At 43.3% G+C, this 562,868-nt stretch overlaps 5 protein-coding genes, 1 long non-coding RNA gene and 1 pseudogene across 10 annotated transcripts; 5 read left to right on the top strand and 2 right to left on the bottom strand.

The window, feature by feature from the left end:
* The first annotated feature begins 13,723 nt into the window (after positions 1–13,723).
* Positions 13,724–18,727, top strand: CDKN1B (cyclin dependent kinase inhibitor 1B). Of its 2 annotated transcripts, XM_033148234.1 has the most exons (3): positions 13,731–14,485; positions 15,572–15,705; positions 17,408–18,727. In XM_033148234.1, the coding sequence occupies exons 1-2, from the start codon at positions 13,954–13,956 to the stop codon at positions 15,691–15,693; spliced, it is 654 nt and encodes a 217-aa protein (XP_033004125.1). In that variant the 5' UTR covers positions 13,731–13,953; the 3' UTR covers positions 15,694–15,705; positions 17,408–18,727. The 2 variants fall into 2 exon arrangements, with proteins under 2 accessions (XP_033004126.1, XP_033004125.1); XM_033148235.1 differs by lacking the exon at positions 15,572–15,705 and having other exon boundaries at positions 13,724–14,485.
* A 10,135-nt stretch (positions 18,728–28,862) lies between these two features.
* Positions 28,863–38,615, top strand: LOC117046422. Its single transcript, XR_004426576.1, has 2 exons — positions 28,863–29,412; positions 38,357–38,615. It is a non-coding gene; the product is annotated as an uncharacterized LOC117046422 (long non-coding RNA).
* Positions 38,616–114,141: 75,526 nt separating this feature from the next.
* LOC117046421 (potassium voltage-gated channel subfamily KQT member 1-like) lies at positions 114,142–407,744 on the bottom strand. Of its 3 annotated transcripts, none has more exons than XM_033148232.1 (18): positions 407,648–407,744; positions 397,217–397,791; positions 380,291–380,381; positions 377,280–377,406; positions 375,913–375,991; positions 373,634–373,730; positions 371,940–372,080; positions 370,350–370,460; positions 369,772–369,867; positions 368,757–368,882; positions 364,459–364,621; positions 357,884–357,910; positions 348,199–348,313; positions 263,397–263,472; positions 253,000–253,094; positions 251,097–251,137; positions 250,030–250,091; positions 114,142–116,474 (listed from the first exon to the last, which is right to left on the bottom strand). In XM_033148232.1, the coding sequence occupies exons 2-18, from the start codon at positions 397,621–397,623 to the stop codon at positions 116,316–116,318; spliced, it is 2,013 nt and encodes a 670-aa protein (XP_033004123.1). In that variant the 5' UTR covers positions 397,624–397,791; positions 407,648–407,744; the 3' UTR covers positions 114,142–116,315. The 3 variants fall into 3 exon arrangements, with proteins under 3 accessions (XP_033004123.1, XP_033004122.1, XP_033004124.1); XM_033148231.1 differs by lacking the exon at positions 357,884–357,910 and adding an exon at positions 352,357–352,416; XM_033148233.1 differs by lacking the exon at positions 357,884–357,910.
* LOC117047689 lies at positions 356,582–356,692 on the top strand (annotated as a pseudogene).
* Positions 407,745–411,957: 4,213 nt separating the features above from the next.
* Positions 411,958–431,000, top strand: MRPS35 (mitochondrial ribosomal protein S35). Of its 2 annotated transcripts, XM_033148228.1 has the most exons (8): positions 411,958–412,096; positions 414,281–414,333; positions 415,295–415,462; positions 417,205–417,265; positions 417,527–417,666; positions 421,751–421,860; positions 422,645–422,714; positions 430,690–431,000. In XM_033148228.1, exons 1-8 carry the CDS (start codon positions 411,973–411,975, stop codon positions 430,966–430,968), a joined length of 1,005 nt encoding a protein of 334 aa, XP_033004119.1. In that variant the 5' UTR covers positions 411,958–411,972; the 3' UTR covers positions 430,969–431,000. The 2 variants fall into 2 exon arrangements, with proteins under 2 accessions (XP_033004119.1, XP_033004120.1); XM_033148229.1 differs by lacking the exon at positions 422,645–422,714 and having other exon boundaries at positions 430,690–430,964.
* Positions 431,001–436,241: 5,241 nt separating this feature from the next.
* MANSC4 (MANSC domain containing 4) lies at positions 436,242–440,217 on the bottom strand. Its single transcript, XM_033148227.1, has 3 exons — positions 439,848–440,217; positions 437,721–437,855; positions 436,242–436,973 (listed from the first exon to the last, which is right to left on the bottom strand). Exons 1-3 carry the CDS (start codon positions 440,074–440,076, stop codon positions 436,279–436,281), a joined length of 1,059 nt encoding a protein of 352 aa, XP_033004118.1. The 5' UTR covers positions 440,077–440,217; the 3' UTR covers positions 436,242–436,278.
* Positions 440,218–451,279: 11,062 nt separating this feature from the next.
* On the top strand, positions 451,280–465,462 carry KLHL42 (kelch like family member 42; the record flags this gene model as incomplete). Its single annotated transcript, XM_033148020.1, has 3 exons — positions 451,280–452,094; positions 462,799–462,992; positions 464,894–465,462. Coding segments are annotated over 3 exons (1,455 nt in total), but the record flags the coding sequence as incomplete, so codon positions are not given.
* Positions 465,463–562,868: the final 97,406 nt, after the last annotated feature.

Genomic DNA, 562,868 nt, shown 5'->3' with positions numbered 1-562,868 from the left:
CAAAGATGTACATCCTGTGCCAAAAGAGCATTGCATTCAGAGCATGTCATCAGTTGGGAACCTCAAGAATTGAACTTGGGAAAACACTGGCAGAAAATAACAACCCCTTCCCAGGAAGGTTCCAAGTTTGAGTGCAGTAGAAAAACAAACGCCGAGTCATCCTGGCTGGATGTAATCTAACCCTTTGAGAAACTTGTTTACCCAGATCATGGAGTGGGCAAGTGTTTAATTGTGTTGTACTGCAGCAAGTCCCCCCCTTTAGAGTTATAATGTAGTACGGGGGGGGGGGGGGAGAGAATCATTTTTACAATGCTTCAGAAAGAAAGAAAAGTTGTAGCAATCTTTTCCGGACATCTTAATTTAAAGGATTTGAAATGAAGACGTTTCTGACACAAAAAGGCCAGACTCTTAAATGCAGCACAATCATTCTGTGTAGAATAAAGTAGACCCAGTCCCCAAATCTGTTCCTGAAGATAATCCAGAATGGTTCCTGGATGTTCCCTAGACAACTCCAGATCTGGGTGCTGATCAGGCCCTTACACTTTGCCATGTGGTGGCAGCAATGGAAATGATGCAGGAACTCTTACCTCAGGGATCCTGGCTTTTCTAGATGCACCTTGGATGCATAGAGTTTCCAGGCTTTCAGTCCTTCACAACCATAAATTAGAATTTCCTCACCATCCCTCTACCCCAGCAGTGTCTCATCTGATAAATGTATTTTCATCATGAATCTGTGAATGTATTACACCATTGATTAGTTTTAGCTATGGTGCCTTTGCTATGCAAACAGCTACAACTGAAATTAATAATGTGGGCTGGTCTCCACTAACAGTAATGAAATACACTTGTCATTCACATGGGGTCTTAGGAACCAGGACAGTCCTCAAGTAATGCAGTGGTATCCTCAGGAAATCTAAGGAGAGCTATATTACAGTATAAGCATTCATAAATATATTGCCCCCATCTTTAAGAAAATGCTTTGGCAGTGTACATTTAAAGAATGTGCAACATTCCACTCCTCATAAAAATACTAAGGATTTACATAATAGAGTCTGTACACAGTATTCCACATATATTATCTCAGCAATCATTACAAGAACCTTGTAAGAAAGCATAGTAGCATTATTCCCCTATTATATTGTAAATGTGAACTGTACCGAAGGCCAACTAGGGTGTTCATGACTAAGGCAAGATTTGAACCAAGGACTTCCTGGTTCATAACTCAGGCCCAGCTTATACATCATTGCAAAACCATAGTTTGGCTATTAAGAGTGTACTGTGTGGTTGTTCACTCTTCCTCTTATTTGCATGTGATAATAACCTTCTATACACCCTAGTTAGGAGCAGCTATTGCTTGTCTTCAAAGCAGGAATAGACAAAAAGCACAGTATTACCGTAAGCTGATTTCTGAATCTAGGTTTGCATCCACACCATGCATTTATAGCACATGGCTTCCTCCATATAATCCTGGGAATTTGTTTAGAGTGCTGAGAACTGTACTTCCCAGGACTCTTTTGGGGAATCTGTGTACTTTAAATGTATGGCGTGGCTGTGGCCTGGCTTGAAGGCAAATGCTGGTCAACAGCAACCATAGACTGCCTTGTTGAAACAGCATGGCAAACTAAATTTCCCAAAAGTCAGGAAGTGGAAGGAATCTATGCATGTGATGGGAACAGGGCAAGACTTACTCTTTTAGTGTGCACATGCGTAGTCCGTGTGGGATGCCGCAATTGCACAGTCCGTCTGGGCTGCTCGCGCAGCAACTTGCAAGGCTGCTGGGTGCGAGCAGCAGCACGGACGTACTGCACATGTGCAGCAGCCCAGACAGACTATGCTCTATAGTGCGCATGCGTTGTGATGTCACGACACACAAGCGCTACGGAGCGGCACCCTGCCCCCAGGGGGGGGGGTGCCCCCGTGTTTGCTGCTCCGGGCAGCCAAGTGGCTCCATACGCCACTGCCTGCAGACATAGTAGCCCCACAAGTAGGGACTAACCCTGCCAAATGTCAGACAGGTAGATCCAGGAGGTTCTGTGCTAGCCACCTTTAAAGTTTAAAGTGTAAAAGTAAGGATTAATGAAGGAATTAAATGATAGCCTAAAAGACAGCAGTGAGGAAATCACAATAGCCAAGGTAGGTACTCTAGGCAGCAATGAAGGAATTGCAACAGCTTAGATAGATAGTGGTAGGTAGCTGTACTCACAAGACTTTCTTGCATTGTGACACTGTTCAGTTAATGTCAAGGCACTGGGAGAAAGATTTTATAGCATCAACATCCCACCCCAGAAGCACAGTGATGAGAGAGTTTGGGTGAGATTCTAGACTTAGCTTGGAAGCTGGAGGTGTCAGTGAGCAAACTGCAGCTCCGCTCTTTCTCCACACTGGTGTAGGCCTTAATGGTGGTGTTTACATTTTCAAGCATTTTGCAGATAGGCTTTCTGATTTAGATCACATTTTTTAAAAAGTCTAAATATCTCCCAATCAAGCAGCAGTTGAAGGCTTAAAAGCAGGTGCTTCTTGTCAACGGACAGCTCCTGTGCTTCCAAACAGCAGAAATCTCTTGGTGAAGCTTTTTCTAGTGTTAAGATAAGAGGTGGCCAAAATTTACATTCCAGGTAAAGGAGCTCAGTGAGGAAAAACTGGCATCTATGGTGCCCTGATGCCAAAGAAGGACATGGCTCCTGCACTTCCTTCTAGCAAAGAGCTCCCATTCGTCCCTGTCTTCTTCTGCATCTGCCCCTCCTGCCAGTTAATCTGCACCATCCCAACTGAAAGAAGCAGCAGCAATAATAGTAACAGCTCGTATCAATGGGTCTTATGCAGGAGAACTGCTTGCCAGATTATGCCCAGATTCTCTCTTCCCTCCTGCCTGTGTGCTGGACTGTTCAAACTGATCTACCCCTGCCCTCCACAACTATGCTGAAATATGCTGAGTTTGGGCAGATTTCTTGGATTTGCTGAAACTAATAATGGACTTAGATCCGTTCTTTCACTTAACTGAGCTGCAGATGACATGGCCTTTCTCTTCCTTTCATTCACTTTCTCCTCCAAGAGAAATCAGTGTGCAATGTGTTGTTTTTTGTATGTTTTTAATAGATATTTTACATTCATATGTAGTTTTAATCCTATTAATGTTTAATTTTTTAAAATGTTTGGTTCCCCCGCACCACTGCCCTGTATGCTTTAGGTGTTCCTATTTTATATGTAAGCTGCTTTGAGTCTTAGTCAGAGAAAAAGGCATGGGATAAATAAACTTATAATAATAGGGAAAGTAATACAAAAGCGGGAAGAATACTCATACAAAACGCTTGACTTGTAGGGTTGGGAGGAGGTATTGGAGAGGACAGGATCAAACTACTGCTTATTTCCAGCCAGAGTTTACAACAATGTCAAGCAGGATTTTAGAAGTACTCTGTGTCTCCTTCATATTGTTTATCAGTTCCCTTCTGCATCTCACTTGGTTGTCATGTCCTTGTTGCACAAGAGGATGGCGCTGTGATATTTGGAGATTTTACACCTCTGCCTGTGCACTCCCAGCCCCTGTGCACTGGCCAGAATATTTGAACTAAGATATTTGATTGGAGAAGGAAAAAAATAAGCAGGTGTTGTAAGCAAAACAAGTTAAAGCATTATTTGGCAATTAAAAAAATATATTTGTAAATAAGGTATTTGCAACAAAAAAAGAGACCAGGCAATTAAGTAACTTGAAAATCCCCCTCAGCCATGAACTTCACTGGGCAAATCTCCACCAGCCACTTTCGCTCAGCCTAGCTTACCTCACAGAGATGTTGGGAGAGAGAGTTATTAGTAGTAGTAGTAGTAGTAGTAGTATTTATTACATCCTGCCCAGGGCAACTCAAAGCGACATAAAACCAAACCAACAAACAAACAGACAACAAACTCCGCATAGATACATTAGGTAAAGGTAAAGGTACTCCTGACCGTTAGGTCCAGTCGCGGACGACTCTGGGGTTGCGGCGCTCATCTCACTTAACTGGCTGAGGGAGCTGGCGTACAGCTTCCGGGTCATGTGGCCAACATGACTAAGCCGCTTCTGGCGAACGAGAGCAGCGCATGGAAACGTTAAGATACATTAAGATACATTAAAAACAAGAAGAAAGAGAAATATATTTAAAACATACCACCTACTTCTAAAAGGTCACAGATAGTTAAAAGTCAAAGGCCTGGTAATAGAGGAATGTTTTTGCCTGGTGCCTAAAGATATATAATGATGTTGCCAAGCAAGGCTCCTTGGGGACAGCATTCCAGAAATGGAGAGCCACTACAGAAAACGTCCCTTCTCATGCTGCCTCCATCCAGACCTCCCACAGAGGAGGCTCAAAGGTGATGATTGCAGGGTCCAGGTTCATATGGTGTGAGGTACTGCCGTCCTGAGCCATTTAAGGGTTTATAAATAAAAAGCAGCACTTTGGATTGGGCCTGGAAACTAATTGGCAAGGATTGGTGTTATGGGCTCAAACCATATTGCCCCAGTGAGCAACCTGTCTTGCCCATGTTCAGCAAGGGTGGGAAACCTCTGGCTCACATGCAAAATGGCTCATGATGCCATTTCACCCAACCTACACCTCCCTGTCATTATGTGTTATTTATATGACATTATGTGTCATTATGGCTGGTGACTTCCAAGCCTGCCGGATCAGCTCAGTAGCCAGAGGTGAATTTAGGGGAGTGTAACCGGTTTGGTCACACTGGGTGTGGAGCCTCGGGCATGCCGCAACTGTGATGCAGAATGAAAGGCAAGAGGCCTCACCGAATTTTGGCATTGCACAGGGTGCCACTGAAATTTGAGACCCCAAGGTCCATCACTGCTGTAGTCCTTGCAGCAGGAGCCTGTCACTGTGCAAGGGCCAGGTGGGTGCAGCAAGCCACCTGGCAGTCATCTGACCCTGTCATTTGTGTTCCCATATGCAGGATGCCTGTACCCCCGAGAGGGACCCACCAGAGAAATAAGACACACAAGGTTAGTATTGGGTTGAAATAGACCACAACTTTGTTGATTACAGATGTAAGTAGGCTTTGGCCAAGGCATTGGGTATGTGTCCAGCTCCAAGACTTGAACCAATCTTAACGTCCCCTTATTATGGTGTGCTAATTAGACTTAGATGCATAAGCTGAGCTTCCTCAAAGGTTGGTGTTTACTGAGGATTCATACTGACACCATGAACCCTCCCACCCCTTCCTCATATGAAAGCCAAAGTTGCAATCCTAACCTGCCTCCCAGGATTTTGTAAAGTTATTTTTATTTATTAGATTTATATACACCCTTCATCAAAAGATCTCAGGATGTTCCACAAGATAAAAATACAGGATAAAAGCACAAAATAAATAGATTCAAAACAAAACAATATCCCCCAACAAACACATTTAAAAGGTCATAGAAATTTAATCAACCCAAGGCCTGGTTGAAGAGGGACATTTTTGCCTGGCACCTAAGGATGTATCATGAAGGTGCCAGATGAAACTCCTTAGGAAGAGCATTCCACAAACCCATACCTTCCAACATTCCTTGGGTGAAAATGGGGACATTTCTCACTCCCCCCGACCCTCCTCAAGGGTGGGTGGGTGCCCACGTGCAAGTGTGGGGTGTATGCAACTGCAAAATCACCAGTCAGTCCATCTGAGACCTTGGGGTCTTAGGTCTATTGATCCCCTTCAGCAGCTAAGGAGAAGACTGGAAAGTTCAGCCCATGAGCTGCCTGGGAGCAAGGAGAGAGCAGTGGAGGGAGAGAAGGGAATGGGGAAAGCAAAATGTGGTAGCGGCCACAGTTGGGGGCATGCCAACATTGCTGCTGCTGCTGCTGTTTTGGCAATCACTCATAGCTGAGTAAGATTGTCTTCCATAAACACAGTTTTAACAACGAGTCCGTAAGTGACTGTGGAGGCCAATTCTGGAGCCACACGTCCTTCCACAGTGTGGACATTGGTTTCCAGGCGGGAGATGATTACAGTGTGGATTTGCCAAGCGTGCCTTCCTCTTAGCACACTTCTCCCTTGCGTCCTGAGTTTGCCCATGACACCTTTCGTAAAGCCTGTTCTCCAATTGGAGCGCTTACAGGCAAGTGTTTCCCAATTGTTGGTGTTTATACTACCTTTTATTTTTTTAAGCTTTGCCTTGAGATAGTCTTTAAACCACTTTTGTTGACCACCAGCATTATGCTTTCCATTTTTAAGTTCAGAATAGAGTACAGTGGTACCTTGGTTTGCAAACAGTCTGTAATCCAAAACGTATGCAAACCAAACACATCAAACCCGGAAGTGCATGTCCCGGTTTGCAAACCTTTTTTGGATTACAACCCATTATTATTATTATTTTGGATTACGAACAATTTTTGGGGGGAGGCCCCATTGGTGAAAGTGTGCCTTGGGTTACAACCTGTTTTGGTTTACAAACGGATCTCCAGAATGGATTATGGTTGTAAACCAAGGTACCACTGTAGTTGCTTTGGAAGATGATAATCAGCCATCCGCACAACATGACCCATCCAACAAAGTTGATGTTGAGGAATCATTGCTTCAACACTGATGATCTTTGCTTCTTACAGTACACTGGCATTAGTTCACCTCTCTTCCCAAGTGATGTGTAAAAATTTTCGGAGACACCGTCGATGAAATCTTTTGAGGAATTGGAGATGGCGTTTATAAGTGGTCCATGTTTCACAAGCATACAGTAAGGTTGGTAGTACAATAGCTTTGTAAACAAGCATTTTGGTTTCCCTGTGAATGTCCTGGTCCTCAAACACTCTGCACTTCATTTGGGGAAAAGCTGCACTTGCAGAGCTCAGGCGATGCTGGATTTTGGCATCAATGTTGGCACTGGTGGAAAGATAACTGCCTATGTAGAAGTGATCGACATTTTCCAACGTTACACCAGTGAGTTGGATTTGTGGCACTGCAGAGGGGTTATTTTGTACTTGTTGGTGCATTTGTACTTGTTGGTGATATTGAGTGATGGGCCAAGCTTTTCGTAAGCTTCTGCAAAGATATTTAGGATGGTTTGGAGGTCATCCTCTGAGCGTGCACACACTATGTTGTCATCAGCATACTGATGAGCAGCGTAGTGCTATTGAGCAGCACAGAAAATGGGTGTTGGGTACAATCCCTACCAAGCTGACTCACCACATCGCTCTCTCACCTGCCAGATCCTGCATGTGGAGGAGGCAGCCACATGCAACTTGCCGACTCCAACACTGCAAGCTGTGAGTCATGGGGTGTTGGACTGAGTTCAGCAGCCTGGATTCTTAATGTACATGGGTAAAGTGGTTCTAACACACATAATAAATGAAAATGATGGTGTGGCTTTTGTCTCTCTATTCCTTCCCCCACTTTTATTGCAAGTTTTCTCAAAGAGTTTTGGCAACTAGCCAAAATTGCACAAAAATAAAATCTGACAACTAGTTTGGAGAGTTTGGGGATTTAAAAAACCTGGCTTGGGCAGTTTGTTGCTTTCTCCGCCACGCCAGTCAGTTGGCAACCTTATATGCTCAGCTTACATTTATTGTCCCAGAAATATGGGGAATAAGACCTTAAGTGTAAATAACTGGGAAAATGAAAACTATGGATCAATGGTGTCTTGTTATATGGAATCCTCTAGAAGACGAGTGACCTCAGCTAAACAGTTTATCTTTTAATCTAGGTCACTGTGGGGTTGTTGTTGTTTTTTTGCAATAAAGGATTTTCCCTCAATGTAAGAGAGAGTTGATTTTATGTAAATCAGCCATATGAGGCAGGCAAGGATTAACCTGAGCTGGAGTTTACAAGGCTCTACCCCTGAAACCTGCTTTCATGTTGGGGTTTGTTTGCTTTCAGTCCTGGTTTGTGCATTTGAGTGTGTGTTAAATGCCTTTCTTTAGCTACTGTATCACTTGCAATTCTGAATTCAATGGTGAAACAGGAATTAATCAGGGTGGATGCTTGCCAAGGACAAAACCACCATCTTTGCAGTCCAGTTGGCCCTGAGCTGAGCTGTTAAAAGTTCATGGCCAGATCTCCTACAAAATGAATACATGTCACACCTCCTTATTCTGCCAGATCTACTGCTCCCTACTTGGAGTTGAGGACTCAGAGCCTTTGGGTAGAGGCCTTGGCACAACCGGAGTCACAGAATGCCAAGTAGGTGAGGCTGGAACTGGAAAGGCAGCATGCTGGGGCTCAAAATGAACTTGAAATGTCAAGGTTTGGACTTGCTTCTCAGGCCACCAGTCAGATTCTTTTGCAAGGTGCACAAGCTTGGTATGAAGGCAACGGCTTTCCAACTTGTTTGAAGCCCAGCTGCTGGTATTCAGGCACCCAGACTCCACTTCTGCCCTGGAATCTGCTACTAAATCTTTCTCTAATTCAGGGGTGGCTAATGTGTGGTAGCCTTCTGGAAGTTGTTGGGCCCCAGCTCCCGTCAGCCTCAGCCAACAAAGACATGGTTAGTGAGAGAGCTGTTTGCTTACATACCATCCAAAAGGAGCACCGCAGCATGATAAAAGGTTAAAACAGAGCAAAGTGATGTAAGTGGCAAGGGAGTGATCATTTTTATTTACACAGAATGACAAACTTTAAGGATAGTCCCTAGCTTTGTAACAGATCCAGTTTAACTCTTCCCCTGCTCACTTTAGACTCAACTCTGCTGAACTCATTGGGGATGACTGCCAGGTATGTAAGCGTAGGCATTAAATGTCAGCCACTAACACTTTCCTTCTATGACTTCCTTTCTTGAACAAAGGATAATCACAGTGTGCACGGAAAATTGCCAAAAGAGACACAAGGTGTCAGTTTTTACCCCATCCCTTGGATTAGCAGCAAACTGGCTGAAGCTGGCTCCACAGATTGAGACAGGGGGGGGGGATTTAAATTAAAATCTCATGGTGGGTTTTAATTTCATGGACCATCTTACCTGCCTTCAGGACACAAAAACACAAATTTTAAACAGCCTTGGATAGTTAACATCCATGGCAGGCCTTGGAGCTCATTTTTCACATTAGAGCTCATTTTTCACCTTTCTTCTCTCTCTTTCCTGTGCAGATGAAACAAAAATTACCATGCTTGGTGCTCTGCCCCTCCAATACCTTATTAATTATTGCCTGGCAACAAAGGCACCTGAATACCACACACACACATATTTCACAGGATTTATACACCACTTAATCACCAAAACCCCTAAGTGGTTTACATAAAATATGCATTAATATTACTGAAAAAAATCTTATTTACATGTCTGGGTTGACTTGCTTAAACAAAAAAGTTTTTAGCAGGTGTTGGAAACAGTACAGTGAAGGCAACTACTTAATATCAATGGGCAGGGAGTTCCGAAGTGTTATTGCTGTCACATATGAACAATTGCAGACTTTCACATTTCAGCAGCGCCCTGTGCAACACCAAAATTCAGTGCCCCCTGCCTCTCGCATTCTGTTGTTTGTCCTTCTTGAGGCACCCCCTGCAGTGTCCTCTCAGATCAGGGCCCAGTGCTGGCGAAGCGATCATGCTACCCTAAATCTGCCTCTGATATGAAGATTCAATTCATTGCTATTGTGGAACAAACATTATGTGGTACTTGTGAAAGCGCCAGTTCCTCAGACTGAAGTGGTTAAGTGGTGAGGTAGTTCTTCAAGTAAACTGGTCTCAAACTATTAAGGGCTTCACATACCAATAGTAACTCTTGAATACGCCCTGGCAACAAACCCCCAGTCGGTGTAGGTCTCTGAGCAGTGGTGCAGTATGTTGACAGACAAGCACATATTTGCAAAGACGAAGTATATTCCTCAGGAAGCCACGACTGGCTGCCCCTCCAGGCTTGATCACTTACAACACTGAATGATGACTTACCTGTGTGAAGGCACCATCGCAAATATAACACCACAAATGGAATGTCCTTAACTTCTCACATCATCATCATCAATTAAATACATTTGTACACTGAGATCCAAAGATCTTAGGGCGGCTCACAGCAATGCCTTTTAATGGAGTCAGTTTGCATATTCCATAGCCAAAAACAAGGCCTGGCTTTTCATGCATATATGTTCATCATATGATTTCTTTATATTTGAGAACTCATTTAATGATGGCTGTTGAATGCTTTAAACGGCTTCATTGAAAAGCAGATATAAGTAGTAGTCTTGAGGGAAATGTGCAAGTGCTTTTATATCTATGATGGCCTGTCCACACATAGAAAAGACTACTTAATGTTGTATACCAGGCATGTCCAACAGGACGTCTGTGGTAGATCACTGGTAGATCATTGGCTCACCTCAAAGAAGCTCAACAACTTTGACCTGAACCCCTAAAAAAACAGGCCTTCCTCTTCCCTGAGAAAAGCTCAACAACTTTGACCTGAACCCCCCCCAAAAGCAGGGCTTTCCCTCCTCAAAAAAATCTCTACAACTTTGACCTGAACCCCCCAAAAGGGGGTAGATCACTGCCAGTTTTTAACTGTGAGTAGATTGCAGTCTCTTGGGAGCTGGCCACCTCTGTTGTATACTACAAGAAAAGAGCATGCATGTGTGAACCAAGCCCAAGTGTACAGCAATCCATGTGTGAACGAAGCTTTCCGACCAATAGCAAACTTGGGTGACAAACTGACATTTCCTTCTGTAAAACAATTGTGTGCAAATGTTTGTGATCATTAACCTCTGGATCAGCTCCATCTTACCAACTTTTCTGCTCCACTCACTAAACTCTGGTTTCAACAAGGGGACAAATATATAATTTCACTGTGCCAAGGAGGAGGAGGTGGAGGCGGCAGAACAGTCAAACTGTAACAGGAAAATTTCTCCCTGCTCTGTCTTGATTGGATAGAATCCTTTAAGGGTGGTGTAATGGCAGTTGCCTTCTTCATAGTAATAGGAACTACCTGGACCCATCACTTGTTGGCTGCTGCATCTCTGCAATAATCAACATTTTCCAGCCTGCTTCCTAATCACCATTGCAGAAACACAGCAGAATTACTAACACTTAGAAGAGTCTGCCTGTTTTGTCTTTGGATGAGCCACTGCTTAGGGAAACTATTGTCGTTCTTCACAAATGGTGCTTTCCCTTCCTCCTCACCTGAAAAGAGCAACACTGTTGCAGGTTTTATTTATTTAACACATTTATATCCTGCTTTTCAAGGGACATTCTTAGTTAGGTGGCAATTTACATTCATTAGATTACCTTCCATGCACATGGGGGGGGGTCATTGATAGAACACAATTTCCCCCCAGAAATGTTACAGATTATTGGAGTAAATGTTATGTGGCAAAATTCTAACAAGGCACCACAAATAAATAACAAGTAATGATACACATACATCAACCATCAAGCACATCAGCTCACCTTTCTACAGAGCGGCACATTCCCTAGGCGTGGTGTGCATTTTGCAGAGACAGTGGGGAGCAATATTGCATCCTAACTGGAGAACAAGCTTAATTAAGAGTACTTTTGGGTGCCATCATCATGCCATCTTGTAGATCAACGTCCCACCAAATTTCTGAAAGCTGATGCTCACTTTCTTTCTGAATAAAACCTGGAAGCACACTTCACTCAGCTCCTGATTTTTTCTTTTCGAGTCTACAGAGATGACTGTTCTGAATGTGCCTCCAACTGGAAGGAAAGATGCAAAGCATTGACTCATGCAGAGCTGCTATGGGCAGCCTCTTCAGAAGTTATCTCTGCATTGAGAATCCAGTCATGGGCATAGCCAGGAGGTGCAGGAAGGCAGCAGTTGCCCCCCAATGAACTAAATAAATAACCTAACATCTAACAGACAGCAGAGTTAACAGGATACACAACTGCCTTCTGCCCTGCCTCTGGCCCTTCAGGCAAGAGGGTCTTGGTATGGGGGGCACTTGTGCCTCCCCAGCCAGGTTTTCCCCACTTCTTTGGCTTCAATCTGTAATTTAGGCACCAGGAGAAAATGTTCCTCTATAACACAGCCTAGGGCCTTTAAAATGTTTTTTTGTGTTTGTGTGCGTGCTGCTGTATTGGTTTTTCTGTTTGTTTGGTTTTGTTGTACAGTGGTACCTCAGGTTACAGACGCTTCAGGTTACAGACTCCACTAACCCAGAAATAACGCTTCAGGTTAAGAACTTTGCTTCAGGATAAGAACAGAAATCGTGCTCTGGGGCGCAGTGGCAGCAGGAGGCCCCATTAGCTCTTTAGCTAAAGAACAGTTTCAGGTTTAGAACGTACCTCCAGAACGAATTAAGTTCTTAACCCGAGGTACCACTGTATTACCTATTTTGTCTTTTTGTTTTGTATTTTTATGCTGTAAACCAGGGGTCAGCAACCTTTTCAGCTGTGGGCCGGTCCACTGTCCCTCAGATCGTGTGGGGGGCGGGACTATATTTTTTTGGGGGGGGATGAACGAATTCCTATGCCCCACAAATAACCCAGAGATGCATTTTAAATAAAAGCACACATTCTACTCATGTAAAAACACGCTGATTCCCGGACCGCCCGTGGGCTGGATTTAGAAGGCGATTGGGCTGCATCCGGCCCCCGGGCCTTAGATTGCCTACCCCTGCTGTAAACCACCCTGTGATCTTTGGATGAAGGGTGGCATAGAAGCTTAATAGATAATAATAAAATAATCTCATTTCAGTTGTATGGACTCAATGATAATAAGAGGGAGGGGGCGGTCTCCTCCTGTCCCCCATTTTAAGTTCCTTCCATTGCATTCAGTTGTTGGGGGGGGGGGAGGAAAAAATTGCAGTCTGAAAACCACCAAGAAGAAACTGTCCACAAGATAGGAAGGGTGAAGAACTGCAACAAACGTATTTTAATTTGTTGTTTCCAAATCTCAATCTGTTCCAGCATTCTAGCTTTTGTATGTTTTAAAGTATAGCTGCGAATTTCTCTCGATTTTATCGTTTTCTCGCTTTGAGGGATTTGTTTGTTTGCTTGCTTGTGCTTTTACAATCAAGCGGTGTATAAATTTCATGAACTAACCGAATAGAAGAAAACGTTCCGCCGTTGGGCAGCCTACCAAGTCGGGCTGCCCCCAAAGGATCAGCTCGCGGGCTGCAGGATTCTGCAATGCAATGCCCGCCTCGGAGTCCCCCGAGAGATACCGGCTCAGCCGGGCCCAGGGAGACCGAGGGCGACCCGTGGGCCTGGCGGCGGCGCCTCCGCCCAGCCGGCCTCCCGGCCTCCCTCCGCCCCTCGACGCGCGCCTCCTTCCCGGCCACCTTTACAAAGCGGCGCTCGTTCTGCGAGAGCCCCCAGCGCGGCGACGGGGCGGCGCCCACGGCTCGAGCCAATGGCGCGTCGCCTCCGTTTAAATAGACGGGCCGTGTCAATCAGGTTCTCCTCCGTCCGCCTCCCTTCAATCGCCATATTGGGCCACTGGGTGAAAAAAAGGCTCGTCTCTCCCCCCCCCCCCTTTAAACACACGCACAGCAAAGCGTTGACACCGGGACGAGGCTTTTTTTGCAAAAGCGCCCTCTGCAAGCGCAGGATCCGCACCACGGGCAGCACTCGCCTCCCGTCGCGTTTCGTGGGGGAAGAAGCCCAGCTATTTGTTTAGGCGCTGCTGCTGCTCTCCCCCCCCACCCCGCCTCCGCGATCCGCTTCCTCCTTCCTCCCCCCTCCCCTTGCTGGTGCACTTGGTCCGCAATAAGACATTCCGCCTGGATATCAGGGTGCTTTGCCCCCCCCCCGTCCCTCCTCTCCTCCCTCCGTCTTTCCCCGCCTCTGGCTTATGCAAGGGCTGCTCTGCTGCTGCTGCTGCTGCTGCTTGGTTGCGGGGGGGGGGGGAAGGTTTCGATGTGTTTTTGTTTTGAAGTCTTCATCTCGGTCGGGCTCAGGTTTTAAACCCGCCCGCTTACCTCTCCCCCTTCGCGCAAGACCGAGGGCGCGGGGCTCGTCGGGATCGACCGATCGGTCGACGGATCTCGCTCTCAGGAGAGAGATTTTCAAGACGCCGATCCAACCGCCGCGGACGGTGCAGGCGGCGGGGGACAGCTCCGGGCGATGTCCAACGTCCGCCTATCGAATGGGAGCCCGACGCTGGAGAGGATGGAAGCCCGGCAGGCAGACTACCCGAAGCCGTCGGCTTGCCGGAGCCTCTTCGGCCCGGTGGACCACGACAAGCTGGCCCGGGAGCTGGAGAAGCACAACCGGGAGCTGGAAGAGGCCGGCCGGAGCAAGTGGAACTTCGATTTCCAGCGCTACCAGCCCCTGGAAGGCAGGTACGAGTGGCAAGCCGTGGCCAAGGATGCCCTGCCCGACTTCTACAGCAGACCCCCCCGGCTGAGCCGAAGCCGAGCCAAGGCCGGCAGCCAGCGGCACCCGCCGCCGCCGCCGCCGCCGCCGCCGCCGCGCTTGGGGGGCTTGGATGTCAACGGCAACTGCCCGGCGACGGTGCTTCGGCGCTCTCAGGGAATCTCCGAAGAGGAGGAGGACGCCGCCGCGCGGGGGCCAGAGCAAGAGACTGGAGCAGCGGGCGCTGCCACAGATTTAGTGGGCCACAGCTCCGGGCCAAGGAAACGACCTGCTTCGGACGGTAAAGTACCCACTTGGTTCTCTCTCCTGAAAGCAAACAGGCCAGCTCGGGGTTGCATTAAGGAGAGACCTGCCCGTGAACGGCGTTGCTGGATCAGACCAAAGGTCCATCTAGTCTAGCATTCTAGCAGCAGCAGCTGCAGCCAGCCAGCCAGGTGCCGCTGGGAAATCACACTGGGCAAGAGTCTTTCTGTTTGCTCCCAGCATCTGGCAGTTCGAGATAAACTACTTCGAAGTATGGATGTTTCATTATGCTAACTACTGGGACTCCGTTGATTTGTATTCTTCTTTTTAAAGCCAAGCCAAGCAGTTAGTTGAGGGAAAGGACATCTCTTTGCTTCCAAATGGATTTTATTAGGAAGTGCATCCTACTTACTTGTTCTTGATCTATACTAAGATTGTATCCTACCCTTTCTACAAGGAGCTTAGGGCAATGTACTTTGTATCAACAGTCATTTGAGGCACTTGTGTTAGCTGTGCTTTTTCAAGGTTGCAGTCCTCAGGATAGTTGTTTAGGGGGAAAAGTCTCCCATAAAGCAGCAGGGGAACTCCAAAGCATAAGTTGACCTAAAAACCACAACCCAAGCTGTCAGGCAGGCTAGGTGGTTCCACTGAAATGGATGACAGTGACTTCCACATATTTGGGGCTGGGGTGTTTTAATCTTGGGGATATTAAGGTTAGTAGTGAGCTTCAAATGCCACATCTATTTTGTTTTGGAGCAGTGCAACTGAAGCCAGTGGGACTACTCTAAAATAAGTGACTTGAAAATTGTTGTCTGCCCTCATAGGGAGGTGAAGGGTTCGCTGGGCATCAGGTTCCCAAATCAAATGGCCTGGGCTCCCCCTGCCACCAACCCAACTCTACAGAACTTGGTATTCTTTCTGATGCAGCAAATAGTGAGAGACCATATAATCAAGGCATGCAACTTTGTTGCCCCATCTTTCCTGCAAATGGCAGATGACTCAAGGAGTGGCTTATGTGATGTGTTTTCTCCCACCCCCTTCATTTGACTGCCTCCTTCATATTTAGTACAAGATCTGGCAGCAAATATATTTTTAACATTAAGCTTCTCCCCCACCCTCCTAGATTCCTCTCCTCGAAACAAAAGAGCCAACATGACAGAAGAGGCTATTTCAGAAGACTCTTCCAGTGCCTGCTCAGTGGAACAAACACCCAAGAAATCCAGCCCAAGACAGCATCAAACGTAAATTGTTTATTAGGTGGGTTTCCTTTCCTGATAGCATTAGTGAAATCTCTACAGATGGCAGAAAATGAAGGTTGCATTATGAGAGCACCTCAGTACCTTGCGTGGATTGAGTTTATTGGTAAACCTTTGCAAATTAGTCAGTGCAATTTTGTCAAGCTGAGGGGATAATATCAGAACAGGACTCTTGTGTGTCATTTTTGTAATCTTAAAAACACACCTACAGCCTGATCCATACCACTTTTACTCATTGATTTCAGTGGGAGTTAGTTTAATTAGAAAGTAACCAAAACCTGGAGAACATATTTCCAATTAGGGCTGTAATCCTATCCATGCTAACTGGGAAGCAGAGCTTCATTAAACTCCATAGGACTTAATTCTGAGTAAATTTGCACATGCTTCGTTTGTATTTACTGTTGAGCTGCTAGCCACATTAATTAATGAGTGTACTAAAGAGATTGCATTCCCCCCCACACTGATTCTTATTCTACACTTAACTGTAATGAACAATGTTGTTCTGGTTTAATATTAATGGACATGTTCAAGCAAGGCTGTTCTCTGCAAATACTGGTTTTGTCTTCTTTTTAAATAAAATACTACTTCAGCTCAAATATGTAGTCTAATTTGGCTTTTGGATATGGTGAACTTTTGTCTACCATCCTTAAAATGCTTGCAGCCCAACACTTTACTCAGAAGTAAGCCCTACTGAGCTCAATAGAACTTGATAGTGAAATGATTTTAGGACTTTGTCTTAATAGTAGTGACACAAAGCTACCTGGGGAATACAAATTCTTAATTAAAGAGACAAGAGTATAGGAAATGCAGCCCCTGAGTAGAGTTTTTAGAGCAGTAATGTTGTAAAGAAAGTTGACAAACATGACCTACAAATGAGTAGAAAGGTTAAGCTTTGGAACCAGATACTTTTAAAGAAATCCATTCTGTTTCGGTGAGCAGGGGCAAGTGGGTAAAGTCAACTGTTTCTGTTGATTTGGTTATTTGAAAGGAAAACTGCATTAAAGAAATTGGGAGTTTGCAATTTTTTGTTTTCAGTGCTTCCCCATCACCAGAAAACAGCCAAAATTAGCAGTGCCTCACAACAATTTAGATGTACCCCACCTACAGGTAGCCATGCCAACTTTTGATTTGAAAAATACTGTTCCCTTGGATGGAGTTGGTGGTAGGGCTGGGGCAGACAGAGCCAGTACAGGTCTCCCCTCCCTTATTTCTTGTCTGCTGTCATCACCTCTGTCAAAATATATATTGCAGGTTTCTTGAAGGTAGGGGACCTATTTGCCTATGAAAGTCTTGATGGACATCACTGGTGTGGGTGTTTCTATTTGTGACTAGCTGTGGTCTGAACTAGGATGAAATCGGGCACATGATGGGTGTTGCTTAGCAGAATCTGGAGGCTTCTGTCAGAATCTGACAGAACAGAGTTTAACCTGACAAATATGCTTCTATTGGATAGGCTATTAAAAAACCACACATACAAAATTGGTTGGTTGGGTGAGACAAGTTATGGTATACTTAACAAGTAGTGATTAGTTGTACACAGCATTTCTGCCCCAAGTTGAAAGTAGAACCTTGATCCACCTTTAGCAACAGTGTTGACCAACTGTGTGTTTTGATAGCCATTTGTGACTTTTTGTACCTTTAATAATGAAATGAGCTATTGTAGTCTTCACCAACTTAATGCCCGCTCTCTTCTTTAATTTCAGAATTAAGAACATTCATTTCCTTGTTCTTTGAAGGCATCAAGTTCATGAAACAAGGAAGATGCAGAGTTTATATATGAAAAAAGAAAGAAAACATATCACTGATTCTCCTCAGTGGAGAACTTGTACACGCACTGAAACAAAACAAACCCATAATTTAATAACACTAAAGTCAGGCACTCTTAAAAGAGCTGCCTCTTAAAGCATTGGATGTAGCATTCTGCAATTAAGTTTCTCCTCATTTGCTTCAATGTACTACCTGTGTATATAGTTCCTACATTATGTAGCACATAAACCTCTCCTTGCAACCCCCCCCCCCCATTTTGGGGGTTAGTTTGTTCTGGGAAGGGGTGGGGGTGGTAAAAGGTGATGGGTTCAAAAATCTGCTTCCAAGATCCAGAAAGCAGAGATTTGTATGAAGAGAAGCAGCATATGTGTTTATTTCTTAGAGATGTACTGTTCCTTTTAATGGAATCTAAAAATCAATGTTAACACTGGCTACAGCAGATTGATAGAATTTGCTGGTGAAATTTCTACTTATTCAGAGCACATTCCAGTGGGAAGTTTGCCTATGCTAAATCCCACTAAAATGAATGGCAGTTGTGGAAGACATCAAGCTCACAGCAAGTGCAGAAGAATGTTCCATGGAATTGTGCCCTAGACTTTATGGAGGAACTATGTTTCCATTATGTAGCAGCATAAAGGGTCCTGCTCCTGCTCCAGGACACTTTAAGTGTTCAATTCTATTTCTTTTTATTTCTGCCACCTATAATATATTACTATAAATGAATTCAAAAGTAATTTAGAAATACATCATCTGAATAGAATGGAAGGAAAATTAATAAAACCCTGAACTTCAACCTCTCTTCATCTCACTCACGTCCCATGTTCATGGCTGGGTAAATGAAAGGAAAACTACATCTTTAAACAGTATTTTTTACATTGCCTTTATGTTTTAAAAAATAAAGTTTTGAATTGTACCTGTGTACATAACTTTGTAAAGACACTGAGAAATTATACTAACTTATTTATGTTAAAGATTTTTTTTTAAAAAAAAATCTAGAAGATATTTTCCCATAAAGCCAAAGCGGCCTGTGTCTTGTGCATTTGTAAATGCTCTATTTGATAGGGTTTTGGTTTTTTTTAGTTTTTATTGGGGGGATTTGTTTTGTTAATTAATATGGCTGTGCTTAAATGATTGCAGACTGAGCCAAGTTTAATATTTTTTGTAATGTGTGAAAACAGTTGCCAATTGATATTGTTTTACATCAAGCAATCAATAAAGAAAACTGCCATATATAAATATATATATATGTTAACTAACTTTTGTTGTGTGTTTTATAAATCCTGAAAAAATAAGGAATTTCTGCCACTTCCCAAATATATACATTGGGTCTATTTTTCCTCTTCTCCAATGTGTAAAGTTGTATCCAGACAGAGTCCCTCTCCCTAACAAGGCAAAGAGCAACTAAGGGGGATTTACACTGGGAAAACAGTTAATGGAGGGAAGAGTTAACCCCTCCTCAAGCACTGCAAGCCAAGTCCAATAAATACACAAACTTCTGCAAGGTTTAAAAGATAGCAAGTAGACAGGACTATGACCATTACATGCAGTCCTAAGTGTGTGTGAAGTTGACAGTATAGCACAATCCTAGTGCTGCTTACTCAGAAGTAAGTCTTAATGAATTCAGTTGGACTTGTTCATAGGTCAGTAGCCTAGCTCCCTACTAAATAATATGGTTTGTAGTCTGAAAGTGAAATTAAAAAAAGAAAAACCCAACCCATGTGCAAAAATGGGAGGGTGAAAAATAGCACCCACTCTAGAATCTGCTGTCCAAATAAACTGATACGTGGGAAGCCCAGCCTCACACGTAATCCCTGCCCCCTTCTCCTTTGCTTAGTGCTAATATTCTATGCTGCTGTAAGCGGTAGGAGGTGAACATTCCCACAAATTACCTCCCATGGAAATAGGAAGCAGGAGTATAAGGCCTTTTCAATTATTTCCCCAGCAACATTATTTAATACTCCCGGGTCAGTTGGTGACTACAGTAGTTGTAGCAGGTAAGACTAGCTCCCATTGCCAAAGCAGTATTTCTGGTGGGAGGGAAGTGCTTCCTTGCTGTGTGCTGGTGTGGGACCCATGCCTGACCTGTGGTACAGCACAGCATAGCCACCTTAAGACTCCAATAATTTGCCTATTTCAATGTGTTCCATACTTATGGCACATACCATTGGCCATGGCAATTTATGCCATGATCCATCCTAGCACGGATGAGAACGGGGCCCACTGACCCTTTTGCTATGTGTCTGCCATGGTGCCTTGCTGCTATTGGGAACTGGTAGTCCAGACACCTTTCCTTCTTGCCTTGGTTTGCCCCTAAGTTCAGTTAATGTCTGAACAAGATTAAAAGCAATCCAGATCTGACTGAGGCTGGGTACACACTGGTTCTCACCACTGGTTTGGGAAGCTGTGTACACAGGATGTTGTCTACAATCCACATCTATCCAGCTGTTTCTAATGGGATATTACATTTTGCTGTGTCTTCCCCTCAATGAGCTTTGATCCAAATTGAGAAAAAGAATGACCTAGCTGTGTTAAGCCAGTAATGTGTACACAACCCGCGTCTGACCCATTCACTGGAAAGTTATCCCATACAAACTTAATTGAAATGATTGCTGTATTTACTTTAATTGAGTATGTGCAGAAAAAAACTAGCTAGTTCATCGCTCCATGTGGCAGGGTGCAAGGAAGTTTCACCATTTAGATATTTTTACTTCAGGCACCAAAATGCCTCTGCCAATAAATGCTTCACTGGGTAAATTTCTGTATTCCATATCATGGTTAAAGCAGTGTTTTTCAACCTTTTTTGGGCAAAGGCACACTTGTTTCATGAAAAAAATCACGAGGCACACCACCATTAGAAAATGTTAAAAAATTTAACTCTGTGCCTATATTGACTATATATAAAGTAATTATCTTGAATTTTTCAATTTTTCCCACGGCACACCAGGCAACATCTCGCGGCACACTAGTGTGCCGCGGAACAGTGGTTGAAAAACACTGGGTTAAAGCAGCAATCCCCCAAATTCTAAAAGTCAAGGGTCCTTTATTGAACAAAAAAATTGAAGCACACTTCATTCTTACATCTTAGAAAGTTTCATAGAATCATAGAGCTGGAAGAGACCACAAGGGCCATCCAGTCCAACCCCCTGCCAAGCAGGAAACACCATCCAAGCATTCCTGACAGATGGCTGTCAAGCCTCTGCTTAAAGACCTCCAAAGAAGGAGACTCCACCACACTACTTGGCAGCAAATTCCACTTTGCTGTTCAACTTTTGAATGTTCAAGTTTTTGAACATTTGCAACAAAAGCATAAGGACTACCTGCTAGACTCCTACGAATCACTATTCTGGGGGTGCCACTTCTCAGGGCAGATAATGGCTACATCTCTGCATTAGAAGTGAGTGGATTATCTAATAGCAACCAATACTAAGAGATGAGACAAAACCACCCATCCTCCAAATGAGTCCAGTTAAGAAGGGTGCAGGACCAGAACAAACTAGAGGTGTAGCAAGCAGCCTTCTCTAAAGGTTGATACCTTGGTTATAGAAATTCATTTGTAATTTATTTCTCATGGCACTCTGGCAGTTCCCTTGAGGGGCACAGCTCAGAATTTAGTGCATTAAAAGCGGGGGAGGGGATAGAGAATGCTAGTGAAATGTTAGCAATCACATTAATTCTCCCCTTCCAAAACAGTAGCATAGGCTAGCTGATGAACAACCCTGTGTGAGAGGCAGGGAAGTGAAGATCTCCCAGGGTACAAGGCTGGGTGAAGAAAGGGAAGCACCTAGGTGACAACTGGGAGGGCTCACCTTTTTCTGTGTGGAATAAGAGTTAAGATCTACCTATGAGGGAGAACTTTGCATCTCTCTCTCTCTCTCCTCTTGTGTTTTTATTTTTGTTTAGATTAGTTTGTCTTTAATGTATTATGAAAAATCTCAAGAAACCTTTTTATTTTTTTAAAAATCAGTGCACTACATGCTGGCAGAAAAAGCTTTTCTAAAAAATGTTTTTTTAAAAACCCTTGGCACTTTTGAAATCTTTTCACATTCAAGTTGTTCAGCCTGAAGCACTCAACTGTGCTCAATTCACCATGCTGCACAGTGGATCGAGAAAGAAGTTGAGCCTAGGCAGGCAGCATTCACACTTTGCATCTACTTTTAAATCACCATTACGAAAACAACCATCTAAGGAAAGCATGCATTTCTTTGGAGGGGTACATGACCCTGTAGAAACAGATGACTTTCAGATGAAGAAACCCAACACAGAGAAAACCTGAACGCCACCACAGGAAGAGAACAGTGAAGGAAAAAACACACACAAAGCAACTAACATACAAACAAACAACCAGAGACTGGAGGTGAAACTAAGGACTTTCTGGGTGCCTCTAAACTATTCCATAACCTGGCAGTACCTCTGCAGAGCACAGTTATAGTAGCCCTGTGACCATAATTGTTTCTGTTCAGTCATAACTTGGGCTGCTTCATATGTGCACATTCATCAGTGATTGCAATGATCAAAAGCACACACTGAACTTTCAATGTTTGAAATGCAAAGCTTTCCAGCTTAGGCCTCACATGCAGTAAAATAAGGTAGTGGAGCCCTGAGGCGGCAGAGCTGAGGTGTGCTGACTGCAGGTGTGTCTTACAGTTCTGAATGCTTCCCTAAGTTAGAAAACAGAACAAAAACAAACCCCAAATGCTAATACTACTACTACTACTAATAATAATTTATTATTTATATTCCGCCCATCTGGCTGGGTTTCCCTACCACTCTGGGTGGCTCCCAACAGAATATTAACAACAACAACAACAGCAACAACAATAAAGAGATAAAACACCAAACATTAAAAACTTTGCTAAACAGGGTTGCCTTCAGATGCCAGAAGGCCCTCAGAGCTGGACCTCAGTGTCTGGGCTGAACAATGGGGTTGGAGACGCTACTTCAGGGATACTGGGCTGAAGCCATTTAGGGCTTTAAAGGTCAACACCAACACTTTGAATTGTGTTCGGAAACATGCTGGGAGCCAATGTAGGTCTTTCAGGACCAGTGTTATATGGTCTTGGTGGCCATTCCCAGTCACCATCTAACTGCCGCATTCTGGATTAGTTAGTTTCTGGGTCACCTTCAAAGGTAGCCCCACATAGAGTGCATTGCAGTAGTCCAAGTGGGAGATAACCAGAGCATGCACCACTCTGGTGAGACAGTCTGCGGGCAGGTAGGGTCTCAGCCTGCGTACCAGATGGAGCTGGTAGACAGCTGCCCTGGATACAGAATTGACCTGCTCCTCCATGGACAGCTGTGAGTCCAAAATGACTCCTAGGCTACACACCTGGTCCTTCAGGGGCACAGTTACTTCATTCAGGACCATGGAGTCCCCCCCACCTGCCCGCCCCCTGTCCCCACAAAACAGTACTTGTCTTGTCAAGATTCAACCTCAATCTGTTAGCTGCCATCCATCCTCCAACTGTCTCCAGACACTCACACAGGACATTCACCGCCCTCACTGGTTCTGACTTAAAAGAGAGTGTTTGGTATCATGTGCATACTGATGAACACCCAGTCCAAGCCCCAATGATCCCTCCCAGTGGCTTCATATAGATGTTAAAAAGGATGGGGAAGAGGATGGAACCCTGAGGCACCCCACAAGTGAGAGCCCAGGGCTCTGAACACTCATCCCCCAACACCGCTTTCTGGATATGACAGTGTCTAAAAATCACTGCAGCCCCCCTCCCCGCCCACATGACCTGGGTTACTGTGAGTAAGAGAAACCTGGTGGACAAACAGCGGCAAGGACAGGCCCATCTGTTTCACCCAATCAAGTCTCTGTTACACATGCCAGGTCAAGTCCTCCATCCACGATCAAGTCACTTCCTGGAAATATAAACGCAAAGTATGACACAAGTTTGGCTGCATCTCCCTGATAAGCTCGGGTAGTTTTATTATTAATACTTGCAAGAAAGTTTTTCTTCCTTTTCTTTAACATGAGTGCACATTCAAAAATGGCACTCCCTGCACCTGGAGTCTGAAGTGGTACTGTCCACTCTTTCCCCTCAGGGAAATGCTATGCAAATAGGCCAGGCCATAGTGAAGTCTGGTCTTCACCTTTAGCAGACAGTTACAGGGCAGACTTTGGTCTTTCAAATTTCAGTGGCGCCCTTGCGAGGCCCCCAATCTCTTGCTTTCTGTTCTGCTCAATTCACTTCATCATAGCTGTGATGCCCTGCATTGTTCTCTAGGCTCAGCATCCACTGAAGGGAACCAGTTGCACTGCCCCAAATCTGCCTCTGTTATTTGGGGATTGGTTCACACACACCTGCAATATCCTGAAACAACACAGGGAGCCTTCATGGATAGAAAAGGCTCCCAACTGCAAAAGTTACACCTGGGCACAAAGAAGCATGACAATGGGGACAGGGCTAAAAGTGCAGCCCTTTAAACTTGTGTTGCTCTTTCACATGAGTAATGCCTCAACAGGGAATCAAGAAACATCCATAAATGTGTTAATCATTGATGGGGTGCATGTCCCATGGCAGGCTTGGAAAAAATGAACTCTGTCTCAAGAACTCAGAAAAGAGCTTGATTTATTCTCTCTTTGGATTCTGTCACCCTAATGATGTCATTGGGAGTATGGTGGGACCTGACCCTTCTCTCACCTGCACTGAGCTTCCTGTGCCCACATTCCCTTTGTTGCTGTTTTGGCAGCAGAGGGATGGAGCTCAATGGTTCATAGCTCAGTGGCAGAACACCTGCCTTGCATGCAGAAGGTCACTGGCTCAACTTCTGATATCTTCAGGTAGGGCTGGGAGAAGATCCATCTGGAATCCTGGAGAACACCTGTCAGCGTAGACAGTACATTAGATGGACCAACTGTTAGATCAATCAGTGGAAGACAGCCTTCTATGGAGAGGAGGTCTCCCCCTCCCTCGACACACCACACGGCATGTTACTAGGTGTAAAGAGCACTAGACCTAGACAGGGCCGTCTTTAGCATATGCGCCGCCAGGGTGCAAAGATCCACCAACCCCCCCCAAATAAACTTTTATGTCACTATTATCATTTGATGAATAGCGCTCACACCTGCGCAGCTCCAAAAGGAGGGTTTTTTGTTGTTGTTTAAAACCAGCTTTTCTAAAGAAGACAAAGAACACATTGGGAGTCGGTGTAAAAACTCCACGCATGCGCTTACGGTCGTAGGGAGGTGTCTGAAAGATGAGACAGGCGGGCATTGTGCACATGTGTGGAAGAGCCATCTTGGGCAGCCTTTCATTGTAGGAGCAACCTTATTTCTAGAGGAGCTGGGAGGGCCCTTGCGAGCGTGCATATACGAGTCCTTCTTCCGGATCCTGTGCACGCTCCCGTTGCTAGATAGGCACGTTCTTTTTCTGTCTGTCTCTCCCTCCTTTCTGTCGCTCCCCCTCCTCCCGGCTTTGAGCGATACTTTTCAGAGAGCTCTCCCTGCAGCATCATTAGCAGGCAGGTGGCACGAGATCAGTCATGTCAAAGGTGCTGCTGACCCCCGCTGCCGCATAGCAGCTCAATACAATACGCTTAGGTGGCTGCAGTGGCGGGTGCCTGGTGCCACTCAGAATTCAGCACCCGGGCGCCCCGCACCCCTTGCACCCCCTGGGTAAAGATGGCCCTGGACCTAGACCTCATTAAAAATCACACAACTTTTGGGGGGTGATCATGCTTGCCTTGTACTGTGATCCCGGCAACACTAGACCTCAGACTGTATAAATAAAGTTACCTACCCAAAAGTATTCCAATAAGGCTATTCTTAAATAAGTTGCTATAAGGGCAACCTTATAAAAACCAGTAATGGTTTCTGGGACAAAGACATTTTGTTACTTGAGGCAGAAAATCCTAATGGCACATATTCATACAACCATTAAAAGTCTTGCCAACTTTTTCAAAACAGGTCCCTGCTTATATGGCTTTAACAGCTGCAAGACATGTAAAGATTTGCAGTGGAAATTCTTATCGCCATGCCATGAAATGATCACCTGATTTCAGCAGATCAAGCTAAAATTAAGGACATGCAGGCTGGCCAGAACGGCTTTTTTCCTGATCTAACCTTACTCCACCCACCTAGTCACTAAAACAAACTACCAGGAAGTGTTCTTATCAAAGTCACACTACCTTTTGTCTTATCTCATTTTACAGGCCTGATAGGATAAGATGGGGGTGTTCCCATCTATGCTGCCCTGGCTGCCCTAGAAATAAGGTGGGATATACAAATGTGATGGGGGACGTGGGTGGCGCTGTGGTCTAAACCACTGAGCCTAGGGCTTGCTGATCGGAAGGTTGACAGTTCGAATCCCTGTGATGGGGTGAGCTCCCATTGCTCAGTCCCAGCTCCTGCCCACCTAGCACTTCGAAAGCACGTCAAAGTGCAAGTAGATAAATAGGTACTGCTTTGACGGGAAGGTAAACGGCGTTTCTGTGCACTGCTCTGGTTTCGCTAGAAGCGGCTTAGTCATGCTAGCCACATGACCCCAAAAAGCTGTCATTGGACGAATGTCAGCTCCCTTGGCCTGTAAAGCAAGATGAGTGCCGCAACCCCAGAGTCATTCGTGACTGGACTTAGCTGTCAGGGGTCCTTTACCTTTACAAATGTAATGAAGTAAACCATTCCAGCAGGCCCACCATCCCTTAGTATGTCTGGAGTCCTCTCAAATGATTAATGTGGACATATAGATAGGGGCTTAGTAAAACCATTTCTGCAAAGTTCTAGTCTGCTCTCTTTGTCCTTCTTTCTATTTTATCAAGAAAGAATACTTTCCAAAGGTGGGTGGAGGGGAAAGCTTGTGGAGCTGTAAATATCAGCAATTGCTTCCTGAATGTGTGGGGGAATACAGTATGTTACTACTGGCACCTACAATCACATCCACATGGGCATTTGAGTAAACCCCACTAAACTCAGTGGGACATATTTTGTAGTAACACTGAGTGACAAGCTGTGGATGTATCTGTCTCCTCTGGCACTGACTCCTGCTCGGATGGGCCCCCACTTTGAGCTTTTCTACTTCAAGTGGTATACCTATATAAATTTAAGAAAAATAAATAAATGCATACCCACCAGTTCTGCTTATATTGCACCTGCCTTCATTTAAGAAGTTGCTCAGTGCTGCAAGTGCCCATTTCTACAACCGCACCCCACTGGACAAGTAATCACAGGAGTAGCGACTTTTAATAATTCTGTAATGAAAAAGTGAAATCACACAATTTAAACTATGTCAACAGGTTGCATGGCCTTTTGACACCCACACTTAAAGCTTCCCCCTGGGTGACCTTGGGCCTGTCACTCTCTCTCAGCCTGGCTCACCTGCTTGGGGTTGTGGTGAGGATAAATGGAGGTTCTGGCCAGGATTGGGGGTCCCTCTTGCCCCACCCAGGTCCGATCTCGGTTGAGACTGGCTACCCTCCAATCGAGGCAGAAAACCATCCTACTGTTTCCTCGCTCTCGGTCGCTGCTACACAGCTCAGGACGAGGGAAAGCGGTTTTTTTTTTTTTTTTTTTTACAGAAAAGCACTGAGGGCTGCTTCTCCCCCCCCCCCTCCGAAGCGGCCCTCAGTGCTTTTCTGTAAAAAAAAAAAAATCGCTTTCCCTCGTCCTCCTGCCAGGAGTCCCTGGGCTCGAGCCTCTCCTCCCAAAGCCCCAAACTGAGGCGAACCGAAGACCCCCCAAGCGCCTCTTTTTTCCAGGCCACGTTTCCTTGAAAAATCCCCTCACGTCAGGCAAGCCACACATTCGGCAGAGCCGCCCGGCGACGAACAACCGAGAGGCCACATTAACGGAGACACCGCCGCTCCGTTCATTATAGTCACCCCCCCCCAAAAAAAAACCGGGGATCTAAACATTGGTTCTCGCACCGTCAGCGAAAAGAGTTGAAGCAGGTTCGCCAGGAGGGTGTGTGGAAAGGGGAAGAGTAATCCTGCTCTCCTTAGCAGAGGCCCCATTTTATGAAAGGAAACGAGCTACCATCGGGAAGGATTTCTCAGGCCAGAGACAGAAGGCGCAAAGTGTGACTTCGGGAGGGTCTGAGAGGGGAAAACGCCCCATGTAGTGGGTCTGATTCTCTCTGCATCAGCTTAAAAGCAAATGGGACGCGGGGCGGCCGAGAGGGAGCATTCTTGAGCTCAGTGCGAAACGCCGAAGAGAGGAGGGCAAAGGCAACACGCGCCTACTTAGAAGCAAGCCCCATTGGAACCAGCGGCGCTTACTCCCGAGTAAACTGGGCTGCACTCTGGGGCTGCGTGGGGTGCCCCGCCCAGATTAGTAGTTGTTTGCGGAGAAGGGCAAACAGCAGGCGCGGCGGCCAGGGAGGGCGAGAAAGCGGCCGCCCCTCCCGCCGAGTTCCTGTTTCTCTCGACTCGAGCGGAGAAGCCGAGATGCGTTTTCTGCCTTTGCGCTTGAATCCCAGAAAGGGGGGGGAGGAGAAACGCCAGAGCGAAGAAGCCCGCCCCTCCCCCACCTCCTCAGGCCAAGAAATGAAAATTCAAAAGTAAAGGGGGGAGGAGGAGGAGGGCGGGAGACGAGGAAGGCGCGCAGTTGTAACTCTTCGCCGCCCCGTGCAAAAGTGTAACAACAATCATGGCGTTTACAATGTTGCCCAGCGGAGCCGCTCTTCCTGTCCCTCCTCCGCTCCCTCACATCGCAGCGGTTGAAACCCCGCGGATTTCATCAGGTCGAATTTTAATTTTTGGAGACAATATTTTCAAGCGGACCCGACGTAACCGCACCCGCCGCTTTCCTATGAGGTTTGAACCCCGGCTGCAGATCTGCCCGCGCTTCCTATCTGGTGGGATTCACATCCAAAAACAGATGCGCGCACGAGGGGCTGCGTGCACGGGAGAACGTTGCTGCGCACGTTTGCTCCGAATAAACCCCGCTCTAAGCTCACTTGTGCAAGCGCGCACGAGAATGCGAGCGCGGAACACGGAGAGCCGTGGACACACACAGAGAGGAACGTGTACTGGGCAGGTTTGCGAGTCGGAAACAAGCCCCCTTGAGGGTTTCGAAGAGCCTTACTCCCGCATAAGCACGCGGACTGTGAGGGGGGCAGCCCCACAAGCCGGATCCCCTTGAATCCGACGGGGAGCTGCCGTTGCCCGCTGCGTCCCGCTGAATTCAGCGGAACCTCTTCCCGACCTCTACGCGGCGCAGCGGGACTTGATCTCGCGTAAGCCTGCTGCCTCGCCCGCCTCGGGCCACACTTGGCGTCGCCAAACGGGGGCGGGGGGCCGAGCCGCGAAGGACTCCGGCAGCCATTGGCGACGGCTGCTGCCTCTTCCCCTTGTTAAGGCGGCTCCGCCAAACAGGGCGGGGCGGGACCGAGAGGGGGCGGAGCTCCCGTTCGCTAGCCTGACCTCCTTGCTCGCCCATTGGTCCAGGCAGGCAATTTGAATGGAAGAGAGCGGCCTCCTCCCTCAGCCCGGTGCTTGGAGGCCTGCAAATGCAAAGATCCTGCCCGCCTCTTGTTCGCTCTCAGTATGTGGCTTAGGTGACCGATGCAGACATAAGCAGACAGCCCCGCTCTCGTCGTGCCCCCCCCCCCGCGTAGTTAAGAGAAAAACGAAGGAAGGAGGCAATTGGCGTTGGACTGTTGACAAGACAGGGAGCGCGGCGGCCCCTGTGTTCCGACAGGGAGAGAAGCAAAAGCGCTGCAGCCTCAGAGCCACTGGTAGAGACCGACACGTTGATTTCGCCTTGAAGGCTTTGTGGCTGGCCAGAGTCCACATTCTCCAGAGCACGTTTAGCTCACGTGGTACCTAGTCAAATCGACTTCAGTGGGATTTACTTCCCAGCAAGACCGAATTTGCCCTGATAGCAACAATACCGTACGTAGTTTGGAGGGTCATTTGAATCAAGTGTGTTTCTGCAGAAGCCAGCCATTGAGGTCAATGGTGCTCAGTCTCACAGAGCTGTGGCGATCTCCTTACTGTGAGTAACTTCCACTGATTTAGACTTCAAAGTAAGGCTGCCATCCCATGTGCTGCTTTGGGAATCCCTGCTGCCAGTGTCATAACTAAACCAGTGTAAACTATATATTGTGCACCCCACGCTGCTAACTTTGCTAACAATCTTTACCTAAATCAGAACCCCAATTTCAGAATTAAAATAAGTTACAATCAGTGGTGCCTGGCTGTGTGGTTTGCAATTTGAAAACATAATCCCGATAGGGTGTGGGTATCATTATTTCCAATGATTTACATTTTTTATGAAGAGAAGAAAAACACAACAAAGCTTCCCCACAGAAACAACCCACAAGCAACACATATTCAATATATTGAACAAACATACTAAATTGTCCATCTAGCCTAGAGCTGACACTAACTGACAGCAGCTTTCCAGAATTTCTCTCCCAGATTTATAACCTGAAATCCTTTGGCAGGAGATTGTGGGGCTCTCCCCCTCACCTTTTCCCACCCCCTTGACTCAACACCCATGTTAACTCTCTTGAGTGGACAGAGACCTTTTTTGCAATGTTCTATCCTCACAGCTGTTGCCCCTGCTCCCTCATTACTACCATGGATGGCAAGCAAGGAGTGTGTTGCAGGGGTGGGGTGACCAAACAGTTAATAATTTGGTGGATGTGGAATTTCTCCATGCAAGAAAGAGGCGGGATGATAGAGAACAATCAGAACAGAAGGTGGTAAGCTTTGTTGTGATTGGGTGAATGGCTGACAGGTCAGAAATTCTATGTTTGTTGGTTAATGCAAGTTGACAACTACCCTTTTGACTGGACTTGCACCTGTGTTGTTAACAGCAGCCTGACACGCTGAAAGGGAAAGCTTCTTTTCCTCCTCCTCCTCTTCTTTTTCTTCACAAAATGTGCAAGTGAATGATGGAATTCAGTATAGTGATGACCACTGGCTTACATGACATGTATAAAACAACAGAGAGATAGATTCATGGATGGTGGGTCTGTCAGTGTGTGTGGGGTGGCGGCGGCGGCTATTTGTTCAGAGGCAGTTTGCTTCTCAGTACAGACAGAAGGGGTTGGCCATTGCCCTTATGGCTCCTTGGGAGCGTCCAGCCACACCCCTCACCTTGTTGCCATCAGAAACAGAACAATGGTAGCCCTCTAGTCGATTTGGCAGGGTGGTTAAAACAAAGTTTATAAAGACATAGAAAAAGACATTAGAAAAGAGATGGCAATTCTAGTTCCAGAAGGATGTGGTGAAACGTGGAGCTAAATGTGGTGGATAAAAGGCTGAACTCCAGAGCAATAACTGCCTGCTTCAAATCTCACCTACTGTATATACTTGAGTATAAGCCTAGTTTTTCAGTACATTTTTTATGCTGAAAAAGCTGCCCTCGGCTTATACTCGAGTGAGGCGGCCGGTGGGGGCGGCGAGAAAGAAGCCCTTTCTCTCCGCTCGTGCCGCCACACACTCTCCCCAGTCAACCATTCCTTAAGAAGTGTACAAGAATGGCGGTTCTTTACTCTCCCCAGGCAGCTTGTTCCATTCCTGAACTGCTCGCATAAATGCAAACTCTGCAAAGGAGGAAGAGGAAGGAGCAGCCCAAAGGGCTGCTTTCGGGCTGCTTGTTCCTCCTCCTCCTCCACAGCGGCAAAGGTGAACCGGCTTATACTTGAGTCAATAAGCTTTCCCAGGTTTCTGTAGGAAAATTAGGTGCCTCGGTTTATATTCGGGTCGGCTTATACTCGGGTATATACGGTATATTCAATAGGTGGTCTTGGGTCATCTCTAGCCTCAGCTTCTTGCAGGGTCACCATGAGGTTGTAACAAGATACAGTAGTGTATATCACACCCACTGAACATTGTAAAGCATTATATAAATTATGGTGCTGGTGATAACCTTTTTTTAAAAAACCAGTGACAAAAATAAACGTTTTCTCTCTCCTTCAAAGCAACTCAAGTCAATACATGACTTAGGTTGTGTAGAACTCAGCAAGGCTTTACTTCCAAGTAAGCATGCAGAGGATCAGGCTGCACTACAAAAAACAAGACAATGCAAAAAACTCACCACCCCCAGATATCTCTCCCTCCCATCATCTTTTTAAAACTGCCTTACAATTAACCATCAGTCAACATGGGAGTTTCCCTCTGGCTTACTGAGGGTTTCCCAAGGATGGGGAGTGGTGAGTAAGATCTAGCAACGGACAGAGGATTCTTCTCTGTGTGGTAATTAAAGAAGCCTCTTTGTCTGCTTTACTTTTTCTGTCTTTGAAATTTATTTCTTTAATCTCATTCAGATCTATTTGGGGGGGGGGATGTGGCCATGGCGCCGGACTGGAACGCAGGAGGGAGAACCAGTTTCCTGCAGTTCAGACTTGCTGCCTATCCTTTGGGCATGTTGTTTAAATTCTGGATGGTGCCCTAGTTTTGCTTCTTCATCCCAGGGCACTTTTACCCGAACACCAAAAGAATATTTTCTATTTCTCATGTTTAGAACGAGAACTTAAAAATGACAGTGGCTAGACATTGCACATAAAGCCATTTTAAGCCAAAAGCAATGTTCTTCACACAGGAGCGGATAATGAGTAACAAGTGCAGAGGCCCTTATAGGCAGTGGAAGCTGGAGAGGTGAAATTGCCCGCTGCCGAGGTGTAGCAGGGGAAGGGTGGGATATGCCTTCTTGCTTTTACCTCTAGGCAGTGATAGGCGGAGGCATGGCATGCTGCAGCCAGCACCATGGAAGCACATGTTGCTGAGTGGATAGTCCTTCTGGTGGTGGAGGTGTCCTACGCTGGGACAACTGTGCACTTGCACCATGCTGGCTCCAGCATCCATCTCCCTTGCAACCCTCTGGTCTCAAAACGTAATGACATGGAGTGAAGGGTTTGGTTTTTTGGTTTTTTAAAAATATTTTAGGGTACAAGCAGTAGGTTTACATAAAAGTTTTTAATCTGTTAAATAATTTATTTCCTTTTTTTAATTGAGCATTTGTCAATAATCCTAATACATGTCTATCCATCGGCCACTGCCAGAGCATAGTGAGCAGTTGGAAACAACTTGCTCATTTTACAGTACTAGCTGGCCCGGCCACGCGTTGCTGTGGCTGATTTGGTGAAATGGGAAAGGGAGGTGCAGTGCAAAAGTGGACGTGTATGCTTACCGACACTTTTTCTTGTTGAAGTTGAGGATGCATGGTTTCCTTACCGGCTCTACAGCCGCTACTGCCACTGCCGCCAATGACGGGAAGTTTCGTTTCCACCATCCCTGGCTGTTTTGTAAGTGGAGGCGGCATCGGAAACTTGAAAGGTTTGAGAGTGCCGTTTCTGCCCGTCCTGGCTCTGTAGGTGGCCGAGGTAACACCGCAGATGGCAGAAGTGATGTTTTGTTTCACTTTTCCTCCCCACCCGATGGAGCCATGGCCGCCAACCACACAAACAGTTGTTCCTGCCTGCGTGGGTCTACAGCTGCCACCGGAGACAGCAGCGGCATTTGTGAGCGGCGTGCCCCTCTATTGGCTGGAGGTAGTGACGTAGTAACAGGAGGAGGAGGGGTTTGAGACTTTTTAGTGTGTTATGCTGCATTCCGTCCACTGGAGTGTGCTGTGTTTTTTGGCACAAAATCCAATTTTTACCTGGGTTAAGTGTCTATTTTTGCAATCTTAACTACGTAAGATCCTTCCTATATGCCCATGGAACGTTGTGTCCAAATTTGAAGCAAATCGGTCAAGCGGTTACGGAGAAAGGTGGTACAGCACAAACACCCACCTTTTACGATTTTATATACAGTATAGATATTCCTCTAGGGGAAAAGATTAGAGACTGAAGCTGCAGTCCTAGCCATACTCAGGGCTTCCACTTTCACTTCCTAGAAAGCATGGATTCAAGAGGCTTCCCACTTGTCCCAAGTTTCCAAGTGGTTTTGTGGCTGTCCCCCACTTTCCACAGGGACGGCCACTGTTTACCTCTGAATCAGAACAAATGCCAATCCGCAGAAAAAGTGATTGATGTTTGTTCCGATTCAGGGGTAAACAGTGGGTTTTCTCAGGGGAAAGCAGGACAAGTGGAAGTGTGGATGAGTCCTCACTTAGAAGTGAGCCTCATTGCGCTTGCATCTGACTAGAATGGCACTGTAAATATATAATCCTATTAAAGTTTATTTACTTACTGCATTTATATCTCCCTCCTTTCCCTGTGGAACTCAAAGTGGCACCCACAGGGTACCCAGGCAAATCTCCCAGCCAGGCACTGTGCAGACCCAGAGATGCTTGACTTTAGTAAGATTGTGGCATCATATGCCTTCAATGCATGTCCTCGGTGCAGTTCTCTTAGCTTCAATATGTGAGAGTAGTAGTAGCAGTAGTAGAAGAGTTTGGACTTGATATCCCGACTTTCACTCCCCGTAAGGAGTCTCAAAGTGGCTAACAATCTCCTTTCCCTTCCTCCCCCACAACAAACATTCTGTGAGGTGAGTGAGAGTAAAGTACTTCTTTAACATTTCCCAGTGATTTATGATTATACTATGAGGCATCCTGTCTTTGCTGGTTAAAGGAGTGGTTTTTATTGAAGAATAGGCAGATTTTGAACCTAGAAGGACATGATATTAATTAATTAATTAATATTAATACTTGTGGTATGGGAAAACTGGAATGCATAAAGGTTTCATCAATCATATAATTAGGAAAAATTATATAGATTATGGGATAAATATAAAAACTTGCTGGAAAATAAAACGCCAATGTGGCTCTCACCAGTAGAAGCCATAGCAGTAAAAAAGAAAAGGGGAAAAAAGAATATGGAAGAGGAAAGAGGACTACGTAACATACAGGGAGTTGTTAATAAAGGTGGAAGGGGAGGTTAAACTAAAGAAGTATGAAGAAATAAGTGGAATATTAACAAGTTGGCTACAATATTGCCAACTAAATGAGATATTTAAGATTGATAAGAAAAATGGTTTTACAGTTCAAACCTCTCAATTAGGAGAAGACCTGCTAAAGAATAATCAAAAGGTAATGTCTAAAATGTGTAAATTATTACTAGAATGGCAAACAGGATGAAATGGTCAAATCATCAAGGATACACTGGGAAATAAATATAGATCATAATATTGACATGACAGCGTGAGAAAGACTTTGGAATGGAGATTTAAAATTCACAGCTTGCTATACATTAAAAGAAAATTACATGAAGATGATGTGGTATTTGACGCCTAGTAAGCTAGCTAAAATGTATAAGTCTGAATCCAGTATTTGCAAAAAATTGTAAAATGTTAAGAGAAAGAAGGTGCCTTTGTTCATATGTGGTGGTCTTGTAAGATTGCAAAAGCCTTCTGGGAAATGATTTATTATTATTATTATTATTATTATTATTATTATTATTATTATTATATCATTCACCTTCACATTTAGGATTCTCAGAATCCCTTGACTCCCCCCCCCTTCTCTGGTTTTCATTGCCAATCCCTTTTTCTTCAGCTTATCCCCCCTCCCCAATTTTTTATATCTATTATTAACTTTTCCATTATATTTTGCCTTTTACAAGTATTACTCTAATCCTGCCAAAGTTTTTAGTTGTTTATATTGTTCTCTTAAATAGACTGAAAATTTTCCCCATTCCTTCCTAAACTACTTCTCAGCCTGGTTTCTGATTCTCCCGGTCAATTTCGCCATTTTGGCATAGTCCATCATCTTCTTCAGCCACTCCTCTTTGGTTGGAACTTTATCATCTTTCCATCTCTGGGCCAGTAGTGTGTACGCTGCTGTCGTCACATACATAAAAGGTCTTTTCTGCTGTCTCAGAATCTCTGTACCTAAAATACCTAGTAAAGGACTTCCGGCAGCTGACGCCATTGCGGGTGGTCGTGGGCTGCTTCGGCTGCGAAGCACCCAGTCCATCCCGGGGGTTAGGAGCCCCGCTACCGCAAAGCGGGGCTCCGGTTGGGGTGCGGGAAGAGCGTCCCGCTCCCTGGGCTCCCCGGCTGTGCCCGTTGTGGCTCCGAACCCTTCCCCCGCTCCCCCTGTAAAGGGGGAGTGGGGGTGAAGGGACGACGGAGCCGGGCTATAGGGGACATGCCCCAACCGGGATGTAAATGCGGCGACAAAGCCTGTGATGAGCATCTAAGTTCTACCTGTCTTTAGTGAGTGTTGAGAACCCAGAGGCGGTGAGTAATTGATTGACTCTTTGTATTCCTGGAACGATCTGGGGGAAAGAAGAAAGGCAGCCCGCCTCCCTCCCTTCGGGAGATGAAAGGAATTAACTCTTTAAGTGACTGCTGCTACAATAATCGACAGAAAGTATCTGGAAATTGAAAACTGAGACTGTTGAGATTTCCCTTCGGGGGTTAACTGGGGAAAAAATATCTCCATTTGAAGTTTTGGTCTTTATACTCCGGCATCGGAGAAATGGCGACGACTTGGACTTTCGTGGGAAAAAACTGAAACAAAGGAAGGAAGAGACAGGAACTGAAACTTGATACTCACCCTCCCCCCCAAGATGCTGGATTTTGCGCTCGCGCTGGTATTGTACTCTGATTTGGAGGATGAGGAAATGCTTACTGTCTTTCAACTGGAACTGCTTAATCGAAAACTACAAGTTTTGAGTGGAATTATAAATGGAAAGAACTTATTTTCCACAGAAGAGGCTTTTCAAAAGTTCTACACAATGGAAACAAACTTTTGCAAAGAGCTGGGAGAGGTGTTTGAAGGATGGTCTGAGATGGCTGGGCAACTCCGAATGGAAGGGGGGCCGGTTTCTGGGGGTGGCAGCCCTGGAACGGGAAAATTTACAATATCCAGACTCCGAGGTGGCAGCTCGGGGGCAAGGGACATGGAATTAAGATTTCTACAAGAAGAAGAAGTATGGCACAAAGAAACGGAGAAACCCAGAATGGAGGGGATGAATATCCTGAAGCTCGATGCAAGGTTTGTTGTGGATGCAGCCTGGATCTGTGGACATTCAGAAGAAGATAATGGGAGATCCGGTTCTGGTGAAAGACAGAAAAAGACAATGGACAGAGGGGGAGTGGGTTGAAGTATTAAATGTATAATCTGAATGGTCTGCCATGGTACCCGAAATCGGAGTGTGAAGTCTGTTAATTACAAGTTTATTTTAAATAAGTAAGGAGATATTGAATTTTAAGTTAAAAGCAGCATGATAAAGGATAGAAGAAATAAGTTTAGCTATAAGAATACTTGGTTAAGATTTAGGTTATAATGCAAAGATTAAGACAATTGTGTTTTTTCTTTTTAAGTAAAGTTAAATTTTTTATAGAGAAAAGTTGTTAAGGAAATAGTATATTGATTTAAAACCGAAGGTGTATAGGCGGGGGAAGTCAAACGTCAAGATTCAGAACTAGAATTTTTTTTTTGTAAGGTATATAGATAAGAAGAATCCTGACATTATGTGTATTTGTATTTGTTTTGGTATTTGTAGGTGTGGGGTTGGGTTTGTGTTATATTATGAAAATGCTAATAAATTCTGTTAAAAAAAAATGCCTAGTAAAAAAAGTATCTGGTTTTTCCCCACAAATGTTATTTTAAACATTTTCTTCAATTCATTATATATCATTTCCCAGAATGCTTTTGTTACTTTGCACGTCCAACACATATGGTAGAATGCGTCTTCTTTTTCTTTACATTTCCAACATACATTAGAAGCAGTTCTACACACCTTTGCTAATTTTAGTGGTGTTAAATACCATCGGTACATCATTTTCATATAGTTTTCCTTCATTGAACAGCACAATGTAAATTTTAAATTTTCTCTCCATAGTTTTCCCAAGACTCAAGTTGAATATTATGGCCTATATCTTGTGCCCATTTTATCATTACTGATTTGACTTCTTTGTCTTTTGTAGGCCATTCTAGCAACAATTTATACATTCTAGATAATAGTTTCTCATTATTTTCCAGTAATTCCTTTTCGGACCTTGAAAATTCTGTATGAAATCCTCTTTTCTTATCTGCTTTAAACACACCATTTACTTGATGATATTGCAACGAATCTGTGACTAACTGTCTTATATCTTCCATGCTTTTTAATTTCAATTGTTGTTCTCCCTCAGAGAGCAACTCTTTATAAGTTGCCCATTCAGCTTTTGCGTTAACCTTTAAGGATTTTGCTTCTATTGGAGAAAACCACCATGGTGTTCCAACAGATTTTTATACTTTTCCCATATACCATAGATGCTTTTCTTATTACATGATTTAAAAAACCTTTATGCACTGTGGTCTTTTCATACCACAAATATGCATGCCATCCAGATCTGTTGTCATAACCTTCAAGGTCTAATATCTCTGTGTGTTTTTTTAAAGTTATCCATTCCTTTAGCCAGCAGAGACAAGATGTCTTATAATACAATTTTAGACCTGACAGAAGCCCCCTCTTTCTTTGTCATCTGTTAATAGTTTATATTTAAACCTTGGTTTCTTCCCTTGCCAGCTAAATTTAGTTATATCTTTTTGCCATTGCTTGAAGTGTCCCTCCCCACTAGCCACAGGTATTGTCTGGAACAAAAACAACATTCTTGACAATACATTCATATTTGTAACAGAAATTCTTCCCCAAAGTGATAAATTCATTCTTCCCCAAATCTCCAAATTCCTCTTTATCTCTTTCCAAGTTGTTACATAGTTATCTTTAAATATGTTTCTATTCTTAACAGTTAGCCATACACACAGATGTTTCACCTTTTTTTCAAATGTTAATTGTGTTGCTAGTCGTAATTCATTTTTATCTTTTTCAGTCATATTTTTTTTACCAATACTTTCGTTTTATTTTTGTTTAGCTTAAATCCTGCTACCTGTCCAAACTCATTCAATTTCTCCAATACCCTTGGTATACTCACCAATGGGTTCTCTACTGTTACTACAAGATCATCTGCAAATGCTCTTAATTTGTACTCTTTGCACCCAATGTGGGTCTTATTTGTCTAGTCACAAAACATTTCCATTCTTTACCTTTCAGGTTACCAAGCCCACCTCATGCTTGTGTCGGAACCGTGGGATGGAAAGCCAGCTGGCTTGGCCCCAGCCGGAGCGTCTCCCTTCTCAGCCTTGCCACTGTGGAGATCCGTCAGTCATCCACCTCCGACGTGCATCCGCGACTCACGCTGCTGTGCATGCATGAGCACACATTACTCAGCAGAGTAAACACACAACAGATCTGGCTTGAGGTGTGGATACTAGACTACATTTATTGTACATAAATCAGGACAAAGAAAACATGGCTTCTCTCCTTGTCGTTCTTCTTGGGGGGAGAGAAAACAAAAGCAATACAGAGCGGATGTTCCGCTCATGGGACTCCAGCAATCTGTGCTGGAATGTAAACAGACATGTGACATGTAACATTCCCACGTATCTGCAGCAAGGGTGGAATGGAATTCCCAACAGCTTGACCTCATAAACCACGCATGCTGATTCACTTCATCTGCACTGAGATGGGGGAACTACAGATTTTATCCAATATTAGCCTCAGGGTAGACCCTCTGACATTTAACATGGCTCACTTGGGGCTACTAATTTCAATGGGTCCATTCGGAGTATAACCTAGTTGGCAGCAAACCAGTCTGTAGGCTCCCATGAACATTTTTGTGTGTGCCTAGTACAAAAGACAAATTGAAAATTGCAACTCTTCACCCGCTTTGTGTTTCCTGTGCTCGTGAGGAGTAGCCATCCAAACAGGGAAATAAACCCCAGTGCCGGGTTCACCCAGAAAATAATCTAGGGAAGGGATACAAATTGAAATTCGGGGTGAATGATTGCAGGGGGTGGTCTAGGTGACCCTCCGGGTCCCTTCCAACTCTACAATTCTCATTGACCAACAAAAATCACACCAGGATCCCATCATTCTGCCGCCACCACCATTACCACATCTTAAATACAGAAGGGAATTTCCAGGATTTTTTTGTTTTGTTTTGTTTTCACGTACCCTTCCTGGAATGAATCCAAAAAGCAATGAAACCAGATAGGCCTAGATCAGGCTTCCTCAACCTTGGCCCTCCAGATGTTGTGAGACTACAATTCCCATCATCCCTAACCACTGGTCCTGCTAGCTAGGGATCATGGGAGTTGTAGGCCAAAAACATCTGGAGGGCCAAGGTTGAGGAAACCTGGCCTAGATATTTCTTCTGCAGGAGAAGTTCGGTCTTTGTCCTAGCGCATCTTCCAAGTCTATGGCCATTTGTATAGGATGCCATCCATTCTCCTGCTAGAGTGTAAGCATGTGCTCAGCTTGAGACCAGAGCTCTTTGGGATCCTGACATTGCCCAGCCCAGATATATGCTAAGTTTTAGAGCAATTAGTGAGGCTATTCCCTCAGCCAGTGTGCAGAGGTCTGAGATAGCTGGGACCCTGGGAGTGCAGCAGGAGACTCAGATTAACACCAAGGGTAGGGTGGGTGGAGAGGAACAGGCTACCCTCCAGCCAGCCAACTAAAGCAAGATCCTGCTTGGGGATATACCATGGATAGATCTGGACAGGCAGCCTGAAGAAATGTAGCAATGCAGAGCTGGACAGCCGCAGAGAGAGGTGGAGAGATGGTGGAGAGATCCAGGTGGTGGTGGGAATCCTTCCCTCACGGTACCTAAGGTGGCCACCAAAAAAGCTAGTGGTACAGTCCCATTGGCTCCCTGCAAGAAAATAAAAACAAATGCTCATTAAATAGCCAACATTGTCTAATTTCCCCACAAAAAAATCAGGACAAATGGTAAATAAACAAGTCACCTGGGGGCACCTTTACCTTTCCCACCCTTCTAAATCTCCCTTGCCTACCCATATTCTTCCTGCCAAAAGCATCCAGAGCTGCCACCTCAAGGCTATTTCTCATTTCTCCCAGAAGCTGGGCAGAAACATGCCATACTCCATTCAGAAGATAATGGTTTGCCAGTATCATGAATTTTCCAAGATGAAAGGCTTGTGCATTTGCAGCCATGGTAGCTAAATTGATCCCTGCATTAATATATGCATGTATGTAGATTTGTTTAAAATAGTCTTTTTTAAAGTGAAAAACAAAGTGTTGGGCCAGTGGAAGAGAGACCTCTACTGGTAGTAGCAGCATAGCTACAAATATACCCAGTACTGGTAAACTCTATTTTGCTAAAGTAGGATTTCTGGTCTTAGCATTACAGTATGTTGCTTCTCAACTTTCCTGCTGCTTTTCCAGGGAAATTAAATACACATTTTCTCTTTTTAACCCCCACCTCACCCTGCCCCAACCAACCCAGATATTTTGGTGTCAAGTAAAATACCTCTCCTTCTTACAAGAATATATGACATTAAAGCTTGTCTGTACTGGGATTAATACTGTTTCTTGACACAGATTTCTCCTTGATCTGTGTATAGAGGCTGTGAAGGGAGTAGGGAAGTTAACTCTGGTCCCTGTAGGAGCTACTCTGCACCCTGCTTGCTGCCTGAACAGGGTGCAGTTTTGCAGCCATCCTTCTGGCCATACCTTTCCTTTGTTGAGGCGATTGCTCAGGATGGATAACTGATGTTTTCTTATAGGGGGCTGATCTAAGGTCTGTATATTTGGGAAGAAATATCCCCTTTGGAGAGTCAGAGATAAGGGGAGAGAAAGAATCTTGGGATGCAGCAGATGTGGGGCAGTGCATCTCTACTGCATACTAGCAGTGCTATTCTGTTTCCACCTACCTCTATTTGTAGATTTGTGAATAAATAAACTACTACAAAAGCACCACAAGTCTCCTGTGACCCCCCTCCAAACGAAAGCCAATCATCTGCCGGGGTGTGTGTGTGAATTGTCAGATCCGAACAAAGGTCCATCTAGTGTGGCATCCTGATTCCAGCAATGGCCAACTAGGAGCCTCTGGGAAGCCATAAGCGGGGCATGAATACAGCAGCCCTACTTTTGATTGATCCCCATAAACTGGTACCCAGAAGCATGCTGCACCTGGCAGGGCCAGCCCAAGAACAGCAGAAGCGAGCTACAAAATAGGACACACGGGTGTAGTCAGGTTTTATGTTGGGGGGTTAGAACCTCAGTTAATAAAGTATTTTTATTGATTTACTTAATTAAGGGGGGGCTGCTGAGGAGGGGGCACATCTTGGTTCCAAGGAGTGCACTGCAGCCATTTCTGCCACCACCACAGCAGCAGCAGCAGGCAGTGCACCCTTGTAGGCTGGATCTGCTGCCCCTGTGGATCCTGCCACCTGAGGCAGTTACCTCACCTTGCCTCATGGGTGGGCTGGCCCTGGCACCTGGACATGGGGGTTCTATTTAGCTGACATGGCTCATAGAGGCCAATAGGCCTATCCTCCTCCAGGAATTTGTTTAATACTCCTTTAAAGATTGTGAGCCTTAAATTGTGTAATTCTGGATGAGACCATTGGTCTATTGTGTTCTGATCGATAGTGGCTCTCTGATGACAGGGGCAGAGGTACTATCCTCATCCTGTTACTTGTTGAGATGCCAGGAATTGAAACTGGGACATTTTGCATGCAAGGTATGGGGGTCGATGAAAATTGCTCAATGAAAGTTCCCAATTTGAAAGGGAACTAATAGAAAACAGAGAAAAATTAGTTTCCGGGATGTGTAAGATTCTCTTAGAATGGGAAACCAAAGATGAAATGGTTAAATCGGCTATGATTCACTGGGCAAGATATGTGGGACACAATATAGAATTAGATATGTGGGGGAAACTGTAGAAAATAGGTTTGAAATTTACAGCATGTTAGGCTTTGAAGGAAAATTATATGAAAATGATTTATAGATGGCATTTGATACCAAGTAAATTAGCAAAGATGTACAAGTCAGAATCAGGTGTTGGTTGGAAATGTAAAGAAGCAGAACGTACATTTTACCATATGTGGTGGACTTGCAGAGTAGCTAAGGGATTTTGGGAGATGATAAACAATGAGATAAATTTTTTTTTAAGAAAACTCTTCCAAAAAGACCAGAAGGTTTTCTTCTAGGGATAATTGGAGCAGATGTACCAAAAAACCCAAAGGAATTTGTTACTGTATACAACTACCACAGTTGGAATAGTATATGCCCCTAACTAGCGGGAGGACGCAGTACCCACAAAAGAGGAGGGGCTGTTGAAATTGATGGAATATGCTGAATTAGCAAGCTTAACCAGTAAAATTAGAGAGCAAGATGAGACTGCCTTCAAGAAGGATTGGAAAATGTTTGCAGACAATTTTAAAAAGCTATTGTAAATGTGGGGATAACCAGCATCTGGGACAGCCAGTAATTCCGGAGTGCCTGCTCCCACTGGCCGTGAATGGGTCTGCTGGTTATGAAGCTGAAGGTCGTGAGATTGTTATTTGGAGTTCCAAAGGTTTCTTTGGAGTCACGAAGGCTCCTCTGGAGTTACGAAGGCTTGAGGTTCCAAAAAGGAAAGGATAAAAGAGGTGGCCAAAACTAAGAAGGCGGCCAAAAATAAAATAAAGGACTAAATAAACAAAGACTAAGAGACTGCAGTCAATGGTGAAGTTGCGCTCTACTGCTCTGTGCGGCTTCTCTTTCGCTTTCTCTCTCTTGGCTTGTCTCGCGCACTCTACACACTGCTACAGAGAGCAGGGGCCTTTTATTAGTAAACTGAACAACGTCATAACATCATCATTAACCAATCACAACACTGTATCTGGGTGAGTTTCCGGGCGGGAAACTTCTTTCCGACCGTTACCAAAGGCTTTTTTGGTGCGCTTTGCCTCAAGCGCGGAGGGATCCAGGCAACAAACCTTTGCCTGATCTCCTTGCCTTCCGTGCATAGCGCGGAAGGTTACCAAACTGCGGCAAGGTGCAGGAGCACCTGAAAACGTATTCCCACATGTAAACATGTTAAAACACTAGCATATTTGGAATAAGGACGGCAGTAAAAGTTATACTGAGAATAAGATGGGGGGAAAGAAAGTATAAAATAACCATAATATGCAGCAGTGATAGATAATCTGAGGAAACCATGGAGGGGGAGGGGAAGTCAAATGCCAAGGGAATGTAAATTGGAAAATATTGGATTAATTGTAATTTTGGAAAATGTATACATAATTTTTGTAAAAGAAACCTCACAAGGTCTCTGGAGACTTCTGTGTGATTCTGTGGGGCTCTTTTGCAATCTCGCCAGAACCCAGAAACCACCACAGCTGCTTCTCCTTGCTTCTCTGGCAGCAGGTGTGTGTAGGTACGGTGTGTGTTGGATTCTGCCTCCTGAGTCAGGGCTCTTCGTAGCAAAGGGCAGTATTGCTTTGTGTAGCAAAGCGCAGTATTATCTTTCCAGAACCATTAGTGTTTGGAACCCCAAACTACTGGAGATGCATTTAAAACTGTTTATATCCACACAGATATAAATAAATGCTATTGATTTAAATCTCTTTTACTTCCTCCCTTGAGCTGGCAGGTTAGTCTGGCATAACTCCAAGTAGGTGCTGGGGCCCAGTGGCATCGGCAGAATAAACATCTCCGGCAGGTACCGTGGGTGTTGTTGCCTTGCCTCCTTTCCTGCAACAATCGCCCACATCTTTGGCCATGTGCTTCTTACAACAAAAATTTGCCAGTTTTTCTATTATAATATAATTAATGTCTCTTTTCCCTCAAATCTTTACACATGACTGATACTTCCTCCCCTTCATTTTTTTCTGTTATAGTATAAATATAATGCAATATAACATGCTGCTATGTAGATACCTTCAAAGCAGGGGGAAGGAAGCCCTCCCCACGCTGTGTGTGAGCCTCCTGGGCTAAACCTTTATGCTGGTGCTTCATACATGAGGCCCACGCAAAATCACTTCACTGCTTCCTCGCCTGCCCTTTATTGAAGAGCCACAGAGACATTTTATTATTATTAACGCTTTATTCTGTTATTAGAGGGTTTGCCGAGAGGGTCATTTAAAGTGTTTGTCAGGCATGTTTAAATATGATTTCTGCTTATTCACATCTTTATTATTTAACTCACATGATTTCCCAACCATAAGATTTATCTCTCTCCTACATCAAAAGGACAATAGCCAGTTAAAGGTAAAGGGACCCCTGGCCATTAGGTCCAGTCGTGTCTGAATCTGGGGTTGCGGCACTCATCTCGTGTTACTGGCCGTGGGATCCAGCGTACAGCTTCCTGGTCATGTGGCGAGCATGACTAAGCCGCTTCTGGTGAACCAGAGCAGCACACAGAAACGCTGTTTACCTTCCCGCAGGAGCGGTACCTATTTATCTACTTGTACTTTTGACGTGCTTTTGAACTGCTAGGTGGCAGGAGCTGGGACTGAGCAACGGGAGCTCACCCCATCGCGGGGATTCAAACCACCGACCTTCTGATCAGCAAGCCCTAGGCTCTGTGATTTAACCCACAGCGCCACCCACGTCCAGTTACAAAGTAGTTAAATGCTTTTCAGGATGTCTGCTGGGCCCAGGTAGGAAGAGGCAGGTAGACTTGCCTGGGCCCAGGAATCAAGGGATGAGAGGCTAGCCAGGGCAACACCCTGTGACCACAAAGAAAAAAATGGAGGCTAAATTGTGGAGCACATATTGCTATAAGTTTGGGGTGCTAAGATGTATGGGGAAAAGCCAGAGGTGAGTGCAGAATTTGGCAGTGGTGTATCCTAGAAGTAAGCAGCAAGTTGGAGAGAGTGAGAGAAACATTTGAGAGCAATGTTTGATTTCTGTTTGAATTCAAGTCTGTGGCTATGGGAGAAACAAGACCTTTTTGGGGTGTTATTGCTGTGAAACCCTCCATTGTAGGCTCAGATGTAAATGAACCATATATCGTTCCCAAAAGACGTAAGCCAGTGGAACTTTGTCCCTCATTCCCTGGGTAAGTACAGTATGTGGAATCCTTGGAATCTCACACTGCTCAGAGATTAGGGTGGCATGCAAAAATACTCAACTCTGTCTATGTACCTATATGGCATTTTGATCTTGTGAGATTTCCTGTATTTCAGGGGTGTGTGTGTGTGAGAGAGAGCTGGTACTGTAGTTTTTTAGTTTCTTTAGTTGTCTACACACAGTGGTTGAAAGTGGATTTCAGTACTAAAGTAGCACTAGCTTGACTCATGCTGCCCCTCCATAATGCATGATGGGGTATCTTCCCTGAGCCCCAAGGGGCAAGGAAGGAAGGAAGAATGGAAGGAAGGAAAGAAAGGGGGGAACCTTCAGGGAAGGCTGCTGAGAGAAAAAGGAACCACGAGCTGAGCCTGAGATGCACCAGGTGCATTCCAGCTGGCCAACTGGAAAACTCCCTACCCAACCGAGGTCGGAAGCTGCTTCCTGCTTCCATTCTACAGATCGGGAGGGCAGGCGAGAAATGGAAGAGGACCCACCACCCCGAGCCATGAACAGAGAGGTGGCTGGGGCACCAAAAAGGAGGCCATGGGGGGGGCAAGAAGGACATTGAAGGACATTTTCACTTTTTATTTTTTATTATTACTATTATTGTTATTTTACATTCTTCTAGCCCTCCCCTCCCCCCTTTTCTTTTTGGGTTTGTGTAACTTTGGGGTTTTCTCCCCCCCCCACTCCCCCCCATCAATTATACATTTAATTGGAAAGTCAGCCGCTAAAAACCTATCTGTAACCTGAAGAAGTTTAGCCTATTTTAATTCTGGTCCCTACCTACTGCCAAGTTGTGCAGGTCTGACCTAAGGAGAGCAAGGAGGTCTTTCTCTTCATCTCATCTACTTCAGGAATGTTTTCAACAATGAGACCAGGGGCGAACTTTGGTAAAATTGCACCAAGAGCAAGGCAACATTGGGCGTCTTACTCTGTCTTGTGTTTCATTCTGCACATGCTCTCTAGTGCACTGCATCATAGTTTTGCGCCTCCTCGGCTTGATGCTCTGTAAGGGGGAACTGCCCACACCACCCTAAAATCAGCGCTGACGAGACTTTCTGAGAAAATTCATCAGTAGCTTTTTTCACTTTTGGATACTGTACTCTCTTTCAGCTTATGAATATTCGGGTGTGTGTGTGTGAGAGAGAGAGAGAGAGAGAGAGAGAGATGCCTTAAAACGATGCCCTAAATTTATGCACATACCGGTACTAACATTTAGTCCTCCTGACTGAGGTGGTTAAACTATGACTGGAGTATATCAATTCAGAAATTAATGCAAAGGGTCTGACCCTCAGATTCTGGAATGCTTGTCTATATGGGGACAAAAAGAAACAAATGACCTATCCACAAATATCTACCCACATAGAACTTTAGATGGCAAAGAGAAGGATTTCAGCCAATCCTTTCCCCTGACATCCAATTTTTCTAAGTGAAGGGACTTTTTGCATCTAGGATTCTGTTCAGTCATGTGACCTTCACTTGGAAGTGATACATTTCAAAGACAAGTGAGAACCAGGCCTAAGTGTGACTAAATTACTATGTTTAATATATGAAACACCCCCAGTAAAATATTTAACAACAACAACCTCTATTCACATGCAAATCAAGTAAGAGTCTATATGAGTCACATATAAGTCACATGTAAATTCATTTGAACATATTGTTACAAAAGTTGGGTGCTGCCCCTCTCTCAGCTGAGTGGTGGCAAGTGTCCACGGGGTCCCAGGCACCCACAGAGGGTCTGTTTCCCTTTGGAAAATGGAAGACAAGGCAGAGACTGTCCATGGTGTTAAGAAATATGGTTTATTCACCTATTTACACCTGCAGTCTGCATGGAGGTCTTACATCATGGTCATTTCAAGAGGTAGCAGTGCAGGCGTCCTTCAACCTGCCTGCCCAAGACGGATCTTAGCTCTTCCTCCTCCTTATTCCTCCCAACAACCCTGCAACCACCCCAGGGCAGTTGCCCTGGCAACCTTCCAAATCCCCAGTCTCTGTTCACATGTGGCAAGGGAGGGAGAAGGAGTTCTCTTGTATTGTTTATGTCCCTCAGTTGTTCTTTTGATAGATGCAGCTCAGCCAAGTTGATATCACAAATAACCAAAAACCTAGCATTTATTAATTTCTAGGGTTTAGGGTTCATCCCCCCATAATCTATAACAATATGTACACTTTACATTTCCCCATTGCTTAAACAATGAAGATGTGCTTACAAAAGGAACTCTTGCTTCTAAATATATTTACTAAAGGAGGCAAGTCCCATTGACTTTAATGAAACTTACTTCCAAGTAAGAATGCCCTGAATTGCCCAATTATTTTGCTTATGGGAAGAAACTTATCATGGGTATATGATGCAATGCCATTCAGGTGCTTGGAAGCTTTGCTTCATTGTGAACATAACATGACACTGGGCTAGGCTGATACTCTCCACCACAACTTTATTTGGTTTATAATGGGTCAGCAGCTGGGTCAGGGAAGTTGACAGAGAGTCGGGATCTTAGGTAAACTGCTGTATTTCACTGAAAGAAAAACAAAATTGTTATTTGTTGCAAAATCTTGTTAACTGTGTTTGCTTTGGCATTTAGATGCCAAAGGCCAACAGGGTCAATATTTTTAATGGCTAAAATGAACTTTAAATGAAGAGTATAATTGAGACTCTGATACAGAAACTGCAAGAGACCTGAAATAAGAAATTTGGGCTACATCTAATTTATTTATGTACTGTATATTCGTCTTACTTTTACAATTTATAGTTTACACTATGGCCAAAGTTACCTGAGCAGCATTCAAGGCACAGAAACAAAAATGCAATAAGATAACCAATTGCAACTAACCCAAAGTTGAAAGGCACAAATACAGGATGGGTGACACCTGGCTTGAGAGCAGTACATGTGAAAAGGATCTAGGAGTCTTGGTAGACCACAAACTTGACATGAGTCAACAGTGTGATGCAGCAGCTAAAAAAGCCAATGCAATTCTGGGCTGCATCAATAGGAGTATAGCGTCTAGATCAAGGGAAGTAATAGTACCACTGTATTCCGCTCTGGTCAGACCTCACCTGGAATACTGTGTCCAGTTCTGGGCACCACAGTTCAAGAAAGATACTGAAAAGCTGGAACGTGTCCAGAGGAAGGCAACCAAAATGGTCAAAGGCCTGGAAACGATGCCTTATGAGGAACGGCTTAGGGAGCTGGGTATGTTTAGCCTGGAGAAGAGAAGGTTAAGGGGTGATATGATAGCCATGTTCAAATACTGTATATAAAAGGATGTCATATAGAGGAGGGAGAAAGGTTGTTTTCTGCTGCTCCAGAGAAGCGGACACGGGGCAATGGATTCAAACTACAAGAAAGAAGATTCCACCTGAACATTAGGAAGAACTTCCTGACAGTAAGAGCTGTTCGACAGTGGAATTTGCTGCCAAGGAGTGTGGTGGAGTCTCCTTCTTTGGAGGTCTTTAAGCAGAGGCTTGACAGCCATCTGTCAGGAAAGCTTTGATGGTGTTTCCTGCTTGGCAGGGGGTTGGACTGGATGACCCTTGTGGTCTCTTCCAACTCTAGGATTCTATGATTCAATAGAATTATTGTGTGATTGCACTTTGGAGTTATTTGGAACATTAGTAATATTGATTCTATTCATAAATATTTGTATGGCACATATTCAAACAATAGAATAGCAAAATCAGAATAAAATGCAGCTGACAGTCCAGCAGGCACTGTGAATTCAGTTCTCAGACATACAGTAATAAAAATCTTGCATGACAAAGCATTGGTGTGCCTTCCAGAACTCAGAAGGGAGGCAGTTGCATTGGAAAGGGGGCCATGACCAAGAAGGCCCTTCCCCCTGGTTGCTGCTAACCAAGATTGTGGCACAAGCAAGAAGGATTATTCAGATGACAGCAAGGCTGGAAGAGGACTGCAGGGAGACAGGGAATATACTCAGATACAGGAAGTGTGGCACACTTCCTGTTGAGTGAAAGTTTCTGATGAGTCTCAAATAGAGAAAAAGAAAGTGAAGCCACTTCATGTATATTTAGCAGTTGTCTGAACTGAAGTGGGATCTCTCCAAAGTGGCTCAAACCTCCAAAGTGCTTCAGATGTTTAAAATTCCCATAGAATTTGAAACATTTCTCCCCAAACTTGATAAGGAAAATGTCACAGTGGCACAGATTTGGTTTCTAATAAGAGGGACCAGGGCTCCGTCGCTGTGCTTTGTAGAAGGGAAATTGAAGCCATGTACCACCTTGTTCTTACCTATTTGCTAGTTCTGTTAGTGGTGCTTGCTTGGAAAATGCCAGATGTTAAAGTCCTCATGCCTCTCTGCCACATACCCATACTTCTGCAGCTGTCAAATGTGCCAGCTCAGCAGCACACAAGCGTGAAGCTGGTTTCTTTCTTTTTTCATTCAGCCTAACTCCCTAGTCCCCTCCCAACCCGTCTGAAATTTTGGAGGTTACTTCACTAGGGGCTCCCCTATAATGTATGCCATTTTCATAATAAAACTGTCGCCCACAAAACCACAGGGAGAAAGCAAATCACACTGAGTTCTCATTTCCCACCACATCCCTCCTCCCTTAAAAGTGTCCAGCACAAAAACAATTACGGTAACCAAGGCTTTTGTTCAGCTGGAGCTCACCAGATCTCAGTTCTGGCACCTCTGTTTGGGGTGAGTTCCAGCACCACTTCTTTTAGAAAAATAGCACTGCTCTTGTCAGGTTTATTACCTGGAGACACTTCTCTCATGTATGCTATTTTCATGCAAACTGCTCACAAAATTTATGTGAAATGATATCTGACCACCCCAAACTGTAAACTTCAGATGATTCCGTTTTTCTTGGCACATAGGTATGAAGATAAAATGTAAACAAAATAGCAACAACAACAACTATGTGATGCAGCTTTATTTGCGGCTGTTCCATGTTTGATTCTACCCCAGGTAAAAGAATTACAGTAATAATCCTTGAATTTAGAAAACTAGAACATCTTGAAGAAACATTCTAGCCATTTCCCCCCACTCAACTCATTTTTTTTAATGAAGAACTCTTCTCAAATGTTGGCTACCCACTACATTTAACATCTACTACTCCCCTTGTTTAAGGGGGAGGGGAGAAAGGAAGACATGCAACCAGAGAAAAATCAGTGTGCATACCTGTGGGAGACCTGTTAGGAGGAGTCATAAGATACAAGCTTGTGTGGTCCCCTTGGCTGAGGCATATTTGCTACTTGTGAGGTCTGGGTTACAGTCCAGCCTGGGCGACAGAACTTAGTGGGAGGCCTGAAGCAAGTTGCCATCCATTAACTACTGCATCTGTAAAATATAACAATTTGCACCTATCAGAGTTGGGAAACTTAAAGGAGGCTGCCACACAAGATTGCTGCATCAACTACTGTAAGTGGACGGGCAAGAAGAGCAACAGCAGAAGCATCTCTCTTGATATCTGAATTGATAAAGAGGAACAGAAGTCTTAGCTGCTGATGTGCTGAGTCCAGAGTCTTCCACTGCATCCATGGATAAATGCTGTTTGAAGGTGCACAGTGCAGTGTGACTTTAAATGAAACTATGGATGAAACATCAGGGCTTAGATGGAAACATTTTAAAAGTTGGTCGTGCTGGAAATAGACATGGTACTGACCAAATATCAATATTCCACCAGGTTGCAGAGCGGAAAGAGAGAGAAAGGAAGCAGCGTTATTCTATCACTGCTGCTCAGAGCTGTTTCAGCTCTTCCACAACTATCACCTAACAGCAGTGTCATTTCATCAAGCTGCCTGCACTGTTTCCGCCCCACCTGGTCAATATAACTTTAAGAACTGGGGCATGAGCGTGTTCCTTTCCTTCTCCCTCCCCATTCCCATTCCCTTTTATGTCAACTATTTTAGATTGTTTTTCATTTATCTGCTGGAAGGTGTTTTTTTTTTGTTTTTTGGCTAAAGGTTGGGATAAAACACTTTATAACTAGATTAGCTAATGCACTGTGCATATACCCCATGTATATTCTGGCCAAGTCTTCACCTGCTGCTTTTAGAAAAGTCACTAATAAAAAGAAGATATTTTTAGAACTGTTACTAAGGGGTAGGTGAAAAATAGAAATAAGTGATGCAGAAAGAGTATTGAGTCCAGTAATATTTTTTACAGGGCAGCACTCGGGAAAATATCCACAATGGCTCTTTTCAACTAATTTTTACTCAGCGTAGACCCACTGAAATTAATAACCAAATAAATAACTCTGCCTGTGCCTAGAAACTTCATGGGGGTGTCTGTTGTTATTATTATTTTATTTTAATGTATTGTGTGTTTTAAGCCATGACAAATTATGCTGCTATTGTTGCACCCCTCCCAGGGATCTTGGGTGTAGGGCAGTAGATGCACTGAATTACTACCCTTCCTCCTCTCTTCTTTACTATGTCCCACCTTCCAGGGTTGTGTGCTGGTGATGAAATACAGATTTTGTAGCTGGAGTCCTGCAGGCCAAAACTGGGATCTAGGAGGTTTGAGTGCTTAGTTATGCAAGCACACCATACATTTAAAGCACCAATGCCATCCTCCACCAAGAATCATGGAAAAAGGAGACCTCAGAAGCCGTCTCAGGGGCTTTGGCCTCACTCTTCTCCCTCATGATAGCCAGGGCAGTTTGGTGCAGTTGCTACAGTTCTAATTCAAAACTCTTCTCAAACATTAACTTCACCAGGGGAGTCTGCAAAAGGCAGACAGTGGCAATTCTTAAGGTGTATTAGCAGAGAGGAGCTACATTTTGCTTTGTAACAGGTACAGGATCCCAAGAATTGGAAGGGAGACTCAGGGCATCATACAAATAGACCCCCCCCCCAAAAAAAAGACTTCATAACAATACACTATAGTTTAGATTGAAATTTTATATATAGTAACAGAAAATTAAAATTCCATAGTAAGTGGATGTTACAATGTAGAAAGATATGGAAAAACAGGGGTTCTTTTTTAAAGCAACAAACCTTAAAGTAGGTGTGCAGTCCCAGCCAACCAAGACGGCAGAAAGAGAGCTGAAAGATGTTAAGATGTGTAGTCTCTTCTACTGCATGACAGAAGATAGTAATATTTATTTTGAAATACGTACTGTACGTATCATTGATGAGAAAACATTGCAAGGAGTTGTTTTGATTGTGTAAAAATGTGCAACAGATTCCCCATCTGTGTGTAGTTACCACAGGTATCATGGTGGTGGCCTAATGGTTAGAGTGTTGGGCTACGATCTGGGAGAGCAGGGTTCAAATCTCCACTCAGCCATGAAGCTCACTGGGTGACCCTGGAGTCAGTTGCCATTTCTTAGCTCAACCTACTTCGCAGGGTTGTTGTGAGGATGAAATGGGAAGGAGGAGGAGAACCAGGTACACAACCTTGAGATCCTTGGAAGAGAAAAGTGGTATATAAATGTAAAAATAAATAAAAGATAAAATACAGCAAAAAAGAGAGAGCATAATTTTTTTTGGAATTAGACATGTTACACTACATTAAGTGTGTAGTGTGGTCGATGTTTTGTTTTGTTTTTTGAAGTTGATATGGGGAGATGATTTTACAGCAAGATTACAGTGTTTGGGGAAGGGAAGTTTAATCTCACTCGTGGAAGGATACAGAGAGCGCTGAGATGGGTGACTTGCAAATGTCAGGCAGCCGTACCCAGAACTGAGAGGACTCCTGCCCTGTTGTGCCTTGAGCCCTTTCCATGCAGTCTCTCTAATTTTAAGAAGTGGCACCCACACACCATTCACCGAGTGGAAGTTGGTGGGAGAGGGAGGGGAGTTGGAGAGCAAGTGAACAAGTGCTGGGGGCAGCCATGTTGCTGGTGCTTTCTCGCAGGGGCAGGAGCCATGTCCACCAACTTAGTGGGCGCCTGGCCCCCTCAAACATGTTATTGGGCCCCTAGGAGTTGGTATCTATGCTCTGGGCAGCTGATGAGTGACTAGCCACATTAACCAAAGGATCTGTGCTAAGTCCAGCTCTCACTGGAGGGCAGGTTCCAGAAGGTGATGCTGGGGGTCTGCTGTTTAGGTAGCTCCTTAATATTGGGTCTGTGACGTCTCATAGGCAGGCCCAAACAGAGGGGGGGGGGTCATATGGGCCACTTGGCCCGGGCCTCCGATTCCAAAGGGGGTCTTGGTCAGCATATTCACAATCGCTCACCATTATTTAAATGTAAATACTTAAAATAATCCTTTTCCCTATGTATTTTTAAAATGCACTATTATTTATATGTTGTTGTTGTTGTTGTTGTTGTTCAGTCATTCAGTCGTGTCCGACTCTTCGTGACCCCATGGACCAGAGCACGCCAGGCACGCCTATCCTTCACTGCCTCTCGCAGTTTGGCCAAACTCATGTCAGTAGCTTTGAGAACACTGTCCAACCATCTCGTCCTCTATCATCCCCTTCAAATTCAAATTTTCAAATTTTATTGCGGCTATAAGCCCATAAAAACATAAAATATGTAATATATGACATAAAGTTACAGCAAACCATAGACCCTGGAGTCATAGGGAAACAAACCACAGCACAAATACAAGTTTTAAAATTGCAACCAGGGAGCAGAAAACAAAAAAATTAGAAGTCGTGTAGTTGGCCACAGCGCCTTTTTTGAGATATGACAGAGTTTAGAAACCTTGCCACCTGCAAGGTTGTATAAGAGTCATTGTCTTGCAGGAGTAAGGCAAGGTGTGACTCAGCTGGTGCACCTGTAAGTTTCTGAGTTATTGGTCTTAGTAATTTTGCCCGAGCCTCACTATGCAGGGAACAGATAAAGATTATATGATGGAGAGATTCCGTTGACTTTTTATCACAATCACAGAAGGCGGAAACTAGGCCCTTGGAAAATCTATGTCTCAGGACATTAGAAGGAAAAACATTAAACCTCGCTTTGGTGAAAGCGAATCGGTGCCCAGCAGTGGAGAGGGAGGATAGGTATAGAGGGACATGATGTATTGGAGTAACTCCAAAATTCCGAGGCGAGCAGACACCCCCACCCAGCATATGATTACGCTGCAGCTCCATATCGTCCAGTCTTTGTTTGATTAATCTTTTTGCCAAAGCAGGGTCTAATTTAAGTGAATCTGAAGGAGAGATTCCAAAAGACAGAAGTTTGCCGTGGATTTTCCCAGTCCAAGGGTTTGCAAATTCGTCACGCCAAAGACATTGGACGAGATAATGGCTGGGTAATCTATGCCAGAGAGTTAACCAGTAGGTGAATATTCGTTTCCATAAGAGAGTCTCTAGTGAAGGAATCTTCAATTCTAGTCGTATAGCTGCATTACTAACACACGTAGGGAGTTTTAAGAGCCGGCGAAGAAACTGATTTTGCAGCACCTCCAGCGGGGCCGGATTTACCAGAGCTGCCCAAAGCGGAGCAGCATAAGTAAGAGTGGTAATAACTTTTGCGTTGTACACCTTTAAAGCCGAGGGCACGTGTAGGGCTCCGTCTGAGAAAAAGAACTGGAGAAGTGCATGCGATAGAGTTTTGCCCTTGTTAAGTAGATGTAGAACTTGGGATTTCCAGCTCAGGTTGTATTGGAAAACAATCCCTAGATATTGGAACTTAAAAACTTGATCTATTTTTACTCCACCAAGCTTCCACTGAAAAAGTTTCCGACTTCTAGAGAAGACTACAACTTTTGATTTTGAGTGGTTGATGGACAATTGGTTAGATTGACAGTAAGCAGTAAAGATCTTTAACGCCCTACATAGCCCAACCCTTGAGTAAGAAAGGATCACCGCATCATCTGCGTATAAAAGCAGCGGACAACGGTAGTTTGCGATGCGGGGGGCGTGAATGTAAGCGTGCGACTCGTTTAGAGGCTCTCTCATATCACTGACAAACAGGTTGAAAAGGTAAGGTGCTAATATACAACCTTGTCGGACTCCTTTATTTATTGGGACCGCATTTGTAAGGTCACCAGCGGGGGTAAGTCTAATTCTGGCAGAGGATCCACCATGCAGTTGGATCATGAGCCAAAGGAGCCTTTTATCAATGCCCCACCTCGCCAATTTCTCCCATAGAATGGTTCTGGGGTATCATCCCCTTCTCCTTGTGCCCTCCATCTTTCCCAACATCAGGGTCTTCTCCAGGGAGTCTTCTCTTCTCATGAGGTGGCCAAAGTATTTATATACTTACTTATTTATAAGACTTCGGAGATCCCCAGGGTAAAAAAGGGGGAGCACATTATCTACCTGGCTCGGGCCTCTGCCCGGCTCTGGAAGGGTCTGCTCATAGGTATCCGTTTTATCCCACATGTCCTTCAGCAGATATGAAACTACTGCAGTAGGACTTTGGGGGATTTGGAGTGTGTCATCAATCCTTCCTCCAGATAAGACAGAGGCTGTTTTGGTCAGCAGGAAACCTCTCCTGGAAGTGATTTGTTGTACTCTCAATGGATCACCCCTTGAAGGAGCAGGTCTGCAGTCTGGGAGCGCATCTGAACCACCTTTGCTCCTGGAGGGGCAGATTGTGGCTATGGACAGGGGGGTAGTTCTATATCACACACTTTTGTCACATCCAGGTCAGGCACCTGCGATGCCCTGTACCTGGGGTAGTCCTTAGGGAGTGCTCAACTCATGTGGAATGAGGCTACCACCATAGTTTGAGGAGCTTGTTATTCAGAGCATATCGTCACCCCAGTATGTTTTGCTCTTCACAGGCTTCTTTTTTGTTTCCAATCCCAGTTCATGATGCTGGTTCCCTCAGGTCCTAAACAGTTTGCTTGGGTTTATGGTACTGTATTTGAAAGACTTCTTACTTTCATAATATTTCTTGCCCGGTGAAATATTTGAAAGGGGATTTTGCTTAACACACACATACCCCGTCCACCTAAGGTGAGGGCGTGAATATACAGAGAAGCTGACACATTTATCAAAGTTCCTTATATATTTTGGCACTATTTTGAGGCTTGCCCCCCCCTTTTTGCATGGTGTTCTTTGTGTGGGGCTCCCCTCTTCTTTCTTTCTTTTATTGTTGCTTTGCTGCCAACATCAAAATGAGCAGCCTGGAAAAGGCAACTGTTTTGCATAAGAAATGAAGTTCTTTATAATGCAAATAAAAAAGGCATTTTATCTCCCTGAGCCAGGGTTTCCCATCCCCACAACATACCTCTGGTTGATTTTAAATAGGCTTTACTTTTACTACTACCGTATTTTTTGCTCCATAAGACACACTTTTTCCCTCCTAAAAAGCAAGGGGAAATGTCTGTGCGTCTTATGGAGCGAATGCATGGTCCCTGGAGCCAAATTGCCCAGGGGGGAAAGGCAGATCCTGCTTTTTCTGTTTTAGAAAGAGCTAAAGGCTAACAAGAGGGAAAGAGAGTGTTGAAAGGAACCCGCTCAACAGCTGATTGCAGGAGATTGGGGAGGGAGATAAGGGAGCTAGCTCCCTTCCTGCCCCGCCCAGGCCCCTTGCACAGTAGGATCCTGGGAAATTGAGGATCCTGGGAAATTGAGTTTTTCAGCCATTTGGGGCTTTCTGTTACTTTTCCTCTTGCTTTCTATTACTTGCTGGTGCTTACTGGTTTGCTTTCTTCTTGCTTCCTATTACCTACTGGTGCTTACTGGTTTGCTTTCCTTTTGCTTTCTATTACTTGCTGGTGCTTACTGGTCTGTACTGGTTTGTACTGGTGCTTACTGGTTTGTACTGGTTTGCTTTCCTCTTGCTTCCTATTACCTGCTGGTGCTTACTGGTCTGTACTGGTGCGTACTGGTTTGTACTGGTGCTTACTGGTTTGTACTGGTTCGCTTTCCTCTTGCTTCCTATTACTTGCTGGTGCGTACTGGTTTGTACTGGTGCTTACTGGTCTGTACTGGTTTGTACTGGTTTGTACTGGTTCACTTTCCTCTTGCTTCCTATTACTTACTGGTACGTACTGGTTTGTACTGGTGCTTACTGGTCTGTACTGGTTTGTACTGGTGCTTACTGGTTTGTACTGGTTTGCTTTCCTCTTGCTTCCTATTACCTGCTGGTGCTTACTGGTCTGTACTGGTGCTTACTGGTTTGTACTGGTTTGCTTTCCTCTTGCTTCCTATTACCTGCTGGTGCTTACTGGTCTGTACTGGTTTGTACTGGTGCTTACTGGTTTGTAAGCAATGCTTTCCCCCCTTTACAAAAGCTGCACAAATCTGAACTGATCCTCAAAAAGCAGGGCTTTTCCCTTTGCAAAAAAAGCTGCAAAACTTTGAGCTGATTCTCAAAAAAAACCAAAAAAAAAACCATGGGTTTTAGAGGAGGAAAACCAGAAAAATATTTTTTTTCTGGTTTCCTTCTCTAAAAACGAGGTGCGCCCTATGGTCCAGAGCGTCCTATGGTGCGAAAAATACGGTAGTTCACTTCCCCCACATCATGTGGCAGAAAAACCCTTTCATGGCTGCAGCCAGTTTTGTCTCTTGGATGCATCATATGTGAGTTTCCAAGCAAATATATTGTAAGCTAGTGTTTCTCAAACGGGTTCACTCTCCAACTGTTAGGTCCCCAACAACAGTGGGACTACAACTCCCATCATCCCTGACCACTGGTCCTGCTAGCCAGGGATCATGGGAGTTGCAATCTCACAATAGTTGGGGACCTGAGTTTGAGAAATACTGTATGTGATGCTGGAACCTTGGTATCAGGTCCTTCCTGCTCTCTCGGACAGACATCATCATAGCACATGAATTCCAAATTGTTGGATACCTGATGGTCAGGGGTCCCTTTACCTTTACCTTTACTGGGAGGGTGGGGAGGCTTGAAAATGGCACACCACACATGTGATATGGGAAGAAGCAGTGAACCTTACACAGGTGTTCAACTTCTGCCTTAATTCATGCTCTACAATTGCAGGTGCACTCTTAAAAATGCAGGGAATGAAGTGGCTCCTTTCCCTCTACCACTGAATCCTCACTGAAGTGGCTGGCCTCTGTCATCAGGGCTGTACTGCTACAGAATGCAGACGTGGGATCATAGGATGGCATACTCTTCCAAACAAACAAGATCCTTGCACTTACAAAACTGACCTAACGCCTTGCATCTAGTTTACAGTGCGAAGGGCACTTTTGGTATAGAGGAGTATTAAACTATGTGCAGTCTGAAGAGCGGCAAGCCAGACATGGATTTATCACCTTTGTGAGAATTGGGGCAATAGAATACAGGGAAAGCTGATGGATGGCCCATCATGGGGGGATGCTAACATCAGCTTTGCAGAATGGTGGTTATTACGTGCCTGGAGTCATACCCAAAAACTGCAGGACATTCTGTGCAGCCACCACATCAATATTTCCCATATATAAATAGAACTGCAGTGAAGAAGAAAGCCGTATGCTTGCTGCTGAAGCCCACAAAACCTGTAGCTTTGAAAACTGGGATGGGAATAAGTTCTGCCATTTATAGGGGGAAAACAGTGATTCATTATCTCCACGGGTGCTTGGATTAGCTGGGGTGGGGGGAGGGAGGAAGCTTTAAAAACATCTACATGTTCTCTCCCCAGATCAATGGACCTGTATTCAGCAAGTGGCCCAGAGATAACCCTAAGTTGCTGCAAATGCCTACATCGACAAGGACTCTCATAGATGAGTGGGGTGGGGGTGGGGGAGGCTGAGATGTCTGTAGCAAGGAGACAGTCATTCAGCTTTACAATGCCCCTCCCCCACCTGTGCAAATCAGAAACACACAACTAAAGATGAGTTTGCATGGGTTTCCCAGTTCATGTCCCTTTCCTCTTCTGTGTATTAGGGCTAACATTCTCACATGTCCTTTCCCCTGGCTCAAGGCTGAGCTAGGAGTTGTTACGGAAATTATGGGGGGGGGGGTCACCTAAGCAAAGTCTCCTCCTGAGTAAACTCATTTGGGGTATGGAGTGATGCCCTTAAAGGGACCCATCTCTCTGCCATGATCCAGTAGGCGAGAGACCACGTACACAGGGAAATGCCTCAGCAGGTAATCTCTGGGTGCTTCAGGCTAATATCCCTCAACCAGAATCCCATTGTTCTCTCCCAGATAAGTGCTCAAGGTATCCTTGCCAATACTTAACACCAATTCACATTGGCCCAGGGCTATCTCCCTGATATTGCTCTGTTTCCCCCATATGCTAATCTTGTCTTTCCTGTTTTTCCTATATGCAAATCATGTATAACCCTTCCCCTTTTGTGAGGTAGTGATGATGTAGTGATGATGTTTCCAAATTGTATTCTGGGATATGATAGGAGTTTTAAAAGTTCTTGTAACACTGTTCTGGGTGTGTGCAGTTTGACTGTAACCTATTGCGCAATAAACCCTGTCTTGTCCTTGCTCCAGTGGCTGGACTTCTTTTATTTAACTCCGCAGAAACCAGTGGGCCTATCCCTAAGGGCCAGGTGGCTGGGCAGTTCCACACCTGGGATTTTTCCATTACAGTTGGTGCCGAAAGCCGGGACTTGCGGTTCTCCCATGTTGCTGACTGGGGGCCCTGAAATCTTCAGCCGGCACCAGGCCATTTGCCTGGGAAGATCTTTTGGACCCCCGGCCATCTTCAGGGGCGGTAATTTGCAAGTCTCTAAGGAGCCAGCCGGGGAGCAAAGACAAGATCCAGCCGGCTTATTCATTGATCCCGGGATCGCAGCGCAGGACGCGTGAGTATATGTTAAAGGGAAAACCCAGTGCACTGGTGGGAGAGGGGTGGTGACTCCTGGCAACGAATTCTCTGCCCTCTTACCTGTTATTACTTCTTGCCTTTCTCTTGGTCCAGACCACAAAGCCTGTGGACCTTTGCTCAACTCGACAGGGGAGTTCTGAGCTCTATCACTTTCTCTCAAATTCTCTGGCCAGCCGCACCGAGACTGGGCCCGAACGTAAGACGGGGGGGACGGCCTAAACAACCACCTCACCGCTGTGGGCACCTTATCGAAAGCAAGGGGTCAGAGTTCTTTTTCATACTTCTGCCTGCCTTATCGGTGTGGAGCCCGAAGAATAAGTCGGGGAGGACGGCCTAAACAACCACCTCCCTGCAAACGGGTGTCCTGTCGACAGAAGGGGTTGGAAGGACTGTCTTCTATCCAGGGCCCACCCGATCTGGCACCACATTGAGTGGGCGTTCAGTAGGGTCCCCCCCCCCTTTTCTCAAGTTTGTGACAATAGGTAGGAGGTTGCCAGGAGGGAGAGCTTGGCCTGAGGGGCAGGACAAGGCAGAGTGGTAGATTGCACCCCTGGGAAAAGGAATAAGGAAGAAGAGGTCTGGGGAGGGAACCAGACGGTTGTTGAGGTGTACACGGAAGTTTAGTTGATTGGTTTAGTTGTTAAGTTTTCTTTTATATTAAAACCCCTTATTGTCTAGACAAAAGTTAGAAGATCTCTGCAGAAACTCATGGCCAATTGGCACTGCCAATATAAAACCCAAACTCCGCTGGCCACCGGATGGATCCTTTAACATGGATCGCCTAAATTCCATGAGAAAGCACTTGATGGAAGGAAGACCCCGCCAATTAGAAATTTGGGACCTTCCTACTAACTTCGCTTAATGAAACAAAAGAGAAGTGAGCCAACTCCTTACAATAACCAACTAAAGGATGGAAATATATGTTTACATGTTACATGTTGTCTGTTATGTGTATGTGAGTCTGTTGTGTCTCTGTCATTTTGTTTTCCTTATGTAATTTCAGTGATCTTAAAAGGGCCAGAGAAAACCAGAAAAAATTACAAAAATCCAGTCTGAGAGCATGTATGTTAGAGATCTTAAGAGAGTTGTGTTTTAAAACTGGCCATCAGACTGCCCTTCTTAAGTGTGCATAATTTAAAACTGCAAGCTTGCTTCAAATTTTTAGTTTAAAGAAACTATTTGGACCTGATCAACTTAAACATGATATGTTTTAACCCTCGATTAGGAGCCGCCCAGAGTGGCTGGGGAAACTCAGCCAGATGGGTGGGATATAAATAATAACTTATTATTATTACTGAATATAAAACTGAGGTGTGAGCAAATATTTATTATTCAAGAGAGGCTCCAAAAGTGTCCCTCCAAGTGGTAGGAAAATCCCCTGAAGGGGTTTGACTGTGTTCTGAGAGGGGGATTCCCCCCCCTTCCTTTTGCAACTAAACAGGAAAGAAATCTGTACCTAATGAGAAATGTTTAGTTGCAACGTAAGTTTATGAGAGCTAGTCTACTATTGTGTTCTAGTCTACTTTGGAATGTGCTGTGAATTTAGCCTAATGTTTCTGCTGCAGACAGCCAAGTGGAGTATAACTGCTCTCGCAAGCTAAACTGCAGTGCCTGTAATTTCATTAAGCCTTAGGTAGGTCTCCCTTTGAGAGAGAAATGTGGTTGTTGTTGTTCTGAGGAATTATTATGACTATATGCCTATGAAAATATGGTGTTCCTTCTAGGAAAAGTGTTATTAAGGGTAGAAGCTTCCATAGCCAGCAATTGTCTATCTGAGTCCAGTTTTAACTTTGATTCGGTTGGACATAAGGGTTATTGTAAGACTCCCAATATCAGTCTGTAAGATCAGCCAGGATAAACTGGCCCTTTTCTTGGAAAATGCCCCTTCAGTTTCTATCTCTTTCTGGTCCCTAGGTCCCCAAATCGGAGTTGGCCCAGGTTCTCCTTTTGAGTTTGTCAGCCTTAGAAATTGGCCATAGCTTCTTAAGGGTGCACAGTTAAAAAAAAAAAAGTGTGAGGGCTTAATCAACCCAAAAACATGGCAAATATTGAAATGGGTGGAAGTGGTGTGTAAAGATTTGGTGTTTTAAAGAGACTGTAGAAGGCCATTTTCCCCCCTCTCCAAAGAGAAAAAGAGGGTGTGTGTGTGTGCTTACCCCTTTTCCTGCAATAAAGGGGAGCAGGCAAAAAAAAGGGGGATTTGTAACTTTGAATTTTTATATAAAAATTTTGAACTTGTGAACTCAGTGTTCAATACACAATTTTTCCTGCTGCAGAAGTCTTAAGTTTTACAAGATAAATTGCAGTGTCTGATTTTCATCAGCCTTGAGCCTTTAAAAAAAAGGTTTTCTTTGTTCTGTCTGAGCCTTTTCCTTCCCCATCTTCTTCTGTGCTTAAACAGGTAAATCTACTCCTGAGTAAGGTTCCTTAACATGGAAACTTTGGGGGGGGGGTGGTGGTTGCTAAGGGTAACCCCCCTTCTCACTTTCTCATGTGTAGTTATTTTAATTCTTAACTCCTATGCATTTGTTCACTAGGCTTTAGGAAATTTGTTCAATCATTCACTTTAATTTTAAATCACTTCTATCAAAATCTAGGCTGTTTGAAAACTAAGGTACGATTGGTTGGATCAATTCTTGAATAAATACTATTCCTTATAAAAGACTCTCCCTATCAAATCTTAGGAAAACCGTCTGTTCACTTGTATCTTTAAGAAAATTTCTCTAAGAACTTGCCATCTCTAGTCTAAGGAAAAACTCACTCAAACTATCTTAACGTTTGCTAAAAGGTTCTGTATAAAGATGGTACTTTTCTTTTCCTCTTAGTACATGTGTGCTTGCATGATAGTTGTGTCTGTGTACATAAGAATGTGTCTCTCTCTAGTAGTAAAAATCTTGTGAACCCTGTAATTTAGGGGGTTGGACTGGATGACCTCAGGGTCCCTTTCAACTCCCACTTTATAGCTATGTGGAAGGCCATGCCATGTGTCTGCAAGCATTGGAGGGTACTTTTTAAATCCTGGTGTGGTGGTGGGTTGAAATTCAGCGCAGCTTTCAGAGTTATGAGTAGAGTGCTGTGTTTTGTTTTATAGAAGGAGTGATTACCAATTCACCTAGCTTAAGTTTTAAAGTTTAAGCACATACTTGAAGAGCCTTGAAGAGCCATTTTCCCATACATGAGGGGGCAGAAAATTTAGTCTGCCTTGGCTAAAATCACTGAGAATATTTGAATTTTATGAATTCTGACTCTCTGGCCATTTTTATTCTGCTAAATGACCAGAGGGGTGCACACAAAATAATGATAGCCCACATTTTAATAGAGATCTGTACCCCGAAACCTGTAGATAAAGGAGGCATAGCTCCCAATTTATTTTGCCTGGGGTATGAGATGTTTATTTGATACCGTAAACATGATTAATTAGTGCTGAGACTTCATTATTAGGAATTTAATTTGACCAAACTTAGTCTGAATGCTGAAGTTCTAATTATTTAAAGTTTAAGATTTATAAGCCCATTTCCTAAGCAGTGAGAAACAGGAAATGTGTCAGAAAATGTCTTAGGATGAAATCCTAGAAAAATGGATTTAAACTGACCAAACCGAAATTTAATTTGACCAATTTCATTGCTGTTTGGTTAAGGGTGTGAATTGCTGGGTTTCTGTTTAAAATCCGACCCTGTTCTTAAAAAAATCTGCTCCTCACGCTTACCTTCCTCTATTCAAGGTAATTTAGCCAATGGATGCAACTCTTTCAAATGGTACAATAGGTTTCTAAATCATGAATTCTGTACATGCTCAGAGGCTACTGACAAAGCTTAGCCTTGCAGGGAGATTGCTCCAGAGGCCACCTGAAGAACAACAACCGAATTAAGTATTTGGGCTTTAAAATCCTAACATGCCAAATTCTTTCCACAGGTAAAAAATGAGAGTGCTCTCTTCAGGATTTTTTGTTTGTTTGTTTTTAGAGAAAGGGGGAGATTTAAGTGAATTCTATAACAGTTTTTAATGCATTTTTAGGAATGGGGGGGGGGCAACTAAACAAGGTCTCCTCCACACTTGGAAGGTAAAAAAAAATTTTAAAAAAATAAATTGCTGTCTTTTGATTCTACCACTGATTTGCACCTTTGGTAAAATGCTTCCTCTGAAATCCACCCAAGTGATAGACTATGCAAACGAAGGTTCTATTGTTCTTTCCCAGTAGGTACTCAATCCTATCTCTTTGCATTTCACCCCAAGCATTCTCTATGTTAATCTGGTATAACCCTTTCCTTTCCTGATTTAACAATGATGAAATGTTTTGTCCCTCTCTTCTTCCACAGCAAAGAAAAAAAAAGAGTAAGGAGATACAAACCGTAATTTCTTTTAATCTTCCTTCCCTTACAGTCATTTCCCCCTTGGTTCCTCCTAGGTCATTTTTTTATATTTTGGGGACATGTCGATCACATGTTGTCATTTGTTGCATCTCCTGAACTTATGGCTGATATTTATTGCACATTGTTTAAATGTGGATCTAATTTTTGATTTTGTTTCCTTTTAATATTTTTACCTTTTGAAAAAAAAATCCAAACAAACTTAGCAGGTAATAACAGTAATTATCTAGAAATGTGATGACAATATTGAAATGAATAAAATGCTTAATGTGTTAAGATTTTATTTTTGCAGAGACCCAAGGAGGCTTTCCCTTTGGTTCTTTGGCCCCTTCCCTCCTAACTGTCTTTTAGCCCCAAGTATTCCTATTACATTACAGGCTATTCCTTCAAAGGATGTGTTTATGAAAACTGGACAATGAACCTACAGTCCAACTCTTCAGCAATTGAACAGCATCAAAAGTGGCCACATCTATCTCACTCCAAAAGGATATGGACTGACTGGGGGTGGGGAGCTGCTGACAAGGGGAGGGGGAGCTGAACTGTAAGGACATTTTCTCTCCTTTTGACTTCAAGACTCTGTGCCCCAGAATTGTCTCAAGATCACTATTGCTTCAAGATATGGAATTGATATACAATTGTTACGTTATATGTTGTGTGACATTATGCAAAAAACCTTGAACTATGTCTGACAGTATATGTAAATTCCACAAAGGGGGGAACCCAATTTTTGTGTTTAATTGTTTTCATGTTTACTGTATGGTGTCTTGGTGTATATTGCTTACACCCCAATGGAGGATTCTCATAAATTTTATCTTTTCTGATAGATCAGGCTATTTCGTAGTCCAATATTTAGGTTAGACCAATTTATGACCACATTCCTTGTCTCACCTGGTATTCCAACCTTCCCTACACAATTTTTGATTGGTTTAGGTCATTTTATCAAGAAGAAACTCCAAAAAAAAAAAAAAAAAAACACCACAGATAGGGTGTTTATGCTTTGATTTAGCAGGAATGGTTCCCTATAGGTTAAATTATTAATTTGGACCACTGCCTTTTTAGAATGGTTTTTCACAGTTTGGTTTGGAAAGTGAGAACCAGGGGCATATGTAAATTCTAATTGGACTTTGTTTGAATTGGACAAAGTGTATCCAAGGTGCCATTGGCTTTTGTCCCCTTAAATAGCAAGAGCGCAGGCCCACCCCTTTGAGAGCAGGACCAAAGCCACAGAGGCCCCACGGTTGGTCAGGGTGCGGCATTTCTCTCCAGGGAGTGTCACACCTAACCACATGGGGTAAAAAAGGCTTTAGGTCAAGTCAATGCAAGCCCTTACACCAGGGATGCATGTTGATGGGTGTTGCTGTGGCATCAAGAGACCAGAGGACAGCTAGCTTTGACACCTGGGAACACACACACAAAAAAGAGAGAAAAAAACAAAACGAACTGCATTTTCAGTCACAGGCGGACCTTTCTGGTAAATAAGCATAAACCACTATTGGAAATGATTCTCCCAAAGTGCTAGAATAGTAATTTAGTAACAAAATGTAGCATATGTTATTTTTACGTAATATCCTATGTCTCGCTAGGTACACTGATACACTTCCAAAGAGCCTTAAGAGGCGTGACATGCAAGTCCCTTTCAGGTTACATACACCCACACCTGGGAGGTTGGATGCCATGATAATATTTAGTGTATATAACATGCAGGACGAAAGGGGGGTGGGAAATATGTCTATCTCTGAAGTGTAGATAAGTGCGGAGAAAGGATTTGCGGTTCTTTCAGAACCTGATGCAAATCTATCTCCGAAGGGGGGAATGTTACGGAAATTATGGGGGGGGGTCACCTAAGCAAAGTCTCCTCCTGAGTAAACTCATTTGGGGTATGGAGTGATGCCCTTAAAGGGACCCATCTCTCTGCCATGATCCAGTAGGCGAGAGACCACGTACACAGGGAAATGCCTCAGCAGGTAATCTCTGGGTGCTTCAGGCTAATATCCCTCAACCAGAATCCCATTGTTCTCTCCCAGATAAGTGCTCAAGGTATCCTTGCCAATACTTAACACCAATTCACATTGGCCCAGGGCTATCTCCCTGATATTGCTCTGTTTCCCCCATATGCTAATCTTGTCTTTCCTGTTTTTCCTATATGCAAATCATGTATAACCCTTCCCCTTTTGTGAGGTAGTGATGATGTAGTGATGATGTTTCCAAATTGTATTCTGGGATATGATAGGAGTTTTAAAAGTTCTTGTAACACTGTTCTGGGTGTGTGCAGTTTGACTGTAACCTATTGCGCAATAAACCCTGTCTTGTCCTCGCTCCAGTGGCTGGACTTCTTTTATTTAACTCCGCAGAAACCAGTGGGCCTATCCCTAAGGGCCAGGTGGCTGGGCAGTTCCACACCTGGGATTTTTCCATTACAGAGTTACCTTGTACTCTGTGTGTGTGTGAGAGAGAGAGGGGGGGGGGTTGAGGACTAGCAAGCAGACAGGACCACCTTTGTTGCACCCAACAATTCCTTCCTGCAAATGTTTTATATTTCAGAAAAACAAAAATGAGCCCCGATTTCTTTCAACACAGTTAAAAGGGGTAAAAGGGCTGAGGGAAAGAGAGGAGGAGGAAACTTTGTCCTTGGTGTCCTAAATGAATTTCCTTTAACAAGAAGTTATATTATGAAAATGACAGTAAGAAGGACAAACTGCATTAAAAATTAGAGGAGGTGGATTAGTGGCACTTGCAAATATGAATAAACGAATAACTTATTACAGTTACAGACCAATGGAGCAGAAGCGTGTAATATACTTATAATTTTATAATATACTTACAAATTCGGAAAGCCCGGTCTTGGTCGGGGAGGGCGGGGTATAAATAAAATTTTATTATTATTATTATTATTATTATTATTATTATTATTATTATTATTTCTCATAGTGTTTTAGATCTTAAAGCAGTTCACATACATGATATCAGCCATAAAATAAACAAATAAATAAAATGTGCAGAATGACTATTTCTAGCCTAGTTCAAGTATAAAAATAAATGTAGTTCTGACTTGCCCCCTATTATGATGATGTTAGGATGATAAAGAAATTAAGAGCAAGAATATTTAGAAGAAATGCAAGTAGAGGAGTAGAACTATCTTGTAGTACTATATGGTAACACAGGGGCAGAACCTTTGGAGAACTTACATATTCCTATTCTCAGGAATAAGCCACATTGAGTTCAGGTAGACTTACTCCCAGGTAAGTGTGTAGAGGATTGCAGCCATAGTTATCCTGCAGGTCAGTATTTTCCAATATTTCAAGTTGTACAAATACTTAAGAAAGTAAGTTTCACTGAGAGATAAAGCAGATTTTGAACTGGAGATGGAGATGGTGTTTTCAGTTTTGCCTAGGGGAGCAAAACATCCTGTGCCAGCCCTGAGCTCAGTCATGGATCCTCAGACAGGGCAAAACCAGGCAGTTTTCCCCAGGCAAAGGTTAACAAATTAGACAGTCGATGGAATCAAGTATCATGGGCGTAGCCAGGATTTATGTGGGGGTGGGGGTAGACACCCACCTGTCATCATCCTCTATCTGGTTCTATCTAGCAGATTCAGAATGAAATGTCTCAACAACAGTTGTTTTAAATTACTTTCTTTTGACCCCAAGTGCTCAGAAATATCTGTCAAAAACTTCAGTCATTTGAAAACTATGCAGTTAAATAAAAATAAAATAAAATCAGGGAGTACCTTTCATGCGGTTAACAAGTATATTTTGCAAAATTACAAAGAGCATGCCCATGGACTGCAAGAAGATCAAACCTATCCATTCTCAAAGAAATCAGCCCTGAGTGCTCACTAGAAGGACAGATCCTGAAGTTGAGGCTCCAGTACTTTGGCCACCTCATGAGAAGAGAAGACTCCCTAGAAAAGACCCTGATGTTGGGAAAGATGGAGGGCACAAGGAGAAGGGGACGACAGAGGATGAGATGGTTGGACAGTGTTCTCGAAGCTACCGGTACTAACACGAGTTTGGCCAAACTGTGAGAGGCAGTGAAGGATAGGCGTGCCTGGCGTGCTCTGGTCCATGGGGTCACGAAGAGTCAGACACGACTGAACGACTGAACAACAACATGCCTTTTTCATCTTATAATATTTTAAAAATCTAAGCTAAAATAAGTTTTCTTGGATTTGGTGAAAACCTTTTCAGCACTTCCTCCTCAAATTCCTTCTTTTTCCCAGTGCAGTTTTTCTGTGCACACTCAGTAAGCAAAGCCCATTGAGATGATCCCCTGGCATTGTCGACCTTAGCCAGGTCTTTACTCTCCACAAGGTACTGAATGAATGCTCTATGGTACAAATTGTGCCTGACTGAGCAAGAGAGATGAGCAGAGCCTTTTTTGTGGTTGGGCAAAAGATGTCTGCCTCTTTTACTAGGTCTGCTATGTTCAGCTCTTTCAAGTGCTCATTGCTGAGTTTCTTCTTCCATCTGGTGAACCATAGTTCAGCTTTGGAGCTTAAGACTTGCAGCTTATAAAAACTCAAGAACTGTTTGGCTTTCATCTTGAAGTCTTGAATGGTCATCTCCTACATTATATGGGGTGTAGAGCCAAAAGTGAAACAGCAGCTGAATGTTCTTCTGAGAAACATTGCTCCAGCAAAGGCACTGAAGAGTCCAAATAAGGATCATAAATAGCCCATGGGAAACTTCCAGTTATTTCTTGACAGGCGCTGCAGGTGCCTGCTCTCAGGAGAAAATGCTGGAAACCATGAGAAGCTTCCAGAACCAAGCTACCTGCAACACAATTGGTGAATTCATGGAAGCCACGACTATTGTTCAGTCAGGTTGCTATTTACATCACTAGAATGAGACACTTATCAAATGTTAAAATAACTACCACCAGTGCTTTTTTTCAGGGCACTTCTTTTTGTTGTTGTTAAAAAGTGTGTCGACTTAATGGTGAGTACTGGCACCTACCGGTATTTTTCTAGGAAAAAAAGCACTGACTACCACCACCACAACAACCAATGTCTAAACCTGAAGCCGCTTTTGAGGTTGAGGCACAGGCCAAGCCGCTCTCCTGCCCCCTCTTCCCATTTGGCCCTGATGTAGAATAGTGGAAGCATTTTGAGAGCTGCATGGACAATATGGGCCTCCCTCCCTCTACTTTGCAGCTCCAAGCAATGACAAAACTACATGAGGAACAGTGAGGCAGGTGATCAATCTGCCAGAAGTTTCTTGAAAGAACACTGGAACACAACTGCAACTTCTTGGGCTATTTTTTCTTATCAAAATTGCCCCTTTTCTTGTTGCTTTCCCACCTGCAGAAGGAAAGATGATGGAACTCCTCCACTCTTCTCCCCCACTCTATGGAAGGGAATGTGTTAAGTACACGCACACAAACACAGGTTTCAAAACCTTCTCAGCTGCATTTCAGTAAAAAATTAAAAAAGCTATAAGGTTTGTCCCAGTGCCTCTTCTAGTTTGTCCCCGATTCAAAAGGGACACCAGCTTACAAACCAAGAAAGTTCCTGGCCTCAGCTGATCCTAGCAGAGTCATACAAACTGATCAGTTTTCTGGCACTAAAACCAGTTTCTCACACTGAGGGTGTGTACTCAGAACAGATTGTACAATGATATATGGGTAACCAATGAGAAGGCCACAACCAGAGACCTGATTCTTATTACCAGTATGTGGAGTTTCTGGGAAGTCTTTGGTTGCACATCTATACTTTGGCCTCCAAGTCTGTTGGTTTAGCATCTTCCAGAGTGATTGAACAACAGCAAAAGTCACTTAGTGAGCCCATGGAATCACCTACTTGAGAAATATATTGAGTGAATAAGAGTGCTTCACTTGTAAAGAATGATGGAAGTGAAGAGTGGATGCAACTCAGTTTGGAATACACCTGCAGAAGGCTTCGTGGCTGGACAGGTCAGAGCATCTCCAGAAGCAAAGCTGTTTTAATAGCTTTACTCCTGAGCAATGTTGTTAGTTCAGAGGGTCAGTACATAAACCTGTAGATGATTCCCAGTACAGTGGTGGCATAATATGTGCCAGTTTGTAGCATGCTCCACCAACTCTCTTTCTCTCAGGCCTGGAGGGTTTTGCTTGCTCTTCAACATTCCACCAGTTCTGGTGTGCTTTCAGCTGCTCTAGGCTCTAACTCTGCTCAGCTTGTGTAGCTCAAGTGTGTTAGCTTTTAGCAGAAGAGAACACTCTCTCTCTCTCTCTCTCTCTCTCTCTCACACACACACACACACACACACTACTTGCATTCAAGAAAATTTGTGAGGCTGGGGAGGGTAAGGGGTGCAATTTAGGTAAGCAGCATGTAATTACATCGTTTGGCACTTGGAGTGTGGCCAGGACACTAGAGGCAAACACCTGTACTCTTGCAAAACCTAGCATGGGAAAATAAGCAGCTAATGAAGAGAAATCCAAGTCCTCACCCTTTCCTTCACATTCAGGTTCCAGGCATGTAAAACAACCTGTTATGCTAGATCTGCAACTACAAACTGAATTTTCCTAAATTCTGTAATTTTGAACTGTGACAGGCGAGAGGGAAGGTGGGTGGCATATAGCAGGGTTGATGGAGATGATAATGTTGCAGATCCAGAGTCCAGTGTCTCTGGCAGTCGAACTGCTCCAAGAATCCAAGCGGAGAGATTTGCCTGGCAGCTTCTAGTAAGTCAAATACTTTATTACGGTCACAGATCAGCATAAGCAAAACATCTAAATAAATAGCATAACAGTATGAATCTAAATGAATAATTATTAAATAAATAGGAGCAAGAACCAAATGTAGATTTTAACATATGCATAGATCACTTAATTAAGCACAGATAATGGGTGCGTAAAAGATTATAAGAAAAATTAAAAGATCGGTTAACACAGCTACATGGGGTGGGCTTCAGAAGTGCAGATCCAACAATAAGGGCCTTCAGTTTAGGATTGAATCGTAGCATAGACTATTCTTCGTCAAATGTCTATCATGGCAGCGCAAAATCTGGCGAATGAATATGTGACTTCAGGGCTCTCGTCCTGTAGTAATAGGGAGATGTTGTGTTGTTCTGAACACCCAGGAAACTTAATAAGATGGGTTGGATAAACCTAGTTTGAATGTCTATGTAATACTGGCAATGAAGAAGGGCATGCTCCGTTGTTTCCTGCTGCCCACAGCCACATGGGCATTTCCTCTCCCCATAAGGTATCTTCCCATAATGGCCTTCCTGAGTTGCTGAAGGGAGGGCCTGGCAACTGGCCAGAGTGAAAGCCCTTTGTTTTGGTATTTTGAGATTAGCTATGTATGGCATTTGGGAAGTCAAGTATCTTCTAGTTTTGCTAATTAAAATTTTTGGGGACCTGGCTAGGTCTACCTGTCATTCAGGGATGTCTTAGCCATTGAAGCTACTGGCGCAAGGCGCCATGACCTGAGAAGGGCGCCTGTGCCCTCCAGCCCTGCTGGCAGTGCCGCTCTCGCCCACCTCTTCTTGGGCTGCGGACGTGGGGAGGCCGTCGGTGAGCCTCCCATCGGCGCTGCAGCCAGGCTCCCTGGACAGCAGTGCCACACCGCTGCTTCGGCTGAGCAGGCGGAGGTGGAGGCGGACGTGGAGCACAGCTGGCAGCGTCCCCACCTGCCCCTCCGAGCCCTCCGGCTGCCCACGGCACCTGGCCCTGCCCGGCGGAGCGCAAGTTCAGCGTCCCCACCCACCGCGCCACACCCTCCGGCTGTCCACTGCACCTGGCCCTCTTCCCGTGGCTCTAGGGGGCCCGTAGCGCGGGTACGGTAACCCCCCAAACCCCCAAGGGACCGGAGCTCTTCAGCTCCCGACTGACAGGAACCGGCGCCCAAACCGGAAGCTCCCTGAGGAACGAAGCAGCGATTCTGACAGATTTGAGCGCTCGGCTCTTTCTTGATTGGATTACAAATTAGAAGCTCTGTAAGTAATATCTTTTTACTGACTCTAAATTAAAAAAAAAATGGACTTGCATAGAGAACGTTAAAAAGGAAGCCCGTTCTCCTGGACTGCTTTACAGATCAAGGTAATAACAAAGGCGCTGAGCCGCAGACTAGCGGAAAAAAGTTTGCCGGTTTTGCTGAACTTTTTAAAAGTTGCTTTAAAGTTGTTTTAACTGCTATTTAAGACTTAATAACAAGGAATTTGGCAGAGGAAGACCCCGCTCACCCTCTGGATAGGATTCCAGGTCAGTTAGCGGGTTGCGTTACTTTGTTGTCGTTCTTTTTGCTACTGTTTTGCTACTGTTTACCAGCGGAGACATTTTAACTTCTTTTGGCTTGCTACAGTTACTTTCTGAGACTTGGTGGTTACATTGCAAGGAGATTATTAAAGAACTGCCTTGGACTGTTTTAAGGACTAACTTTTCTTGACTTTTGATGAACTTTTGGAACTTTTTTGAAACTTTTAAAGCCTGAAATTAGAACTGCTGTGTTGGGACTGCCTGGGACTCTTGGCTCTGATTTCTCTTTGTTCTCTGGACTAGCATGTTTGCCACCTGGTGTTTACTTCTGGGAATGTTTGGATTTTGACTTCCTGTGAATGTCTGAGATAGTAACGGTTACTGAAGTGACCTTGAAATACCAGCTGCAGAGTGCACAGGAGATGCAAGATAGTACAAGGTCCAAAGTGAAAAAAGAAGAAGGATGCAAAGCATCGATTTCAGCAAGTCTTCAGGAACAAATTGCGCCTGCCATTGAGAAACTGAATGCTAACATTTTGGATCTGACAGAAAGGCTGGGGAAAGTGGGAGAAGACGTTAAACAAACACAGACTTCAGTGAATACATCAACAGAAAAACTACAAGCTGAAATTAAGGACTCCACTCAGAGACTGGAAAAATCCATTAGTGCAATTGAGGAAGGAGTTAGGCAAAATAGAGAGGAAATTGATAAAATTGGCAAAGAGGTGAAAGTCCTAAAAAAGGAAACAGAAGAACTTAAAGAAGTCAAAGAAAAAATTAAAAAAGTGGAGGAAAAATTGGACAATATTGATGTAGAAAAAATTGGATCACAGCAAAAAGACGTAGAAGAGTCTCTCGCCTTTCTGCAGCTCCGAGAAAGGGAAGTGAACCTCCGATTGAGGGGACTTCCAGAACTGGAGAAGGACAGTTTGAAGGACTACATAGTTAATGAATTTTCAACATTCTGGGAGCTGGAAGCAATTGACGTATCAGCATTCATAGTGAAGGCCTTTAGATTTGGAACAAAAGGAAAGAAAAGTACCAAAGTGGTCAACGATTGTTTGATAGTATTTCAGAATAGATACCAACGAGACCATATTTTGGACCTACACTACAAGAAGAACCTGGTGGTGCAACAGAAGAAAGTCATCATTTATAAAGATATCCCCAAATATTTCCTTTCCAAGAGAGTAGACTACAACGACTTGGCATCGGAATTGAGATCAAGGAAAATTCCCTACAGTTGGGAGTTTCCTGAAGGCCTAACATTTAGATTTAAAGAGAAAAGGATAAAGATAAAATCACTGGCTGATAAACAAAAATTTCTGGACAAACACCTGGAACATTTTAAAGGCTCTTCACTAGACCCAGCTAATTTGTTTCGACTCCCGGGACTTCCATTGCCAGGAGGACCAAGACCAGAAGTTGCAGAAGAGGACAAGAAAGGAGAGGCAACTGGGGGAGAAGATTAGAAGATGGCTCTAAAATTGATGACATGGAATGTTCGGGGATTGAACCAGAGGCCGAAGAGACACAGAGTATTTCATAGTTTGGAGAAGAAGAAATTGGGCATTGTTTGTTTACAGGAGACTCATGTAGTCCGACAACACAGAAGGATTTTACAAAATAAAAAGTTAGGCCAGGAATTTATTTCATCTGACAAAGTCAAGAAGAGAGGTGTTGTAATTTATGCAAAAGAAAAATACAGTCCAAGACAGCTATTTAAAGATGAAGAAGGGAGATACATTACTATTGAAATTAAGGTACAAGGCGAAAAAATCTTGATTCTGGGACTTTATGCACCTAATGATGGAAAGTCAATTTTTTATAAAAAGATCCATGACTTGTTAGTGGATTATTTGGAGTACAAAATGGTTTGCCTCGGTGATTTCAATGGAGCTGTTTCCACATTAATGGAGAGATCCCAAAGAACAAAAATTACAAATGATGGGAAACTGCCCAAAACGTTTTTTGAAATGGTGGATAATTTGAATCTAGTGGACGCTTGGAGACTGAGGAACCCAACTGAAACAGAGGCAACTTATTTCTCAGAACCTCAACAGTCATGGTCAAGAATAGATTACATCTGGATTTCTAATGAATTGGCACCAAAAATACAAAAAGCAGAAATTGGCCCTAAGACATGTTCTGACCATAATCCTGTACAATTGAATTTGAAAGTTATTTCCAAAGATTCGTTTAGATGGAGAATGGATGATGCATTGATGAGAGATGCCAAGCTGATAGAAAGAGCTGCAAAAAAGATGAAGGAATACTTCCAAATTAATTTGAATACTGATGTTGAGAAAAGAATAGTATGGGACGCAAGTAAAGCTGTGATGAGAGGGTTCCTCATAAGTGAAAAGGCAAAAAAGAAAAAGCAACAAAATGCAGAAATGGAAAGATTGCTAAGATTGATAAAAGAGAAAGAAAAAGAATTAAGAGGACACCCCAAAAGTCAAAAAATACAGAAAGAAATTAAATACTTGCAGTCGCAATATGCAAAAATTTTGAATCAAGAAATAGAATGGAAGTTAAAATTTATGAAACAGAGGACTTTTGATTCGGCTAATAAATGTGGAAGATTGCTAGCTTGGCAGCTGAAAAAAAGACAAAAAGCAAACATCATCACTAATTTGGTAGTTAGTGGAAGAAGCGTGGAGAATCCAGAGGAAATCAGATGGTGTTTTCAAAGATTTTATAAACAATTGTATAAGGAGGATAAAACAGAAGAATCAGAGATAGACCAATTTCTGGAAAAAAAAAATGGATTACATAAAGTCCCAGAAGATAAATTAACTATGCTCAACCACCCGATTTCAACGCAAGAGATAGAAGATGCAATTAACAACATGCAGATAGGAAAGGCCCCAGGACCAGATGGACTAACTGCAAAGTATTATAAATCGCTAAAAGATTGGCTGTCACAGCCTCTGAAGGAAGTTTGCAATGATTTATTAGAAGGAGGTAGGGCACCGGAGACATGGAAAGAGACCTATATCACACTGATTTTAAAACCAGATTCTGATAAAACTTAGATGAAAAACTACCGTCCAATTTCGCTTTTAAATGTGGATTATAAAATACTTGCTAATGTCATGGCCATGAGATTAAGAAGAGTACTGAAAGAATATATTCACAAAGACCAAGCAGGTTTTTTACCTGGAAGACAAATAAATAACAATACAAGAATCATTGTGGATATTTTAGAGAAGTTGGAAAAAAAATATAAACACGGATGCAGTACTGATGTTCATTGATGCAGAAAAGGCTTTTGACAATATATCTTGGACTTTTATGAAGAAAAATCTAGAAAAGATGGGTGTTGGGAAACGATTTCTTAATGGCATTAATGCCATTTACACTGAACAAAAAGCCAAAAATTATAATTAACAGTGTGATATCGGAGGAAATTAGAGTTGAGAAAGGAACAAGGCAAGGGTGCCCTATATCCCCTTTACTTTTTATCACGGTCCTGGAGGTCCTTCTGAATATGATCAGACTGGAGAAACAGATCAAAGGAATAAAGGTGGGAGAGAAGGAATATAAATTACGAGCCTACGCGGATGATTTGATGTTATCCCTACAAGAACCTGAAAGCAGTGTCCCCAAAGCTTTAGAAATAATTGAACTTTTTGGACGTGTAGCCGGCTTTAAATTAAACAAAGCGAAAACCAAAGTATTGACTAAAAACCTGAACCCAGTGCAGACACAGAAATTACAGGACCGTACTGGCCTTAATTTTGTTTAAAAAGTGAAATATCTAGGAGTCAATTTTTTTTTTATAAAGATTTTATTATTTTCCATATGCATATAAAAAACATAACATACACAACTACAATAAAAACACATTAAACAACAAACCAAACAATAATACAACAAACATAAGAAAAAACACATACAAACCTATCAAAACACCAATCTTTATCACATTCTAATTCTTTCTTCTAAACATAGAGGACTTCCCCCACACCCTCCACTGCATTGATAATCCAAATATACTTTAGGTAGCTATATATCTTTTTTCATAACCATTAACCAGAACTCTTATTTGTCTTTAGATTCCTCTGCATAAACATAATTCATAATCTATCCTCAATATCTAAAGACATTCTTAAACATTTATAACCTATACTATAAAATTCTTACCAACAATTTAATCTAAATTTGCCTAGCTAAAGCCTGTTCAGCAGCTAATTCTGCTCAGATATTCAATTTTACACAATTAACTAAATAATCCTTAAATTTCTTCCAATCCTTCGACACCTTCTCCTCCCCCTGGTCTCGGGTTCTCGCGGTCAGTTCGGCAAGCTCCATAAAGTCCATTAACTTCATCTGCCATTCTTCCACTGTTGAGGTCTCTTCACCCTTCCAGTTTCTTGCCAATAAGATTCTAGCAGCTGTTGTGGCATACATAAAAAATACTCTATCTTGACTGGGTATCTGTTCGTTGGTCATGCTCAAAAGGAACGCCTCTGGTTTCTTACTAAAGGTAATTTTCATTACCTTTTTAAGTTCATTGTAAATCTTATCCCAGAAGGCCTTAACCTTTGGGCATGTCCACCACATATGATAAAAGGTACCTTCCACTGTTTTACATTTCCAGCACATGTTAGACATTGACGGGTTCATCTTAGCAATCTTAACTGGTGTTAAATACCATCTGTAAAGCATTTTCATAATGTTTTCTCTTAAATTGTTACAAGCTGTAAATTTGATACCTTCCTTCCACAGTTTTTCCCAGTCCTGCAGCATAATATTATGGCCCACATCTTTTGCCCAGTCTATCATTGTTGATTTAACCATTTCATCTTTCGTATGCCACTCTAGCAACAAATTATACATTCTGGAAAGGTTTTTAGAGTTCGGTTCAATTAGCTCTGTTTCCAGTTTTGATTTTTCAACTTGAAAACCAATTTTCTTGTCTGCTTTGAAGATCTCATAAATTTGATGATATTGCAGCCAGTCGGTGACCTCGCCTTTTACTTGATCATAACTTTTCAATTTAAACGATTCACCTTCCTGCTGCAATATATCTACATATCTTAACCATCTTGCAGACATGTTAGGTCTCTTATAAGCCTTGGCCTCCACCGGTGAAATCCATCTAGGAGTCTTTCTCTCTAGCAAGTCTTTATATCTCATCCAAACCTGATACAGGGCTTTTCTAACAATATGATTTTTAAAAGTCTTGTGGACCTTAGCCTTGTCGTACCAAAGATAAGCATGCCAACCAAACATGTTATCGAAGCCTTCCAAGTCCAACACGTCGATGTTTTCCAATTTAAACCAATCTTTCAACCAGCAAAAGGCCGCCGCTTCAAAATATAACTTCAAGTCCGGCAGAGCAAAGCCTCCTCTCTCTTTAGAGTCCGTTAAAATCTTGAATTTAATTCTAGGCTTTTTCCCCTGCCAAATAAATTTTGAAAGGTCCTTTTGCCATGCCTTAAAGCAGTCCAGTTTATCCAAAATTGGAATGGCTTGAAATAAAAACAGCATCCTTGGTAAGACATTCATCTTGACAGCAGCTATTCTGCCCAATAATGAAAGTTTCAATCTTGTCCATATCTCTAAGTCGTTTTTTATCTCTGTCCACAACTTCTCATAGTTATCCTTGTACAGGTTCAGGTTTTTTGCAGTAAGATTGATCCCTAGATATTTTACTTTCTTAACAAAGTTGAGGCCAGTGCGTTCTTGTAACTTTTGTATCTGTTCTGTGTTCATATTTTTGGTCAGTACTTTGGTCTTCTGTTTATTTAGTTTGAAGCCGGCTACATGTCCAAACTTCTCAAATCTAGGAGTCAATTTAACTTCAAAAAATCTAAACCTGTTTAAGGACAATTATGAAAAAGTTTGGGCCGAGATAAAAAGAGATTTGGAGATATGGACAAGACTGAAACTTTCTTTGATGGGCAGAATAGCTGCTGTTAAGATGAACGTGTTACCAAAGATGCTGTTTTTATTCCAAGCGATTCCAATCTTAGACAAACTAGATTGTTTTAAGATATGGCAAAAGGATTTGACGAAATTTATCTGGCAGGGGAAGAAACCTAGAATTAAATTTAAGATCTTAACAGACGCTAAGGAGAGAGGAGGCTTCGCCCTGGCAGACTTAAGGATTTATTATGAAGCAGCGGCCTTTTGCTGGTTGAAGGACTGGTTTAAATTAGATAATACTGATGTGCTAGACTTGGAAGGTTTTGATAATGTATTTGGATGGCATGCGTATCTTTGGTATGATAAGGTAAAGGCCCATAAAGCTTTTAAGAACCATATAGTTAGAAAAGCCCTATATCAGGTTTGGATGCGAAATAAAGATTTATTGGAGAAAAAGACTCCCAGATGGGTGTCACCTGTAGAGGCCAAGGCGTACAAAAGACCTAATATGTCTGCGAGATGGCCAAGATATGTGGATATACTGCAGCAAGAAGGTGAGACTTTTAAGTTGAAAAGCTACGAACAAATGAAAGAAGAGGTTACCGACTGGCTGCAGTATCATCAAATTTATGAAACTTTTAGATTGGACAAAAAATTGGTTTTCAAATAGAAAAATCAAAGCTGGAAACAGAGTTAATTGAACCGAACTCTAAAAACCTTTCCAGGATGTATAATTTGTTGCTAGAGTGGCATACAAAAGATGAAATGGTTAAATCTGTAATGATAGATTGGGCAAAATATGTTGGACATAATATTATGATGGATGACTGGGAGAAGTTGTGGAAGGAAGGTATAAAATTTACTGCCTGTAATGCACTGAGAGAGAATATTATGAAAATGATATATAGATGGTATCTGACACCAGTGAAGTTAGCTAAGATATATCATGTTACAAGTAATATGTGCTGGAAATGTAAAAGTGTGGAAGGTACCTTTTATCATATGTGGTGGACGTGCCCAAAGGTTAAGGCTTTCTGGGAGAAGATTTATAATGAACTTAAGAAAGCAATGAAAATTACTTTTAGTAAGAAACCAGAGGCCTTCCTTTTGATCATGACCAATCATGAGATACCCAGTCAGGATAGTGTTTTTTATGTATGCCACAACAGCTGCTAGAATTTTACTTGCAAGAAACTGGAAAGGTGAAGAGCTCCCGACAGTGGAAGAATGGCAAATGAAGTTGATGGACTTTATGGAACTTGCTGAACTGACCGTGAGACTCCGAGACCAGAGGGAGGAGAAGGTGCAACAAGATTGGAAGAAATTTAAGGACTATTTAAAAAATCGTGAAAAATTAGATATTTGAAGCAAAACCAGTTTGTTTAAATGGCTTTAGCTAGATGATGTTAGATAAAATAGTATATAAGAAGTGAGGTTATAAACGGCTTAGGAATGTTTAGAAATGTTTAAGGTAATGTCGTTTAAGTAATGACTTATATATGATTAGCCAGTATGTTACAGTATATTAAGAATAATGGTGAATGTTTAGAAAATAGTTACAAAGTTACCAACTTATATTAATATTGAACGCAGTCGAGAGAGCGGGGGAAGTCCCCCTAAAGAAGATTTGAAAGTAGAAGTAAATAATGATTTATTTTATGTTCCTGTTAGGTATGTATTTTTCTTTTGTTATTTCTAATGTTGTTTTAATGTGTTTGATGTTTTTTTTGTTTATTGTTATTGTTATTGTTTCTCTTTGGTCCTTTGTATGTTTTGTTGTTTACTGTAGAAAATAATTAAAAAAATTATTTTTTAAAAAAAGCAATGCTTCTGAGTACAAGTGCCCAGGTCCTGTTTGCAGGCTTTGCACAGGCATCTGATTGGCCACTGGAAGAACAGGATGCTGCACTAGGTGGGCCATTCATCTTATGTCCTTTTATTCATAAATCAACAAGAAACACACCACCTTGCATGCTCTTTGGAAGGACTAGCCATGAGGGAAGTAGGGAAGGTAGTCATACCCGGAAGCCTAAAGAAATTGTCATTAATGGCACACCGCATCCAAACTATTTATTTGTATCCTGGATAGGTGTGTAGGGTGTATGCAGTGGTAGTTTGCCCACCTTTGGGCCCCACCCTGCACTCACCCCTCAGCTGTGGCTCCTAGATGCTGTCAGCATTCAACAGTAGTCACACTGCACAAATGGCTTTGACTGGCCGGCTAAATCAGGTGTGTGTTTCTTTTCTTCTTTTTTGTATTTATTATAAATTTGATTTTCAAAAGAATAAACATACAACAAAAACAATTCAAAATTCAAATATCAAGAATGTTCTGAATCTCCTGACTCCCCCGCCCCCAATCCCTTCCCTGGGTCCTAATGTTAATATTTATCCAAGTTTTTATCCTAAATTATCCATAGTTTCCATTATTTTACAAGTGTGGTTAGAATCCTGTTAATGTGCTTGCAGTGCTCTCAACTTATACATAATCTTCTTGATTTCTGAGCTTCCCAGTTATTTTTTGTCATTTCGGCATAGTCCATCATCTTGATTTGCCATTCTTCTCTGGTTGGGGCTGTCTCTTCCTTCCATCCCTGGGCTAGGAGTATCCTTGTGGCTGTTGCCACATACATGAACAGTCTTTTCTGGTCCTTTTGTATCTCGCTACCTATAATTCCTAATTTTCCAGGTTTTTAAAACTAATTCTTTCTCATTTTTAATCAATTCCTCCAATACCTCCTTTTTCTTCTCTTCCCTAACTTTTTTTCTGATAAGCATTTTGCTGAATAAAGAAACCTCTCATTACCGCCTTACTGGCACCCCAAACTTATCAATATCTTGATTTAAATTTAATTCAAAATAATATTCCAGGGCTTTTTCTGCTTTTTGTGTAATATTCTGGTTATCTAACAATTATTCATTTAATCTCCATCTAAAATAGTTTGTCCACCTTTGAGCCCCACCCCACACTCATCTCTCACCTGTGGCTCCTAGATGCTGTCAGCATTCAAGAGTGGTCACACTGCATGAATGGCTTTGACTGGCTGGCTAAATCAGGTGTGTGTTTCAAACCCTGAGTGAGTTAGGGACTTCCCCTGGGGGCAAAGGCAGGCTCCAATGGATTCAGCAAATGAGACTAATAATGGGTTCAACTGCCAAAAAGGTGGTATCTACACATACTGTAGAGGGAAGTGAGGGGCAGGTGGGGCTCAGCAAGGTGGGAAGGTGGCGCATCCAGGAGAAGGAAACTCGGATCCTAAACGTCTGCTCCTTTATGACGATACTCATCTATGAGAAAGGCTTTGGGCGTAAACCCTGAGGAAAAATCTGTACCCACTGCATTTTGGGACATCTTTGGGAGAAGAAAAGGCCTGGAGCAAACCCTACACAAATCTGGAGTGGAGTCCCTAAGACGGTTGGATGGTGTCTTGCAACTCCTGCAGTCAAGCTGGTGCCAAACTATTGCTTTCCTTTCCTTTGGTCCACATCAGCAAGGTCAGGATGCCCCCGTCTTGTTATCTGGGCAGCCAGGACCTCCAGACGGCCCAGACTTGCGCCCTGGAGAGGTCACTTTGGATAAGTGTGCATCATTAAAATAAAAGACAAAAGGTGTGACCCTGATCCAGTAGACTCTTCTTTGGTTGTAACTCCCTCAAATATTTAACTCTGAAACAGCAGAGGAAGGGAACTGAAACTTGAAGAATGGCAACTCTGGCCAACCCCAAAATGTTTGCTAAAGGCAAAAAAGGGACCATGACTAGTCTCGAGCCCAATCCGTTCACACTTGCTGCTTGCTTCACTTTGGCTAACAGCTCCTTGATCTGACCTTTTTGGCTCTTGATTTTGCCCTGGCCTAATAATACAATCCTACACTTCAGCCATCTTTTAAAACAGTTTCTGTGATTATATTATTAACAACTAGCTGACCCGGCCACGCGTTGCTGTGGCTCATTTTGTGAAATGGAAAAGGAAAATGTAAAAGAGAAAGTGCATGCTTCCCCACAGCTTATCCAGTTGAACTCCCGCCTGCCTCCTCTCCATATTTCCCATTTTCACTTGCCTCCCCAAGCTTCTCCCGTTGAACTTCCGCCTGCCTCCTGCTTGTCTTTCCCGTTTTTGTCTTCCTCCCCACAGCTTCTCCTGTTGAACTTCCGCCTGCCTCCTGTTTGTCTTTCCATTTTAGCCTTCCTCCCCACAGCTTCTCCCGTTGAACTTCCGCCTGCCTCCTGCTTGTCTTTCCCGTTTTTGCCTTCCTCCCCACAGCTTCTCCCGTTGAACTTCCGCCTGCCTCCTGTTTGTCTTTCCCCGTTTTAGCCTTCCTCCCCACAGCTTCTCCCGTTGAACTTCCGCCTGTCTCCTGTTTGTCTTTCCCCGTTTTAGCCTTCCTCCCCACAGCTTCTCCCGTTGAACTTCCGCCTGTCTCCTGTTTGTCTTTCCCCGTTTTAGCCTTCCTCCCCACAGCTTCTCCCGTTGAACTTCCGCCTGCATCCTGTTTGTCTTTCCCCGTTTTAGCCTTCCTCCCCACAGCTTCTCCCGTTGAACTTCCGCCTGCCTCCTGTTTGTCTTTCCCCGTTTTAGCCTTCCTCCCCACAGCTTCACCCGTTGAACTTCCGCCTGCCTCCTGTTTGTCTTTCCCCGTTTTAGCCTTCCTCCCCACAGCTTCTCCCGTTGAACTTCCGCCTGCCTCCTGTTTGTCTTTCCCCGTTTTAGCCTTCCTCCCCACAGCTTCTCCCGTTGAACTTCCGCCTGCATCCTGTTTGTCTTTCCCCGTTTTAGCCTTCCTCCCCACAGCTTCTCCCGTTGAACTTCCGCCTGCCTCCTGCTTGTCTTTCCCGTTTTTGCCTTCCTCCCCACAGCTTCTCCCGTTGAACTTCCGCCTGCCTCCTGTTTGTCTTTCCCCGTTTTAGCCTTCCTCCCCACAGCTTCTCCCGTTGAACTTCCGCCTGCATCCTGTTTGTCTTTCCCCGTTTTAGCCTTCCTCCCCACAGCTTCTCCCGCTGAACTTCCGCCTGTCTCCTGTTTGTCTTTCCCCGTTTTAGCCTTCCTCCCCACAGCTTCTCCCGTTGAACTTCCGCCTGTCTCCTGTTTGTCTTTCCCCGTTTTAGCCTTCCTCCCCACAGCTTCTCCCGTTGAACTTCCGCCTGTCTCCTGTTTGTCTTTCCCCGTTTTAGCCTTCCTCCCCACAGCTTCTCCCGTTGAACTTCCGCCTGCATCCTGTTTGTCTTTCCCCGTTTTAGCCTTCCTCCCCACAGCTTCTCCCGTTGAACTTCCGCCTGCCTCCTGTTTGTCTTTCCCCGTTTTAGCCTTCCTCCCCACAGCTTCTCCCGTTGAACTTCTGCCTGCATCCTGTTTGTCTTTCCCCGTTTTAGCCTTCCTCCCCACAGCTTCTCCCGTTGAACTTCCGCCTGTCTCCTGTTTGTCTTTCCCCGTTTTAGCCTTCCTCCCCACAGCTTCTCCCGTTGAACTTCCGCCTGCCTCCTGTTTGTCTTTCCCCGTTTTAGCCTTCCTCCCCACAGCTTCTCCCGTTGAACTTCCGCCTGCCTCCTGTTTGTCTTTCCCCGTTTTAGCCTTCCTCCGCACAGCTTCTCCCGTTGAACTTCTGCCTGCATCCTGTTTGTCTTTCCCCCGTTTTAGCCTTCCTCCCCACAGCTTCTCCCGTTGAACTTCCGCCTGTCTCCTGTTTGTCTTTCCCCGTTTTAGCCTTCCTCCCCACAGCTTCTCCCGTTGAACTTCCGCCTGCCTCCTGTTTGTCTTTCCCCGTTTTAGCCTTCCTCCCCACAGCTTCTCCCGTTGAACTTCCGCCTGCATCCTGTTTGTCTTTCCCCGTTTTAGCCTTCCTCCCCACAGCTTCTCCCGTTGAACTTCTGCCTGTCTCCTGTTTGTCTTTCCCCCGTTTTCGCCTTCCTCCCAACAGCTTCTCCCGTTGAACTTTTACTATCTCCTCCCCCCCTCTGGAAACCTGATACATGGTACAGTCCGGTCTGGCATTGAGCCTGGGGTCAGAAGGGACCATAACAATGCAAGGAGGGGTGATGGGGAAATGGTAGGGTCCTTATACATTTGTGTGTGGCGCTTTTTCCTCTTTGATAACTGGAGTTTTGTTTGTACAGCAGTGCAGAAAGGATTGTGTGTGGAGACAGGATAGGGAGCGAAGCATAGTTGCTGAGCTTTCTCATCCTACATCCCCCCCCCGCCATAAGGAATGGTATGGCCCGGGCCTAAAAACCTTTTCCTGCCAAAACAAAATCGGAAATTCTTTCTAGTAGCACCTTAGAGACCAACTGAGTTTGTTCCTGGTATGAGCTTTCGTGTGCATGCACACTTCTTCAGATACACTTTTTCTTTTCCTGCCAGGAGCTGAAACTACTAAGGACGTTTCTGGCTGGGGAAGGAGAGTTTAGGCCTTCCTCTTAACTGTTTTTTTGGCGGTAAGGCCCTTGGCAGAGGCTGGGGCTATGGAGATTAATAGGGGGTTGTGCCTGCTGTCTGAAAATGGCAGACTGAGGTGAAGGAGGTTTCTTGTTCGCCGCAGAGTCTGTGATGCTGCCCTTCGATCAGCCTTTCTGTTGGTTGTTGTTCAAAGTCTTCATTCTGTTGCTGGTGACACGTAATGTGTGCGCCATTTTTTTGCCTCTATTCTATATTTTAGGCATGATAGGATAGGTGTGTTTTTTTGAATTTTTATTATGCTAGATCCTTCCCCCGTGGTCATGTAGCGCTTTGTCCTAAATTTGATGTGATTTGGTCCAGTGGTTACGGAGCAAGGTGGGGCCGGACGCGCACGCAATGGGAACATTTTTATATACGGTATATAGAATTTTACTGGAGGCTTTTTGTAGTAACAACACTGCTTGTATGCCTCCACTGGACTGTCAGTTGTTATGAACTCATCTAAATACCATTCCCAATCAGTTGCCCCAGTTTTTACAATCCAGTTTTTACAGTGGAAAACATTAGCAACAAAAATAGCTGAACAATACTGAGTTTCTTAGAAATGGAGTTTAACTTACAAACGCAGTAACAGAGATGGGGGGGGGAGGGATATATAACAGGAGTTAAAAGGGATGTGACAAGATGCTAATTCCTTGGAAGAAGTCAAGAAATGGGAGCCACAAACCAAAACTGAGCCAGTGTGGTGTAGTGGTTAAGAGCGGTGGACTCGTAATCTGGGGAACCGGGTTCGCGTCTCCGCTCCTCCACATGCAGCTGCTGGGTGACCTTGGGCTAGTCACACTTCTCTGAAGTCTCTCAGCCTCACTCACCTCACAGAGTGTTTGTTGTGGGGGAGGAAGGGAAAGGAGAATGTGAGCCGCTTGGAGACTCCTTCGGGTAGTGATAAAGCGGGATATCAAATCTAAACTCCTCCTCCTCGTCTTCTGTCACATTTTCATACATTTTTTCTGCATTGACAGGTCAGCTATTTGAGTTAGGCATGCATGGGTTGAAGAAAGGGTGTTGCTAAGGGGCTATCCCAATGGATTCAGACCCTGAGTGTTTTGTGCCAAGTCCCAGATATCCTGCCCTTTCCATCATTTTAAAAAAGTGGTACCTTGGTTCTCAAACTTAATCCATTCCGGAAGTCTGTTCCAAAACCAAGGTGCACTTTCCCATAGAAAGTAATGCAAAATGGATTAATCTGTTCCAGACTTTTAAAAACAACCCCTAAAACATTTAACATGAATTTTACTATCTAACAAGACCATTGATCCATAAAATGAAAGCAATAATCAATATACTGTACTATAAAATAAATAAGGCAGTATTGTAGATGATTAAAATTAAAATTATTTTTTTCTCACCTGCACTGATAATAGTCATTGTTTAGATGGGGGCTTTTATCCATTTCTGAGGTCCATTTCTGCAGTCACATATTCAATCAATCAAAAAGAAATTAACCGAAAAAGCCTCAAAAACAAAAACGCAAAATAAATAGCAAAAACAAAAGCCCCAAACTTAATCTGTTCCAGAAGTCCATTTGACTTCTGAAATGTTTGAAAACCAAGGCACAGCTTCTGATTGGTGCAGGTGCCCCAGAAACGATAGCCGACAGACACATCAGATGTTCGGTTTCTGAAAAACATTTGAAAACTGGAACACTTATTTCCGGGTTTTTTGGTGTTTGGGAAACAAGACGTTGGGGAACCAAGGTACCACTGTACTTTGAATAAAGCTTTGCTTACAAAGTGACTGGACATTTTGCAAACTGCAGTGCCAGTGAAGCCCCAGCTAGCCACCATCTTAATTTGCCCTGGGACTTTTTTCAAATGCATCATGGATCTGTGCTCCCCCACCTTGCAATGCCTCTGGGTTGAAGGCACAAAATGCACAACATCTACGTACTTAATCACCAGTCATTTTGCTACAGCTGCAGGTCTGCCATCTTTTTGTTCTTTGGAAACACACATTAGAGAATGGGCAGGTATCCTAAAATCAGATGTTTGAATGCAAAGTGATCATGATCTTGTGAACGCCTTCAGAAACTTGTTTTTAAAAAGCCATATTGGGAAGGCACCTCTTAGAATAAAACACAGTAGCCTCCTGCTACTTATCCCTAGGGGGCTTTCACTTCCTGCTGGGCTTATACAATAAATAAAAATTGTTGGAACATTCTGAATAAACTATTTTAATGAGCACAAAATCTCAGCCTCCCGCAATAGATACAATGGGCTCCCCATAAATTGTACAATTCATATTAACAACTTAAATACAATAAATTGAAAGCCAGTAAGCTGCAGCTCCATAAGAGGATCTAGTAGGCTTGATGGGCCTGTGGAACAAAGCTACTATTATGAGTTATACACTTACCAGACAACCATCAAATTCTTTGCTGAAATCTGAGCTCCACTGGCAGCGTCAAAAGAACTAGCCAGAGAGAGCAAAGAATTTTTGGCTTTGGAGCAGCTGTCCCAGAACGGGTACAGAAAGGGCCCTGGCAGGGTAAAGTGGAGCTATCAATAGACTGTCTATCCATGCCGACAATAAGAAGACGACGACTTTGCATTTATACAGCGCATTTCAAAACCTAGATCCAAAGAGCTGCTTTTGGCATATGCTCAAGGAGCTTTGGCTTTTCTCTCTGAACAATTTCCAGAGGAGCCTGTGGCAGCAAAAGCAACACCCTGTGGCACTTGAAAGAGTAGCACATTTTTTGTGAGCCAGAATAACAGAGGTTAGGGACGAACTGGTTAAAAAACTGGAAACAAAGTAGGAAGAAATTGACATGTTCTTCCAATAGAGGGATGTGAAAATGGATCGGTTTGGGGACCTGTGCTTTTTAACTTATTCCTACATGACCTAGACAGTGCTGGGGAACACCAGGCCTCTTCACTGGGCCGTGAGGCCAATTTGGGCGAACCCTCTTGCAAAGACCTAACATGAGACTTTGTGCTGACCATCAGGCAATACTTTTTCCACCTGCCTTGCCTTCAGAATTGAGTTGCTGCCGTGGGCAGTATGTGTCTGTCTTGTGATGAACCGGGTGGAGATTATGTGTCATGGGCGTGGGGAAGGTGTGTGTGTATTAAACTGTAATTAGTTTGTCTTTGGTCTGTTAATGTTGCTAATAATGTTTTGTGGATTATGAGTGCTGTAATGCTTTTTGAATTTTATTATATGACTTTTGTTGTGGTTGTGCTGTTTAGTTTATTTTTAGTTGTTTCATTAATACAATTTATAATTGTGATCTTCTAATAGGTTATGTTTATTTATTGTTTGTAAGCTGCTTTGTGACTCATTTGAGTGAAAAGTGGCATAGAAATGTAATAAATGGAATGGAATGGGAAGTCTATTCTAACTGTAGGGGACAGTTAAAGCATAAAAATCCGAGATAAGCCCTCCTTCGGAGTGAAAGGCAGCAGAGGACCTCTGATCTTAGCACTAAGCACTGCACTGATCTAAGACTGGAGATAAGCCCTGTGTCTGTTCTTTGCCAGTAAAACACAAGATTCCACTCCCCACATGCTCCAGCAGTGGTGCCTTTTACTAGCAAAGAGCAGGCACAGGGCTTATCTCCAGTCTTAGATCCTCTCTAAAGAGCAGGCAAAGAGAGCATTCTTCTAGCCACCCCATGCCAACACTAGAGAGGAAATGCTGGATGGGAAGGCCCATGCCTCCCTGTGTGCTGGTGAAAGGGAGAGACAGCGCTGTTTGCCTGGTGCACGTGTGTTGGTGATGGTGCTGTGAATGATTCTCTTCAACCAGGCCTTTGGCTGATTAACAGGGGCCTTAAGGGTTTGTTTTGCTTTTATTATGTACTTTGTGGTTTTATTCTGAATTTTTGTGCTGCGAACTGCCCTGAGATCTTTGGGCGAAGGGTGGTGTTACGTAGTGGGTGGACACAGCAGACGACACAGTGATTTTCAAGCAGCTCTTGTTTATTCTCAGGCTGGAACAGAAGTGAGCTGAAGGGCTCAGCAGCCTGCTTATATAGAACTCAGCTACAAGCAACAGTAACAGTAACAACTTTCTGTAGTTACCCAATCCCTGAACGTCACTTTCAATCCCTCATTTGCATGTGCGGACCTAGTGGCCTAGGGTGAGAACTTCAATACATAACAGGTGGTATACAAATTCAATAATTAATTAATAAAGCAGAAGGGTGGGGTGGAATTCCCCCCTCCCTCACCCACCATTGGGTTGTGGCCCCTGGAAAGTTTGGCAGCCTCTCTCCACGTCCTTCTTCCACTCTGACTCACAGGTGCCAGGCTTAGAAAACCTGCCACCCTGATGCAGCTGGGCTACAACTTCCATCATCCCTGACCACTCACTCTGCTGACTGGGAGTCCAAAAGCATCTGGAGAGCAATACATTGGCCACTCCTGTAACTACATGTTACAATGGATTTCATGTTCCCCTCTCCGCTTTTTAAAGCTGTAAGAGTGGAGGAAGGCCATGAAGAGAGGCTGTTTGTCCTCCTCCAGTAGTTTCCCAGCTCAAAATCTCCCAAGCACCTTTATCATCTCCATGTGGGAAATAGGGAGTTCTCTGTGCACAGTGGAAGGCAATTTTCAGCTACTGGGGAGGGCAATTTTCAGCTAAAATGGTTGGACTGGAAAGAGTTAAGGAACCTCTATTAATCTACCTGTTCAAACCCATCCTAGTGATGGATGCTTTGCATTCAAAAAGCAAGACCACACAGGAATTACCAAATCTTGTTGTTTGGGTCTACACCAATTTCTTTTCATGGAAACATACACAAAACAACTCACAGAATAACCAAAAACATGATGGTGTGAAAGGTGTGATAGGGAGAGATTCTATTGCTGCTTCATAAAAGGATTGCTTGCAAAGGACGAGACTCCAAAAGAGCTCAGTGAGGCAACCGCCAAATGTGGTGGAGTTGGAATATCATGGCCCAAGTTACTTTTTTATTCTTGATCATTTGGGATATGTTGGTGTTAAAATAAAGTTGCTTGTTTCTGTTCATATTTCTATGAACTTCAAAGCATCCCACTGAGAAATGAAAATTCCATATTCTCAATAAAAAGGTAAAGGGACCCCTGACCATTAGGTCCAGTCGTGTCTGACTCTGGGGTTGCGGCGCTCATCTCACGTTACTGGCCGAGGGAGCCGGCGTACAGCTTCCGGGTCATGTGGCCAGCATGACAAAGCCGCTTCTGGTGAACTAGAGCAGTGCATGGAAACGCTGTTTACCTTCCCGCCAGAGCGGTGCTTATTTATCTACTTGCACTTTTGACGTGCTTTCAAACTGCTAGGTGGGCAGGAGCTGGGACCAAGCAATATATTCTCAATAGTCAGATTGTAAATATAATGCCTTTAAAATGCCACATGCTGTTAAGTATTATCTGCACATAATTCTTTTTTGAAATCCTTACTATACCCCTATAAGGCAGGCCAGTGTAATTATCCCTATATTTCACATGGAGGTATAGGTGCCTGAGCATGAAAAATTATTGACTTGCTCAAGGGTGGGCCTGCATGCTATGAAGCAAATGTGGGTTTCCCAACCTTGTGATGCTGATACAACTGAGGTGTCAGGGACGGGCTGGATGATGGGGGGGGGAGGCTTCAGCTGGAGATCCCCTAGAGCAGTGTTTTTCAACCACTGTTCCGCGGCACACTAGTGTGCCGCGAGATGTTGCCTGGTGTGCCGTGGGAAAAATTGAAAAATTACTTTATATATAGTCAATATAGGCACAGAGTTAATTTTTTTTAACATTTTCTAATGGTGGTGTGCCTCGTGATTTTTTTCATGAAACAAGTGTGCCTTTGCCCAAAAAAGGTTGAAAAACACTGCCCTAGAGAAGCCTCAGAAGAGGACAGCTCAGAGCGAGGGGAGTGGGGGTGGAACATGGAAGATGGGTCAGAGGATGAAGGAGGGGCAGAATGGTTGGATGCTGAGCAAGCAACACGTTTGAGTCAGAGAGAGGAAGAAGAGGCAGAAAACACTGCAGGCATAGAACAGGCAGCTGAGAGGGCTGAGGTTGCAACAGATTCACAGGAGCCTGCTGGTATTCAGCTTCCCCTCTCCCTTGTCTCCAAGGGCAGGAAGAGTTTAAGACTGGTGGGAAAACAGCCGGCTGGGGAGGAGACAGGGGGAAGTGGAAGGCCCAGATTGCCCGTTCTGGCAACTGCTTTACTGGAGCCAGTCTTGCCTGTAGGTTTCTCTGTATTCTGTTACTGCTTGTCTCTGAGTCTCCATGCTGAGCCCTGGCATGAGGGGGGTAGTTCTTTCTTAACTTACCTTCTCTCCACGGGCATTCTCTCTGCTGTTCATTCTTCCAGTTTTCCTCCCACCTGGCTCCAAGTCTGGCAGCAGGGAAGGGACTGCAATGTCACACATTACAACATGGCAACTGGGGGAAACTATGGGAGAACCGAAGAGGTTGAGAAAGTTTGTAATACAAAATCACTATTTGCTAGACTTCACTGCAGCAGACCCTCCAAGTGTCCCTATTTTCCAGGGATTCTTGGATTTAGAGAAACAGTCCTGGTTTCTGATTTGACCTGCTTTTCCTTAGGATGTCCCTATTTTCATTTGAGAAATGTTGGAGGGTATGCTGCAGTATGAGGGGAAATGCTGCCCTTTCAGCATGGACCTTATCTGTGAAATGCTACAGGGTGTGTAACTGCTGCAGACCCAGCTGCTCTTAAAAGGACAACTAAATGAAACCGCTAATAGTTCAAAATAGGACGTCTGTTCTGTCTTAGAGACAACATTAACTGGCCCTGATTGAACCACAGGCAAGTGACACCAACAAGGGGGCCGTGACCAGGGCCATAGCTATGGAGGAGGGAGGGGCTAGCCAGGTTTTTCCCCTGGGTGAAGCCTCCAGAGGGCGCCATTGAGGCTCCCAGCCTGTGTGTGTGTATGCAAATGTGGAGGTGCCAAACTGGGTCTTTGACCCAAGTGAAATAAAGCCTAGTTTTGCTCCTGGCCATGACCCCTATTTTCCTAATTAACAGCAGCAGTCTCATTTGTGACTCATCGTGGGTTAAGTATTCAAGATCTCCATGTGTGAATCAATTAACCTCAAGAATCAAAACTTATTAACACAAAGGTGACTGAGGTAGGAAGAAAGAGTGGATGACTTTCGGGAAACACCACCAAAAATTTACAAAGTTCACCCTTCCTGGTAATTTGTACAGAGATAACCAAAGCAGCTTGTGAAGGGCAATTGGTGGCTGGTACCAGTCCATATTCCCACTTGGGACAATGGTAGCATTCAGCAGGCTTCAGCCTCTGAGAAATGTAGAAATTACAAGTTTTAAGTCGGCTAAGTACGGAAAGAGCTGAGGCAGAGAAAAGGGGAGTGAATGATGTAGTCCAGGTTTGAAGCTTATTAACTGAGGCTTATCACAGTCAGAGACAATTGTGGCATTAAGCAAACGATAATTAAGGAATGGGGGGGGGAAATGTTATTTCCATTACCAATAGCAATTGGTTGCATGGTTAAAATCTGTGTCTACTCATTCACTTTGGGTAGCTAATTAGAAAACAAAACAAAAAACATTCAGTCAGAAGTTCATTTACTTTACACACAGCAATCAAATTTGCTTTTATTTTTCCTAATTTAGCCTGCAATGCTTGCTATTTTACATAGTTTGGTCTGCAATCCAAATCTCCCCCTCCAGTGGGGTTTTATGGAGCCACAGGGCCGCCACCACCACATCCACATGCCTGTTTCATGTGGCAGACGGGGTGAAAGGTGGGGGCAGTAAGATTGTTGCACCAGCCCCTGGAACTGGGACACCAATCAAGCCCATCTCAGGTCTGATGCCATCATGTGATGGCGGTGAGACAGGCTTAGTGTCTAATGCGTCCTGGGCTGGCTCACCCTTCCTGGCATTCTGAATGCCTCCATTTCAGGTGATCTGGCCGGCTGCCAACGTGGGCACCCCACCACGAGCCCACCTGCCTGCCCACAGGTTCAGTACCACATTGGTGGAGAGAAGCTTGCACCTCCACCCAGTCTAATCTGCTCCCTAACACAACACAGCACAGGGCTGGGGGGGGGGGGCAGGGTTTGCACTGCCTTGCTTTTTTGGTTTGGCCATTCAAGTGGCAATATGCAACTCGCATCAATTCTCCCTCTGCATTCCCCATAATTCCATAGATTTTAAATGAAATGTGCATATTCTTTCTTTTCATATGCCCCTGATTTTAATCATTTTGGGGTAGGGGTTGTCTATCTTGCAGATGTATCTGTTATCAGTTCATGCTGAAGTCCACGGTAAGGTACTTGTACATGCCAGAGCTTCTATCTGTGGGGGTTATTGTTCCTATTTGTTACTATGATGTGTATTTTTGTGTTGTTATATTGTTGTCCTGAACTGGCAGGAATTTGGGGAGGGGGAAGAGGATCCCGGCGAGGGGTGGAGCTGGGACTGGGTCACATGGGGGGCAAAATGGGGAAGGAGAGGTTGGTGTAGGTCAGGGGTCAGCAACCTTTTTCAGCCGTGGGCCGGTCCACCATCCCTCAGACCATGTGGGGGGCCAGACTATATTTTTTTGGGGGGGGAATGAACAAATTCCTATGCCTCACAAATAACCCAGAGATGCATTTTAAATAAAAGCACACATTCTAGTCATGTAAAAACACGTTGATTCCCAGACCGTCTGCGGGCCAGATTGAGAAGGCAATTGGGCCACACCCGGCCCCTGGGCCTTAGGTTGCCTACTCCTGGTGTAGGTAATACGGGGTGACAGAGGATGACAAGGGGCCAGTGTCCAGGAAGCCAAGCAGCGGGACTCCTCATCAGAGCCAGAGTGGCCCCTGTCCCCACAAACATGGCAGGTCCTGAGACTCAGGGAACAGTGGGTGGGGCACTCCAGGATGCAGAGTCAGGCCAGGGCCTGCAGCCCAGTTCACTAGCTGGCCAGGTGGGGAAGGAGGCATGTGATTCCTCAGCTGGGGCAAGCTGAGAGCAGGTGAGGGTCACATGCTCATCAAGCCCAGATGCTGCAGTCAGGAGACACAGTATCAGAAGGCAGCAGAGCTGAGGGGCTGTGTTTGTTCAACTGGCCATGTTGAGGGACCTCATCTTGGTTACTCCTGGACCGCCACAGGTTTCTACTTTGGGCGTGGTGCTGGACTGCATTGTGACTTCAGACTTGGATTGACCCTGAAGCCCATTTCCTGCAGATATTTTCAATTGTGTCCCTCTCCAAGTGTATCCATTGTTTTGTCTCGTCTTCTAGTATATATGGGATTATATGTCATATTTGGTTGGCACTGTAATATGCTTCTATGTTGGGGATTCCAGGTATTTGGTGCAGGTATTTGGGGCTTATTCTTGGTTTTTTGTGTGAGAAGATAAAGGAATGTAGTTTTCTCTGCCATTTGCGGAGTTGGGTTGGGGGAATCCAGACTGTGAGGGTTTGGAGCGGGTACTGTATATACTTGAGTATAAGCCTAGTTTTTCAGCACATTTTTTCTGCTGAAAAAGCTGCCCTCGGCTTATACTTGAGTGCGGCGGGCGGTGGGGGTGGCGAGAAAGAAGCCCTTTCTCTCCGCTCGTGCCACCACCCACTCTCCCCAGTCAACCATTCCTTAAGAAGCGTACAAGAACGGTGGTTCTTTACTCTCCCCAGGCAGCTTGTTCCATTCCTGAACTGCTCACATAAATGCAAACTTGGCAAAGGAGGAAGAGGAAGGAGCAGCCCAAAGGGCTGCTTTCGGGCTGCTCGTTCCTCTTCCTCCTCCACAGCGGCAAAGGTGAACCGGCTTATACTTGAGTCAATAAGCTTTCCTGGGTTGTAGGAAAATTAGGTGCCTCGGTTTATATTCAGGTCGGCTTATACTCGGGTATATATGGTAGGTTAGTTTTAGAAGGGTGATCATTTCAATCATGGCTATTTTGTCTGAGAGGGTGGAGTTCATGTTGTTCCATCTCTTTAGGTCTTTGTTTATTTGTTGCCATAGGGGCTTGTAGTTGTGGAGGTATAGTTTATTGAGGTTTTTGGTTATTTGTACCCCTAGATATTTGAACTTGGTGTGACAGAGTTTTATCTTGGTGATGTTAGTGAGTTCTCTTTGGATGTGAGGAGGGGTGTTGAAGCACATGGCTTCTGATTTTGCAAAGTTTACTTGTAGGGCCGACAACGTTGCAAATGTGTTGAGTTCTTTGATTAGGGAGGTTGCTGTGTTTAAGGGGTCTAGTGTTGTGATCATTTGGTCGTCTGCAAAGAGCCCTAATTGATAGGTTTTATCTTTTATTTCCACTCCTTTGATGAGCAGCAGGCTGTTGTTAAACCTTACTGCTGTTGTTACTGCTGTTAAACCTTAAATAGTATTTTCTACCATTGTGGCAATGCAGCCTCCTTTGGCGCTACCATACCCAGAATGAATGCCTTCTAGTTCTAATTAGAAATGTCTTCTAATTAATCACTGGCAATTATAGCTGTGGTGGGTGAAGCAAGGGGTCAATTTTCTCTTGAGGAATGGGGTAAGGAGTGGGTTGTGTTATTCCTCCCCATTGTCAACCTTTATCTGTAAGACAAGTCCACATGCAAGTCACATACGACAGAAGCCAGGTGGTTCTGTTTGCTTAGATGCTGCCTCTTTGGCCCTTGCAAATTGCTGACTCACAGGTAGACATGACATCTCACCCACAACATGCACTGAGCCTTGTACACACTCTGCATCTTGGGGGCTGCCTCTGCTGCGTGGGAAAGTGGTGTATAGAGGAGATTGGCCACAATCCATATCCACTCTTTTATCTTTCCTGTTGTTCCTTAGGAAATAATTACATTTTGATACATGCCCCCCAGCTTTGATTCAGTTTGAGGAAAAAGAATGGCACAGTAGTGTTTAAAGCCAATAATGCAAACATATCCTGAAACCCATGTGTAAGAGTGCCAGAGGTAGCAGTTTGCATTATTTGACATAAAACACATATCAGCATTTGGATGAGGAAGGGATTTGGGCCTGCTATCCTTCTTTGCAAGAATGATTGAGCTTTGACAACAAACTACGGTAGTTAACTTGCCAGAATATTGGATAAGAGAGAGGATTTGAGATGGTACTTGTTACACATACATCATTTATTGGCAACTGATTTTATGATCTAATGGTTGGGTTGGGTCAGGTGATCTAGATATTAATAATAATAACCAAACAAACACAGGCTCAGATCTGTATTAAAGTAACTTTAAAGGAATCTAGAGGGGAAACAACGTCCTAAAGAAACCAGCTCTGGACCCCTTAGACTGGATACAGGCCATTGGTGAGGAATAGGAGGGATGGTATTTAGCAGCACAGTCCAATAGAGCCTACATACAGTCTAACTTTCTGAGTCAGTGGTCTTGGGTCTGTTTAATACCTTTTCTGTCTTGCTCATGGGTCCTGGAGCTTGATATGCACTTTCACATTCTCAGCCTGGTTAGACCTTTTTTTTTTAAACCCCCCAAATTGCCAAAAAATTCAAAGTTATAAAAATGCCAAAACCAGCAATTTTTCGATTGACTTGCCCTAAGATCAATTCAGCTTTTGACATCTGGACATATGGCAGCCCTAATCCTGGTCTCTGTCCCTCTTAGTTAAGGCTCTTGGTTCCTCTAGAAACATAGTTTGGGCAATCTATTGTTGCTCTGGTGCAGGGCTGGCCTAAAGCATTTTGGCACCTGAGGTAGACCACAAAATTGTGCTCCCTCGCCAGGGCCAATAGGCTGCTGTAGAGGTGGTATTGCGGATGGGGGTGGCTGTAGAAGAGGCGGCAGATCCAGCCTCCAAGAAATGTGCTGCAGCCCTCACTGCCACTGTGGCAGCAGCGGTGGACAATGCATTCATTGGAGGCCAGAACAGCTGCCCCTGTGGATCCTGCTGCCTGAGGCAGTTGCCTCACCTTGCCTATTGGGTGGGCCAGCCCTGCTCTGGTATAAGGTGTTGTAACTCCAGTGAAGGGTATCCACCCGGATTCCCACAGCCCACTACTTCTACTGTCCTATGATTCTTACTTACTGCTTCATCTGGTGCCTTTAAGAGTTCAGAATAGTTTGGAACTGTCTCAGTGTAGTGTAGGGAGGGAGAAAAACTGAGCTGCACCTATCAACTGGAATGTTAATGTACATGCAGACCTGGGGGAATTTTGAGAAGAGTGTCCCTCACCTCCAATTCTTTTAGTAAATTCTCCCATATCTTAGGTTCAAAAATAACCCCAGAGATCAGGAATGCTTGACTCTTCAGGCATATTAAACATTTCCTTTTACTAATAACCCCATAATTTATTATTTTATTGGATCAAGAGACCTGCGGGTCTAGGGCGGTGTACATATAAATCACCATGAACATCTTCAAGGCTTCCGGTATTGGTGTGTTGTGTTCCTTACGATGGAAATGGGAAAAGGCTACAAGTGACTGTAAAGCACTGAAGGGAAATTGCCTGGCCATATTGCTTAACAATCTCTTTAATAAACATTATACTCACTTGTAGGACTTTCCACCCCCTGGGTAACAAACAACATTGGAACACGGTGAGCCTGTTGTTCTGCAGCTGAAACTGAACTATCCATCAAAAGGGATTGGGGTGACATTAGCATCACCACATTTCAAACATATATTTCCCCCCTCTTTTACACAACCACACACATGGAGAGAGAGAGAGAGAGAGAGAGAGAGAGAGAGAGAGAGAGAGAGATCACATAGACAGTTAAAACAATAGTTCCTTGCCTAGGCAGAACAATTAAGTAAATAATACTCTGCCTCCATTTACACTATGTGAAATAGTCACAGCAAGCTATCCTACTGCTGGAGCAGATGTTCAGAGATATAAATAGTGAGAAATAGCAGAGATACTGTAACACAGGATGGCTAATTAAAAGCCTCTATTGTAGAGGAGCTCAACTATAAGCTTTCATTATCATCATGCCATTATTTTCATCAATTATTTTTCTTGTCAGATGCCCATGAATCTCTGGGGAGGTCTCTGACAAAATAAAGGGAATGTCTGTTTCTTCCAGGGGTCTGTGGTGGGCCTCACAGTAAATGTCCATTATTCCAACACTAGTAAAACTGTAATTCTGCAATCATTTCGCCCTGAGGAATTTTCTTCAGGTACGTGGGGTTGGGCAAGAAGCTTCGGAGAGGGCAACTTTGAGCAGACAAATGGCTGAAAGGAAAGGACTGAGCAGTCTTCCTTCCTTCCTTCCTTCCTTTCTTCCTTCCCTCCCTCCTTCCCCTGGGACTCTGCCTTTACTACCAGTCCTCGACTCAGTGCACCTGCACAGCGCACTAAAAGGAGAGCTTTCAGGAAAGCATTTTCAGAACTACCTGAATATGAGGCCAAATCAATAAAATGACATGCAAGATTGTTTAGGTGTGTATCTGAGATGTTTTAGGTATTAGGGTCACACTTGAAAATGTAGGGCAAGGTTGTGTTTGCAAACATGTTATTCCCACCACACACACACTTACTTTAGGAAGCCAAGAACAGCTGTGGCTTCCTGCTGAGTGTTCTGTCAGTGAAAAATTTGGACTTGGCCCATGTAAATGTGCAAAGAAGCTTACAGATTTTTGGTGGCCAGCCTGTGGCAATGATTCCTCGGAGTATGCAGGCAATAGGTGATTTAAGAGGAAAATTGGTGCTTGTTCTTAGGCTTTGTTTATATGCCTTCAACCATAACCGTCACACAGTGTGTTATCAACAGTTGAAAATATATTTTAAGAGCTGCAGCATATAAAATGGAAGGCAGTCAACCACCGGGTCCCTTAATATTCATGCACATGCATTTGCATTCATGCACACTAGAGGCACAGTGCCTCCGTTCCCAACTGGGGATTACATTTTTAGAAGTCTGGGAAAGTTTGTAAGTTTATTTTTCTAGCCAAATGCCATGGCAAACTTGTATTAGGCAATAGTATTAATAAAATAATACAGAACATCCATCCATCCATCCATAATATTTAAAAAGACTTTGCCAAGTTCCTGAGCATTAAAATATTTCCCTTGTGCATTTATGATGTATCCAGTCCTAATATTATTTTGCCTTTTTAAAATCCAATTTGCCAGCATCCATGATGTAAGAGACAGAAGTTACCCAACAAATTCAAATCCATCTGGATTTCAGATTAAACCTACAAATCACCGCAATAGTTTATAGTCATTTTATCCAATTCCTTTCCCCTGTTTTTTTCAGCCAGTGCATAGAGGGCCACTCTGTGTGTTATGAAGCTATTGTCTCTCAAAAGAAACCAAAACATTTCTGCCAGGGTGTACCTTCTTGCTTGTGTTAACAAAGGTTTCAGAAAACAATCACTTGGGTGTCTCTCTATAAGGGACAGGCTAACATAAATAGTTGGATGCCTTTTTAAGCGTGAGAAGAAGTTTTCCCCAAATTCACAAAGCCTCAAACCTCAGTCTTTCCCATCTCCCATGCACTGATTATCTTGTCATTTGAATTTAGAGCGATGCTTCTGTCAGTCTCCCACTCTCAGGCCAATCAGCTTTCTGAACTGCTCAGCCAGTCCCAGTCCAAAACAATTGCTATGGTCAGACAGTTCCTCCTTTCTGTCTCCAGGCAAAGGAACCAATTGGAATCTAGTGGTACCTTGGTTCCCAAACTTAATCCGCTCCGGAAATTGTTCCAAAACCAAAGCATGCTTTCCCATAGAAAGTAATGCAAAACAGATTAATCAATTCCAGACTTTTAAAAACAAACCCATAAGCAGCTATTTAACATGAATTTTACTATCTAACGAGACCATTGATCCATAAAATGAAAACAGTAATCAATGTACTGTACTATAAAGTAAATAAGACAGTATTGTAGATGATAAAAAAATTCTTACGTGCCCTGATGATAGTCATTGTTTGGATGGGGGGGGGGGGCTTTTATCCATTTCTGTAGTCACACAATCAGTAGCTGAACTGGGTTCCACGCAGTCAGAAAAACAAGTCACAAAAACAAAGTCACAAGCCACAGTCACAAGTCAGTCCCATAAAACAAAGAACAAATCACAGTCAAAAAACCAAAAAAGCCACACAAACCAACACGCAAAAAAATAGCAAAAACAAAAGCTCCAAATATCACCTCTGGGTTGCGTGGGTGCTTGGACTCAACAGCCGACAGATTCAACAGGAAGCCTCTGATTAGCAGCGCGGGACTCAATTTACAACAGGACACACGCAACAGGAAGCGGAACATGTTCTGCTTCCAAGGCAAAGTTCACAAACCGGAACACCTACTTCCGGGTTTGCAGCGTTCTATTTCAGCAAGTTTGGAAAACTCAGCAGTGCCCAGAGGATTGGAGAAGATCAGTGTACATCCCAATCCCAAAGAAAGGCAGTGCCAAAGAATGCTCCAACTACCGCACAATTGCGCTCATTTCACATGATAGCAAGGTTATGCTTAAAATTCTACAAGGCAGGCTTAAGCAGTATGTGGACCGAGAACTCCCAGAAGTGCAAGCTGGAATTCGAAGGGGCAGAGGAACCAGAGACCAAATTGCAAACATGCGCTGGATTATGGAGAAAGCTAGAGAGTTCCAGAAAAAACATCTACTTCTGCTTCATGGACTACACAAAAGCCTTTGATTGTGTCGACCACAGCAAACTATGGCAAGTTCTTGAAGAAATGGGAGTGCCTGATCACCTCATCTGTCTCCTGAGAAATCTCTATGTGGGACAAGAAGCTACAGTTAGAACTGGATATGGAATAACTAATTGGGAAAGGAGTACGACAAGGCTGTATATTGTCTCCTTGCTTGTTGTTGTTCAGTCGTTCAGTCGTGTCCAACTCTTCGTGACCCCATGGACCAGAGCACACCAGGCACGCCTATCTTTCACTGCCTCCCGCAGTTTGGCGGAACCCATGCTAGTCACTTCGAGAACACTGTCCAACCACCTCATCTATCGTCCCCTTCTCTTTGTGCCCTCCATTTTCCCAACATCAGGGTCTTTTCTAGGGAGTCTTCTCTTCTCATGAGGTGGCCAAAGTACTGGAGCCTCAGCTTCAGGATCTGTCCTTCCAGTGAGCACTCAGGGCTAATTTCCTTAAGAATGGATGTAGGTTTGATCTTCTTGCAGTCCATGGGACTTTCAAGAGTCTTCTCCAGCACCATAATTCAAAAGCATCAATTCTTCGGCGATCAGTCTTCTTTGTGGTCCAGCTCTCACTTCCGTACATTACTACTGGGAAAACCATAGCTTTAACTAAACGGACCTTTGTTGGCAAGGTGGTGTCTCTGCTTTTTAAGATGCTGTCTAGGTTTGTCATTGCTTTCCTCCCAAGAAGCATGCGTCTTTTAATTTCATGACTGCTGTCACGATCTGCAGTGATCATGGAGCCCAAGAAAGTAAAATCTCTCACTGCCTCCATTTCTTCCCCTTCTATTTGCCAGGAGGTGATGGGACCAGTGGCCATGATCTTAGTTTTTTTGATGTTGAGCTTCAGACCATACTTTGAGCTTCAGACCATACTCTCCTCTTTCACCCTCATTAAAAGGTTCTTTAGTTCCTCCTCACTTTCTGCCATCAAGGTTGTGTCATCAGTATATCTGAGGTTGCTGATATTTCTTCCGACAATCTTAATTCCTGTTTGGGATTCTACCAGTCCAGCCTTTCGCATGATGAATTCTGCATATAAGTTAAATAAGCAGGGAGACCATATGCACCCTTGTCGTACTCCTTTCCCAATTTTGAGCTAATCAGTTATTCCATATCCAGTCTCCCTGCTTACAATTCCACAAACCCACTCAATGCAATCAAAAAACAATGGGAGCACGACATAGGCTACAAAATAAACCCTACCCAATGGACTAGAATGTGGTCTAAGCCTCCCTTTGAATCCATCTCAGCTAAAAGAAGGTAACTCACTTTGAAACTTAAATATAGATGGTACCTAACACTACAGAAATTGGTGCTAGTATGCCCAGGAACCTCATTAAATGCTGGAGAGGCTGCACCTGCAAGGTAAGGTAAAAAAAGGTAAAGGGTGCCTGGGTTAAGTCTAGTCAAAGACAACTATGGGGTTGCAGTGCTTATCTTGCTTTCAGGCTGAGGGAGCCAGATAACTTCACATGTGATGGGATTGCCCAAAACCCCCAACCCTTTTGGACAGCAGTCCTACAAGAAATAGGCAAAATAGCTAAACAGGTATTGGAAGCCACTCCAGAGCTGGCTCTACTGAATATTTTCCAAGACAATAACGCTCACTCACACTATAAAGAGCTTATAACCTAACTACTCTCATCAGCCAGAAGCATCATAGCCAGACACTGGAGAGACTTGTCAGGAGTGAACATGGAACTCTGGTACCAAATAGTATGGGAAATGGCACTGTTTTGGCAACCTCTGAAAGGTAAAGGTACATGAATTAAGAGCCACACTCCTATAATCCTCACTGATGCCACTGCTTCACTGACTAGGAACTGCCCTGCTGACTATGACAGAGACCTTACTATTATAGCACTTTATTTCCAATGCTGTTGGCCAGCAGTCATTTGGGAGTCTGGAAATAAAATGTGAAAGTGATGGATTGCCTCTGTCTTTGTCCACGGCTTCTAGTACTTAAGTATACTGCTGCTGTACATGGACTTCCATCTAGTTATCATGGCTAAAGCCTGTTGATATATCCTACATAAAAGTATTGAATTCCTGTTGACGTCATTGGACAAGCTAGTAGCAGTCATTACAAACTGTGGCAGTGAATACCACAAACTAACTGTGTACTGTGTGAATTAGGATTTCCTGTTATCTGTCTTGAGCCTACAGTTAACCACCACCTTTCCTTCCTGTCCAGAGTTGTTGCTGATGATGCACAAGTTTCATCTATGTCAGACATTCTTTAAGATCTACTGTGGTCTTGGGTAGGCCTGGGCGATGTCACCCAGGCCAGACCACGATGACTGCTTCATCCACAATAAATGTTGGGTGAAACTGCCAGCATGCTCTGGCCCTCATCCTGCAGAGGAACTGTGTGGGCAGGCAGCTTCTTTTAACTGCTCCGCTGAGGAGTGCACAGGAGCTGGAGCCTGATCAGCTGAGAAGCGGGCTTCTTGGGCTCACATGTAGGTGGGCTGTCTCTTCACGGGAGAAAGAGGGAGCCCGCCTGATATACACCCCTTGCCAAGGTGCCACCACAGGTGAGTGAGGAGAGGAAGAGGCAGCCCACACCCCACGGGAGCCCAAGGATGGGCTTGATCAATTGAGAAGCAGGGAAGCCCACTCATCTCCCCCCCCCATGCCAAGGCAGTTGCTGAAGCAGGCCCCTGTGTACCTGCCTCACCCGCTGCTGCAAACGCCTTGGCATGGGTGACTACCTCTTTCTTCCAGGAGAAAGAGGCAGCCCCACCCCCATGTGAGTCTGTGTCTCAGCTGATCAAATTACCCCCTTCAGCGGGTTACTATTTCCTTCCAGGAGGAAGAGGGATCCTGCCTGCCCGTGTCAAGACAGTGGTGCCCCAGGCCACCAAGCAAATGAAGCTTTCACACAGCTGTCTCAGCTACCGCTGCCATAGCACACCAGTCCCCAGCTCGCCCCTGTGGTCACTCACCCCAGGAGTAAAGACACAGCAAGCCTGTTCGGGCAAAGGCAGGCAGATGCCTTTGAGGACCCCCCCCCCCCGGCTTGTCTTGGTAGCTCATTTCCTCAGCCCTGTGGGAGAAAGAAGCTGCGCCAGGGTGAAGCCACCTCAGCTCCCTCTGCGGGAGAACACGGGAAGACCCCACCACAACCACTCCCTCCAAACCTCCTTGCTCAAACTCCAACTCTCCATAGGCTTCAATGGTTGGTGCAAGGGCTCATGGAATTGCACCTGTAAAGGCTCGTGGGATTGCTAGGTTCTGTTTTTGCACAATTTTTGCCCTTTCTGGGCTCTTCTATGGCTGTTTTCTGCCATTTTTAAAGTCATTTCCGGGTTTGGTGTGAGACACATGTGCACGGTCGCACGTCAATTGGTCATTGCCAGTACCTGAATTTTTTAAAGAACACAGCATTTTTTGGGGGGGCGGGTTACTGCTTAAACATACGCAGCATTCTGAGGAAAGCAAAACAAAAATCAAAAATCAAACCCACATTCCTATGAAAAAGTGACATTTTCCAAGGTGGGTTCCCCATATCCCAAATTCTGGAAGTTTAAACTAACATACTTTAGGTAATGGTTCTAGCAATGAAAAGAAAGTCTTTTGTAGGACTGACTCAAACCTTAAATATAAGAAGAGCCAAGACTTATTTGATCCACTTAAAGGTACAGTCCAGAAATAGAAGCCCTCAGAGGAGAAAGGGCTGTTGTGGAAGGAGAAACAAACACACACAGCCAGAAAGCACCTCAGGAATATTGAGGTTCATGGAAGACTGCCATGTTCTGTCAGCTGCTATTCTCATCTGTCTATGAACTGCTCACCACCTGTTCCTGTGCATTTCAGGGCTCAGTTGCAAGCATGAGATTCCAGTGTGCATTGTCCACAGTGGCGGCTGGGGAAAAGGGAGATGCAGACCAGGAGAAAGGTCCAGGAGCAGAGGACAGAAACTGTGTGTGTGTGTGTGCGCACGCACGCACACCCACCCACACCCACACCCCATACTACGAATAAAAAGTGCAAATGCATCTTTATTTAATTAAATCCTGCTCTTGAATCCACCGGCTGGATCCATTGCATGCTGACCCCCTGACTCTCCATTTTGTCGCCTGGCACAGCTGTTAGTAAATCACCTGCTAGAGCCCCTCTCTGGAGCTTTAAAGGTCAGCTGTCAGTGGCTGCTGGAGACAGATAAAGAAGAAAAAAGAGCTGAAATATTTTGAGGGGGAGAGGAGGAAAGAAAGCAGTCTAATTTCTGTTTTCAGCTTTCCAGCTCTGTTTACCTTTCCAAGCACCTGTTGGCCTGTTGCATCTGCTTTTAACATTCAGGACTCAGACACTTTTACTCCACCTACACTTAAAAAAAGAGTTGCTCTTACAAACTTTAATACTTATGCCATTTTCAACCATCCTGTTTTGATAACTTTGACTTTGGTCACCCACCAATGTCTGTTGGTGACCTTAAAAATGCTCCTCCTGAGGATAGGACTATACAAATGCCCAGAGCACCTGATTTACCTCACATAATTTCTCAGGCCACCTGCAAACATGAGAATGAACAAACCAAGGAAGAACAACTGTCTATATCTTCTCATAACCTTTTTCTGCAAGCTACTAAAGTCTGCCTAACTGTTTGCCCCTTCAGAGGCCAGGTGATTAACTGGTACTCCAAGAACGATGCAAGGAGGCATCTAGCCGGACTTTTGGGGGTAAATCCTCGCTCCATTGATCTGAAATATATTGATCACATAAGCAGCAGGTCTCATACGCAGAGAGTCCTGCTCTCCTTTGAATCCAAAAAGTTCCCTGCATTTATTATGTCTTTAAGAAGCACTTTAATTAACTTCGGAATCTTTGCTACAAGAGTTTTTACTAATACTAAGATTTGCCCTCTTTTACCTAATTGCTTGCTCAAAAAGAAAGTAGTCAAGCCTGAGGGCCCTCCAACTACCACAATTTCAACTTCTTTGGCCACAGATCTAATCAGCTGGACTGATGCCCCCCTTCCCCCACTGACAAAGGCCACCCATCTGGAGAACTCCATAGAACATGAACTACTTTTATCTTTCTCCCACCTGCCAAAACCAGAACGAGCAGAGATAACAGACAGATTGGATGAGTTACTACTCTGTCTCCGTAACTCAGAGGATCATGCTCAGATAAATAAGACGAACTCCTCCCCTAATCTTGACCAGCCTACACAAGCCCAAGTGAATCCTGCTGTAATGATCTCTAATCCTCAAAATGGCTGCACACTTCGTATGGATGCCAAGTCAGTTCAGGATACAGTGGGAGATTCGACAGCCCTTTGGTCAAACTCTGAGGCAGTGGCAAGGTTGAACGCCCTTTTGGAGGCAAACCGAAAAGGATGCCCCCTACCTGCCATGCATTGTATGTTCCCCTCAACAACCGTAGACCCAAAAGGTCCATCTTCCTCAATTATAGAGCATACCCTAAATGCAGACTCTATGGACCTGTCATTAAGTGACATGCATCAAGACCTATCCCCACAGTTACCAACAAATAAGCCCCAGTCATTGACTGTTGCTGCGGCAAGTGGCGCCCAGAATCTGACTGGCAAGCAATCTACAATTACTTCTTTCTTTCAGCCTATTGCTCCTCCTCGTAGCATGCATCCCCGGGTGGATTCCTCTGCGCTGATTCCGCAAGGGTCAGCATGACCCGAAGGGGAGACCATGAGGACACTTACATTTTTATCCTGGAATGTAGCTGGTATTAAATCTAAGTTGATGGATCCATCCTTTGTCGCTTATATAAAAGGCAGCGGCATCCTTTTACTGCAAGAGACATGGGCTTGTGAGGATTTCTTCTTATCAGGGTACAAGGGCTTCTACCTGAGTGCGAAGCAGGATCCTTTATCACCTGGTAGACCGCAGGGTGGGTTGGCTATTTTTGTCTCTTTGGCCATAAATCTCCAGGCAGAACAAATCAATATTAAGTCGCCATTCATGCTAGGAGTAAAGCTACAAATAGCAGAGGAAGTGTTTGTGGTGATCAATGTTTACCTGTACCCAGTTTACAAGAAAAACCTGGTCGACCAGAGATGGAAGGAAATTCAACTGACACTCGAAACTCTCCTTGAGAAATATCCTGAAGCCACCTTCCTGGTCGCAGGAGATTTTAATGGCCGATTGTCCTATAATGATAAATCCTTATTCACTAAATATGAGAAGTACCCATCATTACCCATTATAACTACAGATCTTTTACCCAGGAATTTTAAAGACAGTGTTGCCACATATGCAGGCTTTAAATGCAGGCAAACCTTGTTGGCTCTTAATTTTTACCTGCTAAATGGAGCTCTCAGCTCTGATTACCCAGCTGAATTTACTTTCTGGTCAGGTTCCCGTGCCTCTACCATTGATTTTATTTGGACATCATTAGATTTGATCCCTAAAATTTCCAACTTTAGGGTGGTAACGAGACTGGAAAGTGATCATTTCCCCTTAGAACTCTCCCTGAACCTGGCTGGAGAACTGGTCACGTATTCCCGTGTGCACTTAACAAACGATCAGTTGCAGATGAGGCCTACTGCCTTAAAATGGACCGATAAAATGGCTCGACGGATAAATGAACTCCTTTGGTCTGACCAACTTCAAGTGACAAGGGACTCCCTTATCCAGGCAGAAGATCCACTGCCAATATATGAGAACTTAGTAGAACTGCTAAAACCAACCATGGCACGGGCCCCGGTAACGAATAGTAACCGTTTTTCTCATAAAAAATGGTTTGATGAGGAATGCAGGTACTTCAAGAACTGTCTATATAATGAATTTTTGGCATATAGGGCATCAAATGATCCCCTGCCTAGTAGTCATCTTATGAACCTCAAGAGAAGATATAAAGCATTATTAAAGGAAAAGAAGCTTGCGGCAGAAAGAAATAATTGGAATAACCTTTTAAAAGCTGCGGAGAATAGAAATCCCTCCTCCTTTTGGCACCTAATTTCCCAATATTTGGGTAGACCATTGACAAGAATAGAACCCCAAATTTCAGCCGACACCTGGGAAAGTTTCTTTTCCGACCTATATGCAGCCCACGCTGTTGGCGGAGGAAGGATAGAATTGGGCCCCTTGCCTGAGTGGGACCCAGTTACCTGCTCTGAAGTGGAAACACTTATAGACCAATTTAAGGCGGGCAAGGCACCTGGAGATGACCTTATATCCATTGATGCCATCAAAGCCAACAAGGATTGGTGGTGCCCACTCTTAGCAGTACTCTATACTTATATTAACAAAACAGCAAATTTCCCCCCAAGTTGGAATTCTGCGCTAATTGTATTAATACACAAGAAAGGTCCGCGCACTGATCCGGCCAACTTTAGGCCAATCAGCCTGCTGAACGTTATTGGGAAGATTTACTCAAGATACTTGCTCAACAAACTAACGACCTGGATGGAGAACAACAATATCATCGCAGAGGAACAGGCGGGTTTTCGCCCTGGAAGATCGACAACAGACCAAATTCTAATCCTGAACCATTTGGCAGACAAGTATGCTGGCAAAGGCCCAAAAGCTCTCCATGTCGCCTTTATTGACTTTAAGCAAGCCTTTGACCAAATTCCCAGGAACCAGCTATGGACAAAACTGGCAGCGACATCTATCGACCGCCGTCTTCTTCTCCTGATTATCAACCTGCATACAAATACCTTCTTGAGAATTAGGTTAGATAATAAGGGGTTAGTTTCCAATCCGGTTGCCACCACTAGGGGGGTAAGACAGGGCTGTTTGCTTGCCCCTGCCCTGTTCAATTTTTATATTAACTCGCTAGTGGCTCATATGGCCAATGCTGCTTTCCATCCTCCAAAATTAGCAGGCCGAGCTTTGAATGTCCTCCTGTATGCGGACGATGCTGCCCTTTTAGCTATTTCCCCCATTGGGCTGAGGAGGATGCTTCGAGCACTTCATGAATACGAGATCCAACATGAGCTCCAACTTAATTATGCCAAGACCAAAATAATGGTCTTTGCTGCTCGACCGAAACTCCATTCGTGGTCGATTAATGGTATTCCCCTAGAGCAGGTTAGCTGCTTCAAATACCTGGGCCAGGTAGTACGATCAAACGGGTCTTTCTTGGCACACAGAGAATATATAGCCACAAATGCATCTAAAGCAGCCTTGCTGATTAGATCCCTGTATGCCAAGAAACAGGCACAAACAGTGGAAGTTGCCCTGAGACTCTTCCAAATGAAAGTCCTTCCACTATTACTGGTGGGCATTGCTTTGGGCTCACGTAGAGACTTTGAAAGATTGGAATCTATCCAGTCACAATTCCTTAGGGCCATTCTCAGGATCCCCCCTTCCGTTGCGGGTGCGGTCATGAGACTAGAGACCGGCTGCCAAGCCTTTAGGTATGTGGCCCTGAAGGCAAAATTATGGCTATGGCTCAAGTTGTGCTTTAGACCGGTGGGTTTGGCCCCCCTGATACTGAAGGATAATTTTAAATCACCATGGGAAGGGGAGGTGGTGGAGGAAGTGCAGAAGTGCGGACTGTCCTCCCTCTATATAGAGTCCATGACTTATAAACACGCTAAAGCGGTGATTGCCCAGAGATTGGGGGATATCGCCAGACACGAGGACATAGCCCGCGTGAAACCTGGGATGTTTCTGGGGGAGCAGGTGTATCGGGCTGCACCAGCCTGTTACCTGGCGGATATCCACTATGTGGAATACCGCAGACTTCTCACTGCGGCAAGACTGAACGTTCTTGATTCAGCGGTTTTGAGGGGAAGATTTAGAGGAGTTCCATATGATCAGAGAACGTGCCATTGTGCTTTAGGAGAGGTAGAATCCACAGAACACATTCTACTGAGTTGTCCCTTTTATAACGATTTAAGGCAGTATCTCATAGCCCCATATTTATCTCAGTTTAGCTCTCGTTTAAGAGAAAGGCAGGTAGCATATCTGCTGAATAAGCCCACTGGGAAAATAGCCTTATCTGTGGCTAAATTCCTCTTCCTGGCACTCAAGTGTCGGAAGCGCAAAATCGAATGTCTCGATGTGGGTTATCTGTATGACGTTTACTAGTGCTGTCCTATTTTTAATTTTTAATTGTGTATCCCTCTGATGTTTTTAGTTCTATAATTTTGTATTGAGAAATGTTTTTCTTCTTTCTGACTATCGGTCGAATAAAGGATTTGTATGTTAAAGAGAACACACACCCTACACCTACATACATAAACCTCCCCATCCACTTTCAATATTAACCCCCCCCCCCTTTGGTGGTCTTTTACCTCATATTATAACTAGAACCACCACCACAATTTTTTAATGATTATTTTACTTCCTTCCTTCCTTCTTTCTTTCTCCTTTTTATTTTCCTCTAATTCCCCCTCTTCTTTTTCCTTTTCTTCCTCTCCTTTCCCCCCTTTTGCTTCTGTTTTTGTTTTGTTTTGTTCTGTTTCTGAACACACCCTTGACAGCCTTTAATTTTTAACTCTTTTCTACAAATCCCTAACCCCACCTCCCACCCTTAACTGGACCCTATCCCCACTTTTGTGTGTAAACCTTATACCCAACTCAGGTGTCACAAAGACACTTAACGTGTCTCACTGACCACTCCCTATTGCAAACGACAGGGAGGGTGGCCTGTCCTTAAACAAGGCCCTCCGTGCCAGCTGAGACCCAGGACCAACCGGCTAGGCGCCAGATGGTCCAAGATACCCCAGATAAAGACCTATATGAATACACTAGCTGACCCGGCCACGTGATGCTGTGGCTTATTTGGTGAAATGGGAAAGGAGAATATAAAAGAGAAAGCACATGGTTCTGCACAGCTTTTCTTGCTTCTCTAGTATCGTAGTTTCTGAGCTCATTTCCCCTGGCTGTCTCTATGGCACGTCTCGACCGTCTCGTGACTCTCCCCAATCTCAACCAGTATGTGATCGGTCAGAAACATCCAAATTTTATGATTTTATATATATAGATAGGACGTCCGTATTTTCACAGAAGGATCTGGTCACAGACACCCCTGCCCCACGTGCCCTGCCAGCCCTCCTGGCCCCTTGCCGGCTCTCCCTTCTTGTCTCCCCTTTTCTATCCTTTCCTTTCATTTCCCCGTCACCCACTGTCAAGGGAGATGAACTGCCCGACGGCCGACGACCCTCCATCGCTGTTCTCCACGAACTGCACCTCGGAGATGATGATGTTGTCCTCGAGGACGGAGCCAATGGCTGTGCAAACCGTGTCTCCGTGGGCTGAGTCCACCTCAATCTCTGAGCTGCCACACGCGGCACACACCCGCCCGTCAGGGCCGCCGCCCGGCATCTTCAGACGGGAGGGGCAGTAGGGAGGGAGGCTCCCCTCAGGCCCAAGGAAAAACCTCGCTGTTGCCGCCTCTGCCCGGCCGACTGTCCATGTGTGCTCTCTCTCTCTCTCTCTTGCAGGCACACGTTCTCTCTCTCCTCACGGGCCTCGGCCGGCTCCCCTCGCCAGCTCCACCTCAGTCTGCAAACCCCACTCCTCCTTTGGAGGCCTGCGAGGCCTAGTCGCCTCCCCTTGCCAGGAACGGGCGAGCCGAGTGCTCACTTGGCCGAGGGGACGCGTTTGGCTCCAGGCCGCTGGACGCCCTGCAGCCTAGGCTCTCCTGCGGGTCTTCGCGGGCCCTCTCGCCTCAGGCAGGGCAGTGGGAAGTAGAGATGGCTTTTCCCATCCTCGTGGCTCTCGAGGTGCGAGAAGGAGGAGGAATAGGGGGAGGGTTGTGGTGACGTAGGAAGAGGAGGGGGGCCGAGACGGGTATGGTGTGGTGTTTAACATCCACTGGGGGGCGCTATTTTTTGCACAAAAACCACATTTTTACCTGTCAAAGGTGTGGTATTTGTACAATCTAATTACATATGATCACTCCCATATGGCCATTGAACGTTGTGTCCAAATTTGAACGGAATCGGTCAAGCGGTTACGGAGAAAACCAATCGTTAACAAACATCCAACTTGAATGATTTTAGATAGATAGATAGATAGATAGGCTACTTTCTGTAATCTACCCCCCATTCTTTAACCCAAATCTAATTCCAACCCCCCTCTTCCCCCACCCACCACACTCGAGTTCAGTGCAATTTAAGATTTGATAGACAATACAGGGTGAGAGATACAGGGCAACCCAGATGAGCTTGCAGGGAATCATCCTATAAAGTAGATAAGCAAGATGCTAGCTTAAAACAATTACATTAAAGGGGGAGTTGGGAAACCCTATCAAAAGAAAACGCATCACCTCATATGTAAACACCATGAAAGCACACATTGCCTTCCTACAAGAAGTGCACAACCCACCCAAAGGAAGCAAACTCCTGCTTCAGTCAACACTTCAGGGTTGCACCTGGCTCAGGTACGGTTTCCCCGTTGTTTAAACCAATTCATGAACCAAGAACTTGGTTCTAATAATTGACCACTAATAATGAACCATATGTTGTGGATATTACTGCACATTTATTATGCTATTTTTGTGATATACAAATGACATGAGAAAACTTGGTATACGTATTTATATAACATTATTCTTGTTTATAAAACCCAATAAAAAGTTATTTAAAAAAGATGCATGGTTTACTCTAGGGAAAATATTGGGCTAAATGCTTATTATTTTACAAGAATAATTTGTATTTTATTATATGTATTGTACTATCGTTTTACTGGAATATATGTATTGTAAGCTACTGTGAGAACCCACTGGGTTAGGTGGCATAGTATTTTATCTTAAGGAAAGTACATAAATGTATCTGAGGCCATGCTAGGAATAGGTTTTGTGAGGCATGAAACTGCACATAGAGGAAACGAAACATTTGAGGCAAAAGTCTGCCTTAGACACTCTTTCTTCAAATGAGGGTTGCTTCATTAAAATGGAGAGGAAACCCTCACAACCTTGATTGAAGAGACATTAATCATAGAGTGCAAAATCCGATATAAAGGATCAGCATTAATCACAGGGCACAGAGCCCTCTTTTGCTTTTAAAGCTTAAAATGAACTTTGATTCATGCCCCACCAGGCCCCTCCAAAAGAAGAGATCAAATGACATCAGAAGATGTTAAACTTCCATCCAGTCTGCCCCCTCTGAAGGACTACGGAAAGACGGCAGACACCACTCTGCTCTCGACAGTGACTCAGGAGCCATAATTAACCATAATAAAGACCAATATGGCATAATGGGTATTTTGGCAAATAAGCTTGTTTTAGATAAGATGGCAATTTGGCTCTTTTAAGTCTTATGAGACTGTTTACCACATGGTTGAGAAAGCTCATCACACCAGTAGCAGCTAGAATGCAAGCATAGTTTAAGGTTGAGTGTTCCCTTGAGGGTTGAAGGGGTGTATTCTGTGGGAAATAGGGCAACACGAAGTAAAGTACAACTTCAGGCATAAACTGGAATAGTGCAGTGGCAAACAGTGCAAGAGATGAGCCAGGAAATCCTGAGTTCAAATTTAACCTCAGCCTTGAGCTTGTCCCTCCCAGCCCTTCCCCAGTCTGCAATGGGGGACAATAAGATTGTTTCATGTTATGGAGCATTTTAAAAAATTACTGAGGCAATTCTTAGGATAATGTATAGGACGAGAACTTCCTGTGTGCTGTATACATCCTCGATATCATTTTAATTATTACAGTATGGACACTTGACCTTCACATGAAGCTTATTTTGTACATCATAAATTGGACTAGACTTAGGCCCCATCTGCACTATACATTTAAAGCATCACCATTGTCACTTTAAGGCAGTCATTACTTTTTTAAGGGGCGATAACATTAAAAAACCGCAGTTCCCCTCACAGAGCTATAATTCCTCAGAGTCCCCTGCAAAGAGGGACTGAATGTTAACCCAGCCTGGGAACTGTGAGAGGAAATGGGAGTTTCTGAGGCTCATCTGACATCAACAAGAAGCTGAGCCTTCAGGATTATTGGCCCAATAATTCCTGTGAAATGCTCTTCCAATAGAGATTTGTGCTGACTTTCACGCATTTGCAGAAGACTTTTATTTGCCACCAGGCTTATGCAGACAATTAAGAAAAACACACCTGCTAATGGCCAATTAATGATGTTTTAATTATTATGTTGTTCTTACCATATTTTACAGGTTTTAACAGCTTTGATTTTTTTTTTATGAATCGCAGTATGCAGGTATTTTTTTCTAAAGAATAAGCAGGAGCCCTCAAATAGGCGTCACATGTTGCTTATAAGCATAATTCAGTGGCAAGAGCACTCAAGGAGGGTCCCAAGCAGGGTCAGCACTGGCACCAACTCCAGGAAGCTCCAGGTGCCTGGACACCCACAAACCTTTTGCTGTGGGTGCCCATAGGTGCCTGGCCTCTGCCCCCTGCCCCAGTGTGTGGCCCCCTGTCATGGCAACAACTGGACCAGGGACTGAGTGCCAGAGGTAAGGTGGTGGGGGCAGGTGGGGGTGAGGAGGCCCTGGTCCAGCTGCCGCCACAGTGCCGGAGCCATTCTGTCATGACATGACATATGTGATGTCATCACGTCACATCGTGACATCACTACGGAACAGCATGCTCCAACGTTGGCCCTTGAGGGTCCGTGAAGAGTATGGCTCGAGGAGTGTGGGGATGTAGCTTGGGGAGCATTCTGAAGTCCAGATGGAGAGGCCGTGGTGGCCACATTTGACTCTAGGCCTGAGGTTCCTCACCCCGCTGTGGGATTTTTCACACATGTGCATGCATGTCACATTGCTTTGCTACACTGGATTATTCCACCCTTGACAAACAGCAACTGTATGGGTGAACTGAGTCCATTGGAAAGCATTGTACTTGAGCCAATGTGATTGTTCTATCTAAGATGGAGTCACATCTGTGAGGAGACATTTACACATGCAAGCCATCTTTTCATGTTGCAATCATGCTACCGGTAACTAGCTGGAGAATTCCAAGAGAAACTGTATGCCAAAAGGAATGTCTAAAGAGGCTTTAATAAACGCGAACTCTTTCCAATTGGTTCATTTGAATTCTTTTCTGAAGTACAAGATACTTTATTACATAGGCAATGTACAGATCATGGACATTTCAAAGAGACGGTACTTTAGTATTCAATAAACAATCAAAGTTACATTAAAAGTGCCATAATTTTTCATATGTACAAAACTCGTTTATTTGCATAACAGCTAGTGTCCATCTGCATCATGTCCATTCAAAAAAATTAACATGTTTATTGCATTATACAGCAATACTGCCAGAGATGACTTAGTGGTGCTTCATTTAAATAGCTGGTTGGTTCATAATAAGACCTCACTCCTCTGACTTAACAGTGGATGAGGGAGTTGACCTGGCCTGTATGACTGAGACCTGGGTAGATGAGTTGGGTGGAGTGGACCAGACTCAGCTTTGTCCACCTGGGCAAATGACCTTAAAGGAATCTATCTCTGAGCTATGGGCCCTCCTCCTCCCAAAGCAAAAAATAAATGAATCTCCATATCCACAATATAAGTTTCATACATTGTTGCTGAATGTATGAAAAGCAATGGCTTCAATGTGCCTGTGACAATCAAGCCAATTTCCCGTGGAATGTGCAACAACAAGGGTGTAGACCTGTGTTGCTTTATGATGTATAAATAATGCACTTGCAATACATTACAGTGATTCAGATCTGTACTGCTGCCTGAACATTTGAATGGGCAACACAACTACAATTTGGATCTACTCAGGTTTGAATTTCACTGCTGATTTTTTAAAAATGGAGGAACATAATGGGCAAATGGCTGAAACATGAGGTCAATTGTATAGGCAATGATCTGTCCTTTGAATGAAAAACATGAAGGACAAGTTTGGATACTAGTGTGAATGCAATATGCAAAAATAATTCAATATTGTCTTTTGAATGTGGAATGAGATGCACAGTTGTGAATAATATGCAGAGGAAGCAGAATAATAATTTGGATCCACTTTACAAAAATCATGTGATACCAGATGGTAGAAAGGCAGAAACATCGGCAGAAAGAAAATGTCAGGTTTTCCATACCCTCAGTCTCACTTATGAAGCTGCCCAGAGCGGCTGGGGAAACCCAGCCAGATGGGCGGGGTACAAATAAATTATTATTATTATTATTATTATGAATGAAATTTAACTTTATAAATGGGCATTTGTGCAGCTTACAGGTATTAAAATATTTGTATTCAAAATACTATTGCTCTTCATTTCAACCTGTTTCTGTCTCATTGCAAACACTGTTTCCTAATAATAGCACAGGTTCTTCCTTCAGTTCCCTTGATGTGTTACACAGTTTTCCTCGGTGACACAGAGTATGGCTGTCAATAATTTGCTAATCAAAAGGTTGAAAATATAAATTTATGGTGTTTTCCACTCCTCCACCATGTGGAAAACAGAAATTTTCCACAAAGGAGAATATTTATCTCACTGAAAACTAACTGGAAAACTCAAAACTATGAAAGGTAGTGGGAAAATTAAAGGGGAATTCACACCACTACTGTCCTTGGGTAGTCATGCCTTATTACACATGTGTATGGTTCAACACATTTTATACATATATCCTGAAAAATCTGGTGTCTTGTGATGAGGTAATGTCTTAACCATTCACTAGATTAGGATCCTTTGCTTGAAAACTGTAGCAGAGTTATCTCGCTACTAGAAAACAAGGTTTGTCAACCCAGGGCTTTGTTTGAGCCAGGGCTTGCCTATGGCATGTTTTCAATGTTGTGGGTCAACTTTGGAATACACATGAACAGATGAAACTGCCTCTGAGCAAGTACAGAGTGCATTTCCCTCATCAGTGAGTGCTAATGTCCTCAGCCGGATAACAAGAGGAAGAATGTCCAGATCAGAAGATGGTTTCCAGACAAGCCTTGACATCTCTTTTTGTAGGAATGAACTCATTCTAACATACAGAGTTGACTAATCTTATTTCTTGGTGAAGCCTCTCTCTCAAACAAGTTTCTTACCTCTGTTCCTGCTGAGTGTCACCACTTCCTGTTGGTTCCATTTGATGAAATGAAGGAAGACAGGATGAGGAAGGTGTTAGGTTTAAAAGGGCCTGTGGGAAGGTGCCTTGTGTCTTACTCTTTCTGTTCATGGATCCATTTAATCAGTTGCAAACTTGGGTCTCAACACCAACTACAGCTATTTATGAAAGAATGAGAAAGATGGTGCAATACTGTTGAGTTGTTTTCACATCTTGCGGCTCAGCGGAGGAGAGCCTGACGAAGACCGCAACCGCCTAGCTCTTGGTGTAGCTGAGGGTGGTGTCCAGTCTGCTGATGGCTGCTTGCTAAATTGAGCCTCAAGAGCATTCAGGATGTCATTCAGCTTTTGGTCGATCTGTGTGACCTGTTGTGAAACCAGAAAGTATATAGTTTACCACATATGCAGTTGTGGGCTATGATTATACTACAGTTCAGCTGTAATGTTGTTTTTATCCCCAAATCCTTCGAATTGTAGATTGGTTAGGGCACTCAAAATCTGTACTTTGCATTAGCATAGGTTGTAGTGTACATATTGCCTTAGTTGTAACCAGCAAAATGTACTTTCTAGGGCAGCACAAGTAAGAACTCAGAGATGAGACATTTTAATAGGTGGGACTGCAAATCATGAGCATACATCTTTATTCTTGAGGGTTTTTGCTTTGTTACTGCTATAGCGAAATTAAAAACCCTTTTAACAATGAATGGCAGCAAATTATACTTCATTTGGCATTGCAAAAGACTTCTACAATAAGACATTGGTGTGATATGTATTTATTTAAATGTAATAAATCAATTTTAAAAATCAGATGATTAACAAGCTAAACAATGGTTGACAGCACACCAATATTTTCAAAAGAACACTTGGTAGCTAATTTCTTACATACACCCAGTCAAGTAAGATAAGATTTCTTTATTGTCATTGTACAAGTACAATTGAATGCCATCCCATAAAACCAAAACAAAGCCAAAACAAAAAAACACAATTTCAGCCACACATACACATACATACATACATACCCATCACAACTCTCCAAGGTTATATTATCTGGTTACAGCAGCATCACAGCAAATTTTAATCTGATGAGGTCACACAGAGTTCATAAAAAGAACTACTGGTTTTGTAGCCACTGCATGTGGCTGACATCACACTAGGACTCTTAATTGGTAGGCACCCCATGTGTGTGACGTGTCTGCACAGATGGGCCCCCATCACAAAAACTCACAGGGAGAGCTTCACTGCAGCTGCTTCCTCTTGGTGTTACCTCACATGGTTGCAATATGTGTGAATTAGTGCTTAACCAGTTTTGTAAAACAATTTTTTTTAGTAAAAATTGAAAGCCCCCTCCCTCTTTTGACAATCATTATTATTCTTAAAAGTTAAATTCTTAAAATTTATTCTGATTCTCTATGATTGTCATGTGAGCAGACTAAGAAGTATAGCCCTCCCTCTGTTGAACCAAATTTGCTTATAGAATGAAATAAAATTAAAAGTTATGGTAGCAGGGACATACACTGATTTGTTCTATGGCCCTGTAATGTCATCATATCAGCACCACTGATGTGTTGAGATCACTCAGTGAAGAATTATGCAGAGGAGAAATGGTCACCACAAAGAGAGGAGAGACAATTGACTATAAACAGCTGTGAAAAACCATGGGAGTGTGAATAGTTTTTTTTCTGTGGTGTGTGCGGTGTTTATTATTATTATTATTATTATTATTATTATTATTATTATTATTATTATTGAATTTATATACCATCCTATATCTGCAGGTCTCAGGGTGGTTCACAGGAAAAAAAATCAGAATATAAAACCACAAAATAATCAAAATAAAAACAATCACAACCCAAATAACCCCCAACACATTTTGAAAGGGTGTAGGATGTCAATCAACTCGGCTAAAACAGTTAAAACACTAAAAAAAATAAGTTCTTTTTTAAAAAACAACAATTTAGTCACCCCAAATCACTACCTTTGAAGCAAAAACATATGGAGAACATCTGGAACCAACAGGCCACAGTGATGTTTGAATAGAAAAGACTCCTGTTGCCGGTGGGGGTGGGGTACTCACATACGGGCCACCGCCATGCAGAAGAGCACCATGGTATTGCAGTTCCCATGTGGCTGAGTGTGCTGATGCGTAAAAAATGCCCTCACTTCGGCCACACGTGGCTCATATGCAAAAGCTGCATGGGGCAGCTCCACAGACTAGCACAACAACCCTATACATGTTTCCTCAGAAGCAACTCTCAGGTTATCACAAGTTTTAGGGCCAAAGGAAACATCTGAAATGGGTCATTTGCTGTTGCATCTTTTCTCCCAATAAAAGGAAAGCCCTGCTGTACCTATACCTCCCTGTCTCCCCTCTCACACAGAATTTCTGTTCTTCGTTTCCAACTGACCTGCAGCATTCCATGATTGTTGAGCACAATCATTTCTCACCAAATTGGTTTTGGGGACATTAGCACTTTCATTTAAAAATATTTTGTAAATCTTGGGGTTTCCTTGACCATGCTGGCACCTCCCCTGTTGTTTCCCAGTGACTGTTTTGGGTCTGATCCTATCAGCTCTCAATATTTGTGTTCAATATTGGAGGAAGTGACACACTTGCATTAACTCAACACAACAGTCCTGTATCAGCATTCCCATTCTGCAGGTTCTCTGCTGGTGACATAAGGAAAGAGAGAGACTTGCCCAAGACGGCCCAAGTCCGTTCTGCTACACGTTACCTCTTTACACCCTCCAGCTTTATGCAATTCTGTTGAGTAGCTCAATAGTTCTCAGCTCCTATCACAGTGCTTCCCACTTTGTTTTCCTGCCCATGGCAGTGACATCAATACAAGGACCTGGAGCAACACCTGGCAGGGGTCAAGGCAGTGGCCTCCAAGTAACTCACCCCTGAGATGGCCATGGGGTCTACACTGCATGATGCTTACACAGCTGTGCAGGGCATGAGAACATAAAACAGGGGAGACAAAGGCCAAGGGTTGACACTTCACAAACATATTCAGGGTCAGCCTAACTTGGACCAAGTGACAGCCCATGCAAGCACAGAAGCTTTGAATCCTGGGCTGAATCCTTTCTTACTGTAGCAGAGCTTATCTAACAACAGCTTGCTCAGAAAAAAAAACAGTGGCAGCTCAATATACACTTGTTTCCTGTATATAAAAATTAGCCCATCAGGGAGGAGACACCTGAGCATGCCATCTTCTCCAGAAATATAGCCAAATAGTTAGGACTGATGTCCCTTTAATAGCAATTTATTCTAGGTAGGGCTACCTCACCACATCCCTCATAGCTAATCCTTTCAGAGAGCACGTGGGGTGGCATTTTTCTTGTTGTTTTGCAGAGAAAAGAACATCAGAGCATCAGACAAATCTGCTGGATCGGGCCAGTGGCCCATCCAGCCCATGTTCTCGCCAACAGATGCCGGAGGGAAACCTGAAAGCAGGGCCTGAGCAGAAGAGGAAGGGTTTCCAGCACCTGGTTCAGAAGCACTGCTGCCTCCATTGTTGGCTAGGAGCTTTCAATAGCCCTCTCCTCCTCTATGAATTTGTCTAATCTTCTTTTAAAGTAATCTATGCTGGTGGCCTCCTGTGGAAGTGAGTTTCATAGTTTTAAATATGTAATTTCTTTTCTCTGTCCTGAATCTTCCAGCATCCAGCCTCATTGCATGTCCATGAGTTCTAGTGTTGTGAGAAAGGGAGAAAAACTTTCCTCTATCCACTCTCCCTGCCTTGCCTATTTTTACAAACTTCTATTATGTCATCTCTTCCTTGCCTTTTCCTTAAACTAAAAAGTCCAAAACGCTGCTTGCTACCTTTTCTTCACAGGGGAGTTGCTCCATCCCCTTGATTCAAGGACCAATGTCGGATAAGATTGAAAAATGAAACAATGCAAAGAGTAATGGAGACAGAGATAATGACATATTTTGCTGAATAGCAAGCTAACTGCAAGTCTGGAATGAGAATTTAAAGGATTGAGCAACATGGATTGCTCCTCTCTTTAAAAAAAATAGAAAAGGCCACACCGCCTCTTGAAAAGCTTGTTTAGCTTCCACCAGTCCTGACTGACTCAACACAATATTTACGAAATGATCACACTATGGGTGTAGCCAGGATTTTCGTTAGGGGGCAGGCCTTTGTGGGGGGGCAGAACTTTAGATTTGTATTGATTTGTATTGATGGGGGGGCAACTGCCTCCCCCCTTGGCTATGCCCATGGATCGCACAGACCCAAAATTAAAACACAGCCACTTGTTCAAATGGCACAACATTAAAAGCACTAAATGTGGAGAAATGGGATCAGACAGACTGAAAATAGTTCATAGCCCTCCCAAATGTTTCAGAAAACCTTTCCTGAGATTCCCCTCCAAGTGTGAAGTTGGATTCTCTTTGAATTGTATGTTTCAGTGTTCTAACGATTTAATTGCATGTTATTTCCCCCTGAAGGGAAACAGATTTAAAAAAAAATCTATTTAAACAACAGGTTAGCAACAGAACTAAGGGTTTCACAAACTTGGCACAGTCCATATGAGAAGTGAATCACATTTTTGAGCTGGGCAGTGGCAAATGGTAGTCTCTGGATCTGGTGGGGCAGCTTATGGCCAAGGAGGTCATGAAGTTCACATGGATGGGGCCAAGTAGTTATGGTTTTCTTCCTATCCTCACCCTTGCAAATGTGTAGACACAAAAGCATTGCAGCTGTGTAAGTATTTAGCCCATAACAAAACTGCAAATGGCTAACCTTGGTTTAGAAGGCATCCCTGTTGTCACATTTTCTAGTGTGGGTTAATGTCATAATGTACCCATTATGCAGAAGCAAGCCCCACTAAATTCCAAGGGGGTGGCTCCCAGCAGAGGCGGAGCTAGCTGCTCCGGCACCCGGGGAGGGGGGCAAGCCACGTGTGGGGGCGGGGCTCATCGCACGCAAAGAGTGCTGCCCTCGGCAAGCATCCAGGGGAGGGGCTGCCCGCGGTGAGCGTCCCAGGGGGGTGCCGCTGCAATAGCACCCGCCGCAATATCACCGCCCCTCAGGGATGACACCCGGGGCAGACCGCACCCACCACACACCCCTTCCTCTGCCAGTGGCTCCCAGATAGGACTGGAGCCTGAACTGGTTAATCTTTAAGGTGCCACACAGAACTGTTTACAAGACTCACCCCGAACTTTCTGGCCTATGGAAAAAGATTGTCCCACCACTCCAAATTATTCACTTCAGTGCCTTCTTTCCAGAATGGGGAGGGACCTTAAATTGACTAGGGTGTAGGAAACCAGAGTTAAAATCAGCACTCATCTATGAAGCTTCCTAGGTGACCTTGGGCTATTCATTGTCGGTCTATGTCAGTGGGGGCGAACCTATGGCACGTGTGCCAGACTTGACACGCAGAGCCCTCGCTGCTGGCATGCACCCCCCCATTTGTTCCCCCCCCCCCACAGCTTGCGTCCGCTGTTAAAAGCCGGAACCTTTTTTTCTTTCTTGTTTCTTTCCTTTTTCTTTGCTGTTAGCCGGAGTCAGTGGCTGTTTCTGATTGGGCGTAACAGCGGTCTTTTTTAACCCTTATTGTGCTGGTTTTTTGGCGCTTTGGCAGACGATGATGTTGGTGTGCACGTTAGTTCCACCGAAGGTATTAGTCATCATTTATTTCTGTTCTCTCCCCCCCCAAAAGCTCAACAACTTTGGTGAGCCCCCCCCCCCAAAAAAAACTCAACGAAAAGCTCAACAACTCTGGACACTTTGCGATAAATAAGTGGGTTTTGGTTTGCAGTTTGGGCACTCAGTTTGTAAAAGGCTGGCTGCCACTGGTCTATGTCTTAGGGTTGTGAGGATCGAACAAGGAGAAACATGAATGCCACCTTAGGTTCCTAGCAGATAGAAGTGAAATGTTTTAGTTGAAGGAGATAGGTTCCAGAAATTTAGAAGAAATTACAAAATCACCAGCAACGCAAACAAAATTGCCTGAGCAGCAAGAAGGAGGCTTGGGAAGGGGCCAAGCGCTCTCAGGTCCACAGATGCTGCAGAATTAGTACCGGTATCAGTAAGAAGAGCACCAAGTGTAATAGTCGCCTAACAGAACCTTACATAAATGAAGGAAAATGAGGCTCCCTTACTTTAACGGGATCAACACAGAGTTCCTGGTCATGGGAAGACACAAGAACATGAACAAGCCAGGTTTTTTTTTTTAGTTTCATGGCTACTGTACGCTGCAATCCTAACCATGTCTACTCGGAAATAAGTCCTACTGAATTCAGTGGCGCTTGCTCCTGAGTTTACTCGGGAGGAGACTTTGCTTAGGTGACCCCCCCCCCCAATAATTTCCATAACAGTAACTAAGGTTAATTTATTAACTGCCTTTATAGGACTTCCCCAAACAGGAGTTCTCTGGGTGTCTCCCAAAGCAAAACAAAGCAGTTTAAACTGTAGACTAGAATAAAAAAACAATATGGAAGAGTCCCTATTTTCCTGGGACAATCCAGGAATTACGAAAGCAATCCCAGCTTTTGATTTGATTCTGGAATGTCCCTACCAGTGCCACTGCCACTGAGCTCTGGGAGGAGGAGGAGGAGGAGGAGGAGGAGGAAGAGCTGGGGCTTGCCCTGGGCAGCAGGAATCCTGGCAGCCAGGAGGGAGCACCTCATTGTCTCTCCATGGCGGCTGCTGCTGGCCTCCTCCATTGGGCAGCTCGTGGCAGCTGCTGGAGAATGGGGGAGGAGGAGGAGGAGAGGCTGCCACCACCAAGGCCCAGCCCTGCATGACATGCCAGCTCTGATGGGGAAGCAGAGCAGAGTGCAAAGAAGTATTGGGTTTTTAATTGAATGCTTTGTGTGTCCACATCCAATTTTGCCCCTTTATTTATTATTGCCTCTCTAAAAAATTTAATTGGTGTTTTCCCCCCCTTTTATAAATCTACCAATAAAATAAAATAAAACTGGGATTAAGGGGTTTTCTCAGATTAGTGGAGGGCATGTGTGCTGGTGGTGAAAATGCTCTGTGGGGGGTGGGGAATGACAAACAATGGAGGGTAACGGAGGGTCATTTGAGGGGGAGTGAGAAATGTCCCTATTTTCATCTGACGGATGTTGCAGGGTATGCATGTGGTACCCTGTACTTTAGTTATTTAAAGAAAAAGAGAGAGATGGGTTGAGCTGTCAGTTAAGGCGGTGATGTCTACATTGTAGGCCATCTATAAAGTTTTCGTTGTCTGGGCACATGAAATAAAGAAATGTCACCTGCCACAGTACCTAAGAAGCTGGTTGTTAGGGTTGGTGATCTGGAGAAGAAATAGGAATTGGCCAGGTCAAGATTTAAGCCAGGGAGTTAAGCCAGGGTGAAGATTTTTATAGAGCCAAGTGGAACCACACTGACCTTTCTGAAGTTGGAGCTGCAATAATGTTCCTCTTGTCATTTGTATTTGTGGTGCTGAAACAGCAGAAAACAGGCTGTCCCCTGACAAATTGTCATGGCGATTATTGAGAGTAAGATTATTGGTCTAACTGTTCAAACCTGGCCCTAGATTTAGACTGTGGCATTTTACACTGGTTCAACTATGTCACATAATTAACATAACTGGCAACGTTATTGGAACCAACAATGATTAAAATGAAGGGGAATTTCAATAGAGAGTTCTTTTAAAATTATATTGAACTCTAAAGACACATAATTCATTTCCATATAGGGACGGAACAAACCAGCAATCCATGTGACTATCTTGTTTTGGTTTCCCATTCATTTTTGTTTATTTTCATTCCACCAAACTTATCTATGAAACTCCATCATTTCCCTGTCCTCCCTTCCTTTATTCCAAACATACCCACCCATTCTTAGGTTAGGTGTTAGAACCTTTGTGACCTGGAACATACAAACTTTTACTTTGAAAACAGTTTCATTTGTTTTGGTTTCCATCGACCTTTCCTGTTTAAATTAACAAAAATCCTGTTTCCTCCTCCTCATATTTTACTATTTATTATTAGGGGGTAAATGGAGGAGGGAAGAGAGAGAAGACAGAACTCTGCTTGGGTCTAAATGATAATTTTTCATGATAAATTAATGCATGCACTTGTAGGTTTTGGAATTACAAATGCATTGGTTGTGCTCAATTACAGAAGGATTCCCAGAATCAAGGGTTCGTAGCATGTTTCCAAATTTCAATAAAAGTATGGTTGTTACCTGACTAAAGAAGCCTTGTTTATCAATCCTATATGCTTTAGTTGACAAAATAACTAATGGGACCCACATATCTTTGCACACACATAAAACAGTAGCCTTGGTAAACTGGTTGTCTGTATTGTCTTAAATTTGCGATATATCCATGGAGGCAGAAGACAGGCAAAGTCCTCTGAGCTTGTGTCAGATTAGTTGGAAAATAGCTTGGTTTATCTCTGAGGTAATCCAGATTCAGAAACATGTCACCCACCCCAAACTTCTCCCATCTTCTTTCTTGCCCTATTTATTAGGCTTCTGTAGCAGCTCCCAAACAGCAAGTGGGCATAGGAAAGCGAGGGATATATCATTCCCCTCACTTCTCTTGGACAGGCCAAAGTGACCACTGGAAAATGTGGTACTTAATAAATATGTTTGCTTTTCCAAGTTCTCCTGCAATGTCAGTGGTCTTTCTTCAGTTTTACATGGCCAGATGTGTGTGTCACAGAAGACACCTTCGTGGAAGAGGCATTCATTTCTGTGTAATAACAGGGAATGCCTATTCTAAAAAAACAAAGTATTTTTTTTTAAAAAAAAACCTGACATTCAATTAATTGTGGGCTCTTTTAATCAATTAACTGCAGTCAAAAACAAAAGGCCTATACATTTATGTATAGGGATGTGGGTGGCACTGTAGTCTAAACCACAGAGCCTAGGGCTAGCTGATCAGAAGGTCGGTGGTTCGAATCCCCACGACGGGGTGAGCTCCTGTTGCTCTGTCCCTGCTCCTGCCCACCTAGCAGTTTGAAAGCATGTCAAAGTGCAAGTAGATAAATAGGTACCGCTCCGGCAGGAAGGTAAATGGCGTTTCCGTGCGCTGCTCTGGTTCACCAGAAGCGGCTTAGTCATGCTTGGCACATGACCTGGAAGCTGTCTGCGGACAAACGCTGGCTCCCTCGGCCTGTAGAGCGAGATGAACGTGTAACCCCAGTCATCCGCAACTGGACCTAACGGTCATGGGTACCTTTACCTTTACATTTACATAAGCCAGAAATTATTTTTTGTTTACCTACCTCAGATAATTTCTCTCCCCGTCTGTACTGGGAAACAATCTCCTGAACTTGGACATTTTTTGAGAGAAGAAAGAAAGACAGGGAAAAATATTTGAAGAGGCAATCCTACAAGGAGCTCATCAATGATCTTCCTGTTTGGGATCTGGGAAGCAGTTCCACTTAAAGAGGTCATTGAAGAGTATGGCACTACCTTCTTTCTTAATGGGAGGTGCTCAAGAATCTAGAATGCCTTCTGGAAAGCAGGAAAGGTCAGATGCAGAAAGAAACAGCATTTTTTCCTTTCTTTTCATTTCAGAAAAAATTAGCGTCAGCTATTGGTTTGGAAAACATCCCTCCTGAGGTGTTTAAATCAAATGACCAATGGTGGGCCATCTTTCTGGCCAAACTTTTTACGGCAATAAACAACACATGTAAAATTCCAGAAAACTGGAAACTAAGTTTGGTAGCACCTATCTACAAGAAGGGAGATATCCAAGATCCAGCAAACTATCGCCCTGTAAGTCTCCTGGACATCGCATACAAACTTTATACCCGCTACCTACTAAATAAGTTGGTGGACTGGGCGGACCACTCTAACCTGTTCAACCAGGAACAGGCAGGATTTAGAAAGGGACACAATACGATAGGTCATTGCATGGTACTACAGACCCTGATAGCTAAATATTCAAAAGCGCATAAGAGCAGACTCTTTGTGGCTTTTGTAGACTTGACATCCGCCTTTGACTCAATCTGTAGAGATAGTCTATGGAAAAAATTATATGAAACAGATATTGATAGACGACTTTTAAAAATTCTCAGAGAGCTACACACAGATACCACAGTTAAAATCAGAACTAGGCCATCGGGAAATCTTACTGACCCTCTGCCATTGGAGAAAGGGGTCAAACAGGGATGCCTGCTAGCCCCATTTCTTTTTAACTTTTATATAAACGACATTGTCCAGCACATGGCAAAGTACAAGTCATCGGCTCCAGCCCTCGAAGGCAAACATCTGAATATATTGTTATATGCTGATGACATGGCTATAATGGCACTCAGCCGAAGAGGCTTACGCAGCATGTTGGAGGGGATTGCAGCCTACTGTTCTCATAACTCACTAAAGATAAACTACGACAAAACAAAAATTGTGGTGTTCACTAGAGCTCGCCACTCTTTTAGATGGTCTTTAGATGAACATGTAATTGAACAGTGCCCTTTTTTTAAATATCTGGGTGTTACATTCCAGGCTACATCTAGTTGGCTAGCCCACTTTAAGGCTGTAACCCTCCTAACACGAAGAACAATTGGTGTCCTGCTTAGCTTCTTCCATACCCGGGGAGGACAATTGGTGATCCCGGCACTAAGAGCTTTTGTTGGGAAAGCTATTCCCCAGATGTTATATGGGGTAGAACTCTGGGGGTGGAACCAGAGGCTGTTGGAACGGCTTGAAATTTTGCAAAATTACTATCTCAAGAGGATCCTAGGCCTTCCTCAAGGAACTCCGGCAGCTTACTTGAGAGTGGAGGTAGGATTACCTTCTGTGTCTGCCAGGGCCCACTTGAGATTCTTACGTTTTTACATCAACCTTGCAAACACCTCGAACACCTTACTGGCCAAACAAGCCTTTGTATCTCTTCAAAAGAACACCACTTGGCGTCAAAACCTATCTGATATCCTGGTTAGATACACCCTACCGGAGTTTAATACACTCAAACTGTGGAGCCCGGACAAAGTTCGGGAATGGATCCTGGAGAGAGACGCCCTGTTAGACATCACAAAAATACAGAACCCAGGGTCCTCCCACTGGTTTCCCCGACTGAAAACAGTCAAAACCTGCGCCAATTACTTGGCGAATATCACCGATCCCACACTTCGGAGAGCTTTCACCATGGCCCGTTTTCAAACTATCCCTACGGCCTATCTGTCAGGCAGATATGCAAAAATCCCGGTAGAGCACCGTTTATGTCCTTGCCACATGAGAACCAAAGAGGACCTCACGCATTACTTGTTGTACTGTCCCATCTACTCGGCCTTCAGGGATGCGATCTTACAAACTATTCCCAAGTCAATAGTCAACTCTGAGGACCAAGTAAAGTTTCTGCTGGTGGACGCTGACCCACGGATTACCCATGTGGTAGCGGTTTTCATGGCGAGGGCTATGAAAACCAGGGTGGGGTTCCTGAATGAGGTAGTGAAGGCCCTCCCATCGCTCTCCTAACCTGTTGAATCCTCTTTCCTGTATGGGGGGGTGTGTTGGGTTTCATTTTTTGCTTCTTTGTTTTTTGTTTGGTCTTGTTTTGTCCCCTTTGCTGCGACAGCGCGGCACAGGCTTTTAAAATTTTAAACCTATTTTAATAATTTTATTGTTTACCCTTTTAATGGTGTTTTGTGTAAAGGCATGGACCTCACAAACCTAATAAATGATTCTGATTGGTTTGGAAAACACTGTGCTAGAGTAGGCATTGAACACCCAGCCGCCACATCCTGTTTGACTCTTAAGTGATGACCAGCTTGTCCTCTTGGCTCAGTAAAGTGGGAGTAGAAAATGCTTTCTTACAATAAGATGGTGGCAGATTTAATTAATACTTGAAAAGTTTGTGAAGGGACCTGAGATGAAAATTATACTGAGGTGTGAAGTGTTTCAGTCATCAAAAAAAATTACACAATGTTTAAAAATTGCAGTTGTTACAACACACTACTGTTTGCTTAGTACCTACAGGACCTTGGGGGCACAGGTGCTTTTAGAGACTGGCATAACAACTCATTTTGCGGCTGCATCTGCCTCTTTCCCCCAAAGCCTTCCTTTATAATTAAATAGTTTGTTTGCTGATTTTATCTTTACTTAAACAATGCGCTCAAGAACTTAAAATCAGCTTTGTGAGAGGTTGCTACATGAAAACAAAGACCACCACAGCCAACCACAAATGAACAACCACACCCTAAGCCAACCCCAACCTCTCTCACCACCAAAGGAACACAAGCAAACAACAGAGAACCTGCACAAGCAATGCTGACACCAAACCCCACACATATTAAGTAAAATAGAAACATCGCCACCCGACCCCACCCGCACCCATCTCCCCCCCCTTCCACCTCTTTACCCCGTTTCTTCCTAATGTCTCAGCAAATGAAACTGATTTGTAAAAATGATACATGGAAAAAATATGAGAAACATTGCACATACTTTTATAAATCAAGAAATATTTAATAAAAATACATTTTAAAAAGATTTAGAATTAGCAACAGCTCAGACTTTTTCAGATGTTATTTTTTTGTGGAGAATTAAAGCACGTATGGGACAATCTCACACATGCAAGCAAACACACACATGTTGGGGCATCTCTCAAACACACTCGTGAAACACACAGCACCAGCTCTTTCACATGCATATGCAACTCTTTTAGGTCTGCCATGGCAGGGGAAGCAGCGGCTAGAGGAGGAACTGATATGCTGCATCCAGAATTCATTTTAAAAAATTCTCTACTAGCCCTTGTAGATAAGTCTCTATGAACAGGATGGTAAAAAGAGGAAATATGACCAAAAAAACCGCTGAAATTTGCATATGCTAGTGTGTGTGTGTGTGTGTGTGTGTGTGTGTGTGTGTATGGATTCGGCTCCTAGCACACAATGCTCTTGCTGCTCCCTTATTAGTCTGAGTAGTTCCTTCAATTAAATAATTTTTAATATAATTTTATTTTTTATTTTCACATTTTACAAATATTTTTTTAAAAACATAATCTTTACAAATCCAATGTACTTTCCCTTTGACTTCCCTCCCCTTCTTTCCATGATTATTTATTTTATATCTTTTTATTACTGCATATCCAATTAAAGTCTACTTACTAATTTTCCCTTATCATAGAATCCTAGAGTTGGAAGAGACCCCAAGGGCCATCCAGTCCAACCCCCTGCCAAGCAGGAAACATCATCAAAGCATTCCTGACAGATGGCTGTCAAGCCTCCGCTTCAAGACCTCCAAAGAAGGAGACTCCACCACACTCCTTGGTAGCAAATTCCACTGCCGAACAGCTCTTACTGTCAGGAAGTTCTTCCTAATGTTTAGGTGGAATCTTCTTTCTTATAGTTTGAATCCATTGCCCCGTGTCCGTTTCTCTGGAGCAGCAGAAAACAACCTTTCACCCTCCTCTATATGACATCCTTTTATATATTTGAACATGGCTATCAGATCACCCCTTAACCTTCTCTTCTCCAGGCTAAACATACCCAGCTCCCTAAGCCGTTCCTCATAAGGCATCGTTTCCAGGCCTTGGACCATTTTGGTTGCCCTCCTCTGGACACGTTCCAGCTTGTCAGTATCTTTCTTGAACTGTGGTGCCCAGAACTGGACACAGTATTCCTGGTGAGGTCTGACCAGTGGTACTATTACGGTACTTCCCTTGATCTAGATGCTATACTCCTATTGATGCAGCCCAGAATTGCATTGGCTTTTTTAGCTGCTGCATCACACTGTTGACTCATGTCAAGTTTATGGTCTACCAAGACTCCTAGATCCTTTTCACATGTTCCCCCTAGTTAACTTACTGCACGTATGAGTCCTGCTAATGTTTTAATTTGTTTACAGTGTACCTTCAAATAAGTAATAAATTTTCCCCACTCTGTTTTAAAAAGTATTTAATCTTAGTTTCTTATTTTTCCGGTAAGTTTTGCCATTTCTGCGTACTCCATTAGTTTTAGTTGCCAATCTTCCTTTGTCAGAACTTTTTTTTCCTTCACCAATTATACCTAAAAGAAAAGCTTCTGCTTTTTCACAAAAGCTATTATTCCCCCCCCCAACTCATTATAAATCATTTCTCAGAAAGCTCTTGCTATCTTGCATGACCACCATATATGGAAGAAAGTACCTTCTTTCCCTTTACATTCCCAGCAGGTCCGATTCTGACTTCTAGATTTTTGCCAATTTACTAGGAGTCAGATACCATCTCTACATCAATTAAATAATTAACTAAATAGGTGTAATAGAGGACAAGCTTCCCATCACTTTCAATCTTTCCTGCAAGATGCAGCCCTGGGTCAGTGCAGATGTGTTCTGATGTGCACTCTCAGTGAGGCCCAAGAGGCCTACGTAAAATGAATGTGTGCCCTAGAGCAGTGTTCCCCAACCTTGGGCCTCCAGCTGTTTTTGGACTACAGCTCCCATAATCCCTAGCTAGCAAGGCCAGTGGTCAGGGATGATGGGAGTTGTAGGCCAAAAACAGCTGGCGGCCCAAGGTTGGGGAACACTGCCCTAGAGAATGGACTACTAGAGCAATATGCAAGGGACTCATGGCAGAGGCGGATTTAGTGCAGTGTGACTGGTTCCGTTGCCCTGGGCTCAGAGCTGTAACTATGATTTAGAATGGAGCGTGAGAGGCAGGGAGTGCTGGATTTTGGAGTTGCACCGCTGAAAGTTGAGACCCCAAGGTCTGCCATTGTAAGTGAAGAATTCTGTGGCTGACTAGCTGATGTAGAAAGTTTCTTCAAGGTTGATCATTTCCAAAACCACTGCAATAAGGTCATGCCTATACTGCAAACTAACAAACAACAATCATTCCCTTTTCTTCACAGAATACTTGTTTTGGAAAAATGACTGAGTGGGCAGGAGATTTAACCAATAGAGAGGACTTGCAATCAGTGGTTTAGGATAATATTAGTACTACCAAGAATAATAGAAACTATTTAGTTTTTCAGTGTTACATATCAGTTTGACGCGGTTAGTATAATACTCCTGATATTTCAGTTTGCTTTCACAGAAGATCTTTATCAATTTACATACATATATCCATTAGGATATCTTGGCCAGATTTTCCATCATGTGCACTGCCGAATTAATCATTAACAATCAAAATACAAGGATAGTGTAACAAAATGCAGTGATACAACTTTGGGTTGCATGAAAGATCAGACCTATTTAATCAGTTATTCATTTGCCCTTTCTATTCCTTCTAAGCAAAAGGAAGTTGTGCAGCTTTAGCACTATAAAATTCCAGTGGTTACTGATTGTTTGTTATTTAAATGCATTTCCATAATCCAAAATAAATTTCAGGTCTGTTTGTAGGCATACAAGACAGACATAGGGAAAATCAAATGTGCAGGAAACCTTCTATGGCATAGATAGAAGCTAAAGCAGTGTGCTCCTAGGAACCCCCCTTTCTATTATAGATTCTCCTTACTTATGAATCTGCAACTCATTCATCTCCTCTAGATGGACATGTGGATGGATTGTCCTGGTTCATTAGTAGCTCAGTCCAATTATTCCAGCAAACCTGAACTCATATATGATGTCAAACAGCATCAGAATGATTTAGTAACATCATGGTTTTTTCCCCTTTCAAGTTGTTAAGTCACTAGTTCTGAAGACAGGATTTGCTGTCTGTTGCACTAAGATGATTTGCTTTCAAATCTTGAACTTCTTTTTTGGTTACAAAGGCTTCACAAATAATTGTCCATTGATATATTATTCTAGTCATGCATAATTTTTTTTTATAAAAAAAAACTTAGTTAAAAATGAATCTTTGTCGGGATTTTAAAGAAGATATTCTGCAAATAATGTAATACTGCTATTAGAAAAAAAGAGTCAAGGGAGAAATGTTCTGCCTTAATATGTCAGACTCATTATAAATAACGGTAATAATGTTCATCATCATATAACCATAAGCAAAAAAGGGGAGGTCCTTGTCCTCAGGACCATCTGATGTACCTGTATACTGTGTGGCCTGGGAAGGGAAACCTGGGAACAGCAGTGGGCCCATCTGGCTGTGCCCTCCTTTCCTCCTCCTGGAATGTTCCACTTTTCCTTAGGACGTCCCTATTTTCATTCGAGAAATGTTGGAGGGTATGGAGTTATGTGACCCCTGAGCAAAGGAGATAAGTAACTGTACAACCTTTAAAAGACATCTAAAGGCAGCCCTGCGTAGGGAAGATTTTTTAATGTTTGATTGTGTTTTTATATATGTTGGAAGCCTCACAGAGTGGCTGGGGCAGCCCAGTCAGATGGGCGGGGTATCATCATCACCATCATCACCATCATCACTGAATAGGACATCCCTATTTCCATCAGAGAAATGTAGGAGACTATGCAATAACCTTCCTTGGGTCTCTTGAAGCCTCTCTGAGTAGTGTGGTTTTGTGGCTTCTGAGCACATGAGTGTTTAAAATAAGCAGAGACCACACAGGTTTAAGAAATAAAAAGTTTACCAAGCAAAAATATAGAATTTTAAGAAAGGAATATTGTACGTAAAAGTTACAGAAAGCCAGTATAATCCCCAACTGAGCAAGATAGCAAAATAGTTTTAAAGACCACCCACTTCCCCTGAACTTAAGCAGCCCTGTCCTGACCAGACTCTCAGGAGAGTCCTACTCTTCAGTAGCAGCCCTCTCTTCTGGGTTTGCCTCTCTCCCAAGCATGCAAAGCTTTTCCTTATCACACTGTGTGTCCACCTCCAGATTAGCTACCTTTAGCTATAGAATAGGCCATGGGTAGGCAAACTAAGGCCCGGGGGCCGGATCAGGCCCAATCGCCTTCTAAATCCGACCTGCGGATGGTCTGGGAATCAGCATGTTTTTACATGAGCAGAATGTGTGCTTTTATTTAAAATGCATCTCTGGGTTATTTGTGGGGCATAGAAATTCATTCATCCCCCCCAAAAAATATAGTCCAGCCCCCCACAAGGTCTGAGAGACAGTGGACCGGCCCCCTGCTGAAAAAGTTTGTTGACCCCTGGATTAGGCCCACCTGCCTTGTGCCAATCTCCCAACAGGTTACAGGTTCCATGAAGTTTTGAGTCTTTCATTTTCCTGCCCTCAGGCAAGAGATGTGTCATCTCTCGCATACACAACAACGACATACTGCCTTCTCATTTGTGCCTCAGGGTGTAGCTGGTGAACCCTGTAATTCCCAAGAAAGATACAGTATGCATTCCCATGAAATACACAACCGTCCATGCAAGTAAGGTTCACAAAATCAATCCAGGACATCAAACTGGTTACAGTGGACCTTCAAGTGTTCTAGCTTTTGTATCCCATAGCGTATCCCATAATGAGGGAAAGAAGAAAGCTCAAGACTATTGCTTGTCAGTAACAACTTCTACATAGAATGAATCCATGATCCTTCATTCTGGCTCCAGTTCTTTGACTGCATGGCAATCTTGTTTTCATAGTTGGTGGAAAATATATAAACTCCTCTCACTGCTTCCTACTTTCCTATAAAAAACAGAAATCACACCCCTAGCATCCAATGTATTGACACACAGAAGTTTCTTTTTAAACCAGTCAACATCCAAGGGATCACACAAAAGCAATGTAAAAGTTGCTACAGCAGTGTACACACAGTGGAGAGGAATCCCTTTGAGTTCCTCATTTCCCCAGCCTTCTTTGAAAAACAAAACAAGGGGGAGGAGAGGGGAGAGTTGAAAGCTGGCTTAATTATGAAAACGAGCCCTCCAGACACTAAACAAAACAAAACTGGCTCAAGCTGCCCACTTCTCTGTGCCAATCGGTTTAAACCAGTGCTTTTTTTCTGGGGAGACGTAGGGGTACGCATACCCCTAAACATTTTGTGAATCTAAGTTTGGCCTCATTAAGGGCAGTATTTCAATGTGAGTAGGAAAATAGGAGTACCCCTAAACATTTTTTATAGAAAAAAGCACTGGTTTAAACTCACCTTGCATGGCCATCCAAGTTGACTGTCCATGGGCCAATTTTGCAATCTGAAATGCCAGCCCTGTGTTGATTCTTGTGGTAAACAACTCAGCCTGTGTGCTTCCCCAAATGCTTATGCATTTAAGAAACTAGTGTACACTTGGGCTGCTTTGTGCATACACAGGAAACAACACAGGAGGCATCCACTTCTGAATCCTAAACTCTTACATTTTACAGGACTAAGTACCAGTATATAGATATTACGCAAGATCATGTTTTACAGACAAGTTGTAAACAAAACCAAAAGTGGCAACTGAAATAACTGAGAGTTGCCACCTGCCACCTCACCCTTCTCCATGGCAGGCCAACCCCTGCCTGCCTGGCAACCCCTGCCCTCTCTAAACTCGTGTACCCACAGGGTTGTTTTGAGGATAAAATAAGCTAAGTTTCATCAGAAAAGGCATGACATAAATGTGACCATCCGTAAATACTACTAAGGGTCTTGCTCTTTTATATACCGTATTGGCCCAAATATAAGCCGCACCTGCAAATAAGCCGCACCTTTAAAATCTGGGGGAGGGGGAAAAGGCAATTCCCGAATATAAGCTGCTCCCTTAAAATTGGGTTACAGGCTGAAAATCACTGCTGTTGGTAGAATTGTAACTCTGAGCCCATTTAAGCCTTTGATCTTGCAAGCCCGCAAAAGTTACCACAGAATCGCTAAAATCACAAATCGCTGTTCAATTGCTACAATTTTGCAGGCACTCACACCCATAAATGGCAAATGAACAGTCTCAAGCTCGCAAATTGGCAATGAAACATTTTTTGTTCCATTTTACTGTATGTATGTTTCAGCAGTGATATTGTAAAAACCAATTTTTGCAAGGTCGTGAATTTAAGCCGCACTTTAACTTTTCAAGGTCGGAATTTGGAAAAAAAGTGTGGCTTATATTCAGGCCAATATAGTAATAGGAACTTCTGTTTATCCTCCTCTTCAGTGAAATAAAGGTTATTAGAGTGGCTTACATATGGCAACGATAAAGGGAAATGATTGCTGTTGTGAATGAGTGGAAGGGATCTGCTTACCTGGGAATAAGTCCCCCTGAACTCAACCGTGGCTTCCTGGTTTTGAGCAGACTTGAATAGGATTGCTCTTTAAGACTTAAGTCTATATATACTGTAAAATCAAGTGGCAAAGCTGTTCATATAAAACTTCATGTTGCTGTGGGAAAAAAGGTCTGGATGTTTGCAAGCTTCTTCTGTGAAGGGTAGATTGAATCAACACTCTAGCTGCCCATTATAGAACCATAGCATTGTACAGTTGGAAGGGACCCCAAGGGTCATCTAGTCCAACCCCCTGCAATGCAGGAATCTCAGCTAAAGCATCCATGACAGATGGGCATCCAACCTGTGCTTTAAAAGCTCCAATGAAGGAGAGTCCACCACCTCCCGAGGGAGTCCATTCCACTGTCAAAAAGCTCTTACCACCAGAAAGTTCTTCCTGATCTTGAGTCAGACTCTCCTTTCTTGTAAACTGAAGCCACTGACACTGAATCCTTCAAGCACCTGGAATCTGTATCAGTGGAGAGATTATGCGACTGTGCAAGCCAGCTCCGTCCCTTCTACCCCTGACCTTCCCATGTTGAGCAGGAAAGGTCTAAAGGAGGGAGGCGGCTAAAGTCTCATTCCTCAGCTACTGCTTCCTCCATCTTCCTCTCCATCAAAGCTGGACAACTGGGAGACAAATAGCAACCCTCAGTGGGGCCTCTTAGGTGTGATATGGACCTCAGAGCAAACAGATGTATTCTTATCTATGGCAAAGAGGGAATTTTCAATAGAGCCTCATTCTTTCTGGCTTTCTTTCCTGGTTGTGCATTATAGATATTGCCATTGGTTCCACACCATGCCTTTCTGTTCTCCCCTATACCTTCTTGTCAAATGTGTACAAATGTAAGCTGTCATATGTTGGATAAGCCTCTCAGAAAAGGCCTCAGTTTCTATGAGGTTTCTTCTTCACCTTCCCCCAAAGTGAGAAGGATAAACAATAGAAATGCTTATTTGAAACTGAACTAGTGTGTGTGAATCCGTACACTGCAAAGACTGGAAAGTTATCAAACCAATGGAAAGCATTTAGCCTTTTCACTTCCCTTCCCCCAACAATTGCTTTAAAATGGAGAACTGCCCAGAATCTCCGATTACCCCCTGCAGACCCAAGTGCTGCCACTGAGGGGTTTGCTGAAGAGTGGGGGGGGGGGAGAGCTGAGGGGAGTTTAATTGAGGGGGGGCACTGTGTGCAGGCAGGCCCTGACAGGATCTGTCAGCCCAGCCATTTATCACTGCCAGGAACTGGAGGAGGCAGGGTTAATCCTGGCTACGAATAACAACACCCCTCTGCATTTCACTCTTTCTGCTTCCCCCCTTCTCTGCTTCCTCCCTCCCGCACACCCTTTGGATTTAAGGCAGCCTTCTCTTCAGCCTTTGAGCAACATGCAAATGGCTTATACTGTTAAGATAATGTGCTGCATTTATCACCACTTGGGTTGCACAGAGAGATGGGGAAGGAGCAAAGCCTACCCTCCCTACCCTAGACTGCCCTCCTTAATCCCCCACTACCCTATTTCTTCCTATTCAGCTCCCTAACTTAAACTAGATTCCCACTGTTATTTTTGTTTTGAGGAGGGAGGGAGCTCTTGTGTACATTTCCAGTTTTGACTGCTCTAGTAGGCTGTTATTCTGATCCACTTCGAACATCTGTTAATAATAATAAAATAATAATAATAATAATAATAATAATAATAATAAACAACTTTTATTTGTATCCCACCCTCCCAGTCTGAGACTGGGCTCGGGGCGGCTAACATCAAATATAAACATTGATATAAAATCAAACAATAATTGAATCACCTCTTAAAAACAAGTCAGGATAAAATTAAAATCTGAATTAGATGGCTTTCTGCAGGATTTGGGTTGGGAACAGTAAATGCTCATTAGGCCCAGTTGTGTACACTGATCTTATATGGGCCTGTGAGAATGCTGAGAGGCCTCTTTTGTACTAGTTCTTATATAAAAAGAAAAGGGGAGTTAGGCTGACCAAAGGCCTGGCGGAACATCTCTGTCTTGCAGGCCCTGCGGAAAGATGTCAAATCCTGCAGGACCCTGATCTCATGTGGCAGAGCTGTTATTATTTGCAGACTGTAAGGTCCTCCGTGGAGCATACCAGGAGAGGCGGTCCCGTAGGTACGAGGGTCCTAGGCCGTATAGGGCTTTAAAGGTTAAAACCAACACCTTAAACCTGATCATGTATTCCACCAGGAGCCAGTACAGCTGGTATAGCATTGGGTGAATGTGATCCCGTGGCAAAGACCATGTAAGGAGTCTCGCCGTGGCATTCTGCACCCGCTGGAGTTTCTGGGTCAGTCTCAAGGGCAGCCCCACGTAGAGTGAGTTACAACAATCAAGCCTGGAGGTGACCGTTGCATGGAACACGGTGGCGAGGTCAGGGCGAGAGATGGAAAAACGCTGCCTTTGTTGTAGCTGCAACCTCTGCCTCCACAGAAAGGGAGGTGTTGAGGATTACACAAAAACTCTTGACAGAAGGTGCTGGCACTAATTGTGCCCCAACAAGAGATGGGAATTGGCCCCCCAACCCCATATTGTCCTGACTCAGCCCAAGGACCTCTGTCTTCGAAGGATTTAGCTTCAACCGGCTCCCATGCAACCAGCCAGCCACAGCTTCCAAGCATCAGACCAGTGTGTCTGGGGCCGAGTCAGGATGGCCGTCCATCAGCAGATAGAGTTGGGTATCATCAGTGTACTGATGGCAGCCCAGACCAAAACTCTGGACAAGCTGGGCGCATATATATATTTTAAAAAGCATTGGGGAGAGGATTGCGCCCTGCGGCACTCCACACACCAAGGAGTGGCGCGAGGACAGCTCCTCCCCTAATGCCACCCTCTGTCCCCGACCAGAAAGAAAAGAGTGCAGCCATTGTAGGACTGTGCCCTGAATCCCCACTTCGGCAAGGCGGTGGTCCAAAAGTTCGTGGTCGACCATGTTGAAGGCTGCTGACAGATCTAAAATGATCAGCAGCCCTGACCCGCCTCGATCCAGCTGCCTACAGAGATCATCGGTTAGGGTGACCAGAGCCGTCTCGGTCCCATGACCAGAGTGAAAGCCGGACTGGAATAGGCCGATGTTTCATTCAGGAATCCACCAAGCTGTTCAGCAACCGCTCTCTCCACCACCTTACCCAGGTACGAAAGGTACGAAACTGGGCGGTAACTGGATCTAGTAGGATCTAGTGATGTTTTCTTTAAGAGCGGATGTACCACTGCCTCCTTCAACTCCCCTGGGAATGTCCCTGTGCCAAGGGACAAATTGATGGTGTCACCCAGGGGCCCCTGCACCTCATCTGGACATGCTCTAATCAGCCAAGACGGGCACGGGTCAGGAGGGCAAGTGGTGGGCTTTCCAGCTTGGAGGAGTCTGTCCACATCAGCTGGGAGTATCCGATCGAAGTGGTCCAATACTGGAAACAAAGACAGTTGAGGGGCCTCCAGTTCTGTTATTGTATCCAAATTGGCAGGGAGGTCACGGTGGAGCAACAGGACTTTCTCCGCGAAAAAGCTCGCAAATGCCTCACAGCTGTGTGTCAAATTCATATTTAAATTTGGCTGACCCTCTAGGGATGTTAGAGACCTAATTATACTAAAAAGTTGTTCAGTGAATATATGTACTTAACATGTGATGCCAGCATGCAAAACAGCAAATTTATTAGTGAAAATGGAGATCCCCATCAAAACCTTAGAAAGAAAGGGCTAACTCTTCCAGAACGTGACCCATCACCCTCTATGGCTGCATTACATGCGTCAAGAATCCTCAGGTCCTTGCACCCCAACACTGGCAAATGTAAATCCATGCTGTGTGCTTTATATTTAAACTATCTCCAGATACAACAGGGTGGAATAAGGACAGCTCCATTTATCTTTCAATTTCCTTGCTTTCTTGACTTTCTGCCAAACCTTTGTTTTTTAAATATTGTTGTTTGTGGTTTAATTTCCTCTGGGCTTGCTTTCTTTCTTTCTTTCTTTCTTTCTTTCTTTCTTTCTTTCTTTGCATTATTAAACAGGAGGTAATAAAACCATCTTTTTATTGGAACTGACTAGTTAGCAGAGCAAGACACAAGTCCATGAGCTCAATGGAAACATGTTGTTTCCACATGTGATTTTACAAATTTGGGCAGTAACACTGAGACCTCCAACTATTCCATTTTTTAAAATATAATCTGTAATTTATTGATTGATTGTATTTATATCCTACCATTTTCTCCAGGGCGCTTGAGGTGGTGCGCATGGTTCTCCCGCAACAACTCTGTGGAGTAGATTAGGCTGAGAGGGAGGGACTGGCCCAAGGTTACAGCTCTGGCCACAGAACCTCAAAAACGATATTGTAGAGGTGGAAAAGGTGCATAAAAGGGCACCAAAATTATCAAGGGCAAATTCCATATGAGGAAAGGTTCTAGAAAATTGGCCTTTTTAGTACAGAAAATAAAGGGTTTTTTTGGGGGGGAAACCTAATGAAGATTTATAAAACTACAGGCGGGGGTTATGTTCCTGACCACTGTGTGCATTGATGGAGTGCATTGAAGCCCATTCTGCCCCTCCCCCACCCTGTTTTGCCCCCATTTATGGCCACTTCTTGCAGATAAGGGTTCCAATAACAAGTAGGTTTGCTGAGATTTTCAAATCCATGGTGAATTACACAAACTTTGTTATGCTGCTGACTGCGCTTTTGAATGGGGGACAGAATGTAAAACTGCCCACTTGTTCAATCTCTATATATGTAATAAAACAAAAAACTAAAGCACCAGAAGTCTCCTCTCCAGCAATAATGAAACAGATCCTCTAAAAGGCTGCCCTGAGAACATCCTACCAAATGTGGAACTGGACAACTCAAAGCAGCTGTAAGACAGAATCCCAAAAATTATTACTGTTGTATGCCTATCCTGACCCCCCCCCCCCAGAATTCCTTGGCTACAATTCTTCCTGCATTACTCCTCTTTGTCCCCATGCAGTAATTTGGAGAGCTCCAGAAAAGAAACTCAGATTGGTTCCCAGAAGACTTTACACTGCAGACTCATATCGGTGATGCTTGGAGCTTGAAGCTCGTTTTGTTCCTCTTGACAACCATTCACCAGAAGTGGTGCCTTTTCCATCCTGTTGCAACTCACGTCCTGCAGCGACCCTTGCCGTACTTTGTGCCCTGCTGCTGCTGCAGTTATTCTTGGTGCGTCCATGTAAGGGCAACTTGCAACTATTAAATCCATATGCCTCTTTGCAAAACTAGCCCCTGCTGCTATGATCCTTCGACTCTTTTTTATTTGGGAATATCATGCTCAATTTCTTCACCTGTGAATCCTAGAGATACATTTAACAGTTACCAGCTTTAATTTGGTAATCCTAAATCACAGTAAAGGTAAAGGTACCCCTGACCGTAAGGTCCAGTTGCGGACGACTCTGGGGTTGCGGCGCTCATCTCGCTCTATAGGCCAAGGGAGCCGGCGTTTGTCCGCAGACAGCTTCCGGGTCATGTGGCCAGCATGACAAAGCCGCTTCTGGTGAACCAGAGCAGTGCATGGAAATGCCATTTATCTTTCTACCGGAGCGGTACCTATTTACCTACTTGTACTTGACGTGCTTTTGAACTGCTAGGTTGGCAAGAACTGGGACTGAACAACAGGAGCTCACACCGTCGTGGGGATTCGAACCACCAACCTTCTGATCGGCAATTCCTAGGCTCAGTGGTTTAGACCACAGTGCCACCCGCGTCCCTAAAATCACAGTAATACTAGGCAAATAGCAGTCCGCCTGACACAGGCCTAGGTATTTCTTCAGGGACAAATTTGTGACAAACACCTCAGCTTTCAGGCTTAAACAAATATTTGTCATGATTAAACTATTTGCTTGCCTCATTATGACAAGTTCTTGCTGTCAACTCTTGGCTCCCAACTGACATTAATGACGCATCTTGCAAACTGACACATATTGATGGAACAGGTTTGACTGCCCAGCAACTTTCTTTCCTGCAGACATAAGTATAGGTTTTGCCACTCACCTCAGAAAATGCAATACAATTTTTTGTCTCTGTTCCACCCTCCCATTTCAGAGCTGAGACAGTAGTGTTAACATTACAGTGGGCCACCATCTAAAATGAGGTAACTGCCTGAGGGTGAAGGGAAGGGAAGGGCGCTTGCAGTCTTGTACTCCTCCCCTTCCAAGTATCCCATAGTGGCATTTCTTCCTTCTCCCTAGCATGAATGAGGGGGCAGGAAGGACACACTCTGGCAGCTCGCCCAAGCTATGCCTTTTCCTCCAAAACTAGGAGAGCAATTCTTTTTCCAAAAGCCAGCCTCCTGACAGTTTCCCTCATTGATGCGCTATGGTCACCATGCTAGATACTGACAAAGAGACAGAATGTTGGAAAGTGGCTCTTCTACTATCGCAGGGTTGTCATATTTCAAAAAGTGAAAATCCAGACACAAAAGCTTTTGAGGGGAGGGGGCAAAGTTGTTGCAAAATTTCAAACAAATAAGAATTTTTTACCAGATGTACTGTATGACAGCCTTATATTACAGTGTTACAAAAGCCTGGTGGTGGCAAGAGCCCATGGGGTCCCAGGCACACACACACAAGGTCTGTGTCCCTTTGGAGAATAGAGAGACACAGCGGAGACCGTCGTGCTTTAGGAAATATGGTTTATTTACCTATTTATACCTTCAGTCTGCATGGAGGGAGTCCAGATCTTACGGCATGGTCATTCCCAGAGGCAGCAGTGTAAGCTGTGTGTATGTCTCTTGAGCCATGTCTTCCACTAGCCACGCAAAGGTGCCTTGACTCCTATGCCTCTGGCATTCTGTTTCCCTAGCAAACCTGACAAGTCAAGTTTACTGCCCGTTTTGGACCACTCTCCTGCCTCCCCCCCCCCGTGTCTGACAGCTTGAAGGAAGAGCTTCCTGAGGCCTGACATCCTTTTTCAATCTTACCATAGACAGATATATTTATTTTACAAAAATCTAACCTAAAATAAATACTATGTCTATAGCAGCAGAGCTAGAGAATTTCCAAAATGTTGAGCGAGGACATGCACAGCTTCTGTATTCATGGTGATAGCTTGTGCAGCTGTGTACCTTCCAGCAAAAATACAGTGCAAACATCTGGTCTCGATGTTCGCTTTCCTAACTTGAAATATCATTAAATAAATTAGGCCCACATTTATTTGAGCTGCGTTCAGCCTTGTAAACTCACGATTCTGTGGTAGCTAAGCTGGATCTGTACCAGCATTTCCCTCAATGCAGATACAAAATGTAATCCATCACCATTAGAATCAGGAAAAACTATGTTCCAAAGATCTGAAACACTACCAAAGCCAAAAACATTTCATAATCACAAAACAGTGCCTTCTGATAACTGAGACACATTTATTTTCTGAATTGAATTGGTACATCCTCAGATGTATCCGTTGTCATAAGCAGCTCGGAAAGCCCTCAGAGTGAAGAGTTAGATAGTAAATCATTGTAACAGAGCACACAAGCAAGTGGTGAATTGGGCAGATTCACATCCAGAAACTGCGCCTGTGGGTGGATGCTTCAGGTTCCGAGGAGCCTATAATTGTATAAATGATTTCTCACCGCCAATTCTTCAGCGAATTGCAGCTAAAAATGTGCACTGAAGAAAGGACTCAGTGAGCTTCTTCTGCGAGGCTGGCATCAGTTAAATGACTTACTTCAACATTATCCAAGGCTGGAGCTGGGCAATAGCTCCCTCCCCTCCCCCTGCCCCAAGAATGGAAGAGAGTTTGGGATACCATTCACAAGCCAAAAGTGAGCGAGGCACTCCTTTTCCTATGTCACCCCCTTTCTTTCTCTTCAGTTGTGTCACCCTGTATCCCTGATTTCCTGACTTGTCCCCTGCATGAAACTAGTCAAGGGCTGCAAGCTGCCCATTCCTGTTCTAAATAAATAAAAGTTGTACAACTTCAAGTAACCTCAGGCCAGGGTGGAATGGGGAGGGAAGGGGGCCTTCTTCTCTGTGCTCTTTGCAGGCTGTTACCCTGGCTGGAATGTGCTCTTGAACTGGAGCACTGCCTCTTGCTGACTTACAATGAGTATGGGGTGTGTGTGTGTGTGTGTGTGTGTGTAGTGTGTGTGTGTGTGTGTAGTAGTAGTAGTAGTAGTAAGTTCATAGCACAGTGTCACTATGCTGAAAAATAAAATAACTCTCCAGCCAAACATCAACCCCACCCAATGGACCAGAATGTGGTCTAAACCCCCCTTTAAATCCGTATCAACGAAAAGAAGAGAACTCACCCTAATACTAACCTACAGGTGGTATCTAACGCCAAGAAAATTAGTGCTAATACGTCCAGGAACCTCACCAAAATGCTGGAGAGGGTGCACCTCCACAGGCACATACTCCCACATGTGGTGGGAGTGCCCCAAAATCCAACCATTCTGGACAACAACCATATGAGAAATATGTAAAATAACCAAGCAAGTGTTAGAAACGACCCCAGAATTGGTCTTACTAAACATCTTCCAAGACAATAATGCCCACTTACAACACAAAGAACTCATAACACATCTACTCTCAGCAGCCAGAAACATCATAACCAGACACTGGAAAGACCTGACAGGAATAAACATGGACCAATGGTACCAAGTAGTATGGGAAACAGCCCTACTAGAAAAACTAACCAGTAAGCTGAAACTGACACGGGGACAAACAGAAGAAGATGGTATGGTTCCCCTTCATCACACACACAGCCCAACAAGACAATGACAAAAATCTACCGACAGCATACAAATCAATATGGCTAACCTGATCAAAAACACCCACCCACCCCGGAAACCAAAGAACACCACAGCCAACCACAAATGAACAATCACACCCCACGCCAACCCCGACCTCTCTCACCGCCAATGGAGCACAAGCAAACAACAGAGAACCTACACAAACAATGCTGACACCAAACCCTACTCATATTAAGTAAAATAGAAACATTGTCACCCCACCCCACCTATCCCCCCATCCCACCCACATCTCTCCCCCTTTTCTTCCTAATGTCTCAACAACAAAAACTGATTTGTAAAAATGTTATATGGAAAAATATGAGAGACGCATTGCACTACCTTTGTAAATCAAGAAAATCTTTAATAAAAAACAAAAACAAAAAACCACATACCATCCAGTATTCAAGTTATTTGTAATCTAGTCAACCAGTCCAAGGGACACAGAAAACTTCCGTTTGATGGAAAGTGAAAACTTAGGAAGTCTGTGCACTTCAAAAATAACCACAGCTCTGCAGTGAATCCCCTTAGCTTTCATCTTCTGTGGTTCTGAGTCCAGAGCCCTCTGTGAACACTCAAGTCAGCTGCTGAAATTGGAATTGAACAAGCACAGGAGCATAGCTCTTGATGAAATATTTGCCAAGCTGGTTCATGACTTAAAATCAGCTGGGACATAGGCTACTCCAGACTCACAGTACCTGGAGTACTGTGTCAGATTGTGAGCATTACAACTGTAGAATGATATTGACAAGTTGGAACATGTGCAGAGGAGGGCAACTAAGAGGATGAAGGGTCTGGAAACCAAGCCTTACAATAAGCTTGGCTGAAGGACCAGGTATGTTTAGCCTGGAAAAGAGAAGCCTGGGAGCAGATATGATACGCATCTTCAAATATCTAAAGGGCTGTCACATGGAGGACAGAGCAAGCTTGTCTTCTCCTGCTCTGGAGGGGAGGACCTGAACCAATGGATTCAAGTTACAAGCAGTGGCAGAGCTTCGTGCTCTGGCACTGGGGGGGGGGAGAGCAGTTGGGGCGGGGCTGGCGTGCCTCCTGGGGCCATGGCGCCCGCGTCCGCAGGGGCATGGTGCGTGTCCTGGGGGCATGGTAATCAGCGTGGGTGGGGGTGCACCTGCGATGGCACCCCACCAGGATCACGCTGCTGGGGGCAGTGCGCTCCCCCCACACTCCTCTTCCTCCGCCAGTGGTTACAAGAAAGGAGATTCCAACTAAACATCAGGAAGAACTTCTGTCAATAAGAGCTGTTGGATTGTGGAACAGACTACCTTAAAAGGTGGTGGATTCTCGTTGCTTGGAGGTTCTCAGCAGATATTGGATGGCTACCTCTCCTATAGTTGAGATTCCTGCAATGCAGGGGGTTAGACTAGATGACCCTCAAGGTAACTCCCAACTCTACAATTCTCTGATTCTAGGATTCCAAGCCGTCTGGATCCTGTTCCAGGCAAAAATCCTCCTCCTTTCAACTACTGGAATCAAGGCCAGAGCCAAGGGGAAGCAACAGCTGAGCACACCTTCATCATGCCTGGATTTAGGAAATTAAGAAATTCTCCTCAGAATAGCACTAATACTTTTCATGCTTGGAGGAAAAGAAAAAAGAGTAACTTAACAGAAGAAAGACGAGTGTCAGGACTTGGCAGTATTTGTGCAGGGACCAGCATGGTGTCTATACAGTACAGCCAAAAAATAATAATTTGGGTTTCATATTTCACAAACATAGAATGACTCTACTCAACTCAGAGGTCTATATTGCATCATTATAGCACATGGTTCCATCCTTAGGTGCATTTGGAATGACGGCTGTGTATAAGGCATGATTTCACATACAAAAAAACCCTTGTCATTCCTTTTTTGTTTTCCTCAGTGTTACAAAGCATATTTGTACCTGCAATAAGCACTTTAGTAACAGAGGGCGACTGTCAATGGTGCACATGTTGCACATACCATCAAACATATCCCAGACATTTGAAGGCTGCTCCAAAACCATTTGTTACAAACAGCAACTGGGTCAGTTCTTAGGATGCCTAAAACACGTGCCATCTATTTAGGAACATATTCCCTGATGATATCAGTTTCTCAGAAGCCTGTTTCGGGATGTTTTGCTTTTTGCAAAAGCCAAATCCGAAAGAATGAGAAGACACAATTGCAACCTGCAGATTAAAATCGCCACTGAACAGATTAGCTTGTTTTTAAAAAGAGATCAACACATGGAGCCAGTGCCGTAAAAGTAGCACTTTCTGTGACTGTTGCAGAATGGCAGCTCAGCGCCTCAGTCAAAGGAAGCAGCACTAAAACTGCTCAAGAATTGTTGTGGGCCTTTAAGTATAATAAAATACAAATATGATCCACTTTCTCATGCTAAACTAACTTGGTGGGGAAATCCTATTTTTAAAAAATGGAAAAAAGATGGCAATATGGAAAAATTGGATGGAAGCAGGTGCATTGACTTTGGACCAACTGATAGATGAGGAGGATGAGTTGTATACGTATATTGCTCTAAGAGATAAATATGATCCGGCAGACGCAGCACAACAGCAATATCTACATCTAGGACACCTTCTAACAAACTGGCAGCTTTTTCAGCTCATGAGACACCACAGATATTGAAAGAATTGGATAAATTTTTTGAAACTAAAAATAAAATAAAAATAATGATCACTTTCTATAGTTATTTATTTTCAATAAATAAGTTTGATATTTAAGAAATTACTGGAATAAAGAATTGGATCTTCCAGTACTACCTTGTCAATGATAAAATGTTTTAGTTTCTGTAACAATGGTATTGATGGATCTTAAATTATGCCTTATACAACAGAAAATAGTATTTAAAATTTATTGGACTCCATTATGCATGTATAAAAAAGGACTCTTTAAAGTAGTTCTTTGTTGGAGATGTAATAAGGATAATGCCTCTTTGAAACATTTTTACAGTGCCCTATACTCCTAATAATAATAATAATAATAATAATAATAATAATAATAATTTATTACTTGTACCCCGCCCATCTGGCTGGGTTTCCCCTAGGTTTGGGGAGAAAGTGCTGGACTGTATAAATGAATAATGAATGAATTCATGAATTAATGTACTTTATTACGGTCACAGACCAGCATAAGTAAAACATCTAAATAAATAGCAAAACAGTATCTCTAAGCGGATGTCGAAACAAAATAGGAAATTCTTTCCAGTAGCACCTTAGAGACCAACTGAGTTTGTTCTTGGTATGAGCTTTCGTGTGCATGCAGATACCAAGATACTAAGCGGATGATTATTAAATAAATGGGAGCAAGAACCAAACATAGATTAAAACATATACACAGAATAGGCTACTTGATTAAACATAGGTAATGGGTGAGTAAAAACTGATAAGAGAAATTAAAAGAGATCAGTTAAAAACAGCTGTATGGGGTGGGGCTTCACAAGTACAAATCTAACAATATGCGCCTTCAATTTAGGACTGATTTTAGCACAGATCATCCTTTGACGAATAAATGCGTATAAATGGACTGCATAAATGTAACTGTGTGGGAAAAAAATTCAGAGGAAAATATTATTTTGAGTTATATGCCTATTGTTTGGAAACAGACAACTGGGCAATGAAAGTGGATTCTAAGTGCCCTAACAGTGGCCAAAAGACTGGTATTGATGATCTGGAATAATAAATATATGATTGCCTTAAATCAATAGATTGATGATTGCAACACTCACAACATATGAATGGGTTGCTTACAGACACAGACTTTGTTTGGACAAATATACTGACATTTGGAATGAGCATATACAGAATCCAGTAGGTTATTAATAATCATACATAGATTAGGACAATAATATTTATACATCTATATAAAAAGGAATGGAAATGTGTCTGATTTATACCACATTTTCTTAATGTATTTTTTGCACTTTCCTTCTCTTTCATCACTTTATTTTCAATTATAATATAATATAATATAATATAATATAATATAATATAATAATAATACAGTACATGCTGCTGCTAAAATCCCTGGATATCACTGAGCAAAAGCAGTGTTAACACATGGTGAGTGGGGGACTGCCAGCTGCTCAGGGCCATGTTTCTCATTTTCTTCACCCTTAACAGAAGAATTCATAAAGTTGGACGTGACCTTGGAGGTTCTCTAGCCCTCAATGCAGGACCTGCAATGCAGGATGATGCAACTATGACATCCTTGACAGATGGCCATCCAGCCTCTGCTTAAGCACCTCAAGAGAAGAAGAGCCCACCACATCCGAAGGCTGCATGTTCCATTCCTACCATTGGGTTTATCTGAAATCTGTTTCCCAGCCATTTCCACCCATTGGCTCTAGTGCTGCCCTCTGAATAACCTCATTTGAGAAGAAACTTCATTTTAGGTTCATGATTCTTGTTTAGCTAAGCATACCCATTTCTTTAACCATTCCTCACAAGATAGTTTCCAGACCTCCTAGCATCCTGGTCACCTGTCTCCAGATGTGCTCCAGTGCATCAATGTCTTTCTTTAAATACAGCATCCAGAACTGGACACAATACTCCAGATTCAGTCCAGTGGCGCACTTTAGGCTTTAAAATTTCAGCAGTGCCCTGGGTGACAACAACATTCAGCTCCCCCCTCATCTTTGTTGCACACCCCATGTATGCCGTTTCAGCTCGGTGCCCAGTGCAGGCAAACCAGTCTGTTCAGTGGAACTGAATATAGTATTAGGGCTGCCATATTTTGAAGAGCAACAAAGAGGATGCTATGACAGCCATTCAGAGCAAATAAATGCAATTTGTCTCAAATTCTATCCCTGAGAAAGAGGACATGTCTTGGAAAAAGAGGACACATAGCAACCCTAGTTGCACACAAGGTGCAACTATTACTTCCCACGATGCTTCTGTTTATGCCACCAAAGTCTGGCTATTTGTGTAAAATGTCAGGCTGGAATTTCATAACAGCTTCTGCCTGCATTTATGGTTGGGTCAAAAGATGCCCTTTCCCATGTAGGAGACATCTTCCATTCCCAGTAGGCTGTTTTTACGGTGCATGGAAAAAGTGAAACACCACACTGCAACCTTTAAAAATAAATAAATAAATAAATAAATAAATAAATAAATAAAATCCTTCCTCTGGAGCATGAAGCAGCATGAGAATGATCCCTTACCAACCGTCTTTGATGGATGGCAGGTGGAAGGCTATAGGGCAAAGGGGCATGCCCTGACTGCAGAGTGCTGTCCCAGGGAGGCACAACACAAGATCATTTCTGTGCCAGGAAAAGACCTTTGTATTTTCCCAGGATTTAAAATGCTCTATACATTGTTTTTTCCACTGCTTGGTATTCATTTTAATTGCAGTGCGCTGTGGTCTAAACCACAGAGCCTAGGGCTTGCCAGTCAGTAGGTCAGCGGTTCGATTCCCCGCAACAGGGTGAGCTCCCATTGCTCGGTCCCTGCTTCTGCCCACCTAGCAGTTTGAAAGCACGTCAAAGTGCAAGTAGATAAATAGGTACTGCTCCGGCGGGAAGGTAAACGGCATTTCCGTGCACTGCTCTGGTTCACCAGAAGTGGCTTAGTCATGCTGGCCACATGAACCGGAAGCTGTACACCGGCTCCCTCGGCCAGTAAAGCGAGATGAATGCCACAACCCCAGAGTCGTCCGCGACTGGACCTAACGGTCAGGGGTACCTTTACCTTTAACGTTCTTGCTCATATCTCTTTTATTGTAATCATAACTTTTTGCAAGCTCCCTTGGGAGTCTGTTTAAGGGGTGGGGAATACGTAAAATGCAACTAATAAACTGAAATTAGGTTGCACAACAATCTGCATTACAGAGCAATACTAGTCGGCAATTTTCTTTCTGCTCAGAGTTCTTTGGCTCTAACTGAAAGCCTCTAAGCAAGAGAACCTCATTCTAATTGTTGTTTATAGATGACCATTACCCACTTTGTCACCCTGTCCAGCTTATGGGCAAGGGAGGAGTCACTGTTGGCTCACTCTAGGTACGCTACTGTGTGAGCAAAGTCCAAATGACATGAAGCCAGGCAAGGCCAAATTATTTGACTTCTACTGAAAAAAGCAGGGTTGCTGGTTTGAAGAACTAACCCCAACGTAGGACCAATGGGACCACTATGTTGCCCACCAACCATCTGCCTTTTGGGTTTGTGTACAGAGCTCCCAAACCAAAGAAACTGGTGGCCATGTGGTCACTGTGGCCATTTATTTCACTGATCTAAAAGCAAACACGGACACACACACACAGCTTCTTTGCAAACTTTGGCTTTGTTTTCCATTCCCAACAGCTGGGGCTGCTCCCGAGGGACTGTTTGCTACCCCACTGTGAAAACATCTCAACAGGTGGAAAGGGACAAGGGAAGGAGGGCAGGGCAGATTGGAGAGACATAAAACAAACCCTGATTCTTTTGGTATTGGTTTTATAACTTTTAAATGCAGCAGTGATTTTGCAGATCCCTGAACTTTTAAAAAAAGAAACGCATGCCAGCCTTCCAATAAACGTAATGGGCAGTGCTATTTTTCTAGAACAAGAGGTGCCGGAACTCACCCTGAACACCTCCTAATGGAAATGGAGCCCACCTGAGAGGGGCCGGAACTGAGTGCTAGCAAGGTCCAGCTAAAAAAAAGCCCTGGTAATGGGTGTGTTTCTGTGAGAGAGTGAGACAAGGGGGGGGGGAGGATTAGTGGGAGCACAAAATAAAGCCCTGACCCCACAAACCAGAGCTGCAAATGAAGAAAAGCATTGTGTGAAGAAACCTGGATTTTAGCTAGTCCTGGTCTTCAGGTAGTATTTTGTGTCCCTGCAAAATGTTATTTCATGCGAAACCCCCCCCCCAAAAGCTCACAGGAATTTAATACGGTCCCAGTAATATGGAATGAAAAGTTAGGTTCTCATGTATCCTTTGGTACATTAAAAAGATACTTTCATGCACTAGGTTATGTACAGTAATGTGTAGATTCACTTAAATTAGAACTATTAAAAGGCAAACAATCAATCAGTTAAAATGCTTTAACCAGTGAATTGCCATATTAAAAAGTCAATATATAAAGAAGAAAACCTGAAGGAAATCATTAAGATGAACACCAGACAGTCTGATATCAGCAGCTCCTTTCTCAAATTTGGTAAGAGTCAACACAAACAACTACATGAATCCGTGCATCCCCACCCCCATGTAATGCCTGCAGTGGAAAATCAGCCTCCGAAGGCTTCCCCAGTGAGAAAGTACAATAGGCCTGCACAATGTATGTTTCGTGTACCTGAACACAGCCCACCAGCCATGTGTGGCAGACCACCAAGTGCTCTACACATGGCTGGCAATTGCAGGGTGGTGGCCAATCACTTGGGAGGCGACCATACACTGAGAACAGGTTAATTAGAATTAATATACACATGTATATACAACAGGACAATTAAGATAAAGGGAGAACGGGAAGTCTCTAGAGGGTAGGAAGGAGTCAAAATGTATGTATGTTTTGTTATGATTTGTGGCTATTGTTTTTGTTTTGTTTTTCTTTGTCCTTTTCTTCTTTTTCTTTCAAGATTCTCGATTATTGTATATTTTATGCAATGCAAAATAATAATAATAACAGGAATAGAGAATATGGGTGCCCTCCAGTTGTTGTTGGGTTCCAAAGCCCATCAATGCCCACCAAACCAGCACAGTCAAGATGGTGGGAGATGTAACCAACTTGGGCTTTCCTTGTCCCAGGACACGCGTCTCAATCCTGTGTACTGTACATTATCTTGCATGGCAGCCAAGTAATTGTTTTCAGCAGCCAAGTCATTGTTGCAAAGGGTTCCCTTGCAAGTAGAAAGTCAGGGAAACACAAATGAAACCATGCTTGCACTCTCAAGTCAAATTGCATTGTACAAAAACAGAACCTTATGTGCAGCCTGTGATGTAGGCACACACCCATATGTCTATATTTGCAGAAGTTCACTGCGATTCACAGCAACTCTTGCAGGTTCTTTTATTTTTTAATGGTAAAAATTGTTTATCTGTGCCCATGTTACTTACATTGTATAGTGCATTGGGGATGGACTCATGGGCCCACCATCCTTCTATGCCCACAATACCGTGGAATTTCAAAATTCACACCATCCTTCCACTGTAATGTTAACAAATGTTGCTGCACGAAACAGACAAGGAATGTGATTTATTGTTTTTGTTGTTTTTTGTGGAATGTGATTTAGATCAATCCTATGAATTCGTTTCTAATGTGGAATGTGCAGAGATTAACGGCTATGTGTCACTTTCAATTTCTGAAATAAAAACCATATATTTGTATCAGTGTGTAGATGTATTGAATAAAGAAACAGGTTTCAGATCCAGTAAATAAAAGAAAAGAAATTCGGCAAAATCTAGACTTCTGACATGGGTTGCCATACGTCCAACTGCTTCTGACTGCAGTATTCCGGCTATGTCCAGGAAATTCTGGACGTATGGCAACTCTAGCTTGCAATAAACGTTGCTGCCATTATTTTCTCTGCTCCATACTTCTACTGGAAACCTGTAAGTTTAGCATTTTCTATCAAGCTTGCCTTTCTTCTGCTTGTGCAGTATATAGCTTCATGTTTAGTGGGGTTCTTTTGTCCTTCAAGAAATAACACAGCAAACATTTCATGCAAAGCCATGAATTTTTATGTACTCTTCTTGCAAGAAGTTTCATGTAAATTGTACTGCATAGGTAGTAGACCACAGATATCAAGACATATCTTAATTGAAAGATTTTAAATTCAGTTTATAAAGTGATGAATCTTAATATTGTTTCGTGGAATGTGAATGGGCTAAATGACAAAATTAAAAGAAATAAGATTGCACATATATTAAAAAAAGACGCATGGGACATTATATGCCTCCAGGAAACCCATGTTTCGCAGAAACACAATAGAATATTATGTAATAAAAAATTAGGAAATGAGTTTTTTTCAGCAGACAAGAAGAAAAAAAGAGGGGTGGTGATATATGTTAAGCATAATATTAAAGCGGAAAAGATATTCCAAGATAAGGAAGGCAGAGTAATAGGTGTCCGAGTGAATTCAGTAAAAGGCAATGTGATTGTGATAAATATTTACGCACCAAATGGTTGTAAAAAAGAATTCTTTAAAAAACTAGAGAAACAAATAGGAGAATTTGTGAAGGAAGAGGAAATTATCTTAGTAGGAGATTTTAATGGAGTCGCTTTACCAGAATTAGATAGATCAAACAAAAATAAGGGGGGGAAAGGAAGATTGCCAGAATCTTTCTTTAATTTAGTGGAAAATTATGATTTAAAAGATAGCTGGAGGATAAGGAATCCCAAAGAAAGAAAATACACACACTATTCAGAGGTTTGGAATTCGGCATCAAGAATTGATAGTATGTGGATATCATCTAATTTACTCCCAAAAATAATAAAATGTGAGATATTGGAAAAATCATTGACAGATCATAATCCCATTATGGTAAGAATAAAAGAGCAGTACAGGAAATTTAATTTCAATAGATGGCGACTAGATGAGAGTATTCTAAATGATGAAACCTTTATAATAAAACTGAAGGAATTGTTGAAAGAGTTCTTTGAAAGGAATACATCAGAGGAAATAGAGTTGACAACAACGTGGGATGCAAGTAAAGCATTTATCCGAGGTTTGTATATTCAGCAAAAAACTCTGGTTAAAAAAGAAAGGGGAAAAAATCTGGAAAGAATTAAGAAAGAAATAGAAGAGAAAGAAAAGGAATGGAGGGAAAATCCAGAAAATAAAAACCTGGCAACACAGATAAAAATTTTACAAAAGGAACTATCCATACTGGTGGGATTAGAAATAGAGAAAAAAATTAAATGGACAAAACAAAAATATTTTGAATCTGGGGAAAAAATTGGGAAATTATTGGCATGGCAATTAAGAAAAAAACAAAACCAAAAAATAATTTCAAGTATTAAAGAAGGAGATAAAAATTGGACCAGCCCAGAGGATATTCAAAAATGCTTAGTTAATTATTATAAAAAATTGTATAAAGGAGAAGAGATAAGTGATAAGAAATTAGAAAAGTATTTCACAAATCGGAAACTTTTACAAATTAGCCAAGAAGAAAAAGAATTCTTAAACAGTGTAATATCAAAAAAGAGATTTATTTGGCTATAGCAAAGCTAAAACCAGGGAAATCACCAGGTATGGATGGTCTCTCAAATCGACACTATAAAGTATTTAAAGAAGAATTGGTAGAGATATATCAAAAGTTAGTGAATAAAATTTTAGAAGAAGGAGCTTTCCCAAAATCCTGGCAAGATGCATTTATCACATTAATTCCAAAAGGAGAAGGAGAGAACATACAAGTGGGAAATTTTAGACCAATTTCCCTCCTAAATGTAGATTATAAGATCTTTGCTGAAATATTAGCCAATAGATTAAAAAGAGTATTAAACAGAATAATTGGACAAGATCAACAAGGATTTCTCCCGAAGAGGAAAATGTCTAATAATATGAGAATATTTTTAAATCTGGTTGAATACTTAGATTGGTTTCCAAGCAAAAAAGTGGCATTTATATTCCTCGATGCCGAGAAAGCATTTGATAATTTGACATGGAAGTTCATGAAAAAAACATTAGAAAAAAGTGGTATAGAGGGAAAATTTCTAAAAGGAGTAAATGCTATATACAACAAACAAACGGCGAATTTAATTATAAATGGGGAAGTAACAGAAAAAATTGAAATAACAAAAGGCACTCGTCAGGGATGTCCATTGTCACCCCCTATTATTCTTGCTATCCATAGAATGTCTACTTAAAGATGTTAAAGAAGATGAAAATATAAAAGGAATAAAAATAGGAAGAAACAATTATAAAATTAAGGCCTTCGCTGATGATATTATAATTATGTTAGAAGACCCAATAGATTCAATAAATTACTTGAAACATAGATTACAGATTTATGGGGAAATAGCGGGATTTAAAATTAATGTGAAAAAAACCAAAATAATTACAAAAAATATAAGGAAAAAAGAAGTAGAAGAATTACAAGCATTGGCGAATTGGGAGATAGTAAATAAAGTGAAATATCTAGGTATAGAAGTAACGGCTAATATAAATTTATTTGAAAATAACTATTCAAAGACTTGGAAGGAAAATTAAAAAAGAGCTGGAGAGATGGGAAAATCTAAATTTATCCTTTTCGGGCAAAATAGCAGCAATTAAGATGTCAATATTACCGAAGTTTTTGTTCTTGTTCCAAATGTTGCCAATCGTGGGGGAAAAAAGAAGTATTTGCTTTATGGAGAAAAAGTTTAAGTAAATTTATTTGGGGAGGGGAAAAAGAAAGAATCTTATATAAAATTTTAACAGATACGAAAGAAAGGGGGGGATGGGGAGTCCCGGACCTCAGATTGTACTATGCAGCAGCATGTCTGTGCTGGATAAAGGACTGGTGTTTATTGGAAAACAAAGAACTGTTGGAACTAGAAGGATTCAGGAATATTACAGGGTGGCATTCATATTTGTTACAGGAAAAAAAGGGAAGTAAGAAAGAATTTACTGATCACATAATTTAAAAATCCCTATACAAAATTTGGATAGAATTTAAAGATTTGATTGAACCAAAAGTACCATGGTGGGCATCGCCGTTAGAGATGACAGCGATGAATAATAAAATTAAGGAAGAAAAATGGTTGACCTATCAAGACTTGTTAGTGAAAGAAAATGACCAATGGGTTTTGAAACCGTATCAACAAATTAAACATCAATGTGCAAGTTGGTTACATTACTATCAGATACAGAATATATTTAAAAAACACAAGGAAATAGGATTTGTAGAAAAAAAATCAAAATTACAAGAATTTCTATTAGAAAATTCGAATAAACCATTATCAAAAATATATAAATTTTTACTTGAATGGGAATTAAAGGATGAAGAAGTAAAATGTGTAATGACGAAATGGGCACAAGATCTAGGGAGACCCATATATAGGGATCAATGGGATAAATTATGGAAAAATAATATGAAATTTACAGCATGTTCTGGAATTAAAGAGAACATGATGAAACTGGTATATAGATGGCACTTTACCCCAGAGAAGTTGGCAAAAATATATGGATCAAATTCGGGTAAGTGCTGGAAATGTCAAAATGAAATAGGTACGTATTTCCACTGTTGGTGGAAATGTCCAAAGATTTATGAATTTTGGAATAATATATATGAAAATTTGAAAAAAATGTTGAAAATTACATTTGGGAAAAAACCTGAAATATTTCTATTAAGTATGACCCCTGAGAATATTCCTGAAGACAGAAAAAACATCCTTCTGTACGCATGTGCCGCAGCTAGGATACTTATAGCTAAAACCTGGAAAGGTGAAAAAAAACCAACAGTCCAAGAATGGCAAATTAAGCTAATAGAATATATGAATTTAGCAAGGATGACAGCAGCAATAAGAGATATACAAAAACAGAAAACAAAAGCAGAATGGAAATATGTGGAAGAATATTTTAAAAAAGAAGGTTTGAAAACGTAACTAATGATTTGCTTAGATTAAGTTACGCACGTGGGAGATTTAAATTATATATATATATATATATATATTGTTGCTGTTTTTTGTTCATTTGTAAGAATGAGAGTAACTAAATTATCAGTTAGAGTAATGAAATGAGTATTATACTAAGAAAACCGTTGTAGAAGCAATATGAAGTCATATTTTAAAGTTGATGTATAATTTGAAAGAGATTATTGTAAAATTATGTTTATTATTTGTGTGATGAAAGATTTAATGTTTTGTTTTGTTCTTTTTTTAAAGTAACACAAATTTAATAAAGACTTATTTTAATTAAAAAAAAAAAAGAATTTTTATGTACTCTTCTAGGGCCTCATTTGGAAACAGCCATTGAAGTAGTTGTTCTCTTATATACAGGACAGGAGACATGGTTTCCCCCAGGGTCAGAATGGAGTTGGCTTGGGGGCTGGGTGTAGCCCCCACACCTGCCAGTTGTCCAGTCTTGCCCTGGAATGGAAGTGTCTCCACAGTCTCTGAGGTGGTGTGTGCTCCTGACATCATTGTCTGACAAGTGCAGGATTGATGGATTCTCAGAACAGAAGTGTTTGGAGGAGTGAATGAATACCTTCAGGGGGGATGCAGAGGTCTGTGTAAAACAAGTCCTAAGATAATCAATTCAGGTGGATTAGTACAAATGTCCCTATTTACCAGGGATAGGCCCTATTTTCTGGTGCCTCTAAGCACCCTTAACTGCAGCTCCCAGAATTATTTAGGGGAAGCCATGACTGTTAAAAAGGGACCAGGTGGCGCTGTGGGTTAAACCACAGAGCCTAGGGCTTGCTGATCAGAAGGTTGGCAGTTTGAATCCCTGCCACGGGGTGAGCTCCTGTTGCTCGGTCCCAGCTCCTGCCCACCTAGCAGTTCGAAAGCATGTCAAAGTGCAAGTAGATAAATAGGGACCGCTCCGGCGGGAAGGTAAACGGCGTTTCCGTGCGCTGCTCTGGTTCACCAGAAGCGGCTTAGTCATGCTGGCCACATGACCCGGAAGCTGTCTGCGGACAAACGCCGGCTCCCTCGGCCTATAGAGCGAGATGAGCGCCGCAACCCCAGAGTCGGACACGACTGGACCTGATGGTCAGGGGTCCCTTTACCTTTACCTTATGACTGTTTAAAGTGGAATCATATCTCTTTAAATGTATGGTGCAAAAAGTAGCTTGCAAAATATCAGCTGGGGAGCTCATAGCAGAGGTGAAACTTGGGGACAGATTTCACAACTCACACTCTTGGTGACACGACACGACACAACACTACTTTCAAACTTCTCACACACCCATGAAAGTTTATACGCATAAGTTAACATTTCACCCAAACAAAGCATAACCTCCTAAAGAATCAGGACAAATTTGTTTTGTTTTGACTGATCAGCTAGATTATTAATATTCTCAAGTCTTTTATTCTGGATACAAATTGCATTTTTAAAAATTGTTTCTCCCAAAATAGACAAAACTTTCTTTATGGTTTTGTAGAAGAATGCTAAAGTGTGAGCTTTTAACTTTTACTACTGGCTGCTGTTGAACTTCCTAATATGTCATACTCCATTTTGACAGACTACAATAGACTGGAAAGTATCCAAAATGGCTTGTTTAGTCCAGGATATAATTATGACTTGGTAAACAGGATACACCTTTAAGTTATAATTTAAATATGATAAATGGAGCAAAACCTCATAGTGGATTTTTTTTAAAAAAACAACAACCTCAGGGTATAATCACAGAGTTTAAGGAAGCACCTGTAAAACATTATTGTCGTTAATTGAATAGTATGAAATGAGAAAGGAATCTACACATTTTTAAATAGTTATTGCTGTTTTCAGGGCAGGTTCTAGAGAGTATGGGGTTAAGGTACTGGCCAGGGCTTCAAGGCTGGACCAAGGGCCCACTACTCCAAAAATGCCACCCCTCTGACTTAGCCCAGAGCTCTTCCCGCTGTCTACATGTATAGCACCACAATATGCCAACATCTTCACAGCTGATGTAGAGCAATGCCTTCTTAGCTCCTTTTCCCAAAAGCTCATTCCCTACCTAAGATTAATGACAACTTTACCATCCGAACTCATGGACAAGGACAACTTGTCTAATTCCACCAGGAGTTGCGTAACTTTTACCACACCACCAACCTGAAGCTAGACCAACCCATGCATGAGGTCCACTTTCTAGACACTAGTGTGCAACTACTACATAAAAGAGGTATTGCAGATCACTATATGTACTTCACACTTCTGGCTTCCACCTAGAATATCATTCTCTACAACAGCAGGTGCTAATCTGTGGCCCTCCAGAAATTGGAGTCTTATCCGCCCTGACTATTGGCTATGCTGGCTGCAGTTGATGGAAACTGGGCTCTCAGAACATCTGAGGAAGCACAGATTTCCCATCCCTCGTCTCCAACCAAGCTATAGGATGCAATCACCAATTTTCAGACTCATTGGATAATGTATCACAACTTCAAAATTTACATCAGGCATTCCTCAAATGACAATACTCAGCCATTGAAGAAAAAACTCACAAATCAACAAGGCCAGAGCTATCTATTGATTGATCAACCCAATAACTATCTATTACAGGACAGCTCTAGTAGAGAAAATGACCAAACACCACTTATCACTTGTAGTCCCCAGTTTCGTCAGGAAAAGTTTGGCTTCTTGGCCTATAGTCTCAGCTTGCTTGAAGAAGAACTTATGGCAAGAGATCGGCAGCACGTCACAGCACTTGGCAAGAATGTGTTTGCTAAGAATCTTGTGAAACTGACCAGGAGAGCTTTAAACTAAATCCTGGGCTGGGGGTGGGCTGGGGTTGAGATATTACAGGTGACAGGGGAACACCTGGTACTGGTGATAATGGCTACCTTGGTGTCCTTAAAGCTTAAAGAATGGCTGGGAGAGATCCCATGGTCAGAAATACTCAAAGAGAAGGGAGACCGAGGTGGATGGGAGTTTCTTTAAGGTAAAATATGGAAGGCACAAATGCAGATTATTCCAACAATAAAGAAAATTGGGAGGCATCTAATGAAATCAATGTGGCTGCATAAGTTGTTCACAGATGAGCTGAGATTTAAGATGGCAAGTATAACAAAATGAAGAAAGGGGAAATCACAAAGGAAAAGTACACAATAGCCAACAGCTTCGGAGAAAAGGTCAGGTAGGCCAAAGATCAGAACAAGCTTAGGCTTGCAAGAGAGGTTAAAAATAGTAAGAAAGGATTTCTTCAGCTATGTTCAAAGCAAGAGGAAGAATCAGCAAGTAGTAGGTCCTCTGCGTGGAAAAGAAAGAGGAAATGTTTTTGGGTGACAGAGAGGCGGCTTTGCCTTTGTCTTCACCCTGAAGGAAAGCAGTGCCTAACCTGGTGATAACAGAATAAATGATGTTATGAAGAATCTGCAGCGCAAGATAGGAAAAGAGGTGGTAAGGGAACACCGAGCTACTTTAAATGAATTCAAACCTGCAAGGCATTATGAGCTACACCTGAGGGTACTAGGACATTGCAGACAGAATCTCAGAACCTCTGTGTATAATATTTGAGATTTATTTGAAAACAGGTGAGGTCCTTGCAAACTGGAGATGAGTAAATCTGCTCCCCTTCTTCAGAAACTGGGAAAAATTAGATCCAGGTAACTAGCAAGTGGTCAGCTTGGCACTGATACCAGGAAAGATCCTAGAACAGATAATTAAATGGTTGGACTGTGAGCGCTTAGAAAAGGATGCTATGATTACTGAGACCCAGCATGGGTTTCTCAAAAATAAGTCATGCCAGAGGAATCTCATTCCTTTTTTCTTTTTTTTAAGAGTTGCAGGCTTGGTGGATCAGGAGAATGCTGTGGACGTAATGTATATTGATTTCAGGAAGGCTTTTGACAGAGTCCCCCATTATATTATTGCAGAGAAACTGGTAAAATGTGGACTGGACTAGGCTACTGTTAGGTGGATTTGTAGCTTGTTAGCTGACTGAACCCTACTACTGATAATAACAATTTATTATTTAATATGCCACCGATCTGACAGGGTTGCCCCAGCCACTCTGGGCGGCTTCCAACAAATTAAAACAAGTAAGACATCGAACATCAAAAACTTCCCTATACAGGGCTGCCTTCAGATGTCTTTCACAAGTCAACTAGCTGTTTATTTCCTTGGCATCTGATGGGAGGGCATTCCACAAGGCGGGCATGACTACCGAAAAAGCCCTCTGCCTGGTTCGCTGTAACCTCACTTCTTGCAGGGAGGGAAGTGCCAGAAGTCCCTCAGAGCTGGATCTTAGTGTCTGGTCTGAATGATGAGGGTGAAGACACTCCTTCAGGTATGCAGGGCCAAAGCCATTTAGGGCTTTAAAGGTCAGCACCAACATTTTGAATTGTGCTCAGAAAAATACTCAGAAAGAATTCTCAATAATGGTTCCTCATCATCCTGGAATATAGTGACAAAGGGGGTGCTGCAAGATTCTGCCCTGGGACTGTTGTTGCTTAATGTCTTTATAAATGACTTGGCTGAAAGAATGGAGGGGATGCTCATCAAATTTTCAGATGACACCAAACTGGGAAGGATAGCTAATGCTGCAGAAGACAGAAGTGGGATTCAACATGACCTTCACAGATTGGAGAACTGCACCCAAACTAATAACATGAGTTACTCAGTTGGGAGAAATTGTGTGGCAGGTGATTTACAAGGGCTTTTGAGTAGAAGAGTTGCCAAAAATAGCACCTTTTAAAAAACTGTTTGTTTGTTTAGTTTGTATTCCACCCTTCATCAGAAGATCACAGGGCAGTTCACAACAAAAAATACAAACGGGAATAACCAGCAGCACAAATATAAGATGGGGAACTCCTGGCTTGCCAGTAGTACATGTAAAAAGGATCTAGGGGTCTTAGTAGACTGCAAGCTTAACATGAGTCAACAGTGTGATGGAGCAGCAAAAAAAGTTATTGGTATTCTAGGCTGCATCAGCGGAAGTCTAGTGTCCCAGTCAAGTTATAAAGGTAAAGGTAAGGGACCCCTGACAGTTAAGTCCAGTCGCAGACAACTTGGGGGTTGCAGCGCTCATCTCGCTTTCAGGCTGAGGGAGCCAGCGTTTGTCCGCAGACAGTTTTTCCGGGTCATGTGGCCAGCATGACTAAGCTGCTTCTGGCACAAAGGAACATCGAAACCAGAGCAGACCACACCTGGAGTACTGTGTCCAGTTCTGGGCAGCACAATTTAAGAAAGATATTGACAAGCTGGGACATGTGCAGAAGAGAACGATCAAGATGATAAAGGGTGTGGAAACTAAGCCTTATGAGGACTGTCACATGCACCAAGAAAGGAGATTCTGACTAAAGATCAGGAAGAATCTTCTGACAGTAAGAGCTGATTGATAGTGGAACTGCCTCCCTAATGACCCTTCGTGTCCCTTCCAACTCTACAATTCCTCTATGATTCTACGTCATCTGCTAGCAATGCCCTTCTGCATTCTGTGTGGGAACACTCTTATGACCCAGAGACCACGCACTGTGTGAAAGACTCAGAGGATGATAGTAGAATCATATACCCCATGAGGGTCATTTAGCCCAACCCCTACAAAACAGGAATACTGAACCCACGACCCTGAGATTAAGACTAAGAGTCTAATGCTCTACCAACTGAGCTATGAAGGGTGTAGCTCTGTCTCTGGGGGAAGACCCACCAGGACCTTCTTCAGGACCCTCCTATGCAGAGGCCATAGTCTTGCTGCCCTCCTTTGATTCATAGTACCCTTGTCACTCCAATCCCACGGGAGCCAAAAACTGAATAATAAGGCAGGGGCCCTTTAACTGCCAGCCAGCTAGCTCCTGGGGAAGGGAGGGCTTTGTGCACTACAGTCCTGTAAACAAATGTAAGGGTTGGAGCTAGATACTTGTGGAGACAACAGCTCACAATGGTACCATAGTTGAACCCTGGAAAGTTGCCAGAATCCTTGCAGGCGCCTTGAAATACTGCTGGGCTCCCCACGTGAACTGCCAGCCCAGAGAACAGGACACAGTCTCTATGCAAGAGAAAAAGCAGATACATATCTAACACCTGAAACGGCAGTATTCAAAAACCAATGGGAAAACATTTCAGACTACGAGGATACTCTGTAACTGATTAGAAAATGGCCACCTTTGAACATAGAAACTCCAAAGGGAGATTGCCATGTGAAACTGCTGAATTACAATTCACCATCATATAAATTAAAGGTCTTTGCTGATTACCTTGTTTTAACCTTAGAAGACCCAACATCCAGTGCAGTTGAAGTGCTGGAAAAGATAGAAGAATTTGGGCAACTAGCAGGATTCAAATTAAATAAAGCCAAAACGAAGTTAATAACTAAAAATATGGACCAAAAAGTAATAGATGAACTGCAACAGCATACTGGATTAATGACTGTAAAGAAAGTTAAATATTTAGGAGTCTGGTCAACAGCCAAAAATATGAATTTATATAAATACAATTATGTTAAAGTTTGGAATGAGATCAAAAGAGATTTAGAAGTGTGGGGAAGGATGAAATTATCTTTTTCAGGAAGAATTTCAACCATAAAAATGAATGTGCTGCCAAGATTGTTATTTCTATTTCAAACAATTCCAGTGATCAGTGGAACAAGCCAATTCAAAGAATGGCAAAAGATCTTATTGAAATTCACCTGGCAGGGGGAAAAAACCTAGAATTAAATATAAACTACTTATGGATGCAAGAGAAAGTGGTGGATTTGCCCTGCCATACTTGAAAATTTATTGCGAGGCATCCTGTTTCTGCTGGTTAAAAGACTGGATTTTGTTAGAAAATACAGAAATGTTAGATTTGGAAGGATTTGATAATAGATTTGGTTGGCACATTTACTTATGGTATGATAAAGTGAAAGTCCATAGAGGTTTCCTGAACCACACTATAAGAAAATCAATTTATGAGGTTTGGTGTAGATATAAAAACTTATTGGAATGTAAAACTCCATGGTGGCTCTCGCCATTGGAAGCTATTTCAGTAAAAAAAAAAATTAGGAAACTGGGCCACATATAAAGACTTATTAGTAGAAGTGGAGGATAAATTAAAATCTTTTGAAGATTTAAGAGGAATGCTGACAGACTGGTTGCAGTATCACCAATTGAATGATGTATTTAAAGAAGATAGTAAGAAAAATGGGTTTGCAAACATAAGGTCAAAACTGGAGACTGAGTTGTATAATTTGTTGTTAGAGTGGAATACTAAGGACGAAGAAGTTAAGATGGTTATGATTAAATGGCCTAAAGACTTTGGTTATAATATTCAACTAGAGGCGTGGGAAAGATTGTGGGAAAAGGGTATTAATTTTACTGCCTGTACAGCCCTAAAAGAAAATATAATGAAAATGATGTATAGATGGTCCTGTACATTTTGGCCAGTTTAGATGGTGTCAAATACAAGTGACAATTTATGGTGGAACTGTAAGGGACATAAAGGGTTTTTCAATCATATGTGGTGGACTTGCACTAAAGTCAAAGCTTATTGGGATATGATATACAATGAGCTAAAAAAATGTTTAAAAACACATTTCTGGGGGGGGGGGGAACCCAGAGGCCTTCTTATTAGGTATCATTGTGGATGAAATCACCCCAAAAGACCATAATATATTCCTTTACGCCATAACGGCTGCAAGAATACTTTTAGCCCAGAAGTGGAAGCAACAAGAAATACCAACATTAAGTGAACACCAGACTAAGATGATGGAACACACAGAACTGGCAAGATTGTCCGGGAAGATCGAAGACCAACTGTTTGAAAGAGACTGGAGTAAATTTATAATATATTTAAAAGAACATTGTAAAACCTCAACAACACTAACAGGTTTGACTTAAAGGTTCTTGCAAATAGAATCTGTAACTTATTTACAATTACACAGCATATTGAATTAAGCTAGATAAAGTAAATAAGAGGAAATAGAAATGCGAAGAAGATAGGAAATGTAATTAGAAAGCTAACTAGGGGGAAGGGAGGAAGGAGTTGACTCGAGAGAGTCAGAATATATGTGAAGATAAGAAATGTGGTTGTTCTTTGTACTGAAATGGAAAACGAATAAATATTATTGAGGGGGGGGGGGAAGAATTGCAATTCATAAAGTTCAGTGTTACCAGCTGTGGCTTGAATTGTTTTTTGTTTTTAACCACACTATATGTCAGGATGTCTGTGTTGTTACCAACAACTGCTTTGTGAATGGCTACTTTTTGTATTTTCTGCATTACATTTTCCTCTGACTTCCATTGTTTAAAATTCCTAGAGGCACCTTGCTGAAACATAGGATTTTACAGTGAGAAGCGATTGCAAGGGCCCAAAAAGTCCAAGCCGCTGCAGTGCTGAAGCTAAGCAGGAAACCACATGTAAACTCTCTTTATGCTGACTTGCTCACTGGAATATAGGGTATACATAGCTGTGTCAGATTCATATTTATGTTACTTTTAAGTATATTCCGAATTCCTCTGCTGGAGGCCCATTGTGAATGGCTGGGATGCAAACACTGATTCAGAGGCCTGGGCTGTGGCTGAGCTATTCCCTTCTGTGACTCAAGGGACTGTGAGCACAATGGCTCCTCGGTGGAGGCCTTGACGTTCCCAGTTTGAGAACCCGGTACTCATTTTTCATTGTCACTGAAATAATCTTTAGAACAATCCCTCAGTGAGAGAGGGAGAAATTGCATGGAGCAATTACAGTGCAAACACATGCCAGGCTGATTCAGACTTCGTTTGTGTCCACAGCCAAGCATTAGCTAATTATCCAAGTGCACAAAGATGCAGCATTTTCCTCTGTGATTATGCGCCTAAATTAACAGATGTGGGGCACTTTTAACCTCAAATACGGGCTTGAATAGAACTCAAGAAATGGGATAATAGAGGCTTATTGGGTTAATAATGAATTGTGCATACTAAGGCTGACTTTAAAAAAAAAACATGATTAGACTTGCCTTTATGTCTGAAATTGCCCTGGGCCCCTTTAATCAACCTTCCAAGAGCTTATCAGAACAATCCAATAGGGCTGGCACTGTTCCGTAGCATCAGTTACTCTGTACAATAAAGCAAAAGAAAAGTCTTTCTCTATGATAGGAATTTTAATTATCAATATTATTTTTAAATACCTTCAGCTTTTGGGTACTGTGTTAGTTGGACGGTAATCCAATGCTATCACATTACAACACAATGCCTGCCCTATGGCCAAGATCCAAAGAAGGTCCCTGTGCATGCAAGAAAGAATTGTGTATGTCATTGAGTTTTTCTAGCCATTTTGCTCACAGCAATTCCTACTGTTGAAGAAACAACCCAGTACTCCATTTGAAAACAAGCCCATTTCTTCTGCTGTGAGGAAAACAGCTAGAACAAATCCACCAGTGGTTTTTTGTCTTCTGCCAGTGAATGTCCACTCTTTAGACCTTACCCTAAATATACAAAGGAAAATCAAAGGCAATGACTGCTGAAACCTCAGAGTCATTCCTAGTGATCAGCAATGGAACTTCTTCCTCTTCTCAAGACCTGGCAAATCCAGAAGAATACGCATAATGTATACAGTCCTCAAATCCAGTTTTACTTTCTTGAAGAGTTTGAATTAATTTAATGAAGATTTTAAAATGTTTTTAGCACAGCACATAGGCTTCCACGGGAGGTTATTTTGGGATAACCTTCGTTGCTGCTCTTGAATGAATATTTTTGAAAGCTGTTCCAGCAGCTCACTGGAGTTTCTAAAATGAGTCAGAAATGGAAACTCTTTCAGGTCAAGTTTTGTTTTTTGTTTAAAGAGCAGTACAAGATTACATAAGACAGTTGTAAAATCACTGGTTTTCATACTGCCAAATGGATTCCTTTCAGTCTCAACATTTCAAAAGATCTGATTTTAGTCCTCAGAAACTGTTTGCCGCAAGTGACAGACATCACAGCATCTGATGATATGTTACTTCTGCTGGATTTTACAGCACAGCTTTCTTGGTCTGGTCAGAACTGACCTTCCTTCTCATCAGCTGGACAACTGCCCCATGCATTCAGTTCTCATGCGAGGGAGTGTATTGCTTGGAAAGAAATGCCACCTCTCCATTATACATGCAACCACATCCTTGTCACTGGAGTGACGTAAAGGGTTTTCCAAGTCAACAAAATTTCTGTATTTAGCTGAGCAAAATCTCACTTTGCCAAACATCTTGTTTCAAAGAAATTGGAGTAGCAACGGAAAGAGCCCGGCCTGTGTTTCTAGTTTTTATTTTATTTTGCCAGGCACAAAAGTAAAAAAACTGCACAGTGAGAAAAACAAACCCATACCCTGCATTCTGAAAGCATGATCCACAACTTCTCTGAGCAGGATGTTGCACTAACCTCTCCTCTCACTACTGCATATGGAATGGGTAATGGGCGTGTCAGTTGCCCTGTTCTACTGCTGATAGTGTGCAGGTATAAATGCATGCAAGTGAAGAACTGCCTCCAACAGCGAGTCTGGCAACCATATGCCGGTGTCATACGCTGTCCACTGCCATTACTGCTTGCTGGCCTGATCTCTGCCATATTTAAATTCCCCCAATGCAACTGGACAAGATTTCAGGCACAGGACCATCCCAGTAGATGTTCTTCATCAACAGGATTCTGGACTAGGGAGGCCTTTGGGCTGATCTTCTTATGTTCTGACCACTGCGTATCTAAAATTTATACAAAACTCAGCCAATCTAAAGCCTTCTTCAGTTGTTACATGAGGCCTTGTGTGGTATTGTGGTAATAGGCTTTCTCTTGAACTATGTGCTTCATGGAGAAGAGGACTATCAGTGGCTACTAGCCAGGATGGCTCTGCTCTGCCTCCACAGCTGGAGGCAACCATGTTTCTGAATACCAGCTGCTGGAAACCACAGGAGAGGTGAGGGCTCCTGTGCTTGAATCCTGCTTGTGGGTTTCCTCTTGGGGCATCTGACTGGCCACTGTGAGAACAGGATGCTGGACTAGGCTCTTAATGCACATAGAGAGGTGCTGCATGCATTAAGGGGGCTCTCTACATGCATTCTCATCATCATCATTCTTTATTCGAACCGTCAGTCAGGAAAAAAACAAAACATTTATCCATACAAAATTAAAACATCTAGAACATCTAGAGGAACTTTAGAATAAAACATAGCCAACACTAACATGAAGCTATACAGGTAGGTAGCCATGTTGGTCTGCCATAGTCAAAACAAAACAAAACAAAACAAAACAAAATCCTTCCAGTAGCACCTTAGAGACCAACTACCAGTAAGTTTGTTCTTTGTATGAGAATCTGAAGGTATCTGAAGAAGTGTGCATGCACACGAAAGCTCATACCAAGAACAAACTTAGTTGGTCTCTAAGGTGCTACTGGAAGGAATTTTTTAATTTTATTTTGTTTTGACTATGAAGCTATACAGATAAACCTCCTTCATGGATCACTGCCTTGTCGTGGTGAAGGGGCTCGAATAACTCGGGGAAGCTATGAGCTATGCCATGCAGGGCCACCCAAGATGGACAGGTCATAGTGGAGAGTTTAGACTAAATGTGATCCACCTGGAGGAGGAAACGGCAAGCCACTCCAGTATCCCTGCCAATAAAACTCCATGGACAAAGACAACAGGCATATAAAAGTTATGATGCTGGAAGATGAGCCCCTCAGGTCGGAAGGCATCCAACATGCTACTGAGGAAGAGCGGAGGACAAGTACAAGTAGATTCAGAGCTGATGAAGTGGCTGGGCCAAAGCCGAAAGGACGCTCAGTTGCGGATATGCCTGGAAGCAAAAGTAAAATCCAATGCTGTAAAGAAAAATATTGCATAGGAACCTGGAATGTAAGAACCATGAACCGTGGTAAGCTGGATGTGGTCAAAAATGAGATGGAAAGAATAAACATTGACATCCTGGGCATCAGTGAACTACAATGGACGGGAACGGGCAAATTCAGTTTGGATGACTACCATATCTACTACTGTGGGCAAGAATCTCGTAAAAGAGACAAGAGGGCCTTCTTAAATGAGCAATGCAAAGAAATAGAGGAAAACAACAGAATGGGAAAAACCAGAGATCTGTTCAAGAAAATTGGAGATATGAAAGGAACATTTCGTACAAAGATTACCATAATAAGGGACAAAAGTGGGAAGGACCTAACAGAAGCAGAAGACATCAAGAAGAGGTGGCAAGAATACACAGAGGAATTATACCAGAAAGATATGGAGGTCTCGTACACCCTAGGTAGTGTGGTTGCTGACCTTGAGCCAGACATCCTGGAGAGTGAAGTCAAATGGGCCTTAGAAAGCACTGCTAATAACAAGGCCAGTGGAAGTGATGATATTCCAACTGAATTATTTAAAATTTTAAAGGATGGTGCTGTTAAGGTGCTACACTCAATATGCCAGCAAGTTTGGAAAACTCAGCAGTGGCCAGAGGATTGGAGAAGATCAGTCTACATCCCGAACTCAAAGAAGGGCAGTGCCAAAGAATGCTCCAACTACCACACAATTGCGCTCATTTCACATGCTAGGAAGGTTATGCTTAAAATTCTACAAGGCAGGCTTAAGCAGTATGTGGACCGAGAACTCCCAGAAGTGCAAGCTGGATTTCGAAGGGGCAGAGGAACCAGAGATCAAATTGCAAACATGCACTGGATTATGGAGAAATCTAGAGAGTTCCAGAAAAACATCTACTTCTGCTTCATTGACTACGCAAAAGCATTTGACTGTGTCGGATCACCTCATTGGTCTCCTGAGAAATCTCTATGTGGGACAAGAAGCTACAGTTAGAACTGGATATGGAACAACTGATTGGTTCAAAATTGGGAAAGGAGTACGACAAGGCTGTATATTGTCTCCCTGCTTATTTAACTTATATGCAAAATTTATCATGCGAAAGGCTGGACTGGATGAATCCCAAGCCGGAATTAAGATTGCCAGAAGAAATATCAACAACCTCAGATATGCTGATGACACAACCTTAATGGCAGAAAGTGAGGAGGAATTAAAGAACCTTTTAATGAGGGTGAAAGAGGAGAGCGCAAAATATGGTCTGAAGCTCAACATCAAAAAAACTAAGATCATGGCCACTGGTCCCATCACCTCCTGGCAAAGTGGATTTCCACAAAATAAGGAGCTGGTGTAACCTGATAGATTTGCTCCCCCAGGAAAATCCCTGGTTTCACAAGGGCTATGTCTTCTTGTCTAGCAATATCACTCAGTCTCTGGGAGACCACAGCTCTGGCTTGACTATATGTCATAGACTCCAGGTAAAGATGTGACAATCCACAGGCCTGTACTTCATTTATGATCTCCCTTTCCCATGATGATTGGAAATTATCCCTCAGTATCAAGGTTGGCCATACCCACTGGTTTAAAGCATAGTTTGAGCCATAGCCAAAGCTTTGCCTTCAAGGCCATATACCGAAAAGCTTGGCAGCCAACCTCTAATCTCATGACTGCACCTGCTACGGAAGGGGGGATCCTGAGGATGGCTCTAAGAAATTGTGATTGGATGGATTCCAGACATGCATTCTAACGAACCTACTACTGTGATGGATCTTCCCTGCCACATGTGTCATGCACCCAAGAGCAATCTCTGAAAAGGGCGTAAGCCATGGTGCTATTAGGCATTGCTCTTCCAAGGTTCACCTGGTGCAGACTCTACTGTGTTCTCTTTTCATTTCCGCCATGACTTCTTTTTAACAATAGCTGAAAACGATTTTATCTGCTAATCTGCTTTTTAAATGGCTGTGTTTAATAAATACTGCTTTACTGGGGGATTGTTTTTACTGTGCTTTATTTGTATGTTAGCATTCATACTAAAAAGATTTTATTTAGCCCTTAACAGACAAAAAAGCAAGCAAACCAACCAACCAAGTGCAATGTGTATGTCAGCCTTTGCAACAGTAATGGAAGCAATGCCTGAGCATTGAGGCTGAGAACCAGGAAAAAACTGCTGGCCATTGTGAGGTTTGCAAACCGGAACAATCATAGCATTTGGGAGACAAAACATCCGAGTTCCAGTGCGTTTGGCATCCAAGGTACGACTGTATTTGCAGCTGTATAACTGAGTCCCTAGTCTGGGTTTAAAGGGTTCCATGCCATGCCTGGGCAATAGTCACACCCTGATGTTGCTGTGGCTTCCTAGTTCTGTCATGGTTATCACTTCCTGCATTGACTGCAGCTTAGTTTTGGGGAAAGTTCATGTCTCTGTACTTGACAGAGTACAGAGTAAAGAGCCAGTGTGGTGTAGTGGTTAAGAGCGGTAGACTTGTAATCTGGGGAACCGGGTTCGTGTCTCCACTCCTCCACATGCAGCTGCTGGGTGACCTTGGGCTAGTCACACTTCTCTGAAGTCTCTCAGCCCCACTCACCTCACAGAGTGTTTGTTGTGGAGGAGGAAGGGAAAGGAGAATGTTAGCCGCTTGGAGACACCTTCAGGTAGTGATAAAGCAGGATATCAAATCCAAACTCCTCCTCCTCCTCCTCCTCTTCTTCTTCTTTTTCTTCACTACATCTGGATCAACTTTATTGTTGATCTGTCTCAGAACTTCAATCAACTTCAATCCCAATCCTGCCAGGATTTGACTTTTTGCACTATGGCCCCTCTTTGTTCCCTGGTTAGCAACTAGAGGGCTACTTTGAGAAGAGACTGTTATTCTCTTCCAAACACTTCCAAAGTAGCACACTGGTAAATCCTACTGTGGCAGAGGTTTCTCTTTTCATATCCCCTTTCATCTCTGGAATAGTAACTAGGAGGCCAGTAGGAACCCCTCAAGTGACTGGATTTAGCCCAGGGGTCATCGGTTACTAACTGCTATTCAAGAAGCAAGTTTAGAAAGACAGTCCGACAACGTTCTTTACCAGCCAGGTATAAAAAAGAAAGCCTTGTCTTCATTCTCCAATCTCCTTTGGCAGTGCTTGCTTTAGCAGTGCTTCACAGTTTCATCTGTTTTTTTTCTATTTGCCAGAGAGATTCTTGGTTTCAGCTGTGTAAATGTTTTAACTGGGATCCATGCTCAGCTCTTCAGGTCATTGCTTTCCCTTCCGGCCCACACAGGCCAAAAACACATCTATACAAGCAGAGACTATCCAAAAGCAACACAGTGCCCCCCCCACTTGAACACCCCCACGGCACGTGGCTCACTCGAAGTACAGGAAATAGTGCCAGACAATAAATTCATACATTTGCCTGATATGAACTTCAAATGTTTTTTTTCTTTTTTTTTTGAAGGAGCAATATCCCTCTTCTGTGGTTTTATATATCCGATTTGGCAGCAGCATTTTCCAAATAAGGAAACCAAGAATGCTTTTCAGCCACGCTGAAAGAAAATATCAGCCCTCAGGTTTGTATTTATAACAATTTTAAAAAAGAAATATCATATGTAGAAAATACAGAAGTAACCTAGTAGGCAAATTAGTGAGCAAAACCAACAGCAGAGCTTTATTGCCTATAAGTTAATTGCTTGCTTGATTGGTGGCATCAGAATTTTAGTAAAAGTGAGCAGTATTGTTTTCTCTTCGTGTCAAGCACCAGTACACTTTTCCACACATGGCTTTACGTGAGGCTGTAAGTTGCATGCATGTGGTTCTACCGTAACCACCTTCTCCAAAGGTGGGTGTTATTGGCATAGCAACAAGGTAATCTGTCAGCTGTGAAAAGTGCTTTCATGCCAGCATCTTTGCTCGTGGAACACAAGTGTTTTTAATATTCTGTTAGGAGCCGCCCAGAGTGGCTGGGGAAACAAAGCCTGATGAGCAGGGTATAAACAATAAATTATTTGTTGTTTTTTTTATAAGAATTTATTGACATTTTTTTCTTATAACAACATATACCCACACCCACACCTACGTTTAAACAAATACAAAACAGATACACTCATAAAACAAATACAAATATTGCCAAGTTTTCTTATTTAAATCTTTCCTGAAAAAAAAAATTTCTATTTCCAAATCTTGACCATTGACTTCCCCTGCCTTTTCACCTTCGGCTTTATATCCTTGATCTATTTTTTAACCACTTCTTCTGAAAGTTAAACACAGTTATATATTTAAAATTTTACTAATAATACATCATCATAATAATACATCATCATAAATCTTCATGAATTATTCTTATCAAATTCTTACTCCTCTATCCTTTAACCTGCTGCTAGTAACATAAATCTTCAAATATCTCCTTTCTTATTTAAAAGCAAAAAAGCTAAATAGAACTAACGGTCTTCACCCTCCGATTTCAGAATACCATAACAAACCATTCTAAATTTTACTTAATACTTCACCCCACTCCCCCTCTGTCCAATGTCTTTTTCCTGGTGACACCAGAGCCAGATTCCCAATTACCGTCTTTTCCCAAATAACCACAGATCCAGGCGCAGTTCAGAACACTCCTTGCAACGAGCTTCAGGGTATCCAACTCATCTTCTTTCGGCTGCTCCATTTCTTTAAACCATTCTTCTTCTTCTTCTTGTAAATATCTTAATTCTTTGTCCCTTGCCCCCGAGCTCACACCTCGGGGTCTGGATATAACAAATTTTGTCATCGTCTTGGGGCTGCCACCCCCCAAAAACGAATTCTTTTTCCGGAGTCGCCCTGTCATTTCTCTCCATTCTTCAAGCAACCCTCTCAGCTCCTTGCCCAGGTTTCCTTCCAAAGTGTTAAAATATTTAAAAGCCTCCTCTGTGGGTAATAAATTTCTTTTCAAATCCCCACACAAGACTTTCACTTTCCGATAAAGAAGTTCCAGTCTCAGCTCAGTGAGCCTTTGTTCATCCGTTAATCCAGAGTTCAAAACAAGTTCGAAGACAGAGTTCAGCATAGTGGAAGAGGGGGAGGGAGTGAGTGTCAGATTACAGTTCCTGTCTCTATGTTCTTCCTTTTGTGAAAGTTGTTTTTCACCTCGGTTTAAACTTTTCGTCGCCATTTTTCTTGAAGCCAGAGTGCAAAGACCGACACTTCAAACGGAGATATCTTTCACAAATTTACTCCCCAAAGGGAAATTGTAACAGTCTCACTTATCATAGTTCAAGTACTTTGTATCCAGTTCTGAAGCAGCAGTCACTCAAACTGGTTACCTTCTTTCATCCGAAGGGAGGGAGGCAGGCTGCCTTTCTCCTTCCCCCGGGTCGTCTAAAAAGCATAATAACTAGTCCAATCAAGTACTCACAACCTCCGGGTTCTTCATATCGATGCATCACAGGTAGAACTTCAACGCTCATTTCGGGATTTGTCGCCGCATTTACATCCCGGTTGGGGCATGTCCCCTATAGCCCAGCTCCGTCGCCCCTTCACCCCCACTCCCCCTTTACAGGGGGGGCGAGGGAAGGGTTCGGAGCCACAACGGGCACAGCCGGGGAGCCCAGGGTGCGGGACGCTCTTCCCGCACCCCAACCGGAGCCCCGCTTTGCGGTAGCGGGGCTCCTAACCCCCGGGATGGACTGGGCGCTTCGCAGCCGAAGCAGCCCACGACCACCCGCAATGGCGTCGCCGCCGGAAGTCTAAACAATAAATTATTTGATACCATCGACCACAGCATCCTTCTGGACCATCTAGAGGGGCTGGGAGCTGGGGGCACTGCTATACAGTGGTTCCGCTCCTTCCTCCTGGGCCATGTCCAGAAAGTGGTGGTGGGGGATGAGTGTTCAGACCCCTGGGGTCTCACTTGTGGGGTGCCTCAGGGTTCCGTCCTCTCCCCCATGCTTTTTAACATCTATATGAAGCCACTGGGAGAGATCATCAGGGGGTTTGGGCTGGGTGTTCATCAGTATGCGGATGATACCCAACTCTACTTCTCTTTTAAATCAGAACCAGTGAAGGCGGTGAAGGTCCTGTTTGAATGTCTGGAGGCGGTTGGAGGATGGATGGTAGCTAATGGATTGAGGTTCAATCATGACAAGACAGAAGTACTGTTTTGGGGGCACAGGGTGTGTGTGTGTGTGTGTGTGTGTGTGGAGGACTCCCTGGTTCTGAATGGGGCAACTGTGCCCCTGAAGGACCAGGTGCTCAGCCTGGGAGTCATTTTGGACTCGCAGCTGTCCATGGAGGCGCAGGTTAATTCTGTGTCCAGGGCAGCTGTCTACCAGCTCCATCTGCTGTGCCGGCTGAGACCCTACCTGCCCGCGGACTGTCTCGCCAGAGTGGTGCATGCTCTGGTTATCTCCTGTTTGGACTATTGCCATGCGCTCTACGTGGGGCTACCTTTGAAGGTGACTCGGAAACTACAACTAATCCAGAATGCAGCAGCTAGACTGGGGACTGGGAGTGGCTGCCAAGATCACATAACACTGGTCCTGAAAGACCTACATTGGCTCCCAGTATGTTTCTGAGCATAATTTAAAGTGTTGGTGCTGACCTTTAAATCCCTAAATAGCCTTGGCCCAGTATACCTGAAGGAACGTCTCCACCCCCATCATTCAGTCCAGACACTGGGGTCCAGCTCCGAGGGCCTTCTGGCGGTTCCCTCCCTGCGAGAAGTGAGGTTACGGGGAACCAGGCAGAGGGCCTTCTTGGTAGTGCACCCACCCTGTGGAATGCCCTCCCACCAGATGTCAAGGAGATACACAACTATCTGACTTTTAGAAGACATCTGAAGGCAGCCCTGTTTGGGGAAGTTTTTACTGTTTGAAGTTTTATTCTGTATAATATTCTGTTGGGAGCCACCCAGCCAGATGGGCAGGGTATAAACAATAAACAATAAATTGTTGTTATTGTTGTTATCATTATTGTTATTATTATTATTATTATTCCCCATACCCCTCCCAGGTCTCACAGTGGCTGAGATAAAAGTTGGCAACCGCTTTAAAAGTTGTAACTTTGATAACCTTGGTAACTGGGTGTCTGTTAAACAAAGAAATAAAGCATAGGTTACAACCTACAGTATTACTTTAAGTATTTAAAATAAAGAGAAATCTAGACATGTTTGGTCAATGATTTGCAGCCATGGCTGTGTTAAAAACAACTGAATTGATGCCACATTGCTGGAAAATTATTTTGCAACTAAGCGTTTCCTCATATGTTTGTATCTGTTTATATATTTAATAAATTTATATGCAGTACTGCTTTTGAAGAAAAAAACTTCCACTGCCTACATTCTACATACAGATGCCATGGGGAGCGGATACTTGGTACATTCAGTTTCCACCCCACATGTAAGCAGACATTACTTCTGAATATCTAGGCAGTTAACGGATCACTTGGTGATGTACCACAATAGCGATGACAGCTGCATTCTATCACTGCCAATCTTCCAGGGAGCAGCATGTCAATGGTGCGTGGAACAATAGATGTGACTCTTGTTTTTATACAGTTAACATAACATCCAACATATTTACATTTCAGCCATGTAAAAAGAGGGTTCTTCACATCCCCTCTGCCCTGTAGTGTGCTGGAACAACTGCCCCCCCCCAAAAAACCCCCACTACCATTACTGCAGCTTACCTGGATGGGGCTGAGGTGAACTGACTCCAGTGATATATCCATATAGTGCAGAATCTCAGCACCACCACTTGTCAATCAAAAACCTATTCATACCTCTCCATTCTCCAGGCAAAAAAAGGAAACTAAAACACTTGGAGAGTGTATGAAGCATGACAATTATTGGTCTGTGTGGCGGGTGGCCTGGAGACCAGTATGGATGCCTAGAATTGGCCTGTGGACCAGTATGGATGCCTAGAATTGGCCTGAAGTTCCCTACCCCTGTACTGCAATTTCTAGGCTGATCAGACAACTGGGAAGCATATTTAATACAATCTTTCTTTTAATAATATTTTTATCTGTGTTTTTTTTTACATACAGTACCATCTTTTCTAATCTTATGGACCTGGCACAACAAAGCAAATGCATTTTATTTGCCTAGGAGCATTTGGTTTGCTCTGGCCAGAGGGAAGCATAGATGTACTTCCGAACTTTTGCTGCATGCATTCTGTCTTGCTTTCTTAAAAGTCTTTCTCGGCAGCCTTCCTTAGTGTTTCAGTAAGCAGAAGGGTTTTCTTAGCTTAATTTATAGTCCTGAACACTGGTAGCATTTCCATTCCATAGTTAATGACGTTGAAAAGTTTGGAGTTAATGGTACCATAAAACAATTAGGGTGCCATTTATTTTTAAACAGCTTGCCTGCGTTCCTTATCCTTCACTCTTCATTCTCTCAGGCTACCAAGCACCACACAAAGTTTTGTCCTGTGTTGCTAGCATTTCTGCCTTTTGCTTAAAACCCACAAAACCTTCAAGGGGAGGCTTGGAATACTCTTCTGACAGGCAGGTTTAGCTTTTCAAACAACAGTGAGAAAAACTGCACTTGCTGAAATTCTCTAAAGGTACAAAATCTGCCCCTGCAGATTCTCTAAACAGCTATTAAAGATACAGAAGCCCTTATAGAATCATAGAATCCTAGAGTTGGAAGAGACCACCAGGGCCATCCAGTCCAACCCCCTGTCAAGCAGGAAACACCATCAAAGCATTCCTGACAGATGGCTGTCAAGCCTCCGCTTCAAGACCTCCAAAGAAGGAGACTCCACCACACTCCTTGGCAGCAAATTCCACTGTCGAACAGCTCTCACTGTCAGGAAGTTCTTCCTAATGTTTAGGTGGAATCTTCTTTCTTGTAGTTTGAATCCATTGCCCCGTGTCCGCTTCTCCCCGTGTCCCTTCTTTCTTTTCACCTGGTAACCATGACTTGGAGGAACCCTATAAAGTCTCAAAATCCACGAACACTTAGGAGGACCCATTACTGAGCCACAAAAACCCTTTTCTTGTTGTTTAATAGGAAACTGAACTCTCTGGGTTCTTTCACATGACAACCCATATTTAGTTTTGAGTTAATGGAATAATTGAATTATTTTAATTTATTTTATGTAAAGAGCCAGGTAGAAGATGGAAGAGCCATGCATACATACATACATACATACATATCCTTTATTCGACCGATAGTCAGAAAGAAAGAAAAAAACATTTCTCAATACAAAATTATAGAACTAATAAAAAAACATCAGAGGGATACACAATTAAAATAGGGCAGCACTAGTAAACCTCATACAGATAACCCACATTGAGACATTCGATTTTGCGCTTCCAACACTTGAGCGCCAGGAAGAGGAATTTAGCCACAGAGAAGGCTATTTTCCCAGTGGGCTTATTCAGCAGATATGCTACCTGCCTTTCTCTTAATTGAGAGCTAAACTGAGATAAATATGGGGCTAGGGTACCCAGAACCAGAGCCTGGGGCCCAGAAATGATGGAAGCTATGCAGGACTCACTCATATGGCCACAGGAATAGGCTACAGCTGCCTCAAAATAAAAGGAAAGGGGGAAGCACACTCTGCCCTCTGCCACCGGCCGAGGAATACTGCATGCTTGGCCTTCTAGGAAGGACATCAGAACAAGGAGGCAACCAACATGGCTCCATCCACCAGCCAGACAAGGAGCAGCTGCAGTGCACTCTCCCCCCCCCCCTGAAACTGCCAGTTGCAGTGGGGAAGGACGCTCTGTCATCCATTGGCCAAAGGAACTACTAGCACCAATGTCAGGGATTGTTTTAGTTGTGGTGCCTGCATTGCAGGGGCACAGGCTCCAACATTTCGGAAGGGCAAAGCAGGCCACCCACCACCACCTCGCTTGCCCAATATTCACACTCTTTCTCTCCCCACACGTCCGATCTCTGTGCCGCCCACTGCCTGCCACAGCCACCCACCACCAAGGGAAGTCCCTAACTCAAAACTGTTCCCGGGGTGTGGCAACTGTCACCTGCTGACAGGTTCTAGGAGCCGCAGTGATAGCTGATGTGGTGAGGACCAAAGGTGGGCAAACTAGCCTAGAAGGAGCAAAATGTATCCCCCACCAGAGGTACTACCCCTCCTCCAACACCCCAGACCAATTATATAGGCTGATCATGCCAATCATACTAATCTTTCATGTTCGTAACATTACTAAAGTTATTGTGATGTGCTCCCCCAAAGAATAGCAGATTCCCCCTCCCCTAGTTGAACTTCAAAGATATTCAAGAATGAACCCTAGAAACTAACAGACTCTTGCCTCAGTCTCTCTCTCTCTCTCTCTCTCTCTCTCTCTCTCTCTCACACACACACACACACACACACAAACACACCCTGCTTAGAGGTATTATTTACAATTGTGGTATATAAAAAGGTAAAGGTAAAGGACCCCTGACAGTTACATCCAGTCGCAGACGACTCTGGGGTTGCGGGGCTCATCTTGCTTTACAGGCTGAGGGAGCCAGCCTACAGCTTCCGGGTCATGTGGCCAGCATGACTAAGCTGCTTCTGACGAAGCAGAGCAGCGCACAGAAATGCCGTTTACCTTCCCACCGGAGTGGTACCTATTTATCTACTTGCACTTTGACATGCTTTTGAGCAGCTAGGTGGGCAGGAGCAGGGACCAAGCAATGGGAGCAGGGACCATCGCAGGGATTTGAACCACTGACCTTCCGGTTGGCAAGCCCTGGGCTCTGTGTTTGAGACACAGCGCCACCTGCGTCCCTATATAAGTGGTATATAGAATTTGTTAAATAACTATTTCTTCCACTGAAATCTGAAAGTGCACCTCTCATTGGTCTGTTAATCTTTTCATGTTCGTTAAAATAATTCACTTCTCTTTATATATTGACCACCCTTTAGATGAACTTATAGTCTGAATGGTAGACCGTTTAAAGTGGATGAAGAATACAACTGCTTTCAGGTTTTTCATAAGAACAGATGGGAAATAAAGAAGTCCTTCATCTCCTTTCTCAACCCCAACCCTCTTGCCCTCGAAATCGGACGAACACTAAGGCTTGAGTCAATGTTTAATAAGGTATATTGCATTTAAATTCTAAACTCTTAATTCTGATAATGGATTTCTCACAAAGCCTTGAGCTGCACAGTACAATCCTATTAATGATTCCACAATGACTCATGCTACAGTCCAATGCACACTCACCAGGGAGTCCAGTTTCACTGAACTCACTGGGACTTATTTCTGAGCAAACATGCATAGGATTGTGGTCAGTCTATGTAGAATTGTGAGAGTCAGAAAGGATGCCTGTGTGTCACAAAGTGAGGAACCCCAGCACAGCTGGCTGGTTAGCATGCTGTTGTTTCAAAATGCAACACTTGCCTAGCCAACATGTGCAGCTGCTGGGTCCCCCAAGGAACAGAAAAGCAACAGCAGTAAGAGTCAGCAGGTTTGTCTAAAACGTGAAAGCCTAAGGAAAACCAAACACATTTATGAAAAGAAGATGTTGGTGTTTTACTCTTCTCTCGTGCACTGAACTTTCTATACATCGGATATCTGAAGGAGTACCATTAGTGGTAGACATGGAAATGATTTCACTTGTTTAGTGTCCACTTATTTCTTATGGTAAAATGCTCAGGGAAGAGGTATTCGCTAGGACCCTGAGGCCATGAGGGGTCTCACTGAGGATGTCTGAGGAACCCTAAAACACCCTTTTCAGGTGGTTAGAACAGTGTTTTTCAACCACTGTTCCGCGGCACACTAGTGTGCCGCGAGATGTTGCCTGGTGTGCCGTGGGGAAAATTGAAAAATTCAAGAGTATTACTTTATTGATAGTCAATATAGGAACAGAGTTAATTTTTTTTAACATTTTCTAATGGTGGTGTGCCTCGTGATTTTTTTCATGAAACAAGTGTGCCTTTGCCCAAAAAAGGTTGAAAAACACTGGGTTAGAAGATAGACTTCATCCAGTAAAGTAGTGCATGCAGGAGGTGTGCGCTAACCACCTGGAGCCTTAACTCTGAAGGTCACAGAGGACAATTCTTGAAGAACTGGGTCAAAAAGAGATTGCATGTAGAAGGGCTGAGAAAGGCTTTGCAGCAGGACAGTACTGGGCGATATGAAACAGTATGACTATGGTGAATAACAGCACTGTGTGCTTCATGTGCAACAGAAAGACACACATGGTTCACTGACGTTGGATCTTTTGTTAAATATTTAGACTGTAATGGAAGAAATACCGTTTATAAAGGTAATAAAAAAATAAACTATACACATTCACCTCTTGCGTCTCTAGTTGCTAAAATATATCACTATATGGCACTTTATATGCATGATTGCATTTAACATAATTTTATTTTTAAAAGCACCATGGGAGTGATTGTCATGATTGGGACCATGGCCTATGGGGAGAAAACGCTAACTCTATCCTTATCTCCTGTGGTCTCTATGAAAAATCAGTTTCCTGAAGCCACTATCTGAGGTGAGGTAGAAGGTGCCATTGGGCCAATTTTTAAGAAACATGTTAAAATACAACACATATCATCTAGTTTGGCCCTGCGTGAAAAACACACTTTCCAATGATTTCATGACACTTTAGGGCAAAAATTGGTGCTGAATAGTATATAGACAAGCTGAATGCAAGAGTAATTGTGGTCTTCCAGAATCCTGGCTAGGAGCTAGGAATGGATCTGCTGTAAACTCTGAGTAGGGTGAAAAAGATAAAATTTGCACAGCAAGAATTGGGGAAGTCCCATACTGCTGAAATCATTGGTTCTTGCCCAATTACCAAATACCTGTTAACTGCCTTCTCCCACATCTCCTGACATTGTCACCCGAGGCCTTTCTCCAGCAGCCATCTCCATCTCAAGTGGAGTAGGTGGTAAATGAGAAGCAGCATTTGTGCAATAATGGCTTCTTGCTCCATGTTGTTACTATGATTTAGCCACCCAGTAATAAAGCCTTTTGTTTCCCAGGCTTTTAAGAATCAGTGTATTTAATTTAGTTCACTTTATTTGTTTGTTTGTTTGTTATAGTTGAAGGAACTGTTACTTTTTTAGTTTGTTGTGTTGGTTTGTAAGTTGCTGGTTTTTTTTTTAATTCTACATTTGTATTTTATTTGTTATTGCTTCTTACTACTTTGTTAGCTGGGACGCGGGTGGTGCTGTGGGTTAAACCATAGAGCCTATGGCTTGTCGATCAGAAGGTCGGAGGTTCAAATCCCTGCGATGGGGTGAACTCCCGTTGCTCAGTCCCTGCTCCTGCCCACCTAGCAGTTTGAAAACATGTCAAAGTGCAAGTAGATAAATAGGTACCACTCTGGCGGGAAGGTAAATGCAACCTAAGTTATGGTTTTCCCAGTAGTAATGTATGGAAGTGAGAACTGGACCATAAAGAAGACTGATCGCCGAAGAATTGATGCTTTTGAATTATGGTGCTGGGGGAGACTCTTGAGAGTCCCATGGACTGCAAAAAGATCAAACTTATCCATCCTTAAAGAAATCAGCCCCGAGTGCTCACTGGAAGGACAGATCCTGAAGTTGAGGCTCTAGTACTTTGGCCATCTCATGAGAAGAGAAGACTCCCTGGAAAAGACCCTGATGTTGGGAAAGATGGAGGGCACAAGGAGAAGGGGACGACAGAGGATGAGATGGTTGGACAGTGTTCTCGAAGCGACTGGCATGAGTTTGGCCAAACTGCGGGAGGCAGTGGAGGATAGGCGTGCCTGGCGTGCTCTGGTCCATGGGGTCAGGAAGAGTCGGACACGACTGAATGACTGAACAACAACAAAAGTTATGTTTTCCTGGTAATATGTATAAACTTTCTACTGAAGGGGTGCAGGACTGAGATTACTTCAAGACCTGGGTGTAGCTATAGCTGCAGCAGAAGCAGAAATGTTTCATTTGAACTAGGATCCCGTGCCCATTCATAGCTCCCATAATAATAATACTAATAATTTTTTATTTATACCCCGCCCATCTGGCTGGGATTCCCCAGCCACTCTGGGCGGCTTCCAACAAAATATTAAAATACAATAATCAATCAAACATTAAAAGCTTCCCTAAACAGGGCTGCCTTCAGATATCTTCTAAAAGTCTGGTAGTTTAGAGGGAAGCACCTATTTCTAAGTACAGTTGGTTTCGAAAGGGCTGATTGCAGAAAAAAATTGTACAGCATATGAAGTGCTTATGCTGCTGACTTATTGACTGCAAGTTTTTTGCTGGGTCTGGATTTCAGACTTGATTTTTACAATAGAGACCACTCATTTCACTGCTTTAAAGAAAAATGCAGCAGGCTATTGCAATGGCTGCCTGGTCCAGAGCTCCTGCCTCCAGCTCCCCCCTTTCCTTTCTGCAGATCCACAGCTTCAGCTGAGGCTGCATTACCCATGATTCTAAAGGAGTTCCAGAGTTGCAATACACCCATGGGACCCCTCCTGTTGCGTGCTTATCTTGAAGTTTCTATTGCCAAACTTTTCCTTGCTTTCCACACTCCATGGAACTTGTCACAAAAAGGTGCTCCCCAATCCACAAGATACGCAAGCAGTGGGTCAATCTGGATTCATTTCCCCCCAATGCCTGGATGGTTCAGGGTCTAATGTGAAATGACTCCATGGTGTCTTACCCCCCCCCCCCCCCGCTCCACACACTTGCAAATTTTCTGCTATCATTAATAAGGCTTGATGATTCCAGAACAAGATTCAGCATTAAAGGTTCCAGGTACTTCCCTCCAGCCTACTCCTTGCTTCTTAAAATTTGGAAAGTGATAAACTGCCAGAGGGTCTATGCATACCATTTGCAGCTCCTTGGAGGAAGGACAAGATAAACCTATAATAACGCAAATAATTTTTGTTTACTTTACAGAGCTCTCATGTGGTTTATTGTGATAAATGACATGAAGTGCTTTGAACATTTAAATGCAAAGTATATTATTAATAATAAGAGAAAGAATGAAAACATTTCAATGAGAGGCATTTTAACCAAAGGAAACTCCAGCTTGCCTCCCTTCCATTTTAAAACTTAACTTAGAAATAGAAATACTCCATACCTACAAACTTTCCACGTCTGTTTCCAATCCAAGCAGACACCAAAGTGCTCATTTTCCCCTTAGATTGGGAGCGGGAGCTGTTCCTTAAAAATATTCCACATAATGATGCCTTTTTGAAACTCAAAATAATTTTATTCTATTTTAAAGGGTTTTTCTTCACTTGAAAACATAAATTTGAATTTTATTTTAAGATTTAATTATAGGTGAGCAGAAAGAGCATGAACTTAAACAGGACACTATTCCTTTTTTGCTTATTTTTGTTTGGGTTTGGTTTTCTCCTCCTCCCAGCTGCCTGACTTTTGCAGTTCTGTAGTCTCTTACTCTGAAAACCTCCCTTAATGAAATATACAAAGCCCCTAAATTATTAACAAAACCCCCCATAATTAATATTTTCACAGGAGAGTACTGTATAAACATACTACTCAACAGCCACATGAAACTGGGAGGTCAGGTCATTGGGGGGGGGGTGCACGAAAGGTCCCAGTATGCCAAGGACACACTACTCTGCCTCTTGACATTTTTTGACCTGAAGGAAGCATTTTTCTGTGTAATGTAAAGTCCAGCAGATTTGTCCTCTCTTTACCAAGCCACCCAAGGTCACTAGGAGCTGCACTCAGGTTGGGGTAAGGAGCAACGAAGAAGCAAAAGCAAAATGGTTCCTTCTCCTTGAGAGTTTTATATTCCCTACGCAGGTTAAGACCTGTCCTGGAAGGAGCGGCACTCCCTCTGAAAAGCAAGTACATAGCTTGAGGGTACTCCTGGATACATCATGGTCACTAGTGACCCAAATACCTCCCATGGCTAGGAGTGCCTTTTACCAGCTTCATCTGGTTTGCCAGCTACAACTGTTCCTGGAGTAATTTTAAATATTTTCACAGGCTACCTTAATTTTGTTTCTGTTACTTTTGGTACTTGAAATGGTAACTGTAAATTGCTTTGTAAGTGAAAATGATTTTTAAAATATAGTTATATAAAGAAATACTACTATTTGAAGATGAGAATGTTGCTTTAGCCTTAATTACTAAGGTGATGACTTCATGGTCATTTACTGAGAGCTAATTTTATTTAAGCAGCTTTTGTGCACTAAGATATTCATGCAGAAAAATATTCCCACGTCTCTGTTTGTAAGGTTTGATGCTATCATGCGCTTCGCTAACCTCCACTGCAGGCTCTGACAAGATACAACAAGTGTCCACAATGAACACACATCCTGGGAAAATTCTGTTTGGTTTCATGAAAAACAGAGAGCTTAACAGAGAAGCCCAGGAGGCTTTGATAAATTTCTGGCTGCAAATGCTGCAGAAAATTCTATAGCTAAAAACCGATATTATGTTATCACTAATATATGCATTGAGGGAACACAGAGTAAATTTATACCAGGTGGAGATTCAATACCTGCAATTTTTGAAATATTTTGCTATAGACTGATTATTGAGTTTTTCCAAACAACTTTACAAACACATTATCTTAACAATCTGTGCAACAACTTGTAAGCTAGCCTTAAGCCTGATCTATACAGGTCACAGAATTAAGTGGTAGAATGCTAAGGTGATGGATGGACTAAGCTGTATTCTGTATTCTATGGTCCTACCTGTATTCTGTAGTGGTACAGTCCAATTTATCACTCTGATATGGAGGTCCAACCTATTAACCCATACTGCAGAGAAAACAGTGGCTAGTGATAAAAGTCACACACTAAGTTCATCTCTAATGTGAGGTTCCTACATAACCTGAACAAAATGGAGCCAAGTGTTGGGTAGAACTACACCCAGGATTTATTCTTTAGCAAAAGAAATGCCTCGGCTCAAGTCTATCTGGCATCAAACCCTCTGACCTGGAAGCTCTTCTCACTAAATTCCGGGGGGGGGGGGGGCTTGTTCCATTTATAAGTGAAGGAACTGCTCTGGCAATTGTCCTGGAGAACTTTTTTTCATCCATTCTCTCCAGGGTTAAGCCCTGGAATTGGAAACAAATGCTAGGGCCTAAATCCTGATACAAATGTAGGCTTGGTTCCACCACTTCCACATTAAAAGAATGTCTCTCAATGAAGAACACAAACATCACTTGCCTTTGTTGCAGAAGTGATAGCCACCAAGCCTCTTTGAAGGTGGCACCCTGAAACCACAAGCTGACAGTGATCACCAGGAAACAGTGCAGTGACAGAAAGGCTTGGAGAGAAAAACCATTTCACCCACAGGCTTGACAAACAGCTGTGTTTGCAGTTACAGGTGGGTAGCCGTGTTGGTCTGCCATAGTCGAAACAAAATAGGAAATTCTTTCCAGTAGCACCTTAGAGACCAACTGAGTTTGTTCTTGGTATGAGCTTTCGTGTGCATGCACACTTCTAAGTGAGCATGCACACGAAAGCTCATACCAAGAACAAACTCAGTTGGTCTCTAAGGTGCTACTGGAAAGAATTTCCTATTTTGTTTCAGCTGTGTTTGCGTTATTGCTGCCACCAAATAAACCTGAAGCAAGGAAAAGGCTCGTCTACTGTAAGTGTCCAGCGCAAAAGCATTTTTCCTATGACCTAAAGATGCAGATCTGCCATTACATCAGCTTGAGTCTGCTGACTTCAGGTTGGAAAATATGCCTGAATCACCACGGGGTGATAAAAATGCAATCAGCCTCATCCTGTCTTACCTTTGTCATTTTCTACACCATCAGTGAAATATGCAGGACACACACACACACACACACACACACAGTATTTATGACATCTGAAATGGTTTGGGAGAAGTGGGGGACAAAAGGGAAAGTGGGGTGTTCCAATGATCCAAAACAGGAAGGGTAAGCCAATGGTTAAGTCCAGTCAAAGGCGACTCTGGGGTTGCAGCACTCATCTCGCTTCAGGCCAAGGGAGCCAGCGTTTGTCCACAGACAGGGTCACGTGGCCAGCAGGACTAAACCGCTTCTGGCGAAACGGAACACCGTGATGGAAACCAGAGAGTGTGGAAACGCCCTTTACCTTCCCACCACAGCAGTAGGGGGAAGTGGGGCAGATTGATACAGAAAAATTCAATCTCATATTTTATGTAACAAAATTGAGTCAAATAATAATTTTTTTTGCTTGATGCATGTCATAACTAATCAATATTATAATAGCAATCAAAAGAACCACAAGTTAGTTGGAAGTTAGGGGATAATGAGAATATAATGACTTCAGTAAAAATGGGTTTTGTATCATTCTGCCCACCTACAGGGCACTTTGATACATTGGACGGGGCACTTTGATACAAAGCGTAAATTGTATGAGAATGGTAATTACAGGTATTTGCAAAAATTTAATGAAAAACAATTTTTATTGTGAGAGATCATAATCAGCCTTACAATTTATTACTTAAAATCGAAATTACATATCAAAACTAACAGTGTTTCACACATATCATAGACTTTATGGCAGGTTTTCTTAACAAAACATCAAAATTTATATTAATCTTTCCTCAAACACCTATCCATTTAAAAAAAACTTTGGAAAAACTTAAAAAGTTTAAGAACTCACATTAGGTAGACAAAAAATAGTAATTTAAACAAAATGCTTATAAAAAATAGGATAATTACTTAACTTTTAGCTTATATTGCACATTATATACGCTTAAGTCAATAGAAAAAGTAGAAAGAGATGATGTTTGAGATGTGCCCTTTGGGAAATTTGGTTTTGGCAATGGCAAAACAACATCTGTGAAATCAACATTTACCTTATCTTCTACAATGGGGAATACAAACATACAAGATCCTGGTTTTTTCCTGAGATATGACACTTGATAATCGGTCATATTATATTTAGAAATGACTTTGGCCATGTAGTAAACAACAGTTTTTTTCTTTACAAATTTAATGAGTTTAGAGACTTCATGCAAACTTGTATATTGGGGCACTACTGCACACTAGCGGGACACTTTTATATGTATCAAAGTGCCCCAACAGACATTTTTTTTAAAAAACTAACAATTATTAATAAAACCACTGAACATATTTAAAAACCATGTGTAATCCTGATTACTAAATGGAATAACTTATCTTTTTAAATCTTAGCTAAACGACGTAAAACAGTGTTGGAACACTTTTACATTTCACGTAATTTTTTAGTTGGCTGTGCTAAAAACACTCATCAAACTCTCATCAAAAGCCAACGGCTAATTGGTGGGCGGCGTGGTGACAACTGTTGTACTCACACATGTATAGACACAGGTAGGTTGCCGTGTTGGTCTGCCATAGTCAAAATAAAATATAAAATCAAAGAAATCCTTCCAGTAGCACCTTAGAGACCAACTAAGTTTGTTCTTGGTATGAGTTTTCGTGTACATGCACACTTCTTCAGATATAGACACATTTGTGCATGAGATATACTGTATTGCAATTCTTGAAATTGTCTAAACAAGCAATAACAAATAATATTGCATTGCAGGAAGTTGAAATCAATGACGCTCAAAGTCCCTTCCAACGCCACAATTCTATGATTCTAATACAAATATAACCCAATCTTAATAGGTTTTATTTTGGCACTTTATCACCATATTTGATTATGTCAGATAACTCATGCTTATCAGTGCAACCCTCAAAGGGCAGCTGCAGAGGCTCTTCTTTGAAAGTCTCAATTAGGCAAGTAGCTACAAGGAAAGAAGGAAAAAGAAGCCCCCCCCCCAGTACTGACACTCAGGGCATTTTAAGTCAGGTGGGGAAGCTGAACTAAACCAAGGATAGAACCCATGATTTCTAGAGAGGCAGAGATCTTTCAGGCCTACTTCTCTAGTTTCTGAAGGCTTGTGAATACATTCTTAAGTATAAAATTGTATAAAATTTTATAATTGGATGTATAAAATTGATTGCAATGCTTTTCTGCTGTTTTAAGGACTATGTAGGTTTGGTGTTTTCCATGTGTTTTAAAAACATTTTGGTACTGTATTATTTTTGTTACTAAATTTAACTGTCTACCATTAATTTCCCCCCATCTTTTGATGATTTAAGCCACTGCAAAAGCTGATTTTAATGCTAAGTCAGAGTGTGCATTTTGAATAAAAACTCACATCAATAATAAATAATAAATGATGCAGAAGGGTGTTTGATCAAGGAATGGGGCTAAAATTAGAGTTGAAAACAAATATGCTCCTCAGAGTCTCCTCTGCAACTTTTGTATGTTCAAAGAAATATCTGACTGCTTGCTATCAGCATTTGACATGTGAAGATTTCTGCTGTAGCAGTCAACGTTGGACAGTTTTGGAGAGCTGGCAAACAGTATGTTTAAACATTTGAAGTATGCGATTCACAAATGAAAACCGTACAATTCCTATTAACCTTACTTTTTTTTACCCCCGCAGACTGAGGAATTGCAACATCTGATTGCATATTTTGAAAATTCGTTGAATTTCTTTCTTTCTTTTTACAAAAGACTATTTCAGCTTTGACTGAAATCAAATATACACTTATATGAAAGTAAGTTCTTCCAAGTTAAATTTGTTTATAAACTTACAGATGAGCACAGAAAAACCTTCCCCTAAAATCTAAAACACTTTACCCAATTCCATGGTCATCCCTATTGGTGACAGCTTTATTACAAAAACGGGAAATATATCTTTAAATTTATGAAACTAGAGTTGTGTGATTTGTTTTACAGAGGGTGGAGTAAGATTGAGGGTAAGATTTGAGGTGTGGTTCCCCCCCCCCCCATGCAGTGCATGTAAGGTCATGGACTGGCTGGCTCCAGACAGATTATTGCCCTCATGTCTGCAGACAAGCCTTTTAATAACTATTGCAAGGGATTGCTTTTTTCTCCAGTGGTACCTCGGGTTACAGACGCTTCAGGTTACAGACTCCGCTAACCCAGAAATAACGCTTCAGGATAAGAACTTTGCTTCAGGATAAGAACAGAAATCGTGCTCTAGCAGCGCAGTGGCAGTGGGAGGCCCCATTAGCTAAAGTGGTGCTTCAGGTTAAGAACAGTTTCAGGTTAAGAACGGACCTCCGGAAAGAATTAAGTACGTAACCAGAGGTACCACTGTAATTGCACACACAGAGAATGGTCCATCTTTAGAATAATGTGCCAAATATGTCCATCCTTTACCACAGAACAAAAATATTCAGTTCATTCTTGGACTATTATTAGTCATTATTGAGATATCCATGTATATTGTGCAGTATGAGGTAGTTTTTTTTAAAAAAAAATGTTTTTGTATCAGTGGCCGCCACTGCCACTTCCTTCACCTCCTTCCCAGTCGCATTTAGGTTCACAAAATGTTTAGGGGTCTGCGCACCCCAGCATACCCCCAGAAAAAAAGCACTGGTTCTTTTCATATAGAAAGAAATAGTCTATTTTCTTCCTTGTGGATTTTATCTGTTCTCAGTTAAAGTCTGAGGGTTCAGGCTGTCAAACACAAAATCAAGTTTACTTTAACCATTTAAAATATACCGTATTTTCCAGCGTATAAGACGACTGGGCGTATAAGACGACCCCCAACTTTTCCAGTTAAAATATAGAGTTTGAGATATACTCGACCACAGATTCTGCACCCGGTGTATAAGACGACCCCCGACTTTTGAGAAGATTTTCCTGGATTAAAAAGTAGTCTTATACGCCAGAATATACAGTAAATTAGCAACAGTGTTATGTTTCCACAGATGCACACTTTAAGGTGCCACAAAATTCTTCCTTGTTTTTCCTACAGAAGACTGATGGGGTTATCCCGCTGGAAATTCATTAACTTTGAAAGGGAAGGGAAGGGAAGGTAACTGATTTGGGGGGGGGGACCTGTTGATGGCATGTCTGTATGTAATAAAATATATATGCACCAGTTGACAAGGAAACAAAAAAAAAAGACTTGTCCAATTGCAGCAGAATATAAAATGCTGGCTGAAAGTGCAGGTGAATGCTGGGATCGGCTGAGGCACATGCATACCTCCCTAGTGGGAAATTCACTGGTGAGAATTCTAAGCCCATGGCAACTTTTTCATATTTTCAAATTCTTAAAAATAAAAACAGATGAGGAGAGACAAACTGAATAATTCAAGAACTGCCTACACCACATAGAAGAGTACATCTACATTATAGGTGTGAACTGATTTAGTGGTAATTTCTTCTATCCAGGGAACCTTTGGAATTATACTTCTGTGAGGGAAATTCTCAGCACCTGAAGATTTGTATGAAGGAAGGAAATGAGAGCATAAAATAATTTCTATAAGGCAAGACAATTTGTTCTTCAATTCGATCCATTGCTCAACTAGCAATTCCACACGCAAGACATCTCATGTTTTCTGTTTTGGAACAGATGCACCCTGTGCCTTGTTTCATGACTTCTCATCTCCTGTTGAAGCTGATGATAAAGGTGGACATCTGGAGCTTTAGTTGCCAGAATAACAGGCCTCAACTAGGATTAGCTGAGCAAAATCAATTTCAGCAGGTTCTCAGTTCTTTGAGGACATTACTTCAAAGCATTCATACAACCCCTATAAAAAGGGGGGGCAGAGGATCTCTGTACTGACTGCATCAGCTGCATAGGCATTCCAACATTCCTCAGATAAAAATAGGGACATTTCTTACTCACCCCCCCCCCACAAACTGGCCCTCCTTGACCCCCATTATTTGCCTCCCCCTCCTACAAGGAGAAGGGCAAGTGCCACCCCCACTTCACCAAGGGGACACTGCACACACAACCTCCACCGCCCTAAGAAAACCCCTTAATCCCGAATTTATTTTATTCTTTGGTTGATTTACAAAAAGAAAAAACACCCCAATAAATAAATCTTAGAAAGGGGCGCTCTCCTCTGCTCCCCCTTTCTCCCTGCCCTCTGCCTGCCCCTCAGAATCACCTTGGGGGTGCAGCCTCTCCTCCTCCTCCTCTGCTCTCCAGCAGCTGCTAAGAACTTCGAAATTCCAGAAACTGTCCCTGGAAAATTGGGACACTTGGAGGGTATGAAAATATGTGTATTATAGCAAGGGACATAAAAGCATACAGTGAGGGGGGGAAGTATTTGATCCCCTGCTAAATTTGCCCGTTTGCCCTCTGACAAAGAATTGACCAGTCCATAATTTTAATGGTAGGTTTATTGTAGCTGTGAGAGACAGAATAACAACAGGGGAACTTCCGGTTTGGGTGCCGGTCCAGCCAGTCGGGAGCTGAAGAGCTCCGGTCCCTTGGGGGTTTTGGGGTTACCGTACCCGCACTACAGGCCCCCTAGAGCCGCGGGAAGAGCGTCCCGCAGACAGGCATTCTTTTTTTCCCCCCCATAATCATTTTATTCAAGATTTTCAAACATACATTATACATTATATTTACAATTCTTTATATATTGAACATTCTATATTCTGACCTTACAAGGCCCGGACTTCCCTCAAGCCTTCCTTCTGGTTTTCGCAATATTATATCTTTGTTTTTATATTTATTCCATATATTATTGCTTTGATGTTCATAGTTACAATAATCACTTTTATTTCATCATACAATAATATTTATTTTCTACTATAAAGCTTCCTGTAGACCTACTAACGTATTTAATTGTGTACATTTCTTCAGATAATTAGCAAATTTTTTCCAATCTTCAATAAATTTCTGGTCTCGCTGTTCTCTGACTCTCCCTGTCATTTTATCTAACTCCGCATAATCCAACATTTTCAAAAACCATTCCTCTTTGGTTGGCAATGTATCCTGTTTCCATCTTTGTGCCATTAAGATTCTGGCTGCTGTTGCCATATATTGGAAAAGTTTTATATCCTCTTTTTTAATTCCTGTGTTTATAATGCCTAATAATAAAGATTCTGGTTTTTTGACAAAATTATATCCTAGTACTTTTTTCATTTCATTATATATTTCATTCCAGTATTTTTTAACTTTTTTGCATTCCCACCACATGTGGTAGAAAGTTCCCACACTTTCTTTGCACTTCCAGCATTTGTTGTTACCTTTATGCATCTTTGCCAATTTTGCTGGGGTTATATACCACCGATATATCATTTAAAACATATTTTCTTTTAACGCATTAGATTTATTTCATCCCTTCTCTCCACAACCTTTCCCAATCTGTCATCATAATATTATAGCCAAGATCTTTAGCCCAGCTTACCATAACTGACTTAACCTCCTCATCCTTTAATTCCCACTCCAGCAATATCTTATATATTTTCGACAATGTTTTGTAATTGTTATGCAGTATTTCTCTTTCAAATTTAGATTTAGCATCATCAAAACCATTTTTCTTTAAATCATTTCTAAACATTTCATTTAATTGGTGGTAGTGTAGCCAGTCATTTACATGTTCTTTTACTTCTTCATATGGTCTGAGTTTCCAATTTGCTCCTTCTTTTTTAAGTAGCACTTCATATGTTGGCCAATTCTCACGCATATTTGTTTTTTTGAGAGACATAATTTCCAATGGTGAAAGCCACCACGGAGTTTTCCTTTCTAATAGATTCTTATATCTTTCCCATACTTCGTGGAGAGATTTCCTGAATATGTGATTTCCAAATCCTTTATGCACTTTTGTTTTACCTTTCCATAAATAAGCGTGCCAGCCGAATCTGTTGTCGTGGCCCTCTAGGTCCAATAAGTTCGTATTTTGTAAAGTTATCCATTCTCTTATCCAGCAGAGGCATGCCGCTTCATAATACAGTTTCAGATCCGGGAGTGCGAACCCTCCTCTATCTTTAGTGTCTGTCAATAATTTAAATCGAATTCTGGGTTTTTTTCCTTGCCAAATAAATCTTGAGATTTTTCTTTGCCAATCTTTAAATATTGCTGTTCCTTTAAGTATGGGTATTGTCTGAAACAAAAACATCATTCTCGGCAACACATTCATTTTGATTGCAGCGATTCTTCCTAATAATGATAATTTTAACCTATCCCAAATTTCCAAATCTCCCTTTATTTTGTTCCAGACCAAATCATAATTATTTTGAAATAAATTGATGTTCTTATTAGTCAACCAAATTCCTAGATATTTGACTTTTTTGGCTACCTCTATTTCTGTTACTTCTTCTAATTTTTTAATTTCATCATTGTCCATATTTTTGGTCAATATTTTTGTCTTTTTTTAATTTAATTTGAATCCTGCAAGTTGGCCGAATTCTTCAATTTCTTGTATTGCAGCTTTTGTGCTTTCTACTGGTTCCTCCAAAGTCAGTACTAAATCATCCGCAAATGCTTTTGTTTTATATTGTTTTTTCCCAATTGTTATTCCTTTGATTTTATCTGATTGCCTTATTCTTTTTAATAAAATTTCCAGGGCTGATATAAATAGCAATGGTGATAGCGGACATCCTTGTCGTGTCCCTTTAGATATTTCTATATTTTCCGATACCACATTATTTACTATTATCTTAGCTTTTTGTTCCGTATAAATTGCTTTGATACTTTTTAACATTTTTTCTCCAATGTCCATTATTTCTAAATTTTTTATCATAAAATCCCAATCCACGTTATCGAATGCTTTTTCTGCATCAATGAAGATCATCGCAGCCTTTTTTTCGTTCCTGACAGATAGGTATTCTATTATATTCACTATGTTCCTCACATTATTATTCAGATGTCTGCCAGGTAAAAATCCGGCCTGGTCCTCGTTGATAACTCTATTTAATACCTTCTTCATGCGGTTAGCTATTATGCTTGCAAATATTTTATAATCTGTGTTTAGTAATGATATTGGTCTATAATTTTTTATCTGATGAATATCCGAATCTGGTTTGGGAATTAATGTGATATACGCTTCTTTCCAGGTTTGTGGTATCTCTGCTTTCTCCCATATGTTATTTAATACCTCCTTGAATGGTTCCAATAGAATACTACTTGCTTTTTTATAATATTTTGCCGTGAATCCGTCTGGTCCTGGTGATTTTCCACTTTTCAGGTTCTTTATTGCATTTAATATTTCTTCTTTTCCAATCTTCTCATTTAGTTGCATTTTCATTTCTGTTGGGATTTTTTGCACACCCTTCCTATTTATATACTCTTCAATTTTATCTATTTTTGATTTCTCCTTCCTTTTATATAATTGTCTATAGAATTTTTCAAATCCTTTTCTTATTTCTGATGGGTTTTCAATTTCTTTTTCTTCAATTCTGATCTTGTTTATAGTGCTTTGCTCCTTTCTTTTCTTTATTTGCCAAGATAACCATTTTCCCGGTTTATTTGCATGTTCAAAGTTCCTCTGCCTCATCCATTTTATTTTCCATTCAACCTCCTGATTTATTATTAATGCGAATTGACTCTGTAATATTTTTATGTTTTGACTTGCTTTCAGATCATTTGGTTTGGACGCCAGCTTTTTCTCATTTTCCATTATTTGTTTCAGGATTTCTTCTTTTTTCTTCTCTTTGAATTTTTTCTTTATACTATTCTTCTGTATGAAGAATCCCCTCATTACCGCTTTGCTGGCGTCCCATACAATATGTTCTTTTGTTCCCTTATTCCCGTTTAATTCGAAAAATTCTCTCAACTTTTCCTTTGCTTCTTCTTCTATTTTTTGATCGTCCAGCAGGTTCTCATTCAGCCTCCATCTAAATGTTCTTTCATCTACTCCTTTTATTTCACAATATATTGGGTTATGGTCCGACAAAATCCTTGGTAATATTTCAATTTTTTTGATTCTTGGCATTATCTCTTTTGAAGTTATTACATAGTCAATTCTTGCATTTGATTTTTTTGATTCCGAGAAATGTGTAAATTCTTTTTCTAACGGGTGTCTTAATCTCCAGGCGTCTACCAGGTTACAGTTCTTCATCATCGAAAAGAAAGTCTTAGGTAGTTTCCCATCTTTTGCTTCCATTCTCTTTCTACTTCTGTCCATTTCTAATGAGATTACACCATTCATGTCTCCTAATATTATTATTTTTTGATCCATATATTCTAGAAGTTTTTCTTCCAATCCTTCATAAAATTTTGATTTATTTTCATTGGGTGCATAGATTCCAACTAAAATTATTGTTTCTCCTTGCGTTTTGACCTGTATTGCTATTATTCTGCCTTCTTCGTCTTTGAATAGTTGTTTAGCCTCTAGGTGTTGCTTAACATATATGACTACTCCTCTTTTCTTAGTCTTGTCCGATGATATAAATTCATTTCCTAATTTTCTTTTGATTAGAATCTTTCTATGTTTTTTTGCGATATGTGTTTCTTGTAGGCAAATAATGTCCAGTTTTTTTTTCTGTAATACATGTTCAATCTTGTTACGTTTCGCTTTCTGGTTTATTCCGTTTACGTTCCACGTCCATATCCGTAATGCCATCCTGTTTATTACTGTCCTAGTCTTTTGTCTTTGCTTTTACTGTTCTTCCTTTTCTTCTTTTCCTTCCTCTTCCTCTTCTTCTTCTTCCTCCCTGATGCTGTCTTCCTCTTCCTCTTCTTCTCCTCTTAACGGTGCTGCAGTTGCTCCCTCTAGTATTTCTTCCTTTTTCTCTAGTTCTTTGTATCTTCTCAGAAATTTAGTCACATCCGGTAGTCCCTTCAATTTATGTTTTTTTTCTTTATAGTAAAATGAGATCCCTTCCGGGAATTCCCATTTAAAATCAATTCTGTTTCTTCTCAATATCTGTGTCAGTCATTTGTATTTCTCTCTCTTTTTCAGCAGATGCATAGGAATGTCTTTAAACACGATTGTCATTGTATTGTCTATGTATATTTTCTTTTCTCTATTCTTCATTAGTATCATATCTCTCATTCCTCTGTCCTTGAATATTATTAGACAATCACCTGGGAATTTTTTCCCTTTTCTGCTTTTTGTTCTTATTCTAAAGACATTCACTACGTTTTCTGCAAACTCCTCTTTTTCCATCTCCAGCCATGCCGCTAATTCAGTGATGATTTTTTCCGCAATGTTTTCTCCCGTTGTTTCTGGGATTGATCTCAGTCTCAGGTTTTTTTCTCTATACCTCATGTCTTGCATTGCAATCATGTCCAACATGTCTTCTTGTGTTCTGCTTACCTCTAGTATTGCATTACTTAACTTGTCATCTTCTTTTTTCAGGTCTTTGATATCTTTTTGCGTACGCTTAACTCCTTCTTCCACCTTTTGCGTTTTCTTTTCTACCTCTTGAACTTGCAATTTCAGTTCTTTAACTGTCATGTCCCACTTCTGTTCCATTTTTTCTAATTTATCTTCCACACTTTGTTTTGTTTCTTTTATATCCTTTTTTAATTCCGCAAACATTTTTATTATCTCCTTAGAGTCTTCTTGTTTCGAACCTCTTCTGTCCGCAGACAGGCATTCTTGCGGGCTCCAAGACATGTCGTCCCCACTCCCGATCGACCCTCGTAAGGGGGGAAATCGGGCGAGCGAGGCTCCGGCACGGAGCTGAAGAAGCCATTGCGCCCTGAGGAACGAAGCAGCGATTCTGGCGGATCCGAGCACCCGGCTCTTTCTTGATTGGATTACAAAATAGAAGCTCTGTAAGTAATACTTCTAATTGACTTTTAAAATTTGGAAGAAAATTCGGACTTGCAGAGAGAACGTTAAAAAGGAAGCCCGTTCTCCTGGACTATTTTACAGATCAAGGTAACAACAAAGGAGCTGAGCCGCAAACTAGCGGGAAAAAGTTTGCTGGTTTTGCAGAACTTTTTAAAAGTTAATTTAAAGTTTGTTTTAAGTGCCTTTTAAGACTTAATAACAAGGAATTTGACAGAGGAAGACACCGCTCGCCCTCTGGATAGGATTCCGGGTCAGTAAGCGGGCTGCGTTACTTTGTTGCCATGCTTTTTGCTACTGTTTACCAGCGGAGACATTTTAGTTTCTTTTTGGCTTGCTACAGTTATTTTTCCAGACTTGGACTAACGGCAAAGTACTATAAATTATTAAAAGATTGGCTGTCACAGCCTTTGAAAGATGTTTGCAATGACTTACTAGAAGGAGGTAGGGCACCAGAGACTTGGAAGGAGGCCTATATCACACTGATCCTGAAACCGGACTCAGATAAGACATTGATGAAAAATTACCGACCAATTTCGCTTCTAAATGTGGATTATAAAATATTCGCTAATGTCATGGCCATGAGATTAAGAAGAGTACTGAAGGACTATATCCATAAAGACCAGGCAGGTTTTCTGCCTGGAAGACAAATAAACAATAATACAAGGATTATTGTGGATATTTTGGAGAAGTTGGAAAAAAATATAAATACAGAAGCGGCGTTGATGTTTATTGATGCAGAGAAGGCCTTTGACAACATATCCTGGACTTTTATGAAGAAAAATTTAGAGAAGATGGGGGTCGGGAAACGATTTCTTAATGGCATTAATGCCATTTATACTGAACAAAAAGCAAAAATTATAATCAATGGTGTGATATCGGACGAAATTAGAGTTGAGAAAGGAACAAGACAAGGGTGCCCTATCTCCCCTTTACTTTTTATTTCGGTCCTGGAGGTCCTTTTGAATATGATTAGACTGGAGAAACAGATCAAAGGAATAAAGGTGGGAGAGAAGGAATATAAATTACGAGCCTATGCAGATGATTTGATGTTATCCCTACAAGAACCGGAAAGCAGTGTCCCCAAAGCTTTAGAAATAATTGAACTTTTTGGACGTGTAGCAGGTTTTAAACTAAATAAGTTGAAAACCAAAGTATTGACTAAAAACTTGAATCCCTTGCAGATACAGAAATTACAGGACTGTACTGGCCTTAACTTTGTTTTAAAAAGTGAAGTATCTGGGAGTCAATTTAACTCCAAAAAACATAAACCTGTTTAGGGACAACTACGAAAAGGTCTGGGCTGAGATAAAAAGAGATATGGAGACATGGTCAAGACTGAAACTTTCTTTGATGGGCAGGATAGCTGCTGTTAAGATGAATGTGCTACCAAAGATGCTGTTTTTATTCCAAGTGATTCCAATTTTAGATAAATTAGACTGTTTCAAGACATGGCAAAAGGATTTGACGAAATTTATCTGGCAGGGAAAGAAACCTAGAATTAAATTTAAGATTTTAACAGACTCTAAAGAGAGAGGAGGTTTCGCCTTGCCAGATTTGAGAATTTACTTTGAAGCAGCGGCCTTTTGCTGGTTGAAGGACTGGTTTAAGCTAGAAAATACAGATGTGTTGGACTTGGAGGGGTTTGATAATGTGTTTGGGTGGCATGCTTATCTTTGGTATGACAAGGTTAAGGCCCACAAAGCGTTTAAGAACCATATCGTCAGAAAGGCCCTATATCAGGTTTGGATTAGAAATAAAGACTTATTGGAGAAAAAGACTCCTAGATGGATATCACCTGTAGAGGCCAAGGCTTATAAAAGACCTAACATGTCTGCGAGATGGCCAAGATACGTGGATATACTGCAGCAGGAAGGGGGGACCTTTAAGTTGAAAAGTTACGAACAAATGAAAGAAGAGGTCACCGACTGGCTGCAGTATCATCAAATTCATGGGACTTTTAGACTGGACAAAAAAGTTGGTTTTCAACTAGAAAAATCAAAGCTGGAAACAGAGTTAATTGAATCAAGCTCTAAAAACCTTTCCAGGATGTATAATTTGTTGCTAGAGTGGCATACAAAAGATGAAATGGTTAAGTCAGTAATGATAGATTGGGCAAAGGATGTTGGACATAATATTATGATGGATGACTGGGAGAGGTTGTGGAAGGAAGGTATAAAATTTACAGCCTGTAATGCACTGAGAGAGAATATTATGAAAATGATGTATAGATGGTATTTGACACCAGTGAAATTAGCTAGGATATATCACACGACAAGTAATATATGTTGGAAATGTAAAAAAGTGGAAGGTACCTTTTATCATATGTGGTGGATGTGCCCAAAGGTTAAGGTCTTCGGGGAAAAAAATTATAATGAGCTTAAAAGAGTGTGGAAATACACTTTTTCTAAGAAACCAGAGGCCTTCCTATTGGGCATAACCAACCATGAGATACCCAGTCAGGTTAGAGTGTTTTTTATGTATGCCACAAAAGCGGCGAGAATCTTACTTGCGAGAAACTGGAAAGGTGAAGAGTTCCCGACAGTGGAAGAATGGCAAATGAAGTTGATGGATTATATGGAACTTGCTGAACTGACCATGAGACTCCGTGACCAGAGGGAGGAGAAGGTGCAACAAGATTGGAAGAAATTTAAGGACTATTTAAAAAATCGTGAAAAATTAGATATCTGAAGCAGAATCAGTTTGATTAAACGGCTATAGCTAGATTATGTTAGATATAATGAGTATATAAGAAGTAATGTTATAAATGGCTTAGAGATGTTTAGAAATGTTTTTAAGATTAAGGTGTTTAAGTTTTAGTAATGAAATATATCTGGTTAGCCAGTATGTTAAAGTACAATAAGGATAATGGTGAATGTTAAGAAAATAGTAAAGAAGTTACCGAAGTATATTAGTATTGAACGCAGACGACAGAGTGGGGGAAGTCCCCCCAAAGAAGATTTAAAAGAAGAAGTAAACAATGATTCTTTTTTATTTTTGTTTTAGGTTTGTATTAGTTTTTCTTTCTTTTTTTCATGTTGTTTTAATGTGTTTGATGTGTTTGGATGTTTTTGATTGTATATTGTCTGTTATATTTGTTGTTTATTGTAGAAAATAATAAAAATCTTTAAAAAAAAAGAAAGAATAACAACAGGGAAAACCCCAGAAACCCAGAAGACAAAAGTTAGAGATTGATGTGCATTATAATGAGTGAAATAAGTATTTGATCCCCTATCAACCAGCCAGATGTCAGGCTACCTGGTATCTTCACTGTATGTAACGAGCTGAGATTAGAAGCACCTGCTGTTTTACCTGTAATCCCAGCTTGTTACAGTACCCGTACAAAAATCACCTGTGGACAGAAGCAATCAATCCAGCAGATTCCAAAGTAGCCGCCATGACCAAGAACAAAGAGCTGTCCAAGGATGTCAGGGACAAGACTGTAGACCTGCACAAGGCTGGACTGGGCTACAAGACTATTGCCAAGCAGCTTGGTGAGAAGGTGACTACAATTGGTGCAATAATTCGCAAATGGAAGAAACACAAAATAACTGTCAACCTCCCTTGGTCTGGGGCTCCATGCAAGATCTCATCTTGTGGAGTTGCAATGATCAGGAGAATGGCGATGAAGCAGTCCAGAACTACACGGGGGGAACTTGTCAATGATCGCAGGGCAGCTGGGACCTTAGGTTGCCTACCCCTGCTTTATGCCATGGGTAGGCAAATTAAGGCCCGGGGGCAGGATCTGGCCCAATTGCCTTCTAAATCTGGTCCACGGTCGGTCTGGGAATCAGTGTGTTTTTCATAGAATCATAGAATCCTAGAGTTGGAAGAGACCACAAGGGCCATCCAGTCCAACCCCCTGCCAAGCAGGAAACACCATCAAAGCATTCCTGACAGATGGCTGTCAAGCCTCCGCTTAAAGACCTCCAAAGAAGGAGACTCCACCACACTCCTTGGCAGCAAATTCCACTGTCGGACAGCTCTTACTGTCAGGAAGTTCTTCCTAATGTTGAGGTGGAATCTTCTTTCTTGTAGTTTGAATCCATTGTCCCGTGTCCGCTTCTCTGGAGCAGCAGAAAACAACCTTTCTCCCTCCTCTACATGACATCCCTTTATATATTTGAACATGGCTATCATATCACCCCTTAACCTTCTTTTCCCCAGGCTAAACATACCCAGCTCCCTAAGCCGTTCCTCATAAGGCATTGTTTCTAGGCCTTTGACCATTTTGGTTGCCCTCCTCTGGACACGTTCCAGCTTGTCAGTATCCTTCTTGAACTGTGGTGCCCAGAACTGGGCACAGTATTCCAGGTGAGGTCTGACCAGAGCGGAATACAGTGGTACTATTACTTCCCTCGATCTGGATGCTATACTCCTATTGATGCAGCCCAGAATTGCATTGGCTTTTTTAGCTGCTGCATCGCACTGTTGACCCATGTCAAGTTTATGGTCTACCAAGACTCCTAGATCCTTTTCACATGTACTGTTCTCAAGCCAGGTGTCACCCATCCTGTATTTGTGCCTTTCATATATTTTTTTTGCCCAATTGTAGTACTTTACATTTATCCCTGTTAAAATTCATCTTGTTTGCTTTGGCCCAGTTCTCTAATCTGTTAAGGTCATTTTGAAGTGTGATCCTGTCCTCAGGGGTATTAGCCACCCCTCCCAATTTGGTGTCATCTGCAAACTTGATCATGAGTAGAATGTGTGCTTTTATTTAAAATGCATCTCTGGGTTATTTGTGGGGCATAGGAATTTGTTCACCCCCCCAAATATAGTCTAGCCCCCCACAAGGTCTGAGGGACAGTAGGCCAGCCCCCTGCTGAAAAAGTTTGCTGACCCCTGCTTTATGCTAAGGCTGACACTGATACCACCAGATGAAGCATTCTGCTTTCATTTGAAAGCATGCATATTGTTGTGGCACCTTTGTTCTATTCTTATAATGCAGATTGGTCAATCCCTTAACATCATTCTGACTCCTTAACATGCATGCACACACACTTAAATTTTTAATAAACTGTTGACATAGAAAACCAAGTAACATCAAGAAATACATTTTTCCCCTCCCCAAAAAAGTATTTTCTTACTTTTCAGTGACTTTTGACACTATGCCTAGGATTTCTTTGGTCAGCATGAAACAAATTACACTCTTGCCCTATTTCGTTTACTTCAAAAAGGTGGCAGCAGTGCAATTTCTTGGGATATAAACAGCTTTAAGCAGCTAAAGTAGATCCTTGATTAACCGACCTTCCTCCTACTTTGCTGTGCTTTGCATGGAATATCCCAATTTCCCCCAAGACTGACAGTTGAGCAGCACCTTACTAATGTATTACCTGATTACACTAAGCGCTTTCACATGTGGAACTTAGCACATTTAATATACAGCAAGTGGTGGTAATAAATAGGGTATTAACTAACACAGTGATTAAAGACTTTAAAATTCCGACAAGGGTAATAAAACACTCCCCAACAATGCTGGTATTTGGATCGGGAATCTGTAAATCAGGGTGTTTGCCAACGAGCTCTGCTTTCTCTCAACTCTTGACCATTCTTCCATTTCTAATAAGGTTAACAAGCCAGAGTTGAAGGACTGGAGCCTGAACCGACTTTTCCTAAGGATCTAATGAATCACGATCATGCCATTCACATCACGTGTTCCTCCTGCCGCAATGCACGGCTCTCAATTAAGCTACTTACCTTTTGTGTATTGTGCAAGAGATGTGATATACAAGGGGCAATTCTTAACTCATGTTCAAAATGTTTCTATTTCCCCCTTCAGAATCCAATTTGATTATCTCATTAGGTTTTCAAGACGCTTTGTCTGGGTCAGAGACCTGCTCTGAAATTAAGACTCCCCCCTCCCCCTCGAGAAAAAACAGTGACAGGCTAAACAGGAGCCATTCTTCAACAAGAGCACTGCTCAGAAAAGCTGGTTTTAAAAACATATCAGCAAAACAATGATAAATGTATTATTGCATCTCCACGCACTGTGACCTTGCTTGCTGCGCTCCTCAAATCTCCCACATGATGCCACTTCCCCCAAAGTATCTCCTCAGTGCCCACCTTTCTGGGAAGTCTTTGCTTAACTCATGAGGGTGCAAACCCAGACACAAAGCGAGGCACCTTCTAGTGGCAAAGGGCCAAACATTTCAGCAGCAACTCTTCCTCCCCTTTCGTGGGGCTGCAGAGGCAGTGAAAACAGGGGGGAGAAAAGAGAGCCGGTCCTCCTTCTATCTGCCACAGGTCAGATTAATTTTGGAATGGGGGGGGGACTTACTTTTCAAATATTAGGTAGTATAGGCATCTCCCTCCACGTTTTCTTATATTAACTCCCCCCCCCCCGGGTCTGCTCATGTGACAAGTGCCATTACGATTCCAACCCTATACTGTCTGGAGCACTCCCACCCACATCTCTGTGGACAGATGCTGTCATGATATAGTGTCCTCCCACAGAGGCACCATGTGGAGAATTGGATACGGCGTGTGCTAGGAACACTGGTGCCACTTACCACAGCAGACATGTCTGTAAAAAGGGGGGGGGGAGCAGGTGAAGATGCCCCTGCTACCTAGTATTTGGGAGGTAGCGCACCCACACCCACCAAATATTGCCAGGATTTTTGTTGGGGACAGGCCTTTTGTTAGGGGGGGACAGAACCTCAGTTAGCTATGTATTTTTATGAATGGGGGGCAGCTGTCCCTCCCTGGCCCCCCTTGGCTACGCCCATGATCTTATCTCAAAACTAGTCTCCCCACCTATGTGGCTACACTGTGGGGGATGGGAGAAACCTCGGTCCCAACTCTAGTTTTTAACTGAAGCTGATCACCCATCAGGATGGGCAGAACAATTTTCTGTTCCTTTCCACAGGCACCTGGCTGCACTGCAAAGCAGCTTTAGTCCTCATTCTGAACCAAAAGCCCAAGGACTAACAACAATTGATCATATCAATCCCTTTTGATCAACTTCCTTCTCACTTCCCATCTTCTCACTTCCTTCAACTGGTTCCCAGCAAGGTATCTGTATCCGATATCCCTTAAAGGTAAAGGGACCCCTGACCATTAGGTCCAGTCGCTGACGACTCTGGGGTTGCGCGCTCATCTCGCTTTACTGGCCGAGGGAGCCGCCGTTTGTCCGAAGACAGCTTCCAGGTCATGTGGCCAGCATGACTAAGCTGCTTCTTGCGAACCAGAGCAGCGTATGGAAACACCGTTTACCTTCCCACCAGAGCGGTCCCTATTTATCTACTTGCACTTTGACGTGCTTTGTTGACCTTCTGATCAGCAAGCCCTAGGCTCAGTGGTTTAGACCACAGTGCCACCCGCGTGGTCACCCCTGACCACTGGTCCTGCTAGACAGGGATGATGAGAGTTGTAGTCCAACAACATCTGGGGACCAAAGGTTGAAAAAGGCTGCTCTAGACTCTTTTTTCTTTCAACACAACCTCTTGTTTATTTTTTGGAAGTTTCCTCTGTTGAAATCACATGTGATGGTGCTGGACTTTCTGTGCATTATTCTCTCTCTCTCTCTCTCTCTCTCTCTCATGCGCACACACACACACACACACACACACACGCAACTAACTGTTCCATGGCACAGTCACTGACTGTAATATGAAAATTTTCATTTGTTGCAATCTTACTTAGACAAGCGAAGATATTGATTGAACACTGCAGCCACACATTTTTCTTTTGCTTCCTTCCACTTCCACATTATTGGATTTTGATTGGTGTGTCTGTAATAACATGCTCCCAAATTACTTTTCAGCGCTGCTTTCCCACCAAAGCCATTCTGCAGAGGAGTGTGTTCATCTTATCAGGCTCTATATTCCATCCTTGGTACAAAACAACACCGCCATGCAGTTCCCCAGTGCAAGGGTGGATTTTGGTAACATGGTGCCCTGAGGAAGGAAAAAACTTGCCCTTCACAATAATTCCTTTTGATACAGCTGCTTTTTATAGATCTTATCAATAGGCACTCAAATAAATATAGACTTTATAATTACTACTACTACTACTACTGCTACTGCTACTGTTTTGCACCTCCTCAGCTTGGTGGCGTCTGCAGGGGAACCGCTCACACTGCCCTAAGGTCCCGGCCATGCCTCAGTGGGGATGATGCTACATCACAACATGGAATCATTTCAGGGGCATTAAGATGGAGGCAACAACTTCATGGAAGGGAAGCTGCAATGGCACTTTCCCACTGACAGGGCTGCCCCATCCCTCCTGCCTGACACGCCAATCTATTCCTAGGATATGACAACACAAAGAGGATTGCCTTTAATGCAGCTCCCTTCCCTCTTTAAGGATTCATTGACAGAGAAGGAAGAAATCAGATTCAAGGAAGGGCTGGAGTTTCCCTTTTTCTTTCTTCTTTTTAGATGGGTTGACTTGAAGTGCCCCAGTGGGTCCACCTTTGCTGTGGGTTTGTGATCCAAAATGGACATAAGCCTGTGGGTTCCTCTCCCATTTGGATCCCTTCCAATCGGGATTCAGGCCTTATCATGGGACTGAAACTGCCTTGGTTGCACTGGTCGATGATCTCCGGCGGGCTAGGGCCCAAGGTGAAAGCTGTTTCCTAGTTCTGCTGGATCTCTTAGCGGCTTTTGATACCATTGACCAGGACATCCTTCTGGACCATCAAGAGGGGCTGGGAGTTGGGGGAACTGTTATAAAGTGGTTTCAATCCTTTCTCCTGGGCCATGTTCAGAAAGTGGTGGGGGGGGGATGAGAGTTCAGACCCCTGGGCTCCCACTTGTGGGGTGCTTCAGGGTTCCATCCTCTCCCCTATGCTTTTTAACATTGATATGGAGCCGCTGGGAGTGATCATCAGGGGGTTTGGGCTGTGTGTTCATCAGTATGCGGATGATACCCAGTTCTACCTCTCTTTTAAAAATCAGAACCAGTGAAGGTCCTGTGAGAGTGTCTGGAGGCGGATGGAGGATGGATGGCGGCTAATAGATTGAGGTTGAATCCTGACAAGACAGAAGCAGGGGGCGGACGGGTGTGAAGAAGAAGAGTTTGCATTTGATATCCCGCTTTTCACTAGCCTAAGGAGTCTCAAAGAGGCTAACATTCTCCTTTACCTTCCTCCCCCACAACAAACACTCTGTGAGGTGAGTGGGGCTGAGAGACTTCAAAGAAGTGTGAGGGACTCCCTGGTCGTGAATGGGGTAACTGTGCCCTTGAAGGACCAGGTGCGCAGCCTGGGAGACATTTTGGACTCACAGCTGTCCATGAAGGCACAGATCAATTCTGTATCCAGGGTAGCTGTTTACCAGCTCCATCTGGTGCGCAGGCTGAGACTACCTGCCTGCAGACTGTCTCACCAGAGTGGTGCATGCTCTAGTTATCTCCCACTTGGACTACTGCAATGCGCTCTACGTGGGGCTACCTCTGAAGGTGACCCGGAAACTACAATTAATCCAGAATGCAGCAGCTAGACTGGTGACTGGGAGCGGTGCCAAGACCATATAACACCGGTCCTGAAAGATCTACATTGGCTCCTAGTACGTAATTTAAAGTGTTGGTGCTGACCTTTAAAGCCCTAAAAGGCCTCAGCCCAGTATACCTGAATGAGTGTCTCCACCCCCATCATTCAGACTGGACACTGAGGTCCAGTTCCGAGGGCCTTCTGGCGGTTCCCTCACTGTGAGATGTGAGGTTACAGGGAACCAGGCAGAGGGCCTTCCTGGTAGTGGCACCTGCCCTGTGGAACGGCCTCTCACCAGATGTCAAGGAAATAAATAAATAAATAAATAAATAAATAAATAAATAAAGTTAGTTAGTTATCTGAAGGCAGCCCTGTTTAGGGAAGTTTTTAATGTTTGATATTTTATTGTGTTTTTAATAACCTGTTGGAAGCCGCCCAGAGTGGCTGGGGAGGCCCGGCCAGATGGGTGGGGCATAAGTAATAAATTATTATTGGTTTTTTTATTATTGTTATCCCCTTCCCTCCCACCTCCCTCCACATAGCCCCAGGCACTGGCAACCCACACTATGCCACTGGACAATGACATTCATTAACCCCAGTCTGTATTGTTCAGGGCACAATGCTGAAGAAGGCTAATGTATAGGAGTGCTTTAAAAATTAAACAAGAACACCTTTAAACTAACCCTAGAAAGTACACGGGAGCCAGTGCAGCTTTCTGAACATTGTGCCAATTTGCTACATTGAGCTTTGCTGGGGCAACTTTTCCAGAGTGGTCTAGTTTCTGCACACTCGTCAAAGTCAAACTCCCCCTCCTCCCAGAAACCTCAGTCCAACCTATCTTAGTGGCCAGGCATGTATGCTGAAACTGCATAGTTTCAGCAACTAAGGACCTTTTGAAAGTCAAACCTTTTAACCTGACAGCCTGCTGGGAATACTTTCAAATGTATGTCTTATGTATGATATAGACATGACACTCAGTATAGAACACTGATAGAATCATTTGGTAATGTTAATCCTTTGGAAAAAAGTAGTGTTCACACATTTTTTGAGCTGCCCTGCTCTCACTAAGGTACTAACCTTTGCCTTATTAAAGGAAATCCTGCTAACAAAAGGCATCTAATTTCTCCTAACATAGATTGTCTAATGTTAAACAAATATTTGTTTCATTCAAATAGAATCAGGGTAAATGAAACATGACAAGCAGGAGAAGCTCAGTTTCCCAAAGTGTTTATGGTACTAATTTTTCTATCAAACAAATACTGTGTCTGAACTTGTAAGTGTAGCTAAGCAATATTCTCCAGTCTCAGGGCACAAAGAGCAAGAGTTTTGCACATGAGCTCAAGTACCTCTGGAACAGAGGAACTCAGAAAAAGGGGGAATGCAGGCAATAAACAAGTCTGCCACACAGGCTGAAAGTTGTTCAATAAGAATTCATTTTCCCTGTAGAACTAGGGGTCTAGTAGACCACAAGCTTAACTTGAATCAACAGTTTGATGCAGCAGCAAAAAAGGTGAATGCATGCACAGCACCGCTATGTACGGCAGTGCCACATGTGTGCTGTACGGACGGCAGAGGGAACCTCCACTCGTGGTTGCAGCGGCACAGTCCTCCGCATGCGGCTGTGGCAGCACAATGGTGGTGGCTCGTGCTGCCACGCCTAGAGGCGGCGGGGCAAGCCCCCTGAGGGGTGCCTTCTTGTCACCCCCCAGAGATGGCACCCAGGGCGGCCCCCCACCCCCTTCCTCCGCCACTGCCATCTGCAAATATCTGAAGGGTTGTCAAATGCAGGGACGGATCTACTATGAAACTAATGAAGCTTCAGCTTCAGGGCCCTTAATCCCCAAGGGGCTCCAGAAGTGACTTTAGTCTACATTGCTTGTAAATTTTGAGTCTAGTAGACCCAATGTGAGTCACACAACTCAAATGGATTAATTTTTTGTTGTATATATTTCAACAATCCCAAAGATTGAGAGTCAGTAGCACAGATGCTGTAAAGGTGGAGTGTTGAGTAAGTTGGTTGTTGTGTGGTGGCTAATGTCTCTCTCTCTCTCTCTCTCTCTCTCTCTCTCTCTCTCTCTCTCTCCCCTTTTTAACATAGGTCAAGACCCTAGAGGAATAACAATGAGTTCATGAAAGTACTTAAGTGGATACCAAAAATGTAAACTCATGGGAAAATTGTGGTGATCTGTCATGGAATAACCCTACTGAAGAAGATAACATTGGTTACCCAAACCTTGTTGCTGGCTGTGAAGGGCCCCCCCCCCCAAATGTTGGTCCACCACTGGTCACATGGAGGATGAAGCAAGCTTGTTTTCTCCAGAGGCTAGGGCCCAAACCAACAGATTCAAGATACAAGAAAGGAGATTCTACTAAACATCAGAAGAATTGATGTTTCTGGTAAGAGCTGTTTGACAGTGGAACAGACTCCCATGATTTAGAGATTCCTGCATTGCAGGAAGTTGAACTAGATCAGGGGTCCCCAAACTAAGGCCCGGGGGCTGGATGTGGCCCAATCGCCTTCTCAATACAGCCTGCAGACAGTCCAGGAATCAGCATGTTTTTACATGAGTAGAATGTGTCCTTTTATTTAAAATGCATCTCTGGGTTATTTGTGGGGCATTGGAATTCGTTCATTCCCCCCCCCCAAAAAAAATATATAGTGCGGCCCCCTACAAGGTCTGAGGGACAGTGGACCAGCCCCCTGCTGAAAAGGTTTGCTCACCCCTGGACTAGATGGTCCTTGGGCTCCCTTCCAACTCCATATAATTATAGAGTTGGTCATGATTCTGCGAGTCAAACACCATCCTTCCATCTTTCCTGATTTTTGCTGACGCACCTCTGCTGCTCCTGCTGTGCAGCTCAGTAAGTATGATTGAAAGGGAAGGGGGAACTGCAGATTAGGGGTGAGCTGGTAATTCTTCTCTGGAAGAGAATGTGGGTACTTTTAAGCCTCACCTCTTCTTTTGGAGCAAGCTTTACAAACTCTTGTACCTGAGCCTATGCTTTATCCACATCTTGTTTCATGCTCAGAGAGAGGTGTGTCTTGCACAGCCAGAGATAGGTGCACCAAGCTCTCTCAACTACAAATCCCAGAAATCTTTCCTGCATTTACAGGGCTCAGGAAGGAGAAGTCAACAAGGTGTGTCATTCAACTGACAGCAGGATGGAGAGACAAGCACATTACTAAAACTAGGGTCAATGAGATCTCAGGAATAGCAGAATGTCATGTTGATGGCAGGGTTTATAGGCCCCCGAGCATGTGTGGGTTAAATGCTCAGGCTTCTGGAACTCAATTCCAGCACCTCTCAGGCGGGAGCCATTGTCATTATAAGAGAACAAGGGAGGAGTTCAGGGTGAGTTCTGGCATCTCTTGTGCTAGAAAGATAGCACTGTATACAACAGTGATAAATTCTGATTAGCAGTTCTCAAAGCCCTTGTGAAGGAAAAGAAAAGGGGATCAATGCAGAGGTCTCTCTTGGAAGTGACATCTAGAGCATGGGGCGGCCTATTTGGAGGCCCTATTTTTAGCAGAAACTAATCTAGTTCCACCATAAATAGGATATGGAGCAGAGCTTCATGAGAAGGTATCATTACTGAGGGAACTCATTCAGGAGATTTCCCTGAGGTAATCAGAACCCAAACCATTTAGGTCTTTAAAGGGCAAGAACTATGTATGGAAAGAAGCTAGAAGTCTGTGGAGAGAGCCAGTGTGGTGTAGTGGTTAAGAGTGGTAGACTCGTAATCTGGCGAACTGGGTTCGCGTCTCCACTCCTCCACATGCAGCTGCTGGGTGACCTTGAGCTAGTCACACTTCTCTGAAGTCTCTCAGCCCCACTCACCTCACAGAGTGTTTGTTGTGGGGGAGGAAGGAAGGGAAAGGAGAATGTCAGCCGCTTTGAGACTCCTTCGGGTAGTGATAAAGCGGGATATCAAATCCAAACTCCTCCTCCTCCTCCTCCTCCTCTTCTTTACGATGTAACATAACAGGCTGTAAGCTTTGCTGAGTGTCTATAGGAATACATCCAAAGTAGTGATGGGTCAAATCTGGTCCGTGCCAGTTTCTCTTATGTTGATTCATAAGTGTATTCTGCCCTTATTTTGCATTAAGCTCCATCAAAATATTAAACTCTCTCCCTCCCTCCCTCCCTCCCTCTCTCCCTCTCTCTCTAATTGTATTTAAATAAACATTTAAAGAATTATTTTATCACAAGATACATATTTCAATACATGGTCAATGTTAATGTCAATGTACGCATTTCTAAATGTAGTTTGTAAATTTTTGAACCAAGAAATGTACTGCAAACTGCAGAGATGTGTGCAATGCAAAAGGTAATGCTTTTCCAACCCGTGTGTTGGTCCAGGAGGTGCAAATTACCTCAGCTCCCTTAAAAATATGGACCAAATGAGTTTCTCCTTTATTCCTAATTGTAAATTACTCAGCTTGTCAGTATCTGAACAACAACATCTAAATATTTACCCTTCTTGATTTATTTCATTGTTTCTAACATGTTCTACACATCAAAAGTACTCAAAGTGACATACAAAATAAAGTCAGAGCATCTAAAGCTTCAATAAAACTCCAAGCCAGTGATAAAAGGCAATAAAAGCAGCAGAACATAAAACCAGTCATAACAGCATAAACTAAATCATAAATCCACTTTGGTGTGTGTTCTTCTGGCTGTAGTTCTCCACAAAATCCTAGCAAGTCTTTAAAATATATTTTAAGGCCCTAAGGATACAAAACAATCTTTAGAAAGATTCTATACACCCAATTCAATTGACCTACTGTCCCAAATCAAGGACATTATTGAAGAAGTAGGAAAGTATCTGAAGTATGAAAGAAGCAGGATGAGGCCCATCTGTTGAACATCATAAAGGCAATAGCATAGCCTCCAACATTCCTCAGATGAATATGGGACGTTTCTCACTCCCCCGCAACTAACCCTTCTCAACCTCCATCCCCCCACCCCACAGAGCATTTCATATCAGAAGAATGGCGACTGCTACCCCCACTTCACCAATGGGACACAGCACACACAACCTCCACCGCCCAGGGAATGTCCCTTAATCCTGATTTTATTTTATTTTTATTCTTTGGTAGATTTACAAAAAGATAAACACACAATAATAAATAAATGTTAGAAAGGGGCAAGATTAGATGCAGATGCACACAGTACCCCCCCCCAAAAAAAACCAATACTCCTCCCCCCTCCTTCAGAACTGGAGCATCATGCAGGCCTGGGCTTCAGTGGCCTCAGCCTCTGCTCCTCGCTTCTTCAAGGGAGGAGGCTGGCAGCGGTGGCCATGGACAGGCAACGGGTTGCTCCCTCGCAGCAGCCGCTGCCGGCTTGGGACAAGTGCTGGCTCATCCCACTGCCCAAGCCCGACAACGGTGGCCCTGGCAGGGGAAATAGAGGCATCAAGAGATCAAATAGAAGCTGCAATGGCTTTCGTAATTCCAGGACTGTCCCTGGAAAATCAGGACAGTTGGAGGGTATGCAACAATATAATGCAAAATATTTCTTGTATTTGTGTTCTGACTCAATTAAAAAACACACCTGGATTTCTTTCAGTTGATGCAGGAAATTAATTCCATTTTATTGTTATCTTGGTGAATGAAATGTATTTTGAATGAGTTGAAACTATTGCCAAGCCTTTCTACAATGTTTATCTCTCCACTGGAAAAAATATTTTTCATGTATTCTACAAACATATACTCTCCCTACCACACACACAAATGTGCCAATCTAGTGCCAGTCTTTGGGTCAGAATTTAAAACTTTTTACTTGTTTATTTTTGAGCCTGAGATTTTGGGAAAGGATGAGACCAGCTGTAAATGTAATGATTAGGAGCATGTTATGTGTGTTAAAGAAGAATGGCAAGAAAAGTTGATGGAGTATGCTGAAATGGCAAAACTAACTGGAAAATTGAGAGATAAGGACAATAGAGACTTTAAAAAAGATTAGGAACCATTTATGTTGTATCTACAGAAACATTGTAAAGAAGTGGACTCACTAGCAGGGTTTGAGTAAACACTTACAATTAACAAAACAAAGATAGAGAGCAAGATGTAATAACTGGAAAATAATAAAATATAAGAAGCAATTTAAAAAATAAGTATGCGGAAAAGAAAAATGATAATAATATAAAAATATATAATTGGAAGAGTGTAAGGAAGGAAAATAAAGCAGGAGATGTTATTGTGTAACAAACCAGAAGAGGAAATTGAGGGAAGTCGTGGGGTGGGTGGGTGGGGGGAACTGTATTTCTTTATTTGTTTAAAACAATATTACAGTGGTACCTCAGGTTACAGACGCTTCAGGTTACAGACGCTTCAGGTTACAGACTCTGCTAACCCAGAAATAGTACCTCGGGTTAAGAACTTTACCTCAGGATGAGAACAGAAATTGCGCACTGGTGGCACGGCGGCAGCAGGAGGCCCCATTAGCTAAAGTGGTACCTCAGGTTAAGAACAGTTTCAGGTTAAGAATGGACCTCCGGAATGAATTCAGTACGTAACCACTGTACTGTATTGTGATGAATATACAATTGCAAAACTTTAAGATTTTTTTTTAAATAAAAGGAGCATGTTATGTAAGGCTTTTGGCTTTGTTTTAGTGGTATATTAATGGATGCTTGTGCTTTGCATTTGCTTTTAACTTGTAACCCACCTTGGATCTGCTGTGCGATGAACAGCAGTGAAGAAAATGAATCAATAATTAAAACAGTTGTCAGCCCTGAACTATGGAGCTGGAGCCAGGAGTCAGCAGTAAGGAATCCAAGCTGACTGGAGCAAAGGTATCATAGCCTGGCATCTTCCCTACCCTGCTTCCCTATTCTCTTTTCCTTGTAAAAGGACCAAAATCAGAGGAGAAATGGTTAGGGGCACAGAGGAAAGGAATATCAGTCTCTGGAAGGGGACATTGTTGCTTGTGAGCATCTGGGAAGCATCTGCTTGGCTGCCCTTTAGTATACAGTGCATGGCAGATACAAGGGTTGGTATCATTACCTGCCACCCTGAGAAGCTGCCACTATCTCCTGCCGATGTTTGCCCTGCTACTCCTCTTCCTTCCCCCCTAGACCTGCAATCTGAGCAGCACCAGCTTCCCCACAATATACTCAGACCTGGCATTGCTGTAGGAAATTAAAAGAGCAGCTAGATTTGGTGTCCCAGCAGTGCTCAGAGCACTGGTAGCAGGGAAGGGGCCCCCTAGAGGACACTTTGCCCAAGGCCCCCTTCCACCTAGTTCTCTGGTCCCATCCAGTAATGTCATTCTTATTTTGAAACACTACTTTCCTGTACTCATTATTCACCACCATAATTCTAAGTAATGAAATTTCCACGTTCAAAGAAAGTATACTTCAGAATACCAGATGAAAATAAGCTATGGATTGGGTCATAAGAGAAAAAACAGCGCACTCAATATGATAGGTTATGCAAAACAATTGTTTTATTTATTTATTTATTTCATGGTATTTCCATAACCAAAATTCTATGATAGCTTAATTGATTAAAATCCACTGATTAATCAGTTCCGTACATTTTAATCAGGCTGTAGTCCTCACTGTTGTCTATGCTCCTCTCTTTTTAAAAACAATAATAAAAGTAAAACATTGCCTAAACTAAGCTGTTATACTTAAAAAAATCTAGGTTAGAAAATTGAGGTGCTTTTCATCTTCCTTTGCTTAACACCTATCTATATAGCACAGGGATCAGCAACCTTTTCCAGCAGGGGGCCGGTCCACCGTCCCTCAGACCATGTGGTGGGCTGGACTATATTTTGAAGAAAACAAAATTCCTATGCCCCACAAATAACCCAGAGGTGCATTTTAAATAAAAGGGCACATTCTACTCATGTAAAAACAAGCTGATTCCTGATTCCAATCCATCCGCGGGCTGGACTGAGAAGGTGATTGGGCCGGATCCGGCCCCCGGGCCTTAGTTTGCCAACCCATGATATGGTGCTCTCACTTTCTCTCTCACACACAGACAAACACAACACAAATCTATTTAGTTACAGGTTTAGAATGAGGCCCCTTAGAAAGGCTAGTACTCCACTGTACTCCTGACTTTGATTTATAGCTATATTTTTCACAGCACGACACACATTGTTGGTGAACTGCAATAGGCAATAAAATCTCAGGAGGTGTTAAGTTTCAGCGGCTGGATGGCAACGGGTGGAGTTGGGAGGGAGAGTAATGTGAGTCAGAGTGCCGCATTCTAAATGAATGAACTTGCATTGTGGGTCTGGTTACAACAGGCACACTGCCCTAATCCATCAACAGCAACTTTCTTTACAAACCAGTCTTTGTTTTTAATCCAGAAGCCTTTTGGGATTCACCATAATCAAATGGCCAGCCAGAAAAAAACTAAACCACATCACTGCTGTGATGTTTACTCTTTACCAAGCTATTCCTTTAAAAAACAGTCAACCCTCCCCAAATAAAGATAACGGAGATGTCATTCTGGTGCTCAACAGGAGTTCCATGGCCTTGAAGTCTAGAAATCCACACTGTTTTCTTCTGGCAATTCTCAGTTGTGCTTAGAGCTTCAACTGCATGCCAGGTGCACACCTCAAGTGAATTTTGATTAGCAATGGAAAATGGCCAAGGGGCTTTGGATTCCAACAGCTTACTCAAAAGTTGGGTTTCTGCTTTTTCCAACCCTTGGAATAAAGACAGCCACCTGGATCTTGCTGTCAAAATATGAGAAACGAAGACTATGCCATGTGCTTAGCCAAGAATGCAACAGTGAAGCCCTCCACATGCTCTATAATATGTGGTGTATACTATCATATGCTTCCCCCCCTCCCCTGCACTGAAATTGGTCAGTGGGTATGTCATGGAAAGTTAGTGTGGTGCTGCAAAAAGAAATGGCAGATGGTGACCAAAGCGCCATTAAATCATAAGCACTGTCAACTCATGGCAGCAACTGGAACAGCTGCCAACGTAACTCTCTGTTAAATCATTGTTCTGTATCAAAGTAGGGTTCAATCAGAGTAGGGTTCAATCAGAACTAGAACCTCCATTATATGAAGCCCAGTAGTTCCAGCTCTCCTGATTTATACAGTTTAATGCTGTATTGTGTTTTAATATTTGGTTGGGAACCGTCCAGAGTGGCTGCAGAAACCCAGCCAGATGGGTGGGGTATAAATAATAAATAAAGAAGAAGAAGAGGAGTTTGGATTTGATATCCCGCTTTGCACTACCCGAAGGAGTCTCAAAGCGGCTAACATTCTCCTTTCCCTTCCTCCCCCACAACAAACACTCTGTGAGGTGAGTGGGGCTGAGAGACTTCAAAGAAGTGTCACTAGCCCAAGGTCACCCAGCAGCTGCATGTGGAGGAGTGGAGACACGAACCCGGTTCCCCAGATTACGAGTCCACCGCTCTTAACCACTACACCACACTGGCTCTAAATAAATAAATAAATAAACTGGAACTTAGTGTGTCTCAGTTGATATACTCTCTTACATTTTAATCTGACCCTTCTTTTATGGAGCTCAGGGTGGTTGGCATACATATAATGCTGGGAAATAGAGCTAACTGAGAAACAGTAAGTGATGAAGATCCTCGAGAAAAAGGGTTTCCCAAACTTGAGTCTCCAGCTGTTTTGGACTACAGTTCCCATCATCCCTGACCATTGGTCCAGCTAGCTAGGGTTGATGGGAGTTGTAGTCCAAAAACTTGCAGATCCAAGTTTGGGAAACCCTGCTGTAGAAAGCCTCATGGAGGTGGAGGGCCCCATTTTCCCAGGCCCAACACTTTTCTCTACACCAGTGTTTCCCAACCTTGTGCCTCCAGATGTTTTTGGACTACAACTCCCATCATCCCTAGCTAGCAAGACCAGTGGTCAGGGATGATGGGAATTGTAGTCCAAAAACAGCTGGAGGCACAAGGTTGGGAAACACTGCTCTACACCATGTTGGTGCTTTAAGTTAAGATATAGGTAGCAGTCTTCCTTGATTTATTAGAAATCTGATTGTGTTTGGAACACGCACACAAAAAGTAGACATTCCTGCAAATGTACAGCTGCTGCCAACAGCAAAGCCTTGCCTTTCTTCTTCTGCTTTCTTTTATAATATGTAGTGATGAAAAATGACATCATTTAATTGTGTGAGTTACTATTACATCTAGATCAAGGGAAGCAATAGTACCACTCTGTGCTGCCTTGCAGAGCACACCCAGAATACTGTGTCCAGTTCTGGGTGCCACAATTTAAGATGGATATTGACAAGCTGGAATGTGTGCAGAGGAGGGCAACCAAGTTGATCAAAGCACTGGCGGAGGAAGGCGGGTCCGGGGGGTGCGGTGCGCACCAGGTGTCAGCCGTGAGGGCGGGTGACATCACTGCCCCCTCACTGCTCACTGCGTGGGCAGCGTCCCCAGACGCTCGTTGTGCAGGCCACGCCCTGGATTCTTGCTGCGTGGGTGCCGGGCAACTAGGGATTATGCTGCTGCAGGCAGCTAGTGGCACGCCCCCAAAGCTCAATGCACGGGCGGCAGGCGGGTAGGGAAGCTCGCCGCACGGGCAGCAAGTGGCGCCCATGCACTTCTCCGGGTGCCGGGGCAGGTAGCTCTGCCCCTGGATCAAAGGCTTGCTCTTGGCCTACCTCGTCCCACTCTCTTGCTTCAGCTTCTGCCTGTCTGGACTGCTCTCTGCCACAGAGTTCCCCCATTCATTAGGCCCCGTTACCTCTTCCGCTTACACCACCTCCTCTTTCCCATCTTCTCCCCCTGACCACTTATTGCCAATGAGGCATGTGGCTGGGATAGTCCAAAGGGTCTGATAAAGCAGCCACATTCAGACCCACCCCTCTTTTGCAACATGATTCCATTCATTGCATTCTGAATTTTAGCTAAATTAAACTAAGGATTTCTACTTTATTAAGACAGAGAAATGAAGTGAGTAAGAACGCTCATAAGGGATGGCAACCACTTTCCTATGTGGAAGATGGGGAAGGGGCAAAATGCTGGTATAAGAGCCAGCTACCTGTCCAGTGCCCAACTATGCTGAAAGACAGATAACAGGGGGAACCTGCTGTCAATGTCCACCCTACAATTTTACAGTACATTAGAAGTCCACAAAAGCAAAGATATAGGTAGGTGACATACAAATTTCAGTAATGTATTCTTTCAGGTCACAATATATTTTGCACCCCCCTCCACTTAAACAGCAAACAGTATTAGAATAACCAAATTGACAGAGGAAACAGCACCACCTGCTGCAGCACCGCTAGTCTGCACCCTCTGTTTTCTCATGTTTCACCACAAAAGATCAAATACTGCCAACCTTAAAATAAACCATACAGTAGCAAAACCTGCCAGAGGGAAAGAAAAGATACACTTACTGAAACACTTTATTCATGGAACATACAAAAAAGGCACAATGGGAACCTGCTTTCTTTCAAATATCATCGCCCTGAGGCATACTTCTATTGGTGACCAGACAGCCAGGGTAACCTAGCAGGGTCTCAGTGAAACTTCTGTTTTTACTGACCTAGCAGAGACTGCAGAAGCCAGACAACTGCAAGAACTGGCTGGCAGGCACACTGCATGACTTTGGCTTGGAGAAGGGGTCGCATGCTATGCCGGTCTGCTGCAAAGTTATGGGGAAGTCATCCTGGGCCCCACATTTCCACCTACGTTTTAGTGTTAACCATGAGCAGAACGGCTGTGTATGGCATTGGAAGCCACTGGGAACTAAGCCAGCATAGCTCTTTCTCTTCATCTGAACACCTCACTCTCTTGTTGCTCAAACAAGACCAGGGTATTAGAATCTTTAAATGACAGAACCTATAAGCAGCTTTGTACATACAACGTAAAATTAAAGATACCCCAAACACCCCAAAATGTAGCCATGTCTCTGGAGGTATTAGACTGTTAGCACTTTGGCTTCGTATAGTTTCCCATTATTATCACAGAAGCTGGTGGTACGGTTTATGGCACTGGAGCGAGGTGATCTGTTGCATCCCTTCCATCTCCACAGGTGTCCCATAATCCTCCCCAGGCTGTCACTCACATGTCAAGAGCGAGGCGCTGCAGTTGGGTGTGGATTCCCTAACCACCTCAGAGGTCTCATTTGTTAAAGTCATTGAAAAGGCATGGTGTCATATTAGCTTGAAGCAGAGTCTCCATGCATATAAGCAAGCCTTACCAGCAGGATTATTAATAGCAGTTGAAGCAGTAATAAACAACAATTAGTAATAATTACAAATCAAGACATCTCACATATCTTTTGAAGCAGTACTCTGAGACCTCTCATGATACTACATCTGTCTGAATGACAGTAATTGCAGCACTGAAAAAGGAGTATTGTTCAGTCGTTCAGTCGTGTCCGACTCTTCGTGACCCCATGGACCAGAGCACGCCAGGCACGCCTATCCTCCACTGCCTCCCGCAGTCTGGCCAAACTCATGCCAGTAGCTTCGAGAATACTGTCCAACCATCTCATCCTTTGTCGTCCCCTTCTCCTTGAGGAGTATTATGTATCAAATTATGTTATGTTTGGGTCTTTTTAAAATCCAGCTGTTACACTGCTGCTATTATTGGCTATCACTTTGGCACTGGAGGTTGTGCAAGTGTGCATCTGTAAGATTTGATGTGCATGACCGTCCTGAGCTGAGTTGTATGCCTGGAGCCAGATGTTTCACTTACACTAATAAGGACTTCACACACACACACACACACACACACACACACACACTGTTTGTGTTTCTATGAAACAGGGCTGTACTGAACTTTCTCAGGACCCAAATCTCAGCACAGTCGTGGACGACTCTGGGGTTGTGGCAATTTGCACCCTTGATTAGCTGCCACTTTGGCACTACAGTACTTTTTATTTTATATTTGGACTTCCTCACCTTAGACAGGATGAGATCCTCACACAGTTAGTCAGTTTTAGCAAGATGATATCACCAAGTGCAAATGAAATTGTTCAGAGTGTGGACATTGCTCCTAAGCTTCATTGCCCACACTGATGCCATCAACTAGCCAAATATGATTACCGGTACCTACATCAGAGATGGGGAATCATTTTCAACCTGAGGGCTGCATTCCCTTGTCTCAAGCTACTGGTGGGTGGGACCAGAGGCCAAAATGGGCATGGCTAGACGCAGAAGCAAGCAAAGCAATGGATGTGGTTTTTTTAAAAAAAAACTTTTGTAGAGTAGGATACATTCCAGCCATGCAAAAGTCAGATAGGTGTGTGTGTGCGTGCGTGCGTGTGCATGTGCGCACATGCGCACAAGCACACTGCTCCATCCTTCATCAAGGTAAGTGTTCTGTGCTGCAGAGGAAGCAACAGCATTATATTCATCCCTCTGCTGGCTTTGGGTTGGTGACCTCCAACTTAGAAGCTTGCTTGCACATTATGCTTCATAACTTTCTTTATAGATCGGCAAGAGAAATACTTTTTTTAAAATGAAAACGCTGGACTCTGAGGCCTCTGCTGGCCCTGGTGCAATTACCCCAATGGCACCATTTTAAACTCTAGTGCTTCCTATTGCCTGGTGACCAAAAAAGCTCACTTATCACAAGTCTGACATCACTCACAGGCTAAAAAGTCTGACAGGCTGGAGCAGTCAGGCTGTCTCATCTAACAGAAATTGTTTAGAAGGGTATGTTTCACAATCATTTTAGAAGAGCTGGACACCTTTTTTTTTTAAGTGGGGACTTAATAAAGGCCTTCACAGGCACCACGTAGGAAACCCCTGTCCTAATGGACCAGCCTCCACTGACTGTAATCGGGGAGTGGGAACAATGCAACAGACTAAAATACTAGAATTCAACAATGGCAATCCATTGTTCACAGTCACATTTCAAGGATACCCCACCTATAAACAATGTACTGTATACTAATTACAGGTAGGTAGCCGTGTTGGTCTGCCATAGTCAAAACAAAATAAATAAATAAATTCCTTCCAGTAGCACCTTAGAGACCAACTTAATTTGTTCTTGGTATGAGCTTTCGTCTGAAGAAGTGTGCATGCACATGAAAGCTCATACCAAGAACAAACTTAGTTGGTCTCTAAGGTGCTACTAGAAGGAATTTTTTGTTTTGTTTTGTATACTAATTGTTATGTATTGAAGTTTTCACCCTGGCCACCAGGGGTATTGTGTATATAATTTCACTCAGGTCCACGTCAGTTAATTTAGGTAGGAAACCCTGGGCTGTTGTTACAATGTTGCCAGCCGGCTGCCTATAAAAGCAGGCCAGCTGAGCTGTTTAGTTCGGTTCAGTGCCAGCTTACTTATAAAGAGCTACTTGGAGAAATCTCTGTGTCGTCTGCTATGTCCACCCACAACTTCATACTAATAACTTGGGAGGGCGGCCTCAACCACAGAGGTCCCTACTTCTGTGCCACTCCGTCTAATGGTGCAAAACTTATTTCCAGTGTCATGGATCTATGAGACTGGTGTGTGTGGTTATCAGAAACATGTAGCCAAGGCCAATAACACACAGTCATTGCCTCTGCTCCTGGCAATGAAGTAGGAACCTCACATGAGATTTGGGCCAATTATGCACATTTTAGCATTCAGGCATCTATCATAGCAGTGTGGCAGCTTTCTGAGAAGTGTTAAAATCTAAGCAAGGATTTAAATTCCTGGAATAACCAGGCTAGCTTCCTGGTGTGATAACGGCCCTCTAAATGGGTGATTAATGTAACAAAGGAAGTAGATTTGCTGTGCCAGATGGCAAATGGATGGGATCCCTTCCCTCAACCTGCTGGTAGTTTGAAAGACAAAGGCCAGTGTTGACAGTTGAGTTATGTGAGCTGGAAGCTAGAAGCTGGAAGCAAGGCAGCAGACTGGGAAGGCAGAGGGGTCAGAGCTAGAATCCAAGGCATGGCTGTAGGGGAAGCTAAATCCTCTTGGGGTGTTGATGCTGCAAACCCCACCATCATAGGCTCAGGTTGTCTATATACACATAAACCATGTATCATAAAGACCACTCATTCTAAAGGAAACATGAATGTTAGATAAGCACCTGGAACCCCTGCAAACCTCCGCTGTTCAGGTACGTGGAAGACTTAGGGCCCATCCACACTTCAGCCCCACACTTTCTGGGCAAAGGTCTGCACTTCAAAGCTCTGTGTCTGAGCACCTTTATTTTTTGCCCTGCCACTTTCCCCAAGCTCTTTAGTGCTGAATTGGAACAAATGACAATTCAGGTTTTCTCTGGATTGCAGTTTGCTCCAATTCAGTGATAGAGGTAAAGCACAGATCTGTGCCTAGAAACATAACACAAAATGAAATCTGGGTGCTCATCCATATTTGTGTTTGTCCCATCACTTTTCCCCAGGGAAAACCCACTCATTACCACTGAATCAGATCAAACATGAATAAGGTTTTCCACAGATTTACATTGGCAGGAAAGAGTGGGCTTTCCTGGGGAAAGTCTGAGAGTGGCTGATCATTTTTAGGAGTTTTAAACTGTTTTTTGAAAGGTTTTGTTAAAATATTTTTTGACATTTTAATTGTATTATTTTAGTGATGTAATGTTTGCTGTCTTGGGTGCCTTTGGAGGAAGATGTGGGATAGAAATTAAGTACTGCAATTATAATAATTACATATTAGTTTCAGGGCCCAATTCAACGTGCTAGTTTTGACTTATAAAGTCCCAGGACCCCAATACCTTAAGAACCACCTCTCCGCATATAAACCAACTTGGACCCTGCAGTCATAACCTGATGCCCTTCTTTCTGGGCCCCTCAACAGGAGGTGGCAGCAGGACAATGAGTCTTTTTAGTGGTGGTTCTCTGTTTGCGGAATGCTCTCCCCAGGTAGGCTCACCTGGAGACATTGTTTCACCTGCAGGTGCCAGGTGAAAACATAACTACCAAGGACCTTTTATACTGGGTGGGGTGTTTTAACATATTCCCCCCACCCCACCCCTTGGTTTCAAGGAATGTATGTGTTCTCTTTTTCTTGTAAATTGCTTTGAGTTTGCCTGTGGCAAAGAAGGTGACTGATATATATAATATAAAAAATACGGAAAATATGCTATCTGATAAAGTAGATTCTTCCTGCTCATGCTTTAAGTATTCACTAGCCTTTAAGACATCATATAACATTTTAATTTTTAAACAAAACACAAAACCACACTAACTGTTTGACGTTCCCTCTTTAGAAGAAGAGGGACAGAGTCAGCATAACCTGTAACTCTAGGAGCTCCAATGTACTTTAGGAATTCCTACCTTAATAGGGGCTTCACCTTTTAATTCAACAGCTAGGATAGATCCATGTATGGTGTGCAGAAATTCTCATTAAGTTCTCATTTGGTACTAGGTTATTTTATTTAAAAGACCTCTTTCCTCATTACATGAATTGGATTAGGGTGTGTGGCATTATGCAATGTCATCACCCCTCCCTCTTTCTGTACCAAATGTTCAGAAGCCTATTGCTTTACAAGAAACTTTAACTATGAGTGTGTAATTTGCTTTATTGCAGTACTGAAAAGCACAAATAACTACTGTATCTTTAGTGGAAATGAGAAGTAGATACATTCAGCAATTCTTGCTGAATTATCATTTGGCATCTCTTAAGATTCAAAATAATATAATTCTGTACTATAAATTCGGTGTATTCAGTGTTTTCAGGTGCAAAGTTTTTAATCAAGCGAAACAACCTAAATACAGTTCACATCAAACAGGCCAATTACGTTGACAATACACACTGGCCCAGAGGCAGGTTTGAACAATGCCATTTCCTATCTGCATACTGTACTTGGTAACTGCTTTCCATTCCTATTAATACTCTGCTAAGAACCAAAGTTTAACACTATTTCACCTGAGCACTTGCTGATTAGCATGCTGAGTTTTTAAAACTGAGCTATTGACATCACTTCCTTTCTGTGTTCTCAGTGCTCATTCACCTATAGAAAAGTCGAGGCAAACAAGGCCACAGGTGCAGAAAATTGGACCCTTCCTTCTGTTTATTACAATGTTGACCTCGGGGATTTCTCAAGACAGGGAAAAGGGGAAAAGAAAGGAAAAGAGAAAGAAATACGTGCTTTGCAATAGGATTCAGCTGAAATTCTGCCTTCCTTCTCTTGCAAGGTAAAAAGGCCACATGCCTGCCAACAAATCCAGCCAAGCAATGCAACCTATTTGCTTCAACATCTGTGTAATATACCCTCCAACAATTCTCAGATGAAAATAGGAATGTCCCACTCCATAATGATAAATTTACTATTTATACCCCACACACCTTACTGGGTTGCCCCAGCCACTCTGGCAGCTTCCAACAGATATAAAAACATAATAAAACATTAAACATATTCCCTATACAGGATTGCCTTCAGATGGCTTGGGGGTCGCATAACTCCATACCCTCCAACATTTCTCCAATGAAAATAGGGACATCCTAAGGAAAAGCGGGACATTCCAAGATCAAGTCAGAAACCAGGACAGCCTCTCTAAATCAGGGACGTCCCTGGAAAACAGGGACACTTGGAAGGTCCGGTGTAAGGGACCGAGGACTCACTTCTATGATTACCCGCAGTCTCATGTGTGTTTCTGGAGATTTAATTAACAATAGTTACAATAATTATTAATAATACTACTGTATTAATATTGGTGTGCATGCCACGTTCAAGCATTAACACCAGCGAAAGACTGGTTCCTGCTCTGAGGAGCTAATATCCTAAATGCAGACAGATAAAGGTAGGGGACAACAACATAGGCAAGGTGAGCAAGGGATGAATGGGAGAAAGCACCTGTGAAACCTGCCCGAAGAACACGATTATCTGGAATGAAGAGAAGCTTCCTAGCACAAAAGCGCAATAGGAACCTTTTATGTTTGGAGCAGTTGATTGATCACTGTGATTTTGGATAAAGGGTTGTTGTTGTTGTTCAGTCGTTCAGTCGTGCCCGACTCTTCGTGACCCCATGGACCAGAGCACGCCAGGCACGCCTATCCTTCACTGCCTCTCGCAGTTTGGCCAAACTCATGTTAGTAGCTTCGAGAACACTGTCCAACCATCTCATCCTCTGTCGTCCCCTTCTCCTTGTGCCCTCCATCTTTCCCAACATCAGGGTCTTTTCTAGGGAGTCTTCTCTTCTCATGAGGTGGCCAAAGTACTGGAGCCTCAACTTCAGGATCTGTCCTTCTAGTGAGCACTCAGGGCTGATTTCTTTGAGAATGGATAGGTTTGATCTTCTTGCAGTCCATGGGACTCTCAAGAGTCTCCTCCAGCACCATAATTCAAAAGCATCAATTCTTCGGCGATCAGCCTTCTTGATGGTCCAGCTCTCACTTCCATACATTACTACTGGGAAAACCATAGCTTTAACTATACGGACCTTTGTCGGCAAGGTGATGTCTTTGCTTTTTAAGATGCTGTCTAGGTTTGTCATTGCTAAAGGGTACCTGTGTGAATAATTCCCATGGGGGAGGGTTCTGTAATTGGGGAGCTGTGCAAGGCACATTGTGAGGACTGTTTTTAACTATGGTAGAATCATAGAGTTGGAAGAGACCACAAGGGCCATCCAGTCCAACCCCCTGCCAAGCAGGAAACACCATCAAAGCATTCCTGACAGATGGCTGTCAAGCCTCCGCTTAAAGACCTCCAAAGAAGGAGACTCCACCACACTCCTTGGTAGCAAATTCCACTGCCGAACAGCTCTTACTGTCAGGAAGTTCTTCCTAATGTTTAGGGGGAATCTTCTTTCTTGTAGTTTGAATCCATTGCTCCGTGTCCGCTTCTCTGGAGCAGCAGAAAACAACCTTTCACCCTCCTCTATATGACATCCTTTTATATATTTGAACATGGCTATCATATCACCCCTTAACCTTCTCTTCTCCAGGCTAAACATACCCAGCTCCCTAAGCCGTTCCTACCCTGAATGCTTTATGAGTAATGGGTTTAGGGATTCCCAATTGTTTGTACAATCCTCCCCCCCTTAGAAGCAAGACAGCCTCCCATCATCCCGTTCTTCTTTTCCACTGCATTCTTCCCATGCTGGATTTATGCACTTCTTTGAGGAGGATGGCTCCAAACTGTTTTTAATTTACTAGGAATGCCAATCTCTCTACAAGGTTGTGTTTTGTTTGATTTTTTTTTTACACAAAACACACAGTACTATTTGCAGAAGGGAAAGCATTTATAGATGCTACCAACTCTAAATGTACAGTAACTAATAAGATCTGTGGGAATTCATGGCATTGTAAGTCTTAAAAAGTGAGTGTGTTATTCAAAAATTTCTTGAGTAAGAGAGTTTTCAAAGAAGGCTGATATAATTCTGTGAATAATACCCCATGCAAACCAAGATTAGACTGCGTAGTATAAATACAGAAAGAGAAAATACAGTATCCTAACAATCAGTAACTGTAAAGCCCTAGGTCAAATGCAGCTCCCCTCCCCAAAAGATGCCAAGTGGGCCTCTAGTTGCCAACCTAGGGGCAAAAAGAAGTGTGAAACCAACATCTGTTCAAATTAAGGTAACCAGATTTTTTTCAATGAATCCGGGGACACTTTTCAGCTTCAATGGATTTTGTATGGGGACTGATTTGTAAATCCAGGGACTGTCCCCGCAAAGTCTGGTAACCTTAGTCCAAATACAACCATCTAGCAGTCCACTTTCAATCATGGGAGTTGAGAGGTAGACCGTTCCTCACTTCCAGTACAAAGTGGATCCTTCAGAAAAACAAAGTATTGATGAGTGGTGATATTACAGAGGTCCATAGTTATCTAGTTCAGAATGAAAATTTGCCAAGCACAGAGTTTCACAAGATGTTATCCTCCATCCTGGGATATAAAATGAGACAAGCAGGCCCTTCAATGCTGCAGGGTGGACTGTTTCTGTTCCCTGTTCAAATCAGTCCACTATGGCCTCCTCTGTAATGCTCCATTCCAATGGTCAGATATCATTCTGTTGTCACATTCTCATTCCTCATTGAGCTGGTTTTCCCACCTACCCCATGCCCAGATTACTTAAAAAGAAATAAGAAAATTTGTATTTCTGAAAAACCTTGGGATTCCCCTAGCCTGCTATACCTTGCCGCTTGTATGAGGATGGTGCTGTTTATGAACTCACCTCTGAACTTTGTTTTTTGTTTTTTTATTTTTTTTTTATAAGAATTTATTGACCTTTTTCTTATAACAACATATACCCACACCCACACCTACAATTAAACAAATACAAAACGAATACACTAATAAAACAAATACAAACAGTGTCAAGTTTTCTTGTTGCATCTTTTCTTTAAAAAGAAAATTTCTATTTCCATATCTTGACCATTGACTTCCCCTGCCCTTTCTCCTTCGAGTTCATATCCTTAATCTATTTTATAACCATTTCTCCTGAAATTCAAATTCAATTATATAGTTACACACAATTATATATTCAACATTTAGCTAACAATGCATCCTCGTAGTAATATCTCATCATAATTCTTCTTCCATTGAAATCTTCACCAATCATTGTTTTTTGTTTTTTTAACAAAAATTTATTGGTTTTCCATATCAAAACAGATACAAATACAATAGACAAAAAACAACAACAAATACAACAACAACAAAAAACAGAAATAAAAGAAAATACATACCTACACCGGAACACCAACACTCCATACATTTAATTAAAATCTTATTTCGAATCTAATTAGGGGGACTTCCCCCGTTCTCTCCTGTTTCCAATTCTAATTTACTTTAGTAACTTTCTAACTATTTCAACAATTCATTCACCTAAATTCATCTAAATTCATAATCTTCATCTCTAAAATTTATGTCATTTAACATCAAGATATCAAAATACAACATCTTAATACAAAACTTAACTTCTTATAACCTTATCTATCTCTTATTTCACTAAAACTGCTGCTGGTATTTCTAATTCAAACCTTATAAAGTATTAAACTATCCTTCTTTAAAAACAGTCTAAGTATCTCTTCTCTATTCCAAATCAAATTTTTAACACTCTGACTTCAGTGTACCATGATAAGCCTTCCTGATTACACATCTAAAATTTTCACCCTACCCCCCTTCTTACCATTTTTTCTCCCCACCTCAGAATCACCCACCAAACTTCCCTCCAACCCTTTCCAAAACCAATGTCCAGAATGTCCTCTTTTTCCTTGTATCTAAAGGCCGAAACCTTGTCCAAAAACATCCTTGCAAAGCTCTTCAGGAAATATAATACGTCACCATCCGACATCTCCATTTCAATCTTCAAATCAACTTTTAATTGTAAATCCCAAGATTGTTTTTCCTGCATTTCTGGGCTCCCACCCCAGAAAGCTGATATAATATGTCCAAATTCAACCCTGGGCCTCTCACACCGACAGGGTTTTTCTTCTTCTTGGAGTTGCGTGATCGCTGTGTCTTGTTCTCCAGATATTTCCTCAAGTTCCTTAGCAAAGTTCTCCTCAAGTTCCTTGGCAAACTTCCTCACCTCTGAACTTTGAAAAGAGAGGATGATCCTTCGCATGGACTTAGAAAGAAGAAGAAGAAGAAGAAGAAGAAGAAGAAGAAGAAGAAGAAGAAGAAGAAGAAGAATAGTTTGGATTTGATATCCTGCTTTATCACTACCCGAAGGAGTCTCAAAGAGGCTAACAATCTCCTTTCCCTTCCTCCCCCACAACAAACACTCTGCGAGGTGAGTGGGACTGAGAGACTTCAGAGAAGTGTGACTAGCCCAAGGTCACCCAGCAGCTGCATGTGGAGGAGAGGAGACGCAAACACAGTTCCCCAGATTATGAGTCTACCGCTACACCACACTGGCTGTGAGTTGACATTCTGAGTGACAGTTGAAACTGATAAGGCAATATGATAAGATGGTGCCAACATTACAAGGTAGAAGAGAACTTAAGAGAACCAAGCTTCCTCCCACAACAGTTTACCAAAAAAGTTCATAACTGTTATGCTCAGAGGAGTTTGCCCATCACTACTGACAAGGATAACATAGGGATAAGCCTAGGAGTTTTATGTCTGGCCCCAAAATGCCCAGTCTCTTATCTAAATCCAAAATGGTGACTCATAAGGTTCATATGCACTATGTTTCATTACCACTCATTCATTCTTAAAACCTTTTTTCTCCCTTCAAGCAACTTATTTCCTATAACTCCTTTTAAATAATTTCCTTCATTTATGCAGTCAGTTTAACCCATCATCTTAGCTGTTTCTAATCAGCATCATTTATTGAGGAGGTCACTATATGTGGTTTTTGAATACCTGGCTGAATTAAATTATTTTCTCAAATGGCATCTGGAAAATTATCAGTACTGAGGTTCTGATAAAACTAATAATTTATCTCATCAAATTTACCACCAATTTTTCGTTATCATGGCTGATCATCTCTGCAAAAGCTTTGGTGATGAAGTGGGAAGTGCTAAGTACTTTTCTATAATTGTAGACTTGAATCCAGATCTAAGTCACATGAATCATTTTACAATGGGTGACAAATAGATGGGTGGACAAATGAGGATACTGGGCCTGGCAGGTGTAAGAAGGTCAAAGTTCCTTTTTCACTTTCATAGTCCACCACATAGGTCAACTGCCATTTTTTATTGCAATCCCAGGTCACATACCCAGTTATCTCGGCAATATCGAGAGATTTTGGAGTACACCTTGGTCACAATTTCTGCTGGACTGGATGTAGATGGAATAAAGCAGTGAAATACTTAGAATTATAGAATCATAGAGTTGGAAGATCTTAAGATTTAGTGTCAGGAGTATAACATATTCCTGGACACCGCAGAGTTAGACGCAGACTTTTCTGGAAGCTTCTGGCTGTTGTGTAATTGACTGGACAGCACAACGCAGGAACTCACTGGATAACAGTATTTATTGATTGAAGCAACTAGCATCCATAAGTTACTATTTACAGACTTTACAAAATAAAAGAAACAAAACATAAAATCTTTTCCTCTCTGTCTCTCTCTCTCTGTACTGACCACTTTCTCCACACCAACACACACTAACCACACTAATCACAAAGCTCTCACACAGAGCTCGGTCTTTAGGAACTCATTGACCAATCACAGGTCGTTGCTAAGGGTCTGAGAGAGAGCAGATCTGGGCTTTCTGCCAACTACTAATTGCTTGGAGATAGACAGCTGCATTTCTGCACATAGGCAACTCTGAAATCTCTAACAGAAGAGACCACAAGGGCCATCCAGTCCAACCCCATGCCAAGCAGGAAACACCATCAAAGCATTCCTGACAGATGGCTGTCAAGCCTCTGCTTAAAGACCTCCAAAGAAGGAGACTCCACCGAGTCCACCACACTCCTTGGCAGCAAATTCCACTGCCGAACAGCTCTTGCTGTCACGAAGTTCTTCCTAATGTTTAGGTGGAATCTTCTTTCTTGTAGTTTGAATCCATTGCCCCATGTCCGCTTCTCTGGAGCAGCAGAAAACAAACTTTCTCCCTCCTCCATATGACATTCTTTTATATATTTGAACATGGCTATCATATCACCCCTTAACCTTCTCTTCTCCAGACTAAACATACCCAGCTCCCTAAGCCGTTCCTCATAAGGCATTGTTTCCAGGCCTTTGACCATTTTGGTTGCCCTCCTCTGGACACGTTCCAGCTTGTCAGTATCCTTCTTGAACTGTGGTGCCCAGAACTGGACACAGTATTCCAGGTGAGGTCTGACCAGAGCAGAATACAGTGGTACTATTACTTCCCTTGATCTAGATGCTATACTCCTATTGATGCAGCCCAGAATTGCATTGGCTTTTTTAGCTACTGCATCACACTGTTGACTCATGTCAAGTTGATGGTCTACCAAGACTCCTAGATCCTTTTCACATGTACTGCTCTCAATCCAGGTGTCACCCATCCTTGTGTTCCCTTGATCACTTTCAAAGTGTCGTTTTAGGAACAGCCCTTCTTTTCTGTACTCATTTGTTGAAAATAAAACCTAGATAGAAGGGCACCAGTTAAAGAGTTCCAGCAATGTCATAATTTTGTTCGATATGTTCAAAATTGTTCAAAGTGTTAATTCTACCATGCAACAGCAAGGTATCACTCTGTTTTGGAACACATTTTTAAAAGCAAAGCCTGACCAGTTTTTCAGACACCTTTTAATGGAATAACTTTCTAAAGAAATGCCTTAAGTAACTGATATTATAGTCTTGTTTATTCTGTTATATTTTACTCCAAGGAGACCCATTTATCCTAAAAAGAGCCCAATAAGGCAGACATGTAAGTGCAAAATATATTGTTATGTGGTCCCATTGAGATGCTAATTTGCAAAATCAACTTCTGATTTTTTGTTTTTTTAAAAAATATTTATTGTATAAGTAAGATAATTTAGCCCAAATTTATAGGTTTCAACAAATTGATACAACACAGCTCTATTGGAAGCACTGAATTTTCTAAACTGCCAACAAATTTTTGCTCCTGGGATTCAAAAATCGTCCTGCTGTGCGCATGTCTGAATATTCCTTTTTATCTTACTTTGAATGGGAAATTAGACATGTAACTAGCTTTGAAATGGAAAGGCTTGGTTGTATATTTGGTGGTTGGTCATTCTTGCTTCAAACAGTACCAAAACTTTACAGTTTAATACCTCAGGATAAAGCAGAGTTGATACTAAATCACTCTTCACATCATACAGACTGGAATAAATGTGCTTGTTTAACCTTTTTAGCCTCTTTACCTCCTTATAAATGTATAATATTGTTTGGAAACTTTTATGACTTTTGTACAAACAAAAGTTCACAAAAATAAAATACCTTTTTGTATAAAAAAAAACCAACAACAAAAAACCCACAGCTCTATTGGTCATGGATTGGATTTCAATGGACTCTTCACAGCATGCTAATCTCACAAAAAACATGCCGTTATTGAAGAGATTCACAGAGATGATCCCAGTCACTGAAAACTGACAGATCGACATCGTATATGCAACCATATAAACAGTAACTACCATTCTGAATGCAGAAAAAAGTACATCTGATTTATATATCATACAGGAATAGAGAGGGAAATGCAGTAAATATTTTTTTCTATCTTACCCCCTTTTTTAATGACTCCCTTATCCTACAGCTCACAAAAAATGCCACCACTAATGTGATAATATTAGTTTGTTTGAGAGCAGGCTGACCCTGCTGTTTTAAAGCAGTTTCAACTTCGACAGTCCGGAGCCAGGCTAATGTTCTGTGGCTGCCTCTGGTCAATGACATGGCAGAACTGCCTTCTCTCCCCCCGCGGGAGGGATGTCACTGCCAAAACCACGGCTACTGGACGGGACGGGGGGGGGGGGAGAGAAAGCTGCTTACGGCAACTGGAGCAAACTGTCCGCCCTGAGCCAAGCACCCCTCACAGCCAGCCTTAAAATAATTCCACTCTGAAAGCACTTCCATCTTCTCTGCATGTCACTCTCTATATAATTCATGGGTAGGAATGGGTTCTTTGGGTTGAAAAACTATTCACTGAATGTTTTTATTTCATTTTCTCTCCCCGTGTCCCCAGGTATGTCTGTCTGTTTTACACCTCTCACTATGGGGTATTTATTTATTTAACTGATTAATAAATAAACAATGAAAATCAACAATAAACCACTTCCGGCGAGGACGCCATTGCGGACGGTCGAGGGTCGTTTCGGCAGCGAGACGACCCTGGCCTGTCCCGGGGGTAGGAGCTCCGCTACCGCACAGCGGGCTCCGCCGAACCGCGGGTGGAGCGTCCCGCGGCACGGGCTCTCCAGCTGGCCCACTATGGTGCTGAACCCTTCTCCTGTTCCCCTTGTAAAAGGGGCGCGGGAGTGAAGGGGCAACGGCGCCGGGCTGTGGAGGCTATGCCCCAACTGGGCAGGTGAAGTGGCGGCTGCCGCCTGCAATGAGCGTGTCGTTCTTACCTGATTTGAAGGAAAAGAAGAACTCCGTAAGCCGTAAGTACGGAGTTAATTGGATCTAAAAATTTTACAATTGGCACTCCGGGAGGAACGTAAAAAGGAAGCCCGTTCCTCTCTTTGCTGAATGAAGAAAATAACAATGTTTCTAGCTGCTGCTGCATTAGCGGATACAATGTCTCTACGGAGCTTTTTGACAAGTGAGATCGGCTGAATCCCCGTAAGGGGAAGAAGAAGAAGAAGAAGAGTTTGGATTTGATATCCCGCTTTTTACTACCCGAAGGAGTCTCAAAGCGGCTAACATTCTCCTTTCCCTTCCTCCCCCACAACAAACACTCTGTGAGGTGAGTGGGGCTGAGAGACTTCAGAGAAGTGTGACTAGCCCAAGGGGAACTAAGATGTTGGGAATATTTCTTCTTTAAAGTTGTTGGATTATAATCTTTTCACCCTGATTCGGGGGAAAATGGCGGCTGAAACTTGTGGCTAAAGATGGAAAAGTACTGAAACTTGATACCCTCTGCCTACTTCTACCATGCTTGGTTTCGTTTTTAAACTGGCTTTAGATCCGGGTATGACCCATGGACAAAGGATAATTCTTTTGAAGTTAGAACTGCTAAACCAGAAATTAAAATCGTTGAAGCAGAATGTTGAGGAAAAGTTTTATGCAACAGGAAAGACTCTTGAGAACTTTGCTAAACTGGAAGAAAACCTTGCGAGGGAACTTGAGGAAATATTTGAGGAACAAAATATAGTGACTATGCAACTCCAAGAAGATGGAAAATCCTGTTGGTGTGAGAGACCCAGGGTTGGAAGATAATTTATATCTGATTTCTGGGGTGAGAGCCTAGAAATGAAGGGAAAACGACTTTTGAAATTACAATTAGAAGATGACTGGAACTCTGAAATGGAGATGCTGGAAGGTGATGCTTTGTGTTTCCTGGAGTTCTCTGCAAGGATGTCTATGGACTGCGTTCTGACCTTTGGTTATAAAGAAAAAGAGGACATTCTGGACAATGATGTTGGAGGGAGGTGGAGAGAAGTCTGGTGGGTGATCCCGAGATGGCGAAGGAAAATGGTTAGAAGAGGGATAGGGTGAAAATATTTAAAATATAATTAGGACGGCTCATCATGGTACCCTGAAGTCAGTGTGTTAAGAATTTCTGATTTTGAACTAGTGAAGAGATATATGAATTGATTATCAGCAGCAGTTTAAGTAAAATAAGATGTAAGATTTGATTTAAGAAGTAATATGTTGTATTATGAAGTAAAATTAAATATTAAGAAGTTATATTTGGATATTTTGATGGTGATAGATTTAAATTTCAGAGAAGAGAAGTTATTAAAGTAAATTAGAATTGGAAGCAAAGGAGAGAAAACGGGGGAAGTCCCCCAAGTAGATTCGAAACAAGATTTTTTTAATTAGTGAAAGGAATGTTGGTATTCCAGTCTAGGTTTGTATCCTTGTTTATTTCTGTTTTAATTGTTGTATCTGTTGATGTTGTATTTGTTTTACTGTATTGTTTTTTGTCTTTGTGGAAAACCAATAAAATTTTTGTAAAAAAAAAATGAAAATCAACAATAAACCATGAAATTTATTCATATAAATTTCAAGGAGATTTACAACCACATGATAAAAGCAACTAAAAATAGAGTTAAAAGCAATGTAAAACAAAACAAAACCAACAAATAAAAATAAGATTTAAAACAATACAAATAACCAGCCAAAACAGGGACCTGCGTTCCCTCCTCCAACCAACAATCCAGCTGGAAAAGCTTGTTGAAACAGCAATGTTTTCAATCACTTTTGGAAATTGCAGATAGTGAGCCCTATTGCATCTCATCAGGGATGCTATTCCACAAAACAGGGGCAGCTACACTGAAATCCCTGCTCTGTGTTGCTGTCGAGTAGGCATCTGAAATTTTAGGAACTTGAAGGACGGACTCCAAATCACCCTGGTTTAAGAAAGAATGTGAACCTCTGCCAAGTCCACCATTTAAAAAGTGCTCCTCATAATTCTCCAGGCCATGTAGCTACTGTGCATTCATCTTGATCTAATGCTCATCACAGTTGTGCAGTCAGTATTTGACCAACTTGCACTGCAAATCTTTCTACTTTAAGTGTACATATCTTGCAGAAAACACTGTTCCTTGCACCATGCACAGGTATATGACACTCGTGTATCTATCTATTGCTACATTTATAATCTGCCTTGTCTGTGTTGTGGAATCTGCCAGGCAATCTCCCATTCAGATACTGAACAGACCCAGACCTTTTGTGCCATGCCCTGGTCTGTTTACAAACCTGTTGTAATATTCAGGACACATACAGCTGAGAATACGGAGGTTTCATTACCCAAAATAAGAATCACAGATAATGACTGCATCAATGTGAGGAGGCCTCCTAGTATGGAGAGTGCATGCAGAATACTTCTGGGTGACCAATATGTGTTCAATGGCAGAGACTGGGGAATCTGTCAGGTTCGGTTGCTCTCCATTCCCCTTTTCTGTTGCCCTATTTCTGCATCACTTTGCAATTAAAAAAAATGCATGAAAATTTGTATGAACTTCCATATGAATTTCTTCCAACATATAAATTTTATATGTCTTTTTGCCTAATATATGCATTTGTTCAAGCAATTCCCCCTAATATAATGCATCTGACACATATTTGTGCACTTTCCACTAGCATACACATTCTGTATGTAATTGTTGCTTAAAGAACTTTACCACAACATTCAGAAATGCCAATTTTGAAATACAGATGCTTTTCAGTTTGCATTAAAGGGATTTCCCCCCATTACTACTTGAGAAATATTTTTCAATTTAACAAAACCAAAATAATAATAATGAAAGAATGGGACCCAAAGGTACAGTATTTGTTATTGTTATTCTTTAAACAGTTTCATTAATGTACAACCTGAAAGGGAAAGGGAAAGGGACCCCTGACCGTTAGGTCCAGTCATGTCCGACTCTGGGGTTGCGGCGCTCATCTCGAGGGAGCCAGCATACAGCTTCCGGGTCATGTGGCCAGCATGACTAAGCCGCTTCTGGCAAACCAGAGCAGTGCATGGAAACACCGTTTACTTTCCTGCCGGAGCGGTAGCTATTTATCTACTTGCACTCTGACGTGCTTTCAAACTGCCAGCGTTTCCATGTGCTCTTGCACTCGTCACAGTGTCCCATTGTGCCAGAAGTGGTTCAGTCCTGCTGGCCACATGACCTGGAAAGCTGTCTGCAGACAAACGCCGGTTCCCTCTGCCTGAAGCAAGATGAGCGCTGCACCGCATAGTCACTTTTGACTAGAATTAACCATCCAGGGGTCCTTTACCTTTTTAATATACAAGGCATTTTACTGAGTTACAAAAAGAAAGAGACAAGAAAAAGTACAGACCTATGCCCCACTCTAATTTTCCACTATGTAATAGGGATAGACAAGGGTTACAAGGCAATATGAGCAACTCATTTATACATACTTAGATTTCATTCTGAGGGCTAATGAAGAAACACAAATTCAAAATTGCCTGCAGTTTGTCCAAAAGATCGTGGTCTTTTGGAAAATATTGAAAATATTGGATAGCCATCTGTTAGGGATTCTTTAGCTGTGGTTCCGCACTGCAGGGTGTTGGACTAAATGACCCCTGGTGGTCCCTTCCAACTTTACAATTCTATTATTCTGTGAAAACTTCCCCTTCACCCTCCCCTCTGAAATTGCTTAAATCCCAAGAGCCCACTGCTACTTGCAGAAGATTCAGGAACATCCTGGGATTGGATGGATTTCTGAGAAGGTGCAGATGGGAGAATTTTGAGCAAACTCTGATGGGATAGGAGTTGGCAATTGGGTGGGGGGTAGACAGTAATGTGGGGGTTGAAGGAGCTGTTGAGGGGTTGTGCGAGGTGTAAAGAATTGGGAGAGTTGGCAAGCAGGGATGGCATCTATAGCAATATATGCTGATTATTTGTTGAAGTAATAAGTCAATTCAATAAATTAATCTCTGCAAACACATTTTCAGTAATAATAGAAAGAGAGCTTTTAAATTTTGACTTCATTTTTGCACCCTGTTGCTCTTCCTCTGTTGTAGGGTACAAAGTAATATTCAACTGCTTTACCATTTTCCTCACAGCCACGAGACTGCAAGTCCCCCCCCCCACAAACCCCAAGAGACAGGTCCCCATTATGCGCCACCCACAAGCTGAGGACCCACCCAAGAAATCAAAGTAAATTTAACCCTTGCTTCTCCCACATGTAATGTGGATTTATCATGTGACTTCTAAATCTCCAAAAATAACTATAGAGTGAATAATGCTCATTACTTAGAATAAAATCCTGTTACTGCTGCAATGCTCTTTTATTTTTTAGACAACTGACTAGCAGTTTGGATGAAAACCCTAGAAACTTGTTTAGATGATTTAATTTTAAATTCAAAAATGAGGGGCCTCAGATGCATAAACATTACTTCAAACATATGAAACACAATGCATTATTTTATTAAAATTGCAGTGTATTGATATTATTAATGGCAACTTAAGATGCTATGACCACACAAAGAAAAAGGAGTCGTGCTGTAGCTAAATGCTTATAGAGTCACTTTTATCTTTTTATTTAGATTAATTGGCAAAATTTTAGAGCACATGTCTTCTTTACCTGAAGCAACACATCAATTATTCAACTCCTTGTAGTGAAAGAAATTAAAGGTGGATTATGCTATTTCAAAAAAGGAAAAGCTATAATTAGTTTTCCATAGTTATCTTAAGAAAAAGAGGCTAAATAAATTTCGAAAGTCAACATTATACCTTAAAAGGAGGCTTACATGAAGGTGTTTACTTTGCATAGGCAAACATTCCTGCATAAAATGTGAGAAGCTATTTTTAGAAATGGAATTTGACCCAAATACTAACAGAGTTGTAGGGAAAAGAGCATATGCATTCATGCACACACACACCAGGCCGCCACCAGGGCAAAGTATTGCCTTTCCCAAGACACCAACACAAACTACAACACCCCAGCTAGTCGGGATAAAATTAGATTTGGAATCCTTTTTTCTGCTTGTATCTTAAGTCTTCACTATCACAATTTAAGAGATGTTAGAAAATCAGAATGAAGTGCAATAAGTCATTATTAGGGTAAAATGTTATATAGTCTGGGCCTCAGAGAAAAATCTTTGACAAATAGCAAAAACACTAAATTTAGGAGCATAGTGATTTTTAAAAAACCACTTAAGTGGTTCTTCTTTTTGTTTCGAAGTACCGTACAATTTTGAAATTAAATGTACAAACAGGCCTTCAGTGGTCTATACAAAGGAAGAATGTGAGAATGAATGAAGCTGATGCTCAACCATTAATTTAAAAGCAAACTAAAAAAGAAGAAAACTCCAATCCTGCAGGTGTTTGCAGAGCGACACAGAAGAGATTAAGGCAGGGGTGTCAAACTCAAATTCATCGGGGGCCGCATCAGCAGTTTGGTCACCCTCAAAGGGCCAGTTTTATCTGTAGGACTATGTGTCCACTCCGTGCACTACTTCAATCATTTTAACTCGGGGTGAAAGGAGAGCACGGTGGCACTGGTGTAAATCATGGCCCTTCTGATAGGACTAGCGTACACAAACCCATTAATTAGTAAACAAGCACCATGCCTACTGAATAGTCACCATGTGAGAAGACCCAGGCACAAAGCAATCTGTTACATGCAGGAGAGGGAGGGAGAGAGGGAGGAAAGAGGGGAGAGAAAGAAGAGTAGGAAAGAAGGAAGGGAATAAAGAAGGAAAGAAAAAGAAAGAGGGAGAGAAGAAAGAAAGGAGAGGGAGAGAAAGAATAAGAATGAGGGAGAGGAAGAAAGACAGGAAGGAAGGAAGGAGAAAAAGAAAGAAAGAAAGAGGGGAAAGGAAGGATGTGGAAAAGAGGAGAGGAAAATAGAATTTGGTAAGTGGGGAAAGTGGGGAAGAGAAAGAAAGGCTGGAAAAAGATGTGACCGAGGGGGGAAAGGAGGGAAAAGGGGGATGGGGAAAACAGGTAAACCATAAAGGGGAGGAGAGGCGAAGAGGGGAAAGTGAAAAAAGGAGAAATCAGGAGAGAGGTGGGCGGGACAGAGGGCAGGGGAGAGGCGGGCGGGGTCCTTCAAGGGGCTTCTGCGTCTCATCGGTGCGCAAGGCTTGAGACAAATAAGATAAACCACAATGAATGGCGATTCATTACTTTACTTCGGAGCAGGCACGGCTAGACCTGCGCTGTCACACCTCAGCCGTACTTACCGGGCAAGGCAAACGCCCAGCAACGACACGGCAAGGGGGCTCCTCGATGCGATTTGGCTTTAGGGTTGAATCTGTATTACACCAAAAACATGGTGGGGGGGGGCAGGGGGAGCTGTCTGAATTTCTAAAGGACCACGACTGCTGTCTGTTCTCAGCAGAGGGATCGGATTAAATTACTGCCAGTTTAGCCTGAATGAAACGTTTCTCTCCACCCCCCTCGCCTCCCCAGACCCCTCCCCGCAAGAGAGAAAAAGAGAGCCTCAAGCAGCAGCAGCCAGGCGCGGTACAAGAGGGAGGGGGGAAGTGATCGGGAAAGTGATCGACAGATCCAATGAGGGAAAGGCAGGCACGGGCTTCCACGGAGACTGGAGACCATTGATCTGCGGGAGCTGGCTCAGGCTCCCTCTTCAACATGAGGCGTGCACAGCCTCAGCCTCGCAGCCTCGCAACTCACTTGCAAAGCTGTGCTGGAGACTCCAGCAGCGAGTTACCTGTGGAAGTAGTGGCGCCGCTGCCTGTTTTTAGAAAGAGGGCTTCCCCCTCGCCCGCCGCCCCTGGCCCAGCCCGCAGCTGCCTTTACCTCGTCGTTGTCGCCTCGCGTCGAATCCAGCCAGCAGCTCCGCCTCCACGCCAAACAGGAGGGAAACTGCTGCTGCCTGCTGCTGCGCCTGCGCTGGCAGAAACGAGGGAGGACGCATGACAGAGCAGAGCAGCAGCAGCAGCAGCGCCTGCCTCAGCCTCCCCAAGGCGGGGCGCCGGCCAGCTGGAGAAGGGGGCGGGCGCAGGAGGGCCAGGAGCGCGGCGGCCGCCTAGTTGGCCTAAATGGCAGCTCCGGCCCTCCGTGCAGTGAGCGCACGCGCCCTCCCTCCCCGGTGCGGGCGGGCGGGCGCCGGGAGGGAGGGAGGCGCGCGCGGGCCACATGACGAGGTCTGGCGGGCCGGATTAGGCCCGCGGACCTTGTGTCTGACACCTGTGGATTAAGGGCTTGTCCACACTCAGCTTGACATGGGTCTGAGTGACTAGTGGGCTAGTCACACTTCTCTGAAGTCTCTCAGCCCCACTCACCTCACAGAGTGTTTGTTGTGGGGGGGGGAGGGGAAAGGAGAATGTTAGCCGCTTGGAGACTCCTTCGGGTAGTGAAAAGCGGGATATCAAATCCAAACTCTTCTTCTTCTTCTTCTCTTTTGCGTTTGCCCCCCAGCTTTCTCCTGAAAAACACACTCTTTACCACTGTAGCACAGAAAACCTGGTTGTTGATTGGTCATAGTCAGTGATAAACTGCAGGTTTGCCCAGGGGGAATGGGTAGGGTAAATGGAGGAGGTGTGGACAAGCCCTGGTATGGGTAGCAAATATGGTCAGACTGGCAGTGGGAAAATTATTCATGGACAGGCCTGCAGGGGCAGATCTAGGGGCTAGGTGAGCTCATGACAGGGCTTGGCTAGGGATGTCTGAGAAATACACTGAAAATGGGCTAATTTCTTCCTTTTTTTCCTTTTTATTAAGTTAAATATATTTGGACTAGGGAGAGCAGAGGTTTTGTCACCTACCCTTCTCTCTGCCTCAGATTTCACCAACTATTATTATTATTATTATTATTATTACAGTGGTACCTCGGTTTTCAAACAGCTTAGTTCTCTAACTGCTTGGAACCCGAACACTTCAAACCCAGAAATGAGTGTTTCAGTTTTCGAATTTTTTTTGGAAACCGAACGTGCTCCGATTTGAGTGCACACTTCCGTTTTGAGCGAGTGGCTTGGCCCCAGCAGTGACTGCCACCACTTCCTTCCCTGGTGTTATGTATTGAAGTTTTCACTCAGGTCCACGTCAGTTAATTTACCAGTAAGCAGGAAACCCTGGGCTGTTGTTGTTACAATGTCGGCTGAGCTCAGGGGCGTCGTAGGGGAGGGGCGGTAGGGACGGTACGCCCCCAGTGACAGGGTGATAAGCGGTGCGTGGGGGTGACAAGCGGCGGCCCCTCCCGCCACTCCCACGCGCCGCCGCTCCCTCCGTCACCCCTGCTGCTCCCGCGGGTGACTGGTGGTGCGTGGGGAGTGGCAGGAGGTGCCGCCGCTTGTCACCCCCACGCACCGCCGCTCGCTCCATCGCCATGGGAGCAGCAGCGCACAGTGTGTGTGGTGCTGCTGCTCCCGGGGCGACGGAACGAACGGCGGCCAAAAGAGAAAGCGGGCGGGGCAGTGAAGCTCCTTTTTTTCTCCCCTTTCGGCGCTGGCTGGGCTGTGTAGTCGCAGCCCAGCCAACGGCGAAAGAAGCAGCTGAAAGGGGCGAAAAAAGGAAGCAAAGCGGAGCGTTTAAGTGCCGGCTTTGCTCCCCCCCCTTTCCCTTTCGGCTTCTTTCGGCGCTGGCTGGGCTGCAGAGTCACAGCCCAGCTAGCGCTGAAAGAGAAAGCGGGCGGGGAAGCAAAGCCGGCGCTTAAATGCACCGCTTTGCTTCCTTTTTTCCTCCCCTTTTGGCGCTGAAAGAAGCCGAAAGGGATGGGGGGGGGGAGCAAAGCCGGCGCTTAAACGCGCTGCTTTGCTTCCTTTTTTTCTCCCCTTTCGGCGCTGGCTAGGCTGTGACTCTGCAGCCCAGCCAGCGCCGAAAGAGGCGAAAAAAAGGAAGCAAAGCAGCGCGTTTAAGCGCCCGCTTTGCTCCCCCCCTTCCCCGTCGAAAGAGAAAGCGGGCAGGGTCCAGGGAAGCAAAGCCGGCGCTTAAATGCGCCGCTTCGCTTCCTTTTTTCTCCCCTTTTGGCGCTGAAAGAAGCCGAAAGGGAAGGGGGGGAGCAAAGCGGGCGCGGCGTCACGCTGTGAACGTGCGTCATGACGCACGCACACGTCACGATGCCCCGCCCCCAGGGGTGCCTCTTGGCTTCCCGCCCCGGGCGGCCAAGGGGCTAGGAACGCCGCTGGCTGAGCTGTTTGTGTTCAGTTCAGTTCAGTTCCAGCTTACTATAAAGAACTTCTTGGAGAAATCTCTGTGTCGTCTGCTGTGTCCATCCACTACACTTAATACCTTCCCTTCCCTCTGCTGGGATGGAAGCGCCTCTTTCCTCGCTACAAAGTGGAGTTGGGCGGCTCCTCGGAGTGCAAGTGACTCCGGAGCAGGGAGACTTGGAATCTGGCGACTCTCCCCCAGCGCGCCAAGAGGCGGTGTCTGGGGGGGGGGGCGTGTGGTGGGGAACTATGCTGCACAGGTTGAGCTCCCCCCGTCCCAAGCCCGACCCCAAGCGAGGCAGCACAGCCGCATTCCTGAGCAGGGGATCGGGGCCGTCGCACTGCGCGCAGGCTCCAGCCCACCCGGCTCAGCGTCCGGCGGCTAGGAGCGCAGCCGAGAGCAGCCGCCGGTGCTGCCTCCTCTCCATGCTCCGGTGCTGCTAATGATCGTGTCCCGGTGCCGCCGTGCCAGGGACACGCAGGCAGTGCCACCCTGACCCCCCCCCCCCCCCCCCAGCGAATGGGGAGCATGGGCAGATGCTGGAAAACATGCAGGGAGGAGAGCGAGAGAGAAAGGGCTGACTTGGGTGGGGGAAGAGAACTTCTGCCTCCCTTTCCTCCCCCCCTCACTAAAACTCCCCCCTCCCGCCTCGCCCCTCCAATGGCAATGGGTAGATCACTGCCAGTTTTTAATACTGCATAGTAGATTGCAGCCTGGTTTACTGCTTTCATTTTATGGATCAATGGTCTCATTAGGTAGTAAAATTCATGTTGAATATCTGTTTTAGGGGTTGTTTTTAATTGTCTGGAACGGATTAATCCATTTTGCATTACTTTCTATGGGAAAGCGGGCCTTGGTTTTGGAACGGACTTCCGGAATGGATTAAGTTTGAGAACCAAGGTACCACTGTATTATTATTATTATTATTATTATTATTATTATTATTATTATTATTCCCCACCCATCTGGCTGGGTTTCCCAGCTACTCTGGGTGGCTTACAGCATATCTAAAAACATAATTAAAACACCAAGCATTAAAAATCTCTCGATTCAGGGCTGTCTTTAGATGTCTTGACATCTGGAGGGAGGGTGTGCCCAGGGCCGTCTTAAGTATATCCGGTGCCGTGGTGCAAAGATCCCTCCAGCGCCTTCCCCCCCCCCCCCGTTTCCCAGAGTTGCCAACCTTTTCATGGCGCTGCCAGCAGCTTTGCAGGGCTGGAGGAGGTGGGCAGCAGCTGGAGGGCGACTCCTCCGGCAGGGAAGAGGTGGAGGCTCAGGGCACGGTGTTGCTTCAGTGAGGTGGGCGAGGGCAGCGAGCTGATGCCGGGAGGCACCACGCCCAGCCTCCACCTCTTCCCCGGTGCCCGTGCCATGGTGACCACGGCAGGCGGAGGCTCTGGGCGCGGCGCTGCTTTGGCGTGGCATGGCGGAGGCGTGCGAGGGCAGCGAGCTGATGCCGGGAGGCGCCGCGTTCGGCCTCCGCCTCTTCACTGGCACCCTCCAGAACTTGGCGCGCTGGCGCCCCGCACCACTTGCCTCTATGGGCGTGCCACATGGAGGATGCCACTGCCAGGAAGGCCCTCTCCCTGGTTCCCTGTAGCCTCACTTCTCGCAGTGAGGGAACCTGCGCAGTCACAGCCCATCTCAGCTCTGTACTTCCTAATAAGAATATCCTGGGTTGGACAACAGTGTCTTGGCTACTCTTCCTTCATGACAGTCCAGCACAGAATATGTCATGCTAGATCCAATGGGTGATTCCAAAAGAGGGAACAAAAGCACAACTATAGTAAAAATAAAAACATTTGCATCAGCATCTATCTGTGTGTTTTGCTTCAGGGTTTTGGTCAAACCCACAAATTTACACTTCAGTGGTTAAACTAAGAACTGTGCCTTATTTACCAACATTGGCGCAAAACCTCCAAGAACTGGACTTTCTTCAAGAGTGAAATGAAGGCCAGGTATTGTATGTTTAATTTAAGAAATGGCCTCACTGTAGTTGAAAATAGTCTCCCTTTGGTTCTTATATTTTTAATAAGATTTTAGTGAGTTGCTACAAATATTCAAAGAGCAACCCAGCATGTATCCATTCAGAAATCCCACTGAGTTCAATGGGGCTTATTCCCAGTGTTCAGCTTTTTAACTTGTTCATTAATGAACTACAGTTAGTGGTAAGGCCCCCCTCCCCACATCAATGAAAAACAGCCTCCCCTCCATCTCAGTTTTCTACTTGTAGAATTTTATACACATATGTGATGCTACCAACAGCCCAAAGCACTGCAAGTCCATTCTTCCACTTCATCCTATTGCATGTGCAGAGCAGGCCTTAGTTCATTCACATTTCAAGCACACATCAATGTGTAAGAAGTTATTTTAGTCTCCAGCATTTCTTTGCCTGAATGAAACCGAATGAACACAGGTACAGCTATGGAGCACCAGCCAAGGAAAATGAACCTTTCTTCCCTCCTACATTTTTGGAAACAGCCACTTAAACATAAACTTCATGAATGAGCAATGTAATTTTTTAGGTATAATTTAGAGCGAAGGATGCCTTTCAGTACTGAATTAACATAATCTTGACATTTTTAATACTTTTAATGGTTTTGTATTCATGTAAGCAGGCTCATTATAGGTAAATATATATAGTACATAAAACAGACCACATTCATCTTTTCCCACTGGCAAAACCACTCCTCTTGTTTACATAGGGCTCTGTGTGTAGACAAACTGAACATAGTCATTTGCTAAATGTGTAAACCACATTTGGTAGGGATTAAAGCAAAAATCAATGAGTCTGATTTCTGAAACCCAAATATTATTTATGTTACTTATTTTTAAACTGGAAATACTGGATACTTAAAGTAGCCATCCTGTGTGTTTCATTTTGAACATTTTCTCTTTTGAAATAGAAAAAACCCCAGGCCTCCATTTTACCAATACCTCCAGATTGTTCCCTGGCCTGGTTTACATGTTACTTCAAAGCACTAGTTACACTAAAGGACGGTTTAAATGTGAACACACAAGGTGCTGGTGCACAGTGCTGAAAGTGTAGGTGCAAGGCTCCTTACCCACTCCTGTTGTTGTCCTACTTGTTGGGAGCTAGAATGACAGAAGTGTAGAGTTGGATGGAACCCCAAGGGCCACCTAGTCCAAACCCCTGCAATACAGGAATCTCAACTAAAGCATCCATATTGTTTATTGTTACATCTGAACCAATGCTATTTTTCTAGCACAAGAGGTGCCGGAACTCAAACTGAACGCCTCCCTTGTTCTCTTATAATGGTAATGGAGCCTACCTGAGAGGGGCCGGAACCGAGTTCTGGTTGAAAAAAAATCCCTAATCTGAACCCGGGCTTGTGAATTGTTTCTCTTGAAAACAAACACAAGCGGCAACCAAAGCTGCTGTTGGCTCACTGCTCATAGTTGGGGGGGGGGGGACACAAACCACTAAGTCAGACAATGGTTTGGCTCTTAGCAGTGCAGCACTTGTGACTTCAGCAGTGTGCACTTGCATGCTGCACATGTAGTTCAGTTGTGTTCATCTGAGTAAGCTAAGGTGAAAACAAGTTTCAGTCTTATTCAACATCTTTATCAATGACTTGGATGATGGGCTTGAGGGCATCCTGATCAAGTTTGCAGATGACACCAAATTGGGAGGGGTGGCTAATACCCCAGAGGACAGGATCACACTTCAAAATGACCTTAACAGATTAGAGAACTGGGCCAAAGCAAACAAGATGAAATTTAACAGGGAGAAATGTAAAGTACTACACTTGGGCAAAAAAATAAAATAAAATAAATGAAAGGCACAAATACAGGATGGGTGACATCTAGCTTGAGAGCAGTACATGTGAAAAGGATCTAGGAGTCTTGGTAGACCATCAACTTGGCATGAGCCAACAGTGTGATGCGGCAGCTAAAAAAGCCAATGCAATTCTGGGCTGCATCAATAGGAGTATAGCATCTAGATCAAGGGAAGTAATAGTACCACTGTATTCCGCTCTGGTCAGACCTCACCTGGAATACTGTGTCCAGTTCTGGGCACCACAGTTCAAGAAGGATACTGACAAGCTGGAACGTGTCCAGAGGAGGGCAACCAAAATGGTCAAAGGCCTGGAAACAATGCCTTATGAGGAACAGCTTGGGGAGCTGGGTATGTTTAGCCTGGAGAAGAGAAAGTTGAGGGGTGATATGATAGCCATGTTCAAATATATAAAAGGATGTCATGTAGAGGAGGGAGAAAGGTTGTTTTCTGCTGCTCCAGAGAAGTGGACACGGGGCAATGGATTCAAACTACAAGAAAGAAGATTCCACCTAAACATTAGGAAGAACTTCCTGACCGTGAGAGCTGTTGGACAGTGGAATTTGCTGCCAAGGAGTGTGGTGGAGTCTCCTTCTTTGGAGGTCTTTAAGCGGAGGCTTGGCAGCCATCTGTCAGGAATGCTTTGATGGTGTTTCCTGTTTGGCAGGGGGTTGGACTGGAGGGCCCTTGTGGTCTCTTCCAACTCTATGATTCTATGATTCAAGTTGAATTCATGCATCTAAACACACAATTATCAGTCCATATTAAGACTGATTGAAGTCTTAGAGATATACTAATGGAGGGATGTATGTGGTTATGTGGGGGGGGGGGCATGTCCCTTTATAGTCCAAAGATGTATCACTTTGTTTAAAGGAAGCAAAATGTGCCGCCTGTTTGATGCACAGCACCTGGCCAATCTACGTAGCTCAACAGATGTTAGCGTCATATGTTAACGTCAAATAGGCCAGGAGGATGACCAAGACTGAACATGTATGTGAAAAGTTGTGCTTACCAAATAAAAATTCACCTGAGGAACAATGACAAGAATGAGCCAAAATAACTTATGGCAAATGTACTGTTCTTAACATAGCATGCAAGCTGAGGCACCCATTGTCACCTGTCCTTTAAAATACGGATTTGTTCTGTTTGGAGGGCACAGAGTCGCCTGTCCTGTTTGGGATGCCTTTTGTCCCATTTTTGAAGTCATAAAAAAATAACATGTAAAAGTTTGTGCCCTTGCTTGTCTCACACAGCCTAGCATGCTAGGCACCTCAGAAGTTGAGCCCACCCTCCAAGCTGGCTGATGGGCGCTCTAGGCTAGCCAATAGAGCTTGCCAGCCAGCTAACTCTTCAGGGTTGGGTGGAGCTCTGGCCAGTGGGTTTAAGTTAGAATAAAGGAGATTCTGACTAAACATCAGGAATAACTTTCTGGTGGTAAAAGCTGTTTGACAGTGGAACAGACTCCCTTGGAAGGTGGTGGACTCTCCTTCCTTGGAGGTTTTAAGCAGAGGTTGGATGGCCATCTGTCATGGATGCTTTTAGTTGAGATTCCTGCATTGCAAGTGGTTGGACTAAATGATCCTCAGGGGCTTGGGTGTAGGGATGTATGTACTTGCTCCACAACCTTAAACAGCTAATCACCAGCAACAGCAGACCATGCAGGCAGAGCAGATGCCTACCCTGTCCTCATATTAACTTTGGCAATACCATTATAGTACCTACTAATGTCTTCTCAGTAGCTGCTCCCAGACTTTGGAACTCCCTTCCTTCCTCCCTGTCGGGTGGCAGGTCACTGGCAGGTGAATGCTTCCTTATTACAACAGGCTTTTAGAAACTGACACCTTGGAGCCTTTGCATGATCAGAAACATTGCCCTATCAGGATTCCTGACAGTGTGGAGTCTTCTAAGTTTGTCCAAGTTTGGTGTAGAAGAATGCCAAGAGTAAGGAAAATTGGTGGACACATATCATTGTTCCATCCATAAAGAATCCACTGCTCCATTCTGATTCTGTTGTAGTCCCAACTTGCATTGGCACTCCTTGACCCATTTTTTTTTAAAAAGGCAATTACCTTCCACCCCCTCCCCCAGCTAATGAAGAAGATGGATGCTTGATATTCCACCTCAGTAGTTCATTTCTAGTATTCTAGTCCTTGGATCACACAACCTCACCATCCCTTTGGGACGGAAAGAGAATATAAATAAATGAAGTATTTATAGAGGCCTGTGCTTTCTTCAGCCTTCAGCTTTATGGCTCAACATCCCTTGGCATTTTGGCCCATTTTAAATGTTACCCAATTATTGCTTTGACTTAGTGTGCTATTGCTTCTTTGTCTATAAATGTGGAAACAATTATGGTAAAATGAGTATGTCAATTGTAAATGTAAATATCACAAATGCTTCCCATATAATTATGAAATTATCTAATATGTATATTTTACAAAAATCTCACACTTTTTTATTCATCGATTCCTGTCCCTTTCAGTTTTTATTTTTCAGATTTCATAGAATCATAGAGTTGGAAGAGACCACAAGGGCCATCCAGTCCAACCCCCTGCCAAGCAGGAAATTTCTCTGCTTCCTCTCTCACCTTGTGGCATACATGTTTTTCCCCTTTAAAATGTTAAATAGAATACAATAAATAGGGCATTCGTAATACCCCATCTGAATTGTACAGGTTTCAGATTGCAAATTTAAACAGATATGAATGCCAACAACTAGCTCATGTTGGAAACAATTGTCCAAATATGTTTAAATGGAATCTGTGAATGGCTACATACCATAAGTTAAAGTTAACTCCTTCAATCAAAGCTAGGGAAGGTTCAGCCAAATGGCACACATTTGCCGCTGGAGAGGGGCCCCATGCATATCTTGAAGATCTCCACGTAGTCTGAATTGAACCACAAACAGCTACAACACCAACTACAACAGCATGAGTTTTTTGCAAGCAAGAGCAAATCAAAGAAGGCCTTTGGTTTAATTTACAAATAAATCAATAAAGCATAATATAAGCCAACAATCAGTAGTTCATAGAGCCAAAAAGGGGGGGGTGAGATTTCTATTGTACAATTAGTACAATCAATGCTAGCTATAAAGTCAAGCAATATAAGGCGTCTGTAGGGTGTTCCCCTCCCCAGACTAGTAAGTGTCCACTGATCCCAAAGCAGCCAAGAAGGTCAGAGGCAGATGAGAGTAGCCAGTCTATGCCCTTCCACGTCTAGATTCAGCAGGCCTCCTTAGGGTGCTTTTCTCTCGGTGCCCTAACATGAAATCATGGAACTAGCATTCTATAACTAAATCTACACAAACACATAACAACTGAGCTAAAGGTGATGGGGATATATAGAGCATGCCCACTTTCAATTGCTGAAGTGCATTTTTGCAAGTTCCTCACTTAATAAGTGACATAAACACCGAGTGTCAGCCGTTTTCTGCCACTCTGCAGAACTAGCACTGGACTGGGAGTCGGCTCCTCAGTGCTGGCATTAGGAGGCATCTTTTACACAATTTCAAATCTGGCTTTACACACAGGAGGCATACCAAACAAATGCAAAACAATGAGGTGTGACAGACGAAGACAAGGCTATTAGCAGTACTTCATTCTGAAGTCAAAAGGTGGATTGGTAGAGGTCAGTGTGCATCACACAGTGGTTCAATCTGGTTTCAGAACAAGCTTTAAAATGATGATGATGATGATGTCCTTAATGCACACTATCTGCAGTAACTTCTAAAATCTTGTTATTTCACTTGTTGATTTCAATGGAGCTTGCCCAACAACAAAAAGTCTGGTGGATTTAATGCGGAATTAGAACAAATGGCAAAAAAGTGCTTGGCCTCGGCACTTCAAAGTGCATGCCTGCACCTAGAAATGCCGCAGAAAAATAAGTCTGCATGAACCCTCACTCATTTTTTCTTCCATACTCTCTGTCCTCCTCTGCTCCCCCTCTTTCCCTTATACAGTCGTACCTTGGTTCTCAAACTTAATCCGTTCTGGGAGTCCATTTGACTCCTGAAACCATTAGAAAACCAAGGCACAGCTTCCGATTGGCTGCAGGAGCTTCCTGCACTCAAGTGGAAGCCGCGTCGGAAGTTCAGCTTCTGAAAAAGTTCACAAATCGGAACACTTACTTCTGGGTTTGTGGCGTTCGGGAGCCGATTTGTTCAGCAACCAAGCCGTTCAATAACCAAGGTACAACTGTACACAGCATTCACTTACTCCTTCCTTTTATACAGCATCCACTAGTTCCAGTCTGCCACAGGCCCTTTCCCTGCTACAGGTCTTGCTCTGCCCTGGAACTTCACTTCCAGTTGGCTCTCTCAGGGTGCATCTCACAAGGGGTTAAGTCTGTTCAGCAAGGGAGGTGTAATGTTTAAACATATATTGCTGGCTGGAGAATGAAAATAGTTTCAAACAGAGCCTTCATTAGAGACACACAATGTTGCCCCACTATTGTCTCCAAAACCTGTTTCATCAAAACCCTAACAAACACCTATGGAATCTGCTTGCCCAGAGAAGACAGTGGGATCAATAGAAATGAATGTATAGGCCAGAGGCACGGCTGGCTACATCTCATACCATTTCAGTTCTCTTGCAAAGAAATACTATCGTCTATCCTGTGCTTCATTTGGAAAAAAAAGGAGGTGCTGCCTGGTACACACCCATCCCGCTCCCCCTCCCCCACAGCTTCCTGCCCCCTGGAGTAGTTTTGGCACGGCCCACCAAAGGGGAGCTACCACAAAGTGGCATGGCTAGAACAGCCGTTTCCTTGACATGCAGGTTGCTCTAGCTGTGCCACTTTGTGGTAGCCCCATTTTGGTGGGTCATGCCAAAATGGCTCCAGGGAAGCAGTGGAGGAGGCGGAGGCGAAAAGAGGTGGCGGCACGGCATACAGTCACGTACCACCTCAAAATAAACCTTTGCATCTATCTATCCCTTCCCTTTCACCAAGCAGCTTACTCTTCTATTACAGATCAACACCACTTTATTGATTCTTAGCAGCTCAACACACTTGCCATGCATTAGGCTTCATATCCTTGGAAGCAAAGGCCAGGCAGGTTTCAGACCTTTTGAGCTTCAGACACATCTTTATACTACTCACAGGGTCAAGAAGCAAATATTCCTGCTTTGCACCAAAGTTTGCTTCAAGGTTTGACACAGCTTACAGAAAACTTCTTCATCAAACATCTTCCAATTAATAATAATAATAACAACAACAATAATTTTATTATTTATACCACGCCCATCTGGCTCAGTTTCCCTAGCCACTCTGGGTGGCTGTATTAGTGTATTCTCTTCGTGTCTTGGTTTCTCAAGAGTTTTAAAGTAAATGATGATAACATACAATATTCATGGCACGTAAATCTGATATCATTAATGGTGTGTGGAGAGTGCTTTAAAACACACAAACAAACAAATCCTTACCTTATCCTCCAGCCGGATCAGTCTGGCTCCTACCGTATAGTATCCTTTGTCTACTCCCTTTTCTTAAAAAAGAAAAAAGGGGAAAAACACTCAATTATACACCTGGGAAAAATGCATCTAGTTTATTTAATTTGGTTCTAGCAAGAACGTAGTAGAAAATTGGCAGGCAACATGATTGCACTATATCCCCCATAATAGATAAATACCAACAGTAGTTGGCGGTGTGGTGGGGCACAGCTGCCATCCTAACACCAATGTTGCTGCAGTTTACCTCAATGATGCTGGTGGAGAAGGACAGTGGCAAGGGCACTGCTGTGTGGGCACAACAGAAGCACAGGGCCTGGCTCCACCAAGACATTTCTGCCATCCCACCCTTGCTGCTGCCCTCCTCTGCCCAGCACCACCAAGGTAAGCTGTAGGGACACCAATGTCAGGAAGGCGGCTCTGCCCCCACCCCACCAACCACCACAGAATGCAGAGATCCACGTATACTGGGACACAAGGGAAGGGCAACCCCTGACATCCTTGGATAAAGGGCTGAGAAAGTTCCCTGCTTTCACAGCTAAATTAACCAAAGCTCTGACTCACATCTTTCTACCACTCATATTGCTGCCACTATCCAGAAAAGTGAGGGGAGGGTGTCCTGATAGGGTGGAGCTAGTAGGATGATGCTATACAGCCAGCCAAGTTTGGCGAGGAGCTGATATTATGGAGAGCAAATCAAGTTGATCCAGAAAGAGAAAAAAAGTGGGTACTTTCTGTTCAGCCCTGCCCTCCTTTCCTGAATGCTGAGCTATGTTACACAGATCTGTAACTAAAGATGCATGGAGGAAACTGCCCGTAAGATGGCCGTTCCTCTGACATTTGTTACGTTTACATGCATAGTAAAAGATGCACATATAATTCTGTAAGAATCATTAAATAGAGATGCTTTTCACAACCTTTTGTTGACTATCAGTTGAATATAGTAACTGAATAGTGGCCTAAATTTTCAGTTAAATAACCCCCCCCCCCACCTGCCCTTTGTTGGCTGATGCAACTGATAGGTCTATAGAAATGTTCTGTACCTGGAAGAAAGAGGCCAGGCTTCCCCAAGGAATGATCCAACCTGAAAAGAGAATTTGATTACACAAGAATGTTTCCAAGTCGATTTCATTATGCTTCGGGTTGTAGTGATGCCAGTTTTGCTTGTGTGATCTACAGTACAGAGAGCAAGCCTACACAGAGACTTGAACCTTGTTTTTGCTCCTTATTAGGACACAGGTGACACACAACTCTGCCTCATGCTTCCATTCGCTAATTCCAGGAAGGCTGTGAAATACCTGAACAGGTTCTCTGGAGGCAGATTTGAGATAGATGAGGGTAAACAAATTGAAATATAACCCAGACAAATACAGAAATACTGTGACTGGGGAAATGGCTGATTCTGCTTGGGTGAATTTACCTGGGGCTGAATTAGGTTGCACTTCCACTGAAAGACCATGTTTGCAGCTTGGGGCTCCTCTTGGATTCAACATTATCTGCAGAACCAAAGCTTCCAGCCCAGGGGTGGCAAGGAGTGCCTTTTATCAGCCAGCTGCAATCCTAGGTGAATATGGAGGCTCATGCAACAGCAATCCCTGTCCCAGTTACATCAAGACTGGACTGTTAAAATGGCCTCAAAATGGGGCTGCCCATGAAGACGGTGGAGAAGCTTCAGCCGGGGCAGAGTGCAGAAGCCTGGAATTCCACAGGAACTGAACACTCATTCCACATTACACCAATTCTTGGTCAGCTGTATTAGCTGCCTGTACACTTCAGGGCACCATTCAAAGTGTCGGTCATAACCATTAAAGCCCTTAGTGGCTTGGGATCGTTATCCAAAGGACTGCCTACATTCATACAAACCTGCCAGAGATTTGAGATCAGTGACAGAGGCTCTTCTCATACACCTGCTCAGGAAAGAGGTTAAGTGAGCAGGGCCAAGGCACCCAACACAGGCAATTTTCTTTTGTGCATCATGAGCTATTTGGGCTGCCACCAGGGGCCTGGGGTTTCTATTATCAACCTGGATACCTAGAATGGTCATGATAATATTAGAACTTTATAAATTTAGCATATCCATATCCATTTAAAAGGGTTTCACATATATTATCTTGGCATAATCCTTGCAAAAAGCCTGTTAAAAAGCCTGCTGAAGACAAACACTGGCTCCCTCGGCCTATAGAGCAAGATAAGCGCCGCAACCCCAGAGTCGGACACGGCTGCACCTGATGGTCAGGGGGCCCTTTACCTTTACCTTTACAGTTTAGAAACTCTGTATGAGTTTTAACCTGTTTTAGTCTATTTGGTTGTGGTTTTAACATTTTGTATGTTTTTAATTGCAGTAGTAAAATTTTAGGGATAATTATACCATTTTATCATTTGGGGTTTCTCCCCTACAAGCCAGTGGTAAATTACGGTAAGTAAGTAAGTAAAGCATTTGTTAGTCCTTATAAGGAGTCACAAGACTCTATTCTTTTCCCCAAGAGATAGAAGGTCCATTGTATACCATTGAAAACTGAGGTAGCATGTTGCTCAGGATACTGAGCACAATCAGGAAGCTTTCCGTGTGAATTTTGCCTCTGCCACTCTTCTATCAGCCTCCTTTCTCTGTTATGGGAATAATAAAACTGGCAAACCTTTCAGAGTTTCTGTAAAGACTGCAAGAAAATAACATGCATGAAATGATTTGAGCATTTGAAAAAAATGCTAAGGCATATTTCATTCATCTGCGGGAACAATGACCTGTACATTATCTAACACTGTATTTAAAGAGACTTGTTGAAGTTGTGTTAACATACACAACTTCAACAAGTCTCTTTAATACAGTGTTGGATAATGTAACACCACCAGTTTCTATGTACAACATTTTTGCCCCCAAATGCTTCTCAAATGTGCATCCCGCACTGCTAGCCCACGGGGCACCTGAAGCAACTGTGGGCTGGGTACCTTCTTTGGAGTTCTTTTATTCGAACCATCATATTGAGATGCCCTTGAGAGTATTGTTCAATCACATCACGCACATCATAAGGCTTTCGAGCTTGCTGTGGAAAAAGAACAAATAAAAATGGAAAAGGTGAGAGATATCTTGTTTTTGCATCACTTGCTTTGAGCCTTATAGATATTAATACTTAAGGATTTGTGTAAGTGCTTTCAGATCTTTCATGTACATTATCTTAATGCAGAACCCCTGCAAGATACGTTGGTATTTTGTCACATTTTCTTATTACAGACAAGGAGTGGGCTGGGAATGAGAGAAAGTAGCTTGCCTAAGGTCAACGAGAGAGCCAGTGTGGTGTAGTGGTTAAGAGTGGTAGACTCGTAATCTGGGGAACCGGGTTCGTGTCTCCACTCCTCCACATGCAGCTGCTGGGTGACCTTGGCCTAGTCACACATCTCTGAAGTCTCTCAGCCCCACTCACCTCACAGAGTGTTTGTTGTGGGGGAGGAAGGAAGGGGAAGGAGAATGTTAGCCGCTTTGAGACTCCTTCGGGTAGTGATAAAGCACGATATCAAATCCAAACTCTAGCCAACAGGACCAGTGGTCAGGGATGATGGGAATTGTAGTCCCAAAACAGCTGGAGGGCCACATTTGGCCATCACTGACTTAGGATAATGATTCACCCATATGTAAGCCACAGAGTAATAATAGGTTATATACCACAGAAATCCAGGTTTGCCATGGCATGGAGAGAATCCATAAGATAAAGCAATACTGTGTTACATGATGTGGTCGGAGACTATACCCCTAGTTTGGAAGTGTGGCAGGTAGAAGATGGAGGCAATGTCCAGAAGGGGCAGCAGCCTACTGACAGGAGTAGCCCTCTCCTCTTCTCCCCTTCTCCTAGGTTGCAGTTACTCTGTCCTTCTGAGAGTCTGCACTCCCATTCCCCGTTCCCACCCCCTTAGCCCTTCAGAAGAAGAGTGAGGAAATTCTCTACGCAATTTCCAGCTAAAAAATAGTGTTCAAGCCTTCAAACACCCTTCTTTCCTTGAGATTAGAGACACCTAGTCACCATGGTTCCCACAAGATCCACAGCCAGCACTTCATTTTACTCTGAATTGTGCCCCTGGAGGGCATCAATCAGATTTCATTCAGGGTGCTTTCAACTACTGGTAATCACACTGCTGCTGCAGTTTCATTTGGGCAAAGGGCAGGGAGACAGAAGTTTAGTCAACACACCACTTTGGAGACTCAGCAGGAGACTGGTGTAAAGAACGAGGAGGGAATTGTGACATTATAATTTGGTTCCTGAGCTGTGCTGTGACAAAAGGACTAGTACTTTTTTTGCAGCGCAGCACAGAAATCTCCCCATCCACCTCTTAGACCTCGCCATTTCTGCCCCCCTCAGAGGCCCTAGCCTTGCTGTTTCTCCCCACCATCACCACTTACACCTGTGTGTGTCAGTCTATGTATATCAGGTTGTCTGAGTGTATCTCTAGGTCAAATGCATGCTGCCTGTTGTAACCTTGGGCTCTGCCTACCCTTAGCTCCACTCAGGGCCAGACCACCCATGAGGTGACTGCCTCAGGCAGCAGGATCCAAAGGGACAGCAAATTTGGACTCCCATGAATGCATCGCCTACTGCAGCTGCAGAAGTGGCAGTGACAGCTGCAACGTGCTCATTAGAGGCCACATCTGCTAACTTCTCTGCAGACCTCAACCCATGCCTCCTCTACAGTGGTCTCTTGGCAAACAACTCCAAAAAAAACAGGAAAACTCAAGCAACTCCGATATGCTAAAGAGGAGGCACATAAGAAAGGAGATAGAATTTTGTACAACCAAGCTAGGAATGCACTGGCCAAGGAGATTAAAGTGGCAAAACGAACTTATGGTGAAAAACTGCAGACTCAATTCTCAAATAGTGACTCGGCTACTCTTTGGAAGAATTTACAGAATATTACTGGATATAAGAGAACATCTTCTTCTGCTCCGGAGAGTCAAAAATTGGCAAATGACCTGAATCAGTTTTATAGCAGGTTCGAAAGTCAAGCATTACCAACTAGTGTCATTCAGTTGGCACCAGAGGCATCAATAACCAACTCAACCTGTTCTGAAACCACCCCACTGGTAATCTGGGAAAAAGATGTACTGAGCCTTTTACAGAGACAGAAGACCAGAAAAGCTCCAGGCGCAGACGGTGTGACTCCTCGTTGCTTGAAAGTGTGTGCAGCACAATTGGCTCCGATCCTCACACAAATATTTAATCGTTTTTTGGAGTTGTGTAGAGTCCCTTCATGCTTTAAACATTCTATCATCATTCCTGTACCTAAGAAACCTTCCATCAATGTGATGAATGATTATAGACCAGTTGCTTTAACATCTGTGGTAATGAAAGTATTTGAGAGACTAGTGCTGGCCTACTTGAAAGACGTTACTGATCCCTTGCTGGATCCGCTGCAATTTGCTTATCGAGCTAATAGGTCAGTAGATGATACAATCAACATGGCATTGCACTACATCCTGCAACACCTGGATTCCTTGCGGACCTATGTATGAGTTCTATTTGTGGACTTTAGCTCAGCTTTTAATACTATTGTACCATCTAAATTGTTTTCTAAATTAATTAATCTCAATTTACCTGCCCCTGTTTGCCGATGGATATACAGCTTTTTAACGGACAGGAGGCAGCAGGTGAGGTTGGGGGAAATTATATCGAGCAACAATACCATCAATACCGGTGCTCCCCAGGGGTGTGTGCTTTCCCCACTGCTTTTCTCTCTCTACACAAATGAATGTACCTCAACTGATCCATCGGTTAAGATCTTGAAATTTGCTGATGACACAACAGTTATTGGGCTTATCCAGGAGGACGATGAATCTGTGTATAGGAGGGAAGTAGACCATCTTGTTTCGTGGTGCACCGAAAATAATTTGGTACTAAATACCCAAAAGACAGTAGAAATGGTAATTGATTTCAGAAGGCACTCTTCCGTTCTGCCACCACTTTCCATTCTTGGTAACATGGTTGTAGTAGTAGAGTCCTTTAAGTTCCTGGGCTCTATAATTTCTTATAACTTAAATTGGTCAAGCAACATCAATAGTATTATTAAAAAGGTCCACCAGAGGCTGTATTTCCTGCGTCAACTAAGGAAATTTAAATTGTCCCAGGAAGTGTTGTTCCAATTCTACAGTGGCATCATTGAAACTGTTCTCTGTAATTCTATAACAGCTTGGTACGGTACAGCCTCCAAGAGAGACAAGAAAAGGCTCCAACGAGCTGTAAGAATTGCAGAAAGGGTAATTGGTGTTAGCTTGCCTTCAATAGAGACAATTTATGCTACCCGAGTTAGGAAGAGAGCAGAGAGAATTGTAGCAGATCCTTTACATCCCGGTCATCATCTGCTTGATTTACTTCCATCTGGACGTCGCTACAGGAGTTCATATACAAAATCGGCCAGGCACAAGAATAGTTTTTTCCCTTGTGCCATTAAATTGTTAAATTCATAGTTGTATAGCTGAAGGGGGGGTAAATTATGGGTGGGTTTCCTTGCTTCTTTGTATTGTGAGAGGAACAGTGTCTGTATGTTTACATTGCAATGTAGCTGAAACAAATTCCAAGTATGTTGGAAAATGTACTTGGCCAATAATAAATTATTCCTATTCCTATTCCTATTCCTATTCCTATCTTCCCACCCTTGTTCCTGATGTAGATCTTCCATGACTGGGGAGAAGCGCCTCAACTTGCTGTTAGTTGCTCTTTCCTGCCCTTTACCTCAGCAGACCCATGAGAAATCACCTACCACTGTTCAACACACTTTATTAACAAGTGCCACCAGCATGCCTTCTCTTCACAGCTGAATTGATGGACAACCACATAAGTGTACCCACGGTCGGTTCAAGCAACCAGTCTTGCCTCGTCACCACTTACTCCATCGCAGTGAAATGAACTAAAGAGCCGTGCAGCCTGTTGCCAACACATGACAATTAACATCTGACACATGCAACTGCAGGCAAGCTTTAAAAAAATCTCATTGGATGGAGTGGAAGGAGGTGGTGGTGGTGACAGCAGCAAATGTGAGTATTTTTGCCTTGTCACTTTCCCAGTGGTGTAGCATACAGAGGGCCACCAGGGTACTTGTCCCAGCTGCATGGAATTAGGCAGGGTCTCATATGCTCATTTATTCAGGAGCACTTGAAGTGCCTTTGTAGCAGAGTGAGTTCTTTTTATATTGCCATGGGGGGGGGGTAAAATAACTTTCAAAATCCTTCCCCCAACCCTATGCTTCTGAGTGGAAAAAAAACAATGCTAAATAAATTCAACCAGGTAGACAAGCTTAGCCTGCCATATTCCCTTTTGTTGGGAGAACAGGCCTTTGCGCAGCTAAATAGCTAGAGAGCTTCTGGAAAGAGGTAGGACTTCCCTGCCCTGCCTCCTTCCCTGGCTGGATGCAATGTCACCAAGGTGTCTGTGGGGGAAAACTTAATGCCATCCACTTTGTGCTGTCACAGAAATGGCGCAAGACTCCGGCAACCTTCATTCAGTTCCAAGTGAACCAATCCTAGGCCACGTATGGCCCATGAAATGTATCTGAGCTCAGAGAAGAAAATGGGGAGTGTATAACAATATATTGTGAAGTGATACCCAACAAAATAGTTTCATTAGTGAACTCTGGCTGTGCAACTGATTGTCTACCAAACTATGGTCATTTCAAAATGGCACCTTTGGAAAGACAATTAAGCTATTTTACAGGCAAAAGTCCAACTCTTTGCTCATTTTCACAACGACACCCCTTTTGACCTACATGCAAGTTTGGTGATAACCACTTCAGAATGAAACAAGTTTTGAAATACTGGATGTGGGGTGGGCATGGGACACCATTCCTGCATACAGATTCAATATACATGTTAGCAGGGAGTTGGACTGGACAGCTGTCGTGGTCTCTTCCAACTCTACAATTCTATGATTTAAGTTTAAAGGGAAAACAGCAGAACAAACAAGCTAAAGCATTAATTAGCTACCTGACTGTTTTGTTGCTAAAAATGCAAGGGCTGGCCAAGACACTAAAAATGCACCCCAAAAAAGAGAAAAAGTGAACCTTGAAAATTTGCATGACAACACTATTATTCATGGAGTAAACACAGGAAAAGGAGGGGAAGACTGTGCTCTCTTTGGTTTTTGCTGTCTTTGAATCTGCTTTATCTCCAAGGGGAATCTGGGGGTGCAATGGGTCCCTCTTTTGGCTGTGGTTCAAGGACCAGAAAAAGACTAGAGAAGGTACAGTGAAAAATCTAGTAACTGAAAAAGAAGTAACAACAGCTTGTTAGTCTCGTTGTCTGTTTTCTCTCTGCCACCAGCCTCAGCTAGAGATATTAGCATGCATTAAACACTTCAGCATGTGATGGAGTCATGCTTGGAGTGCAGCCATGGGATCCTAGAAATTCCAGATAAAAGCAGAGAGGAAAAACAAAACTTGCAAAGAACAAGAAGAATAAGAACAAGAAGTAGAGGAAACAGACCACCTCTCTCCCACCACCACCACCACCACCACTACAAAAAGAAACAGAAACCCATCCAAACAAAATTGTTTTAGATAATCTTCAGCAGTCTGGGCCTACCTGGACCTTGGTTTTGGGGAACACAGCCTCACTGTTTTCTTGACATGTGGTGTGTGCTTGGAGGGAAGGGGTGGCTGTTATACTTTCAATTTTTTAAGGCTCCAAATTTATTGCTTTCTCCAACTTCCTGCTTACAGACACTGACACATCGTTTTTCTGGCCAGAAAAAGCAGACTATTGTCTCTCTCGCAGGGCAACTGTGCCAGTATCACTCTCTGGACTTGACTGGCAGAGATGCTTTGAGAGCAGTTTGTATAAGTGTACCCCTCCTTCGCACCCAACCCCTCAAATCTATTTTTGGGGCTCTCTATTGTATCACAATGGCTCAATGCCTAGCTGTTCTAACAAAGGTTCGGGAAACAAAACCAGAAAAAGAGAGAGGCTACCCAATGCATAATTAATCTTCTTCCTTCCTAATAAACCTCTCTTTGTTCATACAGAATCATCCACATTAGAATGTGCATGCTGTAAAGTAATGACTAAGCTAGTCCAGTCAGATGCTGATAATGACTCAAATCCTAAACACACACAGTGGAAGCAAAAAAAGGTGGAGGGGTACTAACCTGGCATCCTCTGCAGGTCTTTTATAAGCATAAACACAGAAAAATACAACAAAACCGGATTGTGATCTAAGCCAATTACTCACTCATCCCAAAGTGAGAGATCTGCTACATGAAACACAGCTGTTGTGTGCAAGGCAGGTTCTGAAGGGAGGGGGAAGAAATTTGATTCCGTTCGCATTTAAAGGCAAACCTACCTAATTTGGACTTTCCAAAACAATACAAGAACCAAAACACAGCCGCCTTTTGAAACTTGCACTCCTCCAAATTTTGCAATGCATTGCTCCAGCAAAGCAACGTGTAAACAAATGCATATGCCAGAGTAAAGTGCTTTGCCAAAAAGGGTTCATTAGTCAAAACTGCACATAAAAATGTGCATGTAAGGATAAAAAGGTAAAGGTAAAGGGACCCCTGACAATTCAGTCCAGTCGCAAACGTCTCTGGGTTGCGGCGCTCATCTCGCTTTACAGGCCGAGGGAGCCGGCATTTGTCCACAGACAGTTTTTCCAGGTCATGTGGCCAGCATGACTAAGCCACTCCTGGCGAACCAGAGCAGCGCACAGACGCTGTTTACCTTCCCGCCGGAGTGCTACCTATTTATCTACTTGCACTTTGACGTGCTTTCGAACTGCTAGGTTGGCAGGAGCAGGGACCAAGCAACAGGAGCTCACCCTGTCACGTGGATTCTTTTTTTTTTCTTTAACAAAACTTTATTGTATTGCATAAAATAACTTTACATTATATGTTTCGTATACCAAAAACATAAAGAATATAACAAGTACAATCCATTTACAAAAAAGGCTTTGTATACATAAAATAAGGAAAAAGCATCTGTTATTGTTATCAACACTTGTCTATTGAAATCTATGCTGCTTTAAATTATCCACATCCAGCCCAGCGTATTATGTCCTTTCCAGACATATATGTAAAACTAAAGGAAAGAAGGAAAAAGAAGGTAAAAAGAAAAAGAACAAGAAAAAAGAAAAGAAAAAGAAGGGAAAAAAGGGAAGAAAAAAAAGAAAAAGAAAAAAGTTGAATTCCCCTCCCCCACCCCCCTTTTTGAAAACTGAAATACTGAAATCAACACACGTTCCGCCTTCAATTGACTTCCTGTCAAACCCATCCGTATAACTAGCTCTTATTTACGAGTGTAACCAATATGTTTTACCTCTCTTTACGACCATTCTATATCACTACAATAACAACCAGTACCAAATTTTGAATTCATAACCCTCTTCTTTTTTCCCCATTTTTCCCAAGGTTATTGAAAAGCTGACATTTGTATCTGCCCCCTACTGTATTTCTTAACATATATTATATATCCCAGTTTTCTTGGAATTTCTGCTTTGATCCCCCTCTCAAGCTATTTGTTATCTGCGCCATTTCAGCAAACTCCTGCAATTTGCATTGCCATTCTAAAATTGAAGGTAGCTCTTGTTCCTTCCACCTCTTAGCAATTAGGATTCGGGCGGCCGCCGTAGCGTACAGGAAGACCTCTCTAAATTTCTTTGGTATTTCTTTATCAATTATACTTAGTAACATAATTTCTGGGGTTTTTTGGAGATTAATTCCTAATATTTTTTTAAGCTCTTCATGGATCTGTCCCCAGAACGCTTTTATTCTCTGGCATGTCCACCACATATGGAACAGACCTCCATTACTCTCCCCACATCTCCAGCACGCACTGGTGGCTCCTTTGTAAATTTTTGACAATCTTAAAGGTGTTAAATACCATCTATGTTGGACTTTCATCATGTTTTCTTTTATATTTGATGAGACTGTAAAGTTCATGCTAATTTTCCAAAGATGTTCCCATTCGAAAATCATAATCGGTCGTCCAATATCTTGAGCCCATCTTACCATAGACGATTTTACTGTCTCCTCCATAACCTCCCACTCAAGTATAAGCTGATAACTTTTCGAGATTGTCTTATAGTTGTTATTTATCACCTCCACGTGGATTCAAACCACCGACCTTCTGATTGGCAAGCCCAAGCGGCACAGTGGTTTAACCCACAGCGCAAATTCACACTAAAATGCGGATGAATTTTCACAGTCTTTTTTAAAAATTGCAAACTGATATCAAAATGTGCAAAGCCAAACTTTAGATTGGGAAAATGAGAGACAGAGAGAAATGGACGTTCCCCTCATCAAATGGGGTGCGCATTTTGCGTGGTCGTGAGTTGGGCCTGGCACCAACTTCCCAGGTTGGATACCTGTGGACTCCACCTACTCCAGCAGCCGCCCAATCCCGGCTGGGGAGGTGTTGCCGGGGGGATTGGTCAGGTAGAAGGAGGGATTTACAGTACACAATAGAACTGAGTCATACCTGGGAAGTGGCCGTTGGATTCAGAGCTTCCCCACCCTCCACTCCCTCAATTGTCGTTTATGTTGCAGGTTAACCACCTTTTTTCTCACAGCCATACAGGCATGCATGTGCTGGTATGACAAGGTTGCTGTTGAAGGGCTGGAAAGGACTTTCCCTGCATTGGCAGGTTCCGCCTTTCCCGTAGCAATTCGTCACAACTTTGGCGGTTGCAGGCCTTGGGCGGAATCCTTTAGTCATTTACAGGATTGGGGGGGGGGCGTGGGGCAGTGACCCCCTGCCCCCATTGTGGCATTGATAACAGGGTTCCCGTTAAAGGGGTCTCAGGGGGAGGCATTGGCCATACGCCCAGAGGTCGTCACTGCCCTCCCCCTCCAGTGGCTACGAATTAAGGGGGTGGGCTATCTGCTTGAACATATGTTCTCCAGATTAGCCCACTCCCCACACATGCTGGATAACCCTGAAATTACCCAGAACCCCGGTTGGGGGGCTGGGAAGGATAAACGTCCAATGCCTGAGCCAAGGTCTCCCTACATCTGAATATTAATAAAGTTGTGGCCAATTTAATCCCATAGAACATTGTCACGTGTCATTATTTCCCTCAGGGGCTGCCTGGGGTTTGGGGGACTCCGCCTGGCCACGCAAACAAAATTTACAGATTCATCTAACCCTTTGGTAGAGAATGCTGAAGTCTCCCCAGGGACAGGCAGAGAAAGCTGAAGAGGATATGTGGCCACAGTCTGCCTTTCTCACTAGGCTTTTTGTCTCTCTGCTTATCTATGTTTAGTAACTAATTTTTCTTATGGACTGAAATGTGGAGTAGTACAGATAGTGAGGCACAACATCATCAACAACATCAACAACAACAACAACAACAACAACAACAACAAGGTAGTCAGAAAACTGTGTATTCTCATTCCATTTTCTTTGCCTGTTTTTGAGAGAGAAACCTCGGAACCCCCAGCAGTGAGAGCTTACATGCTTACATGGAGTATAACACATAGACATAGAATACCAAGCTCCAAGGGTTTGAGTGCATGTGATTTTCATGTATACTCAGAACCAGGGCCGTCTTAAGCCTATCCGGCGCCCTGGTTCAAAGATCCCTCTGGCGCCCCCCCCCCCGCGTCCCTGCCGCCTCTCCGCCCGCCTCCCTCCCGCGCTGGCTGCCCCTCGGGAGGGGGGGTGGGCGAGCGGGGGATGAGGGGCGTGGCGTTGGAGCGGGCGGGCTGGCGCTTGCGCACCGGCGGGCGGGCGGGCTGCAAGCCGGTCGCCCTCGCCTCCTGGAGCCCCAGCTGGAGTGCTGGAAGAGCGCGCAAAGCCCCACACCGCTCCAGCGCTCTAGCTGGGGCTCCGGGAGGCGAGGGCGGCCGGCTTGTAGCCCGCCCGCCCGCTGGCGCGCGAGTGCCCACCCGCCCGGGGGCGGGTTGGGGAGGGGGAGCCCGGTATGCCAGCGGGCTCGCGGGGGCGCCCCTGGGGGGCCTGGCGCCCTGGTGCGCCGCGCCACAAGCCCCTATGGCTGAGACGGCCCTGCTCAGAACCCTTGGAACTGAACCTCTGCATAAAATGAGGGATTGCTATTCATGACGGGGGAAATAATTGTGTTGTGTGCAATCTGTAGTGGTGGCACAAAGTAAGTCAGTGTAAAAATGAAAACTGCAAACTTTAAAAAATAGATTCAAATATAAAACAATGTTCACAGTAATTAGTCTCTGTAATACTAAAAGCTATGAGTAATCAAGGTCCTGTCTGAACAATCTTGAGCTATGCAGTTTGGTGCCTAGGCAGAGGTGTGTGTGTGGGAGTGATTTTTTAAAAAAAACACATTTCACCTCAAATACCTTTTCCAAAGTATTCATGTTATGGACTACTTGGTTCTGTTGCGGTTGCCATTTATTACCTGAAATTTCCTCCGGGCTACAAAATACTGCATTCTTCTGATGACTTTGACAGCTGTTCGGTGTGCTTCTGTTAGCCTACAAAACAAACCAGGCACACATTTTTCCCCCAAAGATTTTAAAATACAAAGCTTTTCAGTACAAATTCGCAATAGTATATTAAGCATACATGCCCCTTTAGATGTTTGTGTTTTGTCTTTCTGACTTCAGTTTTGTACAGGATCCTTCAAGTTTCTGACAGCTGAGCTCCACTTGTGCAGAATGGAGGCATGCTGTGCTCATAACCAAAATGCTTTTGAGTGTGAAAGAGAAATAATTGCCTGCCTTCAAAGGAGGCTATCTGCTTCTGTGCCTGTCTGTGTCTCTGCATGAGTGACTGGTCTGACCATCGCTCCTGCTGGTTGGAAGATGGCAAGTTCAAATAGTGGATCATGCAGAGAAACAGTTAAGTCAGCTACTCGAGGCTTCGATCATCCTTTAGCTCCTCTACTAGCATTTCTTATGGCATGCTGCTGTGCCCTGGCACAGTCTGAGAATTAGTGGTTTAAGGCATTAAACAAAAATAGATAAATCTGAAGTACAGAAAATTCTGGAGATTAGGAGAAATTGCCATCAGTGCAAGCAAGGCACAATGTAGGCAGATGAGGAGCATTGTGACACTCTTCATATTCTTTGAAGGTACCCACAAGTTTCTCCTACAAAGAAATTAAAATGTGGGCAGGTATTTGGATACTTGAAGTTATAACAAAACACCTTTCCTAGAAAGATGCTGGTCTTTATTTCATCATTGAAAATGAGTTCACGAAAGTTATTAAACCAGAAACATTTTGACCAGCCTATCTGCCCACTCTAGCTTGCGACAGTTGCTTGTGACACACCAAAACTCTGGCAAAACCAGGTGGTTCATCAAAGTTTTCCTGCTTGATCCTTAGACACCACAGCTGACTATTTGCAAGCATGCTTAATTTTAAAAACAAAATTATTCCACATATTTCACATGTAAAGAGTACACTACTGGGCTGATGAGGGTAAACTGGGCAAGCCCAAACAGAAATTGTACGCACATAAAGTCAGTTGTGTATGACCATGTCTTCACTTCTGCTTAATGCAAAGTCTCTTCCTGGAGATATTAGGAAAGCATTTTGCTCTTACACATATTAAGATTGTAAACCTTTATGCTCTGTTTGTGAACACCCAAAGGCACATGACCTGGCTAGCCACTGTACAAAAGAAAATCACCTTCAAATGGGAGAAATTGAGTATGAATATCCCTTCCTTCGAGCATCTCTCACTCTTTCATTCTGACTCATCCTGGACCACTAAATTTTCTGTGAGCTGGCATGAAAGGGGACTTACTCCCCCTTAATGAGGCATTTGTTGCAAAGGGAACTAAGGCGAACAACTTAACAATCATACTCAGTTTCTGCTACATACAGATCAATCAGGCTTAGCTTCCCCTTCTGAACAGAGCAAAATTATCGCATGTGTGCACATTTCCTGTCTTACTGAGGAGTCTTGATCTGCACTAGTTTGCAGCATGGGGAGGGGCAGCAGACCTTTCCCTGTTTAACCTCAGCACACCTAGGCACACTGTGGGTCAACATGGGTGGGTGTGGCCTCCCCATGAGGGAGCCAATCAGAGGCAGTGCTCTGGCTCTTCTTGGCAGGGCCTCAGACTGGACCTGATTGAAAACTTCCTCTGCTGGGTCCTAAGAGATAAGAGGAGGCCTGCACCTGCTCTCTCCACCTTTGTTCCTAAGGGCTTTGCCACCACCCACTCCTGTACTCCATCTGTAGTTTAACCCAGTGGGGTCTCTTTTTAGAGGTGTATTTCACCTGCAACATTGCTATAGAGATTAGTTGCTCACTGGTTTTCAGGACCAGGGATACATTTTTACTCACAAATGGATTGACTATTGTTATGCAGAGTTTTGCCTGCTTCATAGCAATAGCATACATTTTCATTTTGTTCTTTATTCTATGCATGTCACAACTTGTAAAGTATGGATGAGTTTTTTTTTCTCAATTTTGCTTCTTTCTCTTTTTGCAAACCGCTTTGAGATTTTTTTCAACAATCAAAAGCATGTATAAATTTTATGAAATAAATAAATAAAAGTACTGGTGGGAGAGTCATTGGGCTGGATCCTTAGGAGGGACAGAGACAGGGGCACCTTGTCCCACCCCAGTGCTAGGCTAAGGGATCTTGGAAGGTGGCGCTTTCTGCCCAGAAGTCCAGCTCAGGGGCTGACAAGCCATAATGCTTCAGACGGACCACTGGAAGCAGCGCAGACTGTTCCAGATCTTAACATTAGGCACACTGACCAAGACTTGGGCTGCTCCATCAAGTGATCCATGCCCCGTGCCAATGCCAAGGCCTCTTCTCTGCACTCAATTCAGTTGTCCCCCTATTTAATCTCAGAACTGCTTCTTGGCTGTTCTATTTCTGCTTCTCCTCTTTGTTTTTACACCATAAGGGCCCGCAATCAAGCAACAGCAGTGTCCAATTTGCAGGATTTCCTTTTCACAATCTTGTCTTAAATGCAGTAATTTTGTGTGTTTACAGGAAAGGTGCTCTCCTCCTCCTCCTCCTTTTAAAAAGATCAAGCTCCCATTTCCATTCTGCATCAGGAATGGACACCTCCCTTGACACAAATAAAGATAGAGAAAATCGTTTGGGTTAAACCATTCTCTGAATTCCTCCCTTGGCTTGGGAGGAACAGTTTGCCCTGAGGTCTGGCACTCACTTCTTCATGGAATGCAAGAGCAGGCAAAGGCACTGGATGCAGAAGCACATTGTCTGCCGCAACTCTCCGACTCCATTTCTGGAAGCAGAGGTTATCCTACTAATTGGATTTTTTAATTGGCTTTAAAGTAAAGGCACGTGCTGGAAAGAGGTGTGACTATAAACTGCAAGACATTCAGATGAGATAAGATTTTATTTGGTGCGAGAGATGGCTGGGGAGAGGGAAGCCCACAGTTTGTTTATTTATGATTATTTTCTCTTTATATTTATGATTCAGCAACCTTCTGTGGAATGTAAGCTTAAAATATTTACGAATGAGGAGTTATATTGAGATCAATACAGCAATAATGGAGACTGTATGTGACTTGCAACGAAAAAGAAGCGGGGGGGGGGGGAAGCTCAAGTATGAATATGGTGGGAACATAGTCGTTCCTCCCACCTCCACTTAAAAGTCTAAAAAGAGATTTGTTTGTGCTTCTAACAGAATATAATTTAAGATAAAGGATAATTGGCTATAAATCTCAGCTGTAAAGATGAAAAGAACCCATGGGCTGTGGAGAAATAGCCCACTTTCCTAGGCTGAGGGGGGAAATGGCGAAGATCTGCGACACAGTATTACTAGTGAGACAGAATGGCTTTTAGCAGCCTGTTCTGAGACATCGAAGCAAAAGGGACTGAGAGCTAAGACATTTGAGAAACTCTGAGATTCAATTCTGCCCCATGTCATGATGGGAGACAACATCAGGAAAGTGAAAGAGACCACATCAGAGATGCTCAGAAGGAATCTTCATGGACATAACATATTTTCAAAGAGGGACAAAGATGAAAGCTATTTCCCAGTTCTGCTGGATCTCTCAATGGCTTTTGATACCATCGACCAGGACATCCTTCTGGACCATCTAGAGGGGCTGGGAGCTGGGGGAACTGTTATACAGTAGTTCCGCTCCTTCCTCCTGGGCCATGTTCAGAAAGTGGTGGGGTGGATGAGTGTTCAGACCCCTGGGCTCTCACTTGTTGGGTGCCTCAGAGTTCTGTGCACTCCCCCATGCTTATTAACATCTACATGAAGCCGCTGGGAGAGATCATCAGGGGGTTTGGGCTGGGTGTTCACCAGTATGCAGATGATACCCAACTCTACCTCTCTTTTAACTAAGAACCAGTGAAGGCAGTGAAGGTCCTGTGTGAGTGTCTGGATGCGGTTGGAGGATGGATGGTGGCTAACGGATTGAGGTTGCATCCTGACAAGACAGAAGTATTGTTTTGGGGGGACAGGGGGCGGGCAGGTGTGGAGGACTCCCTGGTCCTGAATGGGGTAACTGTGCCCCTGAAGGAACAGGTGCGCAGCCTGGGAGTCATTTTGGACTCACAGCTGTCCATGGAGGCACAGGTCAATTCTGTATCCAGGGCAGCTGTCTACCAGCTCCATCTGGTACGCCAACTGAGACCTGCAGCTGAGGCCTGCTTAAAGACTGTCTCACCAGAGTGGTACATGCTCTGGTTATCTCCCGCTTGGATTACTGCAATGCACTCTATGTGGGGCTACCCTTGAAGGTGACTTGGAAACTACAACTCATCCAGAATGCAGCAGCTAGATTGGTGTCTGGGAGTGGCTGCCAAGACCACATAACACCAGTCTTGAAAGACCTACATTGGCTCCTAGTATGTTTCCGAGCATAATTTAAAGTGTTGGTGTTGACCTTTAAAGCCCTAAATGGCCTCAGCCCAGTATACCTGAAGGAGCGTCTCCACCCCCATCATTCTGCCCAGACACTGAGGTCCAGCTCCGAGGGACTTCTGGTGGTTCCCTCACTGCGAGAAGTGAAGTTACAGGGAACCAGGCAGAGGGCCTTCTCAGTAGTGGTGCCCGCCCTGAGGTACGCCCACCCATCAGATGTCAAGGAAATAAGCAACTATCTAACTTTTTAGAAGGCAGCCCTGTTTAGAGAATTTTTTAATGTTTGAAGTTTTATTCTGTTTTTAGTGTTCTGTTGAAAGCTTCCCAGAGTGGCCGGGGAAACCCAGCCAGATGGGCAGGGTAGAAATAATAAGTTGTTGTTATATTTCACAAACAGGACAGAACAAAGATAATATTTTGAGTTCCTCACTTGAAGTTTTATAAATTTATATAACATAACAATACAAATGGAAATCATTAATTATGCAGCTGTTGATTAAGGGATTATTATTATAACTGAAATGTAACTAAAATGAATAAGATTATGGAACACAGTGGCATAAAATCGGAAATGCATCCAATCCACCACGCAGGGAGCCACTTTAACCAAAATGTATTAACTGGAAGTTGATTAGCATTTGAATAATTGTATTAATTGGAAATTAATTGATATTGTTTTAATTTGACTATTATTGGGGGAATATTGGAAAACTAATAAAAATTTATTTGGGAAAAAAATCCTCCCTGTGCAGAATTTTCCATGCCATACAGAAGGTTTGAAAACCAGCCTGATGTCTGTGAAAACTGAAGTGATGCACAGTTCCAACTTGAGGACCAACATCAGAATGAATGAGGTGGACCCCTGTAGTAAGACTAGAGATGTAGCCCTTAATTGAAAAAATGTGATTAATGACAATAACAATAATAAATTGATTAGTCTTACTGTTCTTACAAACAAATTTTCTAATAATTAAGTGCCTCAAAGTGACTGACACAGTAAAAATAAAATGACAATGACTCTAAATTAAGATAAAAACAGCAGTAAACATAAAATAAAATACTGATCCCACAATATATTTAATGAGTCCTACCCACCCAACTCACAGAAAAAGCACAACAAAGGCTGCCGACATAAATGAGTATGTATTGCACAATATGTAGGCATGCACATAGCATAAAATTCACACACACACACACACACACACACACCAGTTCACATGCATGCATTGGGTAATTTTTAACTAATTAATTAATTAAATTTATATGCTGCCCTTCGTCTGAAGATCTCAGGGCGGTTCACAGGATAAAAGCACAAAATAAGTAGATTAGCACAACAACAACAAAAGCAAAACAAAAACACTCCCAAAAACACATTTAAAATAGAATATTAATAAGCCCAAGGCCTGGTGGAAGAGGAATGTTTTCACCTGGCACCTAAAAATCTGTAATGAAGGCGCCAGATGAACCTCCCTGGGGAGAGCATTCCACAAACGGGGAGCCACTGCAGAGAAGGCCCACAGGCTTGGTTGGGAATCAACATCAAGCCTAAATCTTACTGTGTATCTCAATACTAGGCCTTTCCATGTTTCAGTCAAACAGTGTATGAGAGAGTATAACATTTCAGGTAAAGTTACACCAAACACAAAGATGCCAATGAATACAGTAGCCTTGTGTCTCCTCTGTATTCTACTTTAACATCTAGGGATGCCCAAATTAGTATAACACACACATATATACAGCATAATTGTACATCCCAGACTTAGGAAATTCACATACAAAGCATCTTTAGATGTTATGTGAGAGAGGAACAGAATAAGACATAGGTCCACCATTTGGAGCTATACCCTCATGGTTGCCATAATGCCCTGTTCTGGGCTAGGTGGTACAACTTATAGCTCATGAAATTAGATTCCTGTATGCTACATGACCATATCTTATTCTGGAATTGATATCCTGTATAATATGGAGTAAATCGTACAGGGTATATGAGAGAATTGGGAAATACAGAATAAGGATAAAGGATATAAGATGTAATAACACGATTATAAAAGGTAATATAAGGTACTGAACAAATAAAATCATGTACAAGTGAGGGGGAGTGAAAGGGGTGGGATGGGGGGAGGGAATAATTTCATTGTTTTTACTGTTTGATTGTGTGCTGGTATGTGTGTTTGTATATTATTGAAACCAAATAAAGATTATTTAATAAAAAAAATAAAAAAGAAAGAAATTAGATTCCTGTATGCATTGTGAGTCTCAGGTCTGAAAGTACTATGCTTGGTTCACAGTGGTGATATATATGCTCCATGGCTATTAGAATATGATAGGGAACTAACAATTGTTTCATGATGTCTGCTGGCAGTGGCCAGGGGCAGAGGAAGGAGGGGGTGGTGGGGCGGCCACCCCAGGTGTCACCACTGAAGGGGATGACAAAATGCCGGGCGGCACTCATCGCGGTGCCTGCAGTGCACCCAAGCCACACGTCTCTCCTGGGAGAGACACACGCTGCTCAAATGGTCTGCCCACTGCCTCTGCCCCCCCCCCCCCGCTGTAGGGCGGCTGAGTGGGGGAAGGCAGGCAGACTCCTCAGAGGCCCCGCGGAGCATCTTGCCCTGGCTGGCCCTGCCCCAAGCGCCCGATCGGCTTGCTCCACCACTGGCAGTGGCAGCAGGATTTCAGTGCGTCATTCTTTCATGTTGCCTTTCCTCAAATGTTGATTAAAGTTAGTAGTAGTGTAACTGAGCTAGAAAAAAATAGGTGGGCAATAGTTTTCCATTTTGTAGTGTTGCCATACGTCCGGAATTTACAGGACATAGCCAGCAAATGGCCCTCAGGTAGAAATCACTAAATTGTCTTGGAAAATCTGGATGTATGGCAGCCCAACAACTACTTTAAAAAGCTCAACATCTTTGGCCAAAAAAGCGCAGCACTTTTGTGTCCGGATTTTCACTGTTTGAAATATGGCAACCCTACATTTTGTAATCCTGAAACCCAGTCAGCTCCTACCACTTGTCAAATGCAACAATCTGGACAAGGGAATGAGGCTAGAAAGAAACTTTCAGGTTTTACTATTGCCTGTGATAAATAAGCACAGAGGAAGTCTGAGAATGAGGTAAATACAGAGACTGATGCAGAGCTCACATTTTCACTGCTGCCATACCTGGGAAAGATTTTCACTGAGTTATCCACTATGACCCTTTTCCTGGTCAGTCACCACCAGTTTGGACACCAGTGTGTACGTGAAGTTAGGAATCTTTTTTTTTTTTGCCACAGGTTGTAGAATGTTTCAGTGGAAGGGGATAACCCTCTATTGGGCCTGTGGTCTTTGTGAGGAAAGGGTGTTTAAGATTTGTGGTACCTTATAATATCTGTTTCTTTGCGCATATACACATTGAAGAGAGAAGGGAGCAGCTAAGCATCCTAAAGGATGTGGAGGCAAAACATATACGCCACCTTGAACTCTGTGCAGAAAAGGTGAAATATAGAATCATAGAATCATAGAGTTGGAAGAGACCCCAAGGGCCATCCAGTCCAACCCCCTGCCAAGCAGGAAACACCATCAAAGCATTCCTGACAGATGGCTGTCAAGCCTCCGCTTAAAGACCTCCAAAGGGGGAGACTCCACCACACTCCTTGGCAGCAAATTCCACTGCCGAACAGCTCTTACTGTCAGGAAGTTCTTCCTAATGTTTAGGTGGAATCTTCTTTCTTGTAGTTTGAATCTATTGCCCCGTGTCCGCTTCTCTGGAGCAGCAGAAAACAACCTTTCTCCCTCCTCTATATGACATCCTTTTATATATTTGAACATGGCTGTCATATCACCCCTTAACCTTCTCTTCTCCAGGCTAAACATACCCAGCTCCCTTACCTCCCTTGATCTAGACGCTATACTCCTATTGATGCAGTCCAGAATTGCATTGGCTTTTTTAGCTGCTGCATCACACATAGATGTAATAAAAATAAAAATGAAATAAAAGGAGTGAGAGTCCTCAAAGCAATATCCCCCAAAGCAAACCACGTGCCTTCCTCTCAGCTCTCCTATGCTCTTCCTCTCCAGTCAACTACAAGACAACAACCAAACACACAAGAATTCTGCTGGCAAGAGGTTTCTCTCCAGCTCTGACATAAGCAAGGGTGATACGCCACACATTCGAATAACTAATAACCAGCAGAAGAAAAACATTTGGCAGTGCAAACCAAACACTTCATCTGCCATGCTGGAGGGGTTTGGATGAGGTGGAAGCAGCCCTCTGCCAGCGTGTGCCAGGCTCTGCCAAAAGGGTGGGAAGGCACAAGCTCCTGCCAATGATACCCCCGCCAGCAGGAGCCAGCCAGCACACCCCCCCCCTGAAATCCAGGGCTTTAGGGAAGGGGAAGAGTTGGGCTTACCAAGGATCCACTGGGAAGTTGCGGCAAGGGCCTGATCAGCACCTGTTTGCTGTAGCAGCCTGGACCCTGGCGCCACTCATATGCAGACTCCTCCCCACCACCAACTTGATGACAAGAGCAGTGGGACTCTGGGGAGGGTGCTGGCTCCACCAGCCTGTTAAGCCCCACTGCTGCCTTCTATGCATTAGCAAGAATGATTGGCGGCTCACTTGAAGTGTAGATTAATGAATTGGGGGACGCTGGGAACAGTGGATTGGGTATTTCTTCTCACATGACCTCAGGCAGGAGCAAAGACTTATGGGAGGCAGGTACTTCCTCCTCAGTTTTTCGGACTCGCCAAGCAGCAACGTTTAACAAAGCACCAGAAACAATAATAGCAGCCTGTCTCCCTTCCTGGCTCATAAATCAATAAAAATAGAAGCGGCAGAGTCAATAGTACCCCTCCTAAAGGAAAAAAAAAACAGTGTGACTGCAGACCACCCTAGGGAGGGTTCCACTGTCCCCAGTGTCCCAATCACAAATCTACACTTCAGGTAAGCCAATTGTTCTGTTTGTTTCATGGGATGCTGGGAACAGTGGATTGGGACATACCACAGCACTTCGCAATTACTGGGTGGGTCCACATGGCTGATGCACTGATTACAAAACTTGGTGTAACACTGTACGGCCAAAAGCCGCCTCAGCTGAAGGCATTTGGTCAAAATTATAATGCCTAGTGAAAGTGGAAGGACCAAGTGGAAGGCTGCCCTACAAATCCCTATTAAAGGGGCATTAGCCATAAAGGCAGCAGAAATGGAGGCTGACCTAGTGGAACGAGCAGAAATATGAGATGGGCGGGGCAATTTCATAGTACCATAAGCTAAGGAAATGCACGCCCTAATCCATCTAGCTAGGGTAGCTGAAGTGACCTTTGCTCCTAAGGTGGAAAGAGGAAAAGCGCTGTATATACACTTTTAAGGCTCTGTGGACATCCAAGGAGTGCCAAGCCTTTTCCAACGGATGTTTTGGATCAGCAAAAAAAGACGGGAGAATGAGTTCCTGGCGAATGTGGAATTTTGTAAGAACTTTTGGTAGAAAGGAGGGATCTGTACCCAAGGCCACCTTATCCTTATGGAAGTAGCATGTGGACATACGCCTATCATCCTTTTGATATACTAGGATTTTGTGTTTATCCTTAGACTCAATCAAGACATCTTTGAGAGCAGCTTCCCCAAACAAGTAACCCCCAGTGAAGGACACAGTACAGAGGTTTACTTTGGATGCGGCATCAGTCAGCATGCCAGTTCTCCAGCCAAAGCATGCAGCGCGGCGCTATTTGAGGCCAGAGCACCCATAGCTGTGTCTGCCTGTGCATGTAAAAGTGCAGAAATAGTTTGGCATTTAATTTTTTTTGGAATATATATATATTTATATTTTTGCAAGACTCAAAGACAGTTGCTAAAACTAAGGAAAACTAGGGAAAATAGAGCAACAATAAAATGAGACCAAAACTGAAAATTTATCTGAAGAAGCAGGAGAGCCAGGAGAAACATACTGCAGAGTCAGGCAGGAGAAAAAACTGAGGAGGAAGTGCCTGTTTCATTTGCTCCTGCCTGAGGTCCATTGTTCCCAGTGTCCCATGAAATAAATTCACACCCTTAGCTGTTAAACTAAATGCAAGACTAAGAAAGATGCCGCCTCATTGTTTGATGGGCATAACACACTGCTCTTGGTCATATTCATGAATTTAGAGATTAACGTTTCCACTTATTCTTTTTTTGTAAACTGTTCTGGGTATTTAATAACCCCAAATAGCAAAATATTCAGAAGGAAGCCCTGCTGAGTTCAATGGGATTTGCTTCTACGTTTGTGTATATGGAGATTCAGGGTTTCAACATTTGAGTGTCTTCTAAAACCTTGATAATTCCACAGCCTCCCAGGAACCTTTATTTCTGTGATCTGGATATGCCTTGCTTAGGAAGGGAACAAGCATGCAGAGATGAACGGACACCTTCTTATGAAAGAGGTAATTCATAGTCCAAATATACCTGCAGTGATGAAGCTGAATCACCAACCTACAGTAGAGGCTAACTGAAAAGGGATAAAGCCAGAATAGAGAATCATACAGAGACACAGTGGACACTTGGGACTCACATTAACCATAGCCTAATTGATTTCTACTTCATACTGTACAGTAAAGACATTTGTAACTTGCCTGAGACCATGTATATAAATATTAGCCCATGTAATTATACAGTGGGCTTTGAAATCGGTGTTATGCATTTGTGTTAAATTCCCAAAAATATTTGTTCCAGGAAATAACTTTGGAGCAAAGTATTACCTACCGTACAGACCAGACAAAAAGGTTCTCACATCTATCTTCATTAAAATGTGCATGTAATAAAAATTAACTTCAGCTCTGATTTAGAAGAGATATGAGAAGAGACATTAAAATAAAATGGTGGATTGAACACCCTGATGGAAAGGGACTATGGCGTCTGCCCAGCGTTCTGTGTTTTCATACATTAAGAATGCAAATGATTTGTGGGTTAGCCTAGTGTGCAAGAACTATTTCAGTCCCAGTAACTTCATCTACATGCTCAAGCCATTAGCTCTGAAAAAGCATCATTCCAACTTCTCCAGAACTTTTCTAATGTAAGTGATCTGAGAAATGCATACTTAAGAAGGTCAAAGGTCAAGATTGTGAATAAAATATAGATGCAAAGGTTGCATGCTTCATTAGCTGTTGATGTGCTGTTTTTGCCTTGGGTACTCAGTGCTTTTTTCCTGGGGGTACTCAAGGCTAAGCAGTACGGCACCTTTCCCCCCCCCCCCCGCCCTAGAAGAAGAGTACTGGGTACTCTTTAGGTAAAGGTAGAGGGACCCCTGACCGTTAGGTCCAGTCACGGACAACTCTGGGGTTGCGGCGCTCATCTTGCTTTATTGGCCAAGGGAGCCAGCGTCTAGCTTCCGGGTCATGTGGCCAGCATGACTGAGCTGCTTCTGGCAAACCAGACCAGCACACGGAAACGCCGTTTACCTTCCCGCTAGGTTGGCAAGGGCTGGGACCAGGCAACGGGAGTTCACCCTGTTGTAGCGTGTGGATAGTGATTCAGCAAGTGACTTCAGCTCTCTCACATAGCAGGCAGGAGGCAGCTTCTTCATGTAACACTCTTTATTCAAGACTGGGGAACTGAGGAGAGGGAAGCTACATTTATAGGGACAGTAGACAGGCTAGAAAGGATACATTTTGGAGGGAACAATCTCAAGCAATCACAAAGCTGCCTTTTGGTGGGAACCAATAAGACTGAGGATCCAAATGCAGCAACTTGAATGAACCAATAGTAGCTGTTCCTTCTGGAACAGGAAGGCAGTTACTTTCCCCTAATGTGAATACAGACAATAGTAATACAGATATGATAGCCCTTGAATCAATACACAACACACCCCATTGTGGGAATTCGAACCGCCAACCTTGTAATCGGCAAGCCCTAGCCTCTGTGGTTTAACCCACAATGCCACCCATGTCCTAAGTATGTGCAAATTTTAGCATAACTGCAGACAGTAATGCAACTGGTTGCATAGGACACAACACATGTTACCACCTAACACCATATGTGATGTATGCATTTACAGAGTCAGCATACTTTCTGATTGAAAACTACAATGCAGAGAAAATGATGTCTGAAATTCTATACAGACACTGAGATAATTTCATAGGGAAGCTTATGTCCCTTTGCTGTGCTGAAGCAAAGGGACATAAGCTGTTTTTCAAGGAGCCCAGCTGGAAAGTTGTTTGCTTTCTTTCTGCTTAGCATCTCAGATCTTGTTAATTGTTTTACACCTCAGTGTACAACTTTTGTCTTTTCAGTGCACAGCTTGTTTCAGGTTAAGCAGTTTTCATTTAGGCAAGACTGAGTTGCATGATCAGTGTTCTGGATTCTAGTTTTTGATTACAGGGCCACAGCTGTTTTTTTGCAACTCAGCCATCAGCACTACATTTCAGTGACTAAGCAGCCAGGCCAGGAATGCTGCCTCAGTCTCAACCAGTGCATGGAGTAGCTTTATGAATCATTATGAAGAAGAGCTCATTTCAGAAACATGCTGCTCAAGGCCCTAGCATAATTCCTGGATTCATTGTGTGTAGTGATTTGTGTTGCTGAATTTGTAACGTGTGTGTAATGATTTTTAAACACAAAGGTGTGCTGCGTGAACATATGTAATTTTAAAAATCTTGGTAGTTTGATTTTTCATTATGTTGTGTTCCATCATTGACACTGCTTTTTGCATAACTTTGTAAGAGTTGCATGCATGCTTCCAAATCAAGTTTATACTGAAAAGTGTGGTTTGATGTTTTGTTTCTAAAAGATTGAAAACACATGTTGAAAATACACATGCAGGACAACTATACTTCAATCTCACCTTCTAAAGTAGACACCTCTGGAATGCATTGAAAAATTACTGAATGCCATTTCCTTTTAAAATAGAGCAAGATAAAATGTTCAGGTGAAACAAAGTGCTGCTTTGATGTGAAAATGCAGCCATGAAAGTCACACTGTCTGTCATAGTACCCCAAAATGGACAAAAATATAATTTTAACATGGAGTGTCTGGGTTTAACACTGGGCTGGTCCACCCATTATGCAACCCTTGCTTCAGGTGGCAGATTGGGAGAAGTGGCAGAGGGGTGCCAGCTGGCCCATCCACTGCTGCTGGGTGAACCTCCCCCAGCCCAGCCCCTCAGATTCTAGTGGCATTAGGGGGATGTGTCGGTGGTACCCCTAGAGCAGTGTTTCTCAAATTTGGTTTGTGGTGAGTTCCAGCACCTCTTTTTCTAGAAAAATAGCACTGGCAAAAACATATAGATTATCTTTATAAACATCTACAGTATGCACTCTTTTTGAAAATAACACTCAATACTTGTTCCCAAACTGATTTTTTCCTATCAGCAAAATAATAATAATAATAATAATGATGATGATGATGATGATGATGTTGCTTAGTCGTTTAGTCGTGTCCAACTCTTTTTGACCCCATAGACCAGAGCACACCAGGCACTCCTGTCTTCCACTGCCTCCCGCAGTTTGGTCAGACTCATGTTGGTAGCTTCAAGAACACTGTCTGTCTTCCCCTTCTCCTTGTGCCCTCCATCTTTCCCAACATCAGGGTCCTTTCAAGGAAGTCATCTCATTTCATGAGGTGGCCAAAGTCTTGGAGCCTCAGCTTCAGGATCTGTCCTTCCAGTGAGCACTCAGGCCTGATTTCCTTCAGAATGGAGAGGTTTGATCTTCTTGCAGTCCATGGGACTCTCAAGAGTCTCCTCCAGCACCATAATTCAAAAGCATCAATTAATAATAATAATAAAATACCCGAAAATGTGAGAGTAGAGTAGAGTGAAGTAGAAACTAGTGTAGACTCTGGCTTAACCCAGCCCAACCCTTCTTTATTTTTCAACAAGAACATGGAAAAAGAAGAAGGTTAAATCCTGCCACAGAAGATTAAAAGTGCTGGGGGCGGAGGAGACCAGTATGCAGGTAATTATATGGCTGGAAAAGTATTGCATTTCTGTTGTAGACAATGAAACACTTTAAGACAAATGGGGTGTTGAAGCAGGATTTATAATCCACTGAGTAATAGGATTTTGTACTTATTGGCAGGATTAGGCATGTTGAAGGGTGTGTATGGGGGCTCTAGTTTTTCAGCCTGACAACACATAGTGGTTTTCATTGTTAGTTTAACCAATTTACAGGATTACTTGGTAGCTGAAGCCTTGTGTTTTCCCTACCTGCACTATGCCAAAGTAATGGTGATGCTTGAATAATACCACTTTTCCTTCTCACCCTTTCATAAACTGCCACCACGTGACCAAAAGAGGCCTGCCAATGGGTCAGTGAAGGGCAGGCACAGAAACGCAATTAAAACATTCTCCTATTAGGCACTTGACCTCTGTGACCTGAGCCATCCAGCTTTGGGGACAGCAGCCTACTGTGTGTTTGATGTCAGCAGCTTTTTAACTAAAGACTCGGGTATTTTTTCTGCCAAAGACCTGAAAGGCTGACAACAGTACCAAAACCTTTCTTGGGGAAGTGGGGAGGTGGATTTCTCCAGCTAAAAAATAAAGCCGAAGAACTTCTTTAAAAATAAAAGGTGATGCATTTTGCTCCATGTCTGCAGTAACTATGGTTGACATGTCCAGAATTTCCCGAAAATAGCTGGAATACTACAGTCAGAAGCAAAACTAGATTCTGGCGGGGAAAAAAGTTCTACAACTTCTAGCAAAACTTTAAAAAGCTCAACAACTTTGCAAAAACAACAACAACAACCCATTAACAACTTTTGTGTCCGGATGTTCACTTTTTGAAATATGGCAACCCTGGCAATAACTTCAACCTACCTTTCCAAAGGCAGCTATTCAACCTAGAGCTTTCCTTTCACAAAAGGGAAATTACCGGTAGAACTAACAGCAAATGAACAATACTTTGGTAGGAAAGAAACATATGTGAGGAGTGACCGTGCAACATCTTACTGCATAGATCGAGTCCATATGTGAAGGAACGAGTTCTCCATTTTTAGGGTACTTAGAAGTTCTTAAGGTAGCCAGTAAAAGCCAGTAGCCTCTTCTGTGGCAGCACCACCCTCTCCCTTGCCAGATTACTCCATTTTTATAGATTATGAAAACCCAGTTGGTCATCCATAATAAAGAGAATGAAATCTGTTCAAGGGCATAGTGGGACCAAGTGCTTTTTAAGCTCTAACCCGTGTCCAGTCCAATTCAAAATGAGTTTTCTGCCACCGGCACTCTAGCCATCTCAGCAATTGTTTCATTGCCCTCAGCTCTGGGGAAAACCACAGGGCTGTCTGGGCTCCATACAACTGGAGAGGGCACTTCAGAGCCTGACAGTCAATCGCCCTGGTTAACTCTGCATTCCAGTGAGACACCAGGGAATCAGATGAAAGGCCATCAACATGAGATAAAACATTCCCTACCACTCTCTGGAAACCATTTGGATCCATTCAGTGGTGGGGGCAGACCATCAGAATCGGACCCACCTCCCTGCAGAGGGGAAGGGTCGCAGAGAAGTCCAGTTGCCCCAGGAAGTGATTTGACCATGGCACTTCTTTTGTTTTGCTTTTACTTAATGTCAGATCACCCATGTCCATAGGTGAACACCGAAGGCATGTCTGCGACTATATCACCTCTGTCTCCTCTTTTCTAAGCTAAATATATCCAACTCCCTCAACCGTTCCTCATAAGGCCTGGTTTCCAGACTTGGTCACTCTCTTCTGCACATGTTCCAGCTTGTCAGCATCCTTCTTAAATTGTGGTGCTCAGAACTGGACACAGTATTCCAGGTGTGGTCTGACCAAGGCAGAACAAAGTGGTACAATGACTTCCCTTGACCTGAACATGAGACTTCTGTTGATGCAGCTTAATATAGCGTTCACATATTTTTGCTGCTGCATCACAGTGCTGACTCATGTTACGCCTGTGGTCTATTAAGTCCCCTTGATCATCTTCGCACGTACTACTTTCAAGCCAGGTGTCCCCCATCTTATATTTATGCAACTGGATCAATAAAATAAAAATGTGTAATGAGATGCTCCATGACATCTCGAGGAGGCATCCTACTCTGTTCCTTGTCCATTGTCACTGTGAGATTACTACCACTCAGTGCTATTTTTTTCTAGAATAAGAGGTGCTGGAACTCACCATGAACACCTCCCTCATTCTCCTGAGAGGTGCTGGAATGGAGTTCCGGCTGAAAAGCCCTGCTACCACTAATGAATAGTATACACATGGCTGGCTATATAAAAGGATCCCCATACATTAAAAGGTGGCGGGTGCTGGATTTGGAAGGGGAGATGGAGATGGAGGCATATTGAAAATGTTTCAGCAACACTGATGAAGTTTAAAAAAACATGCTGTTTCAGATTCCCAATGTAATATGTAAATATACTCTGAAGATCCCTGAGTTACCTCTGGGCAAACTGAGCAGGCCTGCTGCTTTTTCTTAACCTGAGTTGAGGATTATTTGTTTTGAAATATACATGATCAGCTCCAGTTTCTTCAGCTGACCAGAGTATTTGGTCCATGGAGAATACCAACAGACATATATAGATTATCAGTAATAGGCGTAAGCATCATGCTAAATTATGCTGGACTTGGAAATCTTTAATTATTTGTTTTCAAATAGTCTAGTCTCACTGTCGCCATAAAATACGGTGCATGTTCACACTGAGTAGGTTAAATGGGGGGCAGAGTTCTTACATTTTTAATACTCCAAGAATATGGACATCAATCATGGTAGTAGACATAGACAGTAGTACCTTGGGTTACAAACACTTTGGGTTACAGATTCCACTAACCCGGAAGTAGTACCTCGTGTTAAGAACTTTACCTCAGGATGAGAACAGAAATCGTGCCGCGGCAGGCCCTATTAGCTGAAGTGGTACCTCAGGTTAAGAACGGACCTCCAGAACAAATTTTCTGAGGTGTTTCCTGCTTGGCAGGGGGTTGGACTGGATGGTGCTTGTGGTCTCTTCCAACTCTAGGATTCTATTATTAAAATGTGACACCAGAGGGCGCTGCAGAGCAACCATGAACCAGCACTAAGGGAAACAGGTGAGGAACATTAACACAAGGAACTTTTCAAAAGTTTTTTTTTTTTTACAAAGATTTTATTGGTTTTCCACAAAAACAAATACACATACAATAAAACAAATACAACAACAAATACAACAATCAAAACAGAAATAACAAAAATACAAACCTACGCTGGAACACCAACATTCCTTTCACTAATTAAAAAAAAAATCTTGTTTCAAATCTTCTTGGGGGACTTCCCCTGTTTTCTCTCCTATGCTTCCAATTCTAATTTACTTTAATAACCTCTCGTCTCTGAAATTTAAATCCATTACCATCGGGATATCCAAATATAACTTCTTAATATGTAATTTAACTTCATAATACAAAATATTTCTTCTTACATCAATTCTTAACATCTTATTTTACTAGAACTACTGCTAATATTCAATTTATGTATTTCTTCACTAATTCAAATCAAAAATTTCTTAACACACTGACTTCAGGGTACCATGATAAGCCGTCCTAATTACATTTTAAAATATTTTCACCCTATCCCTCTTCTATCCATTTTCCTTCGCCATCTCGGGATCACCCACCAGGCTTCTCTCCACCTCCTTCCATCATTGTCCAGAATGTCCTCTTTTTCTTTATATCCAAAAGCCAGAACACAGTCCACAAACATCCTTGCAGAGAACTCTAGGGAACACAAAATGTCATCTTCCAGCATCTCCATTTCGAGCTTCCAGTCATCTTCTAATTGTAATTTCCAGAATTTTTTCCCCTTCATTTCTGGGCTCTCACCCCAGAAATCGGATATAATATGTCTTTCAACCCTGGGCCTCTCACACCAACAGGATTTTCCTTCTTCTTGGAGTTGCGTAGTCACTGTATATTGTTGCTGAAATATTTCCTCAAGTTCCCTGACAAGGTTTTCCTCCAGTTTAGTAAAGTTCTCAAAAGTCCTTCTTGTTGCAAAAAAGTTTTCATCAGCATCCTGCTTCAACAATTCTAATTTCTGGTTTAACATTTCTAACTTCAAAAGAATTATCCTTTGTCCATGGGTCATACCCGGATCTAAAGCCAGTTTAAAAACGAAACCAAGCATGGTAGAAGTAGGCAGGGAATATCAAGTTTCAGTACTTTTCCATCTTTAACCACAAGTTTCAGCCGCCATTTTCCCCTGAATCAGGGTGAAAAGATTATAATCCAACGTCTTTAAAGAAGAAATACTTCCAACTTCTTAGTTCCCCTAACGGGGATTCAGCCGATCAGACTTGTCAAAAAGCTCCGTAGAGACAATGTATCCACTTATGCAGCAGCAGTTAGAAACATTGTTATTTTCTTTCATTCAGCAGGGAGAGGAACGGGCTTCCTTTTTACATTCCTCCCGGAAAGCCAATTGATTAATTTTGGGTCAGATTAACCTCCGTACTCACGGCTTACGGGGTTCTTCTTCTTTTTCTTCAAATTCGGAAAGAACGACACGCTCATTGCAGGCGGCTGCCGCCACTTCGCCGACCCGGTTGGGGCATAGCCTCCACAGCCCCGCGCCGTTGCCCCTTCACTCCCGCCCCCCTTTTACAAGGGAAGCGGGAGAAGGGTTCAGCGTGATTTTGGGCCAGCTGGAGAGCCCGTGCCGCAGGATGCTCGACCCGCGGTTTGGCGGAGCCCGCTGTGCGGTAGTGGGACTCCTACCCCCGGGACGGCCAGGGTCGTCTCGCTGCCGAAACGACCCTCGACCGTCCGCAATGGCGTCCTCGCCGGAAGTCGGAACTTTTTAAAAGTAGTACAGTGGTACCTCGGGTTAAGAACTTAATTCATTCTGGAGGTCCGTTCTTAACCTGAAACTGTTCTTAACCTGAGGTACCACTTTAGCTAATAGGGCCTCCTGCCAGTGGCGTAGGAAGGGCGGGACGTAGGGGGCCCCCGGGTTCCAGAGTAGGGGGTGACACTCCCTGGCCCCTCCTGCCACCCCCCCCCCCGGCCGCCCAGCTTCTTTACGGATGGCCGGGGCAGCCCCACAAGCTGCCGCTCGCTCGCCGGCTTGCCACGGGAGCAGCAGTGACGGCCCAGCTGCACTACGCATGCCCGGAAATTCCATCATGCCATAGATACGCATGCAAACCAAATCTATTATCATGTCCTTCCAGATCTAATAGATCTGTTTTTTCCCCCAACATCATCCATTCCTTTAACCAACAGAGACAATCTGTTTCATAAAATAATTTCAAGTCTGGTAGGGAGAATCCACCTCTCTCTTTACTTTCAGTTAGCAATTTAAATCTTATCCTTGTTTCCCCCCCGTCAGATAAATCTTGAAATTCTTTTTTGCCATTCTTTGAATATTGCTGTCCCCTTGATAATCGGAATTGTTTGAAACAAAAATAACATTTTTGGTAGCACGTTCATTTTAATTGCTGATATTCTCCTTAAAAGGGAAAAATTCTTTCTTTCCCACACTTCCAGGTCTCTCCTTATTTTATTCCACATCATGTCATAATTATCTTGAAAGAGGTTTATATATTTTGGTGTTAACCATATTCCTAGATATTTAACTTTATTCACCACTTCAATATTTGTTTGCTGTTGAATTTTTTCAATCAATCCGTTCTCCATGTTTTTAACTAACATTTTTGTCTTTTTTAATTTACCGTATATTCTGGCGTATAAGACAACTGGGCATATAAGATGACCCCCAACTTTTCCAGTTAAAATATAGAGTTTGAGATATACTCGACCACAGATTCTCCACCCGGCGTATAAGACGACCCCCAACTTTTGAGAAGATTTTCCTGGATTAAAAAGTAGTTTTATACGCCAGAATATACAGTAATTTAAATCCTGCAATTTGGCTGAATTCTTCCATTTCCTCTAATACTGCTTTGGAGCTTTCTATAGGTTCTTCAATCGTCAATACCAAGTCATTGGCAAAGGCTTTTACTTTATGTTGCGTTCTTCTGACTGTTATTCCTTTGATTCTTCCTGACTGTCTTATTATCTTCAGGAGGGCTTCCAGGTACCAAGATGAATAGCAATGGTGACAATGGGCACCCTTGCCTTGTACTTTTGGTAATTTCAATATTATCAGTCAATACATTATTTACAATTATCTTTGCTCTTTGTTCTGAATATATTGCTTTAATGCTTCTCAGAAAATTTTCACCAATATCCATTGCTTTAAAATTCTTTATCATAAATTCCCAAGAAACACTATCAAATGCTTATTCTGCATCAACAAAAATCATTGCTGCCTGCTTTTCATTCCTGACTGTCAGATATTCAATAATGTTTATCACATTTCTTATGTTATCTTTCATCTGGTAAAAAGCCAGCTTGGTCTTCATGAATTATTTCTTTCAACACAGTCTTCATTCTGTTTGCAAGTATACTCGCGAAGATCTTATAATCATTATTTAGCTATGAAATAGGTCTATAATTTTTAATTTGTAGCAGATCTGAGTCTGGCTTCAGAATCAATGTAATAAATGCATCTTTCCATGTTTCCGGTATTTCTGCCTTTTCCAAAATATTGTTTAATACTTCTTTCATAGGTTCAAGTAGAGTGCCACTAAATTTCTTATAATATTTTGCTGTGAATCCATCCGGTCCCGGTGCCTTCCCACTTTTCAAATTTTTAATTGCTTTAAGAATTTCTTCCTTTTCAATTCTTTCATTCAGTTGGTCTTTCATTTCTGTCGGAATTTTCTGCACATCCTTTTAATTCAGATATCCCTCAATTTTATCTAGATTATGATTTCCAGTCTTTTATATAATTGTCTATAAAATTTTGCAAAGCCTTTCCTTATTTCTGACGAATTCTCAATTTCTTTATCATCGATCTGGATTTTATTTAGCGTATTCTGTTCTTTCCTTTTCTTAATTTACCAGGCTAACCATTTTCCTGGTTTATTTGCATATTCAAAATTTTTCTGCTTCATCCATTTTATTTTCCATTCCACTTCTTGGTTGATGATTAATGCAAATTGACTTTGTAAAATCCTAATATTTAGGCTTGCTTTCGTATCATTTGGTTTAATTGCCAATTTCTTCTCATTTTGCATAATTTGTTTCAAAATTTCTTTTCTCCTTTCTCTAATTTTTTTCTTTATGCTATTTTGTTGAATGAAGAATCCTCTCATTACTGCTTTACTCGCGTCCCAAACAATACTTATTTTATTTCTTGATTTCTATTAATTACAAAATAATCCATCAACCTCTTTCTTGCTTTTTCTTCCAGATCTTGATCATCAAGTAGGTTTTCATTGAGTCTCCATCTGAATGTTTTTTTCCTCCAACCCTTTTATTTCACAAACTATCAAATTATGATCAGACAATGTTCTTGGTTGAATTTCAATTTTCCCAATTCTTGGTGCCAGTTCACTGGAAATCATAACGTAGACTATTCTTGCTGTTTATTGGTTGGGCTCTGGAAAAATACGTAAACTGTTTATCTAATGGGTGTCTCAACCTCCAAATATCCACTAGATTACAACTTTTCACCATTGAGAAAAAATCTTAGGTAATTTACCTTCTTTAGAATCCATTCTTTTCCTTGTTCTGTCCATTTCCAGTGAGATCACCCCATTCATATCACCCATGATTATCATTTTTTGATCCAATTATTCAAAAAGTTTTTCCTCCAGCCACTGGTAAAATTCTGATTTATTTCCATTCAGTGCATAAATTCCAACTACAATTAATTTTTCACCTTGTGTCGTGACTTGGACCGCAATTACTCTTCCTTTTTCGTCTTAAAATAATTGTTTTGCCTCCAAATGTTGTTTTATGTATAAGACAACTCCTCTCTTTTTTGTTCTATCCGATGATATAAATTCATTTCCTAATTTCCTTTTTCACAAATATTCTCCGATGTTTCCTTGCAACATGTGTTTCTTGTAAACATAATGTTCAAATTCTTTTTTTGCAAAACATGTTCAATCTTATTCCTTTTTGGTTTCTGATTAATTCCGTTAATATTCCAACTCATTAATTTTAATGCCATTTTTGGTTTTTCCTGTTCTTGTCTTGTCTTACTGTTCTTCTTCTTTTTCTTCTTCATTAATATTTTCTTCTTCCTCCTCCTCTTCTCCCGCCACCGGGGCAGCACAGGCTCCTTCAAGTTGTTCCTCTTCCTTCTCGAGTTTCTTATACTTTCGAAAAAACTTGGTAATTTCTGCCATACCTCGTAATTTGTGTTTCTTCTCTTTATAGAAAAATTAGGTGTCTTCTGGGAATTCCTATTTAAAATTGATTTCTTTTTTCTATAAAGTTTGTGTCAGTGGTCGATACAACTCGCGTTTTTTCAACAGACGAAGTGGGATGTCAAATATGATTGTCATCACATTGTCAATATACAATTTTTCTCTCTGTGTTCTTCATTAAGATCAGATCTCTCATCACTTTGTCTTTGAATATTATTAGACAATCTCCTGAAAACTTCTTCCCTTTTCTAGTCTTTGTCTTTATTCTAAAGACATTCACCACATTCATCGCCAGTTCTTCCTTTTCTATTTCTAACCACTGTGCCAGCTCAACAATTATCTTCTCAGCAATGTTTTCTCCCTGTACTTCTGCAATCGATCTCAACCTCAAATTAGTCTCTCTTTGTCTCAAATCTTGCATAGCAACCGAATCCCAAATATCTTCTTGTGTTTTGTTGACTTCTGCCACTGCAGTGTTAAGTTTTTCATCTTCCTTCTTCAGCTCCCTGACCTCTTTTTGTACACGCTTGACCCCTTCCTCAGCTTTTTGTGTCCTTTTATCTACTTCCTGAATCTGCGTCTCGAGTTCTTTAACTGTTAAATCCCATTTCTGATCCATTTGTTCTAATTTATTTTCCATATTTATTTTCAGGAATGCTTTGATGGTGTTTCCTGCTTGGCAGGGGGTTGGACTGGATGGCCCTTGTGGTCTCTTCCAACTCTATGATTCTTTGATTCTATATTCTGTTCGCTTTGTTTAATGTCTTTAATATCTTTTTTCAATTCAGCAAGCATCTTTATTATTTCTTTTGACTCTTCTTTTTTGGATCCTCTTCTGTCTCCTGGTGTTGCTCCTCCTTCCAATCCTTTCTTTTTCTCTTTTTCCATTTTTTTATTCTTATAATCCTTTACTGTTGTTATACCTCTTTTACCCCACTAGGCTTCACCCTCCTTTATCTGAAGCAACCTTATACTCTTCCACAAAATTTCAAAGGGCAATACCTAATTTTCATCACTGGGGGTAATATAAACATCCAATACTCAAATAATTGAATGCAATATCACTATTCCCCCAATAAACAGATTTTAAATTTAAATCATGTGGGATAAAAATAAAACAATACAATTTGAATCAGTTCCAGCAGTTTGAAACAGTTTGACAAATAGTGCTTAATATATTTCACAGTCAAATCTTTTTGCCACTTGCCTGGCTAATCCTTTGGACTGTTCCACCCAAAATTGGGGGGGGGGGAGTATAAAAAAGAAAAGAACTCAGAGCATAGGAGTCATGCGTGTATCCAAAGCAGGAAAACTGAATAAAAACCATAAAAGGAAAAAAGACCCTTTTGCCACTTGTTTGGCTAATTCCAAGTACTGGATCAGGAACAAAAACAAATATCTTCAGCCTTTTGGCTTAATCCAGTCTGCCCGGAAGGTGGGCTAGTGAGGGGGAGGGAAGTTAATGGAGGCTTACCGAACTATACCAGAAATACAAAGAACAAAAGAGGAGAGATTGTTTTCTACACTCCAACCAATAATTAAAGATATTTCAAGCCAAATTTTCCATGGATACTTTAATCCACTTGTAATCAACTTGTAACTGTTGACGTTGCTGATAGGGCAATTCCGTCACCAGTTACAATGTTATAATAAGTCTTTTGGAGTTGCGTAGTTTAAATTACGACAAGGCTGTATATTGTCTCCCTGCTTATTTAACTTATATGCAGAATTCATCATGCGAAAGGATGGACTGGATGAATCACAAACTGGAATTAAGATTGCCGGAAAAAATATCAACAACCTCAGATATGCTGATGATACTACCTTGATGGCAGAAAGTGAGGAGGAATTAAAGAACCTTTTAATGAGGGTGAAAGAGGAGAGCGCAAAATGAAGCTCAACATCAAAAAAACTAATATCATGGCCACTGGTCCCATCACCTCCTGGCAAATAGAAGGGGAAGAAATGGAGGCAGTGAGAGATTTCACTTTCTTGGGTTCCATGATCACTGCAGATGGTGACAGCAGTCACGAAATTAGAAGACGCCTGCTTCTTGGGAGAAAAGCAATGACAAACCTAGACAGCATCTTAAAAAGCAAAGACATCACCTTGCCGACAAAGGTCCGTATAGTTAAAGCTATGGTTTTCCCAGTAGTAATGTACGGAAGTGAGAGCTGGACCATCAAGAAGGCCGATCGCCGAAGAATTGATGCTTTTGAATTATGGTGCTGGAGGAGACTCTTGAGAGTCCCATGGACTGCAAGAAGATCAAACCTATCCATTCTCAAAGAAATCAGCCCTGAGTGCTCACTAGAAGGACAGATCCTGAAGTTGAGGCTCCAGTACTTTGGCCACCTCATGAGAAGAGAAGACTCCCTAGAAAAGACCCTGATGTTGGGAAAGATGGAGGGTACAAGGAGAAGGGGACGACAGAGGATGAGATGGTTGGACAGTGTTCTCGAAGCTACTAACATGAGTTTGGCCAAACTACAAGAGGCAGTGAGGGATAGGCATGCCTGGCGTGCTCTGGTCCATGGGGTCACGAAGAGTCAGACACGACTAAACGACTGAACAACAACAACAACAAGTTTAAATTAAAACGAAAGTAAAAGAGGAGCTCCTTCCCTAGCGGTTTTCCATTGTTCAGCAAAGACAAAATAAAAAGGTAAGTCCAGATTTAAAAATTAATCTCCAGACTATCCTCTCTTCCCTTAGGCTTTTGCCCAGGCTTGCATCTGAATTGTTGCGTTGTAGGGTTAATTTTAAACACAGTTTATAGCTTTTGCGTCACCACTATATATATATACAACTAATCACAGTCTGGGGTTGACCTCCTTCTTAGACCCTGCTGTCCTCCGAAATCTAATTATCCAATTGAGAATTAAATTACCAACCTTTTAAAGTCCAATTTGGATTTTTTTCTTTGTTTGAGAATCGGTCGCTGAGCCGTGGAGGCACGAGGCTGTGTTGCCTGCGAGTAGAAGATGGCAACCCATGCTGGTGCCTCGATCTCGCCAGCGTCTTACCCCCCTGATTTGGGGGGCTTCCCGGTGGCAGAGAGACTCCTCTTCGGCACTGCTGAGTACCCAGTCCCCAAAATAATCCTTTTGGGGCTGTCTGGGGGTTCCCGTGCTAACACCCTATTCCTCGTAAAAACCAGACTCTCCCCGGAGGGCTGAGTCCCGTCTCCTTTTGGCTCCTCGTCCCGATCAGAAGTCACGATATAGCTAAAATCTCTCTAATAATGTTAAAAAGGTCAGTGTAGATCCAGCCCCAGGCTAACTATTTGATCTTCCAGGGCAGGAAGGAATTTAAGATCCAGTCAAGGCTTGATGAAGCAAGGAGGTCTTCATCAGCTCTCAGTCTTGTCTCCTGGTATGTCTGTTGGCCCTCACTTGCACCTTGGTCCTGACTTTTCGCTTGCCTCTTGCCCCTGCTTCCTCTCTCTCTCTCCTCTGGTTGTGGCTTAGTCTTCCCTCTTGACTTGCCCATGGCTCCTGGCCTTGGCGGAAAGAGGTTAACTAGGTTCAGGGGTGCCATCCAAGGGGGTGGGGGGGGCAGGCCTCCATATTTTCAAGAAAGGCCCCCCCATATGTGGTGATCCTCAGAAAGGATGCGCCAGGATGAAGGTGGCCTTGCCACCTCCTTTTAAGTATCACCAGGGATGTGGCAGGGTGGAGCGTGTTCGCCCTGATCACCAGAGTGCCTTCTCGGTTGGCAGTGGATGGCAGAACTCCCCCCAAAAAACTTTTTATGCACTAATAAATAACAAGATGAAACATGAAAAAATATTTCACATATTTCATCTTTCATCTTGTTATTTATTATGACTATGACAGACCAACACAGCTATCCACCTGAATCTGTTTTTATGCACTGTTATGTACAAGCACTTGCACACTTGATTTGAATGTTGCTATAGGTGAAATTTCAGGCTCAAAGTGCATCTCACATGGCATTCTATGGTTCTTTCCTTCTCTCTTTGACTGGGGGTCTGTATTTTAAATGACAAGCAGGTTCTTTGTGAGCAGAAGATGGATATCTTCCTAATATTACCCCTCATATGAGGGCAAATAGTTGTGGAAGGGTTATTTTGAGCTGGAAAATAACAGGAAGGGAAAGGGCTAAGCACCCTCTTCCCAACTACTCTTTCATCACTTAGATTTGAAATCTGTATATTTCATTTTGGGTGAAGATTTTTTTTTAATGTGGTTTGAGCCTCAATGGGTATTCCTTATTGATTATTAGGCACCTGCTTCAATAAGCAACTGCAGTAAGCAGAAATTCAAATCCACACCCAACTGATAGGACAGACTCTGCCTTCACAAAGAAATGGCCTTTGCTTGCCTGGCTAAATCCCCCCTCCCCCCATTAGTTAATTATCTCCTCGTTTACTTCTCAGTTGTCAATGGAGTGTCTGTATACAGTGACAGTTTCCGCTGTTTCTAACTAGAGAGTGTAGCACAATGTAGTAGAGCCAAGAAGATTAACAAGAAGTGGAAAAAATTGGAAGCCTCTAAAAAGCAGGGCCTCTTGTGGCATAATTACAGACGTCATACAGCTCGATAAGATCTTTGAAACACAGGATTTCCTAATGAGTACAGCTGAACATAAGGAAACTGTTCAAAGAGAACCATCTTTATGTGGCATCATTATTAAAAGTAGAAGCCACAAATCTTTAATGCAAGACTGAGAATGAGGTTATTAAACAAAGCCAAACTAAACTGGTTGCATTTCAAAGGATGCTTGGTTCTTATTCTTAAAATGTAATTGTGCTTTTTTGTTGGCATCATACATCAAGACCATTAAAAAAAATATATCCTGACTGCAAAAATAGTAGAATAATTTAAAAAGATACTGCAGTAATACCCCTCATGAAAAAACAACTTTTTAGCCCTCTAGCTAATTTGTTAGTCAGTTTAAAGTTCCATGGGACTCTTTTATATTTGTTCATTACCTGGCCAATATGGCCTATATTTAAAAATAAATAAATTGTTTTTCTATGGCGAAAGAGGCAAGGCACAGAGAATACTGTTAGAGATTGCAAATTGCCTATGTGCAGAAATGCAGCTGTCTATCTCCAAGCAATTAAGCAATTAACTAGTTGGCAGAAAGCCCAGATCTGCTCTCTCTCAGACCCTTAGCAACGACCTGTGATTGGTCAATGAGTTCCTTAAGACTCAGCTCCATGTGAGAGCTTCTGTGGTTAGAGTTGGTTAGTGCGTTAGTGTGTGGTTGGAGTAGAGAGAGAGAGAGAGACAGAGAGGAAAAGATTTTATGTTTTGTTTCTTTTATTTTGTAAAGTCTGTAAATAGTAACTTATGGATACTAGTTGCTTCAATCAATAAATACTGTATATAGTTATCCAGTGAGTTGCTGAGTTCCTGTGTTGTGCTGTCCAGTCAATTACACAACAGCCAGAAGCTTCCAGAAAAGTCTGCGTCTAACTCTGCGGTGTCCAGGAATACATTATACTCCTGACACTAAATCTTAAGAAATACCTTGTGGACCCTGCAATGAAATCATTTCCTTTTCTTATTGACTATTTGACTTAGGAAGCTTCCTTGAGCTTGCCCATCTCCCTCCCCCCCATAGACTCAAAGAATCAGAGATGGAAGGTACCCCCAAGAGTCATCTAGTCCAACCTCCTACAATGCAGGAATCTCAGCTAAAGCATCCCTGACAGGTGGCCACCCAACCTCTGCTTAAAAACCTCCCGAGGAAGTCTGTTCCAATGTCAAAGAGCTCTTACACAATGTAAAGAAGATTCCAACTAAACGTCAGGAAGAGTCTTCCAACAGTAGGAACTGTATTGGATGCCTTAATTGATACCCTCAGATGATCCTATGATTCTTGCCTGGTTTACTAACAGAATTATAATTAATAATGAAAAAGATTAGAGTGATCAAATTTGTATCAGGTGGCATTAATTTTGCCTCAGACTGGTTCATCAACTGCACCCTCTCCAAGGAAGGAAATTTACACTTTAATACGCACTTTATTGCACACCAGTCTGTTATAATGCATTCCATGTGGGCTAGTCTTTAAATATCAGCTAGTTCAGGTCTGTGACCATATTGTTATGCAAGTTCTTACATACACAGTTCAATCCTATGCAGGTTGACCTGAAAGCAAGTCCCACTGAAGGTCGGGATAGTATTGCATCTGAAGGCTAGCCTCCTTTCTACATGCTCTGTGCTCTAAAATGTTAGGTGTCCTTCCATAAGGATAGTTGGATGGTGATAAGGAACTCTTGAGAGTCCCATGGACTGCAAGAAGATCAAGCCTATCCATTCTGAAGGAAATCAGCCCTGAGTGCTCACTGGAAGGACAGATCCTGAAGCTGAGGCTCCAATACTTTGGCCACCTCATGAGAAGAGAAGACTGCCTAGAAAAGACCCTGATGTTGGGAAAGATGGAGGGCACAAGGAGAAGGGGATGACAGAGGATGAGATGGTTGGACAGTGTTCTCGAAGCGACTGGCATGAGTTTGGCCAAACTGCGAGAGGCAGTGAAGGATAGGCATGCCTGGCGTGCTCTGGTCCATGGGGTCACGAAGAGTCGGACACGACTGAACAACAACAACAACAACAACAACAAAGGAACAAGACTTTCACCATTACAGCACCTTCCTTATAGAGTTTTAATGGCATAAAATGATATATTGTTTCAATTTCTGGCCTTTGCTTCATCCAATTAATGAGCACAGGGAGAGTTACAACAACAATGAAAATATACACTAAATAGAAATTTAAAATCACCAATAAAGGACACAATGTTAACAAAAAAGCATACGTTTCACACAGCCTCATAAATTTACATGGAAACAAAGCTACATTTGTTCAGTAAACAAACTAAGTCTTCAATTAGCCTGTGCAAAATTACCCCCCCCCAGTAGGGACGCAGGTGGCGCTGTGGTCTAAACCACAGAGCCTAGGGCTTGCTGATCAGAAGGTTGGCAGTTCGAATCCCCACAACGGGGTGAGCTCCCGTTGCTTAGTCCCTTCTCCTGCCAACTTAGCAGTTCAAAAGCACGTCAAAGTGCAAGTAGATAAATAGGCATCGCTCTGGCGGGAAAGTAAACGGCATTTCCATGTGCTGCTCTGATTTGCCAGAAGCGGCTTAGTCATGCTGGCCACATGACCCGGAAGCTGTACGCCGGCTCCCTCAGCCAGTAAAGCAAGATGAGTGCCACAACCCCAGAGTCGTTCGCGACTGGATCTAATGGTCAGGGGTCCCCTGTGTGGGACTTAATTATCCCACAAAAGTGGCAATCTGCCGCACTTTTTGATAAGAGCAAAGTAATGGCATAGCTAGGAAAAAGAAGGAAGTGTGTTTTATTTGATAACTTTTCAAAGGGATGCAATCCTGTATCAGCTAAGAATTAAGTGATTGCTCTTCCAAGTATGCATGCAAAGGTTTGTGCTATAACTTACAGGAGAACTCGCGGAGCTCACTGCAGAGACTAAAACATTGCTTACGGTAACTATCTGCCAGAGAATAGCACAGAAAGCAAGTGTCCAGTGATTAAACTCCACATCTTGCTCTCTGCAGACATGTGTGCTGGTTTAATCAATCTGACGCCAGCCGTCTCCACTTTTACATTGCCTGCTGGCTTTATGCCTGACAGATTCCACCTACTGTACATCTTTGTAGGCAGAATAAAGATTTAAGATAAAGGAAGTGAAGCGGGGAAGCACAGCAGACACAATAATTGCATGCTGCTTGCTTGAGCTGCCTGGCGTTCCAGGTCCCCGAGATTGGTTCCATCTCAGCTACCCTGCAGTGCAAAATTGAGTGTTTATGAATGGTGGGGCTTTGGCTCTTGAAAGCTAAATTATTTGAAAAATTCCAAGCCAATCCACATTTCTTTTTCGAACTATAATGATGTTGGCATTAAAGAGCCCCTGGTGCTTAAACCATCTGAATGTGATGCATAAATGCTGGGTGTCAACAGCGCAGATTCAAGAAAGTCATGTGAACATACAGGTTAATTTCTGCAACTCTCACCATACAATTTTTATGTACAAGAATGTTCTGAGGTCCCAAATCTGAATAAATGAGAATAGCATGAGAATAAGAAGGTGGCATTAAGTGAGGTTTGGGAACCTCAGCTCAGTGTTAGGGCACACGCTGGGACACTGTTGTGATGCTGACCTCCTTTACAAGTTTGTTGTAAGAAATAAAAGATGGTGTACATAAAGCACATTGGAGAGTTTTAAAGTGCTCTGTAAATTGTGTGTTTTATCATTTTAAAGCATTTGGCATTTTAACTTTTTTAAAAAAAGACAATATTCATGAAATCACAGATTATGCAGGCAGTAAAGAACGCAGGCATTCCCACACCCCATGATATTAAAATACAGGGCAGCATGATAAAGCTTATTTTGCAAATTACTTTTTCATATAACACATAATTAAAATATGGAATTTACAGCATTGCTGGGGATTGGATAAAATGACCCTCAAGGTTCCTTCCAACTCTATAATTCTATAATGGCTTTTAAAAACAAACAATTTAGGGATAGATAAATTTATTTATTTGATTGTTTATTTATTTGATTGATTGTTTGTTTGTTTGATCTGTATACCACCCTTCTTCTGAAGATCCCAAGGTGGTTCACCCCCCTGCCATAAACAAACTTAAAAAGCAATAGAATGTTAATCAGCCAAACACCTGGTTGAAGAGAAACATTTTCACCTGGCACCTAAAGATATGTAATGAAGGCGCCAGGCGAGTCTCCCTAGGAAGAGCATTTACCAAATGGGGAGCTACCACAGAAAAGGCCTGTTCTTGTGCTGCCACCCTCTGGACCTATTGTAAGGGAGGCACACTAAGATGGGCCTCCAATGATTATTGTTTAAATCATAATAGTGACAGCCTACAAAAAGTATATGAAGCTATAATGCAGCTTCTGAATACCAGATGCTGGGGGAAAACATGACACTACCACATTTGCACTCTGCATGTGAGCACCAACATACCCTCCAACATTTATCCAATAAAATAGGGACATCCTAAGGGAAAGTGGGACATTCTGGAATCAAATCAGAAACCAGGATTGCTTCTCTAAATCAGGGATGTCCCTGAAAAATAGGGACCCTTGGAGGGTCTGCACCAAGAGGCACCTGACTGCTGGATTAGGCAGGCCTTGCCTGATCTACCAAGGCTGTTCTATATCCATCTATTTTTTTACAAGTGGTAAAAAATACTTGGGCTATTGTGGGAGAAGGGATTCCTGAATTTCAGCTACAATGTAATTAGGATTCTTCTGAAGACATTCCTTCCAAAGGCATTTTGCTTGGCGAGAGTTCAAGCATGTACCGGTATATTTCATATAACCACTGAGATGTTGGCCTAAATAATTTACTTTCAGTATCTCCTCATCTGAGCACAAGCAATGCAAGAACAATTTGTGTAGCATCCGAAGCAGTGATTACACCAAAGTGATGAGACTAATCTTTATTTAAATCTTTCCTTAGAATCATGAAGCCTCTTATGTGTGCATCCTTCCTTTAACCCAGTGTTGGCTGAACTTGAGGGCTTTCTGGGATGCTTTCTGTTTAGACGAGGAATTGGTGACATGGAGTTTGATATTTGTTCCTTGTACATTGTTTATTTTAAAAAAAAATGACTCCTGTTTCCTTCTCTCTCCCCCCAGCCTCTCAGTTAAATTTCAGGAGAACTATAGTAAAGGATAAATATCTGGCAGAAATGTTCTAGCTCAGTTCTACTTCCTGCTGTGCTATTTTGACACTTGAATTTTATCCAGAGAAGCATTAAATTTGTCTCTCCCCTATTCAGTCTGAAGTGGTACCCAAGGACACTTGCCTCATTCTACCACATATGTAGACTAAGCCTAAGATAAAGTATGGTGCAGTGGTGCCCTTGGATGATGTAGTATGTGCACAATGGGATGCAGGTGGGTTAAACCACAGAGCCTAGGGCTTGCTGATCAGAAGGTCGGCGGTTCGAATCCCCACGACGGGGTGAGCTCCCATTGCTCGGTCCCTGCTCCTGCCCACCTAGCAGTTCGAAAGCACGTCAGAGTGCAAGTAGATAAATAGGTACTGCTCCGGTGGGAAGCTAAACGGCTTTTCCGTGTGCTGCTCTGGTTCGCCAGAAGCGGCTTAGTCATGCTGGCCACATGACCCGGAAGCTGTACGCCGGCTCCCTCAGCCAGTAAAGTGAGATGAGCGCCGCAACCCCAGAGTTGGACACGACTGGACCTAGTGGTCAGGGGTCCCTTTACCTTTACTTTATGTGCACAATGTGCCACACCATCACCACTGTCATCTCTTACAAAAAGAGAGCAAACAAGGGGTGAATCATGCATCCACATTCTTTAATGTGTGTGTGCATACCCTGACCCCATGCTACTTCCTATGGACTCACGCCAACAACCTCACTCTGCAAAGAGTGGAGGACTAAAGGAACCTGATGGACTCCTGAACGCTCTGGGGGATTTTCTAGTGGTCAAAACTGGCAATCTTGCTGAGCCCTGGAGCTTATGATGGAATGACACCATATGATGAACAGGAGCACCCTGGAGCACCTTCTCCAATGCGACAGAGTCTGCAACATTATTATTATTTATTATATTTGTTAGTCACTTTATTTTGCCCTGAGCAACCCCAAGCGACTTACAACAAACCAGATGGACAGACAGACGATGAACCACACTTAAAGCATTAAAAGCAAGAGGAAAGAAAAATATATTAAACAACCCACCCACTTCTAAAAGGCCACAGCTAGTTAAAGTCCAAACACCTTCCCATAGAGGACTGTTTTTGCCTGGCACCTAAAGATATATAATGGTGGTGCCAGACAAGTCTCCTTGGGGAGAGTACTCCACTAATGGGAAGCCACCACAGAAAGGCTTGTTCTCATGTTGCCATCCTCTAGGCCTCTTGTGGAGGGGGCACACAAAGAATGGCCTCCAATGATGATCGCAGGGTCCAGCTTGAGTCATATGGGGAGAGGCTCTGGTATGATTCTATGATTCTATACCAGAGGGCTGCAGGCTATGAAACAAGATGGACAATAGCTTCAATGTTACAAGACTTCCTATTAGGCTGATTGAAGACTTCTTCAAGCACATAAATGTGCTTATCATGTGGAGGCAGTGAAGAATGTGGGATGTAATCCGCTGGGAACTGTCAAGTACAACATTATCTGTTTTGCTAGAGTGGTCATGCAGGGGATGTTGGTCCAGCCAGTCGAACTTCCTGTTCCTCCTGGCCTGGAGCATCCTTCTTTGCATGTGACTAGTAGGTGGGTGCAACCTTTCCAGAACTGGCAAAAGGCCAAGTCACGCAGCCACCTCCCTCTCTTTGATCTCTTTCGTCCTGCGAACTTCCTGATTCACCTGGACAGCAGTCCCCCAGGTTATCTCCCATCTGGTAAAGCTGTCAGTACATGTTTGTAACTTTGAGCCTAAAGCCTGTGCTCTGCCTGATCATGTGTAAAACTACTTTTTGTTACTTATGAATAAGACTGTTGTGTCTTTATTCTTTTAGGAGGGATGAAAGGGGTCTTACCAGGAACAATGGAACATACAGTACCTTAATCTGGGCACGCCAGATTGAATTGTTTATTGTCTTAAGAGGCTCACATGAGTTTGCAACCAGCTTTCTGCTGCGTGAGAAGGGGAATGTAACTGAGAAGGCAACCAAAATGGTCAAAGGCCTGGAAACGATGCCTTATGAGGAACGGCTTAGGGAGCTGGGTATGTTTAGCCTGGAGAAGAGAAGGTTAAGGGGTGATATGATAGCCATGTTCAAATATATCAAAGGATGTAATCTAGAGGAGGGAGAAAGGTTGTTTTCTGCTGCTCCAGAGAAGCGGACACGGAGCAATGGATTCAAACTACAAGAAAGAAGATTCCACCTAAACATTAGGAAGAACTTCCTGACAGTAAGAGCTGTTGGGACAGTGGAATTTGCTGCCAAGGAATGTGGTGGAGTCTCCTTCTTTGGAGGTCTTGAAGCGGAGGCTTGACAGCCATCTGTCAGGAATGCTTTGATGGTGTTTACTGCTTGGCAGGGGGTTGGACTGGATGGCCCTTGTGGTCTCTTCAAACTCTATGATTCTATGACTCTGCTATATAAAGAAACTTTCTAGCGCGAGTTAGGAAGGATATTAATAATCAGTATATCCTTTCTGCCACCCTCAACATTCCCACAAAGAAGGTTTAATTGCTGCATCTGTCGCATCTGCTACTAGCGATCCTGTGAAAATTTTCTAAGTAGTTTGAACAATGTCAGCATTTGCTCCAGTTGATGGGACTTGAGTCACCTGAGAATCCAGCTGTGACTCCTTTGCTAGTTAGTTTAAGTATAAAGTTGACCAGCTCTGCTATCAGATTCAGGTGAGGTGTTCAATGCACAATCTTCCATTGTTCTATGGGATGAATTTCAGTTTTTACAGCTTGATGAAATGGACAAGGTACTTGCAGCAATGCAACTGACCACCCACTTTCTTGACCTGTCCTTCACAGCTGATTAAAGCTAGTCAGGGATGTAGGGGTCTGGCAGGGGTGTGTATGCTCAGGGCTTGGTTAGCACATATTTATGTGATGGGAGTGGGTCCACTGTCTTGGAGGAGGCATCGGTACAACCACTTCTACAGCTGTCCTCCTTTGCACATGCAAGTGTGCCAGTGGATGAGCTGTGCCGTTGTCTTGCCTCAGCAATGGACTGGATGAGAGCCAACAAACTGAAAACAAACGGAGAAGACAGAGGCACTGCTCTGAGAGGGGGGTTCCCTAGACCAGATGGTTGGGAAGCAGCCTAATCTTGATAGGGTTACACTCCCTCTGAAGGATTGGGTATGTAGCTTGGGGGTCCTCCTGGATCCTTTGCTGTTACTGGAGGCTGAGGTGGCCTCAGTGGCGTGGAATACCACTGAGATACCACTGAGGTGGTGGCACAGCTGTGCCCCTATCAGAAAGAGCCTAACTTCTATTGTCTATTCTCTGTAACCTCTAGTCTGGATTACTACAATGCATTGTTATACATGGGGCTACATCTGAAGATGGTTTGGAAACTTCAGTTGCTGCAGAACTCAGCAGCCAAGTTGCTCACCAGGGCAAGACTCTTCAAAAATATTACACCCATCCTGGCCCGATTGCACTGGCTGCTAATTAGCTCCAAAGTGCTGGTTTTGACCTATAAAACCTTAAATGACTCAGGACCACAATCAGGGCCGTCTTAAAGGGATCGGCTGCCCTAGCGCGACGATCCCTCGGCGCCCCCGGTGGGCCGCCTCTCCGGCCACCTCCCTCCCGCGCTGGCCGCCCCTCGGGAGGGGGGGTGGACGAGCGGGAGATGAGGGGCGTGGCGCTGCAAGCCGTCCGCCGTCCGGAGCCCCAGCTGGAGCGCTGGGAAGGGCGCGCAAAGCCCCGTACCGCTCCAGCGCCACGCTCCTCATCCCCCGAGGGGTGGCCAGCGCGGGAGGGAGGTGGGCGAGCGGGAGATGAGGGGCGTGGCGCTGGAGCGGCGCGGGGCTTTTCACGGCTAAGCTGGGGGGGCCTGGCGCCCTGATGCACCGCACCACCCAGCCCCTATTACGAGACGGCCCTGACCACAATACTTCAAGGACTGCCTCTCCCATATAAACCAACCCAGACTCTGGGTTCATCAGCTTCTTTGTGTGCCTCCTCCAGAGGGCGGCAACACAAGAACAGGCCTTTTCTGCAGTGGCTCCCCATTTGTGGAATGTTCTCCCAGGATGGTTTGTCTGGTGCCTTCCTCATATATCTTTAGGAGCCAGGCAAAAATGTTCCTGTTCAACTAGGCCTTTGGCTGATTAATATTTGACAATTTGGGGGTTTATTGTTTTGTTGTTTCTGTTTTTAACTATTTATTTGTGCTTTTATCCTGTGTTTTTATCCTATGAACCGCCCTGAGATCTTTTGATGAAGGGCGGTGTATAAATCTAATAAACAAAGAAAATAAATTAATTAATTAGCTCACTCTGGATTCAGTGGTTCTTGACAACTCCTGCTCAGTTGCTAATGCCCACTTTTTGTGGGCAGCCCCACCCACCTGTCACTTTTGACCTACTGGGGTGGGGGAAATGAAGATCTGGCCAACCAGTCAAAAAAGATGGGGTGGGCAAGGTAGGTTTGGGTGAGCTGCAATAAGTGGGGTTGATGTGCAATGCCAGCAGGATCTTATGTGTGAAAAGCAATCATGAGATACTGTGTGAATGATGTCATTATGTAATTTAGTCATAAAGTGACATATCTGGATGGAGTCAGCAGTTTCCTGTTGCTGCTCTGTCTTGTTTGACAGAGACAATACGGATGTTCTTTTCTAGCTTCCTGGCTTGTGTGCCACGCAAGTCTTCCATGACAGGTGCTGACAACTATTTGTCTCAATAACACTTAGTGAATAGCATAGTAGAAATCTAAGAGGAAAAGTCTGAAACACTTTTTGCCATTTTCAAATTCTACATTAGTCAATGTTTGGATCAGAATCTAAAGCACTGACACATTCAAAACTGGCACCTTTTGTATTTGCTCATCATATTTTCAGCTCTAGGTGTCAAGAAAAGTTACAATTTTACTTTTGCATAAGAAACTACCTGTACAACTTTACTATTCAGTGTTATTTTTTAAAAATCAAATAGAAGGAATGAAACAATGAGGAAAACACCCGAAGGGAGGAAAATGTATGATACTTAAAATATATTTATCCAAATAAATCTCAGCCAAGTTAACACTACATACAGCTATCATATTAAAAAGGAAAGGAAATATTTATTTACCAAACCACAACTCTAGTTGGAATCAGATGTTGTAACTAGTTTGCTAAATAAAACAGAAAGACACTTCCACATCCTTTTCCAAGTCTGTATCTTGTAATATCTCCCTCACCGCCAACACATGCACAGCTTTAAAAAGAAAAAAGAGAGAAGGCTAATGCAGCATTCTCCCATGGGAAAGTTTGAACTCCTGCAACAAATGTTTACATTGCCTGTGTGAAATGCAGATTAAAGTATGCCAACAAGTGCAATTTAAAACCCACATTATTATTGCAATTTTCTTCAAATGCGGAACAGGATTAAAAACAGAGTATGTCTGAAGGCCTTGTAGTCAATGGCTGGAGACATCATCCTAGCAATTTATTCTGGTGGCTGTTAAGTGTTAAACAAATAACTTAGAGGAGTAATGGAGTGTTCAGTCAGTTTTTAAATTCTGTTTAGCACTGACTTTCTCTTCAGCAGTGTTTCTCATTTTTTCAAATCCACCTTAACCTGTTCTATCGAATATGGGCTGTAACAGGATATTTGTTGTTTAATCTTTGAGAAAAGCCAAGCAAGCTACTGTTGACATAATTTACCTGATCTTTGTGTGCAGTTACATCTGTAACTATATTTGTGATCTTGGCAAATGTGATGGATACTCCTGTACCTTAATAGAAAATATTTGTCACCCTTGCAATTGAAATATGTATGGGGTAGACCCTGAAAGACAGAACTTCAGGAACTCTGTAACAGACTGACTGCTAAAAAGCTCATAGACATTATAGAAATGGAAAAAATTGTATGTAGACAAAAGTCAGTGGAAAGAGCAAAAGGATTCCCGCATGAATAAGTGGCTAAGCAGCACTATCAATCAGAATATAGGACATTGCCAGTTAGACTATCTCCATCTTTGTAATGCTTTGGTGCAGAAGCATAGCTGTCAACTTTTTCCCTTTTTCTGCGAGGAATCCTATTTAGGAATAAGGGAATTTCCCTTTAAAAAAGGGGAAAGTTGACAGCTATGGTCAGAAGGTAAGGTCCAAATCCCGCAAAACTTGTCAAAGCCTCGTCACAAAGCTTTGCTTTAAATTATTATATGAAGCATGGCATATACTGGCTCAACTTTGTTATCCTGGTGAGGTTGACAGGCTTCAGAAGGGCTAAGTTAATGCAGCAGAGCAGACGCTTGCATGCAGAAGGTCCCAACTACAGTCTTTTGTAACTGTCTCAGGTAGAAGGGCTCTGCTTGAGACCTGCGAGCACACAGTGGTGTCTTCTCAAGGGCATTCCAGGCACTGTGGCCAGTGAGAGTGGCAGTGGAAACACCAAAGTATGGTGTGATAGGAAGAAAACAAACAACAAAAACCCTTGGCCACCCCATACAGTCATTAAGATAAGCACCCCAAACTCACCTCTGAACACTTGCCTGAAATGTCTCCCTCCCCCCTGCCATCACCAGTTTTCCAGGCTGCTTTATTTTTGCCCTGCAATTGGCCAGAAAACGATAGGCTGAAAATATTAGTTCAGCTCTAAAATACAATCATTGCAAACAAAACACTGATGGAAAGATGAGAATGGCTCAACGCAGGCCCAGTCCTTTGCCCTGCCCAATTCACTGTGACTGGAAAGAGAAGTTTATAATTAATAGGAAGTCTTCTGCTGTTGTGACTGCAGCAGGAAAGACAGATTTATCTGAATGGACATTGGCTAAGACACCAATCACCAATGTAATCTCCATGCTATGTGCATTGCTTTGCGCGGCCTGGGACAGATATCTTACCTCAGCAGACACCAATGTAGAAAAATAAAGCCTGTGGCAAAACAGTTACTATACAAAATGTAACTTATGCAGGTCTTTTCTTTTGTTGACAAAGGTTACTACACGGCTCATGCTCAAGGACAGAAGGTTATAACAACAAACTAAAACAACCTAGACATTGGCTGAATGGATGTTATAGCAAAGTCCTGGCAAAGAATTGTTTTTCGAAATAATTCCCAACCTGTTTGCTGTGAGAGAACTGTTAATGTGTCATGAGAAATTAAACAATTAAAAGGTTCCTTTGAGCCCAAAGTACACCACTGCATCTCTGCACGCTTCATTGCTTTGGCAATCAGTCATTTTTTAAGATTGGTAAGTCTGCCATATCTTTATGTTGGCTGTGTGATTTCATCATTCAGTCATTCCAGTGGAACTGGGCCAGCTGCTAAGTCCATATCTGTATTTGCTGTATACATATGATTGCATTTCATCTGACCCATCTACTGCAATTATTAAGTTTGCTGTTGACACCACCATAATGGATTTAATTACAGGCGGAGACGAATCTGCGTACAGGGGGGAGGTTCAATGTGATGGTCATTTACATTATTATTAAGGTTCATTAGGCTCCTGCAGAGTCACTCGTTCCAAGTAATGTGCAAAACTCAAGTTAATAAAAAGAAACAGCTCCCTTTTATGCCTTTCCTGTTGTCTGCTAAGGTGTTAGGGGAGCGGCAGTACCCCTGGTGGGAGAACACACCATGCTCCTTTTGGGGTAGTTTGTCCACCTTTGGTCTCCACCCTGCACTTGGTTCTCACCTGTGGTTCCTAGAAGCTGTCAGCATGCGACAACAGCCACACCCCAGGAATGGCTTTGATTGGCCAGTTAAACCAAGTGAGGTAGCTGATGGGGCTCAAATCCTTGATGGGACTTCCCCTGTGTGTGGAGGCAGACTCCAGCAGATTGAGTGGATGAGAGCAATAGTGGGTCCAACTGTCCAGAAGGTGGTTTCAGCATATGCTATAGAGGGAAATGAGGGGCAGGTGGGGCTTGTCAAGCTGGGAAGGTAGACCATCTAGGACAGCGGTGTCCAAACTTGGCCCTACAGCTGTTTTGGGACTACAACTCCCATCATCCCTAGCTAACAGGACCAGTGGTCAGGGATGATGGGAACTGTAGTCCCAAAACAGCTGGAGGGCCAAGTTTGGCCACTGATCTAAGAGAAGGAAAGCTCTGATCCTAAACCTCCACTAATTGCGGGAGGATAAGAAGTAAACCCTACACAAATTCAGAATGGAGTCTCTAACAGTGGTGGGTCTTCGGGTCTCTAATTTCTTAGAATCATAGGAATTGGAAGGGACCCAAGGGAATCTAGTCTTACCCCCTGCAATGCAGGAATCTCAACTAAAGCATCCATGCCAAATTGCCATCTAACCTCTGCTTTAAAACCTCCAAGGAAGGACACAGGGATGCGTGCTAAGTCCATATCTGTATTTGTTGTATACATATGATTGCATTTCATCTGACCCATCTACTGCAATTATTAAGTTTGCTGTTGACACCACCATAATGGGTTTAATTACAGGCGGAGACAAATCTGCGTACAGGGGGGAGGTTCAAAAGGTATTCACATGGTGCTCAAAGCACAATCTGCACCTAAACATGGGCAAGACAAAGGAGATGGTGTTGGACGTTTGGAGGAAGAGAGGGGAGTTAGCCCCGTTGTATATCGGGGGGGGGGGCTGTGTGGAGAGAGTCTCTTCCTTCTTCCTTTAAATTCCTGGGAGTCCATCTTAGGTGGTCAGGAAGGCCCAACAGATACTTCATTTCCTTAGGGTCTTGCGAAAGAATAATGTTAGACAACAACTGATGATTTCCTTCTACGATAGGAAGTGTTCTCTCATACTGTATTACGGTTTGGTATGCTGGTTTGATAGCCATGAACAGAGAGTCCCACCGTGAAGACAGCACATGACATCATGGTCTGTCCCCTGAGTCCACTAGACATCATCACAGGAGACCGTTGCCTCAGAAGCGACAAATGAAACTGATTTGTAAAAATATTACAGGGGAAAAATACGAGTGAGAGACACTGCACATACTTTTGTAAATCAATAAAATCTTTAATAAAAATACATTAAAAACATGCAGAAGAAGAAGAGGAGGAGGAGGAGCGAGGGACATTCTCAGGGATGACTACACCCCGGCCAGCACCTTTTTAATCTCCTGCCCTGGAGATATAGAAGCATGATAAGCTGCACCAACAGGTTAAAGAACAGTTTCTACCTGTGGGCCGTGGAAGACAACAACATTGCAGCTGACGTTCGGGGTTGGTGGTCGTACGACAGCACATAGAGAGATTGTGGGGGGGGGGGCTCATTTAATCTCACTGTGCAGTGACAATAAAGCATTTCTATTTCTATTTCCCAAGGGTGTCTGTTCCACTGTCTAACAGCTCTTACTGTCAGAAAATTCTTCCTGATGTTTAGTTGAAATCTCCTTTCTTGTATCTTGAAGAGATTGGTTCAGGTCTTACTACCCTCTGGGGCAGGAGAAAATAAGCTTGCTCCATCTTCCATGTGACTGCCCTTCAGATATTTGAAGATGGCTACCATATCTCATCTCACTCTTCACTTTTCAAGGCTACTTCAGCTCCTTCAGCCATTCCTCATAAGGCTTGGTTGGTTTCAAGACCCTTGATAATCTTGGTCACCTCCTTTGCACATGTTCTAGCTTTTCAATATCCTTCTTAAATTGTGATGCCTCGAACTGGACACAGTATTCCAAGTGTGGTCTGACCAAGGCAAACTAGAGTGGTACTATTATTTCCCTTGATCTGGACACCATACTTCTGTTGATGCAGCTTAGAATAGCATTAACTTTTTTGCATCTACATGTTAAACTTATGGTCCACTAAGTCCCCTGAATCATTTTCACAGGTACTACTAGTAAGCCAGGTACAGTGGTGCCCCGCTAGACGAATGCCTCGCTAGACGAAAAACTCGCTAGACGAAGGCATTCGTCTAGCGGGAGGCTGCCCCGCTAGACGAAAAAGTCTATGGGGCTGCCTCGCAAGACGAAATTTTTTTGTCTTTTTTTTCCCGTCTAGCGAAAGCGCGGCTGTCATTGCCGCTTCGCTAGACGAAAAACCCGCTAGACGAAAATTTTCGCAGAACGAATTATTTTCGTCTAGCGGGGCACCACTGTATAGCCAGATATATTTGTGCATCTGGTTCTTATTTCCTAAGAGCAGAACCTGACATTTGTCCCTGCAAATTTGATGAGCATCCCCTCAATAACTTCATCCAATTAGCTTATAAAGACATTGAACAACTACGGGCCCAGGACAGAACCCTGTGGCACCCCACTTGTTCCTTTTTTCCAGGATGATGAGGAACTGTTAGTAAACACTATTTGGAGACAGTCAGCCAAACAGCTACAAATCCACCTAACAGTTACTTCATTCAACTGATATTTTACTAGTTTCCTCACAAGAATATCATGGGGGACTTTGTCAAAAGCCTTACTGAAATCAAGATACACTACATCCACAACATTCCCCTGATCCACCAAGCTTGTAACTCAAGAAAAAGAAAAAGGGAGGGAGTGAGGGAGGGAATTTGTCAGGCATGACTTGTTTTTAAGAAACCCATGCTGGGTATTAGTAATCACAGCATCCTTTTCTAAGTGCTGACAGACTGGCTGTTGAATTATCTAAGACCGTTCCTGGTATTGATGCCAAGCTCACCAGTCAGTAGTTAGCTGGGTCACCTTTTCTCCCTTTTTTGAATATGGGGACAACATTCACCTGCCTCCAGTCTGCAGGGACCTCACCTACTCTCCAAGAATGCTCAAAGATCACAGACAAAGGTTCTGAGACAAAGGCTCAAGCACTCCCTCCCTCTATGTTTTCTCTTATTTTTCTCTCCCTCCCTATTTCTTTCTCTCTCCCTTGTCAAGGGCTTGATTACGCCTCTTCCTTCTCCTTAGAACTGTTGAGCAAGAAGGAGAGTGAGCGCAAGGACGAGCTTCTCCACCGCACTAAGATTGAGCCTTGCAGGCCTCCATCGCTCCAGGGAGGAGGCCATGCCGCAGCCCTCGCCGGCCACTGTCCACCCACCCGTCAGCATGAAGCTGAGTGGCGGAGCTTCTCGCAGCTGCCGCCCGCTCCCTCCCAGAGCTCCATTCTCCATATTTCTGTACATTTTGCCTCAGGCGATGAAGCAGTGGGCCGCAGGCAGTGCAGCCTCCTCGTCTTGCTCCTGCACATGAGCAGCTGCTGAGGCAGAGAAGTGCAACAAGTTGTGTGCCAATGGAGGGTGCTGCCAGCCCAGCACCGCCAGTGTGACTGCCCATCCGGATGGGTCGGAAACCAGTGCCAGCACTGCAGGGACCGCTTCTGGTTGGTGAAGGGGCGCAGGGGCTGCCCCAGAGGTAGTGGAGGAAGGAGATCATTGGGGGCTTGTTGGCTGAGGCGCCGAGGCTGGATAGATGCCCCTGCCTCCCTGGTGCCAGTTGGGCCCTCCTCGGCAGTAATCTCAGCCTGGCCTACTTCTCATTTGGTAAAATGAGCCCAAAAGGCATTGGTAGTTTTGGGCCTGGGTTAAATGAAGATACAACAGCAAGTGTATGGCATTTTGTTAGCTTCCTTTGCCTAGATGCAAGGAGGCAGTTAGCAGCTGTGGGTTTCTTGTCATAGCATCAGTGTGCTCTTCACAGAGGTGTTTTTGTTTTTATTTTGTGGGGCAGGCACTGGAATGAAGCGCTGTTGGTGTGGTTCATCTGTGGATATAGTCAGGCATTAAAAAAAAACATAGTAGGGATTCTCTAGTACAAACAGGACAAAGTAAAGAATTAGAACTCAGTGGAATGTGCCCAATTCTGTAGCTCTGCTCACAAAACATTAAAATGAGTCGTCATAGCTAAAAGTAGAAGTCAGCAAATGTGTCCTCTTGTTTCCTCTTCAGAATATGGCAACCCTACTTTAGTACCCTTAGGTGCAGCTCTTTAGGTCCTGGAGATTTGAATTTGTTTAAAGTAGCTTGGTGTTCCCTCTTTACATCATTTATTCTGTTATCACCAGGTTGTGCATCACTTTCCTTTTGGGTGAAGACAGAGGCAAAGTAGGTGTTGAGCAGTTCCGCCTTCTCTCTGTCACCCACTAGCATTTCTGTCTTCCTCCTCCTACTTGCTTGCTCCTCCTCTTGCTTCGAACATAACCAAAGAACCTTTTATTATTATTTTTAACCTCTCTTGAAAGCCTGAGCTCATTCTGAGCTTTGGCCCGCCTTACCTTCTTCCTGCAAGTATTGGCTACTCGTATATACTCCCCCTTTGTGATTTCCACTTCTTGTTTGGTCTATTCCTTTTGAAAAGGTTATACCCCTCAATTTCTACATTCCAGTCATGAGTCTTGGGAAAGGTGTTTGTGAAAGCATGACAGCAGCCACACTTGCTAGCTGCTCCAAAGAACTTCACAGGATTCACTTGCAGTGTGGACTCTGCAAGTGAACTGCTTTTCCTCGATTGGGAAAATCCAAGTGGGCTGCCAATTGGATGGGGGAAACATGTGGAGTGTCAGATGGCCAGTTCTGGCAACTGCTTTGCTGGGCCCTGTCTTGCTCGTAGGTTCTCTGTTTTCATTCTGTTTCCTTGAATAAAGAATCAGCTGCTCGTCTCTGTGCTGACCTGCAGCTGGACCAGCCCTAACAGCCCTGGAGGCACACTCCGTTGTTTCTTGAGACAAACAGATGCCAACAACATTGGGCAATAGATGTTGGTCACAATATTGGTTACAAAATAGACATGGAAGCATGGGAAAAATTGTGGAATATGGAAATAAAATTTACAGCATTATATGAAAATGATATATCAATTTTATCTAACCCCAAGTAAATTGGCAAAAATGTATACATCTAAATTAAATAAGTGTTGGAAATGTAAAGAGAAAGAAGGTTCTTTTTATCGTATGTGGTGGTCTTGTAGTAAGGTTAAAGCTTACTGGGAAATGATATATAATGAATTGAAAAAGATGTTTAAAATAACCTTTGTTTAAAAAAAAAACCCAAAGCTTTCCTTTTGGGAATTTTGGGCACAGAACTACCCAAACTGTATAGAAATTTATTCAAGTATGCTACTACAGCGGCAAGAATGTTACTCGCCCAAAAAATGTACAGAAGTAGAAGTCCCAGCAAAGGTAGAATGGATACAAAAGTTTATGGAATATGCAGAAATGGTGAAACTTACCAGAAGAATAAGAAATCAAGATAACAAACTTTTTATAATAGAATGGAAATGGTTTATTGAATATTTACAGATAAATTGGAAACAGATAAGAACATTGACAGGATTATTGTAATCGCCTGCAGTTTCATAAGCGTATATATTTAAAGTAGATGAATAAAGGAATAAATTAAGTTAATTTGGATATGCAGAAGATAGCAAAGACAGATGCAAAGAGTCACCCCCCCTTTCTGCCATGTTCTTTGTTTTCGAGCAGACCAGCTGCCTCTCTAGCCATTAGTTGCTATTATGCTGCTAATTTTCTAGCAATGTGCTCTTCAAAGCAGCAGAGCATTCCAACTGTTGCTGAGAAAAGGGTGCGCTCAGACCATAAATGTGGAAGCTGGTAAAGGGAGCTGATTACTGCTGATGATTTCCAAAGATGTTCCACCAATCTCTTCATGCACCACATTGCTAGGAAGAACAATGACAGGGGAACCTCAGAAGGGAAACATCCTATTCCTAAATTAAGCACTCTTTAGATATGTATCTGTTTCTTCCTCCTTGATACAGTTGTACCCAATTCCAAGATCCAAATGCATGTTTGATATTTTATAGTGCTCTGCTTACAATGGTTAATTTGTCTCTGGGTACCACTCCCCCAATATCTGAGTAATTTTCTTCATGTTACATACAAAGAATGAAAAGATTAATTGTCCAGATGTTTCCTTGGGTTTTGTTCTCTCTTTCTCACATAATAAAAATCTTTCAACACTCCCCCCATTTAATAAATGTACAGCCAATCTGTTTTTCTTTGCTCAAGATACAAACCAGTTCATTTGTGCTATAATCAGTTTTAAAACTCATTTCAAACTTGAATACAATTTTAAAAACTCATTGCCATCATATTTGGCCCCCCTTTCTGCCCCACCACACTCATCCTTTCTGTTGACATGAACTGCAATTTCACACTTCTTATATTAAAGAGCTGATATAGTGAATGGTAAAAAAAACCTTTTTAAAAAGAGTAAATGCCTAGAACTACATTACCCTAGAATTATTTGTGGTGTATATATTGCTCCATCAAGAATGCAGTGTAAAAAGCCCAAAATAACACAGAAACAATTTTAGTTTCTACACAACTACAGTCAATTAATAAACTGGATAAGAAATTGTTTTAGGTTGGAGTCAGACAATATATTTTTCGGAGTTTTGAAGGTGATATCACTATTGAGGCTTGTCGTATATACACACTTTGCACAATAGTCTCTGGTCATAGCTGGAGATGAATTCAGCCAAGTAAAAGCGAAGAGGAGAAAACACACACACACACACACACACACACACACACACACATATATATATATATATTTATAATTTATAATTTGGCAATATATATAATTGCCAAATGACAGCTGGTCCTGGGGACTCCCATGATCTTCTGGTGCATCTGGGTAGGGGTGGTCACCTGGTGCCACCCACCTCCAGCCATGCTGGACCCTCCATGCTGGGTGGGCCTCGTCCACAAAGCCAATTGGGCCAGGGGCATGGAGGCTGGGGCCTGTAAACCCATGAGATATCTAAGGGGACAGCCAGGTGCCTTTTTTGCTGTCCATTATGGGATTTTCCACACACACACACCCAGTCTGAGTCTGTTAGGGGCCTGTTCAGTGGGGGAGCAGGCGAGTTGGTGTATGGACCTTGCTATGGTTTACTTATCGTCAGCCTTATTCGGTGCCAGGGAGGAATTTTCACCTGCAAGCAAATTGGTCACTTTGCAGGTTTTCACCCACCTCATAGCAACTGTCACAACTTTGGTGGATAAGGCATTGGGCTGGATCCTCAGTAGTGGGGGTACCCCATTGAAGGGGTCCAGGGGAGCCATAGGCCAATACACCTCTGCCAATGACAGCCTGTGAGGGGTTGTGGCACCTGATCTATGTCGGGGGCAACTCCACAGCCCAGGGTCAACCTCACTGGGTTACAATCACGCAGCATACGGGGCAGGCAGATGCTGGATACATGCCCAGTGCCTTAGCCGACAGAAGTACTGTTCTTGGGGGACAGGAGGCGGGCAGGTGTGGAGGACTCCCTGGTCCTGAATGGGGCAACTGTGCCCCTGAAGGACCAGGTGCGCAGCCTGGGAGTCATTTTGGAATCACAGCTGTCCATGGAGGCACAGGTCAATTCTGTGTCCAGGGCTGCTTTCTACCAGCTCCATCTGGTATGCAGGCTGAGATCCTACCTGCCCGCGGATTGTCTCGCCAGAGTGGTGCATGCTCTACTTATCTCCCGCTTGGTCTACTGAAATGCACTATATGTGGGGCTACCTTTGAAGGTGACCCGGGAACTACAACTAATCCAGAATGCGGCAGCTAGACTGGTGACTGGGGGCGGCCGCCAAGACCATATAACACCAGTCCTGAAAGATCTACATTGGCTCCCAGTACGTTTCTGAGCACAATTTAAAGTGTTGGTGTTGACCTTTAAAGCCCTAAACAGCCTTGGCCCAGTATACCTGAAGGAGCATCTCCACCCCCATCGTTCTGCCCGGACACTGAGGTCCAGTGCCAAGGGCCTTCTGGCGGTTCCCTCCCTGCGAGAAGCCAAGTTACAGGGAACCAGGCAGAGGGCCTTCTCAGTAGTGGCACCCGCCCTGTGCAACACCCTCCCTTCAGATGTCAAAGAGATAAACAACTACCTGACATACTGAAGACATCTGAAGGCAGCTTTGTTTAAGGAAGTTTTTAATGTGTGATATTTTAATGTATTTTTAATCTTTGCTGGAAGCCGCTCAGAGTGGCTGGGGAACAAATAATAATAATAATAATAATAATAATAATAATATATAATAATATATAATATATATTATTATTATATTATTATTATTATTATTATTATATTATTACTGAAAACTTTTGGCTCACATCTATTAATGGGGATATTGGAGAATTCTGTTCTAAGCAGACAGAGGCCCAGGAACTGAAGCAGTTCACATGTTTGCTTGCATCCAGAACAGAAATCAAGTGAACACAAGCAGTATTTTTTTTAAGACTTCAAATGGTATTTCATTAATGGTCCATTGCATTTATATTTCTGCGGGGTTCAGGTATGTATGTGCAAGTTTCCCTCAAGGAGCTCTCACACACACACTAACCAAGAAGGGTTGAATACAAGCTGTGAAATCACATAACAGCAACAAAAAGATAAAAATAAAAAGTTAGTGGGGGGGGGTCCCCTTGTCGGGGTGTCACATTTCATGTGAGCCTTAGTGTAGACATTATTGCTTGTGCAATTCCTATTCTTCTCAGCCTCTCCATCATTATATTAACATACAACAAAATCCCATATAGGCATGTTAAAATTATCCAGACAGGAGGTGAAAAGCTGGATGATACTGTCTATGTAACCTAACTCTCAAGCTGGCAGACAGGAAAGGACTTTGTAATGTTAGATTTTTAATAACACGTAGCAGCATCTATTTTACATAAATAGCGGGTGCCATATGCAGGAGCGGATGAGAGGTTTCTATACTGCAACTAACCATATGGTGTCCTAATGAATGTACTATTGACAGACACATCCTGCCAAAGCCTGTCAACTTGCATTTTGGTGCTCAAGTTTTAAGTTACACTTTTCTTTCTCCGTCATTTACCTGCAGGAGTTAAGATTTCATTCACCTGCCTACTGCCTCATTCACAGTTATCACATTCTCAAGCTGTTATCCTGAGCCAGGTGGTTACTTTAGTCATTAAGTATTTGATGCTACTTGATATGTCACGTAAATAGTGCATGACATTCAGTATTTGGAACCAAACAGAACAGAAACCTCTTATTGTCAAGAAAACTAGTCGGCATGCCTCAGCCAAATATAATTTAAATCCTACTGGTTTGTGCTTATATTTCATACCGAAATTAATGGGAAATTAACTGGAATACCAATGACAGCGAAAGTGGCAAAGAATGCATATGTTGTTGCCTCTGCTGCATCCTTACTATGCCACCCAGCAGAGCTTTTCTGGGTAGCACAGGGACTATTGCACGAAGGTCCAAAGGAGATGGTAGAACCAATGGTGGATAGCTGTGACTTGTTTGCAAAAGCATTTTGTGGATAAAATTGCTTGCATCCTTTGGGAACCTGACTCCACTATTAAATAGCAGCTCCGCCTCAAGAGGTGTTCACAGCGTTATCCGGGCTTGGATTGTAAGGCTCAGGGACATGGACAAGGTGCTTGGTTCAGTTCAGGTGCTCTTGACCTTTGCCCCCCTGGCTGATAAAAACATCCTAGTAAGGATTTCTATAATGTATTATAAGAAACTAGAAGAGACATTAATACCAGTACTGGGCAGAATTACAGTATGAACAAAATTCTAGAGGAAGGACGGGTCCCAGAATCCTGGCAGGAAGCACTAATAACACTAATACCAAAACAAGGATCCAATTTGACTGAAAGCAGGAACTATAGACCACTATCGCTTTTAAATTCGAACTATAAAATATTTGCAAAAAAATTGGCCAATAGGTTAAAAAGATTTTGGGGAGAATAATTGGAGATGACAAAACTGGCTTTTTACTGGGAAGACAGATCCGAAACAACAAGGATGGTAATAGACATTATAGAATATCTTGAAATGAGGCCGGATAAAAAAGCAGCCCAAATGTTGGTAGACGGAAGTTTATGCAAAAAAAAAAAAAAAATTGAAACAATGAGACTAGGCAAAAAAAATCTGCAGTGGGATACAAAACTCAAAGGGCTAGATTGATATTAAATAGTGAAATATCAGAACCTTTTAATATTTCCAAAGGAACAAGGCAGCGCTGCCCACTGTCACCTCTTCTTTTCATAATGGTCTTAGAAACATATTTAACACCAATAAGAAATGACCCAGAGATAGAAGGAATAAAACTAGGAAAAAGAGCTTACAAAGTCAAGACCTTTGCAGATGATTTGATAATAACAACTGAAAATCCATCAAAATGCATCTTAGGATCATTGGTGAAAATGAACGAATTTGGCCAGTTATCTGGACTCAAAATTAATAAAGGGGGGGGACATGGTGAAAAATCTGGACAGACAAGAAAAAGCAGAGTTAGAAAATGAAACAGGGTTAAAAGTGATGAATAAGTCCAAGTACTTAGGAATTTGGATCACCATGAAAAACATTAATCTCTATAAGGATAACTACGTAAGGGTCTGGGGCAAGATGAAGAAAAGAGTTGGAACTTTGGAGTAGACTTAAACTATCATTATGGGGGAGAATATCTACAATTAAAATGGCCGTCCTCCCAAAAATGCTGTTTCTCTTTCAATCTATTCTGATTATTAATGGACTTAATTGTTTCCAAGAATGGCATAGATATCTAGCTAGATATATTTGGCAAGGTAAAAAACCCAGGAAAAAATTACTAAGAGTTAAAGGACAGAGGAGGTTTTGCACTCCCCAATCTTAAGTTGTATTATGAAGCTGCATGCTTGGTTTGGTTGAAAGAGTGGGTGATCTTAAAAAATGCTAACTTTCTCGATATGGAGGGTTGGGATAACAGAGTAGGATGGCATGGCTATTTGGGGTGCAATAAAGTCAAAATGCACAAAGGATTTCTCAAGCATATTATCAGGAAAGCATTATACGAGGTCTGGGATAGAAACAAAAGGCTATAAGAGCTGAAAAACCCCTATTGGTTATCACCAATGGAGGCCATTGCTGTGAAAAGGAAGAATATGGAGACCGTGGCAGACATATAAAGATTTACTGGTAGAAGAAAAACAACCAAATTAAACTGAAAAAATATGATATACTTAAACAAGCGGAACCATGCTGGTTACAGTATCACCAATTAAACAGAATTTTTGAGGAAGACAGAAAAACGAATGGATTTGACTACAAGATATCACATCTAGATAGGGAGCTTCTTTCAAATGATAAAAAGAATCTGTCCAAAACATATAAGTTATTATTAAATTGGCATTTAAAAGACGAAGTGGTTAAGGATGTGATGGTAAAATGGGCTCAAGATTTCAGGTACAATATAGAATTAGAGAAATGGGAAAACCTTTGGAAAAGTGATATTAAATTTACAGCTTGCTACCTAATTAAACTTTCTGAAGATGATGTATAGGTGGTACCTGACTCGAAAATAAATTTTAAAAATAGCAGTAAGTGTTGGAGGTGCAACCATAAGAACAGGAACCTATTCCACATGTGGTGGACATGTTCCAGAATTAAAACATGATATATGAAGAATTTTTTTAAAAAAATGTTAAGATACACCTTTTAAAAAACAGAGTTATTCTTATTAGGCATAATTACAACAGACATGCCTAAGGACAATAAAATAGTTTTTCTGTACGCAATAACAGCCGCCAGGATCGTGATTGCATAATATTGGAAGAACAACACAATTCCAACAAAAGAAGAATGGTTATCAAAGTTAAATGAGTATCTTGAATTGGTGAAATTAACAGAATTAATAAGAAACCATTCAAGTGAGAGAATTGGGAGGGAATGGGGGGTCTTTACAAATTATATGAAGAAAGTTGGTTCCCCAAACTATGATTGGCTTAGCCTGGATTAGAAACTCCACAGGTAAACAGACTGTCTCTCCACAAGTTTAACCGATTACAGGCAACCAAAGATATGAGATTTTAGGAACCGTATAAGGGTCGAAGGAAGTCAATGCACTAATCAGGGAATCAAGCTTGGCTTGTATTTCTTAGATTATGTGAATTTGAGACAATTTTTCATTTTTTGTTGTTATCTTTTTCTTTTATACTCTTACTTTCTTTTCTTTTCTTTATATTTTAGTATTTTTCCTTTTAGTATTTTCTCTCAGTACATGTGAGTTAAGTCGTAGATTAAGTTAAGATTTATTATCTGTTTACTATTATGTGTACAATTCTATTCTTTTTTTTTGTATATATGTTCCATGTATATAGCAAATAAAACTTATTTTAAAAAAATTCTAGTAAGGTAGGCATGTCTGGCTGGACCAGGTAGATGATAATTCCTCCTTCCAAGAAGGCTTGTCCCTTCCTGTTTAAAGGAGGCGATGGTAAGGCCACTCCTTAAGGAATCTGCCCTGGAAGAAAATCAAGAAATCAAAGACCAGTTGCTAATGTCCCCCTCTTGGGCAAGGTCCTTCAGTGGGTGGCTGTGGGCCAGATCCAGGCTCTGTTTGATAAAACCTATTTTCTAGATCTGTTTCCTTCAGAGTTCAGGCCATGTTTCAGCATGGAAACTGTCTTTGTCACCCTGTATGAAGACCTCTGTCAGGAAAGAGACAGGGGAGTGTGTCCCTTTTAATATTCCTTGATGCTTTTTTTGTATGTTGCCAATATGTTGCCTTTTCATTGTTTCCCTAGGATAAGGATACTTTTATTAATATTTCTTATTATAAGGGTGTTTTATTAATGCTTCTTATTAAGCCACACCTGTCTCTATAGCTTGGCCATTTTTAATAGGATGTTTCTGAGCAACTCTTTGCCATTACTTCTTCATTTTTAATGATGCTCTTAGCATCATTAAATGAGGCTTTTATTTGCTTTTTATTAAAAGTCTAAAGGTCTAAAGAGCAGCTGCCTGCTAGGACAATAGTGAGCATAGAATTTGATGGTTTATAGCCCACAAGGGACCCCAGTAAGTATGGAATGCAGGTCTAGCAGAAGTCATGCAGCTCGCAGTTAGACGCCTAGACACAAACCCATCTCACACCTGAAAGACACATAGCTTGCGGCTAGGAACCTAGGTATGAAAGCTGCATGTACCTGTGACTAGTGGTTAAAATGTGGTGTATCCTTTAGCTTTATCAGATAAGAAACTAGCTTATGATCGCATTAGGAACAAATAATGGCTAACACTTAGTAACTAGGACAGCCTGCGGTCAACACGTATGCAAGGAGAACAATCTTGCAATAAAAATATACTGCTTATACATCAATAAATTTATATAAGGGTGCTTTTGACCATACTTGTACAATCATTAACATGGGAAGTGGGATGGTAATATGTTAATAAGGAGGACGTGATACGCTGTAAACTCTGCACACCTTTTCCCGTGGGCGTGTAGAGAGAACTTTCGCCCGGACAAGGGACTTTATAAACTATGTTTTTCCTGATCCAAGTGTGCCTGCTTTGGTCACGCATCCTTGCGCAATGATGTTTTTCCTTAAATAAAATTCTACTTCACCAATTTTGCCCAGATCTTATTATTTAAAGGAACCCGAGACCTAAGTCTTAGGAACCAGTTGGTTTGTTTTTTATCTCTAAGAGTTTTCAATCCTATCAACCATGGTACTCTTTTGGAGTGGACTACTGCAAGGTGCCTCTGAAGAGGGTTCAGAGACTTTAACTGGTGCGGGATTTAACACTCAGATTTGCCTAAACATATAACTACCAGTTAGTTTCTGGGCTCAATTAATAGTGCTGGTTTCGACGTTCAGTATAAAGCCTTGTGTGGCTCAGGACTCCATGCCTCAAGCACTGCCTCTCTCCACATGTCAGCTATAAAATTCTGTCTACCAGTACATGTCATTGTCAAATACTTTAAAAACTGCATGGGAACTCACCAATAACACCAAAGACCAACTGCTGAAATCAAACATAGGATGGCAAATACTCAACAAATATGCAAACATTTAGAGAAAATCTGGGGGAACATTAAGAGGAAATCAAAGGAGAATTTTAGAATACAACAGAGCTTATGACAGGTGTGGGAAACTCCCTCCTCCCCATATTTTGCTGAGCTACAGTCCCATCATCCATAGTCATGTTTGCTGGGGCTGACAGGTCTGGAGGCACATTTGGACTTTTGAAAAGATGCTGAGACCCCCAAAACAGCAGAAAAAGAAAATAAAGGAAACATAAAATGGTTCAAATATGAAAAAATCTATTCATTTTTGTTTGTTGGTTTAAAAAAAAAATTAAATTCTTTTCCAGAGCTGTTAGGCCTTGGGTGTTCTGTTGCTGGTGTGCTGCTGTAGATTGGAGCTAGGAGATAACAGAATGAAGGAATAATTTGGAATTGCTACAGCCAACCATACACATCCATGAAAGCTCAAAATCTGGGGCTGCTGCCCATAATCACTAATAAAGGCCTTTATGGGTGCCATGGTGTCTACCAGGTTGGTGCCCCCCAAGCAACATAGTATGTTATCCAGATGGTTTATATTTCTTCAATTCTGTCAATGTGACAAGTTCTTATTGCATTATTTTATTGGTTTTATTGGTAATAAATGTTATAAAGATATACACAAATTTCAGCAATCATTTCACTTCCAAAGAGAAGCATGAATAACTCTTGGAAGTAACATTAGCCTTTCTGGGCAGAAAATAACTTTTATAAAACTATCTAGGCTCAACAACTGTTCCATTTCTCAGTTTTGCACTTAATCCAGCAGGCTGCGGTTTGCAAACTTCAGGCAGCAGTACTTTTGCTGTACGTCGATTTATCAGTGCCAACTTGAAACAGTTATTTTATTTGGTCTGGTGGAGTATTTGCACCAATCTGGATTTCCTCCCTTGCTCAGAACTATAACCCATCAGTGAGAGGGCCTGAGTTTGTGAAACTGAGCTCCTGGAAAAATAAAAGATCCAGAGACAGAATGCCATAAATCACAGAAAGAAAACATTTGTATTAAACCAGGAGCCCAACAGCACCGGTAAGCTTAAGGATCTGGCAGCAGTTCTATCATAATAGAATCCAACAGCCAGCAACTTTCAGAGTCAACTGGAACTTGGTATGAACCCGTCCACAGTGATCCATTATTGATCCTCAACAGTGTGTCTTTGGCAGAGCAAGGCAGGCTGATGATTGAACTTCCTGCAATTCTGTCATATTTTTAAAGGTGAAAGGGTTGTGCTTCACCTGTTCCACAAACTGATGGATCAGTAATCAAAACAGCATGTACATGTGACTAATCTTATGTGACTATTTATAAACCCATTTAACATTGGGGCAGACCATTGACCATCTACTACCCAATAATAGCTACTCCAGCAGCAGCTCTCCTTCGTCTCATTCATTGGTCTTCCTGTTACAGGTGGGTAGCCGTGTTGGTCTGCCATAGTCATACCAAGAACAAACTTAGTTGGTCTCTAAGGTGCTACTGGAAAGATTTTTTTTTTTTTTGATTGGTCTTCCTGTTAGTCAATCCTCTGATGGGAGATACCAAAGACTGCAACTGGGACCTTCTGTTATGGCCTCTCTTCACACAGCCCCAAGCATCATGACACCTTTAAAACCAATGCAGGGCTATTTCAGCTAAGATAAGCAAAGGAAACTGTCATAACCAATTTCACGTCCCTGGACCTCCATGTCCAAATCTATGTAGAGGATGTGTGTTCTCCCGAGGCTTAAACTGATGCTGAGCACAGCACGCTGACCCAGTGAATGTAGGGTCAATTCTTAGTGATTATAACAGTAGAGTGAGTATAACAGGTATAGCAGGTAAGCCTTCATATTGTAGTTCAAATCATTAGCAAACCCCATGTTCCCTTCAAGAACAGAAGTGGCTCTGAGGCCCTAAGCCAAAATGCATTGGATCTGTGCTTCTCTCCTTTTCCATGCTTCTTGTGTCCCAAGAACTGGAGTGATCTCCCTCTCATATGGAGGCAACAGCATCTAATTTGCATAGACCCTGCCTAGTGAGTGGGAAGGACAATCCATCAGAGGACCCCCTTCCTCCTGCAGGGAAACTACATGCTAATGAGCAAACATGTAAACGGAGCCTGGACACTCTCCTCCACCTAATTCTCCAAATAATTTATAAGAGGGCATGTTGGTGTGGTGGGGATGGTGGGAGGTTCTTAATCCTTTTTTGGAAGCCACTTTGCTGCTCTAAATTACCCAGGCCACTCATCTTCCTCTTACAGGGACAAGGCTGCATTCTGAACCCTACTAAGGAAAAGAAAGCTCTTTGGGACCGAGTGCTGTGATTTGGAGCAGCCAATGCTGGGGAGAGTTAAGCACACCTCCCACTTCTTCTGTGTTCCCAATTACCTGCTTTGCTGCTTTTCCCTTTTTTTTTTAAAAAAGAGAGCATCTGGGCAGACACATGTTACAGTGAGCAATGCACAGTTGGTTTCTAAGTGGTTAAGCCAAAGAATAACTTGCCATTGAGTATGGCAGATTCGTATGATAAAGTGCCTCCACCCAAGCAACTCATTTGAAAACCCAAAGAACAGTTGGTATTTCTTCCAGAAGCTGAAAAATGAACATCTGTGTCATATTTTAATACTTAGCTTCACTTTGACAGATGAGGGGTGAAAAAGGGTTCAGAGATGTTTTCTGCATTCCCATTAGACACACCCTGGGGTGGATTTGAAATTGAAACCACAACCCCCTTTTCTGGGTCATTCTGACCAGATTCTCCCAAGAAGTTATTTGGTAGCAATTTAAGAATTAAGGATTACAAGAGAAAGAACCAGTGTCAAGTGAGGCCACCCAGACATTCTGACATTGCTGGGTGGTCCCTCCCTGTTGTATTATGTTAGGATCAATGCTGATGTGCTGCTCCATGTGTGTCAACATATGAATCCCAGTCCCAAAACATAAATACAAGCCCAAAGAGAACTTCACAGGCACCCGTGCGCGTGTGCACACACAGCAAGTGTGTGCACAGATTGTTAATTAAAGATTGTAAAAAAATTGTTAATTAAAGATTGTAAAAAAAGATTGTAAAAAAAAATCTTTCATTTGCTTTCAGTTAAAACACTTGTCTCCCAGTGTCAAAAATAATGCTACAGAGCTGGAAAAGATATAGAAAAAGCAGTTGGAAAATGATCAAGCACTTGGCGCACCTTCCCTGTGGGAATAAGCTAAAGCGTTTAGAGTTTTTCAGGTTAGGAAGAAAACTGATTTGGAGGAGATGATGGTAGGTTATAAAGTTATGAATAGTAAGGAGTTGGGCTATTTCCCCTCTTGCTCTCTCACACTATTAGAACTGAGACTGATGTGCAAAAGGTTCAGGTCAGACCACACAAAGTACTATTGCACAATGCATAGCTAACGGTGGAATTTGCTGAAAATGTCATTTTGCACACAATATTAGTATACGGAACTTAACTACCATAATTTTATACAAGATTATACTAAATTTTATGCAAGATGTTCAGTATACTCCCTGAAATGTACTTTCACTTTACCGATAGCCAAACTAGATGGCAGGTCCATGTGTTTGAACAAAGAGCAACCCCTTTCACGTCATGCTCATTGGCAGAGCACATGCTTTGCATGCAGAATGCCACACGTTCAATCAACAACAACACTGAAGTTAATGATAATAATTAACTTAGGTCCATTAATTTCAATTGGTCTATTCTGACCCATTGGTGTAAACTATATCTCACGCAATTAGCAGCCAGTCTTTTATTGATGCCAGCATACACAATTAATTCTAAGATTAAACTTTACTTAACGTAAATTGTCACCTAAATAATATTTTATTAAAATTTTCTTTAAATTTGATACAAAACATAGATTGCAGTACAGTACTTTTCTTCCAAATCCATTTCCATTCCTTCTTTGATATGGCATTTCCTATTTCTTTCCATTCCTCCTGATACAGTGCTCATTTTTTAAGCACAGTAGAAATCATAATTATATACAGTGGTACCTCGGGTTACAGACGCTTCAGGTTACAGACTCAGCTAACCCAGAAATAGTACCTTGGGTTAAGAACTTTGCTTCAGGATGAGAACAGAAATCGCACGGCGGCAGCGGGAGACCCCATTAGCTAAAGTGGTACCTCAGGTTAAGAACAGTTTCAGGTTAAGAACGGACCTCCAGAACAAATTAAGTTCTTAACCAGGGTTCCACTGTATTGATCTATTTCTCAAAGTAAATCAGGGGCAATTCAGGCCCCAGTACATGAACAGTAACAAGATTAAAAGACATTAAACAGAAATGGTATCGTTGCTTTTGGCACCACTTTGTGAATAAGCTTCTCTCCTCCTACCACTCCGCAATGGGCTACAGGCTCCAGATTCTTTCGGTGCCCTGCAAATGACCTTCCATGCTTCAGTGTTTCTGCAACCTTTAGCTGTCATGACTCACAGTTTCGAGCCTTCAGTGACCTAGTTTTCCTGCTGTTATCAGGGGAGAAATTAATTGTAGCCAGTTATTTAATTAGTTTACTCCCTCTTTTTCACTTATATCAAGGCTCTTAACACATTTCTAATCCCATGGCCTTCAGCTAAGCCATTGGCACCAAAGGGGCAGATTGAATTGGAAGAGTGATGAAGGTTCCCCTCAGTAATACATTTATTTCATACTTAAATCTGAATCAATTTTTTTCTAATACTCTAGTATACTCCTTAAAAAGAAACAGTGAATTTAAGCATTTTTAAGAGTTACCTACTAATTAAAGTATGAATTCAGAAGCATAACGTTAACCCATTCAAGAAGAGATTTGGGAAGGATAAAAATGAAAAAAAGACTTTAGAGCAAATTGTATCCTTTGTGGGGCAGAGCCCCTTCTCTAAAATATGAGCATGCTAATTCCAATGGCTTGCTGATACGCACATCCTGCTCTCGTCACAATTCATGAGGGGGGAGATGACCATTGTAAGTAAAATACCTGCTCTTTTTAAGAGCCAAGTATGGGAGATGGCAGCACACATATTTTCAATGTGGTGTGGCCCCGTCACAAGCAAAGTGGAGAGGGACAGGAGCAATTTAAAGCACAAAAGGGGAACAAAAGAGAAAGCTCTCCTTGGCACTAATGGATATTTCCTTCCAAACCTATGGAGGAGTGACTTTTATCAAGATCCTTATAAAGAAAGAAAACGTTAAACTCCCTCTGTCCACATGCTGTGATCCTGACAGTTAGCACTCACTCCCCGGAGACAACTTGCTTAAAAAAAAAGTACATATTTAAATTCTCGTCTAGTTTTGGCTTACCTAATTATTTTCACCTCACAAGTGGGATGATGATGATGATGATGATGATAATAATAATAATAATAATAATAATAATAATAATAATAATAATAATTTATTTATTTATACCCTGCCCATCTGGCTGGGTTTTCCCAGCCACTCTGGGCGGCTTCCAACAGAACATTAAAATGCAATAATCTATTAAACATTAAAAGCCTCCCTAAACAGGGCGGATAACAGTGAGGTACAGCTGGCTCATGCTCCATGTCAACTGAATGTGCATCTTAGAAAAAGATCTAGCACAATTCTTCCATAGCAGATGCTTAGAGATTCTTTTGCAGACAAGTGAATGCAGAAAAGAAAGGGTTCCGTGAACATAAAAAAGTAAAGGACCCCTGACAGTTAAGTACAGTTGCAGACGACTCTGGGGTTGCACGCTCATCTCGCTCTATAGGCCGAGGGAGCCGGCGTTTGTCCGTGGCCAGCAAGACTCAGCTGCTTCTGGTGAACCAGAGCAGCACACAGAAATGCTGTTTACCTTCCCGCCAGAGTGGTACTTATTTATGTACTTGCACTTGGGGGGGCGTGCTTTCGAACTGCTAGGTTGGCAGTGAACATAGGATGTTAAAAAAAACAAACACTTAGAACTAGGGATGGGGGAAAATTTTGATTCTGTTTGCATTTAAAGGTTAATCTTTCTGGTTTGCAGTTTCTAAAACAAAATGCTAATTGAAACAAAGCCATCTTTTGAAATTTGCACATTTCTGAATTTTGCAATACAGTTCTTCAGAAAAGTAATGGGTACAAAAATGCATATACTAGGTAGGGTAAAGTGTGCAAAAAAGGCAAATGTTAGTGAAAACAACATACCAAAACGTATATTCAAACAAAATGCTGATAAATTTTCCAGAGAACTTAAAGAATAATGAACTGATATGGAAATGCGGATAACTGAATTTAAGATTGGAAAAGTAGGAAAGGGAGAGAAACCAAAATTTGCCCATTCTTACCACGAACCCTAAGGGTTTTAAGGGTGTTTTTTCCCCACCTCTCTATTTTGCTGGGACAAAGCTCCTAACCTCTACTTAAAACGTAGCTCACCCACCATTTGCACCAACCGCCCTTTCAGTACAAACAAAACAAACAAAACAAAACGGTACTATTTATACAGTTACTGTTGTATGGATCCCCACCCCCATACAATGATAAAACAAGCCTATAGGAATTTCCAAGTCCCTGCAAAGCATAAACACTCTGTTTTTTCCATAGTTGAAATTGTGAAATGCAAAATGTACTAAGAATATCAAAAGCACACATTATGGTTTTGCACCAGTGAAAAGATTTTACATTATATTGCAACTGCTACTATCCTTCACTCCATCCCCACTATAGCCTGGGATGAAAGCAGGCACGATACATTGTCCCCTTTATGTGATCAACTTCAAACAAACATCAAAGTCTTTTGAGTCTTGAACCCATTACATCAAAGCCATGGAAGTCGTTTATGGTTTTAGGATCAGAGGAAGGCAGCAAGTGAGACAGCTGTGATCTGAAGGATAAATCAGTCCTGGACATGAAGTTGATGAACACTCTTTATTGCATGGCATTTAAGATTAGGTTTTGCAACCTCCTCTGTCTCGTCTCCGGGCCTTCTCATGCTTATGCTAACCCTTCCATCTCCCACTTCTGCCTATCTGCTTGTGTCAACACAGGTGAAATAAATATTCAAAGCCTATGACCTTTTTAGAAAAGATGTGCTTAGATGTTACTCTCTTCTATGAAGGGTGGTTCTGAATAGTTTTCTCATAGACGTCACTCAGTCTAAAATTCAACACAGACAGTTTAAGACAAAACCTGTTTTACACATCTAAATCTTTTCACCCATTTATGTGCTTAAAGTTAGATACACAAGGGCCTCTATAAGTAGAACCTGCATTTGAGGATTTTAAAAATGTGCTTGATTCAATTTCCGTTTAAATTGGGTTATACGAAACAAAAAAGCAGGGCTTTTTTCAGCTGGAGCTCACTAGAGCTCAGCTCTGGTACCTTTCAGGTGGGTGCCATTGTCATTCTAAGAAAATAAGGGAGAAGTTCATGGTGAGCTCTGGCACTTCTTCTTCTAGAAAACTAGCACTGCTCTATTGTGCCACAAGTTTAATAGAATCATACTGTATTTTCAATTTTTCATTACTGTATAGCTTATTTTCATTTTACTGAGCATATATTGGAAATGTTTGGAGTGCATTTTAAAGCTGTCAAGGGGGAAATGCTGGCTGAGCCAGCCCAAGCCTGGCAGAGTGGAAATAGGCCGCCAAAACACAGAGAGAGGCAGCTCAGCCAGCATCACCATGGGAACTGTGCCCACCTGTTGACACACAGAGGAGAGTTCCCAGGTGTCCTTATCAGGTGTATATGAACTGCAAAATTAAACCATGACAGTTGTTCCTACAAGATGTAGTGATGCCCACTCATATTCATTTAAAAGGGGATTAGTCACATTCATGGAGAATCAAGGACTACTAGCCCCACTGGTCATAACCAGTGAACCTGAACTGTTGGAGGCTGTCTCTGGACATCAGTTGCTGGGGATCCTAAGTGGGGGAAAGTGCTGCTGCCCTCATGTCCTGCTTGTGGGATCCCCATAGGCATATGACTGCCCACTTGTGGGAGCAGGATACTGGACCAGCAGGGCTCTTCTTCTGTTCTGCACCAGAACCTTTAAGTCTTGCCATCACAACCTCCTAGCATTAAGCAGAAGCTCTCCCACCTCCAAAGATAGCCTTTACATGCAGTGCCACTGCCCTGATGCCAAGGGTGTATCACTCAAGTTCCCTTTTGTCTGAACTTCATCCATCCATCTGGTAACCAAATGCCAGCTGCCCAGCATTAGAACAACAATGAAAATCCAATATGATGTTTCAAAATAATTCAAAATCATGAGGTTTTTTTGTGGAGCTACACAACATAAAATGGGTATGCAGTTAATATATTGGGGGGGGGGGGTGTTAAGCCAGGATAAGCTTTTATGACTAAATCTCAGAGTAGCATTTTTGTAATATTTGTTAGTAATGTGGAAACTCCTGAGCAGTTTTTTAATATAATATCTCCCATGTTGCTATTACAGTCTTGTGAGGTTTTTCATACTTTCCAAATTAAAGCAGGGGCAAGTCTATTATTTACATGAGTGTTTTAGAAGACACATTAAGCCAAGCATTTGTGACAAAGCAAAATTGTCAACGTAAGTTCAGAATATGTCCCCCACCAAAGCCCAAACAAGAGAAAACACATACAGTTAGTAGCATTTGATGGAATTCAGGGCCTGCCAAATTAATGGACTCCATCCTGCCCCCCAGTCCCCTGCCACACACGTATTTAAGCTATTGAGCCAGAGAAGTCTTTGTAGTAGCTGCTTTTCTTTTCTTTTTTACAAGTTCCATTGGCAGAAAGCCACTATGCATTCATTCATAAAATGTTAAAACCCCTTCTGCCGAGTGGCAACAAAATATTGTCAAGTGGGACCTCCAATCCAGATATCTAACTGTGCTCAGCATAATCCCTTATGGAATTTTTTGAAGTGTTTTCTGCATAGCAGAAACATTTAAGTTATGTTCAGGAGTTCCCTGCCTAAACACTCAAGGGCTGAAAATTTGGATGGGCACACCTGCAGCCCCGCTGTAATGTCCCCAAGTGTGTGGCATTCTCTTTAGACTTATACACATTCAGCAAAATGGTCTGCAGAAAGCTTAGCCAGCCCTTCTGACACCAGGAACCCTATCTTCTTAGGGCTCTTGACCACAGGGAGGTTTCTAAGCATGTTCAATGGATCATATTTATAAACTCTCTGCAGGCCTTCATGGTAAAATATGCACACAGGGCTCCGGCATTTGTGACGGACAGCAGAGCCAGACAAGTCTGGTGATGCAATGCCTCAGAATTCCACCAGAGGGCTGGAGCCACTCTCTGATTGGCTACCAAGGCAGCTAGTCAGAGGGGGGTGGAGCCAGCACTTTGGGAGGGAGAATAAAAGGAGCTGTTTCTGGGGACAGGTGGGCGGCAGCGGGCCTTCTGGCTGCTTCCCGCGCCTCCAGCAGCAGCCTGAGCCAAACAGGGGGCTGCGCCGCTTTGCACAGCCTGGCTCCTTCCCTGGGTGGGCCTGGTGGCTCCGGGGGAGAGTGGGCAGTGGCGAGAGGCCTTTGCCAGTTTCCGCGGCGGGGGCCTTCCAGCGGCGGCCTGGACCATGGGGGAGGGGTATTGCACCACGTTGCACAGCCTACCCATAGCCAGGGCTGGGCAGGTTTCCCCTATTCTCCTCCCCCTGCACCTAGCATACAGGGGTGGCTGCTCTGGATGGCTGCATGGTGGCCATGTTTGTTGTGGCCACATGGCGGCGGCCAGGTTGGTGGTGGCCGCATGGGGGTGGTGGCCACTTATCCGGACAGAGGTCGGCACCTCACCAACTACCTACTTATCATCTTAAAAGCTGAAGCCATGACGGGTGAGACAGTGGCGCTTGCCTACAATGAGGCATTTAGGGAACGGGCAGCCGAGGATCCCACATTCAGATGGGATGTGAAGGATAACGACGCGTGGTCTGAGCTAGTTGCACCATATTTTGAGAAAAAGCCTGACAACGCAAAGCAGTCAAAACCTCAATCCAAGGTCCCCAGGAGGTCATGCTGGAAGTATAACAATGGGTCCTGTTATAGGGAGAAATGTAGTTTTGCTCATGAGTGTGAACATTGCGTAAATTCCTGAAAGTGCACCCCCCTGGACCGGGCCCTCTCTTGACTCATGCAACGGGTCGCCCTATGACCCGTTGTCAATTCATTGCAGTGTTACGAAAGGCTATCCATGCCTGCGGAGGTGATCCGGCACAAATCTCTGGTCATTCCTTCCGCATTGGGGCAGCAACCACAGCAGCGGCAAGCGGGCTCACTGCGGATCATATTATGGCAATGGGGCGGTGGTGCTCAGCCGCCTTCAAGGGCTATTTTAGGCACAATCAGCAGGCGGCGACAAATACTGTATGATTCTTTATTTCAGACTTGCACCCCAAACGTGTGGATCTTCAGCCACAGCATAGTACATTGGGCAGCTGTCCAAGCCACCATGGGTTCATCTGATGAACATCTGGGCCTTCAGCCTAAGGTCAACATTTCCTGGTTCGGTCATCGTAGAATGTGCTGGGATGCGCTGCTGCCTTGGTTGCGTCACGAGCTTACGTTCCGTCCCCCGCCAGATGTGGATGTGATCCACCTTGGCGAAAATAACCTGGTCGTTCGTAAGAGCATAGTGCTAATAAAAACAGCAATTGCGGACTTGGAAAGCTTACCTGACGTGCACCCTAACATAACTATTTTCTGGTCAGAACTTTTCCCGTGCTTGCAATGGCAGGGCAACCTTAAACCTAACAGACTCAACTACACCAGCATTGCGCTCGGCAACCTCACGCATCGGGGGTCAAGTTGTGAAGCATCCCAGCATCAAAATATACAGGAAAGAACTCTTCAGGCCCGACAGTGTGCACCTGTCAGCCAGTGGTAACGATTACTGGCTGAGCGACATTAGGCATGGCCTTTTGGAATGGGTGGCGGATGGCGAAGCGTCTTTTCAGGTGTAGGTAGTCTTGGCAGCAAGACCGCAATTTTGCAGCCTTGGGTGGCGGTTTCAGGCCTTGGGCGGAATCCTTTTGTCTATCTTCCTAAATGGGGGGGTGTAAGGCAGTGACCCCCCCTTTGTGGCGGCAATACCAGGGTTCCCCATTAAAGGGGTCTTGGGGGGAGGCACTGGCCATGCGTCGAGAGGTTGTCATTGCTCTCCCCCTCCAGCGGCGGTGAATGGGGGGCAGGCTCTCTGCTTGAACATATGTTCTCCAGAGCCAGCCCAATCCCCACATATTCTGGATAACCCTGAAGTCTCCCAGATCCCCGGCTGAGGACTGGGATGGATAAACGCCCAATGCCTGAGCCAAGGTCTCCCTACACCTGAACCTTAATAAAGTTGTGGCCAATTTAATCCCATAGCATGTTGTCTTGTGTCATTATTCCGCTCATGGGTCGTATGGGGTTTGGGGGACTCCGCCTGTCCACACAAAATAAAACCTTTCTCACATAGCTGTCAGCACTCTTACAGCACTGTTTTCAGCTTTAGTGTTACTCATGAAGATGCAACATGCAAAAGCCATTAAGTTTTTGTATTCAGAGCTCTGCAAGCACCAAGTAATGAGACTTTGAGAAAATAATTAAAAGTGAACACATTTCAGCACAAGGAAGAAACACTCTGTATGTCACTTGGCATAATCATCTATTATATCACCACATTCCTTGCCTCTTACTCAGTGCAAAAAATTTGGAAGTGTCTTGGTTTGTGATCTCAGAGACACTAATTAGATGCTCCAAGTAGTACAGCTATTTCAACCAGGGCCACAATGTCCTTTATAGAAATGTTCAAACCCTATATGGATAAAAAATGGATTTCTATTCAAGATCAGCTAGGCTGTTATCTGTGTTCCTTGTTACTATTTGATTCAAAAGTTACAGTAAATGGAACAACAGCATTATTATAATCCCTAGAAAACAACTCCCAGACTCATTAAAAAGGGGGTCTTCCCCCCCCCCTTAGAGACACAAACAGGGATAGATTAATTTGTTGCACTTTATATGCCACAGGATAAGGACACAGCCAGACTGGAGGCGACAGTCAAGTGCAGTATTTTCAAAGCAGCATTCCTGCAGGATGGGAACAAAATTTCATTCAGTTTGCATTTCAAGGTGAACTTACCTAATTTGCACTTTCCAAAACAATGTGAGAACCAAAACACAATCATTATTCTCTGAAGAAACCAAGCAATGTGTACAAAAAAATGCATATATTGGGGTAAAATGTATATAACACATACAAAAATATACTGTCAAAACAAAATAAAAAATAAAAAAATCCTTCCAGTAGCTCCTTAGAGACCAACTAAGTTTGTTCTTGGTATGAGCTTTCATGTGCAGGCATACTTCTTCACGAAAGCTCATACCAAGAACAAACTTAGTTGGTCTCTAAGGTGCTACTGGAAGGATTTTTGTTTTGTTTTGTTTTGATTATGGCAGACCAACACAGCTACCTACCTGTAACTAAAAATATACTGTATTACGGGAAATTGCTTCATAAAAATGTATATATTAGATAAAACTGCATGTAAAAACATGCCATACCCTCCAACATTTCTCCAATGAAAATAGGGACATCCTAAGGAAAAGAAAATTCTGGGATCAAATCAGAAACCAGGATGGCTTTTCTAAATCAGGGATGTCCATGAAAAATGGGACACTTTGAGGGTCTGGAATGCTGGTGAAGAGTGGGAAAATGAGAAATAGAGATAAACCAAAAGTGGCAGATTTGGCAATTCCTAATCTCAGAGAATCCTGGAGTTTTGGGGAAGTGTATTAGCCGTTTCTCAACTGGAGGAACCGTAAGAAGATAAAAGATTCTCTGTCACTGCAGATCCTCATGGCACTGACAAGATGCTGGGAAGTGCATTCTGGCAAAACTCTCAGTTATCACAGGCCAACGTTAAGGCCCAGCAGGAATGGCCAGTGACGCCTGAGAGCCAAACATGTACAAGCAAGTGTTTCAGAATCCTCTGCAGTGAGCTGGGTTTCTGTGACAGACATTTAATGAGAAACAGGCTTCCTAGAGGCAGGAAGGCAACTGGCCAAGAAGATAAATTTCTGGGCTGGTAGCAATGCTGTGTAGACTTTTGCAATGCAAGGAACTGTTTTAGTACTCTTCTTCCCTACATTACTTATGTCAGGAGTGGGAAAATCTATTGTGAACTATTGGTATACAGTATTGTCAGGGACGGGCAAAGTCAATTATGAACAGAGTCAGAGACAAAAGTGTTCTGCATAAATAATCTAGAATAAAGACTGCCCAACTTCACCACAGCTACCTCATATTAAAATTCCCAATCCTATGCAGGCCAACTCATAAATAAAGTCCACTGTGTTTTGATGGGGTTACTCTCAATTAAGTATACAGTATAAATACAACAGACCAATACAGCTACTGTTCTGAAAAGCAAGCAAAAGTAACTCGTTTCTGACCTTTCTGTGCTCTATACACACACAGAGAAGAAGTCTATCAACAGGGCCAGCCCACCCTTGAGGCAAGGTGAGGAAACTGCCTCAGGTAGCAGGATCCACAGAGGCAGCAGACCCAGCCTCCAAGGAATGCATTGCCAGCTGCAGTGGTGGCAGCAACGGCTGTGGCACACTCCTTGGAGACTGGTTCTGCCCCTTCTTCTGCAGCCCCCCCCCCCAGTGGCCTCCTGCGACATAGGGAGTGCTGCTTGTGGTTCACCTCAGGTGCCAAAATGTCTTGGGCCAGCTCCTGTCTATCAATTTGTTCTCAGGCAGCTTTTCTGAAACTTGGGCAATGAATGCTGTTATGAGAAGGAGCCACTGAGTGAGTTCCTGCCATGTGACCCAGGGATTCTTGAGTTGTTGAAAAAGCACAACAAATACAACATTAAGAAGTTTCATGCCCAAATTATTCTGCCCTTACCAGTTTGGACTCTTGGCAATAACACACCATGTCATCCCTACTTCTCAGCCACATACCACCTATCACATGCATGTTTTGGGCAGGTCTGCTTTTTGAAAGCATCATTGCCTCCAGCTTTTAAAAACTAATAGAAATTCTAACATACAAGAGATCCTTTTAAACAAACCCTATTGACTTAGGACAGATGTAAATAAAATTTTCCTTGAGAGAGTAACTCATTCATTTAATCTATCATAAACTATTTTTTTGCATTCAGGTGTATGAGATAAAACTCACAAAGTCTTGCTACCTTAACTGTTCAGGGGTCTTCAGAAAACTGCTATATTCAAAAGAAAGCATGCAAAAAAGTTATTTGGAGAAATACTTTGTACATATATGCATGATTGCTAAGTCACAAGATGAAATCACATTTGCATCTGGAAATTGGAAGAAATCGTAACTTGTTACGGCTATAACAAAATAAAAAATTCCTTCCAGTAGCACCTTAGAGACCAACTAAGTTTGTTCTTGGTATGATGAGCTTTCGTGTGCATGCACACTTCTTCAGATACCAAGAACAAAATTAGTTGGTCTCTAAGGTGCTACTGGAAGGAATTTTCTTATTTTTTATTTTGTTTTGACGATGGCAGACCAACATGGCTACCTAACTGTAATTGTTACTGCTATGTTGTATGTAAAGGTAGTTCCCAGCTTCCCATCACAGTAGCACACAATCCCACAATTCTGTCACAGACTCATGTAATCAAGAAACAGATCCCAGAGCAGGAGGTTGCAGATAAGGGCTGGTTTGGTTCTTCATGGCTTCCATTAAGTTCCATAAACTAAAGTGTGGTGCAGTAGTTAGATTGCTGGACTAGGACCCGGGAGACCAGGGTTCAAATCCCCACTCAACCATGAAGCTCAATGGGTGGCCTTGGGCCAGTCACTGCCTCTCAGCCCAACCTACCTCACAGGGTTTTTGTGAGGATTAAATGAGAAGGAGAACCATGAATACTGCTTTGGGTTCCTTGGAAAAAGGGATGCTATTTCAGCAACTCTTCCAGCCTGATACAGAGGCTTTTGGGCTGAAACTGGGGGTCCACGCCCAGGGTCCATCTGGATTCCATCAACTGTTGTCAAAGAGGTCTCTTTGTGAGGATGGCTTTACTTGCAAGAATACCTTGGCTTCCAATGAGAGCATCTCCATATGAGGTGGGGTTTTTGTCTCCAATTAAGATTTTGAACTGAATTCAGCTTTAAATACACACTATATTCTTTGGGTATCCAAATCCACTTTAGGGAAATTTCAGGATCAAGATGTTTGAAATATATGCACACATTGCCTCTACTAACATGAAGTGGTCACAACAAAAACAGAAGCTGGGAAGCCCAATTTTTGGACCGCCGTGCCTGATTGCTTTATAATCTTGACAGATATCCACTGTTTAGGCATGTATGCATTTATGCTGAAAAAGTGAGTTCCCATAGTAGCACAACAGTGGGTTTCAACTTTTTGAAAGCTTTGTTGTTGTTTAGTCGTTCAGTCGTGTGCGACTCTTTGTGACCTCATGGACCACAGCACGCCAGGCACTCCTGTCTTTCACTGCCTCCCACAGTTTGGTCAAACTCATGTTAGTAGCTTTGAGAACACTGTCCAACCATCTCATCCTCTGTCAGCCCCTTCTCCTTGTGCCCTCAATCTTTCCCAACATGAGGGTCCTTTCAAGGGAGTCTTCTCTTTTCATGAGGTGGCCAAAGTATTGGAGCCTCAACTTTAGGACCTGTCCTTCCAGTGAGCACTCAGGGCTGATTTCCTTCAGAATGGATAGGTTTGATCTTCTTGCAGTCCATGGGACTCTCAAGAGTCTCCTCTAGCGCCATAATTCAAAACCTTCAATTCTTTGGCAATCAGCCTTCTTTATGGTCCAGCTCTCACTTCCATACATCACTACTGGGAAAACCATAGCTTGAACTATAAGGACCTTTGTCAGCAAGGTGATGTCTCTGCTTTTTAAGATGCTGTCTAGGTTTGTCATTGCTTTTCTCCCAAGAAGCAGGCGTTTTTTAATTTCGTGACTGCTGTCACCATCTGCAGTGAAATCTCTCCATTTCTTCCCCTTCTATTTGCCAGGAGGTGATGGGACCAGTGGCCATGATCTTAGTTTTTTGATGTTGAGCTTCAGATCATATTTTGCGCTTTCCTCTTTCACTCTCATTAAAAGGTTATTTAATTCCTCCTCACTTTCTGCCATCAAGGTTGTATCATCAGCATATCTGAGGTTGTTGATATTTTTTCCGGCAATCTTAATTCCGGCTTGGGATTCATCCAGTCCAGCCTTTCGCATGTTGAATTCTGCATACAAATTAAATAAGCAGAGAGACAATATACAGCCTTGTCGCACTCCTTTCCCAATTTTGAACCCATCAGTTATTCCATATCCAGTTCTAACTGTAGCTTCTTGTCCCACATAGAGATTTCTCAGGAGACAGATGAGGTGATCCGGCACTCCTATTTCTTTAAGAACTTGCCATAGTTTGCTTATGTAGAGGTAATTTTTCCTGAGGTCTTGTTTTCTTTTAAGCATGCACTTCAGAAGAAAAGCCACTATTTTGCTTGATTACTTTCTTTACCTAAGTCTAGATTTCACTGTGTATATCAATGCTCTCAACAACTGTTATCTACTGTACACAAGATAAATCAAATCTGTACATATAAATTTAAAACTTTCCTCCTGACTTCACTGCAACAAACCCATGAGTGATGAGTAAACACTTAATTTAGCATTAAATTAAGACTTAAAGTTCCTGCTCAGAATGACAGCTTCATCCATTTCCAGCCTAGACAACTACCTATCCATGACTTAACACATTTTATACTAATTTATTTCTTCAACATGAACACAGATATATAAAACAAGGTAAGCTTCCCTGTAAATGTATAAAGCAAGGTTGTTGCAGCATTTTCTTTAAAAAATGTGCATGCTCTTCCTGGAAGCCACAAACAGGCCCAGAGAATGGGTTCAATATGAGAAAAACTACAACTGCCTGGAGTCTCTGCAGTTCAGCACCACAAACCTCCTGCAAATATATTACTGGAGGGATAGCTCAGTTGGTATAGCATGAGACTCTTAATCTCAGGATCATGAGTTCAAGACCCACATTGGGTGAAAGAGTCTGTGATTCTAATGTGATAAAAAGCCACAACAAGTTGATCATGGTGCGGGGTTTTTCAAAATGCACTTCAAAACGCCCTGTCTCCTCTGCACTTGTGAGGAAAGTAGGAAACAGCAAAAACTGAGAGCAATAAAGCTGTAAGTGGTGTGGGCCACACAGAGTTGTTGTCTAGGTACAAATGTCTGCATAAGAAAAAGCCCCTTTGACAGCATATTTATTTTAGGTATCCCTACAAAGGTATTTTCAACAGTGTACTGTACCACTTCAGACACTGAGTGGGGTAAAGCATGTATGAAGAGTCCTGATGAAGAGACATGAGAGTCCAGGCTACCCGAGAGTCCTGCGGTTTGGTATTCTAATTTGGCAACAAATAGAAAGTAATTTTCATTTAGAAAAATAATAGAAAACTAAAATTTCCCAACTGTGGTGAGATATAGTAGATTAACTTGCCCGGCAAAATGAGCACCCCTTAAGTTTTTGTAGTTTTTGTACAGTTCATAGCTAAATATAATGCTTTAACACTCATTAAAGGATGACTGCTTAAATAAGCATTAGCGGCTGGTATCTACTGAAGTACCTACAGATTTATCTGAAGTACCTACATGTTTATGCTAGATACTTGAGAGAAGCAGTATGTTGGATACTTGAAAGGAATAGTATGAATACAGTGGTACCTCGAGTGAATAACTTAATTCGTTCCGGAGGTCCGTTCTTAACCTGAAACTGTTCTTAACCTGAAGCACCACTTTAGCTAATGGGTCCTCCCACTGCCGCTGCGCAGCCAGAGCAAAATTTCCATTCTTATCCTGAAGCAAAGTTCTTAACCGGAAGCATTATTTCTGGGTTAGTGGAGTCTGTAACCTGAAGCGTATATAACCTGAAGCATATGTAACCTGAGGTACCACTGTAAGCTAGGCAGAAAGAACTTCTGAGAAGAAGCAGTCTTGGGTGTTGGGGGAAGGGGTTTGACAGCTAAATGACTGTTACTCCGATGCATTACAGATTTCCACTGAGTACTTCACTATGCTCAATGCTTACATCTGTAAACAACTCCTCACCCACAATAATACAACAGGATCAGAGCCTGCAATAAACCCAGATGCCAACTTTGCTGCCACATAAACCCGGACAACACCATTACAGGCCCCCAACAACATCAAACATACCATCTCAGGACCATTTAACTGCTCATCTTCTAACATTGTGTATGCCATCAAATGCCAACAGTGCCCTTCAGCTCTCTATATTGGACAAACAGGCCAAACCCTACGCCAAAGGATAAATGGACATAAATCTGATATCAGGAATCACAAGACAGAGAAACCAGTAGGAGAACACTTCAATCTCCCAGTATATTCTATAAAAGATCTCAAAGTAGCTGTCTTAAGACAAAGAAATTTCAGAAATAGACTGGAAAGAGAAGTTGCTGAATTGCAACTCATTACCAAACTTAAAACCATGGAGAGACATGGTCTGAACAAAAACACTGGATTCTTATCTCATTATACACGACAAAGCTATTTTTAGCCATCTCACCCCTTGCTTTTTCCTGTAAGACCAATTGCAGTCATTAACAGTCGTCAACAGGTTTTCCACACATATCAGCCAATCCTCCATTCCCACCACCCTTCTGAGTCATACCCCTCCCCACCATAGCTGTCAAGTTTCGGATTTGAAAATAAGGGATCAGCACCCTCACCTGTCCCGGGGACAGTCTACAGTTCTCAGGGACAGTCCACGCCACGGTAATTCCCCCCCCCCAACCTACAAATTAATTTACACCAGGAAAGAGCTCCCAGGAAAGAGAAATCAGGGCAGAGAAAAGAAAGCACTTATTCACACAGCACACGGTTAACCTCTGGAACTCCCTGCCACAGGGAGCAGCAATGGCCACCAACTTGGATGGCTTTAGAAAAGGATTAGGCAAATTCATGCAGGAGGAGAGGACCACTGATGGCTTCTGGCCAGGTTGGCTCTGCTCTGCCTCCAGTTAGGGGCAGCAATGCTGAATCGGAGCACCTGTTGCCGAGAAACATTCGTCTATTTTATCTTCTTCTTTATATATCTGTCTGTCTGTTTGTTATTAGGTATTTATATTCCACCTTTTTCTCCAAGGAGCTCCCTGGTCCTAGTCCTCATTTAATCCCCACAACAGTCCTATGAGGTAGGCAGGCAGGCAGGCAGGGCTGAGAAATGCAGGGACCCAAGGAGTCCCCGGACTCCAACTCTCCTTCCCAGAAATAAGGGAAATTTAAGGGATATCAACAATAAGGGACGGCAGCGGGAAAAGGCTTGGAAGAAGGGAGTTTCCCGCAAAAAAAGGGAGACTTGACAGCTATGCTCCCCACCCTCTCACTATATGTAAGGGTCTGTTGACTTCTGTTTCAGTGTATCTGAAGAAGTGTGCATGCACACAAAAGCTCATGCCAAGAACAAACTTAGTTGGTCTCTAAGGTGCTACTGGAAGGATTTTTTTTATTTTTATTTTTGTTTTAATTGATTACAATCACACAAGTCTCCAGTGCCTTCTTCCCATGAGGAAACTCAACTTTTAAAAAGGCACTTCCCTAAAATTTCCTACCATTCAGGGAAGCGAGGAGCGCAAAACCATCTATTGCTGACAGCAGACAAAGTAGACGCCATCACAATGATCTAGTCTCACTACTATCTGGCTGTATGCACCCCTGCTAAAGTAAACCAGGATGAGATAAGTATCAGTAACTTATGAAAAATGCCATTGCAGCACACTGCAAAGTTAAACAGTCACAGAGAATGAAAGGCACAGGATACACTATAGCGTGCAATAACTGGCTGTAGGCTTGAGTGGCCATGCACTAAGCTTTTTGTACTGTAATGGTCTGATACATTCATTTTGACCTAGAGACCAGAGATAAATTGCCTTAGTAATACAAACAAACAGCTAAGCAATTAAGGGGGGGTTAAAGAAAATAAAAAAGAAGGAAGAAAGAAAGAAAAAAGGAAGGAAGGAAAAGAGGGGTGCGAGAGGGAACAGTGATAACATCTCTAAACATACTGCTTAGTTATGGAGGGGAAGGGGCCCTTGAAAACTTACATTTTAATCTAATGTTTGTAGCGATTTTAGAAAAATTATGAAGCAACAAAAAAGTAGAGCGTACTGCACCCATGGTTGCTAGCCAAAGCAATCTGGAAAATGCAACATTTTTGCCCCACTTCAGATAGCAAAATCCTGAATGTGTAAATGAAACACACACTCCCAAGATATTTATGCATAAATATTACCACATACAGACGGCAGAGCAGTATAGTTAATTATTGATAAACTTCTCAAATCAGAGGCACCCTAAGTTACAAAAAGACTCAAAGTATGAAACACATAGCATGAAACATTTATAATATTGAAAGGATTGTGAATTTGTCAAATTTTTCTCATAATTGTTCTAATTATTACATAGATTTTATCCAGTAATTGCAAGAGTTCATATCTACATTATACCTCTGAACATTAAGAAATTTATTTTTTCCATTTCAGTGATAATACCAGACTGTCCCAAATCCTTCTTTTGCAAAAGCAATTCCTACTGCTATTAATAAATTCACTGTCAGTTCTCATTAATTCTTATGAAATGTTTTAAACCACCTAGCAGTATGGAAGTGAGAGCTGGACCATAAAGAAGGCTGATCGCCGAAGAATTGATGCTTTTGAATTATGGTGCTGGAAGAGACTCTTGAGAGTCCCATGGACTGCAAGAAGATCAAACCTACATCCATTCTGAAGGAAAACAGGCATGAGTGCTCACTGGAAGGACAGATCCTGAAGCTGAGGCTCCAATACTTTGGCTACCTCATGAGAAGAGAAGACTCCCTGGAAAAGTCCCAGGATATTCCAAGGGGGGCACATAAATGGGGGGCCCACAGCATGAGGCTAGGGGGGCCACAGAGGGAAGTGAAAAGAAATCTTTAAAAAAATCCTGATTGGCTGGCTGGCTGCTTGGCCAATCACAAGCAGGTAAGGGGGGCGGCTCACCTGGGGGGGGCTAGTGCTTCTTTTTGGCATGTGTATTTTCTTGCAGCAATCCTGGTCTGTTTACAGCTGGAGAGGGTGATTGCTGAGGCTCCCGTTTTGACCACTGCTTGTAGCTGCCGCCAGTGCTGGGTCAGGTAGCAGCCCTGTTTAGGGAAGTTTTTGATGTTTGATGTTTCATTGTGTTTTTAATATTCTGTTGGGAGCCGCCCAGAGTGGTTGGGGAAACCCAGCCAGATGGGCGCGATATAAATAAATTGTTGTTGTTGTTGTTGTTGTTGTTGTTGTTGTTGTTGTTGTTAACCTGACTCTGCAAGGCGCAGGATGCAATCCACAGCGCCTTTGGGTGATGCCGAGGGGCGCAGGGCCTGCCAGCAGAGTCAGCCTGGCTCTGCAAGGCGTGGGGTGAAATCTGCCCCAGTGCCTAGCCAAGCAGGATCTTCTGGTGCTGCTGACTTGCATCTAGTTAAATAGCTGTCTACTCAGAAGAAAGCTGCACCACGTTCAGTGGGCCTTACTCCCAGGTAAAGGTGTGGGGAGCTATAGTGTTTTATCTAGGCCGCCAGGGCTCCTCCAGGTGACAAGGTCTTTTTGCACCAGGTCAGTGAAGACCACTTCCTTTTTAAACTTCTCCCATATATACAGAACTCCCTGTGCGCCTTTTGCAGACCCTCCAAGTGTCCTTATTTTCCAGGGATTTACAGTCCTGGATTTACAGAAGTTGTCCCAGTTTCTGATTTGATCCCAGAATGTCCCGCTTTTCCTTAGGACATCCCTATTTTCACCAGAGAAATGTTGAAGGGTATGGCGTTATCCAACCCCTGAGCCATCTGAAGGGAAGAATTTTTAAAAAAATGTTTTATTATGTTTTATTATATGTTGGTGTCAGGAACTGGGCAGAGGAGGAAGATGCTGGAGAGCGGGGTTATGTCAGGGGTCAAATAAGTGTTGTTTACTTTTTATAATACATGGAAGATGGATCTCCCTTGTGAGGGATCTTCTTCCTTGGAGGTTTGAAGCAGAGGTTGGATGGCCATCTGTCATGGATGCTTTAGCTGAGATTCCTATGTTGGAGGGGGTTGCACTAGAAAGATGACCCTTGGGTCCCTTCCAGCTCCATGATTCTATGTTGTTCGTCTTCAACAATATTTCATTATGTTCCCATCATTTTAAGTAATTGTACTTTGTATAAATTATATAAATTATAAATAAAATATGTTCTATTTACAAGCAAAACATTTAAATAGCTACTGTACCTTTCTACCAGTAGGACGGGGGGGGGGGGGGCACAGGAAGGAAAGAAGGTCGGAAGAGGACCACAGTTGGAAAAAGGCTGGGAAACATGGTCCTAGAGTGATGAAGATGGTCCAGGCTTCCATGCTGTATTGTCCAAAGCACAACAATATTTTTGTTAACCATTACGTGCCTGGTCTTAACAGTGCCAAATTTAGGCTGGTGCAAGAGGTTCTCCTGCACAGAGTGCCAAACTGAGGGGGCCTAAAATTGAGAAGATCCATTTGAGGTCACCCAATTTTCACCTCGCACAGGATGCCATATTACAAAAGATTACCAAAGTCTGCCCCTAGTCTGAGTGATGACATCATGAACTCATCTCCTAATTTCAAGGAGCACTGGACGAGGACCCTTGGGGAAACCACAGGGGGCACAACTCTGATGTAGAATGGAAGGTGAGAAGCAGGGGCACCAAATTTTGGTATTGCACAGGGTGCCGCTGAGTTTTGAGACCCCAAAGCCCACCACTGCCCTGATTGTCATATCCAGATCCCAAGCCAGAAAACCTGCTTCCTTCCTTTTTGTTTTGTTTAAAATAAAGAGAGAAGCTGAACCAAGTAATGGCAACAAGGTGTAATGGCAACAAGGTCTACTGGACAAAACCTGGAGAACCCTAAAGGTTGCTTTGTAACTGTCACAGCTTCCATTGGAGAATACTGTATGCTTATTTCTATCCAAACATTGGCAAGCAATGTTCAATGTACATATGGATTCTGTATGTAAACATACACTTGTGCTTCCAAAGAGCATGATACACCCACGTGCAGCTACCAAGTATGAAATTAGCGACCACATCCAATGTATTCGTCTCAAAATGCATGCTCACCAAAGGCGCTTTATCAGTTAAAGCATTTGTTGAAAGGTGAAATGCTGTCCACCATTTCACTATGACAGAGTGCCCTCTAATGTCCAAAAGTTGTCTTCTAGCAAAATCCACCATGCTTTTGTCAACAGATGTGTAGAATAGTTAGGGGTGTGCAAAGGTTACCTTTTTGTGAATGTGTCTGCACAAAACAGTTCAAGATATTTATCCAAAAAGTAGATATTCAAAAAGGAGGAATCTTCTTTGTGATTTTGAATTCTAGACTTAGTGTACTCTGTTCCCTGTATAAAGGCACTTCTCTTACAGAAGTGATATCTGCAGATTCTCTTCAATGATCATCTTCTTCTTCAGGTGGAAAACCCTTCCTGATTGGATTAGAGACAGAAGATGTGCCTTAATAATGCATCTTAGTACTGCATTCAAAACCTTGACCCTTTGGCTAGTGTTCATCTAGTTCCTTAGTGAAAAACCCTGCTAACCCCCTAGTGCTTCTCATTCAGGGCTGGCTTGCTCTTTTCACACCCCAAAATAAAAGTCCCAGGTCTGTAGTGCATCCCTAACACAGGGTCTCCTGTGACTGATGAAGATGCCAGAAATGAAAAGTATTGTTATAGATTGAGGTTAAGCTCTAGAAATTAATAATGCTAGCATTTTGGTCATTTGTGATATGAAAGGAGAATGTAAGCTGCAAAGGAATTCCTGGGCTAGCTTATACAAAACAACCTGGCTGAGCTAAGGTTATCAAAAGAACAATTGAGAAGCATTAACAATACAAGAGAAATCCTTGCCCCACTTGTGAACAGAGACTGGGGATTTAGAAGGTTGCCAGGGCAACTGCAGGGGGGGTTGTTGGGAGGGAGAAGAGCTGAGATCCATCTTGGGCAGGCAGCCTGAAGGACGCCTGCACTGCTGCCTCTTGAAATGACCATGGCATAAGATCTGGACTCCCTCCATGCAGACTGAAGGTGTAAATGGGTGAATAAACCATATTTCTTAAAGCTATGACAGTCTCCGCCGCGTCTTCTATTCTTCAAAGGGACACAGACCCTGTGCGGGTGCCTGAGACCCCATGGGCTCAGCAGAAAGAGGGGGGAGGCACCTGACTTTTGTAACAGTATGAATGCACATTTAAATAATAATAATAATAATAATAATAATAATAATAATCTGCCTGTTTCCTAGATTTTTTAACAGACATCAAGAAAAAGTCATTGTTGGAAGCATGGGGAGGGGAAATACTGATTTGGAGCAGGAATACATTTGCAAGTTTGCTCACATGTACACCTTACCATATACAGTGGTACCTTGGTTCTCAAACTTAATCCATTCCAGAAGTCCGTTCCAAAACCAAGGCACGCTTTCCCATAGAAAGTAATGCAAAATGGATTAATCCATTCCAGACAATTAAAAACAACCCCTAAAACAGCTATTCAACATGAATTTTACTACCTAATGAGACCATTGATCCATAAAATGAAAGCAGTAAACCAGGCTGCAATCTACTATGCAGTATTAAAAACTGGCAGTGATCTACCCATTGCCATTGGAGGGGCGAGGCGGGAGGGGGAGCTTTAGTGGGGGGGGATGAGCATGTGGGGTGCATGTGGGGAAGGAGGTGGCTAACTGGATGCAGGAGAGGGGAGTTTTAGTGGGGGGGGGGAAGGAGGAAAGGGAGGCAGAAGTTCTCTTCCCCCACCCAAGTCAGCCCCTTCTCTCTCGCTCTCCTCCCTGCATGTTTTCCAGCATCTGCCCATGCTCCCCATTCGCTGGGGGGGGGGGGCTGGTCAGGGTGGCACTGCCTGCGTGTCCCTGGCACGGCGGCACCGGGACACGATCATTAGCAGCACCGGAGCATGGAGAGGAGGCAGCACCGGCGGCTGCTCTCGGCTGCGCTCCTAGCCGCTGGACGCTGAGCCGGGTGGGCTGGAGCCTGCGCGCAGTGCGACCGCCCCGATCCCCAGCTCAGGAATGCGGCTGTGCTGCCTCGCTTGGGGTCGGGCTTGGGACGGGGGGAGGTCAACCTGTGCAGCATAGTTCCCCACCACACGCCCCCCCCCCAGACACCGCCTCTTGGCGCGCTGGGGGAGAGTCGCCAGATTCCAAGTCTCCCTGCTCCGGAGTCACTTGCACTCCGAGGAGCCGCCCAACTCCACTTTGTAGCGAGGAAAGAGGCGCTTCCATCCCAGCAGAGGGAAGGGAAGGTGTTAAGTGTAGTGGATGGACACAGCAGACGACACAGAGATTTCTCCAAGAAGTTCTTTATAGTAAGCTGGAACTGAACTGAACTGAACACAAACAGCTCAGCCGACATTGTAACAACAACAGCCCAGGGTTTCCTGCTTACCGGTAAATTAACTGACGTGGACCTGAGTGAAAACTTCAATACATAACACCAGGGAAGGAAGTGGTGGCAGTCACTGCTGGGGCCAAGCCGCTGTTCAAAGCAGAAGTGTGCACTCAAATCGGAGCATGTTTGGTTTCCGAAAAAAGTTCCAAAACTGAAACACTCATTTCCGGGTTTGAAGTGTTCGGGTTCCAAGCAGTTAAGAGAACTAAGGTGTTCGAAAACCGAGGTACCACTGTAGATCATATGTGTCACGTGTGTTGTTATGTATTGGTTTAATATGAATATATGAGTTTCACTGCTAGTTCTGTAACTACCTTTCCCGCTCCAGGGTGATTCAAACAGGCGTGGTGACAGTTGCTATTGGTTAACTTGTTGGCACAACTTGGATCCTTACTCTGATTGGGTCCCGGCAAAATCTAAATGTATCCTTTCCCCCAACTCGTGTTCCTGAGAGTATAAAAGGAGCTGTCCCTTTCCCTCCAGTCAGTCAAGTTCCTACTGCAATAAAGGAGATTGTTCTTGTTAGACTTGACTCCTGGCATATCCTTGCTAGCATGCTGAATCACTACCCAGAGCTGATTACATGAAGAGCTGAAATCATACAGACACTGCACCCACGACTCAACATGTGTCATTAGCCCCAAAAGTTTAATTTTTTAATAAGCAATGGGCCTCTGTTTTTGTTGCCATAAAGCAAAGGAACTCTGCTGTGTTGCTTTAATTTCAGCCACATCTCTTCTCTTGCTTATACATTTTCCTATTATTGTTTCTTTAAAAACTACCTTATGCAATACATCCAGGAAACACATTTAAACCTTTTCCATAATGACACCTCTAATAAAAAGATGGCATACTGCACTATGATTCAAGTGACTTTCATTTCAATTCTGTTTCACCACAAATATGGTTAAATAAAACTACATTTATTATTGACTAGACTGAATAAACTTACACCCTAATGCAAGTTTTTTGTGTGTGTTTCATGCTTGCCAATATAGCGTAACAACAACAAAAAGAAGGAAACCAAACCCACATACTTTTCCATATACAGTAGCATCTGCTTAGAGTCACTGTTAGGGCTGTTTCAGGCCCTATATCCAAAGACACAAACAGCAACAGATGATGGAGGCTGTGGCACAATGGGAAACAGGTTAACACCCAGCATGGGCATGTAGGCGGGTCTGAGGGTTTTTGCTGCAATATCCTTTTCCTTTTCCTTTTCAAAGGCTTAGGCAACCAGGCACACTATGAACTAAAGCAACAGTACAGCTATTCCAGGGAAATGAAGGTGGCTAGAATCTCAGGCAGCATGGTGTAGCACAGTTCACCCAGATATCCGATTAGGTGTTGTTTGTTTGTTTGTTTGGTTGGTTGGTTGCTTAGTTAGTTAGATAGTTTTCCCCATCAAGGTACTGGTCTTGTGAAAACGGCAGTGTGAAGTGGTCAGGAATTGTGATTTTATCAGATGTGGAATCCTCTAGTCCCAATTCATGATCAAAAAGTACAGTATCAAGCATAAAACTCAACCATGCTGTTATCACACTACAAGCAGGTTTAAATAGACATTATTAAGACGTGCTTACCTGGTTATACATCTGTTTTTAAAGAAAGAAATGGTTTGTTATGGGCTGTACTATATGTTTAGTTATAAAAAGTTAAGCAAAATTGGCAGTACAAGCACATTAGTCACAGTTAAAACAGCTATTTCAAGTTGCACTTCAAAGAAACAAAAGAAAGGCCAATACTTTACTAACCAATGTACCTTTAGAAATATCTGGTACACAAGGGCACATCTGACTCCAGTAAATAACTGGACCGCCATAAAGAGACCCAGGTTCAATCCTTACTCAACTGCGAAACTCAGTGGATGACATTCTGCTGGTTTCAATCAGTCAAACCTACATCTTTATAGGGATTATTGCAGGGAATGGTAACCTCTGCCCTGGGGGCTCCAGGCCCCTGTATCTGACCCTCGATACTTTACCTAGACTATGCCCCATCCTCGAGCCATGTCCCTTACTGACCCCTTAAGTATTTTTGCCTGGCTGAAATGTCCTTGAACTCTGAAAATTATATTTATTTGCCAGGGTAGGTGGGTGTGTACACGCACATGTATGTATTTGTGTACGGAGGAGACTTTTGCATGGCTAGAATGCAGCATGCCACACAAAGGAAAGAGTCACATTCGCTGATTCCCTCCCACCCTTGTTCCACTGATGGATTTGGTTCTACCCAGGGCCTTTTTCCAGCCAGAGCCCAATGGAACTCGGCTCTGGCACCTTCAGGTGAACCCCATTGCCCTTCTAAGTGAACAAGGGAGGTGTTCACGGTGATTTCTGGCACCTCTTTTTCTACCCACCACTGGCATGAAGGGTTCTATATTTGGCAATGTTAGTCTGTTGCAGCAAAAACAACAAAGAGTATTGTAGCACCTTAAAGGCTAACATGCTTATTATGACATAAGCCTGAAGTCCACTTCCTTAGACGCTTAAGAATACAGGAAGAGCCATGCTTGATCGTGCCAAAGGATTCCTCTTCTCACAAAGGCCAACCAGATGCCTGTGGGCAGTGCACAAACAGAGCAGGAGTGCAAAAACCTTCTCCCCAGCTGCAATTCCCAGGAAGTGGTATTCAGAGGCAGACCGTCTCCAACAACAGAAGTGTAATATAACTGCTGTGGTTAGTGGCCACTGATCTGTGAATATTTCTAATCCTTTTTCAGAGCCATCCAAGTTCGCATCTACCACTGCCTCTCGTTGGAACAAATCTATAACAAAACTATGCACTGCTTTAATAACTTTTTTTTGTCCATACTGACTCTTCCGTTATTCAGCTTCATATGCCCGAAGTCTAGTATTATTACTTTATGCACCACAATTTAATACACCTCTGTCATCTCCCCTCTTACTTAGGACATAATGCTTCTGTTGGGGTTTAAGGCACCACAGGGTTTTCTGTTGCAGCTATTTATATATCAGCACCAATCTCAATATATGAAAGTAAGCATATGCATTTGGACAACCTCACAAAACGACAATTCTGCTTGTACTCTTAAGACTGAATAAAACCTCACTTCCAAACTTTCCTATGCCATGTTTTAGTACAGCAAAGAAGAGCCCAGCACTTTAAAATACGTGATGAGAAATAGTTCACTGTGGTATTTAAACTGTAAACATACAAAATAAAAATATTTACCATATATCAGATAAAATGTAGTAATTTACATGCTTAGGTACAAAACTTACAGAAACAATTTACTTGATCCACATGAGTGATTTACACCTGGTTCCTTCAGTGCAGACATTCAATGCTGCTTTGAAAACCTGGTGCTTTCCTTAAGAGTTGTCAGACTTGTGTGATTTAGAAAAGCTTCCTCATAGTATTCTTACACCTATCTCATGTGCCTAATGTATCCTGCATCATTCTTTTTCTACATGTTGCTTTGTGAGGTCTTGGCACCATTACAGGTGCTATGTAACCCTAATTCTGCGTCTGTAAGGAAGAAATCTTTTAATGTGGCAGCACTTACACTTTGGAACTCCCTGCCTATTGACATCAAGCAGGCGCCTTCACTGTGTTCATTGTGGTGCTTGCCAAGGACATAATGTTGCCATGTGTTTTAATCTGGTTTTTAGCTTATTGCTGATTTTAAGTATTTTTGAATGTTTTTATTGATAATTTCATTGTTTTATTCTTTTTGTAGACCACTTTGAAGTTATTTAACAATCAAGTGGTGTATAAATTTTATGAAAGAAAAGAATATATATATATATATATATATATATATATATATATATAATCAATACTCATGCATATATTATGGCAGCAGTGAAAAAGCCTTTATATGAAAATGTCTGTATTGAATTTCTGATCCATATATAAAATAAGTGGAGTCCAAAGCTTCTCAAAGTATTCTTGTCTTTGTCTTCCATCATAAAGATGTAGGACTTCAGCAAGTTTTGCCATTATGGCCAGATGCCACGTCTTATTCAACCATTCACTGACTAGGAGAATGTGAGCTGCTTTGAGACTCCTTCAGGTAGTGATAAAGCGGGATATCAAACCCAAACTCTTCTTCTTCTTCTCTGAAATTTTGATCCTGAGGTTTAAATTTCTGGCGGAATATCTAAGCTCACAATACACTGTGTCTCTAATTTTTAATTTCTCAATCAATTTCTCTGAAGAGTACTTAGGCACCACAACCAAATTTTTGACGATGAATGTTAAAAGCATGAAAAGCCTTTTTCAAAAGGCAACTTGCATTTCATGAAAGCTCATGAAAGCTCAATCTCTTCCAACTCTGTAAAGATGTAATTTATTAACCCTCCTCTGGAGGAGTATTCCATTGGCCCAGGATTGTTTCAAAGATGCTCCACTTCTCACTACAGCCATGCTGACAATACAGTGAAAGTACACAAAACAGGGCTCCAGAAAAAGGTCTAAATAGGCCACGAGGCACACAAGGTGAAAGGTAGTATTGGAGGTGGGCAGGTCCCAGAGATTTAAATATTAAAACCAGCTCCTTATGTGGAATCTTATTCACAATAAACTAACATTTCAATCAGCATACTATAACACTAATATTTTTTTAAAAAATATAATACAAATCCACCATAATAGTTCAACATATTATACAAAAACAAAACAAAATAGGCCATACAGACCAAAAGGGAACGTACTGAATCCTTTGCCCACAAGACACTGCTGTATAAACCTTATTCAAATAACAGTTAGGAGTTAACATCCATCCTGCAGAAAACACCTTGGTTGATCAACAAGTTATTATGCCAGTTCTATCGCAAACATCAAGATGCAAGGCACTACAGATGCACGAGGAAGTGTTCCAGTAAGTTGTTTATTTGTCTCAATTTTTAAAAGTTAGTTTATATATGTCCTCTCCTTCACAGTAACAAAGGCACTGTATATTTTTTTTCACGGTTGTGAATACAACAATAGCCACATTCTAGGGCTACAGTATAAAAGACAAAAAAAAATCCCCATTTTTGTTGTTGCTTAATTCCAAGAAGTTTCAAAAGCAGTAAGGGCCCAAGATGTGATATTAATTGCTCTAAGACAATGACTGTGCATTTCTCTATCATGCAGTATTCAAACTTGAAAGGAAATCTCCACTGGTGTGCTTGAAATGCACATTGGAGAAGCAGCTTTTCTGTTCAGACCCCAGAAGAGAGAGAAAGGGTTCTGTGTTTCCTCTCTACCCTTCATGGTGCTAAGGCTGCTCAGACTTCCCCAGGGCTGCTATTTACATAACAAAGGACTGCACATTAATTGCATTCACAGAATCAACTGGAGCCAAATAACACAAAATCAATTTACTGTCCAACAAACAATATTTGGCCAAATTGACTGGCATCCAACTCTGCACAAGTGATTTTGTAACATCTGCAAATGCCATGTGTTTCTAAGAAACACTCATAATTATTGCACTTACTGTGACACATCAGACACAGCAGGCAAAGGTGCCTCTTCAGAGATGAGGTCCATGTCTTCTGTGAAACTGTTGGCCCTTGACATTTCACCACTGTTCCCTTCCAAACGCTTTTTTACTAAACAAAGAATGTGAAGATGCAATATGTTAAAGGGACAGAACAGCAAGATTACACAAGTTGCTCTATTTATACTGCAGTTGTTGCCTTTCAATCAGTGCCTTTTAAAAGCACAGCTTTTAATCTTTATTATGCTCTCCTTCCTCAAGGCAACTCTTTACAGGTAAAAGTCCTTGGGTCTGGTTTTGTACCTGCAAAGGCTGCTTATTCATTTCAAAGCAGCACTGAAAGGGAGGTTGAACCTGAAAGCCAAGGAGCAGCACAGCGGTTCCAGTGAGCTCACAATCCGCGCACACAATTTTCTTTTTTAAAGGATAATATGAACATGGTGAAGATATGACAACAAGTAGAATATTTCTATAAATATCGGTGATGTGTCCTTTGTTATGACAAGCAGTCTGTGTGAACAAAATTGCATTTTGCAAAGAATGAGTGGCAGAGATTATGAAGCGGCTCTGCACTTTTGACGCTCAGAGGCATTTTGTCACACTGTGTGTAAGCCATCATTAGAGCTAAAAACACAAAGGCCAGCACTGCAGTTGCATACCTTTCACTTAGAAAACCAGGTTTAACCATCTTAAAGCCAGTTGTGTTTCAGATAATACCATTTCAGGACCAAGAAATTATAACAAATCTATATTTGACCCTGTTACATATGCGGAAAATCAAAATTCACTATGTTCTCTGCATTTAAGTAACTGAGTAAGTAGTAAGTTACTGGGTAAGTAAGGGCAACAAAGTTTACTTCAGTGGTTCTCGCATCTAAGGATGATCAGAATCACCTATTACATGGAGTGCAATCCTATATTTGTTTACTCAGATGTCCTCCCTACCTTTAGAAGTGAGGTGGGTGGGAGAGACTTCTGTGGCAGTGCCCCAGCTGTAGAACACTCTCCTTGGGGAGGTCTGCCAGTTGAACACGTTTCTATTTGCCTGGGTCTTTTAACTGTTTTAGAACTATTGTAATGCATAGAGACATCACCTTGCCGACAAAGGTCCGTATAGTTAAAGCTATGGTTTTCCCAGTACTGATGTATGGAAGTGAGAGCTGGACCGCAAAGAAGGCTGATCGTCGATGAATTGATGCTTTTGAATTATGGTGCTGGAGGAGACTCTTGAGACTCCCAGGTACTGCAAGAAGATCAAACCTATCCATTCTGAAAGAAATCAGCCCTGTGCACTCACTGGAAGGAGAGATCCTGGAGCTGAGGCTCCAATACTTTGGCCACCTCATGAGAAGAGAAGACTGCCTAGAAAAGACCCTGATGTTGGGAAAGATGGAGGGCACAAGGAGAAGGGGACGACAGAGGATGAGATGGTTGGACAGTGTTCTCAAAGCGACTAGCACGAGTTTGGCCAAACTGCGAGAGGCAGTGATGGATAGGCGTGCTCTGGTCCATGGGGTCACGAAGAGTCAGACACAACTGAACGACTGAACAACAACAACAACGCTAGAGTTGTACCTGTTGTATTGAAAGAACAGGCTGGTGCTCCTGATCTTAACTTACCACTGTTGCTATTTACATTATTGTTAGTCATTATAGAAATCTCCAAACTAAAGAGCAGCATATAAATCGTTGTAATGAATAAATAAAAAAACAAAATGGTCCAGTAATTGTGTAAGCCAATGCATGGTTTCCATTATGCCACATAAACCAGCAAGGTGTGTACAGTACAGCTTTAAAAAATACCAAATGTTTACAATCAATAAAAACCACAAGGTTCAATGTTAGGTTTGGCAAGACTAGTAGCTCTGCTATGCTGTCAGGCTCAGGAAATCTATCCCTCACCCGGTGGCAGCAAGAAGTAGAGAAAAACAAGGTAGCGTCCTTTTATTGAGTATATTCATTCATAATAGTGAGAGACAGAAGAATGCCATATGCCCCAACAATGGTGTTGCTCCAACTGAGCTCCTCCCCCCTCCTTCCTAGCAACAGCATTTCCCTTTACGGTGTCCACTCATGGCCAACTCTCTCCGAGTCCTCTGTTCCTGCACTCTTAACAAACGCCGAGTTCTGGGAGAAGGGGGGTCAGAAATACTCTCCAGTGATGTGTCAGCGGGCTGCTCTGTCTCTCCTGGCTCTGCCTCACCTTCCCCTTCTCCTAACACTTCCCAACTCTTCTGTTCATCTGTCTCTGAGCTGTGACCTTCCTCAAACCCTTGTTGTTAATCAGTGCTGCATTCCTCTTCTCCTGCAGCGTCAGGAGAACGGGTGTGTATGTGTTGTATAATAACAACAACAACAACAACAACAACAACAACAACAACAACAACAACAATAATAATAATAATAATAATTTATTTGTACCCCACCCATCTGGCAGGGTTTCCCCAGCCACTCTGGGCAGCATCCAACAGTGATTAAAAATACATTTAAACATCAGTCATTAAAAACTACCCTAAACAGGGATCTCCACCATTCCTTCTCCATCTCGTCCCCTTCAGTCCAGTCCCTGACATATGTATGGATATTGACTTGTATTGAGATAATTTCAACAAAATCCCATCATGTTCCAGAAACTGGCATATTTATGACACATGGCACAATCCAGACTGAGGCACTGAAGCACCCTTTGTTTTCAATGGAAGTGGCTAAGCTAATAAAAATCTATTTCCCAAGGAAAGTGATGAGGCTTTAGCTGGTGTGCCAACTTCAACAGTACCTGGATAAAGATACCCTTGCCTTATTTACCCATGCTCCAGCAATCTCCTTTGAAAGCAGTTTGGAAAGTTCAGCTACTCCAGAAACTGGCCGCAAGGTCTTTAACAGGAATCAGTTCCTGTTATCATCTGCACTGGCCTCCAAGCCATTTCCAGGTTCTGATTCTGACCTTTGAAGACCTTAACAGATTAGGACCAAATGGAACTGGATATGTTTTTATGGGAAGTGATTCATAAATTAAGATAATTTTTAGAGGCCCTTCTCTAAATTTCCCTACCAAGGTTGTCTACCCTTTTCCACCCCATGAAGAGAATTTACATTTTCTCAGGTTTTGTATATCTGCATTTCAATCAACTTTTTGTGGTGATGGGTTATACTGCTTTATTTGCCACTGGTCTTTTGTTCTTTTACTGATTTATTGATGGCTGACATATTGCATTTTAGGAGGCTGCTATTGGGCATCATACAAGTACTGTATGTACATAAAGCGGATGAATAAAACATTGTCTAACAAGCAATTTAAATTTAAAAAATTGCCTAGTAGCACCTTAAAGACCAAGTTTGTTCTTGTATAAGCTTTCGTGTGCATGCATCTGAGTGCATACACATGAAAGCTCATACCAGAACAAACTTAGGTGGTCTATAAGGTGCTACTAGACCAGCACAGCTACCTACCTGAAGCACTTAAAATGTAAGCTTTGCTCAATCACTGTTTGCAATTAGTGCAATGCACATTGCACAGCATAAATAGCTGATGCTCCCAGAAGGAATTTCAGATGCAAAGTATATAAATAACAAGTTTAGGCCTGAGCAATTGTGATGAACCCTTAGATTGTCATGTGGCTCAAGAATGCCACCTAGCATTTTACACCTCTCTCAAGAGAACAATATCCTTAAATTTCATCCTATTTTCACAAAGGTCATATAGTTCTCTATTTTACAATGTAAGTGCAGAGCTGTTGGGCAGAGGAATCTAATCTAAATACATTTCTGATTGGCCACAGAAACCACTAACCACTATCTCTCGCTTTGATTACTGCAATGCGCTGTACGGGGGGCTACCTTTGAAGGTGACCCGGGAACTACAACTAATCCAGAATGCGGCAGCTAGACTGGTGACTAGGAGCAGCCGCCGAGACCACATAACACCGGTCTTAAAAGACCTACATTTGCTCCCAGTATGTTTCCGAGCACAATTCAAAGTGCTGACCTTTAAAGCCCTAAACGTCCTCGGTCCAGTATATCTGAAGGAGTGTCAGCAGACAAGTGCATTGAGAGGCATGCTCTCACATTTGTTGGAATAAACACATAACAGTTTACTATAAATAACAACACAGAGACACAAATATATCACAGATGTGGGGATGATGTTCCTTGTACCTTGTGAAGCGGGACAGGTTGCAGCACAGATAGATAAAGATGACCAAGAAAGCTGCCGGCCTTCATACAAACACAATGGCCAGAAGGGAAGCAGAAGAAAAAGCAAACAATAAAATCAATTAGAGAAGAAAGGCAACTGAACTACCAACAGAACCTTCTGCATTCCACTGAGACTACAAACCTATTGAAGTGAAATGCTGATACTCAAGCCTTTTTGAAACTGTTCTGCAGTCTGTTTACTTTTTCAATATTATGCTATTTTTTTATCTCTCACACATCGATTAGAAATTTCATTGTGCATAGGTGTTTTACAGCTGAAACAAATATTTGAAATATGCCCAAAAAATCCAATCTTGCTACTCAAATACTAAACGTTTTAATATAAATTAAACATTAATATTTACATTATATTGCATCTTTTATCTTAGTGCTTCTTTCAGAATCTCTTGATTGTGTCACAATCTGAACCCACAGAAACTGTCTGATATCAAATCCCAATTCATTTTGTTATTTATCAAATACATGCAAATAACTAATACTATTGCATGCCAGCTATTAAATATTATCAGTATTTCAACTGCCAAACATCTCTTAGGATGCCAGATAGAGACCAAATATCCGGAACTTTGCTTAGCAACATGCCGAAGTCAGAGGCAGGCTACGCAGATGTCACCAGGGGTAGGGGCACCACCCCGCTCCCCCTTACTCAAGCATTAATGTCGCACATGAAAACCACGTGGACACAACTGCTAGAAGTACAGAAGAGGCTGTACTCCTAGAGGATCAGGGGCCTTTCTAGGTCATCTTGTCCAATCCCTTGATTGATGCAATAGCACCTCACAACAGAAGGCTGCTTAGCCTTTCCTTCAAAACCGTCCAGCAATGTATAGCCTACACACACACAACATGAAAGAGAGTTTAATTTCATCCATATTTTTAAGCAAACTGGCTTCATTTGTGTTGGTTCAAAAATATATGTCTGTAAAAGGAGAATTCCTGGATGCCAAGATCCAAGTTTGGGGCAAGTACAAAGTGAGAGAACTGCAGCAGAGATTTAAAATCACAAAATATGCAGTAAAGTGTGGAAACATAGGCTGCTAGACCCTTAAAATATGTAATTGTGGGGGAATTTCCCTGTTCTTCCAGAAATGGAAAAGACCACCTTTGCTAAATTAAAAACTGGTTTACTTACAAACTCATCAAAGGTCAAATTCATGTGCTTCTCCATACATTGGTCAGAAATGTTGCACAGGCAGTAAACTTGGTTTAGTTACAAAGTGGTGAAAGTTCCTAAATTATTTCAGGAGTGGCTGGTGGGAGCCATGTGGTCTCAACTGGAGCAATCAGCTCAAACCTCTTCACACACTGAGCTTCTCATGTAGACTGGGTGCATCCAGAGACTATTAACCATTTGTTTCATTTTGTATTGCAGCTGTTTGCAGCTAGACTCTTCTCTCACAAAATAAAATTGCTTTCTCTGTCCCTGTTCTTACTTGGATTCTTTTGTCTCTCAGGATTGGATTGCCCTTCTCCGAGGCGTCTTCCTCCTTGCCTTCAGCTGCTGACTGCAGTTCCTTGCAGTTCCAGCCCCTCAGCTGCCCATCTTTGGTCACTGCTTCCATCTGGGTGCCTTGCAGCTGGGCTCCTGGGGCACTTTCAAACCCCTGTAGCATCTCATCAGGCAGGGCTCTCACCTTTCATGGAGCCACACTTTTCTGCCCATGGGGGCTTCTCACCCTCTCAGCTTGCAGCAACTCCATTTTGTCCAGTCAGTGGCTTTTTGCTGCTCCAGTTTGTTAAGCAGCTGCCTTTGCTGCTGGATCATTTGCTGTTCTTCCCTCCATCTTGACTCAAGCACACCTCGCTCACAGATCCCCATCCCAGAAACACGAATCCCACTTCTAACATCAATCTCTGATTGGTGCAGGATTCCAGGGGTTCCAGGCACTTACTCAGAGTTTGGTTTCCTCAGAATGACCAATAGCTGAGACTGTGCTGTCATTATGATGTATGGTTTTTTACACATATATACAACCTGAGCCTACAATGGAGGGGCTCATAGCATTAACACCTGAGAGGGTCTTCCTTCTTTCATAGCCACAGCCTTGGATTACAGCAGCAAACAGGTTTGGCTCTGTCTCTCAGCTGAACAGCCTATAGTTTGCTTCTAGCTTCTAGCTCTCTCACACAACTCACAAACAAGAAACTTGTCTTGCTATTCCAGCAACTGAATCCATGTTGGATCAAGGAATTAGAAAGGACTCAGGCATACAGCCTGCTCCTCCCAAACTCACAACACTACTTTAAATTTCTGCTTCATATAAATCATAAAAGGCAGGTTCTCTCACAATGCTCCATTTTCTGTCTCCTCTTCCTGTGTTGAACTAAGTGAGTTTTGCCTCCATTCCCACAAACCAAATCTTTTTCAACCACACATTTACTGTAGGTATTTTGGATGAATGCCATTTTGTAGCCATTTAATTTGTACCGTTTTAAACAATTAACAAATATAATCCTGTTTGTAGAAATGTTAATGATTAAGCGGTATTTAAATACCTACAACAAATAAATAAAAATAGATAAATTCTAACCATTGCCCTGATCAGGTTAAAACAATTCCTGCTTCTTCTCTCAGTTGTCTCTCTCCACGCCGAGTCTAATATTTTCTTTCAGATCAAAATTCTGCCTTTTATCACAATATCTTGTAAGCGTAGCATGCTTCCTCTGGGATCATGTCATGCAAAAGACCAAAGCATGGAAGCAGGAGTTATGTAGGCTCTTATGAGAGTGGTTGCTTCTATGGGGCGACTCATATGGTTTCCAAAGGCCTCTGCTGGGATCTTAACAAAGTGATGCCCAGCTTTTAACAATACAGCAAGACTAGGGAAATCATACAAGGGGGGGTGGTGGTCCTGGTTCCTCTGAGAGATGGGACAACAAAGGCTTGCAATCCAGAATGAGAGTCTTCTTGGCTATATGAGGTCTCTGAGTTACTGCACACTGATCAGTGGCCACTAGAGGACCCACAAAGACAAGATGGAACAAAACAAGAGGAAGGGAAGAAAGGAATTACTTCACTCCTAGTAGGGCTCATGTGCACAGCAGCCAAAAATTCACATTTTCCAAATCTGTTTTTTAGAATAGAATAGAATAGAATAGAATAATAATTTATTGGCCAAGTACATTTTTCAATATACTCGGAATTTGCTTTGGCTACATTACAATGTAAAATACATTATACAAACAATAGTAATTTACAGAGCAAGAGCCGAGGCTGCCCTTCTCGGCACCTCATAAGCTGTGTTGGTGAGTGTAGGCCTGCCTCCTAGCCCTGATGGAGTTGGCCGGAGGAGAGGGGCAGTCTTCCCAGACACTCACAGCAGCAGCAGCAGCAGCAGTGTTCCGGAAGCTTCTCTGGAGCCTCTTAAGCTGTGTTGGTGAGTGTTGGCCCGCCTCCTAGGCCCGATGGAGTTGGCCGGAGGAGAGGGGCGGTCTTCCCAGACACTCACAGCAGCAGCAACAGCAGCAGTGTTCTGGAAGCTTCTCTGGAGCCTCTTAAGCTGTGGCGGTTGAGTGTTGACCCGCCTCCTAGGCCCGATGAAGTTGGCCGGAGGAGGGAGCGGTCTTCCCAGACACTCACAGCAACAGCAACAGCAACAGCAACAGCAGCAGTGTTCTGGAAGCTTCTCTGGAGCCTCTTAAGCTGTGGCGGTTGAGTGTTGACCCGCCTCCTAGGCCCGATGGAGTTAGCCGGAGGAGCGGGGCGGTCTTCCCAGACACTCACAGCAGCAGCAGCAGCAGCAGCAGCATTTTTTGCATTGTAGCTCTCTGTGGTTCCATGTGTATGCACGTTCCTTGCTGTTCTCGCATTCCATTGCATCAGGGCCACACATTGTGCCTTAGTTGTATTTTGTAACTAGAGTTTTGTTGCTCATTTTAGTAACCCTTCATAAGCAGCCCATAAAACCCGCTGACACTCCCTTCTATCACTGTTCCCAGTAGAAATAAGGAAAACAAGTGTTCTGCTTCTTTCACACTCCTCCACCTGCCCCAATGAAATTGGGAGCCATTGTTAAATCACTACTATGCTCAACTTAATTTCCGCTAAACTTAATTTCCATGTCTAGCTAACAAAGCATTTCAGCAACCAACATCACTCTCTCACCCTGCTAGCAGCCATGCATGTGGCTTGTACACTGCTGCTCTAAAGGTGGAGGAAGTCCCTAGTGGGAAGATAGCATAATCATGAAGGTGGTTTTCCCAGGGCAAGGCTAATCCACTGCACTCTGGGTGTGCTGACCCCTGCAATGTCCCCAAATGCAGGATTTTCTCCACTACACAAGAAGGAAGATACACTTCTAGGTTTGGTCTGGTGCTGCGATGCAGTTACGGAAGCAGGCATCAGTGGACCTGCTGTTGGTTGCGTTCTGCTGGTAAAGCTTTTGCCAGATTGCAAAAACCAGTTACAGATAAGCATATTATGTTTGGGGGGGGGTGTTAGGTATGTGTGTAGGGGGTGGGTCTGTCACACACACACACACACACACACACACACACAAAACAGCTAGCTAACACTGAGCTTGAGCCCTGAACCAAGAGCTTGAATGTTGGTTCTGACTCAGTTGCTGCCCCATGCCAACCAAAGGGAAGGATTAGGAGAAAAAGAAATAAGGAAATATTTTGAAAGTTGGAATAGTATGGAGAGAGGACAGGGCTTTGGGCTTGGCTTGCTAAGTGTGTGTTCTTTGGAAGCAGGGGGTGTCTATTGTTCCCTCACAGTAGCCCTCCCCCCAGTGAATAAAGGCACTTCTACTCAGAAATATGCCCCATTGAGTGAATCCAGGTAAATCCCCCATTGCTTGTGATGAGGCTAAACTCCAACTCTCATTTGTCTCTTGAAGCACATACTCATCAGGGAAGATATGAAGTTATAGGCAAAATGATAAAAATAAGCAAAAATGGCCCAACATTCCACTGTACACACAATTTATGTTGCTTGTTTGGGTCTATTTCTTACTCTTATTGCAACAACAACAACAACAACAACAACAACAACAGCAACAACAACCCTGCCCACCTGGCTGGGTTTCCCCAGCCACTCTGGGCGGCTTTCAACCGAATATTAAAAACAATACAGCATCAAACATTAAAAACTTCCCTAAACAGTTGTCTTTTAGAAGTAAAATAGTTGCTTATTGCCTTGACATCTGCTGGGAGGGCGTTCCACAGGGCAGGCGCCACTACCGAGAAGGCCCTCTGCCTGGTTCCCTGTAACCTCACTTCTCGCAGCAAGGGAACTGCCAGAAGGCCCTCGGCGCTGGACCTCAGTGTGCGGGCTCAGCTTTTTATTCAGACACTGCCATGTTAAACATTTCATCATGTTACAGAAAATCAGAAAGGAGTTTGCAGTAAGAGCTATTAAGAAATATATAGTTCCATTCTGTAAGTGGATGAAATACAGAGTGTATGGAGTTATATGGGGCCATTACCTTCAACAGGCATCTCTCACAAAAAGTTTCCAACCTACCTGTCTGCTTGAACATCCGTGTAAGACCTAGTGGGGAAGAAGGGTGCAATGTATTCAGAAAAGTCAGTCTCAACTCAACTAAGTTTGGCTAAAGAGAGCCATTTCTGAACTGAACTGAGGAGGGGAAATCACCAGTGAAGATTCTCATGCTGCCCCAGAAGCAACCCAGGCTCTGAACTGGTGACCAACAAGTATGATAACCTTCAAGTGGATCGATCATCAATAGGAAATATCCATCAGAAACACCTAAGTCTTTCAGATGGAAACAAAAAAGCCAAAGGTGCTGGTAAGAAAAAAGCATACAAAATCCATAATTGGCTGATACCTTCATTAGGACCAGCCAAAATGTCATAAAATAGTGGGAAGCCCTTGAGTTCTGCATCAAAAAGATGTTACACAGAACAAGAGGCACAGCAATGAAGGAAAACAAAAATTAGGCCTGCATGTTATAGCTATAAGGTCAGCTTTAAACTCGGATCCCAAGATGGAGATAGCAAACTGTGTAAGCTTCTCCAAGATGCTACAGGCATCAGATCACACACCTACTGTAAGATTCTAGGACAAAGATGCAGTGCCAGCTCCCCATTTTCAAAACCACAAAGAGGGACAGTGACCCACCTGTGCCACGTGCTGTAAGCTAGAGTGGGGGACTGAATCTAGTCAAAGGGTGGTTCCTTCTGTGGCTGCAGGGGAAGAAGTAGAGTGTACTCATAAGTGCATTTTGCAGCTCTGCCTTGAATTTGACACTGAGTGCACTCCTGATTCTTCCTTTTGAATGTGGTGCTTCACCAAGCTGAAGCTTTCCCATTCCCACACCTGGTGTCATATTACTTCAAGTGATGAACAGATGGGCATGACTTTAGCTGAAATGGCCCCACAGCCCAGATGGGAATGCATGACTGGCCTAGGGGCCAGAGGGTTGCCACCATTGCTATAAGCAAAAAACAGAGGTTCCTAGGGGGTTGAGGCAGGGGCGGAGCAAGGGGGCGGGGTGGTCTGCCCCGGGTACCGCCCTGGGGAGGGTGACACTCTGGGGGCAGGCCCCACCCCCGCGATCGAGCGCGGCAACTTTTAAAAGGCTGCAACGCGCGAACAGCAGCACAGCGTCTGTGCTGCTGTTCACGTGCTGCAGCCTTAAAGGTTGCCGCACCGCACGGAAGGGGTGCCGGCCGATCGCGCCCGCCATCTTGGGTGGACATGTGCATGTCCACCCAAGATGGCGGGCGCGATCGGCCGGCACCCCTTTCGACCGGTGATCGCGCCACGCTGTGTTTTAAGGCTGCAGCAGGTGAACAGCCCGCTGCAGCCTTAAAACGCGGCGCGGCGCGGCCCGGTGCCGGTCAGAAGCGGTGCCGGTGATCGCGCCCGCCATCGCGCCACCAGGAGGCTGTGCACGCGTCGTGATGTCACGGCACGCACGGGGAGGGGTGCCTTTCAAGGTTGCCGCCCCGGGCGGCAGATTGGCTCCCTCCGCCCCTGGGTTGAGGGGATGCAACCCTCAACATTAATATATTTTGGATATAAATACACAATCTCTTCAACCCTGACCCTGATTGCAATGTGGTGCCTTTCTGAGCCTATTCTACCCCTCAACCCAGAGTGGCTGGGGAGACCCAGCCAGATGGGCGGGGTATAAATAATAAATTATTATTATTATTATTATTATTATTATTATTATTATTATTATTATTACTAACCTTCCGTTCCATGGCAGTGTTGTGTGCATACCCACCCTTTACTTTGAGGTCCCAGGGTAGGTTGCCATTTTCTTAAAATATTTAAAACAATTAATATAGATTACAATAAATAAAATAGGATGGGTCCTAATATATCTATATGTCAGGTGTCAAAGGCCAGGCCAGGCCAGGCACACACCTTCAGCATCTAATCTAGCACTTCACCAGGAAACAAAGCAAACTGAAGTGGAAATGTGGAGAACCAAACATAAGACTAGGAAAATGGGAAACAGAGAAACCAGAGCTGTCAGATTTGCCCATCCATAGAAGACACACTCAGTGGTGTGATGCCATTGTTCGACAGTCATCCTTCCTTTTTCCTGACCCTCTCCAAGTCCATGTCAGAACGGCATCACACCAGAAGAAGTGGAACATTTCAGAGGTAGAAAGAGATGGGTGGTGGGTGACTAAAAACAGCTTCAGCCACCTCTGTTTTATTGCACATAGCAGCAGAGCCCAATGTGGCAAATTACTTGTTATATGCAATTACTTGTTATAACAGGGCTAGCCCATGTGGGTGCCCTGCTACCAGACTACAACCTGTGCTGCTCCCCTCATTGGTTTGGTGACTGGGGCTTACAGTCTGGAGGGCACCACATTGGCTCTTCCACATTAAGTATTTCAGACTCTTTCAGTGCATGTTTCTAATAAAATTTAAAGGAGCTTTTAAAGTTCAGCCTCAGTTCTGCAAATGGTAACTCTTTCTATGTTGCAAGCTGTGAAATTGGATCCAACCACACCATGTTTCTCACAGCCAGGAGTCTGCCACACATCCCTCAAGTAACCTGTCCCCAATATGCACCATCCACAGGTCAAGCTAGCTGAAAGCAAATTTAAGCCCTGCTCCTACAATCCCACACATAAAACTGCCACTTGAACAGAGTAGCAGCTCATCCCAGATCAGGTTGATATAACCCCACAAATTAAACGTGAATCAGTGAAGATCTTTTACTAGAGGGCATTTAACCAATCATGCCTTTGCTGAAGAGAAGAATCCTATCCCACTTGAACTATTTTGTGTCCCTGAGTGGAACCCAACCTACAGTCTTGACCATTGTCATGTCTCTGTTGAGCATTGCTTGTTTGGTTCAGAGCACTACAAGATACCACAGACAACACAAATGTAGGGGAGAGGATGACATTAATTTTCATAATCTGTCAGTAAGCTTCCATACAGTTGCAGACAGAATTTGTGGAAATAGTGTCCAATCTGCAGATAATCAGAAGTGTGACACTGGAGTTGCTAGCAAAGCATAACACAAGGGAAAATAAGTTTCCACCTGTTCCTATAATCTAGCACCTGACACTGGTCTAACTTCTTACTTTGAGCTGCTCACAAACCAGTCACTTGCTTCTTGGTGCAACTACCAGCCTGTCTCCAGAGCACCAGCCCTTACAGTATTATTAGTAACATTGAATTAGAATAAGGAGAGGACTCATTGTTATGAAGTCCAAAAGGCATACTTGCTATTGAGAAGAAGCCTCTGCAGTCTCATCTCAAAGGGAAAAGGTACTGTGTGCAAACACAGCTCTAAAAAGTCCTAAAACCTAAATCCCAAACTGAGAATTATTGTTCTATTCCCAGCAGACATTAGTCATTGTGATGTTCTGGGCAATTCTGATAATTCAACAGTAACTGCTCCGATATGACAGCTTTGAGAGGCTGGCAGTGATTAATATGTTCCATCTGCTAGATGAATCCCTGGAGGTATTAATATTCTTATCCTAAGAATACATCTATTATTTTTAGAAGAACAAGAGATTGTTTAACAACTACCAAGTTATTTTTATTATACACAACCATGTATGAACAAACATCTACAAATCACATTAATGAGAGGGCCATCAACAGCCTTTTAATAATTGTGGCTGGTTCAACAGCTACGGTCATTCCTGGACTGGGAAAGCCTGGCGACTGGACTTAACTGTCAGGGGTCCTTTACCTTTACCTTTTTTATATAGTGTAATGGTGGTGGGAATTAATGGAGGCAGACAAAGGCAATATCAGGGCCTGATGCAGTTGGACTGTCCTCTCCCCTCCCCATCACAACACCAACAGACATCCTCTGTCCTGTGATAATATCAGGGCCTGCTCCAGTCAGAGTGTTACCCACCCCAGTAAGGGCCAATGGACACTACCTGAGCCAAAGGCAACACCAGACCTTGTTTCAACAATTGCTCTGTGGAAATGAAGTAGAGAATGAGGTAGGCAGGCAAATTACCGGTAACATCAGGGCTGCTTCAGTTGGATTGTCCCCTCCCCTGCCTGCCTCTTATATCATTTACTTGTTTTAGTAAATTAAAACTGTATTCCACCTTGGGTTAGTTGGCAGAAAGGAAGTATACAAATGCAACAAACAAACAAACAAACCCAGCTCCTAGAATGCTCATATAGAAAGCAGACCTCTATGAGTCTGAGGCCCCACCATCTAAATTGCTTCTGCCTTCATCTCTCTGTTTTTCTTAAACAAAAGAGTGATGCAGTAAGGCACATGCCAACTAACCCACCCAAAATGATTAGGCTGTGATATTCAAAACTGATCACAAGTTCTCTTGCCATGGTGGTCTTGACGTTATCTTAAGTAGGCTTCTCAGACAGACTATAATTGTTACACAGAGGTTTCCTGAACCCACAAGAACTGAATGGAAAGGAATATTTCACCATGCACAGCTTTTCCCCATTACCATGCTAAAGTGGAAGTGGAAGCTGCACAAAGCATATTTTCTCTTCCACGCAGCTCTTAAAGGTACAGTATGCTTGTTGGAGTATAGGTGGGGAAACTCTGGTTTAACCTGGGATACTGAACACATGAATTGGCTATCAACGTTTAGCATTGCAGCAGATGTCAAATCTTTTTGGTGGCTGCAAGATTTCTTACCAACATGAAGGAAAGGTAGGGTGGGATAACCAGTGAACATTGCCTGTCATTCAAAACCTACCCACATTTGGATCAAATGTGGTGATGAACCTGAATTGTATTGCCCATGATTGCTGTGGTTTGGTCACTTGCCATTACTGAATTCCATTGTTTAGAAAAGTAATACTCTATTTTGAGAGACACTGAGCAAAAATTATCATTTCCAATGGTTATGAGCATTTTACCATCTGTCCACCACAGTTATGTGTGTGCCTTTTGTTGCGGGAGAATGCACTCCCTTTTCTGAAGGGGTGGTTAGAGATTAAATAGCCTTAAAGGTAGGGATGGGTAAAACTTTCCAAAAAGGTTTCTCTTTTTCCAATCTTTAGTTCAGCTCTCCATATTTCCACATTGTGGATTTTTCCCAAGTCCTCATTAAATTTATCAGAATATTAGTGCATGTTCTTCCAAATGGACATATTTTCAGAATGCAACTTCTACTAATATAATGCATCTTTGCATGTTACATACATGCAGTTCTATACACACTTTACCCAAGTATATGAATTTTGCACACATTACTTGGCTGGATAACTGCAATGCAAAATCCAGAGAAGTGTGAATTTTGAAGGACTGCTGTGTTTTGGTTCTTGTATTGTTTTGGAAAGTACAAATTAGGTAGGTTTAAATGCAAACAGAATCAAATTTCTCTCCCATCTCTACCTACAGGTTAACTAGCAGATAATCAGGTCAGTAGAACAACCAAAAATATGTGGTGCAATCTGAGAAATATCACAGTACCAAAAAGTCAAACAGGGAAATAGATTTCAGAAAAGTACTATGGAAGTGTTTTATGAACATACATAGAAGTACAAACACACTAAGAATATTCCTTGCAGTTGGGTATATATATTTGCCTTTAATTAACCTTCCTTTCAGTTGCCTCTGAGGAAGAGCAAAATACTCTCAAAATATGTTACATGCACATTAAGTATCTACTTCCTAACAAGCCAGTTCAGCAGTACCTTTCTGCGGTCAGCATACATGTATGTCAATGCACAAAATCAGTAGCCCTCCCAAGTTTGCTCACAAAATTAGAGCTTTCAGGAACTTGTGTGTTGACAAGCAAGCAAACTGGGTCCTGTGCTTTTAGAGGCTGGACCTGGACTGTCTTAAGAGTGACAATAGGTTATGGGAGGAAACACCACTGCTACCCCTCATTCCTCAAGTAAAAGAGCTCAATGATGAGGGAAATGCATTCTTTATATATTCACATGCATTTTAATTTCCAGACATATATTCCAGGATTAAGCTCCAGCACTGAGAACAGATGCTGGAACAGATTAAACTCTGCAGGAGGTCCATTTTAAAAGAAGTTGCATGTCACTACCCACCCTTTTCATATCACGTAGAAACCCTAATCTATACCCACCTGTATATCAGGAGCCTGTGGTAGTCAGAAGAACACATCTGAACAGAAGATGAGCAAGCAAGAAACCTGTTATACCATTCACTCTCTGGACCAAATTTCAGCTCAATCTGCTTTTTTTCACCTGCCTTGGATACCCATGCATTGCTTATTGGTGCCTGCATCACTCTTTCACCATACCTTTGCAAAGGAAACAGCCTAACTGTTGTGTTCAAACTGGCACTCTTTGTTTATTTCTCTCCATATATTGCTAAGATAGCTACTGGTTTGTTTCTGTCCAGCAGAGGAAAGATGGGAGAATTGTGTGTGAAATGGGTGTGAAGTGTTTCCTGCTTGGCAGGGGGTTGGACTGGATGGCCCTTATGGTCTCTTCCAACTCTATCATTCTATGATATGAGCAGCGTGTACCAGCATGCTGCTTGCTCATGTTAAACCACAGCTAATGTTTAACTATGGTTTAACATTATGGTCAATGAGAACTAAACCAACGACTGAAAAATAAACACATGGCTGCTGTATACATAAAAGATTCATTGTAAAATAGTAGGTTACCTCCAGGTTCATCAAGGTAGAAACTCATCTCTTTCTTGTCTTCTCGCTGACCGATATGGTCATAAGTAATTTGTGGAATAGGCAACGCTGTCTCCCCTGGATTCATTATAGGTGTGGAACCATTATCACGCCCTGGTTTTCCTTTCCTTTTGTATCTTCTGCTCTGTAATAAAACCATTTCCATACCAAAAAAGTATCATTTCAACTTCTACAGTAAGAGGCTTGGAAACCCCAGTGATTTAGAAGTGTATAAATAACTAAAATAAATGGTCAAAACAAAATCAAAAATTCTTTCTAGTAGCACCTTAGAGACCAACTGAGTTTGTTCCTGGTATGAGCTTTCGTGTGCATGCACACTTCTTCAGATACACTGAAACAGAAGTCACCAGATCCTTAAATATAGTGGGGGAGTGGGGAGGGGTATTACTCAGAAGGGTGGTGGGAATGGGTGATAGGCTGATAAGTGTGGAAAACCTGTTGACGACTCTAAACGGCTGCAATTAGTCTAGCAGGGAAGGGGTGAGATGGCTAAAGATGGCTTTGTTACAGGAAATTCTTACAGGAAATGTGGGGTACCTACATAGGGACCTCTACAGCTGTCCAGACCACACTTGCTATTCAATCCTACACAAGTCTACTCAGCGTTCCATTGGGTTCAATGGGGTTTATACACAGGAAAGTTAGTGTAGGATGTTGGCACTAGAGCCTCCGTCACACACATTATGAATTAATAAAAAGTTGTGCTGGGCTCACTCACATACACATATCTGAAGAAGTGTGCACGCACACGAAAGCTCATACCAAGAACAAACTTAGTTGGTCTCTAAGGTGCTATTGGAAGGAATTTTTTTATTTTTCATTTTGTTTTTACTATGGCAGGCCAACCTACCTGTAACTGGAACATATCAACATTGTTGAACTTTTTTTAGTTCTGCCCAAAATTGTTTTATGGGAAATTGGCAAAAATGGCACTGCCAACATGGGCTGCCATACACCTTACCGATTTCTTCCTGGACACACACTGCTGCCGACTCCAGTATTCCACATATGTCCAGGAAATCCCAGGTGTATGGCAACCCTAATATATCACTTGATTCTTGAAGACCGCAGTGACAAATGTGCATTTGGGAACCAGTTACAAGTCAGCTGCTAAACAGTAGTTGTTTGTTTGTTTGTTTGTTTGATTGATTGATATCCTGCCCCTCAACAGATCCCCAGGGCAGCTTGTATTCAAATGCCTTATTTAGATTATAGCTTTCCAGTAGCATCAGAGAATAACGCCTTTCTGAGACCAGGTCCATGAATTCATTTGTTTCCCCCATCTTTACATGCACCTTGTTTCCTTATATATTATATTGTAAGCCATTATTTTATACTGCAAACTTCCTGAAGTGTTTTTTTCTGAAAGTAAGTAAACAAATTAAGCCAACAAGAGGCAAAGTCACAGTAAGCTTATTAAATAGAGCAAAGTACAAATTAACACCTGGGACATCAGTAAAACCCTGATTTTTCATTTTATGCAGGGCCAAATGATTTGATTTGATATTGATTTAATATTCCACTTTTCCAACAACAAATGATGAGCTCAAAGTGGCTCACAATAATCACAATAGCAATTTTAAAAACAAACCCAAACTTTGCAATCATTATAATAACAAACATACTAGCATATTATGTGGGTCCCACTGTGATTTTGGCAACAGATGGAAGTACTGGGTCTGACGGACAGGCCCTGGGTCTGCCTCCTGGAGCCCCCGTTGCTTGTGGGAGCTGGTGGGTCCATCAGCCAATCAGAAAAGTGTGGGGAATTTAATCGTTTAATGGTCATATGCAGGGGTCAGCAAACTTTTTCAGCAGGGGGCCAGTCCACTGTGCCTCAGACCTTGTGGGGGGCCAGACTATATTTTGAAGGAAAAAAATGAATGAATTCCTATGCCCCACAGATAACCCAGAGATGCATTTTAAATAAAAACACATATTCTACTCATGTAAAAACACCAGGCAGGCCCCACAAATAACTCAGAGATGCATTTTAAATAAAAGGACGCATTCTACTCATGTAGAAACAGGCTGATTCCTGGACTGTCTGTGGGCTGGAAAGAGAAGGCGATCGGGCCACATCCGGCCCCCGGGCTTTAATTTGCCTACCCATGGTCATATGGGAACTTTCTGTCTGGGTGGGTAGAAGAGGTCTCTGACTACCTGAGTGGGTTGAGATCAGGATTATCTGTTAGTGGGGAAAGATAGTTAAATAGTTTGAGATAGGGATTGCCTGTGGGCAAGGTTGGTCTATTTAAGTGGAGCTACCCCAGCTTTGATTCAATAAGGGGAAGGTTAGGATCCTGGAAGGGGCTGGGAGCATCTTAATGGTGGTGTGTAAGACAACAGGTACTATAGAAATTTATCTGTCCAGTGACAGATTTAAAGCGTGGAGTTAAGAAATATCTTAAATATCTCTGCAAATAGTGTTTGCTTGAAACAAAGTGTTGTGCCTTTCAAAAGCAACCATACGTTATAACCTAATTGAGTGTAGAATCATAGAATCATAGAGTTGGAAGAGACCACAAGGGCCATCCAGTCCAACCCCCTGACAAGCAGGAAACACCATCCAAGCATTCCTGACAGATGGCTGTCAAGCCTCCGCTTAAAGACCTCCAAAGAAGGAGACTCCACCACACTCCTTGGCAGCAAATTCCACTGTCCAACAGCTCTTACTGTCAGGAAGTTCTTCCTAATGTTTAGGTGGAATCTTCTTTCTTGTAGTTTGAATCCATTGCCCCGTGTCCACTTCTCTGGAGCAGCAGAAAACAACCTTTCTCCCTCCTCTATATGACATCCTTTGATATATTTGAACATGGCTATCATATCACCCCTTAACCTTTTCTTCTCCAGGCTAAACATACCCAGCTCCCTAAGCCGTTCCTCATAAGGCATCGTTTCCAGGCCTTTGACCTGGAAATGAAGTTCAAGTTTTGTGTAAATGAAGTTCAAGTTTTGTTTTAAAAGCCTTACTTAGATCTTCTACGTGAGGGAACTGTGGTCACAGGTTTCCCTTCACATAATTATAATACCTTGCTGTTGTTAAGCAGAAATGCTGCCACAAAAAATAACTATGGACCTCTACTGTGTAATACAGTGGGAGATTTATCTAGTGATGCACCCAAAATATCAGTCGCATTAACCAGCACCATCTTCATTGAGGGTGTCTGTCACACTGCCATTCTGCCAAGATGACAACATTGAATTTAAATGGTGGTAAGAAAGAAAATGTAGCACAATTAATGGCTTGGATCCAACTTACTTAATTTTGTGCTCCATTACAGTACTTAAGGTCCATAAGTGACTTCCTCTTAATATTATGGTCTATGGGGGACAATGAGATAAAAAGAAAAGACACAAAAAGGACAGTACTTCTGCTGTCTGACCTTCCACCCACTACAGATTCTGAAAGTGACCTCCTTTCTAAAGCCTTATAATGCCCACCTGTATGGGTAAGCCTGTGAGACTCATGGCTACAAGCGGGAAAATTGAGAAATTTCCATCAATTTGGTTACATTTTGTTATGTCATGGCATCTGACTTCCAAGATGTGGAATGTGATAAATCTATGGGTTGTAGCTGACCAAGTCACACTCAGTTTATCCCCACTGGAATTAGTGGACAGTTGGTATGAATGGGTCTACTCGGAATATAACAATCCTGTGGAAATAAAATATTTTAAAAGCTGTCCTGGAATAAAGTGTCCCTTGCTAACTGAGGAATGACTTCTTTTATAGGAAGGCATACTTAGATTAGAACATGAACAGATGGACAACAAGGTAAATTACTATTTAAATATTCTTGGAGTGGGATAGAATGAGGGCTCATCCACACTTACCTTTGCTACGCATTTCTAGGCACAGGTCTGTGGTTTAAAGCTCTTTACACAACAGCCTTTTTTCTTTTGCCCCAGCACTTTCCCTGCAAAAATCCGCTCTTTACTGCTGAATCAGAGCAAACAGCAACCTGTGGAAATCCCAAATTGCCATTTGTTCCAATTCAGCATTAAAAAGCAGGTTTTGCTGAGGGAAGTGGCTGGGTAAAAGAAAAAAGTGCTTGGACGCGGAGCTTTAAAGCGCAGACCTGTGCCTAAAAAGGTAAGTTTGGATGAGTCCTGAATTTTACTTCAACAGGTTCTCCGGTTGTCCTAACACCTGAACTAATTCTATGGAGTTCCCAAACCATGTATTCAGCGTTAAGCTTGTTGGGTGGAAAGGCAGGTTATAAATGTAACTAATAAGCCAATGTGCTCCTTCTGACCTGTTTTCTGAGATTTGGGCTAGATGGTGCTGCTGTTTTCTTTGCATTTAGAGCTGGGGTGACATAGATCTTCCATGTGGCCGTGGAACTGTATGACTTCTCTGCCGCATAACACCTCCACAGAGTCTGCAGGACATAAAAACAGCTCTTGCTAATACGGTATATAAAGAGGGAAAGTACATAACCTCTCTGTAATTAAGTAGTGTTACCTTGTCCTGCATGAACAATGCAAAAGATTTCTACTACAGGAATTGTGGAAAAAAATAGTTCAAATGCAGTTCTCCCTTGCCACCCATTCTGCTTTTATAGAGGTATTATTGACTGATTGATTGATTGAATTTCAATCTCAGGGGTCTCAGGGCGGTTCACAGAATAAAATCTAGATATAAAACCACAAAATACCTAATAAAAATAAAAACAGCAACCCAGTAACACCCCCCACAAAAAAACACATTTTGAAAGGGCATAGGATGTAAATCATATCAACCAAAGGCCTGGTTAAAAAGGAACGTTTTTGCCTGGCAAACTTCCCTAGGGAGGGCATTGCACAGACGGGGAGCCACTGCAAAGGAGGCCCATTCTTGTGCTGCCACCCTCCGAACCTCTCAAGGAGGGCCTCAGAAGATTATCTCAAGGTTCAGGTAGGTTCATTTAGAAAGAGGCGGTCCTTGAGGTATTGTGGTCCTGAGCCGTTTAAGGCTTTATAGGTCAAAACCAGCACTTTGAATTGGGCCTAGAAACTAATTGGTAGCCAGTGCCGTCGGACCAGATTGCTTCTCAATTTGCATTGAGTACCTTTACCTTTTACCATTGCCACCACCACTATCTTTCAAGTTCATTGAAATGCCCCACACATGCACTGCAAACAGTGGAACATTACAGCTCAGTCTCCAAAATCCTTAGTTAATACCAAGACACTGTAGCAGAGTATTGCTCTTTGTAATCTCTTTTGTTGGGATGGTGAGAAGTTACAAACTTCAGTTCACATTCTCCTATTTCTTCAACAAGTATTTACCTGAATTAGAGATGCTGCTGCAGGTATTTGCCTGTTGAAATGCTTTTGACGTTGTTTCTGTTGTACCTTAAGTGCAAAGCCGGAACCCAGGATGCCCTGAAAGTCAAAAAGCAGTTATTTGTTGAAGAAAACTGCATTTAATGCTTACATGTAAAGGAAGGTATGGAATCTGCAGTAAGCGACAGGGGCGTAGCATGGGGGGGGGGATGACTGCCAGGGCAATGGCCTCGGGCACATTTTTCCGGGGGGGGGGGGCACTGCACAGTTAGCTCCTCGCCCCACCCTGCCAGCCCCAAGCCGCTTTGCAAGGCTAGGATGATCTGACGTCTGTGTTGGCCAGCCAGGCTCCCCCCCCCCCCCCCCCGGAGAGGGAAGGGGTTGCACCAGCAGTGGCAAGGCCTGGGCTGGTGCACAAGGCCCTTTTCACCCTCTGCACCCCCAGGTGTGCGCCCACCCCAGGTGCTGACAAAACATGCTACGCTGCAGGTAAGTGATACATTGTACACATCAATCACTTTCTTTAAGACATCAGCAATGTTTACAAACTGACTTAATCATTATTTAAGGTCTGCACTCACCGCTGGAAGAGCAAAGAAAGAGATGGCAAACACAGAGAAGCAAGATGCAATTGTCTTGCCAATCCATGTCTGTGGCACTTTATCACCATAGCCAATAGTAGTGACTGTTACCTGTACAATAGATGAAAAATAGTTTACAAAAAGGCTGTAATGACACTAGTCTGAAAGCTGGTTCACATCTGTATAGATTTGAAATTGAAGTACTGTGCATTTCTGTCAGATGTAGCTAATCCTTCTCCAGGCACAAGCTCTGGGGGAACCAATTGTGCTAATCTGCCATAGGAGGCAGCTGTGCAGAGTGCGGCCAGCCAGGGCAGCAGCTCCAATATCATGACCCTTCTCCCTGGGGCAGTTTTGCAGCATTAAATAAATATTCAGGGGATTCCAAAACCTTCCAAAACATAAGCACTTATTTGGATTGCTTATATGTACAAGATCAGTACAAGTTCGCCTGAAGCATGGTGGGAGGGACACGGCAGAGTACTGAATCAGGATTCAATTCACTGGGAGGTGTGCTTGTGACATGCATTGGGAAGGGCACTCAATTTTAACATGGGTTTGTAGCTCCTCACGTTTGTCGGTTTATTTCTGGGTTTATCTGTCTTGATGTTTTGGTCACACACTGAATGTGCTTAGGATTGCTCTTGGAGAGTCAAGTGACCAGTAAGATGCAGTAGAGTTATAACTTCAGGGGGTGTATATATGTGTGTTTATATATGAGCTCCTTCCTGCTGGCATGTTTGAATACTATACTTCAAATTTGATGCTGTCTTGACTCTATCTGTTATGGTCTTCTGCTTTGTTCTGAACCAGCTTGAAAGGATTTGTATGCAGAAATAAGGGATATAAATGACTATAATAAATAATAATGGGGTGCAATGGCCATAATGCTCATTCACATTGCATCATGACCGATAAAAAATAATGAAAATGTAAGTGGAGCCCTGTGAGATTAAGTTCTCGAAGCAACCGGCATGAGTTTGGCCAAACTGTGGGAGGCAGTGGAGGATAGGGGTGCCTGGCGTGCTCTGGTCCATGGGGTCACAAAGAGTCGGACACGACTGAACGACTGAACAACAACAACAAAGCGGAGCCCTGTGAGATTAGGTTCCAGATCAATGTGGTCTAGCATCTTTTTTTCCAGTGGTAAACTTCCATATGCTCCTGACTGGGAATAGATGAAGAGAAGCCAAAGGAGGTGCTTGTCACTACAACCAGTAGTAACAACTTCCCTGTTAATTATGCTGTGAATGATAAAAAGTACTTTCTTCTGCTCCTCTGAATCCATTCCCAAACAATTTAATTGGCTGGTGATGGTTTTGCCTTACACCAAGTATACTGTTACCTTCCCAGGTTCAATTCATGCTTGTATAGCAAGATTTAATTTATTTGTTTTTAATATGAAATGTTCAGATTTAAGCACTTCACAGAGTAACTTTGGGCTTGCTTCTCTTCTACAACCTGCATCACAGAGTATTTTTGTACTATTTACTCTTAACACTAATTTCAATTAAATTCCTGATTCTGAATATTTCACTGAGAGAAAGGGTGATCCTGCAGCACTGGATATGAAGCAAGAGATGCACTTACCACACCCCACCAGAGAGCATCAGCATAACTGGAAAACCCTGTTTGTCCCTCCTCATCCACTGCATCCTTCTCAGCGAGATAGACGAAGTACGATGAGAAGATCAATCCCAAGAATCCAATATACAGCGTAGTTATTAGTTCCTAACAGGAACAAAACTGGATTACTGATTGGAAGCTTCCATTCTTGCACACAGTACAAATCTCTTTGTACAAATGCTGATTTTGGCTTAAAAAATTACTCATAACCATTTCATATTTTTAATAAAACATATCCAGTGATGCTGGTCTGCCTTATGACCTGTGGCAGTCACGTCTCACCTTTGAGTTGATATGCTAGCTTTTATACATATTCACACAAAATTTCGAAGAGTATGCGTTTCTGGTGAACATAGACTAGAGTAAATCTTATTTTTAAAAGCAAAAACAAACACCACCCACTGTTATGAGCTGGTTGCTCAGAGCCTGGGCCATATCCAAGAGTATGCTTAAAGTCTAGCCAGTGAAGCACTCAAAAGTGATTCAAGTTAGCAGGTCAATGTACTGTCACCCTGTTTGTCAATACAGCTGAGGGTCCAACATGGATCTCTATAGGACTAACTGCAGTCATTTTTAGGTACCAAAACCCTGGGCGGGCAGGCAGCATTGGAAACACCTGCTGCCCCAGCTAGAAGGGCACAAGTTGCTGCGGCAGCTCTATAAAGCCAGCCTGCCCCCAAAGCCCCAAAGGGGTGGAACGAGGTTGCACTTTGGGGGGTGGAATGAGGTTGTGGGCCAGCCCCTTTATGCTAAAATTATGGTTTTAATGGGGATGGGGTTTCAACTTGGGTGGATATTGTTTATTTGGGGTGGGGTTGTTTTAAATTGTTCTTAAGTGCTGCATGTTAATTTGTATTGTTTAAGAAAAAATTATATTAATATTATATTAATTATATATTATAGAAGAGGTAAATTATATTAATTTTAAATGTGTTTGGGGGGTTAATGTCTTGTTTTGGTTTTAACTATTTACTTGTGTGTATACCTTGTATTTTTATCCTATGAACCACCCTGAGATCTTGTGGTGAAGGGTGCTATATACATCTAATAAATGATGATGATGATGTTGATTGGGGAGGGGAAAACACAGATTTAGGGTCCTGTCCCATAATGCCATGACCCTGAGGTTAGACATTCTTAAGGAATGAGACTGATGTTCTGAGTAGGAAAGAAAACTGCCCTCAGGGCCAGCCCCACATGTGTTTACAAAACCAGCCGCACTCACGCAAGAGGAGCCCATGGCACCAGGAGGGTGTTGTTCTGCCTTGCTCCAGTTCCAGGCTTGCCAGTTCAGCAGCCCTAATGGAACCCAAGTCTCTGGCGGAGTTAATGACTGCGAAAGCAGGAAGGGCTCTGAGATAGAGCTGCATCTCCTGTTCAAGGCTCAGTCTGAGAATGGCAGCTGCTCTGCTGTTATGCAGGATCCAGCCCAAAGCCTGTACAGAGCTATCTCAGGCACGAGGGAGCCTTGCCTTGCCTCACCTTGCCTCTGTACCGCTGAGGCCAGGGATAAAAAAAAAAGAACACACTTATAGATTGCCCCAAACCCTACATTTTCAGGTGAGTTCGTTTTCACCATACCTGGTGTTAGAATAAGAGCTTTACAGGTATAAAAAGAGCCTGTTAAGCATATTCAATAACCTTCCCATACTCAATACCTGACGATGTATGAATACAACAGATCCCAAGAGCCTCCAAGTGCCACCCTGTCGGTCTACATGAAGCATGCGAAGTATCTGCAAAAAACGGATTCCCCTGTGGAAAAAAACCAACAGAATACATAGAAGGCCTATCCGTGAAAATGTGAGTATATTTTCTTCTGAATACTACAATGAAATTTGAAAGCTCATTAGTACTAACAGTACTCAGTCAAATAAATCATTTATCAGTTAGACCAGTCAAAGAAGTTGTTGAGCTTTTCTTAGGGGAGCTCACCCCTTAAATAGCTTATCTTTTTCGCCCACTCACCTGCAGCCTCTATCGTGCAACACAGAGCGCACCAAAGAGGTGCCAGAACGCACCAAAGAGTTCTGGTGAGTTCTGGATGAAAAAAAGTCCTGAGTCAGAAAAAAACAACTAGTAGCTTTGTGGGACAGAAGAGGTAAATTTTATCTGCTTCCTGGGGCAGATCTACGAAATTTTAGTGTTACATTGCTCATTGATTTTGCACATAGCTGTGAAAGGAACAGAGTTTGGGGGGAAACCAGCAGCCATTGAGGTTCCACTTGCAATGACCCGTCCCTCGGGAGTAAAGCTTAATCAAACTGGACAAGACAACATTCTGGGATTTGAAACTGGCCACAACTTTATTGATTCCAGGTGTCAGTAGGCTTTGCCTTAGGCATTGGGTGTGTATCCCTCCCTGCCTCCTGGTGGAAGAATGAGGCATGACAGCGCTGAACATGAGATTGATGGGTCCATCGCAACATGCAGGTCTACATGGATGGCCCTCCCAAGCCGCTGAAGGAAGCTCTTTGGCCCATCTGCCGCATGCCTTGGCTTTTGGACCATGACATGTTAGACTAAGGATTCCACCCCCAATGCCTATATCTGCCAAAGTTGTGACCATTACTATGGGCAGTGCTTTTTTCTGGGGTTACTCAACTGTGCGCAATACTGGCAGCTTTTTTCTCCAAAGATTAAAAGTGAGGCACTTACTGTAACAACTTCAGGGTAAGTACTGGCACCTTTTTTTCTACTGGAAAAAAAGCATTGGCTATGAGGAAAGCAAAACCTGCAAACGGGGCCAATCTGTTTGCAGCCAAATTCCTTCCCAGCTCCAAATACAGCACCCGTTAAAGAACCACAACAAGGCCAGTAATTGCATAACCTATAGGAAGAAATGTTAATATACATACAGGCCCTAAAGCATGAATATGAGGGAGAGATGGGAGGGTGTGCTCTTTGGCTGACTGTGGTCCTGAGATTGGGGACAGCAGGCCTTTTTAAACCCAGAGGGTGGACTGGAAAAAAGCTTGCTCCACTCCGGTCTGATTCCAACCCTTGCCACCATGGACTGGTCTGATTGGCCAGAATTCGGCCTGGCAGGAACTCCCGCCCTCCTACACAGTCAGCACAGGGGGGTTTCCAACTACCGGCGGCCCAGGCCAGCATGGCTCCTGGGGGCCAGAGCCCACCCCCCACCCCAGGACTGGATAAGTGGCCATTATCTCACCCTCTGGTTTCCACCACAGCTCCCAGTGAGCTCAGAGGAAGGGAGATGCCTTTTGTTTTTTTGTCTCTTCCCCAATTCTCCTTTCAGAGCAAGGCCTTCCTGGTTTCCTTTTTCACAAGCAGCTGTCCTGTTTCAATCTGTAGCCTATGTGCTCCCAAACAGCAACATATATGTGATATGCAGATACTGTAAATGCATTTGTATGCAATGTTGTGCTGGAATGTATCTACTCCCACTGATAGATACAGGCAACTTTAATATGGATTCTGAGGACTCCCATGACATGGTCCTTGTTAGAAAACGTAGTAAAAAGTTATGGAAGTTTTATTCCCTGATATTTCATTTTATTTATTTATTTCATGTATTTATAACTGTAAGGCAGCCCTCATTGGGCCAATTAATAGAATAGGAGAGAGTAGAAGGTACGGAAAGGAGGGTGATCTGCATGCAAGGGTGAGTTGAGAAAAGTAAGAGGAAAGGTGGGGGAGAAAGGGGAGTGAGTGTTAAAATGGGGGGGGGCAAGAAAGGGTTGCAGAAAAAGGAGAGAGTAGAAGGCATGGGAATGGGGTTGAACAGGAAGGCAGGGGCATGAAAGGGTCTAAAGAAGAGGAGGGGGTGGTGAAAATAATAATAATAATACTAATAGATATATGTAGCTAGATATAGATGCCAACAAATGTCTTTGTACAGTATAAGTCAGCTCAAGCTTTTTATTGAAAGAGACAATAAATCTAAACTTGACGTATCTTATTGCAGGCATACCTTATTGCAGATGTGGCAAACACCTGTCCATTTGATCCTACACTCAGAACAATAATTGAAGCTATAACAACAATAAGATCTGTTGACAAATGAAAAATGAAACTGTTAATGCATTTTAATGCCATCAAAGGATGGGGGGGCAGAATGTTACAGCCTTTTAGTACTAAAAACAATGAAAATCTATAGCAGGCTTTTTCAGATATAACATTTTTTTTTTTTTACTCCTCCCACAATCATCTCTGCTTTCAGGTCTTGCTTTTTTTTTTAATCTAAGATGACACTGGGATAAAATAAATAACCACATAAACCATAGGGGAAAGGTTTATTTCTTTTTTATTTACGAAAGGCTTTGTCATATCAAAGTTTATGAAGTGTAACGTCTCCAAACCGTCTACAGGGCGGATAAGAAATTGCAGGTGGTTTGGAGAAGATACACTTAGCCATTGTAGGTAAAGGGTAAAGGACCCTGGACAGTTAAATCCAGTCAATGGCAACTATGGGGTGTGACGCTCATCTCGCTTTCAGGCCAGGGAGCCAGCGTGTGTCTACAGACAGCATTTCTGGTCATGTGGCCAGCGTGACTAAACCGCTACTGGCGCAATGGAACACCATGATGGAAGCCAGAGAGCACAGAAATGCCATTTACCTTCCCACCACAGCGGCACCTATTTATCTACTTGCACTGGTGTGCTTTCAAACTGCTAGGCTGGCAGACAGAGCAATGGGAGCTCACTCTGTCAGGTGGATTCAAACCACCGACCTCAGCCATTATACCTCCTTCTGAACAGTAAAACTTTGAGGGTCAAATTAACCCTACCAATGGACATCAGCTACCCAGAACTCTGTTCCTAGTGGCCTGGGAGGGAGGCTTGTTTTCTCCTGCTTAGGAGGGTAGGACCTAAACCAATGGCTTCAAGTTACAGGAAAGGAGATTCTGACTCAACACTAGGAAGAACTTTCTGATGGTAAGAGCTGTTTGACAGTGGAATGGACTCCCTCGGGAGGTGGTGGACTCTCCTTCATTGCCATATATTGCATCTCAGAAAGAGTACAAGAGGACTGAAGGTGGACTGAAGGTGGGTCAGGATGTTAATCCCCATATTAAAGGAGTTGGGGTGGAATATGAGAGAACTCGGATTATGCTAAGGGGCACCTAGAACATAAACAAAGGCAAACACCAACCAGGAATGTAGTGGTTCATAATCTCATAACAGCTTATCTCCCAATAAAATGTGGGCCAATAAAAATATCCATCTTGAAGCATCAGTCAATTCAGTTATACACAAAGCCAGTATATCCTTTCTGCTCAAAAAGGCCATGGGATCAATGTCCAGGTACGATTTTATATTTAAAACAGACGATCTCACCTATTATTGATATAGGCTTCCTAGCAAATCGTATCCTTCCCTTAATACCAACATATTTGCTTCTGCAACCGGCAGACCAGAGCCTCACCACATATTCAGCACCAAAAAACACCACCAAGACAATTTCCTGAAATTAAAAACAATATTTAAGGCTTATTATTTGATAGTTATTATTATTAATAATAACTTTTACCATACATTAATATTTTTGAAAAAAATTGTTTTAAAAGTCAACATAGAAAGGTGGTAAATACAACTAACAAAAGGAATTGAAGTTTCCTTTTCAGACTTTCTTTTCTTTCAAAGGCACAAGGATAAAAGCAGCACGGTGGGTTTATTTTACTCACCACCAACACACACACCCGTTTTGAGGGGAGGGTGGTAAGGATTGTGTTTTGTATATATATATATTTTCTTTTTGTATAAATAAGTGAAATAGCTAATATTCAAGTTTACCCCTAAGATAAGTTGTGCAGCAGGAAATGGCTTTCGTTCAATTTGCTGCTCCTCTTTGTGATCTTCATTTGCAGAACACCGTAACATAAGGACATAGCATACCACAATGTAACATGATTTACATAGATTTCCAGCAAGTCTTAGATCTTTTTAAAAAAGTCAGGCTGGCATATAACAGTTCTATTATTATTATTATTATTATTACTACTACTACTACTACTATATTTTATTTTTAAGAATTTTTTTTGCTATATACAGATTACATACATTCAAAAAATACAGTTGTATAAATAATAAAGAAAAAAATTAGACATTACCTTAACTAACATTTATTGAGTATAGAACAAAAAATTCAAAAATACAAAAATGTGCAAATACAAAAATAAAAATAGAAAAAGATAAGAAAAAGAGTATATCTAAGGGAAAATGAGAGAAAGGAAAAAAGATTGACTTCCTTCGACCACTATACGGTTCCTCTAATCTCATATTCTTGGTTGTCGGTAATCATGCTAAACTTTCTGGAGCGATAATTTGTTTACCTGTGGAGTTTTTAGTCTAGGCTAAGCCAGTCATAATTTTGGGAACCCACTTTCTTCATATAATTTGTAAAGATATCCCATTCTCTCCTGATCTTTTCACTTGGTTGATTTCTTACTAATTTTGTTTGTTTCGCCAATTCAATATATCCACTTAATTTTAATAACCATTCTTCCTTTGTTGGAATTGTGTTGCTTTTGCAATATTTTGCGATCGCAATCTTGGTGGCCATTATTGCATATAAAAAGACTCTTTTGTTGTCCTTTGGGATGTCTGTTGTGAAGATACCTAGTAAAAATAACTCTAGTTGTTGTTTTTTAGAAAAGTGTATCTTAGCATATTTTTTTAATTCTTGGTAAATTATGTTCCAGAATACTTTAATTCTGGGACATGTCCATGTGTTATAGATTCCCATCCTTATGGTTACACCTCCTACACTTACTGCTGATTTTTTAATTCATTTTCACCAATTTTGATCGGGTCAAATACCACCTAATACATCATCTTTAAAAAATTTTCTTTATAACACATGGGAACATGTGGAATGATATTTTTTAAACCAGCAACTGTAGAAATATTTTTTTTGTTGATTATAGTACTAATGTAATTACCTGGACATAGTTGGGGCTGTTTTTGGGGGGTAGGGGAACACTGTATTTGATTGCTTGTATTTGATTATATGTATTTCTTATATTCAACAAAAAAAAAAAATTTTTTTTTTAAAAAAAAGTTTTCTTTAATCAGGTAGCAGGCTGTAAACTTAATGTCCTTTGTCCAGAGATTTCCCCATTTCTCTAATTCTACAGTATATCCGAAGTCTTGCCTTGCTGATCGACATGATGGATGCTGGTCCGGATCTCAGCCACGTGACATTCTGGAAGTCCTTCAACACTGTGGTCTGCATCACCTAGGTCAGGCAGGCGGTAGATGCCATCAAGCCTGAAACAAAGTACGCTGGCGCAATTTGTGGAAGGAGTGCATTCACAATTTCAAAGGACTTTCAGACACTGCCACTGAGGTTAGATGGTGAGGCAAGTTGGTGGCGATGGCTTTGTTGACCTTATCCAGGAGGAGGTAAGGAGACTGACTGAGGGGCAACAGGCCTTGAGTCTGGCGGAGCTGGTGAGGTCACATTCCAGTTCAGAAAGCAGGGAAGAGGATTATGATGGTGAGCAGGATGAGCAACCCACCTGGCCTAGGCCTTGGTCCGCTTTTCAGAACTCTTCAGCACTGTCATGAAGGACATCATCTCCTAGTATGACTCCTGCATGGAACAAAGCCTAAATATCCAGTGTGCAATTGTGGACAGTGTGTGGCCATACAGGGAGATGTTTGACTAACTGAAGAGGCAAAAGCACAAGTTGCCCATCACTGTGTTCCTCCAGCAGCAGCATAAAGTGCATCTGAATTCTAGCCAAGGACTTTGAGGGACAGGTCCAACCCCCTTGTTGTTTCCACATCATTCTCCAGCGATGAGGAAGACTGAGAGCTACCATTACCATCCTTCCTGCCTGTCTGGTAAGTGATGCTGGTTTTCCAAGGGTTTACAGAGGTTTAGAAGGTGTTTGCAGACTTTTGTGATGGTGTTTCAAATATAGGCAATTTGACCAATGTACACAGGGCCTCAGAATGTAACCCCCATATAAATGGGGAGTTGTCTGTACACACCTACAATGAAAACTGTGGTACTTCCTTCTGAGTAAACATGTGCAGGATTGTGTTATGACCATTTCTTACAAGATGTGTTCTAAAACAGAAGATAGATAGTATATAAATATAATTAAGGCTGCAATTCTTAATCTTCTTGCCTGGGAGTAAGACTCATTTAATTCAATAGAACTTCCTTTTGTGTGCACATGGTTAGGGCTGTGCTCTTAGTAGTTAGTTAGTTAGTTAGTTAGTTATGTAAGTAAGTAAAATAGATATTGATAATTTTGGCTTTTTCAGCTTTTTATAACAAGTTTCTAACAGGTATACATACAGATATTTCACAGAATATTTTAAGTTAAATCACTTACCATCCAAAAAAGTGTCCCAGTGGCAAATTCTGCATAGTATTCAATAGTGGACAGAACGCTAAAGATTAAACAAACCAGCACCAATAGAAATCTGTTAGAAAAAGAAAAAAGGAATCTGCTTTCAGTGACAAAAAAGCCATAGTTCACTTCAAAACCATACTTCAAATATTGTTACTTACACTTTTCCCATATCCCAGTGTTGAGCTTCCAGGATATTCTTACCATCATTAAAATGGTGTCTACTTTGGCAGAAACTCTAACTATAAAATATGTCTGCTACCAAGCATAAGGAAGCATAGAAACAAATATACGATTATCCCATTAACAGATGACCACCTTTTAAGCTTGCAGTTCGAATTCCATTCAACTCAAAATGTTGCATTTGCATTAGTAAGTGGTACATTTGGAAATTTTTTAGTGAGAAATCAAGAAAGCTTATACTGCCTCAAACTTGGTCTTGATTTAAAAAGATGCTAATAGCATGTTTTAGCCATTAGTTCATGGTCATATTTTGATACTGCTAAACCTCTCCAGGCGGGATGGTTTATTTTAAGTTGCTAACTGGGTAAAAGGCAAACCTGCATTCTAAGTGAGGTGGAAGTAGTTTGTACTTCTATAGTGCCTTGAATACAAATAGCTAAAATACATATTGCACTAAATTCATAGTTTGGTAATGTGGAATTATTATTATTCAACTTTAAATAAGAGCTGCAGGCGGGTCTGATCAGAACTGTAATTAAGAAAGTGTATACTGTATATAATTGACAACACCTTTACCTAAAACTAATGAAGTCTTCTATTTTCATTGGGAGATAAGCTCCCATCCCAACATAAATATTCTAGCAATATTTATTTGCTACAATGTGTGTTACCTTCCCTTTAGTCTTCTTTTTTCACAGCATGGTACAGCAGCGTTTGTAGGAATCATGGTGTGGAGATAAAGAATTCCCACCCACGCTGCAGGCCCAGTGAGGCCAGGTAACTCACAACTGCTATTTAAAGATATGAAAAGTAAAGGAATCACACCACAAACTGTGTGTTTGATGTAATCTGTAGTTTAGGCCTCAAAATGCGGTGAGTGTGTTCCGAACACTTCCACTACACGTCAGTACAAGAATGGGAAACCTGTGGCCCTCCTGATGCTGTTGGATTCGAACTCCCATCAGCCCGAGGAAGCAAGGCCAATGGCTGGGGTGATGAGGGTTGCAGTTGAACATCTGGGGAGCTACAGGTTCCCTATCTCTACTTGGAAAGGCCTTTCTTCCCTCACCTTGAGGGTGGATAGTTATGAGCACTAGCCCATAAGTACTGTGGCAATTTGGGAACAGTCCGAAAGGCAACTGTGGTTTTATTGACGTAAACTCGGAAGATAAGTCATTTTTGGCTCACAACACAACAACTGTAAAAAATCATTTGGGGACGCAGACAGGAATCATGTTTTCCCAACAATTTGAGAGAGAGAGAGATACAGTAGTAGGTGTGTTTTGATAAAAGTGTTCTGGATCTCACTATACAACTCCTATGGACGGAAATTTTAAGCAGATAGCATTAACTGCTTTAACTTAAGCCTTTGCATAGGCAAATATATTTTATAACAACAGCTTCAAATAGACTATCAGCAGCACAAAGACAATCTGTCATTAGTATAACCAGCTGTCCAATTATAAATTAAGGTCAAGCAGAAAAGGTCAGTTGGTTTTAATCTGAGGATCACAGATGGTTTCTCTCTCTCTCTCTCTCTCTCTCTCTCACACACACACACACACACACACACATACACCCCCCCCCCAGATATGAGTAAATTCTAGGCCACACCAAGCTCAGGTCCATGATTTTCACATGGCAAAAGAGCCAGATGGACTCCTTTACAATGCAACTCAAAGCTTTAAGGATCTCCTTCAAGGCACAGCAAAAACTTTTGATTTCTTGCTTTCCTTCGAGTTTTTAAACCGGTATAAATTCAACAGGAATAAAGTTTAGAAGAGTTTGTCATATTTCAGATATGATGTACAATGCACATAGAATCATAGAATTGTAGAGTTGGAATGTATTCTATATTATAAGTAAATGTTATATATACACATAAAGACCACATAAACACAAAACTAAACTAAATTGTAATTCAGTTTTATGAATATTGCCACTTGCCAAGCCTAGCTATATATGTTGGAACCTGCCCTGAGTGGCGTATAAATAGTAAAACTCTCACTGTGGAATGGGACATCATTGGAGAAATGTTGGAGGGTATGGGGAAGAGGACCAACAGGGAGAAGAATAGAATGGTTTGGAGTGGCTGAAATCCTGAACAAAAGATGCATGCTGCAGTGTTCTATTACACGGCCCCATTCCTATATGTGCTTATGTGCATATGCATGTGCTTATTAGGGGTTGTGGTGATGCCCTGGTCAACCCCCCCCCCACACCCCTCAGTGATTCCCCCTCATAGGTACCAAATGAAAGGGGGATGAAATGCCCTGAAAGGAGGATGGGCTTGGACCTCTTTTCATTTGTTGTTTAGTCGTTTAGTTGTGTCCGACTCTTCGTGACCCCATGGACCAGAGCATGCCAGGCACTCCTGTCTTCCACTGTCTCCTGCAGTTTGGTCAGACTCATGTTGGTAGCTTCGAGAACACTGTCCAACCATCTCCACTATGACCTGTCCATAGCTTCCCTGAGTTATTCAAGCCCCTTCGCCACGACAAGGCAGTGATCCATGATGGGGTTGGACCTCTTAGGGAAGGCAAAAAGGGCCCTTGGATATACTTGCTGGTTCGCTCCCTCTCATTTGCATGACCAAATTAGAGGTATTGCTTGGATTAGACATGGCACCAGGTTTTGGATAATCAATTAGGCAATCACATCCTATTGCTTGTGACTGACACACCTCCATAGGTGCTTTTCCTGTTTACTGTAATTATGTTCTCAAAGTGAAGTCCAATCACTTATGTAGTTCTGGCTTATTCACCGAGTTCCAGCTAAAGTAAGCTACTCAATAACCAGGCCTAACCTCATTCTTGTCTACATTACTGAATAATCACATGCTGCTATGTTGTAAACAAGCTTTAAGAGGTTAAACAAAAAGCCATTGGGGTCAATTGTGCACCTGCTTTTCTGTTTCAACTTAATACTCCACAAAACAAGCAACCAGCAGGTCACTTGCAACTACAGTAATGTAACCTGCACGTCTTCCTGACTGCAAGTTTATATACATACGTGAATGATAGAACGTTTGGAGGTAAGTTCCAACCTAAAAATAGTGTTTCTAATAGTTCAAGCATTTTAAGGTATCTTCTTCCTAACGGATGAAAATTGAGAGGAACACACTGCTAATTCATTTGCTAAATGTTTTCAGCATCACTAACCAAGATGGGCATATAAGTCCCCAAGTTCAAACCTCAACTGTGCTTAAAAGATTTCTTCCTCTGACATTAAGCTCTCCAGGGAAAGTGTGGGAAGAGGGATACTGGCTGGGGCAGTGGAGAGAGCTGATGTATTTCAGTTCTGGCTTTATTCTATTTCTTTTTGTGTTTATTCTGAAACTCAATAGAATATATATAGAAACTTCTTACTCTTTCCAGCAGATCCACACCATACATTTAGAGCACATTCACACACATTTAAAGCAGACGGCTTCCTCCAGAGAATCTTCTTAACTGTAGTTTATTAAGGGTGCTGGGAACTGTAGTTCTCTGAGGCTAACACTACACCGTGTTAGCCCTGCCATCCTGTAGGGTGAAGTGACCCATGTAAGGGTGAAGTGACCCACGGGGAGGGGGGTGGACCAGAAGATGGAGGCAGAAATTGCTGTATGAATGGGGCAGCAAGACTTTTTGAAACAAGGATGTGTTGGTATCAATTGGGCTTCATTTTAGCCAGCAACATATTTTAGACTGGCCCTGGCCTTGTATCATTTGGTTTCGAAAATAAGCCTAACTCACCTCTGAAGGTTGTTGTGACGAGGACAATGTAATAAACAAAACGTGTCTTGTGAGTTTACAAGTAGGTTATAAGGATAATAGCATTTCTCTGTTTGCATTCCAGATGGTGGAGAGAAAGAGAGGGCTGTTTGGTACTCAGCCTTTCTTTAAAAATAAATTAAAAATTGCAGCTCCCATAGCTTAAGAGCTATTTCTAAAATGAGATGTTTTCTAGAAGGTCTTTTACATGCTTAATCCCTTGATGGTTCAATGCACACTATGTCTTTCTTGAGTTGTCTGCTCTGCACATTTTTCAGCTTTCCAGTTTTGGCACAGATTGTCATGTTACATGTTGGAGAAGACTCACTTTAGTTTTAAAATGGACATGAACAGAATATTATGAAACTTTTTCCCATTGGAGATGTGCACGTCTTGTACACTATTATTTTTTAAACAGGTTTTAAAAACTCATGTTTTTCAAACTTCCTTTTCCTAAAGGCTTTTTTACAGAGCTATGTTACTAAGTTTAGTTGTTTGATTAGTCGTGTAATTGTTTTAGCTGGCCTTTGTTAATTAGCAATGGTGCTTTGTTCATTTGGATTATTTTAGATAGTTGTATTTATTGTGTTTTCATGATAAATGATCCAATTTGGATGTGCTATCCCCCCCATATTTGGTATATATCTAATTTTATAAATTAAAAATTAAAAGTGGACTAAAAACAAAATGTCGTTTGGGTGGAAGGTCCAATCCACATGCAGTATACGCCAGAAAATTCTGTTGGCACCTTGGCTCAGATTAAACCCCAACCACAAGAGTCAGAGGTTTTTCCTCAGCTGAAAGTGCCTGGCAACACCCAAGTGTAGGGGGCTTGACCAGGTCAATTCCTCTTCTTCCTCTGCCCTCCATTTTCCTTTTGTTAGCCATCAGGGCTGGTGTCCCCATGAGGGGGACTGAGGCACAATCTTGGGCAGCGCAATCCCCCTGCAGGGTGGCTCTCCTAGGGGAGAGGAGCCTGTCCTCCACCACCAGAGTGTAGAAGAGGAGCAGCAGCTTCCAGAAAGTTCTCCAGCAAGGCTTCGGCAGCAGGCGGAACAGGCGCCTTCCCATTTCACCTCAGAAGGTGAAACAGGACGGGCCACCCCAGTTTGCAACGACACACAAACATCCCGTTTCTCAAATTGTTCCCAGCAACCTGAAGCAAAACATTGCCGTGTGGCGTGTTCCCCTTCAGGATACCACATGCCATTCTGTCTCCCCTCCAGCCTTACACTTCTACACTCTCTGACACACAGCAGCCTTACGTCTCGCCTGAGCTCGGGTCTCCTCAGGTTGCTTTGGGTTCCTGTCCCCTTTTATCTCTCTAAACACACTTCTCAAAAATTCTGGAAACCTTAGGATTACCCCAAGGCAATACCTCCTTCTTGTATGTGGCTGAACTGAAATTAGGAAATATTATATGGTAATGATTGGCATATTCATCGAGCCTTCTTCCACCGCCCCCTCTGTGTTGTGGAGGGTGGGGGCAATGAATGAAACTAGTCCGCCTGTCAGAGTGGGAATATCCCCTCACTCTCCCACCCTTCTTCTGCAGGCTGACAAGTTCCTGTCAAGCAGTTATTTTTAAATTTCATTTTGTTTTTAGCCACAAACGTGTGTGCTTCTAAATCATCATATGAATATGTAGAAGCACCTGCCATACTTTTGGGGTGACCCCATTTCACTTCCAAATTGATAGGCACTAAACTGCCTAAATTCACTATGAGAAGACATAATTATTTCAGTAATTAATAGTCCACAAATCTGTTTCCATGGCTCTATTCCCCAAAAGCCTTGTAAATCATCCCAGCTTAGACTACTTGCTGCACCTCTGCTAATTTAAATGACACTATTTTATATATGAACAAGCCTGCAGTCACCACTTCCTACAAACACATTAAATGTTTTAAGTTCAAGCCACAGTGGGAGAAGATTATGCTTCATAGTCTTAAATACTTTTATTTTCCTGGATGAATTTCAAGTTTCACCTTTTAAGATCAATAATATTTGGGGTTACGTTTAAGTCAGGCATGCAAAAATCCTTCAGCTGTCAAATCTGAGTCTCGCAGGAATATCGTTCAGAAATGCTTCAGTTTAAAATGCCAAAAAGGAAGGTCAACCTGTTTGCTCTCACCACTAGTATTTCATATTTCAAATACTTTTTTAGTCAAACAACTAAGTCCTAGCTCCAAATAGGCTTAACCATGACTATGCACATATCTACAGAAATGAAATCTGTTTAAGCTTTAAACATGATTATACACTATAAGTATAGACCTTGAAATGAGGTCTTGTCCTTTTAACTCAGGAAGCTCCCATCAAGGCTCACTAACAGTCTTATTTTATTTACAAAATCTAAAATGAAGGGGTGGGGAGGACAAAGAAGAGCAAACATGTGTTAACAGGAGTATCTGTTATGTCAAAAGAAATAGTTTATTCTAATATTAAATCATCTACTTGGGCTTGTCGTTTTCTCTTCGTTTTTGCAATCTTCTCTCATCTCCCAGCCCCCTTGATTAAACCCCCCCCAGCAAAGTTGAACCCAGGTTCTAGGGCTGGGCGATATCTGGTTTTAAACATCATGATATATCACCAGCTAAACATTGCAATGTACCAATGATGTCTTTTAAAAGGATGGAACTATGGTTTCCCCCACATTGTGATTTTTGCATAGCGTGCACACACACACACCATGATTCACGGTGATATATTTCTAGATCAAAAATTATGAAACCAGTATCACAATATGGACTTCAAACCAGTTTTGGACAATATATTGATAGGGCCTAGAAGAATAACCCTCCCTCTGTATCACATGCATAGCTGAAGGCAGTCGTTTTTATTGCTATTCTGTGGGCACAAAGAAATATTGCATTCAGTCGGAAATACTTTATGCTTAGGCTAAGGGCTCAGCCACACTTGCACTTGTCATGTGCCTAAAAAGCACAGGCCCAAGCAGTTTTCCACTTGTCCCACGACTTTCCCCTGGGGAAACCTCATTACCACTGAATTGGAGCAAACATCAATCTGCGGAAAACCCAACTGACCTTTACTCCAATTCAGTGGAGAGCGGAGGTACCACAATACCTCAAGGACCGCCTCTCTTCATATGAGCCGACCTGGACCCTGAGATCACCTTCTGAGGCCCTTCTTCGTGTGCCTCCTCCTCGAGAGGTCCGGAGGGTGGCAGCATGAGAACGGGGCCTTCTCTGCAGTGGCTCCCCGTCTGTGGAATGCTCTCCCCAGGGAAGTTCACCTGGCACCTTCATTATACACCTTTAGGTGCCAGGCAAAAATGTTCCTTTTTAACCAGGCCTTTGGTTGATCCGATTTACATCCTATGCCCTTTTAAAATATATTGGGGGGGGGGCTATTGGGTTGTTGGTTTTATTTTCATTAGGTATTTTGTGGTTTTATATCTTGATTTTATCCTGTGAACAGCCCTGAGATCACCAGGGATAGGGCAGTGTTATGTATTGAAGTTCTCACCCTTGCCACCAGGGGTGTTGTGTATATAGTTTTCACTCAGGTCCACGTCAGTTAATTTAGGCGGGAAACCCTGGGCTGTTGTTGTTACAGTGTTGTCAGCCGGCTGCCTATAAAAGCAGGCCGGCTGAGCTGTTTCTGTTCAGTTCAGTTCCAGCTTACTTATAAAGAGCTACTTTGAGAAATCTCTGTGTCGTCTGCTATGTCCACCCACTACATAATACTGGCAATGAAGGTGGGATCTGATCAGGCCCGTCTTAGAGGGATCGGCCGCCTTGGCGCAGCGATCCCTCGGCGCCCCCAGCCTGCCGCCTCTCCGCCCGCCTCCCTCCCGCGCTGGCTGCCCCTCGGGAGGGGGGTGGGTGAGCGGGGGATGAGGGGCGTGGCGTGGCGTTGGAGCGGACGCTCGCGCGCTGACGGGCGGAGGATGAGGGGCGGGCGGGCGCTCGCGCACTGGCGGGCGGGTGGGCTGCAAGCCGGCGGGCGGGCGGGCGGGCTGCAAGCCGGCCGCCCTCGCCTCCCAGAGCCCCAGCTGGAGTGCTGGAAGGTCGCGCAAAGCCCCGCGCCGCTCCAGCTGGGGCTCCGGGAGGCGAGGGCGGGCGGCTTACAGCCCGCCCGCCCGTGGGGGCGGGTTGGGGAGGGGCAGCCTGGTATGCCGGCGGGGGCGCCCCTGGGGTGCCCAGCGCCCTGGTGCGCCGGGCCACCGGCCTCTATGGATGAGACGGCTCTGGATCTGATGGACACCAGAGCACAGCCAGATTCAGACACTCACTGAGCGAAATCACTGAACAGAACCCAATTCAAAGCTGACCGTTCTGGCTAGAGCAATGTGTTCCATCCATTCCCCACCACGTTGGCATCAGAACGATGGTTTCACTCGTGCCTCTACTGCCATTTGCCCCAGCTGCTGAAGCATGGGACTCATACCTCGCTCAGTTCGCCTGCTACCTCCAAGCAAACAAGCTGACAGGAGGGTCAGAGGAGCGAAAGCGAGGCCTTTTCCTCAGCTTCTGTGGGCCCGAGGTGTTCGAGACGGCCCGAGCTTTGGTTGCGCCACTAGCAGTCCAGGCAACGCTCTGGGACATACTAGAAGAGAAGCTTAAAAACCACTACGCTCCGAAGCCGTCGAAAATTGCTGCCCGCCATGCGTTCTACCACCCTGGACCAGGCAGAGGGGGAGTCGATCAACAGCTACATCACTGCCCTCCTAAAGGCTGCACTGGACTGCGAGTTCCAAGACTTAGACGACGCCCTGATGGATCGAATCGTCTGCAGGATCTGGGACAACCGTCTGCAACGGTGTCTCCTCGCCAAGCCAGACCTCACATTGCAGAAGGCCATCGAGGAGGCCGCAGCCTCAGAAGCTGCTGAACTCTCCGCCCAGGAGATCCGCAAGGCCAGCAGCCCGCATCCTGCTAAGAAGCCAATCCCAGTGCACCACGAGGAGGCCAGCAGTGATGAGGCGTCCTCCATGAAGACGATGACGTGCACCAGACGAAGCAGGAGCGCAGGAAGTTCAATCAGAGATCCAAGGACCAATCAGAATGTGCTGGGTGTGGAGGCAACCATTCCCGTGTCAAGTGTCGATTCAGAGATGCCATCTGTCGGCGATGCTCCAGAAGGGGACACATCACTAAGGTCTGCTGATCAACTCCATCCAACACACCCCCTTCACCGTCTCGCAAGCCCAAGTCTTCATCTCGGTGCTCCAACAGGAGCTGTTTCGCCTTCATCAACTGCCGCTGCTCGTCCGGAATCACGATTGGCCAAACTGACTCGTCTATGCGACACAAGCTACATGTCACCGTGCTCATCAAAGGAGCCCCGTGTGACATGGAGATCGACACTGGGTCTGCCATGTCCATTGTGTCCTGGAGCACCATCAAAAGACTCGTGCCCAAGCTGTCCAAGAGGCAACTTGACCTGCACCGCATACACCTGAGACTACCAGGGAAACGACATCCCCATGGTAGGCGTTGGCCGGTTCCGAGTTGCTTTCAAGAATTTTTCGGGCCTGCTCCGACTGGTGGTGGTCGAAGGCCTGCGGCCTAGCCTCCTGGGCTAGACTGGTTTGATGCCCTCGGCCTGGAAGTCACTGGCATCAACTGCATCTCTGACGCAGAGGCTGAGGGCGTAATCAAAGACTTTGCTGAGATTTTTGACGGCACTTTGGGCCAATATACATGTACGACCATCTCCTTTAGCCTTGACCCACAAGTCGCTCCCATCAAGCTAAAGCCACACCGGGTCCCGTTCGCTCTCAAGGCTAAGGTGGATGAACAACATGTCAAGCTGATCGCGCAAGGCGTTTTGGAGCCGGTTGACCACGCCAAGTGGGAAACCCCCATCATCATGCCTGTCAAGCCGGATGGGTCGATGAGAATATGCGCAAACTACAAGTGCATGATCAACAAGACACTTCAGCAGCACGCTTATCCGGTTCCTGTTGTCCACCACCTGCTGCATTCCCTGGGTGAAGGCAAGGTCTTTGCTAAACTGGACCTTGCCCAAGCCTATCAACAACTGCCTATCGATGATGCCACCGCTGAAGCTCAGAAGATCATCATCCACCGAGGGGCGTTCCGGTGCTTCTGGCTGCAGTTCGGGGTAAGCATGGCTCCTGGCATCTTTCAAAGCCTCATGGAGCGTCTCCTGCAGGGGCTTCCGGGTGTGGTGCCATATTTCGATGACGTGTTGGTGTCTGCAGACTCAAATCAGCAGCTGTTCAAGCGCCTCCGCGCCATGCTGACCAGGTTCCAGTAGGCAGGGCTCAAGGTGAAGAAAGAAAAGTGCCAGATCGCCGTTCCGCTGGTGGAGTTCCTGGGCTACCTTATCAAAGCCTCTGGTCTTCACCCGACTGCATCCAAGATCCGGGCCATCCAGCAGGCCCCGATCCCAAAGAGCAAGACGAAGTTGCAGGCATTCCTGGGGCTGCTGAACTTCTACAACATGTTCCTGCCCCACAAAGCAATGCTAGCCAAGCCTCTCCACCGCCTCCTCAGCATGAAGGCACCATGGTCCTGGGGTCATCAGGAAATGGCGGCCTTCAACGCAGTCAAAGCCCTTCTCTCATCGGACAGTGTACTGGTACAGTACAGTGAAGCCAGGTCGCTGGTCCTCGCCTGCGACACCTCGCCCTTTGGCATTGGTGCCATCCTCAGTCACTGGTTTCCAGATGGAAGGGAAGCACCGCTTCTCCCAGACGCTATCTCCGGCTGAACGGAATTACAGCCAGCTCGACAAGGAGGCACTGGCACTTGTGACTGGAGTGAAGAGGTTCCACGAATACCTCTACGGGAGACCCTTCAACCTTATCACTGACCACAAGCCGCTCCTTGGCCTCCTTGTCGGTGATAGACCAACTCCACCGGTCCTCTTGCCATGCATGCTGCGATGGACTGTCTTTCTGACAGCCGACAGCTACCGGCTCGTCCATCGCCCTGGAAAATCGCTGGGCCATGCTGACACCCTCAGTCGTTGCCCTCTTCCAGTGCTTATGGAACACCTGGCTCCTGCTTCATCGCTCTTCCTGATTGAGGACCTCCCAGCAGCACCAGTGTCAGCTGCCGATGTGGCCTCCACATTTGCCCAGGACCGCACCATCAAACGTGTGCTCAATTGGGTGTGGAGGGGGTGGCCAGTAGGGCCCTTTGCACCAGAGTGCAAAGGTGGTCATGAGATTAGAGGTGGGTTGGCAAGCTTTCCGGTATGTCGCCTTGAAGGTAAAACTCTTGGCTATGGCTCAGGTTATGTTTTAACCTGGTGGGCATCGCCCCCTTGATACAGAGGGATGACTTCCAATCATCGTGGTAAAAGGAGATTATAAATGAAGTACAGGCTTGCGGATTGTTGCATCTTTACCTGGAATCTATGACATTCAGTCAAGCTAGAGCTGTGATCTCTCAAAGATTGAGGGACATTGCAAGACACTGCTCTTGTGAAACCTGGGATGTTTTTGGGGGACAAGATATTTCAGATTTCACCAGCCCCTTATCTGGCGGAAATCTACTATGTGGAGTACCGTAGGCTTTTCACAGCTGCCAGGTTAAATGTGCTGGAATCGGCGGTTTTGTTGGGAAGGTACAGGGGAGTCCCATATGCCTAGAAATTTTGTCCCTGTGCCTTAGGAGCGGTTGAGTAAACTGAACATATTCTTCTGATCTGCCCATTTTATGTAGACCTTACACAAAAATTTATAGCTCCACTGCTACCCCAACCTAGTCTTGTAGACAGAGAAAAACAGGTTTTGTTTTTGCTGAATAACTTTACTGGACCAACAGCATCCTTGGTGGCCAAATTCCTTTTTTTGGCCCTTAAGCGCCGTAAGGTTAAAATTGACAGCACTGACATGGGTCTAAATGTATAATCTGCTTTTATTGCTGGCTTAAGTGTCATGTTCCTTTAGATGCTTAGTCATTTTAATTTTTGTATGGATAAATCCTTGTTTTCTGACTGACAGTCGAATAAAATTTTGATGATGATGACAATTAAAACAATAAAGAATACTTAAAAAGAAACCATGAGAAACTGTGAGACTCAAATACTTTATCCTTTAAAAACAAACAAACAAACAAACCATAACATTGGTTAAAATGCAACATAAGCAAATATTGTTTGTGTGCACCTGTACTTGAAAAAACTCCATCATATTTAGCATCCCATGAGTCTAAAGAATACGTGAATAATGCCTAATTAAATTATGTCCAGCTTAGCGTAAAATATATTTTGGCAACATATTTTGGTTGGACATGAGTCAACAGTGTGATGCAGCAGCAAAAAACAGCTAATGCTATTCTAGACTGTCTCAACAGAAGTCTATTGTCCAGATGAATGAAAGTAATAGTACTCTATTCATTAAAACTGAAATGGTTGGACGTAAAAGCCAATTTTTGTAAGGTTGCGAATTTAAGTTGCACTTTAATCTTTCACAGTCGGAATTTGGAAAAGAAGTGTGGCTTATATTCGGGCCAATACAGTATTTATGAGAAATAACAGAGGTGCTGTATTCAAAACAAAATGAAAAATAAAAAAAATCCTTCCAGTAGCACCTTAGAGACCAACTAAGTTTGTTCTTGATATGAGCTTTCGTAATTCCTTTGTAGTAAGACAGCTACTTTGAGATCTCTTATAGAATGTCCTGGGAGACTGAAAGTGTTCTCCTACTGGTTTCTCTGTCTTGTGATTCCTAGTATCAGATTTATGTCCATTTATCCTTTGGCGTAGGGTTTGGCCTGAAAGAATAATGGTCAGCTGCAAGAATGGACCAACATCAAGAGAAGGTTTAAGTGGATATTAAAGAACAGATGAAATAAAGTAATTTGGTCTGATCTGTAATAATTTGGGAAACATATACCGGTGTGTGTGTGTGTGTGTGTGTGTAATATTTATATCCTATCAGGTTGGAATTCAATGTACATGGATTCCACTCCACTGCCTCTCATTATTACATTACATTACATTATATAGTGGTACCTTGGGTTAAGAACTTAATTCATTCTGGAGGTCCGTTCTTAACCTGAAACTGTTCTTAACCTGAAGCACCATTTTAGCTAATGGAGCCTCCAGCTGCCGCTGCGCCACCAGAGCACGATTTCTGTTCTTATCCTGAAGCAAAGTTCTTAAACCGAGGTTAGCAGAGTCTGTAACCTGAAGCGTCTGTAACCCGAGGTATCACTATATAATATAATGTAATATATATTTATCCTGCCAAGTTGGAATTCAAGGCAGGTTGCAACATTTAAAAACAACAGTCATAGAAGAAGAATGAAAACAAATTGGTTAAAAACAATACTTAATATACATCACAATACCAGCAGTGACACAGCTAGCCCCTGGGGTGCCCGGTGTGGCGCGCACGTCCTGCAGCTGTAGGGCAGGCGCAAGCCCCACGCTGCTCTTTCAGGCAGCGAGGAGCCTGCAGGCGCCCAAGCCACCACATCACTCCCAGGACAGATGCATGGTTTGGGAACGCTGCCCAGTGCCAGCCACGGTTCGTTACGTTTGTTGACTGAACTAAAAAGTTTTGTGAGCCCAATTTTTAATTTTTAAAATCTCACATTTTGTCATTTCGTCACACACACACCCCAGTGATGACACCCGGGGCGGCCTGCACCCCCCCACACACACCCCACACCCCTCTTCCTCCGCCACCGAATACCAGCAATTAAAATTTGAACTGACAGCAGCCCAGTCATCAGCATTGTCTGCACCTTACTTTCCAAATGCATAAATCCTTTTACTGCAAAAGTAAATTGTTGCCTCTTTGCCTGAACAGAAGCAGGAGCCAAGTCACATTGATCCTATCCCAAAGAAGAAACTTGGTTTGCTGATCGGAATCTCCGTCCCACAGCGCTGCTGAGGAATGAAGATTCCAAGAAGCAAACTAAGTTTCTTTTTCTTCATCAAGACCCACAGGGCTGCCTAGCAAGAGGCAAGGTGTGTGCCTTGTGGATCTTACAGGGGGAAGCTGGGTCTCTCCTTTGCCTAACAAGAGACAAGGTGTGTGCCTTAAACCTGCATAACAAAAGCCAGAGCAAAACAAAACGGGGCTTGCGCCTTGCAGATTGTGCAGGAAGAGGCAGCTTTTACTGCTGCTCTTTACTCTTGCTGGGTTGGCAAGGCCAGCTGAGCAGTGCATTCTCCATATATTACAGGGTGAAAAAATATGAAACTTTTATCCTGGTATGGAATTCATATCAATAAGAGGCACAGTATGGCTATATCACCCAGCCTTATGAGGAACGGTTGAAGGTGCTGGGTATGTTTAGCCTGGAAAAGAGGAGACTGAGAGGAGATAGGATAGCCATCTTCAAATATCTCAAGGGCTGTCACATAGAAGAGGGAACAAGCTTGTTTTCTCCTGCTCTGGAGGGTAGGACTCAAGACAATGGCTTCAAGTTATAAGAAAGGAGATTCCGACTAAACATGGAAAAACTTTCTGACAGTGGAACAGTCTCCCTTGGGAGGTTGTGGGTTCTCCTTCGTTGGAGGTTTTTAAGCAGAGATTGGGTGGCCATCTGTCATGGATGCTTTAGCTAAGATTCCTGCATTGCAGGGGGTTGGACTGGACGACCCTGGGGTCTCTTCCAACTCTATGATTCTATGAACATTGATTTACTCAAATGGTCTAACACTAAAAACAAGAACCACATGAAAGTGACTTCTGCAGGAGGTGCTTTAGGGTACAATTCCTCAGACCATTTTTTTTGCTGTTAAGTAAGTTTGCTGAGCTGGAAGCTGGCAATGAAGATTTGAGAGAATTCTGACAGAGGGAGAAATTATGACAATTGTGGAACAATACTGACCCTTCCAGGCCACCAAACACAATTCCCTCTCTGCTATCTCCATTGAGCTGCCCTGTGTGAGGCAATTTCTGTCTGCCTTGTGGGCAGCATACCAGCTCCTTTGTAGAATCAACATTAGTGTTGTCTACTTAGTTAGCCTCATAAGCACACTGTCTGATTTCTTAGGCCACATTTCTAAGGAAGAACACAAAGAACAGAAGCTAACCAAATTTTCGCTCCTGGACTCTTAAGCCATGGAAGAGTATCCACCCCAAATCTCACATAAGCAACATCGGAAATCATGCTGGATTGGACAGTCTGGTAGCTCTTCAAGACAGAGAGATGTCTCTGTGAAGCAGGACACAGAGGCACCCTAGATCCCTGGTAACTGCATCATGCTGGGATTGAAAGTAGGGCTGTGTGCACACTAAGTGTTTGAAATGCACAGAGCTCTTTTTTCTGTGCACACCTGTATAGTTTGTCCATACCTGTGCATTACACTGATAGCTGAAGCAGCAGCCATATCATCACCATCAATTAAATTTATATACAGCCTTTCATCCAAGGATAACACGGTGGTTTGCAGTATAAAAACACAAAAACATATAATTAACACTCACCCCCACACCTGCATTCTCAACTCCTCCCCCTGTGTTTCCACGCCCCACTGTAGACATGTGTGCAGGTATTTATCTACCTTGTGTGTGCACTGTTGTTGGTGGTGTTGTTATACAAGTTTTCCAGTATGGTATACCAGACTGTCACCAAACTGCAAGTTAACTTTTAACCTTTTTTTTTTTTAATGTCCCTTTGAGGCCCAGCAGTAGCCTACTCTCTCTGAGTTCAGGAAACCTGAGGTCCATTGCAGGCAGGAATTTGTTTGCTTGTGTGCAGCCAAGCAGTTCTTAATTTTTTTCAGAAACAAGTTTTCTGATACACCAGACTTTCACCAAAAAGAGTGTGTCCCCCAGCCCAGCAGTAACCCACTGATAAAGCATAAACTAAGGTAAATGTGGAAGTGAATGAACAATTAGAAGCTAAGCGCATCCTGAGAAGCATAAAGGAAGTGCATTTCTCTGCAGCGCTACACACCCACTGCAACATCACCAGGAGGGGAGCCACAGCAAAAAGTGCACTGTTCACATGCTCTTTCTTTTGCACACACATGGGCTGAAGTGTGAATTTATTTAGGCTTAAAATTGATTTTCACCTCGAACCTGGTTTGTGGGGGGAAACACATCAAGTCATCATAAAAAAACAGGATGTGTCTGCATTGGGGTTGAAGTCTTCTGTACAATAATAATTTTAAAAAGCCAAGCACACAGTATGCACTGAATGCACACTAAACTGTAGTATGTGCACAGCCTAGGACCTTCTGAACCACATCAGTCATCCAAATAGCATTTGCAGGTAGCTGTGTAAAGGCACCTATGTAGAGAGCTGACACTACAATTACATGGCATCAGTTCCTACTAAAATTAATGCTAGCTGATTCCCCATAATTATAAAAAAAAATGAAGGGGGGAAATAAACATTATATAATATAAATCATATTAGCAAGCCTTGATAAAGCAAGGGTCAATCACGTCTAAAGAAAAGGTAGGTTAGCCATTGCTGCTGCTCGGGTGCTTTCTGAGTGTGAGAGTGTTCCATGCCATTCTCCCAGTAATCCTTACAACCGTCTATTTCATCACCATTATCCTGACATTGTAGATGCAGCGTACGTATGTATGTCTGCTAAGACTGAAAAAACATCAGCTTAACTAATACCAACTGATAAGTTCATGGCTGAAGTAAGATTTGTCTTTCAGAGTCTTTCAGTCTATTGTATTCTTGCATCATTACACAAGCTCCCACCAGATACATCTTTAAGTTAAAGTGGTGTTCTGGAATGACCTATCAAAATGTTGCATAAAAGAAATTCCATGTGATTTTTAGGAGTCATCATCTGGCAGAACATTTAAGGAATTCTGACGAAAGTCAAAAGTTAGGTAAGATTATTTGGGGGGGGCGGAATCAGATGGGTGGGTGGGTGGATTCACATACTCCTGGTTTGTTCTGGTGCTAGCTTTTTATTTGATCCACACTCCCAGGAAATGTATTTGCATCTTAAGCTCAATAGTTCACTTTCTGTGAAATAAAAAAAAGTGCAGGTTCACAACAAGGCAATAGTCATATGGAGAGGAAAAAATGGTACTTACACTGCAAAGTGATAAATGAAACACTTCCATCCACTGGGCCGTTCCAGAAAGTTGTACACATCTCCCTGCATACTAGTTTTGGTTAAGTATGGGCCATAAAAGCATTTTGTAGGGTAGGCCCGGTGTACCTCACTTCCTGTCATGGATTCGTTGTTTATCTGGAAAGCAGGATCATGTGGATTTTCTTCTTCAGAGTTTGAATAAATTTTTGATCCATTAGTCACCAAAGAATCAGGATCAAGTGCCACAGAAGAGTACTGCATATTGTTTAAGTTTGCTCGCACTTCCAAAAAGGTTGCAGACTTCCTGTGTCCATTCAGGTTCCCCACTTGGGAGTCAGAATGCTGAACTCTACTGCAAAGGTTATACATTGGGTGCCCACCAGTTTCACCATTACCGTAAGACATTCTGTAATGAAGTAGGTGTATTGCTCACCTTGATCAATATTTAAAATTATAAAAGGTATTGTATATCTTCTCTGCCTTTGGCATTCTCCAGCCAACCAGTAAGAAGTCAAACATTATTGTGGAACAACACCGCCGTGTGCAGCCAGTCTGTCACCTGTTACCAGGATTCTGAAATTAAATCACAAGAAGATGTTCAGATAATGGAAGTCTCAAGTAATAGATAAAGGCTCTGAAGGAGGAAAGCAATTAAAGAGTCACTATGCAGCAAAGCAAGGCAGGAGCATGACTTGAGTGTTATTTATAGACTAGTACATGGTACCATTTGTAACAAACTGACACATTGCTTAAGGTTTTGAAATGCTGATAGTGGCCCATAAGGAAGTTCCAGGAATCATTTGTGACAACCACATTATTTATTTCAAAATTCACCTAAAGGTTTTGTCTGTAAGAGAGTTCACCTAAGGTGCTTAAGTGCACATTGAAAAGAGCAAACACATGCTGGAGAAATGGAATGAGTTGCAGCTACTTGTTGAATGTACATTCTGTGGCAAACCTGTATGGAATGGACCCAGTGTTAAAGGACTGCTCAGGTGCCTATTTATTGTTCTATTAAAAACATTTCTGGACTGTTCTTCCCCCACGTGGATACCAGGCTAGTATATAATAGGCATAAATAAAAGCAAGGCCCCCCCAATACAATATAATAAACAAAAAGACAAACAATCAGAACAGACTAAACTGTTAACTTTAAAACGCTTAGCCAAAAAGGCAAGTTTTGACCTGGAACCAAATAGTTGCAAAGTTGGCACCAGTCATTTTAAATTTTATATTAGCAATTTTGGCTCATATGTATGGCATCCAGAGTATACCCAGTTGTATTTATAAAACCCAGTACTGAGACTGCGATACAGCAGACAAGATAACGCTTTGAAAGGGCAAGGCCTCCATCTATGAATTATTGAAAAGTTACACTTTAAAGTGCATATATAACTTTAGGCATTTTGTAATTAATTACAGTATTTCTCTTATCTATGTGAACTGATGGTACACTCAATTATGGGGATGAGGGTGGAGAGAAACCATGGTGATTATTCTTTTGGTTTCTTGCAGTCTGCATCCTTTACATTTTTTTAGTTGGATTTTAAGCCTTAGTTCCAATGAAGGTAGGAAACTCCCGCAAACCTAGTGCAAATAGAACCTTTTAATCTTTTACAACAGCTTAATACAAGATTAGGCACATGGCAAATGTTAATGCACTCACTGCCTCAATTTTGGTCTGGATAACCATTTAACAACACCCTCCCCCCCCCCAAAAAAGCATTGAGAACTGTCTTTTATTCCTTCAGGAAATTACTTTGCTTTACAGACTCTGAGCATGATAGTCTTTAGACATACTGTATTCCCAAAAAGAAATGGTGTGTGTGTGTGTGTGTGTGTAAGACTTGGACAATTCACATAAAAAACCACAATAAAGTTTAAGAAAGCATTGTCATTATACCGTCATCAAGTCAGTCTTCATAACTGCTGCTTCAACATTGAGCAATTTCATGACTGTATCTATACCATGTCTATCCTTCCCGCATTTGAATGCAGGGTTTTAAGGCTTAAATTCCTTTTCAAAACTTGCCCATTCCCAGATTTCGCTATTTTGAGAGGTTCTAAACTTCTGAATAGCTCTCTTTGTACAAACTTTGAATACAGCAAAGACATTAGATATTTCCAACAACGCTGTGGCATCAGTATTTCCTCAGTTGTATTGCATTTAATTTTTCTACCCTCACAATTAACATTTCAGAATGAATTTATAAGCCAGCAAATAGAAATTTTGCTTGCTCAAATCCTTAAAGCAAATAAAATTGGCTGGAATACTCAGGCATATGTCTGATAGTGTGCAGCAGATCCAGCAGATCTGGAAAGGCTGCTGCTGCTAATACATCCTCCTGATTTGATGCGTGAGACAGAAAAGACAAAACCTGAAACCTTCTGGAAGGCAGCACATACCCTCTCCTGTTGCATGGTGTTTTTTCTCTCCCTTTGCTCTTCCCTCTGCTCCATATGGCATAATCCAAGGACAGGAACAGCAAGAGAGCCGTCTGGCTCTGCCCCCTGGCTGATAAAGTCCCACCCTAACCCATTCAGAGGACCTCCCCATGTCTTGTTAGTTTTCCTTTGGCAGAAAACCTGTAGGGCATCATTTTGATGGTGCTGATCATTTTGTGACTGACAAATGTGGATTTTCCCTTTCCTTTCCTTTCCTTTCCTTTTATCAGCATATGGGGAGGGGTAGCTGGGCAGATTTCCCCCTCTGTACCCTCCCTTCAAATTCAGAACAAATGGATTAAGCATAGTTTTCTTATTTCTGAATTCAGACTTGGCTTAATTTCAGACAAAGCTTAATTGACAGGATCTGCGGAAGCCTTGGGTGTTAAAAATGCCTATGAAGATTTGATGAAACCCATGCAAGACAACCTTTTGTCTTAACTGCACCAACTGAACATCATCACCCTGCTGCTATCTTGGAACTAACTGTCTTGTTCACGGGGAAAGAAAGCCTTCAGAATATTCAAGAGCAAGTCCAGCCAGTTACACTGCCAACTGGAAATGTCTCCATGCTGGCAGGGGTAAGTACAAAACCTTCTGCCTTTTTTCCCTTTTTCTTTTTAACAAAGCACACTTTTAAGGCTTTAAAAACCCCCTCAAACTTTCTCAGAACACACTGGCTGCATTCACACATCACAATAAACCACAATTCATGGTTTACTGTGAACACACAGAGACGTCCCACTTTCAACAGCAAGAAACCACAATCCTCAACTTCGCATTGTCCAAGGTGGGGATTGTGGTTTGTTTGAGCCATGGACCTACTATTTAAAGAAAGAGTAAAATTAAAATTGGGCATGTCCAAACTCTCAGACACACCTACAGCAGCTCTTTTCATCTTTGTCATCTAAGATATATGGTACATCTTTAAAGATGGGGGGTGGGGGCCCTGTTCCTAAAACTGCATCCAAACAGCAGAGCCGAGCCATGAAGTGTTGTATGAAAGTATAGACTAGACTTTATACCAGTTGTCTTGCACCAGTAAGGTTGTGATCATATGCACATTTACTTGGGAATAAGCCCCATTAAACACACCTGGAATTCCTTCTGAGTAAATTTGCAGATTGCCCCATTCGGTTTAATTCTATCTCCATAAAGGTGTGAAATTTGCTATGGGGACACTGAAACCCAATTTCTTGCAGGTTGGGAGGTTTTCTGCAATGTAGGCATACAAAAACAGGTTTCAACCACCTTTAAAGGACTCTAATCCAGATTTCCTCAAGGTATACAGGTATATACGTTGGTTTTGGGAACAAGATTCAGGTTCTCCTGAAATCAGGTCTTTAGTCCCAATGACTTGGTTTCAATACAATCATAACAAAACATATATGCAATAAAAAGTCTTATTGGATCCTATCTACTGAACAGTACAAAATTCCTCATTACAAATAGTGACTGCATGTATTTTAACTATTCAGCCAGTCCTAGATGCAATTTAGCAATTCAAATTATAACCATTTTTCTAGGAAGTGGTTTTCTTGACAAGATACAGAAATTGCTTGAGCAAATTAACTTCTTCATCTTCTGGGAAGTTGCTGTCTTGGTTCAAAAGAACATAGCAAAACTTTTCAGTGTCAGATTTTGCAGTATGCCTATTGTAAAAAATAAACATATCTTTCTGGTGTAGGGAGACAAGGTATAATGCAAAATATATTATTTCTTCATTGCTTTCTGGCTGCAAATTTATAAAAAAAAATTATTAAAAAAAAGTTGATGTATGACTATTTTGTATATCTAACACCAAGAAAGGAAGTTCTTTAAAAGCATGTAAGTTTTTGTCAAGGGAAATAATGTGCAAGCCTATTTTTAATACTGAAAGTGTGATCACGCTTTAGGAGTAAACAACGCTGAAAACTGGATGGAATCATGGAACTGTAGAGTTGGAAATGACCTTGAAGGTCATCTTAAGGGCTGTCACATGGAAGAGGGAGCAAGCTTGCTTTCTCCTGCTCTGGATGGTAGGACTCGAACCAATGGCTTCAAGTTGCAAGAAAGGAGATTCCGACTAAACATTCGGAAAAACTTTCTGACAGTAAGAGCTGTTCAGTAGTGGAACAGACTCCCAGGAGAGGTGGTGGACTCTCCTTCCTTGGAGGTTTTTAAGCAGAAGTTGGAGGGCCATCTGTCATGGATGCTTTAGCTGAGATCCCTACATTGCAGGGGGTTGGACTGGATGACCTTTGGGGTCCCCGCCAACTCTTAAGATTCAACAAACCCCTGCAATGCAGGAATCTTAATTAGATCATCCATGACAGATGGCCATCCAACCTCTGCTTAAAAAAAACCTCCAAAAGGCGAGTTCACCGTGGCTGTAGGACTTCCTCAGCATTTGCATGTCTTCTACCCTTGTTGCCTCAACGTAAGGTATCTGATATTTTCAAGTTGCCTGTCATCTGACATTCCTTCTAGTACCACACACTACATTTTCACAGTGTTATAAAAGCATGTGTTTGGGAAATTTCAGGTACTGGATATTAAGATATTGAGAGCCAGTGTGGTGTAGTGGTTAAGAGCGGTAGACTCGTAATCTGGTGAACCGGGTTCACTTCCCCGCTCCTCCACATGCAGCTGCTGGGTGACCTTGGGCTAGTCACACTTCTGTGAAGTCTCTCAGCCCCACTCACCTCACAGAGTGTTTGTTGTGGGGGAGGAAGGGGAAGGAGAATGTTGGCCGCTTTGAGACTCCTTTGGGTAGTGCAAAGCAGAATATCAAATCCAAACTCTTCTCTACTAAGATAATGGTCTAGTTACCAACACCTAATTTTTATGATCTCATAAGAGCTTAGAATGGGCAACAAAATTTCCATTACAGGGGGCTTTAATAAGTCTTACTGAATGTGAAATTTAATACCACCTACAAGTATACTGAATGAAACATTTTTAACTTATGTGAAATCTATGACCACTGAGAAATCTACAAATCCCACATAATGAACAATGCAGAAAGCAGTTGCATATTTTGAGGTGAAATGGCATGAAACAAAAACGCTGATCTTTGCCCATTTCTTAAATCTCAGCTGCTCCTGTGTATCTGAGTGAACAGATTCTGGCTATGAGTTGCACTCAGTTAACTTTTCCTCAGATAAGACCCATTGGAAGTAATTACTCAAGGTCTACAGTGAATAAATGTTAGCTGAATGAAACAATATGAAGCTGAGCATTCTGTCATCTGGGGTCTTTCTTGTTATCTTTTAATGAACCAAAATGGTGAATTGCTGAGTTTCCAGCCTTTTGGTGATTTGCCACTGCATTTTTAAATTGAAATAATTCAACTAGATAGACCACCTGATTAAGATTTGTACCATATCCATAATAACAGGCCTTGGAGGGCTGTTGTTTCCTGCAAGTCAAATGCTACCAGTTCCCCAAGTTGGATCTCATTCCTTTCCACGTGCCCACATTGGGTTATAATTTATAATTATACTATAAATATTATTAATAATAATTAATACATTAATAAATGATTGGGTTGTAATTTATTCTGAAATTTGACATTTTTCACTTTGCTTTTTTTTTTTTTTAAGTAAGTTCTGTGTTCAGTGCAGGCTGCTCTATTAGGGCAACCCAGGTTCTGCCCTGCCAAGTGAAATCGCAAGCAATTATTTTAATTTTTCTCCAAAATTGAACATGACACACTTTCCTGTCCCACACACATTCTTATTCTTCAGTTTGAACATAGAGAGACTGCTGGAGATATTTCTGTCACTCTCCCATTTTCTGGGCAATTAGCTCTTACACCACTCAAGCAAACTATATTGCTTTGGCCACGAGATCTCTTCCATCCACCTCCAGGCATGAAAACCACATGAACATTTTTTGCATTTTTCTAGGGCCTTGGATACCTTGGACCTCCACTCTCTCATCTTCTCCTGATGGCAAACCATCCAATCAGGACACAGGAGTTAGCATACAGCCACAGAAGGAGATTAGGCCATATTATGTTTTCTGAGCATGCAAAGAGTTGTTTCATTGAGGGCCACGCTTAGCATCAGGCCCTACAGCAGGAGGGCTTGACTGGTCAGCTGTTCTGCTTGCCTGCCTTTTCTTTCACTGACTTGCCTTTTGTGTGAGCAAGTACCAATGGACACCCCATGAGTCTCTTGTTGTTTTTATTTTAGCATTTTTGTTTTCTTTTATGGATAAGGCATGGGGGAATTGGGAGAACTTAAATAATCATCATTATTTAAATGTGTTTCAAAGCTGATGAAATTAAAAAGCTTCATACACTGAGAGGAGAGGGAGGCCCTCTTCAAATATATTCTAGGCCAGTGTTTCCCAAAGTGGGCGATTCTGCCCCCTGGGATTGCTGGAAGGATCCAGGGGTAGCATAGTAGCCTCAGGTGCAATGGGGGGGGGGTGCTGAATAAAAATAAGCGGGCAGTGGAAACATAAAGTAAAAAGATTTTTTTGAAAAACCGTTTGTACCTGTTTATCTGTTGTGTAATGACACTTACCAATGTAACATAGAGTTTAAGCTTCAAGGTGTCTTCTTTATAACATCTTTCTTTAGAATGATACAAGACATAGGTAGAAATATAGGTGCATAAAAGAATGGAAATTTGTCACTGTATCTGTTTGTTCACTTAAAGGGGGTACAGAGTATGTTTTTTTTCTGAAAAGGGGGCAGTAGGCCAAATAAGTTTGGGAACCTCTATTCTAGGACATGTAATATTTTTATAGCAATGGATGTTATGAATCTGGAAACTTGTTGACACAGATACATGATGGGATGGGAACTGTGTTTTTCTTGGCACTCTCACCCCTGATACATACTTTCTATACTAGGTATAAAGAGACTTCCTGTTTTGATTTGGGGGGAGGGGACTGACAAGGGTTAATCCCAGTTATGCAAGTTGTTTGGAGCACCTACAGCCGATTGTGAGGGAACTCAAAGGCTAAAGGTCTGAAGCAGAAATAACATATCTGAGAAGTTTGGAAAGGGGTGTGGGCGTGCTTATTAAGGCTGTGTATGAGACATGGACAAATCCTGGATCCATCTGGGATTTAGCTGGATCAGGTTGAGATAGCTCCAGATTACTCCACGTTTGACCATGTTGACCCAGAGAAACCCAGGACTGTCAAAAGGGGTGTGTTTATACAGGAAGGGGTGGCATGGCTTCTGCAGTCCTGGCGGGCTCAGGATGGCAGTTGTAAGAGGAGCTGCCCTCAACAGGAGGAGCCCAAGAGGGATAAAAACAGAACAACTTGGCCACACCTCCATGACCTCCCAGCAGGGCTGGTGCCCACATGCCCTTTGTGTGAATGGGGGAGCAAGCAGATCCAAGTCCCTGCAGCTGCAAAGGTCTTCAGAAGGTGCTGGTGAATGAACGAGAGACAAGCAGACATCACATCGGTGCATCAGTGCATCAGCCTCCCTCTCCCACAGATTATGCCTTTGCTGTCTGCATTAGGGATCTTCCTTTTGGAGAAGGGATTGTAGTCAATGAAGCAGTATTTGCTAACCCTCTGTTGGTTGCTGTGGAAGCCTCTGTGCAGCATTTAGAGTTTTTCTAATGCAAGTCAAGCTTTCTTCCTGAAAGGAGTCGTGGTTATTGAGTGCTTGACCAGCAGCAAATGCCTACAGTGTTCACAAGATAGTTTACCTCCATGTGGGGTTTACCGCCATTTGCGCATCCTTTTTGCACAGCGTGTATACTACACGTTGCATGTGCACTCTGTGTTCTCTGCAAGGGGGAGTGATCCAAGGGAAATCTACAGTGAGTCACAAAGATGCTACAAGACTCTTTGATTTTTCTGCAAGACTTACATGAAAATCATTCTGGAAATTGCTGCCAGAAGCTGATGGACGAGTGATTTATTTAGCCAATACCCTATATTCAGTGGAGGAAGAATAGATGTGAAGTATTTGCAGCTGTCGTATTTTAAGGCATGTCCCCTACCCACTTGTATCAGTGTGAGGCGTGGGGTCCTTGCATCCAGTTTAGTTGGGCTTTGCATCAATATTTTAATAGTATGGACACCAAAGCAGTTGGCTTTCCTCATCAAGACCTTCCTCCAGGTACTGGCCTTTAATGATATCTGCAGCAAATCAATTCAGCATGGAATGGGCTGCCCTCTCCCCAAAGGAGCCAGTTCATGCCTGGGAGTGCTTCTGCATCCAGCTTTGTCACAGGAGACCCAGGTGGCATTGGAGGTAAGGAGCTCCTTTTATCATTCCTGGCTGGTGGGATAGCTATAGCTGTTCCTGGATCAGGATAGATTGACCCTCGTAGTCTGGGCATTGGTAACTTGCCGCACCACACTGTGTGTGTGTGTGTGTTGTGCTTTGTCTAAAAACTACAGTGAGTGCAGAATGCTGCAACATGGTTGCCATAAAGAGAGACCCTGTCAACATATTACAACCCTGCTTGGAGATCTGCACTGACTGCACTTGACCAAATTCAAGGTGTTACTATTAGCATATAAAGCTCACATTAGCTTGGAACCAGTTTGCTTGAAGGATAGCCTTACCCCATAGGTAGGCAAACTAAGGCCCGGGGGCCGGATGCGGCCCAATTACCTTCTCAATCCGGCCCATGGACAGTCCGGGAATCAGCATGTTTTTACATGAGTAGAATGTGTCATTTTATTTAAAATGCATCTCTGGGTTATTTGTGGGGCATTTTTTTTCTTCAAAATATAGTCTGCCCCCCCCCCAAAGTCTGAGGGACAGTGGACCGGCCCCCTGCTGGAAAGGTTTGCTGACCCCTGCCTTACCCGATATGTGCCCACTGGATCACTGACTGTTACAAGTATAAAGTTTGTTCCATGCTTGCAACCAATTGAAACTTCACAGCACCTGCTCTTGGGAACTCTCTGCCCATAAATGTGATGCAGTCCCTTTGCTCTTATGTTTTCAGCAGCTGCTAAAACCATTTTTGTTTCAGCAAGCATATTTAGGCATGTGACTTTGAACATTTAATTTTATTATAATGTTTCTAAATCCCTGTTATGTATATTTTAATTTTTAAAAATATGTAAGTTTGTTTTTAATGTTTGCTTTGGTTGAGTGTTTTAATTAACTTTTTTGTAACGCACTTTGAGGTTTACTGTCAACCAAGCACTATACATTTTTTGATTAAAGAAATAAAAATGTAGTCAACGGAATATAACTTTTAAGGTCTCTCGTGTCTTCTCTCATGAACCCAAATGCAATGGCCTCACTTATAGTAACTAGTTACAGGTAGGTAGCCATGTTGGTCTGCCATAGTCAAAACAAAATTAAAAAAAAATATTTTGTGTGCATGCACACGAAAGCTCATACCAATAACAAACTTAGTTGGTCTCTAAGGTGCTACTGGAAGGGAAAAAAATTTTTTTGTTTATAGTAACTAGGTTTAAGCTTATATGATATGCTCACAATATCATATTGTCTCCCAGTTTTAAAGTTTATTCACCTACATATTCTCAGAATGGGTCAGGTTGGTAATTTAAAACTAAGACATGACTAAAGCGAGTTTAAAAAAACCCTCCAATGCAGTAAGTTACAAAATCCATATTTCAACATTCTATCAATATAAATGACTGGAAATAATGAATAAGTTGGTGTATTGAAGACACTGTACACTTGTAATACTCAGCGTTCGCTATTGAGCTACACAAAAGGCGGCAAGAATTACTGCTTGCAATATTAGGCCTATTCTTATTGAAGAGGTATCAGATAGCAGCAACAGAAAGCTTTCAAATAATGAGACAATATAAATTCTTGTACACTGAGCTTCAACTGTTACTTGATTCCTTGCTTCAATTATATTAAGTGTCCTAGCATTGTATTATTAGGTTTGCTTCAATCATTAGTAGTGCACTGGAAAAGGATCCACGTCATTGATAATGTGGAGGTAACAAAATATTGTCAAAAGTTGTACAACTATAAGCACATTTTCAGTGGCTGATCAAAGTGAAATTATTGCTTCAGTACACATACTGTATAAGAAATGTCTGCTGTTCAGAAGAGTTCGAAAGGAAGTCACATCTGCTTTAAAAACCAATTTAAGGGCCAAATTGTGTGTGCTTATCTCACATTGAGATTAGGCTATTGTCCAGTTAAACAGTTAGGAACATAAAAGCCTGCCTTATCCTGTCAGACCGTTGGTCCACGCTGTTCAGTATTTTCTACATTAGCAATGGCTCCCCAGGATTTCAGATGGAGTCTCCTAACTATCCCTCAAGATGCCAGGGATTAAGCCTAAGACCTTTTACATGCAGTGCTCTGCTACTGAGCCACTACCTTCTAGAATCATATATAATTACTATACTATACTATACTATACTATACTATACTATACTATACTATACTATACTATACTATACTATGGTCATACCTTGGTTGTCGAACTTAATCCATTCTGGGAGTCCGTTTGACTCCCGGAATCATTCGAAAACCAAGGCGCAGCTTACAATTGGCTGCAGGAGCTTCTGGCACTCAATCGGAAGCCGTAGAAGCTGCACTGGAAGTTCAGCTTCTAAAAAACGTTCGCAAACCGGAACGCTTACTTCCAGGTTTGTGGCATTTGGGAGCCAAAACATACAAGTACCAAGGCATTTGAGAACCAAGGTACGACTATCCTATACTGTACTATACTATACTATACTGGGTGACCTTGGGCCAGTTGCTGCCTCTCAGCCTAACCTGGGTTGTTGTGGGGATTAAAGGAAGAGAAGGAGAACCATGTGTGCTTCCTTGAACTCCTTAGAGGAAAAGGTAGGGCATAAATGCAAAAAATAAAAATGTACCATGTGTTCTTCAACAATGATTTTACAGAGTTAATGAGTGCAGGAAAAGCCTATGCTAGTGGAGGTCTACACCTGCAGGCTTTCCTTTACCGATATTCACGCCCAAAGTGTGGACCTTATGTGGGCAGCCATTCATGCTGTGCAGCCACAGGTGTGCCTGCCCATTCTGTGCCTGCTATCTCTTCATGCAGTGTGTATGTGCACTGGGCTATAGTGATGGTCTCCAAGTCACTTTGTATATTTCATGGTTCAGTGAATGTAGATTTGAACCTAGGACTCCCTAGCTATAGTCCTGGCACCAGTATGTGTAGAGTAGCCTTCCAGGTGTTCTTGGGACTCCATCACCCAACCATTGGCCATGATGGCTAGGGCTGATGGGAGTCCCAATATCTAGTGGGCAGCATATGGGTGACCCCTGCACTACACCACACAAGCGTTAAGTGTGAGCTTTTATTAAAATGCTTTGAAAATACACACCATACATTTAAAGCACACCCGCCACAAAGAATGCTGGGAACTGTAGTTTACCGCTTATAGAGGTGCAGTTCCAGCAACCCTTAAAAGCGAGTTCTGGGGACCTTTTTGGAGGGGCAGAAATGTGTTTTAAATGTCTGGTGTGTATGCAGTAAAACACTATTGAGAGAAAACAGGGTAGGACTTCCAAAGTTCAGGTTTGACAAAGTTCAGGTCTATATTTTCAGTTTATATAGAAACCTCTTCCATTCAGTGACATGACTGACAATATAACTGTTGCTGAAACACTAACATGTTACTTGCATGTTTTCTTAAAATGTATTTAGCATTGATGGCATACTGATAGTGGCAAAATTAAAACTGTAATTTCTAGTTAAAATATATTTTAATTGTATTTACATTAGCAATGAAACAAAGGGCTTGGTTGAAACTGCAATCTGCAGCTTTTCAGTTGAAGAAGAGGAGGAGTTTGGATTTGATATCCCACTTTTCACTACCCGAAGGAGTCTCAAAGCGGTTAACATTCTCCTTTCCCTTCCTCCCCCACAACAAACACTCTGTGAGGTGAGTGGGGCTGAGAGACTTCAGAGAAGTGTGACTAGCCCAAGGTCACCCAGCAGCTGCATGTGGAGGAGCGGAGACACGAACCCGGTTCCCCAGATTACGAGTCTACCACTTGTAACTACAAGTTGAAATTTTATCTTGGCAACCCACATCTGTGTGCATTTGAAGTTGAATCCTTCAGTCCAAATTCAGACTTATGTCCTCCCCCCACCCCAGTGCATCGTCTACCAGCAATGTCACATCTAGTTGTTTCTAAATTCCACTGCCACACCCCAATCATTCTCTCCATTCTAAGGCAAACTGAGCATGTGCACAGGTCACGTACAGCCTGTGAGCACATCCCTTTAAAAAAAAGTCTTGCCCAGGATGTGTGATTTATTGAATATGTGTTGCTGTCATGCCTCAGCCTTCTGCTTACACACAAATCTGAGGGTTTAACTGTTAAAAAAAAAAGTGCTCACTGCTGCTCTATTTCAGGAAGTATACACAGTATGGCATAAATGAGGAAACAAGCAGTGTGCACAAGTTTGGGGAAAGATTGTAGTGGTACAGTTTGTATGATCAGATTTCATCTTATCCACAAATCTAAGGGTTTAACAGTGGGGCTGAGAGTTACTGCACTGCCAGAGTGATACACAGCTGCCAGAAAACAAATGAGAAGACAGAAATAGAGGGTGTGGAAAGAGGAGTTGATAAGAAGCCAGTTCCACCCAGAGGGGGGGAAATGATGCAAAGTGTCGACTGCAAATTTATTGAACATGCATCCCCCTCCCCTATGGATTATCTTCAAATCCAGAAAAAAAAACAATTTACGGGGGGGGGGGGACAAATTCCAGTGTGGACCAACCCCAAAGAACAAGAGAGGACTCTTAAAAATGCCAGCAACCAACCAGTCCTATAGTCCAGCTGTTCCTGTGCAAGTTAGGAAGAATAGTATTAATCAGGAAGCATAGAAGCTATATTCTTACAAACTTCTTTGCAGATCAGTTAGTGCACAGAGGGGATTGCATATGCTGGCCCTGACCTCCATTCACTGTACAAAGCATGTATGCCTACAGGAATTGTATGTGTTTAAGAATCCTGGTTGCACCACCATTCCTAATCACAAGTACAGATTCTACATATGTACAACTGTCCTTTCTCACATCCTACCCAACAAATGGAATTAGGAGCCCCCGGTTCCTAAACATGCTTGCACCAGTGGGAATAGGATTTGGTCCCCAAGGGTGACAGATCGGTGACATCTAGCTTTTCATCTCCTCAGAAAATTAAGACGTTACAGTGGGTACAGATATACCGGTAAGCCTACTCTGCTAAACTCTGAAACTGCAGCTTGTGTCTGCTAATATTTGCCATTTGGGTTTTCTTAGTGAGTAAGTACTAGTACAAGTCTAGTGAACTAAAATTTCTTAACTTTAGAAGGGGTTTCTGGTTCTCTCTTGTATTTTCAGGAGGTACTACAAACATGCTGCGTGGTTTTCAGTGCATCAGTGAGCCTAGTTTGAACACAAGTATGTGCATAAGCAGAAGCCAGAATTAGACATCCAGAGAGAAATGAGGTTTTTTGATCCCCTATTTGGTTCAAAGCTGAGGGATTTGCAACAGAGGAATTGCAAGTGTACTGCAGTGTGGAATTCTTCCTCCCTCTGCTATGCAGACACACCCCACCATCCCTCAAAGCCTGGTCTCTGAACAGGGCTAGGGAAAAACAGCTGGGCAGGGGGGTTGCAGGGGAAAAGAAGCTGCCTCACAGCTGTGCATGATGGTGCATTATGTATTTCCAAGCACAACCCTTATTTCTGCTTATTCTTCACACTTTTTATTTTGGGTGGAAGCGCCAGGCCACCTTCTTTCTCCAGAGCAGCCTTTGGAGCTCCCTCACTGGACGTCCAGCCTGACCACCGGCAGACCTGGAGGCAAGTCCTGGTGGGGCCTGGAGTCCCGAGCGCAGCACCTGAGCAGCCGCGCCGCCCACAGGGGCCACCTGCAAGGTCCAAAGCTTCCCACCTGGGACAGCGATGGCCTTCCAAATAGGCCTGGGGGAGCGGGGAGGCAGTTATCGGGGTTTGGGGTTGTTTTTTGCTATGTATTTTGTTTTCTCACTTTGTATTTTCATGCAGTGACACATACCCCGCCCCCATCTCCAGATGAAGGGTGTTCTACAAATCAATTCATCAATAAAATTATTATATATTTTATTCCTACCCCGCCCTTTAGAAATATATGAGGGAGGAAATCCCCCATCATTAAACGAATTAAAGCTATCTACCTATTAAAAACCTACAACCCTAACCACGACGACAGACGCCTCACAGGCCAGCAAGACAAGCGACCGTCCGAGGATAGAAAAGCGCCCAGGCCCACCCCGCTGCCACAAACGCGCATGCGCCGCTCCAAGCCCCGAGCCGCCGGAAGAGGAAGGAGAAGCGCCAGCGCCGGAAATTGACGTCACGACTCCGCGCGTCGCCCGGTGCGAAAATGGCGGCCGCCTGCGGAGGCGCTTCACGTTGGGGCGCGCTGGTGCGAGGCCGCCTTCTCCGGAGGAGCCGGAACTCCGCTGGCTACTCGACCGCTCTGACGGCGGCCGGCGGCCGGGGCAAAGGTACGGCCGGGGAGGCCAGGCCCTCCCTCCCTGGCGGAAAGGCCCGAAGAAGCGAGGGGCAGCTCCGCGGGTGCCGCTTCCGCTGGGGCGGTGCGAAGGGAGAAGGAGCGGGGCACTCCCGGTTCAGCGGGAGCCCGACCGCAGCCGGAGCGCTTGCAAGTGAGCGGCGCAAATCCGGCGCGTTTCAGGAGGGCTTTAAAAGGGGGGGGGGGGCAACTTTCCCGACGCATGCTTCCCTCTTGAAGCAGCAGCAGCAGCAGCAAAGAACAAGCACCGCAAAACCTCAAGGGCCGCCTCTCCGCTCATGAGCCGACCCTGAGATCACCTTCTGAGGCCCTTCTTCGCGTGCCTCCTCCTCGAGAGGTCCGGAGGGTGGCAACACGAGAACGGGCCTCCTCTGCAGTGGAATGCTCTCCCCAGGGAAGTTCACCTGGCACCTTCCATTAGACACCTTTAGGCGCCAGGCGAAAACGTTCCTTTTTCACCAGGCCTTGGGCTCATTAAACAATTTGTGTCCTTTGAAACTGGGGGGTGGGTATCGTTTTTGTTGTTGTTATGCCTTAGACTTGGGTGTTTTTATACTGTAAACTGCTCTGTCATCTTCTTATGAAGGACGGTATAGAAATTTAATAAACAAACAGATAAATTTCACTATCAAAACCTGTCCACAGTTAAAAGGAAACAAGTTTCATTGAAATTGATGTGATTTATTTCAGAGTAACCATAAATAACAGATACTTCCCTATTAAAACATAAAATGATATTTTTACACTTGAGCAGTAAGGCATACTGCCCTGTATCCAGGCATGGGTAAATGATATCTCCTTCCATCACAATGTGCTGTTCTTTAATAGAAAGAAAATCCAGCACGTTTTACTGAGTTCAGTGCAATTTGGTCACAAGTAAATGTGTAGGATCACATGCCTTAATTTTATAACCTTTATCATCAGACATTTTTTACAAATAAAAATATTTATATTATATTATTTAGTTATATATTTATAAATAAAGTGTTTGATTTTAAATTATAGGACCCTATTTGTAGGTTTCAAAATCTAAAAGCTGAGGGGAGAGGGAAGGCAATAGGAACTAAGGGGAAATGAGACTTACTGAGTAGGAATGTGGGTTCTTGAAGGGTCAGCACTAGTGAATAGGTTTTTAAAAATACCTTTAAAGGAGACTAGATGGAATCTAGTGGGAGAGAATCCCAAGCAGAAAGGGCTGAAGTATAAGATTTAGACCAGGGGTCCCCAAACTAAGACCCAGGGGCCAGATGCGGCCCAATCACCTTCTAAATGTGGCCTGCCGACGGTCCGGGAATCAGCATGTTTTTACATGAGTAGTATGTGTGTTTTTATTTAAAATGCATCTCTGGGTTATTTGTGGGGCATAGGAATTTGTTCATTTCCCCCCCCCAAAAAAAACATAGTTCGGCCCCCCACAAAGTCTGAGGGACAGTGGACCTGCCCCCTGCTGAAAAAGTTTGCTGACCCCTGATCTAGACAAAGACTAGAAGCATGGGATCAAGCAGTTGCATAAGGAAAACCAGAACTAAGAAGCGACAAGCCTGTGAAAGGGCATAAGAGCCTTCCAAATCCAGCATCCTGTTGCAACTTTCAGAAATCTACTACTGAGAGAATACTGCCTTGAAATGAAGGTTTCATTTAGTAACCATGGTAAAGCTATTATAGTAGACTTCACTAAATTAAATCTATCATATCCTTGTTTATTAACACTATCTTACATGGTTTTGATCCTAGCTTGTGAGTGATTCTTACACAAAAGATCTGAAAAGAAAGATGCAGTTCTTAAAACTGTCATGAAAGCCATGTTTCTTCATCCAGATGATGTGTGATGATGAAAGTCCCTTACATATTTGGAGATTGTGCCTTGCTACAGAGGAATTAGCCTCAGTATTCATAATGGTGTTTGGAACTGAGGCTTGGCACAGCTTACATGTTTTCGATCTGGGTGTACCCTCACATTAAGCAGTAAGAGCAGAGACTGCATGCCGAAGCTAGGGAATGACTTGGCCCAGCCCCTAATGCATCTCTTCCATTTATGGTTCTCTGTATATGACTATCAACTGACTATTAACTTCCAGCCTGTTATTTGAATAATATAATTTGCACGTATGCAGTAATAAAATAAGATATTTTTCTGAAATACTATTTTCCATTATAGGTGCATTGGTACAAAGAGGAAGGAGCTCACAAAATGATAAATACCGGAGAGAGGTAGGAAACTCAGGATGCATGTGGATTACATTTTAAGCCTATTGGATCTTATTCTGTTTCCACATACTGACAAACTCATTTCTTCCAAATAAGTAACCCTGAAATTAAAACTCTATGAAAGAACTAGGATTATCACAAGCACAGGTTTAAATATGTAGTGTTGTGTTTATTGTAGGCTTCCACCTACTAAGCAAGCACTTTTAAGTGTTAGTTACATCAGTGGCATACAGAGCCGCTTTGCCGCCCGGAGCAGCAAACGCAGGGGCACCCCCCCAGGGTGCGGAGTGCCGCTCCGTAGCGCGTGTGCATCGTGACATCACAACGCATGTGCACTACGGAGCGCAGTTCGTCCGGGCTCCGGCAGCCCATCTGTGCAGCGGCTGCTTGCTCGGCAACTCGCAAGGCTGCCGGGCACGAGCAGAGAGTTGCCGTGTGAAAAGCCGCCGCACAGAAGTGGTGCCGGGCAGTTGCTTGGGAATCGCAGGGGGGGGTGGCGCCGAGTGTCACACCCCCCTCCAGGCTGGAAACAGGGGTGTGTCGCTCTCAACGCCCCCACCTTCCTACGCCACTGTGATATACCACCATTACAAAATTAAGTCATTAAGTAATTCAGAAAAGTCCCTCCAGAAAACCGTTTATAACAGTTCTTATTCAGCTACAGCCAAATAATTACTATAAATGAATTTTTGGTTATGTGAATTGCTTTGTCCTTGCTAATAAGTTAGGTTGAGAGCTAGTAACTGGTCCAAGTCCATGCTTTGACCTTTATGGCTCAACAGGGATTTGAGCCAGGATTAATCCAGTTGCAGTCTAAAACTCATGTGTTATATTATATGACTCATATAACGGGAGGGCAAGAACATCTGTCTCGAAAAACTGGTCAATGTTAAAGCATATCTTGTCATAAAAAATAGAATTGTTTCACATTTTGAACTTTATTTTCGTTTGAAATTTGCATTAGACTGCAAATCCCAGAACTGAGAAGATGGAGGTTGATCAGGATTGGACCAGTGTATACCCTGTTGCAGCTGCTTTTAAACCTTCCTGTGTGCCCCTTCCTCTTCGAATGGGCTACCCAGTGAAAAGGGGTGTACCTCCAGTAAAAGAAGGGAACTTGGAACTCTTAAAGGTACAATTGTATCCTGCTATTTCAAAGACACTTTTTTCAGTGTAGAATGTAGTTGAAGGAAACAGATATACACTATAGTAGTCTTGCGCTTTCATCACAAGTTATTTATATATAAAAATATTTATATACTGCTAATAAAAAACAAATCAGAACGGTTGCCAACAATTGTATGTAAACCCGTGCCATGAAAGTCATAAAAAAGTTAAAATCAGAAGTTAACTAATTACTGTGGAAGGGTGTACTCTTAATTGCCTGCACAAGCCTGATGAAGTAGAAAGGTTTGTAGCAGGTGTTTTAAAGTTGAAACAAAAGGCACCTACCATAGTACTGTACTTGACTGATGACACTAAAGTCTGTTTCTTGTTGTCAAATGAGTCTTGCTGGCTTGAGGAATGACCAAAAATGTTCCTGCAGATGATGTCAGTAATTGAGCTAGGGTTTCAGCTATTTAAGCAGTTCCTGGGATACCCTGGACCTTAGTTGTTTAAGACTTGTGAATTAATGCAAGGACCCTGAACCTGTCTCGGTAGTTGATGGGTAGACAGTGCAGATGCTTCAACAATTTTCTTAACTAGATGCCCCCATCAGCAAACTGACCACAACATGCAACACCAGCTGGAGCTTCTGCACCCAAACCCAAGGACAGTCTCACATAGAGCACATTGCAGTAATCCAGCCTTGAGGTTACCAATGCATGATAACCAGTGGTCAAGCTATACCTGGTGGACCAGATGAAACTGGTAAAAGGCACTCCTAGTTACAGAGGATACTTGGGTCTCTAGTGACAGATGTTTCCAGGAGTACCTCCAAGCTATGCACTTGCTCCTTCAGAGGAAGTGCAACCCCATTCAGAACAGGCCGAACAGGTAACCTGTCATGCCTGTCTCCCAAACATAGGAACAACCCACCCAAAGGGCCTCCATCTTCCAAGGATTCGTGCACAGTTTAGTGGTCCTCATCCAGTCCACAACTATTTTCAGACACCCAATTCTGAGCTTTCACAGTCTCTCATGGTTCAAATATTATGGAGAAGTAGAGCATACTGGTGACACCTTGCTCTAAAACTCCTAATGACCCCACAATATGGATGTTAAATTGCACTGTAGAAAGGATAGTGCCCTGTGGAACCCCATAGCACAATTGCTAAGGTTTGAAGAGCACTTACTCAGTGAACACACCCCTAAAGATACAAAAGCACTGTAATATGGTATGTAATATGTCTTTTCCTTCCCTTTCCTATTCTTAATCTTCTTTCAAAAAGACTCTAAATAGCTTACCTTTAATATTGGTATAAAGCTGTTATTCAATAATGTCAAGGGGGGTACTGCAATGCCACCGCACAAATACATACTCTGTCTTGGACTGGTATGCCCTCAGATTTCTATAGTTGAACCATTCCATCTGTTCAAAACAGCTGGAGCTATTCTATTTTCAAGGGAAAATACTGTTTTTTTCATATCCGTATTGGACTTTTATACCTTCTGATCAATGCACAATCCTTGGGGGGAAAGCAAGTTGTGTTAACTGTGCTTCTATGTATAAGTTAACTGTTGTACTATTAAAATAATGCTGTAGAAAACAAGTGTAGTTATGCCTATATGACACTCAGGTGGCCAGGTAGCTTCTACTGGGCTACTAAGTATTTCACTTATTGCTTAGCGATACTGAATGAATCCTTTGTCCTCATTTAGATGTTTTACATTATGTATTAGATTTAGACTATGAGTTACATCTTATTTCAGATCCCCAATTTTTTGCATCTGACACCAGTTGCCATCAGGAAGCACTGTGCTGCTCTTAAAGGTAAGTTTCAGATCTCTTTCATTGATTAAAAAATAGATGGAAGACAATGCTAGCAGGCTATACTTTGTTCTCAGCATGTAACCTTTTTAAAGAAAGAGGTGAGAGTCAGGAATTTGTAAGCAGCTATGCCTCTGATTGGCATATTCACATCATATTCCACTTTAATTACCTGGAAAGAGATGAAGTTCTTACTACATTTTTCTCAGAGTAGCTATTGCCAGAATGATTGCTGTGATCTTGCTCCCACTGCTCACTTTTCAGACTTCTGCACAGAGTGGCCAGCTGATGTTGATAATGATGAGAAATGTATGCAGCACTTTCCCATTGAAGTTGACACAGTAGATTACATTTCAGCAGGCCCATCTGTTCGCAATCCTAAAGCAAGAGTGGTGACTCTAACAGTAAGTAAACTACAGAATTAACTTCATTTTTAACATAGGGCTCTTAAAACAAGTTCATTTGGTTTCATTACAAAGCAGGCAAAAAGTAAACTTGCTGTTGCTGAAAGAGAATGTACAAGAACTGTTTGCACTGATGAAGCAATTAACTTAAGAAATGAAGAACCACCCATTAGAAATTGCTTCATTTCTTGGCACAAAATCCAGTAACATCTAACATGGTATTTGATTTAAGTGCTGTAAGCTATACTTGAGTAATGGTCAAGTTAGATGCCTATTTTGAATATTGAATAAAGCATTAGGAGAGAAAGATAATGAATCTATAAGGCCATCTTTTTTCAGCCATTTTTGTGTGTGAGGTCATTCATTTAATATTGTCCCATCAGTATTCAAGATACTGCATAAGCAGAAATGACTTTGCCCAAGCCACTTAAAGGCAACTTCCTGTGTTCCGGAGTCAAACTACTGCTCCATCTAGCTCAGTATTGTCCGCACTGACTGGCAGCCACTCTCCAGGTTCCAGACAGGGATGCCTTCCCAGCCTGGAGATGATGAATATTGAACGTGGGACCTTTAGCTTGCAAGGCAAACTGCCACTGCACTGTGACCCTTCCCCGCTTAAAACCTAAAGGAGAGAAAATGAGCGTTGATGGAGGCTAGGATTTGAGAAGTTTGGAGCACATTTTGCTTTTGTAAAAAAAAAGCCATTTCATTTGCATTTTCATTCATCTCTAAAATAACTTTGTAAGGTAGATGGCAGTATTTGTATGACAAGATACTGTTAAAATCATGTCCTACAGTCCAAGCCAATGTTTTACTTTATGCAGATAACAGTATAAAAACCATGTACTTTTTTTTTAGAGGTATATTTCAAAACAGGCTGCATATAATGTTGATTATTAAACATGCAGCAACCTGCCATATGGCTTTTCCTAGCACTTATGATCAAATGAGATGTGATTGATAATCCTGTCTTCTCGTGGTGTCCTGTTAATCCTTTGTCAACATAATCTGTCGGGAGGAACGGGACAGGGAGAGGTTTGAAGGTGAAAAGCAGATGATATCGAAGCTGTTTTGAATGGGGGCTACAGCATGGTTCTTGCTGGACTGATGAAGCTGTGTCTGGACTTTACCATTTCAAATTGCTTGTGGGATTTGCATGATGGAATGCTCCTCCATACAAAAACAAACCCCTCCCTGCGCATTATAAAAAGCTTATATGGAACAAAGTGTCTAGTCTAGCCTTCCCTCTGATATGCTTGTCTTTTATGGCAGAGAGTGTTTAGAATGGAGAAGCATCCCATTATGTGTGCTCAAGTGACGGGGCTCAGCTTCCCAGCCACGTGTTTGCCACTCCAGTGAGACCTTGCTGACCTGGGAGGATCTGCGTACATCTAGTGTGTTGCAAAATTGCCATGACAGAATCTGTAACTTTCAGATGTTCAGATATAATATTTAACATGGTCTATAAAATAGCTAACTGTCAAATCATAAATGCATAACCAAATAAAAAGACACATGATACCATCAGTCAGTAAACTGGCCCATTACATTCAACCCCAGCAAGGGCAAGGACCACAAGCTTCACATGAGTCAGTAGTGTGATGCAGCTTCAAAAATGTGATTGCTCTTCTCGGCTGCATCAACAGAAGTCTAGTGTCCAGATCAAGGGAAGGATTAGTCCCACTCTATTCTGCCTTGGTCAAACCTCACCTAGACTCCTGCGTCCAGTTCTGGGCACCACAATTTAAGGAGAATATTTACAAGCTGGAACATGTGCAGAAGAGGGCAACCAATAGACTCAAGGGTCTGGAAACCAAGCCTTATGAGGAATGGTTGAGGGAGTTGGATTGCTGCAACCTTTCTTCACTGATCATTTTGGTTGCCCTTTTCTGAACCTTTTCCTACTCTCCTCTGTCTGTACACCTGTTGACACTCAAAAGACACTTAAACTTGTGAGGCAGGACTTATAGTCTTAGCATAGAACCTAACAAAATGGTAGAATTCTGAATAGTACTACTTCAGACCACAGAGGTGGCAAGGAGCCTCATTTTTTAAAGCACCTGAAATAAAAAGTTCCCTGAGTGTAGTAAACTAGCACTTTGAGAGAAGGCTGGGGTAATGTGTCTTCCTGATGTAGTAGTTGACTACATTCAGGGAACTTTTTATCTAGGGAAGCATTCAAAAATATTATTTTCCCCAGCTCATACTTGCTGTTTGAAGTGGTAGTGTTCTGAATTCTTCTGCCTTAATGCAATATACTGTGTAGCAAGTTTCTTAAGTCTTAATACAATATAGCAAACTAAGATTGCACCTGAGCACTACTTTGAACTTTTGTTAGTTTAACATGTTCTTAATCCTTTGCTTGAAGATAGTTCTTTTTTATAATAATTTTTATTAAAAAAATTAAAACATACATAAACAAAAACATAACAACACAACTAACACAAAAAATACAAACTAACAAAAAACACTAACATATTACTTCATTAAAAATATAATCTTTCCTCACATTGTCTCAGGACTTCCTCCTATCTCCTCCTCCTGCGTCCTTTGAGAGTACCTTTTATGTAACTTCCCAAACTTCTTCCTATTCTAATCTTTACACAAATATCCATTCTATCTCCTACCTCTTAACCTTAGAATCATAGAATCCTAGAGTTGGAAGAGACCACAAGGGCCATCCAGTCCAACCCCCTGCCAAGCAGGAAACACCATCAAAGCATTCCTGACAGATGGCTGTCAAGCCTCTGCTTAAAGACCTCCAAAGAAGGAGACTCCACCACACTCCTTGGTAGCAAATTCCACTGCCGAACAGCTCTCACTGTCAGGAAGTTCTTCCTAATGTTTAGGTGGAATCTTCTTTCTTGTAGTTTGAATCCATTGCCCCGTGTCCGCTTCTCTGGAGCAGCAGAAAACAACCTTTCACCCTCCTCTATATGACATCCTTTGATATATTTGAACATGGCCTTAACCTTCTTTTCTCCAGGCTAAACATACCCAGCTCCCTAAGCCATTCCTCATAATGCATTGTTTTCAGGCCTTTGACCATTTTGGTTGCCCTCTTCTGGACACGTTCCAGCTTGTCAGTATCCAGCTTGTCAGTATCCTTATTATAACATTATCTACTAATTAACTTTTGTCTTATCTAAATTTTATCATCTACGACTTATCTTATCCTCAAATTATATCTAACTTTCAATCATACAATGATCTTTCAAATACAATTTAAAATTCTTCCACTCTTTTTCCACCGCGTCGCCTCTCTGGTCACAGAGTTTCCCGGTCATTTCTGCAAGCTCCATATAGTCCATTATTTTCATCTGCCCTGCTTGAAGATAGTTCTTACACTGAGCGGCTCAAGTCTGTTTTGAGTCACAAAATTTAATTTGTTCTTTATTTATTCTCTAGTTAGGATTTGCTTCTTAGCACTTGGCTTTTTAAAAGCCTCTTAGTGCTCTTTCTGAGACTTTCCTCCCTAGGTTTTTCAACGCTTACATAAATATAATCTTTGCTTTTTCCATTAAGATTCTTTACTGGCCTTGTTTCTGTTGATTGAGAAATAGTAGAATTAGATCCAAATTTTCCCGTAGCTTATTTCTAAGGATTGTGTAGTACCTCATGCTGTGGTACTGCATGTCAGCATAGTCTCAACTTTGATTTTAAAAAAGGAAATCAATGGCTGTAATAATGTGCTGTAAAGTGTATGGAGATGCCTGAATAAGGTTTCCAGTGACTGGGGCCAAGGTGTTAATAATGCTGTGCATAGCCTTGTGCATAGTGCCAGGACTAGCAGAATCAGAATAAATGATGAAATTAAACAGGTGTCAGTCTCCTGGTTCTGTGCTCAACTTTTGAGGACTTGAATCTAAAAGACACCTGTAATGTATTTTTGTGTGTGTGTGGTTTGCATGAAGTCACCTGTTTGAGCTTTGGGCTAATATTGGGCTCTATTATTTACGACCTACAAAACCGAATGCAGTGACATCATGTTTTATGTGCTTTAATGCAGTAACTCATTGACCTTTTTTTCTACCCTGGGCATTGAACTTGCTATCAACTTGCTAAGAGACTGATTTCTCTCCAGGTTAAGCTTTCAAGCCTCAACTTGGATGATCATGCAAAGAAGAAGCTCATTAAACTTGTAGGAGAGAGGTACTGCGAGGGCACAGATACCCTTACCATTACAACAGACAGGTATCGTAACATGAGAAAATTGTCTAATGTGGGTCATATGTAAGATAGTCAAGACCCTAGCTGCTAATATCCATTTCTGTCCCACAACTACTACAAGGACTCAAAAAAATATTGTGCTATATTACAAAGATCCTTGGTTATAATGACTCTTCTACTCTAATCTGGCAAAGGCTTTAGCTATCTTTGTTAGACCTCATTTCTCCCATTTCTTGCTTCAAAATGCAAATAAATCAATATGATTGAAATAAGTTTGTGTCCAAAGGTCAACACTTTTTGGAAGCTTGTTTGTGAGTGAACTAAAGTGCAGTTGTTTGTCTTGCTTCTTATGTTACTCCTCCGGTCCCTGTGCTATTCAGGAGAGGGCCTCCTGTGGATATGTTCTCATTAGGAGGTCTGTTCTGCTTGCAGTAGGAGCGGGACCTTTAGCATAGCAGCAGCTCCTCTTTGGAACTTCCTCCCGTTCCACGAGATAGGCACCACGTCTGTTGTCTTTTGGGTACCTACTGGAGACCTCCTTTTTTCAAAGTGAATATTTTCAGTGAAGATTATCCTAGCCTATATCTATTTTAGATTTGAAATTGTTTTTCTATTTTACATTGTTTTAATGTTTTTATATGTGCTTTTATTGTTAAATCTCTTATTCATTGGAAGCAATTAATGAATAGTTCTTCAAACTATTCATTCTATAGTTTCAGTTTATTTATATTCAAAAAAAATTATAGAGTTTTAAATGGTTAAATATTGGAGAGATTATACCATAGACTTAGTTTTTCATATATTTCAGGTGTCCTTTAAGAAGACAAAATTATGACTATGGAGTGTACCTTTTGACAGTTTTATTCCATGAATCATGGGTAAGAATTGATGCATGATATTTGTGACAGCCAAGCTTGACTTAAAATGTGTAACGTTTGTTTGATTAGATGTTGTTCACAAATAATATGGCTTATTTACATTGATGGTAGAGAGGAATTGATGTGTTTGTGTGTTGGGTCAAAGCTATTGTTTTTCACAGATGGTATGTTAATGAATACTCAGTGAAAAACTTTCCATCTTTTTCAAACATTGAGCAAAGTTCCATCTTACAGGTCCTCTTTTTTATGTGCACAGATCAGTACATGTTGAATGCACCAGAACTGAAACTGGGGCAAGAAAGGGCATTCTGCTCAGTAGTAGAGCATTTGCTTTTTATGCAGGAAATCCCAGGTTCAGTCCCCAGTATCTCCAGGGAGGGCCTGAAACCCTGGAGCCCCTGCCAGTCAATATAGACAATACTGAGGCCGATGGACAAATGGACTGACTCAGTATAAGGCAGTTTCCTTTGAGTGGCCAACCTGTGGCCCTCAGCTGGGCACCAGCTTTCATCATCCCTGGCCATTGGCTACACTGGCTGGGGCTGGTGAGTCCAGCAGTATCTGGAGGGTGACAGACTAATGACCCCTGCCGTGGAGCTTCCTGTCAATTGTTGCACTTATTTCTGTCTGATATGCACAGATCTGAGGTAAGTGGTAAAGCAGTAGTAGAAGAAGAAGAAGAGTTTGGATTTGATATCCCGCTTTTCACTACCTGAAGGAGTCTCAAAGCGGCTAACATTCTCCTTTCCCTTCCTCCCGCACAACAAACACTCTGTGAGGTGAGTGGGGCTGAGAGACTTCAGAGAAGTGTGACTAGCCCAAGGTCACCCAGCAGCTGCATGTGGAGGAGTCGAGATGCGAACCCGGTTCCTCAAATTACGAGTCTACCACTCTTAACCACTACACCACACTGGCTCTAGCTTAGTGTTGAACATTGACCATGAGTGAGCCAACGTCTTGGGCCTCTCTCTCTAAGTATAATATCTGCCTTGGTGGTCTACGGGATTACTTCGGAAATCAGTGTGGAGTGCTTAGAGCACTAAGAAGAAAAATTATGGCTGTTCCAACAGACTATTTGCTTACCTAGTTTGTCAGATGAAATGATGGCTATTAGGGACATTTATGTTCCTGTGTTTGTCAACTTCGGAGTGGGCACATCCCAAGCAGCCCCACTCTTAGTCTTTGTGCAGAGAATGGGACCATCTGTCATATGGAGCCTTGAAAGGTTTCCTTGCATCCTGGAAACCCCAGTTATGGTGAGTCATGGCTTGTGTGGGAATCTTGGCATGCACAGCTGCACACACACAGTTTCCATCCTAACAGGCAGGTGTGCTCTTTGTGCAAAGGTAAAGTGGAGCTCTTGGTGGATCCCCACTCCCTGCTTCCATGTTGACAAACAAAAGTAGCATTGATGCCTGAACAGGTCTGTAGCATTCATGAAAATTAGTGGAGGGACATCTGCACTGTGATGTCCTCAGTGCTACACAGGCACTAAATACATTTTAATCTGTTTAGGGCACTATGGAAAAGCTGAGGTAGGAAGACTCTTGATTCTGTTTCTTACCCAGGTATACCTCCTCTGCAGTGACCCACCTCTTCTCTTAGTAGTGCTTCAGCGAAAGGGAGAATGAGATATGGGGATGAGGACAGTGACCTGAGGGAATAAATAACAGCATATCAATGGAGCCTCAGTGTTGTGACACTTAGTTGATATGGGGCTTGGCCTCTGGGTGTCCTGTCACTTTACATGAACAGAGTATCTCCTGTCAGACACCCCAACACTCTTTCCTGCAGTACATTGAAGGGGAAGATAGGCTGTCTTTCAGTGCCAGCGATTTAATTGTTGATCTTTTCACTAAGGTGCCCAGTATTGAGAAGTCCGGGAAATGGTGAGAAAACCACTGATGTTAACTGTTTAACTGTACTTCCTTCAACTAAGGAATTTTTAGAAACATAAACACTAATGCTTTAGTATTTTGAAAACCTATAAAGTTGGGCGAAGGTGAACTGTTCCCTTTACCAATTCATAGGTGTCTGTAGCCAATTCAGCCACTGATTCTAAGTATGCTGGAAGCTCAGAGGGGTTAATTCCAGATGAACACATCTGTCCTTGGCTCTAGCATTACTTGGTGATGGAAGACTTAGCCATATGATATTGCTTGTGTGAGTGCTTGGTGTGTATTGAATACACACAAGTCCCATACCCTTTTATTACCTTTCAACTTCCACATAAATACTTAATAACCTCATCAGTTGTAATTGTCTTTGATTTCAATGAAAAATGCATGGCCTGCTGCAACACATTGGATTTTTTTTTTCCATGAACGGGTGATCCCTCAGAAGGAAGCATGTTCAGTAGCTTCATACAAGTTTTTCTTAATCTTAATTCTTAATCTCTGAAATTTTAAAATGGCAAGGGGGAACTCATCCCTTGGTAAGGACATCAGTACTCTCAGTTTGTCAACAAAATAGGATTTAAACAGAATAATCTGAAAACAAGTACTGCATGTTGGATAGGAGCATAGTTAAATCCTTGATTTAGCTATGAAACTCACTTTGTGATCTTGGGGTAAATTGGGGCCAAACTAGCCAAGGCTGTAGGATATTTGTGATCAGATCTCCTATGGGTTTTCTTAAAGCTTGAAATCAATTTTGGGTGCCCAAATCAGATCAAGTCTGTATAACAGAGAGCAGAGTTAACTCTTTTCTCCTGTGCTATTTTTCTGATCTAGAATCTGCTTTCACACCCAAAGCTGCTATCTCTCCAAGGGTGGAAAGCATACAGGGCACCATAGAAAATCAGCATGTCAGGGAAATGTGCTCTAGCTGTCCTTCTCCCTTGCTATTTTTCTGTCTGAAGGGAATCATCTATGGAGTTGTAGTCTGAAGTGATTGTGAGGATCATGTGGTTGTGAGGATAAAACAAGATCTCCATCTAGGCCAACCTGAGCTCTTTGGACGAATAATAATTTCTCACACATACACTTTTTAAGTAATCCTTCCAGCAACCCTCTTGGAGACTCCAAATTATCCCCGTTGAAAATGTAGGACTGAGGCTGGCAGCAGCTTCTTCTAAGGCCAAGCAGATAGTTCATGGCAAGAGCAAGATCTGAATGGGGGAGTCACTTCCCGATTCACATCTTGGTTTCTGAGCCAGTGTAGTACAGAAGAGAAAGGGGTGGATACAAACACAAGATGGTATCTAATCTTACTGAGAAAGAAAACGGAACAGTTTCAATTCATACATAGGTCTGGTAAGAATAGATTTAAGAATATATAGGTGTGGTATCAAAGATCTAAGACAACATGATGCAATGGATTGAGCCTTTCCAGCTTGTTCCTCTCCCATTGCCGTTAGTTCTGGAAAGCTTTGTTAGATTAGTTTAAATGCTGTCCTTTACGATGGGTGCACAACTAAAGAAATCACTTTTCTGGAGTCTATGGATTATAAATGATAGTTAAGTGGGAATAACACAGAGAGAGGCTGCTGTGGATATTGGCTTCGTTTTTCATAGAATTGTAAAGTTGGAAGGGACTCTGAGAGTCATCTCGTCCAGCCTCCTGCAATGCAAGAATCTCAACTGAAACATCCCTGACACATTCTATTCTACACATCCTGGTGCTCAGTTCTGATGTGGCTATAGAACTGATGTGGGCTGGAACTTACAAGATTTGAATCCTTTGTCCAATTCTTTTCGTTAGCTATGTGTGCATTTTTATTTTTGTCTTCTGTGTACCTTGTGTTGGGGCTTTCCCAACTGAATCTTTTCTGCAGCCACATGCTTCCCTTTGGTCTCAAGGGGGCTTTTGCATGCAGTCCTGTGAGCATACTTGGAACTCTGCACAGTATAATTAATAATTACTTAATTAGAAACAGGATTTCCAGTCCCATAGGTAGACTTGCATGTTCAACACACAAAGCTTTGAAAGGAGGTGGTGTGCTGAGGGACGGTGGAGAGGTGGGCCTTGTTTCTATATCCTTTTAAGCTTACTGAGTTTGAATACTTGAAGAGGGCTGCAGTTTAATAATGAATCTGAGAAAATACGTGTTCAGATGCTACTGTAACCATATATATCACCTATTAGCTCTGTCACAATCTCTAAAGTGATGTACAACCTAAAAATAAAATAATCCAAAATAAAAACACAGAACTTTAGCAAAGCAACATGGAAGCTATTAAAATGTAAAACTAGAAATGCTGCCAATGCCTGTGGCACAAAACTCTACATTTCACATCTTAATCATGGTGCACCAAAGGCTTGGGAGAACATAGGAGTCTTAAATTTGCATTGAAATATAGGCACCATTAGTTATAGAGGGGATGGAATTCTGAAGTCTGGGAGCTGCAATAAAACAGACCTTGTCTTGACTTAGTATCCCTTTCATTTCTAAGGGGGGATGTCTCAGCACATTCTTCATATACAGATAAGATCTTATGGAAGTTGGTATTCCTTCTAAAATGCCCCAGGTTGCAGGTTATTTAGGACTTTAGAAAGCAAAAACCAGCATTTTGACCTATGTTTAGAGATAAACTGGCTGCTAGGGAATATTTTTAGATGCTGGACAAATGTGATTGACTTTACAAAATTAACAGGCAGAGACATTTTGAACATGCTGAAGGTTCTGAGCAGTATGCAGATGCATCCCTGAATAAAACATAGTACGACCTGGTCATGATCAAAGCCTGGGAAACTTTGAAAGGGTCGAGTTTTCTCTGGGACAGCGATAAGTCAGGCCATGCATGCTGCTTTGCAACCCACAATAAGTCCAGATCTAAAAGAACTCCCTCCCCTCAAGCCGCACACCTGATCTTTTAGAGTAAGTGCAACCTCATCCATAGTAGACTGAAAGCAAATTCCACATAACCTAATAGTAGTATGACTACCTTGTCTGGTTTGAGCTTCAGTTCATTGGTCCCCAGCCAGACTGTTAGAGATTCCAGGCGCCAGTATTATCCCCTGCCTTATCTGGGTTAGATGGAAAAGAAAGAGAATTGGATGTCGTTGGCATACTAATGAGGCCTCACTCCAAACCTCCAGATGACCTTGCTTGCAGTCTCAAGTAGATCTGCCTTCCTCAAGCTGATATCCTCCACCTGTTTTGAACTACAGCTTGCAGCATCCTCAACCATTGGCCCTGCTAGCCAGAGTTTATGGGAGTTGTAGTCCAAAATGTCTGGAGGGCACCTGGTTGGGGAAAAGTGATGTTAAACTATGCTGGGGGGAAATGAAACTGTGAAAACTGACAGCAACTGTGGCATGGAGTAGCAAACAACCCTCTCAAAGTTGCTTGCTATATAAAAATAAAGTCACTAGAAAACAACGCCTCCAGTTCCAACAGTGAGGAGACTTGAAACTCTTAAAAAACAGGAAAACAGACTTGCCCTTATGAGAGACTTACAGAGGAGCAGTCTCATGTCTGTTTTCCAGGCAGCTGGAACCACTCTAGGACTGTTAGATACTTCCTGATTTCAAGAAGTTTAATAGCTAGGGCAGGTGCGGGCTTTCCTTGTCACGTGGGGATACCTTTGAAGGTAACTTGGAAACTACAGCTAATCCAGAATGTGGCAGCTAGACTGGTGACTGGGAGTGGCTGCTGAGATCATATAACGCTGGTCTTAAATGATCTACACTGGCTCCCAGTATGTTTCTGAGCACAATCCAAAGTATTGGTGCTGACCTTGAAAGCCCTAAACGGCCTCGGTCCTGTATACCTGAAGTAGCATCTCCACCCCCATCGTTCTGCCCGGACACTGAGGTCCAGTGCCGAGGGCCTTCTGGCAGTTCCCTCACTGTGAAGAAGAAGAAGAAGAAGAAGAAGAAGAAGAAGAAGAGTTTGGATTTGATATCGCGCTTTATCACTACCCGAAGGAGTCTCAAAGCGGCTAACATTCTCCTTTCCCTTCCTTCCCCACAACAAACACTCTGTGAGGTGAGTGGGGCTGAGAGACTTCAAAGAAGTGTGACTAGCCCAAGGTCACCCAGCAGCTGCATGTGGAGGAGAGGAGACGCAAACCCGGTTCCCCAGATTATGAGTCTACTGCTCTTAACCACTACACCACACTGGCTCTTGCAGTGAGATGTGAGATTACAGGGAGCCAGGCAGAGGGCTTTCTCGGTAGTGGCGCCCGTCCTGTGGAATGCCCTCCCATCAGATGTCAAGGAAATAAACAACTCTCTGACTTGTAGAAGACATCTGAAGGCAGCCCTGTTTAGGGAAGTTTTTTACCTGTGATGTTATGTTTTTATATGTGTTGGAAGCTGCGCTGTGTGACTGGGGCAACCCTGCTGGATCAGAACAGAGGCTCATCTAGTCCAGCTTTCTGTTTTCACAGTGGCCCCCAGTTGAGTATTGGATGCCCAAAAGCAGGCCCTGTCTAGTAGTGCTGATACACAGGCTGCTCTTCTGATATTTTGTCCCGTTTTTATTCCACTCGTCCTACAAGAAGGTCTTTGTGTATGGCTGCTTCCAATTTAACATCCCAACAAACCTGTGAGATTAAACCAGGCTGGGAAGGTGATTTCTTTGAGGTCACCCATTTGGCCTATGGCTGAATAGTGTCCCGTGGCTCAGTCCAGCTGCTGCACCTCACATCAGCATCCTGTGGAGAAACCATGTTGGGCAGGGTTTCCGTGTGGCTTTTGGGGTTTTTTTTCTTTTGTGCCATGTACTAATTCCCTGGAGAGTGCTTGTTGGATTTGTGCTGTGGCACTGAATTTCTCCATATGCCAAAACTTGAAATGTTGATTTGCTGCCACCCAGTGGCAAAAAAACATTTCCCATTTGCAGAGATTACTAAATATGCCACATGTTCTTAATGTACAGTGAATGGGTACAGAATAGCGGTGATATTCTCAGATAGCTACCAGGTCATTGTCTTAGCTTTTCCTATAAAGTTGCATTCTCATGTAGGAAGTAACTATGTGCAAGCACAGTTCAAGGGTGTGGCCGTCACACAGTGGTCATAATGGCTCCACGGAAAGCTTTTGATTGAACATAGTTTTTCAATCTTTATTTGGTAATCTACTAAGGCATTAGTTTGGGGGCTATGGGAGTTAAGGTCATACCTAGTTTTGTGATGATTTTGGTTCTGGCACGTTCCTGCAGGTCAGAAGCAATGGCAGAAGGTTATTCTCAGCTATGTTGTAGAACTCCCCACTAAAGGCCCCACCAACATCCTAACCTTTTTATAATTGTAAGATGTAAATCTATCTTGAGCTGGGCTCAACTCAATATTAAGTTGAGAATGGGTGAGGAAATTTTAGCAACTTTCTGCTGTGTTGTTTTTGTTACCAACCCTTTGGGACAGGGTGTGATCTAAATTTAAAACAACAGAAAATTCAGTCAGTTAATGCATATTTGGTCAATTGGCTGTTTCCAAGATAACTGATCAGTTAATTTTTCAGCTAATAAGTATGCTCTATTGAGATAGCTATAGATAGTTGTGATATGTTTAAGGCATCTCTGTTTTTCAGAAGGAAAACCTTTCATAGAAGTCCTTGCCTAAAGATAAGTGTGTGCAATGGTGTGGAGGCAGGATGCAGTAACAACTGAATATACAAACACTTCCGTTTTGAAAAAGACCAATGGATTTTATCTCACCTTCAGGGAGTGCATCCCCTTTGTCTTTTTCTGTGATAAACCCCTGTGTGGTTGTCATAGAATCCCTGCATTTTGCAAAGGGTTCTAGAGTGCACAGCACACATTTCCACAGAGCCTTGACCAGGATTTTTACACCTCTGCATGAATGGATTGTGCATCCTTTTGGCTGCACATCATGATTAATGGTCACACAAGAGAGCTTGTCTACCATTAATGACCTTCTAAGTGAGAAACTTCTAAAAAGCTTCCAAGGAACACCAGATTACCTGAAACGCTATTCCTAGAGCTACTGCTCTAGGCCATTGAGTACTATGACTGTGGTATTAAACTTAGTCAATCACCCTTTTCACTAAGAACTTACTTTCCTTTCAGAAAACAGAAGAGTGGGAAAAAGAAAAGACGGAGGCTGACATGGAGGAATACATCTGGGAGAACAGCGCCTCTGAGAAGAATGCTTTGGAGACACTGGTTCGAATACGAGCAGGTGACAAAACTGAAGAAGTCAGTAGGCAGGAGCTTCTTGCCTCACAAGAAATTCTGGCCTACAGAAAGTCAGTGGTTGAATTGAAAAATGAAGGAGAAACAGATAAGAACCTTTCTGAGTATAAAAACTCTGTCAAGAGACTATTAAACATGAGTGAGTTGCAGTAAAGAGAAGGCCTATGAAGATGTACATCATAAAGTTCAAACAAAATAGGAAATTCTTTCCAGTAGCACCTTAGAGACCAACTGAGTTTGTTCTTGGTATGAGCTTTTGTGTGCATGCACACTTCTTCAGATACACTGAAACAGAAGTCACCAGATCCTTAAATATGGCAGACCAACACGGCTACCCACCTGTATCATAAAGTTCAGTGGATCCAATTTAAACCTTCATACTTTCAGCCTGCGTTCCCTCCAAATAAAAATACACTATCCCAGAGCACTGACCAGCTTGACCGCAGTTACTCTGTCCTCTCTTCTCCAGTAGTTGGATGTTCAAGGGATCCGCAGGATTCCATTCACCCTGTAAATAATCTGCAGTTGTGTAGCTTTCATGGAAGCCTTATTTCAGCCTTACGTGTCTATTACTGCATATAGAACATAAAATCACAGAGTTGGAAGGGAACCTAAGGATCATCTAGTCCAACTCCCTGCAATGCAAGAATATGCCGCTGTTCCTTTTGTAGATGGAACCTGCAACCTTGGCATTATCAGCACCATGCTCCTGTTGGGTAATTAGGTGGGGCAAGTGCACCGCGGAAAACGCGCTGAGGAAAACTGCACATAAATAATGGAATGCAAATAAACCATTTGCTTTGTTTCAATTACAGAAAAATAACAGAAAGTATACTACATCTTCAGAACTTTACAGAAACATGACCCCAGCCAAAAGCCCACCCGCCAGGGGTACAGGGTAGATGCTTAACACTCCTTTTATACAACATATCATTACTCTATTATTATTATTCTATTCTATTAGTTACCATAAACATAGCAACACCTGTTGTACAGTTCCACAGCTGCTAAACTAGATCGCAGGATTACATTCTAACTTTTAAAGAGGTTGTTACACCGGTGGAACACCAATGAACCTTACATAAACCATTCAACAGCTCCAACCAACTGAAATGAAAACCTGTGCAAAAGCCTAAAGCTCAGGGTGGTGAGTGGGAATTTCAGTGCCCCCAGTGACTGATTTAGTGATCATTGTTACACTGGATCCTGTCAGAAAATAAAAGCACAATAGCTGTCTTTCCTGGAAAGACATTAAAACCACACACACACACAATTGGGGATAGGTTTCAGTTTCTGCATCTGATAAGAATTGCAGAAGTGTTTTTCTCTAAGCAGAGGGAAATGAAGTGTCAAACTGGCACGGACATTTTTTGCAGGTAAAACATGGCTGCTTAAGCCATATTGACAATGTAGTATTCTCAGGTCTTTGTCTTGAGAGCATGTTGTGGCAGATTATGTCCTAAGGACTGCATTTTTATCTTTTGAAACAGGCTGCTGCTTTCTGCGCTTAAATTAAGCAGAAGGCCACCATCTCCCCAGAGACAAAGATCAATTTTAGGGGCCGAGACTACCAGGACAGGGTTGCCAATGGCTTTGGGGAAATGGCACCTGCAACTCTCTAAATCACTAATAAAAACATGGGAAGTTGCCCATGGTCCTTCTAATTCAGTATTTTATTTTATTTTATTGTAAATAATTTTTATTAGATTTTCACAGTTACATTTTTACAAATAAAAACAAATACCTTTTCACAAACCTTCTCTTTGAGATTCTTTAAATCTCTGGACTTCCCTCCATACCCTCTTCTGGCTCCTTATATTAACAAATTTCTTCTGCATGTCCATTCTTAAACTTTCCCCATCATTATTTCCCTTAATTTTATCTAATTTTCTACTAGTTGCAGGCGTTTACTTAAAACCCTGCCAGTGTATCAACTTGTTTACAGTATTTTTGCACATAAACAACAAACGATTCCCACTCTTTTTAAAATTTCTTGTTATTGTAGTCTCTGAGCTTTACCGTTAACTTTGCCTTTCTGCATAGTCCATTAGCTTGATCTGCCATTCTTCTTTTGTCTGTGTCTTTTCTTCCTTCCATCTCTGGGCTAACAATATTTGTGCAGCTGTTGTAGAATACATAAAGATTTTCTTCGGTTCTTTGGGTAGTTAGTTCCTATCAATCCTAATAAGAAAGCTGCTGGGGTTTTTTTAAACAAAGGTTATTTTAAACATTTTCTTCAGCTCATTATAGATCATTTCCCAGAAGCTTTTAATAACCTTACATTCCCACTACATATGATAGAATGTACCCACCTTTTCTCTGCATTTCCAACACTTCTTTGGCACATCATTTTCATATAGTTCTCTTTAAGTGCGAAACATGCAGTAATTTTCAAGTCTGTCCTCCAAAGCCTTTCCCAATCACTCATTTGTATATTATGTCCCACATCCGTTGCCCATTTTATCATTACACACTTAACCTCTTCCTCTTTGGCTTCCCATTCCAACAGCAATTTATACATTTTGACAGCAATTTTGCATTATCTTCTACATTTCTCTTTGAAATATTGATATTGTGTAGCTAAAACATTTCTATCGTTTTTAAATTTTTCTTTTATTTGAAAATACTGTAACCAATATGTTACCTTCTCTCTAATTTCCTCAAATTCTTTTAACTAATTGGTTGTCCACTTCTGTTAACAACTCTCTATATGTTGGCCATTTAGTCCTCATATTTACCTTTTTTTTTAAAGATACTGCTTCTACTGGGGATATCCACCATGGTGTTTTTTGTTCTATTAAATCTTTATATCTCCCATACCTTAAAAATCACATTCTTTATTATATGATTATTAAATCATTTGTGGACTTTTGCTTTCTGATACCGTATATACGTATGCCAACCAAATCTATTACCATGCCCTTCCAAGTCTTAACAGGTCTGTATTCTCTAATTTAATCCAATCCCGAATCCAGAAAATGCAGGTTGCCTCAAAGTATAATTTTAAATCTGGTAAAACCTCTGTCTTTAATGTCAGTAAGAAGTTTATATTTTATTCTCAGTTTCTTCCCTTTCCAGATAAATCTTGTAATATCCTTTTGCCATTCTTTGAAGCAGCTCACATTGCTTATCACTGGGATTGACTGAAATAAGAATAACATTTTTGGCAATACTGTACGTTCATTTTAATCACTGAAATTCTTCCTAAAAGTGACAAATTCATCCTTCCCCAGATCTCTAAGTTCCTTTTTATTTCTTTCCAAACTCTTTCATAATTATCTTTAAATATATTAATATTGTTAGCTGTCAACCATATTCCCAAATATTTAACTTTTTTGTGAATCTCTATTTCTAACTTCGGCTGAATCTCTTTCTTGTCTTGCTCGGACACATTTTTCACTAACAGTTTATTTTTATTTTTATTTAGTTTTAAACCTGCCACCAATCCAAAATCCTGTATTTTTTCTACGACTTTTGGAAGTGTGCTTTTTGGATCTTCCACTGTTATTACAAGGTCGCCTGCATATGCTTTCAGTTGTATGCTTTATTTCCTACTGTTACTCCTCTGATGCTTTCTTCTGCCTATATATATAATATTATAATAATATAATATAATATAATATAATATAATATAACATAATACAATACAATACAATACAATACAATACAATACAATACAATACAATACAATACAATACAATACAATAATTCAGTATTTTCTACACTTACACTGACCAGCAGTGGCTCTCCAGCATTTTGGTGGGGCTTTGTAGTGCTACCTGGAGATGCTGGAATTGAACCTGTGAGTATCTGCATGGGTGCTAGCACTGAGCAGTGGCCCTTCCCTTTCATCCTTACCTCTTGATCTCGGCTGCTTTACAGTAAAATTAACCAAACACACATATCTGAGAGCAGGACTTGTATGTATGTCTTGTTTTTGGATTTGAGGCCCTTCTAAGATAAGTGTACTGAGGACACAAACTTTTTAAAAGATTTTGCATGGACAAGGGCCATTTTCACATGGAGAAAATGCTGCTTTTGAAATGGCTGTTATATCCTGCATTACCCTCCCCCCCCCACCACTTCCAGTCACATGAAGAACAAGTTGCCTTGCACACTGCATTTTTTCCACCACTATTCCACATAATAGACTGCCATTGGTTTAAATGGGGGCATTTTCAGAATGTCAGTATACACACTAAAACATGCAGGTGTAAAATTACTTGGGGGGGGGGATTTTATGCTTTGATAAAGCGCAGTTCTTTGGGTAGTTAGTTGCCAGTTAAAAAGCTGGCTGCATTTTAGGTCTGGTAGACATTGCATGTGCGTTATGGAAAAGGTAGAGAAACAAGAAATAGAGAGCAAGTTGCTCCTTGGGCTGCAAGAGGCAAGTACTTCCTGCCTTGAACCTTGTCTGCTTGCAAACATGAGTGTGTGAGAGTAGGGGCTGAAAAGGAGTTGTAGCCTGGAGAAGTGTCCAGTTCCCAGGTGGGGTGGGTGAGTGTGGGGTTGGGGTTTCTCACACACAGATAAAATGCAACACCACAATCTCTTACAGTTGCAGTATGGAGATAATTGTGCAAAAGATTGGTGAATGTGCCCAAAGTGACATATAAATTCTAAGAATTACTTGATATTCGTGTTCACTCAGTTGAGTCTTGGTGTAGTACTGCAGTGAGGAACCTCCGGCCCATGCAACTAATCTGGCTGATGCATTTTCTCCAAATCACATTAATCTGCCTAACCCTTGGTGCTATATGTAAGACCAGGTGTGGAGCAGGTAAATACGTGGCTGGGATTGGCTGAGTTGCACCGAGTTCTTCTTCAAAGGAGTTTGTTCTCGGCATCAATCACCTGATGGGTGGTGAGAGACACCCTCTTTGCCTGTTTGCAGACAGGCATAGTATAGATTCAAACCTTGCCTGGAAAATGGACATTTTTTTTTCTTTTAGTCTAAGAGGGGAAACTTCCATTTGCAGAATAGTTTGAATCCAAACCATCAGCAAACGGACTTCAAAGGGGCTACCACTCACTTTGAAGTTATCACCTGATATCATAATGGCATCAAGTAATTGACAGCTGGTGGCACTAATGGCCTGTAAGGGTTGGTGGAGAAAGGACTCTGCTTGCATACTGGAAAAGTTTCCCGACCAGTCTATGTGGTTTGGCATATTACACTGTAGTGTTGTGATGGAGAAAAGACTCTTAATGAAAGGTGTATTTAAACCCTGTTAGAACTGACACATTATAATCAGGAAAAGCAGAGGTATCTCCGATCTAGTTTAATGGCAACGTATTCAAAATACCTATAATCAGTCCCAAACACATATCGATGAGTCTTCTGAGTGGAGATGTATAGGATCGCATGGTCAATTACTTGATTTTTCTAAGCAAGAGTTCCCTTTTCTTCTTTTACATATTCATCTAACCTTCACTTTGTCTCTGGATTTGGAATATTTACCATTAAAATCTATTTTTAACTATAGTGTATCTAATGAACCGTCTGGATGCTGCTACGCCTCTCCGTCTTGGTTTATATCGACCATTCCTCTTTCGATGGCACCCAGTTGCAAGAATTATAGTGCAACAGCAAATCACAGTCAAGGAAAAACAGAGTGCCACTGGAAGCAGCCAGCTCCCCCTTTCTCCTTCTTCCTCCCAAGCTTGTTTCTGGTCTTCATTGTCTGATGTGTAATTCCTGCCACTGTACACCTTGGTTTCGTTCAAGTGTTTGCTGCTGTTCAGATGGGCTGGGCTGGGCATGTTTGATAACATCTTGATAGTTGTAACGACAGTACTAGGAAGTGCAGTTGCATTGTCAGACGTGGCTGTTGAACCATTCTTTTCTGAGATGTTTGCCACTTTAGTAAAATAGTTCTTCAGTGGTACATCTGCAGGCCCTAAATATGTGCTGGATGGAGACCTGTGAACTGGGGCAGGTGTAGTACTTGTGTTGCTGCTGTTACTTACCAGCTCTTGGACCACTGTAGAAGATAAGGATTCAGGAAGAAAGTACCTTGAACTGCTTGTTGCCTTCTGGCATTTTTCTAAATTGGCAACCCTTGCACTTCCATGCACTTCCCATTTATTAAGAGAGGACCTGGTATTCATATCTTTAAAAGAGAGTTTCTCAAACACAAGAAGATCCGGATCAACCCCTGTCAAAGCAGAATCCAAGCACAAGTCAAGACATTAATGTCAGTGTGTCACCTAAATTCACCTATGTTTCCTAACTATGGAAACCTTCCTAGTTGCACATGATAACATGCCCATGAAGAGCATAGTGTATGAGTTCTCTACTGGGTTCTGGCTTTACTGGGAGAGGGGTTGATTTTTAACATCTATACAAAGCCACTGGGAGCAGTCATTAGGGGATTTGGAGCTATGCAGATGGAAATAGACGCACCCTGCCAAACCTTGACATTCCTTCAAGGCACAGGAACCTTGCCAGTAAATTTGCCCTGCCTCACTTAAAAGCTTGACTGGTGGGTGTGGGGTGTGCTTTGCAATATTACTGTGCTAGCTGAAGTTACTGGAGGTGAAGAAAAAAGTCACTGGACATATTTTCACACCCCTCTGCAAAGTGTCCCCAAAGTTCAGGTAGGATAGATTCAGTATGCTGCAAACCCCAACCTCACTCAAGAAATCCCATTAGAAGTTGTTACTAGGGAAGAAGCATCTCTCCTCATCATAGACACTGCAGACTGTCAAATCTATGTGAGGACTGGAATTATCTCCATTTTTACTCTTAGCACTGTTATTCCATCCCTGGCAGGGAAATGGTTAAGAACTTCCCACCACTTCTACTCTAAATTTCCTTCTCCCAAATACGTTTTTTTTTAATTATTTCTTTTGCATGTGGCATGCAACCCTTTCTTCTTTGTGTGTGCATAATGATGCCTTACCTGGTGTGATGTTGTACAACACAACATTGATCCAAGGCCTCAGTATGCAGCTCTCCAACACTGGGCAATAAACATGCAGGCAGTTAAGGCTCTGATTCTTGGTTTCACCATAGAAAACTGCCAAGTTGCAGGAAACTAAAAACAGCAACAGAAGAAGAAAAGCTTTGCATTGATTTCAGAATAAAGTTAAGGATTCATATTGTGCCTGTACATCAGGGGTTGTCAACCTGGTCCCTGCCGCCCACTAGTGGGCGTTTCAGGATTCTAGGTGGGCGGTAAGGGGTTCTACGGCACAAGCTGAATCCTTCCATCGAGCACTGGTGGGCAGTAAGGAAATTTTACCATCAAGAAAGATGCATTAGTGGGTGGTAGGTATAAAAAGGTTGACTACCCCTGCTATACATGAATACATCTCCTTTAGACTCGCATGTGGGTCTTTTCACTGGGACTGTGTTGTGGCACCTCTCAGCTGGGCCCTGGAAGTGGGGGGAGAGACCTGACCACTGTGACCAGACTCAGCAAAGCCTCACTGTACCTCCGGGAGCTCATGAGGAGACCCTCCCTGGAGCCCAAAGGGGATATCTTCTACAGGCTCCGGAGAGGTGCAGGCGAGCCAGGGGCACAGTGGGGCTTTGCTGAGGCTCTACAACCTCGCAGCTGACATGTGGGAAAGCTGTGCCTCAGCCGAGCAAGCCCCCATGCAACTCTGGCTCACAGAAGCCAGAGAGATGTGGGACAGGGGCCTGTTAAGTTGCTCTGCTGAGGGGCGAGCAGCAGAGCAGTTTAAAGAAGCCGCCCGCCTGTTCCTCAGCCGCCTTTGCACTGGTGGGCAGGCCAGCCACCTTGTTCTCTCAGGAGGAAGAGAACACACCCACCCACACACCCCGCAAAGGTGGCTGAGGCAGCACCACAAACCGAGTCTCACAGAGGCTGCCTCTGGCTCAAGAGAAGAGGCCTCCCAGCTCGAAGATGCCCTCTTTGGGCTCTGGGGTCAATCTTATGAGGGAGGTGCGTTCCAGCTTTTGGTGTAGAAAAAAAGCACTGGACATAACCAATCTAAGTCCAGCACACCAGCTACTCCTATCACACAGGCTGAGTCTTGAAGCAGAATCTATAGCTGATCATTTCAATTTCAAAAAAATGTGACCTGGTGGGGTTGAAAATAAATAAATTGGGCAACTGACACAGAAACTGTTGACAGCTAGCTCAGATACCAAAAATTGAGAGAGGCTATTTTTCTAGTTAATTGGCAGCCCTATGTAGATGTATTTGTTCTCCTTCGACCAAGAAGCATCAGTACACCCATCGCCAAATCTAAAATGTCCAAGTACGCAAGACAGAATTCGGTATGCTGGCAGTGTTACTTATCAGGCTATCTAAACATCTTGAAACGTGAGTTTTGTTGTGCCAGTTCAGTACTTGGGCTCACTCCATTAGATCTGATTTCACTCCATTAGATCTGATTTCAATCAGTTCCTTGATCTTCCCGGCTCACATCTTGCTCCAGCTGTGGGACGTAGTACTGCTCTTTGTTAGAAAGCTCAGTTCCAAAACCTAACAATCCATGGCTGGAGAAAGGCAAGGGTGAGCTTGGAAGATGGTTACAAATTGTAGCCAGCATTACTGAGTTGAGTAATGACAGGCAGCTGTCTCAATCTTTTTTTAAAAAAGGGGGTACACCAACATGAAAAATGCAACAGGAAAAGCCAGCTAGGTGCAATGAGGATAATTTTATGAATATTTCACAATGCATTTCAAATGCCATTTATCAGGGGAAATTGTTCAACAGTTAAATACACTGCATCATCTTCCAGCACTCCAGTTATTAAGGAGCAGCAAGTGGTGGAGCTCTGCACTGGGAAATGTGGTTTACACTATGATTACACCTCCTTGCTTTGCCTGTTGCACGTAGAGCGCATTGCAGTAGTCCAAGCGGGATATAACCAGAGCATGCACCACTCTGGCGAGACAGTCTGCGGGCAGGTATGGTATCCAATGGTTATCAGGTCATTTCTATTCCAGTAAATTTGGTTTTATAGTCATAGCCAATTTGTGGTGTTGTTGTTTTGTTTTGTTTTTAACATGGACTGCTTGGATCTTTTACAGAGGAAGAAAATGAATCCTTACCATTCTTTAGGAGGCAGCAGGTCCGGCTGCACTGTTGGGCTGTAGCTTCTGTGTAGACTTTGAGAATGTAGGCCCCTCTTCTCTGTGAATGCTCCAGATCAATTGTAAGGCCTGGGAATCGTCGAATCCAACAATTCTTGTAATAAGTGGTGGGTGAGCAAATGCAGTCTGATCTCCATGCCCAGCCCAAAAGCAGAAAGACTTCCGACACAGCCATCAGCAGAAACATCTCAGTAAAAGGCTTTTCTCCAAAGCAGAAACATTGTCCACCAGAGAACCTATTGTGATGTGTCAATGCTGCTGGGTTAAACAATCTTCTCACAGGTTATGGTCATGGTCTTCCAGGGTAAAACTATGCTGTCACGACAAAGCCATTCTTAAGCATATAAAGTGGTTTTTTTCCTTGTCTCTGGGCTGCCGTTTGTGGAGCAATGAAAAACACTCTGAAGCTGACCAGATTTATCTCTTCTCACCCTTCACACTGTGGTTGAGCTCTTAAAGCTGGGCCCCATGATCTTGATTTGGTTGTGCTTAGTGTGTTTAGGCCTGGTAGAACAATGGGTCGTGTAATAAAAGTTTCAGTCTTTGTTACTGCTGTGCTAGGGGAGAAAAGTTACTTTTCTCTTAAAATGAACTGATCACTGCATTTGTATTTACGTTGAACCTCCATAACAAGAAGCCAGTAATTTATTAACCAAACCCTGCTGCTCGACATTACTCTGGCTGCACTTAGCTGTGTGAACTTGGGACTGCAACCCTAGCACTTATCAAATGTTAAGTCCCATCAAACACAGTGGCATTTACTTCCAAGTAAATATGCATAGGATTAGGCTGCACTTTTCACTAAATCCTATGAGATTTCAGTGTGTGCCCAACATGTGTGTTGGCATAGGAATACAGGACTGCAACCTCAGGATATTTTTTTTAAGTGATACATAAATGTCCCTTTAATTCCATTAGTCATTTTTCAAATATCCAATAGTTTGTGGGATGTAATCCATTGGTGTAGTCAAATGCCACATTCCTTACTTCCCTAGAGTGGGCACAGGATAATTTCCTCTTCCCCTGGTCTGGAGCATCCTCCCCCTGCATGTGACCTGGGGGATGGGCGTGGCTCTGACTGACTCCATAAAAGAGCCGAGTCACGCAGCCATTTTCTCAGTCTTGAAGTTGTCTTGTTCCAGTGTTGTCTTATTCTATCTTTTGCTGCCATGCTGCTCTCCTCCAGCCATTTTGTTGTATTAATGTAACTTTTACTGTCTGCTGGCTCTCGACCAGCAGCACATGAGCTCAGTCTCCCTAGGACAGGCATGGCCAAACTTGGCCCTCCAGCTGTTTTGGGACTACAACTCCCATCATCCCTAGCTAACAGGAACAGTAGTCAGGGATGGTGGGAATTGTAGTCCCAAAACAGCTAGAGGGCCAAGTTTGACCATGCCTGCCCTAGGAGATGAACTCACTAAGTGTTCATGTGTAAATAAATAAATAAATAAGTAAGTAAATAAACTTCTATGTGTAACCACTAAGTAAAGCCTGCCTTTCAGGGATCATAATAATGAACTGAAATGTGAGTAATTTTTTTGTTACTCTTGTGTCTTTATTCTTTTGAAAGAGATTAAAGGGGACACCAGGAAATAATCTTAACTAAAAGATTCAAACGAATCTGCAAACAGGCTTCCAGCTATATTGAGGGGAATGTGCTCTGCTACATCACTCACTAGCATGAGTGAAGGATGGATAATACTTTTTCAATATATCCTTTCCTACTACCTTTAACATTCCCACATAATTAACATGGAAGAGAAAGAGAATGCGGATGATATTATTACAACTATTATTTTTATTTACTATTGCTGCTAAAACAGTACTACAACAAAATAAAATAAGGGAACTCACAACAAAATGTTGCAGTCCAGTGGTACCTTGGTTTACGAACTTAATCCATTCCGGAAATCTGTTCTTAAACCGAAACAGCTCTTCAACTAGACGCGCTTTCCCTAATGAGGCCTCCCATCGTCGGTGCCCTTCCACCGTTTGGATTCTGTTCTTAGACCGAGGTAAAGTTCGCAAACTGGGACACTTCTTCCAGTTTTGCGGAGTTCATAAACCAAATAGTTCATAAACAGGGCTGTTCTTAAACCGAGGTACCACTGTATAACCCTAGCTCCTAAAAGGAGTTCTCCTGTGCAGGATGCCAACATTCTTGGAACAAGAAACATGCAGCATGTTCAGAGCTCACAGAATAGAGGAGGTTCCAAAAAGGAGAAAGGGAATCTTTTTTATTTTCTTCCCTCCTCTCCCCATTTTATTTCCCCCCCATTGTATTTTATGGCACTAAAGAGCTTAGATTTGGTGTCAGGATAGTCATGGAAAGAGGGCAGGCCTCCTGTGCCTTTCATAGGTGTGTACAAGAGGGAATTTCAGAAGCTGCCTCCTGCAGGCCAAGCTACCCCTAGAGCACGGGTGTCAAACACAAGGCCCGGGGGCCTAATCCGGCCCGCCAGACCTCGTCATGTGGCCCGCGCGCACCTCCCTCCCTCCCGGCGCCCACCCGCACCGGGGAGGGAGGGCGCGCGCGCTCACTGCACGCACGCAAACACACATGCACAGGCGTGTGCACACAGAGCAACCTCCTTCCCCTTCCCCCTGATCACGTGCCCCACTGCTGCCGGGACAGTCACCAGCACCACCCCCTCCCTGCATCTACACACACACACAAACACACACACACACAGCCGCGCAGCTGGCCTCTTGTTCCGTCCGCAGCCGGCACAGGCGCTTCCCCTCCGAGAGTCTCGCGGAGAAAGAGGCGCCGCGGCGGGGAGGAAGAGAGAAGTAGCAGCCGGCGCCGATCTCCTCCTCCTGTTTCGCCACCGGCGGAGGATCCTTCTCCTTCCTGCTCCTCTTTCCTGCCGCCACCGCCACGAGGTAGCTTTTCTCCTTGGCGTTGCTGGCCGGCTCTCCTCCCTTTCCCCGCGCGCCCTTGCACCGCTCCCTCGGGGGGGCCATGGGGCTCCTGTCGCAGGGCTCCCCGCTGAGCTGGGAGAAGACACAGCGCCACACGGAGCACGTGCGCAAACACGGCATCCTCCAGTTCCTGCACATCTACCGGGCGGTGGGCGAGAGGCACAAGGACGTGCTCAAGTGGGGCGACGAGGTGAGTGAGGGCCGGGGAGATGGAGCTGAAGACCGGATGGATCCAAGAAGCTGCCTTCCTTCCTTTCCTTTCCTTTCCTTTCCTCTCCTCTCCTCTCCTTCCTTCTTTCTTTTTTTCTCTCTCTTCTTTCTTTCGTCCACCCACCATGGCGCGCTTTTGCTGCTGCTGCTGCTTCAACTTCAACACAACAACCTTGGGAGGTAGGCTTGTATAGCATCACTTATGAAAATGCCCTTCAGCTTCCCTCCTGCATGTAACAGATTGCTTTGTGCCTGGGTCTACTCACATGGTGATTATTCAGTAGGCATGGTGCTTGTTTACTAATTAATGGGTTTGTGTATGCTAGTCCTATAAGAAGGGCCATGATTTACACCAGTGCCACCGTGCTCTCCTTTCACCCCGAGTTAAAATGATTGAAGTAGTGCACGGAGTGGACACATAGTCCTACAGATAAAACCGGCCCTTTGAGGGTGACCAAAGTTTGACACCCCTGCCCTAGAGCTTCTCAGTTTAGCTTCTTAGAGGACAGAGGAAGTTGCATTCTGCACTTGAGATAACTCTTTCCTTAGCTGACTGCCCTTTCCTTACCATTCTCATTGCTATTGTGAGACTCTTAGATGGTAGATGGCACTCCCCTTTTGCTAATGCTAAGCTGGCTATTCAAAGATCCTTTCACTAACATTCAGGATGGGGGGTGGCACAGGTCCTTCCAGGTCCCCATAGCTAAACAGAACAACACAATCGAAAATTCTTTCTAGTAGCACCTTAGAGACCAACTGAGTTTGTTCCTGGTATGAGCTTTCGTGTGCATGCACACTTCTTCAGTTTTGACTATGGCAGACCAACACGGCTACCCACCTGTAACTAAAACAACACAAGTTTTTTTCTTTTAAAAACTCTTTAGGATACAGCGCCTAGTTACTGCAGGTGTTATACAGATAATTAAAAATAACTTGCGTGATCTAAAAAAAACCTGAACAACATGTGAAGAGTTCCTAGTATGATGAGAATTAAAGGTAAAGGGACCCCTGACCATTAGGTCCAGTCGTGTCCGACTCTAGGGTTGCAGCACTCATCTCGCTTTATTGGCTGAGGGAGCTTCCGGGTCATGTGGCCAGCATGAATAAGCCGCTTCTGGTGAACTAGAGCAGCGCACGGAAAAACCGTTTACCTTCCTGCTGGAGCGGTACCTATTTATCTATTTGCACTTTGACGTGCTTTCGAACTGCTAGATTGGCAGGAGCAGGGACCAAGCAATGGGAGCTCACTCCATCGCAGGGATTCGAACTGCCGACCTTCTGATCGGCAAGCCCTAGTCTCTGTGGTTTAACCCACAGCGCCACCCGCGTCCCTTTTATGATGAGAATTAAAGTTTGATAAATAATAATATTGCATTGTTTCCAGGTTCAGTGCACTTCCTTGTGGTGGATGCCTCTCTTCTGGTTTGGCAACAAAAACAAAGCATTTCGACTTCCGGCGAGGACGCCATCGCGGGCGGTCGTGGGTCGCTTCGGCAGTGAAGCGACTCAGGCCGACCCGGGGGTTGGAGCCCCGCTACCGCTAAGCGGGGCTCCGGTAAGCCGCGGGTCGAGCGTCCCGCGGCTTGGGCCCTCCGGCGAGCCCACTATAGCTCCGAACCCTTCCCTCGTTCCCCCTGTAAAGGGGGAGTGGGGGTGAAGGGACTACGGAGCTGGGCTGAGGAGGAATGCCCCAACCGGGCCGGCGAAGCGGCGGCCGCCGCTCGCGGTGAGCGATATCGTTCTACCTGGTAAAGAAAGACAGAGGAAGCCCGTTGGCCGTGAGTACTCTTAACAGTGGATTTATCCTGATAATGGCTCTCCGGGAGAAATGACGAAAAGGAAGCCCGTTTTGACTCCCTTTGGAGAAAGAGAAAGCAACTGTATCAATGGCGACTGCTGTGACAATGGAGGATACAAATGTTTCGAACTTAACAGGCAAGATCGGTCAGACCCCTTTAAGGCAGTGTTTTTCAACCTTTTTTGGGCAAGGGCACACTTGCTTTATGAAAAAAATCACGAGGCACACCACCATTAGAAAATGTTAAAAATTTTAACTCTGTGCCTATATTGACTATATATAAAGTAATTCTCTTGAATAGGAATCAAATAAACACAATTTTTCCCACGACACACTGCTTTAAGGGATCAAAGTTGGTGGAAATATTTCTTTTTTAAAAGGATGGAATGTAATCTTTTCGCCCTGACTTCAGGGAAAATGGCTGCGGAGATCAGTGTTAGAAATGGAAAAATACTGTGACTAAGATGGCAAATACTGTAATCTGATACCCTGTGCCCATTTCTACCATGTTGGGCTTTGTTTTCAAGTTGGTTTTGGACTCTGGTCTCACGCATGAGCAAAGGACTTTTATTTTGAAATTGGAACTGTTGAACCAGAAATTAACTTTGTTGAACCAGGATATGGCAAGACAGTTATATCCCACAGAACAGACTATTGCGAACATGGCTAAATTGGAAGAGACCTTTGACAGGGAGCTAAAGGGGATTATTGAAGTACAAAATACACTGTTTTTGCAACTCCGAAGAGATGGAACGTCCTGTTGGAGTGAGAGTCCCAGGATTAGGAAACAATTTATATCCAATTTCTGGGGTGAGGGCCCAGGAATGATGGGGAAAAGACTTATTCGCTTACAATCAAAAGATGAATGGAATTTCGAAGCGGATATGCTGGAAAATGAGGATCGGTGTACCCTGATACTCCCTGCAAAGACTGTAATAGACTGTGTCTGGATTTGTGGATCTACAGGAAAAGAGGACATTCTGGAAATTGTTCGAGGTATAAGTTGGAGAAGCATCTGGGGGGAAGTCCCGAGATGGTGTAAGAAAATGGTCAGAAAAGGGATAGGGTGAAATATATTAAGGATAAAAATTAGGATGGTTTATTATGGTACCCTGAAGTCGGCGTGTTAAGATTTTAAGCTTTTGAACTAGAGAAGAGATATTTGAATATCTGTGTTATTAGCAGCAGTCTAAGTGAAAGAAGATGTTTGATATGATATGATATAAGAAGTAATATGTTATGTTATAAAGTTGTGTTATTAATTATTGTGAAGTAATATTTGGAATAGATCTGATATAAAATAAGAAGTGATAGATTATTTTGGAGTAAAAATAAGATTATAAGAAGCTTGTTTAGTTTAGATTTATTAATGATTTGATTTTAGTGATGAGGAGTTACCAAAGTAAATTTGATCTGGAACCAAAGGAGAGGAAAACGGGGGAAGTCGCTAAGTAGTGACGTGAACAAGAAAAGTTTTTTGTGTGTGTGAAACAAGAATAAGAATTGTTGGTGTATTTTGTTTTGTTGTGCTTTGATGGTGGGGTTTGTGTTTGATGTGTTGTGTAGCCGTATGTGTTATATTGTTCTTTGTATTGAAAAACCAATAAATTCTCTATTAAAAAAAAACCAAAGCATTTCAGTTACACTCCCCCACTCCTTATGCATTGTAACTTGTGTGCATAACCTTACATGGAAAGAAACTACATTTCCTGTCATAAAACATAGCAGCTGTTCCATGTTTAGCCTGCCATCCATGCTTTTCTCCATGGCATTCCACCCAGTTTTCTATTCCCAAGATAGAGTCAGGTCTCATTCTGCAGAGACACTGAACACACCCAAACCTTAATGAGATGTTTGGGGAGTGTAGCCCCCCCACCACCACCCATGCAGTGCTTAGATTCTGATATCTGTAGAAATTTTGAGCGGCGACTTAAAAGGTAAAATGGTACAAGTCAGTCTCGCTTCTAAAAAGGAATAAAAATGTTTGCTTGTAATACCAAAATGATTTTTATAAATATATCTATAGTCTCCCTATTTTTAGTAACAATTGCTTCTGCTGCAATTAATTTGTTGGGTAAAATTCCAAATCAGAATATTATCTGGTAGGTAATTATGGGCATTAAGTTATCCATAGTGGCTGATCCCGACATTCAGTTTTGATTTTCACTTTTAATTATTATAGGATTACATGCATTTTAATTTACACTACATTGTTGCTGCTGTTGTTGGGACAATGGAGTGAGCCTCCGAGGGTGAAATCCAACCACTGCATCTGCGGCACTGAAGTGGCCTCCCCAGGGCACAAGGCTGAGCAGTGTGCATGGAGGTCCTGGTCTGCCCAGCCTGGCTGATGGGGTCCAAAGGTAAGCAGAGCAATACATTCAGCAGCAGCTTGGCTGCAGGAGTTGCCGGAAGGAGGCGTACAAGGTGCCATCCAGCTGTTGCCTTAGAGACTCCGTACCCATTTGTGGAGGGTTTACTCCTTGGTATTTCCTTCTCCCAAAGATATCCCACAAGGCAGCAGAGGTTCAGGATGAAGGTTTTCCTTCTAGATAGGCTACCTTCCCATGTTGATGAACCCCACCTGCCCTTATTCTTGGGAATAAGTCCCACTGAACAAGGGACTTCCAGATACGTAATAGAACTTAACTTTTGGGAACCTGGTTATTGCAGAATAAATTATTAAATGGTACAAGCAACAAAGAACCTTATTTGAAGTGTGTAATTGTGATGGAAGATACTTGGGCAGTGGTCACACTAGTTAGCTGATTTCTGATTTTTTAAAATGTGGCATATCTTTTAAATGGTTTTTAAATGTATATACTCTTGCAAACCATTGTGTTATTTTTGTGACTAGCAGTGCATATTCTAAATAAATGTCTACTCAGAAGTAAGTCACACTAAGTTCAGTATGGCTGTGGGAACATCCAAACTGGAGCAAAATGTGGACCCCACCCTGGGTTGTCCCAGACCATGGGTAGGCAAACCAAGGCCCGGGGGCTGGATCCGGCCCAATTGTGTTCTAAATCTGGCCCATGGATGGTCTGGGAATCAGCGTGTTTTTACATGAGTGGAATGTGTGCTTTTATTTAAAATGCGTCTCTGGGTTATTTGTGGGGCATAGGAATCCCCCCAATCAAAAAATACTTCGGGGGGCCCCCACAAGGTATGAGGGACAGTGGACTGGCCCCCCACTGAAAATGTTTGCTGACCCCTGTCCCAGACTTTCCCTCTTTTAAATGCAGGTTTGTTTTTTATCCTGGCTCTTTCAGACTTTGAGGATCAGAAAAACCTCATTTGAAAGGGGGAAATGTAAGGTTTGGGACAATACTGTGACAGTGAACATGTAGCATGGGGAGACAGGATGCTGTGAATCTACATTTTGTTCCAGTGCAGACAACCCCCAGTCAAAATCATCATATATCCCAGCTGCAGCCTCTTTCTATGGATCATTACCTCTTCTGAGAAGATTTGATACCAGATTTCTCTCATAATTCTCCGTTCTGATACAAATCTTTCATGTGAGGAATATTTCAAAAAAGTATAAAGACTGGGTTTTGCCTGAAATTTGTTATTTTATATCCTAGTATCCTAGACAGAAGAATTGAAAACACAAATATGGCTATAGCAAAACTTACCAGAAGCAAGCACTTTATTGGTTTTCTTACCTGCACTCTGTAGCAGTGACTGTAACTCCAAGAGGAAAAAGCAGGATAGAATCTGTTGGCAGGCAGGATAGCTAGGATTATACTATATGCAAAAAGGCCTATTTCTAAATCCATGCATAACTCTCCGTTGACAGATATGAAACTTGCTTTAATGCTAGCCGTGGGTTTATTTTTAAAATGCCTGCTTGAAAGCAGCAAGTCTGTTGTAAACTGTTGTCAGGCTCTGTGGTGAATGCAGTAGCCTTCCTTGCACCCTCTCCCTACCTGCCTGAGCAGACAATAGCAGAATGACTCTCCTTTGAGGGCCAGTGCCTGGCTGTTAACCCCTTCCCTACCAAAGACAACTGAAACCATGTCAACCTGATACTGGCCAATAAAGGCCATTGACCCAATGTATTGGTTCTTTGTTCCTGAGGTCTGGCGGACAGAGAACCCTTTACCTCAGTCTGGCTTCAGGTCAAACCAGAACTGACAGTGCCATGGGGGGGGGGCGTGAGCAAGAGGGGGCTCAACTTTTTCCTTTGGGAATATTTTCCCTGATGAAAATCACATATAAAGCTACTGTTTCCCTCAGCAGGTAAAGTATGTACATGCACAGGCTTTTGTTTCCATAATCAATAAGAGAATTCACAATCCTGATCTGAATTCTCTCTGCCCCCTGCATTAGAAAAACAGAGGTGCAGCAGCCACACACCTCCATATCCATGTCCGCTTGGGACTTCAGGCTTAAAGTGCAATGCAGATATTCAAAGACCTGATCATACAGACACTGGGCCCTTCAGTTTAAAGGGATTTACTGTCTGTGTGGGTTGGGCTTCAGGATTCAGAAGAATTCTGCTGTTACACCCAGATTTTGCTTGTGTGCTTCCCACAGGCTTCTGGTTGGCCCCTGTGAGAAGATGGGCACAGGGTCTGATCCAGCAGGACTCTGCTTAGCTACCATTTTTATTATGTATACACATAATTTAATTGTGTAGATTTGTCTTTAAAAGTTTTGCTGATTTATCTGTGTTTCATTGATAATTTTATTATGTATACCACTTAGAGAATATTTTGATTAAGAGAGCTATACATTTTTCTAAATAAAATAAATGATCTAATTTTTGTATATTATGTTTTTCTAGACAAAGGAAAGTTTGTAACGCAGGGCGTAATTAGGTTAAGAAACCAGTCACCACAAGCTACATTGAACCTCCATGTCCCATGGCAGTCTATCCCTGAACAGTAGATGTTTCCAGAAACATCTGGCTGGCCACTGTCTTACTTAGTGTTGGACTAGATGGAACTTGGCCTGATCAAGCAGTGCAATTGTGAACTAAGATTATGCTGTAAACTACAACCCATCTTGGCAATGCAACAGCATATTGCACAGAGGCAGAGAGAGCCACGGTATGCAATAAGACACCATTCTGTGCTTCACGGAACAAAAAGCCCTCACACTGCATGACCTTAATGGAATGAGCCCATACAGAAGAGGCTTTCTACCCACCTGACCCTGGTTTTAGACTGCTAGGGAGCCCTCTTCACCTGAGTCAGGCACAAAGAAATTCTATTCTGCAGCCTTTTACTTGCTACACCAAACGGATTGAATGTCACAGCCACGATCTGGGAACACATCCTACCTTTCTGTGCCTTGGTGAGCGCAGAGCTCCTTGATCCGTGCAGAATACCTACTGTGAAAAGAAGATGGCTGGGCTTTTGCCTCCTGGAAATACCTGAGAACAGACCTGCAAACTTTTTGAATGTCCGTAATGAAAGACAAATATTGAGCAAGGCACAGATAGGTCAAGTGCTGTGTAACAAATAAAAACATAATTGTGGCTACGTGTGTAGAAAATCTAAGGCATGTACCACATGGCATTCTTACAAGTTTGCTAAAGTGCACTTACTGCATTCTATCAAAAGCAAGTCAAATGGGGCTGCCCAATGATTGAAGAATTTCATCTTCTTTTTAACCAATCTGCCAAGTAAATTTACGTTAGCAAAGTTTAGTTTCTGTGCGGCTTCGTGTTCACATCTTTCCTCCTGACCCCAACTCACTTTAAGGTGATTTACTCCCAAGATTCAGGTGACAGGCTCACAATGTACTACATCGTATGAAAAATTGTGCAGTTAATGCACATACCATGTTTTGGTGTGGTATTTTAATGCTTACACAAGATGTTACATTATAGTGCATTCCTAGAGTTTTTCTAGCCCTCTGGCAAACCAGCACCTTGCGGAGCTCCCTGCTGGGAGAAAGTGCTCTGGGTTGCAAGTGCTTCCTCCAGGTCAGGGCTGGCCCACTTTGGAGGCAAAAGGAGGAGCCGACTCCTGGGGGTCGCTTTCCCCCTCCCAATAAAACATTTGAGGTGGCTGCCCCCCCTTGATGGGCCTTGCCATTCTGGTGGCCTCTGTCTTGGGATCCCTTACTTGGGTCGGGGCTCATTTATTCAGGTGGGCGACCACCTCAGGCGCCAGGGTCCACGGGCTGGTAAAGGTAAAGTTCTCCTCGGAGGCAAGCCACGGGGAGAGCCCTGACCTTTCGGAGCCGAGGAACAGCCCGGCCTGTGCGGCGGCGGCGCCTGCAGCCTTCCGAGGGCCCGCCCTCCCCTGGACGGGGAGCCCGGCAGCGACGAGGCCAAGCGCGGCCGAGCCGGCGGTGGGTGGGGGGCAGAGGGAGGCGCGGAAGCCGCGGAGGGAGGCGGGGCGCGGCTGCCGAGGCGGCGATGGCGATGGCCCGCGCGCAGCGGCCCCGGCCGGAGGGCGACGGCTCGTGTCCCGGGGCGGCGGCGGAGGGCGGCGAGGAGGAGGAGGAGGAGGAGGCGGCGGTGGTGCAGATCCGCCTGGGCGACCGGTGCTTCCCGGTGGGCAAGAGGAAGCTGCTGGAGCAGAGCGACTACTTCCGCGCGCTCTACCGCTCGGGGATGCGCGAAGCGGCGGCGGAGGTGCAGGAGCTGCGCGGGGGTCTGCGCGCGCGGGGCCTGGAGCTGGTGCTGGACTTCATCAGCACGTCTCGCCTGGCGGGCCTGGAGCGGGACGGCGGCGAGGGGGAAGCGGCGCGGCTGGAGGCGCTGGTGGAGGCCGCCTGCTACTTGCAGGTTACCCCGCTGCTGCGCCAGCTGCCCTCGCAGGTGACGCTGCCCAACTGCCTGCAGCTGCACCACCTGGCGCAGGTGTACGGGCTGCAGGAGCTGCAGGCCGCCTGCGTCGCCTTCATGGCGGCCCGCTTCCACCAGGTGCTCCGCAGGCCCGAGGCGCGGCTCCCCCTGCTGCTGCCCGGCGCCCTGAGGCAGCAATTGCGGGAAAGGCGCGCGGAAGGCGCGGCCTCCTTGGTGGCGCTGGGCCACTTCGCGGGAGCCTCTTCCGCGGGGCGGCCTTCGCACGAAGAAGACGCGCCCGGCTCCATGCGCAGGTACGACGAGGGCGCCCGCAGGTGGCTCCCGCTGCCCGGCCACCCGCCTCCGGAGCTGGCCAACGTGCGCGGCTACGGCTCGGCCGTGCTGGACAACTACCTGTTCCTCGTGGGCGGCTACAGGCTCAGCAGCCAGGAGATAGCGGCCGCTCACTGCTACAACCCCTGCCTGAATGAGTGGAGCCCCCTGGCCTCGATGAACCAGAAAAGGTAAAGCCTCGCAGGTGACGATCCACAGCAAGGAGGGCCTGGCTGGGAGATGGCATGAGGCTGCCATAGATAATCCAAGTAACTTCTTTATTTTCAGTTTCGAACAAATGGAAGCATTTTTCAGTGTGAGGTGTGGAAAAGCCAAGATAATTTGAATAGCAAACTGGTTAAGTGTGGGCTTGATGGAGATTGGTAACTCATCCAACTGGAGGGAGATCTTGAGAGCAGGTTTGCAGAGGACACAAAATTGGAGAGACAACTAGCACCTCAGAAGACAGGCATGTAGTTCTTAAAGGAATGGAAACCTAGGCTGACACTGACAAAATCAAATTCAACAGAGATGCATACAGTATCTATAGGATGGTGGACACCTGACTTTGCAGGATACACATGGAAATGTTCTCAGGATTGCAGTCAGTCACAAGCTGAAGTGGGGGAAGCTTTGTTGTTCCAAAAAAGAAAAACCTTGCAATTTTAGGCTACATCTGGTTTCCTCAAACGTGGCCCTCCAGATGTTTTTGGCCTACAACTCCCATGATCCCTAGCTAGCAGGACCAGTGGTCAGGGATGATGGGAATTGTAGTCTCAAAACATCTGGAGGGCCAAGTTTGAGGAAGCCTGGGCTACATGAATAGAACCAGTTTCCAAATAATGAGAAGTAATAGTTCCAACTTACCGTACTTGGCAGCAGTAGACCATATCTGGAGTTCTGTATCCAGTGCTGGGTACCACATTTTAAATCAGATAAATTAGGTTGGGTTTAACTCGCAGTCTTTCTCAATCTTGGGTCCCCAGATGTTTTTGGCCTACAACTCTGTCAACTTCCTGGGTGGTTTAGTGGGGGCAGCAGGCTGTGTGCAGCGACACCTTTGGAACTTCTCTTGGATTCTGTGACTGGACAACCTAATCTCAGAAAACACATTTCAGCCACTGATACTGTGGAGGGACAGAAGCAAATTAGAGACATGTTACTCAAGCCAGCTGCTGGGAAGAGGAAATAATTAGGATCCTGTCCCAGGTGAAGCAATTAATTACTGAATTGTCATTTTCAGTCTTAAGTTGTGTGTATATTGAATAACAGCCATAGAAAGGTGATTTCCGCTCAGTTGCATTTTTTGCATTCTTGTCAGTAGAGCTTGAGTAGTGTATTGCTTTGTCTTTGGTTTATGGTTGACTAGAGTAGCCTGCAAGATTTCTACCCATGACATCCAGGGCTGTTTGTATTCACCGCACTTAAGATTCACACTTGCTATGGGAAGCTTCTTACAAGCCTTAGATCAGGACCTTGGGGTCCCTCTGTCTGGCCCTTGGGATTCTGCCCCCTAGCCTTGCTACCAGCCCTGACCTACACGCTTTCCAAGTGGTTTTTGGCTCTCTGGGCTGCATCCTTGAATTGTAGTAGCCTTTGCTCTGCCCACCCATTACTTGCATGCAGCCTCTGGAAGGTTGCCCTTGTGGGAATATGGCACTTGGGCTGGATAAAAAATGTTTCCTGCCCTTGTCTTGGGGGAAGGGTGTGCTCCTTTTATCTCTCACATGGGTGAATTGTTTCCTGTGTCTCTTTGGTGCTCCAAATATATTAGAGTGCAACCAATGTGAAGGGTTCTTTTACCCATTCTTATTGTTGGTCCACTTCTAGTGGTTTGATAAGGGGCAAATTCATTAAGCCTAAAGATTTGCGAAACTGGTGGCTCACCTTACCTTCCATTGGTTTTACTCTACTGAACAGAGGAAGGCTGCTTCTGTCATGCCCTGGTTGTGGACCTCCACTGTCGGGCTCCAGCTGTAGCCTCTGAAGACCTCCATTGGTGAGAAAGGCAGGTGGAAAATGGCAAATACTACATTTTTAATTTCCCCAACAGAAATAAGCCTCTTGCCTTAAAGAACCTACGAGCTGCACACCTGCATATTATGTCTACCACTTGCAAACTATTCTTTTTAAAAATAATAATAATATCTGACTGTGGTTTTTTAATTTAAACAAAACAAGGCAGGTGTGCTGGTGCTGTTTGCTCACATTTTGTTACATGGCTAGCTCAGATGCTTTCAGCAGGGAAATTGTATTGGTGGGTGGAAATGTACAGGGTGACCTAATTGCCAGCAAAGTCAGGCTTCAAAACTATTGAGCCTTTTCTCTCCACGCCACACCCAGCCACCCGCCAAGCTGGAAATATGCACCCTGCTTTTCAGAGTCACATTGCTGCTGAAAGAACAAATATTCTCTATGGAATGAAAGTCACTTTTTCTAAAACTCTTGCTTACGTTTGAACCGCCTTCAGTGATTGATAACTCAGATAATTAACAGTACTGTATGCGGAGAGAGTCTGAAGCTGTGTGCTCTCCCCCCTCACATCCCCTACCAGCCCTGCCCCATTGGGGGGGGGATGACCTTTTTCTGCTCCAAAGGCCAAGACTGCTCCAGTTCCCAGCAGGGATGAACCATACATGGAAAGTAGCAGCAATTGTAGCATCTCCCACATAACTTTGGGCTTCCAAAGTTATCTCTGGTATGTGAGGAAACCAGGCTGAAACAGATGCTGTGGCACTGAATTTATTTTTTGGGGTCCTTTTCATTAGAATTTGATTTTCAGTACTTTCTGTTCTCCCTGCCAATGGCAGCCCTGGAGTCGTCACCCTTCCCCAGTCACAATGTGAGATTACTAAAAATTCCCATTTTGGAAGAATATGGAAGCTATACAGCAGTTGAGTGTAGGTGTTGCCCTGTTAACATTTCACCCCATTTCACCAGGCAGTGGGCCTACAATTTCTTTCCTCTTCCTCTTGCTTCAGAAATTCCTGGGGAAATGCCCTCTTTCTTTGTATCGTGATCCCTTGCTTGCCTTGGCTTATTCTAAACTTTAGGTTTTTTGACACTGTCCCTCCCTAACAAGCCTGCCCTCAGTGCCCTGTCTTCTTTCATTTCTTACAGAAATGAAGTCCATTTCATTTTCAGCTCCTCACTATGCCTTTTTTGCAGCCACATCAGCTTTTTTAAAGAGATGTCTCTCATTTTCCCTTCTCATCAGAATTGCTTGCAATTGTGCCTTTAGCAATCCCTCCTCCAGGAATTCCCATCCGTCTTTGACACCTTTCCTTATAAGCACATTCAGCCACGGGATCCTGCCTAGTAATTCTGAACTTTGTGAGCTACACATCTGACTATGCTTTGGCTTTCCATAAGATCATATATTCCAGCCTTACATGGTCACATCCTCCCAGAGTTCCTGCCCCATTAAAGAACTGTCTTACTGGTTAAGATCAACTCATGATCCCCTTGTTCCTTCTGAAAGAGGAAGTTGTCAGGACTGTTGGGTATCCCGTACTTAGAACTGAGTTTGTCTCCTAGCAGATGGTGGGGTAAAAGTTCCCCAGGACTACTCATCTTTCCTTCCCTGAAACAGCTCTCATTTGTTTCAGGAAGTTAGCATCCACCTCTTTTCCTTGGGATGGTGGCCTATAGTAGACTTCAATCACAATGTGTGTGGTATTTTTAGTATATGTTGTGAACTGCTCTGAGATCTAAGGGGCAGTATACAAATTTAATAAGTAAACTAACTAAATAAATAGTTTATCTCCACTAATTTTTACCTGGCTGCTCTCCACAAGGCTATGGGGTTTGTTCCCGCTTGGATGCAGGTGTACACATTTTTATTAATAATGCTACTCTTCCTCCTTTTCTGTTACATGCATTCTTTTTGAACAACCTAATATCCTTCAGGTACTACATTGCATTCAGGGGAGTCTTCCGAACAAGTCTCAGTTATACCAGTGAAATTAGACTTACCTTCCTGTGCTAAGAGATCCTCACCTTGTTTGTTTACCATACACTGCACAATAGCATATAGACACCACACACATTGAATATTCTGCTCCAGCAGGTATTGTGTTTCTCTTTTGGGGGGGAGCAGTTTTTTAGCCACCCACAACTCTTCTAGTTTCTCATGTAGCACCCAGCTCCCTGTCTTTAGCATAGCTGTCAACCCTCCCTGCTGTTTCCCAATGCTATAATAAGGGAATTCCCCACAAAAAAGGGAAAGGTTGACAGCTATGCTCTTTAGTGCTTACCATGTACTTATATTTGAGCTGTTACCTCTGTCTTTCAAAGGCTTTAAAGCTCTCTTGATCAGGTTCATCATTCTTTGACTAAACATTAGAGAAGGCAAGCAGTCCTATACATACTTAAAATCTAGAAATAAGTACCCACTGAAATGAATAGGACTTTTATTCTGGTAAGTGTATATAGAGCTTCAGCCTAAGTTTTGCATGAGGAATAGAGATTTTCCTACAGAAGAGAAAGACTACAGCAAGATGCAGATTATGTTTCTGTTGATTCATGATGGTGTCTTTTAGTTGAGATGAAATATTTTGATGGAGATCCACTTCCCCCCTATGCTTTTGACTCTCTAACTCTCCAACTGTTTTATCTGTAGGTCTAATTTTCTTTTGTTTTCTTGGCATGACTGATATTTTTTTTTGGGGGGGGGAGGTTTTACAAAGTTAGAAACAAAAAATCAAAAAGTATAACCATATAAAGAGATTCCTCTGAATCTCAGGACTTCCCCCCATCCCTTCCCTGGGGTCCCATTTCAAACATGTACTACTGCATATTCTTCCATACTCCAATTTTTATATCAAATCATATTATCCATGGTAATTATTACACTACAAATGAAATAAAAATTCTGCTAATGTTTCCATCTGCTTACAGTGGTCTCCTAAATAACTTACAAATTTTCCCCATTCTTTTATAAAGTTTTTGTCCTCTTGGTTTCTGAATTTTCCAGTCAGTTTGGCCATCGGCACTGTCCATCCGCTTGGTTTGCCATTCCTTCCTGGTAGGGACTTTGTCTTCTTTCTTTCTCTGGGCTAGTAATATCAGGGTGGCTGTTGTTCCATACATGAAAAGTCTCCTCTGCTTCTTTGGAATGTAATTCCTAATAAACTTACGGCTTCTTAACAAAGGTTATTTTAAACATTTTTTTTCCCATTTCATTATATATCATCTCCCAGAAAACTTTTATTACCGTTTTTTTTCCGCTCCATAAGATGCACTTTTTCCCTCTTAAAAAGTAATGGGAAATATCTGTGCGTCTTATGGAGCGAATGGTGGTCCCTGGAGCCGAATTGCCCAGGGGCCAAAAGATGATGTGCTTTTAATTTTACAAAGAGAAAAGGGGGTGTTGAAAGGACCCCGCTCAGCAGCTGATCAGCTATAGATAAGAGTCCCGGCTCCCTTTCAGCCCCGCCCCCTTGCCCAGGCCTCCATTGTTGAATGTGCTACAGAGGGAGGTTGTTTGTTTCCCCAGCGACATGTGACTGGCTGATTAGATTATCTGTCTGGAAACTGTAGAAAGGGCTCCCTTTCCTTAAGGAGCTGTAGAAATGTGAGTTGAACCCCATAAAAATGGGGCATTTCCTCTTTGCTTTTTCCCCTTTGCAAAAGAAGCTTTGCTTTTTCCCCTTTGCAAAAAAGCTGCACAAATCTGAGCTGATCCTCAAAAAAACAGGGCTTTTCCCTTTGCAAAAAGCTGCAAAACTTTGAGCTGATCCTAAAAAATATGGCTTTTCCATTTGCAAAAAAAGCTGCACAAATTTGAGCTGATCCTCAAAAAAACAGGGCTTTTAGAGGAGGAAAACCAGAAAAATTTTTTTTCTTGTTTCCTCCTCTAAAAACGAGGTGCGCCCTATGGTCCGGTGCACCCTATGGAGCGAAAAATGTGGTACCTTACAAGACCACCACATATGATAAAAGGTACCTTCTTTTTCTTTACATTTCCAGCAGGTATTTGTACTTGTCCTATACTTTTTTGCCAGCTTAGTACAGTGGTGCCTCTGATTAAGTACTTAATTCGTTCCGGAGGTCCGTTCTTAACCTGAAACTGTTCTTAACCTGAAGCACCACTTTAGCTAATGGGGCCTCCCGCTGCCGCTGCGCCGCCAGAGCACAATTTCTGTTCTTATCCTGAAGCAAAGTTCTTAACCCGAGGTACTATTTCTGGGTGTGGAGTCTGTAACCTGAAGCATATGTAATCCGAGGTACCACTGTAGAGGTCAAATACCACCGGTACATCATTTTCATAAAATTTTATTTCAGTATACAGTATGCTATAAATTTCTAGTCTGTTTTCCATAGCATTTCCCATCTGCTATCTGGATGTTATGTCCCAAATCTATAATGTCAATTATATTTCTTATATTATCCTTCATCTGGCAAGAAACCTGCCTGATCTTGATGGATTAAATTGACTTAAAAACTCTTCATTTGGTTGGCTAGTATATTGGCAAATAGTTTATAATCATTGTTTAATAGAGAAATTGGCCTATAATTTTAAACTAAAAGTGGGTCGGTATCCTGCCTCGGAATCAGTGTAATATAGGCCTCTTTCCAGGACTCTGGTACTTCCCCAGTCCCCTGATATATCTCATTCATTAATTCTTTAAGTGATTGTACCAGAAAGTCCTGCAATTTTTTATTACTTTGCCGATAGTTCATCTGGCCCTGGCCCTGGCATTTTATCATTTTATCTTGTTTAATTTCCTCTAGGGACGCGGGTGGTGCTGTGGTCTAAACCACTGAGCCTAGGGCTTGTCAATTGGAAGGTCGGTGGTTTGAATCCCCGCAACGGGGTGAGCTCCCGTTGCTCGGTCCCTGCTCCTGACAACCTAGCATAGAATCATAGAATCCTAGAGTTGGAAGATACCACAAGGGCCATCCAGTCCAACCCTTGCCAAGCAGGAAACACCATCAAAGCATTCCTGACAGATGGCTGTCAAGCCTCCGCTTAAAGACCTCCAAAGAAGGAGACTCCACCACACTCCTTGGCAGCAAATTCCACTGCCGAACAGCTCTCACTGTCAGGAAGTTCTTCCTAATGTTTAGGTGAAATCTTCTTTCTTGTAGTTTGAATCCATTGCCCCATGTCTGCTTCTCTGGAGCAGCAGAAAACAACCTTTCTCCCACCTCTATATGACATCTTTTGATATATTTGAACATGGCTATCACATCACCCCTTAGCCTTCTCTTCTCCAGGCTAAACATACCCAGCTCCCTAAGCCGTTCCTCATATGGCATCGTTTCCAGGCCTTCGCCAGAAGCAGCTTAGCCATGCTGGCCACATGACCCAGAAAAACTGTCCGCGGACAAATGCCGGCTCCCTCAGCCAGTAAAGTGAGATGAGCGCCGCAACCCCAGATTCGTTCGCAACTGGACTTAACTGTCCTTTACCTTTTTAAATTTTCTCTTGCACCTCCTGCGTCGATATTGGTTCATTTAGAAAACCCATTTTTTTCTTTTGGAATTTTTGGCAGTTTGTTTTGTTTTATGTATTCTTCAATTTTCTCTTTGTTTTCAGAACCCACTCGGTACAGTTCTGTATAATATATTGCCTTTGTATATCTTTTGGATTATCTCTTATTTTCCCCTCTACATTTAATTTATTTATTAAATTTATGCCCTGTTTTCTCCTTACCTGCCATGCCAGCAATTTGCCTGGTTTATTAGCATATTCAAAATTTTCCTGTTTCATCGCTTTTATTTTCCATTCTATTTCCTGATTTATTATCATTGAATATTGTGGTTGTAACATATTTATTGTTTGTTTTATTGCCTCATCCCCTGGTTTTTTTAATCAACTCTTTTTCTTTTTTGATCAGTTCTTCCAACACTTCTTTCTTTTTTCCTTCTCTGATTTTCTTCTGATAAGCATTTTGTTGGATAAAAAAACCCCTCATTACTGCTTTACTGGCATCCCAGACCACTTTTTTTTACCTGTTTCTTGATTTAATTTTAATTCAAAATAATCTCCCAGGGCTTTTTCTGTGTTTTGTAAGTTATTCTGATTATTTAAAAGTTCCTCATTTAATCTCCATCTAAACAGGGTATTTTTTTATCCTATTAATTCTAATATTATTGAATTATGATCCAAAAGTGTTCTTGGTTGTATCTCTACCTTTTTGGCCTGTATTGATTGTTGTTGTTCAGTCGTTCAATCGTGTTCGACTCTTCGTGACCCCATAGACCAGAGCACGCCAGGCACCCCTATCCTCCACTACCTCCCGCAGTTTGGCCAAACTCATGCCAGTCGCTTCGAGAACACTGTCTCCTTGTGCCCCCCATCTTTCCCAACATCAGGGTCTTTTCCAGGGAGTCTTCTCTTCTCAAGAGGTGGCCAAAGTACTGGAGCCTCAACTTCAGGATCTGTCCTTCCAGTGAGCACTCAGGGCTGATTTCTTTAAGGATGGATAAGTTTGATCTTTTTGCAGTCCATGGGACTCTCAAGAGTCTCCTCCAGCACCATAATTCAAAAGCATCAATTCTTTGGCGATCGGTCTTCTTTATGGTCCAGCTCTCACTTCCATACATTACTACTGGGAAAACCATAGCTTTAACTATACGAACCTTTGTCGGCAAGGTGATGTCTCTGCTTTTTAAGATGCTGTCTAGGTTTGTCATTGCTTTCCTCCCAAGAAGCAGGGGTCTTTTAATTTCGTGACTGCTGTCACCATCTGCAGTGATCATGGAGCCCAAGAAAGTAAAATCTCTCACTGCCTCCATTTCTTCCCCTTCTATTTGCCAGGAGGTGATGGGACCAGTGGCCATGATCTTAGTTTTTTTGATGTTGAGCTTCAGACCATATTTTGCGCTCTCCTCTTTCACCCTCATTAAAAGGTTCTTTAATTCCTCCTCACTTTCTGCCATCAAGGTTGTGTCATCAGCATATCTGAGGTTGTTGATATTTCTTCCGGCAATCTTAATTCTGGCTTGGGATTCATCCAGTCCAGCCTTTCGCATGATGAATTCTGCATACAGCCTTGTCGTACTCCTTTCCCAGTTTTGAACTAACCGGTTGTTCCATATCCAGTTCTAACTGTAGCTTCTTGTCCCACATAGAGATTTCTCAGGAGACAAATGAGGTGATCCGGCACTCCCATTTCTTTAAGAACTTGCCATAGTTTGCTGTGGTCGACACTGTCAAATGCTTTTGCGTAGTCCATGAAGCAGAAGTAGACGTTTTTCTGGAACTCTCTAGCTTTCTCCACAATCCAGCGCATGTTAGCAATTTGGTCTCTGGTTCCTGTATTGATAATTCTCTCTAAATCCACACTGAGTCGATTCTTCCACTGGACTTATGTGGTTCTGAGAAGAATATGTATTCCCTATCTAGTGGGTGTTTAAATCTCTAAAAATCTATCAAATCAAAATTCTCGACCAGTTTAAAGATACTTTTGTTTCTGTTTTTCTTATTGTTCTACCCATTCCTAGGGAGACTACCCCATTTGTGTCTCCCATTAAAATTATCTTCTGGTCAATAAATTCCAACATTTTGTCTTCTAACATTTTTATAATTTCCGATTTTTTTCTTATTCAGTGCATAGATTCCAATTACAATTACTTTTTCACCTTGTGATGTTATTTGTACTGCAAACATTCTTCCCTTCTCATCCTTAAATAATTGTTTCAGTTACAGTTGGGTTTTATATATAATACTACTACTCTTTTCTTAGATTTGTCTGATGTTACAAATTCCAATCCAATTCTTTTATTTATCAAGACTCTTCTATGTTTTTTTAGCAACAGTAGGTATATTATATCTAAATTCTGTTTTTGTAGCATGTGTTCTATCTTATTTCTTTTTACCTTATTACTAAGGCCATTTACATTCCAGGTTAATATTTTTAAATTTATCATTCAAATTTAATTTAAAATTTTATTATTTCTTATTAGTTAATTACAAGTTTTCTTGCTTATCTGCTTCAACTTTTTCTTGTCTTTCAACTATATCCTCACTTGTTCCCTCCCCCTCTCCTCCTGTGAATAACTTCACTTCTCCTAGTTCATTTTTATATTTTCTCCAAAATTTCTGTGCCTCTGATACGTTACTACACCTTTGTTTCTTCCCCTTATATGTAAAGGAGACTCCTTCCAGGAATTCCCATCAATATGGAATTTTGTTTTTTCAATGCGTCTGTTAGAAATTCTGTTCTCCTATTTGTAACCTTTTTTGGTAGTTCATTTGCAATATTGTGTCTTTATCGCATGTGAGTTTAAAACAATCTACTGGTGGTTTTTTGGTTTTTGCAAAACTTGATTTTATCCTAAATATTCTGTCTATTGCATTCTCCAAAAATTCTTCTTGAATTTCTGTCCATTCTGACAACTCCATGATTAATTTAAGTCTTAAATCTTCCTCTGATTATTCTGGAATACCCCGGAAGCAAAGAGTTAGTTCCTTCTGGCACATTTCCAGAATAGCTATTGCATCCCAAGCTGACTCCTGGGAGGCCCTCAATTCTGCTGTTTCCTCTTTCGATTTTTCATGGTCTTTTTTAAAGTCTTTCCCCTCTGCCTGAACCCATTTTGTATTTTCTTCTAGGCTCTCTGTCTTAGTTTTAAGGTCCTATACTGTTATTCCCAAAGATGTTGTTTTATCTGTCAGCTCTTTGATTTGTCCTGTCATATCCGATACCGATTTTGTATTCTGGTCAAGTTGACTCCCCAGTACCTTAGCATTTCCCCTAATTTCTTTTCTCAATTCCATAATCATTTCTGCGATGTCAGTTTTTGGTTCTAATTCCTGGGCTGAACCCCTTCTCCCTTGTGCTGAAATTGTTGTCGAAGCTCCAGTTGGGGTTTGAGGTTTTCTTGCAGCCATACTTTAAAATTTATAATTCACTGATTTAACTCTCCAACTGTTTAATCTGTAGGTCTAATTTCAAGTTGTTGGCTGTTAGTGGGAAGTTGTATGCCATTGGTGGGCAATTCCTCTCCAATGTTGAGTGTTACAGCCCAGAGCATGACTGGTGGAACTTTGCAGCATCCTTACCAACCCCCCTTGCAGAATTCTCAGCATGTGAGTGCCAGGGCAAGATCTATGTCATGGGAGGCTACACTACAAGAGGTAAGACAAGTACTAGAAAAGTATAGTGTTATTTTAACACTTGTATGCTCTTTGGCATGTTCCAATATTCAATTTAATAAGCAGTGTGTTTTAAGAGTTTGTGGTTACTTTTCAATACAGTGGGCGCTTGGGTTGCGAACGCGATCCGTGTGGGAGGCGCGTTCGCAACCCATGCCACTGCGTCTGTGCATGCATGTGACGCAATTTGGCGCTTATGCGCAAAGCGTGGTTTAGTACTTCTGTGCATGTGCGAGTGCCAAAACCCGGAAGTAACCTGTTCTGGTACTTCTGGGTTCGGCGTGCTCGTATCCTGAAAACCCACAACCCGCAACAAGCACAACCCAAGGTATGACTGTACCTTATTTTAGTATTACAATATAAGTCAAACAGCTGTTACTTAAGCTAAAACACACACTGAAAGGTAGTAAAAAAAAAAATCAACAACCCTGTCTTTTCACCATTTTGAGTGTGACTTTGACAGGACATTTAAGGAAAATTGCAAGAGAATTAGTGTTGACTGATATTAAGCATGTGGTGTGTTGTGAGGTTGAAAACCTATTGATTTTTTTTTCTTTAAACATTGTATTGATATTATGAAGTGAGTCTCTGAAAAGGACTTGATCTCTTGTCGTCTGAAGCCTTCAGACTGTTTGACTTGCTTATTATGAAAGGTACAAGGGTGGCAACAGGATTTTCTGAGCCCAGCACATTGAATATGGGATTGGGCCCTTCAACTCACATGGAAAAGATGACATGAATTTGCATAAAACCATAGTGTTGGAAGGGACCCCAAGGGTCATCCAGTCCAACCTCCTGCAATGCAGGAATCTCAGCTAAAGCATCCATGACAGGTGGCCCTCCAACCTCTGCTTAAAAACCTCTAAGGAAGGAGAGTCCACAACCTCCCAAGGGAGACTGTTCCACTGTCATACAGCTCTTACTGTCAGAAAGTTTTCCCCCAAATGTTTAGTAGGAACCTCATTTCTAATAACTTGAAGCCATTGCTTTGAGTTCTACCCTCCAGAGCAGGAGAAAACAAGCATGCTCCCTCCTCCATGTGACAGCCCTTTAGATGTTTGAAGATGGCTATCATATCTCCTCTCAGTCTCCTCTTTTCCAGGCTAAACATACATAGCTCCTTCAAGCGCTTTGTGTCATATGCAATGGAGGGCCCAAAAATAAATCAGTGGCCACTTATGTAATAAAATGCCTGAAAGACAGAATGTGAACAGGTGAAATATTTCCCATAAGCATATCTCTATACTAGAAAAGCTTTAACCTGTTGGATTTATGCCTGCCACACAGCTGTTAAAGGCACAAGAACCCTGCTTCCCCCCAGTGCCTGTCCAAGCCTAGATTGCAATCTTTTATCACTTATCTGAGAGAAAGTCCCATTAAATACAAAGAGACTTACTTCTGAGTATATATCCCATTGTACTGTAAATTAACTATACAGTGAATTCATAATGACAACCTGGTCTTAGGAGAAACATCTAAGCCTCTTTGCAAAGTTTTCACATTTTGCACAGTAATTTTGGTTGGTTGGGTTGAATTCTTTAACGTCCACTCACACTTGTGTGGTGTGCTTCTGTATTTGCATAGTATAAATTCTAGGGAGTACCTGATATCAGATGAACCCACTGCAGGAAAGACGCATCCTGGTTGCTAGGGCAAAAGGAAGACCAAACTACGGATATTGCAAGGACTAGAAAATGAGAGAGAAGCAGGGAAAGTGTGCAGCAATAGCCTACTCTGCAGAGGACAGTAATCAAGCTTTCTCCACATTTTTGAAAAAGGAAGCTGACTTGAAATCAGACCTTTTAACCACCAGGTGTTGTAGGCCCCAATGTACAAATAGGTTGAATTTAAGTTTTCTGTACTTAATATCTTCTCTGTTGCAGACCGGAACTTGAATATCTTGCAGTACTGTCCCAGCTCTGACAACTGGACCACCTTTGAATTGTGTGACATCCATATCCGCAAGCAGCAGATGCTATCAGTGGAGGAAACTATCTATATTGTTGGAGGCTGCATCCACGAACTGGGATCAAAAAAAAAATCTAGCCAGAATGAGGACATGTTAACAGTACAATCTTATAACACTGCCACCAGAGAATGGCTCTACCTCAAAGAAAACACGTCAAAATCCGGTCTTAATTTGACTTGTACACTACACAATGATGGGATCTATATACTGACCAGAGATGTATCATTGTCAACAAGCTTGGAGCACAGAGTTTTTCTAAAGTATAATATATTTTCAGACAGTTGGGAATCTGTTAGGCACTTCCCAACCTTTGGACAAAACATGTTGGTCTGTTCTATGTATTTGCCAAATCTGATGTGAATGTAAACTGCAATTTTATTTTCATTAATTGTTGAATAAGAACTTTATTTATCCTAGTTACCATCTTTTCCAAACGGAGCACAAGTTGTTTATATTCAATAAATAGTTATAAAAATTATTTTATTGGCCACTGTTGATATATATATATATATATATATATATATATATATATATATATATATATATATATATATATATATATATATATATATATATATATATATATATATATATATATATATATATATATATAATGCTTTAGAAGAAACAGGTGATGTTTGCCGCAAGAAGTCTACAGTTGTAATTACATGCCATGTACGAGCAAGGCAAAAATGGTGGTGAGGTAAAGGGTAAACATCTCCACAAGTTCCATTTATTTTAATCTTTGCTTCAGCCGAGGATCTAAAGGGTTGAGATGGTGCAGGGCCTTAGCAACAGGTAGGGCCAAAATGTTTCACTTCTGCATACCACCTGCCTATTGTAGCTAGGAGATGTAGACTTGGGGAAGTTTGCAAATCAGCTCAGAGATAGTCCCACCCAGTGTCAGGGATTGGACTGAACAGAGGAATGGGAAATGAACCCTCAGTCTGATTGGCTCCTCTCAAAAGAGGAGGGGGGAAGTTTTGCCCCCCCCCCCGGTCTCCAGCAGTTTCAGAAGGAGGAGGAGACAGGACTGCTTCACAGCTGTGTGAAGAAATGGCCTAGCTACGAGATAGTGGGGTGTGTGTGTGGAGTTAGCAGCCAGCAGAGACCTCCCTGGAGAGTATGGAAGATACTCCTTCACGAAGGGCTTGTAGGTCCCTATGCATTCAAGAACAAAGGATGCAAAGGAGTATGACTCCTGGGACTTCCTGTAGATTTTCAGGATGTTGTTGGGGATGGAAGAAGAGGGGCTCAGAGTAGCCACAATTCCTATGCGTGGAGACATGGATCTTTTGTCTTGCAACCAGATGACTGAATAAAAAGCCATAAAATACAAACTGTTTATTTTTCTTGCCTCTGAGGCTACCGGGGGAGGAGAAGATACTCCACGCCTGACACCCAGGTAAGTTGGCATAGTTACATATTTCTGGCGAAACAACTAATCAAACTTGGGACATTCATATCTCTTCACAAACAAAACAATGCTACACAGGCTATAGCCCATCACTAGACATTCTTTTGATGGGCATAGTGTTTATCCTCTTCAGATGGAAATAGAACTTCTCACTCAACTTCATTCACCCAGGATCAAAATGAGATCCAGAGTAATGTATATTTGTACTGATAACTATTATATCCAGTTTTCCCTTGGAAGATTTCCTTGCATTCAAGATCAGCAGTCAGTCCTGAAATAACAACTTTTTATAGTCATTTTGGGTCTATGTCTCAATAAGGTGTGCCAAGATTATGCTTTTATTTGGAAGGGATGTCCACATGCCAAATAATGGTGAGCTGTATTTATTGTGTACATCAAAGATTGTTTGGAAAGATACATTTGAATGTCCCAAGTTTGATGAGTTGTTTCTGCCATAAAGATGCAATTAAAAAATTGTACTCATGAGTAGTCCAGTTGACTTTAGTGAGGGGTCTCTGCACCATTGGCTGTTTGAGAAGACCGTCTAATGGTTGATTTGGAAGTGAAATATTTTTGCACTGCTGGGTTCTGGAGAAACCACCCACTTTAGAAAGTATGAGCAGCAAGGGAGAGTCAAGGGTAGAGTCATGGAAGATGGCAGGAGACATCAGGGTGGCTTAGAGCTGGTGGAACCAGAAGTCATGAGTACTCGTAATCTGGGGAACCGGGTTCGTGTCTCAGCTCCTCCTCTCAGCTTCTCGTAGTGAGGGAACCACCAGAAGGCCCTTAGCAATGGACCTCAGTGTCCGGGCTGAATGATGGGGGTGGAGACGCTCCTTCAGGTATACAGGACCGAGGCAGTTTAGGGCTTTAAAGGTCAGCACCAACACTTTGAATTGTGCTCGGAAACATACTGGGAGCCAATGCAGATCTCTCAGGACCGGTGTTATGTGGTCCCGGGAGCCACTCCCAGTCACCAGTCTAGCTGTCGCATTCTGGATTAATTGCAGTTTCTGGGTCACCTTCAAAGGTAGCCCCACGTAGAGCACATTGCAGTAGTCCAAGCGGGAGATAACTAGAGCATGCACCACTCTGGCGAGACAGTCTGCGGGCAGGGAGGCTCTCAGCCTGCGTACCAGATGGAGCTGGTAGACAGCTGCCCTCGGCACAGAATTAACCTGCGCCTCCATGGACAGCTGTGAGTCCAAAATGACTCCCAGGCTGCACACCTGGTCCTTCAGGGGCACAGTTATCCCATTCAGGACCAGGGAATTCCCCACACCCGCCCGCCCCGTCCCCCAAAAACAGTACTTCTGTTTTGTCAGGATTCAACCTCAATCTGTTAGCTGCCATCCATCCTCCAACCGCCTCCACACACAGAAGAAGAAGAAGAAGAAGAAGAAGAAGAAGAAGAAGAAGAAGAAGAAGAAGAGTTTGGATTTGATATCCCGCTTCATCACTACCCGAAGGAGTCTCAAAGCGGCTAACATTCTCCTTCCCCTTCCTCCCCCACAACAAACACTCTGTGAGGTGAGTGGGGCTGAGAGAATTCAAAGAAGTGTGACTAGCCCAAGGTCACCCAGCAGCTGCATGTGGAGGAGTGGAGACACGAACACGGTTCCCCAGATTACGAGTCTACCGCTCTTAACCACTACACCACACTGGACATTCACCGCCTTCACTGGTTCTGAGGCACCCCACAAGTGAGAGCCCAGGGGTCTGAACACTCATCCCCCAACACCACTTTCTGGACACGGCCCCGGAGAAAGGAGCGGAACCACTGTATAACAGCTCTCACCTTTGTCCCTAGCCCACCGGAGATCATCGACCAGCGTGACCAATGCAGTTTCAGTCCCATGATGAGGCCTGAATCCCGATTGGAAGGGATCCAAATTTCCACATTATATGGAAAGGCCTGCTAAAGCTCACATGAAATTCTGTGCCACCTTTGTAGGGCTTTGATATGAAAGGTTGCATATAAAGATTGGAATAAATAAATGAACTAGGAATAAGTCAGGTTAAGTGAGATGTTTCAGTGGGAAGGTGTCATGAACACTTCTGCCCAAGGTATAGGAGCACAGCATCAGAGTGGCTTGCATTCCTCGCAGACAGCTGGAAGCAGTCGTCTATCAACTCGCCCTCTTCCTGGCAAGGAATGGAATGCAGAGGAGCCGTTAGCAAAGGGCGGGCTGGAGAGAAGCCAACTCTCCGAAGAAGCACAGGCAGGTGTAGAAAGCAGGAGGGGGAGCATTGACTCACTGGAAGAGGAGTCATTTAACCCCACGAGTCCCAGGAGCAGACGAATGGGAAAGATATTAGACAGGAAACAAAACAAACGTAAAGGTCATAGGTTCCGGATATTCTGTGGCCGCAGGGAACACTCCCCAGAAGGGTCAATGACTTGTGAGTCATCTGAAGAAGTGTTGCATGCACATGAAAGCTCATACCAATAACAAACTTAGTTGGTCTAAGGTGCTACTGGAAGGAATTTTTTATTTTGTTTCGTGAGTCACGGACGCTCGGTTAGAGCCTCTGAGGTAATTGTTTTGCAATAAATCTTCAAGCTAATTAGGACTTGTGTGTTGTTATCGAGATGGCAGCCTGGGCTCCTGACAGAAGAGTACGTCAAATGTGCATGCACTCATCTTACAGAATAGTAAATATTGCTGAGTGGCTGCTCCTATGGGCTTGTCTGGGGCCAAGTTGATGTGCTTGTGATAGACCTATGCATTTGGGGCACATTAGGTTTAATCACATGCTCACGGTTACAGAGTCCAGTTTGTGAACTCCTTTTGCTGATAGCAAGCAGAAAGGGCTGCACTCGCTCCTCAGTCCGTCCACCCAGCATGTTTCTTCTTGTTTGACTTGGGAGAAAAGCAGGGGGAGGCTACAAGACATGCAGAGTTCCAGGGGAGGGTTGTTTGCGCTCTGGAATTGGACTGCCACCCTACTCTGCCTTTATACAGACCCAGCACACTTTGCTGCTCCATTGCTTGTGTTATGACCCACCTTGGATCAGGCCATAACCCACTAATGGGTCCTGAACCACAAGTTGAAGACCAATGATTTCGACCAATGTAGTTTAATGTTTAGGTGGCTAATCAGCGAATAAAAGCAAAAAACCCTTTAATATCCCCAAGAGTGAGCTGGTGAATCACAGGTTCAAGGGTCACCTCAGCCATGAAATTGCAAGCCACTCTTTCAGCCCCTGCCCCCTTATGTGGATACTGTAATACAAAAATCTCACTCAGGGAGTCAGAACTAAAATAACTTCCAAATGTGCCAAAGCCCTATGGAGGTACCTGAGTAAAGTTGAGAATGCACTCCCCTCACCCACCCCAGAAATACAGCTGCCGCTTGCTGGAACATTCTGGGGCTCTTGTGTAAGCTGCTACGCATGACTTAAAGCTATAGAAATAAATTATGTTAATATCGAAAATGCTCAGAAAAGGGGGTGGTAGTCTCAGGTGGCTGTTGAATTCATAGAGGGAATCTTTGTTCCCACTTCCCTTTCTCCCACCTTATTCTTTTGTAAGGCACCCCTACTAATTAAATCATCTTGCAGCAGGCATGACAAGGCACTTGATGAAATGCTGCTGAGTGATGGGAGCTGTTCCAAACCTGTGTGGAAAGAGAATAAAAGAAGTCCTGTATCGAAGGGCAAGCATACTTGTACCCAAACGCAGGATGTCTCAGGCAAGGCTGGCTCGCCCAAGAGGCAGGATCCCCAGGGGCAGTAGATCCAAGGAACACAGCACATGCAGATCTCTATTACCCCCTTGTTCCTGATGTAGCTCTTCCTTCCCCCTTTTTCTTATGTAGATATTCAATCCCCCCTTCCCTGCTGCCCCCACCATTTTGTGGTTCACCTCAGGTGCCAAAAGGTATTAAGCTGGCCCTGGTCTCAGGTAGCCCTGCTACTTGCCACAGGATCCTTTTGCATGCATAGCATGTGCTCTACCACAAAATTGTGACCACTCCATAGTGACCCTCTTTAGATTTGTGATTGCTAATTGCAATATTCATAAAGGTTTATCGGCTCTGCAAATGGTGATCCAAGACCAGAAGCCTCTTTTGCCATACAACTTGATTCCCTGCCCTCCTCAAGATCCTCACCATAGCTGTCAACCTTCCTTTTTCTTGCATTGGGAAATGGTGCTGGAATAAGGGAATTTCCCACAAAAAAGGGAAAGTTGACAGCTATACCTCAGACCCTCAAATAATTTTGGCAGCATCTCATCATTACGGAGTATATTGGCTGGAACACTGCCAGGGCATTGCATTGAATAGTTGAAAATAAATGAAATACTATGGTGGGTCTGATTTTCACTTACAACTTCGGAATGCCATTATCTTCTTTTGTAAAACAATGTCACCCACGTTAAAAATTGTGTAGGTCCACTGAGAGCCAGATAAAATGATGAGACAAGTCGCATATGGTCTGCAGACCATCAATGGGTCAACTTTTTGTTTTTCAAAGATTATGCTTGATTTGATAAACATTTGCTTTTCTAACTGAACACCATTGGCATTGTATTGTACAGTATGGTAGTGAGTAATTCACAGAGTAGTGGGGGTTGAAATTTTTTAAAATCTTTTTTTTACACCTTTAAGGATTTCAGGTGGGGATAGGACAGAACATTAATAAATGCTTATTTAGTTTAAAACCAGACTTTAATTGTGGGAGTAGCACAAGAGAGTGTGTGGCACAGCATGTAATTAAGAGCCCACCACATTTTACATTCTTGGATATATGTAAACAGCAATTAATCATTCCCAACACCCCTGGTGAGATACACATATAGTGTATGCCGTACTATTCCCTAGGGCAGCTCTTTAAAAGTCTGCTCTGGTGTGCCAGCTTAATGTACATTTATAAAAGCATGCTCATAAGGAACCGAATTGTGTCAAAAGGAAAGCTTATGGTGCTTGCAATTTCAGCGATGGCCAAAGGGTGCCTCCCAACACCCGCAGTAAATGTAGGGAGAGGCTGAAGGAAACCCTCGCCGTAAGGGAACTCCAGTGGTTTCAGATGACCTGTTGATTGAGCATTCATAAGAACACAAGTGGTGGATCAGGCAGAAAGCCCATGGTGTTCAGCACTCTCTTCTTACGGTGGCCAACCAGACGCCCACACAAAGTCTGCAAGCCCTCTCCCCAGCCACTGGCATTCAGCTGTATGCTGCCTCTGACAGTGGAGGTAGAACATAGCTGTTATAGGAGCAGCCATTGATGCATACATATAAATACATAATTTTATTTGTATGCTGCATTTCCACAACTCAAACCATGCTCAAGGCAGCTTACAGCAGCAAAACCAGACACCTTCACCTGTCCCAGCTGCAATAAAGCTGCATCTCTCTGCTGTATTGGTTGGTCTCTTCAGCCACAGCAGGCGCTGTAACTCCAATGGTTTAACTTTACCCCTTGAAGGCACACGCTTCCACCGTCTCCTGAGATGGACAGATGCAAACAACATATTCACACATAATTTTATTTCTTTGTTGTTGCCTTTCCATAGCTCAAACCATGCTCAAGGCAGCTTACAACATGAAAAATAATAATTACATAATTACAAACTTAACAAAAGTAATAAACCGTAACTGAAACATCAAAAGCACACAACCAAATTAAACAATTTCCACATAAATCATAATAAGATCTAAAATAAAGAGACAAAAATTAATATTGACAAAACAGCAACACCCCAAAGCCCTTAAGCAACACCCCAGCCCAAGAGTCTGTTCGGCAGCCTCAGCTTTTGCAGCTGGAGTCAGTCCAGGCCCTACCAAGTCTTCTGACTCACAGCCATTGACAGCATTATCCTTCATAAATGTTATATATTTTGTATTCTCATTTTGTGTTTTTATGCTGTGAACAGTACTCCAGGTGAAGTGTGGTATACAAATTCACTAAATTTAATAAATCAAACAAAGGTAGCTTCATTGTGCATGCTTCTTTAATAGTGATGTGAAGAGTTGCATAAAGAATCATAGAATTGCCCCTCTGTGACTCCATAAAAGAATACAGTGGTGCCCCGCTAGACGAATGCCTCACTAGATGAAAAACTCGCTAGACGAACGGCATTCGCTAGCGGAAGGCTGCCCTGCTAGACGAAAAAAGTCAATGGGGCTGCCTCGCAAGACGGGGAAAAAAATTTCGGCGCAAAAACCTCCGTGCTGCATTGCCGCTTCGCTAGACGAAAAATTCGCTCTACGAAGACACTCGTAGAACGAATTATTTTCGTCTAGCGGGGCACCACTGTATATGGATGGAGCCCATCTGGAGAGTGGTTGCAAAACATACCTTTTTATTGCTAATACAAAAAGAGAAGTGATTTAAGTATTGAGACTTTTCAAGTACAATAATATTTCTGTTTACCCTTCAAGACACCTTGATACCAAATTGTTGTTATATTTATTTATAACATAAAGGTGCATGTTTATTTTAATTGCATGAGTCTGCTCTTTTAGTAGTTCTAAGACTGAACCATGGAAGGAAATGACAATTACAATTGCACTTGCTATAAATTATATATATAAGAATCCCACCACCACTGGTTTCTGAGAGCCTCTGCTTCTAAGCACCAGCACTGGTTAAAGCTCTGTTGCCCAAGTGCAACAAATCCACTTTTTAAAAAGAAATGGACTTTTTGCAGTTCAGAAAGAAAAAGACATTCAGAAGTTAGAATGCCTGAATGCTTAACACAAAGAGGCATTAATCTCTGCTAGAAAATCAGGATGAGTGCTCATTATTGTATAACCTCACTGTGAACAAATGTAATCTAACCTATGCATAAGCTTTGTGCAAGCAAATCAGGATGAAAGCTCAATAAATAGGTCATCTGGAGAATCCCTACAAACATCATTCATTGGAACATTACAGCGTTGGTGGTTTGGCTTTTTAGTCTGCAGCTTGAGAAAGTGGAGCTCTGTTTAGACCAAATTTGCTATTAATAGAAACAGCAGGCACTTTCAGGCTATGGTGCAGAACAGAATTAGGCCTGTATGCTAGCTTTTAAACTGGTTGACCAAAGAAAACGGTTAAAAAATGTGACCTAGTGAATAAATTGACTTGCCTTCAAAAAGCATGATTCTGGGGCTTCAGGCAGGCACGGGACAGTAAGGGAATAATTCCAAATGTTAAATGTGGCGTTAATACCAGAGGTGAAGACATCTGCACTACCAGTATTATGTACTTGTTACATCACATGACCTTGGTTCAACCTGAAGGAAGGTTGGTTTCTATGTCAGCAAATCCACAATCGCCGAGTCAAAATACCCCAGTGAAACTGGAAAATACTGACAAGAATATGCTGAACTTGATGGGAGTTTAAGGTCCCGTGAGAGGCTTGTTATGTCTCTGGCCTTGCTCTCTCTACCACAATGCAGTCACAGAAAACTGCTTGCTCAAAATTTGCCTTCGCCTTCAGACTCCTTGCATCTCCTGCCACAGGATTTGAAAGCTGTCTCCCAGGGGAGGCTGAGCAGAGCCATAGACTCCGAAATGTTTGGCATCCCAACCTGCGTGTTGGTGGAGTCACTCTTTTAAAAGTGAAGTTAATCAAATCCACACAGGCTGTTTATGCCAAAAAAGTAAACATGAAATAGCAAATATATGCAAACCTCCCTTCCCCAAATATACTCCCAGAACTGAAGCACAGTTGCAAGAGACTCGTTAAGGAAGGCGATGTGCTGCACCAGTGTAGGTTCAAAATCTGAGCAGAATGCAGCCAGCCTAAAACTACTGATGGACCCAAATTGTATAATCTCTTCCTGAGCTACTGCTTGGGTTTATACAAAGAAATAAATTCCCCAGATACTGATGGTGGTATTGGAGGATGGATGGCGGCTAACAGATTGAGATTGAATCCTGACAAGACAGAAGTACTGTTTTTGGGGGGCAGGGGGCAGGCGGGTGTGGGGGACTCCCTGGTCCTGAATGGGGTATTATTGCATACAAGAACAGCTTTAAAAAACACAATTGGAAAAAACTAGAAGAAAAAATTGTTTCTCTAATCAAATTTTTGGGTTTCAATACAACTTTAATGGCTTATACTGACATGAAAACAGACTACTGCTCTGAGTCAAATAAGCAGATCTATTCATGGAAACAAGCTTCTTCATGCATCTTATTGGGTATATCCAAATGTGCATCTTGATGCAGCAGTCGCCTGTCTGCAGTACATTATTCTCAACTCGATGTGCATTTGAACATACATGCCCATCCACAGTCTTCAAATGTCCACCTTTGACAATTATTCTTAGTTTTCTTCTACATGCTATCCTTATTAAATCAAGGTAATATTCACTAATTAATGGCAAATAAGGATCACTTATTGAGCATGTCAGTGTTCAAGATATCAGTATCCAATTCCATCCTACTGAATTTGTTTAAATTTTGCTTTAAATTCTGCTGATGTGTCATCTTATTAGAGCTTTCCAAACCCACTTCAAATTTCTCTAGCTGAAATCCAATACCAGTTTTACTCAGCATATAGTCAGTCTTTTCATTCAGTTATACTGTGAATCTGTGGGTGCACTCTGTTTTTTTGGCAACATAACATTTTTGTCTTTTGTTTTCTGTATCGCTTGGATAACAACACATACAGGACAGGATTGACACATGGTTGAAGATATTGAAGGATATTACATACAAAATATAAAGAGTCCCAGATATAGCTATGATGATAGATCCTTAAATAGATGCATAATTCTAAAATATATACAGGAAGCCAGCAGACTGAGAAGGTTGCAGCGGCAAGAAAAATCATTACAGAGGCTTTCCGTGTGTTTCTAGAACTTACCACAGACATCATAGGACTTTTATAAAGGAAAAGGATAAGTCGGACATAGTTGGACACAATCACCAAGACTGGGATGAGATAATATAGGATGAACTGGCTAAGGACGACTTGGTACTGCTGCTGGTATATGGTAGGTACACAGAAGGATATATTTGTAGAAAGTCTTGTTTCCATTGTAGCGTGGATCCTTAGTGGCAAACTGACAACAAAGCTCAGGACCCAAACCGAGACGAGCATGAAGGTCATGGTTGTGGTCTTTGGAGTTCTGTAAGGTCTCAAGATGATTCTTGCTCTAGCAATGGAGACAGCACAGAGGGAATAGATGCTAGCAGCCAAGGAGAAAGCTGAACAGAACTGGAAAAACCTGCAAAATGCATCTCCCCAAAGCCATGTGTAGTAGAGGACTGAAGCCAGCACAAAGGGCATCAGGAGAAGTGTAAGTAAGTCTGCGATAAGCATGCTCAGGAGAAGAACATCCAGCTGATTTTTCTTCAGGGAACTGTATTTTATGGAGATAACAAGAGCCAAAATATTTGCACCAAATCCAGCTACTAAGATAAGTCCAAAAACACAGGAAAATATTACAACATAGTTGATATACATTTTCCATGTCAGTTTGTAAATTTTCTTTGAGGAAACAAGATTTAAATGCTAGATTCTCTCCCACAAAATTAAAGACAAGAAAACATATTCCTTAAAGACTCTTGCTTGCTTCCACCTTTTCTATGTTTCCACAAGTTCTGTACATCGCTATAATAAAAATGTCGGTGCCTAAATAAACATAGATTAGCAATACAAAATTGCAGGAACTCGGTTTCTCCCCATCAGGACTCAGCTCTGAGTAAACAGAATTCAGTTCTTTTGCCTTTCACTCAGAAAATTAATGCCTGAACAAATAAAGAAATGGGCAAAGTCCGGTTTCTAGCTAAAAAGTTATCTCTAGTGTAAGAATGATACATGTATTCAATACCGAACATCATGCATGGATGCTTTGCTCAGCTAACAGGCCATAATAGCTTTTTAAAAAACAGTTGTTTCCTGGAAAGTGTATTTAGGACACTTTGCTGTCACCGCTGGGCTTTATTGGCTGTAGGGTGAGACTATTGATTGCACAGAGGCATGAAAGCCTGGATAAGGAATCACCCCCCTCACAGCAATCTTCTAGAACAGTGGTTTTCAAACTAGCACAGTGCTGTTACGTAAATCTAAGGTTGGAGTACTGTGTACAGTTCTGGCTGCCTCACCTCAAAAAAAATTGTTGTGGAGGTGGAAAAGGATCAGAAAAAAGCAACCAAAATGATCAAGGAGAGTGCTGTTCCTCTCAGAGCCTGCTGTCTACTTCCCCACAGGCTTCGGGTTGGTCACTGTGAGAACAAGATGTTGGACTAGCCTGATCCAGCAGACTCTTCTTGCATTCTTACATTTCTTTTGCCCTTGATCCCTTGACACAGTGATTTGATGCTGGAGTACCACCTGGGACATCTGTAAAGTACTACACTTGGGCAAAAAAAATGAAAGGCACAAATACAGGATGGGTGACACCTGGCTTGAGAGCAGTACATGTGAAAAGGATCTAGGAGTCTTGGTAGACCACAAACTTGACATGAGTCAACAGTGTGATGCTCAGCTAAAAAAGCCAATGCAATTCTGGGCTGCATCAATAGGAGTATAGCATCTAGATCAAGGGAAGTACCGTAATAGTACCACTGTATTCTGCTCTGGTCAGACCTCACCTGGAATACTGTGTCCAGTTCTGGGCACCACAATTCAAGAAGGATACTGACAAGCTGGAACGTGTCCAGAAGAGGGCAACCAAAATGGTCAAAGGCCTGGAAACGATGCCTTATGAGGAACGGCTTAGGGAGCTGGGTATGTTTAGCCTGGAGAGGAGAAGGTTAAGGGGGGATATGATAGCCATGTTGAAATATATAAAAGGATGTCATATAGAGGAGGGAGAAAGGTTGTTTTCTGCTGCTCCAGAGAAGCAGACACGGGGCAATGGATTCAAGCTACAAGAAAGAAGATTCCACCTAAACATTAGGAAGAACTTCCTGACAGTAACAGCTGGCTGTTCAACAGTGGAATTTTCTGCCAAGGAGTGTGGTGGAGTCTCCTTCTTTGGAGGTCTTTAAGCGGAGGCTTGACAGCCATCTGTCAGGAATGCTTTGATGGTGTTTCCTGCTTGGTAGGGGGTTGGACTGGATGGCCCTTGGGGTCTCTTCCAACTCTATGATTCTATGATCTCACGTGGAACTCATGTGCATTGCAGAGGGTTGTACTTTAGATTGCAATATATTTTCTCTTCAAGGGGAGCACACACTCTAGACAATGCAGACTGCAGACTAGACAGGCCCCTGCTGGTGGCATTCCCTATGAAGGCAGCCTGGGGAAGGTTCCCAAGTGGAGTGGAATGAGGACGGGATCAGCAAGAGGGGCCTGATCTGGATCTAAGAAGAAAACCAGCCCCACCTTCTGCCTGGGATTTGGATGAAGAGGTGGCCCTGCTCCTCTGTTAAGTCCCACCTGCTCCCAACCCTGAATCTAGTATTGTTCCATTAGCAATAACGTTTAGCTTTGGGGTGTGTGGCTGCCCACTTCTGCCAAACTATCATGTATAGCTTGAATGTAAACTGGGAAGATGGTATAAAAAATATTTAAGTGGAAAATGCTTAAAGCCTCAAGTGGAAGGCATCTGTGGTCTTCCAAAAACACCAACATCTATTTACTATACTGTAACTAACTGCAAGCCTTTACAACTATAAAATATTTTTAAGACTTCAGAAATGACAGCTGAGTATCTGCATGCTTGTTCTGACAGGCCAAACCTATAAAAAAAGCAAACAACAAACATGCACCGTGTTGCATTTGCTGCACAGTATTGAGGTGACCTTTTTATAATGCTAATTAATACCCCAAATCTCTGGCATTGAAATTTTTCTGCCTTCACTATGATTCTCTTGGCTTTTTGAGGCAGTGATGTCACTCACCCCACATTTCTAGGTTTATTCCTGGTTGGATTTTGTCTCCCTGAGTAGGAAAGTATGCAACAGGAGGACATGTGGTTACATTTATTTAATAAATGGTGAAAGTTTTAGTCTGGCTTTCTATGTTTTCCCACTAGCGTCTATAATTAAATTTTTAAAATTTGATTCTGACCGAAGGTTTCTGCAAATGGTGGCCAAGCCTGGCTATAAAAGAAGTTTAAAGTCATTTATTAAGCATTGGTGGTCATCCATTTTGGCTAAAGTCTGAAGTCTTTCCACCAGACCTGCAGCATAGTTAAGATAAAATCTCCTGGTGGTAGCAGCAGAACTAAGAAGCAAGCAGGTTGCAGGAAGTGGGTGCTGTAAAGCAGATATTTTTAGAAGGATTCTCATCAGAGGAAGAAAGTCTACTTCTTAATCTTTAGGACTGGTGGACTGGGACAGTTCAGGCTTAAGAGAGCTTTGAAGGGGAACAAGGTGAGAATTGGAAAATTTTCAAGATCAACATTTTAAGGTACCTGTCAGTGTCAAAAATGGGCATCATCAGAGTAAATTATGAGGAGATAACGTTGACCATTATTTGCTTTTAAAAATATATGGTGCCAGTACACACTGAAGAAGAAGAAGAGTTAGGACTTGATATCCCGCCTTTCACTCCCCTTAAGGAGTCTCCAAGCAGCTCACATTCTCCTTTCCCTTCCTCCCCCACAACAAACACTCTGTGAGGTGAGTGGGGCTGAGAGACTTCAGAGAAGTGTGACTAGCCCAAGGTCACCCAGCAGCTACATGTGGAGGAGCGGGGAAGCAAACCCGGTTCACCAGATTACAAGTCCACCGCTCTTAACCACTATACCAGGGCCGTCTCGTCCATAGGGGCTGGTGGCGCGCTGCGCCAGGGCGCCGGGCCCCCCAGGGGCGCCCCCCGCGAGCCTGCCGGCATACCGGGCACCCCCTCCCCAACCCGCACCCGCCCCCACGGGCGGGCTGAAAGCCAGCCGCCCTCGCCTCCCGGAGCCCCAGCTGGAGCGCTGGAAGGGGGCGCAACGCCGTGCCGCTCCAGCGCCACGCCCCTCATTCCCCGCTCGCCCACCCCCCCTCCCGAGGGGCGGCCAGCGTGGGAGGGAGGCAGGCGGAGAGGCGGCTCAACAGGGCCGCTGAGGAATCGCGCGCCACGGCAGCCGATCCCTCTAAGACGGCCCTGCACTACACCACACTGGCTCCAATGGAAACCAATGTCAGCAGGTAGCAACTGTGAGAGCAGCACAAGATCCAGTGGATTCTGGGCCAGTTCAGCCCCCCTACACCTCATTTCCAGCCTGTCTATTGGGCTTGATCCAGCAGGGATCCCTCCAGCAGAACTTCCTCTCACCCACCCACTCAGCAGGCAGAAGTAGGAGGTCTGTGCTGGCAGAGTGCCACAAGCAAGGCTTTTTTCCAACCAGAATTCACCAGAACTCAGTTCCAGCATCTCTCAAAGTGCAAGTAGATAAATAGGTACTGCTCCAGCGGGAAGGTAAACGGTGTTTCCGTGCGCTGCTCTGGTTCGCCAGAAGCGGCTTAGTCATGCTGGCCACATGACCCGGAAGCTGTACGCCGGCTCCCTCAGCCAGTAAAGCAAGATGAGCGCTGCAACCCCAAAGTCGTCCGCAACTGGACCTAATGGTCAGGGGTCCCTTTACCTTTACCAGATGCACCCGTTTCCCGGGGACAATCCCCAGATTTGCGAATAAGTTCCCGGGCAAATTCCATCCCCAGAATGTCCCCGGATTTCATCTAATATCCCTGGGAAACGCAGCAGCGGCAGTCTCAGCAGCCTGGAGCAGTTGGCTCTGGCTGGCTTCAGGAGCTGCTCGGAAGTCCCCATATGATGGTAGCTTCCGGGGCTGCCTCCACCTTTCCCTGACCCCACCAACTAAGCTGTGAAGGGAGGCTTCATGCTGCCTATCGAGCAGCTTCCCAACTCCTACTTGTGTGCAAGCAGGGCGGAGCGGGGATCTCTCAGCTGTGAAGGGAGGTTCACAGGAGGGAGCAGTATAGTATTTATTTATTTATTTATTTATTTATTTATTTATTTATTTGTTGTGTCCCCAGGTTCATTGAAAAAAAAATCTGGTAACCATCTCTGGGTTTTTTTGTGGAGCATAGTTCATTCCCCCCCTCCAAAATAGTCCAGCCCACCACATGGTCTGAGGGATGGTGGACCGGCCCACGGCTGAAAAAGGTTGCTGACCCCTGCTCTAATCAATGCACACAGCACAATTGCAAAGAATCAGATGAAGCTGCAGTAATTCAAGCTAAGTATTCCCCCAAGAGAGAGGGGCTCAAGCTGAGCATCAGTGATTCCCCATAATATCTGTTGTGTAGGAGAACTTCCATCTCATAGCCAACGTGCATACTGAATCATGTCAGTGCATACCTAGCTGAGCCCCAGAACCTCTGCTATGTGTAATGCAAGCAGACACCCTATTTAGCATTAATTAAAGTAATGGAGGCAACTGCCAGGAAGCATCTCCCTCCAGTAATGGAATTTACATTTCCTGGGGAACGCATCAGCATTTTTTCCAATGCTGACAAAGTTATACCCCAAAGAACATGTTCTGGATGAGCAAGAGACCCTCTGCAACTACTCTGTCACTCTGGCAGGGAAACTGTATTGTGTAGTAGCTGCACCCGGCCACACGTTGCTGTGGCTCAGAGTGGTTAAGTGGATGCAGCCCTGCTTCCCTGGTGGATTCAAAGTTGGGGGGTTCCTAAGGGAGGGGCCCTTTCCCTCCCTTCCCCCCTCCCTCAGACATTTCCCTCGAATATCTCTCCTCCCCCACTGTACTGGAAGGAGACCCCGTTTTCGCCTGCCTCCCCACAGCTTCTCCCGTTGAACTCCCGCCCGACTCCTCTCCCGGCGGAGAGGCTCCTTCCTCACCTTCCCCTCCAAGGTCCTCCCTCAGACCATCCCTCTCCCGATCCCCCCTTTCTTCCTCCCTCAGAAACGGCTCCTTTCATTTTTCCGCCAAAACTGCTGGCTCTGCCCCCCCCCCGGCGCACGTAGAAGTGCTGGCTCTGCCCCCCCCCCACGACCCCGCTTCGTAAATCAGAAACATTGAAATGGAATTACCGTGTGCTGCTTTTACGTCCAGCAGATGGCGCTGTTTTTGCCAAAAATCATGTTTCTTCCTATCACAGGTGTGACATCTATATAAGATAGGTATATAAAAACGCTCCCCTATTCGAATGCAACGTTGTGTCAAAATTTCAAAGCAATCGGTGAAGGACTTTCTGAGATTTAAGATTTTGAACAAACGAACATTTGCATTTTTATTTATATAGATAGATTCTAAAAATAGCTTAATCCCTCTGCCCTTTTCATCATCAAATGCAACTTAATCCCATCCCTATCCTAACCGAGTCTATATTTTCCACAGCTGCTCCAACACCTGTGGATGCCTGCAGGAGCAAGACTTCTTTCTCTGTTTTGGCTACACCTCCCACCTTGACCTCCATCTTCCATCTCCCTGCTTCCCAGCCCAAGTGTGTTGCTTAGATTAGTGAGGACTCTTGCAGGGAGCCCAAGCTATTTTTTAACCATAAAATGCTGTTTCCTAGGAATCAGGGACAACAGCAAAATTCAGGGGGCCCTTGGCATGGGAGCCGCTGATAGGCTCCCCACCCCCCACCCCAAACTCTATCCTCCAATGTGGCTCCACCTTTTTTCTTTGGCTGCCGCTGCCACAGCAACTACGACACTCACTGCCCTCCCCACCCACACCCCTGGGTGAGATGTGTCATGTGACAAAGGCATTTGAGAGCGGAAGCAGCAAAGGAAGCCGCAAAGGAGCCTAGAAATGTTGTGAAGTGCTGAAAAGCTGCAGAATCATTTTGCATGCTGAATCACTGTGACTCATCTTGAGGATGACTCTGTCGCGGGCCCTTCGCCCTGTACAGCCCACCCCCGGACGTTTTACGGTCTATGAGTGCTGCACCAACGACAAACAGTCCCCCAGCTGCAGCCCTTCAGACTACTGGCTGGATCCTGCTTACTTCATTCACCACAGACGAGGATATTGTGAACTAAAAAGATGTTTATTGCGTACAAAGCTTGTGGTTGCTGATAAATAAAAGGTTGTTCAATAAGCTTATAACAGTTGTCCTATACCGGCCTAATACCTCTAAATATTACCGGCCTAATACCTCTAATAGTAAACTAAATATCAATAACAATGCGTTTCACAATCTCTTTATCCTCTCTGCTAACATCCACCTAAGACTCTAAACTCCCCGCTCTATCTCTTGACTCACACTGCTCAACTCCAACTCTAACTCCCCGCACTTAACTCTAACTCCTCCTGCCCACACTTCAACTGCCTTACTGCCCACTGGGAGGGGTGTTTTATACTCAGGCTAAGCCCGCCCCTGAGGGTTCTAACTGTCAGAACACTTAACCCCTACCTGGCCTTGGGCTAGTTCTCCACATACCTCCCTCCTTTTTAGGTTTGTATCAGAGGAGTTACTAGCCAAAGTATCCCTCTGATACAAACAACAGTTTAAAACATTACTATAAACATTACATTTATTAACTCTTACCTTTTCCCTAACTATGGCATAAACAGTTATATCTCCAGTAAAAGTACATATAGTTGTGAACATTATATACAATAGTTCATGCAGCATTAGGTCTTTATTGCAAGAAAAACCGTAACTGTCCATTAACCTTTGTCTTTGGGTCTTCATTATAAGGCGTCTGCGATGATGTTTAGGATCCTTTCACGCTCCTTATCGTCCTTAACCGTCGCAAGAAGTATCTTTCTCTGGGCACCAGTCTTTTCTCTGCCATACGTGATGGGATGTAAGCTGTCTTCCCTGGCCAGATGACACAGTCCCATTCCAATCTCTGCACTCGAGGCGTCTGTAACGATTGTGGATCCCAAGCTGGGTAGAGTCCTTGTTTCTCAGGGCCAAAAGCGCTCTTAGTTCAACCTCTCCCTCCTTCAGGATCTCTGTTAAATGTTTAAGCTCGCGGACTTGTACACACATCTCCAGGTCATCATAAGCTGCATAAACACTGGTTGTCTGGCTTTTAAATGCACTGGGAACTATTTTCAGAAGTTTGTGTATATCTTCTTTTTTAGTCAGCTTGCTGAAGCTTTCTAGACAAGCGTGATCACTTAATGAAAATAGGCTAAAAAGCTCTGATTGCTTACTGCTCCTAGCAATCTCTCTTGTTGTCAGTTCATCTTTGGTCTGTATTGATTTATCAGTTCCCACTTCGAGCAATTTTAAGACTACTTTTGTATGCCTTTGACGTGGTAGCCCTGTTAAAGCTGTGTAACTACATTCATTTTGGACATTTATTTGTGTTGCATGAGCAGCAGGGTACCCATCCTCCCACCACACAATCTCTAGTGTAGGAAACACTTTCACTTTCATAGAAAGTCGATAGGCCCCCATGCCAGCTATAACTTCCAGTACGTCTTTCTTTCTATCTTTCCAACTGATGAATGGTTTATCATAACTATGACTACTTGTTCTAACTGATCTCACAGATAGGTCACTGGTCATATTGCAGGTAGACACTCCTTTACCAATATCACAGGCTTTTTCAACAACGTGACTACTGTAGTCTAGATTGGGTTCATGGTTTAGTGACTGGGTTGGGTTTATCATATTCTTATGCATGACCCGCCTCCCTTCACCATGCTGAATTATATTGTTTATATCATTCATTTTTGAAATGATCTTACAAGGACCTTCCCATGTCAGTTGTAACTTGTCACTGTTTACTGGTCTGATTAATAAAATATCTTGTCCTGGCTCAAAGGATCTCTCATGTGCTTTTTTGTCATACCAAACTTTCTGTTTGTGTTGAGTAACCTTGCACTGTTCTTGTAATTGGCAAGTATGGCACGTTCGACAAAATAACTTTATTTGCTTGCCCATCCCAGTCCAAAAGAAATTTTGGGACACCCTTTGTTTGGTTCTGGTGATTCCCAAGTGACCTCCAAAGATACTGCCATGTGCATGTTGTATTATCTTGGTTCTGAATTCAGTAGGTACTATCAGTTGCCTGTGGATCTCATTACCCCCTCTATTAGGCTTTAAAAGAATCTCCCTGTATAGCAACCCATTGTTGACTATAAACCGCTCCGGGCTTTCAGGGGTTAATACTGTATTCACGGCTGTGGCTTGAAAATATTTCTGTAAATCTGTATCTAGTTTCTGCTTGGCTGCAAAACTAGCTGCTTGACTATTTGTAACTGGCATTATACTTGTATCTTGTGTCAGTTCAGCAATTGTATCAGGCCTTTCCTCCTGAGGTAACTGTCGCAGTTTTTGTGCCCTAGTTATTACAAATGCACTCTGTACATGGTCAAGGAGATCCCACCCGATTAACATTGGAGCTGGGATTTCTGGTGAAACTGCTACTTGCCATTTTCCAGACCATTGTTTATATGTCAGATTAACTAATGCGACTGGCAAGATTTCTGGCTGTTTTGATATTCCTTTTAAACTGATTGTTTTGCCTTTAATAAAGTCTTCTGGCTTTAACAAATCAGGATGTACAATACTAATCTGAGACCCTGTGTCTTTTAAGCCTTTATATGGTTTACCATTCACCCAAATTTCTTCTCCTGTTTTGTGTAATAGCATGTCATCTTGTTGAATTATATAGCACCTCACAACTTGGGCCACTGGTAACTCATCAGCCTCTGACTGGGCCTCGGTTGTCGTGGCAACCATGTTGGCAGTTGGCTCTGTCTCCACAGTTTGGACACAATATGTCTGCTTCTGAGGGATAGTATTTGCACTCTTAGTTCTGAGTTCAGTTCTACAGTCCACCTGTCGATGGCCTTTTCTCCCACATTGCCAACAGATTAATTCAGGCCTTTTACCCTCACTATATTTATTTACTTTTCCCTCAGTCCCCCCCGTTGTCATAGGCGTGTTATGGGGAACATTTGCATTGGCGGGAAAAATTTGCTTGGCAGTTTCTGTGGTAAACTTTGTGGGCGGTTGCATTCTCTTAAACTTATTTGTTTCCCACTGTTTGTCCTTATATTTTGGGGCATCATAAGCGTGTTCTCGGATTTCATTTATTTCATCTGCCAGATTAGCAGCTTCCCGGATGGTTTTAGGTCGTCTTTCTTTAATTAAATACTTCAGATGGGTATTAATCGTGTCATAAAATTGTTCTAATGCGAACACCTCTTTTATTTTCGCCACAGAATCAGCACCCTCCTGTTCTAGCCACTTGTTTAAATAATTTGTAGTTTTAGCTCCTAGTTGAGCAAATGTTTCCTCACGCACTTTTGTTATTGTTCTAAATTTTTGTCTCAGTTGTTCTGCAGTAATTCCGAATCTGACATAAACCAACCGTTTAAATGCTTCAAAATCTCTGGATTGATCAGATGGCATTTGAGAATAAATCTCTGTTAATGTTCCACTAATACGAGCTCTCAGTATTTGCATTTTCTCCTCATCTTTTACTTCAAAATCTTCGCAAGCCCTCTCAAAAGAAATGATAAACGCTTCAGGATCGTCTTTATCTTTGAAGTCAGGGAATCTTTTTAAATCCACCCTGCTAGGATTTTGTGTGGAACTATTGTTGTTGTTTCTATTATCTATAGCTGATAATTCAAGTCTTTTCATTTCTAGTAAATATTCTCTTTCCTCCCGTTCTCTTTCTCTCTCAATAGCTAAGGTCATTTCTTTCTCTTTCAGTTCTCTCTCTTTTGCCTCAGCTTGGAACTTTAATTCTTTCTCTTTCAGTGCCATAGCCTCCCTTTCTCTTTCAATATCTAGCTTTGCTAGTTCGATTTTCAAATTAAATTCCTTCTCAAGTTTCCATTTTTCAAATTCCTCTGAGGCTTTAAAACTCGTCCCCTCAGCAGGATTTTTGTTAACTGTTTCAGTACTGGTTTCTTCCATCTGGGAAACCCCATATTCTTCTTCAGAGCTTTCTACTTGTGAGTCCCTAAGAGCTGTTTTAGTCTTTCTAGGTGGCATTTTCTATTTATTTGGTGGTATAATTTCTGTACTTAAATCAAGGATGTTTCAGTTAAACTATTTCTTCAGGCTCAGTTTCCACAGTTTAGGTCCCAAAGTCACGCCTAAAGTTACCTCAGTGCACTTTGTCCAGCGTACTTTTCCAACCTCTCACTATAAACCTTTCTGCCTGAAATAGTTTCAAACGCAAAGTATCTTTGTAACTCTCTCACAATCTCACAGTCTTAGGCGCTATCACACCACACCCTAGGGCCAGGTAATTCCTCTCTGAATTCCCCTTCTCCCTTTCCAGGTGTATGCGATCCCCTTCCTGACTAGATTGTAGAGTCTCACAGAAGTTTGCTTAAATCCTCTTTAAGCCTCACACTTCACACAATGCGTAACCCTTAAATCTTTCTTGTACCTTGGCACTGCTTGCCAACACTTTAGATCTTTGATCTCAATGTGACCACCACTTTATGACAATCTTTCATCCCGACGCTGCCACCACTTTAATGTCGCGGGCCCTTCGCCCTGTACAGCCCACCCCCGGACGTTTTACGGTCTATGAGTGCTGCACCAACGACAAACAGTCCCCCAGCTGCAGCCCTTCAGACTACTGGCTGGATCCTGCTTACTTCATTCACCACAGACGAGGATATTGTGAACTAAAAAGATGTTTATTGCGTACAAAGCTTGTGGTTGCTGATAAATAAAAGGTTGTTCAATAAGCTTATAACAGTTGTCCTATACCGGCCTAATACCTCTAAATATTACCGGCCTAATACCTCTAATAGTAAACTAAATATCAATAACAATGCGTTTCACAATCTCTTTATCCTCTCTGCTAACATCCACCTAAGACTCTAAACTCCCCGCTCTATCTCTTGACTCACACTGCTCAACTCCAACTCTAACTCCCCGCACTTAACTCTAACTCCTCCTGCCCACACTTCAACTGCCTTACTGCCCACTGGGAGGGGTGTTTTATACTCAGGCTAAGCCCGCCCCTGAGGGTTCTAACTGTCAGAACACTTAACCCCTACCTGGCCTTGGGCTAGTTCTCCACAGACTCATTCTCTCTATAAGTATTGTATCTGCTTGCAGGCAGACTCAGTCTGTCTGTGTGTAGCCTGTGCTCTGTGAAGTCTGTGCTCAATGGAGACTCCGTGTGACTCAGTAACTCTGTGTATGCTCTGAAGCCAGTTTAATCTTCTGTTCACTATGCTGTTGTTTGCAAACAAGTTTATTTTAACTCAGTAGAGCCTTTATTCTTTTACTGAAGAAGACTCTGCGTTATTAATTTACGCTACACATCAAGAGGTACTGCTGCTTTCGGACAGAAACCAATTGGCGGGTCCCATCTGTGATGGTTCCTACCCTTTTGAGGTATCTGATGCCTTGCCTTGGTCCACAGATCTACGAAATATCTGGCTTATGGTCCAGGCAAAGTCAGTCTTGGTAGCCTTTGCTTTGCCTTGTTTCAAATTGACCTTGTTTTCTATTATGTAGGCTACTACTGCACACTGGCACTTCAAGCTGCAAAGCCATTTTATTTCCTATATGCAATTTTGCCTAATGTATGCTTCTTTGAAAACGTAAGGAATTATTCTCATTGGGAGGAAATATGGATGCAGAAGCATTTAGCAATCATGCTCCTGTAACAGACTCCAATAAAGCCACCTTTACATTTTGCACAGTGAATTCATAAATTAAGAATAAGCTGCATGAAGATAATCTGCAGTGTAATCTGATTTGTAACCCCAAATTCTAGTACAGGTATTATAAGGGGGGGGAATACCTCTCTCTGTAAGATATATAATTTCATAAACCTTTATTAGCTCCCCCCATCTTTTTGTTCTGGGGGCTGCATGCCAGTGATGACTCTCTGTCTCCCACACAGCCCTCCTGCAGGGAGGGAGAAAGAGCCAATCTGGGGACAGGGAAGGGGGCGATTTCTGATCTGCTTTATCTCTTTTTGCTGCCACTGCTAAAAATGGTGGGGAACAAAAAATGGGAGAGGGGTAATTGCTTAGGAGCCAAATGTGGCTTCCAAACTGGAGGGCTAGCTACTCCTGTTTTAAATGTAAAACTAGATATTTGTAGGCTGAAGACTTTTAAAATGTCAACTCCCAAAAAGAATCCCACTTCTAACACCATGTAATGTCTCTGAGACTTCGGCAATGAGGAAACAACGCTGCCAAAGCAGTCTTTACTAAGCTGCAGCCGTTGTTTATTAAAGAATCATACACAGCGACGACATCCCCCACGAGGAGGGAGTAAAACACTAGATGAAATGAATGGGAGGGGAACAGATTACAACTAAAATACCTGTATCCCAGCTAATAGGATTCAGGTGTACACAATGAGATTCCACACTTAAAGACACATACATCACAAACAGTTTGTTCCCTCTGTCACCTGTGGTGTCACCCCCATAGCACTGCTGCTCAAAATATCACTTGGAAGTCAGTCATATTTGAGGGAGAGTAATGGATACAAATGCAACAGAGTTTAAAGTTTGGGTAGAATAGCTGATAACCTGGTTTTTCAGCCATTCTTACAACAGCTAATACTGCACAGAGCACAGCAAATGGGTCATTAATCCTTTAAAAAGTACAATTTAATGCAATGCTTCATGACAGGAAGTGAGCAGGATAATAAAACCGTTTACTGCTCAAAACCACACTTAATATTTTTATGGTGCAGTTGGCTCAACAAAATCATCTTTGTGAGTCATCACTTCAAAGAAAGGTCCTGGAGACCCATTAAAAATGACTGAAAATTCATGTTATAATGCTACATGCACTTGAGATTTTAGAACTCCTCCCCCAAGCCAAGTTAGAGGAACTTCAGGCTGTATCAAGAGGGGCATTCATTCAGCAGTTTGAGGTCTAATGTGACTATGTGAGGACTTGTCTGGGAAAATTAATGACTGATTTTATCCGTATTGTAAATTACTTTAGTTTCAAGAGAAAACAGACAATCCACACTTTGGGATAAATGGAAACCTTTTGAGATGTATTGGACTAGAGTTCCAGCTTACAAGGGAGTATGTTCATGAAATAGTGTAATTTGCTTTGTTTAAAATGTTAACATCTTTTTCTGATGAAAAAATGTGATTCTTTTTCTGTTTTTGTTATGTTTTATGGAAATAAGGGGAGAAATATAATTTCTAGACAGTTTTAAAAATAATAGGTGTAGATCTACTCCTACTTTTCTGTCATATACCGGTATATTCCAAAACATTTATCATTATATAAAAACAAAATGTTCAACATAATTTTTTCCTTGACTTTCCCGCCACACGTTTCCTGATTTTCATTTATCTAAATTTGGCTATCATCAGTAATCCGCTGCTTATATTTAAAATTCTGTCCACAACTACATTTATGTGTGATATGTCCCATTGCTGTTCCCTCACCAGATGGGCACACCCTGGATCAGATGAGAAGCTTCCCATACCTGGGGCGGATATTCCACCGCACAATGACATGGACCACCCATGAATCTGCAGCTCTCCAGAAAGCACACTCTGTGTTACTTCTTTACTAAAGGGGACCAGTATATTCCACCTGCCATCAAAGTATTCAATGCTCAATTACTATATGCCTCTAACATCTGGAGTGGAGGATCAACAACTGAAGTGGATAATCTCCAGGCTAAATTCTCGAGGGCTCTCCTCCAGACCCTCAGATATGTGCCTAACTCAGTCAGTTTCTTAGAAACTGGGGCATGCCCTCTACTGACCTGGGCCTGGAGGGAGGGCAGCCTTAAAATAGTGGCTTAAGGTCAGTGTTTTCAAACTGGGCACAGGACTACTCCAACATCTAGCTTAGGATGAGTTATGTCAGTTGCTGGTCGAGCGCAACTCCCAAAAAGCTTCCTCAGTCAGGCTCTCCTCATCTATTCCCAGCATATTTTTGGTAGTTGCCAAGTTTCTTTCTGAAGCGAAAACAAGGCAACACGTGACCAAATTGCAAACATTCAATATGTTCGCCAGAAGCGGCTTAGGCCTGCTGGCCACATGACCTGGAAGCTGTACGCTGGCTCCCTCGGCCAGTAAAGCAAGATGAGCGCCGCAACCCCAGAGTTGTCCACGGCTGGACCTAGTGGTCAGGGGTCCCTTTACCTTTATGTATTTAGATACATATTTTATCTCATTGTGAGCAGGCCCAAACGGGGGGGGGGGGGTCATATGGGCCACTTGGCCCGGGCCTCCGATTCCAAAGGGGGTCTCGGTCAGCATATTCACAATCCCTCACCATTATTTAAATGTAAATACTTAAAATAATCATTTTCCCTATGTATTTTTAAAAAGCACTATTGTATATGAAAATGTGAAAATTATTTATATACTTACTTATTTATAAGACTTCGGAGATCCCCAGCGTTAAAAAAGGGGGGGGGGGCACATTATCTACCCGGCCTGGGCCTCTGCCTGGCTCTGCAAGGGCCTGATGGTGAGTGATGAGGTTGTTCACTAGGGCAGGACAGTTTGATAATATGTCAATCCTGGGCCTACTGCACTGGCTGCCAATCAGTTTCTGGGCCCAATTCAAAGTGCTGGCTTTATTCTATAAAGTGATAAATGGCTCAGATCCACCAGGGCCGTAGCTAGCGGGTGGTGAGGTGGGCTCCCACCGGGGTGCAGGCAAGGGGGGGCCATAAAATTGGCTGCAGAGAGACTCTGCCAGGCACCCTGCCACAGCCCAGGCAGGGTGGGGAAGAGGGTGGGCTGGGCAGCACCTGCTCTTGGCTGCCCCCCTCGCCCCTTGGCCCTCCTGACAGGTGGGCTGGCTGGGCAGTCTGGCAGGGGAGCCTGTGCGTGCCCCAGCGCCCCATCCCGTTTGGCCTCTCCCAGGCCTTGCTCAGGGTTGGGGCTGAGAAGGTCCACCAGCCTCGGCTTCTGACACTGCCTGGCCCACTCCACTGCCCGCGCCCCTGCCTCTCTGGGCGCCAACTTCAAAGCCTGCCTACTCCAGAGTCACTTCTCTCTCTCCCTCCCTCCTTTTGCACAACCTCCCTCAAGGGTGCCAACTTGAATAAACTATATGGGGTGGGCAGGTAAGCACCACCCTTATAATCAACCACAAGATGGAGCGCACACACATTATTTGAATGGCAATGCCCATTAACTTGGGGGGGGGGGGGCTTCCTCAAATATTTTAGGGGAGGTGAAGGAACCCTGGCTCCAAGGAGTTGGCTCCCATGCCCTTCTCCCTATTAAAGTGGGGTGCTCCCCACTTTATGCAATTTCACATGCAGGAAGGGGCCTGGAACATAACCTGCGCAGAAGTGTGGAGACGCCTATATACCGCCATGTAGGTCAACCTTCCCCACCTTGGTGTCCTCCTTCAATCGGAATTCATTACAAAAAATAATTACAAGGTGAAGTGTCTGAGGAATTGAATGGGTGCGGGGTGTGTGTGTGTGGAGGAGAGGTGGAAAGAAAGGCTAATTTGTTTGTGGCTAGGTGGCGTAATCTGGACGGTTCTGCCAGGGGCGCAAGATCACCCAGCTATGGCTCGGAGATCCACAATACCTCAAGGACTGCCTCCTCTCCCCATATGAACCTACCTGGACCCTGAGACCATCCTTGGAGGCCCTTCATTGTGTGCCCTCTCTACAAGAGGTCCAGAGGGCATCAACATGGGCCTTTCCTGCAGGCGCTCCCCACTTGTGAAAGGCCTGGTGCCTTTGTTGCATACCTTCAGGTGTCAAGTGAAAACATCCCTCTTCTCCAAAGCCTTTGGCTAATTTAACAATCTACCGGTATGTCCTTTTAAACTGGGGTGGGGGTGGGGTTTGTTACTATGTTGTGTATTTTTGTGTTTTTATATTGTAAACCGCCCTGTGATCCTCCAGTGAAGGTTGGTATATATTGCAAATGAACTGCACTTTAAAATGTCACTATCTTTTGGAGATGGGAACTGTGCTGCAAAACCTGGAGAAATGCAAAATCAGAAGAATAACTACCGGTACATTCCAATCAGCATTTGAGTCCAAGAGGTGCAAATGAGTTCATTCCCTTTAAAAGTTCAAATCAAACGACGGTCTCTTCCAACCTTGTTCTACTTGTCCAAAAAGACAAGGGCACAAGGGCTTTTCCATGCAGGCAGCAATCCTGACTAGCCAGAATTCCTCTTGGCATGGAGGAGCCTCTATGCATGGGATAGTGAATGCGAAGCCAGCAAGGGGAGTGAGCCTGGTGGGCATGCAGGGGGATTGCTGGTCGTGAGTGGATACTCGTAATGTGGAAGTTGTGTCTGTAGTACTAGATCTGTGATGGCCCATTAACACAATATGCTAATCACTTGTTGCACTGATCTAGCTGATAAAAGATAATAAAAACCTTCATTTTCTGTTCATAAGTATTTTTTGTCCACATCTAAGACATTTGTGATTTATATTAAATACAGCGGAACCTCGTTTTTTGAGCGTCTCGGAAGCTGAACGTTTCGGAAGTCGAATGCCAAAAACATAAAACGTAATTGCTGCCATTTTTGAACATGCCTCGGAAGTCGAATGGCTTCCACTGCATGTTTTTCTTTTTTCTGAATGGGTTTTGCCAACCACCCCTTGCTCCTGGGTTTTCGAACGATTTGGAAGTCGAATGGTCTTCCTGGAATTGATTACATTCGAAAATGAGGTTCCACTGTATTTCACACCCATGCCTATTAATTATCAAGTACAAAATAATTTCTAGCTTAGATACAGAATTTCAGGGCACTATTCCTAAAGAGGAATCTCATCTTTTAAAAACTAAAATGACAAGAAAGAGACAAAACTGCTGAAGCCTCAAACCCATATTTTGCACTATAAGCAGGTGCAGTACTTCCAGCATTGGCCAAGTTCCATTAATCAACTACAGAAATAAGAATTGTAAGGCTTTTCCTGAGACACCACCTACCTCGCTTATGACAGAGATTAGCAACTATGCACATTTGATAAATCAATTCTCCTGTTTTTAATCTTCATTTAATGAGTATGCAGATCACATTGGGCTGAGTCTTCAAGTTTAACTTACAGGTAGGTAGCCGTGTTGGTCTGCTATAGTCAAAACAAAATAAAAAATTCTTTCCAGTAGCACCTTAGAGACCAACTAAGTTTGTTCTTGGTATGAGCTTTCGTGTTCATGCACTCTTCTTCAGATACACTGAAACAGAAGTCACCACACCTTTAAATATAGTGAGGGAGTGGGGAGGGGAGGGGTATGACTCAGAAGGGTGGTGGGAATGGAAGATTGGCTGATAGGTGTGGAAAACCTGTTGATGACTGTTAACGACTGCAATTGGTCTTACAGGAAAAAGCAAGGGGTGAGATGGCTAAAGATAGCTTTATACATGACAAAGCTACTGTTAGCCATCTCACCCCTTGCTTTTTCCTGTAAGACCAATTGCAGTTGTTAACAGTCGTCAACAGGTTTACCACACCTATCAGCCAATCACCCATTCCCACCACCCTTCTGAGTCATACCCCTCTCCACCCTCTCACTATATATAAGGGTCTGGTGAGTTCTGTTTCAGTGTATCTGAAGAACACAAAAGCTCATACCAAGAACAAACTTAGTTGGTCTCTAAAGTGCTACTGGAAGGATTTATTTTATTTTATTTTTTATTTTGTTTCAAGTTTAACTGCTACCCTAAGTTAAACAAAAGCAATACTTGAATGACATCTTCATTGTACAGCATTATAAAATTTATTTTTCTACACAACAGCATTTCACTTTCCTTATTTAATCTTTAGGCTGCTCTTTGTATACAAGTGTGTTTCAGTTGTGATTAGTATTTTGCTTTTTTTAGTGTCATGTGAAGAACTGAAAATGTTGATTTCTTGCCCCTTCAAATGAGTTAGACCAACCATATGAAGGATTCTTAAAGGCTCAAAAACACACTAATAAAAAGATGTTTTTAATTATTACATTTTGGAGCCTTTAGGAATCCTTCTTACCTTTCATCTCCAGTTATACTCTCCTAAAAACAAGATTTGAGCACAAGTGGAAGACTGCAATCCTGCGTTTTCATGCCTGTGTGTTTCATAGTGAAATAGTGAGCAATGTTGCTGTTCTCTCTCTCTCTCTCTCTCTCTCTCTCTCTCCATGCCCTCCCAGTGGGGATAAGATCTCATAAAATCTGATGGAAAGAGAAAAAAATTGCTCTTGATCTTCTAACTCTGAGTTTGATGGCGAGCCAAGTATTTTAAACAGCAGGCCTTTCATAACAGGGAATACTAGACCTAGGAGTTTGGGGTATGCTGTTTAACCACAACGCTCAGCACATGTCAACATAACTGATAACCAAGCTGCACCTCTCAACCTCCCATGCAGCACAAGCACTGGCCTCCTGCCAGCCTCTAAATCCTAATTAACACTCTGCCATGGTACGACTGGAAGGTGAAAGCCGCAGCTTTATTTACTGCACAATTAACTGGTAAACATGACTTAATCATAATTTAAACATACAGTGTTTACGAGAACCTTTCCAAATCCCTTGAGATGCCCTTTCTGACCTTGATGTCATGGGTGAGAGCAGGGAAGGGAAGGGAGCTCCATTCCACTTTTGACTTTCTGTCTACATACTGAAGGTTCCAGACAAGTCCGGGTTCTCAAACTATTGCTATTATTACAAAAAAGTATTTACTAAAACGTTTAAAAATAAGGAATACAAACAACGAAACTTAAGGTAAGATGCTTTGTAGAAATATAGTGCAAAACCGTTGGCACACTGATGGTGAATATAAAGAGGTTGTAGCAACTATCTTAACTAACCTAACAATCTACAGCAAGCTAGTTGATATATCACCAAGCTCAGGAGCAGCAACTTAATCCTTATGGAATGGCAATACTTTCACCAGCCTTGTTATACCCACACTGAATGACCCCAGCCTGGCTCAGAGCCATGAAGCAGTTGCGAGTTCTGCTTCGGCCTCCTCACAGCTCCACACATCTTGTGAGAGTTGCCCCCTAAGTGCTGAGTACATGGGGTAGGCTGTTGCCAAGTGGATCCCCTGCCCCATATCTTCTCTAAGCTGAATAGTCATAAAAGACAAGCCTGGGGAGACATTGTCAAATTGCTCGCTGACAAACCTATCTTGCCCATAGCTTTTTAACTTGTTCTGGCCTTACTACAAGAAGACACATGCCCTGACTTCAGTCCTACCATGGCTGAATGAAATTCAGCAGGAGATCTGCAAAGAAAGAAAAATAACACCCTTCTTCAAAAAGATGTTTGTGGCCGTCCCTAGACAGATGAGGCCTTAAGAGCCTGATGTCCGTTTGAAAATAGCAACCTTCCCCATGTTCCCATTTGCCTCTTATCATCCCACCAAAGCCTCTTTCCCAGTGTATCAGTCCCGATCAGTGCAAAGTGTGACTGGGCCCGTACATTAAAACAACTTGCCCATTCTTTCCCCCCAAATATTTTCATGAAAGTGAATGAAAAGGAGGCTGTTCATTGTCCTGCAGGCAGGCAGAAAGCATGCCACAATGCCTGAAGCACGCCACCCTGACAATCAAAGAGATGGCAAAGAACTTTTGGCTCAGCAAGAATTAGAAATTTAGCTGGAAACCTCCAGATCACAAGATTTCATCCACTCACTCCTCCAGGAAAATTCCTTTCATTACAGAAGGGAGACATAGTCAAATTGGGGGAGGAGGGAGATAGTGAAATGCAGATGACCCCATACTGATGGGCAAGGATGAAACAGCAGAAAGCCTAGAGGCAGGGAAACAGATCAGAGGTGAGGGGGAGATAGCTCCAGCTCAAGCAAGAAAGTCCATTACATCTCCAAACACCCAACGGAGGAGCCATGCCTCCAAAACACCTTGGATAACACCAGAACATACTGCATACAGTCTGACTCAAGAGAGTTAAAAACAGTGCTTTTTTCCGGGGGGGGGGGTGCAGGGGTACATGTACCCTTAGACATTTTGTGTTGCCCCAACCGGCATGCCTGTTGTCTCCACAGTAGCAGCGCAGACTGGAGCTCCGTCATTCACCCCACCAGTGCCCAGGGAGGGGAGTCTGGGGTGGCCGTGGGGGAGGCGACAGTGCTGCTGCTGCTGCTCCTCCTCCTGCTGGGCTAGAGCCAGTTGGCAAGTTCTTGCCAGTGGCGTCACAAGGTGGGGGCAGGGGGCGGGTTGCCCCGGGTTCCATGTCTGGGGTGCTGCAACCCGGGCGCAGCAGCTCAAGCAGTCATCGCGCCACCACAGCTGCATGTGGAGGATCCTCCGTTTGCAGCTGCAGTTGTGAGCAGAAGATCCCACCACTGTCAGTACGGCGTTCGAGCTGTGCCTGCGCCAAACCGCTACGTACAACGCATGTGTGGTGTCACATGCATGCGTGGGATGTAGCAACGCCACACATGCGCTTTACATAGTGGTTTGCCACCGGCGCAGCTGGAGCGCCGTACGGATGGCGGTGGGCTCCCTCCACCGTTGGCAGAATCCACTTATGGTGAGACAGGGGGGCCCCCTCCCAGCCTCCCTCCCTCCCTGGCTTGCCATAAGCAGCTCCCGCTTTGCCACTTTACAGTGAGCCGGGGAGGGAGGGAGGGAGGGGGACGGACAGGAGCCGTGGCTCCCAAGAGGACGAGCTGCGCAGTTTTCCCGGTGCCCCGACAAAGTGGCATAGCTCCCCCCTTCCCCCGACTGCTCGGGGTACTTGGGATTCGCGGGGGTGGAGGTGCAGAGGCGTAGGAAGGGGGGCCGGACCACCCCAGGTGTCATCACTGAGGGGGTGACATTCGGCACCCACCCGCAACTCCCAAGCCTACCCTGAGCTGTCGATGTGGGGTGGTGGTGGCAGAAAATTCCTACACCGGGTACCACCTGAGCTTGCTACACCTCTGGTTCTCGCCCCTCCTCACTCAAGCTGACCCTGCCGTCGCCATCAGCCTTCACGTCCTCTCAGTGCCGTCGCTGCTGCCTCAAGTCCCTTGTCTGGGGGTTGGGGGGGGAGGAAGGGGGAGGGGGAGAGGGAGCAGCCAAAATGAGAGTACCCTCCAGACACTGTGACAATTTCCTTGCCTCCGTGACTTCACAGATGGCCATGGTCTGTGGGAGAGGAGATGGCAGCAATATATTCCACCTTCCTCCTTGACAATAAATTTCATTAAACACACACATACAGAAAAATTGTTGCTTGCTACAATTTCCTTAAGAACCTCTGCTCCCCAAAATGACCTATTTTCCAAGAACCTGGCACCTGGTCACAAAGTAGCATGTTCCGAGTCCCTTATTTGAGGCAACAATAAGTACAAAGAGTTTTCAATGGGTGTGGCTAAAAGTGGATTGTCAAATGTTAGAAGGAGTGGGGGTGGAAAATGGGGTAGTGTGATGGGATGAATTCATCCTGGAAGGCAGCCTGGCCAGCTGGCTGGAACCTAAGCCGGAGTGTGCCATACTGCAACACTTTATTGCAGCCATTCCTACTTCAAGAGTTCACAATGGTACAGTACTCAAGAACAAACTCAAAGGCATTTAGGTCATGAAGTGCAAACAGCCTCAAAAAGAACAAAATGAAGGAAGGGGAGAATAACAGCGTGCCATTTGAATCCTATTGGTGTTCTTCAAAAGAAATGTTGGCACGACCAATATGATCCTCCAGAAGATCAATAGAGAAAATCCCTGTCTTCTCCTTTCCTTCATTTCTATGGCTTCCTTAATTTTGAGAGGTTGCCCTCCTCTGGAAACAACTTACAACTGATCTCTAGCATTGCTTTGTCTGTAGCCAGAGTGCATGAGGGGGTTCCCCTGGCATATATAAATGTCTTGTGGCATCCTGTTTATTTTTAGGAGCTCTAAATCACTTTAAAAAACCAAAAAGAAGTGGGCAGGATATTAGTTCCAATACTGTAATTTTCCAGATGACACCAGTTGCATGTATAATGCCAAGCTATACCATGGGAGGCGGGGGGGGGGGGGGAAGAGCACACACACATTCTTGTGGGTTTTGAACCGAACATCCTGTCAGGGTGCTATTTCTGGTGCTCCTTTTGCTGTGAAGCCAGGCACTACACCAGGAGCAGAGAAGCTGACCAGATAGTTTGTGGCATTGAGACGTTAAGAAAGATTCCCACCACAAATTCCAGTCCACAAGGTGCTGACTGATACCCAAAAAGCATCAATGGAACTGGCATCTGATCAAGAAGACAGACCTTTACAGCCGCCCACTTTTCTAGTTAAAAACACTTCAAGGGTTTCAGTTTGTTTGTTTCTAGCTTGCTAAGATTTATTGAATTTGGCTTGTAAGTGGCTTTTGAATACAGGGAGAATTTAGAACTGCATGCTCATTCAAAAGAGAAAAAAGCCCGGGAGAAGAGAGATGGCCACGTGTCAAATGATTATTTAGGATTCCCTTGAAGACTTACCCAGCTATGTGGCAAATGCGATGTTATCTCAAGCAGCGGCAGTGAATTAAGCAGCAATGCGATGTGAGCTGGGCTGATGTTGTGGTCCTTGGCCAACCAACAGAAACTCCGCTCAGAAGTACACTGCTAATTGGGTAGATTGGATTCATATGATTGGCCCCACCCAAGCAGACACCCCGGGCCTCATGTGGGTAAGACATTTAATTAATAAATAATAAACCACCAAAGAAACCGCAGAGCAATGGTGTGAGATGTCATTATAAGGCAGCGGCTCCTCCACAGCATGATGAGAGTGCACAGGGCCAGCCCTGGACATTTTGCCGCCAGAGGCAAAACAGAAAATGTCATCCCTGCCTCCTTCTCTGCTGAGCACCCACCACTCTGCAGGCAGACCTGCACCTCCTCCTCTGTGCGCTTGCTGGAGCCAGCCACCCTGAAGCAACCACCTCACCTCATCTCACGGTTGTGCATGTAACCATTTTACCTTACTGCCCTGCTAAGTGGGAAGGACAAGTTAATCTCAGGATTGTGGGCTCGAGCTCCACATTAGGGAAAAGATTGGTCCCTCCCAACTCTATTGTTCTATTATCCTATCCCTATTTCTTTTTCTTTTTATCTCATGAGTAAGTGGGTTCAGACACTTCTAATTATTTGGCTGGGCAATACAGATGACTATCTTACCAAATGCTGACTTTCTATTTAGTAAGCTGCTGGCAGAAAATAGCCATGCAAAAAGCAGTGGAACCTGCAAATGTTTAGAAAACACACTCACTGCTTTCCAAACATGCTGATTTTAGAGTGATCTCTATAGAGCATCTTCCAAAAATCATTTCTGAAAATGATAGACTGACTAGACCAGCCAGGCACATTCCTCCTTAAAATGTATGTTTGTATAGTAAATCTAGAAACCACCCTGAGTTTAGGTTACAGCTATTGGGATTAGTGGGCGTCTCATGGGCCGCTATAGGTTTGTAGAGTGCAGCTAAGTTGATGTCTGAATTATGAATTAGCTTCTTTCTAGTTCCAAATGGGTAAACCTCAGAGCAATTTATATACTTAGTGCTAAGTGTTCCTAAAGCAGAGAGTATTTATTTAAAGCGTGCAGATAAAGCGTAATACCCCCAAAGAAAGGACTGTCTGCCTAGCAGCCGAGTAACAAGCAATCTTAAGGATTATAAATGGAGGTATGGACACTGGGGCCATCTCTGGGGGGCCCTAGGGGCCTGGGCACCCACAAAATTTTACTGTGGGTACCCAGCTGTCACATCATGTGCATGCGCACTGCTCAGTCTCCGCATGCCGCCGCTGCCTCCCTCTGCCTTACCTCTGCTGGCTCTCTGGCCCCATGGCAGTGACTGGGCCAGGGCCTCCACCTCTGCTGCAGGGCCTCTGTTGCAGGCAGAGGCCCTGGCCCAGTTGCTGCAGTGGTGCTGGAGAGCAGTGGCAGCAGGTGGAGGCCGAGCAGCACTCACACATATGTGATAGTGTGACATGACCTCATGACGCGCGCACACACCACTGGGCACACACAATGTGGGCTTCAAGTGGGTGCCTCTGAAAATAAAATTAAAAAGTTGGTGCCTTTGGGTATGGAAATTGAGTTGTTGCTGAAAAGGGTGACAATGATGCCTGATCTCTGCCTCTTGGCCCCCCTCCTCTCCTGCCTCTGAGTCTGGACTGCTCTCTGCTCCAGCCTTTTCCTGCTCACTGAACCCTGTTACCCCTCCAGCTTCCGAGACCTCCTCTTCCCAGTCTGCTCCCTATTCTTCCCTGAACAACAAATTGGTGATTGCTTTAACTTTTTGATATGTGGTGATTTGAATCATGAGGATGAGTTAGAAGAACTGCTGAGTCTTGAATGGGTCCTGCTTTGGAATTGAAGACTTCATTATATTTTCTTCTGCCTTTTCATTTTATTTTGTTCTAAGGGCTTGTTAGAGATAATGTGTAAGCGTGGTGTCACCTCCCTAAAAAAAAGGTTGACAACTCTGGGAAATGCCCCCCACCCCCTGCTGGAGGGATCTTTGCACCACGGCGCTTAAGACGGCCCTGATTTTCCCAATTGCAGTTTTCCAGGATCCCAGTCCCAGCTAGTCCTAGGGGTCATCCCAGGTCTATGGGTGCCATGGTTCCACGGGCCTCTTGGTCTGCACTGCCACATTCGCAGTCGGCACCCCCGGGTTCTGAGAGTTCAGGGCTTCCAGCAGCGCAGCTTATGGGGAGAGGAACTTCTCAGCCAAGCACCTCACATGTTTTTAGTTCTGTTCAGGTCCAGTCGACTCGTCCAAGGGAGATGCTCAGCACCCAGTCTTCAGAGGAGGATCTCCCAGTGCCCAGGGTGCCTTCATCCGGTGGCAAGCGGCAGAAGAGTCGTTGCTCCAAATGCAGGGCCAAGAGGCGCAGAAATGGTGATTCCTCCTCTTCTACAGGTACGTCTTCTCAGACCTCTGATGATGAGTCAGACGTGGTCCTGGGTCTTTATTGGGGCCACCGTGAGGGTGCTTCAGGCCTTCCCAGGGGGCCATGGCAGCGTAGAGCCAATACGCACAGGGATAGGTACGGCCTTCCCCTCGAATGCATAGATGGTGAACTGGTCAAGGATGGTAAAGTAGTGGCATCTGTTTCTCCTTCCACATTGAGGTCTTATAAGAAGGCCTGGATGGACTTTTTAGCTTTCAGAGGACAGCTCACAACCAGCCTTAGTACAGAGTCACCATCCACACATCAGGTGTGGCAGTATTTGGCTCACCTGCGCTGTAAAGTCCATCCGAATTCAGTCTTCGGCCATTTCCTTTTTCTGTAAGTCCCTTTATTCAAGAGACCCTTGTGCAAAATTTGTTCTGTGCAAGGCTCTAGAGGGCTGGGCCAGGCTACAGCCAACTAAGTCGCCAGGTAGGAGGCTGTTCACATTTGACATTTTGTGCGCTATACGCAGCAAGCTGAGATTGTTTTGCTGGTCTAATTTTGAGGCGAGACTCTTTTTCGGCAGCATTTTCAATTGCATTCTTTGGTGCACTGCGTGTGGGTGAAGTGGTGGTGGAGTCAGTACAGGGTAGGACTCCCAGGGGCTTCCTTTTGCAGGATGTTCAGCTGTCCGATGCTGAGCTGGTGCTAACCATTCAGAATTCCAAAACAGACCAGTTGGGCAGAGGTGCACCTTGATGAGGCTGCCTGCCACTGGTAAGCCTGGCCCTTGTCCAGTTAAGGATGCCAGGAAATATTTGTCATTTCGGCCGCCTGGGGATGGTCCCTTCCCGATCCACGAGGATGGGTCCCTGTTAAGGAGGCATCAATTTGCTGCAGTAATGCACAAGGTGCTGGCAGCGTGTGACCTGTTGGCCAGCAAGTTTGCACCTCATTCCTTCCGTATTGGAGCAGCTACCACCGCTGCACATTGGGGCCTATCCGTTGACAGGATTAAAGATCTAGGCTCAGGGGCGGAGGGAGGCTCCGCGCCGCCTGGGGCGGCAGCGCGGAGGAGGCACCCCCTGGGGGCGGGGCATCCTGACGTTGCGTCGTGATGCACTCCGTCGCTGGGCTCCCGCTGCTGCTGCTGCTCTGCTGCCGCTTCAGCGGCGATGCTGTAAGCCCGCCGGGTGAAAAGGCGGCTTGGGGGCAGCTGCCGATCGCGCGCGGCAGCCCCCCAAGCCGCTTTTTCACTCAGAGGGCTTGCAACGTCGCTGTGGAAGCGGCAGCGCCTGCCTAGATGCAGTGCGCACGCGTGAAATGTCGCGCATGCGCACTTGTGTTTGAGCCAGCGCTACTGCTTCCGCAGCGGCTCGTGCAGCAGGGGAGGGCAGCCCAATAGTGGTGCCGGCAGGTGGGCCCTGCACGAGCTGTGGGGCGGAGCGGCCTCGCTCCACAGCTTGCTCGGGGGCCGCCGGCGGGGCGGGGTGGCCCAAGTGTCACCCCACCCTCCCCTGGAACCCAGGGCGGCCCGCCTCCCCGCCTCCCCTAGCGGCGCCCCTGTCTGGGCTGCTGGAAATCTGGAGCAAACTGGGGTTATGTTTGGATGCAGTGCTGAGGTGCCGGTGCGAAAGTTCATTCCTAGGTCCACCTACCCTGCACGTCTGGATAGTCGGGCACAGCATTGTCCACAAGGCCAGCAGGAGGGCGGCAGAGTAGAAACTTTATTGATAATCACTTCATAAAATGACAACATAACACAGCATAACACAACAATACAGCAATTGAAAAGAAAAAAGAAATACAAAGAAGAAAAGAAAAGAAAAAGAGAAAAAAGCAAAAACAATCAATATGACACAAGAAGACTTTAATAAACTAATAAATATTTCTTCTCAATACCCTAATTTTCTTTACATTATCATGCTAAATGAAATAAAGACTTCCACCAACCTCCCAACACATCAGTTTTTTCTCATTTCATTCTTCTGTTTTCCTTATCCTCTTAAACCTCTTTATATTTATATTATACTAGCTGACGCGGCTCATTTTGTGAAATGGCAAAGGAAGATGTAAAAGAGAAAGCGCATGCCTCCCCACAGCTTCTCCCGTTGAACTCCCGCCTGCCTCCTGTTTGTCTTTCCCCCGTTTTTGCCTTCCTCCCCACAGCTTCTCCCGTTGAACTTCCGCCTGCCTCCTGTTTGTCTTTCCCCCGTTTTTGCCTTCCTCCCCACAGCTTCTCCCATTGAACTCTTGCCTGGCACCTCTCTGTCTCCCTCCCCCCCCCCCCACTTTCGCGTTGCTGTGTTTTTTGTTTTTGCTTTTTGCTTTTTAAAATTCTCCTGACCCCAAGAGTATTCTGGAAGCTCCTGTTTTCATTCTTCCCTGTCCCTTTAGAGCAGTGTTTTTCAACCACTGTTCCGCGGCACACTAGTGTGCCGTGAGATGTTGCCTGGTGTGCCGTGGGAAAAATTGAAAAATTCGAAAGATTTTTTAAAAAATAAAATGTCAAATTTTCGCCCACTAGGCGGGCGCTGGACTGTGTCCTGGGTATGGGGGGTGGGGTTTTTGACCCCACCCTCAGCCAGCAGGGGCGCCAATTGGCGCTCCCTAGGGGGACACCCTCCACTTTTCTAATGGTGGTGTGCCTCGTGATTTTTTTCATGAAACAAGTGTGCCTTTGCCCAAAAAAGGTTGAAAAACACTGCTTTAGAGCAGGGGTCAGCAACCTTTTTCAGCCGTGGGCCGGTCCACTTTCCCTCAGACCATGTGGTAGGCCGGACTATATATTTTTTTTGGGGGGGGACGAACTAATTCCTATGCCCCACAAATAACCCAGAGATGCATTTTACATGCGAAGCTGCGGCGGCCATTTTAGGTTAGGGCACTGGAGCCTTAAAGAGCATTCTCCCCTATCCCCAGTCCCAAAATTACCCAGTTCCAAAATCATGCACCCCAGCGACACAATCCCCTCAGAGCTGGCCTTACTCAGTGCGACCTCTCAGGCATGCCTCCTGCTCCATGTTTTTTTTTTTCCTCGGCACATGTGAAGCTGCGGCGGCCATTTTAGGTGAGGGCAAAAGCATTGTTGCTCTGGCCAGGTCTGATGATGTCAGCAGGCAATCCGCCTTTCTATTGGATGCTGTTGGAGTCTTCATTCCTTTTGTTGGTGAGATATAATAGGCGTGCCAATTTTTTGGCCTTTATTCTATATTTTAGGCATGACAGGTGTGTTTTTTTTAAAAAAAATTATTATGCTATATCCTTCCCCCATGGCCATGTTATGCTTTGTCCTAAATTTGATGTGATTTGGTCCAGCAGTTATGGAGCAAGGTGCGGCCGGATGCGCACGCAATGGGAATATTTATATATATATAGATAAATCATCATTCCATCTCCTTTCTTTCTTCACGAGATCATTCTAAACTCAACCAGATATTCAATCTTGAACCTTGTTTTTTAAAATATTCATTCAGGCATTCCCATTCTTTTTTTACTAAGCTTTTGGATTAATGCCTTATTATATCCATCAATTTGGCTAATTCCAAATATTCACATAATTTACACAACCATTCCTCTCTGGTAGATATTTGTTTCCCTTTCCAATACTTCGCCACCAATATTCTTGCAGCAGTTGTCGCACATCTGCTTGCTGCGAGGTGACGCGGCTAGGCAGGAATTAGCAGGCAGACATGGTCCTTTCGCCTTCCATTGCTCAGCGCCGACCGTGGCAGCGTCACCTCGCAGCAAGCAGATGTGCTGAACAAGGGGAATAGGCCATCGCTGGCCTGATCTGAGCAAACACAGCAACCAAAAACACAAGAGGGTGGGCAGTAAGACTTTGGCGGGGGGGGGGGGAGAGAACTTTTGCCTTCCTTTCCTCCCTGCCCTTAAACCCCTCTCCTGCATTGTTAGCCACCTCCTTCTCCACACACCCCACGCGTGCTCCTTGTCCCTTCAGTGTTTTTCCTTCCCTCCCCACTTGAAACTCCTCTCCTACAACATTTGATTCAGATTATTCCCCCCCCCCCCGTTTTCCTCCTCTAAAAACTAGGTGCGTCTTATGGTCAGGTGCACCTTGTGGAGCGAAAAATACGTTACTACTCGACACTGAGTTCATTTCACTTAGCTTCACATAATAAGAGAGGAATGTGGCAAGGAAGGAGTGGCAACTTTCCTTGGTGCAGTTAAGGCAATCTCCATTTCTCCTAGAGCCAAGGTGCTTTTCTGTGGAATCATTTTTGTTGTGCAGCGTTTGTTTTTTCGGGTTGAACAACCCTAACAGTGGCTTGTGGTCCGTTTCAATGGCCTGATCGTATACAAAGTCATGGAACTTTTTGATTCCTGCCACAATTGCCAGTGCCTCTTTGTCTATTTGGGCATAGTTGCGCTCCGTGGGCGACAACGTACGGGAATAGAAAGAGATGGGCTTTTCCAACCCATCCGGTTCCCTATGGCTCAGCACAGCCCCCAGCCCGTATTGAGAGGCGTCACATGCCAGGACCAGCGGCTTTGACTCATCATAATGAACAAAGACGCTCCTGCTAGTCAGCATTCCTCGCAAGGAGTCAAAAGCCTTCTGCTGCTCCTGAGCCCAACGCCACACATTCTTTTTCTGCAATAATCTATGCAACGGTTCAGCTACCGAAGCTTTCTGGGGTAAGAATGAGTGATAAAAGTTAATAAGTCCCAGGAATGACTGTAACTCCGTTTTGTTCTGTGGGCGTGGTGCCTCAGTGATGGCCTTAATTTTAGCATCCGTGGGGTGGGTGCCTGCTGCGTCAATTTTAAACCTCAAGAAGTGCACAGTTGGCACCCCAAAACTGCATTTTTCCTTTTTCAGTTGCAGCCCCACCTCCTTGAACTTGAGTAGCACTGCACGGACACGCTCAGCCAGTTCCTGGGGGTCTTTCCCAGCAATCAGAACGTCATCAAAATATGGCAAGACCCCGGGCAGACCCCTTAACAGGCGTTCCATTAGCCCTTGAAAAATCCCTGGGGCCACACAAACTCCAAACTGTAATCTGTTAACTCTGAACGCCTCTTTATGCGTTACGATAGTCTGTGCTTCCGCTGATTGCGGCGTTACTGGCAGCTGTTGGTAAGCTTGTGCTAGGTCAATTTTGGTGAAAACCTTGCCCCCAGCCAGTTTTGCCACCAGTTGTGAGACAACTGGAATGGGGTATGAGTTTCCCCTGAGTGCCTTATTGATAGTACATTTGTAATCTGCACAGATCCTGACATCCCCATTTGCTTTAAGGGGTGTGACGACTGGAGTCTCCCACTTAGCAGAGTCCACGGGTGAGAGAACTCCCTGCTCGACCAATTTATCCAGTTCCGCCTCAATCTTGGGTTGCAGTGCAAACGGGACTCACCTCGGTTTGAGCCGGATTGGGGCCACCCCAGGGTCCAGCTCAAAGTCAATTGGGGGACCTTTATAACAACCCAGTTTCCCATTAAAGAGTCCAGCAAATTCCTTGCATAATGCCTCGCTCATCTCAGGGGAGGTTTGGATAGAATTAAGCCTGGCTATACTCAGTCCCAGGGCAGGGAACCAGTCAGCGCCCAGGAGACTGGGGCAACTTCCCTTCACAATCACCAGTTTGAGCACAGCCTGTTTGTCCCGGAACTGTACTTTCATGGCACACATTCCCAAAATGTGGATGTGGCCTTATGTATATGATTGCAAGGTTGCCAGGAAGGGCTCCAGAGTGGGAAACGTACCCCCGGGGAAGAATGCCCTCGCGGTCTGGTCCGACAGGATGGTGAATCCAGATCCAGAGTCCACCTCCATGATGCATGGCTGACCCTCAATCTTCACTTCCATGTGTGCCTTGCCTTGCGCTGGGAACTGCATGGTCCTCCCATTGATCTCCGTGACGTAGTTGCAGTCCTCTAAAAGATGAGTTGCGGTGGGTGGTCTGCGACAAGATGATCTAGGTAATCCTGTCGCTTCCGATGTCGCCGATCTACAGACCCTGGCGATGTGTCCCGTCTTTTCGCACATCCAGCACATAGCATCTCAGAAATGACAACTCTTCCACTCATGGTTCCCACCACAACCTGGGCAAGCGCTTCGGCGATCTTTGTGCGCTGTGCCCGCCTGACGCACCGACTCGATCCCGTGGACTGGGCTCAGGCTCGGACTAGCCTCTAGCTCGTCCATGGCATGCGCAGCTTCTATCTGTGGTTTTGTGGCCTTGTGACTGGCATCAAGCTCCTCTCTTTCATAATTCTCCATGGCAGTGGCCTCCTTCAAGGCAGAAGCAAGGGTAACCTCTTCTTTAGCCAAGATGCGTCTTCAGGCTTTTTTTGCTGCTCAGGCCCCCCACAAACCGATCCAGGAGAGTCTCTTCCAGATTTTGGAAGCCACAGTGCTGAGCGAGCTTCCAGAGTTTGGCCAGAAATGCGGTTACACACTCCCCAGCACGCTTCTTCTTCTTAAGGAACTCCATCCGCCTGGCCATCTTGGTCTCGGTAGGCACCAAATGGCTCGTTAGACAGGCAAGAATATCCTTGAGAGATGTCTCACTCAGCTTTGCTGGGGCGAGCAATGCCTTGGCCAGCTTGAAGGTCTCGGGCCCACAGCAACTCAGGAATGTGGCCCTTCTTTTGCCGGCATTGGTGATCTCTTGAGCCACGGCAAAGAACTCGAAGCGTTCAACGTAGTCCTCCCACGTGTGGGGCTCTGATGGCTGGAAGGGCTCCAATACCCTTGGACTCTCCATTCTCCGAGGGGCAGGGTCGCCTTCTCAGCTGGCCAGTGAGTCTTGTTCTCTGCTGCAATCCGGACTCTGTTGCAGGGCTGCGTTTAACCGCTCCTCAGCATTCCGGATCCCGCCTTCGTCACCAGTTGTTGTAGCGTGGTGATAATGATTTCAGCAAGTGATTTCAGCTCTCTGACATAGCAGGCAGGAGACAGCTTCTTCGTTTAACACTCTTTATTCAGGCAAACAAGACGGGAACTAAGGAGAGGGAAGCTACATTTATAGGGACAGAAGACTGGCTAGAAAGGATACATTTTGGAGGGAACAATCTTAAGCAATCACAAAGCTGCCTTTTGGTGGGAACAAATAAGACTGAGGATCCAAATGCAGCAACTTGAATGAACCAATAGTAGCTGTTCCTTCTGGAACAGGAAGGCAGTTACTTTCCCCTAATGTGAATACAGACAATAGTAATACAGATATGATAACCCTTGGATCAATACACAACAATTTTCTCCCAATGTAAATGACTCTGCAGCAGAGTAAATAGTTGGGATTCAATCTACAGGAGAGTCCATTGCTTTTATCCAAACGTTACTCCCTCGCAGTGTCAACTGAGAGTAAGATTGTCTTTGGCAAATAGCAAACACTCTTCCTTTATATGTAACTTTAATTGCAGATGATATAAAGGCAAGACTTCCGTTTGGTAGAGAGGGGAGGGGGGGTCAAGCCTTCCCTTCGCTCATCAGAATCTTTGTGAAATCCACCCTTTGCAGGATTGGGCATGAGGAAAAAGCTTCCATTGGTGAAAATGGGGGTTTCCTCCCTAATTGTCATTGGGTAGCTGGGTGGGGTGGCAGATTTCATGGAGATTGCAGCTGGAGAGGAAAAGCTTTAACCAGCCCTCCCTGTGATCCTGACACCCAGTATGTTTTTTTAAAAAAAAGAAACCCTACAAAGTGATTGCTAGAAAGAAAGCAAACAACAAAGAACAAGTGGAGGTAAAAAAAAAGAACCTCTAGGATTCAAAGCCAGAAATTTAAAATAATGACTTATTAATGAGAGAGATGATTCATGGTTCATGTTGATACAAGAATGAATGTCAAACTCAAAATAGGCAAAACAAAGGCATTTGAAATCCTGCCTTTCCATCAAAAATACCTAAGCCTAAAACAATAAGATCCACAGAATCAAAATAATCTCCACAATAGAAAAACTCTGTTAAATGTTCACATAACAGCATCTGAACTTTTTATTTTATGAAACACCCAAACACTTAGGTTAAATTAAAACTCTTACACACACACAACACAACCGCCACCTTAATTTTAAGAGTAAATTTAGTGTGCTGTCAGTTTTAATTGATAATAAAATAACTGAATTATTAATTTAACAAAATATGAATAAACATCTTTTCCACGTATTCCAAACCTGACCTCTTAAAACTTCCAGTCAGATCTTTACCATATTTATTTGGAAGTATGCCTACTAATTTCTATGGGATTAGATGAAATGGCTTGGAATAAATAGGAGAAATGTGTTTTTCCAGGGATTTCTCCTGGTTTTTTAATAGGACAAATGGGGGAAAACGGGGGGGGGGGGGCACAAACACTCTCAGGATTTTTTTTTTAGAATGCGTCAAATGCTTTTTAAACCAGTGCTTTCAAACTGAGCCAACTGGCACTGATCAAAATTCTTAGATTTAAATGAAAGCTAGCTAGGTCTGTTAATGATACCATTGCCACACAGTGTTTGCTTGGGTTGCTAAACAAGCAACATCATTCAGACGCAATCCTGGGAAAGTATCTTATGACAGTGAATTCCATAAACTACTTCCATAAATTAAGGAGCATATTATGGGTAAAAACAAATGTAGTTTTCCTTCTTTGTGACTCAAATCACATATGAATGCTGTGCATGTACATCTCACTGTCACATACTTTGGGGCAAGTCTCTGTCACTTGGGTAGCATAGCCTATTGTTCTCTCCCCCCCCCCCCAACAGACGGGTGCAACATCAATGAACAGCATTAGAGACACCCCTCAAATCTCCGTTTGGAGGGGCTATTCAGACACCAGCAGCATTAGAGTGTGTGGGAGATGGTGTGGTACTGAGTGATGAAAGATTATATAGCAGTGGGAAATTGGTTGGATCCCTTATTAAAAGCAACTTTCCAGAGGTCCTGGGCCAGGTTCACTCCCCCGTCTTGGCCCCAGCTGGCTACTGGCTTTGTTCCCTTGGCAGAGAAGAGCTGTCAGTCTCCTTGGTGTAAAGCTCATAGCACTTGGCTCCTGAGAGATGAGGCAGGAAGCATGGTGCAGAAGTGTGGCTGAAGCACAGCTGCGTTTTGGCACTAGGTGGGCACTTTAGGGGAGCTGCTTGCCAGCTGGCATCGTCCGTTAGCCTGTGCCTAGAACTGGGCAAAAGAGGTAAGAACCTGGAACCATCATCAACCATAACAAGAAGTAGGGCTTGTCCACTGTTCTCTCTGAACAATAGAGAGGTAAGTCTAGAAGTATATAAAATTATTGGATGGATTGAGAGAGTGGGTGGAGAAAAGTTTTCCTCCCTCTTTCATACATAGCACTAGAACGTAAGGACATGCAATAAACCAAATGTTGGAAGATACAGGACAGACAAAAGCAAGTATTTCTTCACGCAGCTCCTAGTTAGACTACAGTGGTACCTCTGTGTAATGGCTTGGGTCTCTCCCACAGAAGCGAGACAACTCCGGCAGTAATTATCTCAGATTTATTGCTTCAAATGACGTAAATCACTGCAGCGCTCAGTCCTCGGCGTCTTCTCCCAAGTTTGCTGTTGCCAAGTCTGAGCTCCGCCTCTTCCCTCCCCAGCAACGAAAACCCCACTTTCTCTTTCTTTCTCTTTCCCGCCTCTCGCATATTCTGTCCGAGCCTACACGTTTTGGGGCAGACTATTTCTGGTGTTCCTGTCTCTGAGTCTGAGCTCTCGGACTCCCCACTTCCTGCTCTTTATTCGTTGAGATCAGGCTCCTACTGCAACTTGGCTGCTCCTCTCCCGCTTCACATTCAACAAGAAGAGTTTGGATTTGGATTTGATATCCCGCTTTATCACTCCCCTTAAGGAGTCTCCAAGTGGCTAACAATCTCCTTTTCCCTTCCTCCCCCACAACAAACACCCTGTGAGGTGAGTGGGGCTGAGAGACTTCAGAGAAGGGTGACTAGCCCAAGGTCACCCAGCAGCTGCATGTGGAGGAGTGGAGACACGAACCCGGTTCCCCAGATTACGTGTCTACCACTCTTAACCACTACACCACACTGGCTCTAATCCAGCCTAATATTATCTCCCTGCGTCCCAGTGTTCTCAGACCCCGTCGGGGAGGCATGGAGCTGACACTCTGGTTACAAACTTAATTCGTTTTGGAGGTCCGTTCTTAACCTGAAACTGTTCTTAACCTGGGGTACCACTTTAGCTAATGGAGCCTCCCACTGCTGCCATGCTGCCGGTGCACGATTTCTGTTCTCATCCTGAGGTTAAGTTCTTAACCCAAGGTACTACTTCTGGGTTAGTGGAGTCTGTAACCTGAAGCACCTGTAACCCAAGGTACCACTGTATGACCTTTGCTGCCACAGGAGACAGCAATGACCAACAAACTGCTCTACCTCCACAATTTGTGTTTTGTATTTTTGTTTTTCTGTTTCTGTGATACATTGTTGTGGCACAATCACTTCTGAGTACTCTGATTCAGACCAGGAACAGGAAGTCCTTAAGGAAGAGGACTTGGAAGACGGGGTGGGGGGTGGGGGTGGGGGGGATGTGACAATGGAGTAGAGGCCTTTCAACACCCCTTCACCCCTGTGCTTCCGGATGGATCTTCAGATGAGGCAGGAGTCCCAGAGGCCACCTTCCTCTCACCTGTGGAGGAGACAAGTCTGACAAGGTCTCCCAGAGAGAGGTGCATATCAAGAGAACAGAAGAGACTCCTCTCCCTAGGCAGAGCCCATCTTCAAGCCATTATTCCCACAGGAACAAGGATTATCGTGAGTAGCTGGACATTTTCCGCCTCTGCTTAAAAGCTTGATAGGTAGGCAGGGAAACTTAATAAAATAACTTCATCACTCCCACTTGAAACCTTTGTTACTGATCTGGACCACTGAACCTTGGTATTGATCCTGAACCAGGCTTTGTTGCTATTCCTTTGTTTTGTAGAGCACATAGACTATATTCTGCTCTGATTGGAGTTGTAGTCCAAAAACAGCTGGAGACACAAGTTTGGGAAACCCTGACTTTAAAAGCTTGGTAGGTGGGTCCCACCTTGGTAGGTGGGAAAAATATCAACAACCTCAGATATGCTGATGATACTACCTTGATGGCAGAAAGTGAGGAGGAATTAAAGAACCTTTTAATGAGGGTGAAAGAGGAGAGCGCAAAATATGGTCTGAAGCTCAACATCAAAAAAACTAAGATCATGGCCACTGGTCCCATCACCTCCTGGCAAATAGAAGGGGAAGAAATGGAGGCAGTGAGAGAGTTCACCTTCTTGGGTTCCATGATCACTGCAGATGGTGACAGCAGTCACGAAATTAGAAGACGCCTGCTTCTTGGGAGAAAAGCAATGACAAACCTATACAGCATCTTAAAAAGCAAAGATATCACCTTGCTGACAAAGCTCCGTATAGTTAAACCTATGGTTTTCCCAGTAGTGATGTATGGAAGTGAGAGCTGGACCATCAAGAAGGCTGATCGCCGAAGAATTGATGCTTTTGAATTATGGTGCTGGAGGAGACTCTTGAGAGTCCCATGGACTGCAAGAAGATCAAACCTATCCATTCTCAAAGAAATCAGCCCTGAGTGCTCACTAGAAGGACAGATCCTGAAGTTGAGGCTCCAGTACTTTGGCCACCTCATGAGAAGAGAAGACTCCCTAGAAAAGACCCTGATGTTGGGAAAGATGGAGGGCACAAGGAGAAGAGGACGACAGAGGATGAGATGGTTGGACAGGGTTCTCAAAGCTACTAACATGAGTTTGGCCAGACTGCGAGAGGCAGTGAAGGATAGGCATGCCTGGCGTGCTCTGGTCCATGGGGTCATGAAGAGTCGGACACAACTGAACAACTGAACAACAAAGGTGGGTCTGCAAACTTGTTGGAACAATTTTACTACTCCTGGATAGTCTTGTTACCCATGTTCGACTTACGAGCCTCGGCCTTGCTCCTGGTCTCGTACTCATCAACCCTCCATCTTGTAAGACCCCTGCAGACTGTATATGACTACTGAGTTTGTACTGCTAGTCTGCTTTTTAATAAAGATCATTTCCTTACTTACAAGTAAGTGCACTTGATGTGATTTGGTCACGGCACTTACTTCTGTAAGTAACACCACGTGCAGTATGTCTTTCTTCTTGTTACAGAGTTTGCATCCACTGGTTCTTTCAATTCCACTGGATCTCTGTTGCCCTCTAAGACCATCCATCGAGCTCTTTGTGGATCAGAGTCTCCTAGCATGAGCAGGTATGCATTGAGATGCAGTGTCTCTCTCCAAATGTTCTTTGGACTTGCAGTTTAGCCTCTGGTGCTAGCCTCTCTGAACTGTTATCCTGTGCCCCTGTACTCTCAGTGCCTGGTTCTACCCCTCACTGAAATACGCCTACTTTTTTCGCCTTCCATCTTCATCCTGGTGGGAGATTTGTTCTGAACTGGACCCTCCCCAGCCTTTGTCAACCCCCCCCCCCTTCAAAAACTCTTCTGCAGTTTGCTCTTATCCCGGTTCCAGTTGAGCCTGTGCCTTTTGTTTGGGCTTGACTTGTTCCAAAATGTCTCCCAGTGTCCAAACCCCTCCTCCTGCTACTGCTGTCTCATTTAATTTGTCTGAGTGCAGTTTAATTAATTACTTTTTCATTATGGAGTTCATACAAAGGGCAATTTGTTAGTGAATGTACCTAGAATCTCGTACGGTTGGCTTGCTCTGTTTGATACCACTCATTGATTAGGTAATCAAGTATGATTGGCAGGTCTCTGAGTGTGGACCCCTTGAGGTATTCATCATTGCTCCTCACAGCTGGCCTTTAATATATCTGAAGAGGACTTTATTCTCTGAGTGGTTTTTGTATTACCTGCAGATCACAGGACGTATTGGTTTATTTTTTTTATCAAGTAGTTTCAGTTAACTATGAACATTGTGATAGACTCGTGTCCAGTTGCCCTGCCCTTTCATCTTTCTAAATTGCTAGTTAAATGGATTGTCACATTATGCTTAACTCCACACTAATTGTTGGGATCCCTGAATAAGGAATTGTGGCTCTAAGCTTGCAGTATGTACTGAACAGCTGAGTATAGCGTGTGCGGTGTGTGCCCCATGAACTGCCTTTTGTGTGCAGAGGGAAAGACCAGCATAAAGTCATGGATAGATACTGGAATGCGTTGTTGCATTTTTATTTTCTTTGGATTTTAAAATATTCTTCTGGGAGTCACTTGAATTGCTTTTAACTCTGGCTCTCTGGTAGATCAGTTTCTATTTTTTGGAACCCTCTTTCCTCTGGGCCCTGGGGCTTGGCTCTTCTCACTGAGGAGTGTGGGCTTAGTTTTGAGGATGAGATTAGAGGAACTTTCTTTGAAAACACACCAAAAAAGGAGTCAAAGTCAGAAAAGAATTTTACACCTTTTTCAAATGCCACTCTGCTGCAGGTAAAAAAATTAACAGCTTGTGTGAGATACATCTAGAGGCAATAATAATTTGACTGACATGCTTTGGCACCAAAGTGTCTATTTAAGCCTGCCCACAAGATGGACCTTTTGTTAAAAAAAAACTTTTAGGCAGCATCTGGTATTTTTGTATGTTCATTCTTGCAAAGATTAATTTGCATTTGCTGGGTTTAAAAAATGTTTGCTGAAACTGGTATGCCTAGCTAGCATAAATTGGTTCTTCAGGAATTACTGCTAATGGTATCAGTATAAAAGCTGCAGTCACTGAAGTCCATCAGAATTATTTCCATAAATATTTGGTTCATGCTGTCAGAATGCTTGTTCCTCGTTCATGCTGTCAGAATACTTCCCCCACAACCCAATCTTGTCTTGAATTGGAATTAAGGTTAGACTGCATTTTTATGAGCTCAGTGAGCTTCCAACTTCTCAAAGCCACAGGAGCATATAATTGTTTTTCACTTGGTTTTATGTCATCTAAAAAGAACTAGAATTTCTTGGGATTCATCTGTCAGGTTTTATGGCAGGAGGATTGCAGAGCTGTGTTGATATCACAACAAGTGATTGTATTGTCTCATATTATCAGTGATCATATAAAAGGTAAAGGTACCCCTGACTGTAAGGTCCAGTCGCAGACGCCTCTGGGGTTGCGTGCTCATCTCGCTCTATAGGCCGAGGGAGCCGGCGTTTGTCCGCAGACAGCTTCCGGGTCATGTGGCCAGCATGACTAAGCTGCTTCTGGCGAACCTGAGCAGTGCACGGAAACGCCGTTTACCTTCCCACTGGAGCGGTACCTATTTATCTACTTGCACTTTGACGTGCTTTCAAGCTGCTAGGTTGGCAGAAGCAGGGACCAAGCAACGGGCGCTCACCCCGTCGTGGGGATTCGAACCGCCAACCTTCTGATCAGCAAGCCCTGGGCTCTGTGGTTTAGACCACAGCGCCACCCGCGTCTGTTCAGTGATCATATTATGAGCTGTCAAAAGCCATATTATAATGCAGCATCAATTGCAAAATGCATCCATAACAAAATTAATTCAGTGCAAATGTCTTTGCGATACAAAACTTTATGCCTAAAATTGCTTATGTACAATCTGATCCCTTATTAAAAATCCCTCTGCTCTGAAGTTGCTAGTCAAACTTTTTGTTCTTAAATCCAAGAGTAACATTCAACATTCTACATCTTGATTAGCAATAAGATCACAATCATCCACGATCTTATAATGCTGGAGGCTGTGGGTCTGGCATGTATTACCAAGACCTGGGAGGAGTTGATCTAACCCGACTGTACCCACCTGGATACACAGTGAAGCATCAGCACAGGCTGCAGGGTTACGATGGGAGTGGGAACTTCCATCTTCATTAGAAGGAAGTCCCTCTGTCTGCGAGGGTTGGCATTTGGTGTCAGGAGAAGGAGAAAGTAAACTAGGGCTGCTGCGCTGTCCTACAGCTTTTCTGACCAGGATTGCAGCAGTGGTCTCGGGTGTGGCGGTGGAGGAAGCCAGAACCATCCATGCAGGGGCTGCTTCTAGTGTTCCAGCCTGGGCCATGATGGCCCCCACAATGACCCTGGGGCTGTCTCAAGTTGTCATTCGTCTGACACATAGGGAAGAGCATGGATTTTTTGGGGGGAGGACAGGACTTTTGTTGGGGGAGGGGCAAGAACCAACGTGATATGTCAGTTAAGTATTTCTATTGTTTTACTTGATGGGGAGACAGCTGCCTCCCCCCCCCCATTCCCATGGGGTAGAGCACACACTCAGTTTGGTTTTTGCTCTGGGTGGAGTAGCAGATGACCTGCAGATGGGGGCTGATGCATGTCACCCCGTTGTCCTGGTGAAGTTTGGTCTTACAGCTCCAATCCTCCCTTTCATTTTTATTTATGCTATTTTCATGGCTAAAGTTTAGACATGTTTTGGTATTTGTTTGAACATGTGAAGAGTAAAACGCAGCAGGAACACACTTGCAAACTCTAGCCCCAACATCCCCAATGCAGAGGGTTGCCATATTTCAAGAGGTAAAAATCCAGACACAAAAAGTTGTTTAGGGCAATCACCCGATAGCCCCTCCACTGCCACCAAGCCCCAGCTGCCCACACCAGAGCCAGAGTCCAGGTCACCTACACCAGAGCCTGAACCAGAGCTGCCCATGTACATTAAAAAAACAACAACAACAATAACAATAACAACCCCACATCCAGGACATTTGCTTTAAAATGTAAAATTCCCCCTGGATGGGCATGTGGGACCCCCAAAAGATGACATGTCTTGGAAGCCCCAGACGTGTGACAACCCTACCAGTGCACCAGCTGCTATGAGTATGGTGGTCTGAAGAGAGTTTTAAAGCATGTTGAGTTGAACATATTGAGAAATTCCCTGCAGTCTGCAAACTTGATAGCCAGGTTTCCTACTTATGTGCATGTATTACTATTATTATTAACTGTAGTGGCTAATTGAATGCACTTAAAAATTGTCTCAGGACTTAATAATAAAGCTCTCTTCAGACGTTCAAGTTAATTGTGCAAAGATGTCCAGAATACTTAGTTTTAACTGGGGACAACCTGGAAGCATTCTGTGTCCTGGCTGCTTGCATGTTGCTTCTAGGTAACTCCTTAGAATTGTCCTTGGGTGTAAAGAGGAGTTGGTGCAGGTGTCCCCCCCCCCCATTGTGGAACTTGTTTCCTTATTCCATAGCCATCAAATGAAACATGGATTTGCCTCTAAATCTAATTCTGATTTTCACTACTTGTACTTCAAGCGAGTCCACCTTTCCCTGCTTAAAGCATATTGCAAATTTAATCAGATAAATTGTTTCTCATCAGGGACTGGGGAGAAATCCAATTCAGTTCACATTTAAAGGTGATCTGCACTTTCTGAAACATCACATGAACCAGCACATAGCCATCCCTTGAAATTTGTTTTCTCCTGCTCAGAAGGGTATGAGTTGAACCAATGGCTTCAAGTTACAAGAATGGAGATTCTTCAGGAAGAACTTTATGACAGTAAGAGTTGTTTGACAGTGGAACGGTCTCCCTTGGGAGGTTGCGGACTCTCCATCCTTGGAGGTTTATAAGCAGAGGTTGGATGGCCATCTGTCATGGATGCTTTAGCTGAGATTCCTGCATTGCAAGGGGTTGGACTAGATGACCCCTGGGACCCCTTCCAACTATACAATTCTATGATTCCAGCAAAAATAATGTGTACAGGAAGGCATATACTAAAGTGTGCATGAAAATGAAAATATTAATGAAAATCACATACAAAAATGAATTATATCAAGGAAAACTGCTCTGCAAAAAAATTATATCAGACAAAATTGCATACAAAAGTTTGTGTGTTAATATAAATTTGCTCCAAAATGCAGGTGGATTTTCATTGGGGCTTTTTAATTTTTAGTGCAAACTGATGTGAACTGAACTTAATACAGTGGTACCTCGGGTTAAGTACTTAATTTGTTCCGGAGGTCCGTTCTTAACCTGAAGCGTACTTAACCCGAAGCACTACTTTAGCTAATGGGACCTCCTGCTGCTGCTGCACCGCCAGAGCACAATTTCTGTTCTTAAGCGGACTTCTTAACCTGAAGCGTACTTAACCCAAGGTACCACTGTACTGGAAAACATAGAAATTGAGAGAAAGCGGAAATAGAGAGGTTCACCCACCACCAACTTTTTAAAAGCCTATTGAAAGAAAGCTGTGGAAAGGAGACTCCATGATATCATGAAGTAGGTTAATCCCACAGAGAAAATAGAACTGTAGGGTTTTTACTATGCTTTCTCTAGATAGTTGGTCAATAAACAGGGTTAAATCGATGTTACCAATGTTTATTGACTGGTAGGAAATAAACTGAAGTGAGCAGTAAAAAGTCTAATCTGGACTGGGAGACAAATTGGGTTGAATGAAATGTAAAACTGAAATCTTTTGAATTTTATTCACTCCATATATCACATAAGTTCCATTTTTGAAAGAGGTTTTCTTTGTCCTCTTTTGTCTTTATCTTTTAAAATGCTCCTTCACCCTTGCTCAAGTCTTTTAGAGAGACTCCTTGTACATTAAGGTTGAAGTTGCCCCCTAGCATGGCTTCTAATGTTGGCAAATTTATTTAATTTACACAATACCTTTTGAATAAAGTCATTGCTTTGAGTTTGGTGCTTATATGGATCCAGCAGTTATGTTTTTATTAAAGGGACAATGATTGGTAATAAAAAAATCTGTCCTTCTTGTCTTTCAGTAGTGAGTGGATGTTAGTGAAGCCATGTCCAAAGGTTATTATTATAATGCATTTATGCAGCAACCTGTTCAGGCACTGTTAAGGTTCTCTCTTTTGGACTACTAACAGTAAATTATACAGGGTGAGTCTTTCAAAAGAGGCCCCGTGGATACAGAGTACACATGTTCCAGGGGGCCTCTTTTAAAAGACTCACCCTGTAGTATTTAATGAACAATTTAAACACATCTCTGAATTCTAGTCAGAGTGACACATTTTCCCAACTGATATGTTTGGTCTGGGGGGGTGGGCAGACTTCTGACCCTGCCAACTGTGTCAGGGGGAAATCAGTAAAAGGCTTACAAACATTTTAAACATTCTACATATAATATAAAACTTTGAGGGGTTATAAAGCATAATGGAAGAGTTAAAGATATCTGGGCTCAACTGTCACCCACTTCACTTACACTTCATTTGGTTTTGGCTGCAGAAAGCCCATGCCCACTGTGGGAGCTGTCCTTATTAAGGGCACTCGTGGTAGGATTTAATATAGTGCACTATAGTTCAGCCCCTTCATGGATCACTGCCTTGTCGTGGCGAAGGGGCTTGAATTACTCAGGGAAGCTATGGACAGGTCAAGATGGACAGGTCATAGTGGAGAGTTTGGACCAAACGTGATCCACCTGGAGTAGGAAATGGCAAGCCACTCCAGTATCCCTGCCAAGAAAACTCCATGGACAAAGACAACAGGCATATAAAAGATATGACGCTGGAAGATGAGCCCCTCAGGTCGGAAGGCGTCCAACATGCTACTGGGGAAGAGCGGAGGACAAGTACAAGTAGATCCAGAGCTGATGAAGCGGCTGGGTCAAAGCCGAAAGGACGCTCAGTTGCGGATATGCCTGGAAGTGAAAGGAAAGTCCAATGCTGTAAAGAAAAGTATTGCATAGGAACCTGGAATATAAGAACCATGAACCTTGGAAAGCTGGATGTGGAAAAAATGAGATGGCAAGAATAAACATTGACATCCTAGGCATCAGTGAACTAAAATGGACAGGAATGGGCGAATTCAGTTCGGATGACTATCATATCTACTACTGTGGGCAGGAATCCCATAAAAAAAATGGAGTGGCCCTCATAGTCAACAAAAGAGTGGCGAAAGCTGTACTGGGATGCAATTTCAAAAATGATAGAATGATCTCGATACGAATCCAAGGCAGACCTTTTAACATCACAGTAGTCCAAGTTTATGCACCAACTACCAGTGCTGAAGAAACTGAAATTGATCAATTCTATGAAGACTTACAACACCTTATAGAAATGACACCAAAGAAGGATGTTCTTCTCATTATAGGGGATTGGAATGCTAAAGTAGGGAGTCAAGAGATAAAAGGAACAACTGGCAAGTTTGGCCTTGGAGTTCAAAATGAAGCAGGGCAAAGGCTAATAGAGTTTTGTCAAGAGAACAAGCTGGTCATCACAAACACTCTTTTCCAACAACACAAGAGATGACTCTACACATGGACATCACCAGATGGGCAACATCGGAATCAGATTGATTATATTCTCTGCAGCCAAAGATGGAGAAGCTATATACACTCAGCAAAAACAAGACCTGGAGCTGACTGTGGCTCAGATCATCAGCTTCTTATAGCAAAATTCCAGCTTAAACTGAAGAAAGCAGGAAAAACCACTGGGCCAATAAGATACAATCTAAATCAAATTCCTTATGAATACACAGTTGAAGTGAAGAACAGGTTTAAGGATTTAGATTTGGTGGATAGAGTGCCTGAAGAACTGTGGATGGAGGCTCGTAACATTATACAGGAGACAGCAACGAAAACCATCCCAATGAAAAAGAAATGCAAGAAAGCAAAGTGGCTGTCCAATGAGGCCTTACAAATAGCGGGGGAGAGAAGGCAAGCAAAATGCGAGGGAGATAGTGAAAGATACAGGAAATTGAATGCAGATTTCCAAAGAATAGCAAGGAGAGACAAGAGGGCATTTCTAAACGAGCAATGCAAAGAAATAGAGGAAAATAACAGAATGGGAAAAACCAGAGATTTGTTCAAGAAAATTGGAGATATGAAAGGAACATTTCGTACAAAGATTACCACAATTAAGGACAAAAGTGGAAAGGACCTAACAGAAGCAGAAGACATCAAGAAGAGGTGGCAAGAATACACAGAGGAATTATACCAGAAAGATATGGAGGTCTCATACACCCCAGGTAGTGTGGTTGCTGACCTTGAGCCAGACATCCTGGAGAGTGAAGTCAAATGGGCCTTAGAAAGCCTTGCTAACAACAAGGCCAGTGGAAGTGATGATATTCCAGCTGAACTATTTAAAATTTTAAAAGATGATGCTGTTTAGGTGCTACACTCAATATGCCAGCAAGTTTGGAAAACTCAGCAGTGGCCAGAGGATTGGAGAAGATCAGTCTACATCCCAATCCCAAAGAAGGGCAGTGCCAAAGAATGCTCCAACTACCACACAATTGCACTCATTTCACACGCTAGCAAGGTTATGCTTAAAATTCTACAAGGCAGGCTTAAGCAGTATGTGGATCGAGAACTCCCAGAAGTGCAAGCTGGATTTCGAAGGGGCAGAGGAACCAGAGACCAAATTGCAAACATGCGCTGGATTATGGAGAAAGCTAGAGAGTTCCAGAAAAACATCTACTTCTGCTTCATTGACTACGCAAAAGCATTTGACTGTGTCGACCACAGCAAACTATGGCAAGTTCTTAAAGATATGGGAGTGCCGGATCACCTCATTTGTCTCCTGAGAAATCTCTATGTGGGACAAGATGCTACAGTTAGAACTGGATATGGAACAACTGATTGGTTCAAAATTGGGAAAGGAGTACGACAAGGCTGTATATTGTCTCCCTGCTTATTTAACTTATATGCAGAATTCATCATGCGAAAGGCTGGACTGGATGAATCCCAAAACGGAATTAAGATTGCCGGAAAAAATATCAACAACCTCAGATATGCTGATGATACTACCTTGATGGCAGAAAGTGAGGAGGAATTAAAGAACCTTTTAATGAGGGTGAAAGAGGAGAGCGCAAAATATGGTCTGAAGCTCAACATCAAAAAAGCTAAGATCATGGCCACTGGTCCCATCACCTCCGGGCAAATAGAAGGGGGAGAAATGGAGGCAGTGAGAGATTTCACTTTCTTGGGTTCCATGATCACTGCAGATGGTGACAGCAGTCACGAAATTAGAAGACGCCTGCTTCTTGGGAGAAAAACAATGACAAATCTAGACAACATCTTAAAAAGCAAAGACATCACCTTGCCGACAAAGGTCCGTATAGTTAAAGCTATGGTTTTCCCAGTAGTAATGTACGGAAGTGAGAGCTGGACCATCAAGAAGGCTGATCGCCGAAGAATTGATGCTTTTGAATTATGGTGCTGGAGGAGACTCTTGCGAGTCCCATGGACTGCAAGAAGATCAAACCTATCCATTCTCAAAGAAATCAGCCCTGAGTGCTCACTAGAAGGACAGATCCTGAAGTTGAGGCTCCAGTACTTTGGCCACCTCATGAGAAGAGAAGACTCCCTAGAAAAGACCCTGATGTTGGGAAAGATGGAGGGCACAAGGAGAAGGGGACGACAGAGGATGAGATGGTTGGACAGTGTTCTCGAAGCTACTAACATGAGTTTGGCCAACATGAGTTTGGCCAAACTACGAGAAGCAGTGAAGGATAGGCGTGCCTGGCGTGCTCTGGTCCATGGGGTCACGAAGAGTCGGACACGACTGAACGACTGAACAACAACAACAACTATAGTTCAGTATTGTATAGTATGGCATAGCTTGAAGAACTTTTTTAGGACTCCTAAGGGTTTTTGTTTTGCTTTATTGTCTTGTATTGCCTGCAGGATGTGGGAAGATCCACTTCTGAGCCAGCTGAAGACTGAGTGCCTGGCGGCAGCAGTATTATTATGTATCGAAGTTCTCACCCTAGGCCACTAGAGGTGTGTGTATATAGTTCATTCTTCTGCAGTTCTCACTCAGGTCCACACATGCAAATGAGGGGTTGAAAGTGACGTTCTTGGATTGGGTAACTACAGAAAGTTGTTACTGTTGCTTGTAGCTGAGTTCTATATAAGCAGGCTGCTGAGCCCTTCAGTTCTGTTCCAGCCTGAGAATAAAGAGAGCTGCTTGGAGAATCACTGTGTTGTCTGCTATGTCCACCCACTATTTAATAAGCATAACCCCTGTCTATTAGCCTCTCTTATGTTGCAGGTGGTGTAACCCCCTTCACACCATTCCAAGAACAGCTTCTGGAGCAGGTGTGAGGTATTTGGGTATCAGGCAAGCCAGCACGAAGCCACTAAGGGTAATCCGGCTGGCTACATACCAATTAGTTTGTTACCTATAACTTCTAAACTATATGCAAAGCACCTCTATAACAAACCAGTCGACTGGATAGATGACGAGACTATTCTTGCCAAAGAGCAAGCAGGATTTAGGCAAGGCAGATCCACCCTAGATCATTGCTTTGTTCTAGCACATCTCATAGACAAGTACGCTAAGAAACCACGTGGTGTGCTTTATGCAGCTTTCATCGATTTGAAAGTTGCATTTGACTTAGTTTCGCAAGTAAGACTCTGGGATAAGCTGAACTCCTCAAGTATAGGATATAATAAAATATCTGACGAGCAGGAATGATAAGCAAGCAGCGCTAATATTTATAGATGCTGAGAAGGCCTTTGATAATATTTATTGGGAGTTTATGATAATTTTGGGGGAATTAATGGAAATGGGACAGTTCTTTATAAAAGGGATCAGAGCAATATATTCAGATGAAAAAGTTAAACTGATTGTAAATAATGTGCTAACTGATAATTTTGAAATTACTAAGGGCACCAGACAAGGATGCCCATTGTCACCATTATTGTTTATAACAGTCCTGGAAGTCTTGCTAAGAAATATGGGAAAAAAAACTGACAAGATTAAAGGATTTAATGTTGGTCGAAAATAATATAAATTAAAAGCCTTTGCGGATGATTTAGTTATAACAGTAGAGAAATGATTAACCAGTGCAATAGAAGCACTGGAAAGAATTGAACAATTTTGACAGGTAGCAGGATATAAATTAAACAAAAAGAAAATGAAGCTGCTTGTTAAAAATATGGACCAACATTTAAAAGACAAATTGCAACAAAAAACAGGTATTGAGGTGGTTAAAAAAGTAAAATATCTAGGAGTCTGGTTATCATCAAAAAATATAAATTTGTTTAAAGATAACTACACACCAGTATGGAAAAAGCTTCCCAAAGTGCCAAAATTCTGACATGCCTTTTCTACACAAATGGTGGTAAACATATACCATCAGTCCTGGAAGTGTTCCAAGCTATACCCCTAGCACAGTTTTTATATGGAGCTCAGATTTGGACAGGCTCTATTTGGATCTATGGAAGTTGACCAATCAAAGTTCTTAAGGCAAATTTTTTCTGTACTACCCTGTGTCCCAAATGCATCATTGCACCTAGAGACTAATCTTCCCTTGGTAGAATCATGGATCTGGCGTAGGACACTTAATTATTGACTTCGCCTAAACTCAAATCTCTCTCCCCCCCCCCCGGTCTAATATCCCTAGTGCTGCAAGATTGTCACAAGAGCTCCTGGACTAAAATTGTTTATCAAAACTTCACTCTTGTGGTTTATCACCACAACAGCTACTCACTTCATAATAAAATTTTAAATCTGGTAGGTATTGGATAAGGTGACCGTTCCACAGTCATAGTGGCAGCATACAGTATCTGCAGTTCCAGCATACTGTAATTGCTCTTATGGTGCACACTTACCTGGGAGTAAGTCCCATTGGACTCAGTAGGACTCAGAGTAGACCATGCATAGGGTTCCACACTTCCTTTTGTCCCACCCCTTTCTCCCAGGAAAACCTGCTGTTTACTGCTGAATCAGAGGCCGATTGGCTTTTCTCCAGATTGTTTTCTCTGATTTAGTGCTAAATAGTTTTTTTTTTTCCCAGGGGAAAGAAGTGGTGCAAAGGCAAAACCGCCTGGACCATAGAAATCAAGGAACAAGTGAGAAACGACTCAGACACGAGTTTTCTAGGCATGGTCCAAGTGGAAGTGTAGATGAGCCCTATGTCTGTGCCCACTTACACTAGAAGCCCCTGGCACTTCCCTTTGCTGTCTCTACAGAGAAAAACCTATTTGATGAGGAGCTACAAAAAAAACACAACACTGAACCTTCTGATTCCCACACCAAAAGGCCTTTGTCCCAAACCACACATGTAGATTTTAAACAGAAAATAACATTAAAGCACAGTGCTTCCTTTATAGCAGACCGTATGTGCCTTATGCAGCTTTCTGAGTTCCTGTGTCCCTGGATTTATGATGTGCTCTACACTTTCCACATTCTCAGTGCTCTTTTTCCCCCATCTGAAGGAGGGAATGATCAAGAGGTTTGTACTGAACTAAAATTTATTCTGTCTTAGCTGTGTAGAGGTTCCAAATTCACCGCAGCATGGAAAATGCACATTCTGTAAAGCATATTGGGTCCTTACCAGATGCTGGAGAGACTGTGGCTCATGTGTAGAAACTGAACATGACATTCTCTCAGCTGCCGCTGCAGTTAGGGTCACTTGGGCCCTCTCTTTTTCTTTTTAAATTAGCAGGTAATTGCAGGTGGAGAATAATTTATAGCCCCAGCCACAATGCCTGCAGGAAGAGAACCTTTGTGGAACTTCACTTTCCCAACTGTGGAAAGTAAAACTACCGTAGGTAGCAAGTAAACCTTTAGACTTTATTTTCTCACAAAAGCTGTGTGGACAGTAGCTTGTGAACAGGCCAAAGCTTTGAGTAAGTCATAGAAAGGCCACAAAGATTGTAATGAAACAGGGACCACATTCACACTACATATACCACAACCAAACACAAAAGGATCTTACAGTGCACTCCCAATAGATCAGTGATATTTAGCCGCTTCAAAACCATCCATTAAAAAACTGTTCTATCATCATCATCATCATCACCATCTCTGTCCATTAGAGGAACAGTTTGGAATCTTTGCTAGTCCGCAGAGGAAAATTTTTCATGTGCAGGCATGACTTTAACACAAATCATATCTGCAAACAAGACAAAGTTTGTACAACTGTTGGTATGACTCAGGAAATCATTATGATGTCGAATCATTCACTTTGGAAATCGTACATAATGTCCATTCATTTATTGGATGTAAATGAATGGATATGATCAATTCATACTCTGGCAAATTTAAGTGGGTTTGGTGATCTTGCACAACAAACCTACACTGGATTTTGTGGTAGGAAAACGCACAGGAAAATGGAGGACAACAGTGGTGTCATGTAACCTCCATGCAAACACATCCAAATGGATGTTGAATAAATAGTGACATTGTATGATATCTCAATGAACATCTGGAAGACAACTTGCTTCAAAATAATGTTTTCAACTATAATTTATATGACACTACTGAATTGATGCTTTTGAATTATGGTGCTGGAGGAGACTCTTGAGAGTCCCATGGACTGCAAGAAGATCAAACCTATCCATTCTGAAGGAAATCAGCCCTGAGTGCTCACTGGAAGGACAGATCCTGAAGCTGAGGCTCCAATACTTTGGCCACCTCATGAGAAGAGAAGACTCCCTGGAAAAGACCCTGATGTTGGGAAAGATGGAGGGCACAAGGAGAAGGGGACGACAGAGGACGAGGTGGTTGGACAGTGTTCTCGAAGCTACCACCATGAGTCTGATCAAACTTCGTATCTGAAGAAGTGTGCATGCACACGAAAGCTCATACCAAGAACAAACTTAGTTGGTCTCTAAGGTGCTACTGAAAAGAAATTTTTATTTTGTTCAAACTGCAGGAGGCAGTGGAAGACAGGAGTGCCTGGCGTGCTCTGGTCCATGGGGTCACAAAGAGTCGGACACGACTAAACAACAAACTTTTCTGGGGTATACAAAAGTTTAGTTATTTATATTTTGCTTGATATTACAGTTTTAAATTCCTAAAAGTGACTCTGAGTGCTGTGTATGAATTTGAATGACAGGCTATAAATGTATGTATAAATAAATTTAACATGTTTTTATCCATAATTTGCTAGATAATCTTGATCCAAGTAATACTACTGTTCAAAATCACATGCAGCAGTTATTTTTTGAAACAAAAATATTGTTGTGCTCTTTTTTAAAAGGATACATCTGGAATTAAGTTTCTTAAAAACTTGTTCCCTTATACTGATCTTTTTTCATTTTAACAATGACTTTGTGACACTTGAAGAGGCAGCTAACAAGCATAAAATAATATTTACAATGAAAACAGAGGAGAAACAGTGCTAAAACCTCAGCACAGAACAAAACAAAGGCTCACCTAAGTATTTCAAAAAGCTTAGGAAAATAAATAGATTTTGGGCCTGGTATTGAAAAGATGTATGCCTAGATGCCAGGTGAGCCCTTGCCAAGAAGGCAGTCTGACCAATTACCAACTACCTAAACGAGAATGGGGTCTGAAACTAGTGTTTTCCTATACCAATAGTGTAGGAACTGGCTGTGACCCCAACATAAGAATTTCGGCACCCCAAAGCGCTGCCTCCCCGGTCTCCTTCTGACGTCTCTTGTCGCTATACCGAGAGCCCCCGACATCTCCTTAGTAGTGAAACCTCTTCAAGCGGGAAAAGCAGCACCTCCTCCAGCGGGGAGGGGCAGGCTGGAAACAGCCAGGCGAGACAAGGGCTTGGAGATGCTGCTGAGAGCCCCAGCACACCTCATGAGCAGGGCTGTCTTAGGCAGATCGGCCGCCGTGGCGTGGCGATCCCTCCGGCGCCCCCGACGTGACGCCTCTCCGCCTCTGGGGCCACCTCCCTCCTGCGCTGGCCGTCCCTCGGGAGGGGGGTGGGCGAGCGGGGGATGAGGGGCTTGATGCTGGAGCGGCACGGGGCTCTGCGCGCCCTTCCAGCGCTCCAGCTGGGGCTCCCCGCGCGAGATGGGAGGCGAGGGCGGCATGGGCGGCAGTGGCTGCGCCAGCGGCGCGCAAGCGCCCACCCGCCCGTAGGGGCGGGGGCGGGTTGGGGAGGGGGCGCACGGTATGCCGGCGGGCTCGTGGGGGAACCCCTGGGGGGCCAGCGCCCTGGCGCACTGCGCCAGTAGCCCCTATGGATAAGACGGGGCTGCTCATGAGTTTCGCTCTGAGGGGAGCACGCCACTTCCGTCGCCCCAGTTGTGTAGAGGGGTCAAAAGGAGACCGGGGAGGTAGCGCTTTGAGGTGCTGAAATTCTTATGTTGGGGTCACAGCCGGAAACCGGCACTCCCAGATTCTGCAAGTGACTAGGACGGTCATGTTTTCACGTTCTCTACACTGTAAATAGTCTGCACCATTAAACTATTTAAAAGACAGTTGAGGCTCATGCCTGATTACTCATGAGCAACCCTAACACAGATCTGACAGTCGGCCATCCTCCATACATGGCATCCTTCACAGAGGTCTAAGCCCTAATCAGATACACTTCTACCTAAAACTTCATCTGAACTCGGATATTTACCTTGGCACAAAGTTTATAACCATGCATAACTCTGAACACCTGTCCTTTCATATGATACACATCTTCTAACATAAAGCTGATCCTCAATGACTGCTAAAAATTTGAGTGGGGCAAAATGTGAACCAAAAGGTCTGCCTCCTCATGTCTTGTCTCATTTAGTCCATATTGTGTGTGAACATATATAAAATGAGAATTTGCTGTCATTCGGAAAGCAGTGAAGTCTCTTCCTGCTATGGAATTGGTTGTAGGTGGGCCTTATCAGTGTTCTTGACAACACAGCTCCTTTTTTGAGCCCATCAGTTACTTACTTGTTCTGTAGTTTTTTCTTATAAGGGCTATACATTATTGGATCATTAACAACTGGATGATAGCTTTTGGTGCAAGTCAGATGTGGCACGGGAATTCTGTGAATAGGTACAAATACGATATCTGTTTTTGTGCCCTGTAGGGCAAATAGCAGCAGGAAGCTTCAGGGAGGTGGGGTTTTAATCAAGATTAGAACATGATGTGGAGTAAAGTGCTGTGCCCCCAATTTCCCCTCGTCTGGCTACTATCAACACTTTAAATGAATTGCAGGTGTTCTTTTGTGTTCAGAAAGGCCTTCAGAGAGCCAGCATGGTGTAGTGGTTAAGAGCTGCAGTCTCGTAATCTGGGGAACCGGGTTCGGGTCTCCGCTCCTCCACATGCAGCTGCTGGGTGACCTTGGGCTAGTCACACTTCTCTGAAGTCTCTCAGCCCCACTCACCTCACAGAGTGTTTGTTGTGGGGGAGGAAGGAAGGGAAAGGAGAATGTTAGCCGCTTGGAGACTCCTTCGGGTAGTAGATATCAAATCCAAACTCTTCTTCTCTTCCCCTTTGCAGCTGGTTGGCTACTGCAGGAAGAGGAGGCTAGACTAGATGGGAGTTCGGCCTGATCCGGCAGCTCTGTTATGTTCTTATGTTCCTGTATATCCCATCCCACAACGCATCAGATTTGACTTTTAATATTTTCCCCTGTCGTGTTTCTTCCACTGTTCCACCTCTTCCTTCGTCTCCATCTTTTCCAGTCTTTTCTCTTTTTTCCTCCACTTTCTTTTCTTTTTTGAATGGGTGGAATTAGATCACTTTCACGAGTTGTGGTGTGCAGCTGTTGGAGCATTAATAGACTCTCAAGTATCTCTTCTTTTTTCCTATCTGTTTTCCACACAGATCATTGCTGCCACTGGAAAAACAAATTAATGTAGCTGGCATTGGAGTTACTGGTGAGACATGCAGTAAACAAGCTGGGCATTTAAATTTTTAAAAATCATTTTTATTGGTTTTACAAATACAAAGGTATAAACAAAGAATCAGAAAGTATATCCATATAAAGAGATTCATCCGAATCTCGGGACTTCCCCCCATCCCCTCCATGGGGTCCCACTTTAAACATTTACAACAAGCTGGGGAATTTTAAAAGAGAAATAAAAACTCCAGCTGCACTGATGCATTTAACACAAATGCCTAGAAAGTATCCTCCAGGTGAGACCTCCCACGCAGAAAGAGACTATGCATCAGGTTTTCTATCGAGTCCAGGCAGTCTGATGATCTTCTGACTGGTTGGGAAGCATTTGTGTTTGTTGCATGTCGATATCCCGATCCCCCCCGTGAAATAACGACACAAGACACCGTAAAGTAAGGTTGAATGGAGAATAAAAGGCCACAACTTTATTGGTTCCGGTTGTTGAGCGGTATTGGCATTAGGCATTGGATCTAACTAAACTATATCTGACTCCAGCACGTCGTGCTGGCAGTCCAGGAAGGGTTAACCACTGTTGGGGTGAGCCCTTGCTGCTGCACATCAGCTAAGGACACACCCCGTGATCACCGATCCGGGGCGTGCCTTAGGCCCTCACCACCCACGGCTTCGGACACGGACACGCCCCCCGGACTCCTTTACGAAGTACCCTTCAGCGCTTGGGGGGAGGTGCTGGCCCGTCCTCCCCCCCCACATCCTGACCTTCCTGACCTTATCCAATGCCTAACCGCCAAACCGAAGTTGTGACGAGTTGCTACGAGGTAGGCGAAAAAACCACAAGGCGGAGCCAATTTGCCAGGTGGAAAAATTCCTACCTGGCCCCTCAACGGCGACCAATCGTGATCCATAGCAAGGTCAATCAAACCTAACCTAAAAAAGGGGAGGGTGGGAAGGGAAAGCTGTAGAGTTGGGGAGCCCAGAAGAAAGAGGGCGAGCTCTGGCTGCGTGCCCACTTAAGTGCTGTGGGCACGCCCTAGCCGGCTGAGCCGGTTGGCCAGCCAGCTGGGCACCGCACCCAGAGCTCACCCAATGGTGGCAGGGGATGCAGGCATCCCCTGTGCACGTGGCGGGCTCGTGATGCACTGCAACCCCCCCTCCTTTCTAAGGGCGGAAGGGGCTTTGCATGTCGATATCCCGATCCCCCCCGTGAAATAACGACACAAGACACCGTAAAGTAAGGTTGAATGGAGAATAAAAGGCCACAACTTTATTGGTTCCGGTTGTTGAGCGGTATTGGCATTAGGCATTGGATCTAACTAAACTATATCTGACTCCAGCACGTCGTGCTGGCAGTCCAGGAAGGGTTAACCACTGTTGGGGTGAGCCCTTGCTGCTGCACATCAGCTAAGGACACACCCCGTGATCACCGATCCGGGGCGTGCCTTAGGCCCTCACCACCCACGGCTTCGGACACGGACACGCCCCCCGGACTCCTTTACGAAGTACCCTTCAGCGCTTGGGGGGAGGTGCTGGCCCGTCCTCCCCCCCCACATCCTGACCTTCCTGACCTTATCCAATGCCTAACCGCCAATCGAGCCAAAACATTTGGCTCGCCGCCAATACCCTCACCTCCGAAACCAATATCTAATTTCTCTGTAACCATTGTCTTAAATCTAATATAACGTCCGCTAGCCACACATCGTTTCCTGTGTCAGAAAGGTGTACACCATCATTCCTGTACAAAGCAGTCTCATTGAACTTTATAGCGGGGTGAGCGATGACCCGGCCCCCCATTGCAACCACGCGGCGGGCCACCGCCTTCTCCAGCAGCTTTCTGGCTCTGTTCACCGCAACCGGGGAACTGCAATCGCGCCAAACGCTCCGCTCCAGCAGCGAGGACCAGAAAATGGTCAAATACGGGAAAGCAGCCAAGAGTCCATCAAAGTCCGAGAATATTTGCCATTGTAAGTCCACGCCTTTCCGGTATGCCAAATCATTTTCGCCCAATTGCACCACCAAGGCGTCGGGTGGGCCGTGCGCTGCCGCTCTAGCTTGCACTGTAGGGAGGAACTCGTCCCACCGCATCCCCCTCCTGGTCAGCCAAGAGATGTCCACGTGTGCAGGGAGGCCGAGGTTACGACCCAAACCGCGGTGGAAGGCCCGGTCCCTGGCCCAGTACATGATGCTGTGACCCACTAGCCAAATTCGCACGCGACGGCTTCCTGGAAGAGATGACAAGAGGGGTACTGAGAAAACTGCGCTAGCAAGTGAATATGGGGTAGGCTGAGCTTGTGCGTTGAATGAGTGGGTAGAGGGTCACTTGGTGTTACGTAAATAACCCTTGTATGCTTTAGACTTCCAACGACCCAAGTCTTTTATCCTCTCCACTGATAAACCCATGTGCATGGCTGTCGTAGCTGCACCGATACGAAAGGAGTGTGCTGCGAACTTTGCTGGGGGAAGACCACAGGCTGCGACTGCCTTGCGCATCACCCTTGTAAACTGCAGGCGCGTTAGTGGTGTACCATCGTGATGTATAAGAAGTGGGCCCGGAGAAGGTGGTCTGAGCTGCAGGAAGCGGCGGGTGTCCTTCACTGGGCACGGGCCCTTTAGACCCGTGGCTTGTAGGCGCATCCAGGCTCCGGACCCCTTCTGATCCGTTTTTGAATGCCGAATTAAGATCAAAATTTCGGAAGGAGTTATTCTCAGGTCCTCAAGCCTGATACCCCGATTAGTTTGGTCCTCCCACACAACCTCGCCAATTCTGAGAGCTCCGAAGAAGGCAATGGAATAGGCCGCAGAGAATAACCGAGCCTCAAATTTTGACCAGCAAATTTTTCTTAACTGCGAATGTATTTTTGCCAATATATCAAATGTGATGGGCTGCCTGTCGTCTAACTTTGATGGCTGCAGCCTGCGCCAGCCCTCAAGAGCCTTCCTTACCACAAAGTCGGCGCAAGGGTCAATAGAGAAAAGTGTTTTACTAAAGAATGAAATAGCCGCCGATTGGATATTTAGAGTTCTGGCGGCTCGACCCGACCTCCACAAGTGCGAGAGGTATTGCAAAACCTCCCGCTTGTTTGGGGGTGCGACAGGGCCTATGCCTGACGCCTTGACTCGGAAATTAATAAAATCAGCCCATGCTTTTTTATATGACTTTAGCGTGGAGGGGGCGACTGAAGCCGATACTCCCTGGAGGATGTCACACTCCCAAGGCTCCAGAGGTATTCCGGGAAAGGTTCCGGTAATTGCTGCGCCTCCGGTGCCAATAAGCGGAAGCGGTCCATCTGCAAACGAGATAAAGCGTCCGCGATATCATTATTTAACCCTGGGATAAACCTGGCGCAGAATCGGATGTTTAATTTCAAGCAGGTAAGAACAAAGGAGCGCAGCAGCGCTGAAACCCTAGGAGAGCGTGACGATTGCCTAGAGAGAACACCCACAACAGCCTGGTTGTCGGTCCAGAAGCACACTTGGTGGTCCTTAAGTTCACTGGCCCACAGATGAACTGCCACTACAATTGGGAAAAACTCCAGGAAAGTGAGATCGCGTGTGATCGGTTTGCCCTTCCATTGCGATGGCCAGGGTTGGGCGCACCATTTTCCTCGGAAGTAAACCCCGAACCCCAAAGAACCAGCCGCGTCAGATTGTACTTGGAAGTCGGACCTTAACCTGATTGTGTCTTGCCACAGGGAAACCCCATTAAAACCATCTAGGAATTGCAGCCAGTTTTGGAGATCAGCCTTCACCCCTTTATTAAGGCGTACCCTGTGATGGGGTTTTTTGAGGCCGGCGGATAGCCTGGCCAGTCTTGCGCAAAAGGGGCGCCCTGGGGAAACCACTCGGCAGGCAAAATTCAAGTGACCTAATAGGGATTGTATTTGCTTGAGGGTGACTTTCCTCAGTGGTAGGATTTCCTGTATTAACTTTGTTAGGGCTGTAAGTTTTTCTTGGGGCAATCGGGATGTCTGGGCGATGGTGTCCAGCTCTATCCCTAGGTAAGTAATGGTGGAGACCGGGCCCTCGGTCTTTTCTTTGGCTAAAGGGACGCCCAATTCCTCGGATAGTGACGCGAAAGCTCTTAAAAGGTAGGCGCAATCCCCGCTATTGGCGCTAGACATGAACAAAAAGTCATCCAGGTAATGAGTGACCCCCTCTAGACCGGTCCTGTAGCGCAGAGCCCATTCCAGGAAGGTGCTAAAGGCCTCAAAGGCTGAACAGGATACTGAACAACCCATTGGCATGGCTTTGTCAACAAAATATGCTTCTTTGAACTTAAAGCCCAGCCACTTGAAGTCCTGAGGGTGAACCGGTAAAAGGCGAAAGGCGGACTCTATGTCGCATTTTGCCAACAAGGCCCCTTTTCCAAATCCGCGAATTAGCTTAATGGCTTGGTCAAAAGAAGCATACTTTACTGAGCACAACTCATGGGGAATTCCATCGTTGACTGAGAGGCCCTTTGGGTGTGATAGATTGTGTATTAGGCGGTACTCTCCTGGTGTTTTCTTTGGAACTATGCCCAGGGGAGATATGTGTAAGTCGTGCATGGGTGGGGTGTAGAATGGACCAGCTATTCTATGCGCTAAAATCTCTTTATTAATTTTCTTTAGCGCGACGTCGGGCATTTCCCTAACAGACTTTTGATTTGGTGGGTTCCGAGAGGTTGGGGGCTGTACAACTGGGATCCTAAAGCCTTGAGAAAACCCTTCCCATAAATACCTGGCTGCTTCTTTATTGGGATAATTTAAGAGGAGTGATTTTAAGGGGGTGAGTTTTATGGGGGAAAAGGCGAGGTCTAAGGAGATGTTACTAGCGATTGGCACCTGAAGCCTGGGATGGTCCAGAAGCACTTCTGGTACCTGCGTGGCCGCCGCCCCTTCCCCCCCGAAAGGACTGTTTCCCTTTAAAGCAAGAGGTGGAGGGGTGATTGCCCCAGCACCTGTCGCATTGGTGAGCAAATTTACAGATGGGTCTTTTACACCACCCTTTGTTATATTCCCAGCATACTTGAAGATGGGTTTCCTTTTTATATTCCGGTTTCGCTGACTTATAAGGGTCTGGCTGTTTCTTTTCCATGTAAGGACCTACATGTTCATTCCAGTAATTCTGGTCGACTAGGTCCCAACGCGTGGTAGCCAGGAGTGAGGCATTCCTGCGAAATGCCTCGTCGTAAGTTAGAGCTGCCGATTCCCCCGCCTTAGCCCGCGCTTTCCTTATATGGGACAAATAAGCTAGGAGGTGCATAGCCCTCTTAGGGTAAGCAGCCACGACCACGCCCATGAATATCTGGAACCCATCTAACCAGTTCTCAAACGTCCTCTCCACCCTGGGCTCCCTGTATTTTCGCCTCCCGTAGGTCCGCTTCCTTTCCCCTTTTGCCGTAACCTTAACTGGGGGAAGGAGGGTGAAGATATCAACATAATCACCATTCAATATTTTTGTCCTTTTTTTACTGGTTAAGTGATTGCCCAGAATCACGTCAGATGATACGAAGGTGGAAGTCTTAACTTCCGGTACCAAGGACCCCCCCTTCCACTCTAGAGTGCCATTGAAAGTTTTTCTATGGGAATTGGCCCTCCTTTCGTGAGCCCACAAAGGAAGGCCAACCAGATCTTCCCCCTCCCCCCAATAGCCCTCCATGGACGCGTCGCTATCCGAGTCGGAAGACGTACCTGACTCATCCTCGGATTCTAAGTGCTTACACTTTTTTGCCTTTTTGTGAGCACTCTTCTTAGATCTCTTCCTCCCCTTCCCATCCTGACCTTGATCCAGCTGGGCCGAGGTCGCTGCCTCCTGAGTGGATGCTGAGGTTGAAGGCACCGACTGGGCGGTCGTTGCCGAGGCCCCCGGAATGGGAACAGCTGCGGATGCCACTTGACCAGTATGAGTAGCCATTGTGGAAGCTGAAGAACCTTGGCGGGGCTCTGTTGTGGAAGCATGCTCCCGCTCCTCCTCTTCAGAAGATGTTTCGGACAGGACCCCCTCCTGAGCGCCCGTCTCGCTGGGTTGGGTTTCACGAAAGCAGCTAGGAATACCTGGGGAAGACTGAACTACAACCGAGTTAGATTGGTTAGATGTAAAGACAGTTGCAGAGGCTTGCGACCGAGTTGTTACTCCCTGAGATTGCGTGCTGGCTGAATCTGAGGTGCCACAAAGAGAGGCAGAAGTCCCGGGGCGCTCCTCGTCATCCGCTGCTGTATCCGGAATGCAGTCTGGTGTGCTCTGAGTGGGTAGCACCGGTATGGTGGCATTTGGCTTAATCTGCTGGTATAAACTATTAAAACCGGCCAGTAAATTTTCAAGCACCTGTGGAGAGATAGTGACAAGCGCGCCACCCTGTGGCTGTGCTGACGCAGCCTTCTGCTTAGAAACAGTGTTTTGCTTACCTGCAGAGGCTTTGGCAGCCTTTGGCTTACTTGAAGGGTTTTTGGCAGCCTTCTGCTTGCCTGAAGGGGTTTTGGCTGGCTTCTGCTGATTCTCCTTTGGGGCCATTATGCCTACTGAAATTGTTATGCTCCTAATCCTTGTGTGCCTATTTATTTAATTAATTATATGTATTTATTATTTATTTTACTTTATTTAAGCTACTAGTATTAATATGTAAGCCTGAATTAACGCTGTTTAGTGTTGTTTAATTTAGGATTCCAATTATCTACCTGCGAATCTTAATTTTTTTTTAATAAGTTAACTGAAAACTAAAGGAAAGCCTGGCAATAAGAACCGGGGACAGCCCCAGCAGCGAAACTAATTAAGTAATTGAGAGTTGACAGCCTGTTGCCTAGAGCACCTGGTGAGCAATGGTTTGAGTCCAGCTGTCCCTTTCCCTGTCAAACACTGTGTCGCCTCTCCCACACTGGATCTTCAGCAAACAACCTAACACTGTGGTCGTTAACATAGCTACCCAGAAGTAGATCTTACCAGGTTCAATGGAATCTACTTACAGTACTAGGAATTGTGCTTAGCATTGCATTTTGGTTAGACTGCAAAGCTTGCTTGGAGTTTGAAGTGGGAGTTGCTGGGAGTTTGAAGTGTGGTTTCTAAGCTCCTCGCCTATCTTTGTTGAGACTACAACACACTGACACTCATTTGCACAAAAGCCAGCCAGCACTGCTTGGTGTCCATGTGCACCCACCCACCCACCCACAGTGTGTGTGTGTGTGTGTGTGTGTGTGTGTGTGTGTGGCCAGGTGGGTACCGTAGATTCAGACCCTTTGAATGCCCCTGATCAGTATGAATATAAAACTCAGGACATTCACTCAATACTGCTAGTTGCCAAAATGGTTTCCTCCTAAGCAACTGTCTGTACACAGAACGTCTGGGTGGGGTGAGGGACTGTCTTCATAATGCTTGCCAGATTTTCAAACATCATCATAGTTGCAAAAACTATTTGGTGAAGGTGAAGGCTGTATGTGTGTGGTGGAGGAAAGAGATGGAAATGTTTAGAGACAGTCTTGCAAGCTCAGGAGTACTGAACTTAGTTGACCTTGCTGGAAGGGGCATGTCATTGATACTACAAGGCCAGATTTGCAGAATAGTCTCAATAATCAGTTTCTAAGAGAGTAGTATGTGATACAGAAGCAAGTCTTTACAACTGTAAATTTCTTTTCTTAAGGGGAAAAAGCTTATTGCTTTCCATTTGCATGTAAAATATATGACACAATTCTTGAAAAGCAGCAGCTGTCTACTCTAATTTCTAAGTATTGTTCCATCCCTAAGAGAGAATGAATTTAGTGCCCCACGCTGATAATTGAATCTACAGGCAACTCCTCACTTACTTGGGGCCAGAGCCATCTTTCCCATTGCGCCAGGGCGCCGGCCTCTCAGGGGTGCCCCAGAGAGTGGGGGAGCTGCGCTGCTTTGCCGGTGCCCTCCCCTTTCCCTCCTGCACGCCCGCCAGCTGCGCCCCGTCAACCTTATGGCTGGCGGAAAGGAAGCTGCATGTCCACCAGCCATATAGTTGGCGGGGCGCAGCTTCCTTCCCAAGCCTCCGCAGGAGGAGAGCGATACCTGCAGAGGCTTGGGAAAAGGTTGGCAACTCTGGAAAACGGGGGGGGGGGGGGGGCGCTGGAGGGATCTTTGCACCACAGCACTGGATATGCTTAAGACAGTCCTGCTTGGGGCTTACATTCCTGGGTACCACACGTGTAAGTGAAATTGTGTGCATTGAGAACATCATCTTAAAAGCCTGTAACAGCTGGCGCAAGGGCTCCTGAGATGATTGCAGTTGCAAAGGTTTGTGGGACTGCTAGCCATGCAATTTTTGCTGTTTCTGTGCTCTTTTCAGGCCATTTTTGCCCTTTGTACATCACTTCCAGGTTTGTGCTTGTTTGTTTGTTTGTTTGTTTGTTTGTTTGTTTGTTTAGATAGTAGCACCATGTGTGTGCACGGTTGCCTGCGACTCGAATGTGAGCAAGTGGGGGAATTGCCTGCATTTGCCAGTTTGTGCACAGGCCAAATGGTCTCGGCTTTCATTTTGAAGTTTAATCTTTCATTTTAAAATTGAAAATTATTTAAAGGGAAATTAAAATTTGAGATGTGACTTTAAAAAGTTTCTGCGCAGCATGAAATGGAGTCAAATGGCTCATTCTGAGCTAAAGAAGACAGTTCAATTAGACTTCAGCATATACATGTCTTATGGCATGCCATGGGTTACTCACCATTCTGGGCCATTTGAGAGACTGCTGTGTTTGCCAGTCACAATATGGCAGCTGTGGACGTCGCAGTGGGGCTGTAGCACAAAATGGCTGCTATGCCTAAAAGAGCAGAAAAGGAGATGGAGCACAAAATGGTGCAGGCATGCCTTCCCATCAGCTACCCCATGGATAGAGAAAAAGGAACCTACACCAGCCACTGTTGGGATGTGAATAGATACTAGGAGAGGATATGTTTATTAAATATTATCCTCCCTCCCTCCCTCACATTTGTGAGTTAGCTGAGTGCCATCCCTTTGCAGCTGAATATGAAGCTTAGGTATGCTAGTTTTAGTCTTTTTGGTTTAAGTAATCTAGGATGCTTTAAGGCAGACTGGATTTTCCTGGTATTTCTCCTCTTCCGCTTAAAACACTAATCACATTTACTCACTCAGAATACTTGTTGAAGGGTAAAAGATACAGCAGCTATATTCAGGCAGGCTTAAAATGGTAACTCAGTTACAAAGACATACTCAAGTCTAGCTTAAAATTGTGTCTGAGCACTTAGCAGAAGTTCTCACATTTCTGGCTTGGTGATGAAGAGATGAGGAAGAGACAAAAAAGAGGAGAATGTGCCCAGGCAGGTAGGAGAATGCATATAGTTATGCCTTCCCCCTGTCAGGGCATAGTGGGAGTGCCTCTAAACTTCAGCTCCTATCCTGTGCCTATCTAACAAAACATGACTTGTTGGTTTGACCTCCCTGCTCATTCCGAGAAAGAAGTTCAGAGAGAGAAGTTCAGAATGAATGGGAGAGTGTGTTCCAAACCTGCATCCAGTGAATTATATACATGTTTAAGGAGCATGTTCAATATAGGAGAGGCTGAGCCAGTGCAAACTGAGCAGTAAAACCAAGGCAACTCTCACGTGTTGCAGATTTTTGAGGGATTATTTACTACTGGATTGTAGCTAGGGGGTGGTGAGGTGGTTCCTCACCAGGGGTGCAGGCAAGACAAAATCAGCTGCTGAGACCCTCCACCAGGCGCCCTGTCCAGCCTGTGTGCCCTGCCCACAGCCCAGGCAAGGAAGAGAAGAGGGTGTGCTGGGTGGCAGCTGTTCCCAGCTGGACCCCTGGTCCTTGGCCCTCCTGGCAGCTGGGTGCCACGGCTGGGCTGGTGGGGAGCCTGTGCACGCCCCAGCACGCCGTCCCATTTGGCCACGAAGCGCCGGCTCTGCCTCTCCCGGACCTTGCTTGGGGCCAGGGGCGTAGTGAGCCGCTTGGCTGCCGGGGGCGACGCCTCCGCCCGGGCCAGCGAGGAGGGGTGTCATGCTTGTAGCTGGCGTGATGCCCCTCCTCACTGGCCTGCCCCTCTCCATTCCCCGGCTCTGCTCAGGCTGGGAGCCCAGCAGCGAAAAAAGCTGCTGGAAGGGGGAAAGCCCCCTTTCAGCGGCATTTTTCGCTGCTGGCTGGTGGAGCCAGGGCATGGAGAGGGGCGGGCCAGTGAGGAGGGGTGACGCTGGCTGTTGGCATTGATCGGGGGGGGGGCAGGGCCCACCCCGAGTGTTACCCCCTCCCAGGGCGCTACCCAGGGTGGGCCGCCCCCTGCCCCCTTACTTCGCCCCTGCTTGGGGCCGGGGCTGGGAAGGTCCACCAGCCTCAGCCCCTGACACTGCCCAGCCCACCTCAATGTCCACACCCCTGCCTCTCTGTCTTACAAGTTTCTCAAATGATGGGAATTCTCCCTCAGGGCAGGAGTTCCTCCTTACAACAGTGGAGGGAACTCCTCACAGACCTTTCCATGTTGGGAAATGGCCATCTGAATGGCAGTCTCCCCTCTCCCAAAATTGCAAACCCAAGACTTCATGTGAGGACAGGGAAACTTGGGCCCAGCAACTATGAGACTCAGGGCCAGCCTGTGGGGCCCAATTTTAAACTGGGGCCCAACTTGAATTTTTTTGTGGGACCCCAGTTCACAGCCAAAGTTTGCAGAATCTTAGAGATATAAATAAAATCAATCTAGATTACCCTGGTGCATGGGGCCCTTTAGGAGCAGCCCGTGGGGCCCAATTTGGCTAAATTGCTCCAGTTGCCTTAAGGCCAGCCCTGATGAGACTGTGCAGGGGTTGGACTGACAAGCGCTGCCCCTTCTAGGTCCTTGGTGCCACTGCTTTCGTGCATCAACCACTCATTGGAGCAATAAGAGCCAGCAGTGGAGCTATCCAGCCCGAGCAAACTACTAGCATGCAACCAGACAAAAACTTCCCTGAAAGAGAAACAGCGAAGCAGGATGTGGAACTGCAAACTGATTATGAGGAAGCAGCCATGATGCTGGCTCAAACTGAAAATATAGAACTAATTCAAGAGTCACTTACTGGGCAGGGAGAGGCTAAAGAGCCACAAGAAAATAATGTGAAGTCAGATTTTGCAGTTCACACTGCAAGGTGTTCTGGATGCAGATAAAGATGATGCCAAACATAGATCTACTGTAACAGATGTTGGTTTGTGGTCAGAATTATCACGAGGAGGTATCCTATTGAGTAGAGAGAGGTCCCTCTCAAGTTCTGCATCATTGTGGACCATTTTCAAATTCCAAGTGAGTGTACAAAAAGCAGTCAAGGTTTTGCACAAAAGCTCTTTTTTATTCAACAAAAGGAAATGGGGAAACATATAGCTGAGAGTGGCTTGTATATTCTACCTCAAAAGGCTGGATTTATTGCTTTGTTTGTAAACTGTTTCCAGACCTTGCATCTTCTTTCACAGCTTTAGCTACTGAAGGGTTTGATGACTGGCACAACCCCCCAACTTATCCAAGGTCAGGAAAACTCAGAGAAGCATAGGAATGCCATGTTGGCCTACCTAACAGGGAAGAGAGGGCAAACGTTAACTTCCAAGCTAGAGGAACAAAAAAAAGCAGAACAGCAGTACCAGCAGCATGTCATGGAGAGAATGATTGCTGCAATATGCACTCTTGTAGATCGAGGCTTACCATTCAGGGGAGACATTGAACACTTTGGCTCTCCAAATAATGGCAATTATCTTGGTCTTTTAGAACTAGTGGCAAAATTTGATCCATTTTACTTGCTCATATCAATCAGTATGGACATTCTGGATCAGGCATTCCCTCTTATTTGTCAAAAACTATATGTGAGGATATTATTCAACTCATGGCAAAAAAAAGTTAAGGATGCAATTCTGGTTGATGTGAGAAAGGCTGGAGATTTCAGCTTTTCGGTAGATTCCACTCCTGACAATTCACATACTGATCAGTTGCCTTTAACTATCAGATATGTATCACCTGAAGATGGTTCGCCAACTGAGAGATTTTTAACTTTCCTTGAGCTAAAAGACCACTCAGGAGAAAGCATGGATGATTTAGTGTTCAACTATTTCACTACTGAGCTTGAAATCTTTGCCAACATCAGGGTCTTTTCCAGGGAGTCTTCTCTTCTGATGAGGTGGCCAAAATACTGGAGCCTCAACTTCAGGATCTGTCCTTCCAGTGAGCACTCAGGGCTGATTTCTTTAAGGATGGATAAGTTTGATCTTTTTGCAGTCCATGGGACTCTGCAGCACCATAATTCAAAAGCATCAATTCTTCAGTCTTCTTTATGGTCCAGCTCTCACTTCCATACATTACTACTGGGAAAACCATAGCTTTAACTATACGGACCTTTGTCAGCAAGGTGATGTCTCTGCTTTAGCAAAGGAAGTAACGCTATTTATGCAGAAAAGTGAGCCAAAATAATTATTAACGGCAACATTACGGTAGAATGCGTTATTAGTAAAGGAACGCGTCAAGGTTTCCTGCTGTCGCCCCTGATATTCATTTTAATTCTGGAAGTTCTAAGCAATAAAATACGAAAAGACAGCCATATCAAAGGAATAACCCTTGGAGATAGAATATACAAGCTTAAGGCATTTGCTGATGATATATTGATGACGACTGAAAATCCAAAAGAAAGTCTGTTAAGAGCATTGAGATAATAGAAAATTTTGGGAAAGTGGCTGGTTTTAAATTAAACACATCTAAAACAATACTATTGGCAAAAATGTGACAATTCAAGAGAGAGAAGAACTAGAAAAAATCAACTGGATTAAAAATCTGTCAAAAAGCAAAATATTTGGGCATTTGGATAACATCAATAAATATAAATTTGCTACAGTGGCTGCAAGAATACTTATTGCTACACACTGGAAGAGAGACAAAGTACCCTCCAAATCAGAGTGGCTATTGATCCTTCCAGGAAGTATCAAAGATAAGCCAAAGCAGGAGTTTGTCTCAAATTGGGAAGTTCTCAAGAGATATCTTGAGAACAGCTGCTGTGACTTAAATTCTGTAATAGCCTTTGAATAACCTCTGTAAAAATTTCGTATAAAAAGAAAATGATTTAATTACTGGTAATTTATTATTAAACAAATGGACAAATTTAAGCGACAGGTTTCAATAGAACAAATTACGGAAAAGACGGGAAGTCTAACACTTTGGAAGAAAATTCATTGTTTAAATGTTTGTTTTTGTTTCCTTTTTTGTTTTCAAATGTATCAGTTTATTGATAACAATGAACTCAAGTTTATGTTGTACTATTGTAAGTAAGCATAATAAAGCATAATGAAGCAGAGAGAGAGGGGGGGGGGGTCAATCCTCACACACAGGGTGCCATATTATGAAAGATTAAAGGGACATAATACCAGTGCTATTTTTCTAGAAAAAGAGGTGCCAGAGCTTACAATGAACTTCTTCCTTGTTCTCTTAGAATGGCAGAGGCGCCCACCTGAGAGGTGCCAGAGCTGAGCTCGGATGAGCTCCAGCTGGGGAAAAAAGCCCTGCATAGTACCAAGACTCACCAAGTTATTTTGGCACCTGAAGCAGAAAATCCCACTGCCTGTCCTCTGTGATGTCCAAAATCAGCTGCCACCTTTCTCTGACTTTTACCTAGCACTCTCCATTACAGAAGTACAGGTCTTTGGGGAGAAGAAACATCGAACCATGTGATCCTGTGTGCACATACCCGAGAGTAAGCCCTATTGACTATGGCGGGGCTTACTTTAAACTGTATATATTTGCACTGCACACTTTTATTGAAGAAGAGGAGGAGGAGGAGGAGGAGGAGTTTGGATTTGATATCCCGCTTTATCACTACCTGAAGGAGTCTCCAAGCGGCTAACATTCTCCTTTCCCTTCCTTCCTCCCCCACAACAAACACTCTGTGAGGTGAGTGGGGCTGAGAGACTTCAGAGAAGTGTGACTAGCCCAAGGTCACCCAGCAGCTGCATGTGGAGGAGCAGGGACGCGAACCCGGTTCCCCAGATTACGAGTTTACCGCTCTTAACCACTACACCACACTGGCTCACCTGTTGGGTTTAAATCCCATTGTTTTCTGGGAAACAGCTGCTGTGCATACTTGACCTAAGTAACTGCTAGGGAAGTGTGTTTTTTTACATGGCTTTTGTAGCCGCTACCATTGTAGGAGTGGAATGTGGATGCGTGAATGTCAGGACAGGAGATTTACTTTAAAAGAAGACAATTTAGAAGCTAAATGTTTCCCTATGTTGTACACTATGTACAACCAGGGCTGTAGCTGGGGGGGGGGGCGCTGCCAGGGCGTAGGCACAAACTTGGCTTTTAAAAGTCTATAAATAAGACTACTGATTATTGCGTCATAAGAAAAGGTTTTTAATAGAGGGTCTTTATACAATATGTGGGGGGCGTTTCCCCCTATTTTTTCTGTGCCACATTCCTTTTTCTTTAAATTTCACAAACTTCAAATACACACTATTTCACATTGCGTACTTAGACTCACAATGTTTCAGTCAATCACAGCGCAACTTTCCAGGGGTCACCCGAAGCCAAATTGAATGTGTGTGTGTGTGTGTGTGTGTGTGTGGAGGAGAGGCAAGAAAGAAGAGCTAATTTGTCTGTGGCTAGGGGGTGTAATCTGGACGGTTTCCAGGGGCGCAAGATCACCCAGCTACAGCTCTGTTTGTGGCTGCCATAAGGAGGTGTTGGTGATCACACTGGGACCTGTGGACATTGGTGGCCTTTACATTAGATTAGACAGTAAACAAGCATTTGAGATTCTCTTGAATGAATCCTCTTTCATTGTCTCCTGGACCTTGACCGAACTCTTGATTTTGCATATCAGTACTTTTGATGTTCCACTGGCATCTGAGTGGCTGTGCAGTCCACTCTTTGCTCATATAGGCATGAACGGCATAGGTCTAACTTCAAACTTTTGTTTTTATTCTACTGTCACAGTGACCTCCAGTGGTTCACATTAATCATATCAGATATATCTATATGAATATAATGGACTGGGCATGTTAATCAGATATTTTGATGATCAAAATATCATCAGAGAATTGTGTACAATTTATATGAATAAACTCCAGCTGGCATTATAGGATACGAACACTGAATGGTGAATGTGAGGGTGGTCTTGAAGGGAGAATACAAAGAGCAGACAATCAGTAAAATACCTTTCTGATGCTTTCAGATTTTGCATGTCTATACCAGGGCCAGATGAAGACTCTGTCTGTTGACTGAGCAATCCCCTATTTGTGCTGTTTATGGCGGAAAATATGCACACACATATGACAAATATGCCCAGCTGCTGTGTTTTCTCCATTATTTAACTTCAGCACATGCACCTTCTCATGCAGTCAATAAAAAAGTAGGTTAAATGCTTTCATGGCCATCGGAAAAAGCTCACTTAAGGGAAGAAATGAGATGTCAATCGGTGTCCCGCCTCCCTTTCCAAGGCTCAGTGCTGAACCTTTCCTAAGTAGGCCTAAATGTGCTGAGAAGGCAGGCATCTCTAAACTGGTGAAATAATTAACTGTGGTAATGAAACTTTTATGTGCAGCTATTAAATGAATGAGTATAACTGTTCTGAGGTTCCCATAGAAAATATGTCGACTTGGTGCTGGGGAGGGTGTGACTCTTGGGAGAGGGAATGGTTAATGAGTTATACAGAAGATTGGGGAGCTTATTGGGTGGGGGTAAGGAATTAACTTAATCTGTAGGGTGGCCCTGCTCCGTAAAACTGCAAGGCCTCTTCCCCAGGAGGAGCCCTTAAGATGGCAGGTCTCATGCCTGCTCTCCATTTCAAGGATGGCGCTGCACTTGCCTCATCCTTGGCAACAGAAGCCCTGAGGTGGTGAGCCTGCTTGCCTGCCTTGGGTAACTATTTTAATACAGTTGGGATCTGCTCTGGGGGAAGCAGATTTGAGTATTACATGGAATATTCTTTTTGCCTTTTTATATTTTGTTCTGCATGAACCCTGGCATTAAGACTGCAGTTCACTAGCCTTGTGATGCATCTTGTTACATGGGATCATGGAAATTGCCATGGGTGAGATTTGCTAGGTAGACTTCCATGAGCAATGGCTGAGTGGATTAGCAGGTGTGAAGAGGGGGGGGGGGTCTTTGGAAGGGGAAGCCTTTTATGGCTCATTTGCCCACCTGTTGAGGGTGAACTGGTGGGCCTCAATTGCCTCTCTAGAGCAGGAGGGTTGATTTGAATGGCCTGGAGTCTTTGGATCAAATAGGATTCCCCTCAGGCTCTGGGACTTTCCAGTTCACTTGGCAAGCTCAGCCGGGCTGATTTTTGGAAAAGCACAGTGTGGGGTAAAGAGCTACTCCCCACACTAGTATCCCAATCTGGATCAGGCTCCTACACCTGCAATTTTCAGCATTTCCATGCTGGGTGGGGAGAAAGAGAAATCACTTCTCTCGTTCCCCCTTCTCTTTCTGTTAACTTATACTCCTAATCAAAAGTTGGTTTGGTGGGAACACCCAGAGTTCACTAGGTGAATGTCACTCGAGGGGGTTGTGGAGCCCAACATGACGGGCCACAACCGCCACCCACCTCGGACTGGGTAAGCAGCCATTCTCTTTCCATTTATAATCCTAATGGGTTCCTTTGTTTGCAGCATGCTGAGATGTCTGTAGGGCTTCATGTGTCTGGAAGCAAATGGAGGCACCTAAAGTATCTATGAGCGCCACTTGTGCTGGTGGTATCCTAGTATTGCTGGAAAGAACCATGTTAAGTGGCAGAGAGTTGGAGCTTGTATGGATGTTTTTTTCACATCCCCTCCTATCATTGCATATGAAAATAAAAAGCTCTGTAACTAAATAAAACACAAACACTCTTATCTTCTGATGCCAAGCTTATAGGAATTGAGCATTAGAGGGCAGAAACAAGTTGTTAATTTGTTGGTAGATTTCAATGATGTAAGTTGGGTTGCTTTCTAATAGGCAATCTGCTCTGTAAACTGTGTTATGAGTCAGTGTCTGTCTGTAATATAAATAATACACAATCGCAATAGGGAGTTCCCACCAATGTTAGTCAAACTACTTGAGAGCAGCATAGCTCCTGTAAGGCCAGGCTTCCTCAACCTCAGCCCTCCAGATGTTTTGAGACTACAATTCCCATCATCCCTGACAACTGGTCCTGCTAGCTAGGGATCATGGGAGTTGTAGGCCAAAAACATATGGAGGGCTGAGGTTGAGGAAGCCTGTGTAAGGCTCTCATATACGTTGCTTTACTCCTGAGGCAGCCTTTACCTTTACTTTTGTAGCTCTGGATCTGGATGACCCAAACACTAAAAAGACTAGAATGGATTGAATTCATTTCCTCATCAACACGAACCGGGAATTAATGCCTGTGAAGCTTGTTGGCTATGACTGTGCCAAGAAAAATGGCAAACTGTAGCATAGCCCGGAATATCTGTGCAAGAACTTGGGAACCCACTTCCTGCAGGCTATTTCTCAGCTCCTGATTACAATTTTCCAAACACTCCTTAACCATTGTAACCCTTGCACAAAATTTGCTAATCTGGAATATCACAGGCTTTGCTGCTGGCATGGCTTAGGTTTTGTTGGAAATATGCTTAGGTGGCACCAGAGGGAAGGGTGTCAAGGGGACGTACTCCAACGCAAACAAGCAGCTTGCCACCCTCCCCCGCAAAGCTAGACCCCTGTGGCTGCTGGAAGGAAAGTCACTTTCCCACATGTTTGCCCACTGCTAAGCCAAAAATGCCCTTTGCCCCTTCTGTGTTCTACCCCTTTTTCTGCCTATTGGTCACTGGCAGTAAGAATCACTGCTGGGTCTGGCTTGCTCTTTGTGGACCACCTTTCTTCCCTTCCTTTCTCCCTTGACGTGGGAGGGTGTTTGAAAAGCTTCTGAAGTAAAGTAAGATAAAACCAAGCTGCATTTGTGCATGGGGAAGGGAGATCATCCAAGATCTTAGAGGTTCTTGAAAGTCTCCACTATTTCATTCTGTTTTCAGCATGGCCTCAGGGACCAGCTGGAAATGTGGAAGGCTTGGACCACAGAGTAAAAAACACTGACTTAGAAATACATTGGTCTTGTGAGACTCACAGTGCATCTTCCAAGGGCAGATGTTAACAAAATAGGCTGCCATGCAAAAATTGATAGCAACTTGAGGGAGTTGTTGCCATAGGGTGTGCAGAGTGGATTTTGCAGTGTCGTCAACATGCATATGTTGGGTCTGCTATATGTAATGCAAATAGCTGCTGGCATTTCAAGCCCCACTGCCTCAAGGGGCACCTGCCTGTCAGAGGACAGGAATCCAACCTTTTAAACCGGCCATTTATGGCAAAATGTTCCCAGTTATCTTGGGTGGGTATCTGTTGTTTTTGGAAGGGCAAGGCGTGGAGGACATTAGTATGTGAATATTTTCCACAGTAAGTTAGCTAACAATGACAGAGGAAAAGATTAGTTGAACTGTGAGAAAGAGGAGTCTAGGAAACAGATCAAAAGAGACTCTGAGGGGTGTCTGCAGTTTCCAGAGCATTGTGTGGGATGTTCTCTGCATAACTTCCACCAGAGTTTGTGTCGAAATGTAGCCTTTTGTCTCAGTCACCTTTTCCAGGCTGACAGTGATGGAAAACCACCACATTATAGCCTGCTGAATGTACAGCCTAGAGAGAAAGATGTAGAGGATTATTTGTGTAAAAAAAAAAAAAATCCACCTCTCCAATCTTCATAGAACTTGAGATGCTCTCTTACTTTGCCAGCATGTGGTGTTGTTTTTGTAAATAGATACACTAGGTAACGGCCTTTTCTATTAATTTCTAAGCTACATTCTGAGTTCTAACCAGAGCTGAAAGGTAAAGGGATCCCTGACCATTAGGTCCAGTCGTGTCCGACTCTGGGGTTGCGGCGCTCATCTCGCTTTACTGGCCGAGGGAGCCGGCGTACAACTTCCAGGTCATGTCGCCAACATGACTAAGCCGCTTCTGGCGAACCAGAGCAGCGCACGGAAATGCCGTTTACTTTCCCGCCAGAGCGGTACCTATTTATCTACTTGCACTTTGACATGCTTTCGAACTGCTAGGTTGGCAGGAGCAGGGACCAAGCAACGGGAGCTCACCCCGTCACGGGGATTCGAACCGCTGACCTTCTGATCATCAAGCCCTAGGCTCTGTGATTTACCGGTAACCCACAGCGCCACCCGCTACATTTATGTTACTTTGCTGCCTGAGAAAAGGATGAGATGGCATGTCCTCAAGTAATGCCCAGAAACCGACAGGACTGTCTGGTAAAGTTTAATTCAACAATGCCAGTGGAATAGTGTTCTCCGTCGCACCTGAGGGCAGCAGATGAGTTCATAGGCAACGTCACAGTCACTGTGGCAGACACAGCTCTGATTTCCTACAGAGGAAAATGGCTTCAGGTCTGAAGATTTATGGGGCAGCACTACTGTTTCATCCAACCCCCAGCACCAGCCAAACCCTGTAGTGGGTAGGCATTTAAAACCAACAAATTGTGTACGCATCCACTGAAATGCCTAAATTGGTTTGCTTGCTTTGGTTAATTCTAAGAAGGCCTTGAGCTCTAGCCATCCCAGCAGCCTGGCATCCTATAATGGGAATTAAAGGACCTTGAGTGGTTGGTATGGAAAAGGCATCTGAGAAGGTCTTTGTGGGGCTGCTGTCCACCAGAATAAGCAATATTGTTATTATTTATTAATTTAAATAAGCAATAATATTAGTCCCTTACAGAGACTAAAGGTGACTTATAAAGGTGACAGATAAAAATAAGAGCAGCTAAAAACATAAGGTGGAAAACACTAATTAAAAACAATTAAACAGTGATGGGATTAAAACTCTCTCTCCCTCCCTCCCTCCCTCTCTCCCTCTCCCTCTCCCTCTCTCTCCACACTAAAAAATCTATTAAAACCAAACAAGTTTTTACAATAAAAGCAGCATGGCACCAGCCCTTTCATTAAAAGCAGTCAGTTCTCAAAGGCCTGTTGGAACAAGAAAGTCTGTGGATGGAAGGACAACAAGGAGGAAGCCAGTCTAGCTTCTCCAGGGAGGGAGTTCCAAAGTCTGGGAGCAACCACTGAGAAGGCCCAGTACTGGGCTAGGTGGACCCAGTGATCCAGTGATCCAGTCTGGTAAAAAGAAGTTACTTATATCATGTCTAGTGAATGAATTCAAATGTCTTTTCCCTTGAAAGTAATACATGGTCCCAGTGAGGCTCTTCATCCATTGTTAGTAGTGCCTGCTTGATTTCATGCACCCATGTTGCAAGGAGGTGCAGGACTGGCCAGTGTCAGAATGCCATGGGTTCATTAAAAATGTAATTCATAAATCCATATAAAAATTGTCCACTGGTTTGCCCCAGCCACTCTGAGTGGCTTCCAACATTTATAAAAACCTAATGAAATATTAAACTTTAAAAGACTTCTCTATAAAGGTCTGCCTCCAGTGGCTTCTAAAGATTGTATAGTTACTTATCACCTTGACTTGGGGGGTTGCATAACTCCATACCTTCCAACACTTTCCCGAAAATAGAGACATCCTAAGGAAAAGCGGGACATTCCAGGATCAAATTAGAAACGAGGATGGCTTCTGTAAATCCAGGACTGTCCCTGGAAAATAGGGACACCTGGTGGTTCTGTGCCTGGGACTTCAAAAAATGGGAGTTTTTAATCACTCAGCAACCCCCACCCTCATAGGATGGTGGGTGAACAACAAATTGTCAAGAGGTGTGATCTTTAATGCTTTGCTTATTCTAGAACTTAGTCCTGAGACCTGGCAACCCATTCAAAGCAATCTCAGGATGGAGCTCTTCAACTGGGTTAAGTGTCAGTCAGGAAGTATTTACTTGGCAGTGGCAAAGGTGCTTGATAGTTACACTTAGAGCTTCCCCCCCCCCCAGTGGGCGAGTTCACCAGAACTGAGTTCCAGCACCTTTCAGGTAGGTGCCATTGTCATTCTTAGAGAAAGAGGGAGGCATTCATGGGGAGTTCCAGCACCTCTTTTTCTAGAAAAATAACATTGGTTACACTTGTACCTGTTAGCCATGCTTGGCATGGGTGGTGTCTCCAGAAAACGAAAGCATTGAGACCGAGTCTGTTTGGAAAGAATGAGACGCATTCTTGGCCAGTGAGTGCCAAGCTTTGGCCAAATGAATACAAATTTTGGAGGGAGGTTTGCCACATGATTAGACCCAGGACACCTGGGCTTTATCAAAAAATGCTAAATTTCAGAAAATATTATTATTATTATTATTATTATTATTATTAGTAGTAGTAGTAGTAGTAGTAGTAGTTACAGGTAGGTAGCCGTGTTGGTCTGCTGTAGTCAAATAATAATAATAATAATAATGAAAAATTCCTTCCAGTAGCACCTTAGAGACCAACTAAGTTTGTTCTTGGTATGAGCTTTCGTGTGCATGCACACTTCTTCAGATACCTTCAGATATTTTTATTATTTATTGAATTTATATACTGCCCTATACCCAGAGGTCGTAGGGCAGTTCACATAAAATATCACAGTATATGAAATAAAAATAAAAGTAATAACCCAATAATACCCCCCCAAAAGAGCCACATTTTAAAACGGTATGGGATGTTGATCAGGTCAACCAAAGGCCTGGTTAAAAAGGAACGTTTTTGCCTGGCACCTAAAGGTGTATAATGAAGGTGCCAGGTGAACTTCCCTGGGGAGAGCATTCCACAGATGGGGAGCCACTGCAGAGAAGGCCCCGTTCTCATGCTGCCACCCTCCGGACCTCTCGAGGAGGAGGCACACGAAGAAGGGCCTCAGAAGGTGATCTCAGGGTCCAGGTCGGCTCATATGAAGAGAGGCGGTCCTTGAGGTATTGTGGTCCTGAGCCATTTAAGGTCAAAACTAGGACTTGAGCCCGGAAACTACTCAGTAGCCATGAAACTAATCGGTTCAATGCCTTGGTTATGACAGAAAGGTTGCAGCATACAAAACTTAGAATTAGGCAAGTCTATATTAAAGATTGTAAATGTCCCCGGTTTTATTAGGACACCTTCTGTACTCCGCTTTCTTAGAGGTGGTCCATTTTTTTTTCTTTATTAAAGTTTACATATGAGCCATTCAGGCATGGCAGGGCAGTACAGGAAGATCGCTCTGCTTGAGCCAGTGTAGCATGCATGCTGTAGTATAAACAAGCCTACAGTATCCTGAGATACTGTTCCAGCACCTTTCACCAGTGCTAAGTTTTATGTTTGAATAACAAGATATTTTAAACTTTCAAATACCATAACTACAGTATTCCTCCTGCTTACTGGTTTGCAGCACCGCAGCCAAGCTCCCCCTCCCTTTGTGGTTGGCGAAGAGATCAAGAGCATGAACTGAGACGGTTATGCATACTTGCTATGCTTGAAGGCCTTTACAGTCCCTAGATATTTTTAAAAATATATATATTTATTAACTTTTTCAAAACATCAACAAAATACATACAACAAACAAATACACAACAATACAACTATTACAAACAAACTACAATAAAAAACAAAAAATTATCAATTTAAACTGCTTCCTTCCTTAACATTGTGGATTGACTTCCTCTCGTCTGCCCTTCCTGCGTTCATTGTCTCTTATCTTTAGTAATTTCTTTACGTTGTATAAACCTTATTTTACAAAAAATCCTATCCATTTTTTAACTATTATCTTAATTCATTATCTCCAAATTCCTTAACACTTAACATAATTCTAAATCTGCAGTCTAACTTATCTTCCAAGTTACATCTAAATTTCAATCTTACTGTAATTTTTTAAATACAACTTAAATTTCTTCCATTCTTTTCCCACCGCGTCGTCCCTCTGGTCACCAAGCTTCCCGGTCATCTCAGCAAGTTCCATATAGTCCATCATTTTCATCTGCCATTCTTCAATCGTTGGTAATTCCGCTGTCTTCCAGTTTTTAGCTATCAAAATTCTAGCTGCTGTTGTGGCATACATAAATACAGTTCTATCACATTTTGGGATTTCCTGGCCTAGGATGCCCAGCAAAAAGGCTTCTGGTTTCTTTTTAAATGTGTTTTTCAACACCTTTTTCATTTCATTATAAATCTTTTCCCAGAAGTCTTTTACCTTTGGGCACGTCCACCACATATGGAAAAAAGTTCCTTCTACCTGTTTACATTTCCAGCATTTATTACTTTGTCCATGGTATATTTTTGCCAATCTAACCGGTGTCAAATACCACCTACACAACAACAACAACAACAACAACAACAACAACAACAACAAACTTTATTTGCTTAGCCTACAGGCCATTGCATCAAAAAGACACATATTACAGATACTGATAAAAACCATATATAACCAATAAAATGAGCTGAATCGGGATTCGGCACAATTAAAACAAGAATAAATGAGATCTTAATTATGAGGGGGCGCTGTTATCATTCAGCTGGCAGCGCTCAATTTCATGGCCCTCTCAACAAATCTGGCTACCTTCTCCGTTGTCTGGGTATTCTGGTCTGCCAGGAGGAAAAACAGTATGTCCTCAGGCGAACGGCCCGGAATGGCAAGTATAAGCGGCATGATGATCTCTTCCCTCAAGTCTTTATATAAGGGGCAAGACAGGAGTACACTCTCCACATTACCGACTCCACAGGGGCAGAGTCAATTCTGGAATGCTGTTTTTGAGAATCGGCCTTCAAGAACAGCGGACGGTAGCATATCTAATCTGGCCAACGTAAAAGCTCATCTGTATTTTGGAATAGTTAAATTGGACAGTTATGCCGAGCGGGAGTCCAGGTAGGAGGGGGGAAGATGAATGTACCATGTACTGAATTTCTTAATGATGGCCAGGTTATTTTGCTGTTCGATATTCTTCAGGCGCTGGTTTATGAGGCTTTTTGCCTTGGATAGGCCCATTGAGAGTAAATGCTGTGCATGCAAGTTTTTGGTGTACAGCCTTTACCCATGAGCTTTTGTGTACGTCCCTTGTGACTAGATACAATAGCCCAGATGGATTTAGATTTAGACGGAGCCAGTAATTTAGTGTTCTTTGCCAAGTCCGTGTTTCAACAGATGGAAGACTGGCCTCAAGGCGTAGAGCCGCATTTGGTGCGCATGGTGGAACGGCAAAGATCTGTCTTAGAAATTTTGATTGGACCGTTTCCAGGATGCTACACTGATTCCCCGTCCAAATTGGAGCCCCGTAGAGTAATTGCGCCAGAGGTTTTGCTTGGAATACCTCTAAGGCTGCTGGGATATACCTGCCTCCCTTTGTATAGAAAAAGCCCGACAGAATCTTAGCGCTTTGGGATGCTTTTTCACTGACATATTTTTGATGTGCCACCCACGACCCTCTTGACTGGAAGACGATTCCCAGGTATTTGAAGACCTTGACCTGCTCTATTATCTGATCATCCATTGCCCATCTGTGCGTTCTGTGTCTCCTGGCAAACACCATAACCTTAGTTTTCTGGCAGTTCACCACCAATTGTTCTCTCCTACAGTAAGCAGAAAATTCCCTCATCAATCTTTCGAGGCCAATTTTAGTTCGTGAAAGGAGAACCGCGTCATCCGCGTACAGGAGCGCTGAAATTGTTTTTTCAGCCAATTTGGGGGCATGGAACTCCGGGGCTGTTAGGCAGTTGATCATGTCATTGATGTATAAATTAAATAGGGCCGGGGCTAAAATGCAACCTTGTTTGACCCCTTTGGTGGCTGTAATAGGGCCGATGAGTTGTAAGTGATGTTCTTACATAAAGCTTGGTATCTTTGTAATGACAATTTATCAATCACAATAGTCTTTTATCAATACTAGTTGCGTTCAGTTTGGCCCAAAGTCTGACTCGTGAAATTGAGTCGAAGGCCGCCCTCAGGTCTATGAATAGCACCCCACGTGTTTTTTTGACATATTTATCAATGAGGTGTGCTAATACGAAGCAGTGGCCTATTGTCGTTCTGTCCTGTCTAAACCCGGCTTGCTCCTCTGCCAGAATTGCCTCAGATTCCATTAATTTAATGTGAAGGTGTTTGGCATATAATTTGCTGGGTATAGGGAGGAGACTGATGGGCTTATAACTCACCGGGTCTGACGTGGGTCCTTTCTTATAGATTGGGATGATTATCGCCTCTGCCCAGCAGTCGGGGATTATGCCTGTAGAGTCGATGTAGGAGAACATTCTTGCCAATAGGGGGCCCACCAGCCTATATTTGCCTTCAGGAGTTCTGCAGGTATATAGTCTATGCCCGGAGCTTGGTTGATCTTAAGTTGTGCAATTAGTTTCGCTACCTCCTCTGCAGAGACTGGATGCCAAGATGCTAAGTCCCCTGGCTGAACACCTATCTCTTTTTGTTGGGATTCCTCATCCGGATACAGAGTTTGAAAATATCTCATCCACTCCTGTGGTTCGACCGTGCATATGGGCCCATTGCACTCCTGTTCCAAGAGGCCCAAGATAGTACGCCAAAAACAGGTGGTATCTTTCTCGTTTGAATCCTTCACTAAACAACCCCATGCCGTTCTCTTGGCTTTTTGTTTTTTTCTCTTTAGTGTTTGTTTGTAGTTTCGTCTTAAAGAGACGTATGCCGTAAATAGAGAGGGTGCTCCGGAGTTTCTGTATTTGCGGTATGTTAGTCTCAGTAGTTTCCTTGCTTGTCTACACTCCGCGTCAAACTACCTCGCTGAACCTATACATCATCTTCATGATATTCTCTCTAAGCATATTACACGCTGAAAATTTTATACCAGTTTTCCACAATCTTTTCCAACATAATATTATGCCCCACATCCTTACCCCAGTCTGTCATTGTTGATTTTACCATTTCATCTTTTGTATGCCACTCAAGCAATAAATTATACATTCTGGATAAATTTTTTGATCTTGGCTCTAATAATTCCGTCTCCAACTTAGATTTTTCTAACTGAAAACCAATTTTTCTATCTGACTTAAATAATTCATTAATCTGATAATATTGTAACCAATCTATTACATTTCCTTTCAATTGTTCATATGATTTTAATTTTAAATGTTCTCCTTCTTGTATCAAAATGTCACTATATTTTGGCCATTGTCTATCCATATTTGCTCTTTTATGAGCTTTTGCTTCTAGAGGTGATAACCATCTGGGTGTTTTCCTTTCGAGTAAATCTTTATACTTCATCCATACCTTAAACAGAGCTTTTCTGATTATATGTGATTTGAAACCTTTATGGGCCTTGATCTTATCATACCAAAGATATGCATGCCAATCAAAAACATTATCATGTCCTTCCAAATCTAGTACACCTGTATTTTCTAGCAAAAAACAGTTCTTTCAACCAACAAAAGGCAGCTGCTTCATAGTAAATCCTTAAATCTGGCAACGAGAATCCACCTCTTTCCTTACAGTCCCTAGATAACACAGTTGTGTTAAGCAGTGCTGTCAAGTATCCCGTTTCCCCCGGGAATCTCCCTTATTTCAAGCAGTTTCCCGCTGCTATCCCTTATTTTTTATATCCCTTTAATTTCCCGTTTTTTCAAAGGAAGCAGCTCCTCTCCCTCCCCCTGCTGGCCAGGGACTGGGAAGACCTCGCCTCCTTGCAGCCTCAAAGCAAGCAGGAGCCATTTCCCGCGCTTACAGGCGTCGTAGCCCACGGGCAGCGTTTCCAAAATACTGTAAGCCTACTGCGCGCGTTCACACCAGTGCCGCCTACTTTTGCTTCTGGCTCCGCCCACCACTGCCATGTGACTGTCCCCGGGATAGGTGAGGCTGCTGATCCCTTATTTTCAAATCCGAAACTTGACAGCTATGGTGTTAAGGTGTTAAGAATGGAAATGGTGCTTGTTTCTGAAATGCCAGTAAAGCAGCAGTTAATGCAGGTATATGTCCCTTAATGACTGTAATTGAACACAAAACCAATTTATGCATCCATCTGAGAGACATCAAGTAATCTGATGGAAACAGGAGTATGGATTGGGCTGGGCAGACTTCAGCTTTATGGGATCTGGGTTGTTATTTTTTTTAGAATACAATGGCACACTAGCCAAGTACAGGTGAAAAACAGTGGCTCTAGAGGTGGGCCTCTGCACCCTTTGAGCTGGGGTAACCTGCATATACTAAGTGCATACCTACACATGAGTTACTATAGATCAAGTGCTTTTAACACAAAACTCTAAAATTGGCCACCAGACACCACAAAGCTTGGGTGACCAATTAAGGCTGCAATCCTGTAAATTATGTTGAAAACAATGGTACTTACTTCTGAATAGTCATGTACAAGATTGCACTATAATTCTCCTGTTTTAAAGGTGGGGAACCGTGAAGCCTTCCCAGATATTATAAAAATAAATAAATTTCCTTACTATTGTTCAATTACTGGGTGTCAGAAATCCTGGCAGATCTATTGCAAATCAACCAGAGATCTTTCAGTAGATTCCAATCTCCTTTCTACGCAGTCCTGATATAGATGATCGTGGGGAGGTCTTTGGTTCTGATCGCATGGTGGGCAGGCAAGCCACTTTGTGTTAGCCTCAGTCCTTCATATGTAATCCTGTTGTAAAGAAGCACTTTGAACGCTGTAAAGCAGCCATATGAATGCTAAGTATCATTATTGTTCAGACAGCCACATGTAGGGGGAGAGGAGCAAAGAAATGGTTAGACTGCACTTGAGATGAAAAACTGAATGTGGAGGGGTTAAAAATAGCTCAAAGCAACCTTATGGGGAAGGAGGACCCACAGAACCACCATGTAGGATACAGAGAATTGTGTAAGAAGGCAGGGTAAGGTTTAGATGGTGCAAGAAACAGAGTGGGAGAGAAAACAGTTTACCACAGAACTGGAAGATCAAGTGCAGAGGTGAAGCTCCTAGCATATATAAAGGCACAGTAAAACATTAAACCTTAACAAGCTTCCCTATATGGGGTTGCCAACAGTAGCCAGACAAAACAAACAAACAAAAATTCCTTCCAGTAGCACCTTAGAGACCAACTAAGTTTGTTCTTGGTATGAGCTTTCGGGTGCATGCACACTTCTTCAGATACCCAGACAGATAGTAGCCAGACAGATACTTCTGGGAAGCTCTGAAACAAGGCAAGACCCCATTGTCTTTTCCCAGCAGGTGGCAATCAGGTCTAATCTGCACAAATAACAGCTGAGATGGTAAATCTTGAACCAACTGCAGGCTTACAAATTGCTCCCCCTCCAACCAAAATATTCTCTCCACATGCCAAACAAGATGTCGGGGAGAAGAGTGCTAGCCTGCTGGGTTTTTGATGTGTTGTGTTTTTTTTAAAAAATATTTAGAATGTTAAATGCCCTCCATTTCTCAAAGCCACTGGAAATGAATTATGTAAATCATGAAGAAAATTCTCCATGTCATAAAATTATCCAGGTCATAAAGCTGTGTCCCAAGGATAAGGAGCCTGTCATCTTCCATATGTTGTTGGACTCCAGCTCCCTTCAAGTCCAGCTAGCGATGCCAGTGGTCCAGGGTGATGGGAGTTGCTGTCTGGAGGGCCACAGGTTCCCCACCCTTGCTGGACCGTGTCCTCTCCTTAGTTTTCTTCTAAACAACAACAGAAGCCTCTGACTGCTCTAGTCTTTACTCATAAGAAGATGTTCCAACCTCTTGAACTTTTCTGTCCTTTCTCCATCAGCTAGATCTGCATACATACATTTTCAGGAATGGTGCCACCATAGTTCTATAATAGTGGCAGACTTGCTGTTTTCTTTTCAGTCAGTGCCTGAAACTGAAATTGCCTTTTGCTTTGCATTAAGGTTGCCTGGCCCTGACTGCTGCAGCTTCTACAGTCTCTTGAAGCTGGTTCCGAAGTGAAATAACTCAGGAAGTTGATTTCCTGCGGGTGACTTGTTAACAAATTGCACAATTGAATTGAAGGCTCTGATCAAAGTGGCTGTGTCACCTTCCTGGACGTTCTCTTTCCTGAAGTCCATTGAGGTCAACCATAACTGATCATTTTAAAAGGGGAATCCATAACTTTATTTAAATTTCAAAACGCATTACTGGTGCCAAAATAGTTGGAGCTTTTCTTGCCATTTATGCTGTTTCAAGGCCATTAGCAATCCATTCTGACCACAATCCTTCTGCACATAAAACATTAATCCTTCCATAAATGACTGTCCTCAGTTCACTTTAGTGCTGAATTTCTGCACACCTCTTAATCCTTTCCTGCAGCATAGAATATCAAAGCATCAAGGGAGTTCTTGAGCACAATTCAGATCTGCCCTTCTGCAAGATTTCTGTAGCTCTGTGAACAGATGGTGGGTGTGAATGGGAAGAAGTTTCACTGAAAAGCAGTGTTTGAAGTAAACTTGGACACCAATGAGTATGCTCAGTGGGTTTTCAATAATTTAATCTTGTTTAGCCATTGTTTTTGTAAGGCAACACCCATCATATTTAAACATCTGCCACTTTCCTTTTGTCTGAAAAGAAAAACTCAATTCTAAGTGAAAGGAAATGTTTGAAGCTTCCCAAATATCTCAAGTGACTCAAGTATCCTGTTTGGACAGTGATCAAACCTAATGAACTAAAAGTCCAAAAATATGAGCAAAATGGACAATGTAGACAGAAGTGGAGCATTGGTCTAACTTTGACCTTAACATTTGACACTGTGATAATACAGCAGGAGCCCACATGGCTCTCTACCTACATGCAAGCAATTCCTTTCTAAGAATTCCTTGGGGGCATTGTTATGAACTATTTGAAGTCTATTCAGAGCCATTACATCAGTGTGCTAGCCTACAACAGAAAACCAGTCTATAAATTCAATGAAAAGCCTCCGGTGGGGGCCTCAAGAGAAGCTGCCCACTGCATCTCTCCACAACTTTCTGCTCTGGCCTCCTTCCCACTCAGCCTCCTCTGCAAGAGGCAGGTAATTCTCTCTCTGCATTGGAGAGGATTACTCCTAATGCAGATTTACCACCCCTTAGAGGAGGTTGCCCTTTTTCATGTTTCTTTGAACTAGCTTCCTTCCAACCACGAGGCAGTGGCGTAGCAAGGTAAATTGGTACCCGGGTGCAAAAAATTTTTTTGTCACCCCCCCCCCACTGTTACTTACTTTTTTTTTTTTTACAGAGGGTACCCCAAAGTTGTTGAGCTTTTTAAGGGATTTCTCTGGCAGATCAGCCTGTTTAATGCAATTAAGCCCTGGAACAATGCTACCCATGCACGCTTGCTTGCTTGCAGATGCTTTGCAAGAAGGGGAGAGCCTAGCTTGTTCAAACACCCATGTCTACAGAGCAGTCAGTGCAATATTAATGCTGAAACACAAACCCCACAGCAGCCATTACTGGAGGAAACTGTTCTAAAATTAAGGGAAAAATATGCATTCTAATATTTGGAAAGAAACTGGAGTGAGGGAATCTTCCCCACTCCCCCCCCCCAATGACAAAAGGCTCAAGAAAGTGGAGTCTAGGCTTAGGCTGAGTGCACCCCATACATTTAAAGCACCTAGAAAGAGCAGCACCCAGGAAGTTGCATCTCTTGGTATAAAATACTAAATTGTCATTTATTTCCAGGGAAGCTTCTTGGGGTCATTTCAACAAGACAATACATTTATTAACACCAGTCAAAAGGTCACAAAATAGTGAGCAAACATTTGAGTTTGCAGAACTTTTCATCAGGTTGAGGAGTGGGAGAGAAAATGTTGACTTGATATTGTCTTAAAATGGATTATAAATGAAGCCGGCAGACTTAACTGGATTAGGCTCTACTAGGTGTTGTTCAGATGTCAGGTTGACAAAGAAGAAAAGAATGACTGATCCTACATTTTTTAAAAATTTAAAATTCAGAAGTTGCTAAGTGAAGCATACAGGATCCTTGTGTATTAGAGAACAGAAGAAGAAAAAAGTCAGTTTGTTTAATCTTTAATGTATATTAATTTTAGGCGATCCATTTCTGAGAAGTTAGTCCGAAAGGTGCATGACTTTTAAAAAGGTTTCTGAAGAAGTGTGCATGCACACGAAAGTTCATACCAAGAACAAACGTAGTTGGTCTCTAAGGTGCTACTGGAAGGATTTTTTTTTTCTTTTACAAAAGAAGTTAATGTTGTTTGCAGGAGTGAGGAGACTTGACTCAGACCAAGGTTAGTGCTGGGCAGGCATCACATTATACCCTTTTTCTTTTAAAATTCTCCTCCTTATTTGATCAGCCACTGACCATTAATGATACCCCAGAAGGCTTTGAGGCAGAACTTGCCCTTTTTGTCCTATACTGCCATTTTGAGGGAAATGTGGAGGTGTGGTTTGCATTTGAAGGAAATTTCTCATGGGTGCCAATGGTGGGATTTCCTCCCAAGACCCCAAGCTCAATCCACAACATCTCTGGAAAGCGACTTCCAGCCTGTGCAGGCCATGCTGAGCTCAATGACAATGTGCGCCACGACAAATTGTTGATTTGCTAAACCGTTTCTAGCCTTTCTTCAAAGGAAGCTTGGGCTGGGCTTTGCTGGAAATCTGCCATCTAAGTACCAGATGCAGACTTGCTTAGCTTGATTAAAAGGGCAAAGGAAAATCCACCTTAATCATTACTGTACTTCAGTGCTTGTTAAGGTGCATCCGAGTAATGAGCATTGCAAGCAATCTTCCAGGGCATGTGGCTGCCTCCCTCTATTTCCTTTGGGGTTGCAGGTTTACAGCATGGAGTTCCTAGTCGGGGGGGGGGGGAGGCATTGGCGCAGACTTTTGCCCCCCTACAGCAAATATCGTAGATCTGGCACTGTGGCTGTAGGGCTGCGTTTCTTATTTTGTTTTTTGTAACCTTGGTTTATTTAAAACTATGTCAGTTATTAAACAGCATTGCAGGCAGAATAGTGCTCTCTGACACCCCATAGTAAAACTGCCAGTGGGCCAAAAAGCATTATCAATGTAGCAAAGTGGCATCGATAGACACTGGAGCAAGGTCAGAGCCCTCCTGCTCTATTCTTGGTAAAAAGTCATCCATCAGGGCAACCAAGGCAGATTTGGTCCCTTAGCACAAATTGGAATGGGTCTAGATAATCCATACAGTCCAAGAACTGTGATTCCTTGTTAGTTCAAATCAACAGGGACGGCTTCTTTAGGAGCAGCCCCACCACTGCCACTTTCAAGGCATCAGGGACTACCCTCACTCTCACACCATGAAGTGTTCTCCATGCCCTGGTCCAAACCAGGCAGCTCCCTCTGCAAGAATTCTGCAATGCATGAACTGAAAGTGATCCCACAATATGTGACAATCCATGGCATCAGGAATGCAGCAACTGTTGAGTCAAGGTTGAGCAATTTTATCCTCTAAATATGTAGCTAGTTGATTACCTGGGGGCCCTCCCCCCTTTGGCCTCCCTGAAGGATCTCTGCTGGAAATGGAGGGGGAGCAGCCTCATTCAGCCTAAGATTCAAATAAGCATACAGAGATGCAGCACTAGTCCTAAAGGGTTTCTTTAAAAACTCTTTTCTAACAATATAATGGGAATAATTGTGTGTACTATGTGTGTATATACAAAACAAGCATGCATATGTGTGATAAGAATTGTGGGGATATTACCATGTTGTGCCAAATGAAAAGGATCCCTCTGTACAACTTTTTTGCTGACTTTTAATGACTTTTGGCTGGTGACTACGCTAAGTTAATGGAATTTGCAGCTGACACCTACATGCTTCCACTTGTGCATATGGCAGCAGCAAAATCCGCTTGGCAGTTTCTACTTGGGCAGTAAGCTGTGCAGCAGCTGGCAAGAAGCAGTCTAGTGTATATCTGACCTGCAAAGGTAGACTGCTGGTTTGGAGGAACGGGTGCTATTTGAAAGACTAGCACAGGGGTCCCCAGGCTAAGGCCCGCGGGCTGGATGCGGCCCGGGGGGGCTCATTTATCCGGCTCTTACTGGCACGGTGCGGCTGCCCACTTTCAGGTCAGCGGAGCGACGGGAATAGTTTGTGCGCATGCGCAAACGTCATATCCAGCGCACTTTCGGGTTTGCGGAGGCCCGTGTGCACGCGCACAAGCTATGTTTGGCGTAGCGCCAACCCAAAAGTGTGCCGGAAATAGCATGTGGGCGCGCACTCCCCCGCACTCCGGCCTGCCGTGCAATCGGCGCTGGAGGAAGTGGCCCGAGGTCCGGTAAGTCTGGGGATACCTGGACTAGCACATTTATCTCATCTAATGCATGTGTACTTCTGATTAGGTTTCATTGAAATCAGTGGAATTTGGTTCTGGGGAAATACAGATAGGACTGAGCTGAATGTCAAGACACTTGAAATATGAGCTGTCAGCTTGTTTCTCAATGATGATTTACCCACAATAGGCAACAAAGACTGTATCCACCAGTCCTCAAGGCCTAGTCATTTGTCTTAGAACTAGGAGACATTGTGTGTGAATCCAAAGTGGGCTTGGAATAGCTGGTCTACCCAAAGTCAAGCGTTTCGCACATTCTCCATGCATTCAGCCACTCCTATGTCCTAAGACAAGGAGGCACCAGAATCAGCATACTAGATACAGTATTGGGGAAGACCAAACTTCAATAAACCTTCAATAAACTCTGTAGGGAAGGAAGAATCTACTGAATATTTTAGTATATTCCTGTGTAATAGAAGTAGCAGCACCTGGAAATAAACTTGGAATGAGGTGGGAAATTCTAATGGGAGATTTATAAAAACTCAGACTTTACATGTTCCAAGGCAGCAATGGATTCCTGGCTTGCATGAAGCCCCTTTGGTCCCATCTGCATTTT

Source organism: Lacerta agilis, chromosome 5 (assembly GCF_009819535.1).
Source record: "Lacerta agilis isolate rLacAgi1 chromosome 5, rLacAgi1.pri, whole genome shotgun sequence".
Taxonomy (NCBI): domain Eukaryota; kingdom Metazoa; phylum Chordata; class Lepidosauria; order Squamata; family Lacertidae; genus Lacerta; species Lacerta agilis.
Note: the sequence above shows the minus strand (reverse complement) of the source record. Positions and strands in the feature narration are given on the sequence as shown.

What these genes read in the sequence shown, in the direction of transcription:
- LOC117046421 (XM_033148231.1), bottom strand. Translation starts at nt 397,623, where the DNA reads ATGTCTTACGGTAATGGTGAAACTGGTGGGCACCCAATGTATAACCTT. An exon ending in TTCATTTATCACTTTGCAGT is followed by an intron (nt 380,382 to 397,216) that starts GTAAGTACCATT and finishes TTTTTCTAACAG; the next exon opens with ATTTCTATTGGTGCTGGTTT. An exon ending in CAGCAGCATCTCTAATTCAG is followed by an intron (nt 368,883 to 369,771) that starts GTAAATACTTGT and finishes TATGTCCTGCAG; the next exon opens with ACTCTGTGGAGGTGTTATGC.
- MRPS35 (XM_033148228.1), top strand. Translation starts at nt 411,973, where the DNA reads ATGGCGGCCGCCTGCGGAGGCGCTTCACGTTGGGGCGCGCTGGTGCGA. An exon ending in CAAGAGTGGTGACTCTAACA is followed by an intron (nt 417,667 to 421,750) that starts GTAAGTAAACTA and finishes ATTTCTCTCCAG; the next exon opens with GTTAAGCTTTCAAGCCTCAA. An exon ending in CTTACCATTACAACAGACAG is followed by an intron (nt 421,861 to 422,644) that starts GTATCGTAACAT and finishes CATATATTTCAG; the next exon opens with GTGTCCTTTAAGAAGACAAA.
- CDKN1B (XM_033148234.1), top strand. Translation starts at nt 13,954, where the DNA reads ATGTCCAACGTCCGCCTATCGAATGGGAGCCCGACGCTGGAGAGGATG. An exon ending in GAAACGACCTGCTTCGGACG is followed by an intron (nt 14,486 to 15,571) that starts GTAAAGTACCCA and finishes CCACCCTCCTAG; the next exon opens with ATTCCTCTCCTCGAAACAAA.
- MANSC4 (XM_033148227.1), bottom strand. Translation starts at nt 440,076, where the DNA reads ATGTTTCTGCTGATGGCTGTGTCGGAAGTCTTTCTGCTTTTGGGCTGG. An exon ending in CTGCTGCCTCCTAAAGAATG is followed by an intron (nt 437,856 to 439,847) that starts GTAAGGATTCAT and finishes TGCTGTTTTTAG; the next exon opens with TTTCCTGCAACTTGGCAGTT. An exon ending in GTTGTACAACATCACACCAG is followed by an intron (nt 436,974 to 437,720) that starts GTAAGGCATCAT and finishes CTGCTTTGACAG; the next exon opens with GGGTTGATCCGGATCTTCTT.